The sequence below is a fragment of the Choloepus didactylus genome, chromosome 7 (genome assembly GCF_015220235.1).
Source record: "Choloepus didactylus isolate mChoDid1 chromosome 7, mChoDid1.pri, whole genome shotgun sequence".
Lineage (NCBI taxonomy): Eukaryota > Metazoa > Chordata > Mammalia > Pilosa > Megalonychidae > Choloepus > Choloepus didactylus.
In genome coordinates this window covers 131,129,898-131,706,613 of record NC_051313.1, presented here as the reverse complement: position 1 = coordinate 131,706,613, position 576,716 = coordinate 131,129,898, and the positions used below count along the sequence as shown (strand labels likewise).

Below are 576,716 nucleotides of genomic sequence, written 5' to 3'. Positions count from 1 at the left end.
AATGGGCAATTACTTTATAATGAAATGCATTTTTACAAAGTAGTTTTTTAAACATTTTAAGGATTTTTAAGACATGTTAAAGATATCTTAAAAAAAATTTTTTTTTAAAAAGATAGTCTGTGCACAGAAAGCAAACTTAACCCTCGGTATGATCTTGCACTTCTTTTTAAGTTCTCTGTGGTTTACCTGCAATAAGTTGGTGCTCTGCGTCCAGCAGCATGATGTAGTGGGAAGAACTCCTTTTTGATTTTGAGCTATTGTTCTGCCATTGCTAGTTCTATGACCCTTGGGCAACAAGTTCCTACCCTCTCACAGCTTAGTCTCTTTGTGTGTAAACTGTTGCTATCCATACTAGCCTTAACAAAATTGTTTTAAAGGTCAAATAAAATATACTATGTAAAACAACTATCTTAGGGTCTAGCGTGTATATATTCAAAATTAGTTCCCCTTCCCCTTTTATTTTCCAGAAAATGAAGTCAAGATCCCAATAGAGACTGTGTCTTGCTTATAATCCCTTAGAATAAGAGTAGCAGAGCTGGTACTGAAACAACTCTGTGTTACCCAATTAGGGATGTTTTCAGCTTTACTCCAATTATCAGGAGGACCCAGCCTGCTACACAGAGTCCCAGGCATGGCTCTAGAAGTTATGTGCAATGCCAGCATTAAGGGTATATTTTAATAAGCAATAAGCTTCCCAAATTTTCCTCTAGAACGCTTCAAAGTAGACAGAAATGTGCAGTGAAACCCTTCCTACTGTGTCCTGCTTCTGTTTACTCTGATAACTTTTGACTCATTTCCCTTTCTCTCCTAGTACTGTCTGGTGAATACAGAAGCTTTAACATCCAGCATGTTCACGTAAGATACTTTGTTGATGGGGAAGATTCCAGATAAAGGACCCTACTGTTTCCCTTTGTGGCTACAACCTGCTCTTTAGCTCTCCCCTGGGTTGCTCCAAAGTTCTTGATGGAACTGTTCTATTCTTTCTTCTCTGTTATGCTTTTATTCATTTTGGTTTCTTACTTATGCTATTATTCTGTCATACTTTTGGAAGAAAAAGTTGATTTTATTTTTATGCATTCAGACATGGACACTGTGATGATATAAAACATGCACGGGAGTGGTAAACCCCCGAATTAAGGATAAGGGTTATCTCTGAGGGAAGGCTGGATGCATGGCAGATATACTGTTTTCATTTGTTTCAATTCCTATCTCTCTAAGATAAGAATTCTTTGATTTGTTAAACATAACTACAATACTGTGTTTACATCCAAAACAGTAGTTAACAGTAACTCATATCAAGCATCCAGTCAATGCTCAATTTTCCAGTTGTAGAGACTGAGGCTTTAAAAACAAATCTCTTTTTGGTATTTCGAATGCTTGGAGGAGCCAGAAGTTTAGTCTAGATCAGTGGTTCTCAAAGTGTGGCAACAGCATCACCTGGAACTCCTTAGAAATGCAAATAATTGGGCTCCATCCCAGACTGACTGGATCTGAAACTCTGAGGGTAGAATATTTTAACAGGCCCTCCTGGTGATATTAAAGATGCTTAACCTTTAAACAACAGCAACAACAACAAAAATCCCACTCAGGGGTCTAAAGAGAACCAAAATTTTATGTGCTCTCTCTACACCCTATTTTACATTTGTCTTTGTGTTTAACATAGCAACATATCATAAGACACTGAAATTCGATCAGATGATGCACTTACGCATTTGTTTCACCAAGATGGTGTCGAGACTTTCAATTGCTGTTTGGGGCCACTGCCCTGCCAGCTTCCTCTTCAGAACTCAGCCTGCCCTTGTGTAATGAAACGTGAGGAGTAGCAGGCGATGGGAAGTGGCCATCAAGATTTTCTGGGATAGAACAGACCGGGTAAAATTGGAGGTCTGGGTGTATTTGATAGGGAAATCGGTTTCTTTTTTTTTAAGGGGCATTCTTCTAAAGCTGTGTTTCTCAACCGCTGCCGGCACAGTAAAATCACTTGGGAGGCTTTTACAAAGCCTTGGTGCCCTGGCCTCACCCCAGAAGAGTCTGATTTCAGTTGGCTGAGAGTGGGTCTCAGTGTCAGCAGATTTTCAAGCCTCTCCACGTGGTTCTAATTGCAGTCATAGTTCAGAACCACCAGGAAAGACTTGTGTTTGGCTTGGGATTCAGGTGGGAAATAAGAAAAATATCCTGAAATAGTGCACTCTCAGGGGTCTTCCCTTTTAAATAAGTGCTTTTCAAGCTGTGGTTCTTAAGCCATTAGTGACCTGATTGAGGGAAGTTTTGTTTTCTTTCTCTAACACTTTTTTTTGAGCTGTTGCTAACCTTGTGCCTAATATTTCTGGCCATTTTGTGTCTAGGTAAGGAAATTTGAATCTGGTTTGTCTACTCACCTGTCGTGAATTGAGCAGAATATGCATTTCTATAGCATGCAAAGAACACCTACTCTAAACTAACCTCTGTAGGAACTCAGAGAGATTGATGTTATGTTTTGCTGTGGGAGATGTTTTAATATTTCTAAGACTGTGAGTGGGGCCAGAGCCTTCTTTACAGTCTCTGAAGTTATGGAAAGGAAAGATTGAGTTGTATTTGTTGCTTAGGTGTTGAAGTATTCCATGGAAACAGGAAAGGGAAACAAGTTCTACTGATTTTCTTGGCAGGGTTTAGCACCACCCCCCACCCCCCAAGTTTCTGGCAAGTGCGATTAGAAATTGACTTGCAGGATTTACTTACACTAGCTTCCCAAGACATCTTTTGCTTGCTTGCTGCTGACCAGCAGTGGTTAATTTGCTATCTTTCTCACATGCTGTCAAAAAATCACAGAACTCATTAGAAATAAACAGCGTGAACTTGGTCGGTCACATTTGGAGGATTAGCCAGATGTAAATCTGAGTTGCACTTGGGAGTTTCCATGTGCCTCATTTAAAAATAAATAGAACTCTAGCCTTGAGTAGAAACAGATTTTTTTTTTTAAAAATGAAATATCTTACTGGAAAACAAATTTTATTTTTCCAATAAAAAATATGAGGAGGAAGTAAGGTTTCCTTGACTCCAGTGCTTATTTTATTTCATGCCCTTTCCTTCTCCTTGCTGATGGCAGATGTGGCAGAAATAAAGACCCAATTTCATTTTCCAGAATGGAAAAAAATTAATCTATTCCGGAATTTATTTATTCTTAATTGATAGCAGACGTTTAAACCCAGATCAGTCACAGTCAACTATTTAATGAGCCTTTAGGAAAATAAACCTACATTTATGTTTTTCCCAAACCATTTTGTGGAATCATTGCTACACAGAAGGTTATTGGGGAGGTGTTGGCCTTGAGGCTTTCTGATTCTTAGGCTTTTTAAAAAACGTTTCTCACTAAGACAAATTGAAAGAGTTATTTTTCATATGATCACGATATATGATTTATGTGATTAGAAAATTTCTGTTTTCTGTTGATATGTAAGCTAGCTGCCAGCAATACCAAATATTCATATACCACCTGTTTTTAAATTCCAGCAGAACCTATAATCAGAATAAAATTAAAAATACCTTCTTAACTTCGAAGAATAAGAGAAATAATTAAAATTTATTGCAACTTTTTGTATATTCTTCCAGATCATACTTAATCAGTCGAGTACACAAATGCCAGGGATTTGAATATATCAAGTAGAGATTGGGTCATTCTGACACATTGAGTTAAAGATCATCTAGAAATCTTGGTTTTGATCATCCTGGGTTCTAGCACCCCAAAAATTTAGCATTTAATTCTATATCATACTACGTTCTGTTTTTATTATTATTTTTTGCACAAATAACTGTTTGTAACCTGCAAATAATAAAACATCTGCTTTATCAAAAGTTACACTTTCCATTGTTCTGCTCATCTTTCTGCCCATGAAATCATTCATTCATTTTCTGCTCCTTCAGTCCTGAGGTCAAATTTATCATGTATAATCCTACCGTTTTCTAGCCACAAAGATAACTTGCCTGGCTAGCTTTTATTTAATGTTTCAAAAGAATAGATGGCAACGAGGGAGGTTCTCGGGAGGTGACTTCCAGGCATAATTATAGGTGGGCTTAGCCTCCCTTTTACAACCATAAATTTCACAAGAGCAAGTTTCAAGATCAAGGTCTTGACTTATAAAGTAGAGGGTTCCTAACTTCACACAGCATGTTATGTCCACGATAATCCATCCATATCTCACATTATCACTTAGTTGTACAATCCTCATCAGTCTCCATTTTTTTGTAACTCATAATATTTTTGGAAACTTCCTGTATAACTACCTGTTAAATCATACTTTGAAAGATAATACCTTTTTGCATATATGTTATTTTTCACTATAAGAAAATAACTGAAACTGTGGAACTATAACCCATAACATTCTTTGAAATTTGCTAACTACTTGTTAAATTGCACTTGGAAAATTATCACTTCTTTGTATATATGTTATATTTCTCAATAAAATAAGTGATTAATTAAAAAAAGAAATAGACGGTCAGATCTGGTGGCAGACTGATTTTTCAGGACTCACTGCCAAAGGACCCTATTTTATGAAAACTTCTGTCACTAAAAGTATGTCATAAGGAAAAACATTGTATTGATGTTCTTTATTTCCTAAGAGCTACACTCCCCTTGCAAGTTCTTTGGTAGCAAGGTAGTATAAAATTTCAATAAATAAGGCTGGCAGGAAACGGTAAAGAGAGCGAGAGGGAAAGAAAATGAAGTATCAGAAGCAAATACTACTATCCATATTCATATTGTGTCCATAAAGATCTGAGAAACGGATATTGAAGTGGCAGAAACATGCTGTTTCTTTGTTCCTGGAATCTAATTAAATGTATTTTCACTTAAAAAAGGATGACAATGTTAGATCTTAATGGGATTAACCTAATTGAAATTTATTTGGCATTACTTTGACAATAAAGATATGGATGACTCAACTTCCATTCGAGATAGTAGTCTGAAATCCTGTAATTTTTGCTGCTATACTATTTCTATTGCTGCTTTACTAAAGATATCAAAGTTTTCAAACAAAGCTTGTATGTTATATGACTGGGACTTAGCATATGAGTAGTGTTTGATTTTATTTCCCTTTACTTTTGGGGGAGAATTGACTCTTAACTTTCATGCCAAAGTGAAGTCTCTTTAGCTAAAGCAAAGGGGGACTACTTTTTTTTTTTTTTTTTTTAAGGGAATTAAGGCACTATGGATAACCAGTTCCTTAGGAGGGTTTCTCTTGCTCAGAATTATATAGATAAACTAGTTTTTAGTCCAAATTCATTAATAATTGCCTGCTCCTCCCTTTCCTTTGTATATGTTATTGGAGCTCAGTAAAATTTTAGAATTGCTTCCCTGTGAAAATACTCTCCTTGTGATTATTTAGTATGTCATGATGGTGATTTAGATACTGATTTAGTGTCTTTAGAAATATCAAGTTTATAGTAAAGTCTTTTGTGCAGTATAATTGATTTAGGATATTGGGTATGAGTTATGAAGGCCCTGAAAAGTATATTGGACTAGGTAAACACATGGCAATGAATACCCTTCTAGAACACAACTGACAAGATTCCAAGGCCCACTTTATCTGGTAAATTCCCATTGGGATAGACTTCTTTAAAAATCTGGTTTATTTGTAAATATCTTTGTTTTGGAATCCTCTATAAGAAATACTGCTGCATGACATGAGGAAAATTAAATTGTAAAAATGAATTGCAAAATTGACATCCTTGGGTTAACCAAAATCTTGAAAGCAGAGGAAAAAATCAGGGTTTGGAATGTGTGTCTCCTTCTCTAGAGTGAGGATTATCTCTTGGAACATAGAGTAACCACTCAAAATGCTGGTACACACATCCCAAAGATATGTATCCTGTTGTCACATTCTTGGTGATTTCAATGTTTTAGCTATCTTGTAGGACAACCTGGAGGTTATAATTCTTTTAAAGACCTTGAACTTACTAGACAGAGACAAGATCTTTCTTGTAGTCAAGTTTCTATTTGTTGAGCATGTACCATATGTCAGAGCAATGATCTCTATCTAGAAACCCATGATGTGTCACATGGTCATGAAGTAGTTTAAGAAGTTCGGTACCAAAGAGCCAAGAAAGTTTCTTCTGAACATAGTACCCTTTATTTCACTTTTACAGGTAAACACATTTCATAGAATAGGAAATTCAAAAGCTGTGCTTAGGAGTTGAGTTGTTTTGTTTTTTTTTTAGAATTTAATATATTTTTCTAAAAGGTGTTCTTACCTGTTTTAAATTCATATTGTGAAAGAATTTACTAGAAGTACTGGGAATTAGCCTCTCTCAGAAATTTGGTATTAAGGAGTTTATAAGGAATATCTACTAAGCCCGTTTATACTTAAGAATGGGTATCGGTCAGGGTAGGCCTTAGTCTGGAAATACTGTTAAGAGTGATGTTGAACTGTTGAAAGAGCTGAAAAAAGTTCAGACTTCAATTAGAGGTATGAATGAAGCAGATCTGGTTAGGACTAAAGGACGATACTGACAGGGTTTTAAAACTACGACTTTTGTATGAGACCAAGGGAGATGTTTATACAGGATCTGTATTTTCTGTAGCACACTAGATAATTTAACTTGTACAATCAGTTTGTTTGAATACCATAGGTGCGTGGAGCTTTGAATGGGAAGTGGGATTTGGTGAGTTTGTACAGGCTGGAGTGAAATCCCGACACATCCCAGAGTGATATGGGTAGAGTGTAAAAGTGTATTTGCAGGGCCACCTGAGCAACTGGGGAGAAATGCAGAAATGTTGGACTTCCCCACCCGGTTTATTGCTGATTTTCTCGCTAACATTGAGGACTGCCAATTTGGCGGGCCGAGCCCTCTATCTGGGGGCTTTCCCTTGTGAGGCTAGTTGCTGCAAGGGAGAGGCTAAGCCTACTTATCATTGGGCCTAAGAGTCTCCCCCAGAGAACCTCTCTGTTGCTCAGATGTGGCCCTCTCTCTCTAAGCCCACTTGGCAGGTGAACTCACTACCCTCCCTACTACTTGGGACATGACACCCAGGGGTGTGAATCCCCCTGGCAATGTGGGAAACGACTCCTGGGGATGAGCCTGGACCCAGCACTGTGGGATTGAGAAGATCTTCTTGACCGAAGAGGGTAAGAAAGATTAAACAAAATAAGGTTCCAGTGGTTGACAGATTTCAAATGGAGTCAAGAGATTTCAAATGGAGTCAAAAGGTCACTCTGGAGGGTATTCTTATGCTCTATATAGATAATCACTTTTTAGTTTTTAGTGTGATGGAATGGCTAAAGAGAAATACCTGAAGCTGTTGAACTGCAACCCAGTGAGCTTGATTCTTGAAGATGATTGTATAACTATGTGGCTTGCACAGTATGACTGTGTGATAGTGAAAACCTTGTGGCTTGCACTCCCTTTATCTAGTGTATGAACAGATGAGTGGGAAAATGGGGACAAAAATTAGATGAAGAATAGGGTGGGACGGAGGGGATAGAAAGTTTTAGGGGTTCTTTTTTTGCTTTGATTTTTATTTTGGAGTAAGGAAGAGGTTCAAAAATTGATTCTGGTGATGAAAGCACAACTGTATGATGGTGCTGTGAATAATTGTACACTGTGGATGACTGTAGGGCATGTGAATATATCTCAGTAAAACTATTAAAGAAATTAATGAACAATGGGGGAGGAGGGGAATGGGATGCTTTGGATGTTCTTTTTTATTTTAATTTTAATTTTATTTTTTGGAGTAATGAAAATGTTCAAAGATTGATTGTGGTGGTGAATGCACAGCTATGTGATGATACTGTGAAAAACTGATTGTACACTGTGGATGATTGTATGTCATGTGAATATATCTCAGGAAAATTGTGTTTTAAAAAAAAAGTGTTGTTGAAGTCTTAAGCCCACATCTCTTAGGGGAAGCTGGCAGGCTGGAAATTCTTATATGAAGTGATGTTGAAATCTTGAGGTAGAAATTCTTCTTACTCTGGAACCCTCCAAATGACCGGATGAGGCCCAATTCCATGTAATACCCAGTACGACGGTAATGTCACGACGGTGAGGCATTCCACAACTCCATAGATGGTAGTTTTGGTAGCAACATTATGTGCAGGGAAGGTGAACCTGTATCCAGAAGAAATGTCTATTCCAATAAGAACAAAATGCTACTCATTCCCTGATGGAAATGGTCCAATGTAATCAACCTGCCACCAGGTAGCTAGCTGATTACCTCAGGGAATTATGCCCTATCAGAGACCCATTGTTGATATCTGATGCTAGCAGAATGAACACTCAGCAGTGGCTGTAGCCAGGTTGGCCTTTGTGCATGGAAGGCCACGTTGCTGAGTCCACCATGTATTCATGGCTGCCATCATTCCCACCACCATGGCTAATTTGTTCATGGGCCCATTGGGCTATGACAGGAGTGACTGGGGAAAGAGGCCAACATTGTCTACAAAACAGGTCATCCTATCCTATCCACTTGATTGAAATCCTCTGCTGAGTTCACACAGGTGAGCATTCACACAAGACACAAATACCGTTTTTCACCCATTCAGAGAGGTCTACCCGCATACCTCTCCACCAGACCTCCTGGTCACCAATTTTCCCATCATGTTCCAAGTCCCTCACCATCCAGCCAAACCATTGGCCAGTAACCATGAACTGGTATGCAGTCACACGATTAGCCATTTCTCCTTCTAAACAAAATGAACAACTAGATGCACTGCTCAGAGTTCTGCCCCTTGGAGGATTTCCCTTCCCCACTGTCCCCCAGGGATGTCCCAGAAAGGGGCTGTAGTGCTGCAGCTGTCCACTTGCCTGCATATTGTGCAGAATCATCTGTAACTCAAGCCTGAGTTTTGCTTTCTCAGTCACACAAGAGGCTGTAGATACGGGCTGAGGGAGAAAGTAATATGGCAGGAGTTGGAGTTATGGGCATTTAGGCCACTTCCTTGTGTAACTTACTTGTGCCCTATGGACCTGCTCAAGCCCAATGTAGTATTTACTTCTTCCATTTGATGATGGAGTGCTTCTGTGCATGCCCAACTTTATGACTTGGTATGTCAGACAACACTCAGTTCGTGATGGGCAGCTCAGGTTGCATGGTAAACTTCATGGCCCATAGTTAAGAATTCAATCTCTACTTAGCCCCAGTAGCAAGCCGAAAGCTGTTTCTCAAAAGGAGAGTAATTTTCTGCGGAGGATGGCAGGATTTTGCTCCAAAATCCTAGGGGGTCTGTGCTGTGATTCACTTATGAAAGTCTCCAAACATCATTTCCATCTGCCAGTGATACTTTAAGGGCCTTTGGATCTGCTGAATCATATGATTTAAATGGCCAAGCAGCTCGCACAGCAGTCTGGACCTGTCCCAGAGCCTTCTTTTGTGTTAGTTCACACTCAAAACTAGCTGCTTTCAATTCACTTGGTGACTGGGCTAGAATAGCACACCCAAATGGGGAGTATGTTGCCCTCCAAAATTCCAAAGAGGCCCACTAGATGTGTCTCTTTTTTGGTTGAAAGAAGGGTCAGATACAACAGCTTATCCTTCACCTTAAAAGGAATATCTCAATGTACCCCACACCATTAGATACCTGGAAATTTCACCAAGGTAGAAGGCCCTGAATTTTTCTTGACTCTATTTCCTACCTTCTGACATGTAGATGTCTTACCAGTAAATACAGAGAGGCTGCTACTTCCTGCTCACTAGGTCCAGTCAGCATAATGTCATCAATGTAATGGAACAGTGTAATGTCTTATAAAAGGGAAAGGCAATCCGAGTCTCTGTGGACTAATTTATGACATGGGCTGGAGAGTTGATACACCTCTGAGATAGGACAGTGAAGGTGTATTTCTGGTTTTGACAGCTGAAAGCAATTTTTTTCTGGTGGTCTTTATTAACAGCAATTGAGAAAAAAGCATTTGCCAGATCAGTAGCTGCATGCCAGATAACAGGGGATGTGTTGATTTGCTCAAACAGTGATACCACATCTGGAACAGCAGCTGCTATTGGAGTCACCACCTGGTTAAGTTTACAATAATCAACTGTCATCCTCCAAGATCCTTCTGCACAGGCCAAATAGGAGAGTTGAATGGGGAGGTAGTGGGAATCACCACCCCTGCATCCTTCAAGTCCTTGATGGTAGCACTAATTTCTACAATCCCTCTAGGTAGCTGGTATTGCTTTTGATTTACTATTTTGCTAGTAGGGGCAGTTCTAGTAGCTTCCACTTGGCCTTTCCCACCATAATAGCCCTCACTCCACAAGTCAGGGAACCAAGGTGATGATTCTGCCAGTTACTGAGTATATCTATTCCAATTATTCATTCTGGAACTGAGGGAATAACCAAGGTCTGGGTTTGGGGACCCACTAGACCCACTGTGACATAGAACCTGGGCTAAAACTCCATTGATCACCTGACTTCCAAAAGCCCCTGATTTGACTGGTAGACTGTAGTTATGTTTTAGGTCTCCTGGAATCAATGTCAGGTCAAAGCCAGGGGCCAGTATTTCCCACAAATCCTGATTATTTCCTTTTTCCCAATGCATAGACACCCTGGTAAAAGCCATAGATCCCTTTTGGGAAATCTGGGAGAAAGATTAACAGAGTAAATTCTGGGTGGTGTAGCATGGTTCTTTTTCAAGGGGACCTGACCTTCCCTTCATTCAAGGGGTATGGGGTCTGTATACTATCTCACATCTGGCAACTGATTGAGGGACTGTGACTCTGTTTTTTGTGATTCAAGTTAGACTTTTGTTCACTTGACCTAGAACTCTTCTGCTTATACAGATCAAGTAAGAATTTTGCAGACTGCCCATCTATTTCACTTCTAGATACCCTGTGATCAACTAGCCAATCCCATAGGTCTCTGTGAGTCAAACTACTCTGATGACCATTTTGACTCTGCTGTCCATTACGTTAACCGTGCTCACCATGTCTTTGGTGAGTAAGTGCTGCCACTTGGCGCCTTCCATCCTGAGATCTGATTATCCCCGTTGTGTTTAAGGATCCAGGTTTAGTGGCAGCATTTCGTACTATAATATTGGACCTACAGAGATGAGTAACCACAGAGGGGGGCTCCCCCCTCGTAAATTTATTTCTCACAGTCCTGGTGAAAATACTCCTCTGGGCACTCCTGGGGTGGGTGATTAGTGAGACAGTGGGTTGGCTTAAACAAGGATTTATTGGCTCACTCCTTTGAAGGCTAGGAGTCCAATATCAAGATGTCAACAAGGCCATGCCTTCAGTCGGTAGCGTTTTGGTGATGGCAGTCTCCATCATCTCTCTGGCTTCTTCTTTCTTCTACTGACTGTGTCTGAATTTCCTCTTTATAAGGCTTTTAGACATATGGATTAAGCCACATAGGAAAGAGTCTATTCATGAGTTACCATTTATGATATGTTAAGGAGCTTGAGTTTTATTTACTTTGTAAGGCATGGGGAGTCGTTGAAGAATACAAAGAGGTGGTCTGACAGGATTTTCAATCAAGTAAGTTCACAGTGGTGGCCTGAGGAGCATAGACTGGGCCAATTTAAATCCCTTTAGATTATCATCATTTAGTTCATTTATCCATAAATGGAGGAAATTATAATGGTCTCCCCTCTCTATATATTTGTGGGACTCAATATTATAAAATACCATTTATGGGGGAGAATAACTATGTCTTGGGCCCTGGACAAATAGTGAGACTATTCAAGGAAATACAGGAGGAGTAGTGTAGAGAGATAATAGTGAGTTAATATTTATACTAATAGTTGTATGTTTAATATGTGACATGAGTCATTTATTCAAAAAGTCTTTTTTAATCATGTAGAGGCACTATGGTTGGTACTGGGAATACAGATAATGGCTAAATAGGCTATCACTCATAGGCAGTAAGACATAAGGAATTTCCGGGATAGAGTAATGAGTCTCAGTTCTAGCTGTGCACAAGAAAATCTGAGGAGATTTATTAATATACATGTACCCGGAGCATACTGAGTCAGAGTCCATGGGATTTGGTTCTGGTGATCCCCCCTTTTTTTTTTTTTTTAAGTTTGCCAGATGATCCTGTGTCACAGTCAGAGTTGGGAACCACTACTGCATAGGTTGTGACTGAAGCCACGGACACAGATTGAATCCTTCGGAAAGTGTCTGTATACTCTTGGACGCTGAATAAAATCTTGAGTTACAAAAATATTTAAGGAATAAATGAAGGAAGAGGAGGAGTTGAAAATGGAGACAGAGACAGAGCAGAGACAGCAGGAGATGCTGGTGAGGTAAGCCTATGGGCCAGGAGAGGAAGAGTTTCTAGATTTAGGGAAGAAGTCAACTTTTGTGAATGTTACCAAAAAGATAAGGATCGAGGTGGATGTTTGGATTTGGCAACTAAAAGATTTTCCTAATTTGGAGCACTGTGTTTTCCATTACCCCCTGTATTAGTCAGGATTTTCTAGGGAAATAGAACCAACAGGAGATATCTGTAGGATATTTCATAAAAGTGTCTCACGCAACCATGGGGATGCACGAGTCCACTGGAAAGCTGGCAACTCTGATGAAGGTTTTCGATGCGTTCCCCAGGAGAGGCTAGGTGGCTGAAGCAGAGACAGAAATTCTCTCTTCTCACTGCGGAATTCATCACCTCTCCCTGTAAAGATTTCAACTGATTGACTAAAATGTCTCTCATTGAGGAAGACACAATGAGACCCTTAGTTAATTATAGATGTAATCAGCCATAGCTGCGGTCAGCTCGCTGATGATTCAAGTCCACGAAATGTCCTCGCAGCAAGTGAGGCCAGCGCTTGCCTGACCAGACAACTGGGCACCATCACCTGGCCAAGTTGACACATGACCCCAACCATTAAACCCCTCCCCCAATTATTTCCATAGAAAACCTTGGAATTTTAAAATACTAACATATTTTTGTATAAATATAATATTAAAGAAAATCCTACCCTAAACAAACAAAAAAAGGAGGCGGGGGAGTAAGACTATATATCATTAAATGATTCAACCACACATTTCATGTATGCCTAGTTTAAGAAAACCCAACCATAGAAGGTACCCTCAAAGGCCAGGAATCCTATTTTCAATGGTTTTCTTCCCCACAGTCCTGAGCACTTAATAGGTACTTAATAATGACTTGTTGAAACACAAGAGTAAAAAGCAAAACAAAACCAATCCAAGTACAAAATTCAGAATTGAAAAATAGATGAGTCAGGATAATTTACTTTACAAAGTAAAAACGTTCAGACTTCCCTAAATTTAAACTCCTCAATGTGAAAAAGTGATAGTTGGCAGTTTCCTTTCAGGGCTCAGTGAACTTAAAAGTCATGACTCAGAAATACAGCATCTCTAGCACATAACTTTTCACCTTTTCAAGAATTTTCATGTTTATAATTGTTTTCCTTGTGATATTGGCATTATACGTTTTTTGCCTCTAGTTAACAGAATAGGAAACTGAGACTGAGAGAAGGAAGAAAGCTGAAGTTTTGAGTATCTAATATGCCATTTCACTTAGTCTGCCCAACACCTCTGCGAAGTGGAAATTGGTATTGTCATTTTATAGAAGAGAAAGTAGTTGCTCTGAGATTCAGTAACTTGCATGTGGTCAAACAGTTAGCATCAGAGACAACATTGCACACTCTAGATGCTTGTACTACACCACACTGACTGCTTTCCTTAAGGTTGAACATCAAATAAGAAGTCAGGGTTCCCGTCTCTGTCTTTCTCTCTGATTCTCTTTTTTATTATTTTATAATAGTGCACATTGTCCACTTATAAAAGAGATGTGCCACAATAATTTATAGAAATGATTAAGGGCTTTGGAGTCAGCCAAAATTTGTTCGAATTTCAGCTCAGCCATCCATCCACTAATTTTGCTGACCAGAAACAGTTGTCTTAGCTGTTGAAGCTTCAGGTATTCACTATAAAATGTAGATCCTGGCAGGTCTCCCTTTTCATTGTGGGGATTAAATGGAATGAAATGTGTAAAGCACTTAGCACTGTGCCTGGAACATAGTAGTCATTCAATAAACAGCAGCTATCACCATCATTATTATTAGTCATTTGCTTTATGGACTTTCCATTTCTAATATCAAATTATAAGCAATAGATAATATCATAATATTTGCCAACAATATAATATTGAAATAGCTAACATAGCAACAGTGACTTAATTTTTTTTTTTTTTTTTAAATCATCATTTTATTGAGATATATTCACATACCACGCAGTCATACAAAACAAATTGTACTTTCGATTGTTTACAGTACCATTACATAGTTGTACATTCATCACCTAAATCAATCCCTGACACCTTCATTAGCACACACACAAAAATAACAAGAATAATAATTAGAGTGAAAAAGAGCAATTGAAGTAAAAAAGAACACTAGGTACCTTTGTCTGTTTGTTTGCTTCCCCTACTTTTCTACACATCCATCCATAAACTAGACAAAGTGGAGTTTGGTCCTTATGGCATTCCCAATCCCACTGTCACCCCTCATAAGCTACATTTTTATACAACTGTCTTCGAGATTCATGGGTTCTGGGTTGTAGTTTGATAGTTTCAGGTATCCACCACCAGCTACCCCAATTCTTTAGAACCTAAAAAGGGTTGTCTAAAGTGTGCATAAGAGTGCCCACCAGAGTGACCTCTCGGCTCCTTTTGGAATCTCTCTGCCACTGAAGCTTATTTCATTTCCTTTCACATCCCCCTTTTGGTCAAGAAGATGTTCTCCGTCCCACGGTGCCAGGTCTACATTCCTCCCCGGGAGTCATATTCCACGTTGCCAGGGAGATTCACTTCCCTGGGTGTCTGATCCCACGTAGGGGGGAGGGCAGTGATTTCACCTTTCAAGTTGGCTTAGCCAGAGAGAGAGGGCCACATCTGAGCAACAAAGAGGCATTCAGGAGGAGACTCTTAGGCACAAATACAGGGAGGCCTAGCCTCTCCTTTGCAGCAACCGTCTTCCCAAGGGTAAAACTTATGGTAGAGGGCTCAACCCATCAAACCACCAGTCCCCTATGTCTGTGGTCATGTTAGCAACCATGGAGGTGGGGTAGGCGAATACCCCTGCATTCTCCACAGGCTCCTCAAGGGGGCACTACATCTTTTTTTTTTTTTTTTTCCCCTTGTTTGTCTTTTTTCTTTTTTTTCTTTTTTTTTTTTTTTTTTTTTTTAACTTTCCCTTCTTTTTTCAAATCACCTGTATGAAAAAAAAAGTTAAAAAGAAAACAAACATACAATAACAAAGCATTTCAAAGAGACCATAGCAAGGGAGTAAGAAAAAGACAACTAACCTAAGATAACTGCTTAACTTCCAACATGTTCCTACTTTACCCCAAGAAAGTTACATAATATAGCAACATTTCAGTGAACTTGTTCCTACTACAACCATCAGAAATTAACAGACCATAGTCATTTCTGGGCATCCCCAGAACGTTAAATAGCTTATCTGTTCTTCCTGGATTATTGTTCCCCCTTCCTTAATTGCTCTCTACTGCTAGTTCCCCTACATTCTACATTATAAACCATTTGTTTTACATTTTTCAAAGTTCACATTAGTGGTAGCATATAATATTTCTCTTTTTGTGCCTGGCTTATTTCGCTCAGCATTATGTCTTCAAGGTTCATCCATGTTGTCATATGTTTCACCAGATCGTTCCTTCTTACTGCCGCGTAGTATTCCATCGTGTGTATATACCACATTTTATTTATCCACTCATCTGTTGAAGGACATTTGGGTTGTTTCCATCTCTTGGCAATTGTGAATAATGCTGCTATGAACATTGGCGTGCAGATATCTGTTCGTGTCACTGCTTTCCGATCTTCCGGGTATATACCGAGGAGTGCAATCGCTGGATCGAATGGTAGCTCTATATCTAGTTTTCTAAGGAACTGCCAGACTGACTTCCAGAGTGGCTGAACCATTATACAGTCCCACCAACAATGAATAAGAGTTCCAATTTCTCCACATCCCCTCCAGCATTTGTAGTTTCCTGTTTGTTTAATGGCGGCCATTCTAACCGGTGTTAGATGGTATCTCATTGTGGTCTTAATTTGCATCTCTCTAATAGCTAGTGAAGCTGAACATTTTTTCATGTGTTTCTTGGTCATTTGTATTTCCTCTTCAGAGAACTGTCTTTTCATATCTTTTGCCCATTTTATAATTGGGCTGTCTGTACTATTGTCATTGAGTTGTAGGATTTCTTTGTATATGCAAGATATCAGTCTTTTGTCAGATACATGGTTTCCAAAAATTTTTTCCCATTGAGTTGGCTGCCTCTTTACCTTTTTGAGAAATTCCTTTGAGGTGCAGAAACTTCTAAGCTTGAGGAGTTCCCATTTATCTATTTTCTCTTTTGTTGCTTGTGCTTTGGGTGTAAAGTCTAGGAAGTGGCCTCCTAATACAAGGTCTTGAAGATGTTTTCCTACATTATCTTCTAGGAGTTTTATGGTACTTTCTTTTATATTGAGATCTTTGGTCCATTTTGAGTTAATTTTTGTGTAGGGGGTGAGGTAGGGGTCCTCTTTCATTCTTTTGGATATGGATATCCAACTCTCCCAGCCCCATTTGTTGAAAAGACCATTATGGCTCAGTTCGGTGACTTTGGGGGCCTTATCAAAGATCAGTCGGCCATAGATCTGAGGGTCTATCTCTGAATTCTCAATTCGATTCCATTGATCTATATGTCTATCTTTGTGCCAGTACCATGCTGTCTTGGCAACTGTGGCTTTATAATAAGCTTCAAAGTCAGGGAGTGTAAGTCCTCCCACTTCGTTTTTCTTTTTTAGAGTGTCTTTAGCAATTCGAGGCATCTTCCCTTTCCAAATAAATTTGATAACTAGCTTTTCCAAGTCTGCAAAGTAGGTTGTTGGAATTTTGATTGGGATTGCATTGAATCTGTAGATGAGTTTGGGTAGAATTGACATCTTAATGACATTTAGCCTTCCTATCCATGAACACGGAATATTTTTCCATCTTTTAAGGTCCCCTTCTATTTCTTTTAGTAGAGTTATGTAGTTTTCTTTGTATAGGTCTTTTACATCTTTGGTTAAGTTGATTCCTAGGTACTTGATTTTTTTAGTTGCTATTGAAAATGGTATCTTTTTCTTGAGTGTCTCTTCAGTTTGTTCATTTCTAGCATATAGAAACATTACTGACTTATGTGCATTAATCTTGTATCCCGCTACTTTGCTAAATTTGTTTATTAGCTCTAGTAGGTGTATCGTTGATTTCTCAGGGTTTTCTAGATATAAGATCATATCATCTGCAAACAATGACAGTTTTACTTCTTCTTTTCCAATTTGGATGCCTTTTATTTCTTTGTCTTGCCGGATTGCCCTGGCTAGCACTTCCAGCACAATGTTGAATAACAGTGGTGACAGCGGGCATCCTTGTCTTGTTCCTGATCTTAGAGGGAAGGCTTTCAGTCTCTCACCATTGAGTACTATGCTGGCTGTGGGTTTTTCATATATGCTCTTTATCATGTTGAGGAAGTTTCCTTCAATTCCTACCTTTTGAAGTGTTTTTATCAAAAAGGGATGTTGGATTTTGTCAAATGCTTTTTCAGCATCTATTGAGATGATCAATTGATTTTTCCCTTTCGAGTTTTTAATGTGTTGTAATACATTGATTGTTTTTCTGATGTTGAACCATCCTTGCATGCCTGGAATGAACCCCACTTGGTCATGGTGTATGATTTTTTTAATGTGTCTTTGGATTCGATTTGCAAGTATTTTGTTGAGGATTTTTGCATCTATATTCATTAGGGAGATTGGCCGGTAGTTTTCCTTTTTTGTAGCATCTTTGCCTGGTTTTGGTATTAGATTGATGTTAGCTTCATAAAATGAGTTAGGTAGTGTTCCATTTTTTTCAATGTTTTGAAAGAGTTTGAGTAAGATTGGTGTCAGTTCTTTCTGGAAGGTTTGGTAGAATTCCCCTGTGAAGCCATCTGGCCCTGGGCATTTATTTGTGGGAAGATTTTTGATGACTGATTGGATCTCTTTGCTTGTGATGGGTTGGTTGAGGTCTTCTATTTCTTCTCTGGTCAGTCTAGGTTGTTCATATGTTTCCAGGAAATTGTCCATTTCTTCTACATTATCCAGTTTGTTGCCATACAGTTGTTCATAATATCCTCTTATAGTTTTTTTAATTTCTTCAGGATCTGCAGTTATGTCACCTTTTTCATTCATTATTTTGTTTATATGGGTCTTCTCTCTTTTTGATTTTGTCAGTCTAGCTAGGGGTTTGTCAATCTTGTTGATCTTCTCAAAGAACCAACTTTTGGTGATATTTATCCTTTCTATTGTTTTTTTGTTCTCTATGTCATTTATTTCTGCTTTAATCCTTGTTATTTCTTTTCTTCTACTTGGTTTAGGATTGGTTTGCTGTTCATTTTCTAGCTTCTTCAGTTGATCCATTAGTTCTTTGATTTTGGCTCTTTCTTCCTTTTTAATATATGCGTTTAGTGCTATAAATTTCCCCCTTAGCACTGCTTTTGCTGCATCCCATAGGTTTTGGTATGTTGTGTTCTCATTTTCATTCGTCTCTATATATTTAGCAATTTCTCTTGCTATTTCTTCTTTAACCCACTGATTGTTTAGGAGTGTGTTGTTTAACCTCCAGGTATTTGTGAATTTTCTAAGTCTCTGATGGTTATTGACTTCTAATTGTATTCCATTGTGGTCAGAGAATGTGCTTTGAATAATTTCAATCTTTTTAAATTTATTGAGGCTTGTTTTATGTCCCAGCATATGATCTATTCTGGAGAAAGTTCCGTGAGCACTAGAAAAGTATGTGTATCCTGGTGATTTGGGATGTAATGTCCTGTAGATGTCTGTTAAATCTAATTCATTTATCAGATTGTTTAGGTTTTCAATTTCCTTATTGGTCTTCTGTCTGGTTGATCTATCTATAGGAGAGAGTGATGTGTTGAAGTCTCCCACAATTATTGTGGAAACATCAATTGCTTCCTTTAGTTTTGCCAATGTTTCTCTCATGTATTTTGTGGCACCTTGATTGGGTGCATAGAGATTTACGATTGTTATTTCTTCTTGCTGAATTGCCCCTTTTATTAGTATGTAGTGGCCTTCTTTGTCTCTCAAAACATCCCTGCATTTGAAGTCTATTTTATCTGAGATTAATATTGCTACACCTGCTTTCTTTTGGCTGTAGCTTGCATGAAATATTTTTTTCCATCCTTTCACTTTCAATTTCTTTGTGTCCCTGTGTCTAAGATGAGTCTCTTGTATGCAACATATTGATGGTTCATTTTTTTTGATCCATTGTGCGAATCTATATCTTTTAATTGGGGAGTTTAATCCATTTACATTCAACGTTAAAACCGTGAAGGCATTTCTTGAATCGGCCATCTTATCCTTTGGATTATGTTTGCCATATTTTTCCCTCTCTCTATTAATATCCTTTATTGTACCCATACCGAATCTCTTTAGTACTGAACCTTTCTCCAAGTCTCTCTGTCCTGTCTTTGTTTCTCTGTCTGTAGGGCTCCCTTTAGTATCTCCAGTAGGGCAGGTCTCTTGTTAGCAAATTCTCTCAGCATTTCTTTGTCTGTGAAAAATTTAAGCTCTCCCTCAAATTTGAAGGAGAGCTTTGCTGGATAAAGTATTCTTGGCTGGAAATTCCTCTCTCTCAGAATTTTAAATATATCGTGCCATTGCCTTCTCGCCTCCATGGTGGCTGCTGAGTAGTCACTACTTAGTCTTATGCTGTTTCCTTTGTATGTGGTGAATTGCTTTTCTCTTGCTGCTTTCAGAACTTGCTCCTTCTCTTCTATGTTTGACAGTGTGATCAGTATATGTCTCGGAGTGGGTTTATTTGGATTTATTCTATTTGGAGTTCGCTGAGCATTTATGATTTGTGTATTTATGTTGTTTAGAAGATTTGGGAAGTTTTCCCCAACAATTTCTTTGAATACTCTTCCTAGACCTTTACCCTTTTCTTCCCCTTCTGGGACACCAATGAGTCTTATATTCGGACGCTTCATATTATCTATCATATCCCTGAGGTCCATTTCGAGTTTTTCAATTTTTTTCCCCATTCTTTCTTTTATGCTTTCATTTTCCATTGTGTCATCTTCCAGGTCACTGATTCGTTGTTCAACTTCCTCTAGTCTTGTACTATGAGTGTCCAGAATCTTTTTAATTTGGTCAACAGTTTCTTTAATTTCCATAAGATCATCCATTTTTTTATTTAGTCTTGCAATGTCTTCTTTATGCTCTTCTAGGGTCTTCTTGATTTCCTTCATATCCCGTACTAGGGTCTCATTGTTCATCTTTAGTTCTTTGAGTAGCTGCTCTAGGTGTGTCTCTTCTGGTCTTTTGATTTGGGTGCTTGGGCTTGGGTTATCCATATCGTCTGGTTTTTTCATATGCTTTATAATTTTCTGTTGTTTTTGGCCTCGTGGCATTTGCTGTCCTTGATAGGGTTCTTTTAGGGTTTGTAGACCAGTTGAAGTCCTTATCTCTAATTTATCAGATCTACAGCTTCGTGGAGTACACTTTCTCTAACTAACCAGCAGGTGGCGTCCACGAGCCACCTGTTCTCCACAAGCCAGATCTCCCCTGCTTAGCCTTTTTGGTGAGTGGGGGAGTGAGTCTTGTGGGGCCCAATTGGTGTCCCAAGCTTGCGTGTGTAGTTGGTGTTGCCTGCCCTGTATGTGGGGCGTGTTTCTGGGCAGTCGGGGAGGGGGGGTGGCCCTAACAATCAAATCTCCCTGATGATCCTAGAGTTTTAAAGCTACTGCAATAGTCTAATCCTTCAGTTCAGTCCTGCCACAGTTTGTCTCTGCCACTGACCCACAAGTCTTTGGTATTGGCGTATGGCTCCTGAGACTTGCAAGTGGGCCCCTCTTCCAGGCTGTGCACCCCGGGTCCTCTGTTGAGGGATGACTGTGCTATGTCACAGGTGAGTGCCGTCCCCCCAGGGCAGTTCTGGGCTGCTGGGCTGTGTTGGGAGGCTCCCAGTCTGCTCAAATGATGGCTGAATGGGGCTCTGTTAATTCACACTGCTCCCCCTTCCCAGCTCTGGGACATTCAGCTGAGGTTGCAGGGAAGGCTAATGTCCACGCCCAGTTTTGTGGTGTGTGCCTGTTATTTGAAGCACTTCCGTCACACTGGGTTGTCTGGGGCAGCTCTGGGCTATGGGGCTGGTGATGGGCAGGAGTGTTTCCTGTCCACCAGGATGGTGGCTGTGAGCGGACACCCCCCTTTTCTTGGGAAGTTGTGTTGTTTAGTGAATTTTCTCAGCCACTGGATTATTGCCTTTTGTCTCAGAGCTCTCTTATTTCTGCTCTTGACTTGACGTGCCCAAATTTCAATTCTTTGAAGCTTTCTGTATTGAGCTTCTTAGAGTAATTGTTTTAGAAAAAGCAAAAAGGATTTAAAAAAAAAAAAAAAAAAACGGCCCTCCTCAGAGATCTAATGGGTTATTGAAATGCTAATAGACAAAGCAACCAGGGCCATTAAGGAAAGGTGCCCTGGGCAGAGAGATCAGCCTTGCTTCGGGATTTGCATATGCGCCTCAAGGCCTGATCTCCGCCCTTCCCCTTTCTGTGTTCACCAGAACTCCAAAAATCCTCTGCTTTTACTTTGGAGCTTCTCGTGTTGTTTTCCTTCTATGCCCGTCTCCTCTCTGCTGGGCTGGCTGCTCTCAGAGTCTCTGGTGTCTGGCCTCAGTCTATCTATGGTTGGAGTTTGAATCAGTAGAATGAGTTTCCGATGAGAGCAGCCACTGCAATTCTCCCTTCTCCTTCCTGGAGCTGACAGCCCCTCCTCCCCCGGGACTGAGCCTGGCAGGGAGGGGCGCGGGTCCCCTGGCCGCAAAAACTTACAGATTTCGCTGATCTCAGCAGTTCCACGTTTTCATGAGTGTTGTATGAAGTATGCCCAAAGACAGATTGCTCTGTGGTGTCCAGTCCACGCAGTTCCTGGCTTTTTACCTACTTTCCTGGAGGAGTAACTAAAACATACAGCTCACCAGTCTGCCATCTTGCCCCGCCTCCGTGACTTAATTTTTTAAGGTTAGCAACTTATACATCTGGAATGTTATCTTGCCTATCAAATTTTTTGCTGATCGTGAAAGTAGATGTGTTTTCAAATCTTAAGGCTGTCATTTGTCTTTAGAGTTCCTTATATGAGTCTGTGTATGAATCGACTTTCCAGAAATCAAGGATTTGTTTTTATTGTATCAGCTAACTGTGGAACGGTTTTTGTGGTTTAAATCTCGTTAAGGTTCTGTTGTCCTTACCTAATAATATTCATGAACTCGTTAATTGCCTGAGATATGGCATGGTGGGAAGGCATGTAGTGGATATGGATTAGTATGTGGAGGAGATGAAGGGTGGCCCATTACTCACAGCTTTGGCTAATCATAAAAGATAATTGAGTGCAGTCATCAGACATTGCCATTGCTGTCACATCTCCTGGATTGTTCAGGGAATGGCACTCAGCTCTGCTTAGCAGGATGCTTGTTTGTTTAGGGTGAGACTGACGGTTGAGGTATCTGTGAGAAGCATTTGTATCAAAGTGACAGACTGCAGAGAACACTTTCCTGTGTTATAGATTGCTAGGAAATTGGATAGGACCTGAGAAATTCTATCTCATGCCTTCCCTCAAGAAAAAGTCTGTGCCATACATTAGAGGAGGTAGGGGTGGTAAGCCAGAGGCATTATGGGAGTGAGCTGCATTTCCCATGGTTTGTAACATCCTCTATACTTAGGGACACTCTGCACATGACAGTATGGTGTATACTTAGTATGACATGGAAAATATACTAACACTCCCTTGAGGGCCTCTTGGACTGTATAAATCAAAAAAGGGAGGGCTTGCTTAGCAGTACTCCTCAAAAACCGACATGATATGGTTTAATACTGAATTAGTGAAGATGGAGCTAGTACAGTGGTTCCCAACTTGAGGTGCAGTTAGAATCTTCTGGGGATCCCATGATGGGTACTTTTTTCAACTTCGCAGATGACCAGGTTCTTCTACTGTACATCTGGGATTAAGCACCCTGACAAAAGGGCAGTAACAACCCACAAAACATTAGGTGGCTGGGTCCCATATTCCCCAGTGTTTGGTTGGCTGAACTTTTCCCTTCCCATTCTGAAAATGGGCCACCAGGCAAATATCCTATTGATGGCAGAGTCCACTCAATTGCATTTCCGAGTGTGTGGGATATCACTACTCTGCTCATCTCCCAAGTGAAGAACATGATTTTCCCCATGTGTTATCATTATTACTTAAAGCCTTGGGCCCCAGGCTTTCTACAGAAATATATGGTACATTCTAAGGGGGTATTGTATTTAAATATTAATAATTTGTCTTTTTCATTTCAGCGAAATAACTGTGCAGGGAGGACAAAAACCCTCTGAGGAAAGCATGTGTTTCACGTTTACTACTACTAAGTCATTCCTTCTCTTACACTCTCAAAAATCATAATTTGGAAATCATTCTTTTCCTGTGAAAACCGGAAAGCTATTTATTTTTCCTGCTCTTTTGATAGGAGCTGTAATAAAAGTTCTCACAGGCAGAAACTTTTGTTTTGATATGATGTCATGGACATCTTTCTAGGGAAGCCCTGGAAAATGCATTGCTGCATTTTTTTCCTCAATTGCTTGCATCTTTTCTCCCCTGAGTTTCATGTCCAAGCATGATGTCACCTTCATGTCTTTGGCACATCCCAAGTCCTTTTGCAAATGGAAATTACAGGAGAAACAAAAATTGGTTGAGTGCATAAAGTATATTTCAGGAACATCTTAAAGGGTCCTTTTAGAGACACTAAATTCCAAAGTATTTGCTGACATTTATCATTCTACTTCGAATTATTAAATGGCTTTCTGATCCCATAGTGCCATGTTTTGCATGGTATGGCATCTCTCTCCTTTTTTAAATGCATAGGAATTGGCAACAATCTCATTTTGCCAGTGGTTTTGCTGAAGCATTATCACAAGACAGCCAGAAAGATTGATGAGTGGTCCTCAGGTAGGGAGGTGTTGCCGGCTTGCTTTGTATTTTGTCTTACCTAGAGTTTTGCTACTTAATATTCTGCTTCAGTTACGAATAATCCCATTTCATGCTGGCAACTATAATCACATTGTAGGGGATTCAAAATTTGTCGTTCCCCAGTAGTGGTTCTCACAGGCTGAGCATTTTTTACATGTAAATTGCTCTCCTTTTATTTTATTTTTTAATGTTGTGGGAGATATCATAAACTAATATTAAGATTTCCTCATTTTCTCAATGCAGGCACATTCTGGTTAAGTAGAGAAGTCAAAGAGCAACTGAGGGGAGACTTGGACTCCACCTGAAATGGTAGCAAAGCAGACTTGATGGACCTTGATGCAGTTTTTAAAAAGCAACATTAAAATAGTGTCTGAGAAGCTGGCAACTCTGGTTAATATGGGATCTAGTGAGCCAATATTAATTTCAGCCTTTCCTCCTCTCTTCCTTCAGTCATGTTTTGTTTTCATGTCTTCTGAAGTAGACTCTAAAGGCAGTTACCCTTCTTGAAATAACAGCATGTCTCACCCTGACTAGGCAGGTCCAGAGATGCAGATACACAGGCCCTCCATGGAGACCTCTTTTTCATGTTCTTTCATGCAAGACGTCTGAGGGAGGGGGTGGTCTGTGGTTTGAAATTGCAAACATGTAGCTCTACAGGTAGCTGTACTATTTTTTCAAAATTCAATATCATAAATTCTTAGGTAATGGAGCCATGGCTAACCAAAGGCCTAGCATATACAAGGAGCATCCTCCCTGAGGTACTTTAATGATCATAATTTAACTTTTTATCTCCAGATATTGTTTCACTTCACTTTTCCCACCCCAGGTATTTTGAATGGTACACTGTCCACTGAAGAGCTCATATCTTTTCTGGGCATACAAATTCTTTCAGTAGGTCCTTACCCATTCAATACCAGATAATATTTAAGAGGTTCTCTGCAAGTTGTTTTAACCTATGTGATACTGCTCAGTGTTTCTTTGACGAATTGTATGGTTGTTGCAGTTTAGATTTATAGATATTGCAGATAATATAAATGGCTTTGTGGCAGATAGGAAGAGCAAACCACCGTTTTAAACGAGCAAAAATATTAACTTAAACAGAGGTTTCTGATTGGCTGTTAAAAACAATGTCAATAATTTTAGAAAAGATGAATTAGAAGTATTACTTGTCTTCCTTTATGAATCTAATCCTGTGGATAATCAGTGTTGGACATTCCAACAGTAATCCCATGGCATTTGGCATGTAAAAACCATGTAATTCTTACTCCATAGTAAGACTTGGAAACATAGTCATCTCTTTTTGAATCTATTAGTTTTTTGTGCTTTTTTTTTTTTTTTTCCCCCCCTCTTTCCTGTTTTGGGTTTCTTTCTCTTGGTGGGGCTGGAGTTTGGGGTTTTGGTTTCTTTTCAGAAAGAGAGTAAGCAGAGTTCAAATTAAATTCATAAACATTTTTGCCTGGTTACAAATAGTGGTGGCGATGGAGGTGGGAGAACTTTGACAAGCCAAGGGTGGAAAGTGGGGAGGAGAAGCATCTGTAAGTGTTTGTAGATGCATTTCCTGTTTCCCACAGCTTGGTTAGGTTCTAGCATCACAACTAAAGAAGTTAATGAGTTTTCTTCCTGGGATGGTCTTTTTGACTGACTAGTCCTCACTTCAGCTCTTACATCCCATTAACTAGGCCTTACTTTGGAAAACTAAAGTCCATGGATATGCTTTTCTATAACAGATGGGTGTTTCTAACTCAGTTTTGATTCTTTCCTGTCCCCTGTCCTCTCTTTATGCTTAAATATTTGTGGATATACAAAAAGAAGAGTTAGAAGAAAAAAAATAAAATTTCCCATTTAAATTTTATTGATTTGGAATTAGAAGTGAGCTTAATTGGATTTAACCTTCTTTTCTCTTAATTTGAAGAGAAACTGAGAGTGTGTATGTGAGTTATAAGTGAAAATTATAATCTAAATTTTAGGAAAGGTATGTGACATCTATTTGAGAGTAGGTGTATTTTAGAAATAATTTTATGCCGTCAATTATGTTAGTAATATGTTTTTACTAGGCTAAAACTGGATTTTGACATTTCCTGAATTTCAAGGCAATCCACCTTTTTTGTTTGTTTTAATCATGGAATTCAGACTGTCCTTTAAGGCACTTAATATGAATTAAGTTATACTGATATTCATTTGGGAATATATAATGATCCTAATTAGCAACCATCATGTGCCATCTATTACCATTTTAGAAGTCAGTATGGCCAACCTGTTACGGCATTGGTCTTAGATGAATACTACCTAAATCTGGGGTATATTTAAACAGCTAGCTGAACTGAGATATCAACAGCTATTCAGATTCTTTGGTTACAGTGCATTCATTTGGTTTGAGAAGCTTTTTTTTTTTTTTTTAATTCAGTTTTATTGAAATATATTCACATAGCATACAGTCATCCATGGTATACAATCAACTGTTGACAGTACCATCATATAGTTATGCATTCATCACCACAATCTATTTCTGAACATTTTCCTTACATCAGAAGGAATCAGAATAAGAATAAAAAATAAAAGTAAAAAAAGAACACCCAAACCATCCCCCCATCCCACCCTATTTGTCACTTAGTTTTTGTCCCCACTTTTCTACCCATCCATCCACACACTAGACAAAGGGAGTGTGATCCACAAGGCCTTCACAATCACACTGTCACCCCTTGTAATGTACATTATTATACAATCGTCTTCAGGAGTCCAGACTACTGGGTTGGAGTTTGGTAGTTTCAGGTATTTACTTCTAGCTTTTCCAATACATTAAAACCTAAGAGGTGTTATGTATATAGTGCATAAGAATGTCCACCAGAGTGACCTCTCGACTCCACTTGAAATCTCTCAGCCACTGAAAGTATTTCGTCTCATTTTGCATTCCCGTTTTGGTCAGAAGATATTCTCAATCCCATGATGCCGGGTCTACATTCCTCCCCGGGAGTCATATTCTGCATTGCCAGGGAGATTTACACCCCTGGGAGTTGGGTCCCACGTAGCGGGGAGGGCAGTGAGTTCACCTGCCGAGGTGGCTCAGTTAGAGAGAGAAAGAGGGCCACATCTGAGCAACAAAGAGGTACTCGGGGAGAGTGAGAAGCTTTTTTAAAGAAAAACTCATGGACAGTTGTCCCTGATACTTTCTCGGTGTGAAAGGGTTCAGAATGTTTTGAAGTTTAAAGACTTTAAATACAATTAAGACCAAGATGTTAAGAAGAATAAATTTACCAAAAGGAACAACAACTATCCCTAAAGAATTTTTAAAAAAAAGACCCAGCTGGGGACTGAGGCTCAATTCAGGGTTCTGTTGATCCTCTTGGGTTGGCACAGTCTCTGGCAGCAGCGTCCACACAGCTGGAGAGAAGTTGCACCCTGCAGTTTCTCTTTCCACTTGGACAGAAATGGAGGTGTTGGGCCTGTAATCTGGTCCTTGCCCAAAGGCCAAGTTAGTGTTATGCTGTATTTCTGTTTTGAACACATTTGTCCTTATTTTCCCTTTTCTCTGCTGGCCCACTAGAAGGGAAAAAAAAAAAAAAAAAAAAAATCAGAGGTACTGCTTGGGTGGGGCAACTCTTTGGTTGCAATGCCCCAGGGTTTTCTAGGTTAACAGATTAAGGCTTCTCAGCCCTCTGAGTAGGAGTGGGCTGCGGCTGCTCTGTCCTGCCTTCTCGTGTTTTCTCCTCTCCCATGCCAGAAGAGAAAGCAGAAGTCCGGTTGTTGAGCTTGGAGGACATCGTGGTTGACGTGGGGAGAGTTTCAGTATATTCTTGGCAGACGTGAGATGAAAAACACACACATTTTGGTTTGCTACCTTTGAAAGATGGCTCTGTGTGCCTCAGAGCTAGGACATGCAGGGGTAGGAGGATGTGATTATTAGGGTAAGGATGGATGGGGAGGAGATTGGAGACTCTTGGGGTCCATCAGACCAAGAGTCAACATCCAAGGAAGAAGAGACAAACCCTTTGGCTTCTGTCCTGGTGCTCCCCTGGGTGAATGAGAGAGGACTTTGCTCCGTTGTGTGGGAGGATAGAAAGTGAGTGAACCAGCTTGATTCGGCTCAAAGGAATGTCTTCTCACGCTGCATCCTCCTGCTTCTCTCTGCTGGGGGTGTGGAAGAAGCAGTGTGGGAAGTGGAAGGTTTTCTGCTAGTGTTTATTGAAAAAACAGCTGCCCTCCTCCAGTTCCCTTCCCACCTTGCTTCCTTTCTGTGGCAGGATATAACTGTGCTGTAAACTTTGGCAGGGGTGAAGCATTTTAATACTTGTAAAAACAGCAAGTTTTTTTTTTTTTTGCATGGAACTGTTTGTTTAAAGCTGAAAACAAGAATAAATAAAATTTGATATAGTCATTCTAGAAATGATTTGTATTGGTCCAGAAAAGGATGAGAGTCCAGTGGCTTGAGTGAAAGAGCCAAAAGGAGATAAGGTATTCCAAACTGGCAAGCTTATGCCAGAGCTTGGAATTATTTTTGCAGGTTTCCTTTATTATCATAACCTCCTGAACAGAATACGCCATTTGAAATGACAGTAAAGGTTTCTCAGCGGATGAGTTGAAGACCTAGTTTTTGACCAAGAGCATCTATGGGATTGAAAGGTGCAGGCACGAGCAAAGCAGCTGGGACACCCTTGGCCAGAAGTTCTGGGCAAATCAGGAGCTCAGGACTAATTAGAATCCCCAGATGTTAAGCAGTAGCTGTTTAATGGTGTGAACGTTTGCCTGGAGGATTTCAAGAGGCTAATTCTCCTTGGAAGTCTATTTGCAAAGTGGTTATTTCCTGGCCATTGCTTCATTCTTCTTTGGAGGCCTATTTTCCCTCCGAGTATGAGCATACTGTGCCAAACTTGGGAATAACCTTTTGAAGACTGGAACCACAGACACAGCCTGGCCCTGTGGGGTCCCAGGAAGGGTGTGGATGGGGAGAAGGGACCGAGGAGGGAAGGTCTCTGCTGTCCCACCTTGCAGCCTGAGAGCTGAGGAGCAGAAAGGAACAGGATTGCTACAGGGAGAGAATGTTTTTGCTGTCCTTTCCCTCTTGCATAAACTGTACACTTGGCCTCCCTTCTCACTCCTGCCTTTCTGTCAACTCTTGGACCGACTCTTACTCTTCCCCTTTGTTCTTGGTTAAATCTGAAGTTGCCTTCTTGTTCCACTTAACATGTGGGAATATATTTTTCAGGGAAAATTATGAAAAATGAATTAGAATGAACTTAAAGTTCACTTAATGGTATAGGCCATAGGGTATGGTTAACACATTACTTTACCCTCCATATTCCTTTCCCTCTTTTCTCCCTTCCTTCCTCCACCGTTGCTTTTCTTCTTTTTATCCCCCCACTTGTATTTTCTTTTACAGTGGAAGTACTGAGCTGGAAGTATTTAGGCATACTTTAGAAAGTAAAATTACTCTCTAAAAAGCTCCATCGAGGGCAATATGCCGGGTATGGAGTACATGAGAAATTGCAGAATTGAAAGAGACAAAGTGAACATCAATTACCAATTGATTATTATCAATAAACATTTTAAAAGGTTAGGATTATAGAATAAGCTTCATTTCCATATTACATATTTCTTTTCCAGGAATGCACATTTTATATATCTCAAAAGATACACATGCTTTTTCTATACTTTATTATTAATATACACCTGGAATTGTAGAAAAAGCTTTAACTGGCAAAAAGATAACATCCCTATTATCCAAAGATAGAGACAAATATAAGTGATAGTGTAAAAAAAATACTCAACATTATAACTGATTAGTGAGTATTTTACATTTACATTTAATTAACATTGGGAAATATGTATGTGAAATATAAGATTGTGTGGTCGATTGAATTATGTACTCCATAGGTGTGAGCCCATTGTAAATAGGATCTTTCAAAGACCTAATTTTAGTTAAGATGTGGCCCAACTGAATGACGGTGGCCCTTCATCTTGATTTCTGGAGTTCTTTATAAGCACAAGAAATTCAGACATATATGGAGAAAGCTATGGGGAGGAGCTGGAAGCTGGAAGTCAAGGGAACCTGGAAGAGAAAGGAGAGGCCATCACCACGTGATGGGAAAGCCAAGGAACCCAGTGACTGCCAGCCAGCCAGCATGCTGCCAACCCAGGGAGGAAGCGGCCTTCTAGCCAACTCCTTGATTTGGACTTCTAGCCTTCTGAGCCAATAAATTCCCATTGTGTGGTATTCATCATAGCAGCCTGACAAACAAAGACATGTGGCATAGTCAATATTATATATGTGAAAAGTTCACTGTTGACTTTTCAGGAGGAGATACACCAGGGCTTTAACAGTAGTTGATTATGGATGATGAACACTTAAAAATGTCTATTTTCACATCCCACCCCCTTAGCTACAATGAGTAAGAAAATGTTTTTAGAACATCTAACTTTTATTGAAATACTTCCATGAATAAGTAATGGCTTTCTCTCTGTTCTCATTCATTTTTGTAATAGGTTCAGATGAGTATAATAATTGTAAAATTTCAAAAAAAAGTTATTGTTTTAAGTGTATTCAAATTTTTAAGGCTTCCGATCTTAGGTGTAGCCCACACCATTTTTGGGTAAGTGTGGGGCATTGGATTCCATCCCAGATCTCCAGTAAAACAGCATATTCCTTGCTGCCATGATCCCTTTCTTTTTCCCTTTCTTTTTTCAGATGATTATTTACACCTTCCTCCTCAGCACTCAGTGATTCTTTCTCATGATCTCAAGGACATGCTCTTTTTCTCTAGTTCACATTATGTCTGTTTTTTCCTTCTGGGATCTTGCCCTCTCCCATGTTCACCCTGCCCTCCCAGTTTTTGTTGCTGTGCATTTTCGTTCTACCTCCAGTGAGAGGATTCCTGAAATTACTTTATTGAGTATGACTCATAATCAGGGAGCAGCAAGTCGCCATTAAAGTTAATAGTGCTTCTTAGGGACCCCATTTGTGGCAATAACATTTGCAACTAGGCACAAGCAATTTCAGTTTACAATAGAGTATTCTAATTGTTCAGAAATGTCTGTAAAACATAGAATGGCAAATTAAAATTGCTTATGAACTGCTGAGATTTATCTTACCAAAGAAGGTGCTCTCTAGAAAGCAGTTTTCGCTTCAGCAATGACACTCAATTGTTGGCTCAAACATTTACAGTCTGAAACGATCAAACAGTATTAGGCGCTTGGTACAGAAGGACAGGTTTCTCAAAACTGTCAGCTTTCCATAGCTTGATGGAGAGAACATTTGAACCACTCTAGGGCCACCCAACCTGGCAACATGAATAAAGCCTTTGGTTGTTGATGAACTTTTGGTCTGGACTTGACCTTACATGCCACCTAAAGAAAATGAAATCAAATTTTTTCAATTAATTCTCCCCTCCCCTTTTTATTATTCTAAAAGAATACAGATTAGAAATTAGAATCTTACAATGGAAATCTCTCCCCCTTTTCTGTTTTCCCAATTTTTAAAGGTTGGGGTGGGGGGTAATCTCCAGGGTTCATGCTGTTGCTAATGATATTACGTGGTAGGATAATGTTTTGGGTATATATTTCTATTTCTTGCCTATATCGTCACTTCTTAACTTCATTCTCACCTTTCTTGGTATCACTTTCCCCATACTCATTCCTAATTCCTTTTACTAAAAGCAAGGGTGAGTATCAGTAAGTATCTGAGATTGTTGCCTTCGTGTTATATCTTTCTTTTTGAGTTATGAAATACAGGTAATATTCTGTAAGTGTGGTCACCACTAATTAAACTTTATCTGTGTCAATTAAGACATTCTGGGTAGAACCTACCAGCACTTTGTCTTTATTTATAGAAGGGGGTTTAAGAAGCACGAGTTGTTAAAACAGATGAATTGCCCAAGTAACCATCCCCTGAAACCTAATAACTGGTTTGGGGGATTTAGTTTTGGAGAGTCCCCTTGGCCTCATTCTGTGGAGGGTTTGTGGCATACAAACATAATATTGTATACATTTTTTGGAGCGATAATGCAGTTTGTCTAAAATGAGAATGTAAAATGAGCCAGAGAGATCTTAAGTCCAACCAGGAGCTCCCTTTATCACTAGTAATTCTCATGTAGAAATCTAGCTTAGAGAATCTACGTGGCTACATTCAGGGCATTGCCACCTCCCTCTAACAGAAGTAGGTTGCTTAGAGGAGGTAGAAAAGTGTAGACATGAAGCCAAACTTCCAAGATTGAAAACTTGGCTCTGTGAGTCATTAATCTCTGTGCCTTCATTGCCTCATCTGTAAAATGGGATCCCAGATAGAGTTGTAAATTCTCTACTCTCCAACCCGCTGACCTGTGCCCAATTTATCTTATGAATCGAGCTGTTCTACCCAGCTGGAGGATGTGTTGGGACCATTGGGAGCCAGTGTTCCTTGGTCCAAGTTTTGGCCTTGCCGCCGTCTGATTTGGGGAAGTCATTTTAAGCTCTCTGACTTCAGTGATTCCCTTTATGGAATGAGAGGATGGTGCTATGTGATCCTTTTCCTTAAAACTCTGTGGACTCACCATAACTCCAAGAGTTTCATTCTATGGAGATTACGGGATTCCTTTGTGACCAATTCCTTTGAGACCAATCCTGGCCTCTCCATTCTTTTTCATTCTATGGAGATTACGGGATTCCAGCAATGCCTAATCTCCAAACCTAAGACCCGCTTTCTCCTCTCACACTCCTGTTGAAAGTGGAAGGGGGAGGGCCACGGCACACTGGGCGTCTTCACCACCTGGGGTGTTAAGTGCTTGTCATCTTCACTTAACCACCATTAAAGACCTAGGCAGAGGAGGGCAGTAACTAACTTCCCTGCCTCCAAATTGTCCTCTTCTTTCTTATACCCTTCCTATGTGATTTTATTACTTGTGAAAAACAGAGAGTTTTGGAGGAAAAGTAATCCATTGTAACATAAAAAAACAAACAAACAAAAAACTGTACTTGACATCTTATTTTTGCTTGTTTCACAGGGGGAACCCTAGCCTCCTTATCTGATCATTCTCCTCTCCCTTGTGGGACTCCTGAACTTTTCCTTTCCTTCAGACTCCCTCGGGTTAGACTTAATACTCAACACCAGTGTTAGTGGTTTTGGAATGGGTCTGTATACTTAGGGAAGGCAGAGAACAAAGCTTAGTCTGTCCCAACTTTCTGAGCCTGAAGGGCAACCCTATAGCAATGCACTTTAAGTTTAGGCTGTTTTTTCAGCTATACGTTGTTTCTAGGGAAAGACACTATTTATAAACTCATAGGAAATAGAATAAAAAGGGATAGGAAAAATTTATTTTGTGCATGCCGAGTTGATCTTGATGTTTCCTTTCACTCCAATCTCATTTAATATCTTAACTCACCAGTGACAAGATAGTGCAAGAACCTAAGGGGGAAGGGAATTTATTCAATCTACCTGAATTCTGTCAATCTCTTTCGGATCAGACTTTCTGGTAAAGAAATGCAAACCTCTATTGTGGTTTTCTGGAATTATAATGACATAGTTTGTTTATAATCTTATTAGAATTTACTCTGTATCTGAGGGCTAGTGTTTTAATTTCCTTGGCTGCTCAAGCAAATACCATGGGTTGGGTTAAACAACGGGAATTTAGTAGCTCACAGTTTTGAGGTTCAGAGAAAGCACAAATCAAGTTGAAATCAAGGTGATGCTTTCTTACTGAAGACTAGCGTTCTGGGGCTGGCTGCCTGCAATCCTTGGTCCTTGGCTTCTCTGTCACATGGCAAAGCACATGGCGGCCTCTCCTGGCCTCTCCATTCTTTTCCAGTTACTGTTGAATTTCAGCTTCTTCCTTCCTATGCCTTTCTGTCTGTCTGAATTTCATTCTGCTTATAAAGGACTCCAGGAATAGGGTTAAGACCCATCCTGATTGAGGTGGGCCACACTTTAAAAGAAGTAACCTTTTCAAAAATCCTACTTACAATGGGTTCACACCCACAGGAATGGGTTAACTTTAAGAACATGATTTTCTGGGGTACATAAAGCTCCAAACCACCACAGCTGGATTTCCTTTGAAAGGAAGATCCTATTTTTTTCCCTCAAAATTTTTTTTCCACTACCTAGAACAATGACTCTTGATAGATGGTCAACAAACAAGTGTTGAATTATTTAATGAACACTTTTTCAGCCAAGTGAATCTATTTCCTTTTTTTTTTTTTTGCACATATTTTGGTTTTCACTTTGTCATTTTGCACAATGCTTCCCATGCCTGGGTTGCCCACCTTCTCCTATCCAGTAATTTGCATTTGCTATCACTGACAAGCCCAGCTCCAAATCCAAACCTTCTAATATGTCTTCAGTGAGTGGCCCCATCCACCAGCTCTCCTTCTCTGTTTGGTGTCTCTTAGTTCTTATTGCCATCATTGACAGACACTAGACTTGCTGGCTCTTTTTGGAATTCCCAGAAGCTGAATTTTCTTTGGATAATGAGTTCACTTTTATATGATGCAGGAATCAGGCAGTGTGGAATCTGAGTGTGACAAAAGGGACAATTTATCCTCTTTGGACAGAACAGTTATAGGCAAACATATTATAGTCCATTGATGCAGTGCTGATTTCAGTCCTGACTCCCTGCTATTTTGGGGGCTTACATGTACCTGAGGTTAAGCTTATTTCAAGATGACTTTCACAGTCCTTCTTTCTCTGATACTAGTCATTACAAGATTAGATTTCTTGAAATATGAGCATTGGTTGGCTCCCCTGGCTGAATAAAGTTCTGTAGCCCAAAGAAGAAGGGATATCTGAATAAATTTTCAAACAGCAAAGAAATGCTGAGTTTTAAAATAAACATTCATGATGCAATGTACTCTTTTACCTAATGAGAATGGGTGTATGCTTTTCAAAAATTTTATTGCAGTCAAGGTCATTTAGAGGTATTTCTAAAGAGGGAGGGAGAGGAGGAGTGAAGGAGAGAGGGACTTTATTTTGTTTCTCATCCTAGTTGGTAACCATGATACAGTTGTATTTGAATATCACAATTCATACCATATGTACTTCCTTTATTTGAAAGGTATTGCTTAGATTGCTTCAAGACTTACACAGTTTTTTCATCAACATTTAGAGGAGAAGAATTTGCAGGATTCACTTCATGAATAAAGCTGTTCTCTAGTCTGTTGTTTGGGAACAAGGAGAGCTAGGATTTAAGAGAGATGGCTTGAGGTACTGACTGTGCCCTCTAATATCCAGAGAAGGAATGAAATGAGGGGGAAGATACAAACTCACAGTGACATCTCGAAGCAAATTGTGTGAAAAATAGCTGTACTTTAAAAAGGGATGGTTATGACCACTTATATTGTCCTTGATATGCTCTAGGGTTGCTAGAACCTGAAAACATCAGATCCATTTTATTTGGCACAGAGAATAAAATTCTGCAATTATGGCATTTTAATGCACTTTTTATTTTAAAAAAGAATTCAATTTAAGAACCTTTTTAAAGGACAGGAAGTAAGTGAGAAAAATTGCATACTTGATTGTCTTCTCCAAACCCATTTGCCTGATTAGTCAATTGGATTCTTTTCCTTGTATCTGGGTAATACAGCAGTAACTAAAATGATTTGGCTATTTCTGATAATTGAAGAGAGATAGTGGAACTTTTTGTTTGCTTCTGTTGAAGTCTACTGGGTCGTGCAGCTTCCAGCTAGATGTGGAAACCCATTAAAATTGGTGTTCAAGAATAATAAAAGATGACAGTGCAGTTTCTCTGAGCAGGAAAATAAGGAAACAACACTTGGACTTTGAATAGAAGTTGCACGTGCTCTTCATATGCATTGATTCTTCGGTTAACACCTATTTTCATTTTTTATTACTGATATTTAGTTTATTAATGATAAATCCAAAGTCTGTCTTCCCTTCTTCTGGGTACAGAATTCTAACAAACAACCGTGTTCACAGCAAATCATTATCTTCTTCCTCCCTCTTCCGTGACCCCTCTTTGGGAACCAAGTACAACTCCCCATTTCCTTTTCCTCTAGCTTGTCTTTCTCTTCATCTTGTTGCTTATCCCCACTTCTAGATTCTTTTCTAGAGACAAAATTAAAAGCTTCTATATTTTTATGTTTTTAAAAGCTATCGTGGGGCAAGTTGCCAGTTTGTGGCTGAAATGTTTTACAAGTCGTGTATTTCAGCAATTCTTTGCTTCATTTCATTGGATAATTAAGGATATGCAGTTTCTTCGGATTTTGATGATAGAGGTCACATTCACAAGTTGACATTGAAATTTAATATATGCCACCAATCTGAGAAGAATTTAACCCAAATGGAACTAGAGATGGAGCCTGGTAATGAATCAAGTTTAAGACCAAATGGGATGATAGGTACTAGAAATTTCTAACATTGTGTTATCGTCTCTGTGAATCACTCCTAGGGTCAAGGAATAATTTTCTTCAGTGTCCTGACTTGTCTGTCCAATTATGCAGGCATGTCTCTGCAGCATAAGCATATTAAGTAAAAAGCGTTAGGTCACAATGGGTATGATTGTAATTAAGAACAGCCCACCATCCCTCTTTTAATTTTACGGAAAGAATAAATGTCATATGTACAACAAAATCATGGTTAAGTAAAGAAAAATATGTAACACTGCAGGCTTGATGATGTTGCATGTCTATCAATATATGGATTTCATAGGATTGTGTTTTCTTCTGTGGACCTGAGACTCATCTGAAGTAAACTTGGCAGAAGAATATTAGCTGTTCAGACCTCAAATTTAAAAAGCAAACATAATAATTAATATAACAGCAGCTGAAAGTGCCTGAGGTCGGAAGTTGCTATATCTAAATTGCATGTAAACAAAGTATTAGCCAAAATTACTTTCAGAGGGCCCTAATTATATCTGTTTTAATTTAATTTAGTCTGATTTAATGATACTTTTTATATGAACTTGCTTCATGGTTATTCTGTTGATTGCAGTTTCCTTTCACTGGGAAAAATGCATGAAAGATGAAATAATTGTAAACTTGCTTTGACCATTTAGTTTGGTGACCCAGGATATATCTAAAGCCTGGTATTTTATTGCATACAATCTTCATTTGAAATAACCTAAAGCTAATACTCAGCAATTTAAGCTTAATTTTCATTTTCGTTTGTAGTTTTTTGTTGTCAAATTTACGTCTGATGAAGGGCACACACCTTATCAGTGTGTTAAAGTTTGACAAATGCACACACCTATCAAAATATAGAACACTGCTTTTGACCCAGCTACTTCTTCCTGCCCCTTCTCAGTCAATCCTCCCCTCACCCACCAGGCAACACCTGTTCTGATTCTTTTCTATCATAGAACAGATTTGCCTCTGCTAGAACTTCATGCAAACGAAGTCTTATAATATGTACCCCTTTGTTTAAGGCTTCCTTTCCTTTATATGCTTAATTTTAATGGATGCTTTCACAGAATATATAATGGAAGAGAGTTATGATACACAATTGTGTAGGAATAAAACGGAGAGGGAATGTTTTTAAGGAGAAGGAAGGCAAAATTCCTAAGTTATAATTTTTAAATGGCTAAGCTAGCAAATGCATGGTGGCAGTCTGTTCTTCAATTGAAATTTTATTTGAGATAATTGTAGATTCACATGCAGTTGTAAGAAATAATATACCCTTTGCCCAGTTTCCCCCGATGGTAACATTCTATAAACCTATAGTACAATATCTTAACCAGGATATTGACCTTGATAAAATCCTTCAATCCTATTCACATTTCTACAGTTTTACTTGTATTCATGTGTGTGTGCATGTGGTAGTTCCATACAATTTTATCATGTTTGTGGGTTCCTGTGTCTACCACCACCGTCAAGATGATGAATAGCTCTGGCATCCCAAGGATCCCTTCTGTCGCCCTTTAATAGCTACACCTGCTTCCTTCCCACGGCCAGCTCCCTGCCCCATTCCTTACCCCTGGAAACCGCTCATTGGTTCTCTATTTCTAATGTGTTGTCATTTAAAAAAATTTCATATAAATGGAATCGTGTAAATGTAACCTTTTGAGATTGGATTTTTTTTCACTCAGCAGAATTCTCTTGAGATTCATCCAGGTTATTGTGTATATCAATAGTTCATTCCTTTTTATTGCAGAGTATTATTCCATGGTGTGGATGAACCACAGTTTGTTTAACCATTCATTTGTTGAAAGATATCTGGGCAGTTTGCATTTTTGCCTATTACAAATAAAGCTTCTATGAACATTTGTGTATAGGTTTTTGTATGAACAAAAGCTTTTATTTTTTGTCTCTCTTTTTTTAATTCCGCTTTATTGAGATATATTCACATACCATACAATCATCCATGGTGTACAGTCAGCTGTTCGTAGTACCGTCGTAAAGTTGTGCATTTATCACTCCAATCTGTTTCTGAACATTTTCCTTACACCAGAAAGAATCAGAATAAGAATAAAAAATAAAAGTAAAATAGAACACCCAAATCATCCCCCCTCCAACCCTATTTTTCATTTAGTTTTTGCCCCCATTTTTCTACTCATCCATCCATACACTGGATATAGGGAGTGTGATCCACAAGGTTTTCACAATCACACTGTCACCCCTTATAATCTACATTGTTATACAATCGTCTTCAAGAGTCCAGGCCACTGGGTTTGAGTTTGATCATTTCAGGTGTTTACTTCTAGCTATTCCAATATATTAAATCCTAACAAATGTTATCTATATAGTACGTAAGAATATCCAGCAGAGTTACGTCTTGACTCCATTTGAAATCTCTTAGCCACTGAAGCCTTATTTTGTTTCATTTTGGTCAAAATAAACCCCCTTTTGGTCAAGAAGATTGAACATAAGTTTTTGTTGCTCTGGACTACATGTTCAAGAGTGCAATTGCTGGGTTGTATGGTCATTGCATGTCTCGTTTGATAGGAAGCCGCCATCTCGTTTCCCAGAGTAGCTGTGTCATTTTACATTCCCACCAGACATGCATGAATGATCCCGTTTCTCTGCATCCACGCCAGCATTTGTTGTTGCCACGAGTTTTTTTTTTTTTTTTTTTTTAATTTTAGCCATTCCAGTAGGTGTGTAGTGATATCTCAATGCCATTTTAATTTGCATTTCCCTGGTAGCTAATGATTTTGAACATCCTTTCATGTGCTTATTTGCCTTCTGTATTTTCTCTTTTGTGAAATGTTTATTCATGTCTTTTGCTTTTTTCTAATTGAATTGTTTCTGTTTTCAATCAATGTTTAAAAGGCATATTATACAAAATACAACCCAACTAGCTATCAAGAGCATTTAAGAAAAATTTCCCAAGAAATAGCTCACCTGGCTTGAGAGATGCTATTAGTAGCTAGATAAGTAGATAAATAGTCACCTGTCTGTTGCAAAGGGTGTTTTGTAACATATGGGTAAAAAGAAGAACTGTCAGCTTTTCGTGGCTCACACAATTCTCTAGTTAATAGCCTGGGCTTCCGGTCACTCCCACTGTCCCAGGGTCTGCGTTCTTCCCCTCCTCCACCCCAGACCTTCTATTTTTTCAATTCCTTTTCCCTCCGTCAAGTCTGGATGGCATGTCTACCCCCTCAACTAGTTTAATTCTGAAGAGTATCGATGGATTCCTTAAAGAGGCTTGTGGACCAAATTATTCTGTTTTTCTGTAGAACTTGGGGATTTGAGATCATCTATCACTGCACAATTCTGTAGTGGCTGGTTCTGTCACTAAGATTAAGGCAACATGTCAGCGATAATCAGGACTGAAGCAGTTAGAGAAAGAAGCAGAAAGCCTTTCTAGTATACTTGGTATTGAAGTTACTGCAGAGAAACATATAGGGGTCATCAGATCGTTTCCTTAGACAAGCATTTCTGGCCAAGTAATAGGGTGGAAAAGAACCCAAGGCTTGGAGATGAAAAGGACTGATTTTTTACTTTGTTCTGCCATTGCTAACTTAGAGACAGCTAGGCAGATTGCTTAATCTATCTGAACCTCCACTTAATTATTTGTAAAAATGGGGCAGTAATTCCCATCCATCAACCACAGTGGGTTGTTGTAAGGATCAAATGGGATAACGTAAGTTTGTAAGTGATAAAGCTCTACACAAATGTAAGCTGTTATTATGTTTATAATAATTATACTCCTCCTCCCTCTGACTAGAGCAAAGAGAAACACAACCTGGAAGAAAAACAGTCATTTTCATAGAATAAGCTCAAGTGATCACTATAAATTTACTAAGGAAAAAGAAAACTAAGCATTATTGTTTACTTAGATGCAATTTAATTTTGCCTGGTAGGCAAGTTGCTGCTGAAAGATTAATCATCCAGCAATAATTGCACTTTGCTTATGCCATGATATAGCCACTGAGCAAAGCTACTAAGAGAGTTAAAGTTGAGTTGCTTTGGACTTACCCATTTAAATTCTGAACAATGAGATGAAAAGGAACAAAGAGTGGATGGATTGGATTCTCTGGGGTTTCGGGCCGGGCTATGGAGGAGGTAAGTGAGCTCAAAGAGAAGGGCAATACGGCCATGAGTGTGGGTGACATTGATGATGTGTTACAGGGCTACTTTGAAGCAATCAGGTTAGATCCCTAGAACCAATTGGTCGGTAGCCTGTGCCAAGACAGGATGGCTGCAAAACTGTTGACTTAAAGCCTGACTCGGGCAAGTGCTATTTGCAAAAATCAGCAGCTCTTGAGTTCTTAAACTGGTTTGAAGAAGCCAGACGAACCCATGAGGAGGGTTTAAAACATGAAGCAAATAACTCTCAGCTCAAAGAGGGTTTACAGAATGTGGAGGCCCGATTGGCAGAGAGGAAATTATGAACCCTTTCAGTATGCCTAATCTGTATCAGAAATTGGAGCTTGATCCCAGGACAAGGCTGTTGCCCTATAATCCTACCTACTGGGACCTGATAGAGCAACTGCGAAACAAGCCGACCGAACGGGCACAAAACTACAAGATCTGAGCATTGTGGCTGAGGAGGAACAGTTTGCCACACCTCCTCTGCCACCTCCTCCCGAAAAGGAGACCAAACCAGAGCCAATGGACGAAGATGTTCCAGAGAATAGGAAGCAGGTGCTGAAAGAAAAGGAATTGGGGAATGATGCCTACAGGAATAAAGACTTGACGCAGCCTTGGAGCAAGATGACAGAGCCAAGGATTGGGACCCCACCAACATGGTTTACATTGCCAATCAAATAGCAGTGTACTTAGGAAAGAGTGATGAGAATAAATGCTGGGAGCTGTCTGAGGAGGTCATCAAGGTGGGGAGAGAAAACCGAGAAGATGATCGACAGATTGCCAAAGCTTAAGCCTGAATTGGTCTCTCCTACTTCAAAGAAGAAAAGTACAAAGATGCCATCCATTTCTACAAGTCTTTGGCAGAGCACTGAACGCCTGATGTGCTCCAGATATGCCAGCAGGCAGAGAAAATCCTGACGGAGCAGGAGCGGTTGGCCTACATTAACCCTGACCTGGCTTTGCAGAAGAACAGAGGCGATGAATGTTTTCAGAAAGGGGCCTGCCCTCAGGCCATGAAGCATTATACAGAAGCCATTAAACGTTACACACAAGATGCCAAATTATACTGCAGTTGAGCTGCCTGGTGCACCAAACTCCTTGAATTGTAGCTGGCACTCAAGAACCGTGAGGAGCTTATCTACTAGAGCCAACCTCATCAAGGGTTATACACAGAAAGCAGCTATCCAAGAAGCAATGAAGGGCTACAAAAAAGCTGTGGATGTCTACCAGAAGGTGCTAGAACTGGCCCTCAACTGTAAGGAGGCGGCAGACGGTTACCAGCGCTATATAACGACCCAGTATAATTGCCACGACAGCCTGAGGTTGTGAAGCGATGGGCCATGGCCGACCCTGAGATGCAGCAGATGAGCGACCCAGTCATGAGGCTCATCCTGGAGCAGATGCAGAAGGACTCTGAGGCACTCAGCAAACACTTAAAGAATCCTGTAATAGCTCAGAAGATCCAGACAGTGATGGATGTGCGTCTGATCGCTATCTGGAGATGACTTGCTCCTTCTTCTTCCCTTCACCCTCACATGGACAGTGTTGCTGGGAACCGTGGCAAGCAGCCCGGAGCAGAAGGCAGAAAGGGGGTAGGGGGCGTAGAACAACTTATTTCTCTCTATTTATATATACCTAAGTGGAAGATACCGAGACTTGGACTCATGTTGCTCTTAAAGCAGCTGCCCCCAGTCCTGCCAGCACACGCATGGTCTCTTCACTGCTGCCCTTAAGTTCCCTGCCTTCTTGTCCACCCACACCCCATCACTGTTTTGACTGCTCCCCATAGCTGTTCATTTTTTTATTTGGGGCAGTGGGCATGCATGGGGAGGGGAGGGTATTCTTCCCAATCTCTGGTCCCTACTCTCTTCACATTAACTCCACATCGCCTTCTCCAGGAAAACAAGCCCGTCCGGCATGGTTTAAAAAAAAACTTTTTTTTAAATAAAAAAGCTTTACCAAGGGTCAAATCACTCCTCCACCCCACTCCTGTCTTGTGGTAACGTATCATAGCTAGACGGACCTAGTTTTTTTTGGTGCCCTTTATTAATTGCATGTAACCTTGAACAAATGATTGAATCTCTCTCTATCCGTAATAAAGCTTTAAATGAAGCTGGCTGTTAATTTACCGTCTACAACATCAAATTATCTGGATATCTGCTTTTAAATAGTAATTTTCAGTAATTTTTTTTTAATACAGTAGACAGTAGTTTGTATTCCCAGGAAAGATCTGGAAGGGTCTGTTCGGCATTGACATTATTTTATTCTAAAATATGTCATTGATAACAACCAGTTTAGGATTTGATGAAATCAAAAGCCAATTTGCATGTGTGCCATTTGTCATGGATCCTAGTTTGGGCCATTTACATTTGTCAGTTAGGATAATAATAAGGTCTCAGGGCTGTTGTATCACATGAGATTAATGGATGTGAAAATGCTTGAGAAAGTGTAATGTGCTATGCAGATGCTGTTGTTGTTTGCAGAGGTGATGGTGGAGGAGGTGGTGATGATAGAATCAATACTGTGAGAATACATATTCATTGAGCTTGAAAACTTGTCTTTCTCTAAGAATATTTCAAGTTAGTTATTGGACAGTGCAGAAAAAATTATTTTTAAACTTTCTTTCTAGACTCCATGTATCTTACTACTCTTTGGACACACAGCAGTGAATTGAATCACTGTCTTCTTTACGTTGTAACAATTCGCTTATATATGATGACATTTGTAAAACTATCCCTTAAATCTGGAAGAACCAGTGCAGTGACTTCAGAGAGCACAATGAGGAGAATCTTAACTTAATGGAAACACAGTCAATGATTAGATTAGGTGTCAGGAAGGGGGTCAAATGGATTATGGAAAAATGAGGAAGGAATTGAGTCATTATGTTTTTCCTTACAGTGTATTTTAAAAATTGATTCTGTGGGTGGTATATTGTTTAATTCATTACAGTTTCTAAGAACCAATTTCAGATTAAAAGCATGAATGACTGAAGCTCTAACCAAACTGTAATCCTAGCTAATAAAAAGCTAAGACTTTTTTTTTTATGTCCTTTAATCTGAAATAGATTATGACTTTCCTGGAGGGTTGGACTCTTCAAATATTTATTTCCTTTTAAAATATCAAGGGTTTATTTGACTATCTTTGCAAACTTCTAAGGGCATTGCTTCCTGCCCTTTAATACAGGATTTTGGTGTTTTTAAAAATGTGCATATTTTAAATGAGAATAACATTAGGAATTTGATGTTTGAAGCTTGCTTCCCCCTGTGTTAAGAATAAAAAATTGTACCTAATCCTAATTGCAATGATATAGCTCTTGTAAGGTCTTATTACTTATGTTTAACTTACTTGTATTTGATGGTATTGTCAGTTACTATATTCAGTTATTGCCCTAAAAAAGCAAACTAAACCTTTTAAACAATGGCTTTCCTTTTTTGTTTTGTTTTATTTTGTTTTCCTTTTGCGACTGATCTCTTGTAGGCTTCTCCACGTCAGCCAGGCTTTGGATGATCTTTGTCAGCTCCTGTAATGGGGCCAGGTGAAGGGCACCTCCTTCTTTCTTGCCTCTGTTTGGTGGCCTCTGGAACAGTTTAGCTGCTCTGCCTTCTCCTAGCTGTGGATTAATTCAGGTGGGGTACAAGTAGCCTGCAGTGTTTTGCGCTGACCAGTGAGTGTTGTTAACTCTGGGGGACGCAATTAATCTTATTCTTATTATTTGATTTAGTCCATATTTTATTTTAAAGGCCTGAGAGAAGGTTTGTCTGTTCACCCTATTTAAAATAGCAACATTGCCCCACCCAATACTTCATCACTCTCTATCCCCTTACCCATCTTTGTTTTCCTTCCTAGCACTTAACACTAACCAGTGTTACATTAAATATTTATTTGCTTACTGTTTCATTGTAGGTTTTTCTACTAGAATGTAAGCACTGTATGGCGAGGATTTTGACTCTAATCTCAGACTAGAAGTGTATCTGGTTTATGCACAAGTATTTGTTGAATGAATAAATGAATGAATGAATGAATGAATGAAATCCTATGAAACACAACTAGACATTGGGGTAGATTCTCCTAAGGTTTAAGTTATTTCAGGTTCTAAGTGTGGTGTTTTTGGAACTATTCTTATCTCTTTCTGGCCTCTAACAGTTTCTTTAGTTGCACCTGGAGGAAAAACTCCTAAAGAACATTATTTTGGGAGAAGGAAGGCAAATGAGTATGGGTGTCCAGTTATCAAGTAAATATTGGAACAATTTATGGCCTGTGTTTGGGAATGTTTATTTTGTTTAAATGTGTATTTGGTCTGACCTTGCAGTTAGAGTTACTTATGAAGTTACATAAATGTTAATGAATGTTTATAATGTGGACTATAAGTTGAAAGCACTTAAAGTATAAATATTTAAGCCATATGTTAGAAAATAAACAGAGCATTGCAGCTATTTTGGATTGTGGAGGGAAATTGCCTGATTTATTGACTAGAGCTGGAAATTTGGAGTCCTGGGTTCTATTCCCACTTCTGCTTTTGACAGCACTTCACAAAATGTCTGTGTTTAATAAATGTTTAATAGACCAAGTTTAATCCTTTTAAAAATAAAACTTTTATATCACTTAAACTTTCCTTGTGCTCCAGCTGCTCCAGCTTTATTGATGTTTTGTTAGCCTGTTCTTCATCCGTCAGGTTTTTCTTTCTTTTTTAAAACCAATTAAGGTTCCCAATTTTGTGTGTCTGTGTGTGTGTGTGTTTGTATTTGTGGGGAGTTTGATTCCATTTTCTCATTGGTGCCTCATTAGTACATTTTCATACCTTACCTTTATGTAAGGTTCACCTGAAAAAACAAACTAATGTGGCACTTATAAAATAGTGTAACTGTAGCTAATTTAGCAAATGCAATTTACAAAGTATGAACAAAACTGAAGATGAACTAAGCAGATTTTGATGGGGTATGGTAAATGTTTCAAATAAAAGTCACCGAAGATGAGAGCCTACTTACCTCCTTCTTTGGTCTCCAAAGCAGTAAGGCCGGCGGGACCTGGAAACCCTTGAAAGGAGGCAGCTGGGCACAAACAAGGTGTCCTATTTAAAGAAATCTCATTTACCACATTAGTGTTATCAGGGCTTTTATGTCAGACTTCTTTCTGTCTGTGGTGTGTTTGGTGAATTTTTAACTGAACAGACTTTACAATTGGAGCAATGGAACAGACTATAAACAACAGCTAAAACCACTTCAGAATTCCAAAGACCTGACTCAACCTCATCTCTCGCTTGGCTCTTTCTTTCTTTGCACTCGCCCTCTTTTTGGCCTCACTGAAGTTATACAGGGGTTTCTCAAGGTGTGGTCCCAGGACCACCGGCATCAGATGACTTGTGGCACTTGATAAAAGTGCTAATTTCTGGCTTCAACTGCACAGCTGCTGAATCAGAAACTCCTGGGAAAGAATTTTGAGATCTTCATTTTAAACAAGGCCCTCCTCAGGCCTTGATTTTTTTTTTTTTAACAATGTCTGAGAACCATTGATATATTCCTATTTTAGTACTGTTCTTTTTCTTAATTTAGCAGTTGATTTTATATCATCTTCTGGATCAAGCCAGAAGATCAGCCTATGAATGGAGGGGAGAGAAACTAGGTATAAAGAAAGGCCTGTTTTCTTTACTGGATCCAGTTTCTTCCACGAAGTTTGTAGGAGGAACAGAGAAACTGCACATGCATTTCTTCAATAAGCCTGCTCTTAGTGGTCCGTCCTGTATGTACTAGCTTTTAACATGTACATAAATAAGGACGATCTCTCCACACATCTTTGAGAAATTTCATGAACTCAGGGAGAGATCATGACCACTGGCGCAACTTTCCGCTTCGGTGAGGGTATCATCTGGGTGACCAGGCCAGTTGCATTCAATATCCACAGTGGGTTAGAGCTGGAATTTCGTTGCTGGGTGACATCGAAAGCTTTTTAATGTAGTTGACTGAAAAGGAATCTTCTCCCACAAAGCAGTGCACGGTGGGTCTTAGAGTTCAGAGTAGAGATACTGCTAGAGGTTCTAAAATAGAATATATGTAGTTGCACTCTGATATTTGTTCAGCGAAGAATCTCCATAAGAGCCTCAGTTTCCTGAAGTGTGCACTGCAGCCCATCTAATGCAAAGGGACACTTTGCCTGAGACTTTCAGTAAGTCAGTCTAGAGGTTTAGACTAATCGTGGAAAAACTGAATTTTGTCATCTTACTTTGGGCGCCTGTGATGAAAGGAAAAAAACAGTTTTATAAGTTTAAGTTAAAAGAGAGCAGGTTGGTGCACACAGATTCCACTGCATTGTTCATAAAGAGAGTTTGTGTGGGTACTTTGCAGGTCAGGGTCACTGCATGATGTGATGGAGAGAGTGATTAAGGTGCTGAACTTTTATTCTGCTCTTGCCCTGCAAGTTAGGAAGGGATTTAGAAGTGCTCTAAGGACAGTATGGAGAATTAATTTTTTATTTATTATTATTTTTTAACATTCGCTACTTAATTTCAGTGTCTTCCTTTACCTGATTAAACTCTATTTGCATACCTTGAACATCAGAAACATTTAGAGAATTAATTAAATTTGATATTGACAGATGGCTAGGTCATGAAAATTTGTTGAAGTGCTTTGTTAAACAGCTATATTGGATCAATTTTTTTTTTAATTAAAGGGCTTCAGAACTAGCAACTTGCAAGGTGTGCTTTCTCTCTGATGTGATGAGACATATGATCACATTGAACATAAAACTGTAGGGCCAAGCCAAGACCACGGTGAGGCTGTTTGAGGCATTGTAAAGTGGACGCAAACTGGGTTTTTCTGTTGGGCAGATGGAAACTGGTGGCCACACTCATGCCTTAACCCAAAACTTCCCCAAGATTTGTGGCCCCAAGGAAAACACAGTGTTAGACGGGATTCACAGATTTGCTGGAGATCCAATTCTGATTTAAGTTACTGCAGCCACTTTGGGAATGCAACCCTCTTTGCATTCCAGCTCAAAAAATTCACACGCACTACCTATGTTGCAGGTTTGTGGTGAGTATTAAAATGGACAATAAATATAAAGCCTCCATTTAGTTTCCAGTATACAATAAGTACTTGTCAAAATGAGTTCCCTCCCTACTGTGAAAAAGTAAATGAATTAATGAAGAAAAAGGAATTATTCCAGAGTTGAGAAACCACTGTCGCTGCCAATGGCTTCTAACCTTTCCCTCCTACCAGTTTTCACCTGCGACAACCCGAAAGTGTCCTTTTACTTTCTAACAGTAGATACAATTGTGTGCAAGGACTGCAAGCAGATTTTCCTTGATCACTCTTCAATAATTCTCTACCTCTGAGATGATACCATTCAGCTGATTAACCCACAAATATACTTGCCCTTAAGAGAGCATGGAACTGGGGATAAGGGAGGCAGAGAATATGGTCATAAGGTGACAGAACCCATGCCAGTTATTCCTGGCACAGTGTAAGAATAAGTAGAATCAAAGCATGATGCTTGAAAGTCATTTTGTTCCCTGTAAACCAAGAGCTGAAAAATCATTCGTAACCTCAGACATTTTAACAGAGCAGGCCCATGGTTTTGTTCTTTTGTGTTGTTTTTCATCCCCTTGCTGTGGGTTTCTTAATAGGGTGGAGGAAGGACCAGGTTATAGAGGTTTTATGAAACACCTATTTACTGCACATCTACCTGGGTGCTGGGGCTGGGGTAATTCACCCCCGCTCAATCTGGTGGTAGAGATGAATGAATATTTAGTTGCATATTAATGGAGGCATAAGTCAAGGCAGAGTCTCATTAAAACATAAGATGATTCATCTTTAGATGTTTTGACTTGTGCTTTTATTGCTTGGCTTCAGATTTTTTGAGAGGCACAGCTTGACTAAGATTAGACAAAGGAACATCTTAATTGAACAAGTAACAGCTATTGGGACAACCAAATGTAATTAACTTTGATGTTTTAGAATTCTTTTTCCATTCTTTGGTTGGTTTGTTTGTGCTTTGATCCTTAATGATGTGTGCACAATGAATTGCACTGGAAGAGAAATGTCTGTGTCCATATTAAATATTACCAGACCATTCTTTTCATTGAGTGCCGGGCATTTCCACCTCACAGTAAGATGGATCAGTAAGGGACACACTGTACTTTGGTAAGTATGTTTTCAGTTGAAGTAACAGCCAGTAACATCACAAACTTGGGGTGAGGATAAACTCTCCACCATTAAGCAGACAACTGTTGTGATATTATGCAGAAGGAGAAAAAAAAAGATAATTAAAAAGTGAAAATAAGCTTAAATCAATTGCAAAGCAAGCTCATCGTCTACTTATCTGTGTATAATTTTGCATGTGGTATTCCTGACTTGGGGAAATAGTTGGAAATTCACTGGGCTTTCCTTTTTCTGCAGTGTCCTTTTGTTCCTTTTATTTCTGCAAATTTGAAGATAATGATATCAAAATGTAACCTATTACTAAGGAATCAGAAAATATGTATTATGGCTGTGTGGTCACTTGTTTGTGTCACTTTGGGAAAGTCACTTAACTTTCCAGAGTCTCCATTTCCTCATCTATAAAATGGGAATGCTTATTTTATGAATTGCCGTGGGATCAAATGAGATAAATTTATGTGGAAATGCCTTGGGAGATTTGAAGTTCTTTGCAAATAGAGTTCTATGATTATGCCCAGAGAGTAAAGGCAGCCTGAATTAAGCAGGATGGTATACATACTGCTTTTCAAAGTCTAATTATTTATCCTCCAAATATAAACTTGCTAAGCAAAAGTTCCCTCTCCTAGGCACCTACCCCTTATGTTATTTTCCCATCTTATCACCGATATCTATTATTTTGGAACCTGTGGACATTAGAAGACAGATTCGCTGTTTTATGAAGTGTACTGACAGACTGTTTGAAAATCAGTGTTGGGTCAGATAAGGCATGGTCAGAAGAAGCAAATATAACTTTTTTCCTTCTCTTTGTTTCTCTTTGCCTCTCCTTTTTTAGTATATGTATTAAAATTTTGTAGTTCAGGCTGGATTTTTAGACTAAATGCGGATATGAAAATATTTTTACATATTTAATTTCAAGATAGCTGAGTTGATTTATGAACACATGTCTAAACATTCTTTGCATTTGAAGCTCAAGAACCTGAATAAATATCGCTATGTTTATTCCGACCTAGCACACCTTATGCATGTTGAAATCGGGTTTTACTGCAGTTTGTTTGAATTTTTACATCTTTTTGGTCATCTCATCGCTGTATGTTAGTTTAGGAAGGTGATTTGAAACAATTTCTTCCATTTGCTTGTTTACTTCAGTGCATACAGGTCTGCTCATTTGTCATGTAAAAATTATTAACCGATCACAAATCTGACAAAATTCTTACAGTAAGTGCATGCTAAGTAGTAGATCAGCTTGCTGGCATTTAGAGATCCTTGTTTCCCTTGTAGTCTTCAGATGTATTTTATTGTTTCATTCTGTGTGGCATCAAATTTACACTTGTCTTTTTCTCTTAAACACAAGTTGCGGGAAGGAAAAGACAAGATCATAACATTAAGATTGAATGTGTTTCTCAATCTTCACATCCTTAACTGGTTTCTTTGATGCACTTGAGCTTGCTATAAAATGTTAAGGGAGGAAGGAAGGCAACCAGCGATAATCAAAGGGGAAGAAAGTTCAGGGTAGGACTCAGTGACATTTGAGGCTAAGTTTTGGAGCTGTTGCAAGAGTTATTGCTGCCTGTGACTGTTTGGCCTGGCTACATGTCAGAGCCATTAACTTCAGAATAACAGAGCCTTTAAGAGATTGTACTTTTTTAGAAAACTCCTCATTAATTTAATTTATGGAAGGGGAGGGGAGGGAAGGAGGAAAGGGCTCAAAGCATGGGGTTTCAACAGTTTCTGGAGTTGATGTTTAAAAAGAAAAAAAGCCAAGAATGCTGGATTATATGAAAAATTCAAAAATCCCCTGCTTTGCTCCTGGTGCTCTCAGAGGCCTGTCCTGCTTGAGACAGAATTGCCTCCTCGGTGATGGCGTTTGGAGCTCAATCCCTAATATGAATCCCAGCCGAGAAATCTTCAATTCTAATTAAGCTTTGGCTTGTTTTGAGTCTCCTCCAGCCTTGTGGTTGAATAGCTTTGTGTGTACAGCCTTTTGCTAACAACTTTTCCCACAGTCAGGGAAATGTACGTCTGCATTGTCGGTCCTTGGCTGACCTGAAACTCTTGGGCTGCTTCTCACAGTAAAGATTGACTTGTGTACATGGCTCTCCTTCCTCTCCACAGGCAGCGTCTACCATATTTGGGAAATGGAAGGAATGATGCTATTACTACTAATAGAAGAATGGACAAGGACAGTGGTGTTTGGGTCCACATAGCCTGATTGGCTACTAATGGTCTTGTGCTCAGCCCTGCTCCACCAGGATCGATGAGTTGGGGTAAGATGAATGGAGACAGTATTTGAACTATTAATTAAGTGATTCAAAAATATTAGATGAGCCTACCTACGATTTGCCATGTGCTAAGATCCAAAGGAGGAGAGAATGTCACCATGCCAAACCATTTTAATGCATCAGTAGTATCGTTGTGGTTCTATGTGCCAAGTTGTTCACTATTTGTGTAGAAGTCATTCATTTGTTCTTTTAGCACATTTTTTGTGCACCTACTTTTTATCAAGCACTGTGCAGGGCACTAGGAGCCAAACTGGTGAGCAAGCCAGACATTTGATGGGATTTTATGATGTATTGGATATAGAGCTAGGTGTCAGGGTGACTCCAAGTTATCTGGCATATACAGCTAGACAGACAGCTGTCCATTTACTGGGCAAGTGGGAAGGTGAGAATGATGTAGGTGGCAGATCATGAAATGATTTGACTGAGTCTCTTTGAAGTATCTAAAGGACACGTTAAGTGGGTGGTTGGATTTACAGCTTTGGAGGAGATCAAAGGTCAGGGTGGGAGATACACATTTGAGGAGGTAAGGGTACGTGGATGGTGTCACTCTCATAAGGGTTGTGGAGTGATTGGGTGGAAACTGGTTTGCTTGGCGGATAAGGCTGCATGCTACAGGTGTGTTTTGGAAATTCGTGGTGATACTTTTTTTGGTCACAGTGACCTGTGGGTACTACTGGCACTTGGAGAGCAAAGGCCAGGATTCTTGGTGTCCTGGCGTGCACAGTATCCTCCTGCACAATGAACAACTGTCCTGTGCCTTGCATGATTTTCTGATGTCTCACCAGACATTTCCATAAGGTAAAAAATACAAAACCTATTTCAGGCTTTTGAATTAGAACCTAACTTTGTTTTATTTATAAACACAGAATATTTGTTGCAAGGTTTTAACATACACTAAATTTTCTAGGAATAAAACCACTTTGTAAATTGAGGGAAGATCATACTAAAGTTGGAATTTCACTAAATGTTGCTTGCAATATTGGAAAATCATGTCACCAGTGGCAATGCTACTCATGGAATTTAAGTTATCGGTATAACACACTGCATACAACTGAAGTTGTGGCTGTTATCTTCACAGTGATTCTATGTGTGGATCCAACCATGTGACTATTCCATATAGTGTAGTTTAGCCCAAATATTTAAAATTGATAAGCAAAGTATTTTATTATAAATTATGTTCTTTTTTGTTCTTCTGCCATATTATACTTAGGGCACTGCACTGGTTTCCTTTGGAAATTACTATGCAGTTAGGCTATATGACATATGATTTTCACTTGGCAAAAAAATGTATTATGAAAATGGGATTGGGGATTTGACAGGATTGAAAATGCCTAGTGTTCTAGTTTGCTACTGCTGCCGGAATGCAAAACACCAGAGATGGATTGGCTTTTATAAAGCGGTTTTATTTTGTTACACAGTTACAGTCTTAAGGCCATAAAGTGTCCAAGGTAACACATCAGCAATCGGGTACCTTCACTGGAGGATGGCCAATGGTGTCTGGAAAACCTCTGTTAGCTGGGAAGGCACGTGGATGGTGTCTGGTCCAAAGTTCTGGTTTCAAAATGGCTTTCTCCCAGGACATTCCTCTCTAGGCTGCAGTTCCTCAAAAATGTCACTCTTAGTTTCACTTGGGGTATTTGTCCTCTCTTAGCTTCTCTGGAGCAAGAGTCTGCTTTCAACGGCTGTCTTCAAACTGTCTCTGTAAGCTGAAGCTCCTCTCTAGTTCCAGTATGTTCAAAGTGTCCCACTTGGCTGTAGCTCCTCTTCAAAACATCACTCACAGCTACCCTGAGTTCCCTCTGCCTGTCAGCTCATTTATATGGCTCCACTGATCAAGGCCCACCCTGAATGGGCGGGGCCACGCCTCCATGGAAATATCCAATCAGAGTCATCACCCACAGCTAGGTGGGGCACAGCTCCAAAGAAACACTCAAAGAAATCTAATCAAAACTGGTAATGTCTGCCCACACAAGATTACATCAAAAATAATGGCATTTGGGGGGCACAATACATTCAAACTGGCACACCTAGCTAGATTTTTTTTTTTAATTAGGGAAATTTGGGGTTTATAAAAATAAATCATGTATAAAGTTCAGGGTTCCCATATCCTTCTCTCTTAACACTTTGCACTGGTGTGGTACATTTGTTACAACTGATGAAAGTGTGTTTTTATAATGTACTATTAACTATAGTTCATGGTTTAACTCAGGGTTCACTGTGTTGTACACTTCCATGGATTTTTTAAAAAAATGTTTATTCTAGTAAAAAAAACCCTAAAGTTTCCCCTTGTAGCCACATTCAAATATATAGTTCAGTGCTGTTAATTACATTCACCATGTTGTGATACCATCAACAACATTCATTACCAAAATTTCCCGTCATTCCAAATAGAAAATCTACATTTTAAGCCTTAGTTCTCTATCCCCTATCTCTACCCTGTCCCCTGGTAACCTCTATTCATCCTTTTGTGTCTGACTATCAGCATGATGTCTTCAAGGTTCATCCATGTTGTCGCATGTATCAGAACTTCAGACCTTTTGAAGATTGGATAACATTCTGTTATGTGTATACACCACATTTTGTTTATCCATTCATTGGTTGATGGACACTTGGGTTGTGTCTATCTTTTGGCAATTGTGAATAATGCTGCTATGAACATTGGTGTATGAATATCTGTCTGAGTCCCTGCTTTCAATTCTTTTGGGTATACCTAGAAGTGGGATTGCCAAATTACATGATAATTCTATGCTTAACTTTCTGAGGAACTGTCAAACTGTCTTCCACAGCAGCTACACCAATTTTACATTCTGTCAGCAGTAAATGTTCCCATTTCTCCCTGTCCTCTTCAACACTTGTAATTTTCTGTTTTTTTTTGTTGTTGTTGTTTTGTTTTTTTTTGATAGTAACCATTCTAGTGGGTGTTAAATGGTATCTCATTGTGGCTTTGATTTATACTTCCTTAATGGGTAATGATGTCGAGTATCTTTTCATGTATTTTTTCTTTTGTTGCTTGTGCTTTGGGTGTAAAGTCTTAGAAACTATTGCCTAATACAAGGTCCTAAAGGTGCTTCCCTAAGTTTTCTTCTAGAAATTTTACAGTTTTGAATATTTTATTTAGGTCTTTGATCCATTTTGAGTTGATTTTTGTGTATCGTGTGAGATGAGGATCCTCCTTCATTCTCTTGCACATGGAGATCAGTTTTCCCAGCACATTTGTTGAAGAGATTATTCTTACCCAATTGCATGTTCTTTGATTCCTTGTCAAAAATCAGTTGGCCGGAAATGTGAGGATTGATTTCTGAGCTCTTGATTCAATTCCATTGGTCTATATGTCTGTCCTTGTGCCAGTACCATGATGTTTTGATTACTCTGGCTTTGTTACAAGTTTTAAAATTAGGAAATATGAGTACTCCAACTTTGTTCTTCTTTTTCAATATGGCTTTGGCTATTCAAAGCTTCTTACCCTTCCATATAAATATGAAGATTGGCTTTTCTATTTCTGCAAAGAAGGTTGTTGGAATTTTGGTTGGGATTGCATTGAATCTGTAAATTGCTTTGGGTAGGATTGACATCTTAATGATATTTTGTCTCCCAATCCATGAACACAGAATGTCCTTCCATTTATTTAGATCTTCTTTGATTTCTTTTAGCAGTGTTTTGTAGTTTTGGTGTACAACTTCATTACATCCTTGGTTAGATTTATTCGTAGATATTTGATTCTTTTGGTTGCTATTGTAAACAAAATTTTTTTCTTGATTTTTGTCTTCATGTTGTCCATTATTAGTGTATAGAAAGACTACTGGTTTGGGGGCATTAATTTGGACCCTACCAATTTGCTGTATTCATTTATTAGTTCTAACAGTTTTGTTGTGGATTTTTCAGGGGTTTCTGCATATAAGATCATGCCATCTGTGAACAGAGATAGTTTTATTTCTTCCTTCCCAGTTCAGATGCCTTTTGTTTCTTTTCTTTGCCTAATTCCCCTGGCTAGAACCTGCAGTACAGTGTTGAATAACAGTGGTGACAGTGGGCATCCTTGTCTTGTTCCTGATCTTAGAGGGAAAGGTTTCAGTCTTTCACCATTAAGTATGATGCTAACTGAGTGTTTTTCATTATGCCCTTTATCATGATGAGGAAGTTTCCTTCTATTCCTAGTATTCTAAGTGTTTTTCTCAAGAAGGGTGCTGGATTTTGTCAGATGCCTTTCCTGAATCAATTGAAATGATCATGTAGTTTGTTTTCTTTCGTTCTCTTAATGTGTGGTGTATCACACTAATTGATTTTCTCATGTTGAACCACCCTTGTATACGTGGGATAGTGGTGTTTAATTCTCTTCATGTCCTGTTAGAGTCAATTTGCTAGTATTTTGTTGAGGATCTTTGCATCTGTATTCATAAGAGAAATTCATCTGTAATTTTCTTTTCTTGTGGTACCTTTATCTGACTGTGGTTTAAGGTTGATGTTAGCCTCATAGAGTGAATTAGGGAGTGTCTTTCCTCTTCGGTTTTTTGGAATAGTTTTGGCAAGATTGGCCTTAATTCTTACTAGAATGTTTGCTGAATTCCCCTGTGAAGCCATATGGTCCTGGTCATTTCTTTGTTGGAAGGTTTTTGATGACTGACTCAATCTCTTTGACAATTCCTGGTTTAGTGAGATCTATTTCCTCTTCAGTCAGGGTAGGTAGTTTTTTTGTGTTTCTAGGAATTTATCCATTTCATCTAGGTTATCTAATTTGTTGGCATACAATTGTTCATAGTATCCGCTTATACTCCTTTTTATTTTAGTGGGGGTAGGTAGTATTATGCCCCTTTTTATTTCTGATTTTAGTTATTTGTGTCCACTCTATTTCTTTGTGAGTCTAGCTAAAGTTTTCTCAATTTTATTGATCTTTTCAAAGAACCAACTTTTGGTTTTCTTGAGTCTATTTCTTTTTAATTCTCAATTTCATTTATCTCTGCTCTAATCCTTACTATTTCCTTCCTTCTGCCTGCTTTGGGTTAAATTTTCTCTTCTTTTTCTAGTAATTCCAGATTTGAGGTTAGCACTCTGATTTGAAATATTTCTTCTTTTTAAATGTAAGCATTTTAAGCTATAAATTTCCCTCTCAGCACTGCATGTGCTGCATCCCATACTTTTTGGTATGTTGTTATTTCATTTTCATTTGCTTCAAGATATTTCCTAATTTCCCTTGTGATTTACTCTTTAAACTGTAGGTTGTTTAAGAGGATCTTGTTTAATTTCCACATAATTGTGAATTTTCCATTTCTCCCTCTGTTACTATTTCTAGCTTTATTTCCTTTTGGTTGGAGAATATGTATTGTATGATTTCAAAATTTTGAATATTGGGACTTGTTTTGTTACGCAATATATAGTACAATCCATGTACACTTGAGAATAATGTGTATTATTTTGTTGTTGGATGAAATGTTCTATGTAAGTTTGTTAGGTCTAGTTGGGTTAGAATAGCATTCAGGTCATCTATTTCCTTATTTATGTTCTGTCTAGAATTCTATCTGCTATTGAAAGTAGTGTATTAAAGTCTCCTACCATTCATGTAGAACCATATGTTTCTCCCTTCAAATACTTTCATCTTTTTCATGTCTTTGAATTTAATGTGAGTCCATTGTAAACAGCATATAGTTGGGTTATGCTTTTGTATCCATTCTCCCAGTCTCTGCCTTTTGACTGAAGAGTTTAATCCATTTACATTTAAAGTCACCACTGATAATGAAGGACTTTCTTTTGCTCTTTCGCTATTTAATCTTTGTAAGTGATAAAGCTTTTTTATCCCTCAATTCTTCTGTTAATGCCTATTTTCATATTTATTTGATTTTTTGTATTGTGTCATATTGAGCACCTTGTCAACTCTATCTGGATATATTTTTCATATCTTTTCCTTGTGTTTTTTATCATGGGGTTAAAATTTAATATCCTAAATATGTAACAATATCAACTTGACGTCAGTAGCATACACATACACTGTAACTATACCCCTCCATCCCCCCAACTTTTTTTGTACTTTTTACCAATTTTATATGTGTGTATTATACTCCCAAACCATATATTTATCATTATTTTTATACATTTGCATTTTAGCACCTGTAGGAAGTAAGAAGTGGAGTTACATACCAAAAAATATAACACAATTTTACTGGCATTTATAATTACCCAGTGGTTGCCTTTACTGGAGGTCTTTATTTCTTTATGCCGCTTTGAACCACTGTCTAGTGTCCTTTCCTTTCAGTCTGAGGAACCTCGCTTCGCCTTGCCTATATGGCAGGTCTAGTGGTGATGAACTTCCTTAGCTTTTGTTTATCTGGGAATGTCTTAATCTCTCCCTTGTTTTTGAAAGAAAGTCTCACCAGGTATAACATTCTTGCTTGGCGGTTGTTTTCTTTCAGGACTTTAAGTGTTTCAAACCACTGCCTTCTTGCTTCCATGGTTTCTGATGAGAAATGGGCACTTAATCTATTTGGGAATCCTTTGTATGTAATACATTGCTTTTCTTATATAGCTTTCAGAACTGTCTCCTTGTCCTTTGCATTTGACAGTGTGATCAGTATGTCATGGGGCATATTTTTCTTTAAAGTTTGTCCTGTTGGTCTTCTCTGGGCTCCCTTTGATGTGGATAGTAACAACTTTTTGCTAAGTTTGGAAAGTTTTATTTTATTATCTCTTTGACTATTCGTTCTGTTCCTTTCTGCCTTTCTTCTCCTTCTGGGACTCTCATAATACATATATTGGTATGCTCGATGTTGTCCCAGAGATCTCAGGCTATTGTTGCTTTCCGTAATTCTTTTTTCTTTCTGTTCCTCAGCCTGGTTCATTTCAATTGTCTTGTCTTTGTGTTTGGTGATTCTTTCTCTGCCAGTTTGAATTTGCTGTTGAAACCCTCCTGGGAATTTTTCATTTCAGATATTGTGGTCTGCAACTCCAGTGGTTCTGTTTGGTTCCTTTTTAAAATGTCTTTCTCTGGATTGAGATTCTCATATTGTTCATCCGTTGTTTTCCTGAATATCTTTTAGTTCTTCCTCCATCTCCTTGAGCATATTGTAGTTTACTTTTTTAAGTCTTTGTTAGGTATGTCCACTCTCTGATCTTCCTCACTGATGCTTTCTGGAATCCTTTTCCTCTTCTTTTGAATGGGCTGCCATTCCCACTTCTTTGTTTTTCTCTTGTAATCTTTTTTTTTGCACACCATATATTTTAATATTTTGAAATGTTAACTGTGGGATTTTATCCCTGAGGTGTCTGTTTCATGATTTTATTTCTAACTGGTAATATAATAGAGATTTTCTTCAGAGTCAGGAGCTAATGAAACCAAGCAAAACTAAGCAAAAATCACCATTCACCATCTTTGCCGAGTGGTTTTGCAGTGGCTGATGCTCTTTTGGAGTTCAGCCCTCCTATCAGGAAGGTCAGCCCAAGGCAGATGCAAAATGACGGGTCCCCTCCTGTCTTTTCTGGGCCTCTGTCTTGTCCTGGGCTTTGCTTGCTAGGGGCCTTAGGAGTTTCCCTGTTTACAGGAGTTTGCCTCCTCTACTTCCCAGGAATCAGATCTTCCTCTCCAAGGTACTCTACTGAGGACTTAGAGCAGGTAAGCCTTTGTCACAGGCCACCTGCCTTAATTGTTTCTTACCCTGCTTTCATTGTCTAAAGCTGCTTTTGCAAATTTTGGGACGGGTCTCACCAGAAAGGAGTTTCCCAAGTCAGTCTTTCCCAGCTAGAACAAGGCCAGTGATCCGCAAAGGGAGTGCTGGCCAGCTCCAAAATGCCCTGGGGAGGGGATGAGGAAGTTGTCAGGAAGGGCGCCTGGAGCTTCTTGCACTGGTCCCCAAAGCTGCACTTTTTTGCCTTGGTCCCTGCCCAGGCAGTGGAGCCCTTCAGCTGTCCCCCACAGCTCTGAGGAGTTGTGCCTTCTTTAAGTGTCCTCCACTGCCTTTGTCTGGGGTGGGTTGGAACAATGGCTGCCTTCAGAGCCTGGCCCCTAGTGTTCAGTGTTCTGAAGAAGCTAATCAAAAGCAGTGATCCATGATTACACTGTGCCCTCACCTTACTCCCATCCCCCACCACCCCTGATCTTGGTGAAGTGGGTTTTTATGTCCCTTTCTGGTGGCAGCAAGCTACACCAGAAGCAACACCCCACCGCAGCCTACCACAAGAGTCGGAGGTGGGTGATGGTAACTGCTGTGCGGAGAGATCAGTTTACTGGTATTTACTGTAATTTACCAGCCTCTTCCTCCTGCTCTTCCCTGGATTCCATGCAGTGTTCCGCTGGACTCAGGAGTTTTGAAATAGTTGATTCAGATAGTTCTTGCCCATTTAATAGTTGTTCTGGTGGAGAGATTGGTCCCTAGAGCTTTTACTCTGCCATCTTCCCATGATTTCCCCTCACTAGAGTTTGAAGAACTTTGTACGCCATTAAAGGAGCTATGTGTCTTATAGTCAGTCTATTGTTACCTAAAGTGTCGTCCTCAGACCAGTGATATCAGAATCAATCTGGAGAGCATTTAAAATGCAGGTTCCTGGGCCCCATTCTAGAACTATAGAATCTCTTATGGGAGATTCAGGAATATATAATACCCCCCCCCCCCAAACAACTACTACTACTGCTACAATCAGTACGCATGATTCTTATCCCATTGACATTTGAAAATTCATCACTATAGTTGGGAGCAAGCATTTAAGAATTTTGAGAAATGGAGGACCATAATCAGGTTTTCCAGTTAAAAACAGTACTCTGGTAGGGCTTTAGAAGTTAGAAGGATTCAAGGAATTGAAACCCAAGGTTTCTATTGTAATGACCAAGATGAAAAATTTTGATGAAACATAGCAGTGGTTGATGGGCAGGGAGGGGTTATTTTAAAGTAAAATGATACAATGTAGTGATTATATATGGAGGATAAAGAAAAAGAGGGAAAATGGATGATGAAAGATGGTTTCTGGTTAGGTAGATGGTGCTATCACTGAAATGGAGAATTCGGGAGAGTGGATGACCAGCCTGTGTGTACTACCTTGGCCATGCTGGCATTTACTTTATTGTAAGCCAAGATGAGTGGTTTTATTTAGGTCTCATTTGGGTCTATACATGCATGATTTAGTTTGGGAGAACAGTCTCCCTAGAGATAAGAATTAGGGACTCGTTCATAAAGATGGTTGTCGATGTTGTGCGAATGGTAGATTGTCCCCAAGGAGGGTGCAGAATTTTCATTATAGGACATACAAGTGGGTTTGCTTTTCTTCCTGTTTCTAAGCAAGCTTTACTCTCAGAATACTTGCGACTCCTTTTAGGCATGTTGGTTTTGATTACTGAAGACAGAATGCCTTTAAGAATCAGATGAAAGGAGTATAGTTATGTGTCTTGTGGAATAGGCTTAATTGGGGGTTAGTGTGGGAACTCATACACCTGAAACATACGTAACATGCTTCTTGTTTGCTGCTCAGTTCAGCCTTGGGTCCAAGAATGTTTCTGAAAGAGTCTAGTGACATAGTCTGTAGTAGGGTAAAGAAAGTCATATTGAAAAAAAGCTACAGCCTACAAAATCAGAGTAGTTTATAGAAATTGCATTTATGAGCTGTGTTGGTCCTTAAGACCCAAATCAATTGATTTTTACTTGCTTTTGCATTTGCTTTACCTAAAAAAACATACATGCTCTAGCCTTTGAAATGAGAATAAATTAGATTGAATGATCTTCAAGGAGATTCTAGCTTTAACAGTCATTTCCCATTACTTTCTTCCTTCTCATGCCTTAGCATTTGAAGTTACAAATCAGATGTAAAAATAGCACACTGATAGGCTGATACCTTTTTTTCTTGTTCTTTTACCTCCCATGTTTTTTCTTTTTTGTCCTCTCTTCTTTCTCTCTGTTATGATAAGTCACAATATTAAGTTTTTCTTCACATGAACTTTCCTATTTCTCTCCTTCCTCTGATGATTTAATACCATATTGGACAAGTGCTTTTTAAAATATATGTTTCTTAGTCAACAGTAAACACCTTTAGTTAGGCCTAAAGTCAAAGATCTCCAGCCCCTCACTATGTTTGTGTATATGTGTGTGTGTGTTTTACTGCTGGCATGTTTTACTCTTTACAGTTTACAATCGCAAAGTGCTAGGCTCTGGGACTGACTTCATAGGAGAGAGACAACGTATTTAGAAGTATTTTTGCAGTGCCAGCTGTGGCTAATGTTGTGTCAGCATTTCCATCACCATAATTCCCAACATTCAAGGGTTTATAACAAGACTGTTAAGTTTCACCGCATACTGAAGCTTGGTATGCAAGAGCTGATCCTGAAGCAAACTTTTTTCTTTTTTTTTTTTTAAATGCAGTTTCTCTATAAAGCCACTAATAAAGAAGCGAAGCTAGTGATTATTGTTGTTACAGTACCCAAACTGCTTGCTTTACTTAATACTGCAGGGACATTATACTGTAATATAAACCAATCACTCCAGGAGTTTGGGAAAAAGGTATGAATGTGAGTGATATTTAATTTTGAAGGGTGTCGGTTTGAGGATTTGAAAACACTTTCCTCTCAATTTCAGGATAATTTTCAAGTCTTGTTTATCTAAATGTCCTGTGGGGAAACGAAAATGCTTGGAGCTCATGGTAATAAATGCAATAGAAATATGCAGATACTGAACACCTCAAGAGAGCCCATTTTTCCCCAACCTGGGAGCAAGAGAAATAAAGTGCATATTGATGAGTGTGCAGTGCAACATGGAATTTGCCATAGAGTTGGTGCTATCTTGATTTAATAATGTGCTTTCATTCCTATGCAAAGTTGATCCTGAAGGGCCCTTGTAAGGAGAGCGCGTACTTTGGGATTTCTTTGTTGCGGTAATGATGATGGATTTCTGCAGATACACCCCAATATCGGGCTTCAGCCTCCCTTGTGACTAGTAGGAAGCATTTGCAAGATGCTAATCGCAGTTAAGCACAAAGTCTCTGGTCATGGAAAGCATCGTGATTCACATATGAGGGAACCTAATACTTTGGCCTCTTTTGCTCTCCCTGCTTCAATCTTCTAGCTCACTTAGCCCATAGGTTAATGAAATCAAAGCAAAAGATAAACTTTGGGTGGGTTGAGTCCTGCCGGTCTTGTCCTCTCTTCCCTGCATTTTCCCTATTCATGCATTCTATTTTCCTTATTGACTCTTATCTCTCTATTCTCTCCCATCATCAACTCCCCTTCTGGGTAAATCTTCTCTTCCTCCTTCTTTACTCCAAATCCTTCAGACTCAGTAACTAATTATAGAGATCCTACTAATTACTAGTGTCAAGCTCACTGTTTTCAGATATATTCATTACAAAATTTGAGTGAATGGACTCAAACTTACTGATACTGAAATTACAGATATATATAGATCTCCTTCATGGATTTATATGTACATCTATATTATGCATATGTATTGTTTATGTGTGAGTATTTGTAATTTTACTTCAGATATTGCTGCAACTAAATAGCCTACCCAGTTACACTGTTTAGGTTATAGGGTTGCAGAAATCTGTAATGAATTAGAAAACAAGTACTTCTGGTTTTTGGGAAAATGGTTAGGTGACCGGGGTGAGGGCTGGCTCACCACCCTGGGAGAGCGGGCTTGTTCCCAGCTTGCAAAGCCCTCGGGAGAGAGGGGTGGCCCTGGGCCTGAGCTAATGCCACACCTGCTATTGATTGCTATGATAGCCCTTTTTCCAATATGTGAGTTTTTCTATTTACTCAAAATATTACCCCAATTTTAAGAGAACTGTCACAAATACCCAAAGTACAAAGTACTGTTAATATAATACAAACTTCTTTCATTGTATAGATGTGCATGTATCTGCATTTTTAGATGATTCGAGTAGGCAAATGGCCTGAGGAATTATTGCACAGACACCTGATTGCTCATAGTACAGTGTGATGATTTGCCGGCAAGGATTAGCCAGGCCTCTGAGTATGGTCTGTGGTTTATTTTCTCCCCTTGGTAATTGTGAAGGTAAATTTTAGGCATAGACATCTTGTTTTGTACTGAGCAGTTTAGTACTATGAATGTTATGGCTGGGCCTCTTATATTCCTAACGTGTGATGGTTATCAGCCAGAATTATATACCTGAACAAATATTTGTCTTAGTATTTATTTTATGTTTTTATGAAAATCATATCCTAGCTTTCTTTCCAAATCCAGTGGCTTAACTATAATTAGATAAAAAGGGAGAACTAAAAGAGCCCAGTAAACGGGGAAACCTGGTCTGCTTTAGGACACTGAACTCACAGACCTCTGTATGGGTGTTAAAAAACAGGCTTATTCACCCTACCTTCACCATCCCTGGTTCTTTTCCGTATTCCTTTATTTTCTCTCTTTGTCCTGAGTGTGAAAAACGTGACCCATCATGCTGATATAACCATGTCCTCCTTTAATCTCAAATATATTGATGTTATAAACATTCTCTGCTGACACTGCCTGGTAAGTGGGAATGTACAAGAGAGAATAGGAGTAGAAATCTCCTGCTCCCAATATGAAGTCTTATTTTTATATGGAACCCAAATCATATTAAGTGAGATGCAAACCATTCAGATTAAATGTTTATAACAACTGACTTAGTCCATTATAAACAGAATGAACAACTTGACTGTCTTAGAGTGTATTGATTCAGAACAAAAAGTTATCTCTGGAGTTCTGTGCCTTTTTCCTTTAGAAATGACAGCTCTGGGATTCACTTCCTATTTAAGGGGACAGGATATTGAAGAAATGGTAAGGCCCATACATGTCTACTCTACTAACTTTGCAAATGGTTCAAGTTTCCTTTGTTTATCCAAGTAATAGGGATATAGTTGGCACTTGTTAAACTAGAGGAACCTTCTCAGAAACAGAAGATGATACTTCAGTGGTGTTTTCATCCAAAGAATCTTTCTATTTCATGACCTTGGCTTTACTCTGCTTTAATAATTCACCTTTAGTTTATATTCTCTAAGTGTAAAGAGGACTGACAACTATGTGTTGTCTAAAAGAAGAGTGATCCATAGCAACTTAAATATATACCCCCCACTAGTGCCTTCTCCCAAAGAAATTATCAAGGCATATAAAAAATGAGTCTTTTAAAATTTTCTTTCCTAAAATGCAAAACCTTTCTTCATTTCTTTTGTACACTTTAAATACATAATGAAAATACTATCCCTATTCAACTTGACCATTGACTTATCCCAAAAAGTACTCTCTTTTTGATAGTGGGGACTTTTGGTCATTGTACTCATAATTTGGGAATCCAAAATGCTTTACTTTTCTAATCTTTCCTTCATGAATTCCAGAAATGGACTTGGTGCTTCTGCTTTGCTTAATAAGGGGATTACGTAAAAAGGAAACATAAACTTGTATAGATTGGAATGAAAAGACAAACATTCGAGTGAGGTGAAGAAGAGTAAAAAGGAACCTTCTGAGGACTATTACATGTCACCTGCTTGTTAGTGATGAGGAAAGAGAACTCATAATCAGGAAGGTAGATGGAGCAGATAGTATGGGACATACACAGAGACACAAGGACTTCCTGTACTTTTCTTAAGGAATAGGAAATCTTAGCTGGGCTCACCTGTGTCTACATAGGCAGATCATTGGGCCATTATTCTCCAGGTGATCTCATGACTTGTGAAAGTCCAACTGTGTAGCCTCCAGGAGTCAGAATTTAGGTCCAAATTTTACTTGCCATATCTGACTTCTATGGGGTGAGTGTTATGAATATATATGTGGGATTGGAGGTAGAGAGCCTAAGAAATGTAAACAACCACTTATGTCTGAAGAACCAGGGAAGGATCAGGGTTAGGAGCCTGGAACATTGAGTAAGGGGGTGTGATTTTAACGAGTGAAGTACATCGTTTTGATTTACGGTGTTTTGCTCATTGTCTCCACACCTGGCAACATCAGGTCTCACCTTTGCCTGTATATTTGTGATGTCATTGGCAAATCTCTGGATGCTTCCCAGCACTGTATGCTGAGCCACGGCTAATTCTGTCATCATGGTCAGCTACATGTGGAAAACTTATTATCTATGACAATTGAAAAAAAAAAAATCCGCGATTGACTTTTTCCTGTTGCCAACGTATTCCTGTTGGCAGTTGCTAGTTGGCTTGTGCTGAGGGAATATAAAATTTTAAATTATTCTAAACTAAACTTAATTAGGAATGGAAATTTGTTGCCAACTTGCCACCCCCATATAATGCATCTAAAACCAAATGTAAATCATTTTTGGATGATTCAAATTAGTTTTCCCTTCTGCCAGTTAACATGGAGTGTCAAGATTAGAGAGTAATACCAAGGCCTTCTGATAGGTGGGTTTTGGAAAGGACTCCGTTTGCGTTAGGACAGAGATTGGGAAGAATGCCCTTTAGAAGCATTTGCTTAAATATTTATTTTTGGACTTAGGATACCAGCACACTGCATTTTAATTTGTTCCTTTTTGTGGAGTGCCCAGATTTTCATGTCTTGTTTTTTATTTTGTCTTTGTGAATTTTTATAATTTTCAAGATGACAACACCCATTGGTTAGCATATGGGACACAGGGAACTCTTCCCCCGCCCTGTGCTTTTTAAAAATAGGGCATCTAAAAAAGAAAGTGTCACACTGCCTTTTTTTTTCCCCCTTCCCCTTAGCCCCAGATGACTTAAAGTCTTAGAGGTCCTAGGTTGGATTAGTTTCTTCTTTATTTCCCCCACAAGTGTCTTTTCCTTATGTTCTGATCTCTCTGATTTGTACGGAGATTCTGCGGATTGTGTATAAAACGTGGCAGAGGGACCCGTTATGCTTTGGCTTGGAAGGGTGCACTGGGAGAAAAATTAGATGAGTCTGATTCCAGAACCCAGAAGTGGTGGGGACCCCTATTCCTTGTCTGCTTCCCCCTTCGAATCCACTTACTAGTTTAAATTTGAACTGAGTTAATTATGAAAAAGGACAGGCTACAGTCATTTTGTTAGCATGTTTTTGGCCTGAAGAAATGTATCAGGGGGGCCTTGCGGAGCCAAACCAAAGGAACCTTTCAGACACTGAAATTGCTCTGAGTGGATTATTAATTTTTTTCTCCATTGTTAAATTTGTAGGAGAGGACCATTCGCTAAAGATCTGTCATGCTGGCTCCAGGCCAGTATACCAAATTCTGTCATCTTTGCTGCATGGCCAAGCATTTTCATTACATGTTAATTCTGTTTCTTTTCTTTCTTTCTTTTTTTTTTTTTCTTTTTTTTTCTTTTGAGCTTGATCCAGCAATCCTGATACAGCATCAGATGGTTAGGAGTGTGGAAAAGGAAAAGGGCTATATTTATTTCAGTATGAGGTTTGGAAAGGAGTTTGCGAGCAGGAAGCACTGAGCAGTTGTCTAGGGCAGGGTTTTTCATGGATGGCACAAAACAACCTTCTTTGTGCTCCCTAGAATTTGAAATGCATTCTAAATTTCTCTTCAAGCAGGTCATTGATTTTTGGTCTGAAGACAAATTTGGGCCACATTCCTGCTCTGTTCCATCCCCATTGCCCCATCCCTGGGGTTTCATGGGGTGGCTTGGCCTCCTTCTGTCTGAGGGAGGGGGGTGCTGATTTGAACTCTTCTGTCTTCACTGGCCTGGGATTACCTGCTGCAGGGTTAACTTTTCTCACTGCTTTCTTAAAAAATGCTTTAGAAGGTGAGGAAGTGGCAGGGTAGATGGTAATTAAAAGAAAAATGATTGGGATAGGGAAAACAGTTGCATCCATTTCTAGAATATGGAAAGCCTTGACCCTGCATTTGCACAGTTTCTCTTTCTGTGGCTCTTAGGGTTTTTGCAGAGGTAGCCTTGGCTTTGGGCTCTCAGGGTAGCCCTGTTCAGAAGCTCCAGAGCAGAGAAGCTCATCTGTTGTTCAGGAAGCAGTGACACAAGATTCCAGCCACTCTCCCCCACCTTCCACTTATTGTTTCAGGATTGTCAGAAAACAGGCTGGGTGAGGGGGGAGAGCAACTGCGAGCAATTTTTTTTTTTTTTTTTTTTTTTTTTTTTTTGCAGTTTGGCTGTTGAATGAAAGCAGTCACTTTATTTAGAAGTGAGTAGGGAGAAAAATGCAGCTTAGGGTTGACACCCTTCTGGTGCTTATCCATAAATATGAAATGGTGTTAGAACACCAGACACCAGAGAGCTTTCTCATTGGCTGTTGGTGATGTCACCTTGTCATTAACACTGCGCTCAGAAAATAAACTGATCCGCCTATTTTTTTTTCTTTTCTTTTTCAACTGAAATGTATAAAATCCATTTTGTAATCTCCAATGAGGCACTTGAGTCAGGACATTTTGAAAGAATTATTATGTTTCTCATGTGCTCAGAGTCATTTTGGCCTTCATTTGAGTGCTGCCATAATCACCCACAAGTATCCAGCCCGTCTTGTCTGATTGCTTAAAAGTAAGGCAGACACTTCTTAACACCTGGGCAACCACAGTTTTGACATTTACCCACATTAAGTGCTAATGCAGTAGATGGGAATTTCTTCCTGCCAGCCTTTAAATGCCCCGAATATGCTGGGAGCCAAGGTTGGCACATTTGGGTATTTTCAGGGATGGGGATGGGTAACAAAAAGTGCTTTCTTGTATTATTTTTTTAAATCTTAATTTTGTTTCTCTACCCCGGATAACTCTGCAGTCATATCTAGACTGCCCTCCTTTTCCATTTAATGTGTATTCATCTGCTCTCTTAACCTCATGATTGTGTTTTTGCACCTGCCGGGCACACTCATGGCATGTCTGAGCTGTGTGTGTGTGTATGTGAAAGTGAAAAATCCAATAGCATTCTTGCTACGCAGGAGTGGAATTCTCAGAGGGAAAGCCATTGCCCAGCAACCCTGTGACCCCTGCATTGATTTTTGAGCCCCAGAGGTCTGGGACAGTTTGACAGTCCTCCGTCTCTACTGGTTCTCTCTGACCCAAGGAGGAAAGCCGTTTGCTTAACCGCTGGGGAGCATTTTGTATAGAAATAGTTCTATATAGTTTCTTTAGATTAAATACCAAGCTGTCCTTTTGAGGGAATGCCACTGTTCTTTATCAGTAGAAAGTGGGGCTACAATCATCGTACCCTTTCCTTTAACATTTAACTTTGCTTGTGAATAACCATTTAATAATGAACTATTTTGTATGTCAGTGTACTTTTGGGTAAAATTTCCTAATATTGTGTACAAATGTTATATGAATTCACCCCTTCTCCCAGAAGCTGGTTCTTATAGCAACACTGCATCTAAGAGTTGACTCCACCACTGATCAAATGATTATCCAAGGTTATTTTATGCCTGCTGGGGACATAGCCTTTGGATTAGCAAAATGCCTGGCAAGCAGGTGTAGCTGATGTCTGCCAGGCAGATGTATCTCTTCTTACAGGGAGAGAGGCCTCATTCCTTTTCAGAGTTTTCTCTCGTTTTAGCAAGGTTAGAGATCATAGATTTAGCAGCCTGTTGGGTCAAAGGGAAAAGGGAAAGACAATGAATTCCATTCATCCTTATGAACTTTAGTGAGTCATAGGAGATAGTCTATTTTCCAGGTTAGAGCTATATCTCTGACAGGCTTTAATTATCTGTGAGCTGAAAGAAGAAGTGATATAAACATGCAAAAGCATTTCAAGAACAGGTTTTTGAAAGAGATGAATCACCCAAGTCAGTGTCCTGCTCGGCTTTTTTTGCAAGAGGCCAGCTCCATCCACCCGGCTGCCACTTGATCACGTGGCAGCTGTTTGCAGACTAAAGGAAAGAAACAATCATTCACTAGCAGGAAACTTAATCCTGGGCAGGTGCAGTTTGAGTAACAACTCTGGGCCTGAAGGTCAGAATGGTTGCAAAGACCTAAGCTTTTGCAGATGGTCTGAGAGGGTGGAGCAAGATTAAATAACCCTTCTCCCATCTGCAGCCCCCAGATCTGTCCTCTCCTAGGGTGGGGGTGGGGGTTGCTGCCACTTCTCCAGATACTGCTGAACTATTGAACCCAAGTACAGTAGAGTATTTAGGATGTTTGCTGTTTACAGATTCAGATAAAGCAGTAGCAGATTTTCAGGAAACAGTAGACAGATCCATTTTCCTTTTCCTCCAGTGAAGTTAGTGATCTAATTAGAAGCCAGTGTTTTAGCAGCTTCCTCTGTGTGTGCTTTGAGTTCTGTTTTTTGTTTTGTTTTTTTTTTTTTCCTTAAAGATGCTTGTGGACTTAAACAAAGGCCGGATGTTGCTACTAGAGCTTCTGAACAAGTGCTGTGCTTTAGATATGTCTAGAGTTTACAGACCACACTTTCCTCTTCACAGCGCAAACAAGATCCTGTGGGAGTTGCAGCTCCTTATTGTCATTGTCAAGGCTGGATTTTCACCTTCTTTAAAACTGTCCCTCTGCCATTTTATTTTGTATCCATTGCTAATGGCTGCTTTTTCTACTTAAACTGCTTGGAACCAATTGAGATTCCAGGCCCACAAGCATGCCACACCCATGGACTTGGATAACTCAGAAGCTCATAACAACAGTTCAGTAAGGGGCAATAGGCAGTCATCCCTTCTGGAAAAAATAAACAATGGTTAAGTATGGACTGCAGAAAGTATCAACTATGTAAATTTGAAAGAAGAAAGCAAGAGCCTAGCATTTGCTCACTTGCAACCTAATTTATTGAACAAACTGTGATTTGGGGGGAGAGTATAGAATATTTGCTAAACGAATCCGTTTCTCTGAATAGCTCCATCATTTCTTGTGGTTTAGAGACTGAAGCTTAGTATTCCACAATTATACTGTATAGATGAGCCTTGTTCTATCTTTAGTGTATAATCTCCACACACAGTGGCCATGAGCACCCACTTAAGAGCTAAAAATGTATGTTACCGCCCACTTTGTCCTGAATTGGAATCATGCATAATTGCTTTCTGCTTTAAAAAATCTTTCTTTGAGGAAAGAGTTCAAGAGCAAGTTGTTAGTGGGCAATCCTTTATATGAAGCCAAGTATCACTTAGCCCGTGGAAGATGCTAGATAAATACTTGTTGAACAAATGCATGGAAGACTGACTACATTCCAGCAAGAACTACCCCCTCTTAATTTTTAATCAGAAAGTAACACTGTGAGTCTGGAAGCTTGAAACTCATTCTTGAAGTAAACACCCATTGTGAAATGGACATAGACTATTTAGAAACAGTAATAGATGGGCTAGAGAGGTCACTTGAAATAGTAAAAAGGAAACAATGAAAAAGTCCAGTGGGTTCCCAAGCCGGCTGCTCGTCATCAGAGTCACCTTGCTCTTAGTAAAACTGAAACAAACAGAAGACACTGATTCCCAGGCCTAACCTTCACAAACCCTCAAGCACAGCCAGGGGACCACTGCCTTTGTCCATATATCGGAAATGTCGGGAGAGTGTAAACCAGGATGATGGCAAGGCTCTGCCAGCACCCAGCAAAGGGATTTGACTTTGTTTTAAAATTGATTCAGCAAACATTTATTGAGCATCATCACATATTGTGGTGGAAATATACAAAACAAAACTCATCTCGGCTGATGTGCTCACAGTCTGTCCTGAACAGATTCACAGTGCTACTTGTTCGAGGTATTACGGAACTCTGAGCACAGTTACTTCAGGAATCTGGAGAGGTGTAAATAACAGTCCAGGGATTGAAGAAGGCTTCATGGGGAGGTGATATTTAAACTGGCATTTTGAACGTTGAGGTGGGGTCTTTCCCGGAGTAGGAAAGCTGCAGCGTTGATGGGGGAGATGAAAAAACATGTGCAGAGGCAAGGAGATAGGAAAGAGCCAAGAAAGAGCATGTCTGGGGAGTGGTGCAGAAGGTACAGGGTAACTTAGGGAGGGCTAAGCCCATTGGGAATGGCTTTCTCTGCTAAACTAAGGTGTTTGAATCTTGCACTATAAACATCTCCCCCCACCCGGCACCAACCAGAACCACCCACAAGGGGAAATGCTTTTAGGGATTTTAGGGAACCATTATGGAGCGTGAAGAATTTGGGGGGTAGAGGTGTTGCCTTCCACCACAGTGTTGTGGAGAAGGAGGGGAGCATGGGTTTTGTGGGAGAACAGAATGTAAAGCTTCTGAGGGGGACGGAGGGACTTATCTTCTGAAGGTTATTCTCATTCTATATATACAGCATGCAGTAGGCACTGATAACTACTCTTTGGCTAATTAAAAGATGATTAATATGTACCACATTGAGCAGAATGATCAGTTTCTCTGAGAATATGTGTGTGCCTTATTTTTCTTCTTTTAATGAATAAGAAAAGTAAATTAGAGGAATAAAAAATGAGGGTAATTGTTAACTCTCCGTTCATTTTTTTTTCCCCTTGATAATTCTGTTTCTTTCATTTTTCTCATATCTCACTGTTCGATGACTTTTTCCCTTGACCCCAGCCTCCTTCAATAACATGAAAGTTGGCCCAGGCCACAGAACCAAGTAGGTTTTAGAACTAGCCAGTTTTTCTTCAAATGGCTCCCAAGATGGAGCAAAAAGGGTATAAGAATTGACATTTGTGACCCTGACCATTCTGTTTATAACCCGTGGGGCCATCACAGTTTCTCAAGATGTAAAATGTCTCATATCCATGGACGAGAGATGCTGTTCTAAGGAGCTTCCTTTCTGCCCATTTTTATTGCTGGTTTGTTGCATCTCTGCAGAATATTTATGAGGTGGAAAAACAGTTTGTTTTTCCTCCTTTAAGGATGCCCAATCCAGGTGGGAAGTAATGATGTTGATGAATTTTAACACTTTGCAATCTGAAAATGTTCAAGGAAAACAAATGAAAGAGAGAGGAGGGATTTGTTTATGTGGTATCACTCAGTAATTCATAGTTGCAGCCTGTTTCTTTCTTACTTGTACTTTTGAAATTAAGGATTGGAACTGAATAATAGACAGCCTTCCAACATGAGACATTATTGCACTTGAGGGATTTGATTGGGTTTTTTGATATTTCATTGTTTTGTAGTTTGCCAGTGTCTTTGATCATTTACTCCTAGGACAAAAATTTGGTAATGTAACTGCTTTCCTCTTTCCCGTAAGCTTATATTGGATCACGGGAATTATTTCTCTCCTTTTTTCTTTTACTGATTGTGTTGGTTGCAGATAAATAAACTAAGAATTTGTCTAGACTTAAGTTGCTTAAATAAACCAGTCCGTTGTAAATCTGCTTTTGTTTTTCCTTAATGTTTTCAGTTTTCTTTTTATATTTGTTCATAGCAAAGAATTTTAATTGTAAATTAAAGCCCAGTTATCCCAAGAGTTGGGCTAAAGTTTACCTTTGCTTGGTAAACCTTTTTCAGTGCTGCAAATTTATAGCTATGTAATATTGTCCTGGAGGTGTGGGAGAGAGGGTATTAAAATTCCTAGAGAACAGTTTGCCAGGGTCGACAAGTACTTCAGAAGTATCCATTTCCATAGTAGCATTTGATATGGTAATTATATATGAATCTCCTGTGTTCATTAAAGTATGAGCCCTAAGGGCTTCACTGACAATTTGTTTCCTTCGCATAGGTTGAAAGTAATGAAATTGCTTTGCTTTAAAAAATCTGTAATTCAGTAGTTTTACTCATTCGAATGAGCTTTCTCTCCATATCCACCCCCCCACCCCCCCATCCTCCCCCACCCCCGTCCCTTGTTAAGGAGAGGGATGTTTTTCAAAGTCTCTGAGAAAATGAAGGCAGTCTAGTCATGTTAGGGAGAAGATATGGGTTATCTTGGAAGGTGAATGTGACTATTCTTTGTTCCTTGGTACTGAAAAACCTGCAGTTTCAAAGACATGGTTAGTCCTCCTTTCTTAGTTCCTGCAGCCAACCTCTTATGCCCATGTTTTCAGAAAGGATATATGTGCTTCTTTAAAATCAAAATAAAAGTCTCCATCATCTCAATAAGACAGCTTTTTTTAAAGATAGAGAAAAAGAGTTAGTAAGTCCAGTTAGATTTTCTGTGTGGTATTTGTGTGTCTCCTGTACAGACATTTTCTCATTCAGACTTCTAGCATGTGGTAAATAAAATTGCTCTTGTTCTTTCCATCTTTCAATTTGGTATTCTCAGAACACATGAAAATTGGCACATGTCCAAATTCAAAAAGGGTTGAACTAAATCAACCTTAAATGAACCTTTTAAATGCTCCTTAAAATGAACGTACCTATGAAACACCTGGGGATCTTGTTAACATGCATATTCTGATTTAGTGGGTCTGGGCTGGGCCTGAGATTCTGCATTTCTCTCAAATTCTACCTTCATCCCCACTTCACAGGTGCTTAGAAGCTTTGGGTGGTTCTGCTTTCCCCACTGCTAATTTAAGATCTGCCCTTTCTAAGGAGTCCTAACTCACCTCTCTGCATTCTCTTTCTAGCTTCCACACCTGGCTTGTATTGTCATCTTTTCTGTCTTTATGGATTTCTGCATGAGAAAAAAGTTCCTTTACTTTTGCTTTAGTCATGAAGTAAAATGAGAGGGAGTGAGGTCATGCTTGTTTTTAACAGGAAATTCTCATCCCCTTCTCACTTTGTCCTAGCTGTGCTCTCCTTGTTGGGGGACAGCTGACTGATTTAGCGGAATCATTAAAATATACCAGCATTGATTGGATTGAGTAAATATTTACTGAGCAGTATAGTAGGTGTTAGGCATTGTGCTTGGCTTGAGCTGATGGATGAGGTTCCGGCCATATGGCTAGTGGGACATGTCTTAACCCAGAGGCTGTTGGAGGATGCTCAGGTCATATTCTTGATTGGGAAGCTCTTGTAAGTCTCCCTTACAACATAGATGTTTGATAGCATCTTTCTTTGAGCCATGTCACTGTGTCTGCTTCAACCTCATCCAGATTACCCAGACAGATTACCGTCTTTTATTTGTATTCATGTTTTCTGGCCCTGTTACAATATTGATTATAGTGGAAAGGAAACTTCTATCTTTCCCAGTTTTAAGCAATAGGGGATTGCCTATAAGGCCTTTCTAAATTGTGTACAGGCTGCTTTACCATACCTATTTCAGACAGAATTAACTTTTGTAAATAAGCCATGTTGAGGGAAAAAATAGACAGATCTTTAGCATTTTATGGAAGGCAGAATTCTAAGGTGACCCCCAAAATCTGTCCTCCCTCCCTACCAAGGATTTACATACCCTGGGTCTGTGAATATGACAGACTTTACTCCTATGATGAAGTTATGTTAATGGTGGTGTTGAGCTTAAAATAGAGATTACCCAGTAGGCCTGACCTAATCATGTCAATGTTTAAAAGCGTCGAGTTTTCTCTTGCTGGTCGGAGAAAGGGAAGCCAGAGATTCAGAGCACAAGAGGAATTCAGCACACAGTTGCTGGCTGGAGGTGAAGGGGGCCCTGTAATAAGGAGTGTGGGCAGCCTTTAGAAACTGAGAGCCAGCAAGGGATGGGGACTTCCGTACTACAACTGCAGGGTTCTAAATTCTTTCAACAACAAGAATGAGCTTGGAAGTGGAGTTTTTCCCCAGAGCCTCCAGACAAGAATTCAGCTCTCCCAACACCTTGATTTCAGCCTTATAAAAGGCTGAACAGAGAACTCAGCCATATTGTGCTGGACTTCTGATCTACAGAACTGTGAGCTAATAAATGTCTGTTGTTTAAGCTGCAAAATTCCCCCCCCCACTGGTCTGATTAATTAATTAATTAATTTTTAAAAAATATTCATTTTATTGAGATATGTTCACATACCACGCAGTCATACAAAACAAATCGTACATTCGATTGTTCACAGTACCATTACATACTTGTGCATTCATCACCTAAATCAATCCCTGACACCTTCATTACCACACACACAAAAATAACAAGAATAATAAAGTGAAAAAGATTAATTAAAGTAAAAAAGAACACAGGGTGCCTTTGTTTGTTTGTTTGTTTCCTTCCCCCATTTTTCTACTCATCCATCCATAAACTAGACAAAGAGGAGTGTGGTCCTTATGGCTTTCCCAATCCCATTGTCACCCCTCATAAGCTACATTTTTATACAATCGTCTTCAAGATTCATGGGTTCGGGGTTGTAGTTTGATAGTTTCAGGTATCTACTGCCAGCTACCCCAATTCATTAGAACCTAAAAAGGTTTGTCTATATTGTGCGTAAGAGTGCCCACCAGAGTGACCTCTTGGCTCCCTTTGGAATCTCTCTGCCACTGAAGCTTATTTCATTTCCTTTCATTTCCCTCTTTTGGTCAAGAACATGTTCTCCATCCCACGATGCCGGGTCTACGTTCCTCCCTGGGAGTCATATTCCACATTGCCAGGGAGATTCACTCCCCTGGGTGTCAGATCCCACGTAGGGGGGAGGGCAGTGATTTCATCTGCCAAGTTGGCTTAGCTAGAGAGAGAGGGCCACATCTGAGCAACAAAGAGGCATTCGGGAGGAGGCTCTCAGGCACAATTATAGGGAGGCCTAGGCTCTCCTTTGCAGCAACAGTCTTCCCAAGGGCAAGTCCTGTGGTAGAGGGCTCAGCCCATCAAACCAACAGTCCCCCCCATGCAGCACATTATAAGCTGCAAAATTTGTGGTAATATGCTATGCAGCCACAGAAAAGAGATTATATATATTGCATGTTAGTGTGCAAATGCATTCTGTACAAGACTCAGCAATGACATAACAAGCTAATGCTATTTGGTCAACTGGGCAAAAAAGTCCAGATATTTTATACATAATGGAAATAAAAATGTCATTGATTCATAGGAAGTATCAAACAGTGGAAAGCGCATAGATTGGAGAGAGGAAACCTGGGCAAGTCTGGCAGGGGCAAGTCACTCAAATTTCTGGGCCTCATCTGTGAAATGAAGGGGTTGATCAGTTGGCTTGTCTTTACAATGTAAACCACTGGTTTTATATGCCACCGATGTATGAGACAAATACTTTCCCTAATCTGACATAGCCCTGACCCTCTGGGGGAGGCTTTGGAATAGGTGAAGACTAGGTATCGGATGAGAGGTGTCTATTGCATGCCTTTGGGGTAGTTTTTTAAAAAGCAGCTGAAAATTTGCTGCATTGTTGTTTTATTTTTGCCACTACACACACACATACACACACACACACACACTCACTATTCCCACAGTCATAAGTTTACAGAAAAATCATGCAGAAAGTACAGAGTTCCCACATTACATCCTCTAACCTTCCCCAGAGTTTTTCTTTTCTTAACATTTTGTATTAGTGTTGTACCTTTATTAGAACTGATGACCCAATATTATTAATCATAGTCCATAGTTTACATTATGGTTTACTCTTTGTATTGTACAGTTCTGTTTTTACTCTGCTACAGAGTATAAAATGTTGTTTTATATATGTATATATGTTGTTTATATATACAACACAAAATTTCCCACTTCAACCACTTTCAAGTATACAATTAAGTGATGTTAATCACATTCACAATGTTGTGCTGCCATCACCACCGACCATTACCAATACTTTTCTGTCACCCCAAACAAAACCTCCCCATTCCCCAGCCTTCCCCCTACCCCTAGTAACCTGTATTCTAATTTCTGACCATATAAATTTGTGTATCTATATATTATTTAGGATCATACCAATATATTCCTGAATCAGAACTGCAATAATCAGGTGGTTGCACCACAAAGCTACCTCAAAATATCGTGTTACTTGGAAAAAGTAATGTCTAACTTCCTTTCTAGTTCTAAAAAGATGAATGCCCATGGACAGAGTTCATATCCTTAAAATCCAGAGATTCCCTTTTTGTGTGTTTAAAACATGTAACTAGAAATTGATTTTTAAAATGTATTTTTGAAGTTCATGGTGTTTTTAACTAGGAACATTTCTTTGCATAGAAAACCTGCTTATCAGAATCCATTCTTAGTGTGTTCTGCAGTCTTTCACTGTGGGCACATAGCCCTTTCTTGTGCATCATGTGCAAGAACATGGCCTGTGGATCTTAGAATCATGTTTATATCCATGTCTGTGTGTCTAAGTGCTGGGGTTTTAATGGAAGTGGTTGCAAAGAGCCCTCGGAGTTGCTAGTCTTTTCCCTGAGATCATTCTTCTCTGAGCTTAAGGATCTTGTTCACATTGTGAAATAAAAATCTACAGAAAATTAAGGACACTTGAGTTATAATATTTCAGGGATATGATATTTCAAAGAGAAAATGCTAATTATAGAGAGCTTTCTTTTCTCCAGCACCTGGAACTTCTTTCCCTGCTGTCAATGAGCTGCTGATTTTCATAAATTGAACTGTAAAGGGAGGGAAAGTGGGTGGGGGACAACAACCCAAACACCAGGAATGAGATGGAAAGTAACTGTTAGTCATTAGATAGGGAGAAAAGAAACACAACCACCTCTCAGCTTGCCTGGAACCTTTAGGAATGTCTGCCAACCTGGGCTTCCAGCATGGAAAACAAAGTTACCTGCATGTCTGTATTTACAAGCACCATATCATAAAAATGTAGAAGCCCTTCCGTCCACCCAAGGGACATCCCCTCTGTCTGCACAAATCCTTCCATCACTTTTAATTTTGCTTCAGCCTTGCTGTCCTCACTTGACATTGGGCTTGTGAAAATAACTTCTGTGAAGCTATTGTCTCATCTGTCATTTTAAAACAATACCAGAGGACGTGGGGAGGGAGGAAGGAATCACAGCTCCCACAAAGCAGATGCCTGTTCAAGAGTGAGCAAAAGGAGTGATATTCTTGTAGTAGTCTTGTGTCTCTTCCTTGCCCATTCTTCACCAATAGTACAGGTGACTTATTTTCTAGACAGTTTTTCAGGGACCCAAAACCTCAGGTTTCACATGGTCTGCCATATTTTTGAGAATGCTGCCTTGTAAACACATACTATTACATTCACGGACTGTTATTGCCATTCTCTCCTCATTATACAACACCCAGTGAGTGCTCTGTGCTTGTAATATCACAGCAAAATCTTTCTTTGGATTTGTTAGTTTGTTAAGCAAGCCCCTTGCAGAGAGCCCGATGGCATGTTAAGCTCCAGTCATTCTTTCAGCTGACAACTTAGTGAACATTTACAGCTTACTCTTACTTTTCTTTTTCTTTATCTCTACATTTTATGAACTCGAGGGGCCCAGGGATCAGAAAAGTGCTTTGTTCTTAGAACCCTATGTATTTAACTCAGTGCTGAATTTCTGGCCTAATTTGCTCTCCCCAGCTTAACCAGGGAGCACCTCCATTCCTTGGGCACCGGTGGGCACCGTGCTGTCACACACTGGGTCTTTTCACCCGTGTTTGATGTTTTCACCTGAAGCTAGTTGTCAGTCGGGTATGGAAAAGGTAACGATTTGGGCAGAGAACTTTCCTTTCCCCCTGCCATATAACAATTCTGACTTTTACTTTGTTGAATGCACAAGATACCGTAGAAGACACAGAGACAAGGAGTCATGATCCTGGCCCTCCGAGAGCATGGGAGACCAATATGACTTAAAGTGATGTTAACCACAAGGCAGTGGTTGAGGAGGAGTCTGGAGGAGGAGAGGAGATGAGGGTCGTGCTCATCATGGGATGTATATTAAATTAGTTGAAGAGTGAAAATCTTGCTTTATAAACTTAAGAGCTTTAAAAATTGGTACCTGGTGACTACATCCTATTCATCCCCCGAGCGTCTCAATGTTAATCTGAAAAGGAGAAAGAAATGACCAAAAGGGGGCTGTTAGGTCACTAGAAAGTAGAAGGGTATAATATACCAGTAACACAAGTTGCAAGTTATTTTAAGGCAGTCTCCAGGGGAAAATGGCATGCACTAAGTATACACACACTTGTCTCTTTCACTTTGTTTAATTTGCTCACCTACTGTCAGAGAATGATAGACTTAGAAGGAATCCTAAAAGCTCTCCTAATTTCTTCCATGGGTATGGACAGAGGTCAAAGGGGCCATCTAGTTCTATCTCCTCAGTAGCAGATGACGAAGCTGCGACTGGAGACAGTACTTGTGATCAAAGTCACGTTGTGGACGCTGGATTCAGACTCATTGCAAATACATGCAGTCAGTCTTGTTTTACAGTTTGCCTAACCCTCCGCATTACCAAACTGCACAGTTTTTAAACCATAGCTGTGAACTCCTAAGCTGCAACATAATCTTACCTCCTATTTTCTTCCAAGTAAATACTCAAAGCGACTAGTTACCATAATAACCCTTCACGTGGTTGAAGACTACTGTTAAGTAGCTCCTTAAACTGTCTCCCAACTGCCTGTCTTTAGTTCCTTTTGTATTTTCTCATAGATACACTAAATTCCAATTCTTTAATTCTATGTTGTGAATTTCCTCTTTATTCATATTCCTGTTGAAATTGTGGACTTTGTACCAGTATACTGTCTTTGAAGGGTCTGGCTCTTTGAAATGACAAGTCTGATGGGAGAATGTGCGATTTACCTGGCAGACTATGTATTGATTGTTTGCTTAGTGAGGCATTGTTTGTTTACTGGAACTGGAAGTTCACCTGAGGTCTTAGGTTTGAATGCTGGTTTCTCCAACTCTAGGCAAATTATTTCACTTTTGGGGGCTTTAGTTTCCTTTTCTGGGAACTGGGTATAATAATACCATAATACTGTGTTTTATGAGTATTGAACTGGGAAATTAATTTCCAAATGCCTGAAACATGGCAGACAACACGTGAGAGTTAATTCCTTTTAACAGGTTTGCTTTTTAAATCTGAAACATTATTTTATCAATGTGTTGACTTATTCTCTTTTGGACAACAAGAAAAACACCCCAAATTATATTCTATAGAATGCCTTTAAGTATACAACTTACATTATTGACTCTCTCAGATCATACACATTTACGCAGTGGTTCCCTTCCCTTTTCTTCTTTTCAATGTTGCTAAGAATTATTTGGGGCAAGTCATGAAAGGCAAACCCAAGGAAGGGCTCCACCAAGGTACAGAAAGCCTGCCAGGCCTTGGTGTGGAGAGCCACACGCCAGACATTTCCTGCCTGACACTGTCTCCATTTCAGTAGGAGGGTGAGTGGTGTCCTAAGACCTCACAAGCTAGAGGTTTAACTTCCTTGGCCACTACTTAAGGTTGGAGCCGCACATAATGCAGTCAACTGAGTAGATCAACCTGTCTCCTCTTCTTTTTTTCCTTTAAAAAAGGAAAAATTCATTTAAATCGTGGATGCCAGATGCCAGCTGTGGCTTGGGGAGGGTCTTTGAGGTCAAGGCTGCTGAGGCAAAGAACTATCAATGTGTTGATTTTCATTCCAGTCCTCTGCCTCCAGACAGGCCCTGGACATCAGCCCAGCGTTATGTTTGGCTCTGTCTCTCTCTTGCCTTGGCCTCGTCCTCTGCCTCCTGTGGAGCGCCCAGGAATCTCTTGACTGCCAGAACCCATCCTGGGGCCATGCAGGTGTGCTCCTCTTGGAGATCTTTAGAGGAATCTGAGAATTACTTCTGCAACCTACCACCCCCTGCCTCATTTTGCTTCCGGTCTCATCTTGCTGCTGACCAAAGAAGTTTATTTTTCTTCTTCTTCTTTTTCCGGGTCAGAGGGAAATACCTAATCTTACTGCATCCAGTCATCTGGTGGCTTCCCTTTTCTCATGGTTTCTTGCTTTGTGTTTAAACAGCTCAGGTCATATCCTGTCCTTTCCTCTTCTCCTCCTTACTCCCCATCCCTCACCATCCATGAGCAGGAGGAGTTTGTGCCTTTGTATGGATTGCCAGGTTCATGGGCTTTAAGGGTCAAGGCCTTCCTTCTTCTTGATACCCTTGTGTTCTTACACTGTAGAAAAGGAGAGATCTGTTGGACAGTGGAGGTGAATGTACACTAATATAAGTCAGGAGACTGGCTTCAAGTGCCCCCTCTGCTGTTTTCTGGCCCAAAAACTTTTGCTAAGAAAGTTAATCTTTTTTCAGCTTCAGTGTTCTCTTTAAAATAGGCATATTCTCTATGCCATTGCCCTTGTGGGGCTGCTGGGAGAATGCAATGAGATAAAGCATGTGTAAAAACTTTGCAAGTTATGAAACAAGTAATCTGTCCAAGGCAATATGCTAAGTGCAGTGGGAGAATTTGTCCACTTGATTGGGGGAAAAAGTACAGGATTTAAGGTGAGAATACCTGGGTTTGAGTCATACATGTGACACTTATAAATCTCTCTTGGAGATTTACTTGTATCATTTCTGAAATAGGAATAGTAATATGAGGCATAATGTGATCAAGTTTTTTCCTTTATCAGAAGTTATCATAATGTGGTTCAAGTTATCTGCCCAAAATATTTCCTATAGTGATTCAAAGAAATATTTTATTGATAGATCTAAAAATGCCATACTATTGGAATCCTGGGAAAATAGAGACTATTTCTTTGTGAACTCGATTGCAATTAACCTGAGGTGAGGGGTCTATTTTGAAATTCAGAAGTTAAACAGAAGCACACCAGCCAAGTTTCTTTAGTTTCCACATAGATAATAGTTCTTTCAGTTAATTAAGTGCATTCTTTTATTTTTTTTAGGGTCTTGAGATAAGCGAAAAGTTTCCTATTTCATTTCTCCTCGTATATTCAGCAGACCTATTTGAGTACCTGTGATATATCACAACTTAGAATCCCTTTTGTATCTCAGTGTTCTCATCTTTAAAGGAGGATAAAAATGCTTGTCTTACTATGTGAGATGGTTGTAGATGCAAAGTGACATAATTTAAGAATGAATTTTGGAAACTTAAAAACTAACATATTGCTATCTTATTGATATATTTAAAAAATTATTTTATATGTAGAATTTTTATTGCAGTAACAGATACAACCAAAAATATCCCATTTTTACCACTTTCAGGTGTGCAATTCAGTAACATTAATTACATTCACAATACTGCGCCGTCATCACCTCTATTTACTACGAAAACTTTTTGAAATCACCTTTAACAGAAACTCTACCCCTTCAGCACTAACCCCTTTCCTGCCAGCCCCTCACCCCAGGCCCTGGTAACCTGTAATCTGCTTTATGTCTTTATGAATTTTCTTTTTCTAGGCATTTCATGTAAGTGCATTCTTTATATTTTGAATCAAACAGAACATTTTTGTCAAAGTACTTTTCTTTTGGACAGGCATAAAGTACTAGAAATATTAAAATGTATTGGGATCACTCATTATTTTTAAATTATTTCAAGTTTAAGATTTTTTTCACCAAGGTATCTTTGAATTTCAGCATTCATGATACTGTTAAATACAGTTGAAATAATCTTTCTAAGAGGAAAAGAAGTTTTTATACCAAATATTGTTATCTTAGTACAGACATTTTAGGTATAGAATAACATAGTAGCAAAATGCTTAATATTCCAACCAGAAACACAAGGAAATCAACAAAAAGGGCAATTGTAATAAATATCATTGTTTATGGACAAGTTAAATGGACAGATACCAAATAAGGATGCTAACAATTTGATCAATAGAATTAAGAGATGTATTTTGTATTCCATTGAGAATGGACCTGTCAGCATGCACAGGACATATTTTTAAGAGTTGATCGTATTTGATCATATTGGTATTTCTACTGTTTTTAGGTGTCTGGATAAATAGATGATTGTGTACCATTAAGTTTTTATTGATTGTTAGACTTGTCTGCTGTCTTAGAATTGGTGTTTAGGGTTCCAGCTAAAACAGGACGCTTTGAAAACCCCACAATCTGACAAGAATTGTGACCATTGGGGTCAAACATCTCCTCAAAGAGCTTACCAAGAAAAAGTCCCTACCTCCAGCCTTTTCTAGCCTTCATAAAACACTGGGGAAGGGCGAGGGGTGGGGGGGCTCATCAGCCATATACTGAAAGTCAGAGGGAAAATTCCAAGAAAATCACTCCCAGAGATTGGGGATGCCTGCAAGAAGGCAAGACTGGCACCGGATTTCCTGGTTAAATACCTGCTCAGGCAGCAGACATGTGCCTGTGTTGCCTGGCGGGTTGGGGAGGAAAAACCGAAGAGACATGACAGAAAGAAACATCAGTTGGCCTAGAGTAGCTCACAGCCTCTGTTTAGTTTGATGAGGAAATGTGAATTTTCCAAGGATGCAGTGAACCCTGGGAATGGTAGCTGGTATTGAGCTGTCTTGTTAGTACGTTCTCTAAGAGGTCGGCTTCTGGTAATGGGAGCCAGCGAGTGGGTGGAAGAGGTTGAGCAAGGGCTGGGGTCAGATCTCTCCCCCGTCATGGAAGCTCTGCAGTGAGCTCTCGGAAGAACTCACCCATCAGTCAGCATTAGCCATAGTGGCCAGTCACATAGGGAGCTGTTTGCCTCTCCCCTCCCCACTGGTTCCTCGTGGGAGAAGAATGAACTGGAGCCCAGAGGAAGGACGAGGTGAATGAGTGAGAGACTACTAGACCCCACTCCTCCCTTTTTATAGAGTCCAGGGATCAGCTTATGCCTGGCGTCTGGGGTGAGCGCTTGTGTAAAAGCAGAATTGAATCTGAGCCTGGACTTGTAAATTGGCCTGGACTCTGAATAACCAATAGTGACGCAAAGTTATGGAATCTGTCCAGGATGTCGTTAAAGGTGGGAAAGGGGGTTAAAAATAGCAATTTGGTAGCTCCGATATGAGAGAAACAAAACCGTTTCATGGTAATTTCTCACTGAGTTGATACCACTCAGCAAACAAGTTACACAGGTTCTCCCTCTTTAGGTCATTATGATATCAGGTAACATCCTCTATCCAAATTATCCCGGAAATGTTGGTACTAAGTGGTTAGCATTAGCCTCCAGGTGTCGTTTAAGCTGGTGGCCCGTCTTCACATAGGATGCTAGGGAGATGCCTCAAGGCACTGATGTTTGCTTAAGTGAATTATTTGATAATTTGATGACTCCATACGGAAGAAAAATGTCCGAAATGTCTTCGTTTTAAGAATTAAGTCTCTATTGTCAATTGTGTGGAGGACAGATCCTGACACACACAAAAAGAGAGATAACAGACAAAATAATACGAAATAATACATAACTTCTGAATTGAAGGTGCCTCTTCACTCCTTATGTGCTTAAGGAAGTCAGTAAGCATTGTATGATACCATGTCAACACAGCTCAATAAAAAGCTACCTCACAAAGGCGAGAAGCGGATACAAAATGTCTCTCCTAATGTTTTCCAGAGAGTCAGTGAATGAATTGAGAAGTGGATCCAGGATTTCATGTATCAGCACCATAGGTTTTATCATTTATAGAATCCTTTTTCCTGTTACTGTCAAGATTTTAAAGGGGGACTGTGGTTGTTAAATCTCAGAGGCTTGAGATTTCTTGGCTCCTTTAAAGTTTTGGAAGCAAAGCACTCCTAGGGAATGCTATTAGGAATTGGCTTCATGGAGAAAATGTAGCTTTGGGGCAGTTAGCTTTTGAAGCTAAGAGGAGGGTATAAAAGGTTGGTGAACAAGAAGGGGGAAGTTGCTTCAGGCTTAGAAAATAAAGGGAATGAGGAGGGGCAGCCCCAGCAGACTCTTACTGTAGTAGTTCTTTAGCAGAACCAAGTGGTTCTCCAGATCAAGCTCAATTTTCCGTTGAGTGCACTTTCTGAGTTTTGACAAAGCCTGGGTACCCTCTTGCAGAGTATCTCTCTCTTTCTTCCCAGATTGCTCAGGCTGTGCTATCATCCTGGCCAACTGCCCATTTCTTTTGGGTCTGAAAGGAATAGTTCAACTTAATTCAGGTTTTACAGATTTGGGGCCTGGAAATAAAGTATCAGCAGTGGCCCCTTTTCTTTCTCTGTCTCCCTTTCCTAGAGGGCCCGTGTCCAGTGGATGAATCAGAATACAAATTACACAGAAGAGCAGACGCATCAGATGTGAGGGTGAGAAGGGAGGAAAGCCTAGCTGACCCACCTGTGCTTTCCCAAGTGGGATGTTCATATCCAGGTGTAGGCAGAATAAGGTAAGGGAAGGTGAGGGGAAGTAGGACTGTGGGAGGGCATTCCAGGACCGTTTTCACCCACTCGAGGGAGGGGATTAAAGGACTCCAAGGACAATCTGGAACACCTCAGGCTCTGTGCAGACTAATGTTTTTATTGCTTAACAGGCCATGAGTCACCTTGTTAAATGCAATCCCTAATAGAAAGATGGACTCGTTCCTCGCCCTGAAGCTACTGAGAGCCTAGTTAGGCAGACACATAACTCACACACAGGCACCAACACCACAGACGGAGTGTTGCTGTCATTTTATTAAGTGGCTTGCCCAGTGGAATGAAGTTATCTTTCTGGGAGTCCTCTGTCACAGGGTTAAGTCTGATGAGAAGAAATTTGGAACTCGATGCAATCACATTGCATCAACAGGGATGTTTTTGGGTAGAGACTCGATTCTTGACATAGAGGAGAGAGCCAGTGGCTCTCACCATTCATGTGCTTTAATGCGAATGTTTACTTTTTTTATTGTTGTTGTTCAAGATGCTATTTCTGCAGGGTCATAAGAGGAGTGTTTTCTAGGTAGGTGCACCATTAATGCCACTCTATTAAATCTTCCCAGAGCCCCTGGCCATGCCGGCTAAAAAGTCCCAGCGGCTCCCTCTGCCAGACATATGGGGACGTATAAGTGGATTCAAGTTTCAGTTTCCATGTCAGTTAGAATTCTGAGCTAGAAGATAGCATCTGCTCTTTATTTTACAGATGAGGAAATTTAGTCCCAGAGAGAGAGCGATTTGCCCCTTCCCCGGAGATTAGCTGGCAGAGTCAATACTAAAATCTAGGTCTTCCGATTCAGCCCAGTGCCTCTCCCTGCATGCCCCACTGTTTCCCTCATTATCTTGAGATTTGCTGGAACTACAGGCCATCATAATGGTTGTGCATATGTGGATTTTAGTGCTCCAGCTGAATTAACTCATCATGTCAGCCCAAGTCCTGAGCTCCTCCTGCAACATGCAGTAAATCTTCGGGCCTTGTGGTCTCAGAATTGGGGGCCTGGAGGATAGCATACTCAGCCGTGTTCTTTCCGTACAAACTTCTCTGCCTCTACTTGTCTGAAGTCTTTTCCTCTTTGAGGCAGAGACTGAAGGGGTGGAGCCCGGTGGAGCATGAGTTAAGGCACGCAGCCCCAAGCTGATCCTAATTTGAGCCCATTGAATGGTATTAATTTGGACGACATATACTTTGAAAATCCAGGGTGCGGTTTTAAGGTGGATTTAGTTCTGTTTTAAAACAATTGTTTGATGGGCTCTCCGACTGAGCAGGAGGGAGGGGCATTGCTTGTAATTCCAGGGAGGAGGACTCCCTTGTGTTTTCTCTGGGCCAGAACCTCCCTTCTGAGTTGGCTTTGCTCTTCAAACGCACAACGTCTCTTACCTTATTGGTTAGGAGATTTTGTGCAATGGTTTTCACCAATAAGGAACCGAATTTATGCCACACCGGTAAGTGACCTCCACCATCTTAGGCCAGGATTGCAATCAGATGACTCCCAGACCCTGCCCAATATCTGTGGGCTTTTGACAATTTTCATTTATAATGATGGATCATCCTTTATATATTTGTCCTAGTGCACAGTGTAAAGAGAGACTTGCATGTATCAAGAAAATTTACAGATTTAGGGTTCCAAAGTGCAATTACGGAAAAACATTTATTTTTGTGTGAAGTGTATGTACTAGCCCCCAGTAGTCTTGTTAGCTGCCCATTCCTAATTTTGTGCCCTGACCCATTCTTAGAGAAGAAATGTTCCATTTCCTAGAAGCATTTCCTAATGTTCCAAGGGGCTAACCAAAGTTGAGTCTAGTTGCTTTTCTATGTGTACCCCTGATTTCCCAAAGCCCTTTTCATAAGAACAAGCCACTCAGCTTGGCTGCCCGAGGCATTTTAGCAGCAGGGGTCTGTGCTGCTGCTTTCCCTGTGCTCTCCCTCTCTGCCCAGCCTCTGCAGCTCCCCATTTCCTTCTCTGCTCCCTTGGTCCCAGGTACTGGTTGCTCCTTTGGCTTTATTGCCTATTAGAGGTATGGGCAGGTGGGAATTAGAACACCTTTGCCTCTGATTCTTCCTTCTCAAGGGAGGACTGATACTAAAAGAGGAAGAGGGGGAGACAGAGGGTGATGATGCCCTTTAATTTAGCCAGATGTTAAAGAAGCACAAGGAGAAGGGTCCAGACTTCCTCTTGCCTTAAGAAAGCCCCTTTCACCCCTTTACTGCCTTAGGCCCTCAGTTCCTCTTCCTCGGTCAGTTTCTCTATATTCCTAGCCTTTATTACTTCAGGTATATGTAGGATCAAATAAAATGTTTCTCTAGGCTGGTCTGGAGACTCAATCACTCTTTATGTTGTTTCTATGAGCAGTTATATTCCAGGTTTCAAATAAATCACAAACATTCCTTAGGAATATGAACCATCTGAAAGTATATGTAAAGGTATCCCTTGTTCTGGGTCTTTTTAAAGTTTGTCTGTTCTTCATTTTAGAATCTACAGTTGTGACATATTGTTTTGAAGAGTGCAGAAGGACAAAAGCATATTTTTTTTTTTTTCTGGTATTAAATCTCACTTGCCACCTCCCCGTGCTTCCAAGATACTTATGTTTTCCTTTCAGTGAGTGTTTTTCAGAGGATCATGTTTTGGTTTTTAGATAACTCCACTTTCAGAATATAGCCTATAGCTGGGGACTTGCTTTTAAAGTCCTATATAGAGTTTTCTCATTTTAGCATACTTTTGTTTCTTGGCTGACTTCACTAAGTACTGTAAACCCAAAAAGAGCCCCATGGTTGCGGATCTGGTATCGATTACCATTAATTCTTCTCTTTATGATGTTGCCACTTAAATACACATTTAGAAACAAACTCAAATAATTGTTAAATGGCATAACTAGGTTTTTGACTTGGGTGGTCCAGTTACTTTCAACATGTGCTTAGCTTTGAACAGTGCTAATAAAAATACTACATTTAACCACTCCAAATGATTGCAATACATTTTTATTTTTAAGTGTATGAATTCAGGTGGGTTTTTTGTTTTTTTTTTTAAAGAAACCTTGGCCATACTTATTGCCATACAAAATAGCTGCAAAGGTAACGTTTTGCACATTTAGGTAGTGAGTCTTTGCATTTCAGTTTGGTCAGTAAAACCTGATTGACCAGTTCCCCTCTCTGTGACTTCGGGCAAGTCACTTCACTGTCTGAGCTTTGGAATCTTCATTTGTGCAAGTGAAGGTTTCCTGCTTTGTTCCCAGATTCTCTCTCACCTCTAAAATGGTAGGACTCTGCAATTCTGTGAATTTAAAAATCGATATTGAAAGTAACCGTATGAAACATTAAGTATACTATTTACTCAGCAGTAGAAGTGGGGGAGATGGCAAGTTCTGGAATAAGCAATAAAGGTCTAAAAATAGCATACTCACCTGAGTCTTTTTTAAAAAAGTCTGTATTGCCCTCCTTATTGGACTGTGTATACAGTTGAGAAAATAGATGGGGCATCTGGAAGAAATATTTTCCTTTAAAAATATTTATGGGCAGAGACTCTGCCTCAGCACCTTAAATATGTTTTCATGCAATGCTCAGTGATACCACCATTACATGTGTTGCCAGCTGCATGAATCAACACAATCACTTTGGATTTGGCCCAATGGCATTTTAGTAGTTAACTGGATTTGGTTAGAAATAAGAACATCTAGAGTGAATCCTTTACTCCTACTGGTTGACATTTTGCATAGAACTCCACAGCACAGACAGAGGCCCTTTCCCTTTGTGTTTTTGTTTCTCTTTTTCATCTTTTTGTGATCTTTGCTCTCTCTCTCTAATGATTCATTTCTCCACACTATGATAAGAGTCTCTTTGGGGTAATTAGTTGTCCTAAATTAATTCCATTAAGCGTTCTTAACTGGCTTCCTTGAGTCAGAAGTAGGGATTAGTTGGTGATCTCTTAAAATCATCAAGGAAAAGGTGAATATATAGAGAACAAATATATTAAATGTTTAAGAAATCAGCACTTTAACGTACATGTTTTCAAAATCAGGCATGGTATGTTGTGTGGTTCTGCAAACAGAGCCTGGGGCAAGCCATTCTGATTTGTCACAGAAGTAGCCCTTGGGCAGATGCTAATGGCACACGAAGGAAGAATGACCACAGTGTTTCATTTAGGTTCCTTTGATCACTGTTAACTGATTTTTAATATTACACCAACGTTTTATTAAGAACCAAAATAATTCTCAATACTCTAGCTCTGGGAATTGTTTTCTCCTCCTCTCTGAATTGACTGTTTTGTTAAAATTTTGTGTAAGAAACTGTTCCTTAAGAAAAACTATAGCAGTGGGGATGTAGGAGCTTTTCTTCCCGTTTATCCCTGGATGCTGAGAGGGGCAGGGTTCATACCTTCTCAGTGATCTCAGGATCCCACCCAGTGCCTGGGGTGTGGTGGGGATTTCCTGTTGGATTTGGTTTGTGAGGACACTGCAGGAATCTTCCTTCAGAATCTTTAGAAACTAGGTAAAATCTAATTGGCCAGGGAAGGCAGATGTATTTTTTTTAATTAAATTCAGTTTTATTGAGATTTATGATTTATTCACATACCATACAATTATCTGTGGGGTACAATCAGCTGTTCACAGTACCATCACATAGTTATTCATTTATCACCCCAATCTATTTTTGAACATTTTCCTTACACCAGAAAGAATTGGAATAAGAATAAGAAATAAAGGTAAAAAAGAATACCCAAACCAACCCCCCCACACCCACCCTAATTTTCATTTAGTTTTTGTCCCCATTTTTCTACTCATCCATCCATATTCTGGATAAAGGGAGTGTGATCCACAAGGGTTTCACAATCACACTGTCAGCCCTTGTGAGCTACATTGTTATACAATCATCTTCAAGAGTCAAGGCTACTGGGTTGGAGTTTGATAGTTGCAGGAATTTACTTCTAGCTTTTCCAGTACATTAAATTCTAAAAAGTGTTATCTATATAGTGCATAAGAATGTCCACCAGAGTGACCTCGCAACTCCATTTGGAATCTCTCAGCTGCTGAAGCTTTATTTCATTTCATTTCGCATCCCCCTTTCGGTCAAGAAGATGTTCTCAATCCCATGATGCCGGATCCAGAGTCATCCCCGGGAGTCATATCCCGCGTTGTCAGGGAGATTTACGCCCCTGGGAGTCAGGTCCCACGGAGTGGGGAGGGCAGTGAGATCATCTGCCGAGCTGGCTTAGTTAGAGAGAGAGAGAGGGCCACATCAAAGCAGATACATTTTAAGCTTCAGAAATGTAATCATGGATTTATAAAAACTTGGTAAAAGCAGACTAAGCAGTAAAGTTTATGTTTTAATAGTCACACTTAGTAATATGGATTTGATGAGAGAATTAAAAAAAAAAAAAAAAGAACACCATACAAGCCCACCTTTCAGCAATAGGCGAGGGAAGTATGATGAAATTTTTAAAAATGAAAGAAAGAAATGGGCAAAATTCAAGATGGTGTAGGTGCCTTGACTGGATGTGAGTCATGTTAAGTGGTAGGAATTTCTCTGTGCCGATATCTAATTTTGACTTCCTCTTTGGGGGTGACTGGGCTCTTTTAGAGACTTGGATTTCTTCCATCTTCACTCAGAGATTGATCGTTTAGATCTTTTTCTATGAGTCCTGGGTGCATATTTTTTTTGCCATCATTTTGCCACCTTCTTGCTTGACTTGATATTTTCAGGTTTCTCAAAGATTTTTCATTCTATCATTTAGGCATCCTGCCGTCGTACCATTCTACCAGGTGTTTCTAATATGGAGCTGATATTAGAGACAGGTCTGTGCTGTAATTTCTATGCCTTGGGCACCTGTGGTGCTGAGAGGCCGAGACTGTGTTTGTCAGTTGGTATAAATAAGTTCCAGGGAAAACACTATGAAAGCCTCCATCTAGAGTGTTCTTTCTCTCCTGTAGAATCTGACAGAAAGAAATGAAATTGAACACTGGACAGTATTTTATAAAGGAGATGCTGGTATCCAGAAAAACATGAGACATGAAAACAAAATGGGATCTGCAGGTGGGGGAAAAGATGTCATAAAGTTTTAAATTAAAAATCTAATGTGGGAAGTTAGTCCTAGTAAAACCTTACCATTTCTGAAAGGCCAAAACAAGCCATCCTGGAAAGTAAGGGCATCCTTTTTGTAAATTAAGTAGAATGGAATCTTCTTGAATCCACCTGAGTTCCCAGAATTGGTTAGCATTGGCATTACAGATGTGAAACATGATCCCATTTTCAGTGTTCCCATCTGTTTTATATGTTCAGTTTGTTTCGTAATACTCAGATTTGAAGTCTAAAGGCTGAGAAAAGTGTGTTGTGGAGACAGTTTTTCTTGATATGCAATAGTTTATGGGGAGTCACCCTACTTCAATTATAATCGAAGTGATTACATGACTTATTTTTAAACAATGCAGAGTCCCCTTGCACGGGAAAGAGTTGGGAAGAGAAGATGTGTGGTTGTGTTAGGAACCAGGTTAGCCTGGGTTATCAGTTGTTACCTGAAGCTTGGAAAAACTGGAAGAAGAAATTACTCAACATGAACTAATGCTAACCCACTCCTCAAATTATACCAAAGTGCCTATGTCAAATCTGTGGCCCTGCAGCTTACTTCTTAACAAGTCTATAGCTTTAAAACGAAACCATCTGGGTTACGTGAGTTATTAATTACATTTTAGCCCGCAAATTCCTCTTTACTAGTAGCCCAATTTTTTTAAACTCTGTCAAGTATTTGTTATATGTAGAAAACTGATATCTAAACAAGGGAACGAGGAGGATATCACTTATCTCTAAAATTCTGTAAACCTTTACTTATTGTTAACCAAGATACAGTTTCTTTGGAGCTTGTAGTCATGTCTTATTTTTGTGGCTCTTAAGTTTTTTTTGACTCTGTCAGATGGAGTCATAGTTTGACTTGCAATCTAGAGTAACATATAATCTACAATGAAGTGATTACAGTAGTTGGTCTTGACATACACACAAAAATTGTATTACAAAATTATCTGAAAGGTTTTTTATTTAGTTGCTTCAAAAAGACTTATATAAGTCTATGCTAAGAAGTGGGCACTGTAAAGAGAGCAGATGTGGTCCTGCCCTCCTGGGGCTCTAGGTCTCTTCTGACCTACTGTGTGTGGTTGAGTACTAAACTCAAGAGTTGTCCCTGTTCCTCAGTAAAGAAAATTCTAGAAGTGTGTGGAAATACCAAGTTCTTGGCACACAGTAGGAATTTGTAAACGTGTGTGAGGCAGTTGGTGGTGGATGACAGCATTCGCGGATGAATTCTTAATTAGATGGTGAGTGATGCTAAGATTTTATTTATCAGCCCAGGCAGCACTGCCCAGGGTGCTCCCAACATATGCTCCTAGTAGGACAGCTGCTGGCATTTAGTTTTCTTTTACAAACTCAGTGAAGCAAACTTTGCAGTCCATTTTGAATCTTGATCCATGGTGTCCTTCCCCTGTGCTACTCCTTTGAAGGCTTTTGTTGTCTGAGAAAAGTTGTCCTGGCCTTGTTACCCCATTTTGGCAAAGGATTAAGTTATAAGCCTCACGCCTCAAAGATCTCATACAACCGGACTGCTATCAGGCCACACTGATTACATGCAAGCAATTCCCACACTAAGTGCTTTAAAAATGAGATTTTTCTTTGAAATAAAAAAAAAATAGTGGAATAAAATTGTGCCTGCTTTTCAGCATAGATTGATTAGCTGGCATGGAGGGAGCTGGCCTTTGAAATCTACAGGCATCACGTTGCAGGCCTGACCCTGCTGACCTGGAAGATTAGTAATGGTCGACGCAGTCTGCTCTGTCAGCACGTCTGGCAGGGAGTGTACAGATGGTGCCAGTTTGAGAAAATCACTGCCGAACACGGCACCAGAGCCCTCTGCCTTGGAGGAGGAGTCCAGACTGAGTTGTTTACAGACGTCTTCCCCCTGAAAGCATTGGAAGAAACCCGTGAAGATGTCAGTCTCGGTTTAGAAGGCGATTGTTCATTATTAAGTAATGCTTTCTTGCCCTAACTTCGGCCTGCCTGAGCCGTTGGACATCTGGGATTTCTACAGGGTCTGTGGCCTTCGGGCTGCTCTGAAAGGGAATTTGAAACTAAAACTGTTCTCATTCCAAGGAGTCAAGCATAATGCAATACTTGTTTTCCTAAAGTCAATCAACCTAAGGAAAATGTGAGCAGGCTGGAATGGGGGGGGAGGAGGAGTCTTTAGAGTTTGAGTAATCAGCTTAACCCAGGGGTAAAAAGAATTTTATTATAGAAAACAGCACACATGGCCTCTGTCCTGCCAGCTGCCACCAGTTTCTGGGGTGTCCAGTAATATTCTGAGAGTTTATAGTCAACACTTCTTGTGTGAGGTCAGGCCTGGAAATGGTGATTCTGCTCCCTAAAAAAGGAAAGAAAGGACCTCATTAACATCTAACCATTGACTGAAAAATTCTCTCAACCAAGTTGAACTGAGCTAAAACTGTAAGCCATGTCTTCCTAATTAGATATTTTAGTATTTGAAAATTCTGCTTGGAGTTGCACTGAAAAATCAATGTTAAGGAAATGTATCCTCCTAAAATGCCTCCATCTGAACTGTATTTCAGCAGGTTGAGGACAGGCTGCAAAAGCAGTAAACTTGAACGGAAGCTGTGCAGTGGCTGTAATTGCAGAGGGTTCCACAACAGTCCATGGATTTTCACCATTCCCAGCTCTTTTTGTATCCTTCCTGCCACAGCTTTGGCCTTTCAGTCCCCGTCCAAGTTAATTCTGGCTTTGCAACTCGTTACTGTTTAACCGATTCATTTGATTGTTCTTGGGTCATGTTGGGAAATATGTTGTTTCATTCATAAGGTATTTTCCTTGGAGAAGGTGCTGTTGTTAAATGTGAGCTTCTTTTTCAGGATCTAACTTCAGAATGGTTGACCATAGTTTCATAAAGTGAATTATTTCTTTTTGAAAAACAGAAGGAAATATATCCTGTTCAACTCAGTCTGGTGCTCTTAAAATTAGGATATAGGAGCGTGGCCTGGAGGGAGATCTGAAAAAAGGAAGAAGGTATTTGCTAAGCACATGCTGAGCACACCCTGAAATACTGCCTTGCTTGCTAGAGTCTAGAAGAGAGAGATACTAAAAAAAAAAAAAAAAAAAAATTACTTAAATCTGAGAGAAGTACACCTCTTCTTGGTTAACAGAGCATAGCCCCGGCAGGCTAGGTTTATTGACTGGAGGTGAGGCTGAAAAACAGAGAGGAGTCAAGGATGACTCCCAAGTGGATGGTGAAAGAAACTGGTGGGTGGTGAAATGTATTAGAAGTGGAAGACAACGGGATCATTTTTAAACAGTTTGTATTTGAAATGTCCGTGAGGTCCTTGGATGTCTGTGTCTGGAATTTGAGCAAGGAGATCTGGGCTAGAGAGGGTAATTTGGGAGTTGTTGACAAATTTTTGTAGACCACTAAAAGAAATGAGAGAGAATGAAATTCAGTAGAGAACTAAAAGCAAAACTAAGATTGCCCCTGCAATCTTATTATAGAGAAGATGAGTAACACAAATTACTTAGCAATTTATCATTTTATATATAAATATAGTAATATATTTCATTGTATATTTATTACAAATATAAATTTAAATATATTTACATATTATTGCATATACAATAACATATTATTTACTAATGTGTCAGGATCATGGTTGTTGTGCATTTGAAAGGAAAATTCATTATGGTCTTTGGAAGTGTAGAAAGAGATTCTTGGAAACAACCCTGACGTAGTGTTGGAAGGCTGGAGACCATTTCACAGATGCTATACCATTTGAAGTGGATGCCAAAACAAACTAGGAGATGGTAGGTAGCTGAGAGTCTGTAGTACACGAAGCAAGGATCTGCTAGTTTATTTAGTAGCGAGAGCAGGAAGAGCAGGAAGGGAGAAAGGGCCACAGAAGCCAAGAATAAAATCTGGTCAAGAGGCCACATCAACTCAGTTTGGCAGACAGGCCTGGTGGCTTTTGTAATTACACTGGTGCCTGGTGGATGTGTGCCTTTTCCACTGAGTTTAAAAAAGACTTTCCTCTAACTACTGGGTCTCCCAGAAGTTGAGCCACTTTTGCCCTTGGTGGTTTTTCCCTGTGGGGGCTTTGCTGGGTGTTTGCTCCATGCTCTGTTTGCTGACTGTACTGTGCTCTCGGCCCTGCTGTTTCATGCAGTTGCTGTCCGGCTCTTCCTCCTGACTGAGCTCACAAAAGGTCTGTGAGGACATGCCCTTCTGGAAGAACCTCAACAGAAACCACATGACTGCATGGCTAGACTGGCCCACATGGCCTGACCAAAGCCTTTTCTTGCTCTCATATTTTTCTTTCTTTCTCTCTCCATCCCTCCCCCAATCCCCTTTTCTCTGCTATGCTTTTGGCATAAATAATATTTAAGGGGCTCAAATTGATAGAAATTTCTTGGCAAGGCTTATGACTAGTGGTGAGGGCCCATTTAACACTTGAACTTCCTTTGGATTACTACATTTTTATAAATAGAACTCCTTTTCTGCACCCAAATTTGCCAACAATTCTATTTTAAGTATTCTAAATCTGGGGATGACATGGGAAGGAAATATACTCTAAAACTTTAGGGAAATAAATCCTGAAAATAATTCTGCACCTTTTTTTTTTTTGAAGGCTCTCCCATAAACGGTTTCAAAATAAATATCCGAGAAAATCTTTCAGTTAAACCAGCAGCTGGGGTTTGTTTGTGTGGCTTTCTGAGACCAGATAGCCATAAGCACTAGTTAATAATGCATTTTGGCCCTCTGCGATTTATATTATCCTTTAGAAGGGGACAGAAGCAAAAACTGAGACCAGGATATCTTAAATAATTGCAGTTGAAATTACCTCTGGCATTTGTTGAAGTGTGTCCTGTTGTTGATGATGATATTGTTTGAAAACCCCATTCTGCTGTTTATAAGTTTGTTTTTTACCTTTTGCCCAAGTCAGTATTTTTTTCTTTTAAAAATATACAAAAAATACTTGTATAAATATTAGTCATTGATAATATATAGTAAATCTCAACCAATTTTCTTTTCTTCTTTTTGGTGTCTCTCAACTCCTGGGTACTATGTTACGTTTGGAACACAAAGATGAGTAAGAAGTGGTCTCTGCCCTTAAGAAGTTTAGAGTCTGCTGTGGGGTTGTGCAGCCACACACAGCTGGATGCCTTCAGCACTGTGTGGGAAGGGGCTGGGAGGACAACTCATCATTCTGGGCAAGGACTGGAATCGGCACACTTTTGGAAAAATGCCTTCACTGAATCTTAAAAGGATGAGATGGAGGTATTCTAATCTAGAAAGACCAGTGTGTTTTCTTATCAGAGGGGTGATCTGAGTTTTAAACATCATGGTATAGTGAGATAACCACAAATGTTTGGTATTAGTAGATTATAAAAGGGGAAGGTAGAGTGGAGGGAGACAAGGCTAGAGAGCCAAGCAGGGATCAGGTTTTCAACTAGAGGTCATTCTTATACTTGGTGAGTGTGTATTTTACTGATTACTCTAACAGCAATATGGAGGAGGGGTTGAAGTGGAAAATAAAAAGAGACTTGAAATAGGAGGTTATTGCAAACCAGGATGGAAACCTGAATTCAGGTAGAACTTGTGGATAGTCGGGAGGATGTGGATGTGAGAAATATATGCGGATGACATTGTTGGGACCTTGTGATGACTGTGATGAGGTGGCGATCTTGTGGTCTCTATTTGGAGGGGCAGTGGTTTGGGAGCAGGTGAGAGTTGGGACTCTCCATATTTCTGGCCTCAAAGGTTGAGTAGATATCACAAATTGGAAATAGGAACAAAGGAGGAAGGACAATTATGGGTGGGCATATTGATTGTGAGTTTGTGTCATTAATATGATTCTTATATATTCGTTCAACTTTTAAACTATATGTAGGGTCATGTGGGGTGGTGGGACAGGTTAGGTTCCGAGAAGCACAACAAATTTAATCCTTTGGTTAGATTTTAACTCTTTATATTATTTTATCTAATAAGACTTAGGAAACATTTGATCTCTCAAATTCAAGATTAAAAATACTTATAAAAATCTGGTCCCCACGGAAAAGAAACATTAGTAAATAATAATTCCTTATTTTTTTTAAAAAAAGCAAACAAACAGGGGCCTCTAGAAGTTACTGTGAGTATGTATAGGGCCTGTATATTTAGAGGCATGAATTTAGAGGATTGGAGCTGCCCCACTCTCATGATTTTGAAAACTTTCTGCATCTAATCCACCATAGAGCCTGTCAGCCCTACTTTTGAGATACATTCAGTGTCTGCCTCCTCACTGTCTCTACTGCTGAGATCCATACTGCAGGATTGCCCACTCCCTTGCCCATCTACCCTGTATAGTGCAGCCCAAAATCAGATTATGCCACTCAGCCTCCAAAGACTTCTCATTTCACCATAAGTAAAAACCCAAAGTCATAGGTTGGGTTTCCTAGGAAAAGACTCTAAGATTCAGATTTGTTTGCAGAAGCTTTGTTGGTGAGTTCTCTAGGGAACACCACCTGTGAGGAGTAAGGGAAGCAGGATTGGGTAGAGAGAGAAGGTGAACTGCTGTGCAGTATCAACAGCATCCTCTGATCTTATGGGGATCTCTGGAGTTGAAATGCCCCTTCAGAGACAATCCTATTACCCTTCATCAACCAGTCCCTGGGTGTACCCAAGGGAGGAGTATAAACCTGGGCGAGGCCGTTTCCTTTGGCATGCAGTGCCTGGAGAGGAACTCAGTTCCGAGCCGTCAGGAAGCAGCATTTCCAGCAGATGGAGGAATAAGTGGCTTGGTCCTGAAGGGATTTCTGAATAGTAGACAACATCACCCACTGCACATGGCCTACAGACTCTCTGTGATCTGACCACCCTCACTACCTTGTGACCTGATTTCTGCTATGTTCCTCCCCCTTGCTCACTTCGCTGGAGCCAAACTCTCCTTCCTGCAAATATTGCCTGAACCGTGCTTGCTTGGCATGGTTTTAGGGCTTCTGCATTTGTTATCCAATTGATTGGCCCTTACTTCCTTGACTCGCTCAAATGTCGCCTTACTTTAGAGGCCTCCCCAACTAACTGATGTGAATTAACACAGCCAGCCCCAAACACTCCATATCCCCGTACCTTGCTTTTCTTCATGGAACGTATCACCACCTGACATTATGTATACATTTTTTTTTATTTTTTTTTATTTTTTGTTTGTCTGTCTCACTAGAATGTAAGCTTCATGAGGGTAAAGATCATTAGCGTGCTTTTTGATTGTGTTTCGTAAAGTGTCTTGAAAGTTTTTCTTGGTGAAGACACCCTATAAAGTTGTGCTTTACTTTAGGAAAATCAAACATTCAAAGATTTAAAATTTTAATAACATGTCAATTTGGGGGTAATTGATACTGTGGAAAGGATTATTGTAGGACAACTTTAGATAGTGAATTCACCTAGAACATTTTATATGTGGTTGGATTTACAAAAACAGTCTTCACATACTCTAGTTTTCAGGACTGCATGTATTCTATAAAATAATATAAACCTATCATACCTTTTAAGGGTGTGCCAGAATGCCGTTGTGATATACTCTTACATTGGACAAGCTTCAGTTGAAATAAATATGTATTTATCTGAAGGCAGCAATTATGCTATTATCATTAATAATTCAAAAGAGTTTTTGATTAAGTGTTGTCAACATTGTTGCCTTTAGCTGTGATCTGACTGCTTGAGCTCATAGTAATAGCTCATAGAATTGCTTTTCTCCATGAGGACAAAATTAAACTCCAGATAACCGCAGCTCAGCAATCCCAACTCTTTAATCAACATATGTTCTCTCTGAGCATTTCTTTTAGGAGAAAGAGATATATGATTGCAAAACAAATCAAGGATTTTAATTTTTAAGTGTCCTTTCCCATGTTATCCCAGGAACTGTGTACATTTGGCCCAGTGTTCTGAGAATAGCATCATCTGCAGTTCAGTACATTAAAAATTCCCTGTTCAAAAACATGAACTTGCACTACTTGAAAATCCTTAATCATCAGCGAAAGATTAAATTATGTTCGTTACATGGGAAAATGGACTAATTAATGTCTTTGCTGAAGATCCCAGCGATAACTACAGAAAGGCTTCCTTTTTTTGGGTGGGAGATTTAATTGGATGATCTCTGCTGTCACTTCTCACTCAAAGACTCTGATTTCCTTTTTTTTTTAATTGTAAATGATTTTCTGGTTAACCTTTAATGAATCAGAAACTCAGTTTATCAAAACACCTCATTCAATCTAGGAACTAACTATAATAACATGTTTGGTATTTTAGCTTGTACTCTTAGAAGACTCTTTAAAAATCTAATGATTGTAGGCATGATAACAGGTCTTTTTAATTTCCTAGAGCAACAGTTGATATCTCTGCACTGCAAGCAAACATAGAGTATTTCCTTAGGCTCCCAACCTCGTTGAAGCTTCTGTTACTTGGCATGCTTCCTTTGTTGTATGTGAGTGTAAAACAATAAAGGTGGTGTTACTCTTGAGGGTTGTATCTACATGTATCTTTCTATTTTATTTTATTTATTTTGCCAGGGAAATGTATTTCCATCCAGCATACTTTTGGGTAGCCATGTATCACTCTCAGAACTTCACATTCACCCCCATTTTTTTTTAAAGTCACTTTCCCACCTCATGCACTAATTATTAAAATCGCAGGATCTTCCAAACATTCACGACTCAGTAGTGGTATTTGAGCAACAAATCAATGAGCAAATATTGATGCAACACACATGCCACATGAGCATGACACCATCTGGTATTCGGCACATGATTTATATGGGAAGACAGAGAGCATCTTTGCCTTTAAAGGGCTCAAAACCCAATTGATAGGATTCTGTGAAGAAAATGCAGAAAATTTTAACCAAAATTCTTAAGCCAGTTTTCACAGTAGCAAGCATAATGCTTTCATTATTCACTTATTCTTTCATTCATTCATTGAGTCTTTGCGGAGTGCCCTGCTACATGCTAGAAGCGTGCAGAGGCTGGGGCCACACGAGCAATGAGACATTGTCTTGGTGCTCTAGGAGCTTATAGAATGGGGTTTAGTATCTTTGACCATATGGTTAGTAAGATGAAATGATCATCTTCAGCAACCCAGAAATGAGCGCTATAATTATGTGGACTATTTATGGATAAATTGTCTGGGAGTTCTGATATCTGAATACCATATCCTCAGTGTTCTTCATCACTAGTAACTAGCAGAGCCTGTGGATCTTCAGATTGTGGGGACTTTTTGTGTGTTGGTGGACAGCATTGGGAAGAGAGAATCATGTTGGGTTTGGGAATTCCATATCAATTCCATCTTTCAGCCTGTGTCTCTTCTTGACGATAGTAGGATACAGTTAGAGAGAACGTGACTGTTGGTGTTAGAGTCCACAGTTCTGGCTGTAAGTTTGACTTTACAGCTCAGCAGCTGTATGAAATTAGGCAAGTAATGTAAACTCCTTGAGCCTCCACTTATACATTGTAGGGAAGAGATAGTAAGAAACCCTAACCTATCCATTTCATGTATTTGAAGATTCAAATGAAAGAAGGTAGGTAAAATGACAGAATTTTGAAAATTATAAATAACCTACAGACATTAATTTTTGTTATTATTGGATTGTGGTGGAAGATTGGTCCTCACTAACCACCATCACCACCACCCCCAATGGTTTTCAGCATTTGAAGATAATTGTCATTGCAGCCAAGGGACATGTCACATTTGTGGGCTAGATAGTATGTAGTGTGATGGAAATGTAAGATCCCTGTCTCTGATGTTTGAGATTGATCATTAATAAAGGCAAGTGAATGTGTTGACTGGTAATTCCAGGCCTCTAAATTTCATTTCAAGTCAGCCTTGGACTTAACTTTCACAAATTAAAAGAATTATGTAAAAGAAGGCAGATGCGTACATACTTTTTGTTTCACAGAGTAAAATCTCCAAGCTATCAAGAGGAAATACTGACTTTGTAAGGTGCACCCATGTATCCATTCAGACATCACTTGAATGATGTTTGAATGATGCTCCATGAAGGTTGGCATTTTTTGTTTTGTTCACTGTTGTAACCTGGCACCTGGAGAAGGGCCTGACAAAAATAGATGCTTAATGAATTTTCATTAGGTTAATGAATCTACTGTTCTGTTTTAGGCACTTTGCAAGTCATTTGGAAATAGTGGGAAAAGTAAATTCAGTATCCATGTTAAGGTTTATCTAGCGAGATAAAGAAATATAAACAGAAAATGATAAGTTGTGTGACAAGAGCTTTAAGAGTGGAGCGCGGAGGGAAGTGGGGGAGGGGGGTGGTTAAGAAGCCTTCGTGGAGGCAGTAATGATTATGTTTGACATAATGTGCTTGTCTCCAAGAGTTGGGGGGCCAGTGCAAATGATCATCCCCTAAACAGGCAGCAAGAGGGTTCATTGCCTGTAGAGAATTTAAAATAAAAAATAAAACAAACTAAAAGTTAGCCCATTGTTTTCAGATCACTATGCAGTGGACAATTCTAAAATAAGACAGTGATAAAATACTCCCCCCATGGGCTGCTTCCAAATCCCCACACACCCCATCCTTGGTGTGTCTCTGCTTTCTCTGGGTGGAGTTTGTCCCTTTGAAATAGTTGAGCTTCAGAGACAATTGTCTCCTTGAAAGTTGAGCCTCCTAGCTTGGTAATGATAATTTTACACATCTGTTCTTCAGGGGAAGAAAAAAGTCTTAACTCTGAAAACTCATAACCACAGACAACTCCAGTAAAAAAAGAAAATATGTTTTTGATAAGTCTCAGAGGTTGGTTTATAAAGACTTTTCTTTTTCTTTCAAAGCAAAGTAATCTTTTAAAAGACCTTAACAATTGATAATTTCTTGGGGCAATGTCATGAACTATTACACTCTAATTTGGGGTCCTTTATTTTATCAAAGACTGACCTTCATATGTCAAAAAATAATTTTTACAAATGATTGATGTTGAAGTCTGTCATTTTATTTCACTGTTTTCCTTCTGTATATCCTATTTTGATCTACCAGGGGCCTATGGGTATTTATTTTGTTTTGTTTTTCCAAGATTGAAAAAAATTCCTCTCTTGTACATCCAACTGTCCCTCAAAATTCAGAACACAGTAATCACATTCTCTCCTGAATTTTATCTTAGTATTTTGTCATATTTTTGATGCTGTCCATGTTTCAGCTAGTAAGGATATGCTACTTCACTCTGTTTTTAAGATGTATGGCATGAGATGGGAAACCAGTCTCAATATCTCAAACACAAGTAAAAAATTAACTTAGAAAGTTCTGATTTCCAAGGATGAACTTTCGTTCCTTGAGGCAATCACTTACCAAATGTACCTAATGCTGTGTGGATAGCCACACCTACCAAAGTGGCTTATTTACCTGGTAGGATCTACACCATTGATTTTTGTAGAGTGAACCATAACAGTCTATTAACATTCCATTAGGCTGAATGTAGAACTAATAGGGAAACATCTGTGAGGCCAGAGATCCAAAGTAGATTCGAGACTGTGGAATTTAGAAAAGGATGAAACAGGAAACATTTGGAGAGGCCAGTAGGTAAAGCAAAGGCTTGGAAGGTAACTGTGCCTAGTGTAACTTTCTAGTCTGTGGGATATGATGGTGAATTTAATTGATAGCTAACTTAATTTACTCTTCACCAAAGTTACCTGACTTAAACATGCACTCACTTTTTGAGCTTCCTCTAATTTTCTCTTATTAGGTTTCAAGAGTTTACCTCAATTAATTTGATTAGAAAACTTGAGACTAGAACATTCTCTTTTCCTATTTAATGATTTCATATTGGGGTGCGGCCCTCTGAGGACCCGCTGAGACACAGCAGCTGTGGGGCGGCAGCGTCCTGTGGCAGTTCCTGCCAAATAGAAGTTCGGAATTGTTCAGAGACACTGAGGCATGGCAGGGCTCAGAGAATCACGCAGGAAATAAAGTGGAGAGATTTTGCCACTGCTTTCGCTATTGTGCCTAGCCTGTGTCGGACCCTCAACTGGCCTTGACATAAGGTGACTGTTGAATAGTTTGGGAACTTTTCTCAACAAAAACAGGAAGGGTATGCCAGGAAAAGTGGTTTTGAATGTGAGGATTTAGTTACATTAAGATTGATTTTAACACATTTTGCTAAGGTTTTACTATGTGCCAAATACTGTGCTAGGCATTGAGAGGTATAAGGTAGTAAAATAGAACTGCCACCTTTGAGTGACAGCCTTGGAAGATATGGATCCTGAAGGCTCTGGAATATATTATAAGCCCTAAAACAAACAAACAGACAAACAAAAACTGCTTTGAATGGGTGAAGTAATTTAAAGTAAATATTACTCAACTATTGGTTCAGTCATAGATTAGCCATTGTTTTAGTGGAAATTGGAGGAGAAAGTCTATTTCTTATGAATATGATAAGGAAGGAGTTGTTCAGACAAGGAGGAGGATTACCGGGAGAAAATGGTGTCTAGAAAACTGAGGGAAGAGATAATTATCAGAAGGAAAGGCTGGGTCAGCAATATCACATGCCCCAGAGTAGCCGAGTAAGATAAGCTCACAAAACTGGCTAGCAGTGATATGGAGGGGATTGGTGACTTTGGGGAGGGCTGATTAGTGGAGTGATGTGGGGGGAGAGCCAGCTTGCAGAGAGTTGATGAGGGAAGTTAAGAAGCAGAGACAGCTTCTTAAAGGAGATTTTTTGGAAGAGAAGGGGCGTGTGTGTGCGAGAGAGGAAAAAGAGGGTGAAATAGGAGTCAGACGTCACCAGTTTCTAACTGTGTGATCTTGGACAGGTTAATCACTCTGGATCTCAGTTTCCTTGTCCATAAAATAGGGATGATATTGGAAACTATACTTAAGAGAATCAAATAAGTTAACATCATGATACTAAGTAGATATCTTATTAGATCAATACTTAAGAGAGATACAGTAAAAGTGTAATAATTTAGGAGAGCAATTACTTCCAGTTTATGGGTTAAGTATATTTCTTTCTTTCTTTCTTTCTTTCTTTTCTAAATGATGCTCCCTCTTCTTTTCTGTTCATTATATGTGAGTCATTGATGTTCCAAGGCTGTGTGCAAGACTGGGTCGTGCAGGGGTGTTGGGGTGGCTGTCACAAAGTTCAGAAGATCACTGATAGGAAGAAGCAGAGCTCAGAGACCTGGAAAAAAATTTTCTTTTGGAATTTAGAAGTATAATTCAGAAGAGCAGTGTGTTTGTTGTATTATTTTCCAGGGGGAAAGTTAAGGCCCTGTCTTCAGCTTCTTTTTAAACTGAACTTGCTAGAGAATCTCTGCTCTGTCTCCCATTGTGTTTGGCTGCAGAAATGTTGTTCTTTTTATAGACTTTTTTTTTTTTTTTTACTTGAATTATAAAGAGCAATGATAATTGGAAACAGGGAAGCTTCTAGATGGGTGAAGAGGACATTACGGAAGTTCTGCTGTGAGTTAAATGCAGAACTTGTGTTCATGCACCAGCTGGGAATGGGGTGGCCCAACAGCCCCTGTGCCTGTTCATTTCCTGGTGGTCTCTAGTTTTCCTTCCTTTTTTTTGGACTGCTTTTCTCCCTAAGGAATGACATAAGAAAAGCAAAAAAAATTGATGCTGTGTCTTATGGTTGATTGTATTTACTAAACTTAAAAAAATGTGGCTGGTTTTAATCCCATAGGGGAAAAAAACCTATAAGTATATTTATCCTGCCAATCTCCAAAAGAGAGGGGTTCTTTGCCTGATCAAAGGTAGAACCCTATTCTCCACTTAGTGTTGATGTTCCAGGAGTTTCTTCAGACGGGAACTCAGCTCACCTGGGAGAGTATTGTAATGTTACAATTTACTCTTCAACTTTCTCAAGGGTTAGTGAGCAAATTATCTTAGATTTCTCATAAATGGTTCGATTTTGAATAAGCTAATGCAGAACTGTGAGCAAAAAAAGATTGGGACTGCCATTTCTGGCTAAAATGAAGGAATAAAAGGGGGGAAAAGTAGAAGAAATAATTTTAAAGACCATCTCTGTCTATAGCCTGCATAATAGACACAGAGGTCCGTACTCTGTTCTTTCCACAAGCATATGCTTGTCTTATGGTCTGCGTCTCCCCTCCTCCATCCCCCACTATTTAAAGTTTTATGAATGTCCCCCTTCTTCTCCTGTTTCCACTCTAGTTTCGAGGGTCTGTGGCCACATCCTCAGATCCCCTTCCTTGGTTGACATCTGCCCCTATGCCACATCCCAACATCTTTGAACTTCTATTTTACCCAGTTCCTTCAGACGTTGTATTAGATGCATAGAAAATGTCAATCTTCTTAATTATGTTGGGCATCACTGCTCTAGAGTTTAGCCCCATCAGAGTCTTTGTCCCATTCTCTGGGGGAACCTGGGGCTCCTTATGCTGAAAGTTAATTGCTTCATGTGAGAATTGAGGACTTGTCTTTAGAATACTTTGCTCAACCACTGAACATGGGAACATCAACTTCAGGACGTTACTTGGATTTCTTGTTTGGAGCTGGGCAGGCATCTGCTGATGTATTACCCAGGTTTTTGTAATTTTAATATGAAAAGGTTAAATGCTGTTTGGGCGTTTAACAAGATCTAGGTCTTGTCTCAACTTATCCTCAACCTAATCTCCTAGAGCTGATCGGAAGTCATCCCACTCAAAAGGCCAATATTGTAATGTTTTGGTAGGTGTTAAGTGTTGGCCTGAAATCTAAATAGAAGTGACTTTTTCAGAATAATAAGTTGTGAGAAACAACTTGGGCCTGGTCGATAGAGTTTAAGCTCAGAATCAATAGACTAGGATTTTTTTCTTTGCTCTGAAGCCTGTGTGCTCTCTGAGGTACAGAGAACAGCACTTGCCTAACTAAACAATTTCCGCAGATGGGGTTTTAAAAAGATTATGTCAGCCTTTACTTCAGCAGATGATTTGAATCCTTATTTCTGAAGATTTATGAAAGAATGGGGAGAAAATGAAGTGAGAAAACAGAGCAAGAGGGAGAAGAAGGTACCAGTGGCTACAGGCTGAGCAGTGGTTTCAGAGAGGGAAGTTGGCCGCTGCCCAGGGCCTGGGGAGGGATGGGAGCAGAATTCTAGGCAAGACCAGGGAGCCAGGCTTTGCTCTCTTGGTCTCCAGCGAATGGCTGCTGGCTTTACCTGGCTGACAGTGCAGATTATGAGAAAATGAATCTCAAGAAACCATCCACTGTTGGAAGCTAAGTTGCGACGTTTTCCATTTTAAAACGGACTCAGACTATGTGGGACATGACTCCCAGGGGTGTAGGTCTCCCTGGCAACGTGGGACATGATTTGCAGTGATGGACCTGGACGCAGCATCCTGGGATTGAGAAGGCCTTCTTGGACCAAAAGGGGGAAGAGAAAGGAAACAAAATATAGCTTCAGTGGCTGAGATCTCAAATGGAGTCAAGAGGTCATTCTGGAGGTTATTCTTATGTGTTATATAGATATCCTTTTTTAGTTTTTAGTGTATTGGAATAGCTAGAAGGAAATACCTGAAACTGTTGAACTGCAACCCAGTAGCCTTGATTCTTGACGATGATCGTATAACTATATAGCTTATACTGTGTGACCGTGTGATTGTGAAAACTTTGTGGCTCCCACTCCCTTTATACAGTGTATGGACAGATTAACAGAAAAATGAGGACAAAAAGTAAATGAGTAATAGGGAGAAATGGGGGGTATGGGATGTTTTGGGTGTTCTTTTTTACTTTAACTTTTATTCTTATTCTTTTTTGTGTGTGGTAATGAAAATGTTCAAAAATTGATTGTGGTGATGAGTGTACAACTATATAATGGTGCAGTGAACAGTTGATTTCTACACCATGGATGATTGTATGGTATGTGAATATATCCCAATAAAGTTGAATTAAAAAAAAAAATGGACTCAGACTTTGTCAGTTCTGGTGGGCTTTCCTGGGACTTATTTCTCCTGTGTTCTCACACTTCCTCTTGCCTTTGGTGACCTCAGTCCACACTAGTTGTGGGCGTTTCTCCCTTAAGAGAACTTTTCCACCTGCCCTTCACTCCCAGCATGGTTCACCTGTTCACCTGATTATCCCCTTTGGGCTTTGGCGACTAGTTCTCTATGTGAAGCAAATTTATGCTAAGGAATTAACAGCTAGGTATTTTATCAAGAGGATTTGATACATAAGAAATCAGTCAAAGGTGGGGATTTGGGAACTCTAACAAGCATCCTAGGATGAGATTCTTTTAGGGGTCCAGGGCCTCCTGCAGCTCCTGAACTCTTGTAGGTGTTTGCTTAGGGAACCAATTTTGTGACTCTCGTAATACACAAATACATTTCATGTAATAATATTTTTAAAATGTCTAGTTTTTGATCACTCAGCTTTAGAGGTTTTCAGAAAGCTGGCAAGGACCAATACTGGTCTCTTTCTAGAGATCTTCATGAATTGATGTATGTATGATTTGCTATATCTTGGGATGAGAGAAGGGAAAAAAAGGACTTGAAACCTTGGACTGATATTCCAGTTTTCACTAGCAAGAACGTCTTGGCCCAATGACTTTCTAGAATGTAAGAAATTCTGGCACTTGGCTATTATCTGCGAACTGCCCCCCAGTTTAGTAGTTTGGTGATGTATTTGTGTTCTCAGGTTAATTGTTTATTTAGCTGGTATTCATTATGGGCTTGTAGTTTATGTGTTAAGTCTGAAAGTGTAGATTCTTCTTAGACAGTTGTTTAGTAGAAACAAATGCATTTGGAGAAATTCAGCAATCCAATGGACCATATAAGTAAAAACAAGATACCTTGCAGAAAGTAATGTTTTAAGATATTATAGTCTGTGTTACATGAGAATAAGATAAAGGCAAGTTGTTCTTTGCAATGAATTTTAAAATTAATTTATCAATTTCTTAAGTTTGTAATTCTTGTCTTAGCAGAATATTTGTTTATCTCTGAGGGTGTAAGGGAGGTAGAGATGTAATCTGGCCATTTCTTTGCATCACAACTGTGGAAATAAGTAAAAAGATAAATAGTTTATATTTGACAATTGATAATAAACTGAGAGATTTGAGAAAATTTAGATTAGAGTCATTTAGGCATTCTTGTACTTAGATGAAGTGTATGAGGTTATGGTGTTTTCCAAGTAAATACACAAAATATTATTTGTTCAATTACCAAAAGAAGAGACTACCAAATTGTTCCTAATATTGCTTCTTTCTTCAAAAAATTAGTGTTTTGTTTTTTTGTTTCTTCAGGAGATTGGGTTTACAATCTTGAAAACTTGAAGCTAATCACAAAATTGTGTGTAAGAAACAGTTTGGTTGAACTTGAGGCTCAATATTGGTTCTATACCCAAGGCTATTTTACCTAGGGAGTCTGATTTTTGAGTAACACTTGTGACCATTTACTGAAACATGCAAGGAATAAATCTAGCTTTTATAAGAAAAAAACATAAGTTATTGGAATTATTAGAAAACAGTTCCTTTTTTATTTTTTCCAGATAAAAGTCATGAAAAGACTTAGTTTGTTCCCCTTCGAAAGTACTCTGTGTCTCCTCCCAGCTGGTCAGATTCTTTTTACTTGGCATTTAGGCATTGAGTTTGTGTGAGTCAACAAATGGACAACAACAAATGTTCAGCCATCTTACTGGTGTCAGGCCTAGCAAATTGGCAAATTATTTGAATACACCAAATGCATAAACAAGTTTGCCTGTGCCAAGTATTTCAAATTAGGATAGCAGCTGCTGGTTATATTCTTAAGAATAGAAATGCCCCTAATGATCTTCCTAGGTTGGGAAATTTCAGCTGTAAGATTTATAGACTTACAGCTCAAGGATACAAGTTGCCTCTTTGAACTTTTCAGCTCCAAAATCTTCTTGGTATCCAACCAGGCAGAGATATATAGACATATTTATGCTTCCCTATGTAATTATTGAATCACCCACTAGTTCAGTGGTGGGCTTAAAACAATTTTTTTGCCCATTGATATAAAGTACACATCAGTAGACCATGATAATTTTCAGAAGAGGCTCCTTCAGCTGGTAAAAAAAAATATGTTCATGGTGATAACTGGAGTACAAAACTCCTAGACCTTCAATTATTTTGCAGTCAGAGCTTAACTGAACCCAAGCAATACCCTCAGGGTAATAAAAAATAGATATCATTACCTGTCATGCTCCTTAGTAACACCACTTCGTTTTGTGTCTCTACATTTTCCCTCTACCTGCTCAACACCAGACCCCAACTTCTACTTTAAAATTTTGATGGTTTTACACTTTGAAAGATGGTTAATTTCTAGTTGAAACTAGATTTCTATGGTTTGTTATTCAGTGCTGAACTTAATATGGGAAATCCTTCTTGGTAAAACAATAAAATCAGCCTTATATCTTGCTACAGATAATCAAGTGACAGGTTGGAGGGATTTATGACCACCTGCTTTTCATCAAAAGAAATTGGTAGGCCAGTTGACCTATAAATCATCTTTTCTATGATTCCATAGTACCAGGAGAACATTTCCATGAATATTTTATTTATATGGAGAAATGAAATCTAAATCTCAAACCACCATTTATAAAACCCACAGACTCTTGGGCTGTCATTTTGGTCACAGGCTTGGTGCTCACTTTCTGTTTGTGTTCTGTGTGGTGGTTGAGTGTGTGTCTGATGGGGATGCATTTTAAAAGCAAAACAGATTTCAGGATATAATTTAGCAACATTCTGCTGACTGCACTTTTTACTTTAGTTGTCTCTATATATTTTATTATTTTACAAATTTAATTGATCTCTTCAAGTCTTAGTCTACGTGAAGGCAGGCATCACAATTTTGTGACTGTTTCGTACATGCATAATGGCTCAATAAATACATCTGATTATGACATTAGCCATTCTTTGTTAACTTCAGTACTATTTTTTGACTGTGTATGAATCAGTGTATTTAACAAGTAAGCTGACTAAATGCCATTGAATGAGTCGTCCTTATTTTTGTTTATGCCTTGCCCTAATTTGAAGTTTTTAAATTGAAATCCAGCATTTAACTACTACTTTTAACTCTCTGCCTTTTAATTTTGGCCACTAAATATGGCAGAGTCATTCAGGTGGCCAAGTAGACTTTTTCTGACCTTGAATGTGGTTTACTGGTATTACACTGAAAAAATTAAAAAGAATGTCAGAATTTGCTGTTTTAGGATAGCATAAGCCCTTCAGATTTCCCAAGGATCATTTTTAAATGGTGAGGTGCAGCTGTCTGACATCTACATTTTTAGCTAAAGGGCATGTTCCTTGAATTTGTATTTAAGTGGCCTTGGTATGCCATGCAGGGTTAGGTTGCTGTGGGTTAATCTTTGGACACTTCATATCTGACAGGCACTCGCAACTGTGGTTTACATTGTATTGTTCTTTAGGTCTAGAAATAACATTCTGCTAAACCTGGTGATAGCCAGAAGAATGTTTACTAAGATTGGTTGTCTTACATTTTCACAGTATAAAACATAGCACGAGTATGATTTTTTAAAAAAACTGTCACGTGAATATAATTCGTGGTCAGTTGAAGTAACCCTAGGAGCTCATGTTTTGTAGTGGAATTTATATGAAGGTGTATTCCTCTTGTTTTTAACATATTATATTCATGTACGTTCATGTGGATGCCAGATATTAGTTAACTTGGGCTTATTGGGAAAAAGTGCATTTTTGTGTGCATGTACATTCAAGTTAAGTTTTTATTAGTAGTAACTTTCCACAACACAACCAAAAAAGTCAAAGGACATGCTTCATTTTAATCTAATGTTAATGGAGCCTGGATAATAGATTCCTTTGTAGAAAGTTGAGCAGACCACAATTCATTTATATGGAGTCAAAGAGCTTCTGGCCTTACAATGTAGGGCGTATAATCTTATTAGAGAGCCCCTTAAAATCAATAAAAAAATAAAACAACCGTAAACTGTGGTAGCATTGAGCTCATTCTCTTAAAAAATTTTATTTTCAATACATTACTGTATTCAAATGTACCACAGTGGTTTTTATTTTAGAAATACTTTTATCATATGGACATATTCACAACTGTCAAAAATATGGGGCATTCTTTGTCCTGCAAATGCCTATCTTCAGCCATTTCAGAACCTAATTCTTGAGGCAGCCATTTTGCTGAAAAGCAGCTAAAGAAGCAATCTATCAGCCTTGTCTGGTTCTTTCCAGAAGACTGTCATAATGCATTTCTTTACTCCAGATGAGCTTTAGTTCCAGTTTGAGAATGAAATAAAGTTAAGGCCAAAGAATCAACTATAAAAAATAAATCTTAATCCTCACATTTGTGGCCAATTGATTTTTGACAAGGTTGCCAGGCCTACTCAATTTTTGGAAAGAATAGTGTCTTCAACATACGGTGCTGGGAAAAGTGGATATCAATAAGCAAAAGAATGACGGTTGACCACTACATCACACCATACACAAATTAACTAAAAATGGATCAAAGATCTAAATATAAGAAGGAAAGGTATAAAAACTCCTAGAAGAAAATATAGGAGGCATCTTTAGTATCTTGTGTTAGGAAATGATGTCTTAGAATTTACACCAACAGCACACACAACAAAAGAAAAAATAGATAAGTGGGGCTTCATCAAAATTAAACAATTTTGCACCTCAAAGGAGTATATCATGAAAGTAAAATGACGACCTACAGAATGGGAGAAAATATTTGGGAACCACATATCTGATAAGGGTTTAATACCCGGAATATATTATGAAGTCCTACAACTCAAAAGAAAAAGACAAACCCAATTAAAAATGGGCAAAAGACTTGAATAGACATTTCTCCAAAGAAGATATGATGAATAAGCACATGAAAAGATGCTTAACATCAATGGCTGTTTAGGAAATGCAAATCAAAACCACCTTGAGATACCATTTCACAGCCACTAGTAGAATGGCTACTATTAAAAAAAAATAAAAAACAGAAAATTAAAAGTGTTGGTAATTGTTGTTGGGAATGGAAAATGTTGCAGCCACTGTGAAAGATGATTTGGCAGTTCCCCAGAAAGTTAAGTATACAATTACCATATGACCTGGCAATCCCACTTCTAGGTATATACCCCAAAGAATTGAAAGCAGGGACTCAAACAGGTATTTGCACACCAGTGTTCATAGTGGCATTATTCACAATTGCCAAAAGGTGGAAGCAGTCATAGCGTCAATCAACCAATGAATGGGTAAACAAAATGTGGTCTATACACACAGTGGAAAATTATTCAGCCGTAAAAAGGAACAAAGTTCTGATATGGGCAACAACATGGATGAACCTTGAAGACACCATGTTGAGTGAAATAAGCCAGACTCAAAAGGACAAATATTAAATAATCTCACTGATATGAAATAATTACAATATTCAAATTCATGAAGTCAGAAACTAGTATACAGCTTACCAGGGACTGGGTTGGGAGTAGGGAATGGGGAGTTAATGCTTAATTGCGACAGAATTTCTGTTTGAGGTGATGGAAAAGTTTTGGTAATGGATGGTGGTTATGATAACAATGTTGTGAATGTAATTGACACTGTCAAATTATATATTTGAATATGGTTAAAAAGAGGAAATTTTAGGTTGTATATGTGTTACTAGAATAAAATTAAAACACACACACACACACACACACACACACACACAACATAGGACCATATAGCACAGTGAACTCTAATGTAAACTATGAACTATAGTTAATAGTATAATTATAATTTTCTTTCATCAATTGTAATAAACGTACCACGCTAATGCAAAATGTTAATAATATGGAAATATATGAGAACTCTGTATTTTCTGCATGGTTTTTCTATAAATCTACATTTTCTCTAATAAAAAAATACAGAAGAATCTTGCAGACAGAGCACTCATTAGCATCTACTCATCAGTCTCCCAAATCTAGAAGCTGGGGGCCCATTGTATTGTGATCTTACCGCTACTGAGCTGATAACAGATTTGATGAAGCTGGCAGTCGTGAAGGGCAGCTGACACTAATGGTGCAAACTCAACAAAAAGTTTGGTACAATCTGCAGGAGGTGTTTTCTATCCTTTGGCCTTGTTCTGCTGGATGTTGGCTTTTGCGTGGCAAGAGGTAGACCTTGCTTTTATCTCCCCAGCTAGAGAGATTTTAATGTGCTTTAAAGTACTGAGCATGCACTTCTGTTACTACTCTGTCCACTCGCCAAGACAAATGGAAGTAATGCAGTTGTGTATTGAGTAGGAAAACCCTCTGAAACTTTTAAAATCCACAAAAACCGGAAAACAATTTGCTTTTTTTTTTTTTTTTTTTTGTAATCAAAATCCAAGCCTCTTTTCTACTTTCTGATTATGATTAGTAAATGGGCACTTTGTTTTAGAAGATGGGGTAACCTTAATTTTTTCCCCAGGATTGAATGTATATTTTGATTCTTTACCACTCCTCTGTAAAATTAGATGAACTCTTTTAAATAATTAGGCAGCATCTTAAAACACATGATTGACCATGTTTCTGCCCTGCAGAGTTTATGATAGGAAATAAACATTAGGACCAATTTCACTAAATTAAAGTCATGTCCACGTGGGTTTGCATGATATAAGTGTTCGGTTTTAATAGAACTCAGAAAGGGTTGAGTCCTGAAATGTTCTGTTTGGAAAACTTTGCTCTATAAAATGTGTCTTTAATACGGCTGACGACCCTTAATTAGAATGATTAACTTGCCTGTTTTATCTGTTTGAGGAGATACAGCTCAGGTGTGTCTAAGGATTATTTTTAACATATTGAGATGCTTTTCCTTGGATATGGAAAAGTGCCCGTCTTCTCTGTTTCGGGTGTGAATCATGGCAATGCAGTGAAAGAGTGATTTACTGCTTTGGAGAGTATGCATGTGTATGATTAAAGGATATAAGTGCAGAACTCCAAGATTTACTTCCTTCCTGCTCCCACAGGGATACCTGAGGGGAGTGAGTAATGGGATAATTCATAAAGCCGCAGCCTCTTCGTCAAGAGACCACTAGTTAAAACAGGAAGATAAAGCTCAGAAGGTTTCAACTGGGAGAATACAACTTTCGATGCTCTCTGGGCAGACCTCTTAATTGCAAGTAGTGGAGTCTTAAGAATTTTCCTGCTTTATATTTTCAAGGAGATTTCCTTTAATAAGGTCTAATGTGTCGATACCAGTTAAATCATGTAGATACTCTGTTGAACTCATGTTTATAATATGTCTTTTGTCCAGGTTTTTAGTTTCTTGATATCCTTATGCTGTTGGGACATCAAAGAAACTTAGTGGCCTAATTATAGATCTCAGATTCTTTTTGTAAAATCAAGGATGTGTTGAGTATTAGGATTAGGAGTGTAATGACAAATTTAGCAATATTTTGTGGGGAGGGGATGGGTGGGTAAGGCTTACTAGAAGCTACTGTTCTATGTTCTTAAAATCTTTCATTTTCATTTATATGCCCTTCTATCTAGTTTGGATTTGACGAAATGGTGGTGGAGGATAGATAAAGAGTTTCATTCCCAATTGTGTGCGAGTATTTAAGGGAAAGGGATTTAACAGGCCTTGGAGAAGGCTTTATCCGGGGAGATTTATAATGCAAGCAAAAAATAGGAGGAATTGGGCACAGCATTTGGGCATTTTCAGTTTGTTTGTTTTAGCACCGTTAACTCTAGGTACAGTTCTATGGGCTTGCTTTATTTTATGCTTTTTAAAAATGCAAGATGTGGCATTTAGAACAAAAATGGTACTAAAATCACGGTATAATATCACCTGGATTGCTTGTTGCCCAGAGGTTTCGTGGCATTCTGTGATGCAAAGGAATATTCAGACTTGTTATTGTTGGTGGCTTTAGATAAAAGAAAAAAAAAATGAGTACCAGAAGTGATGTTATTATGTTGTACCATATTAATTTTACTTTTCACTTTGGAATGTCTTGTTGGTTAACAGTAGACTTCGTATAGTAGAGATCATCAAGATAAAATCACAGCTGTACCAAGCTCTTCCTTCTCTCCCATATGCCCTGGGTAACAAAAACATTCCCATAAATAACTGGTACCCTTTTGAACTGACCTTCAGGTTCATGTGATGTAAATATTGATGGCCTTGACATTTTTTGGTATGTGTGCAGGAGGCATAATATCCTGATAACTGAAAGCAGGTGGAAGAGCAGATAGACAGCCATGGACTCTGACTGGTCCCCATAATTCAGAGGGGCTCTGGCCATAACCCTGTTTTTGGACGTTATGCAGGGAAAATGTCGCAGAGGCAAAGCAATCATCAAGTTCAGGTTCTCTTGGCATTTCTTTAGCCAAATCTCCCTGGATCAGACCCATGTTAATCTGGCCTTATAATAAAGTATTTTCTAGAGCTTATAATATTTAAATGAAGTTTCTCCCCTTCTTGAAATTAAAGATTCCAATTCTGCTGGAAGAATTTAAATGCTCGGGTTCTGGAGCCAGCGTTGCCAGGTTCAAATCCTGATTTTGACCACTTTATAGCAATGAGACCTTAGGCAAATTATTTAACCTCTCTCAGCTTCAGTTTCCTCAGCTATAAAATGGAGATAATAATAATATTAATCTTTTAACTTTTTAAAAATTTTAGAATTAAATGAGAGCTATCCAATTGTGATTGATCCTTTAATAAAGATTTTTTAAATGCTGTTGATTACCAACTATCCTGTGCCCACAGAGAATAGCCTACAAAGCTAATAAGACCTGCAGCTTTAAATACCTCTCTTATCTATTTGGAAGTTCATGTTAGTTACATGAAAATCATATATTGAAAAAAAATAAGAATATAGCACTGATTTTTGCAAAATGGTTTAACAAGTTTATTTGGCTCCTGGTTTTAAAGTAATTATTCTGGTTTTATGTAATGTGTGTATTAGAATGCGAATATTAGAATACTTACTTTGTTGAATTGTCAGGCATTATTGGTAGTCCTAATTTATGCATCCATTGTGCTGTAGTTGTAGTTGCAGAACTACCCCCTGCAGAGATATCATAGCACTTGAGGGGTTGGAATTACTGCTGTTTTGGGTACTTTTTTCACTAAGAAGTATGGGCTCCATAAGATGGTACTTATCCATCTGTCTATTGAAACATTTGTATGTATATTACCTGAGCATTTAGGAGCTCCACGGAGAGAGGAGATTTAAAATGGAGAAGAAAGAAGAAAAATTGAAAATAAAATAACATGATGGAAATAATAGAAACCTCTTTTCCAAGAATACCTAACTATTCTTAAGAGCGGACTTAATAGCCAGTATCAAACCATTTACTATTGTCTTTAAGGAACAAAGTCCATTCCACAAAGCTGAAACTGAAATGCAATTCTGGAAAATGTCCAGGGAAGTCAAGCAACATGGGCTTCTAAATTTCAAATTCAAGGGAGAAAAATCCATTTTAGAGATTAACTTCTTGCATCGATTGTGAGCTGTCAGTGTTTGATGGGTAGATCTTAAAACATTAACCAATTAAATCCTTCAATGGTATGTGGTCACAGTTGTGGTCTCTGCTGTTCTGGGCTTCTAAATTTGTGTCTTAACACATGAGACATTTGCTAAATGAGGAGAAGAGATCAGAGCAGATCATTTTGGCCTTTGCTTGCTCTTTCCTAAAGAGAACCAGTAGAAAGGCACTGAAATCTATTGAATATCATTTATTGGTTATCCATGCTTTATATTGCAGTTGCAAGAACTGAGGCTCAATAAATAGTCCTGCCCCTTAAAGACATGCTATCTACCTAATTCTTTCCCAGCTTCATGGAATGCAAAAAATATTGTACACTGGTGGAGAAGAGAGATACCTGTCTTCCTCACACCTCTTGGCCCGTGCCAGCTGTTTTCCTTTGTGCTTGTGGGTGCTCACACTTTTCATTTCCACCTGTGGGATGTTATGGGTTGAATTGTGACCCCCCCCCCCAAAAAAAAAGATAAATGAAAGTCCTAGTACTCTGATAAGTGTAAATGAGAACTTATTTGGAAATAGGGTCATTATAGATAGAATTAGGCAAGTTCGAATGAGGTGATACTGGAGTAGAGTTGCCGCCTTATCCAGTATGACTGGTGTCCTTGAAAAAAGGGGAGAGGAGGCACAGGCAGACCCAGGGAAGAGGGTCATGTGACAAAGGCAGAGCGTGAGCTCTGCTGCTGCAAGCCAAGGAACGCCGAGGATTGCCAGACACGATCAGAAGCCAGGAGACATGGAACAGATTCTTCCCTACAGACTTCAGAGGAACCATGGTCCTTGATTTTGGCCTTCTAGCCTCCAGAACTGTGAGACAGTGAGTTTCTGTTATTTTAAGCCGCCTAGTCCCTGGCACTTTGTTACAGCAGCCCTAGGAAACTAAGACAGGGGATGAGAGAAGTATTTTTTCCCATATTCAGTTGTCTTGAACTTTTCCTTAGGCTGCCCTCAGCCCAAAGCACATGCACTGCCACTGAGCTCTTTTCATTCGTACGCTGATCGTGAGGTCTGGCCTCCTGTGATTTCCTTGTTTCTCTCCCTACCTAACCTTTGGCCAATGGCTTTGTGTGAATTTTGGTGGTAACGGGGCTACGGAGATCAGCTGCATTTTACATTTGCTGGAACTCAGGCTCAGAGAGGGGAAGAAATTTTGCCCAAGATCATCCACCCAACAAGTGTCAGAACAGCACCCAAGGTCTGTCCAGTTTGGGCTTTTCCGTTAAGGCATATTAGGAGACCTGTGACAGAGTGCTGGGCTCGGTCTTGGTTAATGGAGTGAGGTGGGCTGACTGAGGAGTGAAAGGAAAAGAGAATAAAGGATAGAACAAGGTGATGGGGTCCTGGTCAGGGTTTGTTGAGCTTGTATTTGAGAGGTACCGTTTGGTCAGGAAGCGTGAATATTCTTTCTCTGTTATAAGAGAAAAAGAAGGGAGCCTAGCATGAGGACAGGCTGATGTTTTTTAATAATTGTTTACGTTCTATTGAGACCATGGAACAATAAAAATATATTCATCATCAGGTAATTTAGGGTAATGGAGTATGGGAAATTTCTGGTTCTACTTTCTTGCCTCCTTTGGTCCAAAATACCTTTTGTTTTCCTAAAAATGGGCTAAGTGAGAAAGTGAAATACTTTCCAAATCTGATAACTGCAAACGTCTCAAGTGGAACCTCTGGCTCCCATCCCAGCTTAGGTCACATAGTTTGATATTAGTTGGATTTATATTGGTGTGTCAATCAAAATGCAAGGCATGCTGCCACGTTTCCTTTTCCACTATTTATCAGGTTGGCAGGAGGGGCTCTTTGGTTAGTTGCATACTTTGTATTATTGTTCAGAAGCATAGCCTGTCCATAGGCATCTGTGTATCTTTTGTTTTTCAATTGATAGAAAAAGACATCGCAACTTTTTTTAATTCACCACAACTTTTTTTTAATGCAACTTTATTGAGATATATTCACATACTATATAATCCATACAAAGTATACAACTGGTGGCTCACAGAATCATTGTGCATTCATTGTCACAATCATTGTGCATTCATTGTCACAGTCAATTTTAGAACATTTTCATTACTCCAAAATAAAGAAAGAAAGAAAAATAAAAAAGAACACCCAAGGCATCCCATACCCCCTATCTTCCCCTATTATTTGTATATATTTTTTGTCTTTATTTTATTGCTCATCTACCCATACATTGGATAAAGGGAATATTAGTCACAAGGTTTTCACAATTACATGGTCATATGATAAAAGCTATATAGTTATGTAGTCATCATCAAAAATCAATCTACTAGATTACAGTTCAACAGTTTCAACTATTTCCTTATAGCTATTCTAATACACTAGAAACTAAAAAGGAATATCTATATAATGCATAAGAATAACCTCCAGAATGACCTCTTGACCCTATTCGAAATCTCTTAGCCACTGAAACTTCATTTTGTTTCATATCTTTTTCCCCTTTTGCTGAAGAAGGCTTTCTCAATCCCAAATGCCAGGGCTGGGCTCATCTCTGGAAGTCTTGTTCTGTCCCATGTTGCCAGGGAGACTTACACCTAGGGGGGTGGGTAGTGAGTTTATTTGCAGAGTTGGCTGAGAGAGAAAGGCCACATCTGAGCAACAAAAGTTCTCTGGCATAATTATAGGTAGGCTTAGCTTTTTCCTGGCAGGAATAAGTTTCATAAGGGCAAGCTCCAAGATCGAGGGCTTTACTTATTAAACTGGGAGTTCCTAATCCTTGTGAGAATATCAGGAATTCCCCAGGTGGGGAGGTTTAATATTTCCACATTTTCCCCCAGTCCCTCAAGGGGACTTTGCAGACACTTTTATTTCTGCCCAAAGTACTCTGAGATGTATTGGAGTATTACGTTAACCTGTATAGAATAACAAGATTCCATTACCTATTCTAGGTTCCATGTAATTGTGTTGTTTAAATAAGCTGACCATACAGGTTAAATTAGATAGTGTGCTACAGAGAATAGAAATTTTGTACCAAATAAACATCTTTTAAGTAAGTTAAAATTCAGGAATAGATGTGACTGCTGTAAGAGCCTACAATCTACAAACCTTTACAACAAGCCTCGTTGAACATTCTGTACTCCTGTATCATCAGTTGCCCAGTCTCTACCTACATTCTATCCCCTATGGCCTATGCTCTCGAATTCAATTCTCAGTATTTGTTCATTATAGTTAGTTTATATTAGTGAGGCCTTACAATATTCATTCTTTTGCTTCTGGCTTATTTCACTCAACATAATGTCCTCAGGTTTCATTCACCTAGTTGCATGCCTCCCAACTTCATTCCTTTTTGCAGCTGCTCAATATTCCATTGTATGTATACAACACAGCTCACCCTTCCGTTCACCTGTTGATGTACTCTTAGGCCACCTCCATCCATTGCATATCATGAATACTGCCACCACAAACACCAGTGTGCAAATGCCTTTTTGTGTCCCTGCTTTCAGTTCTTCCATGTATATACCATATAATAGGGTTGCAGGATCGTATGGCAACCCTGTACTTAGCCTCCTGTGGAACCACCTCACTGCCTTCCAGAGAGGCTGCACTGGACAACACAACTGTTAACTGTAGCTGGTATTATGGCTTGTGGCCTAATCTGTGTGTGCTCTTGATTTCAGAGCTGTCTGAGTATGTCTGGAGGTCTGGTGTTTTCGTTTACCAGAAGTCCCTTTTCATATTAGTCCGAGGAACCTCTGGGAAAGACCTTGTTCTGTGAGAAGACATAGTTGAATCAGACAAGAGATTTCCAAAAGACAAGTAGACATCATATAATCATAACAATAAGTATATATTAAATACATATATCTGAAAATAATGTTCATGATAATAACCAATATTTTAGTGCTTTTTGTGTGCCATTGACTATTTTAAGTGCTGTACAAATCTTCGTAGCATCCCTACAAAATTCATGCTATTATTAATCCATTTTGCAGATCATGAATCAGGCACAGAGAAGTGAATAGAGACTTTTATGATCTCAGAGAACTTAGAAAATTGATATTTCATTCAATCGTTCATTCACCAAGCCCAATGCCAAGTAACCTATCTCATACAACTTGAATTGTGATGATTTATGTATCTGTTATGTCACCAAATGAGCTTCCAATTGAATGGAGGAATGTTCCTATAAACCAAATTTCAGAATGTGTTAATAGAGAGGAGGAGGGTTCCAAGGAGAGCATGCTGGCACACCTGGAGTACCTTCTAATTTAACTCCTCCTGGAATCACTTTGGAATCCTTGGGAGCTGAACTATATTAAAAGTGAAAGTGAAAATTCAAGAGAACTGATTTCACCAGAATCTTATGTGGCTCCTTGAGTATTTGAAGTGGCATCAGCAACTCCCTCAGAAACGGGGATGACAGCAAAAAGAGAAGGTGGCTTGGGCGTCCATGGGAAATGACATCACCAGTGTCTGGGCAGCTCAATTAACACCTCTGGTGTTAGCATCCTGACTCTGGTTCTCATTGCCAGGTGTCACTAGAGGAACGTGCGTGGAAGAGGAAAGTGGCAGATACTATACTCCGTGTTGGCTGAGAAGACAGCCTTCATGAGTTTACCCGTCATCTCCTGGATCACTGTATGCATCTGTCTGAGCAGGAGAGGAGGAAAATGGCAGATTTTACGTGATGGCTGAAAATACGGTGCTCATGCATTTACAAGTCATCTCCTGGGGATTCCAAAACAATTTGTTCACAATGGCAGGCAGACATGAGGTGGGAGAGAAGAATATTGGCAAGAATGGAGGAAATAAATCCATTGTAACATAATTTTGTACTTCAGTTTAGGGTGTGGTTTGGGGACATAAATTACATAAAATGCAATTTAGTGGGTGTGTGTCCTGGGCAGAACACTAGGCCTGCGCAGTTCCTCTGTAAAGTGGTGAGAGTAATGGAATTTATCTCCTCGGTTTGCTTGAAGTCTTACATAAATTAATAGATGTAAAGTGCTAAAAGCAGTATTTATTGCCATTATCTAATTGCTAGCTCTGGTGACAGTGATGAAGAAGTAACATCCATCAAGCATTTAGATTAAATAATATCAGGCATAAACCACTCTGCTAAAATCCAAGGTAGGTTTTTGTCTTCAAGGAGGCTGATATCTTCTTGGGGAAATAATATGTGCACAGTTGCAAAAGTAACTGTTAATATCCAGTTCCCAGGGTTGTATTTTACCAGCTCTTCTCATGCATCTTCATTCTTGTTAACCATGCTAAACAGCCCGAGAGACCAAGGTTAGGTTCTCTATGCCATTTGTGCATTTGTAGAAACCATTTCCATTAGTCTAGAATTCCTTTCTCCTTTTATCTGCCTGTTGAAATAGACCCTCCTTCTGAGAAGTCATTCATGTTCCCTGTCCCAGCCCTACAGTTAGTTCAGCTTTCCTTGCATTGACATGGGTGCCTTGCACATTCCTCTATTAAAACTTTTTTTTTTTTTAATTTGAAAGCAATCAGTGTTTATTAACTGACCAGATTATAGAAGTAATCATAGTAGACACCTTAGTTCATCCTTCTAATAGGCTTATTGATCTGGTCTTCCCTGTTGCCAACATCTCCCTATTCTACAAAATGGGTGGTCTTTTTCTTCATCCCCTCTCTGGGAGAAGATAATTTGAAGGGCCACAGGAAGTTGTTTGCTTCTTTGAAGCGTTTTCCCAACAGTATAGATCTCATGAATCAGGTCCTCCATGCAGATGATGCCATATTTACCAGGAGATTGTGCAATCAAGGAGTTACCTATCAAGGCAATCCGCTTCTTACTGATTTTGCCATAACCACACTTATAGATCATTTTGTTTACTGACTTCAGGTTCGGACACCCCCATGCAATATATGGTTCCACAATCCTCAGCATGTTAATTGAGGCCTTGTTGAGCTTAACAAAGGTGCAATTGAAGATTTGGCGAAGGTGAAGAAGTTGCAACCCTTTTTGGACCTTTGGGCTCATGCCACTGATACCTCTGATCCTGATGACAAATGCCAATTTGGGTTCCTCAGGTACATAGAAGTTGCCAGCTTTTCTTGCCATTCTAGGCATTCGAATCTCAGTTCTGTACATTTGCCTATATTCCTTGTGATAGTGCTTGGCTTTTTCTTAGATAAGCTTCCTCCTTGCCTTTCGAAGCATCTTTTGGGCAAACTTCTTTCTCAAGTGCTTGATCTTCAGTTCAGCAAAATTCCTTCACTTTTTCTTAAGAGTTTCCTGCACAGCCAGAACGTTCTTCTTCTCTTCAACACCCTTCGTGGTTCCAGCCAGAAAAGAGTTATTAACACTTTTTGAAAGTTTTCTTACCTGTGCATTTCTCCATTAGGTTGCCAACTCCTTAGAGGTAATTTATACATACATTCATATTTCATATTCTAGGTTGTTCAACTTACTTAATGAGCAAATGACTGTCTTTCCAATTCTACTGTAAGCATTGTGAGACTGTAGAAATCTCAATGAATTTTTCTGAGCTTCAGTTTCCTTGTGGGTAAAATGGTTTAATTGTAAAGACAAAGATTGGTGGTCAGCAGCCAAAAAGCACTCATTAAGTGTTGGTTATTGTTATGAAGATAATTTTCAGGTATGTGCATTGAATCAAACTTACTGATTTTATTAAGGTAAACAGCAGTAGCTACTTTATGTTTTATTCTCCTTGAACCTCCTAATCTCTCTTATTTATGAAAAGACTCTCCCTCCAGTGATCTCAGACATACTACCCTAGGGCCATCTAACTCCCAGTAAAAAAGCAAACAAAACTTCAATAACCATAATCTCCATGGCTTGGAATTGATTCCATCTAGACAAGAGAGAATATGCTAATCACATTTGCTAAGTGCTTTTTGGCCAAAAGTGTAAAAGCCTGATTCATTTGGCGGAGGTGGGGGGGGAGGATTGAAATTTCTATCTTAAAATCCGTTATTATGGAATTTGCCTTTTGAAAGCCAATAGTATCTCACATTTAATGACAAACCACTTGCTGTGGACTGATGATGTCCTTTTGGTTGAAAGAACTACACCAAGACATAGTTTTCTGTGATATAGTATTTAATTTCATTACATTTGATTTCTATAAAAATATTCGTGAAGAAATGCTGATCCCTTCCCCCCCTATATTGGTGGCATGCTTTTTATGGATGTTTAAGGCCATTCATTTTCAAAGACCAAAGGATGTTTTAAAGAATGGTACGTAAGGCTGTCGGCCTGCCTCAGTTTCTTCATTGATGAGTATAACCCTCACCACCGGCTTACCTCCCTGGAGTGTTTGGGTGAATGGCTCTGAGCTTGTAAAGTTCTTTGAATTTCCTGGATGAAAGGCTCTCTGTAAGTATAGGTCTTATGACTGTATTATCTGTGGGCTTTCTAAACTGCCTTACAGCCTGTTTTGCAAGAGCCCTAATGCACTTCTGGTTTAGAGTTGTAAAAAGATGTTCATTCAGAAGCCCCAGGCTGTGTCTCGTGAGGTTCCTGAGCCATGTGTCACACTGTGGGCTCACCCCTAGCACAGATTCTCTCACTGGTGCAGGTATCTGCAAGACTGAACACGTAGAGAAACCGTTTGGACTTACTCTTGCCTGCATTTAGCTGCTCTGGCATTGAGGAAAAAGGCACAGGATGTTAGGAGAGATGGCGGGCTGTGTGTTTCTGGACCCAATGCCTCACTTCCTGGTAGCCTCCGGGATTGCTGTAATCACCACCTGAGAGGGCACACAGGAAAGTGTTTTGAAACTGTAAAGTTGAGGGAGGGGCTTTGCTCTAGGGACTGACACCTAGATTATGAAGAACTGGATTTGAGTTCTTGCCCTTCCAGTTACTGGCTGTGTGGTCTCAGGCAAGTCAGTTAACTGCTCTGAGCCTCAGTTTCTCTTACAGGCAGTACCTCCCCTAAACTTTTGTGGTGCCCAAAGCTAGAATGCAAACTGAGGCCCACATACTATAGATTTTCTAAAATATATAAGTTATAAATTAAAAAAAACTGTCAAATAAAATATGTTCTGAAATTCATATACTCTGACAAATACACCTTTGTAACCACCTTGAAAGTCAGGTTTGAATTTTGAGTTTTCCTACTCTTCAGAGTTCCACGCCTGATCGGGTGGCATGGGCAGAACCAGGGCCCCTGGTCCCAGCCTGGGTTCGCAGCTTGCCCCCTTCTCTTCCCAACCCTGCTGTGTTCTGCACTTAGGGGACCTAATGTTCATGCCCATGACCTCCAGATGTGCATGCTAAGGAGTGGTTCACCCTTGGGAGAGAGAGTATTTGCAAGAGAACTCAGGGAGGCCCTGGAAGTAGGCTCGGGTCGTTTGGACAGTAACCTTCAGAGCCTACTGCCTGAAACACCATCTAGAAGAAGATTTTGGGCTCCTAGTGGACATGTGCCTTTGGCCTATGGACTCCTTACCCATGGGGAGGGGCATGCTAGATAAAGGTCAGATGGGGCTCTTTAAAGAGACTAGCATGGGGTAGGGGCCCAACTTATCCAGAACTGAGGATTTTATGGCATATAGTGTTAGAGCCACATTCACTATAAAATGCATGCAATTAATATTACGTGTATTTTTTGAAGTGTTAATATATAAATAACAGAACGTTTTTTCTAGCAGAAAAATTTCAGTCTTCAGATTAGCCTTAATGATATCCATGTTTAGCAATGATGGGAGTCAGAGCTATTTTCCACCAGATAGGATGATGCATTATGTTCCTTGTATCTCCAGGACACAGCGCAGTGTTCTGTATTTATTAGCATTTAATTCATTCATTCAACAAAAAAAAATTCAACTATTTATTGGCTACCCTTTTTCCCCTAAGCTTTGTTCTGGGGAACATGATGGTGATCGTGTGAGCGGACACAATTTCCTCTTTTCATGGAACTTATATTTTAGTAAGAGGAAACAGAAAATAAAAAGGATAAATATATAAAATACATAGTTCACTTGAAGAGGGTTTACATAAATTGCATCTATTAATGTTCTCAGTTCATTCAGTTTTTCTGCAAATATATATTGCATGCTTGTGCCATGCGTAGACACTGCCTCCACCAGAGATGTGAGTATGAAAATGCACGGCCCCTGCTCTCTCAGCTCGTGTGGAGACAGAGTGCAAATGAAGCGTGATCATGAAACAAGAGTATTGCATTACTTGGGTTTGTGTAAAGCACTCTTAACTTCATGAAGTACTCACGTTCTCTTTGGAACAAATGTTCTTCAGTTCTCCCTTTTCCATTTCAGTTCATCAAATGTTTATTAAATATCTGCTATATTTAAGACATTGCCCAAAACCCTGAGAGGTTAAATATATTAGACATGACTTTTGTTTCAAGAATTTATAATCTACGTGAGATAACATACGTAAAATTTTTAGAGCAGTTCTTGCTGTATAATTAGCGCTTGAACATTAACAGTTTTTACTAATCTGCCTGGGTCATTGTCAACAAAGTGAATTCTGTCATCTCCTTTCCTTTCTACACTTTCTCCTTTGGCAGACCAGGGAGCGATCTTGTCTGAATCAAGTCACATAGTGGGTGTATAATGAAAGAATTATTTTCAGTGCTTTGGAATGCTGTCCTTGGGGTTCAGCTGACTTCCCTCAATGGGGACTCATACATTACAGAGGGCAGTGGTACATTATCTCAGCTACTGAAAAGCACTTGCTGACTCTGGTTGTAAATTTATTGTGAAATTTAACAAAGGGAAAGTCACTTCCTCCTTTCCCTTTCTTCCCTTCAACTCAGATTGCATTTTAAAAGTTCTTCTGTTAGGATAAATACATGTTATCTGATCTGCTATTGAAGGGCCTATCCTTCCTGGTTTGGAACGTGTAAAAACCTTCCAGAAGCAAATGAGGTGCCTTGGCCATGTAGTCCGTTTGTGGTGGTAATCATGCTCTAGTTCTTTGTTTTAATAATTAAAAACAAAATAAAACAGCTAGAAATAAAAGCTTAACAAATTGTGGCGAGCCATAATTTTGATTATCAGGACTTGTCTAACCCAGTTGATAAAAGGGTCAGCCAATCTTCATTATGAACTGATCATAATCTGCTACCCTCTGTGGTTCTTTCCTGTAAATAGGATTCTTTTTATATTTACCATAATCTTCATACAGATATTAGCTTAATTTTGTATATAAGCTAGAAAAGATGGTGAGCTTTCTCTGCTAAAGAAGAAATTCAGGAGGTGGTCGTAGGGGTCTGAGTAGGAAAAAAAAATGGTATATCCAGTTGTCTTAGTTGGCCAAAGCTGCTATCACAAATATCACACAATGTATTGGTTTAAAAAGTGAGATTTTATTGGCTAATGGTTTTGAGACTAGAAGAAGTCCAAAATCAAGATATCAGCAAGGCTTGCCTCCTGCCAGAGTCTGTAGTACCCAGGTGCTGGCTGCCAGCAATCCTTGGGATTCCTTTGTTTGTATATCTGCCTCCCATCTCATGGCAATGTCCTTTCTTTTCTCTTCCCGGTTCCCACTGACTTCTAGCTTCCGGTTCCTTCTTGTGGCTTTTCCTAATTTCTGGCTTCATGTTTCTTTTTATAACCTCTGGTAATCTGGATTAAGACCCACCTTGGTTTAGTTGGGCCACACCTTAATTAAAAAATAACATCTTCATGAGTTCCTATTTACAATGGGATCACACCCATAGAATGCAGATTAAGATTAAGCAAGTATCTAAATTGGAGTATGCGATTCAATCTACCACACCAACTTTATGATTTTTTCTTATAAAATTGTGAATGTGATTTTTTAAAAATTTAAAGCTGTATATTAAATTTGCATATAATTTATGCAAATAACCTTCTTCACATATAACCTTTGAAAGCTGTAGTTCTGGTTGCAATTGTTTCTTATTATTCGTATACTCTTCAGCAAGTTCTTCAACAGCTGTAGCTTGTCTCTGTAAAATGAATGTGCTGGTCTTGTGATAGCTAAGATTTCTTTCAGGTTTCAAGTTCTGTGATTAAATATAATAAAAAGAATAGCAATTGAAGCTACATAGTGTTTTGCAACCCTGGCTGTGTATATAATCACTTCAGGAATGTTTTATAAAAATTCACATGTCCCAGCCCTGTCAACCAATTTAGTCAGTCAGGATTTGGGATTTGGGGGTGTGTATTTATTATAAAAGTTCCACAGTGATTCTTCCAAAGCAAAGGAAGAGTTGATATTGACCAATTTGCATATCAGCAATTTTTAAATTGGGAGCTCCTAAGAATCTAAGAAAGTTGTGGATTTTTTCCTGAGAACACTGCATATACCTGCAATATTAAAACTGTCATTTAAGGGGTGTCATGAATCTGTACTTAACGAGTCTCAAGTGAGTCCTGCATCTAGAAATCCCTTCTAGGGCTCTACTTTTATGAACTTCAAATCAAATATATATCACCCCACTTATGATTGAATTGGTAGGAAATTCTGTGGAAGGCCAGAGGCACAAGAATTTATACTGAAACTATGAAAATAGTAGAAATAGGGGATTTGGGGCATGGGGCGGGGCGGGGGGGGTGCTTTGGCCTTATTTACTGAGATTTGACCTTTCAGATAGGTTTCATGACTTCTTTGGAATGCCAAGTTGGGATACTAATATTTGCCACCAGGTAATATTTATTTAGTGATGTGAGAACCTAGGTCATTAGTAGACTACAAGTGTGATTATTAACAGGACCCAGCAAAATGCTAACCAAAATAATGGTACCTTTGTCATCACAGTGACTTTTTTGCCAGTGGCACCAAAGGAAAAGTGATATTTGTTATCAAATCAGCCAGGGAATTTACAAGTTAGGAGGCTGCCTTCTTTCTTGTATCTCCCTCTTGTAGCCACAAGTATCTTTCTCCCACTGAAAGATAAAAACACTTGACCAGGGCCATAAATTCATTCTGTCTTCTATCACCAGGGCCTTGACCTCCTCTTGGTCTTCTTTTATTGAAAGGATGCTTCTTATGTGATGATAGCTTTAGGAGGGCATAGGAAAAACAGCAAATACATTAGCAAGATTTCCAGGAAAAGTTTCTGTGGCCTTTTGGAGAGCAGAAACTTATACTATGTTTTGTTCGTTTGTTTTTGGGTGATCCTGATGGTGATGGTTACTTTTCTCCTCTACAACCTCTCACACAAGAGCTTTGTGCATGGAAGCAGATAGTTGGATTGACCAAGAGTATGCTGTAGAAAATGAGCCTCAAAAACAAAAATAAAAACCAACTTTTCAAATATTTTCTAATCAGGTTTCTACTTTTGTCCTCTTGATTACACTTGCCTTAATTGCTGCAGTGTTCAGCAATGGCTGAACTGGTCTCAGTTTTTATAACCGGGTTTTTAAGAAGGATTTTACTTTGTTTTTAAAGTTTCTAAATGATGCTTTATGGGACCCTTTGAGCTATAGAATACTTTGCAGCTTGTATGTTTCCTTATAAATACAGGGTTTAGCTTTTGAAATGGCAGAATTGTACACACAAATTCCTATCTGACAATCCAGATTTGGAAAGTGCATTTAGTAAGTCTATGTATTAGTCTGGGGGAGGGGACAGAGGGCTGGGTGGTGCTTGTCTCCAGTCCCAAGCTTCCTGTTGCACTGTAGTTGACCTGAGGCTTACAGCTGATATGACATCATCTTGGGTGTTGCTGGCACATTTTTCTTTTCCTAGTAGATTTGTACTAAATTATTCTTCCTTTTCAAAATGTAAAACAAAGAGAAGTTTGGCTGGCTTTGCATGCCCTATAGGTATGTCTGGCTGTTTCTGATGACTGAGGTATTGTCCTCCTGTTTACCTCCTTCAAAGGAAGTATCTGTTGATACAATATGCATTTCAATTATCTAAATTATAGAGCAGTCTGAAAAACCTTTAGGGCAAGTCAGGAAAGTACCCCAAAGCAACTTCTCAGCTCCTGAAAGACAGGCCTAACCAGACACCAGCGATTCATGTTTCTGTACTTTTAGAGATTTCTCTAGTGGTAATGACAGACCCCACAAAACATTAAAATATTTCATCCAGAAGTGTATGTGAAGTGTTCTTTCCAAGTGTTACTTTCCCTGTCTTGAGTGCATTAGTCTTGTCAGGGCGATGGATCAGTGCAGGGCCCCAAATTGCTTAACACATGAAGTGGCAAACTCATGTCAGCCTCATGCATTTGGGGCTCCCAGAACTTTAGTTCTTTTCCATTTCCTAGCTCCTCAGGATCTTCCAAAACTTTTTGTTATCAAAAATTCCTGCTAAGACAGCTATTACTATTAATTTCAATTCCAGATGCTTAGTAGATTTTTTTTTTCCTGCATATTGTTAGTGGTTGAATACTTTTCTGCGGCCTTGGCAAAGAACTTCTCATATTGATTGAGGAGTAAAAATTTGGCTGGGACCCCTTCTCTTCTCTTCCTCCTCCACAGTACTCCTCCCAGGAGTGTCATACACTTAGAGATAAGCTGGTTGGACTTAGATGCCCAAATATAATCGTAAGCAAGGACACCTTCATTTTGCCTGGGTTTTGTAATTCCTCCCTCCTTCTCTAGTTTTGACTCCTGAGATACCCAAAAGCTATATGATTTGTCCTTACTGGATTTATTTCTTAAATAATTTACTCTATTTTATCTTAACACCACCTAGCACAGGGCTTTGTATGAAGTAGATAAAGCTAATTCCTGCTCCAAGAGCAGTTATTGCCTATTCATAGCATAGAGATATAGTCATCAAAAAAAAAAAAAAAAAAAAAAAAAAAATGGGGAGGGAAAAAGATGTGGGGTGAGGAATAGAGGAGAGAGATGCTCAGTATAGTAGAGGGTGGAAATAGCTTCAGGGTTTTGATTACAACTTCAGTAGAAGAGTCCTGCCATCTTTGAGATCTGTTTCCTCAGTTGTTGGACTCCTGCTCAGGCTGGGGTGGGCAGGACTCAGGGCTATTTCTAATTCCCCTTCCAGAAGTGCAGTTAAATGGTGATGTAGAAGATTGCATAGTTTTTGGCTTTTATGATGATCATTTTGAGCAGTGGTTTACAAACTTTTTAAAACAAAGGAAACTTCATTTATAGTAAACTTTAAGTCAGTTTCTAATCAGTGTTCCTTCCTAGGGGGACATTTATTAGAATAAAATAATGATGGTAAAAATATATTGTCCATATTTCATTTCATCTAGCCTCAGGGGCTCTAATAACTCATATATTTCACTGACTCCTAAACCTTTACCCCCAGTTCCCTTCATTCTCCTAAAATCCTCATTCTTTTTTTTTTTTTATCGTCATTTTATTGAGATATATTCACATACCACGCAGTCATACAAAACAAATTGTACTTTCGATTGTTTACAGTACCATTACATAGTTGTACATTCATCACCTAAATCAATCCCTGACACCTTCATTAGCACACACACAAAAATAACAAGAATAATAATTAGAGTGAAAAAGAGCAATTGAAGTAAAAAAGAACACTGGGTACCTTTGTCTGTTTGTTTCCTTCCCCTACTTTTCTACACATCCATCCATAAACTAGACAAAGTGGAGTTTGGTCCTTATGGCTTTCCCAATCCCATTGTCACCCCTCATAAGCTACATTTTTATACAACTGTCTTCAAGATTCATGGGTTCTGGGTTGTAGTTTGATAGTTTCAGGTATCCACCACCAGCTACCCCAATTCTTTAGAACCTAAAAAGGGTTGTCTAAAGTGTGCGTACGAGTGCCCACCAGAATGATCTCTCGGCTCGTTTTGGAATCTCTCTGCCACTGAAGCTTATTTCATTTCCTTTCACATCCCCCTTTTGGTCAAGAAGATGTTCTCCGTCCCACGATGCCGGGTCTACATTCCTCCCCGGGAGTCATATTCCACGTTGCCAGGGAGATTCACTCCCCTGGGTGTCTGATCCCACGTAGGGGGGAGGGCAGTGATTTCACCTTTCAAGTTGGCTTAGCCAGAGAGAGAGGGCCACATCTGAGCAACAAAGAGGCATTCAGGAGGAGACTCTTAGGCACAAATATAGGGAGGCCTAGCCTCTCCTTTGCAGCAACCATCTTCCCAAGGGTAAAACTTATGGTAGAGGGCTCAACCCATCAAACCACCAGTCCCCTATGTCTGTGGTCATGTTAGCAACCATGGAGGTGGGGTAGGCGAATACCCCTGCCTTCTCCACAGGCTCCTCAAGGGGGCACTACATCTTTTTTTTTTTCCTTGTTTTTCTTTTCTTCTTTTTTTTTTTTAACTTTCCCTTGTTTTTTAAATCAACTGTATGAAAAAAAAAGTTAAAAAGAAAAGAAACATACAATAAAAGAACATTTCAAAGAGACCATAACAAGGAGGTAAGAAAAAGACAACTAATCTAAGATAACTGCTTAACTTCCAACATGTTCCTACTTTACCCCAAGAAAGTTACATAATATAGCAACATTTCAGTGAACTTGTTCCTACTACATCCATCAGAAATTAACAGACCATAGTCATTTCTGGGCATCCCCAGAACGTTAAATAGCTTATCTGTTCTTCTTGGATTATTGTTCCCCCTTCCTTAATTGCTCTCTGCTGCTAGTTCCCCTACATTCTACATTATAAACCATTTGTTTTACATTTTTCAAAGTTCACATTAGTGGTAGCATATAATATTTCTCTTTTTGTGCCTGGCTTATTTCGCTTAGCATTATGTCTTCAAGGTTCATCCATGTTGTCATATGTTTCACCAGATCGTTCCTTCTTACTGCCACGTAGTATTCCATCGTGTGTATATACCACATTTTATTTATCCACTCATCTGTTGAAGGACATCTGGATTGTTTCCATCTCTTGGCAATTGTGAATAATGCTGCTATGAACATTGGCGTGCAGATATCTGTTCGTGTCACTGCTTTCCGATCTTCCGGGTATATCCCGAGAAGTGCAATCGCTGGATCGAATGGTAGCTCTATCTCTAGTTTTCTAAGGAACTGCCAGACTGACTTCCAGAGTGGCTGAACCATTATACAGTCCCACCAACAATGAATAAGAGTTCCAATTTCTCCACATCCCCTCCAGCATTTGTAGTTTCCTGTTTGTTTAATGACAGCCATTCTAACCGGTGTTAGATGGTATCTCATTGTGGTCTTAATTTGCATCTCTCTAATAGCTAGTGAAGCTGAACATTTTTTCATGTGTTTCTTGGCCATTTGTATTTGCTCTTCAGAGAACTGTCTTTTCATATCTTTTGCCCATTTCATAATTGGGCTGTCTGTACTGTTGTCATTGAGTTGTAGGATTTCTTTGTATATGCAAGATATCAGTCTTTTGTCAGATACATGGTTTCCAAAAATTTTTTCCCATTGAGTTGGCTGCCTCTTTACCTTTTTGAGAAATTCCTTTGAGGTGCAGAAACTTCTAAGCTTGAGGAGTTCCCATTTATCTATTTTCTCTTTTGTTGCTTGTGCTTTGGGTGTAAAGTCTAGGAAGTGGCCGCCTAATACAAGGTCTTGAAGATGTTTTCCTACATTATCTTCTAGGAGTTTTATGGTACTTTCTTTTATATTGAGATCTTTGGTCCATTTTGAGTTAATTTTTGTGTAGGGGGTGAGGTAGGGGTCCTCTTTCATTCTTTTGGATATGGATATCCAACTCTCCCAGCCCCTTTTGTTGAAAAGACCATTATGACTCAGTTCAGTGACTTTGGGGGCCTTATCAAAGATCAGTCAGCCATAGATCTGAGGGTCTATCTCTGAATTCTCAATTCGATTCCATTGATCTATATGTCTATCTTTGTGCCAGTACCATGCTGTTTTGGCAACTGTGGCTTTATAATAAGCTTCAAAGTCAGGGAGTGTAAGTCCTCCCACTTCGTTTTTCTTTTTTAGAGTGTCTTTGGCAATTCGAGGCATCGTCCCTTTCCAAATAAATTTGATAACTAGCTTTTCCAAGTCTGCAAAGTAGGTTGTTGGAATTTTGATTGGGATTGCATTGAATCTGTAGATGAGTTTGGGTAGAATTGACATCTTAATGACATTTAGTCTTCCTATCCATGAACATGGAATACTTTTCCATCTTTTAAGGTCCCCTTCTATTTCTTTTAGTAGAGTTATGTAGTTTTCTTTGTATAGGTCTTTTACATCTTTGGTTAAGTTGATTCCTAGGTACTTGATTTTTTTAGTTGCTATTGAAAATGGTATCTTTTTCTTGAGTGTCTCTTCAGTTTGTTCATTTCTAGCATATAGAAACATGACTGACTTTTGTGCATTAATCTTGTATCCTGCTACTTTGCTAAATTTGTTTATTAGCTCTAGTAGCTGTATCGTCGATTTCTCAGGGTTTTCTAGATATAAGATCATATCATCTGCAAACAATGACAGTTTTACTTCTTCTTTTCCAATTTGGATGCCTTTTATTTCTTTGTCTTGCCGGATTGCCCTGGCTAGCACTTCCAGCACAATGTTGAATAACAGTGGTGACAGCGGGCATCCTTGTCTTGTTCCTGATCTTAGAGGGAAGGCTTTCAGTCTCTCTCCATTGAGTACTATGCTGGCTGTGGGTTTTTCATATATGCTCTTTATGATGTTGAGGAAGTTTCCTTCAATTCCTACCTTTTGAAGTGTTTTTATCAAAAAGGGATGTTGGATTTTGTCAAATGCTTTTTCAGCATCTATTGAGATGATCAATTGATTTTTCCCTTTTGACTTGTTAATGTGTTGTAATACATTGATTGTTTTTCTTATGTTGAACCATCCTTGCATTCCTGGAATGAACCCCACTTGGTCATGGTGTATGATTTTTTTAATGTGTCTTTGGATTCGATTTGCAAGTATTTTGTTGAGGATTTTTGCATCTATATTCATTAGGGAGATTGGCCGGTAGTTTTCCTTTTTTGTAGCATCTTTGCCTGGTTTTGGTATTAGATTGATGTTAGCTTCATAAAATGAGTTAGGTAGTGTTCCATTTTTTTCAATGTTTTGAAAGAGTTTGAGTAAGATTGGTGTCAGTTCTTTCTGGAAAGTTTGGTAGAATTCCCCTGTGAAGCCATCTGGCCCTGGGCATTTATTTGTGGGAAGATTTTTGATGACTGATTGGATCTCTTTGCTTGTGATGGGTTGGTTGAGGTCTTCTATTTCTTCTCTGGTCAGTCTAGGTTGTTCATATGTTTCCAGGAAATTGTCCATTTCTTCTACATTATCCAGTTTGTTGCCATACAGTTGTTCATAATATCCTCTTATAATTTTTTTAATTTCTTCAGGATCTGCAGTTATGTCACCTTTTTCATTCATTATTTTGTTTATATGGGTCTTCTCTCTTTTTGATTTTGTCAGTCTAGCTAGGGGCTTGTCAATCTTGTTGATCTTCTCAAAGAACCGACTTTTGGTGATATTTATCCTCTCTATTGTTTTTTTGTTCTCTATGTCATTTATTTCTGCTTTAATCCTTGTTATTTCTTTTCTTCTACTTGGTTTAGGATTGGTTTGCTGTTCATTTTCTAGCTTCTTCAGTTGATCCATTAGTTCTTTGATTTTGGCTCTTTCTTCCTTTTTAATATATGCGTTTAGTGCTATAAATTTCTCCCTTAGCACTGCTTTTGCTGCATCCCATAGGTTTTGGTATGTTGTGTTCTCATTTTCATTCGTCTCTATATATTTAGCAATTTCTCTTGCTATTTCTTCTTTAACCCACTGATTGTTTAGGAGTGTGTTGTTTAACCTCCAGGTATTTGTGAATTTTCTAAGTCTCTGATGGTTATTGACTTCTAATTGTATTCCATTGTGGTCAGAGAATGTGCTTTGAATAATTTCAATCTTTTTAAATTTATTGAGGCTTGTTTTATGTCCCTGCATATGATCTATTCTGGAGAAACTTCCATGAGCACTAGAAAAGTATGTGTATCCTGGTGATTTGGGATGTAATGTCCTGTATATGTCTGTTAAATCTAAATCATTTATCAGATTGTTTAGGTTTTCAATTTCCTTATTGGTCTTCTGTCTGGTTGATCTATCTATAGGAGAGAGTGATGTGTTGAAGTCTCCCACAATTATTGTGGAAACATCAATTGCTTCCTTTAGTTTTTCCAGTGTTTCTCTCATGTATTTTGTGGCACCTTGATTGGGTGCATAGACATTTATGATTGTTATTTCTTCTTCCTGAATTGCCCCTTTTATTAGTATGTAGTGGCCTTCTTTGTCTCTCAAAACATCCCTGCATTTGAAGTCTATTTTATCTGAGATTAATATTGCTACACCTGCTTTCTTTTGGCTGTGGCTTGCATGAAATATTTTTTTCCATCCTTTCACTTTCAGTTTCTTTGTGTCCCTGTGTCTAAGATGAGTCTCTTGTATGCAACATATTGATGGTTCATTTTTTTTGATCCATTCTGCGAATCTATATCTTTTAATTGGGGAGTTTAATCCATTTACATTCAACGTTAAAACGGTGAAGGCATTTCTTGAATCGGCCATCTTATCCTTTGGTTTATGTTTGCCACATTTTTCCCTCTCTCTATTAATATCCTTTATTGTACCCATACCGAATGTCTTTAGTACTGAACCTTTCTCCAAGTCTCTCTGTCCTGTGTTTGTTTCTCTGTCTGTAGGGCTCCCTTGAGTATCTCCAGTAGGGCAGGTCTCTTGTTAGCAAATTCTCTCAGCATTTCTTTGTCTGTGAAAAATTTAAGCTCTCCCTCAAATTTGAAGGAGAGCTTTGCTGGATAAAGTATTCTTGGCTGGAAATTTTTCTCACTCAGAATTTTAAATATATCGTGCCACTGCCTTCTTGCCTCCATGGTGGCTGCTGAGTAGTCACTACTTAGTCTTATGCTGTTTCCTTTGTATGTGGTGAATTGCTTTTCTCTTGCTGCTTTCAGAACTTGCTCCTTCTCTTCTGTGTTTGACAGTGTGATCAGTATATGTCTCGGAGTGGGTTTATTTGGATTTATTCTATTTGGAGTTCGCTGAGCATTTATGATTTGTGTATTTATGTTGTTTTGAAGATTTGGGAAGTTTTCCCCAACAATTTCTTTGAATACTCTTCCTAGACCTTTACCCTTTTCTTCCCCTTCTGGGACACCAATGAGTCTTATATTTGGACGTTTCATATTATCTATCATATCCCTGAGGTCCATTTCGATTTTTTCAATTTTTTTCCCCATTCTTTCTTTTATGCTTTCATTTTCCATTCTGTCATCTTCCAGGTCACTGATTCGTTGTTCAACTTCCTCTAGTCTTGTACTATGAGTGTCCAGAATCTTTTTAATTTGGTCAACAGTTTCTTTAATTTCCATAAGATCATCCATTTTTTTATTTAGTCTTGCAATGTCTTCTTTATGCTGTTCTAGAGTCTTCTTGATTTCCTTCATATCCCGTACTATGGTCTCATTGTTCATCTTTAGTTCTTTGAGTAGCTGCTCTAGATGCTGTGTCTCTTCTGGTCTTTTGATTTGGGTGCTTGGGCTTGGGTTATCCATATCATCTGGTTTTTTCATATGCTTTATAATTTTCTGTTGTTTTTGGCCTCGTGGCATTTGCTGACCTTGATAGGGTTCTTTTAGGGTTTGTAGACCTATTGAAGTCCTTATCTCTAATTTATCAGATCTACAGCTTCGTGGAGTACACTTTCTCTGACTAACCAGCAGGTGGCGTCCACGAGCCACCTGTTCTCCACAAGCCAGCTCTCCCCTGCTTAGCCTTTTTTTTGGTGAGTGGGGGAGTGAGTCTTGTGGGGCCGAATTGGTGTACCAAGCTTGCGTGTGTAGTTGGTGTTGCCTGCCCTGTATGTGGGGCGTGTTTCTGGGCAGTCGGAGAGGGGGGGTGGCCCTAACAATCAAATCTCCCTGGTGATCCTAGAGTTTTAAAGCTGCTGCAATAGTGTAATCCTTCACTTCAGTCCTGCCACAGTTTGTCTCTGCCACTGACCCACAAGTCCTTGATATTGACGTATGGCTCCTGAGACTTGCATGTGGGCCCCTCTTCCAGGCTGTGCACCCCGGGTCCTCTGTTGAGGGATGACTGTGCTATGTCACAGGTGAGTGCCATCCCCCCAGGGCAGTTCTGGGCTGCCGGGCTGTGTAGGGAGGCTCCCAGTCTGCTCGAATGATGGCTGAATGGGGCTTTGTTAATTCACACTGCTCCACCTTCCCAACTCTGGGACAATCAGCTGAGGTTGCGGGGAAGGCTAATGTCCACGCCCAGTTTTGTGGTGTGTGCCTGTTATTTGAAGCACTTCCGTCACACTGGGTTGTCTGGGGCAGCTCTGGGCTATGGGGCTGGCGATGGGCAGGAGTGTTTCCTGTCCACCAGGATGGTGGCTGTGAGCGGACACCCCCCTTTTCTTGGGAAGTTGTGGTGTTTAGTGAATTTTCTCAGCCACTGGATTATTGCCTTTTGTCTCAGAGCTCTCTTAGTTCTGCTCTTGACTTGACGTGCCCAAATTGCAATTCTTTGAAGCTTTCTGTATTGGGCTTCTTAGAGTAATTGTTTTAGAAAAAGAAAAAAGGATTAAAAAAAAAAAAGGGGGGGGCCCTCCTCAGAGATCTAATGGGTTATTGAAATGCTAATAGACAAAGCAACCAGGGCCATTAAGGAAAGGTCCACAGGGCAGAGAGATCAGCTTTTCTTCGGGATTTGCATATGCGCCTCAAGGCCTGAGCTCCGCCCTTCCCCTTTCTGTGTTCACCAGAACTCCAAAAATCCTCTGCTTTTATTTTGGAGTTTTACGTGTTATTTTTTTTTTTCTATGCCTGTCTCCTCTCTGCTGGGTTGGCAGCTCTCAGATTCTCTGGTGTCTGGTCTCAGTCTATCTATGGTTGGAATTTGAATCAGTAGAATGAGTTTCTGAGAAAGGCTACCACTGCAGTTCTCCCTTCTCCTTCCCGGAGCTGGCAGCCCCTCCTCCCACGGGACTGAGCCTGGCAGGGAGGGGCGCGGGTCCCCTGGCCGCAAAAACTCACAGATTTCGCTGATCTCAGCAGTTCGACATTTTCATGAGTGTTGTATGAAGTATGCCCAAAGACAGATTGCTCTGTGGTGTCCAGTCCACGCAGTTCCTGGCTTTTTACCTACTTTCCTGGAGGAGTAACTAAAACTTACAGCTCACCAGTCTGCCATCTTGCCCCGCCTCCAAAATCCTCATTCTTGTTTCCATAATGTGCTGTAAGTCTCCATCTAGCTATCTAGGAGCTCCTCACATTGAACAGGTTCAAACATAACCCAACTTTTATATTTTTCTTCACCTAACTTTTTCCTTTTATATTCCCCATCTTTAGACTGTTGTCCAAGTTATTGACTCCTTCTTCTTCACAGCCAGCTGGGTCACCAACTCTTTTTAGTTTTGTCTCCTAAATATCTTTGGAGCCTGAACTCCCCTCTCTATTTCCACTTCTACTGTTATAGTTCAGTACCTTATTTATTGCTAGGCAACTGCAATAGACTCCACCTGTCTCCAACGTTTGGATTTTTGAGGAAACTTCTGATCCTACTTCTCTCCCCTACCTCAAAGTTTTCATAGTGTGGAAGACTTCCCAAACTGTCCTCTCTATGTCCTTTTCCGACTTTACCCCTTCTCCTTTTATGCTTAAGTGTTATTAAGTCATGCTCTTTCATACTTTGCCAAGGATGGACCCACCTTTCTCTTGGCTCTTCTCCTCTTACTTCCTCCTGGAGACTGTCTTACCTACTCAAAAGCCTAGCCCAAATGTCTTCTCTGCGGAACCTCTGTCAATATGCTTTGTGACCTCTTGTTATGGCAAATATCACGTTAATTTTAATTGTTTGTTTATATGTCTGTCTCCCCTGGTGACCTGGGTATTTCTCAAGAGCAGTGACTGTGTAATGTCTAGCAGCTAATAGACAGTCAATAAATATTTGTTGGATGAATCTAAGTTGAGAACATGGGCTATGTGTTATATATATATATTGTTTCTTTTTATATGGATCATGATAAAATATATAACACGTGTCTTTTAATCATTCTTAGACTACTTTCTTTTTGGCATATTTTCCTTTTGCTCTTAAAATTAATATATTGCTACCTGTTAAAAATAAGAGTGTTAGTTGAAATGAGAAAATTCAGAAACACTGGTATCATACATACTTAAATTATGCTATATTACTATAAATATACTATATACAATACTATACTATATACTATATTCTATATATACTAAATGTACCAAAATAGACTCTAACCAATTCCTTCATTTGATATATTTGACCTATGCATTTATTAAATCTAACCTTATTTCTCTAGATTAGAAAGTCTTCTAAATGTCTCAAGTGACCAACTGAAATTTAATTATTGTAATTTTCAGCTTTAAGGTTTCAATATTTCTTCTTTATATCTTTAATTTCTTTGGTGAGACTTTCTATTTTAACATTTGTTTCAAGAGTGTTCATGATTGCTCATTCAAACATGTGTATAATAGCTGCCCTCAAGCCTATGCCACGGAATTCCAACGTCTGTGTCATCTTGATGTTGGCATCTGTTGATTGGTTCTTTGTATGTTGAGTAAATTTGGATTCTATCCTGGATAGTTTGAAGATTGCTTTATATGATTCTGGATTGTGTTTAAATCCTATGGAGAATGTTGATTTTTAATTTTTTTTTTTAGAGCATGCAATTGACCTGGTTAGGTTTAGGCTGCAAGTTCCAACCTACCTTGAAAGGCTGTGGTTCCAATGTCAGTTTGCTTTTCAAATCCTTTATTGAACTCCTCATGAAGTGGCAGGTGTGTCCCACTTGGTGGTTACTCTGTGACCTGTACAGTGGCCTGTCAGCTCAGTTTTCAAAGTCTTTGGTATGCTAATTGCAATCAGATCCATACATTCTTGGTTCAGGGATGATCCCTGAATTTCATAAACAGCTTTATAGGGTTGCTCTCCTAAGTTCCTCCCTTTCTGCACTCTCCGTGGTACTTTTTAGTTCTCTAGAGCTCCCCACTCTGCTGCGTACTTCCATGTCTGGGCCTGTGTTCAGACCTAAGCAGCAGAAGGACAGAGAGAAAAACAACAACAACAGGGGGTTGGCCTCATCCTCTTTTCATCACAGCTCTGGCAGATGGGGAGTTGGAGAGGTTTTCTTCCCTCAGAGTTTTCCTCTTGCTGACCCCCTTCTGGTACTCTTACTGGTAGAAGCCCTTACTGCCACTAAATTGCCTGGGGTTAGGGCATGGACACAACAAATGGGAGGAACAAAGAACAAAACTGGGAGATTTCCACAGTCTCCATGACTGTTAGGAGTCCCTTTTTTGCTCCATGAGCCAGAACTGAGAGCTGCTTCTAGAGCTCTCTCTTCTGCATCAGAAACTGCCCATTTCCAGGTTTCCAGGTACATTAAGATCAGGCCAGAGGATACCAAAGGAAAATAACTAGTAAACTCACTGCTGGATTGGTTGTGATCTACCTCCCAGGAGAAATGGGTGAAGTATATTTTCACCATTTTACCCAGAGCCACATGTTTGATCTAATCCACACTGGTTTTCAAACAAGATGGGGGATAGCTTCTTTTCTCTCCCACACTAAAGCAATCATGTGTGCATGTTGCGGGGACTGTAGTCATTTTATACTTATTTTAGTTTCCTTGCCGCTAAAGCAAATACCATACAGTGGGTTGGCTTATACCATGGGACTTCATTGGCTCATGGTTTTGAGTACAGGAAAAGTCCAAAATTGAGGCATCAGCAAGGCGATGCTTTCTCCTTGAAGGCTGTGGCATTCTGATACTGGCTGCCTGTGATCCTTGTCCCTGGACTTTCCTGTTGCATCGCAATGCACATGGCAGCATATTCTCCTTTCTCTTCTGGATTCCATTGACTTCCAGCTTCTGACTGCTCCCCATGGCATTCTCCTTGTGTCCAATTTCTTTTGCTTGTTAGGACTTTAGCCATATTGGATTAAGACCCACCCTCATTCAGTGTGGGAGCAACTTAACTAATAACATCCTCAAGGGTCCTATTTACAAATGGGCTCACACCCACAGAACTTGGGACTGGAACCTGAATATGCCTTTTGTGAGGGACATGATTCAATCCCTAACAATACTGTTCATGAGTCCTAAATGGTTTTTAGTCATTTGAATTATCATAAAATATAGCCAGGCTTTGTGTATACAGAAACAGGGGAATCTAGGTAAGGTGACTGAAAATAAATACACATACACACATATAATGATGATTTTGATAAGCTTAATTTAAAATCAGGCTTCAGAGGTTGGATAATTGTCTCCAACTCAAGGAGAGTTATATTGTATTTAGTATGTCATTCCTAACTGTAAAGGATAAACATAGATAATCCAATAGAATACAAATTATCTTGTCAAATGTTTGAGATGAAAGGCTTGGTTTTTCTACTGTTTCATGTTCTATATTCTTGGATATTAGAGAAGAAACTTATACTAGTGGTAAAAAAAAAAAAAAAAAAAAAAAGTAGCTAAAAGGAGATGATGGTAGAGTTAGATTTAACCTATTTTCAAGAGGGACCAGAAGAGGAAATTCTGCTGCTTGGTGACTGTTAGTCACAATTCTGTCAAGGAAATTAAACTATTTATGTCTTTCAAGTAAACAAGAATTTAGTACAGAGATTTGGGTTACAAGTATTAAAAGGACTGGAGGAACAAATGAATGGTGGAGGTAGTGATGTACCCAGAAATCAGAGACTACAGGAAGTAGTCCTAACTCTGCCCATTCGGTCACTGAAGGAGACTGTGGTCTTGTGTGTTCCTACCACAGGAGCCTGTGTTGTAAGACTCTGCTTGAATCTGCTGTTACTATTGTTGGGAGAATAATAAACAAATCGACTCTATCATCTTCTAATCTCATACAAGAACCTCTCAGTGAAAGAATCTGAACCTAGAATCCTGCTGGCAATGGACTCTGAGAAATGTAGTTTCTGTGCTTCTAGCCCCTTCGGTACAGGTAAGAAAAATAGGTATAAATAAAATGTTAAGTTCATTGATGCATTATCATATAATGTGTTTCTTATAAATAAGATTCTAAGCTGTTTGAGGGTAAGAATAGTTCTCACATTCTTTTATGACCTCCCCCCACAAAGCCTAACATAGAGTCTTGTGATTGGTTAGTGTTCCTTTGCTGTAATTGTGACCTAACCACTAAACATGCCTTCAAATGAAAAATGATCTTATTTACATCTGATTGGTTCCATAGCCACCCACTAACAGAATGTAGAGAATTCTCCTTTTTAGTCCCTGAAGCAAAGCCTGGGAAACCTAATACTATATTCCATAAGATCCCTGGCAGGGGTCATCAGTTCTACTTTTTTTTTTTTTTTTTTTTTTTAACCACTTTAGCCCTTTTTAAGTGTACAATTCAGTGCCGTTAATTACTGTTACAATGTCGTGCCACCATCACTACCATCCATTACTAAAACTTTTCATCACCCAGAATAGAAGTTCTGTACCTATTAAGCAATTACTCCCCATGCCCCTTTCCTTCATCCTTTGGTAACTTCTGATCTACTCTTTGTCTCTACAAATTTGCTTAATATAGATATTTCGTATATGTGGAGTCATGTATTAGTTGCCCTTTTGTGCCTGGCTTATTTCACTTAGCATAGTGTTTTCAAGGTTCATCCATATTATAGCAAGTATCAAACTTTCCTTCCTTTTCCAGCTGAATATCCCATTGTATATATATACCACATTTTGTTTATCCATTCATCTGTCATGGACACTTAGGTTATTTCCACATTTTGGCTCATGAATAATGCTGCTGGGACACCTGTAAGAACCCCACCAGAAACTTAGCATCTTACCACTTTTCTCTGGTTCTTTTATGAAGTTTGGCAAATTCGAATGTGTCTTATACCTGAAAATAGCTAACCTGTTAGACTTCAGCATTTCTAGAAACCTTGTATGCTGCAGTTTACTTTTCATTATTCATTATACAGATATTGACGAAATAATTTTAGGCTTTCATTTTCTAGTGATTAGCTATTTCCTTCTCTTCCTAAAATGTATTTCAGAACTGCTTTGAAAAAGAAAGACGGACTAATTTAATACAATTTTGCCTTCTCTTTGCCTCTTTTCACAGTTTGTTTGGTGACATGGGGTTACAGTTAATTAAATTATAAAAAAGGAGAAAGTTGTTTGTTCATAAGTTGTGACGAGAAGGTGAGGAAAAGGAGCAGAGGAGATAGTTTGATAATTCGCAAAGAAGTTAGCCTGGTCTTAAATAATCTGGAGCCAGCTCTGAGAGTGGATTAGGAGTGCTGGGGTTGGGGGTTGGGGGTGAGTTTAGGAAACTGTCTTTAAAATTTTCCTTTGATGTATTTGTATTCTCTAATTCTGCTTTCCGAAACCTTCAGATAGTCTCTCTCCCAAGCAGACATTTAGCTTTTCATTTTTTCTCATATCCTGAGATGAACTTGCAGAGAATACTTCATCAAAAAATTATCCTGCTATATTTAAAAAATAATTAGGAACAGTAAAAAGAAAAGACAGTAAACATACTTTAAAAAGAAGCATTAACATCTTTTAACTCTGCCTTAGACTGTGTGTACATTTGCATATTTTTGCTCAAGTTTAACTAAATTGTTTAGACATCTGTACTGACTGGACATCTTTCTGCTGTACTCAGCTGATTAATGTACTAAATTTCCAAAAAAAATTCATTTAATTACTTATTATGAAGTGAGAGTGGCTAATATTGTGAAAGAAAATTGCTATAAGAAGTTCTTGGCAACCCAGGGAGTTAACAATTATGAGTATTTGAGAAAAGAGGCTCTGAATTCTTTGAAATACAGTGGAGCTTGGTTCTACAACTACTATAGGCCTATCACCGGCTATTTACAAAGTCATTTTCCTTTTATTTTTTTCCACTACCATACGGACAATGCTTTGAAGACTGGAATATTATTTCTTTACAAAGAAGGAAGCAGAGATTTCAAGACCTTGGCCCAAAGGCATTCGACCAGAAAGCTGGTAATGTAGCAGCTAAGGTTTACTGAGTGCTTACAGTTTTTGGAGAGCTTTTCTGAGTGCTTTGCATTTATTAACTTTTTAAATCCTCACATTAGTCCTGTGTGGGAGGTACTATTATTATCCCCATTTTATCCACGGGGACATTGAGGAACAAAGAAGCTAAGGAACAAATTCAAGATCCCAGTAAGTGCAGAGCCTTGAGGCAAACAAAGGCTGCCCTTTACCACCATAATCCACTGACCAGTACTTGACCCCTTCTCTTTGGCTATGAGTTCAGGGCTCTTGCTGTCTCCCGGCAGCGCTGCCTAATAATATAGCTTGTTATGATGTATATGGCTTGAAAAACCCCTCTGTTCAGTCCCGAGCCCTCAGTCAGAATCTACGTAGTCGCTGTGTTTCTGCTCAGATCCAGGGTAGCGGTAGGGATGGGTTGGATTGATTTGGATTTCCCCCATCTCATCTTTGCTTTCACTGTTTACCAGTGCAGTCTCCTTGCTGCTCTTTAGACGTGGTTTTCCCTCTCTGTGTGGTTGTTTATTTTATCTTTCATCTCTGCTCTCCCTATTGCAATCCACCCATCTGAAAAGGCCCACCTCATGCTGTATCTGTGAACCTGATGCGCTCACTCTCTTCTCCTTATCCACAGTATTCATTGTCCGCGTCTAACACTTTGACAGAATTCTCACTGGTTGTGTATTCTGTAATGCCAATATGCATGAATGCATTATGTCCCAAACCTAGATTTCAGGCTGTGCAGCAACCAGTTCTTGTCCTTTATTTTCATACATTTGTGAGTTTGTTTTGGGAATCTTAATGCTTTCCCATGGTCTGTCAGCCTCTCTGTTGTATTAGCTTGTCTCAGTGACTGGGACTTTTTTCCTTGTAGGATACATGCCCCAGTTTTTTGTTCTTCAAAATTTTCTTAATTACTCTTGGCCTTTGGTTCTGCATATAAATTTTAGCATTGGCTTGTCACAGTCCATAAAAACAACACCTTGTTATTTTTATTGACATTGCTTCTAGCTTGTAGATTGCTTAAAGAAGAATTGAGATATTTTTCAATATCAAATCTAGCCATTCATGAGCATGCTCACGTATCTCCATTTATCGAAGTCTTCCTTATTTTCAGTGCCAGTGATCTTACCCATCTTTTGTTGAATTTCTTTCTAGGAACCTTATACTATTTATTGTTATTATGAATCTGTTCATTTTTCTATTATGAATGATTTTAATGGCTTAAAGCAAAACTTCTGATTCTTAATATTCAATTTACACCCAGATACTTTGTTAAATTCATCTTAGGTTTATTAATTTTTAGATTCTATTGGATTTTCTATATAGGTCACAGTATAATCTACCAATATTCTTATTGGTAGTTTTTAAATTTTTGTCTCAAATTCTTTGGCTGATATTATTATATATATTTTTTGCACTTTCTAAACTTTATTTAATATTCGAATATGCCACTTTCAAATTATAAATTAGAAAACAAAGCATCATATAGCTGTTGCACTTTCACATTTTTAATTTTATCCATTTTTTTTCCCTAAAGACCCTTTATAACTCTCCTAAGCATATAAAAAAACAGAAAATAAAGCTAATTATTTAAATACTCAAAAATTGGTAACTTTTCTGCAACATAAAAAATGTGCTTTTCTGTACAAGCCTGAAAAGTGAAACGCACATCTTAGGTACTCTTGATGAGACACTTCCAAAGAACGGACTATGTGCACATCTACAATATTAAAGCAACAAACTATCTTTTACCTGGTAGTCAAACTGGTTCACTGGCCCCACTGCAAAATGATTGGGTGGTCCACCAAAGTTGTGATTGTTCTGGATATATCTGTTCTCGGGGCACATTCCCCACTGTCCTGACTGTTGCTGTCTTCAGAAGGAGAAACAGTGTCCATCGGGCCTGGAGTTGGTGGAGTCCATGGCTGATCTGGAGAGTGGTGTGGGGGTTGCTGATGCATGCCCCACTCTTTTTAGGATTTAGGCATAAAACATTCAACAGGGGGTAATAACAAAATCAGCACAAATTGTGATTTCAAGAAAGCTAGATTTTCAATAAAGAAACAGATAAAAAGTTTATGACTTCTTGGTCAAATTCCTTTTGTGTATCATAATAAAAATAAGCAATGAGTTTAACTGTCTTATAAAGAATCCAAATGAGCTGATTCCATCTGTGCTAATTCATACCCTAAACAAATGGAAACCAAATGCCCAAAATTATTTTTATTGAATATAACAAAATCCAAAGCAATTTTTTCATTGAATTTTTTTTCTATTTTTATTTAATAACAGCACCATGAAAAATAATACCTTGAGATTTTATATAATTTCTTTTTTCCATGAACACATTTATCCTCACTACATCCCTGTGAGGTAGGGAGAAATCAGGTATTATTTTTGCCATTTTCAGACGGGGAAATTGAGGCATACAGAGGTAAAATCACTGGCCCAGAGTCTCAGAAAAAGTCAGCAGAGTAAAATTAGGTGATGGAGATGCCAGGGTGAGTCGTTTATAAGCTTGAACTTGGGAACCAAAACATTTTCAAACTTGGGGAAATTTGGCATAGCTTCAAGAAAACTAGAAATGAAACACTTCACAATATCAAAGCTTGGAATATACTTTATCCTTTTAGTAATGTTAGGAGGTCATTTCCTGAGTTGCTCCTGCTGCTGCTGCTGTTGTTAATATTATTATTATTGTTATTATTATTATTATTATTATTTTATGTCATTGGCTAGGACCTTCAGTGCATTGTCGAACAAAAGCAGTACCTTACTGAAATAAACATTCTTGAGTTTTTCCTGATTGTAATGTTTCATCATAATTATGTTTACCATAGTTTTTCATATTAAAATTGTGAATGTGAAATATACTGAAAGAAACAAAGAAACACACATTAAGTGTAAATCCACCTATGTCTCTTGTAAAACTTTCAATCTCGTGGTAAATACCATTAAGAGTATCTTGTTTCTTCCCTTTCTCAAGATTTATGCAGACATCTCTCTCCCTTTTTATGCACATTCACACACGTTACAAAAGAAATAGTATCTGTATATTCATATTAGTCTTTACTTGCTTTTTCACTTTATGAATCGAGATTAACTTTGAAACTTAGCACATCTGTAGAATTGCTTGATTTTTAATGGCTAAATAACTTACTATTGAATGGATATACCGTAATATCCAACAATTCCCTTTAGTTCACATTTAGTTTGTTTTGGGGATTGCAAACAATGCTGAAAGATGCATGACTGTGAACATGTTGTAACAGGTTTGGATTATGTCTTAAGGACATGTACTCATTACCCAGCTGTGGTCAAGCAGTAGTCATTCTTGTTTCATATATGCTTGCACTCAGTCTGCCCTTTATTTAGAAGCAAATCCTGGAATACTGTTATCATTTCATCCTTAACTATTTTAGAATGTATCATGAAAATATAAATCTTTATTAGTAGGTACATTTTGTGTTTATACTATGTTACATATCTATTTGGACTTATTTCTGACTAGTTACAACTTATTTAGTCTTTTCTGTTTACCATTATTTTTTTTAGGTTCTTTTTTCTTCTTTCCTTCCTCTTTACATAACATTTCCTGTTTTTGTTTTCCTCTCTGCTGGATTAGAAGGTATAAAATTTGTAATGTTTTTAATGACTACTTTTAAATACTAGTTTAATACTTGTTTTATGTTTTCTATTAATCATCTTTTTCTGTTCTTTTGAAAGATAATTTTTTTAAAAAAAATTACATGTACAAGGAATATGTATGTATATATGGCATATATATGTTATGATGTGTAATATTAAATAAATACACATTAATTCATCACAGACATTTCCAATACAGTTGATGCCCTTATGCTTAAACCCTGTCACTCCTACCCAGAGGGAATCATCAGCCTGGATTAATTATATTAATTTCTGTCCTTTTTTTTTTTTTTTCCACCTTTGAAAATCACACATTAGGTTTTTAAAATTTTTTCAGATATGTTTATATTGAATTTTAAAAATATCACATTATATGTAGTTTTTCATTGCTTTCTCTTTTATTAAAAATTGTATTTCTAAGCTTTATCAGAATTACCTGTAGCAGTAGTTCATTTGTGTTTTTTTTCTACTATAGCTGTTAATAATATTACATTGTTTGTATATATTACAATGTATTTATCCCTTCTCCTGGTGGACTTATCTGCTTTTCTGTTTTTTTGCTATTAACAGTGCTATTATGAACACTCTTGTACATGTCAAGTGGTGCATATGTGACATTGCTTGGTTATGGACTCTCTGTGCCTGTGTATCCATTGGGTAGCAAACCCCAGCTACCATTGGCTTACAGCTCTGGATTCCAGCAGGCTAGCCCCTCTTGCCAGTTGGCATTTCTAGTTTGTTTTTGGTCCACGAAGATGTTTATAATTGTGTCCTTTGGGATATCTCTTTCAGTCTTTGCCATGAGTTTGAATGAGTGGTTTTGGGATATCTCTTTCAGTCTTTGCCATGAGTTTGAAAGAGTGGGGTGTGTCGCTTATGAACTCTGGGTACCATCTTGCCATGAAGTCTCCATCATTTACAAAATTAGAAGCCTTTCTGGAATTAACGAGGTTGAATTTTTTCGTATGGTGAAGTTGCTAGATTTTTCGAACTGTTTAGAGTCTTTATGGAATGAAGAGAAGCAGCTTTATAGTTCTGAGTTTAATGTATATGAGTCGTTTTCAGCCAAGGGTGATTTTGACCCTAGGGACTTTTCCCAATGTCTGGAGATATTTTAGACTGTCATGAACGGAAAGGGAGAAGGGTGCTACTGGCATCTCATAGGTGGAGGCCATGGATGCTGCTAACCAACTTACAATAAACAGAACAACCACTGCAAAAAAGAACTATTTGGTTCAATATGTCAGTAGTGCTAGGGTAGGCACTTCATGATATACATGAAGGTGATCAGTCATCATGTTCTCAAAGTATCAACACTATAATTTGATGGATTCACAAACTTTCTTTTTCTTGTGCCATGTCTTTGGAAGTGTGCTTTTGAAATGCCCAGGTGGTAGAACTAACAAATTACTTGCATAATTTCTATAAAGTGTTCAAATAGTATGAGATGAAAGATTATCAAAAAGTAGCATGTGCCATGTGATGTTATATGAAGACTCCAGGTTTAATTTCTTTTCATATCTGCAAAGAGAGATCTGTAAATCTTGGTAGACAGTCATCCTGCCCTGAGCCTCTTAGTACTGCGCTTCTTTCCAGCTATCTTGACCCTTTATGAACAGGAGGAAGGCATTCCCACACATGTCAGATCAGTGGAGGTAAGGATTTGGCCCATGGATTTCACTGAATTTTGAAAAGAATGCACTTCCTGCTCCTTGCTTGGCCCTGGCTCAGCCATAGAGCTACTCAGTAAGTGCAGAATTTCTGCAGTCAGATTTGCTTCCTCTCTGTTCCGTGTCTCCCCATCTACAGACTACTGAAATCTGAGTATAGACTTGGACAAAGGGAGTGAGAGAGGGGGATGGACAGGGGGAAAAGGCAAATAACAGTCAACTGTAATCAGCATTTTATTACCATCCTCAGGAAGTAGGAATAGGGAAAGAAAAGTAGGTTGGAGCAAAGAAAGTTAATTATGTGAGGTTATTTGACAGGAAATTACTAAATACAAACAGACAGAAGAAACACATTTTAAAGCAGGGTAGGAAATCTCAAGTTACCTCACTGTGTATATTCAGAACCCCCAAAGCAAATTCTGAAAATAGCAGTTTTAAGCAAAGGTATCTTATCTGATAAAAGGGTTTCAAACACAAAAGGAAATTTATATATTGGGCAGGCAATCTTAAAATAAACCAATTTTGTTGATAGCACTGCAAATTTAATTGTGGGAAATTCCCTAGTTGTCTGGATTTATCTGGTAAATATTTTGAGTTTATTTTGAATCTGGCATTTCAGTGTGGTAAAGGTGTGTGTGTGTGTGTGTGTAAAATTTGTTGTAAAATAAAATAAAAGTGCCTATTTGTGTTCTCTTCAAACACTTCATAATATTTTGTGAGTTCAGTTTTAATTATCCTTTCTGGAACAGAGGTAGATCAGTAAAGCAGAAAACTGAGGAAACGTTATCCAAAATATGTTTTCAGAGATCATATATTTTAATTATTCTGTAAACTGATTAATGTAATATCATTTGTTATTGCTTTGCAACATTTGGAAAGTTGGCAGAATTTCTGTAAAATAGTCAAACGTACTTGGTAGTGTTTTGTTTTTTTTTAAAGTGTAAGTGATTAAGGAATAGGACCTTTTTCTACCCTTTATTTCTTCCTGTTCTTTAATGGCCTACTGCTGAATAGTGGTTGTTTCCTACCTGGAAAAGAAAGTCAAAAGTGGTTGTTGAATAATCTGGCCCTTTTAATTTAATTAAGAGTGCCACCCCCAACAATTTTTTTTATCATATATATAAACCTATAAAATATATACATATATTAATATACTTTTTTTTGAAAGTAAAAGATTTATTTTCCAGGTCTCCATAGTCAGATCTCTAAGGATATTTTTTGAAGAGGAGTTGAAGATAATGAAGGGTCATGTTGTAGAAATATAGTCTAGGTGAATATAAAATTGCACAGTCTGTGGATAAAGTTACACATTCCCTGTTAGTCCAAAGAAATGCAATATTTTGAAAACAAAATGGAACTGAAAGCCTGCATTCTTTTTAAAAGGTCCAACCTGTGGAAGGAATGACCAGTGATTTCCACTTGACCTTCAACTGTGAATGGCTAGATACTTTAGATATTTTGCTGGGTGGAGTAGAACACCCCTCTAAACTACTGTATCTCCTAGGGACAGCACCTGCCATGTCTATTGTCAGGAAGGGAAAATACAGCAACAGTCAGGAATAGGCAGAGAATGTATCCTCACCCTTTCCTTCAAGAGCTTGCTTTGTATACCACTAAGTCACATGGTGATGGATGAATAGCTAATGTGAAATAAGCCATAACCCTTCTAAGTAATCAGGCTTACATTTCACAAGTCTTGGGAAATCCCAAGTAGACAGTGTTAGTTCACTTGGGCTCCATCCTCTGTAGTTGAATATAAAGACATTGTTGAGGTCCCAGACAGATTCTCATCATGCATAAATAATTCCTTAGGATGGAATTAGCTAACGTGAGTGCTGCTTCCACTCCTGCAGGTCCCTCTTATTAATTGTGGTGTCTGAAGGACAAAATAACCCAATTCAACATCAGGAAGAAATTTATACATAGAATATTCTTTCTGAACAAGGAACTTTTGATGGGAGAGTTTCGAGGTCTGGCTCATTTGTTGTTTATTCATTAATTATTGTTTGTTTTTTCAACGTTATTGCCTACAATGTGACAGGGACTACTGTTGATACTGAGAAGGCAGTATTGAGTCATGACAGACATCTTCTCTTCTCCTTAGAGCTCATAGCTTAGTATTTTGTGGTCATGCCCCTGCACCCCAACTAGCTTTGTAAACTTGGGCAAGTTGCAATTTCTTTTTACCTCAGTTTCTTTGTATAAATTAATGGTCCCCCCCCCTCCCAAGATGACCCATAAGATCGTGTTCAGTTCTAATATTTTATGTATATTCACTTCTGTTGCTAAATACTTTTATCCCCATGACCTAGTTCAGTCATCTAGCTCAGTGAATGACTGAGGAGATGAACGTAGATGATTATTCTCAGATCGGAATCATTGATCTGATTTCCACATGGATTAGTGACCTTTGCTGTGTTTATACCCTCTTTGTATCGCAAACCTGTTTGGCTGGCTCACAAATGCATGCAGTTTCCTAAGACTAAGAAAGCATGCTTTTCCACTGATGCTGGAAACATTTCGATAGTTCTGAAACCTGGTCTTCAAACAGAAAAGATCATTGTCACATGCCCTGAGACAATAGCCCAGGGCATTCCAGTTGTTTTTAGCGCAACTTCAATACTAGCAGACAGAGCTGTGCTTGGGATGAGATTATGGGAGCTTCGATCTTCACAATTTAATAAAATAATTAGCAATGTTATTAACTCATCCATTTAATATACACCTGTCTTTGCAAATAAGTTTTACTGGAACAGTCATGACTATTTGTGTACATATTGTCTTTCTTGACTTTTGTGCTACAAGGACCCAATTGAGTAATTGGGACAGAGACCAAATGGTCTGCAGAGCCAAAAACATTTGCAGTCTAGCTCATTAAAAAAAAAAAAATTTGCTGATGCCAAGATAGTAGTATAAACTTGTACTATTTCAAGCCCCAGACTCTAGATTTTGAGGTTTTGTGGGACTATCATGTAATTCTTCAGGAAACATAGTTTATTGCCTTTTATGCAACAGGCTCATGAAAAAATGTCTTGTAACGTTTTTGATTTTGTAACTTTTTTGATTCCATGCTATCGAGATGCAGAATTTGGTTAACTATGTGCTTCACAGTTTTTACTCTTTTAGGGATTTGTAGTTTCCATGGCCTAGATCCGTAAGTGGTCTGGCTTGTTTTAAAAAACCTGGATCTCTAAATTATTGCCACTTCTTTTTAATTCAGTTAAATGATTGGCCCCAGGGAGCTGAAGATCCTAGATTTCAATACACATTTGAGCTGTGAGAAGAGATTAGAAAAAACGTCAGATATGTGTAAGTACTCAGAGACATAGTTATAACCTTCCCCTACTGTTTTCCTGTGTTTGTTGTGTTTGAAGCTTTAGGGCTGATGCATCATACCTAGGGGAGTGCTGACATCAAAATCAGAGAAAGCTGGGATTGGTCTGAGTCTAATGGAAGGTAGTGACCCTAAGTACAGCATTATATCCTAGGAAAACTGGGGACAGGGAGTGTGGGCATGGCAAATGGAGAGGCGGGGAGGAAACCCAAGAGTTCACTGCCCTCGAGCATTTTCTCTCTCAGGGACTCAGTGGGTTTTCTTAGACATGTCAATTTCCTTTTAAAGTATTTAAAGGGGATGAATATAGCTACTCAGTAAATGTTTGCTAAAATAGAATACACTAAATTAAGGAGAAATGAAGTTGTTGGAGCAAGCAGGGCTGCTTTTATGGGTTCACATTTGCCTGCAATAACTAGACCTAGCATATAATAATTTCTGAGTAAAGGTCGGTTGATGGAATATATAAGCTCATTGGTATTTGAAATGGACCAATTAGAAGTTTAAGTTTTTGACTTGGGGCTTCATGTTTCCAGCCAAATCTCTGGAAGTATCTCATAGTTTATTTCATCCACATTTATTGAGCATCTATCATATGCTAGATATTGTGCTAAGGTAAGGGGAAATAGGGATCAATAAAGTGTATGGCCCCTGCCCTCTAGGGGCTTCCAGTCTCTTGGGAGAGACTCACAGGTTAATGAACACTTTCTGGAAAAAGTGGTAAATGCATGGAGTAAGACATACATATGGGGCCTGAAAACATGCAAAGGAGGGACCTCTTTGGTGGAGGCAAGAGAGAGGCACTGCTCTTGAGAAGGAGTTCCTAGAGGAAAAGAAAGCCTTACTGGGATCCATTCCCAGGAAGTACTTTTCCTTAGCCAGGGAAGTATGTGGAAACCTGGTGCCTCTGAGGATGGGCCTGGGCATTTGCTCAGAGGATTGCTGGGGAATCCTCCAGCTTTCCTCAGTCAACCTTCACTGACTTCACTGTGTTTCCCGAGACCTGGTCCTGCCTGGGAGAAAAAGAGACACTGCCGGGACTCTGACTGTGTAAGACAAACAGCTTCCATCATCAGAGTGAGACAGATTAAGTCATGCAGGCCTGGTGACGGAGCCCGAGAGCCGCCATGTCAGAAGCGAGCCAGGCAGACCACTGATTAGGGCTGCACACCTCCCTCCTCAAAACTGGCCCTGCATTCTGCGATGAGTTCTGCCCTGTTCCCTAGCGTTGCCCCTTATCCTTCCCTCTTCTCAGGAGATTTAAAAATTAATGGGGAAAAAGAAAGGCAGGAAATCCAGTAATAAAGTACTAACACCCACTGATGCCAGGTTTAAAAACAAAACAAAACACAAAACCAGCCCACAAAGTAACACAGTCTGGTGGGAAGAGATCAAAGGGCAGCCTTATGACGGGGCTGGCAAAGGGCTCCTTTTTCATGCATCCACATCCTGCCCCTTTGGAGCTGAGACCAGTCAGAGGAGGAAGTGGTGTGCAGTTGAACGAGCGAGGGCCATTCTCAGGGATATGGTCTTCGTTCAGGGGCTCCAAGAGTGCACTGTGAGTATGGGAATGATAAGCACACATCTGCTTGTATTCATAAACACAGTTCCAGGAGGCCCGGTTTTAAATTACCGCCCCTACCCGTGCTAAACCTCCCCCGTAATCCTATAAAGATGTCAGGTTCAGATAGACCTAGGAGGGGAGAGCCGTATCTGACAACCGGGTATCAAATAGCCAGGGAGCATGAGGATTGGGTTGCCACAGGAATACCCTAATCTTGATTTCATTGTTTTTCCTTTCCCTAAAAGGGTGGGATTGGGTTTGAAGGTGGGAGGAGAATCTGCAATGGAGTTGCTGACACCATGTAAGGAAAACCTCCGAGGCTGCTATTCCCATTTGGAGGGCTCAGCAAAAAAGGCCAGCACACCAGTGGCTGCCGGTTGGTAATCCTTCCCGCCTCTGCTTGCGAATCATACAAAGGCAGGCAGGCAGCTGCTGCAATGGAGGGGCTGCAGTTGTGCTGAAGGGAAGCTGGATGTTGGCCTTGCAGGGCTCTGGAATTATTACCTGTAGGTGCAAGCAGCCCAGGTGACTGCAGTTGTGGCGGGGCTGGGGAGTGGAGACCCCTCGCATGCCAGGCTGTCAGCGCTCTCAACGTCCAGGACAGCACTGGGGATTTCTGCGTCCTCCCGGGCCTTTCAATGCCACTGCAGATATACTTAGCAATTACAGTGCTGGTCTGGGAATTTCCCTAGGATGGGCCAGGACTTGTTTCCAAAATAACACCTTTCAAAGCAAGCAGAGACTTTTAGAAATTAGATAATTGTGTGATATTTATAAAATGAATTACGTTGTGCTAACAAAGTCTGGCAGATGGTTCTGATGCTGAAGCAAATAACACTGTATGACTCATGCAGGTTACGGGGGGGAAAAGGGCTTTTTCAAGTTGCTACTTTACAGTTGAGCCTTTAACTACAAAAACTTTAGAGAACTCCCCAAATAGGCGATAAAGTTTCTGTTTGGGTGTGCGTGACATGGTTAAGTTGTCCTATTTCATTCATAGAACACTCAGTGAGCAGTTAAAATATGCTTATCCCTGTGTGTAGAGATACAAAGCTATTACTTTATTGCTCTTGCCCTCCATGAATTCTTAGTCTAGTGAGGGAGACAGAAGTCTAAACAGATAATTGCAGTAGAGTGAGCTAAGTGCTAATAGAAGGATAGAAGAACTGCGATGGTGGTTTGAGTGGTATTAAAGGAAGAGCTGGGATTTTGAAAGCAGAGGATTTTGCCGCCTTTGGTTTCTCTTATTCACCAGTTCCTCCTACCCCAGGGCCTTTGCACGTGCCTTTCCTGCTCCCATCCCTCTTCCCTGGTTAAATCCTTTAAATCCCACTTCCCATAGTCTTCCTCAGGGAAGCACAACTTCTCTAAGTCTAACCTCTTCTGTTATAAAGCCTCATTCATCAAGTACCTCTCCTTTACAGCAGTTATCACAACTGTACGTTTACCTCATTTACATGATTCTTGGAATGGTATCTTTTTCTCGGTAGGCAGAGACTGTATCTTTTTGTTCAGATTTGTTTCTTGACTAACTGAACATTGGTTGAATGAATTAAATGAAGGGCATTCTAGGTGCGAGAAACATGGCATGTTCAGAGAATGGCCAGTAGCGATCTGTGTTGGCTCTTGAGGTATGGGGATTTGGGGGCGGCAGAAGATTAAGGAACTTGGACGATTTAAACTTCTGCTTATATACTAGTATTAATACCTAATATGTTAAGAATAAAAAAACATTTCAAGCCTTACTTCTTCATTAAATTATTATCAGTATCAGATGGTTTAAGTCAAAGATTGAAGTGTTAAAAATATTTTAAAAATAAAGATTTTTGGTTGTGGGGGGTGGTGGTGGTTCTGGGGCCTTAAATAGACTTTTATTTTTTTTCTTGAAAGTATATATGTTTAAAAACTGTAATAATAGTATAATGGGACAATACCCACCACCTTCTTATAAAGCTGGGCAATTTATCATACAGTGAACATCCGTGTGTAACTGCAACCAAAGTCAGGAGGTAGGAACATTCTCTTAGAATCTGAGTTGCAAAGATTAGTGTGTGTAGTGCATCAGAAATAGAGGAAAATGAGATAGACAATTCTCTGCTGGAGCCTAAGAAAGTACAATCTTTATGGACAAAGGAAGAGTGGATTCTTGTTGAAGGTAGTCCCCAGATGCTTCCAGGTTTACTCAAGAACTTGAGAAAAGTGGTGAGAGCACTGCAAGCCCCACCAGCCCTTTGTCAATCCCCAAGCAGGGCTGGGGAGTGCAGAATGGAGGGTGGGCTCACATGCAGAGGGACAGGAGAGGGAGTTTTATCAGAGAAGCATTGCATCCTGTCTCTAACCTTACTAGGAGAACTTGCTTCCTTAGTACCGGGATCCTCATCTGGGCAGAGCCTGGGTGCTGAGTTTAGAGCTTGTCACTCCAGCATTCTGCAGAGGGTGTTGCTGGCTTAGCCAGCCTTTAGAGCTCATGGGACTTTGGGTTGCCTGTAACTCACTGGACTACCGGCCTGTATGCTTCCCCTGTGGCTTACTAGCTGAGTGTCCTTTAGTCCTTTTTAAATTAAGTTCTCTGTACCTCAGTTTCCTTATTTATTACATGGGGATAATAATGCAATCTACCTCATAGAGTTTATATTAGTCAAGGCTCTCCAGAGAAACAGAACCAACAAGATATATATGCGTGTATATATCATACGATTTATTATAGGCATCGGCTCATGTGACCGTGGGGATTAGCAAATCTGAATTCCATAGGGTAGTTGGGAACCCTGATGCAGGTTTCATTGAATTCCCTAGGAGAATCGAGCTACCTGAGATAGATGAAGAAATTCTTCTGACTGTTGTAATCATCAGTTCTCCCTTTAAGACCTTCAACTGATTGGATGAGCAGCCTCTCATTGCTGAAGGCAAGCTCCTTTGTTGATTGCAGATGTGATCAGTCCTAGATGCAATCAGCTGACTAATGATTTAAATCCAGGAAATATCTTCACAGTAACAAACAGGCCAGTGCTTGCTTGCTCGACCAAACAACTGGACACTGTCAGTTTCCCATGTCTACACATGAATCTAACCATTGCAGAGTTGTTGAGAGGGTTTAATGCATTCATATATGGAAAGTGCTTACAGCACTACCTAGCACACAATAAAAACTGAAAGGACCTCCAGTTGCAAAAATCCTCTTGTTTCCACCTTATAATATGTGGGTATCTCTAACAGGCTACCAAAGTAATTTGAAGACTTTTGAGAGAGACTGTTTGGCATAAGAAAATCATTTCCTACTGAAATCATTTGTGGGACATCCTATGATGGTGAATGGCTCATTCCTAGCAGATCTTCTTTAGAGTCTTTGCAAGGCTGGGATTTCATAATGGGGCAAACACTAAAGCTTCTTGTTTTAAATTCACGTTCTCCATTTTCTTTGTAGAGTGTGAGCATAATATATTGAAAGAGATGTGGTGTCTCTTGATATGCAAATTTAAAATATTTATTCTGTAATTTTTATTGAAGAACTGAAATTTGAGGGAATCCTTTAGAAATGTGTCTTTATTTGCTACTTTTTGTATTGATTGCTGGTGGCTATTGTTTTTTAGCTGTTGGATACAAATATTTTTTTATTTACATGATCACTGTTTGGCCACATTTGCTCTATAATTTCAAGCCTTCTGTGATTTTCTGACTCTAGGCATCTTCAAGCTTTCTCTTATGGTGCTGGACAAGTCCTGGTGTGTGGGTGGGGGGGGGCGGGGAAGGTGGGGGCGGGTGATTGACAGTTCCCCAGCGCCCACTCGGCGATAGGTGCTGCCCGTAACAGCTCAGTACCTGTGCCATCAACAAGGTGACTTTTTTAACAAGAGAGAAGGAGTGTCAATGTTGTAACTTTGGTGGAGGAAAGAGGATGTACAAAAGGAACAGATGCCTTTGGAAATGGCACTAAACCAGGCTATGATTTTCTAGTCCAGGAATTCCAGTATAAAAATGACGGAGCCATAGATGTAGTGGGGAATCCATCTCAGAAAGAAGCAGAAAGAATGTATGTTGAAAAGGAGTATCAATTTTGTTTCCAAGGTTATATGCCAAAATTAGTGTGAGTTTTCGGAGGAGATGCCTTAAGAATGGGGAAGAAGATAAGAATGATTATGAGGAACAACCAATTTTGGAAATGCCTCAAAATTCCTGGAAGAAATATGAGGGAAAAGGGATGAGTCCTTATGATTCAGACATCTAAACCCAATGTAGATTACAGCTATAGAATAAGGGAACTTGAAATTAATACAGAGAGCTAAACTCAGTTGCTTAAATATCATTGAAACATGGTAGAGAGGGATTCATTCTTCCCTTCATTGTATATAGTAATGGAGAAACTGCAGACAGAAAGGGAAGGGTACACAAACAGGAAAGTACATATGTCTGTCAGTCTGTATGTCTGTGTATACCATGCTCAGAAATGTCCATTTATTATTTAGTTCTATTCAGACAATCCTGAGAACTTAGTATAATTAGCCTCTTTTCACTGATAAGGAAACTGAGACCCTTAAATGTTAACAATTTTGACAACATGTTTAATATCATACAGACATTTAGCAACAGAGCTGGGATTAGACCTAAGGGTGACTTTGAACCAAGACTTTTTCTATTCTACTACGTTAAATCTCTTTTATTTGTTAAGGAGTTATATACCTGTATTAAAAAAAAATCTAAAACTGAAGATTGGATGCATTGAGGACAGCAGCTGGCAAAAATAAAAAGGCAAGAGAAAGAAGTGATATTTCTATGGGCACGTACCAAAGAGTGCCAAATCATGTGGCAGAGGTTTTGGATGATATATATACATATATTTAAATGTGGTTTACAGAATTAATATAGTTAAATGAGATTGGAGATGTGAGTCTTCAAATGTCCAGACCATTGCACCATTGCAGTGTGCAGTGAATTTCTTTCTTTCTTTCTTTCTTTCTTTTTTTGTTTGCTGAAAATAGCATATGATAAAACCTAGACTTGCTTTTTAAACAGTTTTATCCATGGAAGGTTGAGTGAGTAACCAAAGAAACTATATAGCATAAAGTTTCATTTAAATAATTAAGGAAAAATCAAGGCTGATTTGATGGTGACAGAAACAAAAAGAGGGAACAGTAGATACAGTTTGAACTATATGTCAGATGCCAAGTAGAGAGATTTTCTGTTGAATGACAGTTCTGATAAGTTGTAGCTATTCTTTGCAGTGCTCTGTTTTGAAGTCTTTTAAAACCATATCCACCTGGGTGGAGAAAGTTACTTTTTGTGGTATTAGATGGGACGATGACTTCAAGTATGTTAATTCTGTCCTAGCAGTTAAGAGTAAGATTCAATTTAAAGACTACATTTGAAATATATTGAGCTTTGTATTACTAGTATGCTGACTTTTTTTCCTGTCAAAAGCCTGTTCATTTGTAAATAAAGAATTTTCTATTTGTCTCTATTAAATGCCATCATATGAATTGGGCTCTTTTGTTCCCTCCTGTCAAGATTTAATTCACTGGATATTTATGTGAAGGCTCTGTGTTGCATAACCTTGTGCTAAATGATGTAGAGGGATCGCCAAGGCATGAATCTCTGGGAGATTGTGGTGTAGTAATGAGATTAAAAACCAACAAACAGAACAAATGACCATGATGGGCAGTATAGAAGTTTTTGCTGTTAAAATAGAAAACATTCAGTTGGGTGCAATCAGGAAAGATAAGAAGACAGCTTCTATATTAGAGCAGACAATATGTACACCCCACCTTTGTGACCTACAAACTAACACAGTGCCAGGTATATGAGAGGCAAAAATAGGCACATAATAGGTGATCAATAAATGTTAGTTATGGGAACTTAAAATGAGTCTTAATGAAAGGTCAGAGATTTTGCTGGTTTGGAAATCATGGGATGGGAATGCGAGGTATTCTAAGGGCAGGTATTGGAAACTATCATAAAGCTGAAATCAAATGATTTTTAGTGAAAGTGAAGAGTTTAGTTTCACTGGTAAATGGGGCATGTTTTTGAATCTTGATTATTATTTAACATATTTTCAGGTCTATATTTGTTTTCTGCTGAGTACCATTCAAGTCTTTGGAACAAATGTTGCATAGGACAGACCAAGTAGAGACCTAAAGATGACTGTGAAATTGGGAAGAGTTGTACAACAGGCATTTATCTGGGATTATTTTAAATTCTGCCTAATGAACTCTCTTTAGAATTTCCTAAATTCGGATGACAAAATCTCTCAGTTCTTATTTAAATGATGTTATTTTTGAAGGATATTTTCACTGGGTATAGAATTCTTGGAAATTGTTTTCTTTCTGCAAATTAAATACCTTTCTGATACCAGGCCTTCTGGCTACCACTGTTTCTGTTGAAGAGTCTGCCATTAGTCTTATTTTTGAAGGTCCTATGTCCCTCCCTCTCCCAGTCCACCCCCAAGCAGCTTTATTTTTTCTTCTCTTTGTTTTTCTGTAGTTGTAAGATTCTTTTTTTTACCTTTGGTTTTCAACAGTTTTACTATAATGTTGTAGGTGTGATTTTATATGACTCAAGGTTTATAGCCCTTCCAGAATTTGATGTCTTTCATCAGATTTGGAAAATTCTCAGCCATTATGTCTTCAGATACTGCTTTTACCCCATTGTCTCCTTCCAGAATTTTAATTACACATATATTAAACCATATTTCATATGTATCTTTCTTGTTTTCCCTCTCCTTTTTTCCTTTTTCTCTGTTTTAGTCTGGGTATTCTCTTTGTTGTATCATCTAGTTCACCTTTACCTCTTCAGCTGTATATGATACGCTATTAAACCCATCTATTGTTTTTTTTTTTAAATATCAGTGATTATCTTTTTAATTCTAGAAAGTCCTTTTGATTCATTTGATATTATAATTCTTTAGTTTGTTATCTGATTTATTAAACATATTAATCACAGTTATTCTAAAGTCCTCTTTTGATAATTACAATTCATAGATTCCTTGTGGGTCTATTTCTATTGCTTCTTATTTCTCTCTTGATTTTTTTTTTTTAATCTTATTTTTGGAAGCATGTTTGTTTTTAGCTTTTTATTTTGAAATTATTTCAGACTTATAGAACTGTCTCAAAAATAATGCAAAACCATACAGAGAACTTCAACATCCCCTTACCCAGATTCCCAGATTCATTAAATTTAACATTTTGCCACATATTGCGTCATTCTATTTGTCCATCTATTTAGTATCCATCCATCCAGTTAGCTAGTTATTTATCTACCTATTTTCTAATATTTGAGAGTAGGTTGTATACATCATGCTCCTTGAAGACTTAGTACTTCTATGTACATCTCCTGAGGACAAAGATATTTACTTATATAACCAATTTATATATGGTTATCAAGTTCAAGCAATTTATAATTGATATAAAGCTTACCATTGATATTCCAGCTTTTCTATATGTCCCAAGAATGCCCCTTTGAGCCTTTCCCCCCCTTTATTGGTTCCCATCCAGGATCATGGATTGTATTTAATTGCCATTGTAATCATGGTTATTTTCAGTGAATGCTGGACATTGTTTATTTAAAATATAGAAATAGTATTTAGATGTGGGTGATTTTTTTTTCCCCTCTGGAAAGAACTTTCTGTTCTTCAGAAAGGCAGTTGGGGCAGGGGCAGATCACCTTGATCCAGGTAGGGATTAAATTCTTCCAAAGATGGACTTGAGTCTTTGTGAGGGGTGGTCAGTTTGTGGTTGACATTGACTTTTGTGATTAGCCCTTTGGAAATCTGAACTGAAAGCCTGGGTTCTTATCAGGGCCCTCTTTCCCTAGCAGCTCATGAACCCCAGTTTTTCCTGTACAGCTGTGCAAGACTGACATAAGCCTTGTTTAGCTTTTCATCTGCAGTAGAATCAGCAGATGCATTAAAGAAGAGACAAATGCCAGATTCCCCTCTCTCCATCTTCCTTCTTTCCATAATCAATGGCGCCTAAAAATCTTTGTGACTTGTTAGTGCTCTAATGTCTTCAAACGGAGGTGGTTTTAATTAATTATTTTTTCCTGATTGTTTTAGTTCTCTGTGGGAAAGTAGATCTGATCTATCTTAGTCTACTGTATTGAAGTGGAAGTTGCAGGCCTTCTTTAAGGCAGTCCATCCTTGATGTCTTATTACCATGATACTCTTGTCTAATAACTTCAGAGGCCAACTTGTCATTAAACTGGTTGCCATCTTGAACCCTTGTTTATCAGCAGTTTTTGATTAAGTTATTGGAATTTTCTTCTATAACTGTAAAAAAGCCACCACAATGTCATGTTTGCATTTAAAGGTATAATTCTTAAATTTTACTTATGTTGTCTTATTTACTCTTTACAATAGTTATATGACGTAGAACATTATGATTAAGTTCTCTGTGAAGACTTATTCCCAACTTTAATTAGCAAAAAAATTGAGCCAGAGTTACTTTATTTCTAGTTAGTGAAATGAGTATTCTGGAAAATGGGGTTGGAGAGGAGTCCGCCTTTGAGAGGGATTTAGAAAAAACAATTTTAAAGAACTTGGTGACCAAATGATTGTAGTGACTATTTTGTTTGCGCAAACTGAGAGGATGATGGTTCTCCCTTTAAAGAAAGGGATTCCATTAGGAAAATAAATCTTGTTAGGGTCAGTAATGAATAGAGAAAATTAGTACTGAATTGTGGCCCCAGAAGAGAGAGTTACTGTGAACTAAAAAGGGTTTTTTGGCAAAGTTGAGATTGTTATTGGGCATTTTAAGGATGTGTGGAGGAAAAGAGAAGGAGGGAGGACGATCTGGGAGAGAGCCTGGAAGTAGAAGCAGATTTCCTCCTCCTTTTGCCCCTCCCACTCCTTCTCTTCCTCCTCCTCCTATTATTTATTGAGCACTTACTGCATGCCAGGCTCTGTGCTCTTTTTGTACATGCATTCTTATTTAACCTTTAACCCTGTAGGGTTATTATTATTATGGTCCCCATTTTATAACCATGTCCACTTGTCAGGGGATGAAACCACAGCCTCGAACGGGACAAAGTGGTGAAACTTAAATTGATTATGAGATCAATGCAGACTATTAGCGTCCTAGCACCGAGTCTGAGCGAGTGCTTTAGAATTTTAACCTGAAGACAGTTGGCAGAGCAAAGTACAATTTTCAGAAGGTTTTGTAGGCAGTAGAGTGCCTGATGGAGGGGAGGCGGGTTGGGAGGTGGAGGACAGTGGAGTAGAGACAACAATTGGGGGCTGCTTCAGTAGTGCACGTTGCACAATCAAGTCCTCGACTGAGCAGAACCAGCCGGAAGAGAAAAGATGGGGCTGCTGTGAGATTTCAAAGCTACAAAGGTCAGGACTTGGTGACTGTGGAGATGTGAAAGGCAAAGGAGAGGACTGTCTTAAAGAGGAAGATTTCAAGCCTGGAGACAGAAGTTCCTCTAACTGCTCTTCCCCACCTCTGTCCTCTGCACTCCTACTCTCCTAGTTCATCAGGTGAACTCACATCCTTCAAGACTCCATTCAAATACCTGCTCTCGTCCAAGCCTTCCCTGCACTTCTTATTCTTTCTTCTTCTGTTCTGGGACATAATCCCTCCCTGCTATGTTTCATCTTTGAATTAAATATGTATTTCACTATGGCATTCTTTTTTTTTTTTATCACTTCCCTTTTTTCCTTTATCTTTCCCTTTTTTGTGCCCCTGCCCCAGTCCCCGCTGCCTTCCCCCCTCCCTTCTTCCGTACTCTTTTTGTTGTTGTTGTTGGTTTTGAACATAAATACCTAGCACTACACTGAGCTTTTTGGAGCAGGAACTGTGATATTTTTAGGTTTTTGTTGCTATTATCTGACACAGTACCTGACATACATTATATGCTGAAAAAAATGAATGAATGAATGAATGAATGAAAAGGAAATCATGGTGCTTGTGCCAGAAGTAGGTATAAAGGAGCGAAGTCCACAGTCACATAGAATGGAAGCCAACAGTAATTGGTTTTACATGAATCTCACCTCTGGCTACTTACAGAACAATAATCAACTCCATTAACTATATATTTTGAAATAACAATGACCAAGGAAAGGGAACTTGACAAAGCATCCTATACCATAATGTTAATGACGGGTTCTAATTTTCCTTGTAAGTTTTGTTTCTTTTAAGAATTGAGTTTTGCCACTTCTTGTCCAAATTTCCCTTCACCTTTTGCTACTTGATAAAAGTTCTGATGAACTGTAAAATTCCCAAATATTGGACAGTAGAAGGGAGGGAAGGATAGAGGGGAAACACTTGACAAAATTACTCAATTGCTCCATGGAATTGAATATAATAGATTCCTGGGGAATGCATGCCATTGTGGAAAACAGGGAAAAAGGGATTGCACAGAGCTTGGAATTTAAGAAAGCAACTTTGAACCCAAGTGTAACAAAATTCATTAATTTGGATCTAGATTGAGGATTTTTACCTTAGGAAAGAAATGCCAGTACAGACAACTTGCCACCTCATCTCAAACCTAGCATTATGTGCTTAAAACTCATGGACTGATGGGCCCTAACACTCAAGCAAGTTTTGCGGGAGGTTCATTGTGGAGGAAAATCACACAGCTGCGAAAAACAGTGCTTTGAGTCAAGCTGGAAGGAGATTCTCAGCTTTGTGTTTAGTTATTTGACTATCTCTTCTAGTGCAGTAGTGTTAGCATGCGCTTAGTAATTTGTAAAGCTCCTAGGACTGGCCTAGAATTGATTTTCTCTGTATTTTGTCTTGCAAGTACATTTTTGAAGAAAACCAAATATTCGCTGTAATTTTTATGAGTTCATGACCAATCATAAATCAGGTCTGGAAAAAAAGAGTTTAAGTAGATTTTCGCAATCCCTGGGATTCACAGCTCCCTCGGTTGTCATTTGAACAAAGATAGTGGCTGGGCACCAGTGATAGCCAGGGATGGTGAGCTTAAGGAACTTAGCCTTCTCTTTCATCTAGCTTTAAAATGTGATGTTGCTATGAGACCAGGGAAAGTAGACTTTTCAGTTTAAATCCCTCCTGTTCCCTTAGGTAGGACCCCAAATTTTAGATTTCATGGATGAATAAGTAACCTTAGTGAGTGATTTGAGACTAGAGTACATAAAAATGTGTCAATAGTTCGGGATGACTGATAGCTCCCCTTGTAACCAAGGCCACCTGCAATTTTTTATAGCCCTGCAGCAGAAGCCAACTTGTACAGATAATCAATTCTATTGCACAAACAGGCACTGCTGTTCACCAAGGAGTCCTACTTTCTCTCCCCAAGCAGGGCTATAAAAAAAATTAGCCTACATGATCCAAATGATCAAGAATTCTGAAATATCGGGGCTCTTGTAAAGCTAGCATTCTGCAGCTCCTCTCTATACCTCTTCCCTCTTTCACACTATCAGTAAAACCATTAAATAAATGGAACCACTTATGAAGCTATAACAAAAATTAGTGAGAATTTCACTGACATAGTCACCTGCATACTTTGAAACACACACACACACACACACACACACACACTTAAAAGTGAATATTTTAGTCAAAGTATCACTTCTTTCCCAGTCTTTGTCAGAAATAGAAGAAAATTTATGTTTTTCTCCTTTGAAAAAAAAGTATCATATTGCATTGTAACAACAGCCTGTACACAGCAGGGACTCATATTTCTTTAGCTGTAATTACTATAAGTAATTAAAAATAGTTATAGTTTAAACTTGAAAACTGAATTTCTAGAGGGCAGGAGGTCTTCACTAAAATTATGCGTGTGAATTAAATGTTTTTAATTAAAACACATTCAACTAACAGATACATAGTTTATAACTTTTCTTCATCCATTGAAGTGCCATTATGCCGCATAGTTAGTGATGCTTCATTTTCTATTCATTTCTTCAACAGTGTCATATTTGCCAGTAGAGCATTCAGTGGTGTTCATAGGAAAACTAAGACATTCATTCACTCCACATATATTTATTGAACTTTGAATAGGCACTGGTTTAAGGTGCTGGGACTGAGGATACATTGTTGAACAAGTCAGTTAAGGATTGTGGTAGATTGAATTGCATACCCCAATTTACACATGTTCTTGGTCTTTACTTTCATTCCTGTGAGTGTGGACCCATTGTCAATAGGATCTCTTGAAGATGTTATTTCAGTTAAGGGGTGGCCCAACTGGATGAAGGTAGGCTTTAATCTGGATTACTGGAGTCCTTATAAACAGAAGACATTCAGACACAGTCAGAGAAAGCCCAGGGAGGAGCCGGGAGCTGGAAGTCAATGGAACCTGGAAGAGAAAGGAGAGGATGTCACCATATGACATGAGGCAGAGGTATGAACCAAGGAACTTGCAGGTTTTTTTTGTTTTGTTTTGTTTTTTTATTTAAGTGGAGAACAATATCAAATTCAATGGATTGTATCCTTTCCAGTTTCCAGCAGAAAGCTTTGAAACCATATGGAACTTTCAGTTTTAGAATTCTTTGACCAATTCAGGTTGAAAGTCAACTTGGGGATCGTTTTTTTTTTTTTTTTTCCATGACATCTGGTCCCTAAAATGATGTATTAATGAAAAACTACTCCCACATTCTCAATTTACTGTCACTCAAGTCACTGTCTTCAGGTAACTTGCTAAAGCAGCAAGTCTCAATGTTTGGTTCACAGACACATGATGGTCCCCGAGACCTTTTCAGTGGTTCTGCAAAGCCAAATTTATTTTCATAATAATACTAAGGCACCATTTGCCTTTTGCATTCTCATTTTCCCACAACTATACAGTGGAGTTTTCCAAGTATATTTGAAAGCTTTGCATAATTCAGTGAGTCATTATTTTCCAGATGAGTAATGATTGTTGTTACAAAATCATGCATGGGCAAAAGAACCATTCAAAGTGCAAGACAGAGCAATGAATATTAATATATTAGAGTGTTAAAAAGTTCATTGATATGGGTCTAGATTCCCAGAGAACCTATCACTTGTTGAGTTTTGGTGTAGTATCAAAAGAAAAACTATCCACAATTCCTTGAAAAGACTATTATGCTATTTTTCCTCTTTCCATGGATAAGAATGGGTTTTCTTTATACCCTTCAAAAACACCACAAGATATCACAGCAGATAATGCAGAAATAGATAGGAGACTCCAGCTGTCTTCTATTAAGTTAGACATTAAAGAAATTTGCAATAATGTAAAACAGTGCTGCTCTTCTCACTAAACTCTTCTCACTAGTTTTTCTTAATAAAACTATGTAATTTATAGTAACATGTAATGGGTTTTAAAATTAATTTTTAATGAATTAACAAATATGAAACATTTCTCAGTTTTAATCTGTAACATGGTAAATATTGATAAATTTTAATCCACATAAACAAAAACTCTTTGGTGTCCTCAGTAACTTTTAAGAGTATAAAAGTGTCCTGAGACCAACAAATTTGGAAACCACTAGTAAAAAGCAATGCCTGCATCAGCAAATCCACCTTCTAGGATGTTCAGAAGTGAAGAGTGAGAATCTGCGCTGGGTTTTTTGCAGGACTGAGTGGGAAGAGGATCAGTTATCTCTCAAATCTCATGGTCCCGAGAATCCAGAATCCACTCCTATATCTCATTTTGAAGCAGAATTTTAGGAAGTTCAGGATGAAAGCAAAAAGCATGTACAATAATTTAGTCAATGGAGTCCATTTTTAATCTCCAACCTTCTATGACCCAAAGCCATGCAGTTCTCCAGGATAATTTCAGTCTTTCAGACTACAGCTACTGAAGATGGAACATTTTACAAGTGCTTCATGACATTTATTCTTCTTGGGAATGCAGCTTGCGGTGCTGCATGCTAACAGGAAATCAAAACTGCTTATCTGAAACATCGTCATCCATTTGGAAATGAAGAATTCAGCCTGCTCTCCTTCCATCCCCGCAGGAAACTACACCAAGCTGACTTCGTCTGGGCTTGTTCTCAAGGTCACCCATGTAATTTTTTTCAAAGCTTTAGTGTGCTTAGAATTCTCAGAGATAATAGCACCAAGCCCATCAATCATCATCTCCTTGTCCTCAATTTTCTTTTTGGCTTCCTGCAATTTTAATCCCAAACCCCTGTAATTCCTTTCTGTGGGGGTTTAAGTGGCCCTATTTACAACCATTTTCCAGCTAATTTTGATGCATTCTTTTAAAAGAAATCAAACAGTACTCACTCACCAGGTGTTATACCTTTAAGCTTCATAAAATCAAAGGCCTGATAGTGGGATTTAAAATGATGCGGTTTTTGTTTTGTTATTTTAAAAGAAAAATAAAGAAATTTTTGGAAATATGAGGGAAAGAAATGGCTCTTTCATCTGAGTCCTACGTTGCACTAATTCTTATGGTGGGGAGAGCAAGGGAGAGAGGGTGAGGGTGGGGTAGAAGAGTAAAGAAATCATAGATTTTTCTGGGGGCTGCTTCCTTTGAACCTCCTTTGGATGCCTTATCTTTGGCTCCTTCTGTAAGCTGATCCAGCTCATGTCGGCCTGACACATGAACCATGCAAAGCCTCTTTTTAAAGAGATTTTAATTTCTGGTTGACAGGGTAGGCTGAAGTCCATGAGTGACAACAGTTTTGGTTTTAGAGTGTTTTTTTTTTTTTTTTAAACCAGAATGAAAGCTACAGAGCACCTGGTATTTCATTGAACACTAGACATACAGTTTTTTCCAGAAAGAAAAAAGAACAGTTAAAAAATGCTAAGCTTTAAGTAATGAAACACAGCTTAGTTTGCCAGGAGTAGAGCATTAAGAAGAGAGATCTACTATTTTTGTCCTGCCTGAAGACTGTTTTCCCTAATCTGTTTCAAATCTGTTAAGAGTTTTATCATTATCAGCCCCCTTTCCATAAAATTAACTCATTTCTTTAATTTTTTTTATCCTAGTCTGAAATTTCATCCTTAATTTGCCCCTGTGTGGCTAAGCATCAAAGTATCACATCTCATATGATAAATGACGTCTTTCAGACGCAAGATATTTGGGTAAACTGACCATATCCAATATCCTGGGGGAGGAAAGCTAGAAACTGGGGTTATCCTTATGGCCTGTGTGAGGCTCAATATAGAAAAACAATGAAGTGATTTAGGAGCTGCCTAAATGTCCTCTTGCACATATAAAATGAGCTCTCTGTTTTATGTATCACCATAGCAGATTGCAAACAGCTTTCCTTGCCCACCTATAGTATGCATTGCAAGCAACTTCAAGGATGGAAAGTAATAAAAATGAATCTATTTAACGGAAGATACTGGAGGATGGTGTTGTGATGTGGAACTTTCATTTATTAATTGAGCACTGGGTGCCAGGCTTTCTGTTAAGTGCTTTAGATGTCTTTTTTTCTCATTAATTTCTACATCAGCTCTGAGAAACTAGGCATCATTATTTCCATTGTGTGGATGAGAAACAGAAGCAAAGTCAAATAAGTTGCTAAAGGCTACGCTGCTTGGAACTGGTGGAGCTGGGTTAGCATTCAGGTTGTCCAACAAAGCCCAGTCTCAGTGACCCCTGTGCAGTCAGGCACAGAGCAGGGCAGGGATTTAATCTCTCCTTCAGGGGAAAACTAGGATACCAAAAATGGGATGCTTCATGTGCACTTGGTGCAGGGGCAGAGATTCCATACTAGAAAAAGTTTATTTATTCCTCAAAAAGTTATACATAGAATTACCGTATAACTCACCAATTCCATTCCTAAAAGAATTGAAACAAGGACTCAAACAGGTACTTATACAGCAGTGTTCATAGCATTATTCACTATAGGCAAAAGTGGAAACAATCCAAATGTCCATCAATTTATGCATGGATAAACAGAATGTGGTGTATTCACACAGTGGAATATTATTCAGTCTTAAAAAGGAGTGAGGTTCAGATACATGCTACCAGGTGGACGAACCTCAAAAATATTATGCTGAGTGAGATAAGCAAGGCATATAAGGACAAATACTGTATGATTCCTCTTATATGAAATATCTGGAATAATATTCACAGAGACAGAAAGTAGATCAGAGGTTCCCAGGGGTTTGGGGGTGGGGTTGACGGAAGTTATGACTTCGTGGGTACAGTCTTTGAAGTGATGAAAAGGTTTTGGTAATGGATGATGGTGATGGTAGCACATCATTGTGAAAGTGATGAATGCCACTGAATTGTAACTTAAAGTGGCAAATTTTGTGGTGTATATATATATATGGTACACAGGCACAAAAATGTTGGTTTAACCAGCCTTTCGACAGAGATTCCCTATTAGCATCAAGAGATAAAGAGCCACTCTTAAGTGTATAGCACCCCCTGCCTCACCCCCAGTTTAAACAGTATTTTCACAGGCAATGTTTTATGTTATCCTCCTGGCATGCTTATGGGGTAGGTGGTCTTATTATCCTCACTTTGCATTTCTTCCTATCTACGGTGCCACAGTGATTGGTGCTAATGATTATGACTTGGAGAAATTGCAGAATTCTAAAGTAAGGAACGGTTTCTGGTTATGTGAACTATATTTACAGTTCAGCATTTGAATAAGTGTTTTTTACTTACGCTCATAGAAAAGTTTGTTCTCTTTAGGATCTTTAAATAGGCTGGATACTTTCGTGGGTATAAAGTTTTCTTATGAGGTTTTGTGGCATTACAGATTTCTCAGTGGACATATTTTAAAATCGTGTGTTCATTACTTCGAAAATGTTTTCGAAGGTGGCATGGCAGAAGTGATCTGGAAAGCCAGAAACCCAAGGGTCTGATTGTGGCTTTGCTACCAATTAGCTCTGTGATTTTGAGCAGGGCCTGTAACTTCTCTAGCTCTAATTTCCTCATCTTTAAAATGAGGAGGTGGGGTATTCAGCAACGATATACTAGAATTTCTTTTACCTGTTTTGCAAAAGTAAGTCACACCCGGTTCTCGAAGCTTTTATTACTCAATAATATAATACTCGAACACATTAAAATTCATTTCATGGTGAATATATGAACAATTGTGTGTCTTACACACATTGACAGACAGATGACAAGCATTGGAAGAAAGTTTGAAACTTTTATCTGCTATGGGAATGAAGTGTTGTGGCCTAGATTATGTTTTTATCATGAGTAGATTACCAAATTGCAAAAAATTGGTATAGCCTGCCCACCTTGCTTCCTTCCTTCCTTTCTTCCTTTTTTCTTTCCTTGCTTCCTTAATAATTCAGTCAAGGAGCCATCAGTCAGATCTGAGCAAAGCGGTCCAGCAGGGCCAAAAAGCAAATAAAAAAAAACCAAGGTAATGGCAGCCAGACTTCTTGCTGGGAAGTGAGAATTACAGCTATATAAGAGGGGAAAGCTAGAATGAACTTTGCAGCACTGGATTACAATTTGAGGTCTCAGTGTGAATTCATGGATGTCCATTTATATGTATAGATATAGCAATGAGAGAAATGTTCAATATTGTTTATAAATATTATACATAAATATAAATTGTACATGCATAAATATAAATATTGCACACACATATGTGCACATATGCCCATGTATTTCCTAACTCTACTCACTGGAGGGGCCTAGAAGCAGTGGCAGCCCAGTAAATATGAGCATATCCACCCCTCATATGGTATTTGGTCTTAGTTTCCAAATACCATTCTCTGCTAAGAGGAGCCATAGGTCTTTGAGGGGGAAAAAAAAAAGTCCAGTTCTAGAACTGGGACAGGGAAGGTACAAGATGAGCCTTGACTATCTTGTTGTGCCAAAAAATATGGACATGCTCAAAGAACAATGGGTTCATCCTAAAAGGACCTAGCTGCCACCTTGAAAGTATTCCTACTCGGCAAACCTGGGATAATTCAAGAATCAAAATAATAATGACAGTAACAGATTATACCTCACTGAGCAAACTTGGAATCCATAAGTCCACACTGATATGATCAACTAAATGAATGAATAAGTGGGGAGAAAAGAAAGCTCTTTCTTGAAATACGGTGTCAGCTGATGAATAGAAGGAATGTTGGAATTAGAAAGGTCAGCCTTTGGTGATTATATTAACAATTCAGGTAAGAAACCTTAATGAATGTTAAAAGTAGTGAGTAAAAGTTAGCAGAGAATCAGGATATTTATATAATTCTATAATTATATAATCTTAACGTATCTGTCCACAAATAATCATAAGGGGAAAGAGAGTAACTTTACTGGAGAAACCTAGAAGCACCTTACTCCAGTGATCAAATTTGCCATCACCAGTGATGAGACAAATTGACATCATATGTCACTTGATGGGATGTGATCAGAAGAACATAGCATTGCTTCAGTGACATCCCTTCCCAAAATACTATCTTGAATTTTCTTCGGAGAAGACATCACAAATTCTAGTTTAGAGATAGTCTATAAAATAATTGGCCTGCAATCTTCAAAAATGTGAAGGCCATCAAGCTCAAGAAAGAACTGAGGTTGAAGGAGACTGAAGAGAGCTGACATCTGTGCAAGATATGATTCTGGAATGGATCTTTTGTTAGAGTATTACTGGTACATTTAGCACAGTGAATGGGGTCTCTGGATGAAGGGTATATGGAAATTAGAATTAATTTATTTATTAGAGTAGTTAAAGGTTTATAGTATAATTATGCAGAAAGTAGAGAGTTCCCATATCACCCCCCCACCCCCCCCCCACCCACAACCCAGTTTTCCTTATTAACAGTTTGCTTTAGTGTGGTACCTTTGTTAAAAGTGATGAAACAATATTAATATAATTATACTATTAAATGAACTGTTGATACAACTTTTGTACATTTGAAACTATTTTAGAAATGAAAAGTAAAAGAAATGACTATAGAAATGTTTAACTTTTAGTTTTTATTGTACAGTTATAAGGAATAGTTTCCAAATTGTATTTTATTTTTAAAATTTTATTTGCCCAAGAATCTTACAAGATAGAATCATTAAATTAGATTTCTGTCTTTGGATTTTTTGAAATTTTTGTATAGACAAGAATATAGTTTTATGAAATCAGGACTTTATGGACAACCCATGTGATACGGTATATGTACTTACACAAATTCACTCAAATTTGAGAAAAGAATCAGGAACTAGTTGTTTCTTAGGGTGATCATTATGAATATTATAATGATGTTGAGGCATTTTGCATCAGTGGGATTATGATTGGGTGTTCTGGAGTCAGGCTGCCTGGGCTCAGATTTCGCCTCTATCACTCACCAGTTGTGTGACCTTGAGCAAGTGAACAGAACTCTTTGCTTCTTATCTCATCTGTAAAATGTAGGTAATAATAATACCTATTTCACAGGGTTATTATGAGGACTATATGATTAATACCAGTAAAGTGCTGACATAGAGGAGGTGATATATAAGTATGTTAACTGTTATTACTGCTACTGTGACTACTGCTGCATCTATAATTTATTCATGTAAAGTATAGGCTAGAGCAGCTGGTTAAGAGAAATTCCATTTGAGAGTTTATTGCAAGTGTGATTCCGCCTCACACACTGATGATAGAGAGGCAGTAGTGCCATTTATTTTGGATACTAATTCTGTGTGATGTTTCTTTAAGAGCTCTTCCCTTATCCCCAAGGCCAGCTACGCCCGCCTTCCCCCACCTTAGGGTTCCTTTCCTGCTTTGGAAAGAAGAAGGCACACATTTTAAATATTCAGGAAGCACAGCAGAAATGAAGACAGGATCAAAGCAAAATGCAAAGAAAACAAGATTGGAGGGAGAATCAAGATGCAAGGAAAAATATTTACTTTGGCAGAAATGCCTAGGAAATATAGTGAGTACAGGTCTTGCTTCAAGTTCACATGTTGAATCCCAACGTGTTTACATATTACAAGTGTAAGTGAATTTATGCATTAGAAGGAGGTAGCCAAAACGGAATATCCCTCAAGGAGGGAGCTGAACTATTAAGCAGTGTTGTCCACTGTGTAACCAGCTTCCTGCCTCCAGCTCCAGACTCAGCCTTACTCCTTTGTCTCCAAAGTTCTTCCAGTCAAGCTTATGGCATGTTGCACACAATGCTTAAATAGAATTAAGCATTGCACACTTAAAAAAAAATAACATAAAAAATTTTTTAATGTTGAAAAAAAATTTTTAATGTTGAAAAAATTATGTCAAAATACCAATAACAAGGTATTAGTTTAATCTTGTTACAAATTCATATGTCATCTGGTGTTATCTGCACCGAATAGGCTTTAGCTTGGGACCTATTTCTTTTCACATTTTTATTTACACTCTGCTCCTTTCCTAAAAGGATTCGAAGGAAGAAATTCAACTGTATATTTCCCAAATAAGTTCTAAATTGTAGAGGATAGATCAGCATTAACAAAGTATAAACTGAAAGAAGCGACTAATTGACAGAATCAAGGAAGGCAGACATTGTGACCACAGCCTGGAAGAATGGGTAATGAATGACTAATCAGAAAGAAGGAAATACTTTGGCAATGGTTGAGGGGAAGGGCTTTGCAAGTTGATGTTTTGTTTTTCCAGTGACATAGATTTTTGGAACTATAAGCACATGTAGTCATCTAGTGCACCCTCTTTCAGTAGCATTGCATAAACTCAGGCATAAAATAGTTTGAGACACATCCCAACACATAGCCCATGGATTACAGCTCTACTTGAAAATCCCAGGCCCCCTCCTCTTGATTCACTCTCTTTTTACTGCATCATCCTATCTAAAATATTTTAAAGTTTGGATCACATTTATATATTCTGAGAAATACTAGCAATCAACTAGGAATAAATAAATAACCTAGGATTCCTCAAACCATCTGACCCTTAAATATTTTTCTCAGACTACATGGCCTGACTATATGTTAAGGCAGTGTGTGTAGTGAATAAGAACTCAGGAGCTAGAGGCAGAATCCCTGGGTTCACATCCTAGCTCTGCCATTTACAAGCGGCTCCACTTTCTTCCTCTGTAAAAGGGGCAATGGGATAAGAATTAAATGAGTTTATATGTGAAAAAGTACTTGCTATATGTAAGCTTTCAAAAAATGTTCATGAGTATATAATTATCTAATGAGAAGAAATCAGAAACATTAGTACTTTTTTAAAGTCTTGGTGTATTTTCCTGCTTTAGTAGTAGGTGTGTAAAACCTTTCTTTCACACAAAGTTCTAATAAGTCATTGACTTTTAAAGTCCATAGGCAAACTCATCTGTTGGGAGTAATTCTGTAATTATCATCCTGTGGGGATCTAGATCTTGATTTGGAAGTCTTTGAGAAAATCTTCAGCATCTGACTAAGTATCACCTTTACCAAAAGAAGGTAAAAACAGCTTTTATTCACTGATATACCTATGACTAGTTAGTGAAGCATGAAAAATAAAAACTATTCACATGTCTTGAAATCTAGAATACATCAAATAAGATTTTCATTTTTTAATGTTGAAAAAATTATGTCAGAATACCAATAACAAAGGAGAAAAATAAGATACAGTGAATAAGGAGAAAAACTTGTTTTCCCTTAAGGGTATGAAAAGCTTTATGATAAGCCTCTTAATATCAGTTTCTGAAGTCGACAATACTCAGTTGTTGAAGTTATATCATAAAATATGAGGAGAACACAAATAAACCAAGTAGCTCCTTACTGTAGGCCTGGAACAATTGTTAACTGAATAGGAAGGCTGAGCAAACATGCAGATATTGCTTTAAAAAGCAGCAGCAAGTCAGCCTGGACTCCCTGATATTCTTAGCCAAGGAATCAGGAGGGCTGACAGAGGAGGAAATGTCTTCTGAGACCCTCTGTTCAGTTGTGCTGAAATTGTTTTATAGTGTGAAATTTAAATATGGAAATCTTTTTTTTTTTTTTTAAAGGAAGGGAATGGGAACTTCCAATAGCTGGCTTCTTTTCTGGTCTTCTTGTTTTCCACAAGCGTTGTTCCCATAGAGATTGTTCTTAACTTACTCCATTCACCTCAAACTTCTTACCCCACTGTTTTAGTTTCCTGTCTTCTAAAACAGATACCATACAATGGGTTTGCTTGAACAGTGGGAATTTATTGGCTCACAGTTTTGAGGTAAGGAGAAGTACAAGCTAGGCATGCTTTGTCCCTACCGTCTCTGGTGTTCTGGGGCTGGCTGACAGCAATCCTCAGTCCTTGGCTTTTCTATCACACAACAATGCATGGTGGTCTTTTCCTGGCTTTTCTTTCCAGTTCCATTGACTTCCAGCTTCCGGAAGCTCCCTATAGTTTCTTTCCATCTGATTTTCACTCTGCTTATAAGGGACTTCAGCAATCCAGATTAAAACCCAACCTGATTGTTCTTTTTTACTTTTATTTTTACTCTTATTTTTATCCTTTTTGGAGTAAGGAAAATGTTCAAAAATCGATTGTGGTGATAAATGCCCAACTATATCATGTGCTGTGAACAACTGATTGTACACTGTGGATGATTATATGATACGTGAATATATCTCAATAAAACTGAATTAAAAAATATTTTTTAAAAACCCAGCCTGATTTAATTGGGCCACACCTTAATTGAAGTAACATCTTGAAGAGGTCTACTTTATAATGGGTCTGCACCCACCAGAATGCAGACCAAGACCAAAAACATGTCCAAACTGGGGCACACAATTCAAACCACCACACTCACCATCTTGACACTTATCTTCTGGTCAGAACAGATGCTTTACACACGAACTCTCTCAACTTCTGTCTCTTTGCCCACACAATCAACCTGCACTCCTTTCTGTGCCTTTGCCACTAATCGAAGGTGGGCCACTTGCTCACTCTCACTCAGTAATTCTTCCCCACTCTGGAACATACCTGATCCTTCCACCTCAGGAACTCACACCAAGTTCTCATTCCTCTTTATCATCTTCCTTTTGTGACACTTCTTCATTCTCTTTCTTCTTACCAACATTTTAATTCTCTGTTTTCACCTACACACTCATTCCCTTTTTAATCATTTTTTTTTTTTGAGAATTGAACCACAAACCATAAAGTTCACTATTTTATATAAAAATTAGTGGCTTTTAGTATATTCACAAAGTTTTGCAACCATCACCTCTATGTAATTCCAGAACATTTTCATCACTTCAAAAAGAAACTCGTTCCCTTTACCAGTCTCTCCCTCCAGCCCCTGGCAATCATTTGTCCACTTTTGGTCTCTCGGGATTTGCCTATTCTGGACATTTCCTGCCAATGGTATCATCTGATATGTGTCCTTTTGTGTCTGGCTTCTTTCGCTTAGCATAAGCCTTTCAAGGTTCATTCATGTCGAAGCACATAGCAGTATTTCATTCCTTTCTGCGGCCTAATACTATTCCACTTTGGAATAGCCCATATTTTGTTTTTCCATCCATCAATTGATGGACATTTGGATTGTTTGCATTTTTTTGGCTATTATAAATACTGCTGCTATGAATAAGCACAAGCTTTTATGTTCAAGTTTTGTGGGACATATGTTTTCAATTTCTTGGATGCATACTTAGGAGTGTAATAGCTGGGTCATGTGGTAACTCTGTGTCTAACATTTTGAAGAACTGCCAAACTATTTCCAAAAATGGTTGTACCATTGTACATTCCCACCAGCAATGTATGTGGCCTCCAATTTCTCCTCATCCTTATCCTTGTCAACACTTGTTATTTTCAGTCTTTTTTATTATAGTCTTTTTTTTATATAGTAAGTGTGAAGTTGTTACTTAGCTCTTAGTGTCTTTTGGACTTTACTTCCTCTGGGAAACTCTTCCAAGCACCCTCAACATTTCCCCTTCCAGGATTGTGTTAAAGGTTTCTCCTGTATATTTTCACAGCACCCTGTGTTTATCATTGTAGCAGCCCTCATCACACTGAATATTAATTGTCTTTAACTTTGTCTCCTCCATTGGAGCATGAGCCCCTTAGGGAAGGTACTAATAGATCATTTCCTGCGGTATCTCCAAGGACCGATAGAGTTTCTTAGTCTCATCTTTTGGCCTTTATTTGTTTGTTTGTTTATTTTTAGTGGGGCAGGAGGTGGAGGGAGCTTGTGGACTAGACATTACAGCATTATCACCTGAACCCTTGTACACGAGAAGGGAAGTAGTCATTAGTATTATTTGTTGGCAGATACATGATTGTCAGGGGGGAAAGAAAGAATTATTTTCACTTGTGTTTGACTTTTTAAAATGTTACTTTTTTCTTTGGCTATTATTGTATTAAAACAGTATGTCCTTTAAGTCAACAAGAAGTTGCAAGGAAAGAAATAGGAATACCTTACAACTTTCCATAAGGGGAAAACACCTAGGTGACTTTTAGATTATAATCAGTTGTCCATTTTTGCTTTGACCTTAAAAAGCATAGCTGATTGAGAACTGACTGTTCCTTTTAAAAATAATACCAATTACATACACTAGATTTAAAACATTGCAAATGTAGAAATCAAGGACAGTGTCATGAGATTTGTATACCTTCAAAATCATGTTCGATTTTGATGGTGTTTGGTTATAGGTGTCTGAAATCCGAGATTTAGCATCAGAGTTGAACAGATAGAAATCAGTGCTGGGGAACAAGAGCTGGAGTAGAATTAAACATAACTAGAGACTTAAACATAACTAGAGACTTAAAAAATAAGCTTGAATTAAAAAGTACATCCAACTTGGAAGTTGACTCATACTAACTTATGATACCCTCTGTACAAGTACAAATTATAAGACATATTTAATTAGTTCTTTTTTAGCAGATCTCCTGAAAATCTAGTCGTCTTTTAATCAATATTTAGATAATTTTGTTTCCTGTTGTTGTTTATGATCCCATGAAGAGTTGTTTTAACTTTTTAGAATTTTCTTAATTGAAATAAGAAGATGTTTGAACTAGATAGTCATCCCCTTTTTAGTCTGTGTTTTCAGTGTTTTCTTGGAAACCCTGTCTGATTTCTTTTGCTATGACTTTTGTGTGTTTCTGGAATGAAGAGGAAATGGGGGAGGGAAAGATAGACAGAAGCAAATGTAAGTTGGACCCAGATCAGTGAGATAGTATCAAATGAGGCCGAAGTGAATTTGGCAGATGCTCTTCTCCTGTTTCCTACTTGAGAACACACATATTGTTACTTGGAATAACATTTAAATTTCTTCCATACTTCTAAGGATTTTTCTTCAACTTCAATAACAAGCTTTAACTTCAAACAGGAACCAGGAATAATATTAAGTGCTGTTTTGTTTTTTGTTTTTTTAAACATGTGAATGTGTTTAAAACGGATATTTTGCCTTTAAAGTTTGGTTAGGAAATAGTACAGCGGATACTTTCAAGCGTAAGAATGTAAGTGTGGAGGGGAAATGACAGTGGAAGGAGCATGGTCTTCAGAGTCTGGTTCCGTTTCCTAGGCTGTTCAAGCAAATACCATGAAATGGATCAGGGTAAACAAATGGGAATTTATCAGCTTACGGTTTTGAGACTGAAAGAAAGTCCAAATCAAGGTGTCATCAAGAGTATGCTTTCTACCCCAAGACCAACCTGCTGGCTCTGACAATTCTTGGCCCCTCTGACACATGGCAAGACATGGCGGCGTCTCCTGGTCTTTCCCTTCCAGGTTCTGTCGATGTCCAGCCTCTCGCCTCCTGTGGCTTTCTCCCTTGCTGTCTGTATTCATCTGTTTGTAAAGCACTCCAATAATAGGATTCAGACCCCAACCTTAACGAGGTGGGTCATGCCTTCACTGAAGGAACCTCATCAAAAAGTCCTGCTTACAATGGATCCACACCCACAGGAATGGATGAAATTTAAGAACATGTTTTTCTGCGGTATAGAAGCTTTAAACCACCACAGAGTCATATAGATCTCAGTTTGAATACTTATTTTCCCACTTAATTGCTTGAATTTGGCAAATTAATCTCTAAGTATCTAGTTTTCCTTATATGTAAAATGAGTATATTAATTTCTACTTTATGGATTTGTGACAATAAATGATTTAATGATGGCTCTCCATAAATGGTAGCTGTTTAAAAAATTGTCTTTACTGAAAAAATATGGTTTATTCTTATTTCAAAATCAATTTTCTTATCAACATTCTTTTTAATGTCAGCTAGGCATTATTCTCATGATGTTCAATTTAGATATTATTGATAACTCTGTTCTCTGATTTCTGTATGTAAATGTGGTAGACCAAAAAAAAAAAAAGAAGCATCCTTGAGTGTGGGGCAGATACTTGTGTGGGAGAAATAGTACAGTACCATGTGGTAATATGTACTTAAGAAATGTTTATTATTAAAGTTGAATGAGAGCAGAAGGGATTAAATATTATTTATTTTATTTCTGTGGTATTTGGGTAGTATGTTACTTAAATCACTGCTGACAACTCAAATAAGCTTTTTAAAAATATGTATCTCCAAAGGAAAAAACCACCATATTATCTTCTCAAAAGTCCATTCATATTTTTTTAACTTTTTATTTTAAAGTAATTTTAGATTTATAAGAACATGCAAAAATTATACAGAGTTCCCATGTACCCACCACCCAGTTTCCCCAGTGATAATGTATTTGGTAACCGTAGTACAATTATCAAAACCAGCAAATTAACCTTGGTGGTTTGAACTTCTGAATCTTAATCCATTCTAGGATTTTTAAATGGAGAAGATTCTTTTTTGTGTTGCTTAACTGATTTTCATGGAAGTGGACTTTTTGAGAGTTAGTATCCTTCATGAAAAGACATTTTGAAGTCAAAAAGCCATGGATTGATATCTTGGCTCTGCTGCTTATTCCTGTGCAAACTTGAGGAGTTTTCTGAGCATCTGTGATGGTCTATTTCTTCATTTGCAAAAGCCTTGCAGAGTTTTTATGAAGATTGACAACTGTTTATTGTAATGAACCTTTTTCAGTAAATGGCATCCTTTAGTATTACTGTTCTCTTTCTAAAATTGAAAATTGGTCATTATCTTTAATGTGACATGTGTACTTTATGAACACCTATTCATTAAAGACTAAAGACTGGTACATATATTAAAATACAGTCATGGGTCCTCTGTGCCACCCCTTTTGAAAATACCTGTCATACCCTATGTGCCTCTCTCACTGCCCCCATCCCTATTTTACTTAATAGCCAGATCTCCACCTTTTTTTCTCCGTCATAGGCCAGAAGCCATTCCCCCAGGGAGGAATTATGTTTCTTCTTTAGGTGCATTTTATTATATGGATTCTAAGGAATATAGTTCTTTTGAGGTTTTCATGTGTTTTGTTTTGTTTTAAATAACACATCTCCTAACTTAATATGTGTTACAAGTAGTTGATTATAGCCCTTGGTTGATGTCTACTTCAAACCCAAGCTCACCGGGCCAGCTTCTCTAGATATCCTGACGCAAAAGTTGCCCTCCAGGCACCAGTTTTCAGTGATGGGATCCTCTCCATTTTTGCGGACTCAGTGGCTGTAGGGATAGGATGGGGATAATCACATTCTCATTCTAAACCTGTCCACACCTTCTCCTCAGTCCATTTGGGTGCAGCTGCACATGTAGAAACAGTTTTGTGCCCCCGTCTTCATTCTACTTTTTCTCTCACTTAGCCCAGAAGAATCTAACCCTGTTTAAATACTTAAAATTTACTATTTTGGTATTGGCCCAATGCATGTGTTTTCTGCCAGACCTTCCAGTATAAATAAGATAGGATGTAACACTGCCCTCAAAAGAGAATATGCAGTTAATTTGGAATAGAAATTTTTGTTTCCTTTTAATTTTTGCTAATTGAGCTGAAAATTGGGAACTTCTGGTTGACTTTTCTAGTATTTTATGCAGCTTCTTCTATTCTAATTTAGCTTCCTTCTGTCTTGAAGTCTGTGTGGCCAACTCCTGTTTCCAAGTTTAGCACTGAACATTTTTCATATTTTCCAACTCTATTTCCAAGAAAGGGTCCATATTCTCATATAGCCATATCTTATTCTTATATATATGTTTAAAGAATGTTTAAAATATTTATGTTTTAAAATATTCCCTTTTGCTTGAGCACGTGGCATTGCATTTTCTGCTTATGGTTTTGGCTTCAGTCCGCCGAGCCAGGACTGAAGTAGGGGTGAAAAGTTCACTCTCTGTTGTTTAGGTTGGAATCATGTGATAAGGAGCTGGCCCAGGCTGCGGTAATTCCCCGGGGATGTGTGTCTTCAAGAGGCGGCAGCACAACAAGAGGGGACTCTGTCAATTCTGCTTTCTGTGTTTGCACTCTTGTTCATGATTCTTGTTTGTCAGTGTATGCATGACACAATTATTATTATCCCAGGACTCCCACTCCCTGTAATTCCCTTATTAACGCCTAGGTCACTGTTTTAAAATGGAGGGCTGTAACCCATTGGTAAGTTATAAAATCAATTTAGTAGACAGAGATCAGTCTTAAATAAAAAAGTAAAGGAAATAGAAAATAGAAGGAGACATTGCATGTAATAAAGAATATGTGTGGCTTTGTAAAACCTTTGTTTGATGATACATACATACATACATACATACCCATGCATTTGGGTTTTGGTGTAAAATGCATTTCTTCATTGTATTTCATGTGTTACCATGAATGTTTGAGAAAAACCAGTCTTGGTGTAGATTTGAGTTTCATAGATGGAACATTGTTGTTATTTGGCTTTTGGAAAAGAACACTTAACCAAAAGTTAGGAAGCCAGGATTCTTGTTACTGCGTTGTTTTGTGAGCTTGAACGAAACACTGATCCTCTCTGCTTGCTCCACTCTCTCGCCTCTCCTTGCAGGATGTGTCCTTCCACATTGCCCTGTCTTTCACAGCTCTGCATTTAGAAACCCCACACCCTCCTCAGGGGCCGCTGACTTCCAGATACCGTGAGAAAGCCATGGCTCTGATGACAGGGAGAGATGATACTTTGGGTGCCAAATTTGTTTGCAGCCTGGAAACTTGTTCTCTGGCTTTAACGCTTGGGTAAAATGTGTTTTAACATTTAAATAGCATTGCAGTATGATAGATGACATCTGATATGGCTAGGTGGCTTATCACTCTTCATAGCTAGTGGAACTTCCTGAATTGTAAGAGTTCTCCTAGGTTTACTAAATCAGTGGCAACATTTAGGTTGCATATACTTGAAAAATGAAGACACTGACGTGAATGCTAATTGAGCCACTAATTTAATTTTTACTTCCAATCCTAAACATTTTAATGTGTTATATGTGGCAAATAGAGTGAGTGGATTAAAGGGGGCTCCTGTGGTTACCTGCCTTTAAATAATGGAGAGTAGAGGCAGCTAAGGCTAAGCATGTTAACTTACTGATACCACTGATAAGACTTGGTATAAGATTTTAATCAGACTTGGCTTCTTTTCTCTCCTGCTTTATCACAGCTGAACGCCCCTCATTTTAGTTTCTCTATTTTCGTCATGTAAATCTTTAGTTTTTGGTTAGCCACATTGGCCTGTTTTTTCTTTGCTTTCCTCCATTTTGATTCCTTTTTTTGTTGTTGTTTATTTTTTTGTTTGTTTGAAGATTTATCCTTCCCTGCTGCCTTTTTGGTTTTGTTTCTTCTTTTGCAGGAGCATGTTTAGCCAGCATGCTGATCTCTTCTTGGGCTCCTCCCTCACTGCCTCCTCTTGGGCACCTTGGACGCAGGGAAGATCATGTGTCAGGTGCTGAGGGCCGTGTGGTGCATCAAAATATCCCAAATCTCATTTGCTTTGACACTAACTTAACTTCAATAGTATACACAAACTATGCTCCTATATCCCTCTGTACCCCCACTGTTCTGTAGTTCTTGTCGCCAATTACATGTTTATATATTATGAGTCCATTACATTTGATTCATTTGCCTTTAAGAGCCCGTAGGAAGTAAAAAGTGGAGATACAAACCAAAAATACAATAGTACTGGCATTTATATTTAACCCCCGTCTAGTGGTGATGAACTCCCTCAGCTTTTACTTATCTGTGTGCATGTCTTAATCTCTCTCAGTTTTTGAAAGACAGTTTTGTTGGATATAGAATTTTTGGTTGACATTTTATTTTATTTAAGCATCTAAATATGTCATCCCACTGCCTTCTTGTTTCCATGGTTTCTGATGAGAAAATTGACGCTTAATCTTAGAGGCTCCCTTGGATGTGACACACTGCTTTTCTCATTGGACTTTCAGAATTCTCTCTTTATCTTTGGCAATTGACATTTTAATTATACTATGCTGCAGCATGGTTCTATTTGGGTTTATCCTGTTTGGAGGCTTTTAAGTGTCCTGGATATGTATATTCATGTCATTTGTTAGATTTGAGAAGTATTCAGTCATTATTCCTTTGACTATTCTCTCTGCCCCTTTCTTTGTTTCTTCTCCTTCTGGGAATCCCACGATGCACATTTTGGTATACTTGATGATGCCTCACAGGTTCCTTGGGTTCTATTCACTTTTCTCTATTCTTTCTTCTTTCTGTTCCCTAGAATGAATGATTTCAATTGTCTTATCTTCACATACTCTGATTCTTCTCCCACTTCCAACCTGCTGTTGAACCCTGTAGGGAATTTTTAATTTCAGTTACTGTGGTCTTCAGTTTTGTTTGGTTACTTTTCATAATTTCCATCTCTCTATTGATATTCTTTTTGTGTTCCCCTGTCATTTTCCTGATTTCCTGTAGTTCTTTGTCCATGTTTTCCTTTAGCTCTTTGAGCTTATTTAGGACCATTTAAAAAAACTCTTTGGTATGTCCCAGGTCTGGTCCTCTTCACTGATGATTACTGATGTTTTAATCTTCTCCTTGCCTGGGCAGTTGCTTCCTCCTCTTTTTGATGTTCTGTAATCTTTTGTTGAAACCTAGACATTTTGATATTTTAATGTGTTATTATTGGAATTTTGACTTTGAAATATCTGTTTCTTAGCTTTTATCCACGTAGTGTTATGACAGATCTTTACTTGAATGCCAGGAGCTAATGGGGGAGGGGTGGGAGGGGTGGGGGTGGAGGATAAAAGAAAATACCTTTCCCAGGCTGTGCAGATTGGCCTGTATACCATCCTTCAGGGCGTATCCATGTAAATGAATTTACCAGAAAGCTCCAGGCCGAAGTGTAGGGTCCTCCCTGGACCTTCTTGATACTTTCTGCCTAGGCCTCATACCTTGGGCATATGGGTGTGACCATAGAAACCCCACCCCCCATCTTTACACAACTCTAAATGTCCCCTCTAGCCTAGGAAATCCTTTCCTCACAGTCTAGGCATTGCACTAAAAGTCTTACTGTCAGCAATCCCTTGCCCCAGGCAGCACGACCTGACTATTCTCCCACAGTGTTCTGTAGGATAGTTCTGTGGAGCTGCTTTTTATATGCAGAGCAAATTCTGAGACAGCGAGTCCCTCAGGCCACCACCAGACAGATTGGACCTGATGTGTATGTTCTCAATACATGCACAAGGGTTATACTGCCTCCTCCAGAACCAGGACCAGGAATCCACACTGCTACGTGGGCCAGCTCTGCACCGAGCCGGTGAAGGGTGGGCGGGTTGACCAGATCACCTGAGATCCTACTGCCATTAAGTTGTCTTTATCTTGATTTGCCACACACCCTATTACTGCACTCCTAACTGTTTTCTGGAGCTTTGAGAAAGAGATTTCTGCCAGTTCCTGCTGGTTGTTCAAAGCTTTTGTCTGTGCTAAGCCATTTTTGATGGCATCATTTGGTGGAGAGTTCAAAGGATGCTTTTGAGGCTCGAAGTCCAAATTCAAGACGTCATCCTGGTGATGCTTTCTCCCTGAAGACTGTGGCGTTCTGTAGCTGGCTGCCAGTGATCCTTCAGTGACTTGGCTTGTATTCCTGCTTGGGGTCATGTGGTGATGTCCTCTCCTTTCTTCATATTTATTTTCTTGAGATAACTACCTGGATATCTCTCTTTAACTTGGCTACATCTCATTCATCCCTTAAACTTACTGCAACTAAGACCTTATCTAGGCTGAGATCCTACCCTCGAGCTGTTTTGTTCCCCTCCATTTGTGTCCCAAGAGTTGTGCTTCTTGCTACCTCCCCTCAGTGTTTCAGGTGATCAAGTTTACTTCTCTGCCTTTCCAGTTTCTTGGGGTGAAATTCCTGTATGGCAAGAACTGTGCTTAAAATAGGAATTTAATAACTATCTGATAAAACAAATTGAACCTTTTAGTAAATGACCTTAAAGTAGCTAAAAGTATTAAAGACCATTTAACTTATGACACTAAATTAAATTATGTCAAAGGAAATAAGTGAAAAGGATTGGATGATTTCTTATCTCCCAATTGCCCTCACCCCCACCCCTTGCCCTCTTGTTTGCTAGCATTCCTGGAGGATGGAGGTGTGTATGTGGGGCTGGTAGAAGCAGGGGTCTGAGTTTGTAAAAAGCATGTGACCTGGAAAATATATATGCTTATTTTTCAAAGCTAAATTATCATTTTTTTTGTATAGTAGTGGTTCAAGGTCTTTAAAAATGACTGTAAATACCAAACTCTACTGATCGATATCTATATGAAAGTGAAATGTTGAAGCCTGGAAGATTAAAATGGAGATGGTAAAGACACCAGTCCATGTATAAAGTAAAGATAAGGATGCAGATGAAGCTCCTTCTTCCTTTCTGGGGGTGGAGTGGAGGCCTTAGATGTAGAAGATTCCATCAACAAAATTCTCCCATTTATGACAGTCCTTTGTTGTTGAAATTCAAAGGGCCCTGCCTGTGTTTGTGTCTGTGCGCCTGCTGGAGAGCAGCCATTGCCCTTTATCCTCCTTCCTAGTGGTTCAAGAACCCAGCCACTCAACCTGTATGCACTCGTCAGTGAATGCTTCCTTAACACATACGCATTGTTTCGTGTTTTGAATTTATTGTTCCTGCATTTTAATTTTTGTATATGATACAATGTTATACAACCCATTCTGCTTCTTAATTTCTCCACTCAGCATTTTGTTTTTAGGTCCATGAATATTGCTCTGTACACATCCAATCCATTGTGTCCTGTTGCTCATAGTGTGCCAAGGATTGTCTTTACATATAGTTTTCCCCAGGGATGGACACCTGTGCTTCTCCATCTCCCCTCCCCACAAACAATGCTGCTGTGAACAGCCTCTGACATGCGCCTTGTTGGACGTGTATCAAAACCCCAAGGGGAATTGATTCTAACAGTAGAATTGTTGCAGTCAGAGGTCATATGTTTACAGTATCACTTCGCAAAGGGCTCCCAGGTTACTCTCCAGATGACTCACCTGTCAGCACCCCCTGCCGGCAGTGTTAGAATTTATATACCCAAGTTCTCTCCAACACTTAGCATTATGCAGTATTCTAGTTTTCCCTTTTCCTGTCTAACGGGTATAAAATGATATCTTTTGGTTTTATTTTGCTTTTATCTGATTACTGATGAACTCAACCATCTCTTCATACACTTGTTGTCTTCTGGATTTATCTCTTCTTTAAATCCCCCTTAAAATTCATTGAATGTTTTTTTTCTGGTGACAGCTTTTATATTTTTCCTGTTGATTTGCAAGTTATTTATATATTCTAGATAATCTGTGATGGTTTTAAACATTAAAGTATTCTCCTACTCTATCATTTTCCTATTAATTTTGTCCATTATGTTGTTTTATTGAATAGAAGTCTTTAATTTTGATTTAGTCCATTACTTTTGGGGCTTTGTGTCAGAAATTACTCCCTATCCCCATGTCATAAAAATTTGCTTATATTATCTACTATATTAACTTTAAAGTTTTATTTCTCACATTTAGGTCTTTACCCATTTGGAGTCCATATGTATATTTGATGGTAGTTTGGGATAGCCAGTTTTATTTTTGTCATATGATTTTTGTTTTCCCGAGAAGTTGTGCCACCTCTGAGTTCTTTAATGTAGTCTATTCAACTCTTTGTTCTTTAGCCAAAGTTCATGCTGTTTTATTGCTTGATCTTTGTAGTATGTTTTAATATCTGGCAGAGAAAGTCCTCCATATTGCTCTTGTTTTCCAAAGTGGACTTAGATCTCTGTGAAATTTTATTTTTGCACATGAATTTTAACATAAATACAAATCTATTTAGTTTCTCAAAAGCACAACCAAAATTTTGATTGGGATTGTATTGAATTTATAAGTCAAAGTAGGAGAACTAATATCTTTCCAATAAGTTGTTCCTTCCAGATTTCACTGTCTCTCCATTTATTCTGATTTCTTCTATGCACCTCATTACAGTTTAAATTATTCTCCATAGAGGTATCTTCTTGTTAATAATTGCAGCCAATAGAGGGTGAAGACAAATGATACAAATAATCTATAAAATTATTCCAAAATAGTTATAGACATTAAGGGATTTCCAGTTGTTAAGGTATTAATGTCTTTTGATCATGGATTATATGGCTAGCAGAAATCTGAACGATCATCTGAGATACCCCAGCATAATAAAAATGAAAAAACTCATCTCCAATGAGGTTAGGTTAATTGACTCATTCCAGGTTACAGAACCAGAGAATGAGAGAACCTCAAATTGAGAACAGGTTTTCTAACTCTCAGTCCATTGCTTTTGCCAACAAATTGTGCCCACAATAACCATATACCTCTGATATCCTGGTATTTAGCGTGTTTTTTTTTGTTTTTTTTTTTTTCTGGTAGAGTTAATGTTAAGATTTGCTTATGCATCCAGAAATCAGATTCTCTTCTCACGAATGATCACACAAAAATGATTGCCAAATCTATAAGGTAGAAAGGGAAAAAAAAAGGCTCCTGAGCATCTTATTATTTTCTTATTAATACAGTTTGCATTTAGCACTTGGTTTCCTTTTCAGCAATTATGTCCCTACATTCTAGCTGTGGTTGATAGTGGCTTTAAAAATATATGTACAATCCTCCCTATACAAAATAATTGTCGCACATTAGCATGTTAATGAAGTGTTAGAGTGTTAAGCAGACTCTCACTCTAAAACAGGAGAGAAAGGATTTATCCTCACTGCCGCATCAGCCAGATGCTGCACATCCAAATGGAATGCACGGCTCATGGTGAGTGGCGGGCATCATTCACTGCTGACATGCATTTTCTTCCTTCTTCCCATATGCATGTTGAAACTTGGTTTTTGCTGTCTTTAACCCATCTAATTTTCCCCCAAATAAGCTGATTTGGGGACAGAAATGAGTGCTCTTCCTTTTTTTAGACAGACAGCAGAACTCATAAGGGAATAATTACAAGTCTAATTCCTCTGTTTTAATGACATCAATTGAATAACATTAAAAAGCCAAAGCCCACATGATTTCATAGCATTTTAACTCCAAGCATTTGAATCTAAATAACATGTCATTTTGCTGTATCTCTGTGTAGTGGGACCATTAACTTAAAAAAATAATGTGTGTGTGTGCGCGCATGCTTCTGGGGCTAGTCATGTTGGTGGGTGGCAGAGAAAATTCTTGCGTGTTTCCTGAAGATAGATGTTGGTCTGCTGTTGTAGCAAACATGGATACAACTCTCCTGTCTGGAAAAACATGGAAATGCTGCTGAAATACCATATGGCCTAGTGACCCCCTAATCCACATCTTCAGGCTCAGCTTTCCTTCTGAATTTCATTTTCATATTTCCACCCACCTGCCAGGGTTTCTCGACACAGCTGTTTCCTGCCTGCCTACCCCAACCCCCTAAACGCCATCAGCTCAAGTCATCTAAAACCAAATTCATTGTCGTGACTCAAAACAAGCCCTCCTTTGGAGTCTTGTATTTCTGTGTTTGCATCACTCTTCCAGGCTTGCAGGCTCACCTGCCCCCCACATCTAGTCATTATACCTAAGGCTTAAACATGACTGCTGTCTAGTAGCACTCTCATTTGTGCCTTCCTGCTCCTGCCACTATCCCCTAGCACAGGCGTCCTCACTCACATCTGCAGACTTGGGGTGGTGCTTGCTCGTCTTCTTGCCAAGCTACCGTCTGACCTCCTGGTCCAAACCTTACCTGGACTAAGGAGTCAGACATGACCACTTATTATCCATTCACTTTGGGCAACCTACTCCAATTTTATCAACCTGTTTCTTAATCCACCAGGTGAGAACAATAACAGGTAACTTGAAGAAGTCTTTTGAGGATTAAGGAGATAATGAATGCCAAACCATAAACATAGTGGCTGGCATACGATACATGCTCATCTGTGCTACCCTCCTCCTGTTTGATTTCTTTCAACATTGATTTCTTTCTTTTTCAATAACAAAGCAAGCTCCTTCTTGCTCTTTGTCCCCATAGCTCCTTTATTTTCTCAGCTCTCAGCTCAGAGTTCATCTTCCTTGATTACTCAATCCAAAGTAGCCTTGTCCAGCCTTGCTCGGTCACTGTGCAGCACATCACTTTCATAGTTTTGTCTTTTTAAAAAAATCTCCTTTTTTTCTTTGAAATTATCTTTCATTTGTTTGCCTAATTTTTATTATCTGTCCTTTTCCCCACCCTTGCACTAGAATGTGAGCTCTATAAAAGCAAGGGCTGGGCTTCCCTTGTTTGCTGCTATAGCCCAGTGTGAATGAAGAAGACATAGATAACTTATAAGGCTTACCTGTCCTTGGAACTCAGCCTTTACACAGGGAAGAACAAAGCACTAAAGCCGTTCGGATTATACCACACCACCTACAGCAGGAAGTGGGTAGAGAGGGGTGTTCAAAAGATGAAGGGGATGAGAACCTACCGACATAGACCTGTGTTTTATATCTAGAAGAATCACCCAAGATAGAATATAAGGAAAGACCTGAGTACCTCTGTAAATACAATTTTTTTTCCTATTATTGGATGAGATTATCTTTTTCATGGCACTTTTTCACGTCCCTCGTGTTTCCAGCCTTGTATTTCCTTTGGGCCTGTCCACTGATCCTTTACAGGCCTCAGACTGCCATGTCCACTACCAGGGCTTTCGTCTCTGTTTTTAAACCTGCTTCATGCTGCTTTATCCTGCTTTTAGTGACCACAGATTCAACCTTTCTAGAGGTTTGCCTCCTCCTGGCTCTTGGCCGTCCGAAACACATGTCCCCTGGTCGTACTTCACAGGGTCTGTGTAATGCTGACAAAGCTTTCATCATCACTCTCTTTCTTTTTCTCATTTAGTGGACAGATATTAAGTACCTGCTCTGTACACTCTGTGAAGCTCTCCTGTTTCAACTCTAGCATATTAAACTAGAGTGAAAATAGCATGCTGACACAGTCCACCATTCAGATGAACACTCCTGTCTCCCTGTCTCTCTCACCCCTGTTCCCAATCCTTACCTTCAGATTCTCCTGCGTATCTGCATATATTGCTCTGCTGCTGAGAAATGTTCCATGCTTCCACAGCAACTCTCGGATAAGCCTGAACAGCTTATTCCTCTGTCAAGGCTTGCCAAATCTGGACTCTACTTACCTTTCCAATCATGATTCCTAAGTGAATACTTGACTGTACTTTGCCCATTTCTACCACAGTATTTTAGCTTATGCCACAGTCATGTCTCTTCCTAGAATGACCTTCGTGTTTCCTTGTGGGTATTCAAATCTGAGCTTCACTTCAGTGCACAATTCAAGCCTTGTTTACTCCAGGAAGCTTTCTCCAGCTATTCCATTTAATATCTATGATTCTCCCCTGTTGAACGTCTCTTGCTTTTCTACTACAACCTACATTTGCTGGCGTCTTCTGCTTCTTACAGTGCTCTGCATCTCTGCATGAGTATACTGGGCCTCCCCACGATGGCTTAAAAGCCCCTTGAGGGAAAAGATTTTGCATTCTTCCCTTTATTACATACTGTAGTAGCTGTCAGTTATTGCTGAAGATGATAATGATATTTATTATCTGGGTTGTCTGGCCATTATTCTGGGTCCTGTCTTTCACATTCTGTACTGGATGTATCACAGGTATTTTCTCATTTAATTTTCCAATCACAATGTGAAATAAAACATACAATTTATAAGAGAAAACTGAAATATTAATTAAACTAGTTGGTGGAGTCCATCTTCAGGATCCTTCTGATGTTTTTTATTGTGATAACATGTATATAAGGCACAATTTCCCATTTCAGCCATTTAAATTGTACATTTCAGTGGTATTGATTACATTTACGATGTCATGCTACTATCACAACCCTTCTGATTTTCAAGCTTGTGCTCTTTCTGTTATTCAGTGTTGATGACTGAAAGTGCTATATGTATTTAAAAACAGGGAATAGATACCAGAAAAGGAGAATAAAATTCCTAATGTGATCTGCATACTCTGGAACTTGTTACTAAAAAGAAGGAATAGTAAAGGGGAATTCTCAAAGCCTGTTGATGAAACCAAAAGACACACACACACACACACACCGTTTTTCTTAATGAAAAACTGTTTTTCATTCTTGTGTTGCCATCAGAAGATGTATGGGCCACCAGTTCAGTTGAATCAGGTAATGGGATACAATGACAAATAGATAAGACAATTCCTTTGATAACATCCAAAATGTATTTTAGCTAGCGTTTTCCGCCATCGTGTCTAAACATTTTTCGCTACAGATGTTTTTAAGTAAACTGTTGGATTTTGACTCCTTTTTTTCATCCTATGCTTTCTTGGAAGCTAGCTTGCTTGGTAGAAAGAACCTTGGCTTTAAAGTAAGTCAAATGTGGTTTTAAGTTTGCATTGTATACAGGAGGAGAGCGACATGTGTGTAATTTCTAAATCATTCATTGGAAAACTGAAGCAATAAAATCCCATCCTTTGAATATGTGTTTAATATCCAACAGGGTATAGGTCCTGCTATATTATTTTTTTGTGCTTTTTATGAGAGTTTACATTCTTCCATGTGTTCAACTAGATTATTGACCTGGGCCATCAACTTGTGTCTTAGAAAAAAACAACATATATCTTAATAATAACAGTCAGTGATTCATATTCAGTTTTGTGTGTGTTTGTATATATTATTGTCCGTGTAATTTAATTACTGTTGTCATCATTTAATAATAATGAGTCTGAAGTGTCTAATAAAGTCCACCAAATAGATACATGTTTACAGATACACTGAATTCCAAGTAAAATCTGATGTAAACCTTTGATGCAATATTATATGTCAAGAAGGGCACCAGAAAGTAGAATTTCTCAGAAATTTGGGGCAAGTACTTAACCCTCTCAGGGCCCCAGATCCAAAAAACAAAATTAGAGGGTTAGACTAGATGGTCTCAAAGTTCTTTTCAGCCTAAATTTTTTTCAGAATATGTAACTTTATGTCCACTTCTTGCCTCATTAATCTCTCCTCCTAAAAAAACCTAACTTCTGGCAACATCTGAGGAAATAGAAGGAGCATGTTTTTAAGAACTGGAAAGACTGTTGGAATGAAGTGGTTATTTCCTGCACTGTGTGTTAAAGACAGCAGTATCTTGAGCATCAGGAACGAACAAGAAGAATCAAAGGATCTCCTTAGCACTGTGTGATAAAGAAGTAAAAAACTGGAAAATAGGCTTTTACCTGTTCAGACACAGCCAAGAATGATTTAGAATTGGGGTGCTGGTTTTCTCAGAGTTTTGCAACTGGGATAAGCCAAAGGCAATCTTATTATGGAAATAGAGACTAATAAGGTACGTATTTATTGTTCGTTTTCTACGTACAGAGTAATCTATCCAGGATTGACTCACATTAAGTCGGTATTATTATCCTCATTTTTAAGAAAAGGAAATTGAGGCTTAGAGAATTGGTGACTTCCTTATGGTCAAACATGCCATGAGTTGTGGAGCCGTGATCTAATTGTGTCTGACCGCTAATTCTGGACTCTTTCCAGTATATTCATTTCTATCAATACCACATCTTCTGCTCGAACTATTATTTGCAGCTCAAGATCTAGCCCTCTGTTTTTGTAGTTCGCTGAGTAGAGAGTCTGTGCTTAAACTCACTACCAGGTCTTTCCTGGTGTTATGACTTAATTAAATGTTGAATAATAAGGGAGACACACTTCTGTACGAAGTGTGAAAACACTGTTTACACCTGACAGAATCAACTCACTGTTGTGTCTATCAAAGTACAAGAATGCAAATTGTAAAGTGCTAGACAAAGGCCTATACTCTCTTCTCTTTCTTAAAATTAAGGGTGAGCAATAACCAGCAGAGTGGAAATGAATATTTTTCAATTGTAGTTTTCCTTCCTAAAATACTCATGAAGCAACCCGAGTCTCATTTTAAAAATAATTCATTGCCTTTATCGCAAATCCTAATATCATATGAAAAATACTACAATTCATAAAAAATCAAGTGACAAAACATTTTAAAAATACAGACATCTTTATATTGATGCCCATCCTTACCTTGATTCCTGTTGTAGCTGCCTTAGAGATTCAGAGCCCAATGAAATAATTGGTCTGTTGACATTGGATTGTAATTCCGGTTTCAAAACTATGCTTCCATACTAGATATTAAAATGATTTTGAACCAGGGCTCAAGTGTTGACTTTTTTTTTCCTTACTAATTTTGCCTTCCAGAGCTGTGCCTTAAAATATGATAGCCACCAACTACACGTGGCTATTTAAATTTAAATTTAAATCAATTAACATTAAATAAAACTAAAAATTCTGTTCCTGAGTTGCCCTAACCACATTTCAAGTGTTTAACAGTCATATGTGGCTGGGACTACCAGATTGGAAAGCGTAGAATTTCACAGGGATGAACTAGAGTGATTCTTATAATGTGTTTTGAATAATTCCTTTATTTGTGTTAAAATATTATGGATTGGATTATTGCCATAAAAGGTAGCCAGATGTTATAGACAGAAGAGGTTCTGCAATGGATAATGTGATTTGGAAATTCTGGGAGATATTTCTAACTTCTTAACCAAATAGGCAGCTATGTATTATGTTGCTTGCTCTAGTATATGGAACAGCACTGTCGTCTGTAATTTTACTTTGTTTCAGATTTTATATTCTAAATAACCATAATTCTATTAAATATACTGCTCCACTGATTTTGATCGGTTGTTTCTTTGTTAAGTGGATGGCGAAAAGAAGTGGCCACAGACTCAAATACCTTGTTAGGTATAAAATCCTAACACAGGGAGTCTTAAGTTACAGAAAAACATGTTTTCGTTGATTTTGTAGTCAAGAGATTGTCCTACAGAAATTTACCCATGAGGCATCAGGGAGTTTAGCAACCTGTCTGGTGGCTGTCTGTCCAAGTTCCTTGAGGCAAAGAAAAGAGACAATGGATCCTTGTTTCTTTGACGGCTTTATTGAATATATTCTCTCTCGAGTTTTGAATAATTTAGCTAGAGATATTTTACACAGCAAATAAAATTTCCATGGTAAGAAATTCGATCCTCATAGTATCGTAAGAATAATTTTAACACTTGCAGATTTCTGTATCTACTACCCAACTCTGGGTAGGTGTCCAAATACCTTTGCTAGTTAAGAAAAACTTCTACTCTGCTTTGCTGACTTGTTATCCATAGTAACAGCTAGGAAGTATAGAAAATATATGTGTTTAAAAATGTATAGATGATGACTCTATTAAATGTTTTTCTTATCTTGCTCCCTCCAAGCATATTATATTTGAACAGTTTTTTTTTTCCTGCTAATCCTTTGTTTCTTATTCATTGATAAATGAGTAAAGCAGTGTTTAAAAGACAATCACAAACTGCACAATTAGCTCATAGATAATAAAAAATGACTATATGAGGCACACTTCCAAGGGCTTATTTGCAATTGAATATGAACTTGTTATCTTTTTCAAATTCTAACCTCTCCCAAACCTGGTCAGGCTAACACTTAGAAACCTTGTGGTCAGGTTAAATCTCAGAAACCTTCTGTAGTCAATCGAGAGTGAGTGGGTGTCAGAGCCAACCCAGCAGATGGGCTTCACAACGTTTACTCCCTAAGAATTTTCTCTGCTTAAACTATAACCTTAACACTGTGGTTATCACACTTGAAATGGGCTCTCTGAAAGTAGAAAACTCTTTAGGTGGTCTAGACAAACACACACATTTGCTTCACAGGCCAGTTTGTTTTTGGATAACTCAAAGAACTTAGCTGGTACACTCGTCTCTTTTACCTCTCTGTTTTAGTAATTGATTTAGCCCACACATGAATCTCAACTGAGCAACCTTTACTGAATAAAAGGGAGGAAAATGTTTGTTTTGCAGTATCTTTTAAAAGTTGTTTGTTTGTTTTGCTTTGGTGGCTCAGGACAGATATGTAATATGGGTGACACTAGTTGTAAATATACATGACAGGGAAAAAAGGAGTTTTTGCAAAGCATCGCTTAACAATCTCAGCTTTTTGTTTCTTGCTCCCTGCTTGGTATTATGTATTTCAGAGAAATTGGTATGTATTTTTATTTTCTATTTCTACTGAACTTGCTTTTCCAGTCTTTCATATTTGGCCAGCTACTTTCTGAGGACATATTGTACACATGTTCTGATGCTGTTCAAAGGCCCTGTGAGAGACAAGGCTTGATTGAAAGCTCGCAGTTCTCCTGAAGTGGGTGGCCAAAGAGCTGGAACCAAACAGCTGCCATACACCCATTGAACTTTTGTCATTTATAAATTATTTTCCATGCCATCTGGAGAGAGAATGGTGCCATGCATGGTTTAGAGAAACTCTTTGTGGGATGCATTCATATCCACTGCTAATATAGCTTGCTTATTCCCACATTCAGCTGAAGTTTTCAAATCTTTATTTGCCTGGGAGGCTTAAAGAAGTAACTAAATATGTGTGATTTCTTTAAATGTCTTATTAAAGACACTGCCCCCGTCCGCACCCACCCTTTTCCCTTCCCCTCTCTCTCTTCCAGTGAATATATCCTGCCTGCTTTCAGTTCCCAGTGGAAAATACATTAATCCCAGAGTTGCCATGAGGTTTCCTGTTCGATGACATAATCAGAAAATCCTCCTCTCATTGCCCTTGGGTTTGCTGTCTGGTTGTTATGTTGCCTTGGTGGGTGTAACTCAGCCATCAAAAAAAAAAAAAAAAAAAAAAAAAAAAAAAAAAAAAAAAAAATCAGCACAGACCATAAACCCAGGGCCTGAAATACATTCATACGATTTTAAAAGAAATAAAGCTGTGGGCATGTCTGCAGCAATAGTTGGGAATTTCATTAATCTGCAGATCCTCGCTGGCATCAGTCACTTTGGCTAGTGGTGCCCGTGCATATGTGACCTGAGCTGGTGCAAATCCACTGGCAGGAGGTATTTGAACTGCTCTGGTTGAAGCCATTAGACTGCATCTCATGGAAAAATACCGCAAACTTTAAACTTTGGTAGTATTGATTTACATCCATTTTTGCCCGCTCTGTGGCTGCCTGCTTACCTAATGGTTTTGCCTTTGGTCCTTGATCATAGGAAGCTGAGACGTAGAAAACATTTCAGGGATGGAAAGTGGGAGATACATTTTAAAATGAAAAAAGCAGAAGATGGTGCCTGCCATGTAAGTGCTTTTAAAAGTTCTGAAGATAAGATATTCTGAGGCAAAAACTTGAGTAACTGTGAGTTAGTTGGAAAGGAGAAACCTAGATATAAAAGTCAAACCAAGAGTATGATATTTAGATGCCAAAGGGCACGTAAAGTTTTACAAGTTTAGAAGTTATTGGCATAGGCAGTTGAGCATATGCTTCAATGTGGATTCCTTCCTTTGCTATTTGGAGAATTTCTCATATATTTTTTGCTGTTTTGGTAGGCTGCCATAACCCTCCATTTGGTTGGATTGGATAGAACATCTCCTGACTTGGCTCTTGGAAATCCAGGCTTGATTGGCGCTTGGTCAGGATGAGAAGGAGGAACGAGCACCTTAGCAGGAAGTCTTAAGTCCTAGATACAAGCTGCCACTGTGATTCTCCCTTCTGTTGTCATGTCCCACTCCCTCCTGTGGTACAGGGGCCTCTGGTATGAGAAAGAGAAAAGATGCTGCCTGATGGGCTTCAGTAGGGGGAGTACAAGGGAAAGGAGAGGGCTTTAGCTCCAACTCCAGTTCCAGCCAAAGTGGTAGCGTCAAAAGTCTAGGGAGATGTCACCATTTCTACTTCCTTGTATCAGAGACGTGGCTGGTTTTTCCATATTGTAGTAGGCGACGATACACTGCTCACAGGTGCGCTCCATGTGGTTGGGGGATCTGGACTAAGAAAGATAACAAGTATATTCCTTTATGGCTATTGTGGACATCTTTGATATTTACAGGTGACTACTGACTGAATGAACTCTAAGGCTTGAAATTCTGGATTTCAGGTTCTTTGATTTGTTTTCTTATATAGTGCTATGGTGGTTACAGGCCAACATGTCAGCAATGACTCTCAAAATAGGTTTATTTTACCATCATATTTTCTGTAGTAGAATTATAGTATCCCAGGGTGGGTTTGGCTCTTAAATATCACATTTGATGCCTGAATCTCTTTTTCTACTGAAAGCACTTCTTCCAGACATTGTCTGATCCAAGCTTGAGTACATGTAATGACAGCGAGTTCTCTACCTTCTGAAGGAGACCATTCGGTCTTTGGGTACCTCACACACTTGCATTGATTAGAAATCCAATTATGTTTCCCTGTCTGAAGACTCGGTCACATGTCAGAATAGCTAAACTTGAACTGTACTTCCCAGAATCCCCTTTCCTGCATGGGTTAGGCTTGGCCATGGGAGAAATGTGTGCATGGTTTAGGAGGTGGAAGTGGAGGAGCAGCCCCTTTGCATGCTCTGAAGACCAGTGTGGGGAGCCGGGCACTGTGCACCTCACACATGCTGCCATCCTCCTTGGTCCCTGTCCTGGTGCTGAGCTCTTGGGCCCACCCCTCCTCCAGCTCCCGTGTGATCTGCACTGGCTCCTCCTGGTCCTGGGACAGGAGTGTGCAACTCTGGGGCGAAGGCACCACCTTCTCCTGCAGGTCACCCTCATCATCATCAACGTTGGCGTTGGTGAGAGATGTGGGTCCCAGTTTGTCCTGCTCCTCACAGTTCCCATCCAGCTCGCCTGCTGCCCACCTGAACTACAGCAATTCCAGGCCAAACAACAGACACAGCTCCTCCTCCAATTGCATAAGATTTAATTGCTATAATTAATCCTTTATTTTAAGTCACCATAGTGACTTATACCACTTCTTGTCAAACATTGACCAGCACATCTGTTTTAGTCTGCTAAAGCTACTGGAATGCAATATAGCAGAAATGGGTTGGCTTTTACATTGGGGATTTATTAAGTTACAATTTCCAATTCTTAGGACTGGACTCTGAAGAAAGACTGCCAGCATCTGGGACACCTCTGTCACATGGGAAAGAACATAGCTGGTGTCTGCTGGTTCTTTGCTCCTGGGTTTCATTGCTTTCAGCTTCTGGTTTCAGTGGCTTCTTCTTGGTGTCCTTTGGGTCCTCTCTTAGCTCCTCTGGGGCTTTTCTCTCTATGAGCTTCTCTTAATTTTATCTCTCTGAAAGGATGTTAGTAAAAGGATTAAGACCTACCTTAAATGAGTGGGTCACAACTCAATTGACATAGCTTAACTAAAAGGTCCCACCTGCAACAGGTCTGTACCCACAGGAATAGATTGAAAGAACATGGCCTTTTATGGGGTACATAACAGCTTCAAACTAGCACAACACCTTTGAATGGTTCAAATTCTTCCCCTTGGTAACACACACAGTTTAGCACATGACATATATTTGAAGACAGTTATCAGGCCTCTCTTCTTCCATCCATTGTTGCCTTTTCTCTACTTTAGCACCTATAATTCCTTCAAGGACTCATCCTTGGACATGTCTTCCTATCCCCTCCTCATCCTGGTTACCAATTTCCAGTTATTCCTTATCCCTCAAACAAGAGATTCTAACATCTACCCCACATGCTGAATGCCATTGCCCAGGTTGGGTGTGACCGAGCAGAGAGATGGATGATTATGGTCCTTTTCACTCTTTGATACATAGTGCATCTTGGTTGCATTTGCAAGTCCAACCGCCTCACAAATCACACTGAACTGAATGCGTCAGAACATCCCATGTGGGCGAAATGGTACCCAGATACCACCCCTCACGTCTGATTGTCAAGATGTTTTGGGGTCCTGCATCTGTAATTATCATCTCTCCCAGTTTTTGGTCAAAATATGTAGTCAAAAGCCTTGAGATTAAATCCCAGCTCTGCTATCTCCTAGCTTTGTTACCTCACACGAGTAATTTAAGTCTCAGATTCCTCATTTGTAAAATGGGAAATGAAATGTTCTGTTCTATAGAAGAGTTGTGACGGTAAGGAGTAATTGTATGTGTAGAGGTATTTGGAGAGAAAAAAAATAACACACCATAGAAATATTAGTGTTTTCTAAGCAGTTGTAAAATATGATAAGAATTCTTCTTTGACTTCATCCAGGGCATTGGTTAAGGAAAAAAATGGTGAAGCAAAAGGACCAAGGACAAAACCCTGCCGGTAGGGATGTCTCATAGCATGACATTGATTGGATGTCGACACCATTTGGGTTCAACTCTTGATTAGTGTAACAAACTGCCCTAGCATTCAGACTGTATTTTTACATCTTATCCTTTCAGGTGTCATGAGAGCCCTTGTCAGATTCCTTACTCAAGTCCAAATATATTATGTCTCCTGTATTTCCCTGATCTGTCAGGGTACCAGCCTTGTCAGAGAAGGAAATTGAGGTTTGTCTTGTCCCTACTGAACCCACAGTGTCAGCCAGGATTGTTGCTTTCTTTTCTGAGTAGGCACAAACCCTTCTTTTAACAAGCTGCCAAGAATCTTGTCCAGGATCAACATGAAACCCACTGGTGGTGTGTAGTACTGGGATTCTTTCTTCCTTTTCATTTTTCTTTCCTGGGTTTTTGAAAGTGGGAACTTGATTTCCCTCATCTTCAGCCTTCTGGCATCAATGCTGTCTCTCCATCAGTATTTACAAGTGAAATTCAAAAGCAATTAACTTTTGTTTTAGTCTAGATGGCCATTAACATTTCCATTCTAATGGCACCTCTCAATTTTGAGATTGTGGTGGATACTTAGCAGGAGTGGTGTTTGTTTGCTGTTGTGAATTCATGATAGTCAAGATCCGTGTGATTGGAAGATTTTAGCAACTTATTCCTGTATGTTAAAGATGCATTTTAAAATCCAATATTGCTTCTGTTTGCTTTAAAAAACAATACAGGAAAAAAAAAAACTGAAGAACTATTGTGTTCTATGCTATGTATCAGACATTTTACATTTATCTCATTTAACGCATTACTTTGCAAGGAAGAGGCTTGCAAATTTTGGGGAAAGCTGAGACTCAGGCATCATCAGAAGAATGCCTAGAAAGTGCCAAGCTGTTTTGAATTTAGATCACCTGATTGTAGAGCTTAAGGTTTTCCATTACACCACAAAGTAACTTTAAATGATGTTTTCCATTTGACTTTTTTCCTCACTTATTTAGTATTATGATGTCCATGCTGAGTGACCTTTAACTTGGGTTCTGTCAGTGGGAATTGCTTTAATGACACGGTGTTATATGAACAAGTTGAGTGGTTTTCAAAGTGGACTGCTTTATAAATTTTAGATTAAAAAAATTTACCAATAAAAAAGAGCTGCATTTATCAATCGCTAGTCATAAGTGGAGACTTGGCTTTATTTATTACAAATCAATTAATGGTCCTTTCCTCTAATACCCCATCAATCAAAGCATGGAAGTTTCCATTGATAAGGATACCTCACACAAAAAATCAATTCTCCTTTGTCATTTTGACAGAATTAGCTATAAAGTGGATTAATGCAGAATGCAGAGGGGAAATACCCACAGGCTAAGGCCAAAACCTCGTTTTGTTAAATCAGAATTGTCATCAGAATATTTCACAATCGATGATAACAAAAGGCTTTACCCCTTGTCTCCATGATAAGGATTAATTTGCCTCCCCAATGTAAGAGTTTAAAACTTTTCTTTTTTTCATGTCAACACTCTAGTCCTATTGCCAGATGCTGTAGAAAGGCTCAAGATAATGTAGGCCCTGTTTTCCAAGACTCGGGTTGGAATTTAAACCATTTTAATAGGGAACTGTATATGAAAATCTAGTGTAATGCCTGAAAAATGTACAGTTACAGATCTGGTGCATGAGGCTGTTTGCTGGCTCTGATACAGGATTTCTATGAGAGTGGTCCAAAAAATCTTTGGAAAGGAGAGTTTTCATTAGCACAGGCTCAGCAAAGAGCTGTTTGAACTAATACAAGCACAATCAAAACTACAGCTCTAAACACACAATAGCATGTTGTGCAAGTTGTTAGACTGCAAGAACTGCTGAAGCTTTATCTATTTTAAAAGGTGATTGCAAACATGTGAGTAGTTACCATGATTATGGCCAAGTTAGAGCATGCGATTTCCATAATACCAGTGGAAATTCATTTTAAAAGAAGTTTTTAAATTAGGCATTAAAAATCCTTCTCTACTTAGCTGTGTGGTATGAAATATTCAGGAAAATTTTATGTTTCTTTTTAGTTCATGTTTATCCCCAGGCTGAAAAATTTTAAACCTTTCTTAGCCCCTTCTTTTGAAGATATTGCCTAGCTTTTAGATTTATATAACTTATGCTATGTAGGTCAATGCCTTGACTAGAAATTCATCTAAATCAAGTTTACTTCTGAATCCTGGTGTTTAAATAGCTTGAGGGGGAAACGGGCTTAACTAAATGGTTTTCCCTAAAGGTAAGACTGTAAGGATAAAATGTTTGTTTTTTCATTTTAACAAATTTTTCAATTTTTTTCAAGGTTACCATCCTTCTTTGAAATATGAAAGTAGTTGTGTATGTTTATGTCATCTGCAATAAATTTGAAAACCTTTGGGGGAAAAAAAACCTTTATATTTTTGTTGTATATCACTTTTATAATATAAATTTTGGTGCTATGGAAAATCAGCTTTTTTCTGGACGTTTCTTAAAGAAATCTCCAATTCTAGTCCTGTTTGATTTGCTACAGGATAAGTTTTTTTTTCCCCCGTTTTATTTTTATTTTTATTTTTTTGATTAAATTCAGTTTTATTGAAATATATTCACATACCATACAATCATCCATGGTGTACAATCAACTGTTCACAGTACCATCATATAGTTATGCATTCATCACCACAGTCTATTTCTGAACATTTTCCTTACACCAGAAAGAATCAGAATAAGAATAAAAAATAAAAGTAAAAAAGAACACCCAAATCACACCCCCATCCCACCCTATTTTTCATTTAGTTTTTGTCCCCATTTTTCTACTCATCCATCCATACACTACATAAAGGGAGTGTGATCCACAAGGTTTACACAATCACACTGTCACCCCTTATAATCCACATTGTTATACAGTCATCTTCAGGAGTCCAGACTACTGGGTTGGAGTTTGATAGTTTCAGGTATTTACTTCTAGGTATTCCAATACATTAAAACCTAAGAGGTGTTATCTATATAGTGCATAAGAATGTCCACCAGAGTGACCTCTCAACTCCATTTGAAATCTCTCAGCCACTGAAACTTTATTTCGTTTCATTTTGTATCCCCCTTTTGGTCAAGAAGATGTTCTCAATCCCATGATGCCGGGTCCAGATATATCCCCGGGAGTCATACCCTGCATTACCAGGGAGATTTACACCCCTGGGAGTAAGGGGGTTGGGCAGTGAGTTCACCTGCCAAGGTGGCTCAGTTAGAGAGAGAGAGGGGGGGGGCCACATCTGAGCAACAAAGAGGTACTCAGGGGGAGACTCTTAAGCACAATTATATGCAAGTCTAGCCTCTCCTTTGCAGTAACAAGCTTCATAAGGGCAAGTCCCATGATCGAGGGCTCAGCAGATCAAACCACCAGTCCTAATGTTTGTGACAGCATCAGCATCAGTCCAGGTGAGGAAGTACAACACTTCTGCATTTCCCCCAGCTCCTCAGGGAGGCCCTGTAAATATATTTTTATTCTCTGCCCAAATTACTTTGGGATGTGTCACTATTTCACTCTAACCTATACTAACCTACCATATCTCACTTCTTCTTCAAAGTTCCATGCAATTGTGGTGTTTGAACAAACCGACTGTAGAGTTACACTGTTCAGAAAATATAGATCCTCTACCAAGTAGACATCTCTTTATGGGATAAGTTTTAAGTTCATCTCTTGAACTCTTGATTTCTCAATACTTGGCTCATCAAGATTAAAGAAGCAGTTGTTTGGTTTAGATATTGTATGTGATGTTTAAAAAAATGGTGTGAATGTAAGATATAATTCCACTATTTTCAGCCTCATTTTATTCAATGTTTTGAGTAAAAAAGAATACCTATGTCCTTAAAAATAGTTTGTTCATCTTCTACAAATAGCAAACTTTCACCTAATTAAACAAAATTAAGTTGTAGCTTATTCTTACTTACACAATCCTATAAGGTATTGATATTTCGAATCAAGTTAGCCACAGTGAATGTAGTTGTGCAAAATTATGCTTTTGTTGACTTCATTATTTTAATTCCAAGGTGAATCACACAATGTAGATTCTCTGACCACAAAGTCCCAAATTTGGAAATTAAATCACTTCTAAGTAACCCATGGATCAAAGAAGAAATCAAAAGTGAAATTAGAACATATTTTGAAATGAATGATAATGCATACCCAATATATCAAAATCTGTGGGAGAAGCAGCTAAAGCACTGCTTACAGGGAAATTTATAGCTTTCACTGCTCTGTAAGAAAAGAATAAAGGTTTTTGAAATGTGTGAAATTCAATGACATGTTTTGGGATATAAGCAGAGTTGGTAAAACTATCAAGAAATGTCAGACAAAAATCAGAAGAGTGATTGTCTCTGAACGGAGAGGGAAGTGCTTGGGGTGTTTTCTGGAAAGAACACATAAGGGGGGTAACAAATGTTCGTCTTCTTTCCCTTATGTGGATAGATGAATATCCATATTTTAAAAATTTCTTGTAACACATACTTTAAATAAACATTTTTTATCTTTTCAATAGTTAATCAATTATAAATGAATAGATGGCTAATAGCATACTGAACTAAAATGTTGCCTTTCTGTGTCAGAACGACATTTTCAGGGCTCCAGTTTTTAATGTTTAAACTTAGGGGAGTAGCTGTGTGTAAATATTTAAAATGTGACAGACAGCACTATCACTAGTAGTATTTACACACCTCACAGTTGTGAGGTTAAATTGGAAAAATATAGGTAGAGCATTTAGAACATGTGCCTGGCACAATATGTTAGCTGTTGATATTAATACTGTTATTATTTTATTGCAGTTTTGTTTTCTTGAAAGATACAGGCTCCAAAAATGGATCTCATAGAATAGATCTTGGGAAAAAGATGGTGAGTTAAACTTGTTGAGAACATGGCTATTTCCTGCAGGCCCGAGGCTAAAACATTTGAGAGCGAGATTATGTGCCAGGCTCTTGGGGAAAGATACATCATCGTTCCGCCTCCAGCTCTTAACACTGTTCTCTGCCTTTGAGGATTGGGCAGCAACAGCAACAAATAATTTTATCAGAGACGAATTTCTCATTCCTAGGCTGCTGCTGCCTTTAGGACCATATCTGTCCTTTTTCCAGAGGAAGGTAGGAAAGGAAGAGAAGGGAGGGGCTGGGAAAGTACTTTTGAGCTATTTAGACCTAAATCTGTGGACCTGAGTGACACACAGGCCACTTGTGTGTGTGTGTGTGTGTGTGTGTGTGTAAACTTAACATCTGACGTGTATAAACCGTTATTTGCTATGGGGACAATCAAAGTGCTGCTGAATGAGGAATGAAGTAGGATGGAGTGTGCCATATGCTGTTGTTAGTGAGCAGTGGGGACAAAATAATTTCTCTCCTGCCTATCGTGGTGCCTGAGATTCTAGAGTTAGATACTATGGCCCCTTCCAGATGTTTTAAATGACAATATTCCTGGAAAGTAAGGCTTTGCTCCAGATGAAGGGTTGACTCATCATATTCCTTCTCCCATATCGTAGCTGGACCAAGGGTAGGGATGGCGGAATGTCTGGCGAAGTTGATCATTTGGACTCTGTAGTCCTCAGTCCGGAGCATATAATCTCAGGAGACTTCACTTCACCCCCAGAATATCTTAACCGCTTGTTTCTTTTTCAATAAGAGTAATAAACTAAAATACATTCTGAATCATCTGAATAATTTTATGGCTTCCTATGAAAATTCTGCAGCTTTGTTTACATGTGTGTCTGTCTATAAGTAGTAATATTTGATTGTTTTTGGCTATTGAGAAAAGAAGGCTGATTGATATGGTAATGATGAGTATCCACCAAGATTAGGCTAAATGACATCATTTTTCTGGTCGAGTGTACTAGAGGGAAGTGGTGGGAGAATTGTGCTATACTGTACTGCTCAGTAACGCAAGCACACCAAGCTCAAAAGAATCTTGGCTGTAGCATTGATGCCATAGTCATGCTGTGGGTGAAAAATTAGTTGCAGCAAAATGTCATCTATCACATTAATTTAATGTTGCTAATTTAAACTTTGTTGATTTTGTAACTTTGAATTTTCCCCATAAATTTGTTGTTGTTGTTTTTTTAATCATATAGGAGCTATAATTATAAGAAGTTTCCTTCTGGTTTGTTTTGGTACATATTTTGAGAGCCTAATAAAATATTGGGAGTATGAGAAACTTTTTCCTTTAAATGGTAGTTTTGTAGATTACTCAGGTTAAAGAAATGCCGGTTTGGCATGTAGCTGAGAAAATGAGGCCACGGCAGGTGCTCTGATGAGGGTTCCTTGGGAGCTGGGAAAGGAAGGGGGGTGATCAGGATGACAGTACCAAGTGCATGAGAATGAAAAGGTTTGCTATTTTGTAGGTGCCCAAGGTGAATAAAGGGGACCTGGAAAAGGATTTCAAAAAACTCCAAACAAAACTTCATCTACTTCACAATTTGGCCTAGAGCTGGCGCTCTGGATGGGTTATTAAACAAGGAAGAGCTATCTCAGGAAAGTCTGACATCTTTCTTCTGGATTACTTTAAAAAACAAATGCATTTCCAAAGCAATTCATTATGAAAATTGGGGTCAATAACTTCTGCAGAGAAAGGTGAAGTCATGTTAGACCGTATCCATTTAGCTGCTGGAGGGTCCACAGGCCAATGTGGGGTCTTACTCGGGCACAGTGAGTGAGCGGAATGAGTGACAGGAAGGCAGAGGGGTGTCACAAATAGCCAGAGAGAGCTGACCCCCCTACCTTTCCTATATATTTTGGGGAGCCTCATGCTAATGCTGAATGCATGTGCTCAAAGTGCTGTTGAGGTAAGACTACTTTAATTTTAGTTCTTCATTAACTAATCACACTTCAAGTGGATTCAAAGGTAAACTGTCTTTATCTCAAATTCAGAGAAAGGAAGTTGTCATCAGGTTGTCCTGTGCTTGATAACGTATTTGTAGGAAAGGCACTTGAATTAAGTGACTTTAAAATCTCTTCTAATTTAATACAAGTATAGCCCTAAGTTTAAATTCAAATTGCAAAGCTCTTTTTTAAATGATCATAGGTGCGAGAGTTACTATGTTGGTGATTATCTCTCAGAAATGTCATTTTATAGAAATAACAATGGCAGCATGAAATAAAGCATGGGATTTTATCATTTCTGGGTCTTCAGCACATTAAAATAGTAGGTAAACATTTAACTCATGAACTTCAGGCATTTTTATAATAAGAATGCACTAATCAGATCAAAATAAATTTTCAGAATCCCATTTTCTTACGTAAATAATAGAATTAACATTAGATTTCATTAGAAAGATGTAAAATTGCCTATGGTTTTATATATGTATGTAAACATTTACATATATTTCCTATATCATGATGCACATATATATAATGAGATACTTTTCAATATATGCTGTAATACAGAGCTACTTCCATTTTTTGAGTCTACCATTTATCCATTTTTTTCTAGACCATTTGGTAGGTAGAGCAGCAGGGAGTTAAAACTAAGTCTTTCCGTCTTCAGAGAGGAAGGAAGCTGCGTTCTCCTGGACAGTGTTGACTTGAGCAAGCTGATATGAAGTTGGGTTTAGTTTTCAGTTTACATGCTGTCACTTCCATTTTATGTCATCATCAAACACCAGAAAGCAATGCTTCTCAAAGGACAAGAGGTGGGGGGAGGCAGGGAAGGGAAAATGAAACTTGGCTTCTATAGTGAATAACAATACCGAAAATGTGTGTGTTAAATTAATTACAACAAAATTAAGTCAGACTGAAGAGGTGTAAAGAAAAATTATCTTAGAAGACATGAAAATAATATGTGATCCAAAAGCAAAAAAAAAAGGAAAGGGTGTAAGAGTGAGGGATGGCAAAAGCTTAAGAAACAGGAACTAGAAAGAAAGGCGAAATAAGTGGAAATGTTACCAACAAGTTTTGAGTTTCAGATCCTTCCTTACATGACACCTATTAAACCTTTGTTTAACTAATTTACATTTATTTGATAATGAAAAGAACCTCTGAATCTGTTGTTATTGAATTTTTCCACTGTAAGCTAAAAATGTGTGCCCTCCTTTTTCCGTAAAGCATTCATTAATGTGTTAAATAGAATGAAAGAATGATTAAAAACCAGATTTTTCTTTTGTGACTTTTTCATTTGATCAAGGAAAGAGAGGAAATCTTATGTTTTCCATGTCCAAAGTGATTCTACAATAGAATGACATGTTCATTTTGTATGCCATGCTAGAACCTTTTGCAGGTAAAAATGTGGTGACTATGTACAAATGAATGACAATGTAACACTTGCATATAACTTCCACAAATATGCTGATAGCAGAATTGTAATTTAGATTGTTTAATGGATTTCCCAGTAATGATTATCGTTTTTCTAAAGCTATAATTTTACTTCCCCTGTAGGAGGTAGGTAAGATTAGAAATGGCGAGCCTTTTTATTACTAATGAACTCCCGTAGCAAGCATTTTCTATTCCTCTTGCAATAAGAAATCCATGCAACAGCGTAAAATAATATTAAAGAGAGCATGATGGAAGTTTGTATATGTACTTAGTAACTGTAGCCATAGCATTCAGGCTAAGCCTTTTACTTAAAACACAGGGATATTATAACATTAACATTTACGGAGCACTTTCAGCGTACTAGTGTACTAGGCAGAGTTGTAAGAGCTTTATGGGGATTATCTTATTGAAACTTCGTAACAACATAACAAAGGAGATACTACTTTTTCATCATTTTTCAGATGAGCGAACTGAGTGAAGCGCAGGGAACAAATTTGCCCCAAGTCACATATCTAGTAAAAAAAAAAGAAACGGAGCCAGGATTTGAACCCAGACAACTTGTCTCCAGGGCCTTTAATCAGTTCTGTATATTGTTTCCCAAGGGCAAGTTTGGATATTTAATTTAAGCCACATAACAGTAAGTCTAATTATGAAATTACATAACAAACTGCTTTTGTAGTGTTTCTGGTGTTGTATATTTAAATGTATTTGACTTTTCTTTTCACTTGGTTAAAAAAAAACAAAAAAATTAAAAATGAATGGCTGACTCTCATGCCAATTCTTTTCATATTTGAGTGATTTTTCAGATTTCATACTGGTAGGTGCATATTGTATACTATCCAGGTGTATTATGCACTTACTTGGAAATCTGGAATTCTGTTTTAATATTCTGCACCTTCAGACATCTGTGAGCTTTCTTGGTTTGACTTTGCCAAAGCTACTAGCTATGAACCTACTTTCTCCATAGAGTTGTGTATGCCATGCCATTGCTTTGGTGTTTGATAGGCAAGTGTCTGCCTATCCGAGGCTCTCCAAAAGAGACAGATTCACACAAATATACAGGAGAGGGAACAAAATAAGTCTTGTGGTGTATATACTATATAAATATAGCTGAAGTTTGGAATTTTGACATACAGACTACACATTAGGGAATGAACCCTGTGATTACGGAAGGCGTGGGAATCCCAGTGTCCCTCACTTTTTAAAAAGTCTGAGCATGTGCTTGGCTAGGTCCACATCCACTGTCATTTTTTGAGATTCCTGTGAGATTTTAATTGAGTTGATCATGTTCTTTAGGTACTTTCTAAACAAAACCACATGATTTTCCAGAGAATAAAAACGTGCTCATTTCTTAAATGTTTTGAGTTCTTCTGGTTGTCAATAAGGTGATTTAATGCTGTGAACCACATGTGACATTGAAATACCGTTTGGGAGGGTACTGGCTTGGGTTTCCTAATCCATGAACATTTATGTATGGAATGTCTGCCATACTGGAGCAAAGCCTTGTGTATTAGGTATTGCAGTAAAGACTAAGAGCTTAGAGCCTATTCTTGGCAAGTCTTATTCTAGGACAGGATAGACATACAGCAAATTTGAAGATATAACACAGGCAGATGGTTAGTGCTAAACAAGTGCCATTTTACTTGGAATGGCCCATTCAGGGGAGAGGAAAGATGATGTTATGTGGAAGAATTTCATAGGAGGTGGGATTTTATTTCAAGTGTGTAGAAATTAAATCAAATAAACATGATTGAAGATGGAAATTATTGTGTGGGTAATGGCATGTGCAAAACTGGAGCACAATGTCTGTACAGGACATGGAAATGAAGAGACTCACTTCAGGAGAGGCTCTATGTAGGGGAAACTTGGGGGTGTGGGATATTCATTGCACATCAAAGTTGTGCAGTGTGTGCTGTTGATTATGATTCAGGGTAGTTTGTTGACAGGTGGTTAACTCTCAAATGCCAAGCTCAGATGTTTAGAGCAACATTTCCCAAATTGTATTTTATTCAGTGCTGGTGTCCAGGAGGTATTTTGTGAAAATGCATTCCACAGTCAAGCAAGTGTAGGAAACAAAAAGTTTCTTTGGACTCTTCAGGCTTGAATTTGCTAAATACATATTGTATGTTCTCAAGAAGGAAGAACCATAGCATGCCATGTCTCTCTCACTTACTCCAGCACAGAATCTTTGTTTCCCAGTATACCCAAGAATAGCTACTCAGGATGCTAGTTTTCTGTGTAATGCTGTTTGGAAAACACTGGCTCAGACTATTTTGTGTAGGACGAAGCCTTATGGAACATTTTTAAAAGCACCAATAACAAGAAGAAAGTATGATTTGAGGAAGGTTTTATATCTTTCATTCCCATAGACATAGCTCTAAGCAGCTAAAATGTAAAAAGTGTAGAGAAGCACCAACATTTCACGAAATCCCCAATCCCTGTTAGAGCCTAATCTCAAGGGCTATGTCTTTTTTAATGCTGAAGCTTCTTTATTCTTATTGGCCCTGAATTGGAAGTCTTTTTCTTTGTTGACATTATTCATCCACCTCTCTGGGAGAACTCCATTAGCATGCTACTCATGTTGATGGTAATTCCTTTTGATCTGTAGGTACTGTTAGTGATGTGTGGTCAGGGAGAGAAAGGCATAGCTACCCATATTTCCTATAACATTCTCCACACAACCGTGTGCTGAAGGAAGGATTTGCTAGGACCTTGTGCAATGGATAAGGACATAGTGGGGTGAGTCTCTCTGACAGCTGCTGAGGTATTAGGGTTCTCCAGAGAAACAGAACCAAAGGGTGTGTGTGTGTGTGTGTGTGTGTGTGTGTGTGTGTGTGTATTTTAAGGGATTCCTCATGTGATTGTGGAAACTGGAAATCATGAAATTTGTAGATCAGGCCAGCAGGCTGGAAATTCCAGTAAGAATTGATGTTGAAATCTTGAGTCAGAAATCTGTAGAGGAGGAAACTCAGAGAGGAGTAGAGGCTATCATTTTGAGATAGAATTTCTACTGGAAACCTCAGTTCTTGCTCTTAATGCTTTCACCTGATTGAATGAGACGCACCCACATTATCGAGGTAGTTGCCTCTACTTACAGTCAACTGATTGTAGATACTAATCCCATCTACAAAATACCTTCATAGCAATTCCTAGGCTAGTGTTTGACCAAACAACTGGATGCTACAACATAGCCAAGTTAACATAGAAAATTAATCATAACAGTTGATAAAACATTTTAGTGCTCTTCTAGTACTCTGCTGCTCCTAAAACTGCATTCGGAGGAGGAGCCACATGTCGCACCTACTGGCTGTATTTGTGTTCTGTGTCGTCAGCGTCCAGACTCTCACGGAATCATCAAAGATTGAATCCAAAAATTATTTCCTCTGCAACCCATATTTGAAAGAAAATCACATGGAAAATTGCATTTCTTCAACAAATCCTTGGTTGCTTTCTTCCCTGTCTCTGATAGTTATGTTTAGAAGATTTTCTTTTCCTCCGGTAAGTTTTGAAATAAGGTAGCCAATAAAAATATTTCCTATAAAATTTGCCAAACAAGAACATCGGATCCAGAGGAATCTTCGGAGGTTCAATACAATTAATTTGTTAATTATGAAGACCTTCAATTAAAATCTATTCTTTAAAAATATGGTTTGAAACATCAGCTTTTAATGGAAGTTGTCAGGTTCACTAAGGATCATGTGCCAGATGCTTATATAATTCTTTTTATCTCTTGGTTTAAACTGAAGTTAGGGAAAATGGGAAAATTAGGAGAGTCAAGAACAAACATAAATCCTGAACCCTCTTGTCTGTAGAGCCTTGGAGATGACCTCTAGGTTCAGGGCTCCATGTTTTATACCAGAAGCTTGTAAAAACCAAAGAGAATATTTGATTTACTTTCTTAGTTTTAGAAACCCTGTGTGGCTATTTGACACTGCAGCTCACAGTGTTTAGGGTCCCAGGAAACTATAAATATGCGTATCAATGATTTTTATTGGGGTTGTCAATGGAAGACTAAAAATACCAGACCTTCCATCCCTATTGGTGACATTGGTTGCTTTTTCTGCCATGATGTTAAAGTGATTAAAACCAGGTTATTTGTTAACCATAATTTATTGACATGGTTAAATTCCTCAGAACTCTACTTAATATCATTACTGACCATAAAATTGACAGTTTGATATTTTAGGATGACTTTTGCTTGTTAGATGTTTGTCTTTGGAATATTTTGAGAAATCTGTTCCCTGTATAACTCTGGTCTCATCTCTGAAGTATTTCCAAGTTTTTGAGTTTAGAATTTTTCCTGATAGTTTGCCATTAAAATCAGAGACTGTGATGTGTGTTTGAGAAATTCCAAAGCCTTCTCAGTCCTTAGCCCCTGAATTCTTTCTCTGAGTGGTTTCTCAAATAATTATCATTTCAATTTCCTTTTAGAAAGTCGACTTCTCCCCCACGCCTTCACTCCAGACTGTTCATGTTTGCTCTGACACCACCAGGGATGTTTCATCTAGGTTATTCCATCCTCACCTCAAATTCAGCGTCTTCAAAACAGAAGCATTTGTCAAACTAGCTGCTCCTTCCTTCTTCCCAAAGGCTTATTGGTGATACCCTTATTCTTCTCATTACCCAAGTGTATGTAATTTATGGCCACTTTTTTTTTTTATCTTTCCCATCTCCTTTACCCTCAAAAACACAGTCACTAAAAGCTTTTAGTTCTTTGCAGAGCTCTTCCTCCCAACTATCCCCCTTTCAACTTTTTCATACGTCCTCTTGGTCCAGGAACTCATGGCTTCACAAGTTCCTAGGCTACTACTACTGCAGCCTCCTAACTCAATTTCTAGGACATCACTGTTCAGTCCGCTGTTCCCTGGGTTAACCTTTCTAAAGGCAATATTTTTTTTTTAATTTATTTTACTGAGATATATTCACATACCATGCAGTCATACAAAACAAATCGTACATTCGATTGTTCACAGTACCATTACATAGTTGTGCATTCATCACCAAAATCAATCCCTGACACCTTTATTACCACACATACAAAAATAAGAATAATTAAAGTGAAAAAGAGCAATTAAAGTAAAAAAGAACACTGGGTGCCTTTGTTTTTTTGTTTGTTTGTTTCCTTCCCCCATTTTTCTATTCATCCATCCATAAACTAGGCAAAGGGGAGTGTGGTCCATATGGCTTTCCCAATCACATTGTCACCCCTCATAAGCTACATTTTTATACAATTGCCTTCAAGATTCATGGGTTCTGAGTTGCAGTTTGATAGTTTCAGGTATCTACCGCCAGCTACCCCAATTCATTAGAACCTAAAAAGGGTTGTCTATATTGAGCGTAAGAGTGCCCACCAGAGTGACCTCTCGGCTCCTTTTGGAATCTCTCTGCCACTGAAGCTTATTTCATTTCCTTTCACTTCCCCCTTTTGGTCAAGAAGATGTTCTCCATCCCACGATGCCGGATCTACATTCCTCCCCGGGAGTCATATTCCACATTGCCAGGGTGATTCACTCCCCTGGGTGTCTGATCCCACAGAGGGGGGAGATTAGTGATTTCACCTGCCAAGTTGGCTTAGCTAGAGAGAGAGGGCCACATCTGAGCAACAAGGAGGCATTCGGGAGGAGGCTCTTAGGCACAATTATAGAGAGGCCTAAGGGCAATATTTTGTTATGTTTCACTCCTGAACTAAAACTTATAGTGGTCCTCAGGTAAGCCCAGACTCCTCAATCTGGCTCATTTTCATTTGGCCCTACCGTAATTTGGCCTTAACATCTGTTCTGCGGTAAGAATTTCTTCCTTATTGTTGGAGTCATCACTGCATTACACCAGACTCGTCTTAACTTCTTTTGCTCCAGTCCTTTGGAATCTCCTTCAGCCGATGCACTGATGTATCTTTCACACATTCTTCAAGCTTTGGCTCAAGTCTTCTCAGAATCCTTGAGGACATCTTTATACATGGCCCTCCACTAGAAGATTCTAGAACCCTTTTTATCTGTATCCCTCATTTCTTTCCTAGAATGGCTGCTTTTTATTATTATTATTCAATTTTGTTGAGATACATTCACATACCATGCAGTCCTACAAAGCGTACAGTCAATGTTCACAGCACCATTATATAGTTGTGCGTTCATCAACAAAATTAATTTTTGAACATTTTCATTACCACACACACAAAAATAATAAGAATAAAAATTAAAGTGAAAAAGAACAATTGTAGTAAAAAAGAACACTGGATGTTTTTGTTTTGTTTTGTTTTGGTTTGGTTTTTTTTTGCCCCTGTTTTTCTACTCATCCATCCATACACTGGACAAAGGGGAGTGTGATCCAGATGGCTTTCCCAATAGAATAGCTACTTAAATGTTATTTGTCCATTTTTTAATATTTCTAATCAATAAGATTTTAACTCCCCAAGGATAGGTATTGTTACTAACATTTATCTTTCCTTTCACTGTGATTCATGTAGTAGGCACCAAATAAAAGAATGTGGAGTGGATCCATGGTCAAAACATGGCAACATCAACACATGCACCGCCCTGTTTGGAATCCAATGGGATCTTATTTGAGTCAGCATTCATATAAGCAGTATGGGAATGCAAGGGTTATGATTAACATCTGGGCATGTTTGGGGCTTTTTCTGATACTGTCCTCTATTCTGGAATAATATTACTCTATCTGGGCTCCTCATGACATCCAAAGTTTATTTGGATGAGCTAGAGATGTGTTTCTGTAATAGCTCTCATTAAATAGGATCCTCTTTGCTCATGTTTGTTTGTTTACACCTATTTTTCTAGGTCTGGTATTTGTTCTTCAAGGCTCTATGTTGATCTATATTATGTAAAAGCTTACTAGGATAAAAGCGTTGTTTTATTGTTACCTCCACACTCCCATAGTCTCTGTTATTGGACAAGTAACAATATCTTTCTAAATACACACAATTGCTTGAACACAGGGATTATATCATAGTCCTTTGCTTCTTTACTGTCTTCCTGACCATTGTCATTGCTACCAGACTTTGTAATCTGGAATTTCAGATGCTGCTTTCTCTAAGTCATTTCTACATTTCTGCTGGTACCAGCCAGGATAAAGTGCAGGCTAGGGTGGGAAGCTCCTTGCATTCTGCCGTAGAGCACTTTACACCTAAGCATTTTAGTGATGAGTAATATAGAATCTATAGCTCTATGGCACAAATAAGTCTTTTTCTCATCTAATAGGTAGTATACCTTTTCTGCCGCATATAATTATGTGCCTTTATAAATTTTTTTTCCCTGAAATCTTTTTTCAGGTGGTCCATATTAGTGAACATGTTTTTTCCTCACTTTATAGGATCTGCTTTTACTGCTTTGGGAGTGTCTGTCTTGATTACATCTACACATTTAAAATGTATGCCTTCGTTTCCATCATTAGGTCACTCTGGCATCATCCCTGAGCATCCTTCTACACTGCCTCAGTACCTAGATAGTTGTTCTCTATGTCCTCAAAGCTAACACAGAGAAAAGGGAAGTATCTAGTAGTGATAGCATTTTATAGTTTGTTTCCTTTCTGTAGATAATTCCTAATGCATTTTCTTTTAAGTGCAAACTGTTGGTGATCAGTGGGTAGCATAAGAATAGTTAAAATTTTCTGCGGAACCTAATTTTGTTTTTTAGGATATTAACATTTTAGTAACCTTTTTTTTGGATCCCTAATAATAAAAAGGTGAAAGAGCAAATTACAGATAACTTTTCAAACATTTTTTACATTCTCTGGAGTTTCAGATTCCACTGATTGCCGGAGATCACTTCAGGCATGATCCACTCACACCTTAAGCTCAATATAACCAGAAACAAACTCATTCTGTCTGTTCTACTGTAAGGTTTTGCTTTGATTTTTCTACTTCAAAGATTGATGCTATCACTTACCTGTTGTCCCTAGCCCCACCAAGCACTCATTTTCTGTACCAAGTAATTTGCAGTGCCCCCCCCCCCCCCCAAATATTTCTCAAATCAGCCCCATTTTTCCATTCTGATATCTGGTCCCTATCACCTCCAGCCTTGGCTTGTTCAGTCATCTACATATGGGATTATCTAGTCTACTGTGGACACCCCACACTACTTCTACCGTTCTGGAGTGGATCCCATTGTGTTGTCTACCTTATTGACTAAAGAACACATTTTAAGCTTTTCAGCATTTCATGCCCCATCTGCCTCATTTCCATAATCTTCCCACAGCTGGATCCACTGATGTCTTTGATAGATTCTCTAGTCCTGGTCCAGTTCCTGAGTCAGTCCTGATTGAGATGGGGTGTATAAAAATGTTTTCTGTCCCCTTCTCACCTCTTCCTATGGCCAGTGGGTACTTAGAGTTAAGTGACTATCCTAGACCAGAAATTTGGTAGCTTCAGTGATGACTTCTGGGTTTCTGTGTCCCTCCTATTGTCCCCACTACTATTTACAGTACCCTTCCCCATGTATCAGCATTTGGTGATCTGCAGCTCTTCCACCCATCTTGTATTGACCTATTCCTAAATTTTAACCAGTTACTCAGTTTACTATTCTGGTCTTCCTCTAAGGTTTCAGCTTGGATCACAACTACTTTGTGACAGTTGGGGCCCTTCCTTCTGAATTTTTCTTTTCAGTACTGGCGATTGTACCTCCCCGGAGCACCTGAGGGATGGCTGTTTGCTCACTGTGTGTATTAGTTTCCTGTGGCTGCTATAACAAGTAACCACAAACTTGGTGGCTTGAAACAACAGAAATTTATTCTCTCACAGTTCTCCAGGTGTCAGCAGGCGTCTCACAGTTCTCCAGGTGTCAGCAGGCGTGTACTCCCTTCAGAGGCTCTAGGAGAGAATCTCTTCCAGGCTCTTCCAGCTTCTGGTAGCTGCCAGTATTCCTTGTCTTCTGGCCACATCACTACAATTTCTGCCTCTGTGGTCACATTGCTTTCCCCTCCTCTGTATGTAGCTGAATCTACTCCTGCTTCTCTCTTATAAACACACGAGATTTTATGTAGGGCCCACTTGGATAACTCAGGATACTCTTCCCATCTTAAGAGCCTTAACTTAATATTATTTGCCAAGTCTTTGCCATGTAAGATGGCATTCACAGGTTCCAGGGATGAAGACCTAATATCTTTGGGAGCTGTTATTCAGCCCACTACCTTGTGTTGTACCCAACTAATCTGGGCTTGCCTCTTCTCTTGGAAATCCTGGTTCTGACCATTCCCAGATCCTGGTTAAGCTTGTCGTGACTTTTGGCTCCTCTGCCTGCTTATCAGCTTCACTTACACCATGAAAGTTGGCCTCAGCAATGATACCAGTTTCCCTATGTCTGACTCAAATATTGAGTTATAAAAATAATGAGCATCTTTTCAAAACTCTATCTTGTGCGTGCACTGTTCCTGACAAAGACCTTGCAATTCAGGCCCTCCCAGATTATCCCCACTGTGTCTCCCTTGACTGTGACATACCTAGACATGTGCTAAGATGTGAGCTGCTATTTATTTTTCGGTAGTGCTGTTTCAGTTTGCTAAAGCTGCTAGAATGCAACATACCGGAAATGGATTGACTTTTACAATGGGGATTTATTAACTTAAAATGTACAATTCTAAGGCCATGAAAATGTCTCGATTAAGGCATCAATAGGATGATACTGGACTCTGAAGACAGTCTGCTGGCATCTGGGACACCTGTGCCACATGGGAAGGCACATGGCTGGTATCCGTTGGTCCTTCTCTCCTAGGTTCCATTGCTTTCAGTTTCTGGCTTCAGTGGCTCTCTCAGCAAGTCCAGGGACTTTTCTCTAAGCTTCTCTGGGTGTTTCTCTCTCTAAGCTCTCTCCAAACTTCTCTGCCTTTGTCCCCTCATGAAGGACTCCAGTAACGGATTAAGACCCACCTTGAATTGAGTGGGTCACATCTCAGTTGAAACAACCTACTTGAAAGGTCCCACCTGTAATAGGTCTGTACCCACGAGAATGGATTAAAATAACATTGCTTTTCTGGGGTACATACAGCTTCAAACCAGCACAAATTCCATTATCCCTTCTTTATTTGGTGAAATATTGTTCATTTTGCAAGGTCCAGTTCAAGTGTCAAATCCTCTGAAACTTTCTGAACCCCTTCTCTGTTCTCCTTTTCTATGCAGAATTAATTACTTCTTTCCCATGTTCTTCCTTAGTACTCTATTTGTATTTTATTCTAACCCTTACCACATTGTATTATACTTTCTCATGTCTGTGTCTCTCCCTTGCTTACACATTAAGGTTTATGAGAACCAGCAATAGGATTTTGCTCCTTTGTAAACATTCTGACCCAATTTATGACATATAAGTGCTCTTTAAATGGTTGTTTTATTAATTGACCAATTCAAAATTTAAACTGCCCATATTTCAGAATATTTTAGGAAGTCATAAAAATATTTAATACTCACCTCCCTATTTCCTTATAAACCCAAAAGTAATTGTCTATTTTAGTTGGCTATGTAGAGTCAACTTGAGCTTTTGTTTCAAATACAAATTGAATGAAACTATCCTCTAATTTATAGTCTATGCTCAAGTTTTTTTCAGTGTGGGGTCCTTACACTTATCCCTCTAGGAAACTAATTTATTTTAATATGGGACTATACTAAACCTGAAAAACTGTTGTTTAATGTCACTTGATTGTCTTCTTGAAAGTTCAGACTTTTACGCAAGAATTTGGAATTTTATCTGTGAGCAATGCTTTTGTTGACTTATTGGCAGTCTGTTGAAATAGGTGGATTTTGCCTTTTCCCTGGCATTTTGATTTGTCTGAGTAGATCTGAATTTCAGAGTATTTTCACCACCTTTTCACTGGAAGCTGAGGGCAGAATCACCCAGAGCCTTACTAATCTTAGCCATTATACCCTGGGACAGTTCTGCCATGCTGTTTTGCTCCCTTCTGTTGTCTATTTCCATAGCCTTGAGCGTCTTAGGGCTTTGTAGAGGGTGCTGATATTTTATTGCATTGGATATGTCATATTTATGAAAAACTCAAAGGACTTTGAGGATTTTCTTTTTTGGTATCTAATCTTCTAACAACTCTCTGAGGTAGGTAGCATGAAGCGTTATCTCCATTTTGCAGATATTATAACAGAGGCATAGCACAACTTCATGTGGTACCCACAGCAAATCAAGGGCTGAATGAAAAATGTCTCCTCAGTCTTTCAACCTCCATTTCCATGATCTTGATGCCAGACTGCTTAATTTTAATTCTTAGCACATACATTCATTTTGGTTTTGCATGAAATACTATTGTCTGTGCAATTTTAGCATTATTCATTCTGTCTTCTGCATCCTCCTATAATCCATTCTCTTCTGTCGCCTCCCCATTTGTATTTATACACACACACATATATAAAAATTCACGCACATTCATATATACTTTCTTTCAAAAGAATATATCTACAAAATTGGGTCCTGCGAAGGGATTACTTGGTCTACACAACTATGTGAGGTTTTAATATTATTGGCATGCTTGGTACTTTTTTAACCTTTTTTTCTTGTCAGTTGAACATAATACATAGAAATTAGTTATAAACACGGGAGCATTTATTAATAGAACCCATGATAATGGAAAATGTAAGAAAGTAAGAAATAGTATAAAATTGATCAGCAGATACTAATTAATGTATTAAATAAATGTTTTTATTCAGATAATTATTACATGCAAATGAGCTGTGGTGTTTCAAAGCTGTATGTACCCCAGAAAAACATGTTCTTAAATCGAATGCATTCCTGTGGTTGTAAATTCGTTGTAAGTAGGACCTCTTGATAGGCTACTTCAGTTAAGGTGTGACCCACCTCATTGAGGATGGGTCTTAATCCTGTTACTGGAGTCCTTTATAAATGGATGAGAGAGAGAGAGAGAGAGAGAGAGACCAGCAGACACTGCCATGTGCCTTGCTATATGTGACAGAGGAGCCAAGAATCTCCAGCAGCTGGTCTTTTGGAAGAAACCATTGCCTTGATGATGCCCTGATTTGGACGTTTTCCCATCCTCAAACTGTAAGCTAATAAATTTCCATTGTTAAAGCCAACCCATTTCATGGTATTTGCTGGAACAGCCTAAGAAACTAAAACAGGGGCTCATCCTGTAACTTTCATATCCTTTTTCTCAAATTTTAAGATATTTTTTTCCTTCAATAGAGGACAATTCATACCTTTTTAAATTTAAACATTTACTGAAAATGTAAGTTCTTAATCAGATTGGCCTCCGTCTTTCAAGGGGCTTTGCGTCATCCAGTGGAAGACATGTGAGAAGGCTTTTCTTCTTTATGACTGAATTTGGAATGCCCCTCTCTTTCACCAAGTGGCATTAATTATAGAATTGCTCCTAGAGCACCGAGCAACTGCCTAGCAGGGAAATTTCTCTACGGTTTCTGGAATCTCTGAGGCACAGTTTCAATTTATTGCTGTGGAATGGTGGAGAGCCAGACTGCCTTAATGAAATCAGCCTTGAGACCTCTGTGGGATTTCTCTTAAGACCAGGGAGGGGATTTAGAGCACCTGGTGGGAGGATGCAACTTGCCACCCCCCCCACTCCTCAGCCCCCCACCTCCCCACCCCCGCTTTGTCAGTCTCTCCTCCCCACCCCCTGCACTTGGAGCACCACCCCGCAGCACTGTTTTTGACTTGAGTCTGTTTGGAGCTGCTGGAATGGAGGCCACCCAGAGCTTCTGTGAGCAGCTGTAGCTGTGGGTCTCCCATTGGCTGGGGCAGTGAATGTTCTCACTTATCTGCATTGAACATGGGTGGCCGCCATCCCTTAGGATAATGCAATTTCTCACTGTCTGGAGGTGGAAGCTATTGTGCTGCATTCCAGCTTGTTGTTTGAAGTCGTTTTGTAAGCCTTCCGGCTTCTGCTGACTCACAGAGATGCACTTAGTAAAACTTGCCCTCTTGCTCACTGGTGCACTTCCAGCCCCACTGCTCCTCCTTAATGGTGTTTGAAATGGCTAGGGAGATAAATCTTCCCCTGCTGGGGGTAAGAGCTTCCATGGTTAAGTAGAAAGAAATGTTTTGCACAATTCTGTAAAGTCTGGAAACCTTCCTAGCCTCTTCTCTTTTTTTCACTGCTAAATCCATTTCTTTCTTCTACTCTGACTGCCCTCTTTAAACTTTCTGGGCTGGGCCACATGCATAAATGTGGTTTGCATGTGATTACAGAAGCCATTTCTGTTTCCCCAATAGAAAATTGCCATTTCTAATGAACATTTTATGAAGAAGGCTTCTTGGCCTACCTTTCACTTGTGCGAAACTGTAATTAAAATGTATAAAGAGCTTGATTCATGTTGTGTGCACCTGGGCTCTTTGTTGAGTCTCCGCAATCTGCTGTGAGCACAGTCTGGCAGCTGATGAATTCTGAAAGCAAAAAAATCAAGCTTATTCACAACAGAAGCTTATAGTTTTAGGACAACATGGATAAGAGTTCTGTACTTGAGCAAGATTTGGCAGGCATCAATGAACCCAGTAGCCACAGTGACCAAGATTGAAAATGTAGAAGGTCAGCTTTCATTCTTAATTACTTTTAAACGACGTTAGCAATTCTCAGGGACAGAACAACAGTTTGAATACTTGATTGTAGTGATATTTTTTTCTTGTAATAAAACAATGTCCTAATGTTGTTTAGTACAAACTATGACTTAGTTAATTAAGGAAGACAACATTCCTACCTGGAGCATGTGTAAAAGGTCTTTAATTAACAACATGTAACTCATAGGCTTGGAACATTCCAGCGATATTAAATCCCCTAGATTTGCGGGTCACTACTTGTCTCACTAAGTAAGTCACTTCACTGATAACATTTGCACTTTTCTCAACAATATTTCAGACTAATATCCAGATAAAAAAATTGTCTCTGTCCTTCATTTTCTTGTCATCTGTTCATGAAAATCTGTCAAAGGTCTGGAAAAAATTGTTCTCTCATGTTTTCCAATACAGCTCCCCTGGGTCTCCAGGCCTCATTTGTCCTTAATAATTTTCAAAAGGGACTCTTATCTTTTAGCTCCCAGCAATGTCTGGACTGTCTTAGAACAGGCTGCAACCTGATACACACACTGACCGTTTCTAGGCAGGGGAAGGGTCTGGAAAGTGGATTGTTTCCTCCTGTGGTTGGAACGATATAACTTATAATTGTGCTGTGTGTGTGTGTTTGGCATATATGTATATAGCTCTTAGTACAAAAATGAGAAAACTTTCAATTTCTCTAAGGCTTGTCTCTCCAGCCCTTGTGCCTTGAATGCAGATTGTAATAAATAGAGGCAGTCTCTGTCTGGAAATGTCGGACATCTCTAGTTGAGTTAGAGCTCTTGTTCCAGGCCTCGGGGAATAAAGACAGAGGGTTGCTTTCTAGCTTGCCCTGGAGCCCGGGAGCCTTGGCTGATTGACGTAGCTGCCTTTCTCTGTGTGCAGAATCTTGCCTCCAGCCTCCCACTGTGTAGGATACTGAGAGCAGGAAAAAGTGGGAGAAGGGAGCTCAATTATTCAACCTCTGCTAAATGTCAGGCACTGTGCTGGGTGCTTTACATACATTTCACTTAATCCATTCAACAATCATAGGGGCCCTATTTTGTAAATGAGGCAATTCAGAGCTTCACAGCACAGAATGGAGCCCCCAGGGAGCCACGGTTTGAATCACCACTCGGCCACTTTCAAGTTGCATGACCTCTTGGTGTCTCTGTTTACCCATTTGTGAAACGGGGATAAGAAAGAATCAACTTCACGTGTTTGTTATTGGGATTAAATACATTAAGAATTGTGAAGTACATAGAAGAGTGTCTACCATTCAGTGAGTGTTAAGTAAGAGTTTATTTAATGAAAGGTACAGGAAACAGAGGTTAATTAACTTGCCAAGTTCCCACAGCAGGTAGCTGTGTCAGGATTTGAACTTGGGTCTGCTGGCTTGAAAGATTGGATCTTCTCACCTCATGAAACTGGCATACTTCCTTTCTTTGCTTTCTGGTCACATTCTAGTCCGTATCCTAGGTCACGTCTCTATTCCACCCCACCTTACCTGATAAGGGGTGGGTTTGGTGGTTCCTGTATCACTCTGGTTTTCCTATGGCGTGCCATTGTAGAGACAGCTGAGGGACCTTAACCCTGAGCTTAAAAATCAAGGGCTCTCAAAACATCCCTGCATTTAAAGTCTATTTTATCTGAGATTAATATTGCTACACCTGCTTTCTTTTGGCTGTAGCTTGCATGAAATATTTTTTTCCATCCTTTCACTTTGAGTTTCTTTGTGTCCCTGTGTCTAAGATGAGTCTCTTGTATGCAACATATTGATGGTTCATTTTTTTTGATCCACTCTGCGAATCTATATCTTTTAATTGGGGAGTTTAATCCATTTACATTCAATGTTATAACCGTGAAGGCATTTCTTGAATCAGCCATCTTATCCTTTGGTTTACGTTTGTCATATTTTTCCCCTCTCACTATTAATATCCTTTATTGTACCCATACCGAATCTCTTTAGTACTGAACCTTTCTCCAAGTCTCTCCATCCCCTCTTTGTTTCTCTGTGTGTAGGGCTCCCCTTAGTATCTCCAGTAGGGCAGGTCTCTTGCTAGCGGTTCTGGGCTGCTGGGCTGTGTAGGGAGGCTCCCAGTCTGCTGAAATGATGGCTGAATGGGGCTTTGTTAATTCACACTGCTCCACCTTCCTAACTCTGGAACAATCAGCTGAGGTTGCAGGGAAGGCTAATGTCCACGCCCAGCTTTGTGGAGTGTGCCTGTTATTTGAAGCACTTCCGTCACACTGGGTTGTGTGGGGCAGCTCTGGGCTATGGGGCTGGCGATGGGCAGGACTGTTTCCTGTCCACCAGGATGATGGCTGGGAGCGGACACCCCCCTTTTCTTGGGAAGTTGTGGTGTTTAGTGAAATTTCTCAGCCACTGGATTATTGCCTTTTGTCTCAGAGCTCTCTTAGTTCTGCTCTTCTCTTGACCTGCCCAAATTGCAAGTCTTTGAAGCTTTCTGTATTGGGCTTCTTAGAGTAATTGTTTTACAAAAAGAAAAAAGGATTAAAAAAAAAAAAAAAGGGCCCTCCTCACAGATCTAATGGGTTATTGAAATGCTAAGAGACAAAGCAATTAGGGCCATTAAGGCAAGTTCCACAGGGCAGAGAGATCAGCTTTTCTTCGGGATTTGCATATGAGCCTGAGGGCCTGAGCTCTGCCCTTCCCCTTTCTATGTTCACCAGAACTCCAAAAATCCTCCGCTTTTATTTTGGAGTTTTTTGTGTTGTTTTTTTCTATGTCTGTCTCCTCACTGCTGGGCTGGCTGCTCTCAGATTCTCTGGTGTCTGGTCTCAGTCTATCTATGGTTGGAGTTTGGATCAGTAGAATGAGTTTCCGATAAGGGCTGCCACTGCAGTTCTCCCTTCTCCTTCCCGGCGCTGACAGCCCCTCCTCCCACGGGACTGAGCCTGGCAGGGAGGGGCACGGGTCCCCTGGCTGCAAAAACTTACAGATTTCACTGATCTCAGCAGTTCGACGTTTTCATGAGTGTTGTATGAAGTATGCCCAAAGTCAGATTGCTCTGTGGTGTCCAGTCCACGCAGTTCCTGGCTTTCTACCTGCTTTCCTGGAGGAGTAACTAAAACATACAGCTCACCAGTCCGCCATCTTGCCCCGCCTCTCCAAAGAAGGCCACTACATACTAATAAAAGGGGCAATTCAACAAGAAGAAATAACAATCGTAAATGTCTATGCACCCAATCAAGGTGCCACAAAATACATGAGAGAAACACTGGCAAAACTAAAGGAAGCAATTGATGTTTCCACAATAATTGTGGGAGACTTCAACACATCACTCTCTCCTATAGATAGATCAACCAGACAGAAGACCAAGAAGGAATTTCAAAACCTAAACAATCTGATAAATGAATTAGATTTAACAGACATATACAGGACATTACATCCCAAATCACCAGGATACACATACTTTTCTAGTGCTCATGGAACTTTCTCCAGAATAGATCATATGCTGGGACATAAAACAAGCCTCAATAAATTTAAAAAGATTGAAATTATTCAAAGCACATTCTCTGACCACAATGGAATACAATTAGAAGTCAATAACCATCAGAGACTTAGAAAATTCACAAATACCTGGAGGTTAAACAACACACTCCTAAACAATCAGTGGGTTAAAGAAGAAATAGCAAGAGAAATTGCTAAATATATACAGACGAATGAAAATGAGAACACAACATACCAAAACCTATGGGATGCAGCAAAAGCAGTGCTGAGAGGGAAATTTATACCACTAAACGCATATATTAAAAAGGAAGAAAGAGCCAAAATCAAAGAACTAATGGATCAACTGAAGAAGCTAGAAAAGGAACAGCAAACCAATCCTAAACCAAGTAGAAGAAAAGAAATAACAAGGATTAAAGCAGAAATAAATGACATAGAGAACAAAAAAACAATAGAGAGGATAAATGTCACCAAAAGTTGGTTCTTTGAGAAGATCAACAAGATTGACAAGCCCCTAGCTAGACTGACAAAATCAAAAAGAGAGAAGACCCATATAAACAAAATAATGAATGAAAAAGGTGACATAACTGCAGATCCTGAAGAAATTAAAAAAATTATAAGAGGATATTATGAACAACTGTATGGTAACAAAGTGGATAATGTAGAAGAAATGGACAATTTCCTGGAAACATATGAACAACCTAGACTGACCAGAGAAGAAATAGAAGATCTCAACCAACCCATCACAAGCAAAGAGATCCAATCAGTCATCAAAAATCTTCCCACAAATAAATGCCCAGGGCCAGATGGCTTCACAGGGGAATTCTATCAAACTTTCCAGAAAGAACTGACACCAATCTTACTCAAACTCTTTCAAAACATAGAAGAAAATGGAACACTACCTAACTCATTTTATGAAGCTAACATCAATCTAATACCAAAACCAGGCAAAGATGCTACAAAAAAGGAAAACTACCGGCTCATCTCCCTAATGAATATAGATGCAAAAATCCTCAACAAAATACTTGCAAATCGAATCCAAAGACACATTAAAAAAATCATACACCATGACCAAGTGGGGTTCATTCCAGGCATGCAAGGATGGTTCAACATAAGAAAATCAATCAATGTATTACAACACATTAACAAGTCGAAAGGGAAAAATCAATTGATCATCTCAATAGATGCTGAAAAAGCATTCGACAAAATCCAACATCCCTTTTTGATAAAAACACTTCAAAAGGTAGGAATTGAAGGAAACTTCCTCAACATGATAAAGAGCATATATGAAAAATCCACAGCCAGCATAGTACTCAATGGTGAGAGACTGAAAGCCTTCCCTCTAAGATCAGGAACAAGACAAGGATGCCCGCTGTCACCACTGTTATTCAACATTGTGCTGGAAGTGCTAGCCAGGGCAATCCGGCAAGACAAAGAAATAAAAGGCATCCAAATTGGAAAAGAAGAAGTAAAACTGCCATTGTTTGCAGATGATATGATCTTATATCTAGAAAACCCTGAGAAATCGACGATACAGCTACTAGAGCTAATAAACAAATTTATCAAAGTAGCGGGATACAAGATTAATGCACATAAGTCAGTAATGTTTCTATATGCTAGAAATGAACAAACTGAAGAGACACTCAAGAAAAAGATACCATTTTCAATAGCAACTAAAAAAATCAAGTACCTAGGAATAAACTTAACCAAAGATTTGAAAGACCTATACAAAGAAAACTACATAACTCTACTAAAAGAAATAGAAGGGGACCTTAAAAGATGGAAAAATATTCCATGTTCATGGATAGGAAGACTAAATGTCATTAAGATGTCAATTCTACCCAAACTCATCTACAGATTCAATGCAATCCCAATCAAAATTCCAACAACCTACTTTGCAGACTTGGAAAAGCTAGTTATCAAATTTATTTGGAAAGGGAAGATGCCTTGAATTGCTAAAGACACTCTAAAAAAGAAAAACGAAGTGGGAGGACTTACACTCCCTGACTTTGAAGCTTATTATAAAGCCACAGTTGCCAAAACAGCATGGTACTGGCACAAAGATAGACATATAGATCAATGGAATCGAATTGAGAATTTGGAGATAGACCCTCAGATCTATGGCCGACTGATCTTTGATAAGGCTCCCAAAGTCACTGAACTGAGTCATAATGGTCTTTTCAACAAATGGGGCTGGGAGAGTTGGATATCCATATCCAAAAGAATGAAAGAGGACCCCTACCTCACCCCCTACACAAAAATTAACTCAAAATGGACCAAAGATCTCAATATAAAAGAAAGTACCATAAAACTCCTAGAAGGTAATGTAGGAAAACATCTTCAATACCTTGTATTAGGCGGCCACTTCCTAGACTTTACACCCAAAGCACAAGCAACAAAAGAAAAAATAGATAAATGGGAACTCCTCAAGCTTAGAAGTTTCTGCACCTCAAAGGAATTTCTCAAAAAGGTAAAGAGGCAGCCAACTCAATGGGAAAAAATTTTTGGAAACCATGTATCTGACAAAAGACTGATATCTTGCATGTATAAAGAAACCCTACAACTCAATGACAGTAGTACAGACAGCCCAATTATAAAATGGGCAAAAGATATGAAAAGACAGTTCTCTGAAGAGGAAATACAAATGGCCAAGAAACACATGAAAAAATGTTCAGCTTCACTAGCTATTAGAGAGATGCAAATTAAGACCACAATGAGATACCATCTCACACCAATTAGGATGGCTGCCATTAAACAAACAGGAAACTACAAATGCTGGAGGGGATGTGGAGAAATTGGAACTCTTATTCATTGTTGGTGGGACTGTATAATGGTTCAGCCACTCTGGAAGTCAGTCTGGCAGTTCCTTAGAAAACTAGATATAGAGTTACCATTCGATCCAGCGATTGCACTTCTAGGTATATACCCAGAAGATCAGAAAGCAGTGACACGAACAGATATCTGCATGCCAATGTTCATAGCAGCATTATTCACAATTGCCAAGAGATGGAAACAACCCAAACGCTCTTCAACAGATGAGTGGATAAATAAAATGTGGTATACACACACGATGGAATACTACGCGGCAGTAAGAAGGAATGATCTCGTGAAATATATGACAACATGGATGAACCTTGAAGACATAATGCTGAGCGAAATAAGCCAGGCACAAAAAGAGAAATATTATATGCTACCACTAATGTGAACTTTGAAAAATGTAAAACAAATGGTTTATAATGTAGAATGTAGGGGAACTAGCAATAGAGAGCAATTAAGGAAGGGGGAACAATAATCCAAGAAGAACAGATAAGCTATTTAACGTTTTTGGGATGCCCAGGAATGACTATGGTCTGTTAATTTCTGATGGATATAGTAGGAACAAGTTCACAGAAATGTTGCTATATTAGGTAACTTTCTTGGGGTGAAGTAGGAACATGTTGGAAGTTAAGCAATTATCTTAGGTTAGTTGTCTTTTTCTTACTCCCTTGTTACGGTCTCTTTGAAATGTTCTTTTATTGTATGTTTGTTTTCTTTTTAACTTTTTTTTCATACAGTTGATTTAAAAAAGAAGGGAAAGTTAAAAAAAAAAAAGGAAAACAAGGAAAAAAAGATGTAGTGCCCCCTTGAGGAGCCTGTGGAGAATGCAGGGATATTGGCCTACTCCACCTCGATGGTTGCTAACATGACCACAGACATAGGGGACTGGTGGTTTGATGGGTTGAGCCCTCTACCATAGGTTTTACCCTTGGGAAGACGGTTGCTGCAAAGGAGAGGCTAGGCCTCCCTATGGTTGTGCCTAAGAGCCTCCTCCCGAATGCCTCTTTGTTGCTCGGATGTGGCCCTCTCTCTCTGGCTAAGCCAACTTGAAAGGTGAAATCACTGCCCTCCCCCCTACGTGGGATCAGACACCCAGGGGAGTGAATCTCCCTGGCAACGTGGAATATGACTCCCGGGGAGGAATGTAGACCTGGCATCGTGGGACAGAGAACATCTTCTTGACCAAAAGGGGGATATGAAAGGATATGAAATAAGCTTCAGTAGCAGAACGATTCCAAAAGGAGTCGAGAGGTCACTCTGGTGGGCACTCTTACGCACACTTTAGACAACCCTTTTTAGGTTCTAAAGAATTGAGGTAGCTGGTGGTGGATCCCTGAAACTATCAAACTACAACCCAGAACCCATGAATCTCGAAGACAGTTGTATAAAAATGTAGCTTATGAGGGGTGACAATGGGATTGGGAAAGCCATAAGGACCACACTCCACTTTGTCTAGTTTATGGATGGATGAGTAGAAAAATAGGGGAAGGAAACAAACAGACAAAGGTACCCAGTGTTCTTTTTTACTTCAATTGCTCTTTTTCACTCTAATTATTATTCTTGTTATTTTTGTGTGTGTGCTAATGAAGGTGTCAGGGATTGATTTGGGTGATGAATGTACAACTATGTAATGGTACTGTGAACAATCGAAAGTACGATTTGTTTTGTATGACTGCGTGGTATGTGAATATATCTCAATAAAATGAAGATAAAAAAAAAAAATCAAGGGCTGCCTATCAGGTGGGTGATAAGGACCCCTTTTCCCAAAGCACAAGGGCATTAAATTGACCATTTGAGTTGCATAGTCAATCTTTTAGGAAGGAATACACGATTCTTTGTTGTTTCTTAAAATTATTTTACCTGTTGAGTCTTTTCCTTTCTCAAAAATAGAATCACCTTGCAAGCAGAGGCTACATCTTGTAATTCTCATTATACATTCCCCAAGCGACTGAGTCACTGCTGGGACCATATGTAGCAGGCCGTAAGTATTTGAATTGAGGATGGAGGGTGCCACATTTTAATGATCTTTTCCTATCTCTAAACATAAAATGCCGTGGTTCAGCTTTTTCCCTATTTATGGTGGCAGGAGCAAGAGTTTGTAGTCTGGATTTGGGAATCTTTGAAATGTCCTTTGCTTCATCTGGCAATTTCTGCTGGGATTTTCAGTTCTAAGCTTGTTTCCCTCTTTGTCTCAGGTCTTCAAATGTTTGGGGATTGGCTTGAATGTATGCCAATTTTTATTCTTTAAACTCAAAATTTTGTTAAAGATGTAGGGCATATTTACAAAGTCTTTAGGTGTGACAATGAGAGGCATAACATTTGGTCTCCAGTAAGGAAAATATAGAAAGGATTTGATTAACTTTTGCCCTAGTCCTGCCTAACTCACCTTCATGTGTCCTGTTTATTTGGTATGGGAGTTTTTCAATCATGTTAAAGTTTATGTAAAGTCTAATGAGGCTTTTGACTAAGGACACAGAATCTTTAAGGCAAGACAACACTATTAATAGAACATGGATGTGTGTGGTTGATTTTTGTTTTGAAAATGGAAATGTTTCTTTGGGGTTTTGGCATGCTTTTTGATATGTTGAAAGATGAGAAAACATCATTTGAGAAACTCAGCACTTATACCATATTAGGAAATTTACAGTGCTTCAGATTTCACATTTAATGTTTTAATTGCCTGGTTTGGTAAAAGAAAAATTTCAAGCTTCTTTCTTTCATTTAGAGTTACCACCACTTTTTTCCCCCATTACAGTGGGGAGCTGTTGCCAGCTTCTATTTCCTGCCCCAGATGTGGCCTGGACTGAGGCTTTTCTCTGAGAAAGCAGTTCGTCCCATGTCATTTTAAAATGAATATCATATTGACTTCTGACATACTGTTTTCTTTTTTGTTTTTTTTTTTTTGTATGTGTGATACCACACATGCAGTTGTTTCCTGTGGTGCTTGTAAATATTGTAAAATTCCAGCTAAAATTAAGTTGTATTTTTGAAACTTCTAAGTCTTTGAAAAGAGGATGCCACTCTGAATATTATATAAAATACATAAGTCAAAGAAAATGCTACCATCTTAGTCTGAGGGCAGTATTTAAGAGGCAAGTCTATAAGTTATGAGAGAGTGGGGAAAGAGAGAGAGGGAGAGGGGGAGGAAGAGAGAAAGAGGGAGGGAGAAAAGGAGGTTATATATTCCCAAAAGAGTTTAGACCTTCTGAAAAAATCAACACCCAAAATAGAATTGAAATTCACTTTTCTTATAAATAACTTCATATGGAGAAACAATAATGAGAGAACTTCTAAAAGTCATTTCTCATGGACAATAAAATGTAGAGGGAACAATCTATACCTTCTGTACTTTCTTTAGTGTTACACAGCCACAAGATTTAGAGAGGAAATAAGTTCTTATCTGGAGAATTAAATCAAGACTTCATAACTCAGCAGGTAAGAATGGGGATCATTTTCATTTTCCATGAATCTAAATATTATTTGAAATTAAAATGATTATTTCTGTTTTTAATATTCAAATACAATTTTTAATTACATAGTAATCCATGTTCATTGTAAAAAAAAATTGAAAAATGCAGAAAGGCCTCCAAAAGAAAATTAAAATTACCAATAGTAATGCAACCTAAAAAGAATCACAATTATTTACTGTTTAATTCTGTGTACTTGTGGTTATATGTATTTTTAAGTAAGTGGGATTACATGGCATAAACACATTTGGATTCTGACTTTCTTCCAGTAACAATGAAATTCTCCAAAACATAGTATTTAATGGTTGCATTGTAATTCTTCTCATGACTATACCACACTTTATTTTACCATTCCCCCATGGGTTTTCTTTTGCTTGTTGGAATTATGTTGTTGTCATTGTTCTTAGTGGTTTGTTGTGTTAGGTTAAGTAGATGCCGTAAAGAGCATATCTGGTCATGAACAGTTTTAAATTCCTGATTATTTTATCAAGTTAGATTTCTGTATGAGAACACTTTGTCCTTTTAATGATCTGTGGTGCAAATTGCCATATTCCTTCTCAGGAAAGTTGTACACTCCCACCATTTCACTGTGCTCATCTTATTATACCTTAGCCAATACTCACCCTTTAAAAAAATTCCCTAATATTATAGGCAAAAATAATACCTCATTTGTTACTTTTGTTTGCATTATTTATATCTGTTGGAACTTTTATTTTTGTATTTTATTGGCCATTTGTAAAAATATAAGGCCTTTGCCTATTTTTGTAATTGTGTTTCAATGATTATTGATTTGTATAACTATAATTATACTAATGATATTAATCTTGGTTGTTTGACTTTTTATTTTTGGCACACAGATATTTACTGTTTTCATCTGAGATCTGGAGATAAACAGTTTGTAACATAACTTTTCTTCCTTTTCCTTTAGTTTTTGTCATCTCTTTCTTTTCTCTTTCCTTTCTGAACTGACCTTCAAATTTTTTTTCCCTCTTTATATAGTGTATCTTTCCAGTTTTCCACAATATCCCCTACCTACTTTTCCAAATTCATGTCCTGACACTATTCTGACCAAATATTTTGCTTTAGCTGATGTTCTCTACTATTTCCATATACCTCACGAATCCCACTTCCATCTCTGTACATATATTTCCTTTACTTGACATACTATCCCAGTCCCTTTTTCCTCTTATTTTTTAAGACAGAGCAATTATATTGCTGTTTTCATAAAACCTCCTCTGACTCCTTTAGCATGGAGTGATCTCTCCTTTACTCTTTTGATATAACAATTTATATCTTGACTTCTATCTTCCTATGTGTATGTTTTGACACCTGTATAGTCTAACAGATCCTTGTGAGCCCAGATGCTATCCTTTACTTCTCTGCTCCATCTCCTTTCCATCCATGCACCCTAAACACACACCTTGAGTAGTGCCCCATGCTTGGAGCTGGGCACCCAGGAAAGAGCTGTTGATTGATCACTCTGTTGGCACATTTTCCATCCCATCTCTATTTTCTTTTGACTTTCCATTTCTTCTAGCATATTGTTGATTTTCTTATTCATGATAAAGAATCACTTGGTCCACTTATTCTAGAAACCATGTCTCCCACTTGCTCCCCTGTCTCAGAAACGTTATCCTGTATCCTCTTCATAATGTGTCATGTTTGACTATCACGGAATCTTGAAGATATCAGAAACTGAGTAGCCAGTGCATTTTCTCCTATAATCTCTCTGTATATTTTTGTTCTCTTGGCAGCTTAACAGATGTTGTTTTCTGACTCTTATACACTTCTCACCTCTCATCTTCTTCACCACATCCCCTGGTTTTATAAACTAGACTTGCCCTTGGTTGAGCCCTGCAGACCTGGCCCTTCCAATCACGTAAGGTCCTCCCCACGTTTTGGAAAGGGGACCTGGCATCTGTTTGTGAAGCATTTAGGGAATAAGGCACCAAACAGTGAAGTATGAACCCTAGTGCACTAAGGGCCCAGGAGGAAGGAGATGAATGTGAGTGAGTTTACTCAAGAAAGCCTTTTTAGATATAGGTAAGATTTATTAGGGATATTAAAGGATGGGTAGGGTTTGGATGGGACATGGGGAAGGGAGGGCATTTAAACAATTGGCATGAGAATAAACAAAGGCCAGGGAACTATTAGTAGTAATTTTTGGTAGAAGTAAACATTGTATATAAGTTGGAAATTGAGGATAATAAGGATGTTAGGCCCGGAACGGGCTACAGGGGAACATAATTATCTCTCAGAGAAGGCCATGCATGGAGAAGGAGACCATACACACACACACACACACACACACACACACACACACACACACATACATATACACACATATACACACACACACACACATATATATATACATATACACACATATACACACACACACACACACACACACACACACACACACACACATATATATATATATATATATATATATATATATATATGAGACCTATCATGAATTTTTATTGGCCCCTGACTGACTCTGTTTCATGGTTTTCTTCTTAAGATTCCTGCTTTCTTTCTACCCTGGGGGACTTATGCCGGCTCCTTTTTTCTCTCTCTTATAAATAAGAGAGAAAAGCCATTATATATATTAAAATTTTCACAAAGACTTTCCCATATGCTATCTCATTTGATCCTTCAATTAATTTTGGTCAAGTGTTATGCCGATTTAATAGTAGGAATCTGAGGTTCCTGAGGTTAAGTGACTTTCCTGGAGCCGCACAAGCTGAGAAGTGGCACAGTAGACTGAGCCTCAGAGGCAGATGTGGGCAGGGCTCTTTGTGATCCGTCACATCACACTGCCATTTAGCTACTGCTCTGTTCATTCACATATTCAGTCACTCACTCCTTCGTTTCTGGAGAAACGTTGATTGACCACCTACTAGGTGCTGGGCCCTTAGTCAAGACAGAGGTGAACAAGTTGCATACCTCGTTGTTGCCCTTTGGAACTGGAGGGTCATCATGGTTGCTAAGCAAGACAGTTACAACCTCATGTGGTCAGTGCTGTGAGGGGGGAGCCTGGGGTGCTATGGGCTCACTTGGGAGGGACTTTGAATCTGCAGTCGTGGCAGGGTAAAGGCTCCCTGGAGGAAGTGATCTCAAAGCTAAGATATTGAAAATGGGTTAAGTGTTCATTGCAAAGGAATCTTTAGCACAAAGGGCCAGAGGTGAGAGAGAGTAATGATAGTATTGGGAAACTAAAGGTAGTTGATCTCACAATAGCCTGAAGTTCACCAACAGATGGAGGAGTAAACAAAACGTGGTATAAATACAATGGAATACTGTTCAGCCATAAAAAGGAGTGAAGTTCTGATACATGCTACAACATGGATGAACCTTAAAAACATTATGTTGAAGGAAATAAACCAGATACAAAAGAACAAATATTGTATGGTTCCACTTATATGAAATATATAGAATAAACAAATTCATAGAGACAGAAAGTAGATTAGAGACTGGGAGGGATGGAAATCGTTGCTGAATGTGTACAGAGTTTCTGTTTGGGTGGATGAATAGGTTTTGATAACATGATGGTGATGATAGCACAAGATTGTGAATATAAATAATTCCACTGGATTGTACCCTAAAAATGGATAAAATGGCAAAATTTATGTTTTATATATACATATATATATGTAACATAAATTGTGGTGACATATATATAACAATGTATTTTTTAACTTGTATAATTTGCCCATGGTATGGAATAAAAATTTGAGGAATGGCAGAATATGAAACTAACGAGGCAGTCAGAGGCCAGATCGTGCTTGGTTTTGGAAACTCTGGTTAGGGATTTGAACTTCCCACGGCACAACAAGGATCCAGTTGAAAGGTTTGGAGCCCGAGAGAGGCACGATCAAATTTGCATTGTAGAAAGACTCCTCTGGTTGCAGAGGATGGGCTGATTATTGCAAGGGTTGTTCCAGTCCCCTAGAGCAGAGGTAATGTAAGACGTCTCTGTCCTTCAGTCTCTGGAGTAGTGATTGGAAGGAACCAAAAGGCCTCCTTCAGAGCAAAGCTGAAAGAAGTAGAGAGTGGAGAAGTGAAGTTGCTGTCTTCTATGTTTTCGATCCAAATGTACAAGCCTTGTTCTGGTTCTTTTTGATGTCTAGGAGTCTCAAGTTAGGAAAATGGCTTAAAAAGCCATAATGTCAACGTACACCTGAAATTCAGACTACTTTTGTCCAGCTGGATAACCGATACAAGATTAGGTTTTCATTAAGATTGTATAATTTTTTCTTTGTCTCCATGTCATAGGTCCTAAATCAAGCTGTCCAACTTTTTCCCCTAAAATTTAGAATAATTTTATAGTATCTATGTACAGAAAATATAACAAAATAATCTTGAAAATACAAATTGTGGCTCAAGATCTTTTCAGTACGGAATTACATAAAGGCTCATTGCAAGGGAGAGCAAAGAAGCTTGTCCTGTTTGACGATCAGAGGATGAGATTGTTCAACGTAGTCCACCCTTTGGGGCAAACCTTTGAACTTAGAGGAAACGCTTTTGTAGTACTTTCCACATTTTCCCCATAAGCAATTCTATTTAAAGAGTGCTTCTTTAATTTATATATCCCTTTACTCCCCAAAAGATAGATGACAGATTATCCAAAGAAGCTGGTGGGAAGGAACGGAAATTAGAGGGTGGGGGAAGGAGACAAGTCCCAACAGTCACCGGAGGGCTCTCCCCCCTTCAACGTGCCTCAGGGGGCCCCGTTGTTCCTCTTACCTTGGTAGAAAGGGTCTGTGCCGGCCCTTGCCTGCCTTATAGTCTCGTTGTCATGGAAACCCCCATTGCACTCACCTGACTCTCACATTACGCTTGGCTAAGTCCAGACAGAAGTCACAGGCTGGCATTTGCCATTTGTTTCCCCTTCTTGTGTTTTCCAGGCACTTAAAAATGGATCCAGAGAGATGAGACAGTGGGCAGTTTTGTCTGTGGGAACTCTTTGTTGTCAGGGGCAGAAGTTTGTGAGTTTTTAAAAATAGTAACCGTGCAGGGGAGAGCAGAGCCAATGGGAAATTCTGTGTGTACTTTTAAACTTCTTGTGTAAGGAAAGGTTTTGATCCTGTGATGTGTCTGAAAGTGCTTTCCGAATGAGATAGGAGATGAATATAACAGATTCAGGAGCCTGTGGCTCCTTAGTGGGGTTTCAATCCAGTTTCCCCAAATTGTCCAATAATCCGAGCTCTGAGATATACCCTTTGGGATTGCATGGCCAAGCCTCAACTACAGCTCTATGTGAAGAGTCAAGTCTCCTACTGTGGCTTTACTTTTATTTAAAATTATAATATTTTAAAAGCAAAATTCAGAGGCGTTTACCTTTTAATAAGGCATGATACATTTGCTGGAGGATATTTCTGTTTTCCCTCTGGTTTTTTCCTCTCATGTAACTCCTTTAATATATAACTTAGTGAAAAGGACGTTGTAGGAAAACAGATTATTAACCTTCTACCCCATGCAGAATTTGTCTTCCATTGGTTGAGTCATTTTCTTCTGATTCCTGTTCACTAGGTCAAGGTTTGGGGGGTGGGGGGAGACTTTCAAAGGGACATGGGCATTTCAAGCATCATGTGCAGTGTAGTTAGGGCACTTGTGCCTTGACAGTGGAGTTAGCTGGAGAGTCTCTGCCCCCACTTACCCCTGCTGATTTTTCTGTTTCCTCTGATTTTTTAATATTCCTCCTATTCTGATGACCTCACTTTGCAAAGTGTGCCTTCTCAGTCAGCGGTACGGAGCCAGCCAGGCCTGTGTTAAAAGTCTCGTTTCCCTTGTGCCTTTGGGCAAATTATTTTATTAACCTCAGTTTCCTCATCTGTGAAGTGGTGTTAATAATTTCATGTTGCTGTAAAAAACATTGTAATTTTTAAAGTGCTTTGCACAGTGCCTGCTACATAATACTTATTGCTTTTCCTATTATTATTATCCCGTGTGATCAGTTTAGAAATAACATTTATGGCATCTGAAAGAATATGCTAATTTTTCTGTTGATGTTACTGACTTTGGCATAGGTGAGGATAGGCAAGGACTAAGAATATGAATGGTGGACTCAAAAAAAAAAAAGAATTCTTACAGAAATCGAGTGTGTACACACACATTCTCCCTCCTTTCTCTCATTGGTGTGTGCATACTCAGTCTATATTTTGAGTCTTACTAGAAGTTCAAGCAGCAAAATGAAGAGGTTGTGCACTTATTGGAAGACAAAATATGGTCCTCGAGAGCAGCGGTGCTGGGGCAGCATGTCAAGGTGGTCATGAAGGCACATCACGAATTCCCATTCAGATGTTCCAAAGGCTGTTCTGATCCTCTGGTCCCTTTAGCTTCTCACCTCCTTTCCCGCCTTCTACCTTGCCTTCTGTCTTCTTGCGTTTTGAGAAAAGATGGTGAGAACTTATGCTGGAACAGGGCCTCCATTGTGGAACTTTCAGTAGCAATAAAATTGATCATGCTATGAGCTCTTATCCTGAATGGTTTTAAAACAGTTAAAAGCAAACAGTTGGATCGAGGGAATAGGTATGTTCAGGATGAAGGGAAATTTGGAAAAAGAGGAACCTGTGCAGTTCCCAAAGTACTTATTTTATCTCTGACAATTACATGCAGTGTGTGTGCTGGGTCTTCTGCTCTAAACCCCGATGCAGGGCTGGAGGTCAAGTTTGGCCTCGGTGATGGAGGTTGGCTGACAGTCTGTCGCCCTCTCATCATTTAGGTGATGAGTAAGCATCTTCTCACAGCAAATGACTCAGAACAAACTGTAGCTCCAGATACAAAAATTATTTCAAAAACATCTCTGACTCAGCCTTTTTAAAAATTTGTTTCTTTGTTGATATTAGAATATTAACACTGATCTTAAGTCACCATTCTTTCATTCATATAGTCATTCATTCATTTGCACATTTATTCATTTATTCAAGGACATTTATGGAATACCCAGTCCGATAGATATATAATGCAAGCCACATGTGTGATTTTAAGTCTTCCAGTATCCATGTTAAAAAATGATGAGAAGTAGGTGAAACTAATATTAATAATATATTTCAACCCACTATATAAAAACTGTTATCATTTTAGCATGTAACAAATATATAAATTTAATGATGGAATGTTTGACTTTTTTTCATATTAAGACTTTGAAATCTGGTGTGCGTTGGAAACTTACAGCACATTCAGTTTGACCTGGCCACATTTCCAGGGCTCCATAGCCACATGTGGCTAAGGGTCACCATATTGTACAAGACTGACCTAGTGCTGACCTTGTGCTAAGGATGTAGAGTCTAGCAAAGATCAGCCTCACCTGAGCCTAGCAGCAAAGACACATCAGTGGAGCCTGAATGATGGTGTTGGGAGCCTGGGAAGAAGTTATGCATAGAGTGTTTCAGCAGCTGGAGGAGAGACTCCTAAGTCAGACCCATGAGCACAGGCCTCCCTGCAGCAGGTTTGGGTGGTTCTGCCGCCACTAGAGCTCTTTCCTTTGAGTTAGATCCCTGCGGGGAGAGCTGGAATTTGGCACCGGCCCCAGCCCCTCAGCTTTAACTTTTTGGGTCAAGTATGAAGAGAGCCACTGGCAAGTTCACACTTAATGACCGGTTCTACTCCTGGCAGTTCCTTCTCACAGGTGCAACTGCTTACGTGGTTTCCCCCACTCCGGGTCCACCATCATGCACCTGCTTGCTGCAGCCCCTAGGGGAAGGTTGAAAGGGTGGTGCTGAGGGAAGGAAAGGAAGACAACATTTTGATTGTCTGCTTTGTCCAGACACACCCCCACTCACCTCTGGGAAGACGCACCACGAGCTCTGAGTGTTAATGGAAAGCTCACTGTCATCAGATGGGCCTCTGTGAACCCACCCTTTCCCACCCTGTCCAGCATACACACCCAGCTTCTCATTTAGCTTTAGAGGTACCTAAATGGATCCAGGACTCCCACCGTTCAGCAAGTCTGAGCATCCACCCTGACTCCCTGCATGGGGAAGGGTGCTGGAGACATGTTTACAGATACCCAGCCAGGAAGTGTAAAGGAAGAGGAGGAACTGTTTCCACTTATCCTCCCACCTCCTTTTGGCTTTCTCTTCTGGCATCACCTAAGGCCAAAAACGGGATGGGAATTTGGCAAAGTGAAAATAGCTCGTTGTACTTCCTCTACCCCTCACTTCCCCTCGCTCTTAAGGAAGCCTATATATATTTATTATATTTATTATGTTTATTATATTTATATATAAAATATATTATGTATTTATTACATATATTATATATTATTAAGCCTAAATTTATATAGTTATATATACATTTATTATTAAATATAAATATTATATATTATTAAGCCTAAATATATATATTTATATATAAATACATTTATTATTAAATATAAATATTATATATTACTAAGCCTAAATATATAGATATATATATATTTAAACCCAGGTCACACTCAGGGACTTGAAATTTCTTTCCTGATGCTGATGTGGAAAAGGCTTGGAAACGTACTCCTTTCCAGGAGATAAGTGCTATAGGAGAAAGGCAGTCAGATGAGGCCAGGGGACTGGAGCCAGAACCTTACCAAATTCTTGCAGGCAGCATGGTGACTGCTGGGCATGCTGCGCTGCTCGAGGAGGGAGGCCTCAGGCCTCCACGCCATCTGGATGCCTCCATTTGTGGATGGACCCAAGGCGGGTAGAGGGCACTTCGGGGGAGGCAGGGATAACCCCATCCCTCCTGAAGATCCGACTAGTACATGCTGCCATGTTGGGTGGTCGATTGATGAAGGCGCAGCCCTGGTCTAAGGCTTTGCTTCTGATAGCAACTGAACTCTTTTAATCATATTTTAAATTTTGCACTGTTACCATAGATTTCTTTGGGAATTCTTATACCTCCACCCTTAGGAATCAGATTTAAGGTGTAAAGACTGTAAGAATAATAATTACCTAAACGTTAAAAGAAGAGGCCAGAGTAAAACTATTTCTTCTACTAGGAAAATTAAATAGTTGACAGTAGAGTAGCTCTTTTCATTAATACACTATCACATATCTCCTACAATTCAAAATTGGTCTTATAATGTATATGAGCATGTAATATTTTCATCGACACAAATTGTTAAATGAAAGAATTAACTCTAGGAAACTGAAACTGATTAAGAACCTGGAAAAGGCCATACTTTTTGAATGTTACCCTTGCATACCTATTTTGTATTGTAGAAGAAAGAAGATTATTGTAGCTGTTGTGGCTGATGGCTGTATGTATTTTGGCACCAATAATATTTGCATTTTCCATAGTTACACTAGATTGGTTGGATGGTAGACTTGGTCCCTTCAACAGATCAGTAGAACAGGCCAGAAACTGGCTATGGTTGGTTACAAGATGAGCTGCAGTCAGGTAGTATGAACGACGGCCAGCAGAGCAAGATTTTGGCCTCTGGTTTAATCTTGGCTCCACTACCCATAAGCCCTGTACAGGTTACTCAACTCTCTAAAACTCATTTTTTTTTCTGTAAAATTGGAAAAATAGACTTATATTTATGGAAATTACATGAGATGATCCATGTAAAGTACTTAGTCCGTGGTACTTGACAAATAGTAAATTCCAAGGAAATCTTAATTGCTGTTATTATTACTTCAGTTGAAAATGCTGAGTTTAGCTGGCAGTAAACAGTTGTTTATTCCTGCCAGTAGCAAAGCAATCAATTGTTTGGTTAACACTTCCTTGACCTTGGAAGATTTCCTTAGCTGTGTATACTTTTTCTTTGCAATATTGCAAAATTTTTTTTTTTTTTTTGAGTAAGACCAATAATTGCTCTTTGCCGATGGAACTGCACAAACACAGTCCTTCCCATGGCAACTGAAATAAAAAATGAAAGCAAAAAAATCGAGGTTATGTAACTACCACTATTGAACTAGGAAGAATGTGTAGATCATGAAGTTTTTTTGTGTGGGTTTTGGTTTTCTTTTGGTTGAAGGTGTTGGGTGAAGATACAGGGGTCCTACTGTATGCTGATGCTTGCTTTGAAGTGGGTAAGTTGGCCCAAAGTGGGAGGGAAGTTGAGGTTTGATGAAGGATGGGCATTAATGTTTCCATGGGCTTAGCAGTTTAAAAGTTGGGAGTTTAAGTAAGGATATTGGTTGTGGGGAAAACAACCCACAGAAATTCAGACATGGTTAAAGTTTAGTCTCTCAGTCTTCATTTTAATCTGAAAATAGGGAGCCAAGTCTTCTGAGTAACATAGCAGAGGAATCACCTCAACTTTAACATCCTGAGATACTAATTATTGCATGTTTACAGTGACAGAAGGTTTAGAAAGCTACATCACTCTTCCCAAGCCCCAATTATCTTCAGATTTTTGCATGGAAGGTGAAATAATATTACTATTCTGGATTAAGAAACCCATCTTCCAAAATATTTCAACCCAAAACAGGTTCTGTCTTTCCGATGTCCATAAAATGAAATCTGTACACATTCGCTTTGTATACCTTATATAGTGATTAAAATGGAAAGATTCACTTCTTGATTGTAAGGTAGGATTGACTTTTCTACTGGAGATTTGGCCCTTTTGATTCCAGAACAATGATAGATTAAAAAAATTAGCCAATATATGTTAGGTTAAACCCATATTTTATTTTTCCTAAAAATTACAATGCTTCCTTCTCCAGTGACCTGAAAGAATCTAACACCAACTCAACATTATCAATAATAATTTGGGAATAGAAAAAGCATGAATAATTGAAACCTAAAAATTCTCCTCAAAACCCAACTTTCAAAATGTCTACTACTGTTCTGCTCTTTACAGAATGTAAACAAAAGACGAAAGAATGAAAGAGAAAACATTACCTTCACTGATTTCCATGGCTCAGGACAATTGGATTTAGGAACTTTGGATTAGAATCAGCCTCTACCAATTACTTGCTGAGCACTGGGACACTTAACATACCTTCTCTGAGTTCTCCTTTCATCATTTGTCAAATATTTACAATACTTGCTCCCGTGGCTATTGTATTAGAAATATGATATATGGGACAGTTCGTAAACTGTTAGGCAACCCCCTCTGTATGGTGATCTCTTTTACCTGTGTCACCCAACTCTTCTAAGATAGAGAGAAGGAATCACATACAACTAGGAACCTAGGTAAATATTTTATACCATTTAGTTCTTAATTATCAAGAACAGACTGCAGTAAACTTGCAATCCTTATTGTCTTACTGGCCATCAACTATAACTGTCCAAGACCCTATTGTTGCTAAGTCAAGATGAGGCACAAACCGTTAAAGCAAGATCCACACCCTTCCTACTTGCTTCCTGCCCCCTCTATTCATGAGCATCAATTGGATCCTGACCTGAGGGTCTAAATGAGCAAGATTTTCTTTATCCTTCCTGGGAATTTTACATCACTAGTGTCAATCTTTAAAGTGGCTTGAGCTGGGAATTTCTTTCCTCCTAATACTGGCCTCTTTTACATTGATACTCTGGGAACAAAATTTGGACATATGGAGGAAGAAAAGGAACAAGAGCCTTTTCCTTTACCCTGTGGAGCTCAGGGCTTTTGCAATATCTCTGCTCCAAGTTTCTGTTCTGCCTAGCTCTAAAACTTAAAGAAAATCTGTCTCTACCATCCATCATCCTTGCCTTATTTTAATCTATCAGGAGTAACTCTTTTCTACTAGTTACACTTTTGTTGAGTTCTCTTCATTTGAAGAGTGGAATGAACATGCCATTGTTCTCTCAACTGGTGTTGGTTCAGGTCAGTATTGGAGAGTGCCCTTTCCATGGTCAGTGTGTGTGTGTGTGCTGAGTGTGCATCACACAGGCATATCTCACACAGACTCCGTGCCCTATGACAGCAGCCAGTGCCCTCATCTTTCACAGAATGTGTCTCTGGCCTAGCCCTGAGCACATACTCAGCAACTCCAGGATCCTTGATGAATTCTGAAAGCAGTTATTAAAATTCAACCATGCAAAAGGAGTGAATTGGTTGTCTGAGCAAAAATGGTAGAAATAATATAAAAATTCATAACCATGGCATAATTTTTATAAAGTCAGGAATCAAGATAGAGTACCTTGATTCCTGTGGACTTCATATCCTTATTTATGAAATAAGATTTTTGGACTGAACTATCATTAAGACCTCTTTCAGCATTAAGATTCTGTGCTTTTGAGTTCAATACATCTAATATAGGTTAGTTGCTTCTTTAATATTAAAATAAATATTTGTATTTCATGTTACATAAAGATTACCACATGATGTTCAAGATTGGTCATTTCCATTATCATACTCAACACTCAGAGCACATTGGAGACATGCTGTAGTTTCCCATGACTCTGCCTTCCCTGTCTTGTTCAGTGGAGGAGAGTAATCAAGGATAATTTCCTCATAGAAGAAACTGAAGAATCTGAGATAAAGAAGGTTGGGTGTCATGTTTCTCATTGGGTCTTTGGAAAGGATACTCCATATAACTAAAAAATCTGTTACATTGAATTTAAGGCTATCTGTTTATAAAATCACTTCTTTTGGAAGCTTTAAACACAGAATTATCAGATCAGAATTTATTTAGGTGATCTCTGAAGGTAATTTTAATTGGCCGTCTAAAGTCTGAGTCTCAACCTTAGTCAGTGTTCAGGTGTTTCTCTTTAGCATAGCTTCTGTAAATAGTTTACGTATCCTTTTCTGGAAGAAATGTAGAACAATATCTAAGTGGTTGTAAAAGTCTGTGAAACTATGTGGAAGGTAGAAGTGATCCCTCAGAAAGCTTTATGTGAAAGCCTCTTCCTCAGAAAGATGGACGAACAAGGAACCATCCTGTTCTGGTTCTTGTTCTAGAATGAACACACTTGTAGACAAGAAGTTGGCTCCTGAAGGACGGTTCCTGGAGCCAGTTAGGGCATGATCTTTGCATTGGTATTGAACCAACTGAATAAAAGCCTTTTATAGTCTTGTAAACCTTTCCAACATAAACACTATCTCTTGAGTAAATCATTTTTATATTAGTTTATATATAACATCACATGGAAGCTTTCTCTTCTACCTTTTGTCTGATCTGGATTGATAGCTAGGCATGCGTATCTCCTAGGTCATCCTTTTACATTCCAAATTGGCATAAGCCAGAGTTATTATATTTTACATTTATCAAAGGGTAGCATTTATTACTGTATCACAGTGAGTGTTTTTTTTAATTTTTTGTTAAGATTTATTCACATACCATACAATCATCCAAAGTATATAATCCATTGATCACATTGCCATCATATAGTTGTTCCTTCATCACCCCAATCTATTTTTTTAAACATTTTCCTTGTACCAGAAAAAAAGTGAAAGTAAGAATAAAAAGAGTAAAACAGAACATCCAAATTATCCCCCCAACCTATTTTTCATTTAGTCCCCCCCCACCCCATTTTTCTTCATATCCATCCATACACTGGATAAAGGGGAATGTGATCCACATGGCTTTAACAGTCACATTGTCACCCCTTGTAAGCTCCATCGTTATACAATCGTCTTCAAGATTCAAGGCTACTGGGTTGTAGTTTGATAGTTTCAGGTAATTACTACTAGCTATTCCAATTCATTAAAACCTAAAAAGAGTTATTCATGTTGTGCGTAAGAGTGCCCACCTGAGTGACCTCTCAGCTCCTTTTGGAATCTCTCAGCCACTGAAACTTTATTTCATTTCCTTTCACATCCCCCTTTTGGTCAAGAAGATGTTCTCCATCCCATGAGGCCAGGTCTAGATTCATCCCCAGGAGTCATATCCTGCATTGCCAGGGAGATTTACACCCCTGGGAGTCGGGTCCCACGTAGGGGGGAGGGCAGCAAGTTCACCTGTCGAGATGGCTCAGTTAGAGAGAGAGAGGGCCACATCTGAGCAACAAAGAGGCACTCAGGGGGAGACTCTTAGGCACAATTAGAAGCAGGCCTAGCCTCTCCTTCATGGCAACAGGCTTCCCAAGGGCATGTCCCGTGATAGAGGGTTTGGCACATCAAACCACCAGTCCTCGATATTTGTGAGCACATCAGCAACCATCCAGGTGGGGAGCTCAACACCTCTGCATTTTCCCCCAGCTCCTCAGGGGGGCTTTGCATATTTTTTTCATTTGTTTGTTTGTTTAGTTAACAATTAACTACATCAAAAAATTTAAAAAACCATGCAGTAAAAATCATTTCAAACAAACCAAAACAAGGGAATAAAGAAACAGACACCTAACCTAAGGTAACTACATTACGTCCAACATGTTTCTATTCTACCCCAAGAAAATATACAGACTATAACCCAGCAAAGGAATAAGAAAGTCAGATAACCTAAGATAACAACATTTCTGTGAACTTGTTCCTACCATACCCACCAGAAATTAACAAACCATAGTCATTCCTGAGTGTTCCCAGAACATTAAATTTACCCACAACAACTTACCTGTTCTTGTTAGATTATCATTCCCCCTTCACTAGTTGCTCTCTATTGCTAGTTCCCCTATGTTCTACATTATATACCATTTGTTTTACATTTTTCAAAGTTCACGTTAGTGGTAGCATATAATATTCATCTTTTTGTGCCTGGCTTATTTCGCTCAGCATTATGTCTTCAAGGTTCATCCACGTTGTCATATGTTTCACGAGATTGTTCCTTCTTACTGCCGTGTAGTATTCCGTCGTGTGTATATACCACATTTTATTTATCCACTCATCTGTTGAAGGACATTTGGGTTGTTTCCATCTCTTGGCAATTGTGAAAACTGCTCTTATGAACATTGGCGTGCAGATGTCTGTTCATGTCGCTGCTTTCAGATATTCCAGGTATGTACTGAGAAGTGCAATTGCTGGATCGATGGGCATCTCTATATCTAGTTTTCTAAGGAACCTCCAGACTGTCTTCCAGAGTGGCTGAACCATTATACAGTCCCACCAACGAAGAGTTCCAATTTCTCCACCTCCTCTCCAGCATTTGTAGTTACCTGTTTGTTTAATGGCAGCCATTCTAATTGGTGTGAGATGGTATCTCATTGTGGTCTTAATTTGCATCTCTCTAATAGCTAGTGAAGCTGAACATTTTTTTCATGTGTTTTTTGGCCATTTGTATTTCCTCTTCAGAGAACTGTCTCTCCATATCCTTTGCCCATCTTAAAATTGGGCATCCCATAGATTTTGATATGTTCTGTTCTCGTTTTCATACATATTTAGCAATTTCTCTTGCTATTTCTTCTTTAACCCACTGCTTGTTTAGGAGTATGTTGTTTAACTTCCAGGTATTTATGAATTTTCTAAGTCTCTGACGGTTATTGACTTCTAATTGTATTCCATTGTGATCAGAGAATGTGCTTTGAATGATTTCAATTTTTTTTTAAATTTATTGAGGCTTGTTTTATGTCCCAGCATATGATCTATTCTGGAAAAAGTTCCATGAGCACTAGAGAAGAATGTGTATCCTGGTTATTTGGGATGTAATGTTCTATATATGTCTGTTAATTCAAATTCATTTATTAGATTGTTTAGGTTTTCAATTTCCTTATTGGTCTTCTGTGTGGTTGATCTATCTATAGGAGAGAGTGATGTGTTGAAGTCTCCCACAATTATTGTGGAAATATCAATTGCTTCCTTTAGTTTTGCCAATGTTTGTCTCATGTATTTTGTGGCACCTTGATTGGGTGCATAAACATTTATGATTGTTATTTCTTCTTGTTGAAGTGCCCCTTTTATTAGTATGTAGTGGCCTTTTTAGTCGCTCATAACATCCTTGCATTTAAAGTCTATTTTATCTGAGATTAATATTGCTACTCCTGCTTTCTTTTGGCTGTAGCTTGCATGAAATATTTTTTTCCATCCTTTCACTTTCAATTTCTTTGTGTCCCTGTGTCTAACATGAGTCTCTTGTATGCAACATATTGATGGTTCATGTTTTTTGATCCATTCTGCCAATCTGTATCTTTTAATTGGGGAGTTTAATCCATTTACATTCAACGTTATTACTGTGAAGACATTTCTTGAATCAGCCATCCTATTCTTTGGTTTATGTTTGTCAGATATATTTTTACCCTCTCTCTCTTAATGTCCTTTAACATACCCATTCTGAATCTCTTTAGTACTGAGCCTTTCTCCATCTCTCTTTCTCCTTTCTTTGTTTCTCTGTCGGTAAGGCTCATTTTAGTATCTCAAGTAGGGCAGGTCTCTTGTTAGCAAAATCTTTCAGCATTTGTTTGTCTGTGAAAAATTTAGGCTCTCCCTCAAATTTGAAGGAAAGCTTTGCCAGATAGAGAATTCTTGGTTGGCAATTTTTCTCTGTCAGAATTTTAAATATGTTATGCCACTGCCTTCTTGCCCCCATGGTGCCTGCTGAGTAGTCACTACTTAGTCTTATGCTGTTTCCTTTGTATGTGGTGAATTGCTTTTCTCTTGCTGCTTTCAGAACTTGCTCCTACTCTTCTGTATTTGATAATCTGATCAGAATATGTTTCAGGTGGGTTTATTTGGATTTATTATGTTTGGAGTTTGCTGGGCATTTATGATTTGTGTATTTATGTTGTTTAGGAGGTTTGGGAAGTTTTCCCCAACAATTTCTTTGAATACTCTTCCTAGATCTTTACCTTTTTCTTCCCCTTCTGGAACACCAGTGACTCTTATACTTGGATGTTTCATATTGTCCATCATATCCCTGAGGTCCATTTCAATATTTTTGATTTTTTCCCCATTCTTTCTTTTGTTCTTTCACTTTCCATTCTGTCCTCATTGAGGTTGCTGATTTGCTGTTCAGCTTCCTGATACTGTGAGTATCCAGAATCTTTTTAATTTGGTCAGCAGTTTCTTTTATTTCCATAAGATCATCTGTTTTTTTAATTTACTCTTGCAGTTTCATCTTTATGCTTTTCTAGGGTCTTTTTGATGTCCTTTATATCCTGTGCCATGTTCTCATTGTTTGTTTTTAGTTCTTTGATGAATTCCTCCAAGTACTTAGTCTCCTCTGATCTTTTGATTTGGGTGTTTGGGTTTGGGTTTTCCATATCATCTGGTTTCTTCTTATGCTTTAAAATTTTCTGTTGTTTTTGGCGTCTTGGCATTTGCTTAACTTGATAGGGTTCTTTTAGGATATATGGGCTTATTAGAACAATTATCTCTTATTTGTCAGATCTTCAGCTTGGTGGGGTACACTTTATCTAACTAACCAGCAGGTGGCATCCGTGAGACACCTATTCCCCTCAAGCCAGTTCTCCCCAACTTTGTCTTTGTGGTGAGTGAGGGTCTGATTCTTGTGGGGTCCAATTGGTGCACCAAGTTTCCGTGTGTAGTTGGTGCTGCCCTCCCTGAATGCAGGGGGTGCGTCTGAGCGGTTAGAAAGGGAGGGCAACTTTAATAATCAAATCTCCCGAGTGTTTCTGGAGATTTAAAGCTGTTGTAGGAGTCTAGACCTTCAGTTCAGACTTGCCACAGTTTGTCTTTGCTGCTGACCTACAAGTCCTTGGTATTGGTGTATGGTCCCTGGGACTTCCCAGAGGGTACCTCTTCCAAGCCGTGCCCTCTTAGGGCCTCTGCTGAGGGAAGACTGTGCTACATCACATGTGAGCGGTGTCCCCCAAGGGAAGTTCTGGGCTGCAGGGCCATGTAGGTGTGTTCCTAGCCCGCTGAAAAGATGGCAGTGTGGTGCGTGTTAATTTCCTGCTTTTCACACAGTTCCACCTTCCTACCTCTGGGACAATTGGCTGCGGTTGTGCGAAAGGCTATCATCCATGCCAACTATTGGGATGTGTGTGCATGTTGCTGGACACACTTTCTGCCACTCTGGGTTGTTTGGTGCAGCTCTGGGCTGCAGTGCCAGGTGCCAGGCAGGAGCGTTTCCAGCCTGCCGGGAAGATGGCTGTATGGGGCGTGGTTATTTTCCCCTTTTGTGCTGACCTCTACCTTTCTAGCTCTGACACAATTAGCTGCAGGTGTTCAAGAAACTATCATCCATGCCAGATATTGAGGCGTGCCCACACGTTGTGGGGAAGTAGCTCCCTCCATGCTTCACTATGTGGCTCCTGCTGCTGGACCTGCAGCTGCTTTTGGGTTTTTAATACTAGTTTGACTCCAAACGCCAGCCTCCGGTTTCCCCAGACCGCAGCGCGGCTGCCACTTCTTCAACAAGCTCACACACTCGTTTCAGAACGCAGACTCCCTGTTTCACCAAGTGCAGGGTCCCCATGGATCTAGCAGACCTTGTCCGGGTGGTGCCTCGCTGGAACTGGTGCTCTGGATCACTTTCTGTCTTTTATCTAGTATTTTTCATGGAGACATTTTTTTGCCCTGTCTCTCCTAATCCACCATCTTCCCAAACCAGTGAGTGCTTTTTTAAAGCTCTTTCAACTTTTTGCCTACATATACAAATAAATCCTTTAAATGAATGTTTGAATTGAGGAGCCAGGAAATTTTTTTTTTATTCTTTTAGATCCTACCTTCAACTCTCATTATTGTCTCCATCTGAAATAGATGATTTCCCTAGGGGATTCATGGAGCTTGATTATCCATGGTGGACCTCATGTTATCTGGGGATATGTTTTCTGTTGATTGTATCTGAGAGGATAGGGGACATCATACATTTTTCTCCCAAGAAAATTGGAATTTGAAAAATCAATATGATTATATTTCAGTTCTGTTTTGTACATTTCATGGATTTCATAAAAGCTAACTTTGGATTTTCAGTGTATAAGAATGTGGGGATTTACTTATTTCTTTATTTTTTGTTGACATGCTCTGGAGCAGCATAAAATATGATATATACCAGAAATATTGGAAGGTTGTAAAGAAGGGCTTGTTGATGAACATTAAATTGAACAATGTATCTAAACCTGTTAATTAAAGAAATCATCATCTGACCAGAAGGCACTGTTAGAGGGGAAAAGAAGACTGTTCTTTTCCTAAATCTTGTCTGTCTGCAACAGATAATATATCCATTCTCCTTTGATGTGTTGTTTCCCTCAGAAACAGTTCAGTGGCTTCATATGCTATAGAATAAAAAGCAGACACTCAAGGACCTCCATTAGTTGATTCCAATCTGTGTTTCCAGTAACAGCCTCCACCACACTCCTTGTGAATGTGTGCTCTCAAGGAGGATTGAATGGAGGTGAAGGGGAGACAATGGATTTAGAAGACACTGTGCTCAAGTCTCAGTGTTGTATGAAATTCATCAAATCACATTGCCTCCTCTATATCTTAGTCTCCTAAAGGACAAAATATATAATAAATATTGATTTCTGTTTTCATCTGTGATACTATGAATAAATTATCGGGTAGGGCCAGAAATTTAGATTTATTCTTTGAACTACTATAGTGGGTAATTTAGGTGTGTTGTATGGGAATGTAGGCTAACTGACATTTAAGTGATACCATTTCATTTTCATTTTCATCTATTTAGGTGGTAATTTCTTCTTTTCATATTATCTAATATCAGAATACTTTGACCACAAACATAGATAATTTTAATAATGTATGTGGGTCACAAATAAGTATGCTGTTTGGTAAATAAAAAAGGCTATATACAAATCATTTTGAAGTTTTTGTCCAATCTTTAATTGTATATGTTGCTTAGTCATATAGAGGGAAGAGAACATAAAATCTGATTTTATCGGATAACTTTTATGCCCAGTGTCATATTTTGGGGGCCTGTCTAATCTTTCAAAAATATCTGATAGGATTCAGTGTCCTCAGATGCTATTTACTGTCTGTTTCCAAAGTGAAAATTGAGCATCATATTATACCTTATTTCCCTCTGCCCACTAAGTTCAAACTCAAAAAGAGTCATCATTTATTCTCTTTACAACTAACCTGATACCAACATTATAAATTCCACAGTCTGCTTTCTTTGTATAATTTTGTGGTAACCATTTACTCTCACTTGATCCCCTCACGTATTTATTGCAGCGGCTTTTCTTGGCTCGAGGAAATAAGGAACTTATTCATCAGAAATGTTTGATGGTGTTTCTCAGAAGAAAAAGTTGTTTTGCTCTCTTTGGTTATTTTTTTCTTTCAGATCTGATCCATTGTGGAAGGGAGAGAAAGCAACTAGAGAATCCTGGAAAATGGAAGTAAACCATAGTAGGGCCACATATTTAGACAGAAATTGAGAGGAATAGAAATGGGAAGATAGCAGGGATTATCTTCATATTAGGTGCTCTGATATTCATTATTTAATTTAAATTTCACCAGAAGCATTAGATATGATCAAGATGATTGTGATGATGACAATTCTCATTAAACAGATAAGGAAGCAGCCTCAGAGTGAAAGTAACTTGGTCTAAAACATATTGCCAGTAAGAGTCATAGTGTGTTCCTTGATTATGATGTTGCATCTCAAAAAAATGTTTTTGGTGCAATTGTGTGGCTTGTCGTAAAGTTTAGTAAATATAATTATAATTTCTCATACTTTCAAGGATTTCATGTTCCCTCAGGGACATAATATTTTAGCTTTGGGATTTTATGCTACCTCTGTGCCCTGTGCTCAAAACAACAGTGACTTTATGGCAGACACTTGTGAGGAGGAGCATTTTCACCTCATCCAGAATGTTCTTCTAAAGTAATAATTTAAAAAGCAAGGAGCATGTGATGATATCCATATAGCAATAACTCTAATAATTATAAATGCTTAATGTGTTCCATATCTGTGTCTATTTGTTCTACCTGTGTTAACTTTTCAGTCTTCACAATACCCCTGTGGGGTAGTGTATCAGTCAGGGTTCTCTAGGGAAGCAGAACCGACAGGAGATATCTGTAAATATTATGAGATTTTTATAAAAGTGTCTCACACAACTATGGGGATGTGCAAGTCTGAATTCCAGGAGAAACTGGCTGGCTGAAATGGAGATGGAAATTCTCTCTTCTGACTGCAGAAATCATCACATCTCCTTTAAAGCCTTCAGCTGATTAGATGAGAGATCTCTTATTGACGAAGGCAGTCTCCTCAGTTGATTGTAGAAGTAATCAGCCATAGATGCAATCAACTTCCTGATGATTCAAGTCCACAAAATATCCTCCCAGTAACAATCAGGCCAGTGCTTGCATAACCAAACAACTGGACACCGTCTTCTGGCCTAGTTGATAAGTGGACCTAACCATCACAGGGAGGCACCACTATTTTTCCATTTTAAGCTGAGACACAGGAATGTTCATAACTTGTCAAGGTCCCAAAGCTAGTGAAAGGGTGGACATTGAAATCCATAGCTCTGTGGTCATTGCAACGCTGCCTCTGAGCATGATGAATTAATAAATGAGAACCTTGTCATTTGCCTCAGTTGTCTTAGACAATATTTTTGTGTGGGCAATATTTTTATGTGTGTGCATTTCCAAGTCTATTGCCTTTTTCATTAAGTATAAACGGTGCACATTTTTTAGGGCAGTAGTTGTAAACTGTAACTCAAGGCATAGCTAGAGTGTGGGAGAGGATTAAGTCATTCAGAATAGTTAGGGAAAACTCGCCAGACACTCTTCCAGGAATTCAAAGTTTTAGCTGGGCATAATGACCCTGGATGTTTTGAGAAAGTGAGAGATTCTTTTTTTTTTTTTTATCTTCATTTTATTGAGATATATTCACATACCACGCAGTCATACAAAACAAATCGTACTTTCGATTGTTCACAGTACCATTACATAGTTGTACAATCAACACCTAAATCAATCCCTGACACCTTCATTAGCACACACACAAAAATAACAAGAATAATAATTAGAGTGAAAAAGAGCAATTGAAGTAAAAAAGAACACTGGGTACCTTTGTCTGTTTGTTTCCTTCCCCTATTTTTCTACTCATCCATCCCTAAACTAGACAAAGTGGAGTGTGGTCCTTATGGCTTTCCCAATCCCATTGTCACCCCTCATAAGCTACATTTTTATACAACTGTCTTCGAGATTCATGGGTTCTGGGTTGTAGTTTGATAGTTTCAGGTGTCCACCACCAGCTACCCCAATTCTTTAGAACCTAAAAAGGGTTGTCTAAAGTGTGTGTAAGAGTGCCCACCAGAGTGACCTCTCGGCTCCTTTTGGAATCTCTCTGCTACTGAAGCTTATTTCATTTCCTTAGTGAGAGATTCTTTTTGTCTATGTACATAGGTATTTCTCTGTGTCATCTTAGTTCAACCTGAACCACTCAGATGATGGAAGAACAAATCCTGGGCAACGTGAAACAGTAGAACCAAAGGAAACACCACATGGGTTACAAAGGACTAGAATTTCGTGGTTGTAATTTATCACGTCTACTCCTTGTGATACTCTACATGGAATTGTTTATCTTTTTCTGTTGGGAATGTATTTTTTCTTTATACTTAAAAATGCCCTACCTTTAGAATCATTTTAACTGTAATTATTTGAGGGCAAAATGTGCAATTCTGTATTCTTTTTATTCTAGCCATTTTCTTTTAATCCTTAGGATAATTGAAATGTTTGTTCACTCGCACACTTATTTGGTGGGTGTTTATTGAACACCTGCTGTATGCCAGACATCTGCAAGACCCTGGGGGATAAAAGATGTGTAAGATGCTGAATCTGTCCTCAAAGTGTTGGGATTCTAATGGGAGAAACTGTTGTATACACAGATAGTTATAACGCAGTATAAGTAGGACAACATTAGCAGAACGAACAGTTCTGAAAGGGCACAAAGGAGGGTGGAAAGACTTCTCAGTTGAGGAAACATTTGAGCTAAGTGGATGGGTGAAGGTGGACAGGGAGGGCTTTGGAAACAGCATTACTCAAAAGTCTGGAGTAGTGAAGGGACAAAAATATTTATCATCATGTCACAGCTAGGAACACTGAACACCGTAACCAGCTGAGTTTACCTGTGAAGGAAATGCCACCAATATCTGGAGTTACCATTGCATGGTTTTCATTTATTGCTGGGAAAAATTGGCCTTCCTTTATTCTCAGAGCCCTCTTTTTTTCCCTTTTTCTCCTTTCTTTGTTACCCTTCTCTGGCTAGTGTGATAGATTTTAATTCAGTGTGGGTGTTTCCATAGCAGGCTTTAATCATACTTGAAGGAGTAGGAAAAAACTCAGCTGCCCACTATGACACAATGGAATGTGAGGTTTCATGCCGTTTATTTTTATGTCATCCTAGTTATTTTTCTCAGGATATTCATTTTTTCTGCTTCCCATTAAATTATGTCCCTTTGATCACTAAATGCCCACATCACTGCTGCTGCTAAATTTTTTTCGTGAGCTGCCTTTGATAAGCACGGCATGTCCGCGTGGGAACTTCCTCTGTTAGGTACCTAAATTTGCTAATTTGGGACTTTGTATTGGGTTGGCAAAATGCTCATATTTAAATAACTTATAATTCCTGACAAACTCATAAAACTGTCTGACATGATGTTAAATAGTTTGTGCCTATACGGAACTTTTTTGCAGATGGCTGAGTATGAAATGAATGATTTTCCTGTAGTAAATCTCAGACACCACAAACTATATGAGAACTGTATGTAATTCATAGGTAGCAATGGATGGAGTTTATTTTTTACAAGAGGACTTACAGAAACATAGTGCCCACCATATTTATTCAGAAAAATATATTCTTAAATAAATAAAATTTCCCTGACCTTGATTACTACAGTTAAGCAACTTCGTCTTATTTGCTAACTTTGCTTAGCAAACTAGATGGGTGTCCCAAACATGGTTGTTTAAGATAGAAGAGTATGATGCCAAAACATTATATGAACATGCTGCCAAATGCAAACATGCGCGTGTGTGCACACATATACACGTACACAATTGAATAACCTGTTCTCAGTGCTGTGGTTCAGAGAAATGAGCAGATGATTCGGAGGTAAGATGATCAACTTGTATTTATTCTGGAAGAAAGATCACTTGAGGAGAAAATACATTATTCTTGGCATGCAATGAAAACCCACATTTTGTTATACAGTTCATTTTGTGATTTAGATTTTTATAATTTAGGCAATTAAGCCTAATAAACAAGGTAGTACTGAATATTGAATGGATTTGTTTTCATGGGTTAAAAAAAAAAAAAACAACTCATGCACGAATTGTCATTTAACAAGATCATCTCCTAAATTGTGGGTATGGTTGTTTGCGAGTCCTTTTTTTCCTTTTTCCAACCCTCTGCATATAGCCTTCCTTCTCACACTAACCTATTTTGATCCAAGGAAAGCACTTTGAGGAAGAAATCTTCAGGATATTTAATAAATTTCATTTAACAGGAGATTTCTGTTCAAAAAAAACATTATTGGCTGATTTAGAAATTTCTAGAATTCTGCCCACACCTAAAAATACTTTCAGTGCCCATTGCTGCATACTGCTCCTTTGTGCATGTTTTCCCTCTGGGACTGAACTGGATATGGTTAGGATTTTGGTTTTTTAATATATTCCAGTGGGAATAAGTATATTGGCTAGTAAAGGTTCCTTCAGTTTACCTGATTACAGTAAAGATGATCCAATCCCTTTGCCCCATTTTCCCTCAGTTTTAAAACCACAGATTAATAACTGGGAGCTAAGCCCCTCACCCGGTGAGAAAGTCTGCCAACATTTGCTTACAAAAGCAGGTTTGGAGAGGATAACTAGAATTATGATAGGTTTTTTCCTCCTGAATTACACATGGATAGTTTAAAAATTAAGTTTCAAATTCATATTCTATGTCCTATTCATATAAGAGGGAACATTTAGCAAAACAAAAAACAGAAAACAACAACAACAAAAAACCCGCAATTTTTGACTATGAGGACACGTTTCCTGCCTTTCCACAGTCCATTTTCCCTCTCCCAGACCCTCACGTAAGGTCGGCAAATGCATCCCTTTCTCACTGTGCCTCTGTTGTGTTGAGTGGAAGTCTGTACTGGAAGGAACAATGGCAGGTGTATGCTCTGCTCTAGGGAGCCCTGGGCTAGACTTCAAAGGCTATTTCCCCATCCTGACAGGGCGGGACATGCTCTCCGTAGATGGGGAAGTCACAGCTCTATCCTTGTTCAAGACTGCACCTCCTTTTTATTCCTTCCCAGGAGCTGTGGAGTCCAACTGTGACTGCCAAGAAGGATCCAAAAAGCCAGAAAGCCCGAACATGTCAGACCTTCCTGCCACCCGCCCCACACACTTCAAACCCAGAGGAAATGAGTGAGGATCGACGGCAGGAAGCGAGCCAACCAGGTGAGCGGCCACGTCAGTCTGAAGGCGAAAGCACAGGAAAGGCGTTCTGTTGATTTGGCAAGGTCAGGACATGACCTGAGCTTACACTAGATTACCTCACAGCAAATTATTTTTTACCAAGCATTATAAATGTGAGGATGACTCCACCAGGCTCTTTGGCTAAGGACAGATGACTACATCAAAGGCTGGTGATTAGTCTGCATGTGTGGTCTCTCTTTCAGGAAAGGGTTAAATCACAACTCTTTAAAATTGAGTTTCCAGTATAAGAGTTTTAGTGAGAGTCTTCTGGTTTTGATGCCTGTGAGTGTGTCTCTGAGTGTATGGCTCTGAGTGTGTGTGTGTGTGTGTGTGTGTATGTCAATGAGGGGCATCCCAGGCTGTTTTTCCTCTATAAAAATATAATTCTCATTGTTAAGGTCTTTTGTTCCATATTTTGAAGCGTCTTTCTAGGTGAACTGAATTAGACTATGGTATTTTTTATTATTATTATTATTTTACATTTGAGTAATTAAATCTCTAGCCGGAGGCTTAGGCTAAGTTTGGTGCCATGACAGGATTCACCAAGGTTCCACTGTGATTCAAAATTAGCTTTAATTTCTGCTCCTTGCCTTCCACCCCTATAACTGTTATTACGACATGGAGAAAGGGTATTTTAATGATAGCAACATGTCATTTAAAAGCCCCTTTTGCTCTGTTACTAAAAAGAAGCATATATAATATCAAAAGAGAGATTTTAATCCCTGAAACATCTCTAGGACAGGGTCTCTGAACCTTGGCACTGTTGACATTGTGCACTGGATGACTCTGTTGTGGGGGTGTGTCCTGTGCATTTTGGGACATTTAGCAGCATCTCTGGGCTCTCCCCACTAGACACCAGTAGCAGGTGCCCCATTCCCACCAACACCTAGTTGAGACAACCAAAAATACACCATACACAATTGCCCACAGTTGGAACCACTGCTCTAAGGGTAGATTTAACTAAAGAAAAGAAGGTGGATAATGAAGGTAAAGTATGGACTATGAATCTGATTTTTGCTTTTTAATACCTTAACTACATAGTATTAACATTAAATTCCACTGGGTCTCCAATTATCTATCCATTATTGGTTGGAATTTGGTTTAGTTTTATACAACGATTGCAACTCACTTAGAACAAGATGTCGCTTATGGTGCTATGATTATTGACTGACGAACTCCCAGGTATTTATATCACATGTAGAACTTTCAATGAAAGGGACCCTGTGATCACTGGGTGCTTTTCATAGTACTGGTTGATGTTTATTGGGTAGGGGGAGAAGGAGTGGTTGGTGAGCAAGATTCAAATGAGGCTCACATAAGACGTTAATAACTTAATGCATCTATTGAGTGAAGAAACACACCCTACTCTACACTATAATTCAGCAACTTTATGAATGAGAGGTCAGGCATGTGATTTAAAGACAGGTTCCACTGAATTCACCATCTCTTGCCTTACTGAAAATTGTCTAGAATACTGTGATCTTCCTGTATAGGATTATGATTAATTCTCTCTGTTCTTACTCTCCTTCCAAATTTACTTCTACTTTTATAGTAGAATTTCGAGCTGTGGGACAAGTAGAATCATGTCAGCACTGTGATTTAACATTAAATTTCCTGTTACCTTTATTTCAAAATTTCTTTTTTCTCTCTCTATTCTCTCCTCCCTTCTGTTCACATGAGCATACATGCTTGCCAGGCATGTTCTTGGTTTTCTTTTTACTCATTCGGATTTTCCATCCCTCCTGCCCTTGTTTTCTTCCCTTTCGTTTGGCTATAGAAACTGTCAGATAGCCCTGCTGGCATCATGTTACCTTTTTTGAACTATGTTGCGCAGGGACTTCCATTTATTATGCCTTGGGCACTCTCTTTCTTTAATACTGTATCTCTCTGAGGGGTAGTTAATGATCTTTGCAGCAAATGAAGGTGAACTGTAGCCACATTATTGTTATAATATAGCCAACTGTATGGAACAGATTGGGCTGAGCTTTGAACAGCTGGGGCTGGCAGAGTGAGCCTTGACTTCTCTCAGAAGAGTTCCAGAACTGCCAAATCATCAGACTTGAAGGGGAAAGAGGGACAAGAAAGGTTACTGGGATAGTGGTTCCTGCAGGTGCTTTTTGCTTTTGTAACCTACCTTTTTGAAATGTTCACTAGTTTGTAGATCTGGCAAAGCATGAACTAGTTGAACTCAGGAGCTACTGCCACTGCTACAGATTTGCTTGACAGCTTAGTGGCTGTGCCGTTTTTTTTGTTGTTCATTTGCAGATAGTGGGCATGTGATAATGATTGGTGCTTTTTGTTTGGTTGTATTTTTTTTGGTTAAAAGTTGTGGTTCTCTGCAGTGCATTGAAACAGTTTGTAGTTTTCAGAAGAGTTTTGATTTGCAAAGTATAGGTAAACTTAATATAAATGTCATAAAAGCTGTGTTGGAATTTTTGGACTGCAATATGGCTTCCCTTGTGGGTATAATCAATAGGAAGTAGTGTGGGGTGGGGCAGGTAACATAACCCAGTAGATCACAGGGCCTTATCTAGTCTTCAAAAGTGTTGCATTTGCTCATTTTTAAGGAGTTGTGTGTGTTTGTGAGTTTGTGTGTGTGTTTCAAGAACTAGATGCCAACACCTTAAAAAAGTTTAAGTATGTTTTAGGGTTCTCCAGAGAAACAGAATCAACAAGGATGTGTGTGTGTGTAAGGATTTATTTTATGGAATTGGCTTATGTAACTGTGGGGACTGGTAAGTCCAAACTCTATAGGGCAGGCTGCATGCTGCAAATTCCAGTTGAAGTGATGCTAGAGTCTTTAGTTTGAATTCCCAAGGAGAAGCTGGCTGGCTGGAAATTCCAATAAGAGGTGATGCTGAAATTGAGACAGATATTCTTATTCTGACCTCTGAAATCCTCACCTCTGGACTTTAAGACTTCCAACTGATTGGCTAAGGAGACTCTCCACATTGCTGAGGGCAATGTCCTTCTTTGGTTGTAGATGCAGTCAACTGATTATAGATGGAACTCCATCTACAATAACAGTAACAAGCAGGCCAATGCTTGATTAAACAACTGGGCACCATAACCTAGTCAAGATGACACATGAAATTAATATCACAATATAAACATATGAAGGAAGTGAATAATAAAAGAGGGAAGAGTGTAGCTGAACAGGGGAAAATAAAGATGAAAATTCTTTGTACTTTAAAGATTTTTTCCAAATAACCAAAGTTTTGTGGCAAGTTTAAATCTAAGGAAATACTTAGGTTGAGCCATATGAAATTGTTACTATTTCAGTGGTACAAAAATGGTGCTTTCATATAGTTCAACCTAATACAATTTTTCATTTTTGCTAGAATTTCTCCAGGTCCCCTGAATAGGTATATGGAGTGTTTTTTTAAAAAGCCACAGATGTTTTGGAATACAATTTGTGAATTTCTAACATGTACTTTGCTAGAATATGCAGACATTTTCTGCTTTGATTTTTCTTGTCATCCTGCTTTTTTCTAAAATTATGGTTGTTGCCTTCAATCTTCATAGCAGATGGGAAGACTGAAAGGAGAGCACAGGGTGAGGCCTTATCCAGCCAGCTCATTCATCCAGGGATCTGCATGGTAGACTGGCTTTGGTTCTGGGTCTTTTTCTTGGCTGACTTAAAAATTTGTTTCAAAAATAAGAAATGTATGTGAAAAGATGAAACATTATATACTTGGAGGTGATTTATAGCAACCCGTTCCTTAGTTAGGGTTAATAGTACCTTGTTGAAAGTTGTAAAATTAGCTCAAATAGCCATTCTTTTCCTCTGGGTCAGAATGAGACTATGATTCCCGTCATAGTTCCAGCAAGAAACAAATTTGCTTAAAATTGGCAGTTTCCAAGAAGGCTTAGAGGTAGTGAAATCAATGGTCCTCAGTGTTGTGTATGTGTCTGTGTGTGACTCATCAGGCATTTGTTTGGGGTGAAAGGGACAGATGCTTCCTTCACTTGGTTGTTTCCTGATTTGCAAAGCCTCTTTTTTTGCTGTTTTATTTTAAGGTCCTGTGCCTGTTGGGTCAGTGTGGGTATGGAGTGCCTGCAGAAACATGTGCCTACCTCTGTAACTTGCTAGTCCTGTGTCGTTTCAAGTGGAAGTGCAAAGCACCACAAACTGCTTTGAGCAGAGCCCACTTCCCTTCACCCACAGAGAGTGTGAAGCAGTTACACCAACATCAATCAAGGGAAACCCACAGGCAGAGCTCACACCGTTGCAGCAGGTGCGTGAGCGGGCATTCTCCAACAGGCTCATGTGATTGAGAAGCCCCTGGGTGTCTTGCCCACAGATGTCAGTTATGATGGCTGTGTGGGCCTGGGCCCTCTGAGGGGGGAGCCAAAACAAGCCTGTCTCGCTTGCTGGAGAGAGCAGCTGTAGCTCAGGGCATCTCAATAGAGTTATCAGGTCAGATATTCCTAAATTAGTCTTATTTTCCCGTAACTCATTCACTTGTTGAGTGGTGAGGAGAAGAATCTGAACAAAATGATGTTTCATTTTCTTCCTGAGGTGTTTTGTAGTGAGAACAACCCTTGGATACTCCTTTTAAATAGTAAACAGGAAGACACTAGCATAAATGATTTCCTGAGACCAAGGGCAGACTGTTTGTATGTGTATGTGTGTGCATATGTATTTATATACATGCACTTATATGGAAGTATGCATAGATACACATATATAAGTACGCACACACACACACACACAAACACAATAATTTAAAACAAAATTTAAGTAGGCCATTAGATAAAGGGAGAGTTTGAATGTCTTGAGACATTTTTAAGTATCTGACAATAAGGTGAAGGTATTAGTAGAAAAATCACATATAGAAAAACTACATATCTCATCCAAGTTGAACTGTCCTGGCTTCAGGAAATTTCTACAGTTTTGACTGATCTTTAAAAAAAGATGAAGATAGTTAACACAAGGACTTCAGTAGATATTGTGCCTGTGTGAAAATTATTAGCTGCCAAAAGCTACTAATACATGTTATTGGTTACGAGTATACCCCTTGAGTGATGCTTCAAAATATTATGCATATTATTTTTGGGTGCATGCATGAAAAAACTTAGCCTTTCTCTAAGCAATGTAAATTAAAACAAGATGCAGTTTTTAACTATTGAATTGGCTAAGTTGAAGAATAATTGTAAATTTAGCATGGATATGAATATTGGAAAATCATATACTATTTGGAAGAATGAAAGTTTGTATATCTTGTGATTAATTTGCCAATATAGGATCAAAGTCATAAAATGTGCTTATTCATTGTTCTAGCAATTCACTTTTTAGGCAAATTTGTCCTAGGGCAGTAAAAAAAACCTGAATAAAAAAGATTTAGCTACAAGAATGCTCATCACAAACTTATTTATTCTTGATTATTTTGTATGAAATTTCTAATCAATGTTAGATTTTTTTCAGATAAACTATTGTAGAAATGTACAGTAAAATACCAACTGAGGCATTAAAACATGCATAGTTGTGTGGGCAAGCATTGGAATCAGTTTGGAAGATTACACATAAATTTAGAAGTTTTTATCTGTAGATGATTTTGAAGTAATTGAATGATTTTTTTGTGTTTATAAGTTCTTAATAACTTTCTAATATTCGTATGCATTACCTGGGTATTTAAAACAATGCAGGCAAACATGGAAATAGCATTTTTAGAGTATACTCATAAAAGTTATCTGGAAACATTTTTGAAGGCCTGGAAGGGAAGAGCTTTTCTTCCAAGATGACTGCTTAGTAGAAGATGTCAAAGATTATTGATTGATTGATTGATTGATTAATTCAGCAATTATTTGCGTGCCTAGTATGTGCCAGGTACTATTCAAGGCTCTGTCATGTGGTTAGTGCTATTCATATGGCAATTAGCTTAATTGATTCTACTTGACACTTGGCATAATTGCAGCCTCACTAACAGTTAATAATGCTAAAATGAAAATTCTCTAAAATGGACATGTAAAAATTAAGATTTTACATTGTCATTTTGGTTCATTTTACTACATATCTGTTTCATCTGCTCTATAATGTCTCACATAGATACACTTCTCCAACCATGTAGATAGTTAAGACAACTTCAGTCTTCTGGAAAGCCAAAAGCAGATACGAAAATCGTTTCAAAGACTTGACACCATTAGTGAAGACTTTAAAAGACACTAAAAAGTCTATTGGCAAGTGCTTTGAAAAGTCTGAACTCTCCTTATTTTGTGAGGTTTTTGCTTTGAAACCCATCATTTTAGTGTTCAACAGGTATCCTTCTAGGAGTTAGGGCACGATTTGAAGGGTGGGAGATTGGCATGATGAATTCAGTGCTCCATCCATCTGGAATGCTGCGACAGTGGGAGATATAGGTAGGAGGTTTAGATATGTGTAGTTTGGCTACAGAGGGATCAGGATTCAGGCTGACTCAGAGATGTTCATCTAGGGTTTAAATGCTGAGAACCCAAAGGGCAGCCTTCTCCTGTCTCACCACGAAGAGCCGAGAAATTGAACCTCTCACAAACCCTCTCAATGCTTGTATGAGATTAGGAATTTAAAAAAAAAAATTCTGACCTGAACCACCCAGGGCTCCAAAATGAACAGATTTTTCATGTGCTCAATTATAAAATAGCAAGAAATCTTGAGAGGAAGGGTTTGTTTTGGACCCGTCCGCATTTGCCAAGCTGCTTTTGAGGTGTGTGTGTGTGTGTGTCTGGGAAATGATTAGGACTTCTTGAACTTGATTCATTTCTTTCTTATTGGTGAAGGGAAGAAATTAAACGTTGGATTTGGTTATATTTCCATTGTCCAATGAATCAGGAGAGTTAGCCCCATCTGTTGCTATACTGCTGTTTAGCTGTGATACTGTGGGAAAATTTGTCATACTTACTTCCCCCTTTCTCTTTCCATGGTTCCCTCCTGTTAAAACAGATATGGTACCATTAAGTAATTAGTTAATGAAGGACAAAAAAGTATAAAGGACCAAAAAAAAAAAAAAAAAGAGAGTTTTAGTTATTTCTGAGACAAATCAAGAGTGGTAAAATCAATAATTCAAGATATCACTTGCTTTAAAAAAATAAAAGACTTATAAATAGAACAAGATGAGAAAAACTTGACTTTAGGCAGGCTAATCTAATCACACACAGAAGGCAAGCTGTTTTCTTACTTGCTGGATCACTTCCTCTTTATATTCTCACAGGGAACAATATATTAAGTACAGTATTTGGAAATATTTGTTGAATCCTGCTGTCTGCTTTTGGCAAGTCCCGAGGAAAAAAAGAATATGTCTTGGACTGCTTGAGCCTTCCTGCAAGGATATTGGAGTTTTCCCAGGGAGGCTGGTTTAACACTGTGGGAAACATTGGGTTAGTAGATAACACTGTTAGAATTTATATTTCAGAGGGCATTTAGTTTTCTTCAGGTTTTGGAGCAGCCGTGGCTGATCTTATATCTCTCAGGATCTGAAGAAACCCAAAGTGTATGTTAGCTTTTCCTTATATTGATGTAGTCATTTCCTTTTGGAGGGCTCCCCAAGTCATAATCCACTCATCCTGTTATAGCTGCAGGCTGAGCTCAGTGCAACCGAAATATCCATTTGGTGTATCTGAAGATAAAATGTGGGTGGTAACAAATGAGAGTGGCTGAAAGATAGGTCATTGCTGGGTAGAATGTCCATTTGCTAATGCTTTCTTCTTTTATAGAATATTGGAATACCAACATTTTCGCAAAACCCTAAGCTAATTTTGTTTAAATATGATATTCACTGATAGCATTGACTAATTGACATTTGTGATGAAATTAAAAATGAAATATTTAGAAGGTAATGTTATGGCCCCTTTATTTTAAATTATATGCGAAAATTGAAGTTCATTATGAGTAAATGAAATAAACCCCTTTAGTTTAAGTTTCTCAGCATATATCAGGCATTAAATAGTCTTAATGTATTTTATGCAAGCTTTTCTCCCACAGTCCCATTCCATTGGGTGCTCAAAAGTGAAGTAGACATACCTAACCAAGTTCTTTTGCTCTTTAACTAGCTTATTACTTTGGGAAATTATTTAACCGATGGTTTTTCAGCTCTAGAAGGGAGATAAGAGCATCAACCTCAGAGGGTTGTTAGATAAACTTTTTATTTTAGAAGAGTTTTAGATTTACAGAAAAGTTACAGAGATAGGACAGAGAGGTTTCCCATATTGCTAACATGCTATACTACTACTGTACATTTGTCAAAACTAAGGAACCAACATTAGTACTTTACTTTTAATTACACTCCAAAGTTTATTTGGATTTCAGTAGTTTTTACCAAATGTCCGTTTTCTGTTCCATAATCCTATCCAGGATACCACATGGCATTTACTCATCATGTCTCTGTAGTATCCTTTTGGCTGTACTAATTTTTCAGGCTATCCTTGCTTTTGATGACCTTGGCAGTTTTAAGGAGTGCTAAGCAAGTATTTTCTAGAATGCCTCTCGCCTGGGATTTGTCTGATGCTTTTCTCGTGATTAGACTGGGGCCCTGGCTTTGGGGGAAGAAGAACACAGAGGAGAAGTGCCTTTCTCCCCACCTCACGTGGAAGGTACATACTATCAATATAATTTATCACTGTTAGTGTTGACCTTGATCCCCTGACTGAGCTTGTATCAGCCAGCTTTCCCCCTGGAAAGTTACCTTTTTTTCTCCTTTAAATACTTGACTCTTTGGAAGCAAGTCACTAGGTGCAGCTCATGTGGTTGTTTTAAGGTTTCAATGAGCTGATAAATCTCTTGGCACAGAACTTGGCACATAGAAAATATTCGTTAAATGTCAGTTGATATTGTAATTGTTGCTTCTGCACTAGTCCCTTTCAGTACATACTAGTGCTCTTTAGTGCTACTTGCTCATAGTTATACGACTCTCATTTACTGATGTTGGTTAAAAAAAAAAAAGTAAAAAATAAGAGTGTTCACAAACCTCTCAAATGAGAAGAGTGTGCCCAAAGGCACTCTCCAATGAAAGGATACGAATTCAGGCTTTACCAGTCAAAGACTGTGCTAAGCTGTGATCGCCTGCTTCTGGTCCTGTTTCATGCGATGCAGTCAGGCATCATGCCATGAGGGTGGAGACTGGCCGGGAGAGGCGGGTGCTGGGCAGGAAAAGGAGAAGGAAAGTAATTAGGGGCTGAGCCTGCATTACGATGAGTTATTTCTTTTCTTGGTCGGGTTTCATCACTTTCAGGGAGAATTTAGAGTTCTTATTAGAATAAACAATCTTCAGCCCTTCTCTATAAAACAAGGGCCTCGTCCCACAACCTGAAATGCTTCAAAGCCTATGCAATTGTTGCCAGAGTAGTTTGCTGAGCCTGGATAATGGAGCTGGGAGTCCTGTATAACCAAGTCTGTTGGAATAAATAAGAACAGCTGGTCTCTTGTACAGATTCTGTTGGCATGAATTTTTTTTATTTCAGTCTTTCCATGTATCTAGTAAATAGTAAGCAGTATTCTAACATGACTAAAAGCCTCTCCAAGTCTCCTTGTAATAAATTTCCTTCACTCCTCCCCATTTAAAAGTTCAGGGTGTAGGGCAGGGTTAATATACCACAGAAGGAATGTTAGAAAATAATTTCTGAGTTAGAGAAAATAAGTTTCCTCTTCTATGTATCCTTTCTCATTTGACCTTCAGCTTCTCTCTTAGATAACACATTTTTTGGACTGTTTCTTGGGAAAGCAAGATTTATGCAGGCATTCTTTTTCTGTGCCATATGTACCAAGAAATGAGGGACTTATTCATATTAAAATGGAATACTCGGTCCTGAGTGTTTAGTGGGAAGAAGATTAACATTTCCATTAAGTGTAGGTGAGTGATAAAATATTCTCTTGGTCCCCTTTAAGTGACTAGCCCGGAGATTCTTTCCGTATATTTTTATGAATTTCTGTCTGAACAAGCTCACTTGACACTAAGCACCTTTTCCCTGTCCAGTAAGAACCAGAGAGGCCATTTAAAGAACATAGATGACATCATGCATCCATTTATTCTGTTATCTTTGTTTCAACAACGGAATGAAATGTCCTGCTTAACCTGCCAGATTATCTCTAGGTTCCAAAGTAGGGAGAACTGTCATAGACTCATTGTCCAGTCTCCTTCAAGTTAAGTGATAGCTTTATGGACTCTAGGAGGGTCCTTTGTGCAGTCAATCCTTTGTAAGACTCCTGTAGTTATTAGAGATGTTCACAAATACACTGATTCCTCTCCTTGGGGATGCAGCACCATTGCACTTTCCTGCCCCATCTGGGGTTAGACATGACCATGTGATTGTGGTTTTGGCCTATGAAAATGTGAGCAGGGAGTCACAGGTGTCACATCCCAGATGGAGCTTTTAAGAATCCGTGTACAATTTTCTTCATCCCCATCTTCCTACCTCGGGGGAAATGCGTATTGAGATGAACCTCCTTCAGACTGGTCTCTGAGAGGCTGTGATGAAAAGAAAGACCTTCCAACCTATGTTAGACATGTAGTGGGAGCAAGAAATTATCTTGTTATTGTAAGTCACTGGGATTTGTTAGTGCAGCAGTCTCTAGCCTGTCCTGACCAATACAGCCATCGTGGCTATGTCTTTAGAGTTGAGGGAATCGAGGCTTAGACCCTTAGGCCATGGAGTAGGAAATCTGTTTATATGATAGTTACCATTACCCCCAAACTGGGCATCATTTCCTAGAGGTGTGACCTACATATCAGGATTGTTGTTCCATTTCTTCAGGGAGATTTCATCCTTTCTTACACTAGATGTGTAACTTTCAACGAATATCTTTACATTAGGAAGAATAATTCTAAAGAAAGAAAAATGAAGTCACACATACACATGTTAACTTACTCTCCCAAGAGTCATATGAGAGCTTTCAATGCCAAACTGCTGGGTGAGTGCCAGGAGGAATCTTGGGTGGACCTTATGCTTAATTTATATTTAGGGAATTTCCACTACTAAATCACAGAGCTTGTAAAGTTTAAAAAGAAAAGGGAGGGTGGGTGAGGAGAAAAAGGGATCTGGGGATGCGATTGACAATATTCTTTTTAATTTAAAGGCACCTGAAGACTTCAGTTGAATAACAAAGTAATCGCCATATGGTTTCCGTTCTTTCAATGTTAGAATCTCAGAAATGCAATCTACTTTTAGTCTTGGCTTCTGCTTGCCTCTTTGTCAAGCTGAGAATGCTTCCCGTCTGCCTGCTAGTAGGAAATGTAAGCGAAGCTGACCGCTCTGGGGGATGGTTCCCAGGCTTTGCTTTCTATTTGAGCAACCTGGCTCATCTGTCAGGGAGGACCCACTGTTCAGGGCACTCCTGGGTGGGCAGCGAGGCCACTCTGAAGGTGACTTCACACTCGATAGAGAAGTCATCGTTACAAGCAGTTTTCTCAACTGCCTTTTGCTCTTCTCTCCCTCACAATTCTGCTCACAATAATCTTTTCCCCTCAAAGGAAAAACTCAGTATTCATTTGGGTTTTGTTGGAAAAAGTTTTTGTAACCCTCAAAAGCTTTAGAAGGGCAAACACTCAGTATATCCTGAAACTTGAATATATAGTTATTTTTGATTACTTGTTCTTGCATTACTATAATTCCACCTAGAAACATTTCTTCTTTTCTTGAACCCATGTAAGCTTCCTTTCCCCCTCTGTTAATAAGGAGTTCATGAAATACTCAGGAAGTTTATGAAAACTTATTAAAATGAGACAAAGTTGAACTGGGTGACATTTACTCTAATCCTGCTGAATTGTGTGGGAGGCACACAGCTTCCAGCTTTCCAGCTCGTATTCCCCCTCTGATCCCCTTCCTTGCCCTTCCCCTCATTTATTTCTTTTCAGTAGTCATGCAAGAGCTTCTTCATTTCAAATGTCATTTAAAAAATGGCTAATTTGCTTTTGGGAAAAACTGAGAGAAAGCAAATATGTATGTTTGTGTATCTTTTTAATTTGGTGCTGAAACCTCCTTGTCTTATTTTTCAAATAGGTTGAATGAAACCAACTAAAAACTGGAAATCTCTTACAACTGTGTTCTCTGGTTTGTGCATAACTGTTATAACCTTGGGAACTTCTATATTAATAATCATTGATAAATTCTATGAGGGAGAGTTATTGCTTAATGGCTACAGAGTTTCTATTAGGGGCGATTAAAACATTTTGCTAATAGTTGGAGGTGATGGAAGCACAACATTGTGAATGTAATTAATGCTCCTGAATTATACGCTCAAAAACAGTTAAAATGGCAGATTTTATGTTACAGATTTATGTTACCACAATAAAGAAATAAATGCTCTGAAATAACTTTGTTATATCTCAAAAAGAAGCTACCTGGGAAGTCAGAGTACTGGAATTTTGCCCCTACTTCATGTGACAATGCCACTACTTCTATGCCTGTTTGCTCATTTAAAAAAAATGAGCTTTACGATGTCCTCCTTTCCACTTTTCATGTAGTTGCAAAACAATTTCTTCACTTAAGAGCTATCAAAATAGTGTGTAAGGTATCCTGAAATCTTTAGAGGAAATATCGAGTAAAAGGATAAATGGATAATAAATAGATAGATAGACCGACAAATAGATAAAGTAGAAAAGCATCATCATGCTTTGAAGAACAAAAGAGTTTGAAAAGAATGTAGGTTGCCAGCTCTGTGCATTGACCATGACAGTACCAAGTGTTTGAGAACTGTGCCCCTTTGCACAAACGCCAGCATTTTGAGAAGGACCCCTGGCAGTCATCACATCAGCCAGTTTCCTCTTAATTTGAAATGAAAAAGTCCGCGATGAACACAGAGGCACTCTGAAGATGAGCTCAGGCCGACATGGGGCCTCATGATCCTCAGAAATCACTTGCGGGATATACTATTAGGATGAAAATGATCTTCTCCGGCTTGTAAATTAAGTGCTCCAGTTTCTCCCAGATGTCTTCTGTAATCTATACTAATATGCAGCATGCCTTTATTTCTCTTTTTTTGCTTAATTTTTCATTGTCAATTACTAATATTAAAAGTAAAAACAGAAAGAAAATCAATCAGCCCTACACCAACACCAATCCATGTGTCTTCACAGCCTACAATTTTCCTCAGTACAAATTTTTTTAATGATTGTAACACCTTTTTATTTTTTAAGTTTTGCTGGTTTTCTTGGGTAACTTAACATAGCATATTTTAAAATCTTCATTAAATGAAGATACAGGTAATTTGTCCTTCCTCTAGCTCTCCATATCCTTCTGCTTTCTAAAACATGTAAACTCTTCATTTACTTTCCCATTGATTAGATTTTAACTTCCATTCAATTCTGTAACCAGTATGAGGTCTCCCATGTTATGTATACAGGTAGATTCTAAAACTTGCCAACAGATAACCACTGTTCATGTTATATCTGCAAATACTGTTTGTAACAGGCTAATTAAGAAGCTCTGATTACATTCTTTTCTTTCCTATTCCTATTTCAAGACCTCTGTGCCTCTTAATGACAGTGGTCAAGTGTAAGAAGTCAAATGAAGACTCGTGTAATTTTATCATTTGATTGAAATGTAAAACCTTCTGTTTGCTTCATATTTGGTATTTGTACCAATTTGTACAATGTATTAAGCCTGTAGTGTATAATCTTTCTTTTTTCTTGGTGGAAGAAGGAATGCAAGTCTTTTTTAAAAAAAAGTTCTCTTTCTAGGTTCAACATTGTTTTCCCTCATTAAACTTAAAGGATTTCTTTTAATCTTGGTGTTCTCAAATTTCATAATGATGTTTGCATTTTATTAACCCTAAATAGTACTTGGAGTTATCTGGAAACTACACCACCCTTTGGCCATGGAAAATTTTCTATTTTTATTTTGATATTTTCCAACATTTCTCTCTTGATTCCTATTGGAGCTTCTGTTAGTCACATGATGTATCTTATCTTTCTTCATATTTATCTTTCCTTCATATTTTTCACATTTTTTCTTTGTCCTTATGTTCTAGGAGATTTTGACTCTGTTTCCCAACACTTTTCTTAATTTTTTTCAGCAGTCACATTTTTAATTTCTAGGAGCTCATTCTTACTCTCATTTATTATTTTTTGGCACATGTTTTTAAGTACATTAAAACATTGGTATAAAGCACTATTACTTTGGCAGGATTTCAGTTATTATGAAGACCTGTATTATGAAATCAAATTCCTTATGGGTATTTGAAGACACACCTAGAATTACTCCCTCAGCTTCATAATCTGACCACTTAGGAAAACCAGATCAGTTGCTCATCTGCCACCTGATTAGACTTTTATGTTACCAGTAATGAATACTGAATAGCAGCAATACACAAAGTGAAAGAAAAACCCCACAATTACTGCCCTCAAGAAGTTTATAGTCCAGTTGAATAAAAGAGATAAAATTAGGAGCATCTTAAGAATAAAAAAAGGCAAATTATGCAATATACAGTCTTAAACCAGAGAAGGTTTTTTGTTTTGTTTTGTTTTAAACTAGGATGAACACTTTAGTACACGTACATATTTCATATTTTGGATTTTAAAAATTTTATTGAGAGATACAGAAAATCAGATTATTGGATAAAGGCTATTTTGTAGGTATACATGTCCATCTTGCTTTTATAGTGTAATCCATAATCTGTTATCACAAGATCAAATTTACCAAAACTTAACTAGAAATGGGTGTTATAATTTCTTAAAAAACTGTGAGTTGTGTGAAAATTAGCATTTCACTATTTTAGCTTGTATTATGTAATTAGTATTGTGCTGCCATTCATTGATATTCATATATGAATCATAGTGTACCTATTTGCAAAAGATATTGTCTTTCCTTCTCTTCTCCTCCCTCTTTCTCCTCTTCCCCCTTTTCCTCTTCTTCAGTATCTTACCTTCCCATAGTGCTGGTACATGAATACACCTAGTCCAACTCGTGTCTCAATATTTTCTGTACCTTTTCTACTTAGCTTTATAACCACATGGAGTGGTTTCCAGGAGAAGTGGTTTGATGTATATTACATTTGCTATTGGTTAGAGGCAAAGTGTTGTTTTTATTATTTAATGACATGACTGCCTGCTCTTCCATGGTAGGAAATGTAAACATGGCTTTGGTTGGGTTAAGACTTGACTTGGAGCACAGAAGGCATTTGTTTATACTCTTGAACTTTTCCCTGAGTGCTAATGTCCATGACTTGTTTAAAGGCTGTCTTGACGTGGAATGGAAGAGCCACGTCCAAGGACTTGGATTCTGAACCTGGCATCGGAGCAAGCCGTAACTGAATCAGCTCCTCATGGTCTTACTTCTGTTTTGAAAGCTCTCTGCAGGAATACACAGAATTTGACAATTTCATTCCAAGAGAGCAATAATTGACCCTATTACTAAATCGAAGTTTCCATCCTAAAATTGAGCTTTAACCTTGAGACGTGGCTAACAACACGTTTGTTTTTGGCTCAAGAAAAGATAGTGTTCCATTTAGGATTAAGCCGTATGTTGGTCCGTTTCTCATGAATGAAAAGTTTTATTTCGTGGGTGAATTAATCCTGGAAACATAAATGCATAGTCCATGGTCTTCAAAGTAAAGCTATCTGAATAAAGTCTTCAGCATGAAAAACTGGGCTGCAGGTGGAGTAGGGGTACAGCTAACAACTCCCATTGCTGTTAAGTGTTGATGGTTGCATATTATATGCTAATAGTTACATTTTATCGTATCTAAGTTTCACGTTTAAGAGATAAAAATACTTTTCTCTTTTAAATCAAGTGGAATTACCTTAACCTTCCAGGTAGTTAACATTTAAGCACTTTGCTGATGGTCAAAGCCCAAAGTGAAGGTATTGTCGTAGGTATGGTGCTATTGGCTCCCAGAGCACCATCTGGCAGAAGGCATGTGGCACAGACAGGAAGAAGAATGGAGACAAATCTAATTTAGTTTGATTTTTAAAAAAAAGAAAAATTGAATTATTCATTCAGGTATAGTAGATATGTAGGATAGATAGGTACAGATTAAGAGATAGATACGAATTTTAAGTGTCTTTGATTAAAGCAATCAGTATAATGTTGGACCCCAAAACTTTGTACAAACATGTTCCTCTACTTCGTACCACTTCATGGCTCGTTGGTAGGATGATGTCGGCGAATTGCAGGATTACTTCTTTTCCTGATTGATGGCAAACAATGGCAGTGATGTATCACTTAGCTTTCCAGGTAGACTCAAATGATGATAAGCAGCTAAACTGTTTAACAGAAAAGTGGACCTTTTTGTTCTCCCAGAAGCATATGTCCAAATATTAGCAAGCAGGATATGAAGAAGGGGAAGGAAAATTGTATAAGGATTGTTTTGGAAGCATTCCTTTCAATCAGAAGTGAATGAAGAGCACATTTTCAGGGCTGGCTCTGTATTTGCTGTGTCAGCAGTACTAGTATTTCGATCTTTATCAGATTACTGCTGCTGATGTCTACATTTTCATTTATCTTGGCTGCCATTTAATTACAAAAAGACAAATAGTTAAGACGCAGCTAGTAGTGCAGCTGAGATGGATGTCTTGTTATTAATATATAGGTCTATCACACACCCTGAAATATTTGTGACAGAGCAAAGTCTTTTAATTGAACCCAGCCAGAATCCCAATTCTAGCTTTTCTAATATTTTCCAACTTTTTATAATTTTTTTGAAATTATAAAAGTGATGAAAACTCTGAGGTACCACTTGTAGAAGTTGATGGTTTTCAATTGTGTTCCAGGTAGTCTTGCCTTTGAAGACCTGGGAGGTTAGAGGAAAGAGAAGGGGAAAAGTAACATCTCTCTGGGCTTCTCATAAACACTGCCTGTTCAACCAAGCCCCCTAAGTTTTATTTGGGAGTCCTATAATATTTCCTTTCAAAAAAAAAAAAAACTTTACTGAACAAAGTTTGAAAAACATTGGTTTAAGTCATCATAAATTCTGAAACATCCTCCCTCCAGTATCTCAGCATGAGCAATTGTTTGGCTGCCATATGTACAACACATTCCCAAAAAGCATTTCAACATGAACTGTGGATAGAACTGATGCTTGCCTCAGTCCATTGTGCTTCTCCCAGCATTGTAAATATTTCCGTTATTTGGTGGGTGGATGGTTGGATTGATGGATAGTCCCATAAGAATAGATGGATGGAGGGGAGGGGAGGGAGGAAGGGAGGAAGAAAATGCATGCATTTATCTATTCCTCTATGTCCAGACATATTTATTTTGATTATTTGATTACATTTCTTACCACTTAGGGAAGGAACCACATTTCACTGTCTCATAGGCACTTAGAATAACAAGGAGCTCTCTAGTCACTCTTTATGTATTCATGGAACCAGGCACTGTTTTAGGTGCTAAGTATACAGCAGCAAGCAAAATAGACAGAAATATCTGCTCTCATGAACCATCTTTTTAGTGGGATGAAAAACAATAAACAAAAGTGAAATAGATAGAGGGTCAATTGATGATACATGGTATGGAGAGGAGGAGGTATCTATTTTAAATCCATTGGTCGTGACATTTGCAGAAGGACCTGAGGGAGGTGAGGGAGGGGGCCTGGTGGATATTTGGGGTGAGACCCTTCTAGAAAGAAGGAATAGTAAAAGGAAAGGCCTTGAAGCAAGAGCTTATTTGTTTGTTCTAGGAACACTAAGCAGACTGCTGTGGGGTAGAGCAGGAAGAGCCAGCAGCTAATTGTTCTCACAGAGATGCGGCAAGGACTACATTTTATTCTCTTTTACTGCAAGTAAGATGGGAAGCCATTGGAGAAGTTTAGCAGAGGACAAATGTGCTCTGATTTATGTTTTAAAAGGACAACTTTGGCTTGAGTATTGACTGTAAACCAGGGTCAGCACACTTTTTCTATAAAGGGCCAGATAGTAAATATTTTAGGTTTTTTCAGGCCATGCAGTCTCTGTTGCAAGAACTTAGTGCTGCAGTTGTAGCACAAAAACCAGTCATAACTATGTAAGTGAATGGGAATGGCTATGTTCCCTTAAAATTTTATTTAAAAAAACAGGTGTCAGCCTGGATTTGACCCATTTGCCTTCAGTGGTTTGCTGACCACTGAAATAGACCATTTGTGCCAAGTGGTTTTAAATTATGGCTATGAAGGGAGTAACTACTGTGTCTGTATCACTTATTTGCCTATACTACACTCAATAGAGTCTATCATCTATTGATATTTTTAATGCATTCTCCCTGTCTACACTGCTCATTTGTTATCCCCTCAAAGTCATGGATCCAACTCAATAAATGTTTATTGATGCTTTTAAAAGACCTGTCTATTAAAAGCAAAGCTAGAGGTACATAGGTTTGTTTGTTTATTTGTTTGTTTGTTTTTGTATCAAGGTTTCTGCATCACTTTGGGTAATGGGATATCAGGGCTGGGATTGTATGCCTTGCAATTTTTCTGAGCCCTACTTGCTTTTAGGCCTTTCTTCTCTACCTTCTTCTCTGACTGGTTCAGTCCAGAACTATCCAAGAGGAATGTACTGTGGGCCTCAAATGCAAACCGCGTCAAGACAATTAACATTTCTGGTAGCCACAGTAGTAGAAACATGTGAAATGAATTTTGATAATATGTTTATTTAAACCAATGTATCCAATATATTATTATCTCAACATGTAATGAATATAAAAGTTATTGAGATATTTTACATTCTTTATTTAGTACTAAGGTTTTTGAAATCTGTTGTGTATTTTACAGTTTGGACTAATATCATGTCAAGCACACAACAGCCACGTGTAGCTAATGGCAGCCCTATTGGACAAGGCAGGGCTACAGGCATTGGAGAATTTGGCCCTCCCAGCTAAAACATGTCTTTCTGTAAAAGAGCTAACAACACTGATAACCTAGTTAAAAGCCTAAAAGTTAATTGGTGAAATTAATATACTTCCCCTTTGAAACATAAAGGGTGTAGACTACCTCAGAAATGCTGAGATCCTACTTCTTATTTCTTTTCTTCACTTAAGCAGCATTGATTAATAGCAAAGTATGACATAAGGAGGACTTCTAATATTCTGTGTATTTGTGTTTTCCTAAATCTTTTTTTTTCTCCATTTAAGTTTTCCGTATGCTTACTAGATAGGTGGTTATAACTATATGAATAGCAGAGTCAACCCCCCTGGCCTCTTCTCCCCACAGCTAAATAAGAGTCTCTTTCAGCTCTGGGTTCTGGGCATATTTGGTAAGACTTTAGAACTATAGGGACTGCACCTTCTCTCCTTCAGGGGGAATCCTATATGTGCTCTGTCAGTTATTTCATTTTGAAATAGAACTCAGAGGTGGAGACTGCTGAAGTCTCAGTCTGTCAGTACAGCTTAGTAATATGCACTCTGCACAATTTAAAGATGTGCACATTTCCTTACATAACATGATCCCCACCCATAACCAAATTATCCGGTATTTGCATTAGAAACAAAAAGTTTTCTATAAACTAGGAAAACACCTAAATTTTTAAATGACTTTTAATGGGCATATGAGAGCATAGAATTTGGGAGCTGTGGGACACAGTAGAAGGTCTATAAATAAAAACCTACAGTATCCATGGAACTATGCTGGACAGTGAATCTTAAGCCATAGGCTTTCATTAATAATACAATTATAAAAGTGTTCTATCATCAGTTTTACAAATGTTCTACACCAGTGCAAGGTATTAGTGCTCAGGTATATGGTGGTAAATGGGAACCTTCTATTTTATGCATGATTGTTCTGTAAACCCACAATTTCTCTAATAAAGGGCAGGGTGGGGGGATGCAAACTACAGAGCTATAGGACTGAAAATTCTGAGACACTGAGAAACTTGCAGCACCATGGCAGGATTCCTCTAGTGGGCTGAAACACTAGGAAAAGACATTCTCACATTGCCAGAGGCTGCCATTTTGGTTTAATTGCTTGGGGCTCCCCAGGCCACTGTGGGAGTGCCCAGCATGGTGCATGGCGGACCCAAGGGGACCCAGTAGATCCTCATGGAGAGAATGACTCTCAGCGAAAATCAGTGACCTACAGAGTGATTGATGGCAACTCTCAGAGGACATGAATGCATTCCTAAGCAATGTGCAATTCTCTCGCACCATACCCAGAAATCTTTATTTGGGAATACTTTCAGCGGGCCATAGGATCTGCTGACACAGTGATGATAAGAGCTAGAAAAATTTGCATTATCTCAGTATCTAACCGCATCTGATTCTACAAGTGGGTAAGGACTGGATATCTTTGGGTTATGCTCAGTTAATTACTTTTGGGCACAGCCAGGCAATAGATAGAGCAACTTTAAGTTATAAAGGAGCCATTTTGTTTTCCAATATTTGTAAATTTGAAGATATGATCTTAGTCCTTAAATTTGAACCTAAGCCACATAATTTCAATTTTATTAAGAGAGAATTTGGCAGATATGCAGGGGGAAAGGGCTACCTGCTTTTTGGAATTCCTTGAAATAGAGCAGTTTTTAATTTAGTAAAAAGAAAATCATTATTGCTTATATCCTCATGATGTAACTGCAACAACAGCTAACTCTTACCTATCATCTCCTCTGGCCCTGCACTGTTTTATGTGCTTTATGTCACTTCATTTATTTCTCACAGCAACCATGTGAGTGAGGTATTACTATTGTCCCTCATTGTACAGTGGAGGAAACTGATTCCAAAAAGGTCTCATAAATTTCCCAAGGTCACACAGCTAATAAATGGAAAAGTTGGGATTTGAGCCCAAGCAGTCTTTCTCCAGAGTTCTTCTCTCAATCACCACACTAAGTAAATATCCATACACATGATGATGGATACTTGAAAAATATTTTGCAAATCAACTCATATTAAACGGTTCAAGAGTTTGAAATATAGCACCGTCCTCTAGTGAATCCTCGTGAAAAGGAAATACTCCGAGATGGTATTAGCTTAAAACTTATTAGTTTTTAAATATGGATTTTAGAAATATTGGGCTTACCTAAAATAGAGGTCATCTATAGGAAGAGGGGGAATTCTGTTGAGTTGCTCAAGAAATGTGTACTGAATAAAATAATAAAGGAATAGAATATTGTTTGACAGGATACTGAATTCTTGGTCTAATGTAGAGCTCTTACTTAGGTATTGAATCTTGACCAGTATCTTGCTTTTAGTTTTTTAAGCCATTCTGATGTTACCCATAGCACACACCCATCTGATAGATGACAGTTTCAGGATAGTAGGATTTGCCATCTTTCTTTTTTCACAGCTTGTTCATTCTCTCTGAACGTTGATTCCAAGTTTCAACTTACATCTCTGCAGTCCCAATATTCATCCTGCCTCTGACCCTCTGGACTTTATTTTTGCAGTTAGTCTCCCTGGTGTTTGAAACTCAGTTTTCCCTAATTAATTCCTGTCTTTGGTCAGCCCTCGGACTTTCACTTGCTATCTGGGTAGGAAGCTTTAGTCTGAATGCTGCCTCATCAAACCTGTCTCCCATCTGCCTTCTTACATGATTTCTTGAGACCAAATATGCTAGTGTAGTGTCTTATGTGGAATTCCTTCTTCTTAGAGATTTCTCTGGAGGTTTATATGGGCTGATGGCTCCCCACCCACTTGACATTTTGCCCATTACATTATATGTTTCTTCCAAGGAACAAAAATATAACTCTCCTTCTCTGACAGCATGGAAGACATTCCCTTGCAGTTGCACTCCAGGAAAAATCTCATAACCTAACTAGACAAACCCTTGCTGAAAAATTAAACCAAAAGGCATTTGTAAACTCCAAGGAAAGCATTTTTTTTCTGTGAAATATTTCCTAGCTGGAAGTGTTAGAAACTTAACATATACTGTTACCAGTTAGGTTTATGGAAAAAATGAAAAGCTATAAACAGCTGGATACACTGTCAAAATTGAACTCTATCAACCTAATTTCCCCCCCCAGCCATTTATACTGAGAAACTCAGAGCACTCTTCACTCACATTTATAAGATGAATGAGAAAAATGGATGAATAAAGTTTATTTGCTGAAAGAAAGACTGTGGCTAGCTAGCTAGCTCCTTTTTGCCCAGTTGGTAAATTCAAATGAAGGAAATAATATTAGGAAATATACGTTGGATCACATGTCTGCCTCTTCTTGTTTGCACTGTGGTCACTGAGCAAAATCAACTTGTCTATATGCCTGATAGCATTGAATTTTTTTTTTTTTTTTTTTGACTCATTATCTGCAGTCATCAGGTAATGAAATATCTCATCTGGAAAAACAAATATGATATACCTCTTTTGGGATTGCCAGGTGTATTAGTTAGGGTTCTCTAGGAAACAGAATCAACAAGAGATATCTATAAATATAAGATCTATAAAAGTGTCTCATGAAACTGTGGGTATGCACAAGTCCAAATTTCGCAGGGCAGGCAGCAAACTGGCAACTCCAAAGAAGATGTTCGATGAACCCCTCATGCAGCGAACTGGTAACTTCAATGAACGCCTCAGGAAACGCTTCGCTAGTCAGCAGAAGAAGAAGTGAAGGTCCTCTTTCTGTCTCACTTAAAAGTCTCCAACTGATCGGATTAAATCCAGCTAACTGCGTTCTCTCGTTGGGGAAGACATGCCCTTTGTTTACATCATCAGTCACAGCTGCAGCCAATTGACTGATGATTTAATAAACCAGCCTTCTGGTTTATTAAACAACCACAAATGTCCTTGCAGTAACAGGCCAGTGCTTGCTTGACCAGACACCTGGGTACCATCACCTGGCCAACTTGACATATGAACCTAACCATCACACCAGGGAACCATAAGGAAACTAAAGATCTGTGGTGTTTATTTGTTTTCCATGTCAGTGCAAATTAAAATGTTGGACTTTTTTTTTTCTTAAGCAATTCATGCTGCACAAATGTGATTTTGTTGGTAGGGTTCTTTTATTTCTTAATTGGCACTCTGTTGTCTCATTCATTATAAATAAACTTATGTTCTCCCTATGTTGGAAAACTTAGTGAAGAAATGAGCACAGGCACTGACTTATTTAACATACTTTCACTCTAGGTAAACACAGTTAAGTAAATAAAATGCTGAAACAGAAACAGGCTGAAGTGAACGTGTTCTGATCTGTGGTTTATATTACATGCAACTGACTTCATTGCCTAATGTAAAGTCTTTCTTTTAAGAATTAGATCAGTGGCATGTCTGAAATTGGGCTTTGGATCTAACACATTTTAAAGAAATAGCCTCTTTCCTGTCTTGATAAATCAATTGGTGACAAGTTGAGAGCCTTGTTCATTTAAGAAGTGCCATGTATTAAAGGAGTTTCTTTCGTGAGATTTAATAGTACAACTTAGAGTCTACTGAGGTTCTGTAGTATAGTGAAAACTTTAGATCTAAACCTACCTGGATGTTAGTAACTGGCATATTATTAATCTGTCCTTGTGTAAATCTGTCCTTAATCTCTGGAATCTTCAGTTTTGACATATATAAAATGGGGCATTATATAATTTGAAATGTTATTATAAATAAGAGATAATAGAAGTAAAAAACCTAACACATTGTGACTATTAAAAGGTAGCTGTGCCCTGGATAGTTTTACTGGTAAATTCTATCAAATATTTAATGAAGAATTATTACCAATCTTATACAAAATAGAGGAGGTAGGAACATATTGTTTTAAGTAGCCACCATAACCTTGATGCCAAATCTGACAAAGATAAAACAAAAAGGAAAAAAGAAAAGAATTTTAAAAATTGGAGAACTTAACAAAATACTATGAAATGGAATCCAACAGTGCATAACCAAGTGGGGTGTATCTGTGGGATGCAAAGTTAAACGTTTGAAAATCAATCTATATAATTCACCAAAACCGCAGAAGAGAGAAGAAAAACCATATGATCATTTAAATAAACACAGGAAAACAATTTGACAAAATGGAACACACATTTATAGTAAAATTTGAAGCAAAGTAGGTATAGAAGGGAAGTTCAGTCTGGTAAAGTGAATCTGTGAGAAAGCAGCAGCTACTAATATCATCTCTAATAGGTGAAAAACTGATTGCTTTTACCATGACTGATCATTAGGCAAGGATGTCCATGCTCACCACTTTTAGTTATTGTTGTAATGTAGGTCCCAGCCAGTGCAATAAGACAATAAAAGGAATGAAAAGAATACAAATTAGAAAGGAAGCACTCTCTGTTTACAGATGACAAGTGGTTGCCTAGAATATCCTAAGTAATCTACAAAACAGTAATGAGAATTAATAAGTGAATTTAACAGGGTTGCAGGATGTAAAGCCAATATACAAACTCAAATGCATTTTTACATTATAGTGCAAAGAATTGGAGAAATAATTTTAAAAATTCTAATTGCATAACATTACTAAATATAAGATACTTAGGAATTACTTGAACAAAAGACGTGAAAAACCTCTATATTAAAAACTATAAAATATTGCTGAAAGGCATTAAAGACCTAAATATAAAGCAAGAGAAGCAATGTTTATTTATTAGTCATCTCAACAACATTGAAATGTCAACTACTTCCTAATTGATATATAGGTTCAAGGTTATCACAAAGTCCCCTTTGATTGGTTTGTTTTGCAGAAAAATGAGCTGATTCTAAAATTTACTTGAAAATGTAATGGACCCAGAATATCCAAAGCAACCCTGAAAAAGAATAGCAAACTGGAGGAATTGCACTATCTGACTTCATGACTTGCTTTTTTGTTTTTTGCATTTTTAATGCAATTTTATTGAGATATTCTCGCACACTATGTAATCCATGCAAAGTACACAATCAGTGGCTCACAGTATCATCACATAGTTGTACATTCATCACCACAATCAATTTTAGAACATTTTCCTTACTCCAAAATACAGGAAAAAAATTAAAAATAACACTCAGAACACCCCATGTATCTCCCCAGATTAATTTTTTTGTCTTTATTAGTCATCTGGCCACACAATGGATAAAGGGAGTTTCAGTCACAAGGTTTTCACAATAACATGTTCACATGATAAAAGCTATATAGTTATACAATCTTCATCAAGGATCAAGGCTACTGTATTACAGTTCAACAGTTTTAGGTATTTCCTTCTAGCTATTCTAATATGCTGGTAACTAAAAATAACTATGTATATACTGCTTAAGAGAAACTTTCAGAGTGACCTCTCGACTCTTTTTGAAATCTCTTAGCCACTGAAACTTTGTTTCATTTCTTTTCCCCTTTTTGGTCCAGAAGGCACTCTCCATCACATGATGTCCGGGCCAGGCTCATCGAAGGGAGTCATATCCCACATTGCCAGGGAGACTTACACACATGGGAATCATGTCCCACATGGTGGGGAGAGTAGTGAGCTAATTTGCAGAATTGGCTTAGAGAGAGAGAGGGCCACATCTGAGCAACAAAAGAGGTTTGCTCTACTTATAACACGGCTTAGCTTCACCATTGCAGATGTAAGTTCATAAGGCCAAGCCTCAAGACCAAGGACTTGGTTTATTAAATTTGGAGCCCCTAATGCTCGAGAGAATATCAGGAATTCCCAAGATGGGGAAGTTTAATAGTCCTAACTTTTTCTCAAGTCCCTTAAGGCAACTTTACAAAACTTTTTTATTTTCTTCCCAAAATACTCTGGAATGTATTGGGGCATTGCATTAACCTGTATAGAATAACAAGATCTCATTCCTTATTCTAGGTTCCATGTAATTATGTTGTTTAAATAAACTGGCTGGACACATTACCTTATATAGTGTGCTACTGAAAATTTAAATTTTGGACAAAATAAACATCTCTTCCTTTGGTCTCACACAAAAGTTGAGGTTTTAAAACACAGACAGTATCATCTTTTACCCTGTATTCTGATTTACGTTAGCCCTAACCAGGTCCATTTCATTCATATGTCTGATTAAAATCTAATCTCTTTCATAGCTTCTTTCACAGTTGCTGTATGGAGTAATGCTGCATAACTCTAGCTCTGAGTCTTAGATGTCACACAGATACCCAAAGTTCCAGGGAACTATCAAGTTATATACAAAGAACAAGCATCTTAGAATTTAGAAATAACATTTAAAACTCAGGAATAGATGAGACGGCTGTAAGAACTTACAATGTAGGAACTTTTACAGTGAACCTTATTGAACATTCTGTGTTCTTTTATCATTGAATGCCCAACCTCTGTCCACTTTCTATCCCCTGATAACTATGCTCTTGAATTCACTTCTTAGAGTTTGCTCATTATAATTAGTTTACATTAGTGAGACTATATAATATTTGTCCTTTTGTTTCTGGCTTATTTCACTCAACATAGTATCCTCAAGGTTCATTCACATAGTTGCATGCCTCATGACTTCATTCCTTCCTGCAGCCATGCAATATTTCATTGTATATTCCTTTGCATATATACATCACAGTTGGCCCTTCTCTTCATCAGTTGATATACTCTTAGGCCACCTCCCTCCATTGCAAATTGTGAATAATGCCACTGTAAACAGCAGTGTGCAAGTATCTATTCATGTCCCTGCTTTCAGTTCTTCTAAGTATATACCTAATAATAGAGATGCAGGATAATATGGCAACCCTATACTTAGCCTCCTGTGGAACCACAGCACTGCCCTCCAGAGGGCCTGGACCATTCTACTTTTCTACTGACAGAGAATAGGTATAGCTCTCTCTCCCCATTTTCTACAGCACTTGTATCTTTCTGTTTATTTTTGAACAGTTTTGTTCAAACCCCATACAATCCATCCTAAGTGTACAGTCAATGGCTCCCAGTATAATCACATAGATATGTATTCACCACCACAATTTATATGAGAACATTTACATTTCTTCCACAAAGAAGAGAGAAGGAGAGGGAGAGGGAAAAAGGAGAAGCAATAACAACAATAAGAATCCCATTCTCCTCCCTTATATCCCCCTTAATGACATTTAGTTTTGTAATATTGTCTTTGTTACAACAAATGAAAGAATATTGCAGTGTTACTGTTAGCTATAGACACTAGTTTGCATTGACTATATATTTTCCATATACCATCCCATTTTTAAGACATTGCCATATTGATATTCATGTATTCTCCCTCATGTGAAAACTTTCTTGTGTTTATACATTTAATCACCATCATTGTCCACTCTAGGTTTCACTAAGTTATACAGTCCCAGTTTTTGTCCTCTGTCTTTCCTACTGGTGTCATACATGCCCATAGCCTTCCACTTTCAACCAAACTCACACTCAGCTTTGTTCATTATACTTACAATATTGTGCTACCATCACATAGTATTTTGATACCCATTTCTGAATCTTTACACTCAATCCTGTTGAACAGTCTGTGCTCCTTAAGCATCAAATGGCCAATCTATATCCTCATTATATCTCCTGATAACCTATGTTCTCAACTGTAGCTCTTAGAGTTTGCTCATTATAATTAGTTCATATAAATGATATCATGAAGTACTTGTCCTTTTCTTTCTGGCTTAAATTGTGCAACATAATGTCCTCAGTGCTTATCCATGTTGTTGCATGCGTCATGAGTTTATTCCATCTTACTGCTGCATAATGTTCCGTCATATGTACCACAATTCGTTTATCCACTCAATTGTTGATGGACATTTGGGATGTTTCCATCTCTTGGCAATCATAAACATCAGTTTGTGAATGACCACTCGAGTCTCTGCTTTCAGTTCTTCCAAGTATATACCTATTAATGGGATTGCTGGATTATATGACGATTCTATACTTACCTTCCTGAGGAACCACCATGCTGCCCTCCAGAGTGGGTGTACCATTCTACATCCCCACCAACAGTAAATAAGCATATCTCTTTCTCCACATCCTCTCTAGCAATTGTAGTTGTTTTATTTTTTTCTTGTAATGGCCATTCTAGTAGGTGTGAAATGATATCTCACTGTGGTTTTGATTTGCATTTCCCTAATAGCCAGTGAAGTTGAGCATCTTTTCTTGTGTTTTTGAGCCATCTGTAGTTCCTCTTTGGAAAAACGTCTATCCATGTCTTTTGCCTATTTTTTTAACTGGGTTGTTTGTCTTTTTGTTGATGAGTTGTAGGATCTCTTTATATATTCTTGATATTAAACCCTTATCTGATATGTGGTTTCCAAATATTGTCTCCCATTACATAGGCTACCTTTTAATTTTCCTGATGAAGTCCTTTGATGTGCAAAAGTATTTAATTTTGAGGAGATCCCATTTATCTATTTCTTTTTTCATTGCTTGCATTTTTAGTATAAGGTTTAGGAAACCACCTTCTATCACAATATCTTTAAGATATTTCCCAATATTTTCTTCTAAAAATTTTATGGTCTTAGCTCTAATGTTTAAGTCTTTGATCCATTTTGAGTTAATTTTTGTATAAGGTTTGAGACAGGGGACCCCTTTCACTCTTGTGGATATGGATATACAGTTCTCCAAGCACCATTTGTTGAATAGGCTGTTCTGTTCCAGTAAAGTGAACTTGACTGCCTTATTAAAGACCAGCTGTCCTTAGATGAGAGGGTCTATTTCTGAACACTCAATTCAATTCCTTTGTTCAGTATACCAATCTTTTAGTTGCTCTTGTAGATGGAATTTTTTTCTTGATTTCCTTCACAGCTTGCTCCTTACTAATGTATAGAAGCACTACATATTTTTGCATTTTAATCTTATATCCTGCCACTGTGCTGTACTTTTTTTTAATTAGATCTAGTAGCTTTGCTGTAGATTTTTTTGAGATTTTCTACATATAGGATCATATCATCTGGAAACAATGGAAGTTTTACTTTTTCCCTTCCAATTTGGATGGCTTTTATTATTTTTCTTGCCTAATTGCTCTAGCTAGAACTTACAGCACCATGTTGAATAACTGTGGTGACAGTTCCTGATCTTAGAAGAAAATTTTTCAGTCTTTCCCCATTGAGTATGAGGTTAGCTGTGGGTTTTTCATATATTCCTCATATCATGTTGAGGAAGTTTCCTTCTATTCCCATCCTTTGAAGTGTTTTCATCAAGAAAGCACGCTGAATTTTCTCAAATGCCCTTTCTGCATAAAAGAAGATGATCATGTGGTTTTTCCCCTTTGATTTATTTATATGGTGTACAACATTAATTGATTTTCTTGTGTTGAACCAGCCTTGCATACCTGGTGTTCTGGTTTGCTAATGCTGCCAAAATGCAAAATACCAGAAATGGATTGGCTTTTATAAATGGAGTTTATTTGGTTACAAAGTTACAGTCTTAAGGCCTTAAAATGTCCAAGGTAAGTCATCAACAATCGGGTACCTTCACTGGAGGATGGCCAGTGGTGTCCAGTAAACTTCTGTTAGCTGGGAAGACACCTGGCTGGTGACTGCTCCAGAGTTCTGGTTTCAAAATGGCTTCCTCCCAGGCCATTCCTCTCTAGGTTGCAGTTCCTCAAAAGTGTCACTCTTAGTTACTCTTGGAGTGTTTGCCCTCTCTTATCTTCTCTGGAGCAAAAGTCTGCTTTCACAGGCCATCTTCAAAATATTGGAGTTCCTCTCTAAGCTTCTGTGCGTTCAAGTGTCCCTCTTGGCTGTAGCAAGTTCACACCTTCTGTCTGAGCTTATATAGTGCTCTAGTAAACTAATCAAGGCCCACGTTGAATGGGCAGGGCCACACCTCCATGGAAATTATCTAATCAGAGTTATCACCTACAGTTGGCTGGGTTGCATTTCCATGGAAGCACTCAAAGAATTAGAATCTAATCAACACTAATATGTCTGCCCACACAAAATTGCATCAAAGATAATGGCATTTTGGGGGACATAATACATTCAAACTGGCACACCTGGGAATAAATCCGACTTGGTCATGGTATATAATCCCTTTAATGTGCTGCTGGATTTGATTTGCATTATTTTGTTGAGAATTTTTGCATCTCTATTCATTAAGGAGATCTGTAATTTTGTTTTCTTGTAGTATCTTTGCCTGGCTTAGGTATTAGGGTGATGTTAGCTTCATAGAATGAAGCTTTCCCTCCTCTTCAATTTTTTTTTGAAGGTTTGAGTAGGATTAGTACTAATTATTTCTTGAATGCTTGGTAGAATTCATGTGTGAATCAATCTGGTCCTGTACTTTTCTTTTTTGGGAGGTTTTTGGTAACTGATTCAGTCTCTTGTGTTTGGTTTCTTGAGGTCATCTATTTCTTCTCTAATCAATGTTGGTTTTTCATGCTTTTCTAGAAAGTTGTCCATTTTGTCTACATTGCCTAGTTTGTTAGCATATAATTGCTCATAGTATCTTTTCATTATCTCCTTTATTTCTGCAGGGCTAGTAGTTATGTCTCCCCTCCCATTTCTGATTTTATTTATTTGCATTCTCTCTTTTTTCTTTGTCATCGTAGCTAAGGATCTATCAATTTTATTGATTTTCTCAAAGAACCCATTTCTGGTTTTGTTGATTTTCTCTATTGTTTTCCTGTTCTCAATTTGATTTATTTCTGCTCTAATCTTTGTTATTTCTTTCCTTCTGTTTGCTTTTGAGTTAGTTTGCTGTTCTTCCTCTATTCCTCCAGGGAGCAGTTAACTTCTCAATTTGTGCTCTTTCTTATTTTTTAATATAGGCATTTAGGGTGATACATTTTCTTCTCAGCACTGCCTTTGCTGCATGCCACAAATTTTGATATGTTGTGTTCTCATTTTCATTTGTCTCAAGATATTTACTGATTTCTCTTGTAATTTCTTCCTTCTCCCACTGGTTGTTTAAAAGTATGTTGTTTAGCCTCCATATATTTCTGAATTTTCCAGCCTTCCACCTATTATTGATTTCCAAGTTTATTCCGTTATTATTTGAGAAAGTATGTTGAATAATTTCAATATTGTTAAATTTATTGAGACTTGCTTTGTGTACTAGCATGTGGTCTATCCTGGAGAAGGATTCATGAGCACTTGAGAAAAATGTGTATCCTGCTGTTGTGGATTACAATGTTCTGTAAATATCTCTTAAGTCTAGTTCATTTTTCACACTACTCAAGATTTCTTTTTCCTTACTAATCCTCTGTCTAGATGTTCTATCCATTGATGAGAGTGGTGTATTGAAATCTCCAACTCTTATTGTAGAGGTGTCTGCTTCTCCCTTCAATGTCGTCAGTGTTTGCCTCATGTATTTTTGGGCACTCTGACTCAGTGCATAAATATTTATGATTGTTATGTCTTCTTGATGAATAGCCCCTTTTATTAATACATAATGTCCTTCTTTGTCTCTGTTAATTGTTTTACATTTGAAGTCTTATTTGTCTGATGTTAGTATAGCTGCCCCTGCTCTTTTCTGTTTGTTGTTTGAATGAAATATCATTTTCCAACTGTTCACTTTCAACTTGTTTTTGTCTTTGGATCTAAAGTAATTCTCCTGTAGACAGCCTATAGATGGGTTCTGTTTTTTAATCCACTCGGCCAGTCTGTGTCTTTTGATGGGGGAGTTTAATCCATAAACATTTAATATTATTACTGTAAAAGCAGTAATACCATTTTATCCTTTGGATTTCATATGTCATATCATATATTTTTCTCTTTTTACTCTTACTGATAATTTTCATTTGTATACTCTATTCCAAAACTCTCTCTCCTGTCTTTTCCTATTTGTAGCACTCCCTTTTTTATTATTTCTTTTAGAGCAGGTCTCTAGTTCACAATCTCACTCAGTGTCAGCTTGTGTGAAAGTTAAACTCGCCTCATTTTTTAAAAATTCTTTTTTATTGAGATAGATATACATACCACACAGTCATCCATGGTGTATAATTAACTGTTCACAGTATCATCATATCGTTGTGCCTTCATCACCCTAATCTATTTTTGAACATTTTCTTTACACCAGAAAGAATAAAAATAAGAATAAAAAACAAAAGTAAAAAAGAACATTCAAATCTTCCCCCATCCCACCACAATCTTCATTTAGTCCCTGTTCCCATTTTTCTACTCATCCATCCATACACTGGGTAAAGGGAGTGTGAGCCACGAAGTTTTCACCATCACACTGTCACCCTTGTAAGCTACATGGTTATACAATCATCTACTCAAGGCCACTGGGCTGGAATTTGATAGTTTCAGGTATTTACTTCTAGCTATTCCAATTCACTAAAACCTAGAACACAGTATCTATATAGTACATATGAATGCCCACTAGAGTGACCTCTTGACTCCATTTGAAATCTCTCAGCCACTGAAACTTTATTTTGTTTCATTTACTTCCCCCTTTTGGTCAAGAAGATGTTCTCAATCCCACGATGCCAGATCCAGGTTCATCCTTGGGAAACTCTCCCTCATTTTTGAAGGACAGTATTGCCAGATATAGAATTCTTGGTTGGCAGTTTTTCTCTTTCAGAGTCTTAAATATATCATACCACTGCCTTCTCACCTCCATGGATTCTCCAAAGAAATCTACACAGTCTTATTGAGCATCCCTTTTTTTGTGATGGATTGTTCATCTTGCTTCTTTCAGAATTCTTTCTTTGTCTTTGACGTTTGACAATCAGATTGGTAAGTGTCTTGGAGTAGATAATTTGGATCTGTTCTGTTTGGGGTATGCTGTACTTCTTGGATCTGCATTTTTTTGTCTGTCTTAATAGTTGGTGTTCCGGTTTGCTAATGCTGCTGTTTTGCAAAACACCAGAAATCAATTGGCTTTTATAAAGGGGGTTTATTTGGTTACAAATTTACAGTCTGAAGGCCTTGAAATTCTCCAAATTAAGGCAGCAAAACAAGTATAGCTTCACCAAAGGAAGGCCAATGGCATCCAGAAAACCTCTGTTAGCTGGGAAGACACGTGGCTGGCATCTTCTTCCTTTGCTCCCAGGTTGTGTTTCAAAATGACTTTCTCCCCTTTCTCTCTAGGCATCTGGGGGTATTCTCTTAGTTTCTCCCAGGCAAACTCTGGAGTAGCAAAAGTCTACTTTCAATGGCCAGCTTCAAAATGTCTCTTTCAGTTGCCCTCTAAATATCACTCTCAGCTGCTCTGAGTCTGGGCTGGTTTGGCTCTTAAAAGTACTCCAGTGATCCAATAAAGACCCACCCTGAATGGGTGGGGCAACACCTCCATGGAAATAATCCAATGAAAGGTCTTGCCCACAGTTGATTGATTCACATCTCCAGGGAAATACTGAACCAGTAGGTTCCAACCTAATCAACATTGATACATCTGCCTCCACAAGATTGTATCAAAGATAATGGCATTTTGGGGGCCATAATACATCCAAACTGGCACAGTTGGGAAATTTTCAGTGATTATTTCTTTTATTATTCTTTCTGCCACCTTTCCCTTCTCCTTCTGAGACACCCATAACACATATATTCATGCACTTCATGTTGTCATTCAGTTCCCTGAGACCCTGCTCCTATTTTTCAATTGTTTTCCCTACCTGTTCTTTTATGTGTAGGACTCCAGATGTCCTGTCCTCTAGTTCAATAATCCTTTCTTCTGCCTCTTCAAATCTGCTGTTGTGTATCTCCATTTTGTTTTTCATCTCTTCTATTCTGCTTTTCATTCCCATAATTTCTGCCATTTGTTTTTTCAAGCGTTGAGCTCTTCTGTATGATCACCCAGGGTCTTCTTTGTATCCTTCATCTCTTCTGCCATATTTTCCTTCAAGTGTTTGAATTGATTTAGAAGATTTGTTTGAACATCTTTAATTGGTTGTTTCAACTCCTGTATCTCAATTCAAGTGTTAGCATGTTCCTTTGACTGGGTCATATCTTTATGCTTCCGAATATAATTCTTGATTTTTTTGCTGGTGTCCAGGTATCTGATTTCCTTGGTTAGTTTATTATGGAGGTCATTTTTTCTCTTTTACCTAGGGTTTCCCTGTTGGTTGGCTTTGTTCTCTATCTGTTCTTTGACATTCAGTTCAACTTAATCTAGGCTTCTAGCATAGCTTCTGTTTAACTGATCAGAATTTTTCAGCTCTTGTTTTTTCTGGTTCTTGTCCTGCATTCATGGAAGTTTTTGGGGGGAGGGTTACCTAGATAGGATCAAGCTCAATCAGAATTTGCCAGACAAGATAGGTCCAGGGCTCAGGAAGAGGATGTAATCAGTACCAGGTTCCCTGGAGATGAGACCCATAAGGGTGTCACTCCTTCTTTTGATGATTCTTGATTCTGTGCTTTTCCTATCCTGCTCAGCAAGTGACACTAACTGATCAATGGAATAGAATAGAGAGCAGCTCCACACTGGCATAAAGTGGTGTAGTGCTTTTAATTCTTAGCACACCCTGTTTCTGCCAGGGGCATAGTTGAGACAGAGGTTGAGGCAGAAGGCAGGCTTAAACTGTTTCTGTTTTCCAGCCCCTGGGGTGTGAATTCTCTGCATGAGAGCTGCCAGTTGTGCTGGGCCCTGCCCCCACCTTTTTGGGGATAGATGTGCCCTTTTAGGGAATTATCTCCTTCACCTCACTAATTTCTTTGTCTCTCAACATACCTTAACTTTGTCCTTGCCTGGGGCTGTGCTGACAACTGAAAATGCCTGCTGCTTTCTTTAATGGGCTGCTAAAAGGTTAAAAAAAAAAGTATTTTCAGAGCCAGCCCCAAGCCCCCTGACTGTGCTAATCAAGAGCCAGACTTGGTACCCAGCTCTATGTGCCCTTTTCTTGAGTCACAGCCCATTTCCAGTATTCTGACCACAGCCAACTCCAAAGGCCTGTTTGTTTGTTTGTTTGTTTGTTTGTTTTTGTCAGTCTCACCTTCTCTCTGCCAAGGAGAGACCTCCAGGATTCTTTTGAACTTGCTTTGTATGTTTCTCTGTGCTTGGAGCTTGTATTCAGCAGTCCAAATTTGTTACCAAATCTTCAATTATAGCTTTCCTTTCCTTGCTCATAGTAGAGACTGCTTCTGTTTCCCTGACAGTGGGGAATGGATATCAGCCTCCACAACTTGGGAGACATTACTTACAGTTCTGCACTATGATCTCGGCCCTTCCACCCATTCCAGCCTGGTGTGTGATGTGTGTCTGGTCACTTTAGTCCCCCAAACTGTTGCTTCAGACCGTTCCTGGCTATTTACTAGCTGCCACAGAGGATGAACTAAATTCCACACCTTCCTTCACCTCCCTATGCCACCATCTTCATGACTTAGTTTTAAGGTACAGTCATCAAGACTTTGTGGCATGTACATAAAGAAATAAATAGATAAATGGAACAGAATAGAAAGCCTAGAGAAAGACCTATGCTTATACAGTCAACTGATTTCTAACATGGGTGCCAAAGCATTCCGGTGAGTAAAGGAAAGTCATTTCAGTGAATGGTGCTAGAACAATTGGAACATTAACCCCTACTTTAAGCCACTCCCCAAAATTAATTTGAGATAGATTATAGGCTTTAAGATAAAAGCTAAAATTACAAAGTTTCCAGATGAAAACATAGGAGAATATCTTTGCAAGGTAGGGGTATTCAAAGTCTCTTAATCCACAGAAAAAAATAACCACAAAAAGTGATATATTAGACTTCATCAAAATTGAAAACTTAGCTCATCAGAGGACACTGGTAACTAATTTGCATAATACATATCTGACAAAGGATTTGTAACCAGAGATATAAAGCACTTCTACAACTCACTAATGAAAAGAAATAATTTTTTTAAACTAGCAAAAAAAATCACAAAGGAAGATATACAAATGGATAATAAACTTGAAAAGATGCTCAAAATATTCATCATCAGGATCATCAGGGAAATGCACAAGAAGAGACATTCACTAGAATGGCTAAATTTGAAAAGTTTGCTACCATCAAATGTTGGTAAGGATAGTGAGCAACTGGAACTTCTTGGTGTGCATGTAATATCATACAATCACTTTGGCCAAAAGTCTGTAAATAACTTATAAAACTAAATATACACTTATGCCATGGTCTGCAATTTCACAGTCAGGATTTTCAAAGAGAAATAAAGGTGTACATCTACAAAAAGACTTGTTCAAGAATATTCATAGCAGCTTTATTTAGAATAGCCAAAACTGGAAAGAGCACAGGTGTTCATCAACAGAGGAAAAGATAAACTTATGTTTGTAAATGGAATGCTTCTCAGCTATCAAAAGGAACAAACTACAAATCATGGAAGAACATAGGTGAATCCCCAAAACTTTAACATTATATGAAAAACCCTACAGAATAAAAAGAGTACCTACTGTATGGTGCAATTAATACTAAGTTCTAGAACAGACAAAACTAATTTATCAGAACAGAGGGAATGGGGACAAGGATTGACTGGGAAAGGACATGAGGAAAATTTTTAAGGTGATGGCAGTGCTCTTGCTTAATGGAGGTTTGTGTTATACAAGCATATGCATTTGTCAAAGCTTATCAAATGGTATATAATTTGCATATATCACCATATGTAACTTTGCTTATAAAATACTTATAAGGTATTTGTATATATAATAAATATTAAAATATAGTTAATATATTTAATATATTACCATATATAAATGTTTGTAAATTTAATCCAACTATATTTATATACATATACAACTATAGACATGCTTATAGTTGGATCAAATTTCCTAACATTTTAAGGATCTTTACATTTATATGAGGGATATTGGACTTGATTTTCTTTTTTCTTTACAATATAATTGTTAGATTTTGATATTAGTATTCTGTTCGCCTTATAAAACAATGTAAGGCAGTGATACCTCCTTCTTTATTTTCTGGAAAATATTTATTTCTTCCTTGGATGTTTGCCAGGATTCCCAGTGAAAATCTGTTGCCCTGAATTTTCTTTTAGAACAGGTATTTGATAACAATTTAATTCCTTTAATGTACCCAGGGATATTCCAAAGTTTTATTTTTCCTCATGTCAATTTGGTAAGTTGTGTTTTTGAAGAAATTTTGTCATTTCATCTAAGTTGTCACATTTGTTGGTATAAAGTTGTTGTATTACTTTAGTATCCTTATAATACCTGTAGAGCCTGTGTAATTAACTCTTTTTCATCCAGATATTGGTGACTGTTTTCACTCTCTCTTTTTCTTGATCATTGCAGTGAGGGTTTTTTCAATTTTGTTGATCTTTTCCAATAATCAGCTGTTAGCTTCTGTTTGTCAGTTTCATTGATTTCTGCTCTTCACTGTTTTCTTTGTTCTCCTTACTTTGGGTTTAATTTCATCTTGGTATTTCTGTGTGTTTTTTGTATGCATTTAGCTTCTTGTGGTAGAACATTTTCATTAATTTTAGGTCTTTCTTTTTTTTCTAACGTAAGTGTTTGAAGCTATTCATTTCTTTAGCTCCATCTACAACTTTTCATATGGTGTACTTTTAGTGTCCCCAGTTCAAAATATTTTCTAATTACCGTGGGGATTCATCTTTGATATAAGAACTATTTTCAAAAACGTTATTTAATTTATAGATATTCGGGTTTTCCTAGAGATAATATTCTTTTTAATATTATTTTGTAATTTAATTACTTTGTGGTTAGAGAAGATATGCTTTGTATTATTTTGATCATTTTAAATATTGAGACTTTGTTACTGGCCCAAAATATGGTCTATCTTGGTGAACGTACCATGTATAATTTAAAATAATATGTATTCTGAAGTTGTTGAATGTAGTGTTCTATAAATTTTAGCGAAATGAAGGTAGTTTATAGTATTTTTGAGATCAATGTCTGCTCATTTTTTTTTTGGCGGGGGGAGTCCTAGGTTTTCTGTGAGTTGCTCAAAGAGGGGTTTCTAAATGTCTTAATAAGGGTATAAAATTACTTATTTATTCTTTTAATACTGTCAATTTTTGCTTATATATTTTTAGCCTCTTTTATAGGGTACATTAACATTGATAATTGTCTACCTGGTGAATTGCCCCATTAACATTTGAAGTATTCCTTTTTATCTCTGGAAATACACTTTACCTTGAAATTAATTTCATCTGATATAAAAGGACTATGCCATGCTTACTATTTGCATAGTATATTTTTTTTCATATGTTACTATAAACCTATTTTATTTATATTTAAAGTTCCTCTCTTACAGGCGACCTGTAATGACTTTTTTTTTTTAATCCATTTTCCTCCATCCATGCCTTTGAAGTGCTGTCTTTAGAACCTAGTGGTGTTGTATTTAAGTCCACTGTTGTATTAACAGTTATCTGTTTGTTCCCTCTGTTTTTGTGAGCCTCCCTTCCCCCATTTCCTGCCTTTCTTTAGATGATTTGAATATTTTTATAGTCCATTTTAGTTTATCTAATGTATATATTTTCCCTAAATATTTATATTTATTTTTTAGTATTTTCTTAGGAATTACATTTTATATAGAAAACCTTTTATAGTCTACTTTGTTATTCTACACTAATTCCCATAAAATCCAGAAAAATTGAAATCATATAAGATATCCCATTGACCTTATGTTATAGATTTTATATATATTATATATACATACATTGAAAAATCCTAACAAGCAATACTATACTTTTCTTTCAATAGTTGTATATATTTTAAAGAAATTAAGAAAGAAAAAAGTATCTTTACATTTTTCTAGGAATTTGCCATTTTTTATTCTCTTCCTTCACTCCTGAAGATCCATGTTTCCCTCTGGTATCATTTCCTTTCAGTATGAAGAACTTTTGTTAGCATATTTGTATAGCAAATCTCATGGCAATGAATTATCTTAGTTTTCCTTCATCTGAAAATAATTTTATTTCACCTATATTTCAGAAGAATGTTTTCACTGCACATTCAATTTTGGGCTGACAGTTCATTTTTTACAGCCCTTTAAAGATTTCCTAAATATCTCCATGGTTTTGTTGGATAAGTATTTGGAATTTCAATCCATTCTCTTGTGTATAATGTATCATATTTTCATGTTTTCAAGGATTTGTCTTTATCTTTGGTTTTCAGCAGATTCACTATGATGTGTCTAGGTGTAGTCTTATTTTTGTTTCTGGTTCACTGAGATTCTTGCCTGTAAATTTATGTATTTACTAAATTTGGAAAGTTTGCAGGCATTGTCTTTTCTGTCTCACTGTCTCTCTCCTCTCCTCCTTGGACAACAGTTATATATATCTGATTTTTGGCAATTGTCCAACTGGTCTCTGAGACTGTTCATTTATTTCCTTCCTCTTCCTCTGTGTTCTTCAGATTGGATAATTGTTAATCATCTATTTCCAAGTTCACTGGTTCTTTGCTCTTTAACTCCATACTGTTTTTTTTTTTAGTCCATTCACTGAATCTTTTCATTTTAAATATTGTACTTTTTCTTCTGTATTTTTCATTTGACTAATTTTTAAAATATATTTGCCTTCTTTGTTGAGAATCCCTATATGTTCATTCATTTCAGGTGTGTTTTCCTTTACACATTTAACATAGTTATAGTAGCTGCTTAAATATCTTTGATAGCGCGATTGCCTAGGTCTTCTCATGGTTTATTGTCTTCTTCTTAGAGAATTGGTCATATTTTCCTGGTTCTTTGCATGTTGTACAATTTTAGATTGTATTGTGGATATTGTGGGTATTATGTCTGTGTTCTATTGTAATACTCTGGAACATGATGATGTTTATTTTAGCAGACAATAAGGCCAGTTAGTTTCAGACCATATATTATGTCTCACCTTCTGTGGGAGGTGGTTTAAATTTCAGTGCAGTTCCCTAAGCATTTGTTATATTGTTTTGTGTCTGTTCTGTGCTTGTGCAACTCAGGAATGAAAAATGAGACTTGTGCAGGGGGTTACAATCTCTGTTGAGTTCCCAAAGCTTTTTCTATGCTCATTTGTATCTGTCTCATCGTGCTTAGCTCAGGGATTAAGTGGAGACTTTTCCAGGTTCACTCACAGAATTATGGGATCCCTCTTCTGGCTCTATCATCTCTAAGATTCTCCTCAAACTCTCTGACCTGCAAGAATTCACTTTCTAATTCCTCCTGCCAGAAAGACAGGGTTTATCTCAGAGTTTATCTGCCTGTGCAGCTGCCACCACCTCACCAATTCATGATTGGTGCCTACCTTTAGGGTCATATTGCATAAAAAAAGAAAAAAAATGAACAAAATGGTTAAATTCATCACTGCACAGGTCACTTTCCAAGTTTTGATTACATTCCACAAACTGCCTGCTTTTGTTTGCTTTTGAGAGAACTCAGGTGATTTTTTTTGTAAATATTTCTTTCAGGGTTTTTAGTTGTAATCACCATGAGGAATAGGCTACAGTGGGCTTACCCTACCATGGTTCAACTAGAACCCACATTGAATTTTCTTTCCAGAAAAATTCTAAGTTGAGTATATGTCTATGTATAGGACCTTCCTTTTAAAAATAGCCAGACCACTGTGACACAGAAAGTACTTTTTTCATGAACTTGTTGTGCAAATAAGAGTAGCAGTGATTGTCAAATAGTGTTTGTTACACACACACACACACACCCCTCAGAAAATAACTGCTGTCATACTTTAGTCTCCACATCTCACTATTCTGTCTACTTTTTATTATTTCAAGGACATGGAAGGCAATACTGTATTTTTCCTCCCAACTGGGTTATTAAAGGTAGAATTGATTATTTATGTGAAGTGCTTGGAACCATCAGAATGAAGTTGTATATAAATTCAAGGTGGTATTATCACTGTAATGCGTAACTAATCCTTAGGTATTATTAAAGCCCCTTAGGACTAATTCTTTGTAGTGATTTAAATTTAAGTTTTTATTAAGAATAAACAATCTAAGAATTAATGTTGGTGACTATGTTTTCTGTTGCTAAATGCAAATAGTAGGTCAGTGAGAGCTTCCTTATGAAGGTGAGTTTATATAAAAATAAAATATAAAAATCCAAAGATAAATTATGGGTTTGAATGATTGCCTTTTGTAAGTAGTACATAATCCTTTATTAGAGTAACCAGGTGCTGATATGAATTCTGCATTATGTATTTCTGTTTTTTTGATAATGATTAGTGATTTTTAAGGAAATGAAGAATGAGGGCAGCAAAGTCATTTTTTGTAACAATACAATTAAATTGTTGCTTAAAAATGCAAGGAAGTATGGGCATGTGATAAAGCATGAAATTTTCTATATGCTTTACACAGCCTTCTGATCCTGAATTGGATAAATTATTTAAATAGGGTAAAGATAAGGAGCACATTGCAGTTCAGGTGAAAGACTTTTCTAATGGGCATGTTCCAAACATTTATTATATTTGTTTGACCATTGATATTGTGGGTACAAAAATAGCAGTTCTCTTATATTATTATTTGTAAAATAATGCACTATTCAGTTAAACATTTTGTCATATGGTCATAAGAATTAAAAATTATATCTGATCAGTTTTTATTATTAAAATGAGATATTTGTATTCATTAAAATATAGAAATCTTAAGTGTACAGACCAATGACTTTTCACTTATATATATACTTTTTACCTGTGTAATCCAGATCAAGATGCTGAACCTTTTTGTCACCTCTGAATCTTCTCTCAGACCCCTTTCCTTTCAGTGTCCCCCATCCCCAACCTGGAGTATATCACTCTTGACTTTTGTCAGCATACATTAATTGCCTGTTCTTAAACTTCACATAAATAGAATATTACAGTGTGTATTCTTTTACATAATGTTTTTGAGATTCCTTCCTTTTCATTGCTGAGGAATATCTGATGATATGATATACCCCAATTTGATTAGCCATTTTCCTCTTGCTGTACATTTGGTTTGCTTCCAGTTTTACACTATTATGAATAAAGACATTTAGAACTTTCTTGTACAATTCTTTATTTGTTGCTAAAGATCTCTATTTGTGGCTATGTTAGATAAGTTCATTATCAATTATTTTGAATACAGTTAATTTGTCTATTGAATTTGTTTTCCATGGCAAGTTTTAGAAGATACTTTGGTATAAAAAGAAAAAAATGGTCCCCAGATATAAAAATTACACTGAAGAATTCTAACATTGTTTTGGAAGATTATTCTCCCTTCTTCAAAACACACATTCTCTGTGTTTGATTTGCCTTGTACAAGTTCTAAAGAAGTGTTAAACTTTGTAAATCTATTGAAAGCATGTAAAATTTAAAACTTATCACTCAAAATTCCCAAATTTTCCTGTTATTTCACCCCTTAAGGACCACAATTCACAAACTCTCCTCCACCACAGTATTTTACTATATTATAATAGGCAACTTGTCCATCTGCCCATGAGATTGTAAATTCCTTGGAGAAAAATACTATCTGTGTCTTACTAGCCTCTCTATCTCGAGCATGTAGCACTTTGTCTGGCACATAGTAGGTGCACATTATCTGTTGAGATAATTCAATGATTGCCTTTTGTGTAGGGTGTTTATGTGCTTTGCAAAAGTCAAGTTTTTGCCATGGAAACATCACACACACTTAGCTTAGCTCAGGAATTTACTATTCCCTTTATGTCTTAAGTCTTTTGTTTAAAACATGAGCTGACTTATCCCAGTTTCCTGTTTGTATAGGCTAGGCTTTTGATGAAAATGCACACTACCAGAAATCTATAAGGGATTTCTGTTTTATTAGTTTAATAAAGTTATTTTAAACTCCACTGATGTGTCATTGAGAAAAACAATTTCTAGTAAAGACATGTACATATAAATATATTTATCTTAAGCCATCTTTGCTCCTAGGGTACTTAGTGCACTATATACTTAGTGTCTAGAATTCAAACATCAGTTTTAAAAAAATTATTTTTATTGTTGGCAAAAGAACACAGCATCTATTTTACACAATTAAAAGACCTTGAAATTATGCATGATTTTTGTTACTACCGGGATTTCCAAGTTGAATCAAAGATCATTATTCTAATCGTCTCAAACGCCTTTTTTTTTTCTTAATAGGTCTTTGCAGTGCCCATCTGTCTGTGGTTCGTAGCATAACCCTTTATGATAGGGGCAGGATGGCAGATGGACAGCAGATGGGAGTTTTGTCCTACCTTGTGTTTCAGATTCTGGACCAGGCAGAAACTGTTAGGGATTGTCAGTTTGTCCCCTCAGCTTGTGGGCTCCGGTACTACGTTTGGAATCTCAACAATTGATGCAGAGCTAGTCAAGCTATTGGTGTTTGTCACTAGTTATTGGTTAATGACTGACAAAAAGGGTGGGGCACCCAGTGAGTCTATAAGGAAGTCTGTCAGGTACTTGAGGAAGAGATGGTTCTTTGTATTTCACTGTGTACTGAATCCCTGGGACCCCAGTGTCTGTTGGTTTCAAGATGGGAGTTGCATAATTAGGAATATACTGTTGTCATGTAGGTATTTACCTATTTTTAAAGTTTAATTCAGTTTTCGTAAAGTCTTTGTTTCTATACAAACTAGCTTAAGGAATAAAGTGAGAACTGAAGACAGACAGGGAGACAGAGGCTTAGTCCTTAAACCAAATGTCTTTGTCTAAATTGTTAGACAGCTTGTCATCTTCTGGAATTCCTAAGGGTACTGTATGATTAAAATGTAGGCTAATGATAACATTCTGAACATAGTAACTACAAGTGCTTCTGCCATAGCATTAAAAGGCATGAGATTGCTGGTCTTTTATGGGGAAAGAATAAAGTCTTTTTTTTTTAAATATTCTAGACTGTCAGCACATTCTTTTTTTTTTTTTTTAATGTGTGCATGAATTGCAGCTTTACAAGTGACTCCTTTCATTTCAGATGGAAACCAGATTGGAGTAAACAGATAAGGCTGGGTAAGTCCTCCTAATGGAGGATAAGCCTTGGCAGTGACCACAAATAAAAGGCAATAATGAGTCAGATTGGATGCTGAGCTTTGATATTTTTTTCTTATTTATTTAGTTTCTTTAGACTTAAATTTTCACAGAGAACATTTTGTGCCCTTTCCTCAGTCAAACTGAGTCCCAATGTTGATTAATAGCATAAGAGAGTTGATGTGAGGAACACATGTCCCCACATCTCTAAATAATTGTCCTTGATAACCACAGAAAACTGCATTGCTGTCTCAACCAGAGCCATCACTATCTTCTCACCCAGTATTAAAGGAAATCCTTAGAATACTCCATTCCTTACTTGTGTTTTGAACAAAATTGAAATATGTGGCCTGTTGGTTAGCAGTATTTCTGTTCATTCAACAAGTGGATTAATGACATTATTACATAAATTATTAACCTTAATTCTTCTTGTTTGACTATTTTTTGTATTGTGGGGAATCATGGATTGCTTCTACGTATGTGTAATAAATTATGCTTCTCCAAATTGTGTCGGTAACATTGGGTTGCTGTATCCAAATAAATATATTTGCATTCATTCAAAAGAGTCCTTCAATCTAATTTAGGTATCTGTATTGTTAACCACCACAGGGCACTTTAATATATAGATGACAGTATATTGCTGGACAGTCAATTACCTCAACCTTGAGGAATCCCTACATCTATAAAGAATATATATTATATTCTGTTTTCCAAGAGATATTCTTTTACCTTTTTCCCCTTGCTTTTCTTCTTTTGTGATTCACTAAATATAGTTAAATAAAAAGAAACTTTTTATCCTTAGGTGAGATTGTGTGTGTGCATGTGTGTGTGTGTGTGCGTGCTTGTGTTTGTAATTATCCATCAGGCCTTCACTTTGGAATCTTGTCACTGTATTGAGGCTTCCTTTAGAGCAACTCATTTGTTCTTTCCTTTTAAAGGAATCTTAAAATAGAAAAAAATTCTATAACAGGCCTAGAGGACTGTTACACTCTTGCTAACTATAAATTTACTTTAGAGATTAAAAAAAAAAAAAAATCATTACGTTACGTGAAAGAAACCAGACACAAAAACTACATATTGTATAATTCCATTTATATAAAATGTAAATATAAATAAATATATAGAGACAGAGTTAGATGAGTGGTTATGTGGGGCTGGGGAAGGATAGAGGGATTGAAAAAAAAAATTTACTTTAACATGGATCTTGCTAACACAATTTTAGGTGAGGTCTGGGCATGATCTAATTAGTTATAAATCTGTAAATGCTTGAACAGTGGCTTAGCTTGAAATTCTTCATCTGACTGATACTACTGTAACACTCGAATCCCAGAAAGCTGTCTTGTAACGAATTCCCATTAGCCATGGAGTTGGGGAAAAGTCGTGAACTTGAGGAAATTAAGCAAGCCTTGTGACTAAGCCAGTTAGAAAGAAGCATTCCTTTGCCAGTGTGCTGCCTGCTTTCCCACAGCTTTGTTCTTGATTTAGGAGACAGCACTTATAAGAAAGATTGGAAATAATGTGCCCATCACAATGAACTATTCTACAGAATTTTTTAGCTATCTTACATTGAGCATTCTCCATAAACAGGTAGTTTCCTGTTTTTAATCATCCTTTAGATTGTTAGCACTTGTGGATTACAAAGTGCTTTAATTGTGCTTTTATCTCTTTAGATTTTTAGAAACTTATCAGTAGGCAGGTAGAGAAGACCTAATTACATTAAAAGAAATTGAGGATCAAAGCTGTAAAGGAACTTCTTAAAAATCATTCAGCTCAAAAACACTGGGTTGGGATTTAAACCACAGAGTGCTAAAATCAACATTTTATAGTTAGAAGTGAGCTCTTCAATGATAGTACAGCATTCCCACTTTGTAGATGAAGGAATTGAGACATAAAGGAACTATATGGCTTTTCTAAGGACATATATTTAGTTACTGTCATTGGCAGAGAAATGCCCTCTTTTAAAATGTAAGGGAAATTGTTTGGTTCACTTTATTAACAGATGTAGATGGAATATTATAGATGCTATGGTCTGGAGAACAAGTATCATGTCAGATGATGGTATTTCCTACATATTCTTTATGATGAGGAGGAAGTTTCCTTCTGTTCCCATGTTTCTAGGAAGTTGTCCATTTCATCTGTGTTACTTAATTTGTTGGTGAACAGTTCTTCATAGTCTCTTCTTATAATCCTTTTTACTTCTTTGGAATTGGTAGTACCAATTGTTATTAGTACCCCTCTATTTTTTTACTTTGTTAGTCTTGTAAGGCTTTGTTTATTTTGTTGATCTTTTCAAAAAACCAACTTTTGTTTTCATTGATACTCTGTATTATTTTTTTTTAATTCTCTAGTTCATTTATCTCCTCTTTGATCTTTCTCATTTCCTTCCTTCTGCTCACTTTGGGTTTAGTTTGCTCTTCTTTTTCTAGTTCTCCATTTGTAAAGATACATTTCTGATTTCGAGATCTTTCTTCTTTTTTAATATGAGCATTTAGAGCTATAAATTTCCCTCCCATTTCTGCCTTTGCTGCATCCCATTCATTTTGATATGTTGTGTTTTCATTTTTATGCCCCTCGAGATATTTTCTGATTTCCCTTGTGATTTCTTCTTTGACCCATTGGTTGTGTAAGAGTGTGTTAGTTTCCATATGTTTGTGAGTTTTCCAGTTTTCCCTTTTGTTGATTTCTAGCTTTATTCTATTTTGATCAGAGTACATAGATTGTATTATGTAATGTTTTTTTAAATTTTTGAGGTTTGTTTTGTTACCTAACATGCGGTTCATCCTGGAGAATGAACCATGTGCACTAGAGAAGAATGTGTATTCTGCTGTTGGGTGAAGTATTTTGTATGTCTATTAGGTCAAGTTAGTTAATAGTATCATTCAAGTCTTCTGTTTTCTTATTGATCTCTGTCTAGATGTTCTATCCATTATTGAATATGGTGTATTGAAGTCTCCTCCCATTAATGTTTACCTGTCTGTTTTTCTCTTCAAATCTGTCAATATCTTCATGTATTTTGGGGCACTGCAGTTAAGTGCATATATGTTTTAAATTATTATATATTCTTGTTGAATTGACCTCTTTTTTAGTGTATAGTGACCTTCTTGTCCCTCATAACAGTTTTTGACTTTAAAAATTCTATTTTACCTGATACTAGTATAGCTATTCCAGCTCTCATTTATTTACTATTTGCCTGTTATATTTTTTCCATCCTTTCATGCTCTCCTACTTGTGCCTTTGAATTTAAGGTGAGTCTCTTATAAGCAGCAAATAGTTGGTTCATGCTTTTCTAATCCACTCTGCCAATCTCTGTCTTTTGACTAGAGAGTTTAATCCATATATATTTAAATAAACTACTGATAAGGTTGGAATTTCTTCTGACATTTTGTGTTTGTAATTATATCTTTTTGTCCCTCAATTCTTCCATAAATGGCTAGTTTCATATTTATTTGATTTTTTTTTGTTTTGTGTCATTTTAAGTCCCTTCTCATTTCTTTCTGTATATATTTTTTCATAGATTTTCTTTCTGCTTAATACTATGGGGTTAAAATTTAACATCCTAAATCCATAGCAATCACATTTGATGTGTGTGGTAACTTGGAGATATTACCCCAGAAAATCATTGTCTTAAATTTAATCCATTCCTGTGGTGTGAACATTGTAAACAGGACATTTGTATGAGGTTACTTCAGTTAAGGTATGGCCCAACTGAATCAGGATTGGTCTAAATCCTATTACTTGTGTCTGTTATAAGCAGAGTGAAATTCAGGCACACAGAGAGAAAACCATAGGGAGTGGCCAGAAGCTGGATGTCAGTGAAACCTAGAAGAGAAAGGAGAAGACAAGAGAAGCTACCAGGTGTATTGCTATGTGATAGAAAACCCAAGGACCAAAGATTGCTGGCCACCAGCCCCAGAATTTCAGTCTTCTGGGAGAAAGTATCACCTTGAAGATGTCTTGATTTTGGACTTCTCTTAGCCTCACAACCATGAGCCAATACATTCCTGTTGTTTAAGCAACCCATTTCATGGTATTTGTCTTAGCAGCAAGGAAACTAAAACAGTTTTTGGTACAAGGAATGGGGTACTGATACTACAAATACCTAAAAATGTGGAAACAGCTTTAGAATTGGGTAATGGATAGAGGCTGGAAGAATTGTGAGGTGCTTGATAGTAAAAGCCTAGATTGTTTTAAAGAGACTGTTGGTAGAAATATGGACACTAAAGGTACTTTCAATGAGGCCTTAGAAGGAAATGATGAATATGTAATTGGAAGATAGAGGAAAAGCGATCCATTTTAAAGTGGCAGAAACACAGGCAAAATTGAGTTCTGATGGCAGATGGAAGACAAAACTTGAAAGCCATGAACTTGGATATTTAGTAGAGGAGATTTCCAAGCCAAGTATGGAAGGTACAGCCTGGTTTCTCCTTGCAGCTTATAATGAAATAAGAGAGTAAAGAGATAAGTTGAGAACTGATCTCCTAAGCACGAAGAAACCAGAGAGTGGTGGTTTGTGATATTCTGAACTATCCGGAGAGTGCGTTCTGAGACTTGAATAGAAGCAGCTCTTTCTGAATCTCCTGAGCTTCCAGAAAGCAAGTCACCAGAGATTAGGGCTCCATATAAGGGTTTAACTGAACATGAATCCAGTTAGCCTTTTCAGTGGAAGTCAGGATTATACATGCAGTCATGCTGGGAGGAGCCGTGGAAAGTTCTATTATCTGCTGGTTTGGTCCCCTGTGAACTTTACACAAAGACAAGATTTTTGCAAAATTTGTTTACTCAGAAGCACTGCCAACCTGGATTAAAAGGAACAGTATAGGGATGAATTAAAGAAAGAATGACTTCAAGGGCAGAATCATGGAAGCCAAAGTCTGGACCAAAGAGATCTCTCCTTGGGCCAAGAGTGCAGGCCCACTGATGTGTTTGGAAAGGGTGGGTTCACCCCTGCATTTTGAGGGGCAGACCATCTGTCCCAGCACTTGGAGGGAATATGCGTGGTACCCACTTGTTCAGGAATAGTGCTACCACCCCAATGCTCATAGAGGTGAGGCCTGTGCCCCAGTGTTCATGGAGAGCCTGGCCACCACCTCAGTGTTTGAAGAGGGTGGGGCTCATGTCCCAGCATTTGTGAAGAGCCTGGCCACCACCCCAATAATTTTAGGTTGTGGGGCCTGTGTCCCGGCATTCATTAAGAGACTGGTAACCATCTCAGTGCTTGGGAAAGTGGAACCTTCATGCCAGTGTTCAGGGAGAGCAAAGCCAGTGTGCAAGCATGTGGAAGGGTTGGAGCTGCCAATCTATCAATCCCAGAGGACAAAATATCAATCCATAGCTAACTCTCTGACCTTGTGATCTAATGGAGTTTGCCCTGCTGGGTTTTGGAATTGTTTGAGCCTCATGAGCCTTGTGTTCCTTCCAATTTCTCCCTTTTGGTATGGGAATGTTTATCCAATGCCTGTACCTCCGTTGTATATTGGAAGGAGATACCTTGTTCTCTAACTTTCTCAGGTCCACAGACAGAGAGGAATGGTGTCCCAGGACAGACCACACCCATATCCAATTTTGATGAAACTGTGTACTTAGTATTGTTACTGAAGTGACTTAATGCTTTGGGGATGTTGTGATGGAATTGAAGTATTGTGCATGTGGAAAGAACATATCTTTTAGGGATCCAGAGGGTAGACTCTGGTGGCTTGGAGCTGTGTACTCCAGAAAAACCTGTTCTTAAACTTAATCCCTCCCTCTGGGAATGAACCCATTGTAAAAATGACCATTTAATGAGGTTATTTCCAATAAGGTATGGCCCAACTAAATCAGCATCAGTCTTAATCCTTTTACTGGAGTCCTTTATAAGCAGAATAAAATTCAGACAGAGAGAGGGAGAAAGCCACAAGGTGTAGTCAGAAGCTAAAAGTCAACAAAACCCATAAAAGAAAGGAGAAGCCAGGAGACACAGTCATGTGCATTGCCATGTGACAGAAAAGCCAAGGACCAAAGATAGCCAGCATCCAGACCCATAAAGCCATAGAGTTCTGGAAGAAAGCATCACCTTGATGACACATTGAGTTTTGACTTCTCGTAGCCTCAATACTGTGAACCTATAAATTTCTATTGTTTGAGCTAACCCATTGCATGGAATTTGTTTTACAACCAGGAAGCTAGAACAATTTGATGCCAAATTAATTTCAGTAGCATGTACATACACTATTCCTGTACTCCTTTGTCTCCTACCTTTTTCGTTGTACTTGTTACAAATTATATCTATACATTGTATTTCCCAAATGATAGTTTTTTGTTACTTTTTATGTATTTCCATTTTTGAACTTGTAAGAAGTAAAAAGTGGAGTTATATACCAAAACAAAAAAACAAACAAAACAAAACAAAAAAACAATAAAATAGTACTGGCATCCATAGTAACCCTTTTGGTTAATTTTACTGGAAGTCTTTATTTCTTTCTGTCACTTCAATCCACTTTCTAGTGCCCTTCCCTTTCAGTCTGAAGAAGTCACTTTAACATTGCCTGTGTGGCAGGTCTAGTGGTGACAAACTCCCCCTGCTTTTGTTTATCAGGGAATGTCTTAATCTCAACATCACTTTTGAAAGACAGTTCTTGCTGGAAATAAAATTCTTGGTTGGTAATTGTTTTCTTTCAACAAATTTAAATATTTCATCCCACTGCCTCACCTTTTCCCCCATGGTATCTGGTGAGAAACCATAACTTAATTTTATTGGGACTCCTTTTTACATAAGTTGCTTTATACTTGTAGCTTTCAGAACTCTCTCCTTGTCCTTAGCATTCAACAGTTTGACTACTATGTGTCTGGGTGTTTCTCTTTTTCAGGGTTTTCATTTTGATGTTCATTGAGCTTTTTGGATTTGCATACTTAAGTCTTTTGCTAAATTTGGAAAGTTTTCTGTCTCTTCTGCCCCTCTGTCTCTTTCTTCTCCTTCTGGGACAAAGATAGTACATATATTCATAAGCTGTTAAACTACTTTTGCTTTCTTAAATTATTTTTTCTTTCTGCTCAGTGTGACTCTTTTGAAATATCTTGTCTTCAGGTTCACTGATTCTTTCTTCTGCTGGCTCCAATCTGCTTTTGAAACCCCCTAGGGAATTTTTGAGTCTAGTTATTAGCGGTTTCCACTCCAGTATTTCTGTTTGGTTCCTTTTAAAATTTTTCTGGCTTTATTGAGACTTTCATATTGTTTATTCATTGTTTTCCTGATATCCTTTGGTCCTTTTTCTATGTTTTCCTTTATTTTCTTGAGAATATTGAAGATAATTTTTTTAAAATCTCTCTCTGGCATGTTCATGGTCTGGTCTTCTTTGTTGATGTTTTCTGGTTTTTTATCCTCTATCTTTGGGTGGAACAACATTTCCTATTTGTTTGTATTGCATTTATTTGTTGCACTCTGTACATTTCAATATTTTAAAATGTTAACTCTGGGATTTAGTCCCTGAGCTGTCTTTCCTTGAGTTTGTATCCAGTTCCTGTTATGACAGAGTTTTCCTTGTGTGCCAGGAACTAACAAAACTAAACAAACCCAAGCAAAAAACACCTTTCACAGTCTTTGCAAATTGGCTGTGCATTGACCAGTGCTGTCCTTAGAGTTCAGCCTTTTTAAAAAGAATATCAGCCTGAGGCACATTTGAAGTGCAGGACCCTCCCTGTCTTTTCTGAGCCTGATTCTTCTCCTGGACTTTTGCTTACTAGTGGCCTTAGAAATTCCTCTATTTCTAGGAACTGGAATTCCCTCTCTATTCCCTGTGAAATAGACTTTCTCCTTCTCCTGGGTGCTCTGCCCCAGGCTGCTTTAGCTTAATTGTTTCTTGCAATTGCTTTAGCTATCCCGAACTACTTCTGCCTGGAGGGCAAATACTCAGAGGGTGAGCAGTGAAGAGGAGTTTTCTAGGTCGGTCTCTCACGTTGTCCCCTGATTGACTGGTACCAACATACAGGTGCCCAAGTATGTCCATAGGGGTAGCTATACTCCTGCCAGATCTGGGCCAGGGATCCACAGTGGGAGTGCAGGCTGCCTTCTGCATCATATGGGGGGGGAGGGGTGCGGGAAGGGGGACAGCAAGGGCACCAGGAGCTTCTCCTACGGCCTTTGAAGTTTTGCTTTCTTGAGTCAGCCCTTGACCAGCTCCCAGCTACTGCAGCTCTTTTTTTTTTTTTTTGATCATATTTTTCATTGTAGAATATAACATATATACATAGACGTGATAACTTTCCAAGTGAAATTTAACAAGTAATTAGAGAACAAATTTCAAAGAATATTGTAGGTTACAGTTCCACAGTTTAAGTTTCAGTTATTTCCTTATTGTGAAATATAACATATATACAAAAAGGTGATAGCTTTCAAATTACAATTTGACAAGTAGCTATAGAACAAGTTTCAAAGGATGCTATGTATTACAGTCCCACCATTTCAATTCTTTCCTTCTAGCTATTCTAATACCCCAGCAACTAAGAAAAAGAAAATTATGTAAAGATTCAGTATTCATAACCCTTGTTAAATTCCATCTTGTCTGTTATTGCAGCTCTTTTACTGTTTTCCATAATTTTGAGGAAGGGTGCTGTCACTTAGACTCCTCTGTAACTTTTGCCTGAGATGGGGGGACGATTGGAAAGTGATTACCCTCTGAGCTGGCCCCCAGTGATCTGGAGTAGCTGATTAAATGCAGTGATCCATGATCAGACCCCACCCCCACCCCGGGTTTTGGAGGAGTATGTCTTTATATCCCACCCTGGCAATAGCAAGCCTCAGCCGGAGCTGGGGCTGCAGTGCCCACTGCTGTCTGCCACGAGGCTCAGGGATTAGGGATGGTAGACACTATATCGAGGGTGAAATTCATAGGTATTTACTGCAGTTTACCAGCCTCTTTCTCCATCTCTTCCCTGGATGCTGTACAGTATTCCATTAGGCCCCAGAGCTCCAAAACAGTTGATTCAGACAGTTCCTATCAGTTCCATCGTTGTTCTGGTGGAGAGACTGATTCTGGGAGCTTCCTACTTTCCCCTCTTCCCACAATCTTCCTACATCTTTGTGAAATTCTAAGTCTACCACAAAAAAACAAAAAACAAAACAACAAAAAAAAAGACACCCTAAGCCAAAGAAAAAGGGATCAAGTCCCCCATCCAATTTGTTTATCGCCTTTTATTCATAGTTATTACCACTGGATATATAATCACAAATTTTTAAAAGTCCCTGCCCTCAAGAAGTTTACATTCTAATAGGAAATGCTGACAATCACTAGATAAGGATATAATATAATATCCAATCTTGATAAGTTTTATAACAAAGTCTACAGCAGGCTAAAATATCAGAAAGAAAGGGAGAAGGAAGTACTATTTTATATACAGTGCTCAGAAAAACCTCTTTATAATGTGTATAAATGTGTGTGAATGTCTATATATATTTCATATTTAACTTTTTTGTTGAGATATAATTTAAAATGCCATAGATTGCAAATTGGACAAATCTGAAGCATGCAGTTTGAGGAGTTTTTAAAAATCTTTTATTGTGGTAGCATATATACCACTAAAAATTTCCCATTTTAACCACTTTTAAGTGTACAATTCAGTGAGTTTGGTGAATTTTGATAAACGTATTCACTGTTGTAACCCACATCCCTATAAGTTATAGAACATTCCAATCACCAGAGAAGAGTTATTCCTGCCCCTTCTCAGCAAGTCCTCCCATCACTCCTGAGATTCAACCAATTTCTCATCATTTCTTTCACCATAGATTAGTTTTTCCTTTTCTGGAACCTTATAAGTTGAATCATATAGGATGTATTCTTTGTGTCTGGATTCTTTTGCTCACCTTAAGATTTTTGATGTTCATCCATGTTACCAGTTTTATGGTTATCATGACCTTTTATTGTGTTCTGGAGTATGGATATACACCATACCCTGCTGATGGACATTTGGATTGTTTCCAGTTTGGGGCCATTTTAAATAATGCTTTTATGAACTTTTTTTGCACAAGATATTTTATGTATATGACTTAACATTTTCACTGAATAAATATAAATGGATTAAAACAATATGGAATGAGGTATATGGTTCAATAAGAATAGTCCATTTCCCCCAAAGACTTGGTTAAGAAGATGACAAAAATCAGTGCCATAGCTAGGGGGGATGGGGATAGGATTGAGTTTTAAGGGTAAACGTGATTTGAGTATGTTTACAAGACAAGGGAAGGAAGCCAGAAAATTGGGAAGGAGCTAAGCCTGTGTAAGGTGATTTGTTAATGTGTCTGGAGTATTTTGGGTGGGTTTTTTCTGTGAATACAAATATTTTAGCTGTTTAAAATATTATTTTAAAAGATATATAATTTGCCTGGTTTCAATATATTCCTTATGTCAGATAAAAACTTATCTATACTTAAAGAGATATATCTTAATCTTACATACATTTTCCTGTGTAAATTTTTCTTTAATGAACTAGCCAGGAAAAAATTATTTCCTCTTTGTTGATGTGTGTTGATGTGTACTTTGTCAGAATATAGCTTCTTGATAATGGTGCAATAAACAACTGCCGTTCTAATATAGTAACATGTAAGAAACACAATGGTTCAATCGTTCCATCTTACTTGACACAATCAGAAATAGTTTGGACCCGGTTATAAAATGGGCAAAAGATATGAAAAGACATTTCTCTGAAGAGGAAATACAAATGGCTAAAAAACACATGAAAAAATGTTCATCTTCACTAGCTATTAGGGAGATGCAAATCAAGACCACAATGAGATATCATCTCACACCAATAAGAATGGCTGCCATCAAACAAATAGGAAACTACAAATGCTGTAGAGGATGTGGAGAAATTGGAACTCTTATTCGTTGCTGGTGGGACTGTATAATGGTATAGCCACTCTGGAGGACAGTTTGGCAGTTCATCAGAAAATGAGATACCGAGTTACCCTACGATCCAACAATTTGTATACCCAGAAGATCTGAAAGCAGTGACACAAACAGATATTTGCACACCAATGTTCATAGTGCATTGTTCACAATTGCCAAGAGATGGAAACAATTCAAATGTCCTTCAGCAGATAAGTGGATAAACAAAATGTGCTATATACATACAATGGAATATTATGCAGCAGTAAGAAGGAATAAGGTCTTGAAACATATGACAACATGGATGAACCATGAAGACATAATGCTGAGTGAAATAAGCGAGACACAAAAGGAGAGATATTATATGTTACCACTAATGTGAACTCCGTGAAAAAAATGTAAAGTAAGTGTCTTATAATGTAGGATATCGGGGATGTAGAGATAAACAGAAGCTAGTGAAGGGGGAATGATTATCTAAAGTACAGATATGAGAATAAGGGTGAACTTAATGGTATGGGAATGGTCAGGTGTGACTATGGTTCGTTAACGGGATTACAAGTATCAGTGACACACTGAAGGTGAACATGTTTCCAAATGGTTGTTTAAAGGCATGTAACCCACAGAGTAGCACCAAAAACCTACATAAGTGTTAGCATGAAATACTTATAAGGTATGACACTGGTTCAGAGGGTTAACAACAGAGTGGTATGGAAAAACTACTCATTACATATTAAAGACTATATTTAATAGGAATATCTTACCAACTCGACACTAATACTAGGGATGAATAATTAACAGCCAATAAGAGCTCTGGGATGTTTTATGTCATGACAATTATTTAAAGTTGAGAGTGATGATGATTGTACAACTAAGTGAAGATAACGTAAGAAACTGTTTATCTTGGGATAGAACGGATATTAAGTGAAATTAGGAACCTACTTCTTAACAAATCAGGCCCTCAACTAGAGGCTTGCTCTTGTGAAACTTAGGGCTATAAATGGGAGACTGAGCCCTCCTATAATTATGCCTAAGAGGCACCTCCAGGGAACCTCTTTTGTTGCTCAGATGTGGCCTTTCTCTCTCTAACACAACTTGATGAATAAATTCATTAACCTCCCCCCCCAATAAGGGACATGACTCCCAGAGGAATGAATCTCCCTGGCAATGTGGGATTGAAAATGCCTACTTGACCAAAAGGGGAAAAAGTAAGGTAACATGCTGAGGTCACAGTGGCTGAGAGATCCCAAATAGAGTTGAGAGACTGTCCTGGAGGTTTCTCTTATACAAGTTCCAGCTAGACATCCCAAATGGCCACAGTATGCCATGCCCTTACCAAAAATAGTCCCCAAATACCTAGGTCCCTACCTGAGATCCTATAAAAGATTCACTCACTCAGTTTTATGTCTCAGAAACTTAAATCCACCAGTGTTCCTATGCCAGACAAGACCTAAACCCAGAGGCAACAGCTTCTTTAAGAACAACAATCAGATGCAGCCTCCTTCCCCATGCTGTCAACACCCCCTTTCAATATGAACAAGTTAGGGTGCTCACTGCCTGGACACCTCTGAAGATGGAGAGGGAGATTGGATAAGTGGAAGGGGTAGCAACAGACAGGATGAAATCTAACAAAGGTCTATAAATACTGAAACTTTATATATATACATATATATAGATAGATAGATAGATATAATGTATATTTAGACGCTGTGGTGTTGGAATAGCTGGAAGGAGGTAAATGACATGGTGGAATTGTAAATTCTTTGAAATTTGCTCTGTAGCTACTTGTTGAATTGTGCTTTGAAGGTCTTCACCTTTCTGTGTATACCCTATTTTGCATGATAAGGAAAGAACTGAAACTGTGGAACTGTAACCCATAACAGTTTTTGAAATCATCTCTGTAACTACTTGTTGAGCTGTACATTGAAAGTTAACACCTTTCTGTGTTTATGTTATATTTTACAACAGAAATAGCTGAAGTTATGGAACTGTGATCCATGACGTTCTTTGAAATTTGCTCTCTACTTGTTGTATTGTACTTTGAGGGTTAACACTGTTATGTATGTATGTTAGTTTTCACAATAAAAAAAATGCATTAAAAATGGTTTGGGGAGAGTAAAAAAGGAAAGCAAGCCTAAACAATCAGGTTGAAACTCTAGATGCACAATTTTGGGGGTTTCTTTGAGGGCGAGGAGTGTATAAATTTTTGTCTTTATCACCATTCCCTAGTATAGTACATGCCTCAAAATGTCAAATATATTCAAAAAGAGGATTCACTCATTTCAATCTGTTATCAACCTTTCAAAGCATAGAAGTATTTTGAATTTTTTTTAATCCTATATTTGGCAACTAGTAGAACCTTTAGAATTCCTGGAATTTCAACTACAGCCCTGAAGTTTCAGCTGAGTTTAGAGATTTGGTCATGATGGCTATTACTTTGATTAATCAAGAAGGCACTATACTAGCAGAAGCACTGGAAACACCCTTCCTCAGGCTTCTGAATCTTAACTAAGTAAGATTGTTTGTTAGGACTATTTCCATAATCATCTTGTTCTAAATATTCGCTTTCTCCTATAATATAAGTGTGGTAAATTTGTTATTTTTTAAATGCATTGGTTTTTACTTTAAACAGGTGAAATGGGTTTATTTATATCTATATCTTAAATATTAACATATATTAATGGAATGTAACCATTTTCATTTGGAAATTGAATTGACATCAGGAACTTTAGATTGTCTGTCACAGAAAGTCACGTGAAAGAACTTGGCCAAGTTTATTGTCCATATTTGTCCTAGTTTTCTGCATATGTTTGCCAGATGCAAAAGCCAGTTTGTTGTTTGAGGGCACAGAAACCTGGAGGAATAGCTTGGAACTTCTGCCATTTAATCCATTGGGTGTCTTTCTTTTTGGTTAGGTTTTACCTGGAGAGTTCTGATTATAACAACAGAATATGAGTAGGAAAATGAAGATATTCTTTGCCTATCATCAGTTACAAAGTCTTACAGAATGCTCTTTGCAGGCATTTTTGGGAATGCAGCTGCAGAAAAAGGAAGATTAAAAATGCGATTTCTACTATAACAAATACAGATTTAGGCAAATTATTGGTGATCATCATCATAAAATATTGTGAAAGAGCGAGAATGGCAGAGAAAGAGAGAGAATACATGAATAAACATGTGAGTGAACAAACACGTTCTCTTTATATAGGGCATCTCACTTCCTAGGGAAGTTATCACTTAAAATGGAAAACCCTGGAAATATTTGTTTTCTTATGAAGTTGGTCCCACGTGTAACAGATTTCTGAATTTTTGACAAAGCAATCACACAATTAAAGGTCATATATTTATAGCTAATTCAAACCCCACAATGAATAGAGATGTCAGAGTATAGAACATATTGGTTGTTTACACATGAATAAACAAGATTGCACAAATTGTTTCCATACAGACCTGTGTTTTGCCTTTGCATGCTTTTGGTAGTTCTTCATCTTGCAATTTTTCACATAATATTTTTTTCATGTTTACATTAGCATGTAATTAGCATATATTTATAATTCCACCATGGAATGCATAAATGTTTCCTCACCTCTCAAAGGAGAAAAATGGCAATGGGTTTTTGTTTCTCCTACTGAAATATCTCTAGACTATTTGGTATTTAGGGTTCTCTAAAATTGAAATCAATAGTTTAAATACTGCAGCAGCCTATTAAATTATGTTTTTAAATCAAGGACCTTGATGTTTTAGGGCAGGCATTTCAGTTTCAGTGTTTGGAGGAACTGAATTCTTACATAGTTTTGTTACTTTTACCTACCACTACATTTGATATTTGAATACTATAGTCACTCTTTAACGATCAAAAAAAAAATTCTTATAAACCTTCACGTCACCAGACTCCCAAGCAGTAACTCCGAGTCAGGACATACTTCTGGAGGGAGTCTCCCTTTAAATCTCAAATCACTGGAAAATGTCACATGTAAGGAAAATGTCTTAATGAAGTTTATCAAATTTATTTTTTATTGTTGCGTGTGTGTGTGCATGATGAGTGAGACAGAGAGAAAAGCACACTGTAGAGAATGTGTATTCAATGATTAAAGCCTACCTACATAAATCAGCTGTAGTATCATTTAACTGAACATCTTACCTTTCACCTGATGCAGATGTATGAGGCTTATGAGTGTAGTTGCTTCATTTTTTTGTGAGCTCTCTGCTCAGTAAATTAATGCTGCAGGTTAATGCAAAAAGAAAGTAGTTATGATTTCTCAAACATAGCTATGGAATGCAGAATGTGGCCAACAAGCAATTGCTCCAGAAAAGAACTATTTGCAGTGCATTGAGATTGTTGAAAAATGAAATGGCCAGTGAAAAATGGGCAAGAAGTGGGGGTAAATGGCTCTCATGATTTCCATTCAGCTACATTTTCTATATTTCTGTGTTTACCTTGGTGATTTGCAGATTTAGTGAGACAAGCATTTTCTATTGTCTAAGTGATTCCTCATTTCCCAACATCAGTGATGCAACTTTTACCTGTAGAATTATTGCATAATTCCAGTAACCATTTGAGGTAAGAAAAAAATTGATTTGGAAACCCTAAGAGCCCCACAATACTTAAAGTCATACAGCACTGAACTTGCCTGTGCATATCACCATTACATTTGTCTGTCTCCCCAATCTTATTGTGATAGAATGAAGACAGGGACAGTTATCTTTTTAAATTTCCAATCCTTAGCATAATGCCTTTTATATCAGAAGTACTCAATAGATGCTAGTTGATTGAATAAAATAATGAATAGACATGTTTAATAACTTACAGGGCTTCTTTTTTTTGTTATAGCAGAAGACATATTTTGCTTAGGTATAAGTGGCAGAAATTCATATTGACATTTTCCCTGTTTGGATTGACAGGCATCGTGAGGGAACTTCTCTAGTAGTAATGGAAAGAACACTGGAGTAAGAACACAAAGACCTGTTTGAATTCTGGCTTCACCTCTTACAAGCTGTGCATCACTGGGAAGGTCATTTATCTTCCCTGAGTCTTTATTTCCTTGTCTATAAAATGGGTTATTAATGTGTACTCCATATTGTTGTTATTTCACAAAGTTATCTTTCTTCCTTTATTTAAGAAAATCTTGAAATCTCCCATAATCATAAGCCACCAGCTAATGTACTAAGGGGTAAAAATTAAAAATATTTAAATGATGCTTTTTAAGAATTCCTTGTAAATTTTGTTGCTCTGCACTGCCACACTGATGATAGGAATCAGTAGTCTTCACTGCTTTAGGTTGAGGGCAGATTCAGGCCAGATTCTAGAACAGATGTGTCCTTGTACAGTTGTCAGAGAAGTTCTCATAAAAGCTGGGGTTTGTTGAAAATTCTGAAGCTTCCGTTTACATATTAAGAAGAAAGCTTGAGAATCTGAGACTGGAGTTTATATAAAGTGAACCCCAACCACATAGGAAGGGAAAGTTCCTCCAGTGGTGCAAAATGATGCTTGGAGACAGACTGGGGGTAGGGACAGAGAGCAATGTGATCTTAGAAAATATTGGGGTCCCCATGGTGGATACTGCCAAGTCTTTGAGTTTCACCTGTGAGAGCTAATACTGAGGACCTGAGTCAAAAGCCGGAGATGGCCAGAAGCAATCATTGTCCAATGCCGATGCTGAATGGCCCATCTCAGGCACTTCAGAAACAGTTACCATGGAGATAGGGGCCAATCCCAAAGACCAGGCAATATTAGTTATGTCTTACTCAGAATTTAGCAGCTAGCCAAACCAGAGAGGGCAAAACTCAAAGCAGCCACCCTCCCTCCACCACAATATTACATAAACTTCCTCATCAGAAGGGGGCAGGAGAGAAAAACCCAAAAGATGAAGAATTTACCCCAAATTGACAGTTTTATGAAGGATATGATTTATACCAAATGAAAAAGCATTGAATCTTCCTCTTCGTCGTTGTTGTCGTCTTCACTGTTGTCTTCTTCTTCCCCTCCTCTTCCTCCTTCTCCTCTTCCTCCTCCTTCTTTGTCTCCTCCTTCTTCTCTTCCTCCCTCTCTTCCTCCTCCTCCTCCTCTTCCTCCTCTTCCTCCTCCTCTTCCTCCTCCTCCACTTCCTCCGTCTCCTCTTCCTCCTCCTCTTCCTCCTCCTCCTCCTTCTCCTCCTCCTCCTCCACCACCACCATCAGCACCAAGTCTGAATGAAGACCCTTGAACAAGATGAAATCAGATATGAAGTGGGAAAGCCAACTTTTTTAAATTTTAGTTTTTGTAAATAATGAGTAAATTTCAAATTATTCGTGGTCTGCCTTCTTTTTTGTTTATGACTTACACATATATAGTCTTCTCATTTATCATTTTTGTGTTTGTAACACTTTAATGTCATACAAAGTGCTTTCACATATATCCTCTCATCTGTTCCTTACCATAACATGAGATAAACGGCAATATTATTATGGTTATGTTTCAGGTGAGGAAATTGAAGTTTCATTCAAGAGCAGATAGTTGGTGAAAGAAAGAAGAAAGAGAACAGCCTCCAGCTCAGATCCCTCTTTCTATGCTCAGGAACCACCAGAAATGCTACTGTATTGGACCTCATCTTGTTTCCCTCTGGAAAATGCATGTGTGCTCTGTTTGCAATGGTATGGTTATTTGTTGGGCCTCTTATACCTTTTTTTTAGTTTAAAAAAATTATGGGAATAAAACTTTATCAAATTGTATATAAAATGAAAATAGGCTTGTTAACTGGCATGCAACTGATTCTTTTGATTTGACACTTTTAATCAAAATCTCACTAGAAGAGTCTGTCCACATGATAGTTTATGAGTATATCTAGACAAAACAAAACAACAGTCTATAGAAAAGTTCATGTTGTAGGAAAAATGCAGAGAACAATGAAAATGAGTCAATGTTTCATAAATTAAGGATCAATATTCTATGTCAAAGTCAATAGTGTAAGAGTTGCCAAGGATTTGTGTCAGTATTAAATTAGAAATGATCCACTCTTATTTGATGTACAGTAGACTTAGTCATATAATGGACAGAGAGAACAGAATATGAGGGATACAGAGCAAACATATTTTATAAGACAGTTGTAACCTCTTATGGGCTTCCATACAAAGCATCTCATCTCTGCATATTCATTCATCTTTAGCATTAGTGAATTTATGGCATATAGTCTTTTCCTTGAGCCATGAATTTGTTGCATGTCTTTGCTCTGGTTCACTGGGTGCATTTCAGGAATATCTGTATCTTAGATCTTAGAAAGTAGATGGGTGCTATTATAATTGGAAGAGAGACTGCAATTTGATGCTCAGAGATTTCTCCCATTTGGATATGTTTGCATATTCTATGTCACCTTACATTGTAAGCTTTTTATTTTCATTTTCAGTCTCATTGAATTTGTTGAGCTATTCTTCATGATTGTAGAAATAGATCTGTAGGGTTTTCTTCAGTGATATTTTTCACTAGTAATGTGTTTTGTCACCAGCCAGGTTTATGGATAACCCAATTTGTGTGTGTTTCCCTGAGAGGTACATATCAAATCTTATTTTTCCTTCCCTCTTAGGAATTTTTTTTTCCATTAGTGTTCAGTGGGCCATAGAGTACCTCCAAGAGTCACACAACGTACTCTTACTATTTAAGTGATTTCCTTTAGGGTGCTACGATAGCCTGTAGCCCTTTGACTTTTATTTTCAAAGTCAGACCAAATTTGCCATTAGATTATTGTAAATTCTCATCCTCAATTCTTTCAGAACTCTTTTTATATTCATACTTTTAGAGTCCTCACCCTCAAGCAGAATTTTTCCAGCCCATGTCTTCTGATCACCATTGACGAAAGGGTGTCAGATGAGCAAACCCATGATTTTGTATGCATACAATGGAGATACTGTTACACACTTTATAGTGGTCATTATCTGAATACAGAGGACAACAAATTTTAAAAAGCTCAAGTTAAATAAATTAAATCTCCTTATCTATTTCCATAGAAAACTGTTAATATAACATGTATACAATTTAAAATGACTTGTGGGAATATTTATTGCCAGATTCTAAGAATATTTCTGCCAATAAGAAGACCATTTGATTCATCAAACTTTTGTTAATTAATTCAGTGTACTTAATATCCACAACTCATTTTTTCTACCAATAATTGTTCCACTGTGGAACTTATAAATGTGATGAAAAATATCCCTACCTGTATTTAAAAATTGAAAAGCCTCCATTTAATTCACAGGGATTGTATTAATAGTGAACTCAAGACTAAAGTTATACAACTTGAGTTATAGCGGGAGCAGCAGATAGGAGAGAATTTGAAGCCTTGTGAAAGAGAATGCAGTGGGACAGAAAGTAACATTCTACTTGCGATGAACCTACTCTTGCCATTTCTGTTAGAAGAGAGTTTCCTTTTCCTATTTGATGTAGTGTATACTTTACATGCAATTATTTTTTCTCCTTAGTTCTTTCATTTCCACTTAGCTTCCTCAATTTTATCATCTTTTTATCTCTTCTTTTTGATACAAAAAAAATGATACTAACTGTAAAATATAAACCAGTAGTAAGCCTTGAACTATTTAAGTATGGCAGAAAAGAGAATTTGGCAAGGCTCAAATATTTCTGCAGCTGGATCTAGAACATAGCTTGTATTGAAATGAGTTCTCTACTCCATGCCTGTTTGTAAGCACCCGTGTACATATTTCAGCAACTTTTGGCAAAGGCCGTGATCTCTGATTAGGAAGTGACTGTCCTCTACTTGTGTCATTTCCCAGTCCTGTAAGCCTTGTTTACCCCAATCCTTTGTTAAGGATTCAACATAAAGGTCTTTGATACTGTAGAGCTCACCCCTGACTCATTCTTAGCTGACACTTTGTGTCTGGCTGGCAGGTTTTCCATAAGTGGTAAGGTCAGCCTCATGCAATATTTCACAACCTTCCCCATCCCTTGTGCGTCATTGAGAATCAGATGTCTCTTAATAGTGAAAAATAAAATCTTGGACGGGGTAGCAAGATGACCAATCTTCTCTAAACAAAGGAAACTTATGTTCAGAGTAGAAGGATTCTCTCACCTTTATTATATATCTTACTGTTTCATTGCAAGCATCTTTCTCTAGCTATATGAATTTTTTAAAAATTTGGCTCTGCTATAGGTAATCGTCAGCTATAACTTGTGGTTTCTCTCCATAATTAATAAGATTATGGAATATTTGAAAGCAATTCAGGGACAGTATATTGTAGGGGATAGAGTACTGAGTCAGCAGATGAGAGTTCTCAGGCAGGTGCCTATCTGCAGAACCCTTAAATTCTCATAAGTCTGTAACCTCATCTGTAAAATGGAAATAATCTTATCTACCTTACACAGTTAATGCATAATTTAGTGCATATAAAATAACTTTGTAAACTGTAAAAACCTATTCAAATGTAATGGACTAGTCTTTTAAGAGCCAGAAGAGGTTAATATCTTCATTTAAGAGAAATTCAGACTACTGGAACCTTTTTAAAATTGTAGCATAGTGCTTTAGAAGGAGTGATTTGATAAATGTTGGCTTAAATTAATGGGGTTTTCAATAGCCCAATTATAGCATTTTTCTTATTACTTTGCCTCTGTCAGTCTATCATGCTATACAGGAAAATCTTCCCTTTACCACAGAATTTGAAATAGAACTGGATTTGAGTTAGCTTGCGTTCCTTCAGGGAATTGTGGACATTGTATTTTGAATGATTTGCTCCTTCCATTTGTTTCAGATCTGTTATTCATTCCCTTTCCTCAGTTTTTTCTTCATTGCTTGGAAAGAAGCAATGGAGAATTTCCTTGGACTCCGCCCAATTTTTCATGGATACACACACACATTTTTTTTTTTTTTTTTTTTTTTTAAGAAGCAGGTGTCTAATTCAGCAAAAATGCAATATATTTCTTTAAGCCTATTGGTGGTTACACCAATTAAGGAACCTATAAATAAAGTCGAACTTTGGAGCCAAAATGATTCTTAGGGTTCATCCTCTTCAAAAGGGAAGTTTTTCTATTATAATCTCATTTGGCAAAGATGAAGTATCATTGGTAGAAATCTTGGCAAATCTTCATCCAAAATTCTGATCCTGATTTTGTTGTCTGAAAACTACTTCACATTCTTACTTTATGGTCTGTATCCTTAAGCTTAAGAATTCAGTTTTGAACATTGAACTGCTGGAGAAGGGCGCCTTCTTAAAAATTACAGTCATTAAGGTATAATGCCATATGGGCTCAAGGGGTGGCAAAGATGTCAAACGGCTCCTTGTTCATTAAAACTGAAATATTTATATAAGCAGTAATAATAATGGTGTATTTCAGAGTCTGTGTGGTATGAAACTGAGCACTGATGCAATTAGATAATATTGATAGCCCCTATTGTAATTATGTAAATAACACCAAGTTCAGCTCTCCCTTTATCTTTCACTTCCATGTGCATGTGTAAAGAGAAGGCTAGAAAGTGAGTGAATTCTGAGCTGTTGTGCTCTGCTATTCATTTACCTGACAGAGTAGCCTGAAAGCTTATATTCCACTGAGTTATTTTTCCATCCAAATTGAGTAAGTCCAGTGGGTTGCACAGAAGGGACATGCAAATAGGTGTGTATTTGGAGGAAAGCTTGGCAATGAAGCATCCATGTAAGACCCCTCCCAGGCCAGTAGGTCCATTTTGAGTTCTTCCATTTCTAATCTGTCTGTCTGGCTCCCACTTGCCTAATATCAGTGCTTTTCAGTTACCTTTCCAGCAGATCATTTTAAATTGTTCTCCATAGGGATGTTTTCTATGTCTAGCTGCCTATCAATCTTTCAATCTCAATGCAGAAGTATTTGATTAGTGTATTTAAAGTAATAAAGATGTCAACAGTAGTGTCACCTTGATTGATGCTAATTATAAGTCTTTAATGGTTCCTCTGCTTTGGTCACTATCCTTGCAGATTGTGATTTTTATGGTTAAAATTGTACCCTGCTGTCCAAAGGCTTAATCATAAATTCTGATCTATCTCTCTTTAATGATTCTGCATGCAGTGGTATAATCCCAGTAACATACATTATCTTCGTTAAAAACAAGCAGTGACTTTCATAGGGGTGATTAATGCATTTAAAAAGAGCTGGAAGAATCCTTGTTGGGATCAGTGGAGGTTATGATGATTATGCTTCCTGGACATTAGAATTAGCAGCAATGTTACTTAGACTGTCTGAAAATAATTGAAGATTTTCATGCAGTCCCTATTTAGCACATTAACGTTGTAAATGAGACCATAACTGCAATGGTGAAAAGATTTAGGATTTGCAACCTGAAGATTCTATCAGTATGTGGCTGTCACAGCAAAGAAACGAAAAGCAAACTAAATTATATGAGGGCTTTCCTTCTTTAGAGCAAACAGTCTTGTTAAACAGAATTGAGGTCACTCAATTTTAAATATCTGTTGATTAAAATATCTCTTCCACTGGGGTTTTCAGGCTGAAATTTTACAGTGCTAATATATGTTTAGTCTTTAATCTCCTTACCCAAGCCCAAAGATAGAGTTTCAAATAAGAGGAAAAGTGCTCAGTAATATATACATTTATAGAGATTTCAAGGTATGAATAATTTGCTTATGCAAATATATACCTATATATACTACACACAATAATACTTCTCTGAAATGCCCTTTCTTATTGAAGAAACGCTGAACATAAACTTGAAGGATGCTTTGCTACCTTGTAAAAGCAGTTGACCTTCATGTCAATCACAACACATAGCTCCTTGTACATAGTAGGCATTTCTACAAATTGTTCGAATCCTATTAAAGAAGGTACTGACAACTTTAACAGATTGTTTTTGAAAGAATATTCATATGCAACTGTATTTTCCTATGTTTAATATTGTTATAGTCTATGCCAGTAAATTAAACTAGATGGTATTTCATATCTCTACAATTCCAAATCTGTTAGAAGCATTTATACGTCATTGCTTTTTACTAATTTTATATTCCTTTCTGTGCCAGTTTGGATGTATTATGTCCCCCAGAATGCCATGTTCTTTCATGCAATCTCGTGGGGGCAGGCGTATTAGCGTTGATTAGGTTGGAATCTTTGGATGAGGTTGTTTCCACTGAGATGTGACCCATCCAACTGTGGGTACCTTTGATTAGATTATTACCATGGAGGTGTGGCCCTGCCAATTCAGCGTGGGTCTTCATTAGTTTACTGGAGCAGTATAAGAGTGGAAGGAGCTCAGTGCTGCAGCTGAGAGAGACATTTTGGAGATGGCCGTTGAAAGCAGACTTTTGCTGACGCTTTGGAGATACTAGCCCAGAGTTTGCCCCAAGAAGCTGATGCAGAGACATTTTGGAGAACACCTCTTTGAAATGCAACCCAGGATCAGCAGACAACAGCCACGTGCCTTCCGAGCTAACAGAGGTTTTCCAGACACCAATGGCCTTTCTCCAGTGAAGGTATACTCATGTTTATGACTTAGTTTGGACACTTTTATAGCTGTAGAACTATAAATTTGTAAGCAGATAAACCCCCTTTATAAAGGCCAATCCATTTCTGGTGTTTTGCATAATGGCAGCATTAGCAAACTGAAACACCTTCTAATGAGAGTATCCTAGTATAATGTTCCCTACTAGCTATAGCCTTGTAAACCTAGACAAAACTGTTCTTTAATCCTATATGGAGGAGAAAACAAAAATTTTTGAGCACCATATTCATTTTCAAATAACAAAAGTACCAAATTGCATTATAGGGGGGCAATTCCTCTGAAGTGGTATCGGCCTGGATACCTCAGGCCAAGCTCAGGAGAGTAGTGCTCTCGTAGTAACATGTGTTTAACATTTCTAGAAGCAGCAACATTTATATGCTAATAAGGTCTACTCAGTAGATTTCTTTGGCTGGACACTTGTCGAGATATGCCAAGCTGCATGGTGTTTATGAAAAGGCAACCTAAATTTACAAGCAGTGTATCCAACAGTCTTTCATATCTACTGTGGGTTTTTACAATTAGAACTTACTGCAGTCTTCTGTTTTTCCATAATGTAGTTTAAGATTTTTTTTTTAATGTTAATTTTATTAAGGTAACATACATATCGTAAAATTTGCCATTTTAACCATTTTTAATTAGACAGCTCATTGTTATTAATTATATTCACAATATCATGCTACCATTGCCACCATCCATTACCAAAACGTTGTCCTCACTCTAAACAGAAACTCTGTACCATTAAGCAATAACTCCCCATTTATTTTTCCCTCCAGCCCCTGGTAACCGCTAATCTATTTTCTCTCTCTATGAATATGCTTATTCTAGATATTTCATCTAGATATTTATATCTGTCCTTTTGTGTCTGGCTTCTTTCACTAAGCATAATGTTTTCAATGTTCATACAGGTTATAGCATGTATCAAAGTTTTGTTCCTTTCTACTGTTGAATAATATTCCATTGTACAAATATACCACATTTTGTTTGTCCATTCGTGTGTTGATGGACACTTGGGTTGTTTCCACCTTTTGGCTATTGTAAATAATACTTCTACCAACATTGGTGTACAAGTATCTGTTTGAATCCCTGCTTTCTGTTCTTTGTGTTATATACCAAGGAGTGGAATCGCCAGGTCATATGTTAATTCTATGTTTAACTCTCTGAGGAAGCCCCAAACTGTTTTCCACAGCATGTGCACCATTTTACATTTTCACCAGCATTACAGGAGAATTCCAGTTTTTCCATATATTTGCCAACAGTTGTTATTTTCTATTTTTAAAAAATAATAGCTATCTGAGTGGGTATGAAGTGGCATCTCATTGTGGTTTTGATTTGCATCTCCCAAATGGCTAATGATGTTGAACATCTTTCCATGTACTTTATGGCCATTTGTATATCTTCTTTTGGGAAAGATACATTCAAGTCCTTTGCCCATTTTTTATTGCATTATTTGTCTTTTGTTGTTGAGCTGTAGGATTTCTTTTATGTATTCTGGATATTAAACCCTTATCAGATATATGATTTGTAACCATTTTCTCACATTTTATAGGTTGTCTTTTCACTTTCTTGATACTGCCCTTCAATGCACAAAAGTTAAGGTAGTCGTTCGAAATGTTAAATTTCATATGTCCTGATGTGCTGCATGAGATAATGATTTGAGTTTGTTAGCCAAGACACATCATTTTACCAGTGTGATAATATGGAAAACACACACACACACACGCAAATCATAATCTCTCCCACGGGGAATCTTTTACTTCTAAAGTTTGGCTAAGACATTCTAAACGTGGGTGTTAGGAAGGTTGGGATGTATGATGAGGGCCAGCATTAATTGAACAAGGATGGATAATTGGAGAAGCCTGGTGTGGGAGCCTATGGAAGTAATCTGTCTGGTGATTAATTTCCTGTGGAGACAATACATATCCCTCAATTAATTTGTCCCCTTATTCCCACAATCGTGGGACTCCAGTTATGCTAGATGGTGAGCCTTATTAGGATAACCAGAGACTTTTCTGTGGAGGCCAGTCACAGGAGATGCCAGGGAGGTCTAGGACTAGAGTTATATTGTGTATGATTCTACTGAGAGAAATGCAAACTGCCTGATCAGAGGATGTGTTAGCTGTGTTGCTTAGTCTCTCACCATGTGATTATTTTCCTTTGTAGTTATGATAAATTAACATTGGCTCATGTATTCAACATGAATTTTTTTTCAGTAGTTTTTTTTTTTTTTTTAAGCCCCAGGGCTTCTGTTTAAAAATGCAGGTTAATTCTCAGAGGCTTTCAAAAGCATTTCTGCATCATGCTACTAATTAAGATAAGGTTATCATTTTAAGTTATACTAGGAATGCAATTAGAGCTTCTAGTGAGCACTGTAGCAATCAATTTTATACAAATTATTCAGACCTGGTAAGGTAGAATGCAGTTTTAATAGGACACATGAACATACTGTGATTTATTAGACACAATGTGAATTCAAATGACACCTGAATACAGTGTCTATAACCCATCATGCAGCCCAAGTCACTGGGAATCCATTTCAACAGCCTTTCATCAGAGGGGATTTAATAATATTCCTTCCATTTTCCATTGTTCAGTGACCGTTATTTTGGATTTGAGTGGGATTTTTGTTTTTAGATTTGAATGGCTTCAGACCTGAGAATGTCATCTACAGAATACGAAGCACAGATTAGCTAACCCTCTTGTTTTTCTAAACTGATGGCAGGCTGCAGAGCAGTCTGTCAGCCCTTGCTTTCTGTTTTTTTTTTTTTTTTTTCTTTTGTGTGGCCCACAGAGTCCAGGTAACCAACTGACAGTGTAATTAACTAATTTTTCCACATTGTCTATCTTGGCTGGAGAGTATTGGGTGTTGGATAAGAAAGTTACATGTCTTATCTGCCAACTGTCAGTATTACTTATTCATTAAATGGATACCTGTTTTCTAAGGATGTATGAGGACTGCCAGGTTGAATAGCTCCTGAGGGGGCTTGTATATCTTTTCATCCTAAGATCACTGCAGGTCATCCAGAGCTTGCATTAGGGAATATCGATAAATTACAATACCTCTGGGCTTTCTTTTCTTGGACCCCTTAAAAATATTCAGCTCACTTTTTACTTTTCCCTGGTTTTCATTCTCATTTGACATGTCAGCTGCTCTAAATTGTTTGACACACCTGTCTTATTTTCCTAAAACTGCCATATCAAAGTACCACAAACTAGCTGACTTAAAACAGCATAAATTTATTGACTCACGGTTTGGAAGCTAAAAGACCGAAATCAAAGCATAAGCAGGGCCATGCTGCCTCTGAAACGTGTAAGGGAGAGAACCCTTGCTTGCCTCTTCCTGGCTTCTGGTGGGTTGCTGGCCATTCTGGGGGCTCCTGGGCTTGCAGCTGCAGCACCCCAGGCTCTGCCTGCATCATCCATGCTGTTCTCCCGTCATGAGTCCAAATCTCTTCACCCCTTCTTATAAGGTCATCAGTCCTACTGGATTAAGGGCCTACCCTATTCCCTTATGACCCCATCTTAACCAATCACATCTTCACAGGTCCTGTTTGCATTGACTGTGCTTTTTTGGGGAGATACAATTCAACCCTTAGCAGCACCTAAATTCCTCAAATTGCAGTCATTCATTCAACGTATATTTGTTGAGTTCTCATTGTGTGCCATACATTGTTCTTGGTGGTGGGGCTAGGGCGATCAAGAAAAGATACCATGCTAATAGTTATAACCTATCTTCCTTTTTCCATTTCCACCAAAAACCACCCAACAAATATACTCTCTCAGCACATGTAAACTTGCCTTATACTTTACAAAGATGATAAATGCCATCATGTTCAATCTCTTGTTATCCACAGCAGGGAGTTGGCTTCCGCCTCTGTTCTGTCTCATAGAAAATGTTCCTTCTCTGCCATAAAATCAACCTGATTAATTTTAAGAAGTTACTGAGTTAATTTTCCTTCCCCTCTCCTTCTTTCTCACTCCTTTGCTCCTTCTCTTCAACCAGAGAGCGTGCTTAAGTTTTGCCTCTACCACATCCATAAATAATATGTAGGAATCTGTTGTCTTAGTTTCTCATTCAGACTTCTTGTCATTCCTTTTGAGACGGTGTCTGCATAGATTCTTCTTTCCTCATTCATTTCTCATTACAGTTGTCTGGATTCTGGACCAACGATCTACAGACCAATGAACACCAAAGACTGTGTTTATTTCTCACTCCATTTCTCACTCCATCTGTATAACATTTGATATTTCTGCTGCCCATTTCCTACTACTGGAAATTTGCGACTTTCTTGAATCCATGATGTCATTCTCTCCCGGCTCTCCATCTAACCCTGAATATTCATCCTCAATTTCCTTCGCTGAATTGTCCTTCTTTAACCACCCTTTTAATGCTAGTGTCCCTCAGGATTTCACTTCAGTTTTCTTCTTTACTTACTCTTGGTTAAGAGGGTATTAAAAGAAGAGTCTTCAAAGGTGAACCGAGATTACCCTAAAATTATATTCTACATGTATGATGTAGGTGTGGGTATGTGTATTTTTCTGAGAATGGTATTCTCAGAGGTGGCAAGGACTAAAAATGGTTAAAACCTCACTCTTAAAAATATCATCCTCTTCTTTGGCATCCCAGTCCAAACCCACTCCTACTTCTGTGCTGTCTTCTGTCTCAAGCAGTAGCATCACTCTTGACCTAGGTTCTTAAAAGAGGAATTCTTAAATTCTTCCTGTGTCCTCTCTTTCCACATTGTCATATACCAAATTCTTTAAATTCTGAGTCACAAACATAGTTGCTTTATCACAATTTTGTCTTAATTAGTTTCCCTGTGCCTATTCCTCACCACTGTGGCCCAGCCTACATGGTATTTCTAGAAATGTCTTTTGATAGATCCTAAAATGAAAAATCTGCTCATACCACTCCCCTACTTAATATTCTTCAGACTAAATTCCAATTCTCACTCAAGTTATAAAAGTCTTCAGTAGAATTCCCTACTTTTTGCATTCTCAACTTCTCTCTTCCCAGCCATACTGAACCCTTTGCAAGTCCCCAAATGTATTGTGTTGCTGTTTTCCCTTCTTGAAATGAACCCCTTTCCAGTCCGCTATTTATCTTCAAAGATTCAACTCAGTTATAATCCTCTCAATCTAGTTGTTCTAGGACCAAGGTAGAGTTAGACATTGCTTCCCCTTTGTTCTTTTCCTAAAACTTTTATTGTGGTTATATATACATAAACGTGTGTGTGTGTGTGTGTACGTCAATCATAAAGTTTGCCATCTTGACCATTTTTTAAGTGTGTAGTGATGACTCAGCGACATTCGTTACATCTACAATGATGTGCTACCATCACTACCATACTTTATCCCCTTCGTTCCTAACACCAGTGTTGCACTGACCATTGTAGATCTCAACTTTGTTTTTCCTGCTCTCTCCCCAACACTATGAGAGCTAGGGAATTTGAGGGAAGTTGTTTTCTCTGGTGTCCTCATACCCAGCACAGAGCTTCAAGGAATGCTTCTTGGTGGAGTGTATAATCTCCACTTCACTTGGGCATTAAGATATAAACAACATTCTGTTCTGGATCGTTTTTTGGAACAAGGAAATCAACCTTTTCAGATTCCCTTATTGAATGGGGCTCATACTCCTGTGATTAAAACACAGTTTTCATCCCTGAATTTCCCAGCGTAATGCATTGTACATAAATGTTCATTTGGATAATTTATGTTGTAATATATGTTATGCACTAGGAGAAAGGCCCTGAACCCCTATTTTATGAAACAAGATGAACAGCGTATATAAGCACATAATATATTTTCCCTGATATACTTGTTAAAATGAAGGTAATTCTGAGTATAGTGACAACAACTTTGGGTAGATGATGGGCAACTTCCTTAGTTTGCCATGGCAATTTGGTATTTTGAAAATTCCCATCAACTTTCTGAAAGACGGAAGGAGGGAGCTCCTCCAATCCCCTTCCCAGGTTTCTTATTCTCCTTCTTGCCAGTGGCTCAGGCAACAATCAGACCAAGGCAATTGACATCCCAGTGCCTTAAATTTCACAGTGCCATGCTTTAAAAAAAAAAAAAAAATGGTGGATCATTTTCTCTTTCCTGAGAGTTTGTAACATTTGTTAGGGAATTCGAATTTAATAACAAGATGTGTCCTAGGGAAATACATTTTTTCTCCTATCACTGTTTTAGTGACCTTTTTTGCTAATGAGAGGACTGGGTCATAGAGAAGTTAAGGTACATACCAAGGAGTTTTTATCAGAGAACATAAGTGTCATATCATTAAAATTTGAAACAAATTTTTTCTAGAAAAAATGTGGTGCTTAATAATCTATATCAATATCATATCCTTAATTCAAAACTTGGTAAATAGTTTCTTCATGATATATGAAGCCTGCACAAAGTTATAGTACCTTGTTACACTCTGATCCATAAGCCGTCATCACTATTTCCTTTAGCTCCCTACTTCTATCTTAAGAAAGAGATCTCAGAGATTCTCCTTTGAATTTTTATGGAACTTTTTAAAAAAGGAACAAATGAGAATTAGTAGAAATAGAAAGAGTTCATTTTCTTCCTGATATCTGCCTCTTTCTTCCAAAAGGCTCTTAAAATATGGGCGAGAACTAAGTCTTTGGCTGTCTTAGGTAGATTCATTAGAGGATGGGCATCTTTGTTACCTTTACCAAAATACTTAGAGATTCTTTTTCCCTTTTAGGTGCTCTAACATTTGGGCTTGAATAAAGAGAATTCACATCTAAATCACTCCCTCTTACCTGGAACTTTTGCTTAAAACTTCCTTTCATCCTACAAAGAGTTCTGTTATGAAATATCCAAATCAAAATGGTCTCTGTCCCTTGTCACCAACAGCTCAGGCCTGTCATGAGTCTGTTCTTTATTCTCAAATTGATTTGACTTATGCTAGTTTTGGCCATCCCATTATGTATTTATTTTGTAAAAGAGTTGAGTCTGGTTTTACGAATTCTATGCAACTAGAAGCTGGATTTTCTTTTCCTGAAAAGATTTTTGCAAGCTTGAGCCATTGTTTCCTGGAGTGTTCAGAGCTTAAGGACTCAAGATGTCTGATCATGTCCATGGAATTGTATGTCCTTGGTTTTTGAGTACCACATGCCATTCTTTAAAGGGTGTTTTTGATCACTCAATATTCCTCACCATTCCAAGGGCTGACTGGCACATTTAAGAAGCGGTGGGGCATGAACTGATGGGCACACTCCTTTCAAAATTGTTTCATTATAAGACAGATTAATCAGTCCCCTGCTGCTCTCCTGAAAACTGGGCTGCATCCCCTTGATCCAGACTTCTGCTCCCCTTTTCCACTCTGACTCTTGTCTTTAGCTTTTGTTTCCTTCTGTATTTCTCCTCACAGTTCTCTCACGAACTTTCAGTATCGATTTTGCCTGCCTTCATGATGCTGTTATCTAGATTACAGACTGAATCTGCCTCCTGCTTGCTGCATTCCAGAATGAGCTCTTCATACATCAGTTTCCCTCTTTTTTTTCCCCCTGTCTAGTCCTTTTCCAACAGTGACAATCCTTGCATGGTGCAGCTTGCTGCTTTAAGCAATAACGATAGAAGAGTATATTCCTTTGGGTCTTGATTCCAATAGATCAAAGGTTGCTACCAGCTGGTCCTATATTAGTTCTTTGAAGACATTTAAACAATATTGTTAGGATATGGGTATGATAAATTGGATACAAGTTGAATCTAATAACTTGGATACTAGATTGCTTGCCAAGAGTTAAACTGAGTAAATACCCACAAATGACTATACTTTATTATGTGTAAGAGTTAACCAAAGATTTTCTATAAATATATGACTCAAGAGATTAGAAAGTCCCCAGATGCCAATCAAGGAGGTCTCTGGGAATAATCTGAGAAGAAGGACTGGAAAGCAGTTATAATTTCCTCCCTTTGTTTTTCAAAAGGATGGAGGAAGAATGCTGATTGAGCATTCTTTTGGCATTAACCTGCTGGGGGAAGTAAAGGCCTCATTCCCCAAGTTGTTTGTGGCTCTGTTTTTCTGGGGAGGGGGATTTGTGCAGAGCAAACCCCTATGCAAATGAGGCATACTTCTCAAGGAGCTCGAAAATGGCCTTTAATTGTTTTGGCCCTCCTTTGCAGTGCTTTGCCTTGCACCCAGCGGTACCAATCAAGGCACACGCTTGAAGCATATTTTCGAGTTATATGCTGCTCCCGTAGGAGGGGGCCTTTCACCCGTAAGGGTGGGTAGCAGTTAGTTAAGCTGGATTTATACCTTGGTCAGCGAGGTGAAGCCGGTGATAGTGCACTTGAATAGGCTTGCCTAGGGCAAAATCAATTTGGTCCTTTACTAGCTGTATTATTCTTTTGATGGCCCAAGGTGCAAAGGATATTATAAGGAGTATGGTTATTAAAGGGCCTAGTATAGGGAGGAGGTAAGGAAGGATTCCGTCGAACCCCCAGGAGGCACCTCCTTGGGTTTCCCGTTCACGTTTGCAGTTTGCAATTCCTTCCCTAAGTTTGGTCATGGAATCTCTAACTACGCCAGAATGGTCAGCGTAAAAGCAACATTCCTCACCTAGTGCAGCACAAAGCCCTCCTTGCTTAAGGAAAAGTAGATCTAAGCCTCTCCTGTTTTGGAGAACAACCTCCGATAAAGATGTAAGGGATTTCTCAAGATGGGTGATGGAGGTTTCAATGCGGGCCAAATCTTCGTCTATAGCAGCTCTTAGGTGGGAGAAGCCTTGGCGTTGGAGAATGATAGAGGCGGTTCCAGTGCCTAGGCCAGCAATACCTAAAAGAGAGGCAATAGTGACAGCCGTGACAAGTTCTCTTTTGCTTCTTAGCATGGTTGGAGGCTGCGCGTCCCAGTGTTGATAAAGGTCTTTTTCTTCATGGAAGAGGACACGGGGCAGCACAGCCACTAAGAGGCACATTTCCTTTGTTTCAGTGAGGGCTCTTGCTGAAACGCAAGGAGTAAGTCCCATGGAAGAGCACAGCCATTTTGCCCCTATTGGGGGAATATAGAATTTACCTTGCGATGGAAAGGACGACTGTGCACAGACCTTTTTTAAGGAGGGGGAAACGTTACCAATACAATGCCCAGAGTGGATAACGGATTGCATGGTGAGGCCGATTTTTGTTGTATTCCAAGGACATTGGGGAGGATTGTCTTCGTTAGAAATATTAAATGAGGTATTAAGGGCTACAGCGTCATAAAAAGGGGGGTTGACAGAGAAACATAGCCAGCAACTGCGAGTAAGGTTAGGCTGGGAGGAGTTTAGGGAGAGAAAGGTGGCTTGGAGCACTGACCAAAGTGAGTTATAGATTGGCTTAAGCTCTATGGAAGAGCTTGAGGGTGACAATGTTGGGTTGGTAGTAGAGGAAGAATCAGTGGAGATGGTAGTAGAGGAATAATTGGCGGGTTTGCGAGGAGGGGTAGTTGGGGGCGGGGGAGCGAGCACTACATTTGGCCCAATGGCGAATGGTTTTTGCTGTACCGCTTCCTTTTTTATTATGATAAGACTCCCTGGGTCGACTCCTTCCAAATAGACTCTGAAGCCCCAGGTTCGACCGATTAGCCAGGAGGGATCAGTAGGGAGCTGTACGGTGAGATTTAGTTTTTGACAATTACATTTATCGTAATAAGGATTGATGGAATGGTCACGGGGCTTGCAGCCAAAAGGGGCCCATTTTAAAGTTAGGTAATGATCAGGGGCGTAAGGCTTCCAAGTAGTGGCTAATGTTTCACACCCCCAGTATGCACAGTAGTATTGGTTGGGAGCATTGCAGTACTGTTTCCCGGGGTTTGAGGATGGGCACATGTAATATTGGGCCTGGTTAAGGCAAGGTGTGCCCTCCGGGAACAGGATTAGGTCACAGGCGTAAACAACGAAGGAAGGGCGTCCTGCGGTAACGTGGGTTTGCACAATCTTGGAATCGTCCCATCGTGCCAAGGTCCATTTCCAAGGCTGGTGGGGATTGGGACTGTGGATAGCGGTACCTGGGTCATTAAGCACACTCTGCAGGAGAAAATGTAAGGTGGCAACCTTAAATGGCAGTAGGCTTAACAAGGCCATACTAATAGGGGTTATAGGTTTCTTCTGTTAAGGAAAGCAAGCTAGCAGAGTGATGCACCCTACAATGCACAAGTACGTTATAGCAAGCAGGAGTCTTTCTAACGGGCTCCAATGTTCTGGGGCAACAGCTGCCAATCCGGCTGCAAACAGCAAGGCCAGAGAGCCAATTAGTAAGAGCCAATAGTTCATGTGGCCTTAGCGATGGGGCAAACCTGTAAGTTGGGCTTCTCTTGGTTGCCGGCTGCACGTAGGTTGGGCGTGTTCTGGGCAGGCTACAGCAAAGTTGGCAATGTGCTGGAAGAGAGAAAGAAAAATTTTTTCTCAGGGAGGGGTTTGTTCCCTGGAAAGGTTATTGTTAAAGGAAAGGGGGGATTTTGGGGCTTGTTGTGACAGTGGAGGATTAACATGTCTTATTAGTCTTTCTGGAAGCCAGCGAGGACCCTCTTTTTCTTGGTCATATATGCAAGTAGAGCCTCGTCCCCAGATGATAATGGGGTCGGGCCCGTTCCATTTTGATGTTAAGGGGTCGCGCCACATAACGGTGGCTTGCTGCGTTCGTGTTTTGGGATGCCAGTGTCTATCAGCTGCAGAGTGTCCTTCATCATCCAGAGTTAGGAAATTAAGAACAAAAAGAGCATGATGTAAAAGATCTCGGGGGCGTTGTTTTGTGAGATTGAGGGTGCTGTCAGCTAGACGGCACAGGGCATTTTTTAGGGTGCGATGTGCTCGTTCTACTACTCCTTGGCCCTGGGGGTTATATCGTATTCCTGTAGTATGCTTGATTTGTAATTGTTGACAGAAGGTTTGAAAATTTTTGCCAGTGTATCCAGGTCCACTGTCTGTTTTAATGAGCTTAGGCTGGCCTAAGATGGTGAAACAATGTAGTAAATGAGAGATAACGTGTTTTGAAGCTTCTCCTGATTGTAGGCTAGCTTGAATGAATCCACTATATGTGTCAACACAAACATGAATATATTTGAGTTGCCCAAAACTGGCAAAGTGGGTGACATCCATTTGCCAGATTTCATTAAGGATGAGTCCTTTTGGATTGACTCCCAAGTGAGGGACTGGCAATTGGGTTACACAATTTTTGCAGGTTTTAACAATTTCCCTTGCTTGTTCTCTTGTAATATTGAATTTTAGGTGGAGAGTGTTTGCATTTAGGTGGTGTTGAGCGTGGGCTTGGGAAGCTAAGGTTAGAGAATCACAGAGATTGGGGCATATTAACTGAGTGGCAGCGTCTGCTAGCGCATTGCCTTCTGCAAGAGGACCCGGTAGATTTTGATGGGCACGGAGGTGCCCCACGAAGAAGGGGTGCTGTTGTTTGAGAATTAGTTTTTGTAGCTGTGAGAATAAGGGGACTGCATTGGAGGAAGGTTTGATAAATGGAGTTGTCTCTAATAGCGGTATAGACTGGGCTATGTATGCGCTATCAGTGTATAAATTAAAAGGTTGGTTTTGAAGGTGGGAAAAAACCTGCAGGACTGCGTAGAGCTCGACAAGTTGAGCTGAAGTATAGGGAGAGCACACGGAAAATGCTTGACCCTGGATGACGTATGCTGCGGTCCCATTTGCTGAACCATCAGTAAAGACTAAGGTAGCAGAGTCTATGGGTTTTGCTTTAGTGACCTTTGGGAAGGTGAATTGATGGATTTTGGCGAACTGAATTAATGGATCGCCAGGGTAATGGTTATCAATATTGCCTGGAAACGAAGAGCATGCGATAGCCCACTCGTCGTCGGTTTGGGAGAGCCAATGGATTTGATCTTGAGTGTACGGGACGATAAGGGAATCGGGGTCTTTTCCAAACAATTGGCGACTAGTTTGTCGGCCTTTAATTATGAGGGCAGCTATAAGAGAAATGTATGGCGAGAGCACTTTTGATGGAGTAGCGGGGAGGTGAACCCAGAGCAATGTGTGGCCTCACCCATTTGGCTGTTTTAAATTGGATTGCCAGAAAACTCCTGTAGGTGTATGAGTTGTAGCAAGAATTATAAAGATTAAAGGTTGGTGGTAATTTATTTGATAGCAAGTTTGACTTTGGATAGCTTGATTTATGATGGTAAGCGCTTGCATTGCCTCTGGAGTTACGCTTCGGGGAGAGGAGGGGTTTGCGTCTCCCTTTAAGATATTATTGAGCGGCAGAAGAGTTTCGGTGGGCAGTTTTAGGTAGGGGCGAAGCCATTGAATGTCTCCCAAAAGTTTTTGGAAGTCATTTAGCGTTAATAGATGGGAGGTTCGCAGTTGAATGCGGGGTGTTAAAACTTGCTGGTGCCAAAGCTCGAACCCCAGATAGGAAAAGGGGTCCGAAGTTTGCACCTTGTCAGGAGCTATTTGAAGACCTCTTGCTGTTAAATTTTTTAGAAGGTCTTGAAAACAAGAGTGTAAGTTGGAGATGTTTGGACCTGCTAATAGGATATCATCCATGTAATGAAGGATGTAGATTTGTGGCCATAGGTGCCTGATGGGGTTAACAGTGTCTGCAACAAACTTTTGGCATAAAGTTGGACTATTGGCCATACCTTGTGGCAGGACCTTTCATTGAAATCAGGGCATAGGGCCTTGAAAGTTGATTTGAGGAACACTAAAGGCGAAATGTTGCCTGTCTTCTGGGTGAAGCGGTATGGAAAAAAAACAATCCTTTAAATCTATAACTATTTTGTGAAAACTGATAGGGATAGCAACTGGCGAAGGGAGACCAGGTTGTAGCGCCCCCATGGGCACCATTGCTTTGTTCACAGCTCGTAAATCCTGTAACAGTCTCCACTTGCCTGACCTTTTTTTTATTACAAAAATGGGAGTGTTCCAAGGGGACTGAGTAGGCTCAATATGTCCGGCGTTAAGTTGTTCCTGTACTAACTCTATCGCCGCTAGGGTTTTTTCCTGAGTCAGGGGCCATTGATCAACCCATACTGGTTCTATGGATTTCCAGGAGATTTTTTCAGCATGGGGTACAGGGATGTCAACGGCCCTCAGGCTAAATTTTGGGAGAGCCCGAGTCCTGTTTTAGCTGTATTAGGTGTTATAGAGATGGGCTGTCTTATTCCTTGATTAGCTTTGCCTAGGCCTTTGCCAGGGAGAAAGTTCATTTTGAGCATTTGAGCAGTAACTGTATCACTAGGGCTGCACATAAAAACTTTCATTTGGGCTGAGACATCTCTACCCCAGAGATTAACGGGGAGATGGGGAATTATATATGGTATAACTGTACCAGTGTTGCCTTCTTCATCTTCCCAAGTTAGGGTCTGTGAGCTTTGTAGGGGATTTGTGGCTTGTCCTATTCCCTGTAAGTGGGTGGCAGCGGCCGTGAGAGGCCAGGATTTTGGCCAGTGGTTTGAGGATATAACTGTGGAATCGGCCCCTGTGTCTAAGATTCCTTCAAATAGCTTGCCATTAAGTTTTAGTTTTAAGGTGGGCCGATTATGGGATATTGGTTGCGCCCAAAAGATGTCGGAGGATCCAGGGCCCTCTGTGGGGCGCTGGAGTTCTTTGAAGTTGGAGTTGACATGCTGAATGGGGAGTATTATAAGTTGTGCTATTCGAGTGCCAGAGGGAATAGGGATAAGATTGTTTGAGGTGGCTGCGATTATTTGTATTTCACCTTTAAAGTCATTATCTAGTACACCTGGGATGACTTGGACTCCGCGCAGGGTGACACTAGCTCTCCCTAGAATGAGACCAAAGGTATTTGGGGGTAAAGGTCCATAGACTCCTGTAGGTATGAGGAGAGGGCTGGTTTCTGGGGTTAATATTGATTCGGAGGCGGTACAGAGGTCCATTCCTGTGCTCCCTGCTGTAGCTCTCCATAAGTCTGAGATATGGCAGCGTGGTTTGTGGTTGGGAGCGCAGGGACTGCGACTGGGGATGGTTGAACAAACCATATCGCCCCTGGGTTTGTTCTGATTGGGGCCTGGGGCCGGCCCCATTGGGAGTTTCCCTGGGGCTTAGGCGTAAGGGGTTGGCCATTAATGTCTGCGCAAGAGTGGCACTCAGATGCCCAATGGAACCCTTTTCTACAGCGGGGACAAATAGAGGGTGGCAATGGGGGTTTTTAGAGATGGGTAAAGAGGAACTGGTTCTTGGCACGGGGCAATTTTTTGAAAAATGGCCAGGTTGCTTACAGTTATAGCGTGTTGGAGGCTTAGTTTGTGCTGCAAAATTTTGAAGGGCGGCGCCAATGGCTATTCCAAGAGTTTGAGTGGGCCTGATGCCAGAACAGAGTTTTATGTAATTATTAAGATTGGTATTGCGAAAGGGGCAGATTGCTGCTTGGCAGGCAGCGTTGGCATTTTCATAGGCCAGGTGTTTAATGAAATCACTCTCGCTTTCGCTGGCCCCAAATAGACGCTCAGCCATATTTTGCAGGCGGCTGAGGAAATCGGTATATGGTTCATCGGGTCCCTGTCTTAATTTAGCGAGAGAGGCAGTGGCAGCACCCTTTTGTGGAAGTTTTTTCCATGCTCTAAGCGTGGCCGTTTGTATTTGTGCTAGGAGGCCTGGGGGGAATTGAGCTTGCTTGTCATTTCGATGGTAGGGGCTTTGACCTAAAAATTTGTTTAATGTCCATTTTTTAGAGGTGGCTTTACGGGCATTACAGGTGGCATACCTTTGCAGTGCTCTTCATAATCGGATTTCCACAACAGGAAATCGCCGCCGGACAAGGCAGCTCTGGCTAATTGGGACCAATCGTTAGGAGTGAGTTCCTTTTCACTGAGGCTTTCTAGTAAGGTGAGCGTGAAGGGGGCGGTAGCGCCATAATCATTCACTGCCTTTTTTAATTTTTCTAAATATTTTAAACTGAGTTTTTTATATTTAGATGTTGAGGTAGCACTAGCTTCCTTTTGCTCTTCTTCATCAGAACTGGGGGGGTTTGATTGTTCCTCTTCCTCGCTTTCGCTACTAGAAGCGCCATTTTGGGAGCTAGCGGCGCCATTTTGGGAGCTAGCAGCGCCATTTTGGGTCTGACTACATGTAACTGGAAAGGCGTAGGTGTGGTGAGTGTAATGGGGACGTGGTGAGTGGGCATTTTCCGGGAGTGCAAGGGCAGCAATGCTTTGAGTTGCCGACCGGAGGTCGGCGAGCAAATTGGCGGCTCGCAGCTGCTCTTGAATAAAGGTTTCTTTAAAATTATCGGTGTGTAGCCGGAGATTTTCCGTGGCCTCTTCTAAAGCGTGGAACTGAGGCAGAGACGTGACTGGATAAGAACGAGGGCATGGATTGGGAAAATCAGGATTATAAGGGGGTGGCTGAAACAGGGGAAGGGAATTGGTCTCAAAAGAGGAAGAGATTTTAGCCTCCGGTTTAGCCTCTGGGTTTTCCAAAAGGGGAGAGATTTTAGCCTCTGGTTCGATTTCGGGCTGATCGGGTGATGGACTGGCCCTGACTGGTTGGGGTATTTGGCCTACTTTTGTTGGGGTCTTTGTTTAGGGGGTTTTCAGGCATATTAATAATTACTGAGCTGCATGCTGAAGCGGGACGAGAGCGTTCCCTTAAAGCTTCCTCTCCTCTTTTGCAGAGGTTTTGAATGTCTGGGGCGGAAGAATGGACTCTTAGGATTTCATCAATTAGGTTCCAATAAGAAAAGGCAGTAACCGGGACCTTTTCAGGACCAAAGGTTCTGAAGTAGTCTTTTAGACAATCTCCGACTCTTAGCCAACATTGGTGGTCTATAGTACCTTCTTGAGGGAACCAAGGGCAGGTTTTTAGCAGAAAATCAAAGAAGCGTGTGAGATCTTTTTTCTTAACTCTAGTTCCTCGTGCCTTGAGCGATTGTTTGACCTGACTAACATATAATTCGTGTTGGGAAGTTGCTTGTCCCATGGTGGGGATGGGGGCCTACCTTTTTCTTTTCCTTTTCGCCGGTGCTGGTTGACTGCTGAACGGATCTGTCTCACGAGAGAGTTTCTTCGTGGCGATCCCGGGTGCGGTGAGTGTGAGAGCCCTCTTCTTTAGCGCGGCGTTCTATCCTTCACAAGGCTCGAGCCCCACGTTGGGCGCCAGTTGTCCCGGCCCGCGGGACGATCAACGGAGGCTCCAAGTCCTGCGAAGGAAGAATGGTATGGGACAAGAGACACGAGGAATGACAGCAAGACAGGTTTCTGATCAAGCTGCAAAATTTTATTGAGGAGGCTGAGCATATATACTCTAGGGTAGGATGGGGGTGGCTAGTAAGGACGGGTGGCAATCTAGGATTGGCTGCTGCTGTTGCTAGGGTGGAAGGCAGATGTAGGGGGATTGGCGGTTGCTGTTGCTGGGGTGGAAGGCAGATGTATGGTTAGTGCTTTTGGCGCGAACCGCTTCCGTAAAGAAGGCGGAGGGCAACCCAAGCTGTTGTTGCATCAGCCCTGGCGGCCATGTTTCCAGCATTGCTGAAAAGTGGACTTCGTGCATGCTACCTTAATCGCCCACAACAATAATTTGTTAATCAGAAATGTAATCTGAGTATTGTAAACTGTTTGAAGAAAGACTGTATAAATATAACCAGGTTGGTGACTGAGAAAGAATAGAAAAAGGAAGTCACAAAGGCGAATGGTATTGACGCCTATTTAAGCGTAGTCTGGTGGAGAGGAAGCCTTGAATAAAGAATTGGAACATTATCAGTTACACTGCTGATAAACTGAGCATCTATTGTATGCCAGGCATGTGCTAAAAGCCTTATCTGAACTGTTTTCATAAATCCTCAAATGACTTTTGAGCTACCATTACATTTTGAAGCTTCTGCATTTTACAGATCTGGAAAATGAAGCTTAAACATTTTCAATGACTAACTCCTATAAATTGCTTATTGTTAAACCATGAAGCTATGAGCTGGAATCTGAACCTTAATTCCAGTGCTCCAAAGCTCCCAATCTCATTAATTGTACTAGGCTTCTATGCTTCTTTGTTACATGTAAGACTATTTCCTATAGATAAAAGATACTTCTTAAGATCTTCTGAGTGCCCTCTTGACACATACAGTTATGTTGCCATCAAGACAATCAAATTATAGAAGAGTTCATTGTCCCCTCCAGTTCCTTCATGTCCTTTTGAAAACAATACCTCCCCCATCCCAACCCCTAGCAGCCAATTGGATCTGTTTTCTGTCTCATCCACCTTTACATTTAAAGTTTGCCAACCAGTAGCTGTAGCTTACCTGTTGTGAAAATACACCTTGTTCAGACTGACAAAGGTGACTGGTTGAATTGACATTTGCATTTCTCACCGTAAATTAATAGATTGACATTCTGGTTAGAACTTAGCTTTCCATGTTGCTTGCTTAGTAGGAGAGATTTCCTTGACATGCTAAGTAGAGGAGTTATTTCTGCTTGAAAATATTCTTTCTTTTGGAAAAGAAAAATAAGATGGTATCTGCATATGTTTCAATCTGTGGGAGAGATTAATATGAGTATGGGTATATAAATATAACTGAACATATAAAGTCAAGATGCTTGTTACCCTCCAACATCTTCTTTAAATATGATCCAGATTTATCATGGTAAAAAGATTACATCGATAACTGAAAGCAGAATCACATTGAAACGAATATCCAAGATCATACTGAGTTTCAGAGGACTTTTTGTTTCAGAAAGTGTTTTGAACACCATTCATTCATCGAACAACTATTTATCGAGCGTCTTTACTGGAATAGAAACTGGATGAAAAGAGGCAGGGTGTCAGACAGAGTATAGAGCATTCCCAGCTGGAAGTACAGCATTTGTAAAGTATCTGAAGGAAGAGGAACATGGCATATGGAGTTACGAAAGAAGGCAGGAATAGCCAAAGGAGGATCAGGGAACCAAGATGAGGACAGTGTGAGTCAACCAGAGAAGTAGAGAGGACCAGGGTCTAGTTCTGGTTTTTATGGCTGGTAGCATGAAGGGTACCACTTCACTCCTGGCTCTGCCTGAATATTCTCAAATGTCCCGTTCTGACTGCTTAAGAACTTGACACTTATCAATGCCCCTGTTCTTTATATACTCAACTGCACCATTTCCATTAACTTTCAAACTTGATTAGAGCTCTCCCAGCTTTCACACAGACAAACAAGCCTTCTTTGTTTCCATGTCCCCCAGCAGGTACTGCCTTCTCTCTTTCTCTTTATGGCCAAATTCATGGAAAACGTTTCTCTGTCTTCATTCCATTAACTTCCATTCACCCCTCTAATTTAACTTCCATTCCAATCACTCCATCAAAAATCTCTTCCTAGGTTTACAGTGACCTTCCATTGTCAATCCCATAGTTGTCTTCTTAGTAAATTTCCAAACAGAATTTTAAGAAAATACATTCTCTTTTTGAACATTGTGTTCTCTTGGCTTCCAGGGCATCCCAGTCTCCTATATTTCTACTATATTCTTAGTCCCCTCTGTAATTAATCAATTATGACATCATCCTCAAAGTCCCTCTTCTCTTTTCCTCCCTCCTCTTTCTCATCCCCTTCCTTGACTCATTACCAGAGGTGGCCTAGTATGGTAAGTGAGAGCACAGGCACCGGAAACAGGGCGTCAGTTTTTACACCAGGTGTGCGCTGTGGGCAAGTGACTTAACTTCTAACAGTTTTATTATATATTAAATGGGGACAATTATAGTATCTGCCTCATGGAGTTGTTGTGAGGACAAAATGAGTTCATCAATGTAAGGCACTTCAGACAATGCCTGGCAACTAGCCGATGCTCTTTTTAGTAGATGCTCTTTGAATCTTTTGTTGTAGTTATAATCTGTGGATGAGACCTGAATTTATATTACCTACATGCCTATGTATTCGGCTGCCTATATACATGTCTCCACTTACAGCGCTGAAGACACCTCAGACTCAATGTGTTCAAGACGAAATGAATGGTGTTCTGGTGCTTCATCCCCCCCCAAAAAAAACTGGTCTTTCCTAATGTTTCCTCCCTCAGTGAATCACACATTCTATCATTTGCACAAGCCAGAAATGTAGATGCCACCTGCCATCCATAATTCCCCTTTCTCTCATTTCCAGTCCATCACCAAGTCCTGTCAGCTTGACACACTGTTTTTTATGAAAAGCATCCATTTCCCAATATTCCCTCTGCCACCACCCTAGTGAGAGATACCATCATCTCTTATCTTGCTAGTACAAAATAGGTCTCCACGTTTTCACTCTGTCGTCACCCCAATAGGTTCTTCTCCCCTATACCAGAATGCTCATTTCCAAAGGCCAACCTGATGATTTCCCCTTTGCTTCAAACCCTTCCATCACTTTCCGTTACTCTTCAGATAATATCTGCCCAGCCTGGCCTCTGAAGATTCTCCAGCCCGTTTCACCTCCTGCCTCCTGCTGCTCCTTGTGCTCCAGCCATGCCTGTGCCATTTTCAGTTGCTTACTTGAACTTGACTCTGCCCCCCCCAGAAGACCTTTGTACATGAGCTTCCCTGTGCTGAAAACCTTTTCCCTACCCCCATCCCCCTTGTTTACTAATAAATTCCTGTGCATCTGTTAGCACTCAGCTCAAACATCACTTCTTCAGGGAAGCCTTCCTTGACCTCCTGGTCTACTTCTGGTACTTTTGTTGTATGTTCCCGTAAACTGTATTCTTCTCCTTCAGAGTGCTTGCCTCAATTTTTCATTATAGTTTTGAGTCGGGGTCCTCACAACCATCCTCAGGTTTGATGATTTTCTACAAGCACTGAGAGGTCTCAGAAAAGCTGTTATATCCGTGATTACTGTTGATTACAGTGAGAGATACAGATTAAAATCAGTAAAGGGAAAAGGTACATAGGGAAGAGTCCAGGAGAAACCGTAGGTTTCCAGTTGTCCTCTTCCAGTGAAATGGCATGGGAAGTGCTTAATTCTCGCAGTAACGATGCAAGACAACACATGAAGTGTTAGCAACCAGGAAAGCCCACCGGAACCTTAGTGTACTGGGGTTTTATTGAGGTTCAGTCATATAGGGATGCAGTGCCCATGCGATTGATGTTTGTTACTTGGTCTTCCAGGGCTCCAGAGGTCAAACTGATAACAATGTGGTCCAAAGCCTCAGGCATCCGAAACAGGTGTTCACTATAAATCACATTGTTACCACAAACTCTCTGGAGTGGCCCAAGGCCTTTAACATAAAAAGATACTCTAATCAGGCAGGATACTTCAAGGGTTTAGATGTCATCCCCAGGAGCTGGGCCAAGGGCTCGTCCTAAAGACCTTGAGAATGTCAGGGTTTGAGTACCCCAGATCTTCTGGGTTAACCATCTCCTGCAGAAGTTTCAATAGCCTGATTGTTGGAATAATGTCTGTCTCTCCAACGAACTACATGAGAGCAGAGTCTGCAACTGTTTTAGCTCAGCATTATCTACCCCACCCTTAGCATGGTTGCTGATAGATAGCATGTACCCTGTAAATACTTGTTGAATGAATGAATAAAATCTAGTTCTTTATCATCTTTATATCTTTCCAGTCTTTACTATATTCTCTTTCTGACCCACTGCTTACATTCACTTTTTCTTTATTATAGAATCTCAGCGTGCATTTTATCCATAAAGTTGCTTTTTGCTGACAAATACCAGGTAGCAAGGACCTAAAAAATTGGCTCTATTTCTATTAACTCCAAAGTGTATTCCTATATCTCTAAGTATTGTACTATCTCTATTTTAAACTATTTAAAAATGCATGTTTTTCACAATTGTACCTAAAATACATGTAGTCAGTGTATCTGATTATGATACCTAGTTTCTTCAAAGTTATCTCTAAGAGAGTAAGGTATTGACTCAGAATCTACCTTAAGAAGTTCATTAACCAAGTCATGTTTAACTTTGAAACCACTAACTATATGTTGAATTTTACACTGCTATGTCAAAGTGTAGGGGAAATGACTGTGGAACAATTTGCTATGTCCCTGTTTTGTTTTGTTTTGTTTTTGCTGTAAGATGGATTGGAAGAAATATCCTCTCAATAAGCTTCAATACCTTAATCTTCAAGGTACACTTGGCATCCAGCCAAGCACTATGCTCCACCCACAGTCTTTTGGCTCAGCTAAGAGTCCAGAGTTGACAAGCCCATGTCAGCAATGAATTTGAATAAATCTCCTTTCAAAATGTATTGATTGTGAAAGTATTGGATTATACTTCAAAGTATAAAATAAATATGCAGGAGTCCATACTGATATATAGAAATGATTGAATAAGTAAATAAATGGGGGAGAAGAGGTAGATCTCCTGTGCTGAAGAATTCCAAATAATTTATGTAGATAGTCCTCCCTCAAGAAGGTGGAGCACAATTCTCTATCCTTGAGTGTGGGCTGCACACAGTGATTTCTATCGAAAGTACAGTAATGGTAAAGGAGAGGGAGAGGAGAATAAGTTGACAAACACTACCAAAGCCAAGGGATCAAGGGGAATATCAACAGTAATAAGTGATGGTGTGATGGGATGAAAATGGTACTTTACCTCTGTGGTCTTTCTTTCCAAATCCCGTAACCCCAGTGTAGCCATGAGAAAAACATCAGGCAAAACCAAATTGAAGTGTGATAGTGCTGTGGATGGTTGATTGTGCACCATGGATGATTGTATGGCATGTGGATGTATTTCAGTAGAGCTGAATTTAATTTCAAAAACAAAAACAAAATCAAATTGAAGAACATTTTACAAAAAAAGACTTGACCAGAACTCCTCAAAACTATCAAGATCATCAAAACAGAAAAGTCTGCGAAACTCACAGGCAAGAGGAGCCTAAGGGCACAGGATGACTAAATGTAATATATCCTAGGTAGGATCCTAGAACAAAAAAGCCATTAGGTAAAACTAAAAGAAGGAAATCTGAATAAAGTATGTAGTTTAGTTAATAATCATGTATCAATACTGATTTGTTCATTGTGACAAATGTATGATGTTAATAATAGGGGAATCTGGGAATTCTTTGTACTGTTTCATAATTTTTCTATGTATCTAAAACTAATCTAAAATAAAAATAAAAAATTATTCAAAAATGTTATTGTGTGATAAAATGTTTTCATTTCAATCCTATTAAATGAAATTTTCTTGTCATCATTTTAGCATTTGTTTGACCAAATATTACTTCAGGTTGATTCAAGTTATTCAGATTACTTAATGCAGTTGTCATAAGGCTGATTTTCTACAACAGGCACAGAAACCATTACATCATTGTTTAATTTTTGAAAAATAATTCTACCCTTAGTGATTATGAATTTCTTAAGATTTTTTAAGGCATTAGAAAGGTTGTAGGATATTATGAGTCATAGAATATATCCAGTTTAGAAGTACAAATAACAGGGCAACATCATCAGATTAACTAAATAAATGGGCACAAAATCAGAAACAGTATTTTTGAGAGCATGACTCCAGACAATGTGTCTGTAAGAGCACTTTACAAATTTAGCTTGATCCATTTTTTGTTTTTCTGAGGATATGATTCTTTTTGGTAATTATGTTTCTGTTTTCCCTGACAGGCTATCTAGTACTGGCCGCCTTAAGCTCCCTGTGAATTGAGTTATTCTCAATAATACTCTGTATTATGATGGCGTTATTTGAGGGGCTGTCCACTGTGATCTGGTTATTTGGAGCTTCACATAAAACAGGTGGTTCTTCCATCTCATCAACATTTCTTATTATACAGAATTTGCCATCTTTTTTTTTTTTTCCTGTGGCTCATCTTGCTTATTCCAGGAGACATGTGGCTCTACTCTTTAGCCTCAGTCTGTTTTGCTTCCCAGTTACATCCTGGTCTTTCCTCTTAGATACTCTAAGAACCCTTGTTTTCAGACTTTGGCTTTTATCGGGGCTCCTGCTAACTGGTTATGTGCTTATTTGTACATTGATTAATCCCCAAAGGCTTTGCAACAGCTAATTTTGTTTGGCTCTGCAGTGATTCTGGAAACTCCAATTCCCATCAGAGATGAAATTTACTTTCAGAGGGTCTAGGGCTGAAGCCCGTAATGAAAGAGCAAAGAAGCTGACTTGTGATCACACAATCCCAATTCTGCTTAACATTGCCATTTTTAATAACCCAGATGCCTGGAGCTTGCCACTCTTTGTCTGCCCAGACCCCTGTAATGATCTTTCTTGTTTTAGAGAATGCTTTGAACTTGGCCTATGGTATTGGGACTCTAATCTAAACATCACAAACTTTAAAGCCAAGTGGAACTAGGTGTGAATGTTGCCTCCATAGATTGCTAGATTTTGATTGCAAAGAAGTTACTTCATCTCTGTGAGTTTCAGTTTGCTCATCATTAAAATGAGAATAGTAATAGTGGACTTGTAGAGCTGTTGTAAAAATTAGGTAAAATGTAAATAAAACTCTTCTACGAAGCCTGGTTCTGTGCCATGCAAGCTTAGCATGACATGGGTATGATAATTTTGATTGTGGTAATCTGCCTAACCTTCCTATTTTGCTGTAATCCTTAACTAATCCCTTCTGGTTGACTCACTATTGCTCCCAACCATGCCTCAACCACATACGTTGATTTATACATTCACATATTTTTAGGTCTCCGGATCAGTGATGTGAGCAAGTTTGTTGACTTTTGTGCTTTGCTTTAATGTCCTTTAAAACTCTATAGAACGTTATTTGAATAGTTCTCACTAGTGTTAACGTGTCTTTAGAAAGGTTGTGTCTTCATCCTTTCAATTCACAGCAGTCCTAGCATGTAGTTAGTAATAGTCAAGTGATTAATATTAGAAATATTTTTCCCCAAGGATTCGCAAAGTTTGCTATGTCAGATAACTGATGACTGACATATATGGCTTGTTACAGCCTAACTTTAGAGTAATAAAATCATCATATTATTTTTAATATACTTATACAAATAAAAGTCTGCGCTTTCAAAGTAGTCCCACTAAGAAGAGCTATCCTTATTTTGATATGTCAACATTTTTTGAATAATTATTTCTAAATATCCCTTTAATTCTGCAAAACATTCCTTTGATTATTCTTAGTAATAACAAGTCTTTATCTTTTGAATGTAGTGTGTCATTTTGGAAATAGTCAAAAAGTTAGAGCTACTCTAGTAAAACAGGTGAATAATCTATGTTGATAGTCTCTCCTATGTATTTGTATAATTTCAGGTACATTTGTACTTACGTAAATTTCATAAGTAGAATATTAATAATATATTTCATGCAGACATGATATATCTGTCTACATTTAAAATGTGTGTGCATGTGTACATGTCTATTTGGTGTATTTGGGGGTGTCAAGAACCAATGTTTAAGGTATGCTGAATTATTTCATGAAGAAAAGTCCATGCTCTACTTTAAAAAAATCACACAGAATCTCTGTAGTGCGCCAAAAAATTTTTTAAATGCTTAGTTAAGATTTGTCCTTATGGGATGAATTCTACATAAACCATGACACTGAGGCAAATAGGAGGGAAAAAAGATAAACACTCTTGTTTTTCCAATTCTGGAACCCTCTTCTTTCCTCTCATTGCTTTACATTCTTCTGGACACTGTAACACTACAGCACTGATTTGGGGGGGGCGCCTAAAGATAAGGTAACCAAATGCAGGATGACTAAACTCCTATGAGTCACTCAATCTTAACTGAAAGTCTGAGACGCACCTCTGTTCTTTGCTCTTTAGGTCTTTAACCGCATGGGAAGGCCTCACTGCTTTAGCAGCCAGTGATATATCTCCATGCCTTTGGCACCCTAAACATGACTATTTTACTTATTTTTAAGTTTCTTCCAAAAGTCAGCCTTCCTGATTGTAGATGTCATTTTTACTAATTGCTTTTTAGAGTCTCTTTTACATTGGTGGCAGTAAACTAATGTTTACCACTTTCGTTCATATCAAATGCTACAAGGCGCTTCATTATGTAGCAATTTGCTACCTAGCTGTATTTTGCAACTGCCCAAAAGCATCAGTTCATTGCCCCATTGCTGCCTACATATGGACCAACATGTGTTTTGCATCATGGCTTTCTGCTCACTGCTGCAAGAGTCTTGCTACTAAAACCTGGGATCCTAGCTTGAGAACCCTCTGTCTGACTTCCACATGGGAAGTTGAGGCTGAGACAGTATTTTTACACCAGGGGCTCTGAAATTAGGGTACTAAGAATGATAGAAATTAGGAAGTGTATCTGTCAGGGTTTTCCAGAGAAACAGAACCAACAGGATGTGTTTGTGTATATATATGTATACAGACACACATATATGTATACAGAAGTTCTATATAAATAGATATACAGTACATATATATGGTATATATAGTATATATACATAAAGAAATCTATGTATATATACATAATATTTATTACAATATATTAGTATATTATTGTATATATTTTATATATATAAAGACATTTATTTTAAAGAATCGGCTCAAGCAATTCTGGTATCTGGCGAGTCCAAAATCTAGCAGGCTGCAACCTCAGAGACGAGTTGATGTTGTAGTATTGAGGCAATGCTTCTTCCTTTGGAAACCTCAGTTCTCTGCTCTGAAGGCCTCAACTGATTGCCTGAGGCCCATCCAAATTATTGAGGGTACTGTCCTTTACTTCAGGTCAACTGACTGGGGATGCTAATCCCATCTACAGAATATCTTCACAGTAACACCTAGGCCAATGTGTGTTCAAACAACTGGGCACCATAGCCCAACCAAGATGACACAAAATTAACCATCACAGGAGGCAGTATGACACCTAGGATAATTTACATGTTGAAAGCGGAAGAGTGGGTTTTTTTGAAGCTAAAAAGTATGCCGCCTTTCTGACATAAGAGCCGGGAATGTTAGAACCTGGATATTCAGAGACCTCCTTGCTTTACAAAGGATGATGCTGAGGCCAGAACTGTGAAGGGAGGTACACAGAGATAGGCTGGACCCAAACTGGGCCCAGATTTTGAGGAAATTAAGCTCAGCTTTCCAATTTTTATTTTTAGTTCTTTTGCTCTAAGAGAAAAATTGCATAGTCTAATAATATACTTAGTGAAAAGATCTACTGTTATACTCTGTCAGGTTAATGTTAGGAAGATTTGATGTGTCTTAGAATCTGTGGAGTTAATTTTACTCTAATGCAAGATCTCAAGATGAACTGGTGTTCTGCTCTTATGACCATATGCCATCGTTTCTGTTAAACTCCCACCTGTACCCCAGCTAGGAACATGAATAGTATTCCCATTGTGAGAACTGCTGATTGACATCAAGCAACTCTGTTGTCATGGCTCTAGTTAAAATATGTGAAAGAAACTAGATCTTTTCAACCTAAAGGATCTCTCCATGTAGTTAATTAAAGACATTTTAAAAAGACATTTGGATTATAGGAAAGCGATGATAACACATTATGACATTTATTTCATCCCTTACCCCAAGAATCTCAGTAATTGGTTCACCTATTCAAACCTGTTATTTTGTCAGAGGGTAAAGATTGCAGGACCCCAGTTGGACTTACCTCATTTACCTAATGGGCATTTTAAAAATTAAAAAAACAAAAAACAGTGGACATAGGAACTTTTAGGCTAGTGAATGTGCCATTCATTTGTTTTGCTACACAATTTAATGTAGAATGTATGTAATTTCAATGAAAGTCTATAGAAAACTGTAGCCAAGGATTAATATTTATGTCATTATATTAAAGAACAGGTTTTATAAATTTAATTAAGAATCCATAGAATCTTAATTGTTAGAATGCTGTGGGGCTCAGGGTGCATATCAACAAGGTTCTCACTTTGCATCTGAGGAAATGAAGTCTCACCTAGGATCATATAGCAAATAAATAGATAGTTCATGGCAAAATGGATAGCAGAACCCCAAGCTTTTGAATTCCAGGGCAGTATCCTCCTTCTACTTCAAGCCACTTTAGGTGATCCAAGTTATGTTACGCTATGCAGTGCTCTTGTGATAGAGGAAAAACATACAAAAGGTCTACTCATGCTTTCTAAGAACTCATGTTCTCGCGGGTATTATATATTCCCATGGAAGAGATATACGTATCTACAGATACATTCATGTTTCTTTCAAAGAGAGTTTACTACTTGTTTCTTTCTTTTTTAAAAAAAAAATCATAAAGTCTGATTATATGTGGTAACCAAAAACAAAACAAAACAAAAGCAGTCAAATAAATGCAGAAGGACGAGACAGCAGTGAAGTGATATAGGTGGACCATGCGTGAACCAAAGCACAGCTGAGTCCAGTAGGAGTCACCAATGTGATGATGTGCCCACCAGCAGAGCAGATGCAGGTTGGGCTTCACTATTAGAATTAGGGAAATAATAGTACCGTTTTACTTTATGTGGCCACCCTGGGACTTCGTGTTCTGTTTTGTGTGACACGCTGCTCAAAGAGCTGTACATAAACTGGAATGTATTCATGGACTGGGAAATGAGATGTTGAATGGACTTGAAATCACAGGAAAATGGCTTAAGAAACTGCAAATATGGAGTGTAGAGAAGAAAAATCTGAGTGGGCAATGATAGTTGCCCTCTAATATTTTAAGGAACATCATGTGGAAAGCACTAGACTTCTGCTCCCCAGATTCCAAAGTGAGGGCAATTATCAGAAGCTACCTATGGAATTGGACCTTTGGCTCAGGGCTTTTAGGTAATCAATCTCTTGCACTAAAAAAAAAAAAAGAAAGAAAATGGAATGGCCTGTCTCTCTCTCAAGGCGAGGCATTTTCAGTCACTGGAGATGTTCCCTCCAAGCTTAGATGATTACATGGAGGAGATATTTTAAAGGGCAGCATTCACAATCTAGATTTGCAGTTGGATCAAATGACCTTTAAGGTGCTTTCCAGCACCTGGGGTTTTGTGATTCTGTTTCTATTATGCATCTATGCTGGGTATGTGTCACATTGTTGGAACCAAACACTGAGAGTGAACAAGAGCACAGTCTGGAATGTTGATGGCGCTCACATCTATTTTGTGTTTCAATTTCTGGAAGCAGTCTTTGTCTTTGAGGCAGTTTGGTCCCTGACCTTCTGTAACATTTGGAGCTCAGCCACACTGTCTTTGTTTACTGTAAAGAGCATGGAAAAACTGACTTCCTGACAGTGCTCTGCAAAGTCTAAGGTCAAACCACTCACAGGTGAACAAACACAGTCCTTCCACCTTAAAGTTGCCATTTGGCCCCTGCAAAACAGACCAGGGTAATAATACTGGGTAAGGGAGAGAGGGGAAGTCGATGCTCTTCCAGCAGCCAGCAATTAGTCATTTTGTCAGTCTTCTTTGTGAAGGACTAATCTTAATTCAGTATCCATTTTGGGGAGGATAGAAAACACAGCATGCAATTTTCAGTCCTCTAGCAACCTATGAAATAAGCCTATAGACACTTCCTTTCTCTCCAATATCATCACATCATTAATATTTCCCAGGACTGGTAAAGATAAAGCATGGCATTCTTATTCACTTAGAGACTTAAGAGTGACACACACTGAATATTCATATCCAAGCTCTTTCTTGTATGGTAAGATCTCAAAGTGACTTAGGTGGTTTGGTTTCCTATCTAGAGGGCATAACCATTTTTCGCTAGCTTCTGTTCTCTCTCTCTCTCTCTCCCTCTCCCTCTCCCCATATATGTATGTATAATAGATATATATATATATCGTTATCAGAAGCAATAGCTTCCCTTTGTAAAGGAAGGGAAGTATTTTCCAGGGTAAGTGTATTGTAAGCTCTTTACTTAGACAGTGTCTCATGTATTTATCTCCCTCCTATAAGACTTAACACACTGTCTTACAATAGCAGGTCTGCATAAAGCATTGGTATGAGCTTCATTGAATTAAACAGTGTACCTTGCTCACATATTTGCCAGTTTACTCAAAATCACTTATTTGCAAGACTCAGATTTCTTCTTAATGTTTAAAGATCTGAAGTGTTACAAATAAAAATGGGCACATCATAAATTCATGGGTTGTTTTTTTTCTTTTTCTTTCAAGAATGCAGGAATTAATTTGGCTTTGGCTGTACTTTTGTGTCTCTAGTGTAAGCAGGCTCTTGAAATGCCCTAGTTATCTAACATTGCTCTTGAACTCCACTTAGAGATGATATACTAGCCTTTTACTAAAATATATCTGAGTATTAAAAGCTCAATTCTTTACTGCTGATGAGAAAGATTATTAATACTTTTTTTTCCCTCAGCTATAATATGAGGTAATAACACCCCTTCTTTCCTTCCAGAAGGAAAAGAGCCAGAGGCACTATGTCATATTAACCTTCATTAACTGCCCAAGAAATGAGGTATGTTCGTTAATTTAGTATTCTGGTTAGCTAAAATTGTGTGAGAGGGCTGATAAACTTCCGTGGTTTGTCCTTTTTACATGAATGATATATATGAATAGTAAGGCATGTTAGCACACTTACTTTATTGCCTTGGTAAGTGTAGTGTTCTGATTAGGCCTATACCTGGATCAGGAGAGCCTGCAGGTGGTAGGCAAAGGTTGTGGCAACTGGCACAGGGCTGGAGCAAGCAGAGATCCAAGGTGTGTGCAAGGCTGGGGAAAGGCTGATGTCAGAAAACTGGGCCAAAGGTGGAGTGAGAAAATGAATTCTATTTCTACATGTGTAATTTCATGCAGGACATTTCCATTTGAATGTCTTATGAAATACAAAATTCACCGTAGAATGTTTTTCCTTATCTGTAGCATCCTCTTTTGATTTTCCCATTTCTATCTGTATTACATTCATTTATTCCTTCATCATTTTAAAACAATTGTCAAGCATTGTACCAGCTATTGAGAAAACAAAGATTCACGACACAAATCCTAAACTGGAGGAGCTGCTTTCTTTGTGTATCCTGGCTTAAAAATGTGGGGTCAAATTTGCCATTGTCATTCTTCCCATTTCCCAAGAATACCTCAATAATGTCAATTCTTTCTTCATAAAGCCTCCACAATCCATCTCAGTTTTTCTTTTGCAACTACCAGAGTCCAGGCACCATCCCCTTGTAGTCAGGCTAATGCAGGAGCCTCTTTACTACTTTTCCCATATCTAACCCTCAGATCTTCTATCCACCTTAGACACAGCTACCAGGCTTATTATGGTGTAGTTTGGTTATTGTTCTGTTCTTATTGCTTATAACGAAGGTAAGTGACTTAGTTATATAAGGTGGCTCTCCTCAATCTCGTTCCACGTCTACAAAAAGTGAATACCCTATTTGAACCAAATTGATCCCTTCACTCACCTTCAGGCATATTTGTGTATTCTCACCTCCCTGATTTCCTTCCCACTGTCTTCACAACTCCAAGGCAGTACTACCTGGTAGTTAAGAGTATGGGCTGGGGTAGGGGTCAGGGTATTACTATTTTGGGGGTATTACTATTTACGTGCTGCTCAGCATTGGGCAACTTATTCAGCTTCTTTGTGCTTTCATTTATATATCTTTGAAAAAGAGCTTATTAAAAATACTTTCCTCATAGGATTATTAATATTAAGTTAATGTTCCTAAAATGCTGGAACAGACCCTGACACATGGTAAGTGCTCCTTTTTAGTTATTGCTGTTGGGATTATTGTTATTATTATCTAAAATGCACCACCGCCACCACCACTCCATTATTCCCCCACCTAAAACCTGGCCAGACAGTTCATGGTGCCCTGCAAATTCTGGGGTCATCTGGGAACCTTTAGCAAGAGGTCATCTTTCCCTTGTCAGTCCTCCTGTACTACTAATTATCCAACACTCATTTTGCAGGCAGATTTAGAAATATTTATTATTTGGAAATAAAGCTTGAAATGGTAGTTAGCAACACAAGATAATAAATGGTTAGAGACAATAGAAAAATAGGACAGCTCTATGGATTGTAAGTGATCTGAGGGCAGGGTAAATTGAAGGGTAGTTTAAGAACAAAACTGCAGGACTTGGGCATTGGTAGAGGATGATGAAAAGGAAAGAGTGAAAAGTGACTGCTCAATTTCTTCCTTGGGTACCGTTGGAGTATCCAGTTTGGGAAAAGGGTTGTCTTTGAAGGTAAGATGATGTGTGTAGGCACTAGACCATGATCTCTGTGACAGCAGAGACCCTGCCTATCGTGCTCACCACTGGATCCCCAGTGTCTAGGACAGTCTGATACACACACTGTGGGAAGCTGAAAGTACATCTTGAATGAACTAGTTGCCACTTACCATGAAATCTACACAGTTGAATAAGCCCCACCTTCTTAACAATTCTCTAGTTGCAGTTAGCTAGAATGATCCATTCTCTAAAAGGCATCCCTCTCACATCTTGGACAAGATGTCCCAAATAGGCGAGTTATTTAATTCCAGGATGAGTGATGGAATCTGCAGACCCTGAGGCTGTCTCTCTCCTACATCCCTTAATGCAACTAGTAAAACATACCTGGCAGCATGGCCCCTCAGAGAGATGCTGGTGAAAGCAATTGTTTATTCTCACTCTGCTGAAAGGTGGCAATATCCGTATGGCTTGAGGGCTCTAGCTGCAGCCACGAACAGTGTTAGAAAAATATCACCACAATTTGCCAGCATGAGATGCCAAGCTGCAAATAAGAGGCATGTCAATTCAATGAAGCAGAAACATTTTGCTTGTTTTTAGTGATTACTTGCAGGAGAACTTTATTGTTATGTGTTTGTATGCTTTTAAATACAAAATTGCATTAAAAAAAAAAAAAAAAAAAAAGATGAAAACCATCTCCTCTCTTCTCCCTACAAAGGGACATGCTTTTCTCACTTGCATGAATCTTGCCGGTGCTGCTCGCCCAGAAGAAAGGGAGCAGTCTTGGCAAGTATCTTATTAGTCTAAAAATAAATTATTCAGAATGCAGGTTCAGATACAGATTGCAGGGAGAGATAATAGAATTGGTTTTCCAAGCCTGATCATGCTATGAAGACATGGTGTGTGCTTTTCAGGAATCCACTTAAGTGGAATCAGCTTTGACTAATACAAATTAGAAATAATATTGCTGCCATCCAGCTAGCGTCTGTGGTACAGCATCCTCAGAACGTCTTGAAGTATCCGTGGTCTCTCTTAGTCTGTGTAAGTGTGTATATGTAAAATATATATGCATGTACAAGCATTTCTTCAGAGATGCGTCCTTGTTCTTTTAAGGAAATTTCTTCCTGGCAGCATGAGGGGGGCAGGTCTCGCCGGAGATTTGTCTCCCTCCTTCTCCCCCCCTGCCTTGGTGAAATAGTTGACCACATCAGCAGCCGACTCCAGCTCGTCATGTGGTTTCTCATGTGACGCTGGGTTTGCAGCACTTTGGAGCAAGCGCCTTTGTGACTCGGTACTCATGGACAGTAGCGTTCAGGGACAGAAGAGATTTTGGAGGGGGCGGGGAGGCCAATAAACCGAGAAACGTCAGAAATAAAAGTCGCACGAAGTACTCTGATCTATGCATTCCTTTTTTTTTTTTTTTTTTTTTGAAATTTGATTTTAACTCTTGCTTTTTTATGGTTTGTGTCTTTTTTTTCCCACTCCCGCAGGCTCTGAGCTGCGCTGTTTTGTGTTGTTTTTTTGTTTTGTTTTGTTTTTTCCCCCCTGAAGCAGCCTGTCTTTCCTCACAGCTCCAGGGCTGCATCGCTGTGGGGACGCCGAGCTTCCCCTGGTTACCTGCACTGCTCCTGGGTTGCTCCTGCAGTCTCCGCGCCTCTGCTTCGCCGTGGTGCACCCGAAACGGGAATCGTCTGCGCAGTGCGGAAGAAGGACCTGCTCTTGCCGCTCTGGCCAGGGCCCTTTCGCAGCTGGATGAGGAGACGTGGAGGACAGGGTGAAGCTGCAGAAGACCCGGGTGGGACGGATAGAAAGAAAGCAAAGGACCGGGGAAGGGGAAGTCGGGAATACTATCCATCCAATGCCAACTGATGCACTGCAGGGCAAGGGCAACAGCCACCCCGGCCGGGGGCATCCAGCTCAGGCTGCTCCCAGGGATGAGTCTGGGGGAAAACCCATGTCCAGATATGGTGGCATTTTACCTCAGAGTGGAGCAGAAGATGGATAAACAAGGTATCTGATGGATCTGCCTGGTAAGGCAGAGTTGGATTGGAGAAAGGCAGAGTGAGGGAATGTGTGAAGAGAGAGGAGATGCCGGATGCTGTTTGTCTGTGCTCTGCATTCTCATTCTAGGGAGGATGGCATAATTTATAACCCGGTACATGGATGGAGGAACTGTAAATTGTAGTCTGGATGTCCCCCGTGCTGTCAAGGAAGAAACTGATGAGCTAGGTGACTGTACCAGTGTCCCCAGAGAAAACAGCAGCATTGCAGCATGGATTTAAATGCATGTGCATGCATGTATAGACATGAAAAAAAGAGAGATTTCTGAGCATTTTACACAGGAAGTCTGTCACTTTGCTGGACTGGGCTTGATTACAGCTTGTGTTTTCAGCTCCAGCTCAACACCCATTTCCTGACTAGCGAGAAAGCTTGGCCAGAGCAGCTGCATGCAGAATTTTCCTTTTAATGTGAAAGCAAGCCCCTTCAGCTTTAACTCCTTGAAGTTCTGAGTGCTCTGTGCCTTACTAGGACTGATTGTGGGGTTTTGTTTTCTTCATCTTCTACCAGTCCCTGTAAACACAGCTGTATTCAGTATGGTGAAAAATTCTATCATGTAAATAGAAATCTGATCAATTTAATCAAAATAAATGTATCCCAGATGACTTTGAGACCAGCTGGCTACCACAGGCTTCAGATGCTAAATGCTCAATGGAGATGAATACAGTGTTCTATTTACATTTTTTAGAATTCCAGATTCAGCCTCTAATTAAAAAGAGAAATCCTTTTTTTAAGAAGAGAGTTGGTCCTACTGGCTTGCTGCTAGAAGGATAGCCACAGATGCAGACGCTATTCATTGATTTGGAGTTCATGATGTTTGCGTTTCAAAGGGCACGTGCCATACGGCAGTGTTTGGCAGTATCAAAATGGAGAAAGCTTGCAGATAGCTGACTCTTACAGAGCGGCGAGTCGTTTCCACAGAACCTCTGGTGAGGTTGGGGGAGGTACCTGGGGTTTGTTGTGGATTCAGATGAGTGAGCTGTGGCACGGCAAATGCAGCAGCTCAGTGGATTCGGCTCCAGTGTGAGGATGAGAAGGCTTTCCCAGTTGTCATGGGGAGTTCTTCTAGGACGCCCGTCTGACCCGTCCACTGTTTGTTACTAATTCTACAAAGGCAGCTCTGTGTGTTGGATTATGTTTGGCCAGCTGTTGATGCATTCCTACGGGTGGGGTGGGTGGGGATCTTATTACTGTACTTCCAAACTGTAGATCTGTGTGCATGGGGAGTAGGAAGGGGATGGAAAGAAAGCAAGCAAGAGAATCTGAACACTCTTACCCTTTCTCCGTAGAGTCCTAGGGTGAATCCAGAAAGGCTTAAAGGTGTCAGGGCTGAAGAGTGAGGGAAAGAGAATGAAATGGGGCAAGTACATGAGAGAAAGACAGACTAAGAACTTCAAAGCTAGAGACAAGCAGAATGTCAGCAGCTTGTAATTAGCAGTTCATGATTGCGTCAGTGACTGTATCTCTCCAAGAATAACTATGTGATGTGTGCCACAAAGTCAAGAAGATAGTCATAACTAAGTTATCAAACCCAGTTCAAACAAGGGCAAATGGATTAAGGAATTTTCTATGTTCATAAATCAAATACTGATGGATTACACGTTTAAGACTTGCTGAATTCTGCATAATTGAGGGCTGAGTGATCAATTTGTCAGTGGAGGTGAAATGTTCATTAAATGAAACTGTGAACGCCTTAAAAATGCAGACGAACCATGCAGGAAAATATCTACGCCAGCCCTATCAATGAAAGATATTTCCTCATATCACCACAAACTGCACTGCTGCCATTCTCCAATCTCTGCATTCACACATAATTTTGTTGGTTTGCATTTGCACATTTACATAGAAAGGTGTCATTAATTGCATTCAAATAAATATGGCAAACTCATTCTCACATTCCCATTTTAGAATTCAAAACCCTACTGTGGGGTTTTTATTTATTTTATTTTATTTTATTTATTTATTTATTTTTATCTTTTTTTTACTTTTATTTATTTATATTTGTGTGTGTGTGTGAACCCTCTTTAAACCTTGAAGGAATTCTCATTCTCCGGAAGCCAAACAGCAGTTTATTAGTAATCCTTTGGGAAGCCAGGGCACTACGATTCCTGAGATTTCAAGGCCATGTTCACCCTGTCTCCTGTGCTTAGAGATTTTGGTGTGACTGGCTACATCCTCCACAAAGAGACGGTGGGAGGAGCTGATTGGTCTGCTGGCTTAGAATGTTTACTCTTATTTGTTTTCAGTGCTCCTCCATAGCATTCATTTTGTGTTTGTATTTGTGTTCACGCCACACAATTACTCCCGACCCACTTTGTTTCTGTGCCCGAAGAGAAGTCAGTTTTAGTTCAGCCTTGTGCATTTGGCTTACTCGGTGATGTGCGCATATGTGGTGCGCTCCACATTGATGAGTTTTCCTTTTTAATGTGGATTAGGGAAAATTGTAGGCAGAGAAAACTGTGTATATGAAATCAATAGCTTTTTGAATCCCATATAATATCATTTAAATATACTTACTTTGAGGTTGCCACTGCCAACATTGTCTGAGCCTGTTTAATTTACATCTTCGATTTAGTCGAGAAGCGTAACCTGCCAGATCAGAATAGCGTATTCTGTGCACCCAATAGGGTGGAAGACATTATTTTGTTTGTGTTAGTTCAAACAGCTGGTCATTAATGCAGTACCCATTTCTAGGGTGAAGTGCTGGTGGACGTGAATGGCTGCCTGATTAATGCTGCCCCTTGGAGGGTCCTCACCAGCAGCAATGCTTGCAGGGAATAATGCAGCATGATGTGATTGCACTCTAACGGGGTAGTATGTCATTGTGTCACCAAGCAATTGAGGTTATTATGGGGCAGGGCAGACAGACGGGACAGTGGGGTTACTAGACCGTAGCATTTTTAGAAATACGGGCCTGACCTACTTAGAGTTATTCTCTCTGGCTGGCAGCTGCATGCTGCAGAATGTCTCCTGATAGGCTGAGACTGTTGCTAGGGGGAATTTGCATGAATTTTTCCACACACAGACTCAGTGACTGAATGGCAAAAGCTGACTGGAATTAAAGAGATTTGGTTTAGTATTATACAGAGTTATCCGCCTTGTTTTTCTTTTCTCAAGTGCAGAGAAAGGGTGCAAAATATAGATTTTTGTATGCATTTGTTCTTTGACCTTCTTGTTCCCTGCTCTAGGAGGAGGCATGAGGGGAGGAGAACAGAACACTTAAGAAATTTTGGTTAATCTCTGACTGTTTGGGTCATTGAAACGATGTTGCAAATTGCAAGATATTTAAGCTTAAAGACTGCCGGGAATGACTAACAGAAAGTTAGATTATCTTTCCTCTTCTGTGCACTAAGCTGTTTGGAAGTTGAGCATGCATCTTTCATGCTCTGTATATTTAAACTCTCTTTCCCTTTTGGGCTTGAACAAAACATTTATGTAAATTCTTTTCTATCCAAACACATTGAAGCTTGCAATCTCTGGCTTGTTTAAAATAAGATAGTCAGGGTTCCAGATTTAGACAGGGGGAAAATATATACCATTTTTTTGCTAAATATTTTTTTTTCTGAGCTATTTTGGGTTTGGCTCTCTTTTCAAAAACCAGCCTGATGTTTATGCTCGTGGATGAAACTTAACTGCTCCTACTTGCCTTCACAATATACAGAAAGACATAGGTTCTTCTCCAAAGGAAAGTGTGTCTGCAGAATTTATCTGATGAATGTTTTTCTTGGTTGCTGACATATATACTGCATGTAGAGAGTGCCCATAATCAATTTTATAAGCTGACCCACTTGTTTTCTTCTCTGTATATCTAAGTGTCTGTGTATTTTTTTATTTTTAATAGATCTTTTCTGGAGGTGGACTTTTAATAGATCTTTTTAAGGTGATCTTAAAGTCCATCAGGAGAAAAATAAAAGCAATGTATCTTCAAGAATCCTTGGATTTTGTTGTTCCTTATTATATAATATCTGAATTGAAATCACAGTTTTCCTCTGTTGCCTTTTACTGCTAAAAGTAAATCATTATCCTGCCTTTTTTTACTTGAACTTAATTTTTGTAAAAACATGCTGTGATACCATAAGTAAACAACAAGCTTAGCTGCATAAAGGAGAGGACTAATGTAGACTCTTACAAACTTGTAACATTGAATTTCTTAGCCACATGAAAAAGGCAAAAGAAAATTTTGGTGGGGATTTGTATTTTCACTTAGGTTTTTAGAAATATTCAGAGCTATTTAGATATCCATGTTTTCAGAAACTTATTTCCACTTACATCAGAAACCACAGTCAAAACAAAAAATTCTTTAATGGTGTCAGAGGAAAGAAATCATCAAGTTTTTTTGTTGTTGTTGTTAAACCCAGTAGTTATTTACCATTCAGTATATAAATATACTTCTCATGCTAGAACAGAGCCTGTTTTTTAATATTGTAATCAATAGATCATACCCTCACTATCTTTAAGGAGTCCTCCCAAAACACATTCTATCAAATGCTTCCAGTCTTACTACTAATATTTCTTAACTGAATACAATATCAATTTATATTTGTTGAATAAAGTATTACCTTGGGGTGCTGCTCCTTCCAAAATGAAGCAATTTCATTTATTATTGACTAGATGAATATTTTGACTTGTCTTTATGCTACTTACTTTATTTGGGTCCGTGGATGACCATTTAAGTATACATTCAAAAATCTAGAAATAGAATGTCCCTTTAAAATCACATATGTAAGGAAAAAAAATAGCCTAATTTCATTAACATTTCTTAAAGGACAGATGCCTAATTTATATAGTAAGTGCAGACCGCATCCATGTATCTAGTCAACTGGAATGTTTACTGTTTCATTAATAATAAATTGATCACACTGAAATTATTTAGCATAAATTTTATTTGGTTGGTTTGATTGTTAAGAATTTTTCATTGTTGTGGCTTTCATCCATTACTAAAGAGATAAGTATTAGGTGGGTTAAAAACAAAACCAGCATATTTTAAAATGTCACTTATGCTGCTTTAGCTACAGTTAAGCTTAACTCCCAGCTATTCACTTATAGACTGTATGTCCATAGTACTAATTTTATATACTGCCGTTGATCAAAAAGCCAAAAGACCAGTTGCATTCAGTCATTGCTTCGATTCTTTATTCACTAGAATAGCATTTACTCTCTGCTCACACATGAGGCTGTCTTCTGCAGTTATAAGTTGGCCAATGAGCTTTGGGGTTGTTGTTGGGTAAACAGTGAAGGAAAAGTAGCAGTTGGTTGTTGTAAGGTATCAAGCCCGGTTAGAACTTGGGTTAAATATTTACCTTAACTGTGTACCATCCAACACCTTATAACCAGCTCAATCCTTATAACTTGGGGCAGAGCTGGTGGACATCAAGTTTGGATATGATCAGCTCTCCTAATCCCTCAAACATGCTATATCTCTTCTAAACCATCTCAACAATTTTATAATATTGAACATTTAATAAGAAACAAGAACATGCCTTTTGTGGAATCATGAAAGCACATTGTAACCCAGAGATTTTCATCATTATTTAAACAGTTAATACTATCTCAAATATCTTATTTAAGTGCCCAGTCTGTATAGAACCTGGAACTGCATGAGTCATTAATTTTTTTTTGCTTTGTTTCCTTCCTTCCTTTCATCTGCATTCACTTCTTCAATTTCAGCCTATGTTGCCCTCTTGTGTGGGCACCCTGAGTTTCCTAAAGAAAGCATTTAAAAACTGTGATATTCTAGCTTCTCAGATCACTGCTTTATAAACTGAATGTAAACTTTCTCTGACTCCTATAGGCAGACAGCTTCCAGGCTTCTTTGCTAATCTGTTTCTCCAAGAGGTGCAACTCTTTCTTCATGGATGTGCCAGGCACATGGAAGTTGCTTAACAAACAGTAGTTGATTAAGGAATGAATAAATGAGTGAATTAATGGCCATAACAGGCTAGATAGTAAATACTTCAGGCTTTGCAGGCCGTAAAGTGTTGCAAATACTGGACTCAGCTACTGTAGTTCGAAAGCACCCATTGATATTGTGTATGTAAATGAATTAGTGTGACTGGGCTCCAATAAAACTCTATTTATATAAACAGGCAATCAGCCTGTGTTGGCTCCTGGGCTGATGCCTGGTATGATTATTACTTATGATATTTTGAGGATGTGTTTTGAATGTGGTATATAAACTGAAGATGATTAAGGGACTAAAATGGAGGAGGATTTCAAAAAATTCAGTAAAAATTAAGTGAAAGGGGCAGGTTGGTTTTATTTTAAATGAGAACCCATTGCTAATCAACCGAATTTTATTCCCTCAGGGATGACACAGATGAAACAGTTTGTTTTAAAGCTCAAAGAAGAAAGCAAGGGTTGTTGATCTTTATTAATATATAATGCTGTTGTGTTGGTCAATCTATCAAAACGAAGAACGGGAAATTTTATTTTTCAAAATTATCTTCTAATGCTGGTTATCTAGGGCAATGGAGCAAGCCCAGCTACTCTGAAGAACTGGCACAAAATTTGAAACGTACAAAATGGTAACTCTGGCTGCATCGTGTCACTGATTGCATATTCTTTTAATCAATTTAAGTGCTTTGTTATTTCAACAATCTAAATCAGCTCTGTATTCTCTCGCACTTCCCCAGTCCCTTCTCCATTAGATAGGAATTATTCTGTAGTATTAGAGGTTCTACATTACCCTTTTTCATCCTTTCTCTTGTACCCCTCTTCCCTTTCCACATTGTTACACAGCGGTAAATGTTGGCCTTGTGAGGTGCGGGTTGAAGTCGGTAAGCATGTGAGGATAGTTGTCCAAAAGCACAAGCCTGGTTCCCAGCCAAGCCTGCGTTTCCATCTCACCCATGGCATCTACCAGCTGTGAGACTTGGGGCACTTTAATTAACTTCCCTCAGCCTGAACTGCCTCATTTGTAAAATGGTGATAATACCCATCTCACTGAGGTTTTGTGAAGGTGAAATAAGATCATGAACATAAAACACCTCTAGCACTTTGTAAGTGTTCAATAAAAATTGACCGCTAGTGCTGCTGCTTCCACCGCCACTATAGCTTTTATTATCTGGAGTTATTCACAGCAGAGGAAGTGAGGGAGCTGGCATTAGGCTTTGCAGTCTTGGCGACATCATTATGGTTAACAGGACTTAATGAGGAGTCAAATAGAACAGTTATTTTGGGGAGTTGGATATTAGAATTTCTGAAGCCAAGAGGAGCCCATATGCAGAAGCCCAAAATCAAGTCTAGGAGATCCGATGTATTTCAAAGAATTGTGTGCTCACTGTCCTACCTCTAATTATTTTTTTAATTGGCTGAATTAAAAAAAAAATTTTGGCAAATTTTTTTCTAGGAATATCCTAAAGATTCTGTGTGTGTGTGTGTGATTGTTTGTTGTAAGACCAAAGACAGTGTAGCACAAGGAACTGCTCTTCTACACAAAATCTCCGATTTCTTTTCTGAAAATTAAGCCCAAGGCTTATCTTCTCCGGAGAATTTATCCTGATTAAATGGGTTAGGAGCAACACATGTCCACAAACATTCCTCAGTCTTAAGCTGATTTTTTGTCAAATGATTTTATTTTTAAGAGTCTTTGTTGTCCACGACTGCCTGCCTAACTTCTAACTCCTTCTCAGGCCATTCTTCAGTAATTATGTTCCCCTTAAAGACTTTTTGGTTCCTGAATTTGGCCTAGGTTTTCCTCTTGTGTGAGCACCCTGAATTCTCCAAGCAAAACACCTATTAGACCACCATTTTCACTTTCCCCCTCTCTCTTCACTCCAAGAGATTGTAATAATATTCCACAGCAGGCTGTAGAATGATGGGTGCATTCTAGTGCTCAATAAATATTTGTGAAAACTGTCAGAAGCATGGCATTGTCTAGATATACTAATAATTTGTGTTAAATAAGTCACTTGGAATTATTCTTCACTCTTAATAGTAAGTACAAATTGATGGTGAAATTCACAAGTTAATCTGTCTCAGGAATCATAGAACATTGCCTAAAAATGAAGAGTCTTATTCATATAGTTTTGGAATTAGGAACTGAGAAAATACATACATTTTTGTGACTTTGAGATCAGAACCAACTAATTATACATTTTTATTTAGAGTGCAGCATAGACAATGCAGGAGATAAAACAACATTTTTAAAGGAGCAAAAACAAAACTGTTATAAATGATCATTTTTCTTTTGTGGTAATTTCATTAAAAAAAAAAACCTTATTCCAGGAGTAAGACTTATTCTTGCTTCCAACAAACCATTGAGAGGCTTATTAAATGAAAATTGTTCAGGAAATATCAATTGAATTTGATATTTTGACTTGTCTTTATATTTTTTCCTTAATAATAATTTAAAAATCCTTTATTCCTGCCCACCCAGAAAAATGTTACTTTGAAGCCTTTAAGGACCTCTTCTTAACTCAGACGACGGACAGAAGTGTATTAACGACAGAGAGGTGTGGATGCAGAAGTGACTGTCATCTGGTCTCCCTGAGATTTTTTCCTTGCTGCTGGTAGTGGCTACAAATGGCATGTTCTAAAGGTGAATGAATGAAGCAGCCTGGGAGTGAGAGTCTTTTTGTGTTCCCTGTCAATTATTACATGTAATTGACTATTTTGAAAGAAGTCAATACATAAAAATTGGCATTTGGCTAGTGCCTATAGAAGTGATCTTTCCCCCTCTGTTTTCTTTTCAAATGTGTTTGATACTCCGACTTTAGTCTCTGCCTACCCCTCGTTTTCAGAGGTAGACATCAATCTTACAAAAGACACGTGATAGATAATGGGGCAGACGACACTGAGTTTACAACATTTCCCGTGTTCTTTAGCTGCTATGTGGGGATTATTTGTTTTTCCTTGTTCTGTTACAAGGAAATCTTTACTACTTCTTTTTTCCAGGTCTGTAGTAATAAAAATCCATATCCCTAAAAGCTCTTTGGTTCAGGTCTCTAGTTGTAAGAATGAGGAATGCCAATGTTGTTTTCTAAATATGGCCAGTGGTGCATTTAATTTTATTGTATTTTAAGAATGAAAGTCATAACAGAATTTGTAATTTTTGTCACCTAAGGAAATCTCTGTATTCTTCCTTATTGGAAAAGTATTCTGTGGAATTATGTGTTTCTGATTGTTTTGAACAAAAAACACAGGAGGGATCTTTGGCAATCATTAATTTTTACCCAAAGCTGAGGGCTCTTAATTAAAGAATTAAGGATGCCCAGGAGGGTTTTAGGCAATACATACGAATATAAAAAGAAAGAATCTTATAGTAAAATATTAATTCCTTACAGCTAATTCAATGGAGGGCCGGTAGGCAGGGTTTGAACATTGCATCCCTCCTTTTCACCAGTTTTCCATGTTGCTAATTGCTGGGAATCAGCTCTCAGTTTCATTCTGGCATCCCTGATGGCGTTTCAAAGAACCACTTTCGTATACAAGACCCTTCTATATTTCCAGGAGTTGTATTTCCAGGATTCTCTTCATATGCAACATTCCCACTTCTCCCTTCTTAATCACTTGTACCAGTAGAAGGGTAAACATAGATTAAGTTCTATATTTTTTGTAAATCTTTTTTTTCTTTTTTGAGATGAACTTTCATTATTGGGTAGAGGATGTAGTTGTAGTATAGCCTCAATCCATGAAGGAGCATTAACCTAATTTTCCTGACATCCTTTCATTAGACTCTAAAATCCGTGAGAACAGATATTGTATCAATTTGGCTCACCATTGTAGAGTTCTTGGTACAGGGATGATGCTATTTACATAGCTATGAATTAATTGACAGTAGAAGTAGCAGTGTCAAAACATTTTAAACTGTAATTCCCAATACAAACCACTACCTTTCAGTTCAGTACAAGAGTTTCTATCCATGCAATATTGTTACAAGTTACCAATTTCCCACTTTTATTTATTAAAATGAAAATTTCTAAAGAACAGTTTAATTTTATCAATGCCATTGCTTTGTATAATGCTTAGAGGGATAGCATGTTTATGTACAGAAGTAAGCATGTAGTAGAGACTGTTTTTTTTTCATCTTCACAAAACATTCACTATAATTTGACCAATTCTTGGAAGTATCCATAGAAAGAAAAGGAAGCAACATTCATTTTTCTTCTGTGTAGAAGACTAAGTTGGAAAGGTTTTTATTATATAATCATTTGTCCAGTAGGAATTAGAATAATTAGAGTAAGTATCTTAGAACTGGCAGGGACCTTAGAAATAATCTAATCCTCCCACTGCCAGTCATTTTGTGGATAAAGAGATTGGGTCATGGAGAGGTTAAGAGATTTGCTCAAAGTCGTGCAGCTAGTTTTTATCAGAGCTAGGACCAGAGGTTTGTTTTGTTTTGATTTTCTTGATTCCAATGTTGTGAGTGTTCAGCCACCCTGCTATGCCTTAGTCTTTGTTTCTCTAGTTCAGAACTAGCCTACATTTCTTATATTTTAGAAATCTTTTGTATTCTGTAGCCTAAGGAGTATTATTAAAACTCACTTAAGAAAAATAGGGAAAACACTGATGCTTTGCAATAGAAATATAAAATATATATGGTAAGCTTGAGTGTGGTCCAATTCAGCACACTGTAACAGAAAATTCATAGCACTGCAAAACTATAACTGTGATTTACCAACTTGGCTCTGCTGCCAACTAGCTGTGTGAGCTTAGGCCAATCATTTATCTCTCTAGGGATTAGTTTTGTACAGTGAGAGGATAGTACTCTGATAATTAATTGAGGGTCCCTTTAGTTCTGTTCCTATAGTAGTCTGTCAATGTCCACAAAAAGTGATCCTATATTTTTGAAGCTGTGACCAATGTATCTCTTTACTCAATCACAGTCTATGGAGTCTGCCATGAATTAAAGGAAGGCTGTCTCCAAATAGGCTTAAGAACATGGCAGTTAGAGTTGTCTTATAAGGAAGTATTGTTTCCCATAGAAAATAAAAATAAGAGAAGGGTCCTAGGTCTAAATTTTACCAGATTTGTACCCACTTTTTAAACATCTGGAACATAAAAACCTGTGTCTATGCAAATTCTAGATGAAAACAGAAATTTTATATAGCAGAAGAATTCAAAGCTATGTACTATGGTTTATATCTGGGCTGTTCACTATGGTATCTACTAGCCCCGTATGCTATCAAGCACTTGAAATGTGCCTAGTCTGAATTAAGATGTTCTTTTAAGCATAAATACAATTCAGAATTTGAAGATAGTACAATTAAAGAAATGTAAAATATAAAATCATTAATAATTTTTTAATTGAGGCAAAATTCACATAACCTACAATTAATTATTTTAAAATATAAAATTCAGTGGCATTTGGAGCATTCCCTATGCTGTACAACTACCACCTCTCTCTAGTTTCAAAACACCCTGTACCCATTTAGTAATCATTCCATATTCCCACCTCCCCCCAGTCCCAGTTAACAACTATTCTGTATTGTGACCCTATGGATCTGGCCTATTCTGAATATATCATAAAAGAAATCATATAATATGTGACTTCTCTGGTTGGCTTCTTTCACTTGGCATGATGTTTTCAAGGGTCATCCACGTTGTAGCATATTATCGGTACTTTGTCCCTGTTTATGGCTGAATAATATTCCATTATGTGGATATACCACAATTTGTTTATCCACTCATTTGTTGACAACCATTATGTTGTTCTCACCTTTTGGCTATTATGGATAATGTTACCATAAACATTCACATACGAGTTTCTGTGTAGACATATGTTTTCATTTCTAGAGGGGAATTGCTGGGCTATATGGTAATTCTGTGTTTAACTTTTTGAGGAATTGCTAAACTGTTTTCCATAGCAGCTGCACCAAGATAAATCGGACTTTATAAAAATGAAAGACTTTTGAGCGTCAAAGGACATTATCAAGGATATGAAAAGACAATCTACAGAATGAGAGAAAATGTTTGGAAATCACATGTCCGTTAATGGTTTAATAGCCACAATATGTAAGAATTACAACAACTCAACAAGAAAAAGGTACTCTAATTTAAAAATGGTCAAAGAACTTTAATAGACATTTCTCCAAAGATGATGTACAAATAGCCAATGAGTATATGAAAAGATGTTGAAGATTATTAGCCATTAAATAAATGCAAATCAAAACCACAATGAGATGCAACTTCACCCACAGTAGGATGGTTTTAAAATAAGAAAAAGAAAAACACAGAAAATAATCAGTGTTATTGAGGATGTAGAGAAATTAACTCATTCATTAATACAGCTTCTAGAAAATTTAAAGTTATGCATGTGCTTCACATTTAATTTCTATTGGGCAGCACTTCTCTATCCTATGGTTCACCTACTTTACATGAAGAGCCATGTGGCCTTGTGATTAGTGGGCAGATGGGCATCACTGAGAGTGGACTGTAGAGCATGGAAAGGATAGATGACTAAGAAATCCTTGAAAGGTATGAGCTTCGCACAGTGTAGGGTGGGCCCTCCTTCTAGGAGTGGCTAGCTGTGCTCCCACATTCATATTTTAACGCCAGTGACCTTACTTTGAATGTTCATAATTGACCAGAGATGGGTGTGGTCAGCTACTAATTCACAATCAACCAACTGATTAAAATCAATGTGACAGAGCCCCTAATCACGACAGTACTGAATGTCTTGACTTTTAAAGGATTTCCTCCCCTTTTTGCCCCCTGAAGGCTTCTAGTAGATTCTGTCTGAAGTTCTTACAATGCCAAGACATGATTACCTACAGGATTCATGATAATAGCAGAATTCTGAAATAGAAATGCTAAAGGATTGTAAAGGAGTTATTGTCACTTTGCCAGTAACAACAGAAATTTGAGCAATAAGAATTGTGAACTTGTGGGATAACCAGCATCATCTTGAACAAGCTCCAGGACCTTTGAAAATAGTTTGTGTTTATTTATTTATTTTTGAAAGAGAATGATTATGCTAGTGCTGTTCAGTATATTTCCAATTTCTTTAAACTGAGAAAATGTAACTGTTATTGGACATTTAAATACTTATAATTAGACTTATCAGACTTTAAAGGTTTTTTACGTGGCCAAAAGCTCAGTGCAGTCTTGTAGTTGAAATGTATCTTTTTAGTGATGAGACTCAGATGTGATAAGTGCTTCGGTGGAGCTGGACCTGGGGGCCACATCTTTTGATTTCTAGTCAAGTGTTGTTTCTGTGTTATGATGGAAATACACTTCCTTAAAGCTACCATTATTATTTTTTAATCACATTACTAAAGCACAAGATTTTTTAGAGCCCCGAATTCTCTTGACTACTTGTACCTTAAAACATGGAATAAAATGCAGCAAGACACATTCAGAACCCTCAACCTCTAGTGAAGATATTGTTTACAAACAAACAAGTATGATAATAACTGAAAAGAACCAAATAGGCTTTGAAAACACTAAGGAAACACCTTGTTTGCTGACTGCATGAAAGGAGTACTTTTATTGACTCAGGGTCAGAGCCTCCTGAAACTGAAAACACGCACCAAAGGAAAAGGAAAGGAGACTTTTGCTTTATGTAATAACTAAGTAGGTTCTTACTGACTGACACCCATGCCACCCATGACAAAAACCATTGATTCTGGATGTAATACACAAAGATGCCACTTGAAGGCACTGGAGAGCACACGGAAGTAGGCAGAGTCTAATAGAGGAGCTTTTGCTTGGAGGAGAGGAATGCCTCTTTCATGACTTTTAATATTCAGACATAGCCTGCAGGGCCAAGGGGGTGCTGGTGAAGAAATCTGTCCAGGTAACCAGTAAACTGAATCTTGGGAAACCTCAGTGACCAGGGAGAAGGAGAGCCCCAGAAGGGAAAGAGCTAGAAGCAAGATTCCCTCATTCTTTCTCCCCCATATCTGGCTCACCCCTTATTCACACATACATGGGACAGATTTGGAGCATCTCAGCTAAAGATAAAATATCTGAATTGGGACCAGAGTTGCCATCCAAAAATCAAAATTTGCAATTCTGAATTGGGGCAGGACAATTGATGTGCTAAAAGAAAAGGACCATTCATAGAGAAAAAATAATATCCAGAGTCTCTACCAGTTAACATTCGTACTGTCCAGGAGATAATCCAAAATTGCAAGCCATGTGAATAATCAGGACAATGGAATGTATTCTCATGAGTAACTGACATCAACACCAAGATAGCATAGATACTGGAAGCAGCTATCACAACCATCCTCTGTGAAGCAATTATAATATTCTCATGGCAAATGAAGACAAAGGAAATCTCTGTAGAGAACAGAAATGATAAAGAACCAATGGACGTTCTAGAACTGAAAATATAATAACTAAAATTAAAATATTTACATGATGGACTAACAGCCAAGAAGAAATAGTAAGTGAAAAATCAAGAGTGGTTGTTTAATGTGGAGAACAGAGAGAAAAACAGATTGAAATAACAATGAAAAGAGCTTCAGAGACGAGTTAGATAATATTAAAAGGTCTACCTTACATGCACTTACATGTTCAGAAAGAGAAGAGAGAATCCATGGAGCAGGAAAAAAGTACTTGAAGAAATAATAGCCAAAATTTTCCCAAATTTGATGGAAGACATAAATTTAGATTCAAGATGCATCAACTATAAAGCAGGATAAACACAAAAAAGGCCACACCAGCATAGTCTGTTAAAAATCAAAGGTAAAGAGAAAATCTTGAAAACAGCTAGAGAAAAATGATGCTTTGCATACAAAAGGAATTGTGATTTGATTAGCAACTGACTTTTCTGCAGAGACAATGGAGGCAGAAATGTGTGGAGCATCACCTCCAGAGTACCTCTTTTGTTGCTCAAATGTGAACTGTCTCTCTCTAAGCCTAACTCTGCAAATAAATCCATCACCCTCCCTGGCATGGGACAGGAACCCCCAGATGAATGAGTCTCCCTGGCAATGTGGGATATGGATTCCAGGAATGACCCTGATCCTGGCATCAAAGGATTGAGAATGCCTTTTTGACCAGAAGGGGGCAAAAGAAAGACAACAAAATAAGGTTTCAGTGGCTAAGAGAATTTAAATAGAGTCAAGAGGCTGTCGTGAAGGTTACTCCTATGCAAGCTTCATCTAGATAGGCCAAATGATCACAATGTGATAATCCCAAGTCAACAGTAGTCCCCCAAACCCTAAAGAATACCTGGATCCCTATCTGAGACTCTATAAAAGTTTCACTCACTAAGTTTATTCTCCAGATACGTAAATCCTTCAGAGAACTGCTATGCCAGCTAAGTCCCCAAACCCAAAAGCAGCAGCCTCTTCAAGAACATCAACCAGATGTGTCCCCTTTGCTCATAAGGTCGACATCCCTTTTCAACATGAACAAGTTGGGGTGGTCGCTGCCTGGACATCCCTGAGGATTGGGGGGGTGATTGAAGTGGTGAAAGGGGTGGGAAACGGACAGGATGGAATTTGACAGAGGATGATGAAGACTGAATCTCTATATAATTTTCTTTTTCTTGGTTGCTGGGGTATTGGAATAGCTATAGGGAAAGAATTGAAATAATTGATGTGGTGGAAATGTGGCCCATGGTATCCTTTGATGTTTGTTCTACAGCTATTTGTTGGATTGTGACTTGGAAGCTGTCACCTTTTGTGTATGTGTTGTGTTTCACAATGGGGAAATAACAGGCTATGGTGCTGTAACTCATAGCAACCTCAGAAGTTTCCTATATGACTACTTGTTAAATTGTACTTCGAAAGATATTATTTTTATATATACATATATATATGTTGTATTTTGCAGTGGGGAAGTAGCTGAAACTGTGGAACTGTAACCCATAATATTCTTTGAAATTTGCTCTCGAACTACTTGTTAATGTGCATTTGGAAAGTTATCACTTCTATGTATGTATATGTTACAGTAAAAAAATATGATTTAAAAAAAAGAAATATGTGGAGCAGCATCTTTATAGTGCTGAAAGGAAAAAACAAACTGTTGACCAAGAATTCAATATCCAGCAACAATATCCTTTAAGAATTAGGGCCAAAAAAAGCTGCCATTATTCCTCATCAGTAGAGTTATACTACAGGAAATTTTGAAAGAAGTTCTGCAGGCTAAAGGGAAATGATTCCAGAGGGGAGCTTGGGTCCTCAAAGGAATGAAGAACATCAGAACTGGTAAATAGCCACATAAATACAAAAAATATTTTGTTTTTCCTATCCTTTTGATTTCTTTATAGTACATATGAATGCTTAAAAGGAAAAGTATAATGTTGTACTGTGGTATATATATCCTATGTAGAGGTAACTCATGCTCCAGCTACAGAAACAAAGGAAAGGGAGAGTGGTGATATGGGCCTATACAGTTGCAAAGTTTCTAATCTGTGGTATAGTACAATATTTACTGTAAGATGACTGTGGAAATTTAAGAATTTGTATTGTAATCTCTACAGGAGGACTAATCAACTTTGGTACTATTGATGTTTGGCGGTACTATTGATAATTGTTGTGTGGGACTGTCCTGTGCATTATAAGATGTTTAGCAGCCTCTACCCACCAGTTGTAAACCACCCCCTTCCCAGCTGTAACAACCAAAAATGTCCACACATGTTAAATATCCCCCAGAGAGTAAAATCATGTTTGGTTGAAAACCACCGCCCTACAGCAACATACATACACATACACATATATTTGAAAAGTAAAATAGAATTCTAAAATTAATGTGAAATAACCAAAAATGGCAAGAAAGGAGAAACAGAGAAACCAAAATTAGAAGAGACAAATATAAAACAAATAATAAAATGATAGACTTAAACCCAACTCTATAAATAATTACACTGAATGCTATTAGAATAAACATTCCAATTAAAATGAACAGATTATCAAAATGAAATACAAGAAAAGAAAGAGGAACTATTTGCCAACTATATACTTGTATACTTTAAATACAAGAGGTATCTGTAAGAAGTATACTTCAAATATAAAGACATGGGTTGAAAGTATGTAGATAGAAAAATGTATCATGCAAACAAGAAAATAAAGGCTAGAGTGGATAGATTAATACCAGATATAACAATTTCAAGAATGAAGATTACCAGATATAGAAACATTTCCAAATGATATAAGAAAATCAGTTCATCATGACTGCATAATAATCATAAATATGTATGCCTCATATTAGAGTCTCAAAAGAATTTATTCCCTTTGCTTCTGAAAATTAAAAGATTATCAGTGTTAAAGGGTGAAATATGCAATTCCACCAAGTTGGAGATTTAACACCACTCTTTCAGCAATTAATAGAACAACTATACAAAATATTAGTAAAGGAAATAGAAGATTTGAGCATCATATCAATTACCTTGACTTAAATGGTATTTATAGGACACTACACCAAAAACTGTGGATTATACATTCTTTTTAAATGCATACACAATGTGTTCTCCAGAAAAGATAATGTATTGGGCCTATGACAAATCTTGATATGTTTTTAAAAGATTCAAATCATACAGAGTATATTTTCTGACCATAATGGAATTAAATTAGGAATCAACAACAAGAAGAAAACAAACATGCAAAATATTCAATTATTTGGAAACTAAATACTCACTCTTAAACAATCCATGGGTCAAAAAAGAAACACACAAAAAAATTGGAAAATATTTTTAAATAAATGAAGATGAAAGTAAAACATGCCAGAATTTAAAGCAGTGCTTCAAGATAAATTTATAGCTTTAAAATGCTTTTATTAGGGAAAAAAAGTCCTAAAAATCACTGTTCTATGTTTTTCCCACCTTAAGAAATTAGGCCACAAAAGAGCAAATTAAACCTCTAGTAAGTAGAAAAAAGGAAATGGTAATGAAAAAATAATTATACCTAGACTGAACAATAAAATGAGAGAGAAGAAACTAATTACCAATATCAGGAATGAAAGAGGACATGTTATTATAGATCATAAAGATGTAAAAAGGTGATAAGGGATTATTATGGACAACTGACAATGCATTTAACAAACAATGAAATGGACAAATTTATTGAAAGTCACAAATTCATTTCTGAGAATGTATTTGTAAAATTTATTGCAGTGCTTGGCACACATTAAGATCTAGCAAAATAAGCCCTCTTCCTTTCACAACTTTACCCCTTCTTTCTTCTGAGTTGAAAGAGGACTACCTTAGAAAACATCACGAAAACAAAAATGTGTGGCCCAACTCATAGCAAAGAAGTTCTAACTGACTTAAAGTCAAGTGAGATCCAAATAAGTTATAAACAAAGAAAAATGATTAAGTGCCTATTTTGTGGTGGTTCCAATGTTAATAACAATAATCATGATAATAATAAGTAAAATAAATTCAACAGTTACTTTTACCTATCATTGCTTGAAGCACATTACATGCATTATCATATTTATTTCTCACCAGAACCCAATGAGGTAATTAACATTGTTTCTGTTTTAGAGATGAGGACATAAGAAGTTTCAAGCTTTTAAGTAACGAACTTTGTTATTGTTATTCCTCTGGAAGAGTGATTTGAAACCAATCCGTCTGCCTTTAGAACCTATTTCTTAACCAGAATACCAGTTTAGAAAATAAATGTCAGTCATGATCACTGTCATCAAAAATCTCCCCATCTAATCCAGAAGGAAGACTTTACAACTTGAAATAATTACTTCCAATAGATTTCAGAGATGTGAGAGGTCAATAAAGCCTTGAATGATCTGAAAAAGATTTATTAAAAAAAATAATAATAAGTAGGTCTTGAGCTGCCTTTTTGTAATACTGGTCTGATTGTAACAAGAGTAGGTAGGAAGAACTTTCATGATGGGAGTGCAAGCACATTAACTCTTCTCTCCCTACCCCCCTTTGAAATAACTGTGTTAGAATAGAGCACATTTTAGAAATAAAACTAGAGGCAGAGAATGATGCAGGTTCGTGGAGGGCCTTGAATGCCAATTCAGTGTTGTTTGGTCTTAAAGTAGCAGGTCTTTGGATCTTGACTCCTTGATAAGTTGTGAAATTAATATAAAGAGTCACAATTTATTTATTTGTTTTAATGAAATATGCAGAATCGAAAATAAAAAGTGTATTGGAATGAAGAAGGGTTTTTCTTTGCGAAATGTTTTAGTTATATGTGTTCATTAGGTTGCAATGTAAAATACTTTCTCAACAAAAATATCTTTTTTTTTGGAGAAATACTGCCATAGGAAATCAGAGTGCTGAAAAATGACATGTTGAACGGAGCATTTTAAGATGTTTTCACTATTGAAATGCAGAGTGAGGTTTAGTTAGAGGCAGAGATGAGCTAGATTAAAAGGTTTTTGTAGTAATCTAACCCAGGGAGTGATGAAGGAAAGGGGAATAGAGGTAGAAAGTAAGCCAAGGAAAAGGTTAGATGAACTGATTAAAAATTAATTATATGAATGAAGAAGAAAGTGTTGATTATTACTCTGAGGGTTTCTGGTCTAGAAATTGGAAGAGCAATGGGTATGGTGAAATGTGTGGTATATTGGGAAGAATGGGGTTTGGATATTCAGAGTCCAGTGTGAATATAATCTTGGCTGTATGACATAAGTAACCATGTGCCCTTTCACAAGGTCACTAAAATTGCCTGACAAAATGTAAAGCCTCTCTGCTTCATCTTTAAAATGATACTACTCAAATAGCAGATGAATTTTATAATTAAATGAAGCAATATACATATATATGATGCCCTTAGAATGCAGTGACACCAGGGGTATAAAAGATGCTGCATAAATAGTAGGCAATATGTTTGTGCATTGTGTGGATATTCATGTTTATATTATACGTGCACAGTAAGTTACAATTACACCTGAAGAAATAATGGAACATCCAAGAAGCAGTGCTCATCAGGCTCTTGAAAAGATAAGACCTCATTGAGGCTGAGAGGTTAGGGTTAGAGTTTTGTTTATCATCAAAGACAAAGAAAGAAGCTGGAAAAAAGCTGAAATAACAAGAAGTAAAATATTAAGTATATGAACAGAATCATTATGATTCTGTATAGCACTGGTAATCCATATATGTTATATTATAAAATTTAAAAATACTGACTATAAGATGCATTTATAATATATATTTATCATACTATAATGGTTATGTAACATAATAAACCAGATATATATTTATGCTATATAAATATTTATTTATAATTTATAACAGATGTGGATTCCCAGTTTTTAAAACATTAGAGCATAAGAAATGCACACTAAAATTGCCTGACAAAATGTAACCTTTTTCAGAAGGCATGGTTGAGTCTTGCAACCAGCCATAATCATAAATATCAATTTTTATCATATTGGCAAAGCTTGAAATTGCTAGCAAAGAGAAAATTCTAGTTGATGGACTACCAAATGTACAGGCTTTTACTGTAATTTGTTCCATGGACTCAAGTTAGTATTGTCAAAACACTGCAGGCAACATTATAGATTTTAAGGCCTCTGTATCATTATACCTCCCATGGTATTAAATGTAACTCAAACACAGAAAAATGCTCTTTTCTCATTTTGTCTTTTCTTTCTGATAAGGGATGAATAGATCCACTTGAGAAATGATTATATTGACTACTGTAGTTTAACTTTTCTTTAGCGCTACAATCCTGGCAAGAAGTGGGAAGCCAGGAAGTCCAAATAGAAAGCTGATGTGTGATTTCACATCACACATACTTGCTCTGCGGCACAGTAGAACATAGTGTATGGAATTGAGTTATTCCCAAAGGAATTATGCCCCTCTTGCATGCTTTACAAATAGTGTTCATTAATAAGCCTTACTACTTCTAATTAAAACAGTGCCAGTGAATAATGGGAATTTTATTTCTATTAATTGAGTCTCACAAAGACTTTATTTTTTCTTCATCTTGGTCATGACACAGTCTGATAGCTTTCAAAGAATGAGCCAAATTGTCAAACACTGTCAGTTTGTAATGTCATGTTCAATCTGGAGCTGAAAAGTGTGGTCTCAGGTTTCTGGCCTGTGTTTTATGTTGCAGAAGCACAGAATTGTTAAACAACCTAGGGAAATTGAAGGCAGCAAATGTGCAATAAAATGTCCTTTGTAGTTCAGTGCTACATAATAAGAGAGACCAATAAACTTTGCTCTACTCTAACATTGGATGGTGACTTACCTGCAGGAATGCTAATCACAACAGAAGCAAAGGAAAAAATAGAAATAGTTTTTAAAATACAGTTTAGGAACTATATTTAAAGTCTTTATTTTTCTCCATGTTTCAGCTAAAGCTCAGAGCATTTCTAAAATGTTTTGCTGGAAACAATGAGAATGAAACAAGCTATATTTTCCATTCTTTCTCCTTGTTTAGGGGTCATTTAATAACCCTGAACTTGTAGCATGTTTTAATTAAGGACTTCATATTTAGATATGATAACGTGAACCTAAGAGCTGCCTGCAGTGATCATGCTTTGTTTGTGGTTTTACATAAACCAGGTTGCATTTTATCCTGTTTGTGTATCACCATTGTAACTTGGAGTTTCTTTTGAAGATGCCTGAAAATCCCAGGAGCTTAAAGGAAAGTCAACATCCTAAGCCACTTTGACTTCTTTTTTTTTTTCTTGACAAAGTAATTTATCTCTGAAGAACTCTACTCGATTCAGTACCTAGGATTTATGAGAACGTTTATTGTTTTAAAATGTCATGTTTACTTAGAATGAAGAGTGGTCCTATTGAAAATAAGACACATAACTATTTTTTAAAAAAAGAGTTTCTATCTGTTCATGCCAAGAATGCTATATGTATTTTCCTCAAATCAGGAAATAGGGATAATTTTGATACCTTTCACTTTATTTTAGAAAGCATTTGTGCTTTTATAAGAGAATTTTAAAAATGTAAGCAATACTAACTGTTCATCAGAATTGATTTACATTGAGGTAAACATGCTAGTAGGATTCTCCTCCTCTTTGTCTTTCTAACTCTGGAGTACAGACTTAAAGTCATGAGGTGGGGCAGAGCAAGGGACATGTCTTCAGCAGGAAGAAAAGGGAGACATGGTGGCCTTTGAGTGTCAGAACCCAAGAGATGGGTAGGCAGCAGTAGGAGGGCAGCCTGGCAAAGAATGTCAGAGCCTCTGCAGGACAGGGAAGATATCCACAAATGGGGACAGGTTAGCATGGGGTTTAGAGGCACAAGCAGGGTGTGGCAACCCGTGGCCTGAGCAAAACAGGCCTGCAAATCTTTGGTGCACAGCAGTCTGCATGACCTAGTCAGCTAAATGTTTAACCTATTGTCTCTCTAAGCCAGTAAAGAGAAAAAGGGCAAATTGATCTTAAAATGTAACTTTATAGGAAGCAGGCAGGAGGTGAGAGGCTCTTAGTCTCACAAAAAGAGCAAAATGTAATTGTTCAAGTGTTATTCCAGTCCTTCCTGCACCACCTCTCAGGTCAGAGTAAACTGTTCCTGCAACTATGCTCCCCACACCCTTAGGAAGGCCTTCGTCTTAAACTCTTATAAAAGGTTTTCTGTCCTCTTTGCATCGCTTGGTCATCTTCCCTGCGAATGTGATGCCTGCCCTGCCTGAGAGAGCCGTCATAATCTCTCCACGACTTCTCACCCTGTAAGTAAGCCCTGAATAAAAGTTCATGTATCAGAAAATGCATGTTGTCTTCTTTAGCCTCTGGATTGGCGTGGCCCTCTTGGGCTGCGACAATTGGCGAGCCAGCCTGGAGAAGCAAATAGCTGCCAGCCAGAGACAAAGGAAGTCCCGGGCACTGATGACATGAATTTGGGGAGGGGAAAGGAGAAGGCCCCAGGCAGGTTACTGGGGAGGCCTGTGACATCTATGTGGGGAGGGCTGTCCATCCTCCCAGTGGAATTGATGTCTACATGGGGAGGGGTGGCTACCGTCCTAGATGAGTGGAATCTGCCAAGGGAGTATGGAAATATTTATAACTCTCTGGCTGGACAAATAGCCATCCTGTATCAGGCCACAGGACCACTGGGGATTCAGAAAGAAAAAAGGGCCACTAGATTGTGGCTGCAGTGAGCTGGCCATTGTTAGAGACTGTATGTGCCACTACTGAGGAAGCTTTAGCAGCTAAGGTGGCTGTAAGCCACCTGGGAGGTAAATTAAAGCTAGAAAAAGATATGAGGCTAGCACAAGCAGAATTGAAAGATGCTCTAGATAAATGTTTAAAAATATTGGCATACCAGCACACTAGAGTAAGAGGGCATAAGCTTCCCAAAGGGCAAGTTAGGTGTATCCTGGCTTCCCCTAACTGGGACCCTTAAGTGTGGGACCCTGTTGATTCCTCCTCAAAAGATGATGAGCCTCTGTCTGACTGGGAAATTGATACTAAGGAAAGTAGGCATACTCGATCTCTGGTCCAACAAAGGGTTAAAGTAGAAGAAGTTCAGCACCCTGAACCTCCATGGAGGGAAGAAGGTGGGGCAGGAGCAGCAGCTTCTAAGAGTTTTCCCCGGCCAAATTAAGAGATATTAGTAACCAGTATTAACAAAGACCTAGAGAGCTATTAGCAAACTGGTTGCTCCTGTTTAACTTTGTGTTAAACCTTGCTAAAATGTCCTTTAGAGTATTTTTAGATTTTTTCCAGTCAACCTGTCTTAGGCTTCACATGGGGAAAACAACAATGGACATTTGCTGTGCTTCCACAAGGATACCTTCAAATGTGGAAACCTCCAGAAGAGCCTGACTACTCTATCAAGTTCTTGGGTATTGTCTGGTTTGGTAAAACTAAGGCTATTCCTTCAGCTGTTGTTGTTAAAATGCAAAGTTATCCCACATTGCTTACTTCTGAACAGTTAATGGCTTTTCTTGGTTTGTTAAGTTATTGGAAAGTGTTTATACTCCAGTATAAATTTTAAAACCTTTGTATACCCTAATTAGAAAAGGAAAAGTGTGGGAATGGTATTTCCCACAGCAAGCTGTGTTTAAAAAGACTAAGCAAACTATTAAGCAAGCACAGACTTTAAGGGGGGTAGACCCCAATATACCCTGTGATTTGGATGTGGCCAGTGCCAATATTGGATTTAGGTGGGGTTTGTGGCAAAGGCAACAAGCTAAATGTGTACCTGTTAGATTCAGGTCCCAACTATGGAAGGGCACAGAACTCAGATATAGCCCTTTAAAAGAGCAATTGTGCACAGTTTGTAATCCTCTGTTGCAAGTGTTGAAGGTCTAACTCAGGTACCCAGTGACCTTACAGAAGACCATATTCATATAGGTATGCAGATATGGGACACTATAAATGAGCCCCATTTGGGTGAGCACACTGACAAAGTAGAAAGTCTACCTCCTACGACATGGCATTTTTATCAATGGCTCTTATAAATACAGAGATGCATGAAATTTTAGGACCAGCCTCCTATGTGAAAGAGCAGCATGCCCTGTTTCCTGTTGATCTCCCGAGGTGGCTTCTCCCATGCCCACCATTGATGGACAAGGAAATACACCTGATTCTGCATGGATTGGCACATGGGCAACCCGCTACCTGGACATCCGTTATTGTCCAGCCCAGTACCAACACCATCTGGTGGGAAGACATCTAGACTGCCTGCCACAAATATAAGGTAACCATTTATCATGTCTCTACCCACAACACCAATTCATTACCAAGTAACATAGAAGCAGATGCCCTAGCGAAATTCCACAGCCTACCACCAACAACGCATGAAGTGGCTGAATGGCTGTGCCGGAAGACTGGGCACCAAGGACACGAGATTGCTGTCACCTGGTGGCAAGTAGACTATATTGGTCCCTTTCCTCTGTCTAAAGGGACAAAATATGCCTTTACCATCGCGAATACAGCTATACACTTAAAGGATGTTAGAACCAATGGACTTGAGGACTGTATCAGCATTAACTCCAAATAAAGGGGCCGGCTGCCTTCAAGCCACAATGGGGCAAGGATAATAACTTTCTCTTGCCTGTGCCACAAACACTAGAAATTGGGGAAAATAAGGTCAATTGGCTCTGGTTCTGGCCCATGCAGACATGTTGGTTAAGAATCCTAAGCCCATGGGTATTAGAATTACATAAGAAACTAACTGTAGATCTGACACTGAAGGGCTCCCTGCAGGGGGAGAAAACATGGTATTTAAAACCCTCTCACCTGGAACTCTATCTACTGTGAAGACTCAGTTTATATATATTGTTAAACCACTCAGCTATCCAATTTAATGCTTACATGTGTTGTTAATTCTTGTTTAAAAAAATGTGTTACTATTTCAATAACGCATTGACTAAAATGTTTTTAGTATTTAGCCTGCTAACAAGTGTAATGTTATTTGTAATAATATGTTGTGAAATGCTTAAGAACAATTTCCAGAATTATTTTAAGGGTATGAGGGATGTCTTTTTTTTTTCAATTGAAAGAAAAGGAAGTCATTTTGTCCTAAATGACTGGTTACATCACAATAAAAAAATGGGGAGATATGGAACAAAACCTGAATGAATATAGAAAGTTGCAGAAAGTTGGTAGAAAGAGAAATTTATTTCTGTGGTCAAGGTTGAAAAAATGGTAAAAACTAGATATAGAATAAAGCAGAATGCCTGGTAGTTTTATCCTTTAGCTATTTTAGCCCAGGCAGTACTTGTGCTAAATGGTAGAACTCATTAACCTGGCCATAGCACCACCTGCTAATAGGTTTATTATCTCTCTGTACCAGTATATTATTACTAGGTTGTTTATTGTATTGTGGTGAATTATGGATGTAAAGTCTGTCCTATGGTCAATGCAAACTGTTGTGCAGGGGTGGATTGTGGCAACCCATGGCCTGAGCAAAACAGGCCTGCAGATCTTTGGTGCACAGCCATCTGCATGACCTAGGCAGCTAAATGTTTAACCTATTGTCTTTCTAAGCCAGTAAATAGAAAAAGGGTAAATTGATCTTAAAATGTAACTTTATAGGAAGCAGGCAGGAGACTAAGAGAGGCTCTTAGTCTCACAAAAAGAGCAAAATGTAATTGTTCAAGTGTTATTCTAGTCCTTCCTGCACCACCTCTCAGGTCAGAGTAAACTGTTCCTGCATCTATGCTCCCCCCACCCTTAGGAAGGCCTTTGTCTTAAGCCCTTATAAAAGGCTTTCTGTCCTCTTTGCATCGCTTAGTCATCTTCCCTGCGAATGCGATGCGTACCTGCCCTGAGAGAGCTGTCATGATCCCTCCATGACTTCTCACCCTGTAAGTAAGCCCTGAATAAAAGTTCATGTATCAGAAAAATGCTTGTTGTCTTATTTAGCCTCTGGACTGGCATGGCCCTCATGGGCTGTGACACAGGGTGAAGAGGGTGTTCACATGACAGAAGGTGGCCCATCTTGTGGTGTCAGAGATCAAGTGGAGTAGAAAGGGTAATGCTGCAGAGGGGTGGAGGTACGGGGTGTCAGAGCCTCTGCAGGGTGAGGAGAGCATCGGCCCAGCACAGGATGTTAGACCCTGTGATGGTATGAAGCTCTTATGTACCCCAGAAAAGAACATGTTTTTAAAGCTAATCCTGTTGTGGGTGGGACCTTTTGATTAGGTTGTTTCAGTCGAGGCATACTCCAGGACCTTACTGGAGTCCTTTAAAAGAGGATGAAATAGAGAGAACAGAAGCTGAGAGAGAAGGACATACACAGAAGTTGAGAAAGAAAGCCACAGAAACAGAGAGGAAGCCAATGATGCCAGAAGCTGGAAGCAACGAAATCCGAGAGAGATGGCAGAGACCAGCAGTTGCCATGTGCCTTGATGTCTAACAGAGGAGTCCAGGTATCTTCTGATGATGACTTGATTTGGACATTTTCATGGCCTCAGAACTGTAAGCTTGTAAACTGATTACTTCCCATTGTAAAAGCCAACCCATTTTATGGTATCTGCATTTCAGCAGCTTTAGCAAACTAAAACAGACTCCAAATAGGGTGAGACGGGCATCTGTGTGGGTGAGGAGGGGAGACTGGTTACATACTGATGAAGCAGGTAAATATATGAGGGTAATGGAAGCCAAGTTTCTCACTGAGAAGCAAATTATGAATATGAAACAGGAGAAAATATTGGAATTGGAGGTACTCGTGAACTCATGATTTTTAATAAATACAGATAGATATTATAACACATGGAGACATAAATGTGTGTAGGTTTCCGTGTATGTGTATATTCCCTATCTCCACTGAAAGGGCATGAGAACAGTACACTCAAACAGCAGCAAGCACATTTAGTACCCATATCTTCTAAATACCATTCTCCATTAAAAGGAAAGAAAGATCCTCAGAAAAATGGTTAATTCTGGGAATTGTATAAAGTACGACATCAGCCTGGAGCATGTTGTTCTGCCAGGAAAGTAAGGAGATGCTCAGAGAATGATGGGGACATGTCAAGAGGACACAGAAGCCAGCTTGAGGGGGCCACCACTGACCAAACTGAGAATAATTTGAGCATCAAAATAAATGTTAGTAATAGATTGCAACCCATTAAAAACAAAACTATGAGTCCATAGTGATCTAAGTAAATAAGGAGTAAATTGAAAATTTGATGATGAGAATATTTATATGATCTCAAAGAATCTCCCAATAAAATACTTTTAATCCCAAAGAGGGAAAAAAGTGACTTGGAATGAAGAGATCTGGCAGGCACTCTTAATCAAGTGCTCAAAGGGAACAAAGTGATGATATAATCAAAATTGTATGTCACTTGATAGGATTTAATGAGAAACATTTGTGATATTCCTGCTAAAGCTGCATAATCTGAATCTGATCATAAGGAAGCATCATAAACCCCAACTGAGGTATAATTTTGAGGTATAAATAATTGGACTATAATTTCAATGTTATGGAAACATTGGAGAGATATAACAACTAGATGCAAAGTATGATTTTGAGCTGGATCTATTATTTGGACAAGTGGTGAAATTTGAATGGGATCTGAAAATTAGTGTCACCTCAATCTATAAATTTCTTATTAATTTTAGTTGTGATGATGATGATGGGATGATGACAATGACAACAACAATGAGAACTTTAACCAAAGGACCATATGAAAAACTGTATCTGACTTCCATTTGCTCAATATCCTGGAGTTCTGGAACAGGAATGTTCTGAGAACTGTTTCTTCTATGTCCAATCAAGTTAAACTGAAAGGCAAATTTAAGTTATATTCATTTTAGCCAACAAAGAAATAAAAAGCACTTTGCAAGGTAATTGAACATTTGGGAACTAGGAATTGTAAAATCAGATTGTCTTCATGACAGTAAAAAGTTCAGTCTTCTTCTAACACCCAAAGAAGAGAAATAAATGTGAGAAAGGGAGCTTCAATTGCCCCAATATTTGAGTGTTGGGAACAATTCATTGAATTATAGAGTTGGAAGAGATAATGGTGAGTGTGCTAAGGTTACTTTTTTAAATGCCATTTTGGAAGAAGTGAACCCTCAAAGGAAAAATAAATCCCATGTAGTATTAGTATTTCTGTATTGAACTTTGCTTGTGTTTTCCAAAATTTAGAGCTCAAAGCTTGTTGTCATTCACATTCACTGAAGCTAGACGTGGATTCTCATCCATGTTGCACTGGTTTTCCTGTGGATTCTGCAAACCCATAGGTCATTGATTGAGCAACCTGAACCTAATGAAGCACAAATTCAACCAAGAATAAGCAGAGAAAATAGATTCTACCCACCACAAAGCTGCGGTTCCAAACCTATTCCATACAGTTTTGAGCTGTCATTCATTTAATCTTCAACATGCTTATCTGATTTTTCAGAGCCCCTCATACAAAGAACAAAACGTTATTGGCATAATCATGATAGGGAAAGCATTGGTATGTGAAGGAAAGAGTAGAGAAGCAGACAGAAAGTTGGCGCTGCCAGCCTGACGGATGGGATGGAAACAAAATTACAAAAATGCTGACACCGAGGTAGGTTTTGTTGTCCAGTTCCTACTTTTTCGCTATGGAAGACTTATAGGGGAAGTAATACACATTAAATTCTCTCTCTTTGCATCTATACTATGTGGACAATAATTTATACCTTGGCTACCTTAAAGCATTCAAGTGAGGAACAATTTTATAATTTTATAATAAAATTGCATTTTACACTCCAAAGTTTTATTTATATATCTTTACATGTTTATAAGGTTGATTATTGTTTAAACAACATTCAAATATGTAAGTTAGTCTTTGTTTTAGATTGCAGAAAATCATATAACAAATTTATGAAGGATTTGCATTAAAGACAGTTAAATTAAATGTAGAAATTACGGTGCTTTTATGGTGAACCCCAGGTAAGTGAAAATTCACGTAGCTGATTGTTTAGTATTTGGGTTACAAGTGATAGAAACCCAACTAAAGCTAGACGAAGACTACACCTGGGAAGTCTGTTGTACAGATTAGGGTTCTTAAATCCTGGTACCGGCTAATCTTTCATCTGCATTGCCTTTAATCCTAGGCAGTCTCTTTACACATGGTGGCAAAATGCCTCAGATTTTTTAAGGGTCAGCTCAAGACCCTTTTAATGCTTTTAAAGAAACATTGAAAGTTATTTTGGGTATCCTCTGAGAATTATTTTTGCCTTCCCCGGCTTGTGATGAATGAAATATTGAGCCAGCATGCAAATTCTCCGATTCCTTGTCCATATTCAGCCTGTGGTGTAGAGATTGGCATGGTACAGTCAGTGGGTCAAATCCAGCCTGCAGCCTGTTTTGTTTTCTTTTGTTTTAAACTTTTTTAGTTTGAAATAATCTCAAACTTTACAGGACAGTTGCAAAAATAATACAAACTCCATACAGAGAACTCCAACATACCCCTCACCAGATACCCAGATCCACCAAGTTTTAATGCTTGGCCACATTTGCCTTGCCAGCCTATCTATCTGTCTTTCTATTTTGTACACACTTGACAGTGTGTTTTGCACATTATGCTCTTCAAACACTTGTTACTTCCATGTACATTTCCTAAGAACAAGGATATTCACTTATGTAACCACCTTAAGTACAATTATCAAGTTCAAGAAGTTTAGCATTAGTATAAAGCTCACAGTGATTACTCCGTTTCTTTCATATGTCCCAATAACATCCTTTTGAACATTTTCTTCTCCATTATTAGATCTAGTTGGGGATTATATATTGCTTTTAGTTGTTATGGTCTCTTTAATAGCACTCTCATCTTTACACTGTGGAAACATGTACAACATGAAGTTTCCTGTCAACTACTTGCAAACCTATAGTTTAGTGGGATTAATCATATTCACAACACTGTCTACCCACACCACCATCTATTACAGAACTTTTCCATCACCCCAAACAGAAACCCTGCATTAAGTACATATTAACTCCTTTGTCTCCCTCCTCCCCTGTCCTGGTAAACTGCACACTATTTCTGTCTCTATGAATTTGCATATTCTAGCTATTTCATAGAAGCAGAATCATACATTATCTGTCCCTTTGTGTCTGACTTATTTAGCTCAACACGATGTCTTCCAAGTTCTTCCATGTAGTAGTGTGTATCAGATCCCAATTCCTTTTTAGGGCTGAGGACTAATCCATTATATATATATACCACATTTTGTTTATCCTTTCATCTGATGGACCTTTGGGTTGCTTCTACCTTTTGGCTATTGTGAATAATGCTGCTGTGAACATTGATGCATAAATATCTGTCAAGTCCCCTGCAGCCTGTTGCATGTGTTTCTTTGGAACATAGCCACAACCATTTGTTTACATATTGCCTATGGCTGCCTTAGCACTACAGGGGTAGAGCTGAATAGCTGGGGCAGAGACTAGAGAACTAGCAATGTCTAAAACATTTACTATCTGTTCCTCTGGAGTACAGTTTCACTGAACCCTGTCAACAGGAATACGTGTTTCTAGTCTCAACAATAAATTTCTCAGATTATTGTTTTCTCATCTTTAAAATGATGGTCGCAGACTAGATGACCTTGAGACCCCTTTTTGAATGCCACTCTTTTTTTCTGGGGGACTTTTTGACTCTGCTGCTAACACTGCTGAATGCACAGTTGAATGCACAGTTGAATGCCCTGGAATTTTCTTTTCTCTTCTGCTAAACTTATGCCTCCTCGGAGAGTTAAAACCTTGTCCAATCTAAGAGCTCTCCAAAGTCATTTTTGCCAATTAAGAAGAGCTGGATTCAAAAATAGCTCACTGTGGTTGGGAGGAGCATCTTTTTTATGCATCGTGTGTACATGAGCATCACTTGTTTTCTCAGATAGCAAGGCAAGAGCCTTCCACAGCATATATCATCCAAGAAGGAATCGGTATCACTCTTCTACCATGGAGAGTGATGAAAGGGAGGTATCTCTGAGATATCATGGAATCATAGAGTGCATGAACTAGAAAAGACCGCTGAGATTCAGTCATCTTTGTCTCTTGGTTGGCTTTCACCTCCTTTAACAACTGTTTTGGCAATATTTTAATATTTGGGTCCAAAAATCTCAGCAGTAGGCTTTAAAAAAAACCTCTTGTAATGAAATCTTAAAGTTAAAACATAAATAGAGATAAAATCTCTGATCCCATTGGCATCAAGACTACAGAATCAGTTCTAGTTTCTCAATCCAGTTAGACAGTTCCTTGCTTTTTATTATCTCTTTCCTGATGGCATTGCCTTTTATAGTAATGGTAATGGAATGATTTATATGTTCATGACCTTGTTGTATATTAATTGTATAACTAGAGAAAGGATAATGTGACTCTATCACACTTCACTGGGGATTAGAGTTCAGATTCTGTACATTTTGTATGAGGGTTGGGGGGGATTAATATATTTAGCACATTATCCTAATTGCCAGCCTTTTGGGAGAGGACTATAGATTTATATTTTATGATGGAAACATTTCTGTTTTACTATAGAACTGATCAAAGGTGGACATAAGTATTGTTCTTTTTTGCATAATACCAACAAAATTACTTTGTGGTTGAAAAATTGGGGCTTGACTCTAGGTATTATAGGAGTTGATAAGCTAAGAGACGAAGCCCAGAGTTTGCCCCAGAGAAGCTAAGTAAGAAAGATGCTTAAGGAGAAAGCCACTAGAATCAGAAGTTGAAAGCAATGCAACCTGGGAGCAAAGGACCAGCAGATACCAGCCAAGTGCCTTCCCAGCTGACAGAGGTGTTCTGGATGCCATCAGCCTTTCTTCAGTGAAGGTATCCTCTTGTTGATGCTTTAGTTTGGACACTTTTATGGCCTTATAACAATAAATTTGTAACCCATCTTTTATGTTTGATCCTCCATTTGTAACCCAATAAATCCCATTTATAAAAGCCAACACATTTCTGGTATTTTGCATAACAGCAGCTTTGGCAAACCAGAACACAATGTGAAAACTGGAAGTAAATGAAATTTGAACCTTGTTACTCTTTTGTGTTCTTGATTCCCTGGCTCTTATTCTCATTTAATTCAGGAGTTCCTCCTTTTCCCAAGGGGTGTACCTCACTTGTAGGCTTGATTTAGAGCTACAGCCCAAGAAGATGGGGCTGGGAGGAAATTTGCTCTCCCACGGTACCATGCAGCTATGTTGGCCTCTTTCCACGTGCCATTTATCCACACACACTGAGATGTCATCTTTTATGTTTGATCCTCCATTTGACCACACAGATTGTTGCCAAGTCACCCCTACAGCAGGGCTTCTTTACTTCTGACTCTTTCTCAAATATTTTCAGGCCTCTTCTGATCACATGCAGAACATTTCATTTATTCTTCACCATGCTGATCCATGGGATTCTCTGGGAGACTCTTGAAGACCTTATTGGACTAAACACACCACACAGCTCTTTCTTTCCTGGGGTCTTGCCATTTCCCAGGGCTGAAGGAGCCAGCTGAGATCTCCCAAGCTCCCTATCCATGGAGTTTAAATAGTCCTGCTTCCCCTCCATCCATCCCCCATCTCATCTGTGTGTGGAAACCCTGTCTAGTTTGGGAGTAAGCTGGCTTGGTTTTCCTTACTGCTGTATACTCTTAATGCCATTATTTATTATTGAGGTTTTTTTTTTTTCCTTCCATTTCCTCATGAGGGTAAGACTTTTAAAACAAGAGTAGACTCCATTTATCTTCTTATTTTTCTTATACCCTCTGCTAGGCCATGCCATCTCTAAAGCAATGAATTTTAAAAATGCTTTTACTGAATAAAGGGGGCAAGGATCATGCAGTACATCTTATATTTCAAAGTGTTATCCTGCCATAAATAAAAGTGTGGTTTAAATTATAATGGTGGAATTACAGGTGATTGAAATACCCCGCCTTCATGACTGTCAACCTCTTAGCTTTGAAAATGGCAGAAGAGGAATAACATGTAGGTAGAATCATGAGCCTAAATCATGACTGGATAGGTTCTAAAAATCCTATTGCTTTACTGGGTTAGTGACGTATGTGTCTTAACTTGGACTCAATTCTTTAGTGAAAGCACCAACTCGTTTTTAAGGTTCAGAACAAATTATGTGTACTTCATTGGATTACTTTGCTAAAAACTCAATGCTGGGCCCCATGACATATTGAGTATTGAATAGGAAGTAGCAGTCCTATGTTCAACTTCCAAGTCTGTCATTAATTAATTCTGTAATTCATTATTCAGTTAATTGTCATTCTTTTAGAAGTTTTTGTTTTGATATAATTTCAAACTTTTACAAAACTGCAAGCACAATACAAAAACAATACCAATAACACCAATATACCACCTTCCCAGATACCCAGATTTACCAACTTTTAATGTTTTGCCACATTTGTTATAACGTTATCTGTCTGTCTGTCTATCATCTATCTATCATTTTCAATTCCATGTTTATTTCCTAAGAACAAGGATAATCACCTATGAATCCACATTAAGTATAGTTATCAAGTTCAAGAAACTTAACAATGTTAAGTTGTTTTTCAGTGGTCTCAATAATGTCCTTTTGGGAATTTTCTCCTCCATTATTAGATCCAGTCCAGGACTGTATATTGCATTTAATTGTCATTGTCTCTTTAGCCTGCCCCCCCCCCCGCCATGACCCTCTCTCTTTTTTAAATTGTATAACATATAAAACGTAAAATTTCCCATCTCAACTACTCCCAAGTATCCAATTCAGTGGTGTTAATTATATTCACAATGTTGTGCTTCCATCACCACCATCAATTATCAAAACTTTTCCATAACCCCAAGCAGAAACACTGCATCCATTATGCATTAACTCCCCATTTCACTACCACCCCATCCCTATCCCTGATAACTTGTACTCTGCATTCTGTATGTATGCATTTGCTCAATCCAGTTATTTCATGAAAATAGACTCATGTAATCTCTGTCCTTTTGTGACTAACTTATTTCACTGAACATAATATCTTCATGTTACAGCATGAACGCCATTCCTTTTCATGGCTGAATAATATTCCTTTGTATGTATCTACCACACTCTTCTTATCCATTCTTCTGTTGATGGACACTTCAGTTACTTTTGGCTATTGTGAGTAATGCAGATATGAACATTGGTGTACAAATATTTGTTTGAGCCCCTGCTTTCATTTGTTTTCAGTATATACCTAGAAGTGGGATTGCCAGGTCAAATATTAGTTCCATGTTTGAGGAAACACCAAACTGTTTTCTACAGAGGCTGCACTATTTTATATTCCCATGAACAATGTATGAGGGTTTTTATTTCTCTGCATCCTTACCAGCACTTACTATTTTCCATTTTCTTAGTAATACCATTTTAGTGTGTGTGCAAGGTGGTAAATCTTTGTGGTTTTGATTTGCATTTTCCCTAACAGCTAATGATGATGAACATCTTTTCATGTGATATTGCACATTTGTATTTCTCCCTTGGCAGAATGTCTATTCAAGTCCTTTGCCCATTTTTAAATTGGGTTGACTTTTTATTCTTGAGTTGTAGGACTTTTTTTGTATATTCGGGATATTAAACCCTTATCAGATATGTGCTTTCCAAATATTATCTCCCATTCTTCAGGTTTTCTTTTTACTTTCATTATTAATCCCTATGATGCACAGAAGATATTTATTTTGAGGAGGTCCCATTTATCTATTTTTTTCTTTTGTTGCTCATGCTTTTGGTGTAAAGTCTAAGAAACCACTGCCAAACACAAGCTCCTGAAGATGCTTCCTTGTGTTTTCTTCTAGGAGTTTTACAGTTTTAGCTCTTTTTTTTGTATGTGGTATGACATTGGGGTCCATTTTTATTCTTTTGCATGTGGATATCTGGTGTTCCCAGCACCATTTGTTCTAGAGACTATTCTTTCCCCCATTGTGTGGACTTGGCACGCTTCTGGAAAATCAGTTGGCCGTAAATGTAGGGGTGTGTTTCTGAACTCTATTCAATTCCATTGATCTGTATGTCTGTCCTTAGGCCAATACCACACTATTTTGATTATTTCAGCTTTATAATGAAGTTTGAAATTAGGAAGTGTGAGTCCTCCATTTCTTCTCTTCTTTTTCAAGATGACTTTGGCCATTCAGGGACTCTTGCCCTTCCATGTGATTTTGATTATTGGCTTTTCCATTTCTGAAAAGAAGGCTATTGCAATTTTGATTGGGACTGCATTGAATCTGTAGATCACTTTGGGTAGTATTGACCTTTTAACATGAGCACGGGATATCTTTGCTTCTTTAATTTCTTCTTTAATTTCTTTCAGTAATGATTTGTAATTTTTCAAGTAGAAGTGTTTTACATCCTTGTTTAAATTTATTCCTAGATAGTTTTTTTCTTTTAGTTATTGTTGTAAATGGAATTGTTTTCTTTATATCCTTTTTAAGATTGTCCATTGCTGGTGTATAGAAACACCACTGATTATTGTGTGCTTTTCTTGTACCCCGATCTTGCTGAATTCATTTATCATTTATCATTTATCCAGATTCTTCTGGATTTTCCCTATATAGGAACTCATCGTCTGCAAAAAAGTAGGGATAATTTTACTTCTTCACTTCCTCCTTTCCTGATAGGATGGCTTTGATTTATTTTTCTTACCTAATTGCTCTGGCTAGCACTTTCAGTGCAATGTTGAATAGCAATGGCAAAAGTGGCATCCTTCCTCTCTCTCTAGCTAAGCCAACTTGGCAGATGAAACCACTGCCTCCCCCCTACATGGGATCTGACACCCAGGGGTGTAAATACCCGTGGCAACGTGGAATATGACTCCCGGGGAGGAATCTGGACCCAGCATCGTGGGATGGAGAACATCTTCTTGACTGAAAGGGGGATGTGAAAGGAAATAAAGTAAGTTTCAGTGGCAGAGAGATTCCAAAAGGAGCCGAGACATCACTCTGGTAGGCACTCTTATGCACAATATAGATAACCGTTGTTAGGTTCTAATGACTTGGAATAGCTAGCAGTAAATGCCTGAAACTGTCGAATTGCAACCCAGGACCCCTGAATCTTTATGACAATTGTATAAAAATGTAGCTTATGAGGGGTGGCAGTGTGATTGGGAAAGCCACATGGATCACACTCTTCTTTCTCTAGTGTATGGATGGATGAGTAGAAAAACGGGACCAAAAAAAAAAACAAAGCACCCAGTGTTCTTTTTTACTTTAATTGTCTTTTTCACTTTAATTTTTATTCTTATTACTTTTGTGTGTGTGGTAATGAAAATGTTCAAAAATTAATTTTGGTAATGGATGCACAACTATATGGTGGTACTGTGAGCAATTGATTGTACGCTTTGTATGACTGCATGGTATGTGGATATATCTCAATAAAATTGAATTATTAAAAAAAAAGTGGGCATCCTTGTCTTGTTCCTGATTTAAGGGGAAAGCTTTCAGTCTTTCACATTGAATATGTTAGTGGTGGGTTTTTCATATACAGCCTTTATCATGCTGGCGAATTTCCCTTCTATTTTTAGTTTTCCGAGTGTTTTTACCAAAGAAAAAAAAAATACTAGATTTTGTCTAATGTCTCTTATGCATAAATAGAGAGAATCATGTGCTTTTTTCCCTTCATTCTGCTAATATGGTGTTATGTTGAACCACTTTTGCATTCTTAAGGTCATGCATTCATGACCTTTGGTCATGGTGTATAATCCTTTTAATGTGCTATTGAGTTCAATTTGCTAGTATTTTATTGAGGAATTTTGCATCTACATTCATAAGTGATATTGGTTTCTAATCTTATTTTCTTATGCTATCTTTACCTGGCTTTGGTTATGGTGGTGGTGGCCTCATAGAATGAGTTAGGAAGTATTCTATCCTGTTCAATTTTTCTGGATGAGTCTGAGAAGCATTGGTGCTAATTATTCTTTGAATATTTGGTAAAATTCACCAGTGAAGCTCTCTGGTCCTCAGGTTTTCTTTGTTGGAAGGTTTTGATTACTCCTTCAATCTCCTTACTTTTGTATTAGTCTGTTGAGATCTTCTATTTTTTTTTTCTTGAGTCAGTGTAGGTAGTTTGTGTGTTTCTAGGATTTTGTCCATTTCATCTAGGTTATCTAATTTGTTTGTGTACATTTGTTCATTGTATCCTGAAATAATCCTTTTTCATTTATGTGGGGTTGGTAGTAATATTTCCCCTTTCATTTCTGATTTTATTTGTGTCCTCTCTTTTTTCCCTTTGTCAGTCTAGCTAAAAACTTGTTGATTTTATTGATTTTTTCAAAGAACCAACTTTTGGTTTCATTGATTCCTTCCTTCTGCTTAATTTGGTTTGGGTTTGCTCTTCTTTTTCTAGTTTTTCCAGTTGTGAGGTTAGGTCTCTGATTTGATTTTTTTTTTTTAATGTAAGCATATAGAGCTACAAAATTTCCCTCTGAGCACTGACTTTGCTGCATCTCATAAATTTTGGTATGTTGTGCTTTTTTTATTCATTCACTTCAATATATTTCCTTACTTCTTTTGTGATTTCTTCTATAACCCATTGGTTGATTGAGTCTGTGTTGTTTAATTTCCATGTATTTGTGAATTTTCCAGTTCTCCCTCTGTTATTGATTTCTAGCTTCATTCCATTGTGGTCAGAGTAGACATATTGTATTATTTCAGTATTTTCTAACTTACTGAGGCTTGTTTTGTGACTTAACTTATGGCCTATCCTAGATAATAAGCCATGTGCACTTTAGAGGAATGTACATTCTACTCTTGGTGGATGAAGTGTTCTATATGTCAGTAATTGAATTTTTATGCATTTATTAAAAAAAACATAATAAACAAGTAGACTGATTTTGAATACATACATACATACATATATATATATGTATATATTCCAATTCTGTCTGAATCAAAAACATACCTTATTGGACAAGTTTGGAGTGTAAGAAAGGATGAAGGAAAGATCTGAACCCTTAATATCTAGAGAATTCAGGTTACTAGGGGATATCTTGGGGTCACTAGAGTTGAGAGGTGAAATGGGATGCTGTTTGCCAAATAAATGTTCATTGCTTAGTATGTTTCTTAAAGTCAAATATATCCACAATTTTGACTCTCAGCCATGCTTATGTATTTATTCAACACCTTTATTTAGCACCTTCCATTCTAAACCAGTGCATATATATGACTATAACCTGTCCCAGCCTTCGAAGAGCTCAATCTTGATTTTCAATAATCAAGTTAAATGAGACTGGCTAAATCCTCCCACCCCTTTGATTTTATCTGGACTCCTGAGAGAATTCAACATGAACTTTTTGACTCAGTTTATATTTCTGGTATAAAGATCTACCCAGAAAAAGTTGCGGTTCTGCTGTTTTAGGTACACATTAGAAAGAATTGCAGGAGATATCATGTGCCAGTTTGGTAAAGCTGCCAGAAAGCAATATACCAGCATGGGTTGGCTTTATCAATGAGGATTTATTAGTTTGCAGATTTACAGTTCTAAGGCCAAGAAAATGTCCAAACTAAGGCATCAAGAAGAAGATACCTTCTCTGAAGAAAGGCTGCTGGCATCCAGCATTCCTCTGTCACACGGGAAGGCCCATGGCAATGTCTGCTTGTCCTTCTCTCCTGGGTTCTGGTTTCAATCATGCTCTCTCTCTCCAAAATGTCTCTGCCTTTTATCCTCTCATAAAGGACTCCACTGAAGGATTAAGATCCACCTTGAATGGGCTGGGTCATATCTTAATTGAACCTAAAGCTCCTACCCACAATAGGTCTGCCCCCACAGGGATGGACTAAAAGAACATGGCCTTTTGTGGGGTACATAACAGCTCTAAACCAGCGCACATCATTTCTGATTCTACATCAGTTATAGAAAATCCATAACAGAATCACTCGTCCCCAAAGAGTTTTATTATATGACACTTCTTATTTCTCCAGGTTGGTTTAATGGGAATTATTTGGCATTTTAAATGATTGTCTTAAAATGTGGTACTGTGTAGAATGAGAACACTTGACCTCTCTCTATAAAATTGAACTGCTCTTTAGTTTTAGAGTTTTGACAGGGAGAAAGAGAGAAGGAGGGGAACAGAATCCTTATATTGGAAATGAGTGCTTAAAACATTTCTGTTTTAAGGCTTTGTGAGCAAACTGCTGTGAGATCTCCAGAGTTAAGAGGCCAGAGTCAGATAGTTTTGATGATATCTTAAAGGGTGCCCAATAAAGTCTATTGTCTGAGTGGTAAAGTTTAATTAGCATCAATTAAATCTGAAATGTACTGAACAGCTCCTCTGTGTCTGGGACTGAGCTTCATGTGCAAATCGTCTAAAGGAAACGTAAGAGCCAATGAACTTAAATGTGAAAAGGAACTTAGAAGGTTGGGTTTCTCCCCTGCCAGAGATTTTACTGCCAAATACTCCTTTCCTTATTTTCTTTCTCCCATGAACTCTGCTGAAATACTTGGTCTTGCAAACCAAATTCATTTATGCCATCTTATTTCTGTATTACAGAGTGTAACTGTGCCAATCAGAGCTTCTGATCAGCATTAAGGATGATGTTCCACACAGAATGCACCAATTCAGTCAGAAGCAAAGAAATTTGATGATCTCATTTCTTCTGTGTCATCTGCCTGTCAGAGGTAAAGGTAGACTAGTGAGGCTTCTGTTAACTGTATAATTCAGCACGTAGTTAACAGGACACTAGTGCATTCTTCTAGATTGCTGACTATGACCTAGCCCAGATCCTCATTGCAAAGGGGCAGTGTCAAAAGTCCTGGTTTCAAGTCCTGGCTCCATGATTTACTTTAAGAGCCTTGACTTTCCCACCTATTCATTGGAGACGATGGCTTCCCACCTGCCCTTTTGGGTAGTTTTGTGTGGCAAGTGAGATTACACATACACAAATTTTTTGCAAATCAGAACAAGCTGTTCTATTGTAAGACACTTTTTAGAGCTTTGATTTCACATACACTGAGTTGGAGAGCAGGAGAACACAAAGGCCTTGCTGATACTTACCCTGGAAGAGTTGCCAATCTGACAGGATCTGCTCAAATATACACATGGAAAATAAGCAGTATATAATTGTGCACCCAATCTATTAATAATTGTAAGTGGTGACAAAAACATTTAGAAACCTTCCATCCCAGTTGTCCACTTTCCATCTTAATGGTTTAATTTCCTTACCCAATATTAAACTGATGGTTTCATCTTTTAAACTCATACTTCATTCTCAGATCCAGGGAAAGGGAGATAAATTCTATCCTCAGGCCACTAGGTCAAGCATTTTAAACATATATTTTTAGAAGTTTAATCCTCACAACAGCGCAGAAATTGTTAGTTCCATTTTCTAGTTGAGAAAACTTAAGATCAAAAAATTAAAATAACCCACAAAACTACTTGTATTAGTTAAGGTTCTCTAAGGAAACAGAATCAACAAGAGATATCTATAAATATGATTTATAAACGTATCTCACATAACTGTGGGTATGTACAAGTCCAAATTCCATAGGGCAGGTAGCATACTGGCAACTCCAATGAAGATATTCGATGAACTCCTCGGGAACAAACTGGCAACCTCAATGAATTCCTCAGGAAGTGCTTCACTGGTTAGCTGAAGAAAAAGTGAAGGTCCTCTATCTGTCTCACTTGAAAGTCTTCAACTGATTGGATTAAATTCAGCTGATTGCATTCTCTCATTGTGGAAGACACACCCTTCGTGGATGTGATCAGTCACAGCTGCAGCCAATTGACCAATGATTTAATAAACCAGCCTGTTGGTTTTTTAACCAGCCACAAATGTCCTCTCAGCAATGGTTAGGCCAGTGCTTGCTTGACCAGACACCCAGGTACCATCACCTGGCCAAGTTGACACATGAACCTAACCATCACACTACTAAATGGTGGGAATGGTGTTCCAACCCTGTTCTATCTGACAACAAACCGTGTCCTTTCCACTAGAAAGCTGGCTTTTGTATTAAATCTAATTTTGTGGCAGAAAGGTGTGTTCCCTTAAAGAATATATGCAGCATAAGAGGTATAGAGAAGGCTATTTAAAGTGACCTTTGTGATTTATGAATCTGAAATAGTTTCAATCAACTCTCACATCAGCAGCTCCTATTCTGGTGTAAGAGATGGATGCTGGGGGTGAGCCTGACAACCTCAGGGCATGGGCTTGTCAAAGAAATGGGACTCAGCCCAAAGTATGTGAGGTATGGGGGAGGCTGGCCTGTCACAGCATGAGTACAGCCACATCTGATGACTCTTGCAGAAGGAGTTGAGGGGCCTATGGTTTGTGGTCATTGTGCTCCTGGAATCTGTCTGGTGTCTTATTCTCTTTGGTACTAGAAGGTCAGTCCTTGAGTTTCCAGTCATATTAACTTGTAAACCAGCCCTTCACCTGCTATGTGTTTATTTCTGCTAATGGTATCACTTTTGTTCACCAAGTCTGGAAACTCTAATGTCGTTCTTAAATCTTCCACACTTTTCTCCCTATCTGCAAAATCACCAATTCATGACCATTTTTTATTTTTGGTGCTATGTCAATATTTTCGTTTAGACTTGCTGAAAACTGCTGTGAACCCTGCTCAGGTCTCAGTCATAGTCCCCTGCCATTAAGGGTTCCCCTAGGCAAAATTTAAGCACGGTTCTGGTTTGCAAATGCTGCCACTATGCAAAATATCAGAAATGGATTGGCTTTTATAAAGGGGATTTATTAGGTTACAAACTCACAGTTCTAAGGCCATAAAAGTGTCCATGCTAAGGCATCAACAAGAGGATACCTTAACTGAAGAAAGGCCGATGGCGTCCAAGACACCTCTGTTTCCTGGGAAGGCACGTGGCCAGTATCCTTTGCTCCCGGGTTCTGGTTTCAAAATGGCTTTTTCCAAAATGTCTGTGGGCTTCTGTCTCTCTTAGCTTCTCTCAGCTCTCTGCTTGGTTCTCCTGGAGCATTTCTCTTTAAGCATCTGGAAGTCCTTTCTTAGCTTCTCCAGGGCAAACTGTAGACTTCATCTCTTAGCTTAGCATCTCCAAATGTCCTTTTGTCTGCATCTCCCAGCATCTCCAAGTGTCTGGGTCTGTATCAGCTCTTAGCTTCTCCCAGGGGCAAACTCTGGATTACATATCTTAGCTTCTCTCCAAAATGTCTCTCTCGGCTTCTCTGTGTTCCTTCTTTCTGTGAGCTCTCCTAAAGGACTCCAGTGATCCAATTAAGACCCACCCTCAATGGGTGGGTTCATGCCTCCATGGAAATAATATAATCAGAGTTCACATTCACAATTGGGTGGGTCACATCTCCATGGAAACATTCAATCAAAAGGCTCCACCCCACAAGGTTGGATTAAAAGGTCATGGCTCTTCAGGGGTCCATAACAGCTTCAAATCAGCACAAGCACTTTTACCAATGTGAATGATCTGATTTAAGCCAACTCTTCAGTCTATCATTCACTCCCCAAACAGTCCTTAGGCTTCCAAGTCTGTGCTCTGTACCTGCCTAGCCAAGTTGACACAGGCTGCAATTGCCCGTATCATGTACCACCTCCTCCATGAAACCCTCCTGAACTGACCAGAAGTGATCTCTTCTCTGAGTTTTCATAGCAGTAGTGCATGTAAAGTACTGCTTAAAGTATGAATTTTATGCTGCCTTTCATTCTAGTCGAGTCTCCATTAGAATTTTAAAAGCTGCATTTTTAAAAAACTTATAAACATGTTGGACAAATATAAAAATGTCACCCTTTCTTCAAATATTCCTTGGAATTTCAAAATGTACTAAGCATTGTGACTAAAAGCAAACCATATTATATCAAATTATAATGTTGAGTATGCTTATACAGAATACATACATTCCTCTCAGGAGTCTGTGTACTGTTTGGCACTCCACACGCTTCCCAAGTGCCCCTGATCAGGTTGCTTGATTTATGTGCCTTATTTCAGACATTTGATGACAGAGCCTGTGTCAACTACTTCTTTCCTTTCCCTTAGTATCGAATGCATTGTTAGTTTTCAATATGTTTTTATTTATTTCTGGATAGTAAGAGGATAAGGCTTAGAAAATCCAGCAGCTCTAAAAACTACACAGTTAGCCAGACACTGAAATATGGTTGTCTGCATTCCCCAAATGAGCTGAAATGCCAAAAACTTACTGACACACATGGGTTTATGGTTGTGAGACTGGAAAACAGCTGTGTTTTAAACCATAAGGGGAAGAGCAAAGAAGATCATGCATGCCTTAGAGGCAGAGCTCTAGGCAGGTTTCTGTCATTTTTTTTCCTGTGGAGTAATTTTTATTTTGGAAAACTGAAACAGAAGGCTAGCACACTGGTATTTCATTTGTCTTTGTAAACAGAATTGCTAGATGGGCCTTGCAACAAGGGACCCTGTGGAGTGCCCACCTCCTCAGTTGGAGGGTACAGCCTTACAGTTGTGTCTTAGCAGAATGGAAACCCCAAATAATGGCTTAACCCACATGAGAAATTCCTACTGGTAAAAACAGACTCCAATATACAAGTTCATAGTGCTGGAATCAAATCTGTCATTAATTTTTCTCGGGTGCTTTAAGGCTAAATAAATACACAAATAAGTTAAATGAAAAAAAAGTTCTGTATTTTCAATGTGATCTTAAAAGTGAATATCTCCCATCCCCTAGCCTCACCCCGTCCCTGGTACCTTATATCCTAGATTCTGGTTCTGTGAGTTTGCTTATTCTAATTATTTCACACCAGTGAGATCATGCAATATTTGTCCTTGTGTTTCTGGTTTATTTCAGTAATGGATGGTGGTGATGGTAGCACAACATTGTGAACGTAATTAAAAAACACTGAAACATATATCTGAATGTGATTAAAAGGGGAACAGGTTAGAGTGTATATATGGTAACAGTAAATTTTTTTTAAAAACCCATGGAACAACACTACACAAAACAGTGAATCCTAAGTTAAACCAGAGGCTATAGTTAATAGTAGAATTATTAAAATGTGCTTTCATCAAATGTAACAAAATGTTCCACACTGATGCAAGGTGTTAATAATAGGGTGGTGTATGGAAATCCTATACTTTAAGCATGATTGTTCTGCAAACTCACAACTTCTCTAATAAAGAAAAAAAATTTTTAAGAGGAGAAAATGAATATCTGAAGAGACAGAAGGTAGATGAGTCGCTAACTAGGGCTGTGGGTAGGAGTGGGGAGTGGCTGTAAATGGGTATGAGGTTACTTTTTAGGGTAATGGAGATGTTCTAAAGTTAGATTGTGATGATGGTTGTACAGCTCTGTAAATAGAATAAAATTCATTGAATTGCACAGGTGAATTTTATGGTTTATAAGTTATACCTTACTAACACTGTTTGAAAAAATGTGTATCTCCTGGGTAGAATGATATGAATAAGAGAAACAGTGTAGCACCCAGGGGCCTTTCTGCACAGGGATGTTCAGTTCGTCAGGTGTGTCGACAGGGCCAATTCCGATGCCACACCTGCAGGATGATGCCCAGGGACTGTCCCTGACGGGCAAGTGGTGAGCCGGTAACAGCAGGCACCGCGATGATGCAAATCCCACTGGCAGTGTGATTATATTGACTTAGGTTTGTAATTTTCTGTCTTGGTTTTTTTTCCTCCTTCTTAGCTACTAACGCATGAACATCTGTGTTTTTTAGCTGCCTTTTCAGAAGGTAATAAATGCATTTAGCTGTTCAGTTACTCTCTTCTGGAAATTTTGGATTATCAACAGATCTTACCAGCTCAACTGAACCTGAAGCAGCTCTGGAAGGATCATAGAAGAATCGCAATGTCCTTTCAGAAAAATAACCATGCCCAGGTGTTGAGGGTGCTCATTTCTCCATAATGATAGATGTTCTGAGATATTTATGCCATTTTGTTATTGTTTCAGAAAGAAGGAGAGGATCTTTTTTCTTTTGTCTTAGAATTCTCTCCCCTGCCACTAACTCCTTTGGGCTTTTCTTAACCATATAGAAATAATAGGATGGGTTGGTCATAGCAGAAAGCACACACTTTATATAAATTTTTGGTGAAATACCTTAGAAAGTTCTGATGGTCAAGTTTGTTTTCAAAGCTACAATGGCTTCACTATACTTAGTTATGAATTTAGATTTAAACAATCTTAACCATTTGCTTTTTTATAAGTACTAATGAAGTCAAAGACATTTTTTTGACAGTTATAAATTTTGCATTTCTTTATCTTCTGGGCTTTGTATCAAGGAGAATTTTACTTATGTTTCCTCTTAATCAAAGAGGAGACAGTTGAACGGGCCCTACCTGCCTTTTCTCTCCTGACATTCCACCTTCCTTCCTCAGCCTTCCCCCCAGTTTGAGGCCTGAGGAGAACAGGTCTGGAAAAATAGAGAAAAGATAGTCTCTGATTTGTGACTTGAATCAGGGTTGACGTAGAGAAGAACTGTCCAAAGTATATGACAGGATCTTGAAGTTATTGAGAGAATATGGGAATTAAACGCGGGAGGCTAGGTTTGTTTCTTCAGCTCGGCTAGGTTTTAGTCATATGACCTAGAATAAAACATTTAGCCTTGCCAAGCCTCAACTGTTTTCATTTTAAAAAATGAGAATATTAATAAGACTACTAGGTAATTGTGAAGATGAAATGAGATATTGGAGTTAAATTGCTTTGCAAACTATATAGCTCAAGTCCAAAGGTTGAACTTGGATTCATTGTTAATAGTAGGATACTATTTGGTTTTGCCATGAATATGTTTAGAATATGTATTATTTGCTCTTCATCAAAATTGTTCTTGTATGACTATAATAAAGAAAAAATGGAAATAACAAGTGAAGAAATTGGAACCCCTGTACATTGCTGATGGGAATATAAACTGATGCAGCCACTGTGGAAAACAGTTGGGTGGTTCCTCAAAAAGTTAAATGTAGAATTACAATATACCTACCAATTCCACTCTTAGTTATGTACCCAGAAGAATTGAAAACAGGTACCCAAATTCATAAACACACATGTTCATAGCAGCAGTATTCACAATATGTAAAAGATGGAAATATCCCAAACGTCCATGAACGAATGACTAGACAGACAAATTGTAGTATATCTATGATGAAGTACAGATATATGCTACCATATAGGTGAATCTCAAAAATATAATGTTATGTGAAAGAAGCCAGACATAGAGGATCACATATTATATGAATCTATTTATGTGAAATATCCAGAACAGGTAAATCCATTGTGACAGAAAGCAGAATGGTGGTTGCCAGAGGCCGGGGGGAGTGGGAAATGGGGAGTAACTGCTTTAGGGGTACAGGGTTTCCTTTTGGGGTAATGAAATATTTTAGAACTAGATAAAGGTGGTAATTACACAGCATTATGAATCTACCTAAATGCTAATGAATTGTTCTCTTTAAAATGGTTAATCTTAAATAATGCAAATTTTACCTCAATGAAAAAAAATAAATTTGAAAAAAAATATTCTTATGACATTCCATAGGCATGAACTTTGATTCATGGTGCTAAGTGCTCATAAATCTCATAAACAAATAAGCTGAGTCAGGAAAATAGTTTAGTTTTGCATTATGCTGTATATTTCAAAAGGCATCTTCAGAGAGAGTTTCATTTAATATTTATATTAACCTTGTGAAGCATATTTTATACTCCTTTTTCGAATTAAGAAAATGAGTAAAAGCCTTTACCTGAACCCAGAACTTAAAATCCAAATAAGAAATGATATAAGGGAGGTTTTGTAGACACTACAAAGGAAGTGCTCACAGGCAAAGGTGTCAAATGAATTTAGAAGACAGAACCTATTTATAGAAAGGAGAAGCAAGACATGGCCTTTGTGTTGGTATATAAAGGAGAGTTAAGATTTGGACACATGGGAATGGAGCTAGAATCCAGGTCTACAGCCATGTTCTCCCAACTGTGTTCCGTGGAACACTAGATCTTCAGGATGCTAAGTTGTGTAATTTTGAAACCCAAAAAGGCTTCAGGCTCAATTAAGTTTATTACTGTTGCAACAAAATAATTTTGTTTTCTTAACTCTTGGAATTTACAGCCCCCTTAATATATCAGAGGCACATGGTGACTCTCTGAGGAAAGGGATATAATCTGCAGTGTTTCTCAAATTTCTTTGTCCAAAGGGACCTTTTATGCATAGTATCTTCTGTGTTCCTGGGACAGTCATTCCAAGAATGACACTCCAAGACCTAGAATGCTTTTCCAGATAGAAGTAATTTTACAGCTATAAGAATTTCTGTAAAATTTTATAACTTAATTATCAATTGGTTAATATTGTGCAGAATAATGAGTATGGACTTTTTCTCCCCACAGAAGCTACAGATATAATTTTTACCAGGATGGTTCAAGTAGGAGAGTTGTGGAGCTCCTTAGAAATGAACTGAACATATTTTTAAAATTATTTCTAAGTAACTGTGTGCTCCACTGGATTCAAATCTAGCAAGTTATCAGAGGTCCATGGACATGGCCCAAATTGTCAGGAAATAACATGGTAAAAGAAGAAAGAACAGAGATATGAAAATATGTTTTCAAGTGCTGAAAACACTGTTTTCAAGCTGTGGGACTTAAAAAACCTTACCCACTCCCCTGAGCTTGTTTCTTCATTTGTGAAAATGGTGTTAATACTTCATTGATATACTTCATAGGATTATTCTTACTTCAAATGAAATAAGTATTTTTAAAAATCTCCTTGTAGATAATATTTGTTTACAGATGTTATTATCACTGGTAGAAAATTGTGTAGGTGTGGAAATTATACGAGTATCTCTATTTCCACATCGATGCTCTCTTGCCCCAAATGAAAACAAAAAGACTGTACATCAAAAATCTGATGACTCTATTTGCAAGCATTTATGTTCCTCAATATTTGTAGTAAAATGGGAATGATGAAAGATGCCAGCCTCATTTTCAAAAATATCACATATTTAGAAATCCATTCGTGGCTTTAGGATCGAATATGTATACATGAGTGTGAATGCAAACAGACAAAGCATCTGATACCCAGTGACCTCAAGATTCAGTTTGTGTGATGGGAATGGTAAGGACGTACCCTTCCTTTTCTGTGCATTAATCCCAAAGCTGGGCCTTCTTGAAATTTCACACTGTATTGTTGATATTTCCATGTATGTCTTCTCTGCTGAATTTTTTGCTATTTGAAGACCAGCACAGTGGTCATCTCTATGTGCATTCACAGTGTCTGGCAAATGGCAAATACTCCATAAACACTTCTTTATTTGAATGAAGGAGTGAATGAGTGGATAGATGTCAGACTATGCATCTTCATTTGTGTACCCTCCTATGCTGTATACATTATTCCATAGGACAAGAGCAGATTTTTCCAAATTTAAGCTTGTTGATGGAGAACTGTGCATAAAATTAAGATTATTCCTATATATAAATATATAAAAATAGGAATATATCCTAAAGATAAGTGAACCATAGCAAAGTAAACCCATATTTGGTGCTGTCTTTCCTCTAAAAAATCAGCTACTTGCTGATTTGCAAGTAGCACCTGAGAGGTTGAGAAGCTGTGTAGAACTTCTGGCAGGCTTAATGGGTTGAGGACACTAAAATTTGAAGCTCAGAGTCCACCAAAGTGGCATGCTGTCAGAAAGACCCAGCTCAGGCTTTTGGTTGGAACCTCAAAAAGGTTGCACATTACAAAGAAAAGTGACAAGTAAACAAAGAGAAGCCACACAACTCACACCCAGATTCAAATCAGCAAAATACCTGATCAAATTAAAGTCATCTGCTTCTAACTTAACTAACTGCAGAGCAAAATTAAACTAATTCTGTAGGAAAATTTCATCTGGAGCCTCAAATTATGTCTCTAATTTTTATGCATAATGTCTGCATATAATCAAAAATAATCAGGCACACCAGAAGACTAGGTAAACTGAGCAATAATGAGGAGAAATAAAAATAAAAATAAACTCAAAAGTCATCCAGTCATTGCAGTTATCAGATACAGATATTAAAATATCTCTAATGAATATGTTCAAGAAATTATGTGGTAAGATGAAGGATAATAGCAGAGAACTGAAAACTATTTTTAAAATAACTGAAATCAAGATATTGACATATGGGTTTAACAGCTCAGGAGAGGATTGGAATTGAGTCTGTTTCCATTCTATTTTTTCCCTGACAGTAAGTCAGAAGAAATGTTTGTAGAAGACATGGAGAGAAGAAAAAGGATAAGAAGACAGAAATCACTGTTAGCGATACATGGAAAACAGTGAATTAGTGTAACATAGATGAACATGAAATCTTGATGTGGAGGAAAAAGGGAATGGTACAAAAACAGTATTAGAAGAGATAATATTTGAGAATTACCCAAAACTGATGAAACACACCAAATCACAGATTCAAAAAAGGCATTACAAATCCAATGTAGAAAAAATATAAAGAAAACCACAATAGGCACACCATATTAAAATACTAAAAACTAGAGACAAAATAGAAAACTTTAAAACATCAAGAAAGGACTTCCAGTTCTAACCAGGAATGAGTACCTTGTATCACACTCACCCTACTGCCAAGCACAACTATAAAAGAAAAAAAATGCATTAAAAGCTAAACCAGTGAAGTTCAAAGTCATTGGAGTGCAACTTAATGCAGGCAGGAAGGACTGCCGTGGTACAATCCCTGACGGTAGAAAGCACATCAAGTTAGGCTTCCACGGTGACATTGATATTTTCCTCAAGGGCATTTGTCAGAACATAGCACTGAGGAAATAGAGTCTGAGCAGAATACTGGCCTGAGAAGTCAGAGGTTATCAACTGGAGCTGCAAATATTGCTAGGATGTGAAGGCCAGAATTCTAGAGAAGAAGAAACTGCAGAGGAATGAGGTAAAAATATGCACACAAGTCTTTAGCTGACATCCAAACTGCACATGTACAGAGTAAAACTCCAAAAATCCATGCTGAAAGAAAAGCAGTTGTGGAAAAGTTCTGACTATTGGAGAGACAAATATTAGAGTTCTGAGCCTCCATGGTGGATGGACTCTGATAACCATCCCAGACATCTGACTGAGACTTTACAAAGGCCAAATCCCAGGAGTAAGGGCCACATCCAAGAGTACAGGAAAACTCGTAAGAGATCAGCCCAAACAAAGAATAAAACAAACTTTTGACAGAATCAAGGATGATGTGCCTAAACTCTGTCAGCCTGCCAGAAGAAAACTTTTTCTCCTTATATTAAGAAGACATAATACAGATCCTCTAAATTTTACATTCACGGTATCTGTTATAAGTAAAAAAAAAAAAATGAGGCATACTAAAAACATGACCAAATGACTGAAAACCAAGGGACAAAAAGAAAATATAAACTGACCCAGATGTGATTCAGATATTGGGGTCATGAGTCCAGGTCTTTAAAATAATGATAAACAGATAGTATATTCAAAAAAAAAAAAAAAAAAAAAAAAAAACACAGGAAATTTCAGCAAAGACCTGGAATGTATATTTTTTTAAAAAAGGAATTGACTTTCTTAAACTGAACAATGTAATATCTGAACTTAAGAATTTAGTAGATGTTTTCCATAGATTAGACAAAGCATAAAAGGATTACCAACTAGGAAGAGAGGTTGATATAAAATGAGCAGATTGAAGCACAGACAGGAGAGATGGGAAATTCAAAAGAATGTAAGAGACATAAGAGAGAGCAGCAATTTTGAATAAAAATACAGGCCAAGAATTTTCAAAACTTACACAAGCCTTCAAATCACAGTTTCAAAATATTCTGTGCATTCCAAGCAGGATTAATACAAGGGGAGCTACAACTAGGAACATCATAGTCAAACTGATTAAAACAAAGCAGGAATCTGAAAAGAAAACCCACAATAGAGTAAAAAGTTATATTACACTAAAAGGAGCAATAAAAATACTGATGAATGACCTTTCAACGGGAATGATGTGGGAAATGGCAGTGGGATAACATCTTTAAATTACAGAAAAATTTATCTGCCAACCTGGAATTTGAGACCCAGTGAAAATACTCTTCAAAAATGTAGGCAAGATGAAGAAATTTACAGACAAACAGAAGGTGAGAATTTTTTTTACCAACACAATTGCACTATAACAAATACTAACAGAAGTTCTGCAGAAAGAAGGATGTTGATCTCAGGGCGAAGCACAGAGATGCAGAAAGGAAAGAGTCAAAGAAGGAAACAGTAAAAAATAAAAATTCTTATGTAATCCAAAAGAAAGCAAGAAATAATAAATAATGGAAGAAATAATATACAAATGTAAACAAACAGCAAAATCTCAGATTTAATCCAACTCTATTAGTAATTAAATGTGATGGATTCCATTCTCCAGTTTTAAGATGAAAAGTCTCAGACTAAGGCAAAACAATAAAACTCAATTATATGCTGTTTATGAGGAAAAGGGGAAAAATTAATATTATTCTGTTTATTAAGGCTAATGAAAAAACTTATCTTGCTCTGATTTTATTTTATAAAAATTTGATAAGATCTTATATTATGTGCTTAATTTTTAGAAAAATGTCCCATTTTTAGCATATTTAATTCTCTGTTTTTGTTGAATAAATACAGTTTCATATTAATATGGTTTAACCCTAGTCAGGCTATATGGCTGTGGTGAAATCTTTTTAATTCAGTGTTTTTTATATATTATCAAAGCTAATTTATAGATGCATTTAATTATTTCATCTCTAAGCTGTATTCTAATTTCCTGATAAATGAATGAATCAGTCAGCTTTGGTGCAGTAATAAAAAGAGAAATTCCTTTATTAGACCCCAATTCTGCTGCCTTCAGGTAACTCCCCAGTTCATGATTTTCTGTAACTGTTGGCTTCTTATTCTGGGATGTTCTTCTATCCCTACCATTCTCCTTGCCCATATCTGAAAGGAACATTGGGCAATATGTACTCCTTGGCAACTGAGCCTATTTATCAACATAATATCACATGGTAGATATTTAAGGTCCCCAAATTCTTTTGTTTTGAGTTGTCATAGACTTTCTTAATCCTTGTTGGTGGCATTTCTACCAGAGCAAGACTGTCAAACTTTTAATGACTTCCAAAACGAACATGTGTCAAAAGCTACATCAACAATTCTTTGTGGGACACACCTCCTTCTCTAAATTTATTTTGAGTTTACTGACTTCTTAGGTGAGCCATACATGCATTCTCTTTATCCTGAGACTTTTCTTTTTTTCCCAGCTAAGAGCGTTTCTGAGGGCAATCCTAAATCATCTCCAGAGTTTAAATAAGAGGGTGGTGACTCTGCTCAGGAGTTGGTCTTTGCCTTAAGATCTTGACTAACCAAGTTTTGTTACTCAAACATTTCTCAATTTTGTTTTCTTTCACTGGTTGGAGATGAAAAACGTAAGTGTGTCTTTCAACCCTACTAGAACTGGAATTTCTGGATTCTTGCTCTATACTTCAATCTCTGATTGCAAACTGACCAGTTCTTATTTAGCTTCTCTTTTTCGTGTAATAACTTGTCAAATGCTAAGCACCATAGGAGTTTCTTTGCCTAAAACCATGTGGTGGATTGAATTGTGTACCTGTTTGGACATGTTCTTAGTCTTGGTCTGCATTCTGGTGGCCCCATTGTAAAGACGATCTCTTCAAGATGTTACTTAGTTAAGGTGTGGCCATACTGATTCAGGTTGGGGCTGTAATCTGGATCAGTGGAGTTCTTTAAGGCAGAGAGAAAATCAGATGGAGAGAGAAGCCAGGAGAGGCCACCAGGTACATTGCCATGTGACAGAAAATCCAAGGACTCAAAATCGCTGGCAGCCAGCCCCAGAACACCACAGTCTTCTAGAGGAAAGCATCACCTTTTTGATGCCTGATTTGGGACTTCTCCTAGCCTCAAAACTGTAAGCCAATAAATTCCGATTGTTCAATCACACCCATAGTATGGTATTTGTTTTAGCAGCCAGGAAATTAAAACCAGCCACAACTTTAATATGTACATTAGTTGATCTCCATGCTATCACAGATGATACATTTTAACAAATATTACTCCATTACATAACATTGTTACCATTTTTCTCAGGCCATAATATTTTCCTCACCACCTAACACCTGGCACTGAGGTCAGTGCCTCATATTTTATGTCTTTGTTAAGGCATCACCCTACTTCTGTTAGCTTTGCTTCAGTAGCAGCAACCATAAGTTTCATTAATTTGTAATAACATGTTTATTTCATGCTCTCATTACATTTTGGCAGTTAGCATATTGGCAGCTGCAGCTCTGCTCCATATGTCTTCACATTCTGAGATGCAGACTGCAGGAACAATCCATATAATATATTTTATGTACCTAATTTAGCTCCCTAATATACATTCTTTCTACATTTGTCATGTTAGAGGGAAAGAGCAAAAGGGTTTCCAGACAAACTGTGTCTTCAAGCTCCTGCTTTATGTGACTCACATCATGTGAGCTCAAATGCCATTGACCAAGGAAGTCACATGGCCAAGCCTTAAGTATGCTCCACTTACATGGAGGCACTACAGGTCACATGGTGATCCGTGGGATGTATTATCCTTTTAAAGTGAAGAGAGAAGCAAATAATAGAGGACAATAAGACAATCCACAAGAAACATGAAGGCTTATAAAATCTAAGAAGCTTGATCAATTTGGTGGGATGATTTATTAATACACTGAGATGCCCATATTTTTTGCCAAACAGACTAAATGGAAAACTAAATTATAATTAAAATAAAAAGAAGTATGTCACAAAGCTTTCTTTATTGCTGAATGGTTGAGTGGTTATAATTTCATTATTATATTTATTATTGCCATGGTGTTTATATATATATTAAATATATATATATTTAATATTTCTTAAGCACTAAACTTTGTGCCAGGCAATGTGGTAAGCCTTTTCCTGACCTTATGTCATTTAATCCTAACTGCCCTGAGATTTAAATATTTCCCTTCCAATTTATAGATAAAAATATTAAAGGATGGAATAGTTAAATTACCCAAGGTCACAGATCCCTGCTCTTATCCAACATAATGTATTTTATTTCTCTGATTTTCGTGTAATGCTGAAACTCTATGAACAACATCATCCATTTCCTTTATTAGAAAAAAAATAATGTCTTTCATCAATTTCCCCTAAAAGTTAGTCCAGTTGGTCCTGATATTATTTTGGAGCTAAATGCATAGAAAATAATTCAATGAATCTTCCTTCAAATATTAGACACACACATCTTCCAAGTTTCATCTTTTCCAATCTAAAAATAAATTGTTCCTTCAACAATTCCTCAAATGACATGGATCGTGGATTTTCACTATCTTAGTTACCTTTCTCTAGGATTGACAAACTCTTTTAGCTGTGGACCAAGAACTGGCTACAATATAAAATATTTGAACACTGATGCTAATTTTGCAAATCTTGCTGGTGTCTGTACAATTGAAATATCTCTGAACATAAAGAGTACATGCTATTTCAGGAAACCTAACTTTAACCTCTTTCTCTGGTAGGAATTGTTATTTTAATGAATGTGCTACATTCTGCTGGGGAACCATTTCTGGAGTCTTTGCAGAGGATTCAGTGTCCATCACCAATATTTTTTGGAATCCTGGCCTGAAGTCTCTTCTGTCATCCCAAAGATTAAAAAAAGGATTAAAGGTGAGTGATGGGTTCCACTTTGTTGCTTTTGGTAAATTTATGTGCTCACGTAGCACATTAATTGTTCAGGCTCCACTTCGTGGCTGAAGATAAATACCTGCACACTTATGTTTGACACTTGTATTTGTCAAATCCCAAAGCTGATCTGAACCCTAAACAAACCAGCTTCTCTGCATCTGCTCCAAATAACACACACAGCAAATAAATTGACTTCAATTGTACTTAAAAGTGCCTGCTCAGCTTTGTTTTACTCATGGAGCTATTAAAAGATATTTTTATTTAAAACACCTAAACTTGCAAATGAGTGCTAAATTCTTCTCTGACCACTTGGTAGGTCTGTTTCTAATGACACTATAAATTAGAAGAATTTTCTATTTAAAGAGCCTATTTATTTGTCTTGTCCTATGTAACAAATAGGTCAGGGTAGAGAAATTCTAATATCACTATATTGATTAAGAATACCATGTTATAAGTAAGTAGGTCATGTTAGGAAAATGTCAAAATATCTGTATTTTCTATGGCTTTTAAAGATTCAAGTGCAATATTTATCTCAGCCTTGTAGGGATTTGCATAATGGAAATAAAGTCCATAGAATCCTCTACTGCTTTCTGCCATTTGATGTTACCTGTTTGTGTATTTTTTGTTGGATTTTGGAAGCCAGTGTTCAACTTGATAAAAGAATCAGAGTCCTTGAGCAAAAAGTTTTACCTGGAGGTCTTGTCAAAACACAGGTTTCTGGGCTTCACTCTGGATCACAGTTTTTGATTCAGTAGTCCTGGGGTGGTAGGAATTGAAAATTTGCATTTCCAGCAAGTTCTCAATGCAGCTAGTCTTCACACATTGAGAACCATTTGGTGTAGAAAATCTTTCTAATGGCTCTAATTAGTTGAGGGTTTAAGTCTTCCTCCAGGTATTCCACAATGTGATTCATTTAACCACTAATTGTGTTTGAAAAGTTTCCCCTCTGGGGCTGAAACAACTGATTTAGCACAAAACAAACTAATTAAAAAAAAAAGCAAAAAACAAAAAACTAAATCCCAGCAACAGTTAATTCATTGGTGTGGGGATGGTACGAGGGTTGGAGATTACTTTGGCATTATGTAGAACAAAGGATTCTTAGTGAAAATCATACTTCACAAAGCAGCCTTTTTAAAACATATTTTTTAATTTCAATTTTTATTTACGTTATCTATCTATATTTATTACTCTTTTTTTCAAAAGGGGTTGGGATGGTATCATTTGGGCAGAGGCTCATTCATAATCTTTCTGGAGTAGATTTTGAAAATATCTATAGTGATTATTTTTCTGATTGAAGGGGTTATTTTAGGGCACTTTCTAGCAATCAGAAAAAAGATATTAACTTATTGCTACATTCAGAGGGCCTGGGTTAGTCCCTCATTAACTGCATTAGCAATTTATGCACATTGTGCAAGGTTGAGTTTATGTTGAGAAACTAACATAAAATTCACTTTCTTCCTGGGCTGATTGGTTGTGTATTTCTGTCTTTCAGTGAAGGAATGAATAGTGGGATATGGGCATATACCATCAGCTTTGAGGTTTCACACGAGTTAAAATCACTATAGTAAGTGAAAGTGTACAACAATTTTTGTAACTTTCTTAAAACAATGCATATGAAGCACCTTAACTCAGAGAAGTGTGACTTCATTTAAATGCCAGACACTTTTTGCATTGTCTTACAGTCATGTCCCACCATACCAGAGAGATTTACACCCCTGGTAGTCATGTCCTACATAGGGGGGAGGGCAGTGAATGGGCTTAGAGAGAGAGGTCACATCTGACGAACAAAAGAGGTTCTTTGTGGGTGACTCTTAGGCACAATTATAAGTAGGCTTAGCTTCACCTTTGCAGGAATATGTTTCATAAGGGGAAGTCCCAAGATCGAGGGCTTAGCTTACTAAATTGGTAGTCCCCAGTGCATGCGAGAATATTAGGAATTCTCCATGTGGCTAAATTTAATATTTCCACATTTTCCCCCAGTCTCTCAGGGGGCTTTTCAAATACTTTTTTTTGTCTTCTGCCCAAATTACTCTGGCATGTGTTGGGGCTTCACAATAACCTGTTCAAACAAACCAGATCTCACTCCCTATTCAAGGTCCCATGTAATGATGGTGTTTGAATAAATTGATCATACAAGTTAAATTATATAGCATGCCATAGAAAATATAGATTTTTCACTAAATGAACATTGCTTCCTTTGGTCTCACGCAGAAGTTGAAATTTTAAAATATAGTCGACATCATCCTTTACCTTTTATCTGATTTACCTTAGTCCTAACCAAGTGCATTTCATTCATATCTCTAATTGAAGTCTGATCTCTTTTTCAGCCTCTTTAACATTAATGCTGACATTCATAGCTGCTGGACACTGGCTCTGAGTCTCAGGTGTCACACAGATACCCAAAGTTCCAGGGACTGACCAGATTATATACAAAGAGCTCAGCATCTCAGAGTCTAGAAATAACCATTAAAACTCTGGAATAGCTATAACTGCTGTAAGAGATTACAATATAGGAACCATTACAATAAACCTTCCCCTGATAACCTATGCTCTCAGATTCAATTCTCAGAGTTTGTACATTATAGTTAGTCCATATTAGTGAGGTGTTGTAATGTCTGTCTTTTCATTTCTGGCTTATTTCACAAAACGTACTGTCCTCAAGGTCTAGTTGCATGCCTCACACCTTCATTTCTTCTTGCAGCTGCTCAATATTCCCTTGTATGTATACATACAGTTCACCATTCTCTTCATCACTTAATGTTCCCTTAGGCCACGTCCATCCATTATGAATCGTGAATACTGCCGCTGTAAACACCAGTGTGCAAATGTCCATTTGTGTCCCTGCTCTCAATTCTTCCAAGTATATACCAAATAACGAGGTTGCAGGACCAGATGGCAACCCCATACTTAGCTTCCTGTGGACACAACACACTGCCCTCCATATTGGCTGCACCATTCTACTTCCTCACTAGCAGTGATTAGGTACATCCCTTTCTCCACATTTTCTCCAGCACTTGTATCCCTCTGTTTATTTTTTAAACATGCCATCATAAGTAAATAATTAGTGGTTCTAGTATAATCACCTAGGTGTGCATTCGTCACCACAATCTATATGCAGACATTTCCATTTCTTCTGCAAACAAAGAGGAAAATGAATAAGAAAGAAAAAAGAAAAAAAGATTAAAATAAAATAAAATACATTAAAAAGTTCAGACAACACCACCACCACCAAGAATCCCATACTGCTCCCTTATATCCCCCTATTATAGACATTTAGCTTTGGTATATTGCTTTTGTTACAATTAGTGAAGGCATGCTACAATGTTACTGTTAACTCTAGATTCTAGTTTGCGTTGGTTGTGTTTTTCCCCAGTACCATCCACTCTCCACCCCTTGCAAAGTTGATATTCATTTGTTCTTCCTCTTTTAAAAACATTCTTATATTTGAACATTTAATCACCATCATTAACTGCTCTAGGTTTCACTGAGTTATACAGTCCCAGTCTTTATCTTCTATCTTTCTTTCTTGTGTTCTACATGCCGCTTGCCTTCCTCTTTCAACCATATCACACTCATCTTTGTTCAGAATACTTACAATATTGTGCAACCATCTCACAATGTTGTACTATCTACTTCTGGATCCATACAATCAATCTTGCTAAGCTTTCTGTACTCCTACAGCATCAAATGCCTGATCTCTACCTTTTTTCTATCTCCTGATAACCTGTATTCTTAAATTTAACTCTCAAAGTTTGCTCATTAATGTTAGTTCATACTAGTGAGATCATACAGTATTTGTCCTTTTTGTTTCTGGCTAATTTTGCTCAACATAACATCCTCAGTGTTCATCCACATTGTTATATACTTTGTGACTTTATTTCTTATAGCTGCAAAATTTTCCATTGTATGTATATACCCAGTTTGCGTATCCACTCCTTCATTTATGGACATTTGGGCTGTTTCCAACTCTTGGCAATTGTGAATAATGCTGCTATAAATATTTGTGTGCAAATATCCATTTGTATTTTAGCTTTCAGTTCCTCCAAATATATACCTAATAATGGGATTGCTGGATCATAAGGCAATTCTATACTTAGCTTCCTGAGGAATTTCCTCACTGCCTTCCAGAGTGGTTGCACCATTCCACATTCCCACCAACAGAGAGTAAGTGTGCCTCTTTCTCCACGTCCTATCAAGTACTTTTAATTTTCTTGTTTTTTTTTTTTAATAATGGCTATTGTAGCATGTGTGAGATGATATCTCATTGTGGTTTTGATTTAGATTTCCCTAATAGCCAGTGTAATCTTTTCATATGTTTTTGAGTATTTCCTCTTTGGAGAAGTGTCTGTCCATGTCTTTTGCCCATTTTTAAACTTGGTTGTTTGTCTTTTTGTTGTTAAGTTGTAGGGCTTATTTATATACTCTGGAAATTAAATCTTTATCTGATATGTGGTTTCCAAATATTGTCTCCCATTGTGTAGACTGTTTTTTACTTTCTGGCAAAGTTCTTTGATGCACAAACATGTTCAGTTTTGAGGACATCTAATTTATCTATTTCCTCTTTCACTGCTCACACTTTGAATGTAAAGTCTAGGAAATCAACTCTTATCATAAGATCTTTAGGATATTTCTCTACATTTTCTTCTAAAAGTCTTATGGTCTTATCGCTAATGTTTAGGTCTTTGATCCATTTAGAATTAATTTTTGTATACAGTATGAGATAGGAGTCCTCTTTCGTTCTTTTGGATATGGCTATCCAGTTCTCCAAACACCATTTATTGAAGAGGCTGCTCTGTCCCACTTGTGTTGGCTTGACTGCCTTACCAAAGATCAATTGTATATAGATAAAAGGGTCTATTTCTGAACACTCAATTAGATTCCATTGGTCAGTATATCTATCTTTATGTCAGTACCATGTTCTTTTTTTTTTGATTGAGATTGTTCACATACCATACAACTATCCAAAGATCCAAAGTATACAATTAATTGCCTATGGTACCATCATATAGCTGTTCATCCATCACCACAATTAATTTTTTTTTCAATTTTTAGAGCATTTTCATTACTCCAGAAAATAAATAAAGACAGAAAAAAAGGAAACTCCAATCCTCCCATACCTCTAACCACCCCCCTCCATTATTGATTCATAGTTTTGATATAATACATTTGTTACTGTTGATGAAAGAATGTTAAAATGCTACTAACTGTAGTATATAGTTTGCAATAGGTATATATTTTTTTCCTAAATGCCCCTCTATCATTAACTTCTAGTTCTAGTGTCATGCATTTGATCTAGTTCATGAGAGGGATTACAATATTTGTACAGTTAATCACGGACATTGTCCACCACAAGATTCACTCTTTAATACATTCCCGCCTTTTAACCTCCAACTTTCCTTCTGGTGACATATGTGACTCTGAGTTTACCCTTTCCTCTACCTTCACAAACCATTCAGCACTGTTAGTTATTCTCACAACATGCTACCATCACCTCTGTCCATTTCCAAATGTTTAATTTCACCCCAGTTGAACATTCTGCTCATAATAAGCAACCACTTCCCATCCTTTAGCCTCATTCTATATCCTGGTAACTTATATTTCGTGTCTTTGAGTTTACATATTATAATTAGTTCATATCAGTGAGACCCTGCAATATTTGTCCTTATTTCACTCAGTATAGTGCCCTCAAGGTTTTTTTAAGACCGTTGTGTTCACACACCATGCATTCCATCCTAATAAACAATCATTGTTCCCTGTATAGTCACATATTTATGTATTCAGCACCATCGCCACTATCTTTATAAGGACATCTCCATTTCTTCTGCAAAGAAGGAGGAAGAGTCAAAGAAGGTAGAGAGACAAATGAATAAGAAAAAAAGAGAAAGAGAGAAAAACAAACATGACAGCTAGAAAGCAACAAAAGAAAAGATAGCATTAACCTAAAGTAGAATAAAGAGTCAGACAACATCACCAATGCCAGGAGTCCCATACCCTTCTCCTATGTTCCATCCCTACATATGCATTTAGCTTTGGTATATTGCCTTTGTTATATTGAAGGAAGCATAATACAATGTTTCTGTTAATTATAGTCTCTAGTTTGCATTGACTGTATTTTCCCCTCAACCCCACTCTATTTTTAACACCTTGCAATGTTGACATTCATTTGTTCTATCTACCTCATGTAAAAACATATTTGTACCTTTTATTACAATCATTGAGCACCCTAAGTTTCACTGAGTTATACAGTCCCAGTCTTTATCTTTTGTCTTTCATTCTGGTGTCCCACATGGTCTTAACCTTCATCTTTCAACCATGCTCACTGTCATCTTTGTTCAGTGTACTTACATTGCTGTGCTATTATCTCCCAAATTTGTTTTCCAAACCTCTCACTCCTGTCTTTTCCTTTGTGTCTTCACTGCTTCCTTTAGTGTTTCCTGTAAAGCAGGTTTCTTGCTCACAAACTCTACCATTGTCTGTTTGTCAGAGAATATTTTAAGCTCTCCCTCATATTTGAAGGACAGTTTTGCCAGATATAGGATTCTTGGTTAGTGGTTTCTCTCTTTCAGTATCTTAAATATACCACCCCACTTCCTTCTTGCCTCCATGGTTTCTATTGAGAAATCCACACATAGTCTTATCAAGCTTCCTTTGTATGTGATGGATCACTTTTCTCTTGCTGCTTTCAGGATTTTCTCTTTATCTTTGACGTTTGATAATCTGATTAATAAGTGTCCTGGTGTGGGCCTATTCAGATCTATTCTATTTGGGGTACTGGGGTATGCTTCTTGCTTCTTGGATCTGTAATTTTATGTCTTTCGTAAGAGATGGGAAATTTTTGTTGATTATTTCCTCTATTATTGCATCTGCTCCTTTCCCCTTCTCTTCTCCTTCTGCGACAACAATGACACATACATTCCTGCATTTTGTTTTGTCCTTAAGTTCCCAGAGATGTTGCTCATATTTTTCCATTCTTTTCTCTATCTGTTCTTTTGTGTGTAGGCTTTCAGGTGCCTTGTTCTCCAGTTTCTGAGTGTTCTCTTCTGCCTCTTGAGATCTGCTGTGTGTGTTTCCATTGTGTCTTTCATTTCTTGTGTTGTGCCTTTCATTTCCATAGATTCCGCCAGTTGGTTTTTTGAACTTTGGATTATACGCTTCATCTCTTTTGCCATATTTTCCCTAAACTTTTTGAATTAATTTAGTACTAGTTGTTTAAATTCCTGTATCTCAGTTGAAGTGCAAGTTTGTTCCTTTGACTGGGCCATAACTTTGTTTTTCTTAGTGTAGGTTGTACTTTTCTCTTGTCTAGGCATCTGATTTCCTTGGTTACCCCAATCAGGTTTTCCCAGACCAGAATGGGCTCAGGTCTCAGAAGGAGGCAATAGTATCACGGCTCCCTGAGGGTGTGTCTTAGAAGATTGGTACACCCTGTTAGATCTCAAGTCACTGTGCTTTTCTACCCAGCAGGTGGCGCCTGTCAGCCTGTAGCTCCAGACTGGTGTAAGGAGGTGTGGTCCATGGCTGTTTTCCCCCAGGCTCTAGGGTCTGGTTCTTAATGGAAAGTGGGTAGTAGAGCTTGGCACCACCTTCTTCCTCTTAGGGAAAATACACCCCCTAGGGAGAGATCATTTGCATTTGAATAATCTCTCAACCTGTGATAGCTCCACTCTTGTCTGGGTCAGAGTGCTGGGAACTGAAAATGGCTGAGGCTTTCTCCACTGAGCTGAAAAAGGGAAAGAAAGCCCCCTTTAGGGCCAGTCCGCGGCCACCCTCCAGCTCTCCAAGGTCAGTTGTCACCAAAAGACTCTTTCTGCTTGTTGGGGATTTGTATCTTGTATTGAGCAGTCCATGTTTGTTAATTAAACCCCTAGTTGGAGCTCAGCTGAGCTATATTCACTTGCTCAGAGAGTGCTGCTCTCTAGCACCATGAGGCTTTGCAGTTCGGGCCATGGGGGAAGGGGGCTCCCAGCTTGGATCCGCAGTTTTTACTTAAAGATTTTATGCTGCGATCTCGGGCATTCCTCCCAATTGGTGTATGAAGAGTGGACAGTCACGTTTGTGCCCCCCTGCAGTTATTCCGGATTATTTGCTAGTCGTTCCTAGTTCATTAGTTGTTCCAGGGGGACAAATTAGCTTCCACTCCTTTCTATTCTGCCATCTTCTTCCATCCAGTACCATGTTTTTTAACCACTGTAGCCTTGTAATATGCTTTAAAGTCATGTAGTGTGAGACCTTGCATTTCATTTCTCTTTCTCAAGATGTTTTTGGCTATTTGGGGCACTCAGCCCTTCCAAATAAAGTTGGTTTTTGGCTTTTCTATTTCTGCAATGGAACTCTTAATTGGTATTATGTTGAACCTATAAATCAGTTTAGCTAGAATTGACATCTTAACTCTATTTAGTCTTCCAATCCATGAACACAGTGTGTCCTTCCATTTATAAAGGTCCTCTGTGATTTCTTTTAGCAATTTCTTGTAGTTTTCTGTGTATAGGTCTTTTGTGGTGTTGGTTAAGTTTATTCCTAAGTACTTCATTCCTTTGGTTGCTATTGTAAATGGAATTTTTTTTCTTGATTTCCTCCTCATGTTGTTCATTATTGGTGTACAGGAACACTACTGACTTTTTGTGTTCATCTTGTACCCTGCCACTTTGCTGTATTCATTCATTAGCTCTGGTAGCTTTGCTGTAGATTTTTCAGTATTTTCTACATATAGAATCATGTCATCTGCAAACAGTGAAAGTTTGTCTTAGAGCACTGCTATAACTGTTGGGTTGTTTGTATTTCTCAACTTAAATAGGGCCAATTTCCCATGCAGGGGTGTGTGGACCAGCTCCAGTGGGCTTGGGATAAGTCTGGAGAGGTTCTGAGAAGTCCTAAAATGCCCTTGCACTTTCAGGTCTTCCCAGCAGATGGCACTGTTCAGTGACTTAATTGTCCTCAGAAGGTGTTTTCCTTCTGAATTTGAGGCTGTGTTTGACCAGGGGAGACCGAATTACTTCCTCTTGGAGCTGAGCTGAGTCTGGCTGGGTGGGGCTGAATTCCCTCCTGGTGCCCCCATCTGACTGGGTGGGGCTGAAGCTGTGGGGTTCCTGTGACCTCACTTTGCTGGGCTAAGTCTGACTCAGTGTGGGGCTGTGTCCCCATTCTCCCTGAAGCAAAGGACTCCCCCAGCTGCCACAGTTTTCAGCCATCACCCAGGCAAGTCTTGGGCCATAGGCTACTGTGTTCCTCAAGGGTGGGGGCAGAGCTTTCAGACCCAGGGCTGGAACAGTCTCTGCCCACATTTTCTCAGATTCTTCATCCCTCACTGACCTGGGCCTTGAAGTGTCCTCCCCTATCCCCCTGATTTCTAAATGATGGGGATCTGTCTTTCTGCTATGAGTGATTTTATAGTCTGTGTCCCTGGTAGGAGGTGAGAGGAATCCCAACTGGTGGTTCTGTGTTCCTTCTGTGCTGTACAAGACAGAGTGAGGGGGAGGGGAGAGGACCCACCAGCCTGGAACAGAGTTCCACCTGATATCTCTCTTCTTCTTTAGTTTGACATCTGTAGGGTCCTTCTCCCATCAATTCCCTCCTCTAGAGTTCTGAGCAAGTCAGGGTCATCCCCCTTTTTTGCCAAATATCTGGGGAGAAGTTTTTGGTAGCTGTTTACGTCGCCATATTGATGACATCACCCAGTATTTATTTTATATTGTCCCCTCTACTGGTTTAGAACTTAATCATTCTATTTCATTTCTTTTAGTGAATGACTTAAATCTTTAATAGGCGTGCTTAACAAAGTATAAATTTAATATAAATTTTGATCTTCCTTTTTGTCTACCCAAGAATCTTAAAGTACTTTAACTCCAAACTATCCACATCTTTGCTTTGGTAATTGTAATCTATTGCCTACTCCCCACCCCCCACCTTGCTTTTAAATACCTCATAAATTAGTATTTATTATTTTTATTTATAGTCAATGTTTATTTAGATTTACCCCAATTTTTACTGTTATCACTATGCTTCTGAAAACTGTCAAAAACTATGAAGGATTTGTGATCTTTCCCTCCTTGCAAGCTAACAGGATAGTCTGCACAGTTTTATGGATGCTAGAGAAGACATGAGTCTCTTCATTCACAGAGTACTCTGTTACTCTTGGTGATAGCAGGAGCCATAGTGTATCAGCATTTTTCTGACATTTTTTGTTGTCCTCCATATCCAACAGGGGCAATTCTCTGGTTCCTTGGTTTTAAGTATGGGTTATGTATAATTTTAGTTGCCCTCCTTGCTGCTCTATATGACTACGCATGGATATATGAAAATATCAAAATTTAAGCAGTTTGCGTTATGCTATGGGAACTCACAACTCTTATTTCATATGTATAAAGGAATATGTGGTTTGTGTTTCATCAAAGCTGTCACCATAAGATTTTACTCTTTTCACCACTAATTAAGTGATTAGCTTGAAAGAATGGTGGAGATTATTAACAATATGCCCTGTTGTTAGTATTTTAGAGAATGGCCTAGAAGTATTGCTGGGCATGCAAGTCCAGCTTCAATAAAAATGTTTTATATGAAATTTTGTATTGGATCAAAGTGTCATGATGGTATAGAACAAAGAGTAGATTAACATCTGAACACCAATTTTAAGTTACAGTGTTGCCTAATATTATCATAGTGATTGTGATTTAAGTCAATAGGCCCCCTTTAGTCTTATTTTCTTCGTCTTAAAATAATTCTACTCTTAAAATCACCATCAACAATGATAAAAACATTTAAAATATTGCAATTTGTGCTAGGGAGAATAATGGCCCCCCAAAGATGTATTTGCCCTAATCCCTGAAACCTGTTATTATGTTGCCTTACATGGCAAAAGGACTTTGCAGATGTGATTAAGTTAAGGACCTTGAAATGGGGTGATTATCATGGATTATCCTGGTGGGCCCAATGTAATCACAATGGTTATTATAAATGAAAGAGAGAAGCAGGACAGTCCAAGTAAGAGGAGATGTGATGGCAGAAGCAGAGTCAGAGTTATATATGTGAGGATGACTTGACTAAACATTGCTGGATTTGAAGATGTAAGGATCTGTGAACCAAGCAATGTGGGCAGCTTTTAGAGTCTGAAAAAGGCAAGAAAATGGATTATCCCTTAGAGCCTCCAGAAGGAATGCAGCCCTACAAGGTCTTGGTTTTAGCCCAACGACACCTGTTTTGAATTTCTGACCTCCAGAATTGCCAGATAGTAAATTTGTGTTGTTTAAAGCTGCTCAATTTGTGGTACTTTGTTACATTAGCATTAGGAAACTAATACCCTACTACATTAGATTATGGTAATGACTTGAAAATTTAATGAGATAGCGAGAAAGTGCTTTGTAAACCAAAGTACTATAGAAAATTTTATTATTAATAAAATTTAACTGGGCTCCAGAAACTCTAATTAGAAGGATGAGGTTTGTTTCAAACAAAATCTGGATTAGAGATGGGCCAGTGGAATTTGGCATTTTCATCAACTTTAATAAGGTTCTTCCCAAAGTGACTTAACCATTAAAAGCAACCACTCTGGGACAATCTGAGGTTGATTCTTTTTTAGTTTTATCTCGAAAGCATTCTCTAATTCATAAATCAAAAGGAAACAATGATTTCTTCCCTGACTGGGGCAACTGCTAACGTTACAGTTTCCATTGGTATAGCACACAAATTATCTTGAATAAAACAGTCTTTGCTGTTGAATGTTTGTAAGTCCAAGAGAAATCTGTTATATTTTTCGGTAGTGTAATCTTAATGATGAATTAATTGATTTCTTAAAAAATCTGTAGCCAGAAAATACATATGGGAACCATTTTCCAGCAGTAGGAAGCTCAAGAAAACATTGACACTGTTCTATTTCTCTCGCCCCCATCTTCTCTTCCCCTCAAATTCAACCTCTGGTTGTTACCACTAACTAATCTTCATGAAAAAAAATGACACTTTTTATTGGCAACAGACTCTACAGATGATCCAGTTGGTGCAAATTATTAGAGATTACCCCCTTTTAGCCAGTGGTTGCCTCCTTTCGCACAAAAAGCTACATTACATTGAGTAATGATAATATTTGAATTTTTTTAAAACGCAATTTTATTGAGATACATTCACATACCATACAATCATCCAAAGCGTACAACCAGTTGTTCACAGTATCATCATATAGTTGGGCATTCATCACCACAGTCAACTTTTTGGACATTTTCATTACTCCAAGAAATAAAAATAAAAATAAGAATAAAAATAAAAGTAAAAAAGAACACCCAAAACATCTCATACTCCTTTTCCCCCCTATTATTCATTTCCTTTTTGTCCCCCTTTTTTCTACTCATCTGTCCATACAAAAAACAAAGTTATCCCTGGAGAACTCTGAGCCTTTGGACTTCTAGGAGTTGTAGTCTGCTATAAAACAGAGGAGCTTAAATGATATTAGGATGAACCTGAAGTTCTGCCTCCAGGAATTGAAGAGTGCTGTGGTGGTTTGAAACTGTGTGTACCCCAGAAAGCATGTTCTTAAAGTTAATTCATGTTTGGCCTTAGGAAATATTGCTATCTTTACTCAGACCCCATCTTCCCCACTTCACTTTCCCCGGATATTTTGATGCCTCCAGTATGGCCTGTTCTGATGCTGTCACGTGTCCCTTCCTTCTCAAGCCACAGCAGGAGCCTCACCTCTCCGGCACTCCATCAGTTTGGAGGACCTGCTTCCATGTTTCCACTATTGATGGGGAATTAGTGGCAGTGCTTTTCTTTCCAATGTTACTATTCCATCAGAAGACTAGCCCAGAACCCCATAAGGTATGACCCCTATTGTGGATATTTTATACCTAACCGATGGTGTTCCTCTTTCCAGGTGGACCAGCACTCACTGATCCAGCTAGTCTCAGTGTAAGGCAACCCCTGTTCAGGTTGTCCAGTTATGTTCAGAATGTGCTTTTTTATTTCTCATTTTATCCTGATCATTCCTTATCTTCATCTTCAGCACAAGAGATGTGGCTATGCCAACTTGCAGCACCCCCATTCCACTGTCTAGAAGACTTTGGTCCTTGACTCATAATAAACTTCTTCCAAGAGTTATATTTTATACAGCTGATTCAGGCAATAATTTCCATCCAATGAGGGCTTCATTTTCTTATTACTTCTCTTCCTTTTATGGCCCTTAGAAATGCTCAAATGAACTGCTTTTCAGTAGCAGCCCTTGTTCCTTTTAAACTACAGTATTCCTGCTCCATTTACTTAGAAAACTTCAATCTGAGCTTGATGGTATAATTTGCTTTCTGGATTGCTGTGTGCTATTACAAAGGAAGGAAGGAAGGATGAAAGGATGGACCGTGTGCCCCTGCCCCATACACAGCTCAAAAACTGAAGGAACATCCTCTACTGCCCTCCCTTAGACTGCAGCTCTAGTTTCTGACTCATTTGGTTCCAGGTAGAGCCTGAGATTCCATATTTCTAATAAACTCTAGATTATGTCCATGGTACTGCTATTCTCTGTCTATACTTTGAGTAGAGAGGCTCTCAATGAAATCCAAGAAATTAGTTTTTTTATTCCAATTTTAAATATGCAAATGATTCTTGTAAACTTTTCAATCTTGTTGAAATGTGGAGCAGTAAATTTGTAATCAGTATTGGAATGCTTAGGGGAATTTGAAATTCACTGTATTTGTAAGTTTAATTTATTTAAACTTTAAAGATTTGTTCAGAACTTGGAAAGATTTTGCTTGTTAAGATCATACATTTTCCTAGTCAGTTTGTGAAATAGGGTGATTGAATTTATATATGTGGTTTAAAATTTTAAGGAGACTTAATTAACTACGTTTTTAAATGAGACTGGTTGCTTTAAGGGAAATTTATTTTGCGTGACTTGAGTTGATCAAATATTAATCAAAGCTGCCTTCAAAAGTCATTCTTATTTTATATAACATTTACTAGATGTATAAATAGATGAGAAGATTTGCAAGTTGAACTTCTTAAGGCAAATTATGTTTCAATTTCTTTTTACTTTAATAAATGAAAATAAATGTAAAACACAAATAATTGTAAATAACTCTGTTTATATAAAAAGGGGCTCCTGGATAAAATTCACCTTGACACTACTGACAATTTGCCCAATTCTGGTAAGTATCTTTGAAAATATCTTATCCCCTCTGCGTTGCCGGGCCTTCTCTCCTAATCATTATTCCTCCTTGGGTGGGCATCCGTACTTTTCCACCATACTCAGGGCTTCCAGCTCTCTACTGAGTGGGAGAGGCCTTACAATTGATTCGTGGGGCTTTCTGTACAGTCGTACCCTACTTGTCTGTCTGGAAGTCTCCCCCAGGTGGACTGTCGCCTCAGTTTCACCAAAGACTCCTCAGTGTCTTAAACCTCTTAGCTCTTCCTCTTTCCTCTCACCACACCCCAGGTAGAGATCTACTTCCTTTTGTCCTCCGTTATTTGGTCTATGTTCAATTCCAATTCAAAATTCAACTTTCTACTGTGGAGCTATGGGGGATTTAGATCCATGGGGTAGAGAATGGAATTGAGGAAGGCAAAACATCCTTAAAACAATAAGAATTTAAGTCAATCTCTAATTAATCTACAATATTCTATGACTCTTTTCTGTGATTTTAGTTGTGTTACAAAATTAATCCCCTTGTGTCATCCTAGTCTGATATTGGCCTTGCCTCTAAATGGGGGAGCATAAGTACAGGACTTGGGAAATATATGGGGTAGGGCATGTAATCCTGCAGCATCTGGATAGAGCACTCCCATAGCACAGAGTAAATCATGACTCTCTTTTACCTTTTATTTCTCTAACCTGCACCACCCCCTCCTTCCCAAGAAGATGATGATCTCTTGGCTAAGCCCTTCCCAAAGCCAACCAAAGGATATTTTTTAAAGCATAGTTGGAGTCCCATCTCACCCCCAGGTGGCTATGATCTGGAATCAGCATGTTCACTTAAACCTACTATCTGGGGTGCTCGTCTCGAGGTCCTTATCCTCACCTATCTAGCCTGTGCTTGCATCTCTAGTTTCCTAGTTTGACTTTCATTTTCCTGCTGAAACCAGAGCCCTGACCTTGATCTCACACTGATTAGTAGCTTTCCTGGTCCTTTGAAAGCCCCAGCCCCATAGTGATGGACCATGCCTTAGAAATCCTGATAGTTGTATGCTGTACATCTGCTTCTAACCAATTAACCTACTAGACTGTGCGTATTCCAGTCTGCCTACACAAAGTGCAGAGATTTCTGGTCTTGTGTTCCCAGAACCTGCACAATACTTCCTGGATGTAAGTAAGCGTCAGCCCCGGTGGAAACTCAAGGTCCCACATCTCCTTTTATTTTATTATTTCAACTGCTGGTTTTACCCTTGGAGGCAAGGGCTGCCACCTGGTCAGTTCCCCCAGCTCTAGGCCCTTCCATTCCCTGTTGTCGTTATTCTTCCTGCTGCCCTGCTTGAGGTCCCAGCCTGGAGAGAGCCCCTATGAGTTATAGCCATGCACGTCCGCAGTTCGATTATAATTGATGTTCATAGGCAAATCCCTAAGTTACTGCAGGAGCTAAAGGTACCTTCTAAATCATCAAGGAAAGAATAAATTATGCCCGGTAGAATTTTATTGTTCCCATATTTTCGTTCTTGAAAAACTGGTAATCCATGTATTGTTAACTGTTTTAATCAGATTCATCAACAGGCCATTCCTGAACAGTTTAAAAATTTACTGCCTTAGGAAATATCTAGATGATGTAATATTTCTTTTTATATCTGGATTTCAGACAGTTTAGTATAGCAGGGTGGTAATTTCTAGCATCCAGTATTTACTGCCTGCTGATTCTTTTGTTGCAGTCATTGACATTTGTAGCCCTCTGGATCGATTCCCTTCCTTCTTTGAAGAATTTAATACTTGCTTCACCATCTCTCCCTCAAATGTTACCTTGTTGATAATTCTTAATGATTAAATATCCACATTGTGCAACCAGAAGTGCTCACCAAATATTCCAGGCACTGCCTACACTTGGTGCAGGTAAGTGGGACCATATGACTGTTTCTAGCCAATTAAATGGTTAGTGGAAATGATTAGTATCACTTGTGAGCTGAGACATTTTCAAGCCAATGTGCCATCTCTGTCTGTGTCTTCCCTTTTGACAGATGCCACCTGTTAAGATGCAGCGCCAATAATGGAAAGCAGCCTGGATCCCTAAGTCACTGAATGGAGAGTGTAGGCTTATAGAATCCCTGAGCTGCAATTTTGCAGGCATTAGAAATGTGAGTGTGGGGGTGGGGGGGTGGGGGGAGGTTGTTACCTCTGAAACATTAGGGTTATTTGTTACCTCTTCTAATTAATATATAAATGAAGTTAATCCTTTTCATATTCTGGCCTCTCAGTTCCTTGACCTCTTCTCCTCTAAAGATCTTGTATTTCATCTTATCTCAGCCACCCATACCCTTTCTTATATCACCTATCTTTGTTACCACCAATAATGACATTCCCTGCATGTTCTAACTCTTAAGCTCTCTGCCCTACAAATACCAGCCCCTATATTTACAACTTACATATGCAGGTCTCCCAATTCCAATAATTCCTCAAAATCATAGTTTTTACTATTCCTCATTCCATGAATATCCTCATTTGCTCTTGAAACATTATGAACAGACAAGCAGATATAACTCAAGAAAAGCATGAAAACCTTCTGACTGGATTTTAAGTGAATGGCCACTGATCTCAAGTGGGCCTTCGCTACTGCCTAGTAATCCTATTGTATTTCCCAAGTCCTTTCACACTCTCACACTACCTGGATGAGCCTCTCATGCCTTCTCTTTTCTCCTCAATTTCCCTCTTTTTATTCTTAGCTGATGATGTTTTCATTTTACTGAGAAAATATAACCACTCTAAAAGGCACTTGCACACAGTTTCACTACCAAATCTACTAACCCACTCGTACCTTTGCCCATCTGTTCTGCCTTCTCTCCTGCTACTTCATTTGAATTGTCCTCACTGCTAACTAAGGAAAACCCCATCATTTGTGCACTGGATACCATTTTCAACAGTCTATTCAATGTCATTGATCTGGTAATTGCCTCTCTTTTTTCCCATGTTCTAAATTTCCCCATTTTTACTGGGTCATCACATCAGAATGAAAGCATTCCCTTTTATCTCCATCTTAGAAACAAAGACAGAAAACCTCAGGTTACTTACACATCCCTGCAGTTACCTCTCTATTTCTCTGCTCCCCTTTAGAGCTAGACCACCCTATAAAGAGTGGTTTGCATTTTCCTCTCCTCCCACATCCTCTTGAACTCCCTCTAATTAAACTTTTATGCATATCACTCCAATAAATTAGTTCTTGTCAAGGTCTCTTCAGATCTCCACATTGCCAAATCCAAAAATCGATTCTCCATTTTCATCTTACTTCATCTATAGTAGCACAGGACATAGTTGACTACTTTGTCCAAATTGAAATTCTTTCTTCACTTGCGTTCCAAGACATCACTCTCTTGGTTCCTCCTTCTGTACTGTCATTTCCTTCTCTTATACTGTGTATCTTAACTTTCAGTCCTGTTTTCATTTTGAAATCTGTTTTCAGGTCTTTCATCTTTTGTGTGCATTGACTCCCTAGGCTGTATCTTTTGATCCCATACTTCTAAATACTACATATACATTGACTACTTCCAAATATGTCTTGAGCTCAGCCTTGATACTCAAACTCCAGAGTGGGTATATAATTATGGAGAAAGACAATCATAAAGAGTACAAAGAACTGCTGGTCTTTCTTTTTACTTTTCATCCTATAAATTGAAATGCAGGGAGACAACTTTTTCTATACAAGGTGCAAAATGAATCCCTAAAATATTTTAGTATTTCTATTTGATTTTTTAAGGCATTTGAATACTCTGAGAGATCAGGAAAGCCCAATTATAATTAATAATTCCAAAAGTATTAAGACTTGACTTAGGTGAACTTGCTTTACTTCTTCCTTCAGAGACTGGCACCCAGTTAATTTTTTCTGGTGGCACTTTATATGCTAAATGCCTTTTCATTTCTCTCTCTGGTTGCCAATATGATTCGTTCCCTCTCTCTCTCTCTCTCTCTCATCAAGCTTTCTCTATAATTTTGGGAGAATGCAAACAAAGGGTATAAAATATATGAATTAATGGTTTTGGTTGGTTAAAACTTAAGTAGTGGAATTGCAATTTAAGGAATTAAAGCTGGGTACAGTACATTAGCTTTAAAGCCTGGGCTTCTAAATCTAAATTTTGAAAATTGATGTTGGCCCATACTTTTCAGTGGTAATTCTTAATTTTTTATTGGCTTATCTTTGAAAAACCTGTGTGAGCAGAGAAAATGACACAAAATTGCCTCAACCCTGAAAATCAGGGGCTATGTTAAGTAATTGTCTACATTCTTGGAGGTATTTGTTGTAAACAAGACTAGTTGGGGAACTTGCAATAGGCATTGTGGAAAGAGCACTGGACTAGAAATCTTGGTACCTGCCACCAAATAATGTCCTTGAGTGGATCACTTCTCTATGGGCTCTAACTTTTTTATCCAAAAAATAATGAGATTGATCTTAATTAATCCATTTAGGTACTCAGAATATCCTCTGACTGTTGTTTTGTTTTGTTTTTTTCTGTACCTTTACAAAGATAGAAGAGCTTGAATGAAAATAAAATATATGCCTTCCTTTTTTTGTGCTACATTCTGAACTTTGCAGCCTTCTAGCATGTGACTTTCCCTACTTCTGGTAGAAAGCAAACCCTGCCCTTATGTTCTCTGAAGTGGAGTTATGTTTTCTCTCTCTAGTATTCTCACTTGTGTTGTGACATGTAATGCTTTCTTTTGGAAAATGCTACTTCTCCATCTCTAGCCATGTAAGTCTCTTGGTTCTTCCATGTTCTCGCTTAATTCCTTTCCTCTTTTATAAGGACTGCACACAGGCATCCACACATGATCCATGCTGATCCAACCTAATAATGCATGATTGGTCCCAGAATCAGGCATGCAACCAAATAGGCCATCATAGTTTTTCCTATAATTGTTCAAACTAGAGATGGAAAAAAAAAGGCAAAGCTGGAAAATAGGAAGCAGGTGGCTTCATATTCTTTTGTTCCCTGCTACATGGAGAATTCTGGTTGGAGAGCATGATGCTGACACATGAGAGGCAAAGGTGAGCGATGGGAAGACAGTGACTTAGGTGGTGTGCCAGTTTGGATATATTATGTCCCCCAGAAAAAGCCCTGTTCTTTAATGCAATCTTGTGGGGGCAGATGTATTTAGTCCTGATTAGGTTGGTACCTTTGGATTAGGTTGTTTCCATGGAGATGTGACCCACCCAACTGTAGGTGATAAGTCTGATTAGATTATTTCCATGGAGGTGTGGAGCTACCCCTTCAGTATGGGTCTTAATTAAATCGCTGGAGCCCTATAAGAGCTCAGCTAGAAGGAGCTCAGTGGTGCAGCTGAGAGAGACTTTGGGAGAGATGCTTGGGAGCTGACTGCTTTGGATATGCTTTGCTCCAGAGAAGCTAAGAGAGGACAAAACACCCCAAGAGCAGCTGAGAGAGACATTTTGGAGACGGCCATTGAAAGCAGACTTTTGCTAGCCCAGAGTTTTCTCTGGAGAAGCTAAGAGAGATGAAGCCCAGAGTTTGCCTCAGGGATATGCTAAGACAGGACCCCCAGGCACTTAGAGAGAAACATCCTGGGAAAAAGAACCAAGAACGCACAGGAGCTGAGAAAGGAGCTGGAACTCAGCCTGGGATCAGCAGATGCTAGCCTTCCCAGCTAGTAGAGGTTTTCTGGACACCATCAGCATCCTTTAGTGAAGGTACCCTTTTGTTGATGCCTTAGCTCGGACACTTTTATGACCTTAGGACTGTAACTTTGTAACCAAATAAATAACCTTTTAAAAGCCAATCCAATGGCAGCATTAGCAAACCGGAGCAGGTGGTGTTTGAGAGTCTGAGGCCAGTGGAACCACTCTGGCAGTCACATAGGCCTTCCTGAAAATTCCACCTCTTGCTTGAGCTGGTTTGAGATTAGGTTTCTATCTGTTGCAACCAAGATTGCTGACTCTCACTTTCATTCAGATAAGGAAATCTATTATGCAAGAAATAATCTTTTTTTTTTCTTTTTTCCCTTTTTTTAAGCTATCAAAATAATTGAGAACATAGGTTGGAATTCTGGTATGAATCATTATCAGTCACATTCCAAAACTACTCACTGGTGTGACTTACTGGGATGGTTATCATTCTTGTCCGTCCTGAGCCTTCCTCCCTTCTTCTGGTAATAGTCCTCGACTCACTGGCCATAAGGGTGAGGTCTTGACCCACAATACAGTAATCATGGTTCTTTAAGGTTCTGAGAGCAGTCAGGCTTACTTAATCCACATGTGAGTCCATAACTAAGTCAGACCAGTGAGGGCCATTCCCTGAAGTTTTTCAAATTGCACCAGAGGAGATGCCTCTTAGACTCTTGGGTCACAGAATTGCTGGCATGCATCCATGGTTATGCTGTCCACAGGGCTGAGAGAGTATGTGTTCAGTGGGAGAAAAACTTAGAGAAAAAGAGAAAATTTGGAAGGGTCCTTGTGCTGTGGAGCTTCTGGCTCCAGGCATCGTTACCTTGTGACCCACTGTCGCAGGTTGGGTTCTTCAGAAGCAGATGTCAAGAGGAAGTTTGGCATGCAGTGTATTGTTAAGAATAAATGTCCATGGATCTTACAGCATGGGGCACATGTTATTGTTCAAGGAGAGGCCTCTACAGTGTCTTCACTTAAGAGACATATGGCAGCTCTTAAAGGGAGGTGTGGGTCACTTCTGCAGCTTCCAAAGTTTTAGAGGACTCTAGAGGTTCAAACTTTTGAGAAGGATCTATCCAGATGACTCTATTCCAGATGGAAAGGCCCCGTTTTTCCAACCGGGGTCCTGCTCTTGAAATAATAGCCCTCCTCTGATTGGCATTTACCTTTCTCTGGATTTGGGCCACTCTGGCCCTCAGTTTTTTCTTTCCTCCTGTTGCAGGAAATGGGAATCACTTTGTAAGGGACTGTAGAGGCCCTCTGACTTTCATACTTGTCTTTCTTTGTCTGTTAATCATCTGCAATTTTGGTTAACTTTTTTCTAGAACTACGGTTTCAAAGGGAGGTCCCAGGACTGATATCAACATCACTTTGGAATTTTTTAAAACTTGAAATTCTTTGGCCCCACCTCAGACCTTCTGAATAAGAGATAATGGATTGGGATCCAGAAATCTGTGTTTTACCAAACTCTTCAGGTGATTTTGATGCAAGCTAAAGTTTGAGAACCACTGTTCTAGGATGTCAATATTTCTTAGCAATATCCAATGGATAATATTGTCCTCATAGTTAGTTACCATGTCCTGGCACCTCTCAAACGCCTTGTACATCACACCAGCTAGTGCATTCCCTTCCTGGCTTAACATCCCAGCTTACCACTTCTGCAGATTTTAACAATTGTGACCTACCCCTTGTGCTAGGAGCCATCTGTGCTCCATCCACCCCAATGATTAAGTCCTTCTTTGCTAAGAATAATTTATGTTAGGGTACTAACACTTGCCACACATTGAATTCTGACTAATATGCCTGAAACACCTAAAGTGTACCCATGGGGTATGTATTTTTTATTAATATATTGATAATAATCATTTAGTACCACATAGTCACATAGTACATTGCTGCCTGCAAGGTGCTTTCGTATATTATTTTATGTGCTTGTAAAAATAAAGCTGTGAAAGAAATGGCAAAACTTATTCTGTTGTACAAATATATGACACTATATCTTTGGGTCATATTTAGTTTTTCTTTCCTTATGACATAAAGCGTAATAATGTCAAAAAAGGAGAAACTTCTGGTTGTTCGCAATAGTGAAAGATGCTGTGCTCATTCTTTTATTGCCTTTAATTGAGCTTGCATCTGTAATCTCAGGAGGACTGAAAAGACAAAGACCCATCCTCTGACTTCCTCAGAGGCCCTTTCTGCAGGATATACTGTCACGAGGTTGACACAATCCATCTACAAAGCATATAACCGTATTCAACGACAGTGTTCCTCAGAATCTCTCTGGGTGTATGTGTGGTTTCCAAATGACACATTTGATCCTATCATTTTGGCAGTATTCACATTCAATACCAATCACTGCTCTCAACTAACTGTGATTTACAGCAGCTGTTAAGATAGATGAACAGATTTTCCATGGACAGTTTCTGTATTTTGCATCTATATTCTTGATCTCTGGGTCCTTAAAACTGTAGTCACTAGTCTTTACTCCTGTAGATATTGTGATTGTAGCTATTCCAACCAATCAACCAGAAAACAATTGTTGAAATACCTAAGATGAGACTGGTATTAAATTAGATATGTATAGCTGTATCTAATGTGTAAAGCAGAAAATGTATAAGACACAGAAGTCTAAACACCACTGTCTGCTTAGGGGAGTATACCTGATAGAGTTCTCCAGAGAAACAGAACCAATAGGATATATTGATTGGGTATAACATGATTATGGGGAATGGCTGGTCCAAAATCTGTAAGGGGAAGCAGGCAGGGTGAAAACTCTAGAAAGAGTTGATGTTGTAGTCTTGAGGCAGAATTTCTTCTCCAGGAAATCTGTTTTGTGTTTTTTTTTTTTTTCCCTCTGAAGACCTTCAATAATATGGACAACACCCATCCATATTATTGAGGGTAATCTCCTTAGTTAAAGTCTTCTGACTGTAGATGTTAACTTCAACTACAAAATACCTTCACAGCAACACCTAGATTCATATTTGATTAAACATTTAGCAACTATAGTCTAGTCAAGTTGTCACATGAAACTAACCATCACAAGGAGTCTTTTAGGCTGGATTCCCTAGATGCAGAGCCTGAGATGGGAATTCTTAGCAAGTGATTTATTGAGGGGATGCACTCAGGAAAATTCTGCAAGGGAGTGAGGGAAACAGAATAGGACAGGAGAAGAAGCTAGGCAAAGATGTTGTCTCAGGAAACGTCTAGCCTCAGATCGGTCCCAGCGCAGAGCTCTAATACAAAAGAGTTTGACCTACCCAGAGGAGGGGTGTTTGTATGGAAAATGACTTTCCAAAGGGATGTGTTTCTGACACAGGTAAGAACTGGGAGGTACACTGATAAAAATGAGGATCTCAATGATAACACTCTACCATTTAGAAGATACTCTCACCAACAATCTAAGTAAATTCCACACTGACCTGGTGAGAATAGGGATTTCAACTTCACAATGTACAGAAGTAGAGTCTGGTAATCAGTAATCTACTTGATGGCACTCAACAGGGGTGACCTAATCAGATTTTTGCTGCCCAAATGGAAACACTTTTTATGATTACAACTATAGGTAGAAAAGATTAAATATGTTTGAAGACCACTGTTAAAGAATGGAAGCAATCATCACTAAATGTACTGAGCACACCATTTGACTTCAAAATATAGCTAATCCATACATATAATTCAACCTAACATATATTAACCATTTATGGGAAATCTCAAAATGCTTTCTAGAGGTATATGTCCCTCTCCTGAGAAAATTAGCTGCAGGTGTTTCCTTTTGTAGTAGTTGTCTTTCTTTGTATCAAATGACTTTGCCAAGAAAACTACAGCTGATTGGATCATGACCAAAAAAGAGGGAGGCATGTGGAGGCTGAGCTGCTATGAGAGCTCTCCCTTAGCATTGCTGTTTATTGGGCAGGGCGCATCAACCTGAACATACCCTTTTTTTTCATGAGTTAGAATCCATAACCTGTAAAGAGTTGAAGTAAGAAAGAGAAGGTAAAGTTGAAACAGAGAGTCGCTGATTCACGGAAATGGTAGAGTGCTAGAGCTGGGAGTTGCACATACTTGCTGTGCTGCAAATTTGCCTGTTTGCCCTTATATCCACTCCCTATACTTTCCCTGCATTGGTCTGTATCAGTGACCTCAGGTTACGTTAACCCAATGAGAGGCACTGGTGGGGGATTTCGCTGCAGGAAGAAGGGAGAAGCCAGGGTATTTTTTTCACTTCTTCCTGACTTGGTTGGTGTCTGTGACAGATTGTATCACCTTCATGATTCCAGCTCCAGCGTGAAAGCACATCCCTGGACAGTCCCATCTCCCACTGGGCAGGCCCACCATGGATCCATCTTCCCCCAGGTGGCCATGTCTTATAGACTCCAATACCACCACCTTCTCCTTTGTCTCTCCAGCATTCAGGGGAGCAGATTATTGCTATTCTTAACAGGCCCCACCACCCCTTGATGAATTAAGAGCCTCTCACTTCTTTCATCAGTTGTGCAGGCAATAGCTGTATTAAATTCTTCTATTTGAAGTACCTAGAGCAGCTTCTGTTTTCCTGACTGGATCATAACTACAACTTTTCCCAAGGTGATGAATTCTAGAATTTCTGTCAAAGCACCACCTCGTCTATTCTGAAAAGTGGCGAATGGCTTTCTGTTTTCAGTCTTTGCTATGAATTTCAGAAATAGATTTTGGAGCTTCTTTCCTTTCCCATATGACCTTACAATATGTTTCCATCACTGGAGAGAGTCTGAGCATATCTTAGATTCTTGCAACACAGAAGAGTCCAAAATAACTTAGGCAATGACTATAAGGGAGTACCTTTTTATAAAAAACAGCAAGTTGTTTAATCAGACTGTTACAGAAAGGGTTAAGGTAAGGTCAGGTCGTGGTAGCCATCTTCTTATCATTTATTTGGATGTTGACTGCATTTACCCATTAACCAGAACCCAGTAGAAATACATACTTTCGCAGGATGTGCACCTATTTCACAGCTACTGCAATGTATCTTTAAGATTACAATTATTCAAAGAATGGAGATGGTCAAGGTTATTCTTTCATTATCCACATTCCTATAAGAGCCTCAGAGTTAACTTCATAATAATGTTACATCAGTATCAGGAGAAAAACTTAAATGGCAACCTGATCTTTTGGGAAGGGAGGTTTGGCAACCTTTGGCCAACACATTTCCAATTTTTTAAAGTCACATAGGTGATTCTGATACACATCCAGTCCTGAGGAACATCAGTATAGATGTTTGGCAAAAAGATCAAAATATTTTTAACTCTTTTTTTTTTTTTTTCTTGCAATGACCATCTTGGCTGTGTGGTAGATTTTCTTGCTCTAAGTTGATGCATGATATTAAATGTGTATTTGGAAAAATAAATATTATTTGGCATTGTGTCAAATGAAATTCATATGAATAAATTGGTATCTTGTTGGCATAAGACTAGGAAACCACCTAAAGAAATTTAGTAAGTTCTTCCAGATATCAGTGGATAAAACCTGAAGGTCAAATCCCAGACCAGAGTAAGGTTACGAGGAAGATGGAAATGCAACTGTCCCAGACCATTACATTAATCCTGAGTTTTTTTAGGTTGTTTCAGTGACACCATGTAAGAAACACTTTCATTAAATCTCATGATAGGAGTTTCAAAGTGATAATTTGGGATACTGCTAGCTGACAAGCAGTAAAGTAATGTTGTGATACATTAAGCTTATTGTAACACAACTTTGCTGGGCAAGAAAAGTGACATCCACAATGTCTGCTTCACATTCAGGTGAGTGAGGTGACCAGAAGCCAGCTGAACAGAAGAAAACCTTAGAGATAGTACAAAGATCCATGGCAGTAGAATATCGATGAGTAAGGTATTCCAGTAAGGAATCTCTCTAGCCATGGGATGGACAAAACGAAGTCTAGTGACTCACTGGGAAGGAAGCATTTGGTTTGATTCTCAGTGCGCATCTGCTCTCAGATTCAGAGAGATGTGGCAAACCAGTAGTGGGGAAGGCATCAGAGTTCTAGTCAGAAGCTTCCTGAGAAACGAAACATTTTAAGTGGAGAGAGAAATCAAGAATTTGATGATTGGCTTGCTGGGAGGTTTATTAGTTATTTTATTTCATTTATTACTTTCTTTAGCTTATTACGGTTGCGGTCACAAAGTACCACAAACTGGATGCTTAAAGCAACAGAAGTTTATCATCTCACAGTTCTGGATGCTAGAAGTCTGAGATCAAGTTGTCAACAAGGTCATTCTCCCTCTGGAAACATTTAGGGGAGAATCATTTCTTGTTTCTTCCAGCTTCTGGCGTTTGCTGGCAAATCCTTGGCAATTCCTTGCCTTGTGGATAGATACATCACTCCAATCTCTGCCTCCTCCATCTTCACACGTCCTTCTCCTGGTGTCTTTCTGTGTCCAAGTCTCTCCTTTATAAGGAAACTAGTCGTGTTGAATTAAGGTCTACCCTAAACCAGTTTGGCTCATCTTAACTAACCACATCAAAGTTCCTATTTCCAAATAGGATCTCATTCACCAGACTAGACCATGTCTTTTGGGGGGTTCACAATCCATCACAACAGGGACACAAGGCTTGTCTCCCATTTGTCACTACCCTATGATAATGGCATTGGGGTGAGTTTTCACATCGGGCCAGATCTGTGGCATCTTTGGGGAAAAGGAAAGGTGGGGGATGGTCGTGCCGATGCTCCCACAGGGAAAGGAGGGGCACACCAGGAATCTGAGCCTGAGAGTTTTCACAAACACTTGGAGACCACCTATTTTCTTAACATAGTCAGTTTTGTTTATGTTCTTTTACTTTTTCAATTGATGCTTCTTTCTTACAGAAAGTCATAAAGTATGCCTGTGTATTTTATCTAAATGATTGCTGATTCAAATGATCTGTTATTCATTTCAGTATTAATGGCAATACAGTGATTAACTGAATAGGTATTTTGCTAAATTATTTGGAATTATTTGCAAAATTATTTTATTAGCATTTTTTGTGTGTGGTATGAAACGTAAGGCTAGTAAGATAAATCATTTCATGTTGCTGAGGGAAAAAAGCAAAAAACTCTACAGTGTTTTTTTTCTTGAACTTGAATGCTCTCAGTGAGAGGACCTCAAGGCATGTGCTTCTTTGAGATTAAATACATTTTGAAATACTGCCTTCCCCTCACATCTGCCTTCACCCTGCTGGATGTTGGCTCAGAGGCATGTCTTATCTCTTCCTAACATGCATCCTGCCATGTTTTATTTCTTAAATGAATGGAAACCATGTTCAACTAAGGGAGAAATACAATGATCCCCTCACCTATTTAAATGACTTTATGAGCATGCTTTGGCCATCATCATTAAAAATGTGTTTACTTGGCAGGTTCTACTGTTGTATGAATTACTCTGAAGAATTCCCCACAATACTTAAGTGATAGAAATACAGTGAAGTGACTATTTCTACATGTATTTTAAAATTCAAGGCCACTGTTTAATGAAACGTAGAGGAATGGTTTTCAGAATTAGAGCTTAGTTCTGATTCCAGATTTTCCATTTACTTGTATGTGGCCTTGGGCAAGATACATGACCTTGTTAGCTTCAATGCCTTGTCTATAAATTGAGAACAAACCCCACTTCACTGGGTTGTACTGAGAGAGATACTATATGAAAATAGTTGACAGAGTACCTGGCACAGAGTAGATATATAAAAATAAATATAATATACCTATCTTTTCCTAAGTACTTCTTTTAGCCTTTTTATTTTCATATTTTTAATTATTCTATTGGAGAGTTTTTTGCTAATATTGTATTATATCATACAGCAGTTTGCATGTGACTTTGTTAGCATCTTCCAAGAGTGAGTCAAATGTGCATTTTCTTAAGATAATAGATATTAGGAAAAACGTCAGTGAGAATACAACTATGGAGCTGGTGAATCAGGGTAAGTAATCTCAACTATGGAGTTTTTACTGTCTTTTGATCATTTGGCAACAACTTTCTGTTTTAATTTAAAATTTTCCAAATGTTTGCAAAATGAGCACTTTCCAGTTCCATACAAAACAGTTCAGGATTTACATTCCAGAAAGTACTAAGTGGGTGGCAACATTCTGAATACTTGCACAATAGTTTGTGGTTTGACAAATTCAACTTAAAGAGAAAGGGCCATAGTAAGGACCAAAAATAAATAAATAAATAAATATAAAAATAAAAATCTATGGCTATAAATTCATATTGCTTGACTTTTTTTTCACAATGACTAGTTGACAATTATAAAAGCTCACATAAAGAGCCCTTTCTATAAAGGAAAATAACATTATAATCTCACTGCAACTGGCTAGCTCAGCTGGGACACTGGCTTGGTAACAGAAAACATGTTGTTGGGCTTCACTTCCTTCTAAACAAGGGCATAGTCCCTATTTTTGAACAGAAAACCTTTCATTTCCTAGACATAAAAGAAACCAGGCTTAGATGCAGTGTGATGGAGTAAAAGGATATGAGTTTTAGAGTGAGATAAACTTAGGTTCACAACTCAGCCAAGGCCACATGCCAGCTAGACACATTTGAGGAAGCCGTTCATCCATCTGTGCCTGGTAATCTAAAAAATGGGAATTGTGTCATCCGATTTGCTGGCTGGATGTGAGAATTAAATGAGATAATGCATGTCAGAGCACCTGGAATATGCTAGATTCTCAATAAGGGTAGCTGTTTTTAATTAATGATATTATTATTAATAATTTTTATGGTTAAACACCAACCAATCCTAAGAGGCCAAGGAGGTTTGGAGACCTCATAGAACTCTCACAAAGAAACTTTTAAGGACTTCTGTGAAATCATAACATGAGCTTGTGGAGTGGGTTTCCCATTTGAACACACTGTGGCCTCAGGATTAAGATTTAAATTAATGCCTGTTACCTACCCTGGAAAGTATGACCCTTCACAAACACTGTGGAGCCAGGAAACTTTAGAAGAGGAAATATATCTGCTTCCAAGCCTTCGAAATCCACCTGATTTAAGGTTCATGGTTAAACATACAGCTGACCTATTGTTAGAATGGCCATGGACATGTCTTAGTACTGTGACAATTTTTTCCTCTCTTGTATTATTTATATTTCTGATGGTACTTCTTTGAGATTAAATCACCAGCTCAACTAAAGCATTTTCTTCAGCATTGCACTTTAGCTTGTTTCCAAAGTTATGTAGCAGTTGAGAGAGATTCTGTTGCTTCTGAGAGACTGTTGTTTGATTTTTGGATTCCATTCACATGACTATATCCTTCATAACTCATAGATGATCATTAATAATAAATGCTGTCAAGGGTATAATATATGAAAAGTAATATTTAGGATGCCAGACTTCTAAGACTGCAGTAAGACATTTGAAGTTATAAGGGAACTTATTGTCTCTTTGAGTTATGCCCTTCAATCTTTTTCTCAATCTTTCTGATGTCTTCACATCTTAATACAGTTATATAGTAGAATTGCCAATTTAGAAAATGTCGTAACTGAGAGTTCATTGGTCCAACCTCCTAATTCTGTTGGCAAAATAACTGAGATCAATATTTTCTTTGAAAGATGATTTTTAAAACATACATATTTTGAGTTAGAGATTACAAGACTATGTAAATATGTGAATGGATACTTGAGGTCAAGGCTAAATTTAAGAATGGAAAACTGTGGTGCTTACATGTCCATTGAAAATTGGGTAATGGAGAGGAGTATGAAACAGTGGAAAATATTTTAGATTTAAACAAACTGAGATTCAGCTCCCACTTTTTCTAGTTGTGTGACCCAGTTACTTAACTTTATGAAAGCTCAATATCTTTATCTTATGAATGAGAATAAGGATGCTACCATGTGGGCACGTTTTGTAGGTAGTACGGTAAATGTGTAAAGCACCTAAGGAAACCTAACATATAGTGTATCCTCAATAAATAAGAATTTGAACATTCATGATAACCAAAAATATTTTGTGGATCTGAATCACAAATATCCACAAAATCTATCCTCATTGAGATCATTCTAAATGCCCTACTAGTAGTCCAGATTTCCAGATTATAGACCAACCATAGAGATTTTGATGATGAAAGATCTTGGTGCGGTCAACGTAAAAAAATGACACTGGATATCACTGAACAGCCCAAGCCATGAACTGGTAGAATATAATGGTGAATACTGTAAGCCCTCATCCTAGAGGACCTGGGTCTCCCATTTCTTATGTGGGTAACCTTGAACAGATCATTTAATTACTCAAAGACTTACTTCCCATATCTGTATAATGGGGAACATATTGTCTCTCAGGGTTATTGCAAGGATTATGTGAAGCAACTGATTAATCCTGATACAGGAAATAAGGCAGGCTTTAGTACTGGGGAGAAGGACTTCTTCAACAATAGATTGCATCTGTAGAATGGAGGAGGCTCAAACTCAGGGAAGATAGAAGAAGAGATGGAGGATGATATGTAAACTTCCCCTGGTAGGTACATCTGTTGGGCATGTGACATCACCTCCTAACTCCACATCTTAATTTAATTGAAGTGTGTGTGGGGGGGTGGTAGGAAGTGGTTTGTAGAGCCTTAGTCTCCTCAGCTGAAAAATGGTGATAATAATGGTACTACCCAACAGGGGTGTTGTGAAGATTAAAGGAGTCAATACATATGAAGCGCTTATTCAGAATGGTATTTGCTTCACTTTTAGCATTTAATAAATGTTAGTATTGGTTGAACCTGAAGTCCAACTTTTTGCCTTGTTCTTGTTGGACTTTCTGTCTAGTAGGTCCATATTCCCCCCACCCCCCGACTACATTTAAAAACACTTCCCATCTTTCGAGACTTAGCTCAAAAGCCAAGAATTTCTTCTTCTATGCAATTCTTGTCAGCTATCCCAAACATTAATAATAATCATAGTATCAACAGCAGTAATAACAATGAGTATGCCCCGATGTCTGCCACTTACTGAATTATTATTTTGTGCCAGACCCTGTGCATATTCATCACCTCATTTAAATCCCCGTAATCCAATTAATTAATCAGTTTATATCATTTTTAGTAAATAGTTACTGAACTATTTTAAGTGAGGCAATATACTGAGTAATAGATTACAGTGGTGAGTGAGATTGACAAGGTCTTCTCTTGAGAAGTGAATTAGAGCTTATAGTTTGGAGGGTAATACAGACAAATAATCAGATAATTATAGCAGCATGTGCTTGACACTGTGACAAACATACGTAAATGTAGCAAATTGCATTTTCCAAAGATGGCAGCAACAATGTTTCCCATCCCACATGCTTGCCCACATTGTGACCTTGATGGTCCTCGCACGGGGTGGGTCTGTGTCTCTTCCCCTTGAATCTGGCAGACGCCTGGCTTACTTTAACCAGTAGGATGTACAGAAGCGAGGCTGTGCGACTTCTGAGGCTAAGCCAGAAAAGGTGATGTGGACACTCACCCTTGAAGCCTCCAGCCAGCGTGTAAACTGTCAGACTGCCCTGCGGCCCCCGTGATGTGGGGAAGCCCAATCTAGCCCACGTGGAGATTCCTAGAGGCTACTTGAAGAGAGAGAGACGCCTGGCCAGGCCCAAGCAGCTCTTGTCCTGCTGTTGATCAGCTCCAGCCACTTTCCGATTGCAGCCACAGGAGAATCCCCAAGTAGTTCTGGACTCACAAAATCGTGACCAAAATAAATCGTTTTAGGACACTCAGTTTGAGGTGTTTTGTTATATAACAGTAGACGGCCAAACAGTAAGGGCCTGTAGCCTAGACTTCTTTGGTCAGGAGGGCTTCCCAGAAGAAATGACATCCAAAATAAGACCTTAAGGATAAACAAGGTTAAGAGGTTGGGTGTGGTATTTCAGTCAAATACCCAGAGGCAGGAGGGAGAGAATGGTATACAGCACGTGGGATATTGAGGGTATGGCTACTTGTAACTTGAGCTGTGTGCTATAGATGCGAGAGACAAGCAGGGATTCTGTAAGTCATAAAAGCATTTGAATTTTAACCATTTAATACTATAGATTCCAAAGGAAAAAGAGCAGATTTGAGATGGGTTGGTGGGAAATGAGTTTAACTGGGGCCATACTGAAAAAGAGGTGCAGGTATTGCACCCAGTCCCTGAGTGTACAGTGTGTAGCTTAGTTGAGAGGTTTAAGTTTGGGGGATCATCAGGATATAGATCATCGCTAAAGACATGGGAAGTGATGAGCTCATCCAGGGAAAACAATGTGGAAGGGCAAGAGAAAAGGACCTGTGAGGCCACAGTGATGAACAAGAGCATTTATGTATTGGGCAGAACGAGAGAGCCCACGGAAGAGATTCAGAAAGGGCTGCCAAAAAGAGGGGAGAAAAGCCAGAAAGTGTGGGGTTGAATAGCGAAAGGAAGAGAATATTTGAAATAGTGGTCCCTGGTATCTAAAGCTACTGATTAGTCAGGTAACCGAAGATCCAAAACATGTGCCTTGTCTAGCATTAGGGAATTAATGAGGTTGGCATGAGCTGCCTCATCCCTGGGTAGAAACCAGCCAGTTTGCTATGAATTGAGGAATAAAGGGGAGGTAAGATTATGATGTCACACAGCACAGAGAACATTTGTCCAATAGAATTTAGGTGAAATTCTCTAAATCTGAGCTGTCCTGGTGTAGCTAGGACACTGAGGCACTGAGTTTTAAATTGTATTCAATTTAATTAATTTAAATTTAAATAACTACATGTGGCTAATGGCAACTGTAGAGGACTGAGCAGAGATCATGGGATCTAGAGAAAGGGAGAGAGATCATTGGGGAGGTTTTGGTTTTTGTTGTTCATGAGATGGTAGAGTCTTGTACAATTTTAAGTGCTGATGAGAACTAGCCAGCAAAGAGAAGCATGTGTAATTGCAGGTCCAGAGGAGGGAAGTAATGAATTGAGTAAGTCTCTGAGAGAGAGAGGTAGTGAGATAGTTGAGATATATAGCAGAGAGGGATGGACTGGCCTTTCTGAGTGCACGGTCCATGCGTCTATGTGAGGAAAGAGGGAATGTGATGGATTTGGACTCTGTTAGGTGTGTAGGCTTGGTGGTAGGAAGCTGAGAGATTTTCCAGCAGATGGGTTCCATTTCCTCTGCAGGGTGGGAATTGAAGTCATCTACTGAGAGGGAGAAATGGGAGTGGTGAGGTTAGAGGTTTCAAGACAGCTGAGTGATTTAAAATAGTTTGGTGGAGAAGACAAAGCTGACTAGGGAAATGTCTGAAGTGTGTTGAGCAATGCTTATTTTTTAGGAGGGGAAGCTGAGACAGAGAGAGGTTCTACAAGTAGCTCAATATTTCCCAAGTAAAGAGAATAATTGCATCTTGAAACTTTCTGATTCCAAAGCCACAGTCCCTAACATTGCCAATAAATCGGCCCATCAATACCCACTTCTAGCATGTTATCTGTGCCTTTATCATATTTATTCACTTTAGGCTTTCTTTCTCTCAGCAAATTCCTAGTGTGTGAAGGCCAGTGTCTCTTTCATCCTTGTCTCCTGAAGTGCCTGGCCCAATTCCACGTACATAGAAGCGGCCCAGTAAATATTTGTTGAGTGAGGGAATGGATAAATAAATTTCAAAAGGAAAGATAAGTGAGGCAGTGGAAAAGCCCCCTTCCCTTACCTGGTTTCACCTTCCTCCCAGGCATGCTTGGATCTGTTTCCGCTTCACATTTCTGACTTAGCTGTGGCTGGAGGCTCTCTTTATAATGACAGTTTGGAGAGGAATTACTTAAAATAAAGTGAAACAATGTGATGTGAAAAAGAAGGCTGTTATTTTGTGGATTTTTTATTACTTTAAAAACCATTTAAATTCTTTTTTAATTTATTGGAGTCCAGACATAGCCTAAAAGTTGATATTTGGGAGGTTCCCTTTTCACCAACATAACTGACATCACCCAGTTCATGCCCTTATCTTTCATTCTCAAGGAAATAAACAAAAATTGTGATTGGCTGTAGCCCTGACCTTGTGGATGACTACAAGTGCCCCTGGAGTTAAATTCTAAGTAAGATTTTCCCATGGGACTCAAATTCTATCATCTTGTGCTATATTTACAATGATGTTGCACTTTATCTTAGCAAATATTTGATTTGTTGAGAGGAAACATGTCATGCATGTATTACTCATAAGTTTCCATATTTCCCAAAGATTCTGGTGAGTGTCAGAAATGGAACTTCTGGGGTTCTATTAATACAGCCGAAACAAAGCCAAGTACCAAAACCTTAGTGAAGTCAAAGGGTGAAGAGATGTGTGTAGTACAGAGGCTAAAAGAAATATACTAAATGATTTGATATGGCCAGTTCTTCAGTCTTTGACCCTTTCTTTTTTATGGTTTTGCCTTGCTTTGAAATAAAATGCTTTAAGAAACAAGCATCAAAGAAACAAGAAACTATCTCATCTAAGGAACCTATGGGGAACTCATCTTCTTACTCCAATTCCTTTCTCTTCTGTTCAATTAAAGATACAGTTGACAATGGATAAATCTAAGGATTGACTGAAATTTTGCATCAACATTCATGACTAATTTTGTGCTAATGTCTAAGCTTCAGAACTGAAACTCCTTTGAGAAAATAAAGTATTTCTTGACATTAATGGCTTTGAGATGGCGAAACACATAGTATTTTAGAAAACTGAAATGGACTGTTTAAAGAAAAGTTTTTATTGACAGTCACCCTTAAAAACTCTTTATTTGTACTGCAAGCTGAAATCTGACCACAGAAGCAGTTTTCTTGATTTCCCAAGTGACCTCATAAAGAGCTTGGACTAACTTTTGCTAATTCCAAAATCCAAAGAAAATAAATTTTATCCAGATGTTGGGCTTGGAGATACATATTGCATTACAAACAAAACTGAATATTTGTTTTTGGAAAATCTTACTACTGTATTTCATTTGAATTAAAGGTTAGATGTGTTTCTTCATTCTTGTCACAGCTCACCGTTTTTATCCTCTGAATGCCACTTTCCCACTTCTGAGTCTCCAGCATTTCTATGTTTGTCGACAATGCACATGATTAAAATGATATTTTCATATTTCAGTGTAGTTGGAGCTCCTTAAAGCAGAGGGTTATAAGTGCAAAAAAGAGATATGCAGTTCCCTAATGGCTTATTACCATCACATTTGCAATTCAGATCAGCTCTAAATTGACTGAAATTTTTAAACACATAGCAGGCAGTTTAAACTAATGATTGTCTGGAGGTTCACATCTGACATGAACTAAGCTTCTGTTCAAAACAAATTGCAAATAATTTCTCCCTTAGAGTCAAAATGTCACTTTTAAAACTCTGTGTTATTGCTAGATTTTTGTCAGTTACATACAAAAAAAAAAAAAAAATTCTGCTTTATAGTGAGTGTTCTACCTTTGAAAGGACTGGGTGACAACATTTCCCTATTAAAAAAATAACACATGTATCTGTGTATCTATCTATATGGATCTGCATCAGCTTCACTAGGCATACCCTTTCTTCCCCCCTTTCCCCTTTCAAAAATCCTAAGTGTAAAGTAAAATCCCTTGGGGCAGTGGTAAGCCCAAGTTGCTTAGCAACCCTCAGCAGGTAGCAAGGATTCAGCTGCAGCTGTCCTGGTTCTTTGCTAAGAACCTTCTTATTGCTGTTTGTGTTAATCTTTAACCAGGCTTTTAAGCCAGTCTTTCTCTGGGGTCTCTTCTTAGATTGCAGGGGCCTCCGCAGATGTTGTCCCAAAGGTAATGGTATTAAGGGTGACTAGTGAATGTTTGAAGAGTGATAAGCATTGAAAGGGATTAAGATTTGCATGTCCCAACTAACCTTAGTTTACATTCTTCAAAAATATCGTGAAAATTGTCCCCTGATAGGAACAATGGCTGGTATTGACACACACCCCTACACCTGCTTTTACGTCCAGCTTGTAAATACAGTGAAGCTGTCTCCCCATAAATGTTCCTCTTAAAAGGCCCACATTCTCCTACAAAGATCATTTGAGGAATTCATTTAGAATTTGTAGATAGTCTTAGACTGATTTTAGAGTCTCTCGATTTCATTCTGGGAGAGTTAAATATAGATGGACAGAGAGATAAAAGGACAGATTAATAAGTGATTGAGAGGACCACCTCCCAGCCCCTCTTAAAGAAGTGTTTCTGTCAGTATGGAGTTTCTTGAAATTTCACATAATCGGTGGTGGGACTTGAAGCTCATCATTACACTGAGGATAAAATAGCTCTATAGGACAAAGAAGCACATTTATTTTTAATAGTGGAAAGATTTCTACTCTTCGTTTCCTTTCTTTTGAGGTTATAATAACAACTGTTATTAACCAATGAGGGGAATCTCATACAACATTTAAAAATAAGGCTATTTCTACATTCCCATTACACAGCACAAGGCAAAGTAATGAAGACACAGCTTCCTTGAAGTCTTTTCACCCAATCTCTTTCTCTCAGGAGATTGAAAAAGAAATCATCATAGATGGTTCACTCCCAGGGCCTGCATTTTATGTCATTTAAAAGGAATTCAGGCCTTCTTCCCTCATGACATTTTGTTACAGGCCTGGTCCCATTATGCAACATCATAGTATCTGCTTAATGATACTGATTAACTGACTAGGAAATGGGAGAAAGGTCAGAGGATATGAAGGAGACAACATTTTCATTTTTTCTAGACCCTAGTGAAGTTAATCTATGTAGATATAATCTTCAAACTTTGGATTAAAAACACACAAAAAATAAGATTCATATTAGTCCCCTGATTTATAAATTCCATTGGTTTTCTCCCTTCTATCTAAGGCTATTTTAAAAATATTCTGATCTTAAGTAAAAAGGAAAGTGTAGCTTCCCCCCAATTGGTTGATGATTGATGGTGTGCACTTTCCACTGGGATATACATGGACTATTTCACTTTTATTCCTCTGATCCCACCAAGCATTAAACACAAGGGAATGTACCTTATATTTCTGAGTTTGTTGTCAGGGGTGCATGCTAATCAATTTTTAGACTGCTTTTCTGGATGCCTGGAAAGTTCCATGATATCAGGCAAATCTCCCCTGATGTGAGATGTCACTCAGGTTTCCATTAGTAGTTTTGCATTTACAGGAATAGCTATTTTTTTTTTTTTCCAGGAAAGCTTGGCCATACACTGAGCAATGATAACCCTCTATATAGTTTTGATTTGTCTTCTATTTAAACTCCAACCTCTATTTTTCCCTTATCTCTTGCCCTAAGATAAATTATCTTGTTATAAGTGGGTCAAATTCTGAATATAGCTGGTGTTGATTACATTTTGCTAATGAAAATATGTTTGTGGAATCGTTAAGACGACTTATAAAAAATAAGTTCCTTGACAAGCTGAGAAGAAAAATCAGGGAGAAATCTATTGGTAGGCATTGTGATAGATTTTGTCTTAATCAAAACTTAGTTGACCAGACAGTAATTTGTCAAATGCCAGTGGAAGGGACTACCAGCTTAGACAAGGACGATTGAAAACAATGTCCTTGTACCCTGGATTGTAGAGCCACCCCTGAAGTTTTCATTTGAGCTTTGTCTCTGCAGGTAGGGGAAATGTAAGCCCCACACCTATGATCAGCAGGTGTTATGTTCCTAATATCTCCATGAAGCTCTGTGTGGACCCCAACCCAAACTCTTTCTGCTAAAACAGTCACCCCATTATGCCCAGGATCTGTGGCCTCAAAATCACCAGTCCAGATGCCTGAACTACAACCCCAACTCTAAGGGTGTATTGAGTTCGAGTGACCCATCATGGGCTGTGGGGCTTCCACTGTAGCCCGTTACTTTAGGTACAACCACCTTTTGTTTCTGCCTCTCCCCTACGATTTCCTTTTTTTTTTTTTTTTTTTGATACTTATCAATCCAGTAATGTACAAAACATCATAGATTTTATTCCAGGCTGCTGTATGTTTGCCATGAGTAGGGAAGATTTTTCGATTTGTTTAGTCTGGAGCTTCTCAACCTTGGCACTCTTGGCATTTGGGGCTGGATAATTCCTTGTCACGGGGTCTGTCCTCTGCACTGAAGGATGCTTAGCAGCATCTCTGACCTCTACTCACTAGATGCCAGTAGCATGCCCCCCCCCCCCAAGTTGTGACAACCAAAAATGTCTCCAGACATTGTCAAATATCCCCTGGTGCAGGCAAAATTGCCCCCAGTTTAGAACCACTGGTTTTCTCCCTTTCCTCAAAGTGTGGCAGTCCAGCTCACCAGCATCAACTGGGCCCTTGTTAGAGACTCAGGGTCCAAGACTCACCCCAGCTCCACTGAAGAGGAACCTGTGTTTGAAGGAGATCCCCAGGTGACTTCATATGCACATCCCTGAGCAAGAAGTGCTGGTTTAGTCCGTCACCTTGAACAGAAGTCTGGGTGTATTTATTTCTTAGGCTGAGATAGCCCAAATTCCAAGGTTATTCTTAAGTATAAGAAATGTAATTATAGCAGACTTCTCAGTCTGTACAGTTTCATGCACACACTGACAAAAGATATTTCAAATGAAGGTAACTGAAATATTTGAGGAAAATAAAGGGGCATTGATCAATTCAAAAATCTTGTTTTTTTTCCCCAAGTAATTATCATAATGTTTTAGATCTGGGTCTACTTCATACTGTATGAGTATAAATTAATAGTACTTTGAAAATCTGTCTCTTGTCTGCACTAATCCATCAATAACCCTGACAATAAAGAAATATTATAATTTATCAGGTATTTATTATGTGCTAAGTGGTTTACTAGAAACTGTAATCCTTACAGCTCTGCGAGGTACTCGCCTCATTTGACATCTGAAGAAACTCAGGGACATTAAAGACCCTTTCCTGATCTCAGCACATATCTTCTACATAGTCAGAGAGCCACCACCCAAGTCTCTTTTCTTTCTACTCGATGTTCTGCCTCTCCTTCTAAGGGGAGAAAAAACGATAATGAACATTTTATCTAAGCTGATTATGCTTAAACAGTTTCCACATGGATTCTCAACCCCAGGAATGCGCAGAGAGGAAAGAATCATTATTTTTTCTGTAAAGCCCTCTTTTATTCCATCTTCTTAGGCAGTGGTCTCATTATACCTGGAGCAGTTCTGAGTGTAGCCAGCAGCTTGCAGTGAAGATTCCAGACTCACCCACTCCCTTCCCTCTGCCCCAGCAAAAATTAGTGTTCAGCAGCAACAAAGCCATACTGTACATTGTGAGAAGCATTCCTGGAAAGGATGGCTTTGTCTCTTTTGTTTTTGAGATTTGCTCACTGATTGCTAAGAGTACATACTATGAACTCTGATTAGCTAGCCGAAGGGTTTGATGAGTAGCCACAAACTGTGAAAGAAAACCAAATGTAGCATTTACATGATTTAATCTGAAAAGAAGATGTCTGATTATTTTTCATTCATTAGTGAAATCCTCTGCTTTAGCTTCTGATTCTTTCTTTGGCTGAATCTCTTCTAGTGTATCATCAACCTATTTTTTTTGTATTCAACCTATATTCCATCAGAGTGTATTCCCAGCTTCCTTTTATCACCATGGTGACACCATGTGCTTATGCCTTTATTAAAAATTTATCTTAAATAGATCTTCTAGGAGCTAGTCTTTCAGGCAATGACAGTTTTTCAGTTTCAAATTCACCATAATGTCCAGATACCAGGAATTTGTGTGCAAATATTATTCCACTATTACTACAAAGGGAAATAAGGCAAACTGTTTAAAATTAGTTGCTAATCCTGCTAGCTGCTTATTTGTGGAAAAAGACATTTTATATGCATTCTATTCTTACTTTCCAAGTACACTTGGCACACAATCATTTTAAAGATGAACTTTAAGCATTGCTTGGCTTCTGTGATCATCTATTATTGGGAAATTTTAAACTTTGAAATTGAATGTTACCCTTCTAGGAACCTATCCTTTGGAAAAATTTTAAATAGTAATAAATATTTACATGCAAATATAATTCTAATTCTCCTCACATTGTTTACAATAAAAATCTTTAAAACTACATGCATGTCCAACAATGGGCAAAGATTAATTATCGTATAGGAATACAGTTGTATAATATGATCTTTTAAGAATGATATCACAACAAATTTTAGTGACATAGGGGAAAGGATTATAGTATGTAATTGGAAAAAAGGATAAAACTTTGTATATGATAGGACGTCTGTTTTTATAGCTATGTCTGTACCCCTTCAGTAAATTAAATATCTTTAGTTATATGTGTATCTGTTTATAAAACTGAAAACATGCCAAATACTAATAGCAGTTATATCTGGTTGGAGAATTTATGGGTGATTTTTATCTTTTTAAGGCTTTTCTCTGCTTTCTACAGTTTCTTTAGTGAGCATAAAATGCTTTTCAGATCAGAAAGAAAAAAATGTATATTTAAATATAAAATTAAACTAATTTAATTCTACCTGATTGTAGTGAAATGATTGAGGTCCCTGGGATTTTGCATGTTTTTCTTGTATTTAAAGGATCTATTGTTACAGAAACTACTCTTAACCTGGTACTTTTGTTTAAAAAGAAGGTTTCAAAACAGTAATTCTAGATGAAGGACAGAACTATTGTCTTCACCCTGGATAATGAAAAATGAATTACAAGGAGATAGGCACAAAATCAGGGAATGTTGTCCCAAGTCTGTATAAATTAAATAGCAATTTTCATAAAGGTCAATCTGGAGTCTTCAGCTGGGTTTGAAAAAAGAAAAGATTGCAGGGATATTTTTCATTATAGTTAAACAAAAATGTACTTAAGTAACACAAAATCAAAGGAGAAGATACTTTACATAAAGATACAAATGAGTATTTTCAGGGAGAAATAGTCGAAGGGAGGTCCTGTGATATTAAAGAAAAGGCACAGGGTTTGGTCATAAGTAACCTTGGATTCTAGATCTCACTCTTCTTTTACCAATACTTGAGCCATTCATTTCATTTCTCTTGGTCTTAGTGTCTTTAATTATAAAGTAAAGGGTTTGGATAGATGCTATCTAAAACATCTTACAGTTCAGAGTCAGATAAATTCTACTGTTTCTCATGTTCTCAAGCACAGATCAAAGTATAGGAGTTTACATTCCTGACACTTGGGTCAGAAGATGAGATGTTCAAGGTCTTGACTGGTCTACAAGTAGAACAACTCTGTGTGTGTGTGTGTGTGTGTGTGTGTGTGTGTGTGTGTGTGTGTGTGTGTGTGTCTATGATGGACTTTCTCTCATGGCCAGTCAGCAATCTCACTCTCTCCCACTGAATGAAGCCAGGCAATATGGAAAGTAGAGGCCCGAGAACACAAGTTCTCTTCTTGATTTCTGCCAAGCAGGGTTTTTCCATTTGGAACACTATTTCCACATGTGGAACTATTTCATCTTTTACAAAGTGCTAGTGAAATTTGTGATGAGGACCAGCAAATGGTGATAATGGTTATTCTGTTTTTATGAATACAAGTGTCTGTACATTGTATCTAGATTGTGCTTGTATATTTTTGAATGCCCTGAAAAGGCAATTAAATAATTGGCAAGCACAGATAGTTTCCTAGTTTTTAAAAGCACCTTTAATGATGTAAAATTGACATGCAACCAACTGGGAATATTTTAATTTTGCAACTTGGTAAATGCTGATGTGAGTATATACTCATCAGCCATCACCAAAGCAAAATTAATAACCACAATGTTACCTCAAAAAGCTTTCTTCTTTCCCTTTGTATTACCTGAACAAGATTGTGGAGAAAGTATGGGCAAAAGTTCATTTTTTTTTGCATTATGGATATTACAATTATTCTAGCACAATTTGTTGAATAGACTATCCTTTATCCATCTCTGTACTTTTATCAAAAATCAATTGCCCATATGTGTGTGGATTTACTTTTGAAATCATTATTCCATTCCATTGATATATTTATTTTCCTTTTTTTTTTTTGCTAATACCATGTTCTGTTGATTACTGTAGTTTTAAATAAGTCTTGAAGTTGTGTAGTGTAAGTCCTCCAACTTTGTTCTTTTAATTTTACTTCAAAGTAGTTTTAGCAACTCTTTGTCTTCTAAATTTCCATGTGAATTTTAGAATCAGCCTATAAATTTCTATAAGAAAGCCTGCTGAGGTTTTGACTGGGATTATATTGAATTTCCAGATCAGTTTGGGGAGAATTAACATCTTAATGATATTGAGTTTTCTGACCCATGAACATAATATATCTCTCCATTTATTTATGTATTCTTTAATTTCTCTCTTTTGTCAGATAAATTCCTAAATATTTCATATTTTGATGCCTGTATAAATGGTATTACTTCTTTTAATGTCATTTTCTGATTGTTCATTGATCATATATACAAATACAATTGACTGTTTTAGTATTGATCTTATGTATTGCAACTTTGTGAAACTCAATTAATAGCTTTAGTAGCTTTTTGAGGTAGATTTCATAGAAGTCTCTACTCATTCTCTACATTTCTCTACAGATCATTATATTATCAGTGAAAAAAACGGCCGTCTGACTTCTTTCTTTCCAATCTGGATGCCTTTATTTCTTTTCCTTGTGTTATTATCCTGGCTTGAGCCTCCAGTAAAATGATGAGTAGGAGTGTTGAGAGCAGACATCATTTCCTTGTTCCTGATTTTAGGGGAAAAATAGTTACTATTTCATCATTAACTATTTACATTTTTTGCGGATGCCCTTTATCATGTTTAAAAGGTTCCTTCTAGCTATACTTTTCCTGAGAGATTTCTCTTTTTTTAATTAGGAATGGACTTTGGATTTTGTCACATTCTTTTCCTGCATCTATTGAGATTTTGTGTGCATGTGTGTGTTTTAATCTATTAACCTGGTGGATAACATTGTTTGCTTTTTGAATGTTAAACTAATGGGATGAAAACTTGACTTGGTGATGATACATTATCTTTTTCTTATATACGTATTGTTAGATTTGATTTGCTAAAATGTTGTTAAAATTTTTCAGCTGAGTTCATGAGGGATGTTGGTCTATAGTTATCTTTACTTGTAATGTTTTGTTTAATTTTGATATCAGAGTAATGTTGGTGTGATTAGGATGAGTTGGGAAGTATTAACTCCTCTTCACTTCTGGAAGAATTTGTGTAGAATTTTTATTATTTCTTCCTACAGTATTTGGAAGAATTAACCAACATGTGGGCTTGGGAGTGTTCTTTGTGAGAAGGTTTTTAATTACAAATTCAACTTCTTAACAGATGTAGGGCTATATAAGTTATCTCTTTCCCCTTGAGTGAGCTTTAGTAGTTAATGTCTTATAAGTAATTTTCCCTTTCATTTAAGTTGTCCAATTTATTGGTATGAAGTTCATAATATTCCCTTATTATCTCTTCCAGTTATCAATTTATTGCCTCTCAGCTATAAGCCCACTCTTTTTTACTTGCTCTGTAATAATGGAGCTTTAAGAATTTCTCCTTTATGGCAAGTAGCTTTGTCAGTAGCAAACACTGGAGGGACATGATAGAGGAGGAGCTTTTATTACCTCTTCCTGTTAAGAGACAATGCTCTGTGAATATTTTCACCATTTTGCACAGTCAGGGCTTTCTGAGCAAAGAGCACTGGCACCTGGGTTAATGGATGATTGAATAGCAACTATAAAGATAGAAACATCTGGAGAGACATGCAGATTTATCTTTCCAGAACCATGTGTTTACATCCACAGTGATGACAGAGACTTTCCCCTCCTCTCCCCAGAGAGGATTTGTTTATATTTCAGAGCAAAGGTCTCTCTGAAAGAGAGGATGGGAAGATGTGCCACCCATCCTATATAAGTTTTAAATTTCATAATTTTGTAATTCCCTTTCCTGTGGTGCAAACCTGACCACACACAAGGTATATCTGGCTCCACCACATCACCCTATTAGAGAATTGAGGCACAAAGAACTGACTCAAACTGCTCTATGTGTAAAAGGTATTTTCCCTGATCCGAGGACACACACACACACACACACACACAGACACACACACACACACACACCTGCCTTTGGCAGGCTAACTTAGCTTGTAAAATGGGTGACATTTCAGAGCCTTCACAGTTTCAGACTTAACAGTTCTAATGCACTGCTGTTTTGCTTCTGCTTTGCCCCTGCTTCATGACTTTTTGGCAGTGGACTGCCCAGCCACATGTCCAGAGCACTCAGTACCTTGGTAAGCTCACAGTCCTGGCTACAGCCCTCACTGTGGCCCTCCTGACATGAGACCACGTGCCCTAGATCTTTCTGTGCCTGTTTGGTAATCGGGCTCCCAACAGTTTAACCTCCCCTGCACAATTACCCACCAGCTTTGGCCTTTCTGCATCAGGTAGGGTTGTTCCCCATTATCCTTCTGATGTTGAAATGGAGTACCCCTGGCTGCATACCACCCTAATACAATGAGCAGACTCCCAACATCTTGGTTATCTCTATGCTCCCATTTATCAGCTTTGTTTCATCTTTACTTGGGAGGGTTTTTTCCTACTTGCCCAACCCCTGTGATCCATCGAACTTCTCTGCCATCCGTTTGGCTATAACTACATCTTTTCCAATAAGGTATTATTTCAAGCCCTGAGGAGGGTGTCCCCTTCCAAATTTGTTCCTCTGTGGGTACTGCCCTCAGTGTTTCATTCTTTAGAGTTTTCTTTTTATCTTTATCATTATTCCCTGTTACAGTTAATAATTCTCTATAGCAAACCTCTGTTCAAACTACTGTGTGTTTTCTGTCTCCTAATTGGATACTCACCAATGCATTCATTTTTAAAAAGATTTATTGCCATATAATTGGCAAACATTAAACTGCATATATTTAAAGTGTACAATTTAATATGTCTTACCTTGCCAGGGCTGCCATGACAAATACCACATGATGGGTTGACTTAAATAACACGTATTTATTGTTTTGTGACTTTGGAGGTTAGGAGTCCAAAATCAAGCTCTCGACAAGTCACAATTTCTCCCAGGATCTAAAGTGTTCTGCTGCTGGCTTGTCCTAGTCCTTAGGATTCCTTGGCTCGCCGATTGGCCTTTGTCAGATGGCTTCTCTTCTTGGTTTCCCCTTGTGGCTTACCCTGACTTCTGGTTCCCACTGACTGACTATGTCCAAATTTCCTCTATTTATAAGGCCTCCAGTCATATGGATTAAGACCCACCCTGATTTAATTTGACCTCATCTAAATAGGATCTTTGAAAATCCTATTAACAAATGAGTCCACACCTTAACTGATAATAACACCTTCAGATATGCTATTTATAAATGGGTTCATATCCAGGAATGCAGTCTTTGGTGGGGCAGACTCAGTTCCTCAACAATATGTTTTACAATATGTATACATCCATAAAATCATCACTATAATGAAGATACTGAATATATTCTTTACTCTCAAATGTTAAAATTCATAATTTTGTATTTTATTCTTACAGTGGACTCTCCAAATTGTATAAGATTGGGCCCCACAAAACCTGGATCTGCCTCTGTCTCTAAGCATAATTTTACTTGAACATGTCCCAGTAAGTGAATTCTTCATGGTATCTGTGGTGGATTTTTGCACCCCAGTTTGAACATGTTCTTTGTCTTGGTCTGTATTGCGGTTGCTATGGAGCCACTGTCAATAAGTCTCTTCAAGATTTTACTTCAATTAAGGTGCAGCCCAACAGAATCAGGTTGGGCTTTAATCAGATTACCTACTGTGATTTAGGCTTATTTCATCTTGATCTACCTATGCTACACAATGAGAACCTCTGGTCAGCATTTAATATATGTATTTCTTTATGCAGTCAATTCCTGTGGTGACTATTTTAAAAGCCAAAAATCTGAGCATGCAAATTTTTCCTAGTTTATACCTTTAAGGTTATTTACAGCCTTAAAAAAGTATCTGACCAATTTGTATTTACTATGTACTGTAAGATTTGCCTGTATTATAAAAGTACATGATATAACTGAACTGAAAAATTGAGAACAGTATTATTTAGGGTATTATTTCTCTAGTCAATATTTATATTTTGGGGTGTGTTTTTTCATTAAAATACTTAGCATTGAAATTGGTGGCTTCAGACATATTTTACGTTAAAGACAAAAGTTAGACATTCTCTTGTGTGTTGTGACTTAAGAATTATTTAACACAGCATAAGTTGAATAAAAATATGCTTTTATTATATTATACTTGTTCATATGGCAAATGTATGGTTTTCTGCAGGGGATTCATATCTACATTTTGCTTTTATTCTTTATGTGTATCTTGCTAGTTCAATAAACCCCTTTTCTTCTTTTCTCTCTTCATTTGTCATTTCTCCAAAGTCATATTGCTGAATCCCAAACAAAGAGCTCTTTGATAAGGGAATACAAGAATGAATTAAAGAATGTCTTAGAACTAATCCAAGGAAGAACACTCAAATTCCTACTTGCAGAGGACGCAAATGCTGAATCAGATGGGGCTGTGGAGCCTGGGGAGGAAATCGTGAATAGTTGGTCCAGATTGAGTATCATTATCCTCCTGTTGTCTAGGAAGATAATTGTTATAATTAGCAATAAATGTCAAGGGCAACTATAATTTACCTTTCCGTGTCACAACTGATAGTTTACCTTTTTCAATGCCTTCTTCTACCTGCCCACCATGTCACACTTCCCACCCTTCTAGCACAGTCAAACATAGACTAAAATATCTGTCTTATAGTATTTCTATATCAGTGTATACTTACAGCAATAATGTGACTATTGATTTTTAAAATGTCATTAGGGACCACTCATCCAAATTCTGGGGTCTTTTATTAAAATGAAAATTCCTACAAGGAGGAGCTAGAACCTATGGGTTTGCATAATGGGCATGTTGGAGGGATTCTTAGAGATGTTTTAGGACTATATCTTATTAGAGAAATTCTAAATGTAGTGCAAAGGGGGGTTTATTATTCTGTAGCACAATTCCTTTTAAATGCAATTTAATATCCCTTGGATTTTATTTGTGGTATAATTTTGAAAATTCCATTTTGAATTTATGATTATAATTCAGGAGTAGCATATCTAAGTCTTGAGTTACATTGTAAAAATGGAATGTAAACCATGAATTTTATAAAGGATTATTTAATTAATTGTGAAGATTGTTTAATCAACATGTGCTTGTGCTAGGTGTTTACTAAATGATAGCTGTAGCTGTTGAATTGATTCCAAATGAAAATAGTTCAAGTGCTCTGCTTTTTAAATGCATTTCTGTTTTGGACTTTCTACTATATCTAGATGCATAAGTCTCATTGTATATTTTTAAGTAATATAGAATATTGTTTTTTTTGACTGGTAACTAAATGAAAAAAAATGAGATAAATAAATAAGTCACTGATAAATCTACTGTTCCCCAAACTGAGAAGTGAGTAATAGCTAACAGTTACATGCTTTTTTTTTGCGTGTAGCTATTGCCCCAACACTTTTGTTGCTTTTACTTCCAGAATGAATGGTTAAAATCTGATGTCTACATTTCTACGCTATACCCTTATGATTTGAATTTGTTCTTTATGCCCCCACTGAGACTTTTCTAGAATATCATTAATAAATTATTATAACCATATACAATGGGCCAGTGCTTATTCTCCATGACATCTCTGTAGATTTTAATATCATTGACCACACCCTCCTCCTCGAAACAATTGGTTTTGTGGCATTGAGTTTGGGTCATCTTCTATTATCCAAACAGCTCCTTATTTCACTACTATTCTTTTCCAGTTTTTAAATTGTGCATGTTCTTTCATGACCAGTTCCAGAACACCTGCTCTTTTCCTTCTTCTTTGGGGGTATGTATCATCTAGACCTCAGCTATCATTTTTCTATGGATAAGACTATGATAACTAACATATTTCCATCTTGGGGACTTGTCTTTTTTAATACCTTAGTGTCAAGAAAAAGAGAGAGAACTAACAGGATTAAGGAAATATTTTGAGATGATGAAACTGGCTAGCCACTAGGAAAATGATTGAGATAGAGATTATGTTAGTAATAATACAGTCTATTTGATTTTTCATTTTTATTCTCCTTTTAAAAAAAAGACTTCTTTCCTTTTCAATATATACGTATCTTTAGTTCTTTGTTTAATTTCATTGAAAGCCAATAAAAATATCCAACCATTTTTAAGTAATTTGTTCACATACTAAGCAAAGGTGCATAGTTTTTCAGGTGACAGATTAATTAAATTACTATTTATACCCCAGTTATGTTACTGGCATTGGGGCAAGTCCATTATTTTAGCACCACTTGTTAATTTTGTTGGTAGTGATTGCAATGAAATATAATAATACTTTTTATTTATAAAGTGCCTTTCATCTATGCACTCGAAGTACTTGATCTCAAATGACACTCAAAGTGACTTGACACTTTGCATGTCAGTTGATCACTTCCTGAAGCCAGGAAAATGAATGCATTTCCATAAGGTTCATGTTTGCTGATTACTGGGTCACAAGGACCAAATCACTGTATGTATACAAATTATCATAGGATTACTCAATCAATTCTTGATATTTTTCCCACTCCTATGGTTACTTATTTTCTGGAGAATAAAGCACATTTATGTAACACCTTAATTTTCTGCCCCAATTTTCATTTTGTGTACACTCTTTCCTTTTTTCTTCTCTACAAGTTTTGTTCTTTTCCAAGATGGCTGTGAAATGACTGTTTTGCAACACAAATGGCCACACACTGGATAATTCAAGAAATTTAAACAATAAAGGGTTCAATTAGAAAAATCACAAATTCCATGTGTGACTTTCGTGTCTCTTTGCCTTGTCGGCCTTGGGCAGCTTATTTTGCTTTTCTAATTTGAAGGTCAATTCCACAAAAAAAGATATCTTTTGCATGTCATTTTCTGATGTGAAATAATTTATATGTCCACATATGGTATTCAACATAATTGGAAACTGTATGGATAGTAAAGAAATTTTTATAAATAACATTTGGTGGAAGAATATGTAATCGTAAAATAATAGTAAAAAAGACACAACTAGTCAAAATCATTACAAATCATCAAATATATACTATAAAAAACATGTTGAAGTAGAAAATTAATATTATAAAGCCTTAAAATGTTGCTACATTGGAAATTTTGGGATGAAGATACAAGGAAATTATCAAATTATTTCTATTAAATTAATTTGCATATTCCTATTTGAATTGTACCTATTCCTGTTAAAACTGAGTAAATGAGTAAATGGGAACACTGTGAGTTAGCAAATGTTGTAAAGCATACAAAAATGTCACCATATTCATATCCATGTTAAATTCATTCTACTATGTTCTAGTGATGCAAAACATATAATAATGTAGCAATAAATCTATTTGGAACATTCTGGAATGTAGCAGTTGAAGAATATGGTTTCTGCATGGTATAGAGCAAAAAATTATGATAGTAAGAATAAATATTCTCGTAAAAGATCCAAGTTCTATAAAGAATGATTTAAGAAATCATATAACGATATTGACTGTGTTTTAAAACTTCAACTTCTATGTTAGACCAAAGGGAGAGATGCTTATTTGGTACAAAATTTAAATTTTCTGTAGCACACTGTCTAATTTAACCTGTACAGTCAGTTTACTTAAACAGCATAATTACATGGAACCTAGACTAGGGAATGAGATCCTGTTATTCTGTACAGGTTAATGTTGTACCCTTATACATTCCAGAGTATTTGGGGAAGAAAATAAAAAGTATTTGCAAAGTCCCCTTGAGGGATTGAGGAAAAATGTGGAAGTAATAAACTTCCCCACCTGGGGAACTCCAGATATTCTCTCAAGCATTAGGGACTCCAGATTGAATGTCAAGCCCTTGATCTTGGGGTTTGCCCTTATGAAACTTATTCCTGCAAAGAAGAAGCTAAGCCTCCCTATAAGTGTGCCTAAGAGTCACCCCAGAAAACCTCTTTTGTTGCTCAGATATGGCCTCTCTCTCTAAGCCAACTCTGCAAATAAACTCACTACCCTCTCCCCTAGGTGGGACACGACTCCCAGGATGCAAGTCTCCCTGGAAACATGGGACATGACTCCCAGGGATAAGCCTGAACCCGGCATCATGGGACTGAGCTGAGAAAGCCTTCTTGGACCAAAAGGAGGAAGAGAAATGAAACAAAACAAAGTTTCAGTGGCTAAGAGATTTCATACAGTGTCAAGAGATCATTCTGGAGGTTATTCTTCTGCAATATATAAATATATATACACTCCTTTTTATTTCAAGTGTATTAGAATAGACAGAAGGAAATACCTGAAATTGTTGAACTGTAATCCTGTAACCTTGATTCTTGATGATGATAGCGTAACTATATAGCTCATATGGGATGACTATTTGATTGTGAAAACCTTGTGACCAACACTCCCTTTATCCAGTGTATGGGCAGATGAGTAATAAAGACAAAAATAAATAAATAAATAATGGGGAGGATAAGAGGTATGGGATGCTTTGTGTATTCTTTTCTATTTTTATTTTTATTAATTTTTTTCTTTTTCTTTTTTTTTCTTTTGGAGTAATGAAAATGTTCTAAAGTTGATTGTGGTGATGAATGCACAGCTGTGTGGTGATACTGTGAGCCATTGATTATATTCCTTGGATGGATTATATAGTGTGTGAATGTATCTCAATAAAATTGCATTTTCTAAAAAAGTAATCACGCAGGCACACACACACAAACACACACAAAGAAATCCTATAATATGCTTATTTAGTTTACATTTGTATTAAACTTTTGAAATTTAGTTTCATTTCAAAATTAGCCTTTTCTTTGATAGTCCTAGGTTAAAAATAAAACTGAAAATAACTAAACTTTAAGGTAAATCAAGTTAATTTTATGATTGAACTTTGAAGGCTATTTGAGAGTTGTGCTCTTGTCTTCAATTCTGCTCCAAAGTAACAAAAACCTAATTACACAATATAATTATTTTCCCTTCCAACTACTAAACTGGTTAGATTATTAGTCACTCAGTTTAAAATGTATATGAGTTTTTTTTTAATATAAAACAGGATACTCAATTCCATATTGTACATTAAGTGAAAACAGGGTTTAGGCATGGTCATTCTACTATTGTTGATGTAAAGCAAAACCAAAAACACAGCAAGATAATATAATGTAATATTAAACTAAATTAAATTAAAGATAACTTAAATTTAAAAAGAAAGAAAACACGGATAAGGATATTAAACCCATCAGTAAAACCTATATACTTGCTACAAATAGACCCAAATGTCAGTGCTAAGCTTTCTAACAATCAACTAAAAAATTGTAAACTGGTCAGTTCCATAGTTCACAGAGTTTATATGTTTAAATATAGACCAATGACTAAGAGTCAATTTTCAGTGTACTAATATCAGAAAAATTTATTTCAAGCTTTCTTCTTGAAAGGACAGAGGGTGCAGGCCTCAGTAACATCTGTACAGATGATGAGTTCAAAGAGTATGTTTTTTTCAAACTTATTTTTATCTTCAATGTAGTCTTAGTGTGTGATAACAAAGTAGAGTCTAGAGAGATAAAATGTATTCTCCATGGAAGTAATATGTTTTAGGTGCATGAACGAGCATTGGCTTTAATAGACATCTAGCCATTTCATCTGTTGTCAAAGGGGCTTCAGGTACCCCACTGGAAAACAAGTCATTATTTTTGACCAACTATCCATAACATATAACTGGCTTATAATTTATAATCTTACGCAGTAGGTTAAGTCAGTTTTCTAGGTATATAATTTGTAATTGATTCTCCTCTACCATACTCAAGAATGGTCTGCTATCCAAGATTAACTATGCCAAAAGGGCTTTACTGAGACTTATGTTAAAAAAAAAAAAAAAAAAGGTCAAAGGCCATGATTGGTTCACCTACTTATTTAATTTTCAAGACTTTTTTTTTTTTTTGCTGTCATATACCATCTTTTAGAGACCATTAAAGTCCTGTTATTCCCTTCATCTGTATATCCAAAATTAAATCCCAGGGACGCTTTGCCTCTGCCCTTAGGGAACAGCCTTTCTGTTCACCATTAGTCCTGTTAGGTGCCTTAACTTTCCTGAGAGGATGTCAGTCCATCCTTGCTTAGATGACTATAAGGCGAATGGCTCCAACTTAGGACAGAATACAGGATAAATTCTTATCCAGGTAGCTGTTAAAGAGTACTATCTTGGTTTCCTGATGCTACAATTTTATGAAAAGCTACCATGAATACAAGTATATCTAAAAACCCTCACCCATACATGACCCCTGGAAGGATGCAGAGAGCTGCATTAATTGACTGCAGATTGCTGTTAGCCCCTCGTATAATTACTTTTATTGAATTGCTTCTTGGGTACCATGTTCCAACCTGAACTGAGTGAATTCTTTTTTTTTTTTTTAACAAACAGTCCTAGGAATCACATTGCTGCATTTAATTTATAAGAACATTATTGAGTTTGTTACATCAGACAGGGCCATCTTTATGAGGACTGTGGGAGAAGGTTCTCGTAGATTTCAGGATTTAGTGATGCCTGGCCTATGACAGAGTTACCTTTCATCCATGCTATGAACAACATACCTGACTGGGCCACATCTGAATCTTGAGCATCGTGGTTCTGCCCCCAAGGCCAGTCCCTTCACTACCACTGCTCTCCTTGCCAGGAAATGCAAGGCCAGTATGTTACCTCCTCCTAGCGTGGGTCCAGACACATGGCTATCTTGTGTATTCACAGTCCCTGGCTTTGACTAATATTTTCTATTGTCATTTTGCTGTGATTCCAGTTTTTATCCACTTATTTTTATTTTATTTCATCTTAGTATATTGTATGGATTTTAAAAGCTGCCATATATAATTTATGGAAGTGAGCATCAGAGTTTTGAGAGCTCTGACCTTTCATTGTTACTTGCCCTCTAAGTCTAGGAACTCTTGTGCTCTTTAAACTGCTCCACTAGGCAGTCAGACGTCTGCTCAAGATGTGCTCAGTGTTTCTCTGTACAGGCTTTTTCAGTGCTGATAAAATGACATTTTACCCCTTTCTCCTGGGAGGACATGGAACATGGTTGCTGTTGATTTGTTTCTGCACAATACAAAATTTTAGTCTCCCTGGAAGTATTAGATTGTGTGAGCTTAATGTTTTTGATGACTCATGTTGTCACTCAGTTTCTTGGGTGATTTAGTAAAAGAGCTGAACTCTTCTCTGAAATAAAACACAATCACTTAATTTAAAAAAAAAAGGAAGTGTTTACTTAATTATTTTGATAGAAGTTGACAGTAAAAGCAGAAATTTGGAGAAATGCTAGTACTAAATATTGTCAGAAAACTAATTTCTCCTTTGTCTGAAAATACTTTCTACTTAAATGGCATAGCAGAGATTCAAAATAACCCATGGTATCTTTAGCAGTCATCCTTTTTGATTAACAAAGATGAATACAGGAAAATAGTCTTTATTATGCTCTCATCCATCTATGTATTCCCTTGGCCAACTATTCAGTACACTGAACTGTTCTACATACTAGAGATACACTAGTGAGCAAAACAAAGTCCCTGCCTTCATGGAGTTTATACTCTCTGTCAGGGGAGGCAGATACTAAATACATGAATGGACTAATAGAAAATCAGGTGAGATAACTTCAAATGTTGTGAATGCTATGAAGAAATATACAGGTGGATAAGATAACCAAGCATAAGGGTAAATCAATGAACAAAGGTAGTAGCGTCTCTGATTAGAGAGGCCAGGGCAGGCCTCTGATTGTCATGGTGATACCCAGATGATGGGAGGGAATCAGCCAGGCAAAGCTCTGGGGAAATAACCCCACACTCAAGGGGAACAGCTAGTGCAAGGGATCTTGGATGGGAACAGCTAGTGCAAGGGATCTTGGATGGGAACATCCAACTTTGTGTGCCCAGGGTCCAAAGAGAAGTCCAGTGTGGCTTGAGCACGGGAATGTCAGAAGAAGAGGTAAACAAGGAGATGCGAGGCAGGCAGAGGGCAGATCCATTGGAGGTCTTTAGCTGCACATGTCAACTATCTGGTGAGAACCGGATTAAGTCACTTAACCTGCCCCAACTTCAGTTTCCCCTCCTCCAAAATGAAGAGATGGGTTTTCCCCCATAGGCTTGTTTGTGTAGATATATTTTGTTAATTGATATTAAGTGCTTGGAGGAATATCTGGCCCTTAGTAAGTACTATATAAATGTTAGTTATTATCATTAGGTATATACGTGCACTGTGCAATCTCCCCTTATTTTACAATTTAATAGTCCTGATAGACTATTAAAGGTAGAACAGGTCTTAGAAATCATACAAAATCTTGACATGTTATAGATGAGACTTTAGCTCAGAGGTGTCAAATAGTCTATACAAATTCCCACAACTGGTAAGTAAATGTTTAGACTTGAATCTTGGTCTCCTGACTCAGGTCAAGAGCTTTCCACTATTAGATGGTGTTGTCCTTTAGTTATCAATCTAATGACTTAGAATTACTTTCCTTAGCATTTGTATAGGATTATAGTTAGAGTACTATTATTTATATGATTATATATTGATAGCTAATTTGCAAACTAATAATTTACTGATAATTGAAAGATATTTAGAAGTAGTTAGAATTTTTCCATGAGTTAAATAATAGTATTTACACATAACAAAATAGTAATATAAGCTATTATTTAACATTATTTTGTTTTAGTCAATGGATTAACCAGAGATTCAATATATTCCATTAGTAGCTTTAGTTTTCCCCTTTTTGAAGAAGATTAATACAGGAAAATAACTTTATTATATTAATATTATTCATTAATTCACTCATTCACCCTTTATTATTCTAGGTACTGGAGATATAGTACAGTGGCCAACAATATGAGCTTATATTCTAGTCAGGGGAGGTGGATAATAAACACATAAAAAAACTGATAGGTAAATAAAACAGTTCATTTCAGGCCAGTCACCAGAATATTTTAAAATTGGGAAATCAGGCAATCAGTGATTTGACTATCATTGTCATGTATAAGAATTACCACTAAAATTAGAAGAGGTAATCACACTTTAAATGTTTAACTGTTTAAAACTTTTTCCTTTTCAAGTATCATTTCTCAAGCCTTAGTATTTACCAATAAACAAATTAACAGGTTATGTAAATTCAGTGGAATTCTGCACATGGCATTATTGAATGCTGAGTATTATAAAGATGTCAAAACATTTGTATAGAACCAAAATTATTTCATATAAAATGTATGATTTGGTGGGTCAGATTAAATTAATTTTAAATTTTAACTTATGTCTTTTGACAACTTTATGGGTTTTCTATGCATAGGAAAATTGGTTCCTGGAAAAATCTTTTGTTTGCCTCTTTATAGGAAGCTTCTTACTTAGGAAGGGTTTTGTTCTAAGAGTTTATTTGTAAGCCACAGAAGCAGTGCTTGACATGGTTGTTAGGTTCAAATGTGAGTTCACTGAAGTTTATTTAACTGATGCTGAAATGTTGCCCAATTTGGTTTGGAAGGAGTGAACAAAGAAGGGGCACTTCCCTCCTTCCCTGTTCTCAGAACAACTGAATCCAGTTCATCTTGTAAAGCAGATGCAGTTTCCCTTTTGCCACCTCGTATTCTCCTTTTGATACCCCTGCATCCTTGTAGCACCTTTCTTTTCAGGCCAACAGGGATTTTTTTCAGCAAAAAATGATCTGTCCTCAATTCACTGTTTTCCATCGTATGGGAACAAAAACAAAGTTGATGATTTAGTAAACAATATGCATGTTTTATTTTCAGGAGGCTAAGTAAGTATTTCACAATGTCTGAACAATTTCTTTTAGCTTTCATTCAAATATCTCCTTTTAGGGGCCAAGAGTTTTTCTCAGCGTTATCTCCCTTTGTACCTTAACAATACCTTCTGCTTAGTCAGAATGTCATTGCCATTCACTTTGGGATGGTATGTGGGATTTGAAAATCTACAAGATTTCACTCAAGGTAAGCTTAGTCTTGTGAAAAAAGGCTGAAAAAAATTATAGTAATATTAACTGATTAGTTTGAGTTCAGCCTGCTGCTGGCATATGCTTTATTCTGCATATTGTCCTCATGCATTTTGCTGTCACTTAGAGAAATATACTACATGAACTCCTACAAGCAAACGGAAGCAGTGAATTTGTCCCACACCACTGTAAAGACAGTACATAGGTCCGCTTGCCAAAAACAGATGTAGTTTATAGTATGTTTAACTCCATTGCTCATATTTTTTTGTTTCCTCTTGCCAGCTGAATAAATGGGGGAACAAAAGAAAAAAAGTACGTTTTCCACTCTATGTTCAATTATGGAGGGCCATCTATAAACACAGGCATAAAGCCCAGAGGAAAGGAGATTTTCTGAAATGTTGCCTGATAGTCACTTTACTTTGAAATAAAAGTTGTTTGAAAATACATTCAGGACATATAAGCAGAAATATTGACATATGGTACGTGCTATTTGGCTGAGATGGATGACTTATGAGCCTGCCCAAAGGAGCTTTGCTGGTAATTGTGTAGCCTAGGAGGGGACTGATCATTAGTGTTGGGGACTTTCATGAAACCCAGAAATTTTGGGTTCTATGGAACTTTAATGATCATGTAAAATAATTTATCTGGTAATTAAGTCACGGAAATGTACTAATGCAAATTATGAGTAAAATTCATGACAGTGTTTTAGAAATAAACTCATCAGATTTTTTATTATTTTAATTTCCAAAAGATGTTATTTTCTGGGCTCCAAGTAGCCATGACAAAAACTCAACTTTTTTTCTTTTTTTATGGTGTATATCTGCAATTGAATTTTTGTTTCCTTGCTGCTAAGGGTATGGCATTTATTTGTTCATAGCAATTTTACCTCTAGGACATATGTCACATATAGTATGAATTATAAGGCACATGGAGGGCAAGACTTGCAACAGTACATGCTCAAAATCGCATTTACTTGAAAAATAGATTTGAAGAGTCCATACAGTTTATTAGAATGCACATCGTGTTAAAATTAGGAAACCTAGTTTCTGTTTCTACTTCTGTCATCAAGTTTTATAGTTTAGATAAGTGACTTAATCATTCTTGGGTTTATTTATTTATCTCTAAAATGGGGGTGTTGTCTAGTTGATTTCCAAGTCCCTTTCTTTTCTAAATATCTAATGAATCCCACTGGGCAATTATCTAGATAAGAAATGCCTCTTTTTTTGGCCAAGAGTATTGACTGAATTATCTAGAAAATTATGTAAAAAAGTAAAGAAAAATATCTGAATACTTTCTTTTTTTCTACAGTTATTTTTACCTGATTTTGTGGCACCTCTGGATGTTTTATTTATACTTTTGGAGTCAGGAATAAAGATGTCACACTCCTAAGGTAGGTATTCTAATGATAGATCATTAATGTCTATCTTCATTTAGAAGCACTGTAGCCATGTAATTCACTGCCAGAAAACAAGATGGCACACTCGACTGAGAAAAGTAAGGTAAGCTTAATGAAGGGCTAGTTAGACATTGGAAACAGAGTTAACGGTAACCCACAAAGAATGGTACAAGTCATTGGATCAGCAAGAGCAGGGAAACATTAACATCCCTAGGCCTGCAGGGGCAAAGTGAGAGAGCAGATACTGGAAACTATATAGATTTGTACTCTGCTTTACATGTTTTAGTTTCCTGGCTGCTATAAAGCAAATACTATGCAATGGGTTAGCTTAAACAATGGGAATTTATTGGTTTATGGTTTTGAGGCTAGGAGAAGTCCAAAATCAAGGTGTCATAAAGGTGATGTTTTCTCCCTAAAGACTGTGGCGTTCTTGGGATGGCTGCCAGTGATCCTTGCTCCCTGGCTTTTCTGTCACATGACAATGCACACAGTGGCTTCTCCTGACTTCATGGTTCCTTTGACTTCCAGCTTCTGGCAGCTCCCTCTCTCTGGGGCCTCCCTATAATAGGATTAAGGGCTAACCTGAATGGTTGGGCCACACCTTAATTGAATTAACCTCATCAAAAGGTTCTATTTACAATGGATTCGCATACACAGGAATCGATTAAGTTTAAGAGCATGTTTTTCTGGGGTACAAAATTCCAAGCCACCGTAGTATAGTTGTCCAGTAAAACCATCTGGGCCTAGAGATTTCTCACTTGGGAGCTCTTTAATTATAACATCAATTGCATAAATAGTTTTGACTTCAGATTATCTAATTTCTTCTTGGTTGAATGAGGTAGTTTGTGAATTTTGAGAAATTAGTTCACTTCTTCCAAGTTGTCAGATTTATGAGTGTAAAAAATATCTTTTTAATGGCTGTGGGATCTATAGTGTTAGCTTCTATTACATTACTAGCACTGGTGATTTGTGTCTTCCTTTTTTGTCAGTCTTGCTAAAGGTTTATCAATTTTATGGATATTTTCAAAGAATCAGCTTTTCTTTACACTGATTTTCTCAATTGTTTTCCTACTTAGTCTCATTGATTTCCACTCTTATTTTATTATTTCCTTCCTTATGCTATGTTTGGTTTATTTTGCTCCTCTCTTTCTAGTTTCTGATGTGGAGATATATATTATTGATTAGAGACCTTTCCTTATTTCTAATGTAAGCATTTAATGCTACAAATTTTCCTCTCAATACTGCTTTAGCTGCATCCACATATTTTTATAAGCTGTCTTTTCATTTTCATTCAGTTTTCTCTATATTTTATTTTCTTTGAGTCTTCTTTGATCCATAGATTATTTAGAAGTGTGTTGTTTAATTTACACGTTTAGAAATTTTTCTGTGTCTTTCTGTTATTGGTTTTTAATTTGATTCCATTATGGTCAGGGAACACATTCTGTATGACTTCAGTACTTTAAAATTTTTTGAGATTTGTTTTATGGCCCAAGATACAGTCTATTTTAGTGAACTTGAAAACATATGTGTTTTGCCATTAGGAGGTAGAGTGTTCCATGTGTGAAGTAGCTCCTGTTGTTTGCTTGTGTTTTTCAGGTCTTCTATATCCTTTTTTATTTTCTATCTAGTAGTTCTATCAGTTTCTAAGAGAGGAGTGTTGAAGTCCCTCCATATAATTGTAGATTTGCCTATTTTTCAGCTCTATCAGTTTGTGCTTCATGTATTTTGAGGCTCTATTATTCGGTTTGTACACATTTAGGAGCATTATCTGTTCCTGCAGGATCAATCTTTTTATTATTATTTAATGTCCCTATGGCTCTCATCGTCTGTAGTAATTTGCTTTGCTTTGAAGTCTACTTTATTAGATATTAATATAGCCACGCATTTGTTTTTTAAATTAATGTTTGCATAGTTTATTTTTTTCCATCCCTTTGCTCTCAATCTACCTCTGTCATTATGTCTGAAGTGACTTTCTTTTAAACAACATATAGTTGGGGCATGTTTTTTACCCACTCTACCAATCTCCATCTTTTGATTGGTGTATTTATACACCAATTATTCATACACATATGAATATTTATCATTCACACTTAAGCTAATTATTGATATGTGCTTGTCTGTCATTTTATTATTTATTTTCTGTTTGTTCTTCTCGCTCTTTTCCTGCTTCTCTTTTCTTGCCTTCCTGGATTACTTGAAAACAAAATGCTTAGGATTCCTTGTTGATTTGTTTATAGTGTTTTGAATGTCTCCCTATGTGTATCTTTTGTGGTGATTGCTTTGGGTATTATATATACGTACGTGATTCATCAGTCTACCGGTAACAATATTTTACCACTTTAAGTGAAGTGGAAACCTTATTTCCATTTAGCTCTCTTTACCTTCCCCGCTGTTAAATACCCTTCTCGTATCAGATGGTTTTATAATTTTTGTTTCAATCATTGAACATGATTTATAAGGTTCATGTGGAAAAGGATAGTCTATTGTATATACCCTTATCATTTCCTTTCAATTTGAAGAATTTCTTTAGCCAATCTTTAAGATTCAGTATTGCTAGTGACAAATCCTTTTAGTTTTCCTTCATCTGGGAATGCTTTCATTTTCCTTTCACTCACTAAGGATAATTTAGCCAGATACAGACTTTTCAATTGCTAGTTCTTTTCTTTCCGCACCTGCCACTTCCTTTTAGCCTTCATGGTTTCAGAAGGGAAAGTGGTGATGTTCCCTATAAGTAATGCATCATTTCTCTCTGGATGTTTGAAGAATTTTTTCTTTGTCTTTAGTTTTCAGAATCTGAACATGATATGAATTGGTTTGGATTTCTTTGGGTTTATCCTATTTGGAATTGTTCAGCTTCTTGAATCTGTAGGTTTGTACATTTTTCCAAATTTAGGGAATTTTCAGCCATTATTGCTTCTAATATTTCTGCAGCCCCCCACTCTCTACTTTCCTTCTGGGACAATGAAGGTATGAATGTTAGTCTTTTCATGTTGTCCCACAGCTTCTTGAAGGTTGTTTTTTCAAATCTATATTCTCTCTGTTGTTCAGATTGGGTGAATTCTATTGATCTGGACTTCAGGTCACCAATACTATCCACTGTCATCTCCACAGTACCATTAAGCACACAAGCGAGTTTTTTTTTTTTCCCCCTCTTTCTGTTGCTTTCTTTTTCCCTCCTATAATTTCTATTTGGTCCTTTTTTAAAAAAAAAAAAAAAAGTTTTATGTGGTTCTTTTTTAAATAACTTCTATTTCTTTGGTATTTTTTCATCTGTTTTGATAGAATTTGTAATTTATATTGAAACATTTTTATGAATGCTCTTTTAAAATCCTTGTCAGACAATTCCAACATCTGATTAATCTTAGTGTTGGCTTTCCTTGGTTGTCTTTTTTCATTCAAGTTATGACATTCTTGATTCTCAGTAGGATAGGTCATTTTCACTTGTTTCCTGGACATTCTGTCTAGTATGGTAGAAGACTCTGGGTCCTCTTAAAATGTTTTATGTTAAGCCAGAAGTCACCCCATTTAGATTTTGCATGCAGTTCCTGGCCTACTTTGTGAGCTTTGGTTCCAACCATAGTTTAATTTCCACAGACTTTGTCATGTTATTTTGGTCTGTTTATCTGCTGCTTGGGCTCCCAAAGATCCCTGCTGAGGAGATGTTGCCTGAAAAGGCAGAAGGGGTTTCCCAATGTTGGGTCCTGGGCATCTCTAGGTGACTGTGATGGTTAGGTTCATGTGTCAACTTGGCCAGGTGATGGTGTCCAGGTGTCTGGTCAAGCAAGCACTGGCGTAACCATTACTCCAAGGATATTTGTGGCTGGTTAATAAACCAGAAGGCTGGTTTGTTAAATCATCAATTGCACCTGTGACTAATTACATCAATGAAGGGTGTGTCTTTCACAAAGAGAGAATTCAATCAGCTGTATTTAATCCAGTCAGTTGAAGACTTTTAAGGGAGAAGAGACAGGACCTTCACTTCAGTAGCTAGTCAGCGTCTCCTGAGGTGTTTATCAAACACCTTCATCCGAGTTGCCAGTTTGCTGCTTGCCTTATGGAATTTGGACTTGTGCATACCCACAGTTGCATGAGACACTTTTATAAAATCTCACATTTACAGATATCTCTTGTTGCTTCTGTTTCCCTGGAGAACCGTAACTAGTAGAAATACAATGAAGAAAAGCAGACCCCAGCCACACCAAAAAAGAGACTTCCTTAGAACTTGTGTTAGCATCTCCATAATGATGCCTCCCTGTCGCCCCTATCTCTGGGCGAAGGAGAGGAGTTTCAGGCCCGCGTAGACAGAGACTTTCCAGGCCCTGCCACCCGACTGTAGTTGGGTCCTTCCAGATGGTTCCGCCCAGCCGCCTCCGTGTCCAAGTGTTGAATGGAGTCTTTAGCTTGCAGGGGCTCACTGGCCAGGGACTTATGGCAGGATCTCCCTCACCTCTGGGGGATAGAGAATGATTCCCGAGCGGAGCTGCCAGCTGTGGTGCAAGCTCCTTACAAGCGCCCTCTCAGGAGATCAGGCCTGCGGGGTCAAAAAGGCGCGTGCACGAGCAGGCAGCAGGTGCGGGCCGCCAGCAAGGGCGGGAGAGCCGCTTCCGTGTCTTTCGGCGGGAAGGAGCGCGCCTCACCGGTCTGCATCAATCCGCCTCGCCGAGTCCCGGGCTGTCCTGGTGCTTCCTGAGCGGCTCGCGGTGGGGCCGGGGTAGAAATGGCCCACCTGGACAGGGGTTCTGGAAATGCTGGGCCTGGATTACCCTTTTCTCTTGATGGGGGTTAAGACACCCGGCGGCTGGGCTCTTCCTCTGGTCCTGGTGTCCCAAACCAGGTCGCCTCTTTCTTACAGCCTATGGGACTTCCACTTTGGTTTACTTTGCCATTTTCCAGGCTTTATAGTCACACTTAGCAGTGGGGATAGGGAGAAAGGTGTCTACACCACCTTGCTATACCGGAAGTCCAGGGTCTGTTTGAAACCAAGAGTAGACATTTTCCTGAAGGAAGATCTGGGAGAGACCATGGCAGGCAGAAGGAGGTGAAAGTCGTGGGACCGTTTTCCTCTGGATGCTGTGGAAACTGACATTGTCTTCTACACGACATGCATACCCATCGCTGGGTGAGTTTCTTCCAAATTTAAGTCTCTTTTGCATTTTTTCATTAATTCGCTGTACAAATGATCTGTGTAATGATATAAACATACTTTGCTTTTGGTGTGCCTTAAGATTTCATCTCCTGAAGGGAAGGAAACTGTTGTAAAGTTGGATTATTGTAAAGCAGTAGATGAAATAATAAAAAGGCTAATGGTGATTACATAATTGAGCTTATGATTTTTTATATATGCATATGAAGAGAGTTATTCACATCTAATTTTATTCCCAGGCCCTTGAGACATTCTAAGAGCTTTGATTTGAGTTGTATGTAAAAGAAATTATTTTATTAGGATGGTTAAACAGCTGTGGAATAAGTGTGTATGTGCGCACAGAATCCATTAGTCCAGTGGCCTTAAAAGTGAGTGTTCTCATCCCTTTGGGAAGAAAATATTACAACTTCTATTTATGTTTATTTTGGTCTCATTTCCTTTAATTTATGCTTTCTGCATAGTTTTAAGTGCCATATTTTGTTAAAATAGCAAATACACGTATGAAATTTAAAAGTTAATATAATTTGGGCCATGATAGTGGCATAAAATCAAAACAGTTTGGAGATCACTGCTTCAGGCAATGGAAGAGTTTCAAAATTTGCCACACAAAAAGACACTTAATTTTGAGGATTTTACCCCCCAATAATTTACAAAATCTTTCAGTTGAACTGAGGAGAGGGAGAGCTTTCAGAATCTTCATGTTTTCATGAGTTTGAAGAGCACACATTGATCCTATGGCCTCAGAGAAAGAAATGTTTTTGAAGTTGTGTAGAAGAGAAAGAAATCTGGCTGAACAGGACAAAGCCTGGATTTGGGGTGCAAGGGAGCAAATGTTTGAGTGATGTAAACAGGAGAATCTGCTGATACTGCTCTCAGCGGGTTCTCACTTGTCCTTTAAAATCACATCCCTCTCTCCGTCTGCACTCCCTAAGCCCCTTACCATGCTCGACTGTTTCTTTTTTCCATAGCACGGTTCACCTGCTAACATACTATATAATGCTCTTCTTCTCATGTTTATGTTTATTGTGGGTTGTCTTTGTTCCTCAGTTAGATTATGAATTCCATGAGGGCAGGTGTCACCTACCACAGGCCCAAAGTGAAGTGGGCAGTAATTAAACAAATGATAAATGAGTAATAGCTGAGTAAGGGGCTGGCTTACAATCTAGGATTTAGTGAGTTTTATTAGCTCTTGTAGCTAAAGGAGTATACAGTTAATATTATGAGGTTAGGTCACGATTCTGTTTTCCTTCTCTTTCTGAACTACATTTGGCAATAAAGTTTTAGACTCATATGCTTACTAGAATGTACATTTTAAAAAACAGTATTAGTTGATTTGATTTCTTTATTCCAAATATAAGTGTATTACTTTTGTCTTGACAGTGCAAGTGTATTACTTTTTCTTGACAGTGCAAGTCAGTGTAATGAGTGGTTTTGACTCTTGGAATCAGAGAATCATTTTTAAACAACTGAGTGCCAATTCACATAGAACCTTCTTTGAAGAAGCCACCCCTGGTTACGCTTACCCAGCTCCTGTCTCTCTAGTATGATAGTGTGAGTGCGGGTATGTTTTAAAAACATATATGATCTTTTATACTTGTTCATGTATTGCTTTAAATGTCTTTTATTTCTTCATTTGTCTTTTCTGTCTTTACTATCCAAATAGGTTCTCATCACTGCAGAAGATTTCCAAGTAGCATAGTTGTACCTGGTTTCTTACTTGTGATTTTGGAAAGATGCTGGGGAAGAGTCATTCTGCTCTTAGGGTTTTATTTTCAAGAGAGTAGAATGCTTTTCTGTTCCAAGAGTCCTTAAATATGAATTATTATCTTAGTAATGGATGCTATTAAATTATTTATTTGATCTGTAATTAATTGACCATCAGCTGAAAGTATGACAATGAAGGGACAGTTCATTGGGGTGGATTCAGAAGTAAGGAACTAGAAACTGTTGCAGAAATGGAAAAATGTTGAGGGGGAACATACTTCAAAGTTTTGCTTAGGGCTTACTCTAGAAAGAAGGGAATTGTTTCCATTTTTATTTTTATGTTCATGTACTATGCTCTACAATGCATGTCCTATTTAAATGTTGAAGGGGACAAGTGACTTACAACTTACTATTTCTGGGGAGTATAAAATGCTTCTGGTATTTGATATAGATTAGCAGCATCCTTGAACATACTCATTTCTCTGATTTGTTATAGTAACTTAACATTTTTGTTGATTTCTAGTAAAAATTAGTGAAATAGAGGAAAACAAAGTTCAGATGCATTTGGATAAAACTTTTATCTAATCCTCTCCTCTCTCTGACTTCCCCATCATTCATTTACTCATTAGTCTCGAGATCTTGGATCCCTTTTCTGTCTTCTATCTGCCTTGTTCCCTCCTATAGACAAGACTTATTGATGTTCCTGTGTGTCTCATATCCTCTGCTTCTCTCCTCTTGGCAGAGCCCTCTTTGGTTTCCTATAGATTGTCATAATAATATTCCAGACAATAATATTCTTACTTTGGGACCTCTTCTTTTTCTCTACCAATCCCATACTCTCACGAACCCCAAAACCAGATTAATTTCTATTTTACACTTCTGGACATATCATTCTTTTGCACTAAAATTTACTGGTCTCTTGTTGCCTAGTAGAATGAGAACAAACTCCACAAATTGGCATAAACGACCTTCTACAATGCATAAACAATCCTCAGGTTTTTCCCCATTATTACCCTACAGGAATATGTACAGCACACCATGGGAGCATAAAAATGAGCAATATTAAATGTCTATTTAAAATATGAACATGCCTTATGTTTTTGGCCAAACTTGATTATTTACCGCTACCTTATAATGCTATATACTAACATCCGTTCCTCTGCTCAGGATGTGAAAGAACTGCATCATAAAATGATTCTGAATGAATTGGCAGATATGCTGAATTCCCATTTTTGCTTATAAGTATCCACCTAGCCTTTAAAATCACAAGCCATCACAATTTTGTACACTCCAGAAAAACTCCTTAGCTCTCACATCTAGATGTCTCCTGGCTGCCCTTTGATTCATTTTTTTTAATTATATACTGACCTTTCTCTACCATATATTATAGTAATTTGCTTATTTGTGTAACCCTCTCTGTATGATGTGAGAGCAAACTCCTGGAATAGAGAGATTTTTTTTAACCTCTATTTTTACCTCATATAGTGTGCATGACACATGATTTACAAATCTATGAGATCAGTGAATTTCAGAGCAAACAAGCTTGTTTGTTTCTGTTTCATTACCATTGTTGTTATTGCTATAGCAGAGCTATTTCTTCAAATGTAATGTCTTACATGGAAAGGCTGTGTGTAGAAGAGGAAAAAAAATAGATCACTTCTGGTTAGAAGGGAAGTGATACGGTCTTTTCAGAAAATCCTCTTTCCAGCTACCAATTGATGACTCTACTCATTTTTGTCTGAAAACTACAGCATTATATTTTCAGTTCTCTTACTATGTCACCATCAAGCAGGAAGAGGCTTTTTAATATCATCACTTCAATGGTTTCCTAGAAGTTAAATTTGTGCTTGGAATGATGTTTATGGGAGAAGAACACATGAAGATGTGTGTGGGCTAGTGGACACATTTGACAGTATTTTAGTCACTTTGGGTGTGACAAATCTAGTCCATCCAAGTTTTCCAACTCCATCTCCTATTCAATAAATTTAATGGTTTCTTCTCCTCTGTTGTGATTCAAGTTAGCAGATAGCCGAGCTTGAGCCTATTTTCCCCAATGGGATGCCTGTGGGATGAGGGGAACAGCAGCAGAAACTATGAAGACAGCAGAGCTATGGGGTGATAGAGCAATCAAGCCAGAGCATATCCCCAAGTAAAGAAACTTTGCAGTAGGGAGTCCCCTTTTGTGAGTGTCCTGAAAAATCATAAGTGTGCCCATGAGAGACTTGCCACTCAGGGAATTCATGGTTAATCCATGCCAGCAATGAGAAGGCTCCAAAAGCACCACACAGGTAAGCGGTTAGAACTTTTCCATCTCTGCTAATCCTGCATTCCATCCCAGCAGATCCAAAGGAGGGAGGGGGAAGAAACATTGCAGGAATTGATTATAATCTGCATTCCCCATTAGGTCCCTTGAGCCATAATAGAGGAGAAGGAACCTTTAAATTTATTGAATATGAGATGGAGTTGGAAACTTGGTTGAACTAGATTTGTTAGACCCAAAGTAACGAGAACACTATCACATTTGTCCAAGATGATGCTAAGTTGATGGGAATTTAGTGGAGCATGATTGAAGAGAGCTACTGGAGAAAGATAAAGCTATTTCGTGTTTGGATCCTAATAACTTTTAGATAGTTCAATAAACCTCATGGTATTTGGGGTTGGCTTTCATAAAGATGCTTGAGAATTCACTCTTCTCTTATCACGACTAGTATGATTAATAGTTTTTTAACTCTTTGATTCTAATAACTTGACTAACAATAATATACTTTGATTCTAAAGTAATCTGCTAATTGTCTTATTTGCAAGGCTGGTTTCTGCTACTTGTGACAAATTTTGATGCAAATTTCTCAATGATAGTGATGGATTTTCTTTTGATTTCCTATTAAATAGATATAAGAAACATAGACAAATTGGCTTTTTAGATTTTGACGTCTCTAAGGAGTCAGTTTTTATTTATTAAGAGGAGACCTATTACACTGAAGCATGCATTTAAAAAGCTATGAAACTAAAAGAAGCTTGCTTTGGAATGGATCCTTAAGAACCATCACAGAAATAGGTGGACTGGATGTGGGCTTAGCAGTTGCTGTCATAGATGATTCGGCACTTCAGGAGCTTGAGATAGTTGTCAATCTTATGTGAATCCCTGCGTAGGCAGTAGAACAGGTTATAAAAAGCAAAAAGGCGAGTGTCTTCATCAGCCATCTGCAGGGATGGAAGTCCCGACCAGACGGAGTAGACTTCATTTTCTTGGACTCCAGGTTGAACCTAATCGCCCAAAAGATAGTAACTTATTTTCAGTGTTATTAGTGTTTGTTTATCCTTGTTCCTTCTGACTGTTGAATTAAGATTTGGAGAAGTGCAGAATGCCAGGCTCCCTAGACAGAAGCATGGATTACTGGGCCAGTGCACCAGCAATCTATTAGTAATCTAAAAACCAGAAGCAGAGAACATGTGACATTGTCTGACATGCATGTGATCGCAGATGAAGCAGGAGTAGGGAGCTGGAGAGCTGAAATTTGCTATTTGAATATAGACTTGAATGGGAACGATGGAAGAGCTAGCCTTAATCCTCTCACTTAAGGAACCCTTTCACTTCCCTGATTTTTGTCCCTGATGTGCACTTTGTACTTTATTTCTATTGGCGGGTCACCATAATTACATTTTTTCCTGCTTTGAACCTAATTCTATTCTCTAGAGTGTAGACACCAAAGAGCTTTGAAATGATGAAGAGTGTCCTTGATACTTTAAGGTGCAGATAATCTAGTGATGCCTGTGACTAGGAAGATCTGCTGAAGTAGTCGGGAATTTCACACAGGACAGCTGCCCCCAAAATTTGTATGAGGAATGGCTACTTTCTTTTGAAGTCCTTGGTGTGGGAAGTGCTGGGAAAAGCACCTGTGAGAAGCGGGAGTCCTGATGGCAATCTCCTCAGTGATGAGGGCAGCTATGTGGAACTGTGGGGGCCTGATTTTGGTAACAGAAAGATACTGAGCACCAGGAGAGGGAGAGTACTCTGTAGCTCTGTGTTTTGTCGGCTTTGCATGCTGGATGTCTCCCAAGATCTTAGAAACCGAGTAACCAGCTTGGCAACTTTAGGGATGTCAGTTATTTTGGAGAGCTACTAGATTCAAATCTGGGCTAATTGTAGACCTTGATCTGCTGAATTTTATCCACAGAGTAAGAATATTTAAAAATCTGTGATTCTCTATTGATATTATATATATTATGTATATTACATATATATATTTGTTGCCTTGCTCTATGTTTTTTTATGTTTGGTGTTTGAGTCCTAAAACAAAATTTACTTTGCAAGGAGTAATTATATTTACAGGAATTAAAAAATAAGTAGTGGATTAAAAAACAGGGAAGGAAGTATTATAGAACAATTAAATAGTTACCTCAGAAAATAGGCCTAGAGTAATGAAGAAAGTAACCTGAAAGTCTAGGTGTTTTTTTCTCATACTTTCAAGGTTAAAATGTGCTGGATATATTCTCCCGTGAAAATGAAAAAATGATACATGATGTCAGGTACTTAGTACACAATAAGAAAAATATAAAATTGCTCCCATTATTATTTCTATAATCATATACTTTTCTTTAGATCATACATTATTTCTGAGAACTTCAGAAAGCTATTCATACCTTACCTCACTATTGTTGAGATTATCCTATTTGAGTAGAGACATATATTGCAAATTTTAACTCAATCTAAATATGACAGATTGTTTGGGGAGATTAAATGCAGTGACACGAGTTTCCATTTTGGAGCCCAAACCAAAAGGAAATTTAGAATGAGACAAATTTCTGTATATTACAAGCAAAAAACTCCCCCAAGAAGTGTACCTCCTTCTTTCCTGGATCCCCTGAAATCTCATGCTTGTGTGTTAGTGTTGATGCTACGGCCTCATCTTTTCAATTTCTTCCTTTCCCTGACAGTTACTTCCAGGTCTTTGGGGGAAAAACACACCACCCAATCCAATTTTGATTTGCACCCTTTCCACTCACATCCTTTGGTGTGGGGAGAAAAGAGAAAGACTGACCCGAATTTCAAAAGTGAGTATCCTGGGATACTTTTAAGAAGCATTCATCTGGTAGATTCTGCTCTACAGTTTTCCTTCCCTGAAAATATTTTAACCACCTGTCCTTGGGAGAGAGAGAGCCTTGGGTAGATTTTTGTGCAATGTAGGAAAGGCTGCACCTGTCAAGAACCACAGACTTCTGAGATTCACTTACAAGAGACTCTATTACTATGAATTACTAGTGTCATGAAGCACTTTCTTTAGTTAATAACAGTCTAGAATCTAGAATGCGTAAATTTCATTCTTTCAAAGTGAGATATTTCAAAACTCATTCCTCATCACAGAGATCACCTCTTTCATTACAGAAAAAGAAAAACGCATCAGGAGAGACTTACCCGGCTGACTATCTTCTCCATGCCTTCTAGAAGTCGTTTGTTTTGCTCCTCAATCTCTATGGCTTTGGACAGGATAGCATCTGGGGCTTCTTGCATACCTCGCACTTCAGTGACTAGATGATACAGGGGGTCGTTCCAGGAGCGTAGGACTCGGAGTACTAGGTTCAGAAGGTCTTCATGCTACACAGCCACATAAAACAAGCCCATTAAAATAAATGTTAATACTATGGGTTTAATTACATGTGATTTTTGCTCAGAGAGGCTGACCTAAAATATCTCTTTGTTATTCCTACGTGTATGCAAAAAAAAAAAAAAAAAATTGTAGATGATAAAAGTTGTAAAAAGGTTAATATTTAAGCTATTGGCTTACAGTTTGCTAAACCAAAACAAAAAAAAACCTGACTTATTTCAATAACTACCACTAATAAGAGTTTTGATTCATAACATGAAGAGTTTTGTTTTTCCTCTGAAATTCTCCCATCCGCCCACTCAGTGAGTTGTTTTACATTTGCTGTTTTGCTTGTCCATTGGGAAAAATGGAAAAGTTTTGTTGGAATTTGATATGTGCCTGTAGTACCTGACTCAGGAAAGACAGTTTCCACCAGTGTCAGTCACTAGGGGACCAAGTCGTTTCCACCCAAGGATTTGTTCTTGCTAATGAATCAAGATGTGCGTCAATATAAACATTTGTTATTTGTAGTTTTATTTTAGGATTTTAGGAAAAAGAGGCAATGAAAACGTAGCATTTATAAACATGCTTTCCTCAATTATCTCAACCTCTGCCCCTGTCCTGCTATCAGAATGGTCTATTTTGTTGACATGCAGGTGGATAAAACAGCACAATGTTATCTTTAATAATAGCATCAATGGACTTGGCAATGGAGAATTTGTCCCCAAGTTCATGCTTAGTACCAAGATTGCACATGAAACTATGAGTAGCAGATCATCTCTGATTTAAAACATTTGCTCTGCTGATGTCCCTGAACTGGACTGGTGGTAACAGAAATGCAGAGTAGAGAAGAATCGAAAGGAAATGGACACCAGAAGTAGGCGAGGGCAGAGGAGTCATTGAAGAATATAGAAGTAGGCGTCAGAGAAGTAGAAGTAGAACTAGAGGGAGAACTTGGAGGGTTCAGGAAGAGGTGGCTTAAAGTGTGCAGTGGTCAGCAATGTTAAATGCTGCCTGTGTAGGAGTCTCTAGTAATGTCTAATAAATAAAACTACATTTGCATTTCTTACATAGGCATGAGTTTGCAAACCGTATATTTTACAATAAGGAAATCCAATTTAGTTCACACTTTTGTACAGAATAATATCTGCAGTCTAGAGACAGTACATTGGTTAAAACCGTGTTGACTGCATGGACAGTTTATGGATCTATTTATTTTGCTGCTGCAGTCTTTAAGATTTTATTTTACCATAACTCATCGAATACATATGCAGTTTAGCTTTGATTGCTTATTCCTTCTTTGCTTTTCTCTGCATGCGTGGTTTACGTTATCTCTTAACTATAAGGTGATATCAGTGTCTTGCCTTTAGTTTCTCAGTAAAATGCCTGAGTAAAAGACTCACATGGATCTGCTGGGCTTGCTCCTTGTCTTCAGGAGTAGAGAGGGAGGAAGTATGGCAGCTGTTGATGGTCTTTGTTATGAACCCTCGGCCTTGGGCATATTGTTTATCCTGGAGGTGATCAAGCACATTCAATAAGTTGAAATTGTTCGGTCACTGAATAAATGAATCCACTGTCAGATTATGAATACATTTAATAGATGTGTAATTTTTTTTTAAATGAGAGCTACATAAAAATTGAAACTAACGAATTAAGAAAGTAACCCTTTCTCTTTTCTTTCTGTTATTTCTATAAACTCATCTTTTTCATCGAAATTTTTTAAATTCCAACCTCTTCCCTTCTTTGCAATTCCCTTGTTTAGTTTCAGCTTTCCCACAAGTTGCTATTTGGAAAGCAATACCAAAATAGCAAAAACATGAAACATTAAGTGTTGATTATTAAATACATCTTTCTTTAGTATTTGAGCCAAACACCATAGTGCATTTGTACCTGTTTAGCTGCTTAATCTCATTTGATGTGGGTCTGAATTGATACGCCTGACTTAACAGATATTATGAAAATATAATTTTTCTTTGATTATCCTCTGAATCCATACATCTTATTCCTTAACCATGTTCATCAAACCTACAGAATAACAATTTTTCTGATTCTGACAACATAAATCAGAGAAAAGAAGGCACAACATTTTAGGACGTTTTAAGCAATTGATTGAAAATGAGAACAGATGAAAACTACCTAATACACTGACAAAGAAAAACTAATCTTTAGCAAAACATAGTGAAAGTTTAAGGGATTACTAGGGAAGGTTTGGAAGATAAAAGATGGTCAGTCAAAAATGAGGAATCAGAGAAAAACCAATAAGTAAAAAGAATTGTGTGAATAAATATAAATTTTGAGCCACATTCTCTTTGGAGGTCCTTTGTTTTACTGAAGCACTTATCTTTTCTCTGCTCCTTGACTTACCTAAAGGAGTTAACATACAACTTTCAAAGTGTGTTAATCAGAAAGAGAATGAGTGTTTCTAATTTTACGACAACCTTTTTATTATAATGATAAACCTATAAACTGGAAATCTTAGAACAGTGATTCCCAGCATTTGGGGTGTCTGAAAAGGTGTTAGTATTTGTTTGTTTCTATGACATGGGATTCAGCTTAGTTTAATTTTGTTCAACCTGCCCAATTCTCTGCGGTGCAATTCTCATTTATTGGGTATCTGCAGTGTGCTAGGTGAAGAATGCCTGGGGAGACATATATGGCCCTTACGTGCAAGAACAAGAAATCAGCACTCTTCCTTTTCCTCAGCCCCAATGGAAAGTGCTTTGTGTCTAGTGTGTAAAAAACTATTTTAATTTTAGAAAATAAAGCGAATTAAAAGAAATTTTTAAAAAATAACTACATTCTGAAAATTGGAACACTGGGATTTAATGAAACTATCCCTTTTTTCTTGTTCCACATTTCATTAGCTGATGCCTTTTTTTAATGTATTAAGATGTGTATTTGGAAATTTGGCTCATGAGGTTTTCTTGATTAAAGCTTTAGAAGCTCAGTCATTCACGTGAAGGTTCCTTCTGGGGAGAAGTGAGAAGTACAGTACTTACAAATTCGTTGAACATTTCTGAGGAGAGGTTATGGATGTAGTGTGACAGGATGACCGCGCGGTCAAACAGGTCCCGGAGGGACACCTGGCAGTTGCCGGCTCCGCTGGGACAGACGGGCAGGGAGGCCACGGTCTTGCACGACAGCAGGTTTGACAGCAGCAGCAGCAGGAGTGACCCTGCTTAAATAAAAACAGGAGCCACTTTGAGGTGATCCATTCAGCTGAGGTTATCAAAAGTAATCCTGCCTAGGGAAGCCTTATCACTCCCCAGTGCCTCCAGCTTCATGATTTGGTACTGTAATAGCTGAGGGGAAGAATCAACACCTTTCACTGTGTAAATTTAGTTATATAATTATATTTGCACAGATATGTCGTTTGAGAAGTAGGTACTCCTTGCATTTTTGTATTGCTCCCCAGAAGTGCTTCTGTACTTTGCAAACATTTGGAGCTTAAATTAATTTTGAGCCAGGGTGTTCAGGCCATTCTTTCAAGATAGTTGGATTCCCTGGGAGTTTCTGAAGCATTTTCAGCAGCTGGGCTCTCTAGGAGTTTACAAAGTTTTAACTATGCATTGTCCAGGACTTGCATTTTAGACAATGAAATGACAAGAATACCACAGTTGATCTGTTTGTTTTATCTTTGTGACTGATAAGAACAAACACATGCTGACATTGAGTATGAAGAAAATTCTATCATGCATTTGCTTGACATTTTACTGAATGTTTTTTTAAAATTTTCTCATTTGAGCTTCACAATAGCCCTGTGAAGTAGACTTGGTCTTTGTTATTATCATCAAAATATACTGATGAAACAGATGGTAAAGAGAGGTTAAGTAGTGTCCCACTGTTAGAAGGTGGAGGAGGCAGGGTGCCCAGTGCTGTGGGCCTTTCCTCTTTATCCTGTTGTATCACACACAGCCTTGGGCTCTTCATCTTCCCATGAGTAGCACGGACTGCATTAGTAGTCATGGTGGCTCAGTGTCTGCAGAGCTTATTGCCATTACTTGTTAAAGAACAACACTTTGTGATTGCATGATAACATAGGCCCTAAGACACTTTATTTTACCCACTTTTTCTACTCTATCTATAAAACACCCACTTTTTATATGTTAGACAATGATCAGAGATGGTTTAATTAGCAATTTGTTATCTTATTAATAGGACAATACCTCTAATATATCAATAATTTACTTTCAAAAGGAAAGAAATAACATGTGGTTACCAAATTAAAATCAGTTTTTAACTTCAATGGAACTATTCCAAAAGAATATCTGATATAATAATGTATTTATCAGAAAACTAAGTTTCCATGTCACTTTCCTAAACTCACTTGGAAATGTCCAAGGTAAAACAGGGCGAATCCTAATAATTTCTATGTAAAAAGAATGCCTAAAATAACTTGGGTATAGAATGTAGTCAAATAACTTTTTAAGTGTAAAATAAAAGAAAAACATTAATTTGTGACAAATTGGACTCATAAGTCTCTTTTGGTCTCATTCTAGTCAAGGGTTTCTCAACCTCAGTACTATTGACATTTTGGTCTGGAGAATTCCTTGTTGTAAGGGGCTGTCCTGGGCATTGTCAGCTATTTATTAGCATCCTTGACCTCTACCCATCTGATGCCAGTAGCACCCCCTGCACAGTTATGGTAACCAAAAATGATTCCAGATGTTGCCAAATGTTTTCTTGGGGGGAAAATTACCCCCAGTTGAGAACCATTCTTTAGTTGTATTTTGTCCATATAGAATGCTTTCCACAGCAAGGATTGGATAGTTCTAAAAGATGTAAATCTGAAGCCCCTTACTAATGGGATATTAGCTAAACTTTCAAATTAATACCCCAACAAGTGTTGAGTTGTTGCACATACCTCTCAGTGACGATCTCTTGTTGTCCATGCTGGTGAGAATCATGGAATACACTTCACCAGAGAAGATCTGGAAGTCCTATAGCTTTCTCTTTCCCAGATATTGGCTTTATAAACCGTTGACATCATCATGAATGTATTAATCAGGCATTCCCTTTTCTCTTCTTGGTCATCTATTTCCGTCACTGAGATTATCCCCATAATTTCAAACATCAAATGGTATTTTATTTCTTATTCATATTCAGGAAGACATACTAGGCAGAAATGAAAATTCTAGGAAGGATGTTGATTAATTAGACCAAAAGGAAATGAGAGAAATGATGAAGGTGAGATTTGGAGACTAGTTTGGGTTGGAAGATCTGTAAAACCACGGAAGTCATTTACTTTAAAATGTGCCTTTATTTCTCTGCAATTTCTTGAATATATAGCATTATGTTTTACTTAGATGATGATCTCATGTATTATTGAAGGGTATTCTCTTTCTGCATCATTTCCCCTTCCTTTTACACATTTCCCTTTCCTTTTACAATTCTGATTTGTCTTTCTGAAAAATGATATATCCTTATGTTTTGTAATGTATGTTTCCAACTGTTTAGTTCTTTCGATTTTAACATATATGGAAAGTTGTATTACCATTCCCAGGTTATATTAAGGAACATGGGCTTGGAGTGATTAAATGATAAAGATATAGAAGAAATTATTAGTCAAATTAGACCATGGAAAGAGGAATTAGGGATGTGAGGAAGGCTGGAAAATGAATCATTTAACAAACATTGCTGTGTACTCATATCTTGTTCTAAGACGAACAAGGCATCATCTCTTACCTTTAGGAGTTTATTTTGGGGAAGTGACATGGTAGTTTTTAAGGGCAAACACACACACACACACACACACACAAATACTGACATATAATGTAGTAAACCACAATTCTAGCCAATTATTTCCACTGTCCTCAAGGATTGGGAAAGGTAAACTCTTATTAATCAATTTTTGATCACTTTTATCTTATCTGACTGCAAGCCACTCTGGGACTAAAGTGACAAAAATTCTTTCATGGGCTCAAAAGTTCCCATCACTATTTAAAGATTTCCTAAATGAAATGATTGTAATGAATAAGAACTAAGTTGTTAATGACTTTCTCTAATTTTTAAGTCCATGTGGCAGGCATGTAAAGCAGTCTGTGACCTATAAGTTCAATTTTGCTGTATTTCTCTTACAGTAATAGACTATGACAGATGAAGTAATTTTAAAACATCTCTTTCTATGGCATTAGTTTATCTATAGTTGGTAAGGCCACATATGTGCTCCAGCAATTATCTAACTGCTCTTATGGCAACCTAGAAATCTAAAAACTGTCTTCCTAATTGCTTAAGCAGTCCAAGATTTTTGAATCATAATCATCAAGTGTAATTATTTATAGGTGCAGTCAATCTGTAAGTTGAGTCAGGGCTCCAAACATTAATCCTTGTTATCCATTTTTCCTCCGGATGATAAAAGTCTGAATTGAGAGAGCAGTGTAGTACGGAAGAGAAATTAATGCTGCCTTGCACTACCCTCCTCCCTTAGAAACTTGAATAAGAAAATCTGCCATAAGAACTGACAGCTTAATCTTAAAATTTAAAGGTGTTGCAACTTTCGTAGATAGGATAAGAGAAACCTAGGAAAACCTGAGTTGTGTTTGTTCAGTAAAGGCCAATCGATTTATCTGACTCCAAAGAGGGAGGTATGTGTTTCTCTGTAAAATTTATTGCATGCTTCCTTGCTGCTCCACAGCCCCATGTTTCCTAATAGATAGGCTGTTGAAATATTTAAATGATGCAAGAGGCTTATATTATGGAAAAAGTCATAGTCCTCTTTATTCTTTGTAACTGCTCTAAATGTCCCCTGCTTTTCACCTTAATTTTTGCATGTGCTTTCTTGCAGGCTTTTCTCTCTGTCAGACCTTGCCCTGAAGGTAGAGTAATAAACAAGTTCACTAGAATTGACTTGGGTACTTTTATTTGCAAAAATTCTTTTGTTTGCATTATTGTTATGACTTGTGTTTAAATGAAGAGCTGATGATTAATTTCCGTCTGATTTATGTTGAGGAGCTGACTAAGTCATTTAAATGATGCTAGTGTCCATGCTCTTTTTACTACCTGACATAGATGATTTTGCCATCCTTTCAAAATGATTTTAATTTTTAACATTGAATGACATCATTCTTAATTAGTAGTGGAAATTGTATTTTCTTTATTTTTTTACATTTATGTTAAAGTTGGCAATAATTTTATTTTGTCATTTATGACAAAAAATATTTTAAATGACTCACATAAGTTGAAAGATGTCTACTGCCAGATATAGTGGGGAATATTAAAGGGTGAAAAAAAATAGAGGTTTAAAAAATCCTCAGAAAAAATGTATCTCAAGGATATTTCAATTTATTTTAGTAACAAATTATCTAATAAATGATAAAATGGTAGAATTTGTGTTGTTTATTTTCAAAAATTCCGAATAACCATCTTCCCAAACTTGGACTAAAAGATTAGATAGAATATATGTTGTTTTAATTACAAAATATCAGAAAATGTAAAGAACACATTGAGGAGATGATCAATCACAAGGTTGCTTTCTTGAAAGCTATGGTTCTCAGGATGAGGAAAATTTAACAATTTAATTACATTCTATTATTTAGATTAACTTCATGCATATTAAGACATACACCCTTTTACCTAAGTCTCCATGTTCCAATTCTTGTTTCTTGTTGGCTTTACAGATCATCAGCTTTCCTAAGTGTCCCCAGAACTCAAGTTCTTAATCTCTTGGCAATGCCTTGAGGGCATTTGATCCTTAAATAAGAAGGCCGGCCATGATGGAAGATTTGGAAATTGCCCCTGTGATTTCTGTGTTTTTTTTTTTTTTTTTTTAACTGATATAAAATTCATGTTCTCTGAACTAGTTCTATGAGTTCTATGTGTTAGTTTATCCTATGAGTTTCTTGTCATGTGCTTGTTCTAAACCATCTGTACCTTTGGAGAAATTTTAATGCTCAACACACACTCACTCTTTGTCAAATGGGAAGTGGATCTCTGAAGCATATGTGTATGTGTGAGTTTATGTATGATCTTTGTCTAATAGGAATTGGGACTCTGAGCCATGTGTACTTCCATGGATAATTTTAAATTATATAAATAGCAGGGCATCACCAAACAGAAGAGAAAGCTCTAGTAATAGACCAGAGTCCCAGAGGCTCCCAGAGCTGACAGACATTAATTCTTTAATTGCTCAATTGTGGTGAGACTGTGGGGGTTCCTAGGGGAAACAGGAACTGGGGCACTTGAGAGGTCAGGGCAGCAAATCTGTATTGATCTGTAGGGAAGTATTTCAAATATTTATAAACTCATAGGTCCATATATGTGCTTGCACACTATTACCTCTGCCTTCCTCCACTGCTGATTATTTCGAATACATTGAAAGTACACAAAGTGAGAAGCAAGGTAGATTTTTCAAGGAAATACTCCAGTTCCACCCTACGCATCCTTCGTTCTCCAAAACATTTTTTAGTTGGAATTTGTTTAAAATATCTTAGCTGTGACACATCCATTTATTGTTTTCCCCTTATTTACTCATCATATGCAACATTACTAACTAGTGTAATATATACTTTGATAGGGATTAACCAAAGTGACAGTTGCTTAGGAAAGCTCTTAATCGTTTGGGTTGACATGGAAGAAAATGGGCATATAAATAAGAACTAATTCCTTGCTGTAATGCTCTGTTGGCCGAAAGCAATTAAGATATATATAGTAGATTTTCAAATGCCAGGGGGAATGTAAACAGGCTATGAGGAGGACTTCTGATGTAAGGGAGATTATAGAAACTTTACTCTCTCTAATTCTAATAAAATGAACAAAAGCTAAGCTTAAAAAAATTAGCAAAATTATACCAGCTGTCAAAGGTGGAAGGAAATGTGATCATGTTCATTTTTTCATGGTTTATATCTGAGAATCAATAATAGATATATAACTGATTTTTTAAAATAAAAAGGTTTAATCATATGCAAGGTTATGATTATAATTACTAGAAAAATGGAAAACATATTATGAACCTTGTAACTTACCAGATGGAGAAAATATGACCAGCATACATATATACACACATACACATACACACACATACATCCATATAGCAAAAATACAAGACATCGCATTTAATAAAAGATGGAAACAAAGAAAACATAAACAACAAAAATATAAAATTAGTTGCAGAATAAGATTAAAAATTATGGCAGAAGATTACTTAGTGTGCCAGTTTGGATAGGTTATGTCCCTCAAAAAGACATGTTTTAATCCAATCTTGTGGGTTATTTGGATTAGGTTGTTTCCATGGAGACCTGACTCACCCAGCTGTAGGTCATAATTTTGATTAGATTATTTCCCTGGAGTTGTGGCCCTGCCCATTCAGCGTGGGTCTTGATTAGTTTACTGGAGTCCTTTAAAAAGAGCCACGCAGGCCCAGACGCTTGCTGACACTTGCTGATGCTGATACTTGGACATGCTTGGAGATGCAGACAGAGGGATGTTTGGAGATGCTAAGCTAAGAGAAGCAGCCCAGAGTTTTCCCCGGAATATGCTAAGACATGACCCCAAGGTGCTCAGAGAGAAATGTCCTGGGAGAAAGAACCAAGAACCCACAGGAGCTGAGAGAGGAGCTGGAACACAACCTGGGAACGGCAGACACCAGCCACATGCCTTCCCAGCTGACAGAGGTGTTCCAGACGCCATTGGCCATCCTTCAGTGAAGGTATCATTTTGTTGATGCCTTAGTTTGGACACTTTTATGGCCTTAGAACTGTGAATTTGTAACTTAATAAAGCCCCTTTATAAAAGCCAATCCATTTCTGATATTTTGCATAGCGGCAGCGTTAGCAAACTGGAACACTTAGTAAAAACATTTCTGTAAAAATGTGAAATTCCAATTAGATGCTGTATATAAGTGATGTATCTAAAAGTGTGGTTTTCAAAAGGTAGTGGTGGTGGTAGTGATTCTGCCCCCCCACACACCCCCAGGGGACATTTGGCAGTGTCTGCAATCATTTTTGATTGTCATAACTGAAGTGCAGGGGGTGGTGCTATTGGCTTCTAGTGGGTAGAGGCCAGGGATGCTGTCAAATATCCTAAAATGCACAGGCCAGCCTCCAATTCAAAATATGCCATCCAAAATGTTAATAGTGCCGCTGTTGAGAAACCTGGATCTATAATGCAATACTGAAGAAAAGTTAAAATATAAATACAAAAAAATAAATATACCAAGTGAATTATTTAAAATTGCTGGAGTAGTAATATTACTAACAGGCAAGTTTAAGTCTAAGGAAAAAAGTTTTAAATGAAGCAAACTTTGTGATATCATATACAGTCAACAATGGGGATACAGCTGTCAACAATCTTTATCTACTCACTAATAGCATCAAAAACATAAAATATATACTCAGAAAATGTTAGGAGAAATTAACCAAGACATAAAAGTAGGAGAGGATATATGTGTGTTTATTTCAAGCACATCTACAATAAATGACATTATACTTAGCCATAATGAGATTGTAACACTTTTTAAAAAATTGAGAATACATAGCAATAAGAATATATAAGTAGTTCAATTTATTTTATGTTTTTCTCTTAATGGTGACCAATTATTATTAAATTGTTGAAACTCAATAACTGAGTCCTTATCTGTGTTAATTTCTTTCGGCACTCAACCCTATAGTCTTCCCCTTGACAATCTTTTCAGAGTCACCACTTTACCTATCATCTCCATGAAGATGACACCAATATATATATTTTTTTATCTTGCCCTGATTTCTCTTCTGAGCTGTCATCCACCTGCTAGACATTTCAAACTGTGTCTGAAGATATGCTTAATTATTAAAAGAAAATCCATAACAATTCCTCTTTTCTCTCAAACCACTATCCTCTCAGTCACCTGCACTGAGTTTCCTTGTTTCCTTTTCCTTTGGCTCCCTTGCATCACACTCAGCCAGTTGCTATGTCACAATTATTCTGCCTTCATGACCTCCATAAAATTCTCTTTCCTGCTCTAGCCCAGATATCTTGCCCTGGATATTTATAATAACTTCTCTTCCATTTTCTCCTGGCTATGTCCATGTCAATTTCAACCTTGTTTTCCATCAGGAAGAATAATTATCCTAAAGACAACTTCTGAACAAGTTCTCATTTGTCTAAATCATAGTATTTGAGAGTCAGAGTTAATCAAATCAAATATTGCATTTAATAGGTGAAGAAAATGAGGTAGACATATTTAATTATTGACAGACATGTCCTGGAACTCCAGATCTTTTACCTGCCAGACTAATAATATTTCTTCTTGCTTTATATGCTCAGGTTCACTGAGCTTTTTGTACTTCTCATGGTAAGTATTGGGGAGGAGATACAGATGTGACTTTGAAGACACGTTGGGAAATGCATTATTATTTCAAAGAAAATGCCAAGGTAGTTCCCAAAGAGAGAGTAGAGAGGAATGGGATGCTTTAAACACTTTGGGGAACTTTAAGGAAATGTTATCACTGTCAAAGAGAATTTAAGTGCTATTCAAAACATGTTATAAGAAACAATATGTTTGTTAGAATACTTCTTATGAGTTATGTGGGTAAGGAATGAAAAGCTATTAAAATTTTTTCTGCAAATTGGTGTTTGGTTTATCTGCTATTTTGGTCTTTTAAGAATTCTTTCAGTAACATAAGCCTTATACATGCCATAAAATTTTCATTTAACTTTTTCACTTGTCACTTCTGTATCATTAGTAGAATGAAAGTCAAGGAATTTTTGCAGATAAAAAAAAATCAAAGGTGACAGAGCAATCTGACTTTGGGCATACTTCATACAACACTCATGAAAACGTGGAACTGCTGAGATCAGCAAAATCTGTAAGTTTTTGTGGCCAGGGGACCCGCACCCCTCCCTGCCAGGCTCAGTCCCATGGGAGGAGGGGCTGTCAGCTCCGGGAAGGAGAAGGGAGAACTGCAGTGGCAGCCCTTATGGGAAACTCATTCTACTGATCCAAAATCCAACCATAGATAGACTGAGACCAGACACCAGAGAATCTGAGAGCAGCCAGCCCAGCAGAGAGGAGACAGGCATAGAAAAAAACAGCACGAAAAACTCCAAAATAAATGCAGAGGATTTTTGGAGTTCTGGTGAACATAGAAAGGGGAAGGGCAGAGCTCAGGCCCTGAGGCTCATATGCAAATCCTGAAGAAAAGCTGATCTCTCTGCCCTGTGGACCTTTCCTTAATGGCCCTAATTGCTTTGTCTCTTAGCATTTCAATAACCCATTAGATCTTTGAGGAGGGCACCCCCCCCTTTTTTAATCCTTTTTTCTTTTTATAAAACAATTACTCTAAGACGCCCAATACAGAAAGCCTCAAAGACTAGCAATTTGGGCAGGTCAAGACAAGAGCAGAACTAAGAGAGCTCTGAGACAAAAGGCAATAATCCAGTGGCTGAGAAAATTCACTAAACACCACAACTTCCCAAGAAAAGGGGGGTGTCTGCTCACAGCCATCATCCTGGTGGACAGGAAACACTCCTGCCCATCGCCAGCCCCATAGCACAGAGCTGCCCCAGACAACCCAGTATGACAGAAGTGCTTCAAATAACAGGCACACACCACAAAACTGGGCATGGACATTAGCCTTCCCTGCAACCTCAGCTGTTTGTCCCAGAGTTGGGAAAGTGGAACAGTGTGAATTAACAAAGCCCCATTCAGCCATCATTTCAGCAGACTGGGAGCCTCCCTACACAGCCCAGCAGCCCAAAACTGCCCTGGGGGACAGCACTCACCTGTGACATAGCACAGTCATCCCTCAACAGAGGACCAGGGGGTGCACGGCCTGGAAGAGGGACCCACTCGCAAGTCTCAGGAGCCATACGCCAATACCAAGGACTTGTGGGTCAGTGGCAGAGACAAACTGTGGCAGGACTGAACTGAAGGATAAGACTATTGCAGCAGCTTTAAAACTCCAGGATCACCAGGGAGATTTGATTGTTAGAGCCACCCCCCCTCCCTGACCGCCCAGACACACGCCCCATATGCAGGGCGGGCAACACCAACTACACACGCAAGCTTGTTACACCAATTGGACCCCACAAGAGTCACTCCCCCACTCACCACAAAGGCAAAGCAGGGGAGAACTGGCTTGTGGAGAACAGGTGGCTCGTGCACGCCACCTGCTGGTTAGTTAGAGAAAGTGTACTCCACGAAGCTGTAGATCTGATAAATTAGAGATAAGGACTTCAATTGGTCTACAAATCCTAAATGAACCCTATAAAGTTCAGCAAATGCCAAGAGGCCAAAAACAACAGAAAATTATAAAGCATATGAAAAAACCAGATGATATGGATAACCCAAGCCCAAGCACCCAAATCAAAAGATCAGAAGAGACACAGCACCTAGAGCAGCTACTCAAAGAACTAAAGATGAACAGTGAGACCATAGTACGGGATACAAAGGATATCAAGAAGACCCTAGAAGAGCATAAAGAAGACATTGCAAGACTAAATAAAAAAATAGATGATCATATGGAAATTAAAGAAACTGTTGACCATATTAAAAAGATTCTGGACACTCATAGTACAAGACTAGAGGAAGTTGAACAACGAATCAGTGACCTGGAAGATAACAGAATGGAAAATGAAAGCATAATAGAAAGGGGAAAAAAATGGAAAAAATAGAAACGGACCTCAGGGATGTGATAGATAATATAAAATGTCCGAATAAAAGACTCATTGGTGTTCCAGAAAGGGAAGAAAAGGGTAAAGGTCTAGGAAGAGTATTCAAAGAAATTGTTGGGGAAAACTTCCCAAATCTTCTAAACACCATAAATACACAAATCATAAATGCTCAGCGAACTCCAAATAGAATAAATCCAAATAAACCCACTACGAGACATATTCTGATCACACTGTCAAACATGGAAGAGAAGGAGCAAGTTCTGAAAGCAGCAAGAGAAAAGCAGTTCACCACATACAAAGGAAACAGCATAAGACTAAGTAGTGACTACTCAGCCGCCACCATGAAAGCGAGAAGGCACTGGCACGATATATTTAAAATTCTGAGTGAGAAAAATTTCCAACGAAGAATACTTTATCCAGCAAAGCTCTCCTTCAAATTTGAGGGAAAGCTTAAATTTTTCACAGACAAAGAAATGCTGAGAGAATTTGCTAACAAGAGACCTGCCCTACTGGAGATACTAAAGGGAGCCCTACAGACAGAGAAACAAAGAAAGGACAGAGATACTTGGAGAAAGGTTCAGTACTAAAGAGATTCAGTATGGGTACAATAAAGGATATTAATAGAGAGAGGGGAAAAATATATATGACAAATATAAACCAAAGGATAAGATGGCTGATTCAAGAAATGCCTTCACGGTTATAATGTTGAACGTAAATGGATTAAACTCCCCAATTAAAAGATATAGATTCACAGAATGGATTAAAAAAAAATTAACCATCAATATGTTGCATACAAGAGACTCATCTTAGACACAGGGACACAAAAAAATTGAAAGTGAAAGGATGGAAAAAATATTTCTTGCAAGCTACAGCCAAAAGAAAGCAGGTGTAGCAATATTAATCTCAGATAAAATAGACTTTAAATGCAGGGATGTTTTGAGAGACAAAGAAGGCCACTACATACCAATAAAAGGGGCAATTCAACAAGAAGAAATAACAATCATAAATGTCTATGCACCCAATCAAGGTGCCACAAAATACATGAGAGAAACACTGGCAAAACTAAAGGAAGCAATTGATGTTTCCACAATAATTGTGGGAGACTTCAACACATCACTCTCTCCTAAAGATAGATCAACCAGACAGAAGACCAATAAGGAAATTGAAAATCTAAACAATCTGATAAATGAATTAGATTTAACAGACATATACAGAACATTACATCCCAAATCAGCAGGATACACATACTTTTCTAATGCCCACGGAACTTTCTCTGTTGTGGACAATTAAGGTAGCATATAAAATATTCACCTTCAGCAATACCGGTAACATGTAACATGGCCGCCAGGGCTGATGCAAGAACAGCCTAAGCTATAATTAGCCTTCTTCTAGGAAGTAACAGTAGTTACTGCCCAAGCAGTAGCTAGTTGGCGCCTAAACAGTAGCCGCCCATTGGCCATCCACCCCAGCAACAGCTACCACCAATCCCAGACCCCCAGCAACAGCAACCGCCAATCCCCCTACGTTTGCCTTCCACCCTAGCAACAGCAGCAGCCAATCCTAGATCGCCACCCATCTTTACTAGCCACTCCCTCCACCCTTAGAGTATATATACCCTGCCTCTTCAATAAAATTTTGCAGCTTGATCAGAAACCTGTCTTGCTGTCATTCCTCGTGTCTCTTGTCCCATACCATTCCTCCCTCATGGGACTCAGAGCCTCCGTTGAACGTCCCGCGGGCCGGGACATTTCTCCAGAATAGATCATATGCTGGGACATAAAACAAGCCTCAATAAATTTAAAAAGATTGAAATTATTCAAAGCACATTCTCTGACCACAATGGAATACAATTAGAAGTCAATAACCATCAGAGACTTAGAAAATTCACAAATACCTAGAGGTTAAACAACACACTGCTAAACAATCAGTGGGTTAAAGAAGAAATAGCAAGAGAAATTGCTAAATATATACAGATGGATGAAAACGAGAACACAACATACCAAAACCTATGGGATGCAGTAAAAGCAGTACTGAGGGGGAAATTTATAGCACTAAACACATATATTAAAAAGGAAGAAAGAGCCAAAATCAAAGAACTAATGGATCAACTGAAGAAGCTAGAAAGTGAACAGCAAACCAATCCTAAACCAAGTAGAAGAAAAGAAATAACAAGGATTAAAGCAGAAATAAATGACATAGAGAACAAAAAAACAATAGAGAGGATAAATATCACCCAAAGTTGGTTCTTTGAGAAGATCAACAAGATTGACAAGCCCCTAGCTAGACTGACAAAATCAAAAAGAGAGAAGACCCATATAAACAAAATAATGAATGAAAAAGGTGACATAACTGCAGATCCTGAAGAAATTAAAAAATTATAAGAGGATACTATGAACAACTGTATGGCAACAAACTGGATAATGTAGAGGAAATGGACAATTTCTTGGAAACATATGAACAACCTAGACTAACCAGAGAAGAAATAGAAGACCTCAACCAACCCATCACAAGCAAAGAGATCCAATCAGTCATCAAAAATCTTCCCACAAATAAATGCCCAGGGCCAGATGGCTTCACAGGGGAATTCTACCAAACTTTCCAGAAAGAACTGACACCAATCTTACTCAAACTCTTTCAAAACATTGAAGAAAATGGAACACTACCTAACTCATTTTATGAAGCTAACATCAATCTAATACCAAAACCAGGCAAAGATGCTACAAAAAAGGAAAACTACCGGCCAATCTCCCTAATGAACATAGATGCAAAAATCCTCAACAAAATACTTGAAAATCGAATCCAAAGACACATTAAAAAAATCATACACCGTGACTAAGTGGGGTTCATTCCAGGGATGCAAGGATGGTTCAACATAAGAAAATCAATCAATGTATTACAACACATTAAAAATTCGAAAGGGAAAAATCAAATGATCATCTCAATAGATGCTGAAAAAGCATTTGACAAAATCCAACATTCGTTTTTGATAAAAACACTTCAAAAGGTAGGAATTGAAGGGAACTTCCTCAATATGATAAAGAGCATATATGAAAAACCCACAGCCAGCACAGTACTCAATGGTGAGAGACTGAAAGCCTTCCCTCTAAGATCAGGAACAAGACAAGGATGCCCGCTGTCACCACTGTTATTCAACATTGTGCTGGAAGTGCTAGCCAGGGCAATCCGGCAAGACAAAGAAATAAAAGGCATCCAAATTGGAAAAGAAGAAGTAAAACTGTCATTGTTTGCAGATGATATGATCTTATATCTGGAAAACCCCGAGAAATCGATGATAAAGCTACTAGAGCCAATAAACAAATTTAGCAAAGTAGTGGGATACAAGATTAATGCACATAAGTCAGTAATGTTTCTATATGCTAGAAATGAACAAACTGAAGAGACACTCAAGAAAAAGATACCATTTTCAATAGCAACTAAAAAAATCAAGTACCTAGGAATAAACTTAACCAAAGATGTAAAAGACCTATACAAAGAAAACTACATAACTCTACTAAAAGAAATAGAAGGGGACCTTAAAAGATGGAAAAATATTCCATGTTCATGGATAGGAAGGCTAAATGTTATTAAGATGTCAATTCTACCCAAACTCATCTACAAATTCAATGCAATCCCAATCAAAATTCCAACAACCTACTTTGCAGACTTGGAAAAGCTAGTTATCAAATTTATTTGGAAAGAGAAGATGCCTTAAATTGCTAAAGACAATCTAAAAAAGAAAAACGAAGTGGGAGGACTTACACTCCCTGACTTTGAAGCTTATTATAAAGCCACAGTTGTCAAAACAGCATGGTACTGGCACAAAGATAGACAGATAGATCAATGGAATCAAATTGAAAATTCGGAGATAGAACCCCAGATCTATGGCCGACTGATCTTTGATAAGGCCCCCAAAGTCACCGAACTGAGCCATAATGGTCTTTTCAACAAATTGAGCTGGGAGAGTTGGATATCCATATCCAAAAGAATGAAAGAGGACCCCTACCTCACACCCTACACAAAAATTAACTCAAGATGGACGAAAGATCTTAATATAAAAGAAAGTACCATAAAACTCCTAGAAGATAATATAGGAAAACATCTTCAAGATCTTGTATTAGGCGGCCACTTCCTAGACTTTACACCCAAAGCACAAGCAACAAAAGAGAAAATAGATAAATGGGAACTCCTCAAGCTTAGAAATTTCTGCACCTCAAAGGAATTTCTCAAAAAGGTAAAGAGGCAGCCAACTCAATGGGAAAAAATTTTTGGAAACCATGTATCTGACAAAAGACTGATATCTTGCATATACAAAGAAATCCTACAACTCAATGACAATAGTACAGACAGCCCAATTATAAAATGGGCAAAAGATATGAAAAGACAGTTCTCTGAAGAGGAAATACAAATGGCCAAGAAACACATGAAAAAATGTTCAGCTTCACTAGCTATTAAAGAGATGCAAATTAAGACCACAATGAGATACCATCTAACACCGATTAGAATGGCTGCCATTAAACAAACAGGAAACTACAAATGCTGGAGGGGATGTGGAGAAATTGGAACTCTTATTCATTGTTGGTGGGACTGTATAATGGTTCAGCCACTCTGGAAGTCAGTCTGGCAGTTCCTTAGAAAACTAGATATAGAGTTACCATTCGATCCAGCGATTGCAGTTCTCGGTATATACCCGGAAGATCGGAAAGCAGCTACACGAACAGATATCTGCACGCCAATGTTCATAGCAGCATTATTCACAATTGCCAAGAGATGGAAACAATCGAAATGTTCTTCAACAGATGAGTGGATAAATAAAATGTGGTATATACACACGATGGAATACTACGCGGCAGTAAGAAGGAACGATCTCGTGAAACATATGACAACATGGCCTCCCTATAATTGTGCCTAGGAGCCTCCTCCCCAATGCGTCTTTGTTGCTGAGATGTGGCCCTCTCTCTCTAGCTAAGCCAACTTGAAAGGTGAAATCACTTCCCTCCTCCCTACGTGGGATCAGACACCCAGGGGAGTGAATCTCCCTGGCAACGTGGAATATGACTCCCGGGGTGGAATGTAGACCTGGCATCGTGGGACGGAGAACATCTTCTTGACCAAAAGGGGGATGTGAAAGGAAATGAAATAAGCTTCAGTGGCAGAGAGATTCCAAAAGGAGCCTAGAGGTCGCTCTGGTGGGCACTCTTACGCACAATTTAGACAACCCTTATTAGGTTCTAAAGAATTGGGGTAGCTGGTGGTGGATATGTGAAACTATCAAACTATAACCCAGAACCCATGAATCTCAAAGACAATTGTATAAAAATGTAGTTTATGAGGGGTGACAATGGGATTGGGAAAGCCATAATGACCACACTCCACTTTGTCTAGTTTATGGATGGATGAGTAGAAAAATAGGGGAAGGAAACAAACAAACAAACAGACAAAGGTACCCAGTGTTCTTTTTTACTTCAATTGCTCTTTTTCACTGTAATTATTATTCTTGTTATTTTTGGATGTGTGCTAATGAAGGTGTCAGGGATTGATTTAGGTGATGAACGTACAACTATATAATGGTACTGTGAACAATCGAATGTACGATTTTTTTTGTATGACTGCGTGGTATATGAATATATCTCAATAAAATGAAGATAAAAAAAAATCAAAGGTTATCTTTCGACCACTTGAGAGAGGCAATATTCTTATTACTATTACAGGTGGCATTTGAATGTTCTCTCTTCTACTGGTTATTTTGTATGTATATCTTATAAAATTAACATAATAGAAGAGAAACCCAAAAGGGTGTGTCTTCCAGAAAGGGCCATTAATTTAGGAGAGAAAGAGAATGGATATAAGCTATAAATTCTAGTACTACTGCTTATAAAAGATGGTCTTTACTTGTCAGAGGCAAATATTTGTGTCTTCAACTGTATCTGAAAACAGAGGTAATGTTCATTGGGATAAATGAAAATTATGGCATCATACATTGGGAACAGCTATGAAATTGTGAGATTGTTTTCATCGTTTGGCTTATAGAAAGCATTCTTGTTACTTTAAGGTCATATTGGGTATTTAAGAACACATATCATTTAAGTTTTTTTGAAGATAAGTATATGAAATAATTAATTCTTTTAACCTCTTCACTGCCTAAATGAAATTTAGAAATGAAACCATTATTTATATGTTTCAATCTAAAGCAAACTTTAAAAAAAGAGGGTTATTTTCCTCATTTTTTCAAGTAATTTAAACAAATATTCATTGCATTTTGCTTGTGTAAATCTGCTCTGGATCTTACTTTTGTTTAGTGCCTTTTAAAATTTTGTGTTCATGTTAGCAAATTAGTTGGTTAAAAGCAATCGATCAAATTATTTGGTAGACTTCATAGACCTCAGCAACAGTTAGTGAAATCATTAATAATTATTGTTTTTCAAATACCTTGATGATACAAACAGTGATGATTAAAAGAGTGAAAACTCTTTTTTAGTTCTCTGATCTGAATCCTATATCGTGTATACTGATGGGTAGATTTTGTCAATGGTTCTGGAATATTTTAACTTTAAAAAAATGCAGTATCTCTTTTATTCAGCTTGCATGTGTGTCGGGGGAGCAGTAGTTGTATATGGGTATCCCTTCTACATCACTACTTTTCCCCATCGTGCTATCAGTATATCTCTGGTTGGCATATGAAATTAAATGGGAATTTTTGGGGAGTTTGCGGAAGCACCATTATGGCATTAATAAGTTGACCATAAGGCATATCAAGAAAAAAGAGAAAGAAATCTGTGAAGCTGTTGCAGCAGCTACACCAACTGCAAAGCACTTGCATAAACCACAAGATCCACATCTCTCTCGTGGAGAAAGTGCAACATTTTTTAGGGTGCAGGATTGTTATATAAAAGGCATTCTGATAGATTCTGGCATCATACGAGAAAAGGCTAAGTCCTTATATGATTCCTTAAAGGAAAATGAAGGTGAAAGGTCTACCCTTACGGATTTTCAGCCCAGTAAAGGCTGGCTTGACAATTTTAGAAAAAGGTTGAGCCTACACAATGTAAAAGTAATGGGAAAGACAGTGTCTGTCGATCAAGAGACAGCTAGGGAGTTTCCTGAAACCCTGGGGAAAAAAAATTTGCATAGATTTTCCAAATCACAGGGGCGCTGTGCCCCTAACCCCGGAAATGTAGGGATAACTATTGTGTCTGTGTTGAATTATTCAGATAATTGTTGTAAATCTCATTGTATATCATAAAAATATATTACATGAAAAGTATAGTTTAATTCCTTATCAGTGCTTTAAAGTTTTTAGAAAATGTATCTTTAAAAAACTTGCTGTAATATTTCTATGATATGTGGCATTTCTAGCAATATAACTCAAAATAAATATCTCATCAAAATAATGCCTTTGCAATATGCCAATGCTAAATGTATATGAGAGGGGGATATAGGGGAGTAATATGGGATTCTTGGTAGTGGTGTTATTTGCTGTCCTTAGTAGTATATTGTATTGTATGACATGTTATTTTTCTTTTTATCATTTTTTCTTATTGCTAAAAAAAAACAAACAATTTTTCTTGTAGTAATCAGTATGTTCAAGTGCTGATTGTGGTGATAAATGTACAACTTTATGATGATACCATGAACAACTAATTGTACACTGTGGATAAATGTATGGTATGTGAATATAACTCTATAAAATTGTAGGAATATATATATATAGGAGTAAAAGTGTTGGAGAAAACATGGTGAGAGGGATGATGCCTCACCAATATGGACTAACTACAATGTGTAAACTCAGAATTGAATCTTAGAACATAGCCTAACGTGGACACAATAATTGTAATAGTCCCTAGATTGTAAGCTCTTACAGCAGTTAACTCTATCCCTGAATTGTAAGGCCTATCTCTGAACTTTGAGATGCTGATCCCCTAGCGTATAACCTGATTGGTCTCTGGAACAATGCATATCTCTGAGACACCTGAAACTCAGAGCTAGAGCTCGGCAGATATGAATGTCAGTATTAGTGCATACAGCCACTGTCAAAAAAAAAAAAAAAAAAAAGCTGAAAAAGAGCCCAGACTTCAATTAGTGATAGGAATGAAGCAGGTCTGGTTAAGACCAGGGCAAGCCAGGCCAAAGGATAAAGGTTGAAACTGATTGTGTTTTAAAACTTCAACTGTCATATGAGACCAAGGGAATAGATATCTATTTGGTACAGGATCTAAGTTTTCTAAATGGTACAACTCTAAAGTCGATTTGTTCAAACACCACAATTGCATGGAACTTTGAATAGGAAGTGAGATACGGTAGGTTAGTATAGGCTGGAGTGAAATAGTGACACATCCTAAAGTAATTTCGGCAGATAATAAAAAATATATTTACAGCCTCCCCCTCCCCAGCCCCGAGGATCTGGGGGAAGGTGTGGATGTGTTGGACATCCTCGCCTGGACTGGTGTTGATGTTGTCACAAACATTGGGACTGGCGGTTTGATGTGCTGAGCCCTCGAGCATGGGACTTGCCCTTAAGAAGCTCATTACCACAAAGGAGAGTCTAAAGTTGTATGTAATGGTGCCTAAGAGTCTCCCCCTGAGTACCTCTTTGTTGCTCAGATGTGGCCCTCTCTCTCTCTAACTGAGCCATCTCGACAGGTGAACTCGCTGCCCTCCCCACTACGTGGGACCCGACTCCCAGGGGTGTAAATCTCCCTGGCAACGCAGAGTATGACTCCTGGGGATGAATGTGGACCCGGCATCGTGGGACTGAGAGTATCTTCTTGACCAAAAGGGGGATGCAAAATGAGATGAAATAGTTTCAGTGGCTGAGAGATTCCAAATGGAGTCTAGAGGTCACTCTGGTGGACATTCTTATGCACTACATAGATAACACCTCTTAGGCTTCAATGAATTGGAATAGCTAGAAGTAAATACCTGAAACTGCCAAACTCCAACCCAGCAGTCTGGACTCCTGAAGACAAATATATAATAATGTAGATTACAAGGGGTGACAGTGTGATTGTGAAGACCTTGTGGATCACACCCCCTTTATTTAGTGTATGGATGAGTGGAGGAATGGGGATAAAAACTAAAGGACAAATGGGGTGGGATGGGGGGATGATTTGGGTGTTCTTTTTTCACTTTTATTTTTTATTCTTGTTCTGGTTCTTTCTGATGTAAGGAAAATGTTCAGAGATAGATTGTGGTGATGAACGCATAACTATGTTATCATACTGTGGACAGTGGATTGTATATCATGGATGATTGTATGGTGTGTGAATGTATTTCAATAAAACTGAATTTAATAAAAAAAAAAAATAATGCCATTGAAGCTTTCAGTGACTCTGCAGGGAGGAAAAGGATATGAAAGTGAAAGTGAGACAGCTTTCGATGGATTTAAAAATTTGATATAACATTTATATAAAATAAAAGGTGAAAATATAAAGTACAGATAACATTTTATCACCCAGACACATTTCCACTGATAACCACTGCTTCAAAAGTTAATTAAATTAAAAATGCACACCTGCAGCATATTTGTGTGTTTAAAAAATTCATTAAAAGTGGAATATACCTTCCTCTTTGGCCAAATCCTTAATGAATATATTTTCAGTTAATAATCGCAGTCCACCTTTACAGCTTTCCTGTTCATTTTCTCTGCCTTTATCCTAAGCAGCCAGATTTCCAAGGTTAAGACTAAAGGCTTTGTGAAATGTCAGGGGTTTGTCCTTGTCAAAAAATCTCTGAAGTCTTTCCTTACTCCATTGTCAGTCCAAGCTTCAGAAACATTATCATCCTAAACATAAAACTAAAAATGAGATTATGTAATGTTATGAAATACTTTATTATATATATTCTCCCTTTCGATAGATTTTAGCAAAGTTCTTAAAGGATGACATTAAAATTGTTTTACTTTCATACAACCTCAAATTACATGTTTTTATTTTAAGCTTTATCTTTTCAGAAAGGGCTTTATGGAAATAAACTCTAGGATTTTGGATGAGGGAAAATATATGCTTCTTCCTCAGAACAAATTGTCTGTCATTGTTTGCTAAGGAGTTACATAGACATGCATAAATCATTGAATAAGGAAAAGGAGCTTTGAATTACACTGAATTATATTACTGCCTCCATTTATGGCTTATGAGAGCTGTACCCACATGATTGTGACAAAATAGTTACTTTATTACCAAATTTGATGCATATGATTTGTCCTGGTTTGTGAAACTTTCTGATGCCCCCATGTTTTCTGCTGCTCATGATGTAAATCAGCCATGGCCAGCAACTTCCAGTTATATTTAATCCTGCCAAGTTATCATGAAGTCAGATAGGCTAGCTAACTCATTTGGAACAGTGGCCTATCTGAGCAGGACAGATTTGATGAAATGCTGAATAATGTTTAGAATCTGCTTGGAATATCAGAAAATACTTTTATGATAATCTATTGCAGCAAGAAATGACCCTAAAATTTAGTGGCTTAAAACAACAACCAATTGTTTTTATCTCTCATTGCTCTGGCATGGGTCTTTCATACAGGTATGGCTAGATGGCGGTTGGATGGGTTGTCCAGCAGGACATCTACTCATGGCCTTTCCATGTGTGCTGAGCTTCCTCACAGCATGGAGGCTGGGATTCAAGAGCAGTTAACTGAGAAGACTAAGCAGAAACTCTTTGGCCTTTTATGACCTAGCCTTGGAGGTTACGTAGTATCATTTCCTCGTTGTCCCAGGTATGCCCAGATTCAAGGAGGATAGACTAGGCTCCATCTCTCAATTAGAGGGATGTCAACATCACATTTTAAGAAAAGTATGTGGAATAGAGAATTCTGTCAGGTCCATTTTAGGAAACATAATCTGTTACAATAATCTTTGTACTCGAGTGCTGTTATTATGCTTATTCTTTAAATTATCCTGCACATGATCTTTGATGTCTACTACCAAATTCATATATTTTACTCAACCAGTAGCACATTTTCCCATATTCTACTTCAGGGGTTTCTGGACAGGGACAGATTCCTCTTTTGGCTTCAAAACCCTGTTGCTATAACCAATTTTTTTTTTTTTTTTTTTTTTTTTTGTAACTTGGGACACCTGTCTTTCAAAGGAAAGAATGATCAGGAATAATTTTTTTGTCTTTCCAGGTCTTGATTAGGTGTTGGCAAACTTCTTAAAGAGCCAGCTAGTAAACATTGTAGGCTTTGAAGGCTTTGCTAGCCTAGAGGCATTTTATTTAAAAATAAAAATACCATTCTTAGGTCATGAGGTGTACACAAACAGGTAGTGGGCTGGATTTAGCCTGCATTCAGTAGTTTGCCAGCCCTTGGCCTAGTACGGTTAGACAGTGGTAGAAATAAAATATTTATGAAGCTCATGAATCACTTTTCATTTGATAATAGGGATGTGTACATGTTAATAATCTGACTCTGCATCTAAAATGGACAGTGCAAATATTCTGCTTACTGCTTTTTTTTAATTGCAAAGAATCACCCCAGCATGGTTTTATGGACTTTTCATAAAACCTGTTTAAGTTAAAACAGACACATAAACTTGTGTGGAAATAAATCCTAGATTCCCAAAGCAGGAAAAGGAAAAAATAAAACATTGCTCGGACAAGTCAATTCCTATTCTTTTCTTTTTTGGATGGACCTTTAGGTACAGAGTTTGGATTATTCATTCTCTTTATTTCACAGTTCATTATCATTATTGTTCTGTGCCTTGCCACTCTTTTTTTTTTTCTGTCTGTCTTTCTATGTTTGTATGTATGTATGAATGCATCTATTAATCTATCATCTATCCAGCTCCTCTTATTCCCTTCTTTACTCTTTTTACTTTTCCTCTTCTCATAAGCATATGAATTCTTCTATTTATACGTGATCTTGTAAGATGTGCATTGCTGAGTGTGTATATAATTTTATGCAATTTTATTGAGGTATATTCACTACCAGATAATCATCCAAAGTGTACAATCATTGGTTCATGGAATCATCATATAGTTGTGCATTCATCACCACAATCAATTTTTAAACATTTTCATTACTCCAAAAGATAATAAAAATAAAACACCTAAAACATCCCATACCCCTAATCTCCCACTATTATTTATTTTTTTGTCTTTGTTTTCTTACTCATCTGTCCATACACTGGATAAAGGGAATATCAGTAACAAGGTTTTCACAATTATACAGTCATACCACAAAAACTATATAGTTATGGAATCATCTTCAGTAATCAAGACTACTGAATTATAGTTCAACAGTTTCAGGTATTTCCTTCTAGCTATTCTAATACACTAAAAACCAAAAATGGGTATCTTTTTAATGCATAAGAACAAACCTCCAGAATGACCTGTATTTAAAATCTCTTTGCCACTGAATTTCTATTTTGTTTCATTTCTCTTCCCCATTTTGGTCGCAGAAGGCTTTATCAATTCCCCTATGCCAGGGCCAGGTTCATCTCTGGGAGTCATGTCCTACCTTGCCAGGGAGATTTACACCCCTGGGAGTCATGTCCCATGTATGAGGGAGGGCAGTGAGTTTACCTGCAGAGTTGGCTTAGAGAGAATGGCCACATTTGATCAATGAAAGAGGTTCTCTGGGGGTGACTCTCAGGCATAATTATAAGCAAGCTTAGCTTCTCCTTTGCGGGAATAAGTTTCATAAAGGCAAGCCCCAAGATTGAGGGCTTGGCCTATTAAATTGGTAGTCCCTGATGCTTGTGAGACTATCAGGAATTCCCCAGGTGGGGAAGTTTAATGTTTCCACATTTTTCCCCAGTCCCTCAAGGGGAGTTTGCAAATACTTTTTTTTTATTCTCTGCCCAAATTACTCTGGGATATTTCAGGACATCACACTAACCTGTACAAACTAAAAAGATCTCATTGCCTATTCAAGGTTCCATGTAATTATTGTGTTCAAATAAACTGACCATAGAAGTTAAATTATATAATGTGCTATAGAAGATACAAATTTTGCATCAAATAAGCATCTCTTCCTTTGGTCTCACACAGAAGTTGAAGTTTTAAAACATAGTTAATATCGTCCTTCACCCTTACCCTTTAGTCTGGTTTTCCTTAGTCCTAACCAGATCAGCTTCATTCATATCTCTAATTGAAGTTTGATCACTTTTTCAGCTTCTTTAGTGGTTGCTGTATGGGGTAATGCTGACATTCATAGGAGCAGAACTCTAGCTCTGAGTCTCAGGTGTCACACAGATATCCAAAGTTCCAGGGAATGACCAGGTTATACACAAAGAGCTCAGCACCTCAGAATTTATAAATAACCATAGTAACTCAGGAATACATGTGACTGCTGTAAGAGCTTACAATCTGGGAACCTTTACCATAAGCCTTCCCCTGATAATCTATGCTCAAATTCAACTCTCAGAGTTTGCACATTATATTTAGTCAATATTATTGAGGCTTTATAATATTAGTCTTTGTTTCTAGCTTATTTCACTCAAAATACTGTCCTTAACTTTTATTCACCTAGTTGCATGCCTCACAACTTCATTCCATCTTACAGCCACTCAATATTCCATTGCATGCATACACCACAGTTCACCATTCCATTCATCAGTTGATGTACCCTTAGGTCACCTCCATCCATTACAAATCATGAATACTGACACCATCAACACCAGAGTGCAAATGTCCATTCATGTCCCTGCTCTCAGTTCTTCCAAGTAGATACCCAATAATGGGGTTGCAGGACCATATGGCAACCCTATACTTAGCCTCCTGTGGAACCACCACACTGCCCTCCAGATGGGCTGCACCATTCTACTTCCCAACCAACAGTGAATAGGTATATCTCTCTCTTCATGTCTTCTCCAGCTCTTCTATCTTTCTATTTTCTATTTATTTACACACCATACAATCCATCCTAAGTGAACAATGAATGGTTGCTGGTGTAATCACATAGTTATGCATTCACCAACACAATCTATATGAGGACATTTCCATTTCTTCCACAAAGAATGAAGAAGAGGAAAAAAATGGAGAATAAAAAAAAAATAACATAAAATAAAATAAAAAGGAGAAACAACAATAACACCAAGAATCCCATACCCCTCCCTTATTTCCCCCTCTCATTGTCATTTAGCTTTTGTATATTGCCTTTGTTACATTTCATAGATGTGTATTACAATGTTACTGTTAACTAAACACTAATTTACATTGATTGTATTTTTCTATATACCATCCCATTTTCAACACTTTGCAATTTTGACATGCATTTGTTCTCCTTCATGTAAAAGCATTCTTATATTGGTACATTTAGTCACCATCATTGGGTTTCTCTAAGGTATACAGTCCCCGTCCTTATCTTCTATCTTTCCTTCTGGTTTCATACATACTCCTAGCCTTCCTCTTCCAACCATATTCACACACAGCTTTGTTCAGTATAGTTACAATCAGGTAGTATTGTCCTATTTCTGCATATTTACAATCAATCCTGTTGGACATTTTGTACTCCTTCAGCATCAAATGCCCAGTCTCTACCCTCTTTCTATCTCCTGATAACCTGTGTTCTCAACTTTAACTCTGAAAGTTCACTCATTAATGCTAGTTCATATTAGTGAGAAAATACAGTATTTGTCCTTTTGTTTCTGACTAATTTTGCTCAGCATAATGTCCTCAAAGTTCATTCATGTTGTTATATGCTTCATGACTTTATTGTGTTCTACAGCTTCCCCTCCTTTTTAAACTTATTGATAGTCTTCATTTCTATACTTTTCTCTAAACCTCTGTCTCTCTCTCCTGTCTTCCTATCCACCTGTAGTACTCCCTTCAGTATTTCTTGTAGAGCAGGTCTCTTGTTCACAAACTATCTCAGTGTCTGTTTGTCTGAAAATATTTTAAATGCTCCCTCATTTTTGAAGGACAGTTTTGCCAGATACAGAATTCTTGGTTGGGAATTTTTCTTTTTCAGTATCTTAAATATATCATACCATTGCCTTCTCGCCTACCTGGTTTCTGCTGAGAAGTCCACACATGGTCTTAATGAGTTTCCCTTGTATGTAATGGATCGCTTTTCTCTTGCTGCTTTCAGAATTCTCTCTTTGTCTTTGACATTTGATAATCTGATTAGTAAGTCTTGGAGTAGGTCTGTTCGGATCAGTTCTGTTTGGGGTGCGTTGGGCTTCTTGGATCTGTAATTGTAGGTCTTTAATAAGAGATGGGAAATTTTCAGTTATTATTTCCTCCATTATTCTTTTTGTCCCCTTTCCCTTCTCTTCTCCTTCTGGGACACTCATGACACGAATATTTATTTACTTCATGTTGTCATTCAGTTCCCTGAGACCCTGCTCTTTTTCTTCGATTCTTTTCCTTATCTTTTCTTTTGTGTGTAGAATTTCAGATGACCTGTCCTCTAGTACACTAATCCCTTCTTCTGCCTCTTCAAATCTGGTGTTGTAAGTCTCCATTGTGTTTTTCATCTCTTCTATTGTGCCTTTCATTCCCATAAAATTCTGCTCATTTTTTTCAGACTTTTGAGTTCTTCCTTATGTTTACCCAATTTCTTCTTTATATCCTCATCTCTTTTGTTGTATCTTCCCTCAACTCATTGATTTGATTTTTGAATTGATTTAGCATGTTTGTTTGAACATCTTTAATTAGTTGTGTTCTAGTTTGCTAATGCTGCTGGAATGCAAAACACCAGAGATGGATTGGCTTTTATAAAAGGGGGTTTATTTGGTTACACAGTTACAGTCTTAAGGCCATAAAGTGTCCAAGGTAACACATCAGCAATCGGGTACCTTCACTGGAGGATGGCCAATGGTGTCCGGAAAACCTCTGTTAGCTGGGAAGGCACGTGGCTGGCGTCTGCTCCAAAGTTTTGGTTTCAAAATGGCTTCCTCCCAGGACGTTCCCTCTAGGCTGCAGTTCCTCAAAAATGTCACTCTTAGTTACACTTGGGATATTTGTCCTCTCTTAGCTTCTCTGGAGCAAGAGTCTGCTTTCAGTGGCCATCTTTGTACTGTCTCTCATTTGTAGCTTCTGTGCTTTTTTCAAAGTGTCCCTCTTGGCTATGGCTCCTCTTCAAGGTGTCACTCTCAGTTACAGCTGCACTGAGTTCCCTCTGTCCATCAGCTCATTTATATGGCTCCAGTGACTCAATTTAGACCCACCCCAAATGGGCAGAGCAACACCTCCATGGAAATTATCCAATCAGAGTCATCACCCACAGCTGGGTGGGGTGCATTCCAAAGAAACACTCAAAGAATTACAATATAATCAATACTGATAACGTCTGCCCACACAAGATTACATCAAAGATAATGGCTTTTGGGGGGACACAATATATTCAAACTGGCACAAGTTGTTTCAACTCCTGTATCTCTTTTGAAGTGTTTGCTCCTTTGACTGGGCCATATCTTCATTTTTCCTAGTGTGGCTTGTAATTTTTTGTTGGTGTCTAATCATCTGGTTTCCTTGATTAGTTTATTCCTAGAGGGCATTTTCGTTCTTTTACCCAGAGTTTTCTTTTTGGCTTTGTTCTTTGGTGTTCAGTTCAACTTATTCTAGACCTCTAGCATAGTGTCTATTTAGCTGATCAGAATTTTTCAACTCTTGTTATTTTGGTTCTTGGCCTGGCTATAATATGGCACTTCTTTTTTTCTTTTTTTGAAGATGATCTACCCAGATATGATCCACCCCAATCAGATTTTGCCAGACCATACAGACCCAAATCTCAGGAAGAGGATGTAATCAGTATGAAGTTTCCCTGAAAATTAGACCCAGCATGTTGTTAGACTTTCCTATGAGGTCTCTAGAATGAGCTTTTCCTGTCCTAACCAGTAGGTGGCGCTTGTCAGCCCACAGGTCCCCACCAGCATAAAGAGGTCAGTACTTTTAATTCTCAGCAGACCTTGTTCCTTTCAGGGGTGTGGTTGGGACAGAAGTTGAGGCAGAGGGAGGGCTTACACTGTCTCTGCCCTCCAGTCCATGGGGTCTGAATCGTCTGAAGGAGGGTCACCACTTGAACTGGGCCTTGCCCCCCCTTTTCTTGGGGAGGATATGTCCTTTAGGGAATTATCTCCTTCCCTTGACTCCTTACTTTGCCTCTCAGATCTATCTTAACTCCACCCTTACCTGTATCAGTGCTGACAATTGAAAAATGCCTGAGGCTTTCTCTAATGAGCTACTTAGAATAGTTTAAAAAAAGAAAAAGAAAAGAAATCCCCTTTTCAAAGCCAGTCTCCAGTTCCCAGTTTTCACCAATCAAGAGTCGGAGTTGGTACCCAGCTTTATGTCCCCCTTTTCTTGGGGCACAGCCCTTTTCCAGTATTCTGAGCTGGGCTGACTCCAGAATCCTCTGTTTTTATTTATTTGTTACTATTTTTTCATCAGCCCTGCCTCCTGTCCTCCAGGGGAGACCCTGGGGTTCCTTTCCTGCTTGTTCCACCACAGGGTTCCTTTCCTGTTTGTTCCACGTTTATTTCTGCTTGTAGCTTGTATTCAGTAGTCTACATTTGTTGGTTAAAACTGTAGGTGGAGCTTAGTTGCACTACCTTCCCTTGCTCCTAGTAAAGAATTCTTCTTTTTCCCACAGTGAAGTGTTCCCACTTAGCATGCTGGCCAGTGGGGGAGGGGCACCAGCCTCTGCAGTGACTTTACTTACAGTCCTATGCCGAGATCTCGCCCCTTCCACCCATTCCAGACTGATGTGTCCGGTCATGATGTCCCCTAAACCTACCTTTTAGATTTACCTCAAAGATATTGTGTTAGAGATCTCATTCTGGTCTTTGTTTTTGTTTTTCTTCACTCAGCTATACCTAGAGGATGCATTCATGTTACCACCTATACATCTAGTCTGTTGATCCTAACTCCTTTATAATACTTTATTGGGTACATCCATGCTTTGGTTATCTACTCATCCAGATTGCATCTACTCCGTACCAGCACCCATCCCCTACATAAACCCACCGCTATAGCAATACTGTGATGAACATTTTTGTACATGCCTTTATGTGAAAAGTGATAGAAAATTCTCCTAAGAATGGAATTGAAATAGGGGTCCCAAGATTAGTGTTATCCTTTCAAAAGCCTGCAGGTGGGCTGGAGACTGAGGGTGACCAGCTAGGTGTATGGGGCAGGGGGGACTGGGTGCTCCTCTCTCTCCCCGATGGCTCAGACTATTGGTCTCCTCAGGGGAAAGGGCTCCCTCCTCTCTATCTCTGGGCCTGCCTGTTTGTGTATGAACTCTTATCTGTTGGAGACACTGGGAACAGGTAGCTTCATCTGCACCTGCATCTTTCTCAGCCTCCACAGCTTCTGGGATGCCTTACCCATGTTCCCAAGAGACAGGCTGGACCCAAAGGCTCAAGCCCCAGAATCAGGGCCATCCCCAGGTGAGGAGGGGCATCCCACCCTGGCCTCTCCTTGAAGAGAGACATACCCTTCAGACTGATGGACTGTGCTGAACTAGGGGTTAGGCAGATGGGTCTGTACCCTCCCTTCTCACTAACCCTGAGACTGGGAGCATCAAGCCTTCATCTTATGGGCCTATAAAACTGGCCTGGGCACCTACCTTACCGGGTTGTAAGGACCATTGTGATCTGGCATGGAGGTGCCCACTCTGGGGCTCAGCACACAGGCTGTCTTCAATAAATGTGTTTCTTACCTTATGAAAAACAAAACAGAACAAAGCAAAACAAAGAAAAGGAAGAATGGAATTGATACTATGGGCCCAGTGACTGTTGTGACTAAATCAGTGCTTTATAGTTTCACTTAGTCTATTATAATTCCTGTCATACAAAATAGTGACAGCAGACATGGAAAATAATGAAAAGAAACAATGCAAAAAACCTTTTATTGACAGAGCAATGCTAATGACTATTCTATTGGAAATAAGTTATTCACTTCCTTTAGATTTGTTTGAAGTGAGTTACCATCTTGAGAATGAGACATTATGGCAGTTTAGTCCATGAAAATTTTGTAGTGGTTGCTCTAGTGATTAAACTATACATCCATAACTTTTCACAGGCTAGAGTTAATAGTGCTTCATTCCACATAATGTGTTTAAATCTTGCCACCATTTGGGTATGTTTACAACTCCCTCAATTCTTTATGCTACAGTTGTCATATATATGTGTTCTGGTTTGCTAACGCTGCCGTTCTGCAAAACACCAGAAATGGATTGGCTTTTATAAAGGGGGTTTATTTGGTTGCAAAGTTACAGTCTTAAGGCCTTAAAATGTCCAAGGTAAGGCATCAGCAATCAGATATCTTCACTGGATGAAGGCCGTTGGCATCCAGAAAACCTCTGTTAGCTGGGAAGGTATGCGGTTGGCATCTGGTTGCTCCCAGATTGCATTTCAAAATGGTGTTCTCCAAACATCAGCTTTCAATGGCCATCTTCAAAATGTCTCTGTAAACTGTGGCTGTCTCCAAAATGTCACTCTCAGTTGCTCTGAGGTCCCTCTGTGTGTGAATTCCTTTATATGACTCCAGTGATCCAATTAACACCTACCCTGAATGGGCAGGATAACACTTCCATGGAAATTAACCAACTAAACGTTTCACTCACAGTTGATTGAGTCACATCTCCATGGAAACACTCAAAGGATTCCAATCTAATCAACACTAATATATCTGCCCCCACAAGATTGCATCAAAGAACATGGCATTTTGGGGGACGTAATACATCCAAACCGGTACATTCTACCTCCTGGACCCCAAAATGACATGATCTTTCCAAATACAAATTACATTCATCCTGTCACAATATCAAAGAAACTTAAGTCATTTCAGTAACAATATGAAAGTATAAGATTCCATCAGAATCAGTTATAGGCACAGTCTGTCCTAATGCAAAATTCCCCTCTGGCTGTGGAACTGTGAAACTTAGAACACGTTATCTACTGCCAATATACAAAGGAGGGACAGTCACAGGATAAACATTCCTATTGCCATAAGGAGAAACAGTAAGGAAAAAAGGGTTTAACGAACCAAAACAGTTCCTAAAATCCACAGGGCAAACTCCATTAGATTTCAAAGTCTGAGAGTCATTTATAGAATGACGTTTTATCCTTGGAGCTTAAGAGAGCAGGAGTTCAATCCTTTCTAAGGGCCTTCACTGCAGCCCTTTTCTCTCCAGATGCTGTGGTGAGTACTTCAACATATCCACACAATGGGGAGACCACCTTTTTCTCGGTCCTAACCTCCTCAAATATCAGGGTGCTACCTTACTCTGCCTCTCTGGGGCAAAGGCTATCCCCTCTCTGAACAGTGGGGTGGCAACCAGGCTCTTCCCAACCCCTAGGAAATGTGCTCTACCCTCTCTGGGGCCTGAGGTGGCAGCACCCTTCCTGAGCATTGAGGCGGAAGGCCCGCACTCTGCCTCCAGGGCAAACTCACCTTTCCATGCTCCATTCTCCCAGTCCGAGACCTCTTGACTCCAGACCTTAATCTCCATCGCTCTATTTTTGAAGAAATATTTCCTTCAATTTGTCCCTTCTTGAGTCCAGACTGGCAGTGTCTCCATCTAAATAGATCTCGCAAAAATCTTGCTGACTTGGCATGAAATACTCAGGGGTCGAAACCATCAGACAATAGGAGTTTCCACAGATCCTTCATGGATAACTCCATCTCCAGTCTTGGCTTATACTGAAATGGTGGCCGGGTTCCATGTTTGGTTAAATCCTTATGTGGGGCCGTACCTTCTGGGGTCTAACTTTTTGGAAGCCCAGATTTTCTATACCATCAGTTTCTGGTTTCTTTGAACCCAGGAATTCAGTTTTTGGCTTATCTCTCTCTGCTCGCATTTTACTATAAGCTGCAAGGAGAAGCCAGGCCACACTCTCGATGTTTAGTGTCGAAATCTCTTCAGCTAAGTATCCCAGTTCATCTTTTTCAAATTCTTCCTTTCATCCAACGCCAGGACTTAATTTTGCAGAATTCTCAGCCACTTTAAAACAAGGATTGCCTTCCTTCCAGTTGGCAGTGACAAATTCATTTCTGCTCAAGGCCTCATCAGAAGTATCTTTAGAGTCCTTATTTCCACAAAGCAATCTAGGCCTTTTCTATCAGATTCCTCACAATTCTTCCAAAATCTTCGCCTTATCCATTTAAAAAGCCATTCCAACATGTTTGGTATTTGCAAACTTAGCAGCACCCCACTTCTTTGGTACCAAAATCTGTTCTGGTTTGCTAATGCTGCCGTTTTGCAACATACCAGAAATGGACCGGCTTTTATAAAGGAGGTTTATTTGGTTGCAAAGTTATAGTCTTAAGGCCTTAAAATGTCCAAGGTAAGGCATCAACAATCAGGTACCTTCACTGGACAAAGGCTTTCGGCATCTGGAAAACCTTTGTTAGCTGTGAAGGCACGTGGCTGGCATCTGCTTGCTCCCACGTTGCATTTCAAAATGGCGTTCTCCAAAGCATCAGCTTTCAACGGCCATCTTCAAAATGTCTCTATAAACTGCGGCTGTCTCCAAAATGTTACTCTCAGTTGCTCTGAGGTCCCTTTGTCTATGAATTCCTTTGTATGACTCCAGTGATCCAATTAACAGCCACCCTGAATGAGCAGGATAACAACTCCATGGAAATTATCCAACCAAACATTTCGGTCACAGTTGATTGAGTCACATCTCCATGGAAACACTCAATCAAATGATTCCAATCTAATCAACACTAATATATCTGCCCTCACAAGATTACATCAAAGAACATGGCATTTTGGGGAACATAATACATCCAAACCAGCACCTTCCACCATATAAAGGAATTCACAGACAGATGGACCTCCAAGCAACTGAGAGTGACATTTTGAAGAGGAGCTACAGCTAAGAGAGGACAAAATGCCCCATTGGAGAATGCCATTTAGAAATGTGACCTGGGAGCAAGCAGATACCAGCCATGTGCCTTCTGAGCTGAGAGGTTTTCCAGACACCAATGGCCATCCTTCAGTGAAGGTATTATATTGTTGATGCCTTACTTTGGACACTTTATGGCCTCAAGACTGTAACTTTGTAACCATATAAACCTCCTTTATAAAAGCCAATCCATTTCTGGTGTTGTGCATAATGGCAGCATTAGCAAACCGGAACAATGTGTACTATGTATACATAAATTATGCAACTTAAAAAAAACAGTTACAATTTTGCTTTAAACAGTCTTATGTATGGTATAGAAATTAGGAGAAAATTAGCTTTTAAAAAAATATTTCCCTCGATATTTAGCATTTCTGGTGTTTTTCATTCCTTCCCAGAGATCCAAGTTTCCCTCTGATAACATTTCCCTTCAGTCTGGAAAGATGTCCTAGCATTTCTTATAGTGCACATTTGCTAGTGACACATACTTTCATTTTTGTTGATCTAAAAAGTATTTTGCCTTTATTTTTGATGGATTGCTTCACTAGTGATCTTACATATCTTGTATCTTATAACTAAGATGTAAAATTCTTTGTTCATTATTTTCTTTTCTCTTTATCACAATTTGAATATACCATTCCAGTGTCTTCTGACATCCATAGTTTTTTTTTTTTTTTTTAAATCATCATTTTATTGAGATATATTCACATACCACGCAGTCATACAAAACAAATTGTACTTTCGATTGTTTACAGTACCATTACATAGTTGTACATTCATCACCTAAATCAATCCCTGACACCTTCATTAGCACACACACAAAAATAACAAGAATAATAATTAGAGTGAAAAAGAGCAATTGAAGTAAAAAAGAACACTGGGTACCTTTGTCTGTTTGTTTCCTTCCCCTACTTTTCTACACATCCATCCATAAACTAGACAAAGTGGTGTTTGGTCCTTATGGCTTTCCCAATCCCATTGTCACCCCTCATAAGCTACATTTTTATACAACTGTCTTCGAGATTCATGGGTTCTGGGTTGTAGTTTGATAGTTTCAGGTATCCACCACCAGCTACCCCAATTCTTTAGAACCTAAAAAGGGTTGTCTAAAGTGTGCATAAGAGTGCCCACCAGAGTGACCTCTCGGCTCCTTTTGGAATCTCTCTGCCACTGAAGCTTATTTCATTTCCTTTCACATCCCCCTTTTGGTCAAGAAGATGTTCTCCGTCCCACGGTGCCAGGTCTACATTCCTCCCTGGGAGTCATATTCCACGTTGCCAGGGAGATTCACTTCCCTGGGTGTCTGATCCCACGTAGGGGGGAGGGCAGTGATTTCACCTTTCAAGTTGGCTTAGCCAGAGAGAGAGGGCCACATCTGAGCAACAAAGAGGCATTCAGGAGGAGACTCTTAGGCACAAATACAGGGAGGCCTAGCCTCTCCTTTGCAGCAACCGTCTTCCCAAGGGTAAAACTTATGGTAGAGGGCTCAACCCATCAAACCACCAGTCCCCTATGTCTGTGGTCATGTTAGCAACCATGGAGGTGGGGTAGGCGAATACCCCTGCATTCTCCACAGGCTCCTCAAGGGGGCACTACATCTTTTTTTTTTTTTTTTCCCCTTGTTTGTCTTTTTTCTTTTTTTTTTTTTTTTTTTTTTTTTTTTTTTTTAACTTTCCCTTCTTTTTTAAATCAACTGTATGAAAAAAAAAGTTAAAAAGAAAACAAACATACAATAAAAGAACATTTCAAAGAGACCATAACAAGGGAGTAAGAAAAAGACAACTAACCTAAGATAACTGCTTAACTTCCAACATGTTCCTACTTTACCCCAAGAAAGTTACATAATATAGCAACATTTCAGTGAACTTGTTCCTACTACAACCATCAGAAATTAACAGACCATAGTCATTTCTGGGCATCCCCAGAACGTTAAATAGCTTATCTGTTCTTCCTGGATTATTGTTCCCCCTTCCTTAATTGCTCTCTACTGCTAGTTCCCCTACATTCTACATTATAAACCATTTGTTTTACATTTTTCAAAGTTCACATTAGTGGTAGCATATAATATTTCTCTTTTTGTGCCTGGCTTATTTCGCTCAGCATTATGTCTTCAAGGTTCATCCATGTTGTCATATGTTTCACCAGATCGTTCCTTCTTACTGCCGCGTAGTATTCCATCGTGTGTATATACCACATTTTATTTATCCACTCATCTGTTGAAGGACATTTGGGTTGTTTCCATCTCTTGGCAATTGTGAATAATGCTGCTATGAACATTGGCGTGCAGATATCTGTTCGTGTCACTGCTTTCCGATCTTCCGGGTATATACCGAGGAGTGCAATCGCTGGATCGAATGGTAGCTCTATATCTAGTTTTCTAAGGAACTGCCAGACTGACTTCCAGAGTGGCTGAACCATTATACAGTCCCACCAACAATGAATAAGAGTTCCAATTTCTCCACATCCCCTCCAGCATTTGTAGTTTCCTGTTTGTTTAATGGCAGCCATTCTAACCGGTGTTAGATGGTATCTCATTGTGGTCTTAATTTGCATCTCTCTAATAGCTAGTGAAGCTGAACATTTTTTCATGTGTTTCTTGGTCATTTGTATTTCCTCTTCAGAGAACTGTCTTTTCATATCTTTTGCCCATTTTATAATTGGGCTGTCTGTACTATTGTCATTGAGTTGTAGGATTTCTTTGTATATGCAAGATATCAGTCTTTTGTCAGATACATGGTTTCCAAAAATTTTTTCCCATTGAGTTGGCTGCCTCTTTACCTTTTTGAGAAATTCCTTTGAGGTGCAGAAACTTCTAAGCTTGAGGAGTTCCCATTTATCTATTTTCTCTTTTGTTGCTTGTGCTTTGGGTGTAAAGTCTAGGAAGTGGCCTCCTAATACAAGGTCTTGAAGATGTTTTCCTACATTATCTTCTAGGAGTTTTATGGTACTTTCTTTTATATTGAGATCTTTGGTCCATTTTGAGTTAATTTTTGTGTAGGGGGTGAGGTAGGGGTCCTCTTTCATTCTTTTGGATATGGATATCCAACTCTCCCAGCCCCATTTGTTGAAAAGACCATTATGGCTCAGTTCGGTGACTTTGGGGGCCTTATCAAAGATCAGTCGGCCATAGATCTGAGGGTCTATCTCTGAATTCTCAATTCGATTCCATTGATCTATATGTCTATCTTTGTGCCAGTACCATGCTGTCTTGGCAACTGTGGCTTTATAATAAGCTTCAAAGTCAGGGAGTGTAAGTCCTCCCACTTCGTTTTTCTTTTTTAGAGTGTCTTTAGCAATTCGAGGCATCTTCCCTTTCCAAATAAATTTGATAACTAGCTTTTCCAAGTCTGCAAAGTAGGTTGTTGGAATTTTGATTGGGATTGCATTGAATCTGTAGATGAGTTTGGGTAGAATTGACATCTTAATGACATTTAGCCTTCCTATCCATGAACATGGAATATTTTTCCATCTTTTAAGGTCCCCTTCTATTTCTTTTAGTAGAGTTATGTAGTTTTCTTTGTATAGGTCTTTTACATCTTTGGTTAAGTTGATTCCTAGGTACTTGATTTTTTTAGTTGCTATTGAAAATGGTATCTTTTCTTGAGTGTCTCTTCAGTTTGTTCATTTCTAGCATATAGAAACATTACTGACTTATGTGCATTAATCTTGTATCCCGCTACTTTGCTAAATTTGTTTATTAGCTCTAGTAGGTGTATCGTTGATTTCTCAGGGTTTTCTAGATATAAGATCATATCATCTGCAAACAATGACAGTTTTACTTCTTCTTTTCCAATTTGGATGCCTTTTATTTCTTTGTCTTGCCAGATTGCCCTGGCTAGCACTTCCAGCACAATGTTGAATAACAGTGGTGACAGCGGGCATCCTTGTCTTGTTCCTGATCTTAGAGGGAAGGCTTTCAGTCTCTCACCATTGAGTACTATGCTGGCTGTGGGTTTTTCATATATGCTCTTTATCATGTTGAGGAAGTTTCCTTCAATTCCTACCTTTTGAAGTGTTTTTATCAAAAAGGGATGTTGGATTTTGTCAAATGCTTTTTCAGCATCTATTGAGATGATCAATTGATTTTTCCCTTTCGAGTTTTTAATGTGTTGTAATACATTGATTGTTTTTCTGATGTTGAACCATCCTTGCATGCCTGGAATGAACCCCACTTGGTCATGGTGTATGATTTTTTTAATGTGTCTTTGGATTCGATTTGCAAGTATTTTGTTGAGGATTTTTGCATCTATATTCATTAGGGAGATTGGCCGGTAGTTTTCCTTTTTTGTAGCATCTTTGCCTGGTTTTGGTATTAGATTGATGTTAGCTTCATAAAATGAGTTAGGTAGTGTTCCATTTTTTTCGATGTTTTGAAAGAGTTTGAGTAAGATTGGTGTCAGTTCTTTCTGGAAAGTTTGGTAGAATTCCCCTGTGAAGCCATCTGGCCCTGGGCATTTATTTGTGGGAAGATTTTTGATGACTGATTGGATCTCTTTGCTTGTGATGGGTTGGTTGAGGTCTTCTATTTCTTCTCTGGTCAGTCTAGGTTGTTCATATGTTTCCAGGAAATTGTCCATTTCTTCTACATTATCCAGTTTGTTGCCATACAGTTGTTCATAATATCCTCTTATAATTTTTTTAATTTCTTCAGGATCTGCAGTTATGTCACCTTTTTCATTCATTATTTTGTTTATATGGGTCCTCTCTCTTTTTGATTTTGTCAGTGTAGCTAGGGGCTTGTCAATCTTGTTGATCTTCTCAAAGAACCAACTTTTGGTGATATTTATCCTTTCTATTGTTTTTTTGTTCTCTATGTCATTTATTTCTGCTTTAATCCTTGTTATTTCTTTTCTTGTACTTGGTTTAGGATTGGTTTGCTGTTCATTTTCTAGCTTCTTCAGTTGATCCATTAGTTCTTTGATTTTGGCTCTTTCTTCCTTTTTAATATATGCGTTTAGTGCTATAAATTTCCCCCTTAGCACTGCTTTTGCTGCATCCCATAGGTTTTGGTATGTTGTGTTCTCATTTTCATTCGTCTCTATATATTTAGCAATTTCTCTTGCTATTTCTTCTTTAACCCACTGATTGTTTAGGAGTGTGTTGTTTAACCTCCAGGTATTTGTGAATTTTCTAAGTCTCTGATGGTTATTGACTTCTAATTGTATTCCATTGTGGTCAGAGAATGTGCTTTGAATAATTTCAATCTTTTTAAATTTATTGAGGCTTGTTTTATGTCCCAGCATATGATCTATTCTGGAGAAAGTTCCGTGAGCACTAGAAAAGTATGTGTATCCTGGTGATTTGGGATGTAATGTCCTGTAGATGTCTGTTAAATCTAATTCATTTATCAGATTGTTTAGGTTTTCAATTTCCTTATTGGTCTTCTGTCTGGTTGATCTATCTATAGGAGAGAGTGATGTGTTGAAGTCTCCCACAATTATTGTGGAAACATCAATTGCTTCCTTTAGTTTTGCCAATGTTTCTCTCATGTATTTTGTGGCACCTTGATTGGGTGCATAGACATTTACGATTGTTATTTCTTCTTGCTGAATTGCCCCTTTTATTAGTATGTAGTGGCCTTCTTTGTCTCTCAAAACATCCCTGCATTTGAAGTCTATTTTATCTGAGATTAATATTGCTACAACCTGCTTTCTTTTGGCTGTAGCTTGCATGAAATATTTTTTTCCATCCTTTCACTTTCAATTTCTTTGTGTCCCTGTGTCTAAGATGAGTCTCTTGTATGCAACATATTGATGGTTCATTTTTTTTGATCCATTCTGCGAATCTATATCTTTTAATTGGGGAGTTTAATCCATTTACATTCAACGTTAAAACCGTGAAGGCATTTCTTGAATCGGCCATCTTATCCTTTGGATTATGTTTGCCATATTTTTCCCTCTCTCTATTAATATCCTTTATTGTACCCATACCGAATCTCTTTAGTACTGAACCTTTCTCCAAGTCTCTCTGTCCTGTCTTTGTTTCTCTGTCTGTAGGGCTCCCTTTAGTATCTCCAGTAGGGCAGGTCTCTTGTTAGCAAATTCTCTCAGCATTTCTTTGTCTGTGAAAAATTTAAGCTCTCCCTCAAATTTGAAGGAGAGCTTTGCTGGATAAAGTATTCTTGGCTGGAAATTCCTCTCTCTCAGAATTTTAAATATATCGTGCCATTGCCTTCTCGCCTCCATGGTGGCTGCTGAGTAGTCACTACTTAGTCTTATGCTGTTTCCTTTGTATGTGGTGAATTGCTTTTCTCTTGCTGCTTTCAGAACTTGCTCCTTCTCTTCTATGTTTGACAGTGTGATCAGTATATGTCTCGGAGTGGGTTTTTTTGGATTTATTCTATTTGGAGTTCGCTGAGCATTTATGATTTGTGTATTTATGTTGTTTAGAAGATTTGGGAAGTTTTCCCCAACAATTTCTTTGAATACTCTTCCTAGACCTTTACCCTTTTCTTCCCCTTCTGGGACACCAATGAGTCTTATATTCGGACGCTTCATATTATCTATCATATCCCTGAGGTCCATTTCGAGTTTTTCAATTTTTTTTCCCCATTCTTTCTTTTATGCTTTCATTTTCCATTCTGTCATCTTCCAGGTCACTGATTCGTTGTTCAACTTCCTCTAGTCTTGTACTATGAGTGTCCAGAATCTTTTTAATTTGGTCAACAGTTTCTTTAATTTCCATAAGATCATCCATTTTTTTATTTAGTCTTGCAATGTCTTCTTTATGCTCTTCTAGGGTCTTCTTGATTTCCTTCATATCCCGTACTAGGGTCTCATTGTTCATCTTTAGTTCTTTGAGTAGCTGCTCTAGGTGTGTCTCTTCTGGTCTTTTGATTTGGGTGCTTGGGCTTGGGTTATCCATATCGTCTGGTTTTTTCATATGCTTTATAATTTTCTGTTGTTTTTGGCCTCGTGGCATTTGCTGAACTTGATAGGGTTCTTTTAGGGTTTGTAGACCAGTTGAAGTCCTTATCTCTAATTTATCAGATCTACAGCTTCGTGGAGTACACTTTCTCTAACTAACCAGCAGGTGGCGTCCACGAGCCACCTGTTCTCCACAAGCCAGATCTCCCCTGCTTAGCCTTTTTGGTGAGTGGGGGAGTGAGTCTTGTGGGGCCCAATTGGTGTCCCAAGCTTGCGTGTGTAGTTGGTGTTGCCTGCCCTGTATGTGGGGCGTGTTTCTGGGCAGTCGGGGAGGGGGGGTGGCCCTAACAATCAAATCTCCCTGATGATCCTAGAGTTTTAAAGCTACTGCAATAGTCTAATCCTTCAGTTCAGTCCTGCCACAGTTGTCTCTGCCACTGACCCACAAGTCTTTGGTATTGGCGTATGGCTCCTGAGACTTGCAAGTGGGCCCCTCTTCCAGGCTGTGCACCCCGGGTCCTCTGTTGAGGGATGACTGTGCTATGTCACAGGTGAGTGCCGTCCCCCCCAGGGCAGTTCTGGGCTGCTGGGCTGTGTTGGGAGGCTCCCAGTCTGCTCAAATTATGGCTGAATGGGGCTCTGTTAATTCACACTGCTCCCCCTTCCCAGCTCTGGGACATTCAGCTGAGGTTGCAGGGAAGGCTAATGTCCACGCCCAGTTTTGTGGTGTGTGCCTGTTATTTGAAGCACTTCCGTCACACTGGGTTGTCTGGGGCAGCTCTGGGCTATGGGGCTGGCGATGGGCAGGAGTGTTTCCTGTCCACCAGGATGGTGGCTGTGAGCGGACACCCCCCTTTTCTTGGGAAGTTGTGTTGTTTAGTGAATTTTCTCAGCCACTGGATTATTGCCTTTTGTCTCAGAAGCTTTCTGTATTGAGCTTCTTAGAGTAATTGTTTTAGAAAAAGCAAAAAGGATTTAAAAAAAAAAAAAAAAAAAAAAAAAAAAAAAAAAAAAAAACGGCCCTCCTCAGAGATCTAATGGGTTATTGAAATGCTAATAGACAAAGCAACCAGGGCCATTAAGGAAAGGTGCCCTGGGCAGAGAGATCAGCCTTGCTTCGGGATTTGCATATGCGCCTCAAGGCCTGATCTCCGCCCTTCCCCTTTCTGTGTTCACCAGAACTCCAAAAATCCTCTGCTTTTACTTTGGAGCTTCTCGTGTTGTTTTCCTTCTATGCCCGTCTCCTCTCTGCTGGGCTGGCTGCTCTCAGAGTCTCTGGTGTCTGGCCTCAGTCTATCTATGGTTGGAGTTTGAATCAGTAGAATGAGTTTCCGATGAGAGCAGCCACTGCAATTCTCCCTTCTCCTTCCTGGAGCTGACAGCCCCTCCTCCCCCGGGACTGAGCCTGGCAGGGAGGGGCGCGGGTTCCCTGGCCGCAAAAACTTACAGATTTCGCTGATCTCAGCAGTTCCACGTTTTCATGAGTGTTGTATGAAGTATGCCCAAAGACAGATTGCTCTGTGGTGTCCAGTCCACGCAGTTCCTGGCTTTTTACCTACTTTCCTGGAGGAGTAACTAAAACATACAGCTCACCAGTCTGCCATCTTGCCCCGCCTCCCCATAGTTTTTGATGATGTCATTTCTTAAGTAATCTTTGTTCCTCTATGTGCAATGTAGTTTTTCTTCTTGTTTTCTGGATTTTTTTCTTTTTTTTCAACAGTTTGATTATGATTAACTGTTTGCCTAGGCATTGTTTTCTTTGCCTTCATAATTCTTGGATGGCATTGAGCTTCTTGTATTTATAAATTTATTATTTTCTGCAAATGTGTGGTAACTTTTTTGCTGCTATTTATTCATGTATTTTTTGCCTCATTCTCTCTTCTTCTAGGACTCCAGTTAAATATATACAGAACTTTTGTATTGTCCCATAGATCCCTGAGGCTCTTTTCTTTTTTATTCAAAGTTTAGATTTGTTCTTCAGATTGGGTAATTTCTATTGTTATATCTTTATGTTTACTGACTCTTTTCTTTGTCATACCCCCTCAGTTACTAAGCCCATCCAGATATATATTTTTATTAGATACTGTGTTTTTCTGGAATTTTCGCTTATTCATTTTTTATGTTTTTCTGCTGAGATTCATACAATTTCATTTATTATGACAATATTTTCCTTCTTATCATTGATCATTGTTATAATAATTGTTTTAAAATTTTTGTCTGCAGGGTCTGACACCTCAGTTATCTCAAGGTTGAGCTCTGTTGATTATCTTTTCATATTAAGGGATATTTCCCTGTTTTATCATATGAGAAGTAATTTTGTGTTGTATTCTGGTCTTTGTTATTGATAAGTTCTGTTTAAATTTTGATGCCATCTCATGAAGAACATTGCTATTTTTAAAATTTGTTTTAGCTGGAAACATACTTGGTAAAAGTCAAACTTCAAACTCTGTCTCTTGGGTAGTAGTGTAAATCTCAGTTCAGTTCTTTGATCCTTAGCTGTGCTGCTTGTATTCTGCAACACACTCACAGGGTTCAGCCAGAAATTTGCGCAGAGTTTATATACAAATCCTGGGGACTCCCTGTCTGGTTTTTTCCTTTCCAGGATTCTCCTCTCACCTTCCAGTGGCTACAATTGCCCAGAGTAACTGTGGGTTTATATTAGAGTTTTTGTCACTCAGCATGACATTACTATGGTATGCCCTTAGGCTAAAAATCCCTAGAATTTAGGAAATGCATTTATTCCATTCCCTTCTTCCAAATGTTGACTCTTTCTCTAGAAAATCCCTGATTTTGACATCACTCTCCATGTGTTCAGGCAGGTTTTTTTCTTGTTTTCTTCTCTTCCTTCCCCAATCCCTACCTTCCCTCCCTTACCCCTTTCTACTGCTCTCTTCCTCCATTCCTTCCTTCCTGTCTTTCTCTCTCTTCCCCTTCCTCATACCCCTTCCCCATCATAGTTTTTATCAGCATAATGATAGTGTATGGTAGGAAATTCAAGATCATATAAATTTGAGAATGATAATGAAACCTCTTTGGAAATCCAACAAAACACAAATATTTTGACATCCTATACTAAAAAACATAAACTTTCCCATGGTTATAAGATAAATAATGATCTGCACCATGTGAAATAGTTTTATTTCAGTTGGAGAAAAAATTTCTACTGTTATTTTACAAAAGTGTTTTCTCATTTTCCTTTATATAAAAAAGATATCAGAAGACAGGTAAATGTCATTATCTAAAGTGTTTTAATATCATTATTTATTTTATATATCATTTTAATATCTTATATTTTAAATATCTCTGAGAAGAGAATTAAAAATAATTATGACTACACAGGCTATCACATTCAACTCTAATTTTCATGCTTTCATTAAGTTTTAATAAATTTTGGGATACTTTTCCCCCTTGAAACTAGAAGAGAAATGTACCAAGAACTTGAATTTAGGGTGGAAGAATAATGTAGCTAGTGACCTTTCTAAATAAGCAGAATTCAAGAATGAAATGAACTAAAATTTAGCCTGGGCAAAGACTAATGAATGGGAGAGATTTTATCATCCTGAATGAGATCTGAACATGATTGCTTTTCTAGTTTATTGGAAGAGTGATAATTAAATTAAGGATAATATATCAGCACTTACCAGTTTTTCTCTGCTTTTAGTAAATTGGAAATGGACATGGCATTTAAGATAAAAAAATTTTATTTATAATTAGGTGATAAAAACAAAAAAATGGTCCACAAGAAGGAAGGAGTTGGAGAAATATGTGACTATATCTCTCAACAGACTAAGCTTAGTAGGAGACAGAGGGGCCTGAAAGCTTATATAGCATACAAATGTTTGTGCACATATATTTCTGTGTAGATATATTTGTGTTGTGCCTAAATATAAATATACATTTATATCTCTACACAGCACTTTTAACCTCATGTCTAAATCAGATTTTATATGAGGCAATAAATGGAGCAGAATATCCTACTTCCTAGTATAATAAGTCATACATGGGTAACTAAGCAGATGTTTGATTTTGTTCTTTTAAAATGTCATTGTATGATCAAATGAAATATCCATATATTCAATATTTCACCAAAGAGGGTCTCGATGGGTCATCTAAACTCATAATCAGTGAATGCCTCCATAATCAGAGGATAAGTATGCATTATCTTCATAGTTAATGAGAAAACTAAACTGACAAGCACTATTTTCTTTGTGTTACGTAAGACATAACCCCCACCTGCCTTCACTTGGAGGAGCTACAGTGTCTAGGCCTTTCCTGGGAGAAGCACACAGACATGACTTCTGCCTTAGAGTCTCTGCTTTTGGTTGCTGGAGCTTCTCTTTCATTTTTGTGTCATGGTGTCCCGAGCTTTCACTCCTAGGCATCCTCTGGTTTCTACCATTTGCACAGACTTTTGTGTATTGACTTTCCTTTTTGGTTTCTCTTGTCTTTCCAATTCTGGTCCAATTACTAAGCCTTTTGAAGGTTTATTTTTCAGGCCTGTTTGTACTTTGATTTTCCTGATTCTCATTAGTGTGATTGGTTTCAGACTTACTTCTACTTCTGAATTTCAGTATTTACAAATACTCTACTCTGCTTCTATTTCTGGTCTAAATTTTACCTAGGGGCTCCATCAGACCTTTTGTGAACTTAGTTTCCCTACTGGTCTAGTTTTGGGAATACAACCTAAATTGGTTCCTGAGTTCTGGCTTGTTCTAAGCTTTTCTCATTTCTGCTCTGTTTCCGGGCTGCTAACTCTCCAAAATTCCATTTCCTGTCTCTCATATTCTGTTTTTGCCTTTCCCTATCCACTATAATTTCAGTACCATGTGTCTCTACCTTGATATTAATCCTCATGACGTATCATTAATTTACCGTTTCTCAGCATTGAAAGAAAAATATATTACAGTAAAAATAAGTCCCCTTCACTTAGTTTTCTAACCATGTATTATTGAATTCCCCCTGCTTGCTTTTCCTGACCATAGGGTTCAGTATTTTTTTTTTTTGTGAGAATAATTCCTTTTTATTTATTTATTTATTTATTTTTATTAAATTCAGTTTTATTGAAATACATTCACACACCATACAATCATCCATGATATACAATCCACTGTCCACAGTATGATAACATAGTTATGCGTTCATCACCACAATCTATCTCTGAACATTTTCCTTACATCAGAAAGAACCAGAACAAGAATAAAAAATAAAAGTGAAAAAAGAACACCCAAATCATCCCCCCATCCCACCCCGTTTGTCCTTTAGTTTTTATCCCCATTCCTCCACTCATCCATACACTAGATAAAGGGGGTGTGATCCACAAGGTCTTCACAATCACACTGTCACCCCTTGTAATCTACATTAGTATATAATTGTCTTCAGGAGTCCAGACTGCTGGGTTGGAGTTTGGTAGTTTCAGGTATTTACTTCTAGCTATTCCAATACATTAAAGCCTAAGAGGTATTATCTATATAGTACATAAGAATGTCCACCAGAGTGACCTCTCGACTCCATTTGGAATCTCTCAGCCACTGAAACTATTTCGTCTCATTTTGCATCCCCCTTTTGGTCAAGAAGATACTCTCAGTCCCACGATGCCGGGTCCACATTCATCCCCGGGAATCATACTCTGCGTTGCCAGGGAGATTTACACCCCTGGGAGTCTAGGGTTCAGTTTTGAAACAGAATTGGGATAAGAATGGATCATTAAATTGTTGAAATCATCTTGTTTTTCAAATGCCTCATTAATAAGTATGTGAATTGGTTATTGCCCAATTTGGGGTTACTCTGGGGCCAAATTCTATAGCTCACTGTGGGGTGATTGCTGCTGAGTGAAGGACATACACCAAGGGCCACAATCACTAAACACATGGGTAGAGATAAAAGAGCTATGCCAGGCAGACATGGAAGTCCTTTGTTGCTTTGGAAGGAGAAGCTCACCATCCCTATCACTTGGAGTTTAAACTTTAGATGTATCAGAACTCTTAATCTTCCTGCTATTCGTTTTTGTGCCTTTTGGTATTTTTGTGTTGGTGTCTGGAAAGGAAAACAAAGAACTTGTTTTTGGCAGTATCTTCTTAAGAGTGGCAGAATGGGGAAGTTATTAAGTGATTTAAGTACCATTTAAGCAAAAGTGTTTATGATTTAAGTAGCTAATGGGGTGTAAAGTCCATCCGTGGCAAATTTCTTTGGTTTTATTGGGATTCTGCTTTCTGTTTTTCTAATATCTTTGTAGATGCCATCTGTGATGGTTTGAAGCTGTATATACCCAGAAAAGATCATATTCTTAAAGCTGATCTTTTCCTGGGGATGTAGACCTATTGTGGGTGTTATCTTTTGATGCAGTTATTTCAGTTGAGTTGTGTCCAGGTGGGTCTTCATCCTCTTATTCGAATCCTTTATAAGAGATGAAATTCAGAAAATGACACAGAGAAGCTCAGAGAGAACAGCCAGAGAAGCAGAGAGAAACCACAGAAACAGAGAGGAAGCCACTGAAGTCAGAAGTTGGAAGCAAAGAAACCCAGGAGAGAAGGGAGAGACCAGCAGACATCGCCATGTGCCTTGAGGATTGCCGGTAGCCGGTCTTGAGGAGGAAAGCATCGCCTGTTGATGCCTTGATTTGGACATTTTCATGGCTTCAGAACTGTAAACTTGTAAGTTAATAACCCCCCATTGTAAAAGCCAACTCATTTTTGGTATATTGCGTTTTGGCAACTTTAGCAAATTAAAACACCATCTTTTTTTAGGACCAAAGAACAGGCCAGCCTCCATAATAATGGTCATTGGTACAATTGGGTGCCTGGTCCCTGGAGGTGTCCAAGTTCCTTCTCATTTGAAACAGCTTGTGTAGGATGTAAGTCACCTACTCTCTCATCAAAAAGACTGAGGTAGTTAAATGAAAAATAGGGTGGGATGGGGGGTGATTTGGGTGTTCTTTTTTTATTTTTATTTTTTATTCTGATTCCGATTCTTTCTGGTGTAAGAAAAATGTTCAAAAATAGATTGGGGTGATGAATGTGCAACTATAAGATGATAGTGTGAACAATTGATTGTACACCATGGATGATTGTATGGTATGTGAATATATCTCAATAAAACTGAATTAAAAAAAAAAATGACTGAGGTAGTGCTGAGGGAGGGGTTTTGTTTTCTGAGCTGAGGGACTCCTCCCTGTCAGGAGTGGTGTATGAGATTTTTCAAGCTGCTTGAGCAGCATGGAAGTTGTGTGCATGTATGTGTATACCACTTATACACACACATATGCACACGCAAGCGTGTGCGTGTCTCCTTATCTACATCAAATCCTACAGTGGAGCTATGTATTCATAGCTGTTGGCATAGAACTCAAAGTTAAGATCCCCCTTTCTACTGCATGAAGATTTTGAATTTAGACTCTTCAGTTGATTTTTGTTGTTGCCTTAATTCCCTTTTTTTCAGAATGAAATCTGAATGTGAAAGTTGAAAACATCATGCCCCAAAACCGTGAAATCAAGAGAGAAATCTAACTTTCTTTTCATTGTCTGAAAAAAAAAAAAAAAGAAAAATCAACGTACAAAGATGTAACAAAAGAAATAAAAATACGTACACATAAAGTATAGCTGAGGGATCTCTTAACAAGGATGTCAATAACTTTTATCTTAGAGGCCTGTGTCTGTGTTTATGATGACTGGTCCCTGAAAGAATGGAAGTTTTTGATTTGGATGAAAGATTTTTCCTGGATACCTCAGATTCTAAAGGCTTTGTGGGGCTACAAGTAAAAACAGACTTGTTCTCATGTTACTGTTATCACCTTTGTGTTGGTGTCCCTTGTCCTGTCTTGTTAACAGAAGTCTCATCTGAAATGACTGCTGCTCAAGTTTCATGTTATTGTGTAACATGAAAGATTTTTTATTTTAAAAATATTTTTTATTGTATATCTGCACAATAGATGGATTTTTTTAAAATGGATTTTCCAGTTAGTAGGAGATTTTAGTTTTTAAAAATGTGTTTATTTACATTGAAGTTACAAGGACTCCACAGTTTTGTTTTTTTTTTTTAAGAAATAATACTCTGGGTGTTTTAGAGCTGGAAAATATGCTTTGGATGACCTAATCGCTCTCATTCCTTTTGCTTAGACAGAAAGAATGAACCACATCAGACAGTGACCATTCTGTCCCTTATACAATTCCTGGGAAGATCAGACCACAGTCTCTTTTAATGATTCATCCATCCGCATGCTTGACAGTGCAGACTGTTGGAATGTCTTATATACCTTGAAACTTTAACTCACCCCATGTATTTTATTTTCTTCTTCTCCACAGAGCTTGAGAACCTCCTTACTGTACTAATCCTTACTAAACTTAAAGGTTACTAAGTCACTTAGTAACTCAAACCTAATTTTCCTCCAGGTAAACAACCTTAAGCTTTTAACATTTCTCATATATCTTTCAATTCTGTCTATCTTCTGTACATTTCAATATTTAAATTAATACCCAACTAACAGTATTTTAATACTTCATAGTTTACAAAGCACTTTCATATCCGTATTTTCTTTTATTCAGCCCTTCTAAGAACCTTATGATAAACAGGGAGGTGTTGTTCATGCATTTAAGTCCAGGAAGTATTAATTCTGGGAGTAGGGTGAAGTTATTCTAACGGGAAATGAAAAAGAGTCAGGCAGAGAAGGGTAGTTATGAGAACACAAAATAATGCAATTTTTATATATTTCAATTGCCAAGCAATATAAGACAGATGCATCTGCCTAGAAGAGTTTCTCTTTTCTTTTTTGCTAATTTTCATGTAAGAATCAAGCAGCCCATTTTGTGCAGACCCTTTCCTGGTTGGATGGACACCATATCCCATTGTGACTGAATTGGGGCACAAATGTATATAGCATGCTGGGTGCACACACAAATCTTTATAAACGAAATGAACTGGTTTTCCACATTGCACCTGCAGTTGCTCTTTGTGCTTTCTCCCTTCCCTCCACTTTTCTGTTACTCCTCCTGAATGTCTGGTCCCTCTTCCACTGTGTAGACAGTGGAAAGAGGTGAGTTCAAACACATCAGCTTATTAAGAGCTTGGGGACAAGTTGGCTTACAAAAAGTTGAAGATCTACCATTCAGGTAGGCCTCAGAGAAGTATTTCCCCATTTTTTTTCTGAGCACTGGTAAATATGATTTAAAAGCTAGAAGTATCATGCTTTATTTAAAAAAAAAATAATTACTTGGAAAGGCTCTGACTGAAGTGCATAAACCTGTCCCTGAATGTTTAAACTCTCAGCACTTCTTTAAGCTGTGACAAGACAGTCAAGATGAAAAACTAGAAGTGCAGTTCTTCTCTCTACGGTGACTTGGCTGGCAGATGATGTGCTCCGTTGAGCTTGCTAGTGACTGTTCTTGAGTATTTCCAGAAAGAAAGCTTACAAGACTCTTAGTATTTCTGGGTTGTATACCCAATGGCAAAAATTTCCCCCATCCCCCAGTCCCACAAAGAAAACAACCTCTTTTTGAAATTGGAAACTTTAATGGGAGATTTATGAACCTTCAGGTTTCTGAAACCATCTGGTGCTTTGGAGTTTGCTGGCTGGTTGCTTTGACAGTTCAAAGTTTGGACTGGTCCCCCCATTCCGCTTTCTAGAATAGTTCAATTCAGTCTCTACATCAATACCTAAGAGGTCAGTCTTTAAACTTATTGGACAACTTGTAAAACTTGTAGGATTTAAAAGAATATACCTGTTACTTTTAAATAGTAGTTTTATTGTTGGCTACAAGCTGCATTAAGGAGCCCAGTTTTTGAGCTCGAAGTTTCCATTCTGCTTTGCTTCCTTGCAGGAGCACTGTGTAATTTTGGTTTGTTTTGACAGTTGGTGACCTTTGGCCTGTCTCACTCAAATGTTTAGGCTGAGGAGGACTGAAAAGAGCTTTCAGATGGGATATTTCCAACCTCTTTCAAGCCAGAGCAATCTTCCCCTCAGCACAGCAAACCCTTATATAGAAATGGTTTTCAGCCACTATACAGTGTTCTGGTGGAACAAATCAGATCAAAGCCTTGCTTAATATGTTTGAAAAATGCACATCCGCATTGCAGAGCAAAAACATATTATGGAAATCAATAATATCACATTCAGGCAGCCCTAACTTCAAAGTGAATCCTATGTGTGTTCTCAATTTCAAAAGAAAATTGAGAAAATGAGAACAGGGTGCATAAGTTTTCTCTGCTTAATTCTACTTACAACTGAGTTGAGATCTCGGCTGTCTCTTTACTGCTTTTTTGATGGGTCCTTAAGGACCCTGGGGTGTAGGGCAATCTGCTTATTAATTGCCTGCACCTGTGATAATCTTGTTCACTGAGGTTACAAGAGCAGCAGACTTTCTTACACCTCTCACTTTTGGAATGCAAATTATTTACACTTTATTGGAGCAGTAGCATTTTAGGAGAGACTGTAAAATGAGAGACAGATATGAAATGGATTAACCCTTTAAATTCTTTTATGCCCAGAAAATTGGTTTGTAGTGGTAGGTATTTTCCGTTGTTTGTGGTTGTATTTGTTGAGAACCCATTGTTTGGCTGTCTGTTATTCTTCTAACTATAGTATGATTATATCTTTAATTTAAATTGTACAACCACTTTTGGGTAGGACTTTTTTCCCCCCGTATTTCTATGCTTTATGATATCATTAGGACATATAGTATTATGTGTGTGCATTTATGCATGTAAACTGTTTACTATATAATATTAATATTTGGTTGACACCTGTATCGTGTATGTATTATCTGATTTGCTGAAAAGTAAATATTAACCATATTGTAATAGAAGGATTTAGAAAATAAACTCTCCAGTTAGCGCTTAATTTTAAAAATTTTCCTCTGTGTTTCTTTCCTGAAATGGTGACAGTGAACTATAATAGCTAAATTATTGTGCAGTTCCATTGGTTCAGGATGTAAAAAGCAAAAAGAGATCCAGGCATCAAATCTTGGTATCTGCCCTGTTTCTTAATTGTGGATGTCATGTCACAGGTTGGGCAAGGCAGTGTCGTCCCTTTCATAAAACTAGCTCTTATTTTGCTTCTTAATCTCTGATAAATTTATCTAGTTGAAACCTTTTTCCAATCCAGTGTTAACGTGTCAAAATTCATATGTGACCGAGATTAAAACTGTTTGAGTGGAGAATTTTATATGATACTAAACAGTTAGTTGTTTAGAAAACTGAGAGACTCCAGGTTGACCTGATATGATACACTCAGATATTTGTTTAAACTGGTCTTGGATCTGAGTCATCTTTTATTTGAATCTTGGTTATCAGACTACATCTCAGTTCAACGTAAACTCAAAGAATGCTTCAAAAATTTTGATCAGTTTCCTTTGACTTTATCTTCAGATAAATCCCCCAAATACAGCTTATCAACCAAATAAACTGTCTCTCCCAACTCTTTGCAAAATGAAATTACATTCTCTGGATTGAATTCTTCTTATATGACTCAGTAACTGTTTGGGGTAAACAGGCGGAGAGACTCGGGCCACTTTCTTTCCTATCCTTTTGCAATTGGTAGGGAAGAAAGAGGCCCCTTAAGCATTGTTGAGGGAATGTGTAGACAGAAACTCAGGACCTTAGAGTCACTTTTCACTTACTCCTCCTTTTTTGTCCTGATACATTATTCATCACAAGTTCGTTCAGACTTTTCCTCTAGAGTGTAGGTATTTTCACTTGACCCTCATGTCAAAGGCTATCAAAATATTTTTAAGTTTTGACAGAAGTATCAACTTCAGTTGTTCTTATCAGCAGCACCAAATCAACTCTGTCTTGGGAATTACCGCCCTTAAGTCGGCTGATTGGGTTTGATCAATGGATGCCAGCCCTTTTTAGTAAGGCATATTTAAAAAATTCGTATGATGTAACTCTTAATTGCAGAGAGTTGACCCCTCGGTGCTTCTTCCTCTTACTTCAGTTGTTAGTGTGAGGAAAAATTAAAATAGCCATCGTTGTTCTAGCTCAGAGATTTTCTAAAATCTCTGAGATTGTATGTATATTTATGTGTGTGTGTGTGTGTGTGTGTGTGTGTGTGTGTGTGTGTGTAATATAAACACCCAAAGGTAGTTTGTTACTATTCCCTGCCTTGTTAAATGCTTCATCAAGGGCTTCTTCGTATGTTTTGCGATCATTCAGTTCCACCAGAGCAAACCTACTGTAATAAGAATTTGCCAGCTTTGGCTTCTTGATCATTTGTTTGAAATTTTTATAATAAGCACACATTTCTGAGTTATGTGAGCACACTTATTCCATGATTTTCTGCAATATTATGGTAAAAGTCTTGGTTAAGTTGTTTTTAAAGAGGGTGGGGAAGCTGTATTTTTAGTATTGAAGTGACCCCTGGGTCCTGGGTAAAATGCAGATTGGAGAAAAGAAGACATGACCAATAGAGGAACTTTGGCCTTTGGCCCAGAAATATATCTTCATGGGTTTCTGGCTGAATTTCCAGATTCGCAGCATGATAAAACTGATAACCATGAGTTTTTCTCTGATGTTTGCACTGTATTTTCTTAACAACATTTGAACACAATTGAAGCATTTAAATATATTCTTTGGAGTCTCGAAATTCACAAACAGTTGACCTTGGAAAAAAAAAAGGTATAGGCAAGGAAATCAGAATCCTAATCTGAAATATTTGAATTAAATGAAATAATGTATGTGAACGTGCTCTGAAATTTATAACAACCATGCAGATGTCATTGATATGGATAGTTTAATACTTTTATTTTGCTTCTGTGAAACAAGATTCAGGCTAGGTGAGTGTTGTTTGGTTTAGATATGTTTCACCTGAAACATAAATTGAACAGATTCAAAATAATGGATTCCATTCTTGCTTCTGTGTAACAGACATCTGGGGATTTTGCCTATCCAACATTTCCATAATCCCTACTTGTGGGAAAAGTTCCTCTTTTTCTTACAGACATCATTGACTCCCCACATTTGTCTGTATCTTTTGGATGGGGATTGTGCCAGTTTGGATATATTGTGCCCCCCCAAAAGCCATATTCTTTAATGCAGTCTTATGGGGGCAGATGTATTAGTGTTGATTAGGCTGGAATCTTTTGATTGAGTGTTTCCATGGAGGTGTGGGCCCACCCATTCAAGGTGGGTTTTGATTTAATCACTGAAGTCCTATAAAAGAGCTCACGAACAGAAGGAACTCAGAGCAGCTGAGAGACTTTTGGAGACACGCTTGGGAGCTGATGCGTAGAGATGCTTGGAGATGTTTGGAGATGCTAGCCCAGAGTTTGCTCCAGGATATGCTTAGACAAAACCCCCAGGCACTTAGAGAGAAATGTCCTGGGAGAAAGAATCAAGAATGGACAGGAGCTGAGAGAGGAGCTAGACCACATACTGGGATCAACAGACGCTAGCCACTTGCCTTCTCAGTTAACAGACATTTTCTGAATGCCGTCAGCCATCCTTCAGTGAAGGTATCATTTTATTGATGCCTTAGTTTGGACACTTTTATGGCCTTAGAGCTGTAAATTTGTAACTTAATAAACCCCCTTTTTAAAAGTCAATCTTTTTCTGGTATTTTGCCTAATGGCAGCATTAGCAAACCGTAACAGGGCTGACCCTATTCTCCAACTCCAGGGATGGCCAGTGTTCTTAATCTGACCAATCAGAATTCACTGGGATTAGTTTATGGGTGGTCACATGACTAATGCCAGCTCAATTGTAACCATCTTATGAGATTTCTGCTAGAATTACTTGGAGGAGTAAATCTTAGAAGGTTCTGGTAGTGTTGTTTTCTGTCATGGAGGGACAACCTACCTGAGAATGAAGTTAACATGGAGAAAAGCAAAGCAGAGGGACAGAGAGAAGACACATTCCTGATGACAAGGGTCAAACCCCTGCATTTACCTCTGCCCAAAGTCACTTCCCTTGAATGTCCCAGCTATATGGTCCAATGAATAGCTTCACATTTTTATCTATCTGATTACTTTCAGAGAAATTTCTTTATTGACAACCAACTGTTTTGGTTTATCCCCGCTCTGCCATTCGTTAAGTGGCTAGGTAGTTATGTTACCTTGGGCAAGCTCCTAAACTTTTCTCAGTTTCAGTTTCGTCAGCTGTAAAATTAAATTGTATCATTCAGGGTCCAAATAGAAAAAGATGGCACACTCAAACTAAAACTATTCAGTGGGTGTTTGTTTATAAAAGTGTGGGAATCGGAGAATACTAGATGAGCTGTTACCACCCTATGTCCAAAGGGATGACGGGGAAGGAGGAATATCTGGAGCCTGAACAGAGAGAGAGTCTTGTAGATGAAAAAACCTTGAAGGAGCAATGATTTGTGTCTGGGGAAAAGTTCGTAGGAGGGAGCCAGTGAATAAATATATTGACCAAATCCCCCTCCCTTCCATCATAATAGGGCTCCCCATTGGACTGAACCCAATCAAAGGCAGAGGACATGGGGCCCTCTTATTGTTGTTCCACTCAGCTTAGCCTCTGGGGGGACAGAGAACAGGGTGGAGAAGGATGGAGAGTGAATCTGGAGAGCAAATCGAAGAGAGCTGGCATGGTAGGTAATCTTGATCTTCTAGTTCTAAAATTAAATGGCAATCTGTGAGGGAATTGTAATGAGGTGACTTTGGGAACAATTTAAATTTATGTACATTATGGGTGAGGAAAGAGGAGGAGAACCTTAAAAATTGTTTTTTTTTTCCTGCACATTTAAGATTCCAGTTCATTAAAATGCAATTGGTTTGGTTAATGTCACTTTATTGCTTCTAATGACATGGAAAAAAGGGCTAATTTACTAGTTAAATTAGATAATGCAGTTGTTCAAATTGTTCTTGAAAGTTTCTCTCAGTACTTAAAGTGGAACTTTAAATTTCAATTTTGAAAATGGAGTAAAAGAGTAATTTACTTTTGTATACAGTAGACTTGTATGACTTTAACTTACTCAACTACATGTGCTTAAAATAAAAAGCAGAAAACAAACAAAAAATATATTTGTGCACTACAGCAGCTAAATGCAAGCCTGGTATTCCATTTCATTTCTCAACTGAAGAAACAGCAATGTTCCAATACTTGGAGAAAAGATGACAGTGTGAGGCTTAATGTGAAACAGTAAAATATGTACAAACTATGTATAACTGTTCTTCTTGGGCAATTTAAGCAATGTTCAAGAGGAACTTGGATGCTGTGCAATTCCCCACCCCTCCACCCCCTCACTTAAATTCTGAGTTAGAGGTAACTCCACTGTATGGTGCAATAGAATGTTCAGAGAGAAAATAACAATTTTGCTTAATAATATGAAGATCTTACACATTTAGAAAATGCCTGTTCAATGCCTATTCTTTTATTAGGACAGTGTCCTTGTGAATATGAAGCATAAAGTAGGTATGTTAACATGCAAGGTAGAAAGGCCACCCTCATTCTCTGTGGTTCAATTGTCTGTTTCCCTCATAAAACAAACAGGACAGGCCCTCCTGTGTCAGGATTGCATTGCGGCCCTTCTGTGTCCTGCCCTCCAGGAAGGTCATTTGTGGCCAACAGAAGTGCCTACTCAATTTGCTTCTTGTGCATGGGTCTAACTCAGTTTTGTAGCCTCCCAGAACTCTGTCTTGACCACTGTGGGATATAAAGTATGCAAAGTCTGGAGATTTTACTCAGTACCAAATTGTTTCACTGTGAATTCAGTCCATAATGGTAAAAATAGACTTCTTGGATAAGAATGCAAATTTATGCTCTTCATTTTTTGCACAGACTTATAATTCATACCAAACTGATTTAGGTATTTTCCCCAATAAAAATGTTGTGTTGGCTGTCCAAGAATATCTGGATTTGACCATTACTATCCTTATTTTACAGTTGGAGAATCGTTTTCTCTTGCTTTCCTTATCCTCTCATACATAATCTGCTGTAGAATTTGGCAGTTCTTTTTCCAAAGTCTCTCACACATCTCTCCACTTCTTACCTGACCTTCTGGCGCCAACTTGATCTATCCCTTGCCTGGAAAATCAACAGCCTCCAAACTAATATTCCCCTGCATCTGGTTTGCTTCCTCTATTACATGCTTTACTCTTCAGCTACCTTCCCTTTAAAAATACAAATCATGTCTCCCCCTGTGCTGATTTGTATATATTATGTCCCCCAGAAAAAGCCATATTCTTTAATTCAGTCTTGTGGAGGCAGATGTATTAGTGTTGATTAGGTTGGAACCTTTGGATTAGGCTGCTTCCATGGAGATGTGACCCACCCAACTGTGAATGACAACTTTGATTAGGGTATGATCTCTTGATTGACTGTTTCCAGGAAAATGTGGCCCTGCTCTCTCAAGGTGGGTTTTGATTAGTTCACTGGAGTCCTACAAAAAGAACTGACAAACAGAGGGATCTCAGAGCAACTGAGAGTGACATTTTGAAGAGGAGTTGCAGCTAAGACAGGGCAAAACACCCCAAGAGCAACATTTTGGAGAACGACGTTTTGAAACGCGATTTGGGAGTAAGTGGACACCAGCCATGTGCCTTTCGAGCTAACAGAGGTTTTCCAGATGCCAATGGCCATCCTTCAGTGAAGGTACCCTGTTGTTGATGCCTTACTTTGGATATTTTTATGGCCTTAACACTGTAACTTTGTATTCAAATAAACCCCCTTTATAAAAACCAATCCATTTTCTCGTGTTTTGCGTAATGGCAGCATTAGCAAACCGGAACACCTCCTTCAACTTTGGATAGCTTCACTTTGTTCTTGCAATAAAGTCCAAGTTCCCCACATACAGTTCATAGGCCTCTCCTAGATCTGAACATTCAGATCTTCAGCCTCAGTCTCGCCACTGTCTTCTGTCCCTCTCCAGTGCGTCCCCTCTGTGGTCCTTGAACACATCATGATCCTTCACCGTCTTGCCCTCTCTTATTTTCCTTATGTCTAGAATGCTATTTCCTTAATTTTCATCAGCTTCCTCCCAGTTATCCCCTAGATTTTAGATTGCAGATCAGAGCTCCAACCCTGACACCCAGCCCCTTATACTGGGTTCCCTTGGTATACTCCTGCAGTCCCACATCTTTCCCCTTTCAAGATTCTCTTCATTATTGCAATGACTTGTTCAAGTGTCTTTTTTAGACTATAATTATACTGAGATCAATGACATTACCTGTTTTGTTTGTCAAGGCATTTTCATCTTATAATACAGAATAAGGCAGAGTAAGCATTCAGTAAACATTTGTTGAATAAAAAGGTTTTCTTAAAAAAGAAAACAGATACACTGAGAGTTTAAATCACCTGCCCAAAGTCATACAAGTTACATGTGGCTGCATGTGGTTTAGAACCCTAGGGTGTTGGACAGTGTAGCCTCAGCTCTTTTTCTCCATTTTTCCACTGCCAGTGGAAGCCCTGTGTGGCTGAGAAGGTTCATTTATATTGTTTTCATATTTTCTTCATTAGGAAAAGTAATTTTGGACTCAGTTTTAAATAGTGAAAGTCAAATCATAGCCTGAGTTAATGTAGCTTCTCCTGAGAATAGGAGTGAAGGTGATACATTGGCACTAGTCGAACTCTCTAGGTTTTTTTTGCAATAATAGAACATGTATTTTAAAGTAGTATCTTGAAAAATATAGTTGACTGCTTAGGGGTATAGCTGCATGTTCTGAAAAGTTATACAATCTATAACCCTTTCCTCTGAAACTTTGCATAAACTAATTTTTAATTTTTATTTTGAATTTTATGTTAATAAAATAATATTTTATCTTTTCTTAATCTTACTTACATAAAGTTATTCCTGACAGATTGCTTTTACAACAAAAACAAAATATTACTTGGGTATTTACATTTTGTATGCAATAACAGGTAGAGAAAGGTACTTTGGTGCCATATGACTGTCTTTGTTTCTATCGAAAAGTAAAGCAGAGAAATTAATTTGTTGGCATGCGTTTGGCATATGGAAGGTCAATCTGGTGTGTGTATGTCAGTACTTAGTTAATCTGTTAAATTTTTTAATTCCCGGTCCAAATCTTGGTGAGTAATAGAAGTGCAAATGTTGGCCCTGGCTTTGTTTAGCTTATTTCCACTGATATTTATAAACACCTCTTTAGTTATTAGCAATTTACAAAGATTACAGATTGCCTAAGACCAAAGCTAGTATGGGAAATAAAAATACCCTTCATTCCTCTTTGCAGACCTTCATTTTTCTAGCATTTCTTACGAGGTCAGAGTAACTGAAGACATAGACACAAATATCTGTGCCTGGCAAGTGGTGGGAGAGTAGGCATTTAAGTTTGTTTTAATTTTTAACATGCAGGAGTAATTGGTATTTGGTGTGTGCTGCCTGGCAATTACCTTCTTCAGTTGGTGTCAGTCCAGTGCTAGATGGAAGTTTTGGGACAGAAAGGCATTCTGGAACCCAAAGATACCGGCTTTGTTAATGGAGAAGGCTCAAAAAACAATAGTTGAGAGCTTTGCTTTCCAATACTACTTGAATACTAGTGAAATATGTATTTTTTCTAGCTATCTTGTTGCTTGCATACATTGTGTAACTTTCTGTTGGTATTCCTAAGATATCCAAATTGAATTAGGCAGATGTGATACAACATTTGTGGTGTCTATTGTGTAATAGAAACAGACAGACTGAGAGTTTTGTTTTTTGTTGTTTGAGAGTTAAGAATATTCAGCCCAACCATGCCACCCCTCCTTAGTTTATTTATAACTGACCAATTATGGTGGCATTTATTTCACAAACATACATAAGTTAGATCTGTCTTCAATCTCCCCCGACTCATTTGAGAAAATTACTTAGGTAATAACTGCAGAGGTAGGTATTTGGGAAACCACCACAGTTCTTCAAATGTCTCATGTGTGTATAAGAAAATTCTCTGTTACTGTTCAACTCAAAACTTGGCTTTGAGTATTAGCAATACAATATTTAACTTTTATCTATAAGGTGCTCTAAGGCAAAATAACTTTCTAATATTTATATTTCTTTTACTAATTTAGGTCTTTGCAATTTTAGAACTAAAAGGAATATTCTTTAGGGAAAAAAACATCTCTGGGAATGACATTTCCCCTAAGAACTCAAGATACTGTTTGCTTTCAGATAAAGAAAAATGCTGCATGTGATGCTCTCCACAGAGTATCTTGGTATGTTTCACAAATAAGTTTTCAAAAAATGAAACTATTTTGTAATGGAGCAAGTGGAAGTTCTAAGTCCATCCCAATTTCCTGGAACAAACTCCAACTGTGTATCTACTGCATGGGAGATTCTTGACATCATTAATTTATTTTGTAGGAAAAACGAATTACTTATAACACTAATTAGATAAATGCTATCTCCAGTAGATACTATAAACACTTCTCTTAGTCTCCTCTCTTGTGGATTTAGAAATGAAGGGTTTGTATGCTACCTTGTCTTTTGACCTTGTTGCTTACTATCCTTATTAGAAATAGAAGTTCTAAAAATCTTGGGTTGGAGTGGCAAGAAAAGTCACCACTGGATTCATGATCATTATTAAGAACCTAATTAGATAGCCAAGTTGCTGGCATGGCTCTACAAATGCCTCATGGACTGCAAATTTATTTTGGACTGAAAACAGAGGCTTTATCAATAAGTTGTCTGTGCCGGTTTGAATGTATTGTGTTCCCCAAATGCCATTATCTTTGTGGTCTTGTGGGACAGATGTTTTGGTGCTGGTTAGATTTGCTTGGAATGTGCCCCACCCAGCTGTGGGTGGTGACTTTGGTGGGATACTCCCATGGAGGTGTGACCCCACCAATTCAGGGTGGGCCTTGATCAGTGGAGCCATATAAAACATGCTGACTCAAAGAGACTGAACGGAGTGCAGCTGTGAGTGACGTTTTGAAGAAGAGCAAGCTTGCTAGAGAGGAATGTCCTGGGAGAAAGCCATTTTGAAACCAGAACTTTGGAGCAGACGCCAGCCACGTGCCTTCCCAGCTAACAGAGGTTTTCCGGATGCCATTTGCCATCCTCCAGTGAAGGTACCTGATTACTGATGTGTTACCTTGGACACTTTATGGCCTTAAGACTGTAACTGTGTAGCCAAATAAACCCCCTTTTTATAAAAGCCAATCCATCTCTGGTGTTTTGCATTCTGCAGCATTAGCAAACTAGAACATTGTCTATTCCTGCCTAAATGCTTTCGGGAAGCAGATGAAAGAGGGCCCTTTATGGATGAATCACAAGTAGTACTCTTACCAGATCCTAAAGGTCAGTTTACATTTAATTGTAAATGGGACAGTGCCTTTCTCAAACCATTCGATTATGTCTTATTTGGTAACAGGCAAAATGAATTTGGGATATCTGAGGAAAGCCTCTGTATGACTCAAGTGGACAGTGAAAAAATAATAGATAGTGATCAGGATAATCTTATATTGAAGACATTTTTGATGTCTTTCATAGTGTAATACAGTAATTAATTTATTCAAATTTAAATGTGTAAATACATATTGTAAATACATTTTCTTGATGAATCATTTCATTATACAGCATATCATTATTCCATGGGAAGTAAAATAAATAGAAAGCATATTTTCTACCCTAATGTGTTTGTAGTCTTCTTGTGGAAACAGGACATATGATGAGAAAAATTTCACAGAATATCTCCTGGAGGATCACAGATGACTTTAGCTTTCAAAGGGACTTCATGACATTTTGGATCAAGGTCTCCTATGATGTATTTTGTGGAATGGCAGCACATGGTAGATGTTCATTTAAGTGACCCCCATTTAACCTACAAATGTAGGGATGCTTTCTGTCCCCTCCCTAAAATATGTGTACTGGTGCCCACTGCCCACCAGGAGCCAAGTCATCATCACCACTGTGATCCACCCTGAAGCTTGCCATGCGCTGCTCCCTGCAGGTGAGCTTGTGCTCACCAAGAGACAAGGTTGTTTGTCCTCATACAGGCTTATGCCCGTTGTGCTTGCATTCTAATTATGCAATGGAATGGAATACTGTGTAATTCATACATAGGAGTGTGAAAAGAGAACTGTGTGTTTGTTTTTTTAAACCCTAATGTTAAATGCTTTGGTAAGATTCAGGAATGCTTTTGTTAAGATCCTTGGGTCTAAAAATATTACCATTAAATTAGGGGTGGTCTACCCACTATAAACAATTTAAAAAAGAAACAAAAACAATAACCTAGGATCTGTACTCAGATTTCTTTTCCAATGTCTTTATATTCTGCTTTAAAGAAACTGAATCTGGAAATCATAGATGATGTATAGTGTGTTATTTTTGTAGAAAAAAGAGGGGTTAGAAACTCCACTCATTGCAGACATAGTAAAAGTAGAGGTCATAGCCACATATCAAGGAAGCCTTTTCTTCTTTTTGTGGTTAGGATTACTGTCTTTTAAAGACTTTATCAATTAACAAAGAAACTACTGGTGCTGGTCACTTTGATTCAGAGGGATCCTACCATTGACTGATGCTTCCTCTTGGCTAACCTAATAAAGTACATTTGCATAGTTCAGGTTCTCATAACTTCTGAAGTGAAGAAATTCAATTATCCCTACCTCATATCATTTAAGAATTACTCAAAATGGAGTAACACAAGAGCTAAAACCATAAAACTCTTAGAAAAAAACAGAGGATAACTTTCATGATCTTGCATTTGTCAATAATTTCTAGAAGTACAAGCAACAAAAGAAAAAATAGATAAACTAGACTTCATCAAACTTAAAAACTTTTGTGCATCAAAGAACATTAGCAGAAAAGTGAAAAGACATCCTGTAGAATGGGAGAAAATAGTTGTAATTATGTATCTAATACAGGTTTAATATCCAGAATATATGGAGAATTCCTATAACATATGAATATATGGAGAAAACCTATAACAAAAAATGGACAAATGACTTGAATAGACATTTCTCCAAAGAAGATATACCAATGGCCAATAAGTACAAGAAAGGATGTTCAACATCATTAGTCATTAGAAAAATGTAAATTGAAACCACACTTGCTAGGATGGCTACTGTTTAAAAAAATGGAAAATAACAAGTGTCAGTGAGGATGCAGGGAAATTTAATCCTGCATAGATTGCTAGTGGGAATGTAAAATGGTGCAGCCACCATGGAAAACAGTTTGATGGTTCCTTAAAAAGTTGAATATAGAATTACAATATAACCTGGTAATTCCACTCCAAGGTAAAAACCCCAAATAATTGAAAGCAGGGGCTCAAACAGATACTTGTCTACCCCTGTTCATAGCGCTATTATGTAAATACCTTTTACTTGTCTACCCTGTTCATAGCAGCATTATTCACAATAGCTAACACGTGGAAAGAACCCAAGTGTCTATCAACAGATAAGTGGATAAACAAAATGTGGTATACTGAGAAACTTGGCTGGTCTTTGTCCTCAGTTCATAAGCAAAAGCAACCTTTGGATCTTTGGAATATGCTGTAATAGGAGTGTCTTTTGTTCTTCCTTATGAGCCAAGGACCACACCTGATAGTTGCAGGGTGTGACTAGCCACACCTGCACCTTTAGGGTGAGGGGTTGTTCACACTGGAAAGACCAACCATGTGGTGAGGGGGTTGGGGCTTTGAGCTGAATCTTTTCAGCCCACTTCCCTGACCTCTGGGGGTGGGGGTGGAAGGGAGTTGCAGATTGAATTAAACTTCCTGGTTATTGATTCCATCGTCATGCCTGCAAAATGAGACCCCATATAAATTCAGAGCACTTGAAGCTCTGAATTGCTACCATGGTTGATAATGACATTGCCAGGAGGGTGATTCATTCTGACTCCATGTGGAGAGGACAGGGAATGTTGCTTTTGAAACTCTCCCAGACCTGCCCTAAATGTCTCTTCTTTTGGCTTTTCTTTATTTATCTCCTTTTACTATAATAAAACTATAATTGTAAGTAAGCACTTTCAGTGAATGCTGTGAGTTGTTCTAGAAAATTATCAGCCCCGAGGGGGTGATGGGAATCCCTAAATTTATAACCAGTTGGTCAGAATGCCCCCGAAGTGGCTACTAGTATCAGAAGGGCTATCTTGTAAAGGATTAACTGGTGGAGTCTGGTCTAACTCTGAGTAGTCTGAGTCAGAATTGAATTGGATTGAATTACAATCACAGTCTTTATAGTTGCCATCAGAAGCTATTAGAAGTTGCTGATTGATGTCTTTGATACCTATACAGTATATAATGGAGTATTATTCAGCCACGAAAAGGAATGAAGTTCTTAAACATGCTACAACATGGATGTAACTTGAAAGCATTTGGTTGAATTAAATAGCTAGGCATGAAAAGACAAATATTGAGTGATTCTACTGATATTAAATACCTAGAATAAGCAAATTCATAGAGCCATTAAGTAAATTAGAGGCCACCAGCAGCTGGGGGAGGGGTAATAGGAAGTTATCGCTTAAAGGTATAGAGTTTCTGTTTGGGTCTTGAAAAAGTCTTGGTAATGGATTGTGGTGTTGGTGCACAACACTGTGAGTGTAATTAATAACTCTGAAGTGTAGACTTAAAAGTATTTTAAGTGGGAAACTTAGTGTTATATGTATGTCACCACAATAAAAAATAAAAAAAAAAGAAAATTAAATTTGTTTGACTGGTTTCCATACTTTTTGGACTTCACAACACTTTTCTGATTCACATTTTGGGGAATTATAATTCCACAGTAAAAATGTGAATTCTGTAGTATTCTTTACTATTTGTGAAATATCAGCAGAGTTAAAAAGTATGCTATGCCCTACGTAGAAGACGATGATTCAGAGAAAACCTTAATGTTATCTCAAGGAGTTTACTATCCAATGTGGAAAAAAAACACATATAATTAATTATAATGTACTAAGGCAGACACAATTATAGTAAGGTAAAAACAAAAATCTTAATTTTACTTTTAAGGCAAATGGACATAGAGAGGTTTTAAGTATTCTAGCTAAAATTGGTAATTGTAGCATGAACTAGAAGGGTAATACTTTTGACTTCTGGTTTAATGTTCTTTTCAGTTTAACCTAAAAATATATAATATAAAATATACCCATAAATTCTGAGAAATGTGCAGGAAGCTTCCATAGTTTTTAGGTAAACTGGTTATTTTTAACTCTGAATTGAATTATAAAAATAATTTTATCGCTGACATGGATTCTTGATTTTGCTTTCTGGAATGTGAAACAATACAAATAAATACATTTGTTTTTCTTATTCCCTTGTTTAGTTTTGTTTGAAATGTTATTTTTTAATTTTATGATAAAGTTTTTAACAACAAAAAAGAAATATATATTATTTTTTAGAATGCTTCATTTTAGATGCTTTGTTTTTTAGCATTATTCTTCAATAAGCATCCAAACTTCTGCAGCACTTGGGTGGATACCGCCCCCTGCCCCAGAAAGATAGCTAGCATGTATTGGGGTGTTACTGAAATACACAGAATGCTATGTATGGGTAAGACACTTAAAGGCTCATCTTCCATGTCCAATATATCTAGGATTAGCACAAGTGGGTTCTTATATAAAAAATTATTTCTGAAGAGCCCAGACTTCAGTTAGTGATATGAATGAAGCAGGTCTGGTTAAGACCAGGACAAGCCAAGCCAAAGGGTAAAAGTTGAAACTGATTGTGTTTTAAAACTTCAACTTCCATATGAGATCAAGGGAAGAGATATCTATTTGGTACAGGATCTAAATTTTCTAAACGGTACAACTCTACAGTCGATTTGTTCAAACACCACAATTGCATGGAACTTTGAATAGGAAGTGAGATACGGTAGGTTAGTATAGGCTGGAGTGAAATAGTGACACATCCCAGAGTAATCTGGGCAGATAATAAAAAATATATTTACAGCCTCCCCCTTCCCAGCCCTGAGGATCTGGAGGAAGGTGCGGATGTGTTGGACATCCTCACCTGGACTGGTGTTGATGTTGTCACAAACATTGGGACTGGCAGTTTGATGTGCTGAGCCCTCGATCATGGGACTTGCCCTTATGAAGCTCGTTACTGGAAAGGAGAGGCTAAACTTGCAAATAATTGTGCCTAAGAGTCTCCCCCTGAGTACCTCTTTGTTGCTCAGATGTGGCCCTCTCTCTCTCTAACTGAGCCATCTTGACAGGTGAAGTTGCTGCCCTCCCCCCTACGTGGGACGCGACTCCCAGGGTTGTAAATCTCCCTGGCAATGCAGAATATGACTCCCGGGGATGAATGTGGACCCGGCATCGAAAAGGGGCATGCAAAATGAGACGAAATAGTTTCAGTGGCTGAGAGATTTCAAGTGGAGTCGAGAGGTCACTCTGGTGGACATCCTTATGCACTATATAGATAACACATCTTAGGTTTTAATGTATTGGAATAGCTAGAAGTAAATACCTGAAACTACCAAACTCCAACCCAGCAGTCTGGACTCCTGAAGACAATTATATAATAATGTAGATTACAAGGGGTGACAGTGTGATTGTGAAGACCTTGTGGATCACACCCCCTTTATCTAGTGTATGGATGAGTAGAAAAATGGGGATAAAAACTAAAGGACAAATGGGGTGGGATGGGGGGATGATTTGGGTGTTCTATTTTCACTTTTATTTTTTATTCTTGTTCTGGTTCTTTCTGATGTAAGGAAAATGTTCAGAGATAGATTGTGGTGATGAACGCATAACTATGTTATCATACTGTGGACAGTGGATTGTATACCATGGATGATTGTATGGTGTGTGAATGTATTTCAATAAAACTGAATTTAATAAAAAAAATTATTTCTGGCAAGTCTGTTAATAGTTCTGATTTACTATATTAAAAGAACAGAGAAGAGAATACAGATAGTTTTTAAAATCACCTATTTATATACATTTTGAGATTGTACTTTATTAAAATGGTTATTTTTAGGCAATCAACTTAGAATGGTTTTATTGAAATAGTTATTCTTTGACAATAAACTTAAAAAATATCACAATGTAATCTTTTCTTTTTTCCTTACTGTAGTAAAAGTTCCTTGCTAGAGATAGAAAAAGAATGATTTAAGAAAAATATAAATACCTAAAATGTTATTTGCAGTGGATGCTGCCATTGTTTCGTTATAAAATTCAATATAGATGTTTAAAGGTCAAATAATAATGTACATTTAAAATCCAGTATTTTCAGTTTATAAAATTAGAGGATACAATGCAATAGAATTTTGAAATGACAGTTGGATTTTTCATTATTTCATGATTTTTACTTTTAGCCTTTTTTTTTCTATTTATCTGGCAATGTGTCTTTATATTTTGCAAGTCTCTTTTAAAATATAATCCCAGAGCCTTAAACATATTCTTTATTTCCTGGAAGTGAAGTCTGAGAAATGCTTGGATAGTTAAGCAGTTTTGGAATTAGTGGAAATGGCATGCCAAAAGCAAGAGTGAGTAAGACTTGCAGAGAGTAGCTGAAAGTTGAATGTTCCTAACAGTCCATTTTGCTTGGAGCACTGGTTATGTGGTCAGGCTGTGTAAAATAATTTGGGGCCAGATTGTGAAGGGACTTGTGAGACATGTTGATGAATTTGGATTGTATCCTTAAGGGATGTTGAACTTTGAAGGAGGTTTGAAGTTAGAGAAGTTTCTAGGAGGAATATGAAAGCAACCTATTTTTGACAGGCAAGCATAGTCTCACATATTAGCTACAGACTACGAATTTTTTTGGTTGTAAACCAGATGTCTAAACTACCATTCTTTATGTGTAACTACTGTGCTGGTAAAGTATACAAAAAAAAGAAAAGAAAAGAAAAGAAAATTGTATATTGTTTTCCTTGCATTTTAATTGTTTATTTTAAAGGTAAAGTTACTTTTTTAAGTGACATATTTATAGGACTATGAGTCACAGAAGCAGATTTCTGTCCTCTTAGACAGTCTTCCTTACAAAGATCATCATTGCTTTGCCTTCATGAGAGCCCAAGAAAGTATTGAGCATACTGAGACAAGGTAGGTTTAAAACAAGGTCTTAAGTGGTTTGAAAGCATAATGCAACCTGGAGAAGGACAAACCAAGGGAGAGAAATCAGAATGAAGTCCAGGCATGGGATCATGGGAGGCTGAACTAAGGAAGTGGCTAAATGGAGGTGAAGTGCACGGGTTCAAAAGTTTTGGTAGGATTGGCTGATTGGGATGACCCTAGCGGAGAGTGAAACAAATGATGAGTGCAGTGTGTGATTTGAGCAACTAACTGAAAGGTGAGAGAGGAACACAAGAGAGATCACAGAGAAGGGAAAAAGTGACTTGAAGTCGATTGCTTAGGTTTCTGTTACCATACTGAAGAGTCTAAAGAATTCCAGTCTTATGCTCAAAGGAAAGGTAAAAAGATCTCCACACTTGCCAAAATTATGGGTCCATCAGGGCTAGGATTCCTGCTTCTTGCCAAAGTTGCCCTAATGTGAGCTTTAATGCATATGCAAACAAATAAGTGAATGTGTACTTTTCCACTCCAGTTTGGCCAAGGCAAAACAACCCAAGAGTATACTGTATGCTTTTGTAATGCCTTTAGTTATTTATTGTTTTGGTAGCCTAACATCATTTTGCTAGGCTTTTTATGCATATATATATATATATATATATATATATATATATATATATAGTGTTATATAAGAGGATATGTGGTTTACCCAGTAGTTGTATTCAAATCCATGTAACAAGCTGATATATTGCATGTTTACCAAAGAAAGTAATAGTGTATCTATTTCTATCTTTCTTACACTGGCAAATGCCTGTTCCTCACCGTAAGAAATGTTTGTCTGAGGGAGGCTGAAGATGTACATATGTCTGTGTAGTTGGTTGTGAGTGCTATAAAAAGTGAAGTTAATAAATATCCATTATACTTCCTACCAGAAATTTGACATTCATTGTAAATTGGACAAGTTGTTATACATTATTATTGAAATGAAATTAAACATGTAAAATGAATGAGTTATATTTTAGAAAGCAGGATTAGTTTGTGGGCGATGTATTTGTAACAGTATTTTATTATGTGTTTCCTGATGTGAAGGAAATATAAATTGTGATACAATGTTCTGAGGTGATTGAGATTTGAGAAGGATAAATGAAATGGAATTTTTGATTGAGATGAATACATTAAATTGTTTGGTTTTACATTTGATTTTGCTTTATGTACAGACTTCATAATAGGGTTGCAAATACATAAAAGGGAATTCATTCAATAATCCAGAGTTAGAAATTCATTTTAAATATTTAATGATTTAATTAAATTTTATTAGTGTGATGCTCTTTGCTTTGCTGATAAAAATTGATAAGGTCTCATCTGTTTTTTTTTTTTTTTTTCCCTTTTTGGATAGCATCTTGATTAGATTTGTTTGGGATATATTTTGTTAAATAGTGATAAACAATAATTTCTTAAAATATTTTTTTCACATCTGAAATTGCCAAGAAAAAAATAGTAAGGAGTTGTGAACATTAAAATCAACAGGATTTGCTTATTGCATTGTTCTTTTTTAGCATTTTTTAGCAACTGTGTATATTTTAAAATTATTTTTTATTATAACAATCTCCATATCAATTATATAAAAATTTTTAAAATGTACAAGCAAAATATCACAGAGGTGATTACTGCTAACATTTTGGTGAACTGTTCCTCTTGCATTGTTCTTTTGATTCAGAAACTACTATTTTATGAGTGTGTCTCTAGAGAAAATTTGATTTACCTTACTCTAGACTTCTCACTATAGTAAGTTTTTGCTAGTATATTGAAATTGTTAGATATCCTGTCATTCATGCTGGAGGAAATGATGCTGTCTGTTGCACTGCACCTTGGGGCTTGGGTGGGAGTGAGGTAAAATGGTGGTCATGTCACCAATGAGGAAGAGCATTCTTAGTTCTTTGGTACGTATTGGGCATGCATGGGTTTAAGAGTGCGTTATAGCACTATCAGCAACGTAGTCACTGTGAGGGGTTTGTGGGGAGTGGAGGTACTCCAGGATTATACATGTCTTCTACTAGTGTTTCGATTATGGAAATACCATTAAAAAGTAGAGGGAGGCTTTGGTCATTTGAATTTCTGTGGTCATTCATATTCATATTTTACCTATACTATTTGACATAATAATCTATTCCCTTGTAGCTCTGGTTAATCTGGTGGCTTGAGAAATTTTACTGCCAATATGAGGCTTTAAAGAGAAGGAGATTATAGGTTGTAATATTTATCCAACAGGCAGCAGTTAGACTCTGGGTAGCAGCAAATATGATTTTCCAGACTTCCCAGGTGAAATCCTTGCCCTCAGCCCCAATGGTTGACAGTACAGGTTATCTTCAAATATATCTGCAAAGGGGAAAAAAATCTGTTTTGGAGATAATAGGTGCAGATGATTGTTATATTTTCTCTTTCATTTTAGAAAATAAAATTTAATTAACCAAAATTCCCACCCATTCTTGTCAAACTTTTCAAGGGCTACAGACTGCCAGTAGGTAGGAAGTTATGCTGAAAAAAATCTTGTATGCTTTCTATGAATGTTGAACGTTGGAGTGTTAATCACTAAAGCTTAGAACTGTGCTGCCTGGTATGGCAGCCACTAGACACATGTGGTTATTTAAATTTTAGTTTAAATTAATTAAAAGTTAAATTAAACAGAAAATTCATTCCTTTACTAGCCACATATGGCTCGTGGCTGTCATGTTAGGCAGTGCAGGATCATTTTCATCATTACACAAAGTTCAGCTGGACAACACTGGATTAAAATGTGTATGGTTATGGTGCTTAGAAAATAGTATTTTATGTTGGGTAGTACTAAGCACAGTAACAAACAGATCCCAGCATTTCAGTTCTGATGTATGTGTCTTATTCATTAATCTTTTAAGCTGTCAGGCAGCCTGTCCCTATGTGATAAGGGTCACAGGCTCCTTCCATCTTGTAATTGTGCCACACCTCATATCCTTGGTGTCCTGTTTCCAACTGCTGGAAGGAGAAGGAAAGGATGGTAGAGAGGCCACACAAGCTTCTTAACCATCTTGTCCTGAAAGTAATAAAATCACTGACTCTCCTAAGCCGCTGGTAAAGAAGCAGTCATTTGGCCTATCTAGACTGAGAGCTTCCTAATAGCCACCCTATTTTATGAAAGGAGAAGCCATTGACAGACTACCACAGACATTTTCTCAGTAGTTGAGAAATACTGGAAGAGTAAATAATAATCAAGGGATAGTTTAGTTAGTTGTAAACTAATTGAATTCTTTTATCTTTAACGTACATACATTTTGTTTTCTTCATTTTTATGGAATTGGCTTTCACACTGTGATTTGATAATCTCTTACAAACCTATTAATATCATTATTTTAGTGTTCTTATACACTGAAATTCCTTATACCTTCCAAATTAAGAACAACCCAATAAGAAAACCTCATTTTTCCTCAACCTTATATAAAAAATTATGGATTCATGAGAAATTTAAGTAAAGATGATGATATATTTTTGTAGGTTCTTTGTTTTTCAGAAGAAATAGCAATATTTGTTTCTAGAAATTTTCTCATGCACATTTAGGTATGGTTTAATTTGAAGGGATAAACTTTATATAAAATTAGGAGTATACGTATTATAGGGAATGAAGTACACTTGCAGAGAAGTCTCCCGTTATGCACCAAGAGTTGTTGTAGAAACTCGCATTGAATTGTCTCTTTCATAAATCAACTCTCAAGTTAAAAGATAAATCCCCAGATGATCCAAACCCAAAGTCTGGGTGCTGTATGCTTGTGTATGTGGTAATTGAATATCCTGTAGCATACCCAAAGCATACTTTCCCTTGTTGACCTTGGCACTTGGAAACCCAAAATGGTAGTTCAAGGTTACTACTATTTTTAGGTTCATTTTCGGCATTTTCTTCTCACTTCCCATCCCCCCTCTTCATATATGTGTGTGTGTATACACACACACATGCAAACACACATGCACACATACATAGGCAGTCTTCTAGCCCTCCTCGTTTTGCACAGAAGTGCAGGGCTGTAAAAATGATGTTGCAAGCTGAAACCATGCAAAATGACCTTACTAATCAATGGGAAAAATTACAATTTTTCTATGGTCTTTAAATTTTTTTGTCAAAACATTAAAAACTCTCTTATTTTCAATTATTACTTTAGGAAAATGAAAAAATAGTAAAAATGCTGTTTTTAGTACATCATAATGTAAAATACTAGAAATATGGAAAATTAAAGAGTTTTATTTCTTTGTAATTACTTAAGAGTAGTTTCAGCTATGCTTGTCTTCTTGTCATATAACTTATGATATGGAAGAGGTATCTTTTTCTACGCCTTGGGAAATTGATATACTCTTTTCAAAGTTCAGATCAGCTTCCAATATTTTATCCTTTGTGCTTTCAATGCCATGAAATATCTTCAGGGGTTCTTTTAATGTGAAGGTTTTTCCTGGTGCCACTTGCACTGAGATATCTTCATCTTTTTCGTCTCAACCACTTTCCTCATTTATGTTGGTAAGTTTTCCTTCACTAGGTTTTTCTGGCTGCATATATACAGTCTCTTGAACAATGGCAGTGTCAGCATTCCCATGCTCAGCTATTTATATTATGACATTTCATTTATTTGCTGTGCTTTCATCTTTATTGACCAGTTCCCTCTTTTTATTATCTTTTTTTGTAAAATATCATGTGAGATCGTTGTTGTAAGACAAGGAGACAACACAACCCCATGCTTTGCTGTCTGTGCATGCACTGAATACCAAATAACAAATCACCACCAGACTTTGAAAGAAGTGAAGTGATCAGTCACTAAATATGATGTGCATCTATTCTTAACTCTGGGTTTTGTGGACTGAAGAGCCAGCAGCAAAGTTTGCACTTCATTCAAGTTCTGTTAATAGTACAGTTAATATGCTGTGGTAACTGAAATTTGAACAATTTTGTTGGGGACCCGTGTTATTTAACAAATTATGGTAAGTGAAATTCGTGGATATTGGAACCATGCAAATAACGAATCCATATGTGTGTGTGTGTGTGTGTGTGTGTGTGTGTGTGTGTGTATGTGTAGTTTGCACTCTATAGAATCCATTTCTCTCCATGACCCTCAGATACTTTCCTATTCTCTGCTATCATTTCTTCTGTTACATTCCATATAAATGGAATGAACCCCCAGCACCCTTTATTTACTCTTCAGTAATGTGTCTATGACATCATGAAGCAGGTTGGAAGAAGGTAAGCATCATCTTTGGGAGACGTCCATAAAAATTTACCATTGGAAATTGGATAGTACACTAAATTAGAGAAAGCTATATAATGTTGCAGGGGGTGGGGCACATCCCAGTGAACCTATATAATCCGTTAGTGGTAGCATTCCAATTTAAGAATAAATGCTCATTACTTGAGATAGGAAGTATAACTTGAAAATGTTCAATTACTGGGCTTAAGAAAGAGCAATGCTGATATTTACAAGTAAATCAGATGCAACCCTGGTATGAATAGAAAGCAAATAAAGCAATTTTAAATACATTTAGTGGATAAGGTTTTTGTCTTGGATTGTTATCTGTAGTGGAATCTAGATAAACGTACTTCAAACTTTAAAATGCATATGAATCACTTGGGGGTTTTGTTGGAACACAGATTCTGATTCAGTAGATCTGGAGTGGGGCCTGAGATTCTATATTTCCAACTAGATCTTAGGAAATGCTGCAAACTTTGAGTACCAAGGATCTGGAGCAACCTAGATTCTGCTGTACACAGATTTAGGAAGCAAATGGCCAAGCAAAATTGAAATATATCTAAATTGTCTAGCAAAGACTTTCTAATGCAAAATTTAAGAACCTCAACTTGGGTGATGTATTTATGAGGTCTAATAATGCTTACCTCCCCTTCCCTCCTTTGGTTTCTGTACATCACGTCTTTTGTTTCTCCCTCAACTTTTCTGATGGCACCTGCTCCATCTCCTGCATGGGTACCACCTCTGTTTGTCCCATCCTTTCAATGTTCGTCTCCTTAGGGATCCACTTTTCTTCTTTTCTAACTGACCAGGTGCACCCTGTCCATCATTTTCCCTCATAGCTCCAGTTAACATGCATATTTCAGTGATTCCCAACTTTCTATCTTCCCTCCTCCCAACACTGTCATAGTTCTATTCTCAATCTAGCTGTGAGACCTTAGGAAATTTTCTTAACTACTCTACCCTACAATGTTTTTGTGGGGATTAAATTATTTAATATTTATAAACAGCCGGAAATTGTGCTTAGCACACAGTAAGCATATTCAAAATGTTAGCTATTATGTATTTCTTGGAATCTTGAGCAATAAAAAATAGCCCTTTTTATACACTGTAAACCACATAATTTAGGTATATGTATTGGAGCTTTAAATAATAATGATCATGAAATTTCCTCTAGTAATGTTTCCCATGAAATTTCAGAGGATCAGCCTACAATAAATAAATGAATTTGAATTTCTTTGTCTTGGGACCTCCTGTTTTGACCCTAATATACTTGATAATATTTGATTTCATGGATGTGTGCAGTGTATGAATATGACATACTTCTTGGTCGTATTTTTGATTATGAGACTCTCTGTCCATTTAAAGCCATGCTAACTCCAACTCTCAGTTTTTATCAGGAACTGAATTACATGTCCAATATTTGTATTTATACATGGTACTTTTGGAATTATTCACATTTATAAAATATTTAAAATATTTTTAGTTTACTATTCTATTCCTTTATGTTAATAAAAATGTAGTATTATCTCAATACCCAGTCTTAAAAATTTCAAGCATGAAAAAATTAGCTTGATAAGTAATTGTATAAGTGAACTATGCATTTAGTACCTTTAATTAACAGACTTTTATTAAATATTTGCTGGGGAGCATTATGTGAAGTTCAGTCTTCCCAGTCTTAAATTGTTCATGAGGAGAAAAATATGTAAACAAATTATTACGGTCATGCGTATTGTCTTCTATGGGAGATGTAGGTAAATTGTGCTATGCTAACCCAAGGAAAAGAGCAACTAATTTGCCTGGAGAAGTCATGGAAATTTCCAAAAAGGACATGGAATTGGATCATAAGGGGAAGGAGGAGAGAACTCCATGCTTGGAGAAGAGCATGTTTAAAGACATTTAAGCCCCAAAGAGCACTGTGGGCTGGAGAAAAGACAATAAATTCCACTTTTGTGGGATGTTTTAGTTTGGTAAAGCTGCTCAATGCAATATACCAGAAATGGATTGGCTTTGACAATGAGGATTTATTAGCTTACAAGCTTACAGTTTGGAGGCTGAGAAAAATGTCCAAATTAAGGCAACAACAGGCCTTTCTTCCTGTTGGGAACTTTACTACCACCATGTGAACAAGCCTAGACTGGCTTCTTGGATGATGAGACACTGTGAAAAGAGGGACCCAGGCGACCCAGCTGAGGCCTCAGACACATGGATGAGGTCATTCTGTACCAACTAGCCGCAACCAATCAGTCCAAGACAATAGAACCAGAGAATCTTGAAATAATTCTCAATTGATTTTTTAAGTCACTACATTTTGGGGTATGAAAACTTTAAGCAGCAAACTTCAACTAAGAAAACCTAGAGTCAAGGAGTTTCTGCGGAAGATGGTGGCATATGGAGCTGCAAGGCTTGACCCCTCCTCCAAGGATTAAACTCCCCCATCAAAAGACAAAGGCTGGCAGAAAGGATAAAAAAGTATGATATATCTGTGTGCTATCTACAAACGACTCATCTTAGACTCAAGGGCACAAAGAGGTTGAAAGTGAAAGGATGGAAAAAGATATCCCACACAAACAGTAACCAAAAAAAAAAAAAAAAAAAAAAAAAGCTGGGGTAGTTGTACCAATATTGGGCAAAATAGACTTTAAATGCAGAAATGTTATAAGAGTCAAAGGAGGACACTATATATTACTAAAGGGGCAAACCACCAGGAAGAAATAACAATCATAAATATTTATGCACTAGTCTGGTTTGGAGCTGTTATGTACCCCAGAAAAGGCCATGTTCTTTTAATCAGTTTTTGTGGATGCAGACCTGTTGTGGGTGGACCTTTTGATTAAGTTGTTTCAATTTTGATGTGACCCATCCCATTCAAGGTGGTCGTAATCCTTTTTATTGGAGTCCCTTATGAGAGGTTAACAGAAAAAGCCAAGAGAGCTTAGAGAGAATAACCCTAGAGAAACTAAGAGAGGACCCATGGAGGAAGCCACTGGAACCAGAGCTGAAGGTCAAGAAACCTGGGAGCAAATGACCAGCAGACACCAGCCTGTGACTTCCCATATGACAGAGTTGTCACAGATTCCAGCAGCCTTTCTTCAGAGTCCAGGTATCATCCTGTTGATGCCTTGATTTGGACATTTTCATGGCCTTAGAACTATAAGTTTGTAAACTAATAAACCCCCATTGTAAAAGCCAACCCATTCCTGGTATATTGCATTCTGGCAGCTTTAGCAAACCGAAACATGTACCTAACTAGAGTGCCCCAAAGTACATGAGGCAAATGCTGGCAAAACTGGAGGGAGAAATAGATGTCTCTACAATAATAATTAGAGACTTCCACATACCACTCTCATCAATAGATAGAACATCTAGAGAGAGGATCAATAAGGAAACAGAGAAATTGAATAATATGATAAATGAGCCAGACTTAAAAAACAGAGAACATTGCACCCCAAAACAGCAGGATATACATTCTTCTCAAGTTCTCATGGATCATTCTCTGGGATAGACCACATGTTGGGTAACAGAAAAAGTCTCAATACATTGAAGAAGATTGAAATTATACAAAGCACTTTCTCTGACCGTAATGGAATGAAGCTGGAGATCAGTAACAGGTGGAGAACTGGAAAATACACAAATATATGGTGATTAAACAATGTACTCTTAAACAGTTGGGAGGTCAAAGAAGAAATTGCAAGAGAAATCTGTAAATATTTTGAGATAAATGAAAACAGGAACACAACATATCAAAACTTATGGGATGCTGCAAAGGCAGAGCTGAGTGGGACATTTATAGCCTTAAATGCCTACATTGAAAAAGAAGACAGGGCTAAAAACAATGACCTAACTTCACACTTGGAGGAACTAGAAAAAGAATAGCAAACTAATCCCAAAGCAAGCAGAAAGAAAGAAATAACAAAGATTGGAACAGAAATAAATGAAATTGAGAATAAAAAAAAAAAATAGAATTAACAAAACCAAAGTTGGTTCCTTGAGAAGTTCAGTAAAGCTGACAAACTTTTAGCTAGACTGACAAAGAAAAAAAGAGAGAAGATGTAAAATAAGTAAAATCAGAAGAGAGAAGGGGGACATTGCTACTGACCCCACAGAAATAAAAAGGATCATAAGAGGATACTATGAACAACTATATGCCAACAAATTAGGTGACTTAGATGAAATGCACAAATTCCTAGAAACACATTAAAAAAATCTACACTGACTCTAGAAGAAATAGAAGACCTCAACAGACCAATTACTAGTAAAGAGATTGAATCAGTCATCAGAAATCTCCCAACAAAGAAATGCTCACTACCAGATGTCTTCACAGTGAATTCTAATCATTCCAAGAAGGATTAATACCAATCCTGTGCAGACTTTTCCAAAAAATTGAAGAGGGCAGAACATTATCTAATTAATTCCATGAACCCACCATACCCTAATTCCAGAGTCAGGTAAACATACAAGTAAAGAAAATTACAGACCAATTACTCTAATGAATTTTTTGAGATGCAAAAATCCTCAGCAAATACTTGCAAGTCCAATCCAAGAGCACATTAAAAGCATTATACACCATGATCAAGTGGGTTTTATCCTAGATTTGCAAACGGGTGATTCAGCATAAGAAAATCAGTTAACATAAGACACTACGTTAACAAATCAAAGGGGAAAAAAACCACATTATCATCTCAGTCAACACAGAAAAGTCATTTGACAAAATTCAGCATCCTTTCTTGATAAAAACACTTCGAAAGATAGGAATGGAAGGACCCTTCCTCAACATGATAAAGGGCATATAGGAAAAACCCACAGGTAACATCATACTCAATGGTGAAAGACTGAAAGCTTTCCCTCTAAGATCAGAAACAAGACAAGGATTCCCACTGTCACAACCACTGCTGTTCAACTTTGTGCTTGTATTTCTAGCTAGAGCTGTTAGGCAAGAAAAGGAAAAAAAAAAAAAAAGACAACCAAATTGGAAAGGAAGAAGTAAAAATTTCACTATTTGCGGATGACACTATCATGTATATAGAAAGTCCTGAAAAATCTTTAACAAAGCTTCTAGAGCTAATAAACAAGTTCAGCAAAGTGGTGGGATACAATATCAACATGCAAAAATCAGATGTGTTTCTATATACTAGTAATGGACAATCTGAGGAGGAAATCAAGAAAAATATGCCATTTATAATAGCAACTAAAAGAATCAAATATCTAGGAATAAATTGAACCAAGGATGTAAAGGACCTATACAAGAAAACTATAAAACATTGCTAAAGGAAATCAAAGAAGACCTAAATAAATAGAAGGACCTTTGGTGTTCATGGATTGGAAGACCAAATGTCATTAAGATGCCAGTTCTACATAAATTGCTTTACAGATTCAATGCAATCCCAATCAAAATTTCAGCAAGCTACTTTAAAGAAATGGAAAAGCCAATTATCAAATTTATTTGGAAGGGTAAAGTCTCCCAAATAGCCAAAAACATCTTGAAAAAGAAGAACAATGTTGGAGGACAACTTTAAAGCATATTACAAAGCTCCAGTGGGCAAAACAGCACAGTACTGGCATACAGATAGATATATCAATCAACGGAATTGAACTGAAAGTTCATAGTACCCTGATTATTGACAAGGCTGCCAAGTCTACCCACCTGGGATGGAATAGTGTCTTCAACCATTGGTGCTGGGAGAACTGGATGTCCAAATGCAAAAGAATGAAATAGGACCTCTGTCTTATACCTTATACAAATATGAACTCAAAGTGGATCAAAGAACTAAATATAAGAGCCTGGATTATAAAACTCCTGGAAGAAAATGTATGGAAACACCTCCAGGATCCTGTGTTAGACAGTGATTTCATAGACTTTATACCCAAAACACAAGCATCAAAAGAAAAATGGATAGATGGGACTGTGGTAGTTTGAAGTTGTATGTGCCCCAGAAAAGATCATGTTCAGAAAAGATCAGCTAATCCTTTTCTGTGGGTGGACCTTTTGATTAAGTCACTTCAGTTGAGGAGTACCCAAGGGTGGGTTTTAATCCTCTTACTGGAATGCTTTATTAGAGGATGAATGTCCCACAGAAGTTTAGAGGAATGTGTTGGAGAAGCTAAGAGAGGACCCACAGAAAACAGAGAGGAAGCCACTGAAGCTAGAAACTGAAAGCAATGAAACCCAGGAGAGAAAGACCAGCAGATGCTGACCATGTGTCTTTCCATGCAACACAGGTGTCCTGGATGCTGGCAGCCTGTCTTCAGAGAAGGTACCGTCCTATTGATGCCTTAATTTGAACATTTCTCATGGCATAAGAACTGTAAGCTTGTAAGTTAATAAATACCCGTGGTAAAAGCCAACCCATTTCTGGTATATTGCATTTTGTCAGTTTTAGCAAACCAGAATGGACCTTCTCAAAATAGAAACTTTTGTGCTAAGGACTTTGTCACAAAAATGAAAAGACAACTTAATGGGAGAAAATATTTGGAAACCACGTATCTGAAAAGCATTTAATATCCTGAATGTATAATGAAAACATGCAACTAAACAATAAAAAGGCAAACAGCCCAGTTAAAAAAATGCGTAAAAGACTTGAAGAGACATTTTTCCAAAGAAGAAACAGAAATGGCCAAAAGCACATGAAAAGATGTGCAACATCACTGTCTTTTAGAGAAATGGAAATCAAAACCACAAGGAGATGTCAATTCATGACTACTAGAATGGCACTATTTAAAAAAACAACAACAAAGACAACTATAAGTGCTAGAGAGGATGTGGAGAAATATGAACACTCATTCACTATCGGTGGGACTGTAAAATGGTGCAGCTTCTGTGGAAACAGTTTGGTGGTTCCTCAGGAAGCTGAGTATAGAATTTCTGATTAGATTGACTGTAAACATTTGGAAATGTATAGAGGTGCTGGTAGCACATTATTGTTAGTATAAGTAACAGTGCTGAATTACATGTGAATGTGGATGAAAGAGGAAGTTTAGGATTCTGTATGTCACTAGAAGGAAAGCTAGAGGATAAAACCTGTGACTGTACAACACAGTGAACCCTGTTGTGGATGATGACTGTGGTTAGAAGTACAAATATAAGAATGTTCTTTGATGAACTATAAGAGATGTATGTCACTATTACAAGGTGTTAATAAAAGGGTGGGATATGGGAAAAATACACCTAATGCAAACTGTGGCTATAGTTAAAAGTATGTTTTAATATTCTTCTATCAGTTGTTAAAAGGGTTCCACTCTAATGCTAAATGTCAATAATAAGGGGGTATAAGAGGGAGGGTTTTTTTTTTCTTTTTGGAGTAATGAAAATGGTCTAAAATTTATTGTGATGGGTACACAACTCTGCTTATACTGAGAGCCATTGAATGTTCACTTTAGATGGATTGAATGGAGTGTGAACATATCTCAGTAAAACTGCTTTTTAAAAAAAGCCCATGAGCAACAATCAAAACCAAAAACAACAACAACAAAAAACAACCTGGAGTGAGAAGGTGATAGGGGCAGACCTACATCCCAGCTCCTCGGGATCCAGTTGCAGCAAATTCATTGTGAAATGGAAAGGTAAGCACTTCACCAGATGTAGGGAAAAAATTCATCTAAAGATTTACGTAAATTGAAAGAGAGAAATCAAATTCTTTTACAGTGGTTGTCAAGGCTTTATTTGTAGGCTTTTTTTTAAAAAAAATAATTTCTTTATCTTTTTAACTAAACAGGTGTTATCCACTTTTTCTACTTTTATATTTGTTTTATAGTCTCTTGCATCATAGTATGTGGCTTTTATTTTGTGGTTATACTTTCCAGTAAAAATGTAAGATAAAACTGTTTAGGTTTATTCATTCATTATCCCCACATAATTATAATTCATGGCATATGTATTTTTCTTTGGTTTGATTTGATGGATTTCCTTCAAGTGTTCATCAAGTTTTCTTCTGGTTTTTACCAACATTTTTTTTTTCAGGCACAAAATGATTTTTAAAAAAGTAAAATTTCTTTTCAGTGGGGTGTGGGTGGGGGGAGGTAGAACAATGGCTTTTCAAGGGAAGCTGGCAGCATTTTTGAAGTCCAGAGCTGTAGCCATGGCTTCATAATGCTTCACTGAAAAAAAAATCCCACAGAAAAGTAAACATTTTGACAAGGATCTAGACATCACTTGGAGCTTATCCAGTATTAAACAGAAATGCATACTATACTTTGTTCAAGGCACTTGCAGAAAAACCATCCTGCCTTCCTTTATTTATTTATTTTTAAAAAGTTCCATCTTGTGTTTATGCTATGTCAATGGCTAAAGTAGGCTATGGTATTGGGAACAAAGGCAAATTCTTTCAACTGAAAGCTGAAACATTCTCCCATTCTCCACCTCCCCAGTGCCTCTGTCCATTACCACGAGTCCTATTCTCCCACTGCAGTAGCTTACCTCTCCAGGTAAGCTAATGCATAAACATGCTTTGGTTAAGTGTTACTTATAAGTCCCAATAAAAAGGATGGTGAATACACACCCCTTCCATTGAGGGAAATGCCGAGAGTCATTCTTGTTTTTTGTTTTGATTTTGTTCTCCCTTATCTGAGATGTACCTGCTGGTGCAGGTGTTCCCTGTGCTGTAGAAACTTCCTATTCTGGGAATGAGGAGTGCACAGTCTCTCTAAACTGAAAGTTTGGAAAGTTACCTTAGATAGCAGTACCAGGAAAGAGTGTATGTCCTCCTTCTAGACCATTCATTTGAATTGGGACTTAATGTAGCATAGCCCCTCTACATTTGGTATATTAAATAGCATAGACAACAGCTGGGCAAAACCAAGTTGACTTTATCAATCCAGTGGGATAAACCTACCCCAAACCAAAATGAATGTCCCTATTCTGGTTTGCTAATGCTGCCACTATGCAAAACACCAGAAATGGATTTGGCTTTTATAAAGGGGGTTTATTTGGTTACCCAGTTACAATCTTAAGGCCACAACAGTGTCCAAGCTAAGGCATCAACAATAGGGTACCTTCGCTGAAGGATGGCCAATGGTGTCTGGAAAACCTCTGTTAACTCTGAAGGCACGTGGCTGGCGTCTGCTTGCTCCCAGGTTGCGTCTCAAAATGGCGTTCTCCAAAATGTCAGTATCAGCTTTCAACAGCCGTCTTCAAAATGTCTCCGTAAGTGGCAGCACTTAGGTTCTTCTTTGTGTGAGCCCCTTTATAAGACTCCAGTGAACTAATCAAGGCCCATACTGAATGGGTGGGGCCACACCTCCATGGAAATTCTCAATCAGAGGTCACACCCTAACCAAAGGTGTTACTCACAGTTGGGTGGATCATATCTCCATGGAAACACTCAATCAGAAGGTTCCAACCTAACCAACAATAATACGTTTGCCCCCACGAGATTGCATTAAAGAATATGGCTTTTTCTGGGGAACATAATATATACAAACCAGCACAGTCCCCCAAACCCAGAATACTTTCATCTGTTTTTATAGGGATGGAGCAGCTGATTAATGGATGAAAATTTTCACTTCTCAACCCATTATGTTGATGTGAATTTGATGCTTTTCTATTTCTCACTAAAAATACAAAATTGAGGTATTTTTGGATTATAGGCACAGTGAAGCACAGATAGTGTTTTGGTCAAATTTCTTTATTTTCAAATCATGGCAAAATAATCCTCTATATAAGGCAATTTTGTATATTAAATATTACAGTGACCTGTGTACAGAATTTAAAGGCAATAAAATGGGGAACATCCGCATTTAATATTTTCTTTAAAATCACTGTTGTAACTGATGTTTCCAAGGGCACCCACCTGAGGGATATAGGGTACAATATGTCATAATGACTAGACCCAAGTGGAAATTCCATGGCTTATCCCCACCAATGGACTCCCAGGAGCTTGAGCTTCCTTCCTCCTTCTTCCAGGAATTTCACACTCAGACACAGGCAGAACTAAGGAATAAGGATCTCACAAACATTTTTCCTTTAAAAGCTCCTTTTGCTGTTTAGAACTGGTCTGTGTTGCTTGTTGATTGAGCCTCGTTCCTAGCTATGTCATTTGTATTACTATTTTTGGCATCACATTTTGGATATACTTGCTGCAGTAGAGATCACACCCTACCAACCACTTGAAGAAATGCTGTGAGCTGAAAAACTCCTCCATCACGCTACTGGAGGTTGGGTTACGTCATTGCCCAAGGTTTAGGGAAGGGAGCTCTTTCTCACTGTATCATTAGGGTCTCATCTCACCAATCAACATTCCTTGGAAAAATTAAATTCTCACTTTTCCTCTTTGTGTCAAACTCCCTTTAGGTGGGCTTCATATTAAATTCCTCATGTCTTCCTACTCTGTTGTAGGACACCCACCACAACTGATTTATTTATTTATGATAACCCCGTTGGTCACACAGCAAGTTATGGAATCTTTAGCAAAAATTAGAAAGTTAATTTAAGAAATTGAATCATTCAGGCCTGTAGTTACCAATCTGAGATAACCTGGGGGAATGAAGATTACCAAAGGGTATGCTGGCATGGAGACTTTAAAGGGAAACAATTTTTAGACCCATGTGTTCTCTTTTCTAGGATTTTCTCTCTGAGAAAAGAATTCATGTTTGAAGATGCAGGCAGGTCTTCTTTCCCAGCTCCCATTCAGGATTGCTCTTATTCCATTTTATAAAGAAAGGTATGCCTTTCATTCATCCTGAATCTTTTTATTGTGCAATGTCCCAGGGTGTTCAGATATCTGGGATGCCAGACATAAAGACCATTTGAAATACTGTTGTTGACTAAGCCTCCTGTGATCAAGGCATCATGACCCCATGGTTACATGTTCATGTCTTACTGCCTTCTGTTTATTTCTGTTAAGATAGAAGAATTGCATGTCGTGACATTCTGAATTTATAAGTACTGTGATACAGGATGGTGGGACTGTACAGTTTTCTTTTAACAACTTTGCCTTCCCTGGCTATGCCCATGCCTGTGAATATCCATTTCAAATGGAAGGGGTAGTATGCATGCAACATAGTGGTTTTGAGCATAGAGTCCGGAATAGTTCTTGTTTTTATATTCTGACTCCGCTATTCACTAGCTTTGTTTTGGGCAAGCCATGATTTCTTCATCTATAAAATGCCTTTAAAAATAGTACTCACCTGAAACGGCTTACATGAAGATTAATGAAGACAGTGCTGGAAAAGCATTTCATAGAAGGACTAGCACAAAGCAAGTGCTTAGTTTATTTCATGTGGAACCACACTTACAGATATCCTTATTGTGAAGTTTCAACAGGAGCGGGGGATCTCTAGGCAAACCCAACTATCCAGTAAAGGCCTTCTTTGATTCCATAGGACTTGATGTGTTTGTATTGGTTAACCTGGATTTTGTGATAGATTGCTTAGGAACACCACTTACCTGGCAAATAATGGGCACATTTGGAGGGAAATTAATTAACCTGATTGATAACCAAGAAAGAACCTGGAATCTCATACGTTGTGTGGAGACCATCAAGGAGGTTCCAATCTCAGAATGGTTTAGTCAGTGTCTGTCCTCAACAGCTGGGTTAGAGTACATTGGCTTCCAGATTGCCTCACAGGATACTTGATATGGGTATGGAACTGCATTACCTGAGATAAGCCAGTCTCGTCACTGGGCATGTTTAAGTGGGGAGAAGTTTGTTGTTTTATTTTTCCCCTCCTTAGCAATGAAGGGAGTCCAGACAGCACAGAAACGCAACCCCAATTAAGTGGCACATGGATGGTAAGGTATTCCACTTGAGTGCAAAATTCTCTTTCAAATTATGTGACGTGCACTTTACATGTGTCTACACACTCATCCCACCCCACCTGGTTGCAATAACGAGGGACTTTAAGTTGGGTGTGGAGGTACTTACAAATAAACTCAAGGTTATGGTTGAATGTGAGCTGGACCTAAGCCTACTGGAATAAAGGGAACAATAAAATAAAAACAGAATATCTAGGGTGGTGACAATGCATACAATGACTTTCCATTTCTGTCATTCTGCATGCACGAAGACAGGAATTTGTTTCCAAATCTTCTGGGAAGGATATATCTGATAACAGTATTTACTGAAAATGACACCTCAGAAAACCTATTGGGAACTTCTAGCCAAAACCTAGGACAGCAACAGCAAACTACTGTAAGTTCCTGAACATATTTCATCTGATGGACTCTATTCATGAATTATCTCACTTAGTCCCCATGACAACAAGGTACAGTAGATATTATTTCTCCCATTTTAGAGATGAGGAAACAGGCTTGGAAAGCTTAAGAAATTACGACATTCATTCAAATAGTACAGACAGAAGCAGGATTGACAGATTATCTGATTCTAAAACTCATTCTCTGCCCTGCCCACTGTGTCATGCTGGTTTTCCTGTTAAAAGATTCTTTCTAGTCAAGGCTTGCTGAAGGGAAGTGTTATTGGCCCACCCTTATGTGGGAAGCACAGAGGGGAAAACATGCCCACTACCCTGAAGAAGCTTTGTTTTGACAAGTGAAATAGGGTTGCCATGCAACAGATAAACATAGCATAGACCAATGTTGACATAGGCCACCATCAAAAATATGGTTCGTCATGCGTAGAGAGTCATATATGTAAGTCATGATTTGTGGGTACCAATTAGTACGAGTGAGATGGGGCAGCAAAAATAGACGAAGTTGAGTCCAAGGGCAGACATTGGGTTTTAGTCTCAGTTCTAACACTAACTGTTCTTTGATTTGGGAAAGTCATTTTTACTTCTTTAGGCCTGAGTTTTCTCATCCATAAAAGGAAATCAGATTAGAAAATCATTTAATTTTAAACAGAATGTGCAAGTCTCTGTATAAAACATGACTGCAAGCAGAGATTTTGTTTGTGGCTTTCTCAAACAGAAAAATATAGATCTGTTGTGCAGATTCCCTGTTTCAATCACTTGTATTCCTCATTATCTGTTCTACCTCACAGTGTATTTGTCTACATGTTTTAGAATAAAAAATCCTCGGTAGAAATAAAAACTACTGTAATGGAATACTATTTTAGTCTCATTGCTCTTCTATTTAAAAACTTTTCAGGTTCGCATGCTCCAGTGAAAGAAATTACTTAATAATGAGAGTCTGTCAACTTGAAAAAGTTTACCAGTTTGAAAATGGGTCTTGAAGTGTACAGAAGAGATATAATTTGCATACCTCGGTTTCCTGTAACACTGTTTTCCCAAATAACGCATCTGTTATCTTCCTAAAAAAAAAAAAAAAAAAAAGCAATACATCTACAGTTTTGTAGTTAGGTCCAAATACTCAAGCATAAGATAAGGGCCTTAACAACAGTTTTGATGAAAACAAAAAACAAAAAAAACCAAAACAACTCTGGTTTAGTTGACTGTGAGACAGTGTTTGAGGTAGCATCCAAAAAGTCATAGAGATTTTACTCTACTAATAACAGTATTTCACTCAACTAATGTGGGCCTGCTATATGCAAAGAATGTATGGTAGTAAAAGGACTCACATGACATTATAATATTTGTTCTTAGATTTTAACAGAATAAACAGAAATCAAATGAATTTCACAATTAAATGTTAAACTACCACTGTGGCATGCTGAGAAGGAAAAGAACAGGATACTATTTGTACACACAACAAGGGGGCCTGATCTTGGTTGGGATAAGAGAAGACTTCTTTGAGGAAGTTATTTTTACTGAAGTGTGAAAGATATCTGAGAATTAATCAGGTAAAAGACAGAGAGAAAATCTTCTAGATAGAAGAAACAGCATGTATAAAGGCCGTCAGCCAAAAATGAGAATGCAGAGTGAGATGAGAAGAGATGCCAGGACTGAGCCTTAAAAGAATTTAGTTCCTCTGGTAAAACTTGTAAAAGCCAAACAACTTATATGAGGTGAAAGATAGTCAGTGCTATGAAAAAGATAAGAATAAAATTTTGCAGAGCATTACAGTTATTTCCTTCTGTAGGGGGTATAAGGTAAAGATTCGTCAAGGAGATAGCAGTTCTGTGGCTCTTTAAGGAAATATTTGGTTTTGACAGGCCGAGTTATGATATACTCAGTATACAAAGACTGGTTAGAGGAGGGTAAGACAGCAAATAATTTAAAAAAAAAAAGAGTGATAGGAGGAATACCAGGAGAGTGTACAATAGTGGGAGTTAGGGAAAACAGCTTTGCAAGGGCCACAATCTTGAATGATTTGACAGCATTCAAATAAGGTGAGGACTGAACAATATCCACAGTGTGTATTGAACGAGAGGTTGTTGGAGAACTTAGCATGAGTAGATTGAGTCATGAATATGAAGTGAGGAAATAGAGATAGCAAAGGTACAAATTCAAAATTGTAGGATTCTAGGGGCAGGGACCTTGTGGTATTCATTTTTGCATGTTTAGAAGGAAGCATACCACAATAGTAGTCATGTAGTCGTATAAAAATTAATTTCAATTGTTAAATGAATGAATATTTCAAAAAAAGAAAGACTAATTAATTTAAAATAGGACAGGACTTTTGGGAAAAGGGGTTGAGATTATACCCTGACTCTAGCAAATTACTAACTTTGTGACCTTGGGCAAGTCATTTAACCACTCTGAGCCCTAGTTTCCTCATTTATAAAATGAGGATAATGATATTTGATCTGATTTCCCTAGAGGGCTAATGAGGGCATGAAAATAAGAAAGTTACATGAATATGCTTTATAGGCTGTAAAGTGCTTATCTAATATAATGTAGTATTTTAATATTAGGAGAATTAGATACCATGTCAGAGACTGGTTAGGTGGAGCATCATTTCCTTTCTGCTTGGACTACATTTCCCAGGCATGTTTGCAGTTAGGTGGCCACCTTGCTGAGTTTGAGCCAGTAACATGTGATCAGCAATTATGTGTGCTTCTTCTAGGCCTCAGCCAATAAAGCTTCCTGCAGTGGCTCCTATATGCCCTTTCTCCTTGCTACCTTGATGTAGATGGCTGCAGGGACTTTGAAAGATATTTATTGATGGAGTATAAATTGTTAATACCAATTTGGAAAATAACTTGGCATTTATTTGCTTGAAAATTAGAATAATCTCAAAGCCCAACACCCTACCATTCGATTCCTTGGTGTGTGTGTATATATAAATATATATATGTATAATCTTGAGAAACTTGGTTATGTGCATTAGGAGACATATATGAGTGGGTTTATAGTAATATTGTTTATAATAATCCCAAACTGAAAACTGTCCAAATGCCCATCAATAGGAAAGCTAAATGCCCATCGACAGAATGGAGAAATGAATTAATATTTACACGGACAAGATTAGAGAATGATGAAAATTTCTATGCCTACATGCAACTACAAAGATGAAAGTAAGAAACATAAAGGTGAGTTAAAAAAACAAGTCACAAAAGAAAGTATACATTGTGAAGAAATTTCATAAAAAAAAAAGGGAAAAAAAGGCAGGACCAAGTATTACATGTTTTTCATTACTGCATTAGTGTTTTTTTTTTTTAAAGGAAGGCAATTGCATAACTAATGCCACAAACAACCACCCCAAAACTCAGTGGCTTAAAAGGAATCATTGTATTATATATATATAGCTTACAACTGTGCTGGATTCATCTGATGTGGTAAGTGTTTGAGTTCGCTTATGCTTCTCTGGCCAGGCGTTTCTGCTAATCTTGGCTGACACAGTTTAGGGCTTGGATGTTTATCAGCTGATCTAGGATGGCCACAGTGTAGTGTGACACAACTCTGCTCCACACGTCTATTGTTATTCAGTAGGTTGGTCTGGTTGTGTTCTCATGGCAAAGCATAAAGGGAAAGAACAAGCAAACACAGTCCTGCAAGGGGGCAAGCAAGAACATGCATGTTCTTTCTAAGGCTCTGCTTGCATCCCATTTGCTTACATCCTTTTGGCAAAAGCAAATGTGGTTTGGAGCTGTAAGTACCCCAGAAAAAGCATGTTTTTAAACTTAGTCCATTCATGGAAGCCATTGTAAGTGAGACCTTTTGATGAGGTTACTTCAGTTAAGGTGTGGCCCACCTCAATCAGGATGGGTCATAACCTATTACCAGAGTCCTTTATCAATGGAATAAAATTCAGACATATAGGGAGAATGCCACAGAAGGAACAGCCAGGATGGTGAACATCAACCGAACATAGAAGAGAAGGGAGAAACAAGGAGATACTGCCAAGTGCCTTGCCATGTGACAAGCTAAGGACCAAAGATCACCAGCAGCCAGCCCCAGAATGCCACAGTCTTTGGGGAGAAAGCATCACCTTGATGATGACTTGATTTGCACTTTTAACTAACTTCAAAACCATGAGCCATTAAATTCCTGCTGTTTAAACCATCATTTTGCATCGTATTTGCCTGAGCAGCCTAGGAAACTAAAACATCAAGTTACATGATAAAGCGCCAAATTAGAGAGGATGATAAAGTTAAAGGCCAAAGGCCGTGGGTACAGAGAGGCCATTAATCAGGACCATTAATGCAATCATTCCAAAACAGGAATGCTAATCACAGAATTCAGGATCACGATTACCCCTGTCCAGGGAGGCAGGGGGTGGTGGAATAGAGAAGGAATACACGGGTGGATGCCAGGTTATGGATAATGTTTTAATTTTTAAGTGGGGTAGCAGTTTTATTAGTTTCAATTTTATAATTATGCCTATAATTTACATATACATTCTATATATTAATTTATAGATACCAAAGGCTATTTTGTAAGAAATATACTGGGGAAGAAAATTTTAAATGTAAGAAAAACTGCCTGGCCAATTTGGGAAATACAGTGAAACATGGAACCGCTAGTTTATTTTTTCCAAGTTCTGCAAAATGGTATATTAATTGCCACTTTCTAATGAAAAGTGTGACTTTGACAAGGAAAACACTTATTAATAGAAGTTGAAGGGCAGGCTTTGTCAAACTGGTGAGAATATTTTTCTCTCTTTTCCAGAGACCTCAGATCAAATTTCAACAATGTAGAAAACTCATGTTTATTCTGCTCTACTTTCCTCTCTTTCATTCTGTTTGTTTTATTCCTGGAACAAAGATACCACAGCTTGTCTTTGAAAGATTTCCATGTTAGTTGGAAAGAGTATAGAATTTGGAACATTCTATAGTTCAGAAAAAAAACTCCTAATTTTTTTTTCAATACTTCAATTGGATCCAGATTCCAGCCTGCCAGGATTTGATTCATTCGTCTCTACCTGGAATTATGTTTTCTAGCCTCTCTCCAGAAGACTGGGATATTCATTTAAAAAGACGCTGCTGCTGCCTTTTGCACATCACAAAAAAATTAATGTTTGCATAGTCCTTTGAAGATGTGGTGTCACGCAGGTGCTATTATTAACAATAAACTACAGATCTGTTTCACACCATCTGAAAAACAGGACATTGCCGCCATGAAAGAACTTTTATTTCAACCAGTTTCCATTAACCTAAGCCCAGATCAGGCTCCTCTTTAGACTGGGGCTAGTCCCAGAGCATGGGTAAAGAAAGAAGCAGCTGGAAGGGAACAAAACTACGTACATCACCCAAGGCATTAAAAATATGTAAAAGTAAAAAGAAGGCATTTGTAACCATTAGAGATCAGTGCCACCTGCAGAAAGATTTTAGCAAGAATGTGGGTTTGGGACATAGCACCTACTGAAGATAGGACCTAAAGCAACACATCTTTGATTCTTTATGCATTGGGAGGAAGGAAAACATTCCTAGGGTTCTTGAGCTTGCACTGACAGGAGAGTGGTGATCCCAATCTATTTTGAGTCATTCGTTTTATATTTGCCTCATGCTTTGAGTAGTTCTTTCTCTTTATCTTCTTTGATATCACTGGTATCACTACCCTAGTAGCTTTTTGTATTTGCAAACACCCCCCTTTTTCAGTTTTATTGAAATATCTTCACATAGCATACAGTCATCCATGCTGTACAGTCAGCTGTTCACAGTGCAATCATGTAGTTATGCATTCATCACCACAGTCTATTTCTGAACATTTTCCTTACATCAGAAAGAATCAGAATAAGAATAAAAAATACAAGTAAAAAAGAACACCCAAATCACCCCCCCCCCATTCCACCCTATTTTTCATTTAGTTTTTCTACTCATCCATCCATACACTGGATAAAGAGAGTGTGATCCACAAAGTTTTCACAATCACACTGTCATCTCTTGTAATCTACATTATTATACAATCATCTTCAGGAGTCCAGACTACTGGGTTGGATTTTGATAGTTTTAGGTATTTACTTCCAGCTATTCCAATATATTAAAACCTAAGAGGTGTCATCTGTATAGTGCATAAGAATGTGCACCAGAGTGACCTCTTGACTCCATCTGAAATCTCTCAGCCACTGAAACTATTTCGTCTCATTTTGCATCCTCCTTTTGGTCAAGAAGATATTCTCAATCCCACAATGCCGAGTCCAGATTCATCCCCGGGAGTCATTTCCTATGTTGCCAGGGAGATTTACACCCCTGGGAATCGGGTCCTACGTAGCGGGGAGGGCGGTGAGCTCACCTGCCAAGGCGGCTCAGTTAGAGAGAGAAGGTCACATCTGAGCAACAAAGAGGTACTCGGGGAGACTCTTAGGCACAATTATATGCAAGTTTAGCCTCGCCTTTGCAGTAACGAGCTTCATAAGGGCAAGTCCATGACAGAGGGCCCAGCACATCAAACCACCAGTCCTAATGTTTGTGACATCAACATCAGTCCAGGTGAGGATGTCCAACACTTCTGCATTTTCTTCCAGCCCCTCGGGGGGGCGCTGTAAATATATTTTTATTCTCGGCCCAAATTGCTTTGGGATGTGTCACTATTTCATTCTAAACTATACTAACCTACTGTATCTCACTTCCTATTCAAAGTACCATTAATTGTGGTTGCAAATACCCTTTTAATGCCTGAGTTTTGGTGAGATGAATCTCAAGTGAGGCTACTGCAAATAGCAGTTCAGTAAAGACTTTAGGAAAGGTCCCAGTTAGTGAGGCAAGTGTGAAAACACAGAGCTGAGATGCAAAGAACCAGTGCTGTGGGCTCAGCTAACTACAGGCACACATGCTGATGACAGCAGCCTCAGAAGGAGCAAATTTGGGGGCTGGATCCATTATTTTTGTTAAAAAAAAAAAAAAATCTTTTCACCTGCCTTTGGTTGCAAGATTCTCAACTCATTCTGTCTGTTTCTCTCCCCTTTGCTTTGTTTGTTTTGGAGTGGGTTGTTCAAAATTGACTCCAAATTTATTTCAGAATCAGAAGAGTTTGCAGAAGGTGAAAGTATTTCTTGCTCCATTCCAGGCCGCAATACTGAAGATATTGTATATGGATAAGAGAGCTGGAGAGAGAATGAGAGAAAGAGAAAAAAAAGACGTGAAAATACAAAACTCAAGGAAATCAAGACCATGCTATGGAAAATTGTTACAGCTGTTTCTGTTTTTGTTGGCTGTTTCTTTTGGCTTGATATTTTTTGGCAACTGCGGTTCGTATTAGCAGGAAGGCACATAGCATGGCAGCGTGGCAGAGCTCCATGCAAGGGGTGGGTGGGAGCAGAGGAGAACAAAGAGAAGGAGGACAGGGGCTGGGAGAGAAGGCTCTGAGTTGTGTATAGCATTTGGAGGTGATGCACATACACATCAAAACATTTCTTTTTGATAGTTTTGTGGAGGCTTTAGCAATAGAATTCAGATGCACTTAATGGAAAGCTCCTAAAAGCATCCCATCTCCCTGGCAAGATCTGATTAGTGGTATGTTTAATGCAGTGTACTACCCTTGGAATTGGTGCTCTGATGTCTCTGAGGAAATAAAGTGTCAGGACACATCCCTTTCCTTTCCCTCGCTGACTGTGATTCGCCTAGACCAGTGCACAGGACTGAACATATGGGGAGTGCATATTTTCCCCGGGGGGGCTTTCTTTCTCTTGGTTACAAATGGAATGAGCTATCTGCCTGCTCACTGACCCTGTGAGGATGTTGGCAGCTGGGATACAGTGCCCTGGGGCTTGGAGTCAGCTGCTCACTCACCTTGATCCCTCTGCCTAACAGCTGGAAGGTAAGGCAGAGAAAGGCACGTGAAAAAGCCTCCAGTTTCCTTCTCACTCCTTCTTAGCCCTTCTTGTTAAGTTGGCAATTTAAATGGCCTTTTTAAGGTTTATGATTGCTTAAACTGAAGTTCTTGAATTTGATACCATTCTTAACCACACTAGCATTGACACACACACACACACACACACACACACACATATACACACATACACATACACAAAGTCAAATTAATTCTCCCAACCCTAAGGAAACATTATTCTGAAAGCAAATTCTGTATTCCCAAATAAGGGCAAGTGGGTAGGAGAATTGGAAGGTAGAGGATGTAGCAAGAGGATAAAGGTTTTTATTTATATTCAGCTTGCAGTTATGTTAGAAGGGAAAATATAATAGAAAATAGATTAATGACAACAGCAACAAAAAACCCTACATCTGGTAATAAATGTTCGCATGGTTTCACAATAAAAAAAAAAGAAAAAAATTCTGGGTCAATGAGCCCAGCTGTAGAATGGAAGACAAATCTTGAGCCCAGAGTCTGTGCCCTGGTCCTGCTTTGGAGTCTTACTTGCTTTTACTCTTGGTTTTTACTCTGACTCACTCTGTCACCATAGGGCAAATTGTAACCAACATGTCTCAGTGTTCTCATTTAAAAATGGGACTGGACTTGGGTAGATAGACTAATTAAAGTTTACAAAGTATCGAGTCTATAAAAACCTGTGTAATTGCAAGCATTAATTCTAATAACTTAATTAGGTATTGAAGGTTGTGTGTTGGTCATTTTGTTTTCTGAATGCAGGGAAGAACTCCTTCAAAGTACCTTCACTGTATTTTCCCAAGCAAGTTACCGAATGATCCAAAAAACATGGTGATTTGGACTGGATCCTTTCTTAAACAATTATATATTTTGAGATGTACCATGCTTTGCATTTTCTAATACCATTTCTTTGTTATGGTACTATTCTCTTATATATTAGTGGTGGCTAATAATACATTGTTATTATCAAATATTAAATTAGTTTAAACCTTTATAATTGGGGCAGAGTTTGATAAGTGTTGAATGAGGCTGTCCTGTTTTGAAAGTGAAAAGAGGGGCTCACTACCCTCTTTCAACAGGAAAATCACTGATTTCATCAGATCAGAAATCACTAGAGAAAGCTATGCTCTGGTTACAAGGATTGAAATTGTTTCTTGTGAAAGATACAGGTAAAAATAGTAAATTTCATATTTAGCTTAGAGGTTTAGAGAATGAGAAGTCTATTCTCACCTCAACCTCTTTTGGTTGGCAAAATTTTTTTGCCTTGGGCTTTTGCAACAAAATGGGTTGAAAGTGCTTGATTACAGAGTAGTAACTGAGCTTGGGTGACTATGGAAGTATACAGCATTTCCATTCTTTGAGTACATTTTCCCTTTCTGCATCTTTTAGCTGTTATTACAAATTCAAGGTACCATTAATCAGTAGCATCTTATACAAATGAAAAAAAAGTGGATTTTTGCATTTTGATGTTCCGCCAGGGACCCCCATTAGTTGGTTGGCTTACATTGAACCTTACTTGCAAAAACTTGTTTCTGCTATTATCCTTACAGAAGTCTGTATGTTCACACA

The 576,716-nt window shown here is 38.1% G+C and overlaps 1 protein-coding gene, 2 long non-coding RNA genes and 2 pseudogenes across 3 annotated transcripts; 2 read left to right on the top strand and 3 right to left on the bottom strand.

Annotated features, from left to right (window-relative positions):
* The first annotated feature begins 40,376 nt into the window (after positions 1-40,376).
* On the top strand, positions 40,377-41,939 carry LOC119539398 (annotated as a pseudogene).
* A 79,648-nt stretch (positions 41,940-121,587) lies between these two features.
* LOC119539399 lies at positions 121,588-122,203 on the bottom strand (annotated as a pseudogene).
* Positions 122,204-141,583: 19,380 nt separating this feature from the next.
* On the top strand, positions 141,584-458,084 carry LOC119539400. Its single transcript, XR_005217866.1, has 10 exons — positions 141,584-141,882; positions 256,732-256,876; positions 317,666-317,837; positions 411,227-411,374; positions 424,047-424,190; positions 425,458-425,509; positions 427,218-427,395; positions 427,521-427,637; positions 456,502-456,588; positions 457,376-458,084. It is a non-coding gene; the product is annotated as an uncharacterized LOC119539400 (long non-coding RNA).
* On the bottom strand, positions 217,472-236,622 carry LOC119539401. The gene is made up of 3 exons (XR_005217867.1): positions 236,605-236,622; positions 221,757-221,877; positions 217,472-217,483 (listed from the first exon to the last, which is right to left on the bottom strand). It is a non-coding gene; the product is annotated as an uncharacterized LOC119539401 (long non-coding RNA).
* Positions 458,085-478,266: 20,182 nt separating the features above from the next.
* Positions 478,267-484,771, bottom strand: PRL (prolactin). Its single transcript, XM_037844744.1, has 5 exons — positions 484,648-484,771; positions 483,805-483,980; positions 482,209-482,316; positions 480,637-480,816; positions 478,267-478,487 (listed from the first exon to the last, which is right to left on the bottom strand). The coding sequence occupies exons 1-5, from the start codon at positions 484,769-484,771 to the stop codon at positions 478,296-478,298; spliced, it is 780 nt and encodes a 259-aa protein (XP_037700672.1). The 3' UTR covers positions 478,267-478,295.
* Between the last annotated feature and the right edge of the window lie 91,945 nt (positions 484,772-576,716).

Coding starts and splice junctions, on each gene's coding strand:
- PRL (XM_037844744.1), bottom strand. CDS start 484,771: ATGACTACTAATGCAGTCCGTGCTACTCATGGGAAGATGAAGAGCCCA. Junction 483,981..484,647: donor GCCTCCTCCACCTTCTAACA/GTGGGACACTAC, acceptor TTATTTAAGCAG/GGTCACTCCTGCTGCTGCTG. Junction 478,488..480,636: donor TGGAGAAGATAGTCAGCCGG/GTAAGTCTCTCC, acceptor TTGGGCGATTAG/GTTCAACCTGGAGTCCAAGA.